Source organism: Urocampus carinirostris, chromosome 2 (genome assembly GCF_059441175.1).
Source record: "Urocampus carinirostris isolate Australia breed hairy pipefish chromosome 2, RoL_Ucar_1.0, whole genome shotgun sequence".
Lineage (NCBI taxonomy): Eukaryota > Metazoa > Chordata > Actinopteri > Syngnathiformes > Syngnathidae > Urocampus > Urocampus carinirostris.
The window spans coordinates 53,951,416-54,528,131 of record NC_142350.1 but is presented as its reverse complement, the minus strand read 5'-3'; the positions used below and the strand labels follow the sequence as shown (position 1 = coordinate 54,528,131).

Sequence of the window (576,716 nt, the reverse complement as noted above, 5' to 3'; positions counted from 1 at the left end):
CTGGATAACTTGACCTTCTACACGTAAGTCAGAACTCAAAAGAAATCTCCCTTCCGAGGATCATGTGAATAGAATGGAATAGAATATACCTTTATTGTCATTGTTACAAAATGTTGTGACAACATATTGTGACAACGAAATTGGGCATGACACTCCAGGTTCACACCTTCACAGTGAGGTAAAGATACCAAGAAGATAAGGAACAAAGAAGATAAGGTTATAAAACAAGGAGGATAAGGTTATAGATATAATTTACACCATTGACCACCATCTTTTACAGGCAGATAGTTTACAATAGATTTGAAAAATGCCAAAAAGACATGACTCAGCTACGGAAGGGAGATTTAATTTATTTTTGGACCATAAATTGGAATCAAAAATACAAGGCAACTAAAATACTAAAGCAAATCAAACCCCTTTCCTACTTACCTCTGTGCTTCTTGTATCAATTAGCAATTGACAGTTCTCAACCTCGCTTGTTCTTGTGCTCCAGTTGCGAATGTTCTCAACCCGCCAACATATCATCTGAGATGCGTCAGATATGGAGAAGCTGGGGCTACAACTCGTCAGAGAGCATCCCGTGGGAGCAGCTAACTGTTAAGGTGATTCAAAATCATTGTGCATGTCAATGCAGCATTAAAAAGAACACCTAGCTAAACTTCTCCTTCCCTTGCAGCATTGTCAAAATTTCCGTGGTGAGTTTTTAGGCTCGGCCTGCAGTCACGCTGGTCCCTTCGTCCCTGACGTCCTCTTTTGGTCCGTCATTCTTTTCTTCACTACCTTCTTCTTGTCAACATTTTTTAAAAACTTCAAGAACAAGAGCTTTTTCCCCACTAAGGTGGGTTCAACTTTGTGTGATTTTCAGGCTTTCACACCTAACATATACCTCTGTTACTTGACTGGCAATCTACCTAGGCACACATAAAAATGTAAGAATATTTGTTTCACAGGTTCGATCGACCATCAGTGACTTTGCCATCTTCCTGACCATCTTGTTAATGGTATTGATAGATTATCTAGTGGGAATCCCATCTCCCAAACTCAGCGTTCCAGATCGCTTCCAGGTAAGGTTGAATCATTGACCTCTAAAATGAGGCGGGGACATAAATGACTAAATCTGAAAGGCTAATGTGAAAAAAAAAGTGAGAATAAAGGCAGTTCTTGGGATTATCGGTATGTTTCACATCACTCTTGTAAACAATGAACAATGTTGAATAGGATTATTAACATAAACTTCCATTCCGATAAGTGGCTATGATAGAGAAGATACATTTTTGCTGAGTCTGAATTTATGTAGTAGTGGGAAAAACATGGCAGGGAATTTTGTTTGCTAAAGCTACAATAGTTAAGGCAGGGGTCAGCAGCCTGCACCTCTTTAGCACAAGCAAGTTTCTCCCTGGCGCTTTTCCAAAAATGTTTACAAATTGAAAAAGATGGGGGAGGGAAACATATTTTTGTTTTACTATGGCGTCTGTAGGACAAACATGACAAACACTTTTTACATTGTTGTACAAATATGTAGATTAAATACTACATTTCAACTAGGGTTGTAACTATGAGCTGGTATGAGTTTCCCTCCTCTTTGCTTGTTTTTTCCTACCCGTGTCCCCTGTGTATGAGCCAACTGTCCTGCCTAAACCACGCACCTTTTGTGTGACCCGCCATGGACCCCAAAGGTAAAAAGAAAAAAACAACTGCACAGAAATCAAACTTACACTGTATTAATATGGTTTAATTTATTTCACTTTTCAGAAGGTTGCTACATTATTTTTTATAAATGCATGCTGCATTTTATCCCACTTTTTGTTTCCCAGACATTAGCGTAACCATCCCGTTTTCGAAAATGCACAAACACCCTCAAATTCAACAGGATAATCTTAAATAGGATGAAAACACTAGATGAAAATAAGTAAAAAAAAAAATGTGAATAATGTAGCGTTGGAAATACTCCAGATCCTTGAAATGGTTCAGTCCATTTGATTGCTAGTACCGCTCTCACCTCGCTCCTCTTTCGCTCAGCTAGTGTCACTTGAGGCATAGCGTCGGAGTGCTAAAAAGTAAATTGTAGTGTGGAATTATAAACCGTTGAATAGAATGAACGTAAATTCTAGGCTTCTTTTACTGTGAGTGTATGTGTGTGTGTACTCTATTAGAAAACTGGGCATGGTGTGGTAATAGTGTTTTCTGCTAACCACTAAGTGCAATGAGTTGTTCAAAAATGGTAAGTGGCACTCTTGAACAGTATGGAATGATCCTAAATGACTTTAAGTGAAATGAAAAAATATATATTTTTAACCTGCCAATCAGGGTGCTCAGCTCCCCAGAAGCTCTAAACCTAAAATCACTCCTGTGCCCAGATAAGGGACAGATAATGCACGTTTGTTGATATTTTTTCAAATCTTCAAAATGAAAAAGAAATAAAATATTTGAAATTTTAATCGCATTTCTTAGATTTTATCGAAACAATTAAACACACCGTAATTCATTAATGTAGTCGCAAAACAGAGAAGTCACGTGGTGCGTCAATTACCAAAGAATGTACTGCATCCAACTTTTATTTTGATTGTAGGCTAATATAGATACATACATCATGTGTTGCCTTTATCATAAGGCGTATATAAGGCTAATATAAGGCTTTTAATCTTGTGTGGCTGCTGAAAAAAGAGTCCAATACAGACGGCTCTTTCAACATTTTGGGTGGCTGACCTTTGAGTTAAGGTAGTTTACAGAGATTTAATGAATTTCAAATTCTGTCGTAAACCCACTCTTAAAACACATGGAACAATAGTGTTTTTAAACTAAAAAAAAAAAAAAAAACATTTCTTTAATACAAGATGACTTAATATTTTGCTTTTCTGACAATATGACATAATTTAACATTTTAACGGGTAATGACATGGTCCTTCGGGGTTGTTAAGTACAATATCGCAGTTTTTTCGGAGTTACTTTTAACTGATACACCAACTTTTGAGGGCAGTGCTGGAAACAGAATGTCCGATTCAGGGCATTTTTTAAAACTGACTTTTTTTCTCTGTTTCTTCACATCAAAGTTACAAAATTTAAAAAATAGAACTTATTTGTGAAAAACAGCCCATGAAGTTGGGTCAAATACACCCAAAAAGTCAATCTGTCTTAATTTTCTCCTCACAACTTTTTTTAACGCATTTTCAGTTCAAACACAGTTTCTACATTATTTTGTTGTTGTGTGTCTCAGCCCACTTCCAACAATCGTGGCTGGCTCATTTCGCCACTAGGCCCCAACCCTTGGTGGTCTCTACTGGCCACCAGCATCCCTGCTGTGCTCTGCACCATCCTTATCTTCATGGACCAGCAGATCACGGCTGTCATTGTCAACAGGAAGGAAAACAAGCTGACGGTGAGGCTCGGCTTACTGTGACACATTTCCAGTTTTTCAGTTTAGGGAATTAGAACCACCACTTAACCCTCAGTGGGTGCGTGCTTCCTCCAGAAAGGTTGCGGCTACCATCTGGACCTGCTGGTCGTGTCGTTGATGATAGCTGTGTGTTCTGTAATGGGCCTGCCGTGGTTCGTGGCAGCAACAGTTCTCTCCATCACGCACGTCAACAGCTTGAAGCTTGAATCAGCTTGTGCAGCTCCTGGCGAGCAGCCCACGTTTCTGGGCATACAGGAGCAGCGAGTCACCGGCTTCATGATCTTCTTACTCATGGGTTGCTCCGTTTTCATGACGTCTGTCCTCAAGGTGAGGTGCACGCTGGCCGTCTGAGCGGATGTTTCTTGCACTGGGATGTTTTCACTGCCTTTTTTCGTATAACTCAGTTCATCCCGATGCCCGTCCTGTATGGTGTCTTCCTCTACATGGGCGTATCATCTCTTAAAGGCATTCAGGTGTGTGTATTAGTTCATCTGGCCTCTGTCTGTGATAAACACTACATGAATTTTAGTTTCCTTAAACTCTTGTGTAGGGTTGTACAGCAAAATGAATAAAAAAGGTGACGTTACTTAAGCATTTGCATGTTTTTAAGAACATACAGTAATCCAGGTCAAACATCTCTAACATGTCTCATTTTGCAACTTATATAAGAACACTATGTCTGGTGTCTCCTGGAATCCTTTTTATTTTTACATGAAATAAAGCATAAAAGTATTCCTTTGAAGTTGCTGGCTTTATTATTGTACTGTTCTCAGCTCAGGGATGCTGCTGGAAATGTGAATTTCCCTTTGGGGATGAATAAAGTATCTATCTATCTATCTGGTTAACCCAAACCCCCATCCCTAAAGGAAGTGGAATGAAGAAAAAGCAATTACTAAATAGATGAAAGGTGAAACAGTTGTAGAGGGGTATTGGTTTGTGTTTTGTTTCTGTGTTTTTGTTCATGATTTATTTTTAAATTTAATTTCTGAAGCTCTGTTCAGTTCTTCTGCTTTATCATAATTATTTTAATTGAATGATTTTCTTTAAGGGCAGCACGGCGTTGCAGTGGTTAGCGTGTGTGCGGCACAGTTCTGAGGTCATGGGTTCAAATCCAGCTACCAACCTCCCTGTGCGGAGTTTGCATGTTCTCCCCGTGCTTGCGTGGGTTTCCTCCCACATTCCAAAGACATGCATGTTAGGTGAATTGGCCGGTCAAAATTGTCCCTGGGTGTGAATGAGCGAGTGAATTGTCTGTCCCTGTGTGCCCTGCGACTGGCAGTTTAGGGTGCCCCCTGTCGACTGCCGGAATTTAGCTGGGATGGGCTCCAGCACACCCGCGACCCTACTGAGGATAAGCGGTGCAGATAATGGATGGATGGATGGACTTTCTTTAAATTATTTTTAGTTTGGTTTTATTCTGCGATAAGTTTTTAAAAAAATCAACTTATTTTAAATAGATTTTTTGTGAGTAGTTTATTTAGAATCAGTTAGTTTTACTGTAGTTTGTTTTCAGAGTGGCTTAGTAAGATTAAATTAGTTTTAATATTGTTTTTTTTTTTCCTGAGTCTTATTTTTTCAATGTGAATGAGTTAGATTTATTTTAAAGTGTCTTAGAGTCCATTTGTTTAATTTTTTTATATTTTAAATTCTCAATATTCTTTAATTTGTCTTTCAGTTCGGTAAGCTTTGAGGGGTTTTAGAGCTACCTAGTAAGATTCAGCTAGACTTAGGATAATTTATTGGGTTTCTCTTTTTTTTCTTCTAAAAAGAATTCTATCAAGTTAGTCTTTTTAAATAGGCTAGTTTTAAATAGTTCACTTTAAATTAATTCTTAAATGCTCTTGTATAAAATTGACAAATATGTCATGATTACCCAAGTGGAGCCACCTGGGGTAATCATGTGGCGCGCTGGAATGTGCTTCCTGATTGGTTAATGCTCCCTTTTTAAACGCGTTACGCGGAGAACTCTTTGTCGGAGGATTACTTTTTACCCCGTTTGACTCGCCTGATTTTCCTGTGTCTTTTTACTTGTTTACCTGATTCTGCATGCCTCCGATTCGACCCGCTTTCGTCCCACGCTACGATCTTTTCTTCAGTCCTGGTAAACTCGACCTGCCTTCGTCCCACGCTACGATTGATCACGTCTCCCCCTAACCCTTACGCTTCCCCAAATAAAGAACTGTACGAACGCTCTGGGGTCTCCTGCTCTGTTCTGGTCTTCCCTGACAAAATATGAATATTTAAAGACATTTTCTACCTTAATCACATATACTATTATTAACAAACATAAAAAGCAGTTGCAGATTTGTTTTTAAAAAACGCACTCTTCATGGATCTCTTAACCGCCAAGGGACGTCAGGCCACCACTTCCTGTGGTGTGTCTTGGGCATGTACAGCCTAGCAGAGCCCATCCCTCTCCAGGCTGTTTTTTGGTTTTGACTTGGTATGAATTTTCATATAACCCCAGTCTTGCCGGTCTTGTGCAGCTCTTTGAACGCATCCAGCTGTTCGCCATTCCGACCAAGCACCAACCGGACCTTATCTACCTTCGCTACGTGCCGCTGAGGAAGGTCCACTTTTTCACTGCTGTGCAGGTCGCCTGCCTGATGGCTTTGTGGCTTATCAAAACTTCTGCGATAGCTGTCGTCTTCCCCATGATGGTGAGATGAAGGCCAGGTCACATCCAGAAGTGATGCAATCATTTCCTTACTGTTGCTCACAGGTTCTAGCTCTGGTGTTTATCCGCAAGCTTCTGGATTTTGGCTTCAGCAAGCGAGAACTGAGCTGGCTGGATGACCTGATACCTGAGAGCAGGAAAAAAAAGAATTGCGACCAGAAAAAGAAGAGGGCGAAGGATGTGAGCACGCCCATGTTAACATTAATATTTGGGGGTGGGCGATACTGTGATTTTTGGTATTGATCTGATCAAGGTAATACAGGGAGGTATTGATTGCTTCCCATCTGATACAGATACTTTTTCCTGGAAATCTCATGATCATTGAATAATTGAACCCCTACCCCCTTGAGTTAGTTTATAATAACAATAAAACAGCCTAAAATTGTTTGGTTTGTATTAAATAGCTACAATGAAAACTTTAACACTATGAAAAACAAGTCCGAAAATACAGTTACCTTTCATTGCACAATTTTTCGAAAATAAAATCAGTAGTGCAAATAAAGTGTAACCACAATTGACTCAAGTTTGAAAGTTACAATGTATATGCTTACGACACACTAACAACTTCTTAAGACAATAGACAATAGATCCGATACAAGTATCAATAATATTGATATTTGGTACAATTTGCCTACCTTTATTAATAATGAATCTACCATGTAACCCTGAGTCCAGCAGCCATTCTGTTACTCTATTCCAAATCCCAGGTTGCTGAGTGGAATTTACATGGCGCAATGGAAAATTCTGGATTTGATGATGACGCAAAAGCCACCAAGATACGTGAGCAAAAATTGAAACTAAGGTGACTTCAAATTACAAACATCACTAGTTTTTTACATGACTAAACCTGTGTTTGTGTGGGTAGGACAGACCCGTCTGAGGTGAACATCTCTTGTGAGTTGGGTAAAAGAGGCTTCTGCAAGTCTCTCACCATGACAGAAGACACATTTCTGAAGCCAGACAGGTCAGACTGCGTACGTATGATGTAATTGATTATGTTCTTCTTGTTGTTGAAGGTGATGCATACATCTTGAGGAGTGGTAAAAATCATATGCAGGCCACAACGGATGCCAAAATGGCCGTCCCACCGGATGGTGGTTTCATACGTTGCGGCATACGTAGAAATGCCGCATCTGTAGCTATGACACATGTCTATGCTGAAATATGTGCTACCTTTTAATAGACTATGATAGACACAAATCATCTAGTGGCGCATTATGTATATGTAAATATATTTTTAAATAAGATGGTAATGCTACAAAGTAATCATTTTTTTACTAAATACAGTAAGACTTCGGTTAATGGGGACCAATACCACCCGCGATAAGTGAAAATCCGCGAAGTAGCGGCGCATCTTTTTTTTTTCTTTTTTTTTAATTATTAGTTTTTAGACCCAGTTAATGGGGACCAAAACCACCCGCAAAAAGTGAAAATCTGCGAAGTAGCAACGCCCCTTCAAAGCTAAAAAAAAAAAAAAAAAAATCTCATCTCATCTCATTCTATGCACCGCTTATCCTTATTATTCGCGAGCGAGCCCCTAACCCGCGGCGCGGGTACTTTTTGTCAGACAGGACGAAAGGAAGACTGAGATCACTTGCGCTCGTTTCTTGGTTTTATTGAAAGGAAGGAAATGACAAGGTGGGATTCTTCGATCCGTTGGTTGGCGGATTGACGGAACTTGACAGGCGGGTGAAGGCTTGGCGGGAATGGTCGCGGACAGCCGTAATCGTACTGTTCGTAAAAGAGTTCAGGAGTCAGACCTGCAGGGCAGATATACAGAAACAGGTCGGCAACGGAGATCAATCAGAAGAGAACAGGGAGCAGGCAAAGAGTCAGAGGTACGGGCTTACTGAGCTGAAGGCAACAGGTAGCATGAGTACAATCGAACAAAGTGTTACCGGAAGCTGGGGATTTAAATATACAGGGTGCGCCAATCAGCTGTCCTGGCTGTTGGCGCCAAATCCTGAACACAGGTGTTCCCGATCCGGGTGATTGTGACACTTTTGGGCGTGATAGGCACGACACCGCGACGGCGCGTTCACGCGAGGGGGCGGGGATTTTGTACGGGAGTCGGATTTGGGCACAACACCGGCGCACGGTTTTGGTGCAGCTTCCGCTTCACCGCCGTAATGCATAATAGTCTTTGAGATCCCGTCAGCAAACGCGAGCTTTAACGTGCGCCACGAGCACCATGCTAAGCCGGGAAGGCTCTCGACTTACTCTGGCCGTACTGAGTGTACTGGTAGCCCACGGCTGCCACTGCTGGGTCCACGCGGCTTCCGCATATAGGTTATTACTCCAGAAATGCATACAAACTGGTAGCCCTTTGCACTAATTATTAACAGGGTTCCTACAGCTTAAGGTAGGTAAAATTCAAGACTTTTTATGACTTTTCTAACGCATTTGAAATCAAATTTAAGACCATGATGACAAAAAAACAATTGAAAGAAACAAAACAAATAAAACACAAATATTTCTTTGAAACAATACATTGTGCGTCGTACACATTACCTGGCACAACTTTTGGCCATGGCGAAAAACGTTGGTCGGACAGCCACTTTTCATGAAATGTACACTTTGCGGTTATGGTCCAAAATAAACGTCGTTGTCTGAAGTTGCTATGTGTATTGTGGGTAGACCTTTGGAATGGGTCTTGCTCTGAAAGGCCTAACTGAAATCACATCACCGTTTTGGTGGTTCCATCATGTAGTCACGCGATGTTGTCACAAAGGAATTTCGTGAATTATCAAAAAAAGACGATTAATAAATGTTACCAAATCTTTTTAGTCCAAACAAATATAAATCTTATTAATGTGTTCACATTTTTAAGACTTTCAAAAATTTGGATCAGAGACATTTTAATGCCAATTAAGGCCTTCTCTTTAGAATAATAAATTTAAAGCCTTTTAGACTTTTCAAGGATCTGCAGAAACCTTGATTAACAAAAAGTCAATCTCTGCCTTAAAATTGGTTGGCGAACCCTGCTCTACATACCAAAATTAACCTACTCTCTCTTGTGTTTTTGTTAACTACACCAAAGGCAGACAATTATAAATTTGGAAAGACTCCCTTGTATAATGCATTAACCCTTAACATAATCAATAGCTTAAACCAGACATGTCATAAGTCCAGAGTGGGGCCAGTTACAGCCTGTGATCAAATTTTTGCTGGCCTGCGGCCTCTGTCAAAAGATTCATGATATGTGGCCTGCTAGTAATTTTGACTGCAGTACAAAAAAAAAATCACCATTTCACCAGATGATTGCAGTGGCTCTTTGGCCAACTTGCCCCTGGCTTTCTTTGAGAATTTTAGTCAACCCCATTTCCGACATGGGGACTGTAAAAAGTTGACTATGAAAGCGGCTGCTTCCAGGACAAGTGGAAATTGGAGTATATTTTCAACAAAATCCAAAACAACTGTCTGCCTAATTTGCCACGAGACTGTGGCTTTTTTTTAAAAAAAATTAATATCAAAAGACACCGCCAGACCAAACATGCTCACTATAAATAGCTAACTGGAAACGAATGCTGCTAAAAGGTGGACCGATTGGAGGCTTAACAACAAAATAGCGCTTTTTTTACGAGACCCTGCGGGTCAAATGATTATGCCACAAAGGCGAGCTACGAGGAGCCGACACAGATCGCCAAGCACTTCAAACCTTTCACGGAGAGTTAATTTGTTAAAGACCGTTCAAAGAATGGATTTCTTTTTGTTATATCAAAGCAATGATCTATAGTTAATTATTTTTAATTTTTCCCCTTTTTCCTATTCCTTCATTCTTTTTCCTTCCTTTTTTCATTTTCATTGAATTCTTTTACTCACACATTTTCAGCTTACCGAATATGGCCCGCTTTCTGAAAAGTTTGGACACCCCTGGCTTAAAGGGACAGTGTATAATATTTAGTGCTTCCCAGTGCTACAAAAAACATTGATTTCAATACCAGGCAAAATTACATGAACTATCATACCAATGTTAATTTTTATGTAAAAAATCTTGGGTGGCGTTTTTTCTATTTATTTTATCTATCAGCCGCCATTTCTGGCATCTACCTGCTACGCAGTGATTATGTGGCACTGGTGTTCCTTTGCATTAGACAACAATGTCCTTTAGTGGGAAGATATCACACTGGGGTTTTCAATATTTATTGCAAAGTGGGGTAGGCTCAAGGCTGCTCTGAATTCATGGAGGATTTGTTTTAGAATATGATCAGAATTTTTTTTGGTCACTCTCAAAAAGACCAAAGAAATCTCGTTTGGAGCATCCATTCACCCAATACTGATCATACAAAATCCACATAATAAATATCCATAAATTACCCTACACCTTTAAATGACCCAATGTCAACACTAAAAGTGTGGACACGGCACCATAAAAACTATCATGTAGTTGAGTTTGAATTGTTCTTACTGTGCCCTACAGTTGGGTCTTTCTACCCAGCACAAGCTCGGCATTAGACAAGGACGCAAGTGCCCCGGATTTTGACACAGCGCTGTGACAACATGAAAATCTGAAGAGGACTTGGCTTGTCTTTTTAATAATCACCAAAGTGTTTTATAAATTCACATTTATTGTAAAACATATTGATATCATTCTACATATTTTAAATTATTTCCTTTCCCTCTTCATGCACTGTCCTGTTGGATATCCTGTGTGATTATATCCACTGTCAATAAATGTATTGTTTGAAACTACTTTGTTCTTTCACCAAAATACTTGATGGGTTTAAGTCTTGATTGAAGACATGCTTTGTCAAAGAAATCATGTTCTGCGCCATTACTTACAGTACCATTGAGCCCACTTGCTTTGCCAGAAACATCTTTTATTCATATTGTTGATTGTATTTTATTGCACATGTATATTTTACACTTGTTATAGCAGAGTGTTAATAGTAATTCCATATTCTTAAGCATGCAAAATGTGAGGAAATAGTACATGGTTTTTGCATAAAATAATTGTTTATGTTAGATTTCGTTTCGCAAAGAAAAATCAAGCTTGCAAGTTTAGTGGGTAAAAAAACATTTTTGTACATTTGATTTATTTTAAGTCAAGGGATGGGCGCCACCAGGCTGTACTTGCCCAAAACTCACAACAGGAAGTGGTGCCCCAACCCTGGCGGTTAAGGAATCTGTGAACGTGGAAGCTGTGGAAATTCAAAAAGTATCTTTTGACATCATAATCTGATGTACGATATAAACACCTACTTTGCAAAAACAAGTTTACAAAGGTAAAAATGGATTGGGCATGCACATCTCTGATGTCTCCTGGTCCGCTAACACCAGGGCTGAGGCGGGAAGGCCCAGCAGCAACTCCACTTTCTGAGGTTCCTCAGGAGGAACTTGGAACAGAAGTTGCTGGTGTCTTTCTATAAAGCCACAGTGGAAAGCATTTTGGTATAAGGCATTACTGTGTGGTATGCCGGGAGGAATGCAGCAGACAAGAAGAACATACTGATACTAATCAACACAGCCCAAAAGATCATCGGCTGCTCTCTGTCCAGTCTAGAAGACATTGCTGGCTTGCGATACGTAGCGAGCCATTTGTATTATAAAACATAATTCCCTCCCTGGTCACCACCTCTTTGATGTATTGCCCTCTGGTAGGAGCTACAGGTCCCTTAAAACTAGGACAGGTTCAGAGACAACTTTTTCTCCACGGCCTTCACAACTCTAAATGAAATCACAAAACTGTAAAAAATATATCTTGTAAAACTTTGAAGTTTATTCTTTTTTTGTAGTTGACAAATGAAATGATGAGGAAAAAATATATATATATATGAAATGAAAATGAAATGATGAAATGAAATGATCTGCATTTATATAGCGCTTTTCAAGTCAATGACTTCCCAAAGCGCTTTACAATGTGCTCCACATTTCCCAATAGCGGCCTTGCAGCCATGTAAGGCGCTAACCTGCTTATTGGGGGTATTAAGGGTTCAGTGTCTTACCCAAGGACACTTCGACATGTAACACGGACGAGCCGGGATTCGAACTGGGATCCCTTGATCCCAAGACGAGCGCTCTACCTCCTGTATATATATATATATATATATATATATATATATATATATATATATATATATATATATATATATATATATATATATATATATATATATATATATATATATATATATATATATATATTGCTGCTTTTTATATATGTCATTGCACCTTTGTAACAATGCACTATTATTCATCCCATTATTACCATTATTACAGTGGTTAGCACATTAGGCTAACATGCGAAAGGTCCCCGGTCGATACTGGGTGGAAACATTTGTTTTCCTGGAGAGGGATGGGGGGCCAAGAATCACCCCAGGAAATGGTGCCCCTATGATCCTAGAGGTTAAGGGATACACGCACCCACCCATACCGCTGCACACACTGGTGGTAGGCTGTGTCTAAACTCCCCCTGTTCAGAGAGACTGCTCGGAAATCTGAAAGCTGAGTGATGCCCTTGGCTGGAGTGTGGTTTTCCTGGCATTTGTCCTACTCTTGGACAATCTCCTAACAGCAGACACTTTGAGGTGCACTTTCTATCATTTTTCCATTGCTCCACAAACACCTGGAATAAAAAAAATAAGTTATGTGAAAAAATAAATGTAGAAAATCTCTCCCCTCCTACAAATGTTCATGCAAAAATGTCCACTTGCATGATATTTTTCTGATCATACAACAGCCCCAAAATAATCAAATACTCCTCTACCCCTTGTGAGAGTGTTTGGTGTTACACTTTTTAATTTATGAATCCTCAAAATACAAATGACATCAAAAATGGATTTCATTAATTCTACCAAAATAATGAACTTTAATTAATTATTTTTTATTTTTCCCCTTTTTCCTATTCCTTCATTCTTTTTTCTTCCTTTTTTCATTTTCATTGTATTCTTTAGATTCTTCCTTTACATATTTACTAATAACATTTATTACATTTGATGTGAATTAAACCGTTAGATACACAAAGTGTACAGTACTGTATTGACATTTGGACACTGACTTTTCTGTTTTTTTACTTTGAAAGGACAGCTTGTCGTTTCCTGTTATCATCCCTCGAAATAATTTAATAAAAACGTTACTTACTTTGTATCACATCTTTACCCAATTTCACTATTTCCATTAATAGTGATGATTAAAATCCCCCTTTTTAATGTAGTTATATCACAATAATTCAGAATCGAATGATGCTGCACTCTGACCCGGAATCACAACAACAGCTGGTTGTGTTTTTAAACCAGTACTTTGCCTCATTTCTCATTTCCTGAAGAGGTTTTTTAATATTTTTTTTATTACTCAGTGACTTTAAAAGTACACTAGTAGGAACTACGTCAGTTTCGGCCTTCGTTGGTAATACATATTTTTCCCCATCACTTCCTGACATTTTTCCATCCGGAAGCTTTGGGTTGCTAATAATAGATAGCCGGCAAGCTAGCGGAATGCTAACGCGATGTCATATGACAGTTCTTTAGAATTTTAGCATTTGACGAGTATCTTAACACTGCTTATATTTACATACAGAATAATAAACACTGGTATTTGAATAATTAATGTTAATCGAACATAATTTTTAGTATGAAAAGTCTCATGATGATGTCAGATGGTAAACATTAGAAGAGTTACGCAAGTAAACTGCATGCAGGAAAAAACTAACAATAACTCGTCGTTAATACTTTTGTGGACTACTGTTATGTCACAAAGCTTGACTCTGAAACTACTCGTTGAATATCTAGCAATTGCACTTACACTGAGTTTTCTCGATTTCCAGTAGTGGGACGTCACACTGGAATATTGGTTCCCGAAATGCTCCCTAATTGCTGACTTAAAATAAAGAGGGTATGTAACTTTGCTTTGTACATGTTTGGCATACTTAAGACGAATTTTTCTCTTTCTTCTTGCAGAGGCGATGGGCAACCAGCTGGCGGGCATTGCCCCATCGCAGATCTTGTCGGTGGACAGCTACTTCTCAGATATCCATGATTATGAGTACGACAAGAGCTTGGGCAGTACGCGCTTCTTCAAGGTGGCACGTGCCAAGCACCGCGAGGGCATGCTGGTGGTCAAAGTGTTTGCCATCCAGGACCCGTCGCTGCCGCTCACCAGCTACAAGCAGGAACTTGAGGAGCTGAAGATCCGCCTGCATTCCTGTCATAACTGCCTACCCTTTCAGAAGACTTCATTGACTGAGAAAGCCGCCATTCTATTCCGTCAGTACGTGCGTGACAACCTATACGACCGTATCAGCACAAGGCCGTTCCTCAACAACGTCGAGAAGCGGTGGCTTGCCTTCCAGATCCTCACCGCCGTGGACCAGGCGCACAAAGCTGGCGTGCGGCATGGTGACATCAAGACAGAAAATGTGATGGTCACCAGCTGGAACTGGGTGCTGCTCAGCGACTTTGCAAGCTTCAAGCCTACCTACCTTCCCGAAGACAACCCCGCTGACTTCAACTACTTCTTTGACACTTCCCGTCGTCGCACTTGCTATATCGCACCAGAACGGTTTGTGGACGGCAGCATGTTCACTGCTGAGAGCGACCAGAACACGCCCCTGGTAGACCTTAGCAGCAGTAATCAGAGGAGCAGAGGAGAACTCAAGCAGGCTATGGACATTTTCTCTGCAGGTTGGCCTGTTTGACATTCAGACACAGAAGAACCTAAAATGGGTTGACAGCAGCAAAATACAGGGTGTTTCCAAAAATTTGAAATCTTTTGAGATATAAATATCACAGAAAGTACATGAAATTAAAAAGTAATAATGTAGAAAAATCATACAAGATTTATTCTTCCAAATCTGAATGAAAAAATTCAAAAGCATGTGTATTATGTGAGTGATTTCACGTATGCTCAATATGTGCACCACATAAGACACATCGTACATCAAGTTGGTAATCCAGCTGAAGCATATATTGCTTTACAGTCTCCAGCAGACTACAAATTTTTTTTTAATCTACTTGTGAGTTAGTACAGGTAAATACATTTATTTGTTGAAATAATTATTAATAATCCAAGGATATCACATTTTTGAAACACCCTTTCTAACGGTAGGCGGGAACAAAACTTTTTCATGTTTGTTCATGCTAGTTTTATTTTAAAATAACATTATGATAACCTACATGTAAAAAAATCACTACTAACTGACAGATATCTTTTGATACTGGCCTCAGGGGAGAAATATATATTTTTGAAACAATTTGAATCATGAAGCACAAGAATTCTCAACCTTTTGGTGAGAAGCTGTGGCAGGAAAACAACATCTTTGTCTTTTACAGGCTGTGTGATCGCTGAGCTGTTCACAGAGGGCATCCCACTGTTTGATCTGTCCCAGCTGCTAGCTTACCGCAAAGGCCAATTCCAGACAGAGCAAGTCCTGGAGAAGATCGAGGACAGCAGCATCCGAGAGCTGGTGAGGGCTGCGTCTCACCTATTGCCACAGTAGCTTGGACGATCTTCTCAATTGCAGCGTTTTTGCTGTCTCTCAGGTGGCTCAGATGGTACAGCGTGAACCGGAACGTCGCTTGGCAGCTGAGGATTACTTAAAGCAGCAGCGAGGAAAAGCCTTTCCGGAGATCTTCTACACATTTCTTCTGCCCTACATGGCACAGTTTGCCAAAGACACTTTCCATTCAGCTGACGAGAGAGTGCTTGTAATACGTAAGGACCTGGACAACATTTTGCACAACCTCAGAGGTAAATGTATGATCATTTTGCTTCTTTTTTTGCGTAACCTTACTGTTGTCTTACAGGGATTTGATTTGTCCCTCCTTTTTATTTCAAGTAACTCAAATGTGTAACTCTTATTTGCCCCTTTTCTGTAATTTCTCAATCTTAAGGTATTTTAATTGTTCCCTTGACAAGAACCTAAGCAAAATAAACACCACTCCAGTAAGCATTTATCTTTGAGGCTATTAGCCGTCACTGGCAATGAATGAAGTTAAAACCATAGTTTTCAATCGGTGCATAGGGCTGTCACGAATATGACAAATTTATTTAATTGCAAATATATTTTATATTGTCGAATATTTTTCACATTCGCGGTTTCCGTCTTTTTTCCATACATACCGCCTTTTACTTTGTACCAATCTTTGTTTTAAAGCCTAAGAACTTGAAGCGAAGCAAAGATACATTTATTTACTCTGCTGCTGTATTTACTTGGTGTGTGTGTGTTGAACTTAAGAGTATTTTTTTTCCTCATTGGTGCAATTCATGTTTGCATTTTGTTCAATTTTGCACTTTATTACTGAAAAGTTGAGTCAAAGATCTTGCGACCTGTTGTCTCAGCTGTGCATTGCTCCTCAAAATGATTGATGATACTTAACAGGTTTAAATTATCTATACGAACCTAACTGTTATAATTTGGTTTATATTTACATTTATTAAAATCAGTAAGCTCACTTATTTTTAGTTTTTTAATATGATAAAGTATATGGCTATCTTGTATGTTTTATTCAAAGGGATTTTCTCGGAAGTCGTTTTTGTCTTAAGCCATTGATTTTTTTCCCCCCCTTTTGTTTAGCCACCAATTTGCCTGTTTTTAAATAGAAAATAAAGATTGTTTGATATCTTTTTTAACTCATTTTCTCACATATTGTTGGCCAAACTAATAACTAAACTTTCTATAATTCCTGTTTTCAACTGTGGTAAATTGGTCATTTTAACTTTCTTACTGAATTGCAAACATTTTAGACAGTTTAGATGGTTACTAGTCAAACTAATTCAACCAATTATTATACTCTTAAAAAAAAGAACGTTTTTTTGCAGCTCGTTTTTATTTACCCACAATTGATGTTGCCCGTGTGTGAGCGTTCCTCAGCAAAAAGTATAAAATGTATTGACTGATCCTTAATTCAGGCTCCCTAAGTGCCTCCCAGGATGCAGGCGAGGGCACTGTGAATGCCAAGGAGCAGCAAGGCTTGATGGTACTGACATCTGTCATCACCTCCTGCTTGCAAACATTGCACTCGTGTGACTCCAAACTGGCGGCACTGGAGCTGATCCTCCATTTGGCGCCGCGTCTGGGTGTGGACATCCTGCTGGACCGCATTACGCCATATCTGTTGCACTTCTGCAATGACCCCGTGCCCCGTGTACGGGCCCAGGCCGTGCGCACCCTCACTAAGGTGCTAGCACTGGTCAAGGAGGTGCCACGTAATGACGTTAATATCTACCCGGAGTATATCTTGCCGGGCATCGCCCACCTAGCACAGGATGATGCCACCATCGTCAGGTTAGCGTACGCAGGTAAGCAGTTATCTGTTGCAGGAGTTTCAACCAAATTTTGCCCGGCGTTGATTCGGGCTCCATCGATTAGTTAAAATTGTCGACAAAAATGGATATTAAAAATATTTGACAGTTAATTTCTTTCTCGACTATTGACGTCTGATACGTTTTCCATCAGAGTGAGAACTCTCCATGAAAATAATCTCTGCTGAGATTTTCTCATGCGCAATAGCGTCTGTCTCAAGCATTAACATAAACATACAGAAATGGTGGCGTCAATATGAAAGTGTACCAAGACTTTTAAAGTTTGGGAGCATTTTAACCTGGATACGGTGAATAAAAAGACTACTTGCAGAGTTTGCAAAGCAGACCCCGTGTATGATGACAGTAGCTCGGTGACACAGGAACACAGAGGTGGCCAACCCAGTCCTCGAGATCCGCATGTCCTGCATGTCTTTGCTTGTTAGCAAGCTGTGTAGGAGCTTAATAATGATCCAGGTGGATTGAATCCCCTGCATTGGAGCAGATAAACTCCAAAGCATGCAGGACACGCAGTTCCCGAGGCCAACCCTGCATTAACATTTAAAGACCACGTCAGACAGTTGAACGAAAACGAAAAACGAAATTAAGTCTGACTCACCTCGGTAGAATTCCAAGTAACGTTCAGGCCAAAATGGTTTTAATAACATACATTGTTTTATAAGCGTATATTTCGCTATAAAAGAGAGCTTGAGCGTTATGCCAGACTGTGCCTGACAATGGTATTCAAAATGAAATGCATGTAGTCTGAAGAACAAACATCAGTTTTTAAAACGTTAAAAACGACAAACCACAGTTGTTAAAACCATTTATTTACAACTGTTGAGAATAGTTTTTTTACAGACTTTGCAGTTGACTTCTGAATACACATAATAATGTTTTATTTACTGATCTGCTGCCACTGAGCCTATTCTTTGTTTGATACAAATGATTACTTGATTTTGATTTAGTAATTATTTGCCTGTCCCTAAATGACATGGGTTTATTAATGGTTTTGTCTCTAATGACCGAGCGCTGTACCTAATTAGTTTTAGATTCTGCAGACTCCTACAAAAAATAAATAAAAATGCACTATGTTCAATAAACAGATGCATTTTTCATAGTACCAATTGTTCATTTGTGTATTATCATTTCCCACATTAAATCAACTCCGTGCTTGATTAAGAAAAAAAAATATATCCGTTTATTTGACTAATCGTTTAAATAGTGGGTGACTAGTCAACTCTTAAAATAATTGTAAATTGCCGCCCTAGCCTCGATAGAAGTTGTTTTTGTGTATGTCAGAAAACGTGGCGCACCTTGCAGAAAGCGCACTCCGCTTCCTGGAGTTGGTGCAGGAGAACAATATAAGCACAGAGCACGACGCCAGTGGCGAGGAGGTCGAGGAAACGCTGCACACCAATGACAACTATGACTCAGGTTGGTGCATGTTAAACACTTGTTTTTTTTTTATCAAAGCTCTGGAAATTAATACCTAACTGGCTCGTGCAGAGCTTCAGGCGCTCCACGAGATGGTGCAGCAAAAAGTGGTGACGCTACTGAGCGACTCTGAGAACGTGGTGAAGCAGTCGCTGATGGAGAACGGCATCACGCGACTCTGCGTCTTTTTCGGTCGTCAGAAGGCCAATGATGTGCTGCTCTCGCATATGATCACCTTCCTTAATGACAAAAACGACTGGCATTTGCGTGGCGCCTTCTTTGACAGCATTGTCGGTAAGAAAAAAAAAACGCATGAGTTATGAAGTCGAGACATTTTTTGAAAATCCTGCAAGTTTTGTTTGGCCGGCTTATCATAAGATACAAGCCATTACAAATAGGAAAACAGTCAGTTTTTATCTGAAAACATGAGAAAAGTGTATCAAGTAGGGATTAAAAAAAGTGGAATGAAACAGACTGGACTTCTAAGAAAAATAATAAGTTTAGTCACATTCCAACATGGCGATAAAAACGAAAATGTCTCTGAATCAGATTATCTTAACTACCAACTAGAGTTGATCCACAGCTGGAATTTTTGAATTCTCGTGAACTGAGAAACTCTCGGCCATCTTTTAAATTTGTTTTATTTTTGCTACTCGGACTACTGGCTGGGCCACTTGGGAGTAGGTTTTGGGCCGCATGACCCATGGAACTCTCAATAAAAAGGACTGCTTTTGGTGGTATTCTCAATATTTTTGGGGAATATTTTTTTGTCATAACTGTCACCTTAACATAACTATTATAATTCACTGTGCCAAAAAGTTTAGTTATCTGTAACATCTCTGCTGAAGAAAAAGTTTTATTTGTGCATTGTTCTTATTATCAGAATATATAAAACTGTCCTAGAAACCAATCTACCTGCTTAGGAACCACACTAACTCTCACCCTTTCTTTGCGTATGACTGCTTAAAGGTGTGGCAGCGTACGTGGGATGGCAAAGCTCAGCCATTTTGAAGCCGCTACTCCAGCAAGGCCTTAGCGACACGGAAGAGTTCGTTATCTACAAAGCTCTCAATGCACTTACATGCATGTGCCAGCTGGGCCTGCTACAGAAGCCTCATATTTACGAGTTTGTTGCCGACATAGGTAAGATTATGTCCTTCTTTTAGACCACCTCAACTGACCGTTAATTTCTTGGAATATTGTCCGTAGCTCCGTTCCTTTGCCACCCCAACCTGTGGATCCGATATGGCGCTGTGGGCTTCATTACGGTGGTCGCCCAACACCTCAATGTGGCTGACGTCTACTGCAAGCTGATGCCGCACCTTAATCCCTTCCTCACACAGCCCATCATCCAGGTAGTTCTGTATCTATTCGTGTATAACGCTTACTCCTAATATTTGATTGGTATAAAATTCTGTTTTCACTTTTACCCAGCTCGAAGCATTGTAAGTGACAAATGTTGAGTAGGTCAGGCCATAATTAGAATCATTTATTGACACTGTAAACTAGTAAAAAAAGTTCAATTCCAATCACAGATCCCTTAACCACATGGGTCGTCTGGGCACCACTGAGGACACAATTCTGTACAGCCCTCCCTACTGTTGATGGTTCTTGACATGTTGTGGGTTGTGGCAAAATTGGCACCAGTCCATTCCTCAATGTTGTCGGCCTAGTTTTTTTTATCGCACCTTCATTCAGCTCATTCATGATGCTCGTGCAAGTGCGAATATTTCTTAGAAGAGCTCGGATGAACTCTTCCTTTTTTATCCTTTTTGGGTTTGCGTTTGGAGTTACTGCAAACAGGACTTTTCTTACTTTCACGTAATCAAAATAAATAAATAAATAAACTCACAGGTGGTCACTCTCTAACTGTGGTTGGCGGCTGGCCTGGGTAAAACTCTTTTGGTTGCCCACCCGAAGAGACTTTGTCCTTTGCTCCTTGCTAGCTGCTTGCTCCTGGCTCGTTTCTGGCTGGGTCTGAACTTTGGTTTCTTGTTAAGTGGGACTTCTTGCCTCTTCACTGGCTTCAAAATAACTAAATTCCGGGCTGTCTGTCTCATATCCCCCACTTCTCTGGCTAGCCTTCTGGGGGTTTTCAAGGCAACCTGGAAGGTAATTTGTTTTACAATTTGAGATAACATCAAACCCCACATTCACACCCATTGCCATATCAGACAATTCAATCATTGTAAACAGTTGAAGTAAAGCATATTAATCAGTGCACATGTTCTGACATTCTTTCATCATTTTCTGACATTTAAAACAGGTGATATTTCAATGATAAGTTTTTTTGTGTTAATCTTGGTCTGGTGGTTAAGATTCAAAGCTCTCAACGCCGCGTCCCGGATTCGATTAATGTTTTGTGATTGTGGTTAGCTATGTTTTTTGAATGATCAATCATTCCATAAATATGGTAATCCACTACCTTAAAACCTCATGTGTAATTCGCACCCAAATTTGAGTTATTCTATAGGTAGAAAAAAACAAGTACGAAATGTTCCTCATCAGTTTTGTCCTCTTCGTCCTCTGCCCACTTGTGGCAACAACCATATCAGATTGATAAGGAGCTGGTCCTTCTGAGCGTCCTGAAAGAGCCGCTGAGTCGCTCCATATTTGACTACGCGCTGCGCTCCAAAGACATCGGCAGCCTCTTTCGACACCTGTTACTGCGACAGAGGAAGCGTGCTGGCTCCATCCCAGAGTGCCCAGCGCCCGAAGACCCCGCCATTGCTCAGCTACTGAAAAAGTTGCTGTCACAGGTGAACGCCAAAGCTAGAATAAATTGAAATGTATCCTACAAAGTGTAACCATAGTATAACTTCATGGTATTTTGCTGATTATTTTTTTAGCATGTTTTTTGTTTCTATGTAGGGAATGACGGAGGCCGAGGAAGACAAGTTGCTGGCTCTCAGAGACTTCATGCTCAAATCCAACAAAGCCAAAGCCAATATGGGAGAGCAGATACATCTGGGCGAGGCGACCCAAAACGGTGTGGTTGACCTTGCTGTATTGGGCATCACTGGACGCCAGGTAGACCTTGCCAAGCCCAAAGCTGAGGTGGAGGACAAGCGAGGTGAGTGACTTACTAGTATCATTTTTTTCAGAACTGATACTGATTATTATGTAGGAGGCCCATAACCAATATTTAAACTCAGTATTCATTTGTCATAATCATAATGCTGGCATTTTTTGAATAATGTAATATTCAACACTTCAGGTTAGAGGTCAACATTTCTATTATGAAAGTGATAAACACATTGGTTCAAATATTAAATATTAAATATAATTTTCTTTATATATATATATATATATGGAGAAAAAAAACTTTTAGGGAATTTCTAAGGTCAGTAGCATGTTTCAAAAAGTCAAATGGTAAAAAGCCAACAAACATTTCTCCAAAGGTCAGTAAGCATAATTGAATTAAAGTCTTTTCCACACCCAAAACCCCCAAATTTGCAAGAAATTTACAAAAATGCCTCACAATCCGCTGTGCCTTATAGACTGCAAAATACAATCAATGATAATGCATAATTACAATGAATTGATATTATGGTAACCATCTATGAATTGATTAGTTCATTTTGGGTGTGAATTCACATTTAATGTTTGTTTATATTCTGTGAAAAACGTTTTTTAAATTCTCTCACATTTCCTTCATGCAACACCAGCTCTAGTAGTTTTGATTTCATATCTGGTGCGCTTTATATATAGAAATGTATACACAGGACTAATTTTGAGGGGTTTGCCTTATAAAATTGGCACGCCTTACAACCTGCAAAATACAGAAAATTGGAAATGCATATTCACAATGAAATGCGGTAACCATTCATGTAAGAATCAATTCTTTTTGTGTTTAAATCAAATTTCAAGTTAGTTTATGTTCTACGAAATAAGTTTTTCTACAATTCATTTCTGCAATCCTACCTCCTAAAGTACTTTTAATTCCATGGGCCCTACAGTCCGGTGCAACCTTATGTATGGAATTATTCCACACAATGGATGTTATCTGAAGGTGCGTCTCATTATCAAGTGCGCAAAAAGGTTTGCAAAATATGGTAAATGAAAGTGCAGGGAGCACTCGTAATCAGCAGCATATCTTGTAAGAAATTAAGTTTCCAATTGAGAACAGAGACAAGAGAGAAGCTGACTTCTACCAAAGTTTAACTTGTCAATTGTAGTTCATCTTTGCTGTAACTTTCTCCTGGCCAGCGAGGAAGCACACCAAGCAAGATTCCATCATGAACGAGGAATGGAAGAGCATGTTCGGATCTCAGGAGCCTGCAGCTTCTACTATCGTCGCCAACCCGCAGGCTAGCACGGTGGGACTGGAACACGTGGAAATCTTTCATTTTTTGTGATTTAGTTTTTTTTAATATTATCGCAGAGAAAGTTACTTGTATCTGTTGATGAAATAGTCCCTAACTTACCTCCTAGATGCATTTGTTTTATCATTTGCAGGTGCCTGACGGGCCATCAAACCAGTCCAGAAAGAACGCGGCGGCTCAGTTGTCGGTGGCTACACAGCAGTCTGTAACTAGTGGCTTGTCCTACCAGCGCCGCCTCAATACTTGCAAGGTGGAGCTGCAGCAGCTCGTGCAGCAGAAACGTGACCAGTGCAGCGCAGAACGTATGGCCAAGCATATGATGGAAAGCGCAGAGTGGGAGAGTCGCCCGCCGCCACCAGGTAACTTCTATGCTGCTTTGCCATACTCCCGACCATCTTTTCCAGTTTTGATCAGCTATGAACCTTTTTAAAAATAGTCAAATGACCACATATTTCAGGATACAAGCCGCTCCTTTTTTGCTACATTTTGAACACTGCGGCCTTAAATACGATGACTTATTCTTTATTTTTTTGTGGTGGCTTCAAGAATATTAGTGAGATGCTCTTTTCCACAACACACATGCTCCAAATACAAAACACCGTGCTGAAGTCTGGAAACAGTTATTATGCTCGTCCATGTTTTGCCAGCATTTTTTATAAAATTCATAACAGGAGCAAAGCAGGATCTCTGACAGTACTTTATTCAATATTTAAATAAGACTCACGATATTTCAACTTTTTCACCCACAAAATATTTCCACAAATCATACATCCGATTTAAACAGCAGTGGAAGTTTCCTCTAGTTCCTTGTATATGCTTGAAATTGTTATCATTTTTCTCAGCATGTCTGCTTAAAAATGACACCGACACGCTTCTCTGGTGGTTTCGCTGTGCCATTGCAATTCTTCTTCCCCCATTGTAATGGCAGCTGGCATTAGTTTGTATTGTATTGTGTTTTATGAAGCATCACCCCTTAGAGGGCAGGAGCAACAGGTCACTATGAAATACGTAGAATTGCAAGGAATATGTATCAATTATGGACATTCATTATCGGCAATAGAAAAAAATTAAGGTAAATTGCTAAATTATACTGGCAAGAACTTCCTACATATTACTACATATTACTAACTCATTTTTACCCAACCCCTAAATGGGGAGAGATTTGTCTCAAAAATATTTTCACATGTCTTGTTTAGATCCACAAATATATTCACAATATAATCAAAATCTATCTATCTATCCACCTTGGTCATATCCCTCAAGAGGGGTGACTGACAGCAAGACAAACACATACAATAACAAAGAAAATAAAAGGGAAAAAACAAAAAAAAAGCAAAAAAGCACACACACAAATTTTTGGACCATGGCCAACCCAATTGCCCAAACACCCAAACAAGTTAGGCACCTCGGCATCTAAGTCGGTCCCTCCAGATGAAATGGGACACCAGCAAGCGGCCGTGTCACTCGGGTCAGGGTGACACAACACACTCTTCTGTTCAACAGCAGGGCCCGATAATCAAAATCTAAAAATAATATATCTTGATAAATGCACACAAGATTCAAAATCACATATGTAAATCAAATATATACAGGGATCAGAATTTTCCGCGGATCCGCGGATTTCCGCTGTTTTTGAACCCCAAAGGTCATTCCCGTAAATCGTCTAAATTCGATGAGAAAATATTTTGGGGGGGTGAGGTATGATACGTGACTGTTTAATCACCCCAAGTTAGCAGTTAGAGATCGCGAGAAAAATCGACTCCTACCATTGGTCGATAGGTTCGCTGATAACCAATCAGCGGAGCTTTTGTTCAGAGCATTGGCTTTCTCAAACATGGCGCTCCTTCCGATCTTTTCAAACGGTGAAATGAGTGTTTGAAAAAGTAAATATGAAAATACTAAGAAAAGAAGACGAGGCTTTTGTCTCCGAGATTGATAAAGGAATCAAGAATAAATTTAAGTGGTCATGGCTGGAGAAGACTGTCACAGTAAACGTTAAAATCGGCGCAAAGATCGAGGAAGTTACAGAAACTTTGAGCCAGTTCATCGCAAAGTGTGATGTTCCAGGGAAAGCAAAGTGTCTATACTGTGTCGATCTGATCAATTATGGTACGCGAGGTTGTGTGGCACTGATCGATCATGCTAAAATGAACAAGCACAAAGCAAAAATAGCTTGCCGGCGATCAAATTATGCACTCGGATCCGCATTTAAAATCGGCAGTGAAACTAACCGTAACACCACCGGTTCAACATTATTGGCCGTTCCAAATCCTTCCACTTCAAATACTAGCAGCAGTCAACCACTGGTTCCCCTGTGTGACAGAATATCCCAATCTGAGGTATTTATAAATCTATTTATTTTTGAAATGATTTTATCTTTTGTGTTTATACAATATTTGGAACAGGATAAACAAAATTTATGACATGTATTTTCTTTAAGCATGTTCAGTTTGTGCATTCTATTTTCAAATTAATGATGAATGGTTATTAATGTATATATTTTCATATATATTGTTGATTAGTAGCTAAATACAAGGTCCATCTTCATCATCAAAACACAACAACAATGGTGATGGTTGTAACATTGTAATCCTCCAGTTGTTTTAAACATCTTAAAACTGAAAAAAATACATGGTTTCTGTTTTGTTGGATTTAATTCATTCTAGTGCAATTTTCACATAGCAAATAAGATAAATGCTGTTGGCTTCAGGGGGGCTTCGCCCCCATGAGCCCCCCACCGGGCTCCGCCCTGGACCTGGCCGGGGCCAGCGGCCCCTGAACCCTGGCTATTTCAGCTGAAAATGAAAATCTCCATTCTGATCCCTGTATATATTTGTGGCCCTGCTAAATTAATGATTCGCACTGGATTTCTTATTCTAAGGGTACTGGAGAAATAGAAAATTTGGTTTTTGAAGTCCTTTATTAGTTCTTAAATTTGGCCATTGAAAGAGGTGTACCCATCCAGAATCAGGAAATATAGAGCTCACCTTTTGCATGGTGCAGACCTCATTCAGGATTTCTTTCAGCGCAGTACTAAATATGTGCTCAGTTTTGTAATAGCCATCTTGAATGATCATGTGATCCCATAATCTGTAACGTAAACAACTCGAAGCAAAACTGAAAACGACACAGCTAAAAGTGTGCACCAGGTGTGTTGGTTGGTTGGTTCCCCTTAAATACTGGGAACATAGGGGCACCCATTCATGTCCTGTGTCTAAGTACAGCCTGGTACTTGCCCGTAGCTCTCCAGGCCAACATGTGCTGGGCTTAAATGTAAGAAATAGACGTGAATGAGTTCATTTTTATGGCCGTTTGAGACTACGGCTTAAAATCCGGGCGGCTTGTACAAAGAGTTTTTTTCCCCTAAACTTTAGCATGCAACTTTGAATCAGATGCTCTGTAGTTGAGAATATATATATAAAAGATATACAGTGCTGTGAAAAACTATTTTCCCACTTCCCGAATTCTGAGGTTTTTTTTGCATATGTGTCACTTAAAGGTTTCAGATCATGAAAACAATTATAATATCACACAGAGACAACCCAAGGAAACAATAAGTGAAATTAACATTTCAAAACTGGATTTTGTAAGGCAAAATAAATCAAAAGCTATCTGTCCCAAGGCTTATCTAGATCTATGTGAAAAAATAAGTGACTAATAATGAAGTAATTAAGGCCATGCTGGCCTCAGTTAAGGCCAGTGTTAATGAGTCCACTAAAAGAAAGACGCTGGCCAAAATGGGAGAGTTCCCAGGCGTAAACCACTGCTGTCACAAATAACACAAAAAAAAGCATAAAAACAAAATGAAAGTTGTGGAGTGGCCAAGTCATAATCCGGATCCAAATCCAATTGAGATGCTGTGGTGTGAACTTAAACTGGCAGTTCATGCCTAAAACCCCCGAATATGGCAGATTTGTAACAATTTGCAGAAGAGTGAGCCAAAATTCCTCCAAAGCGTTGTAAAAGACTCATTACAAATTATCGTAAACATTTGATTACTGTCATCGCTAAGAAATGTGGCCCATTTATACTGTATTACAAAAATTAGACTCCAGAAACCACGGTACACGGATCCCTTAACCCCTAGGGTTGTCGGGGTACCACTTCCTGTGATGTGTCTTGGGCAAGTACAGCCTGGTGGCACCCATCCCTTTCCAGGCTGTTTTTTTTGTGGTGGTAGGAGTTTAAATACTACTACAGAAATAGCAACAAATACAACTCCGGTAGCACTACATAAATACCACAAAAATTCTAAAGAAATGATACAAAAAGACTACTACAGTAATACTACAAAAATATGACTACAGAAATACCACAAAGCACCAACAAAGTAATAGTTAAATGGTATATGGAATGTATCTATATAGCGCTTTTTAAGTCGCTAAAGACCTCCCAAAGCGCTTCTCAATGTGCTTCAAATTTACCCATTTACACACCAATGGCCCTTACAGCTGTGGAAGGCGCCTACCTGCTCCTCGGGGGCTTTAAGGGTTTAGTGTCTTGTCCAAGGACACTTTGAAATTTAACAGCATTTTTTTTTTCATTTTCTTGGGGTGGCTTCCGTGTGATATCAAAATCGGTTTGATTATCTGAAATCTTTGTGAACAATTCAGGAAAGGGGAAAAAGTTATTCACACTATACAGTGTCTGATATTCATGACAAAATGTTACCAGGGCAGACAACTCTGAAAAGTTGCCTGCCCAGCCATAAAGTTGCCTGCCCCATTTTTCACAACTTGAAACGCAATAAGACGACTAATCGTAAAAAAAAAACATTGTTGCAAAGTATTAAGGGTTGATAATAAGAGTATATAACAGAACAACACTTTAAAATTAAGTTTATTATAAATCTACTTATAACATTCATTGCATGTCTATGACATCGCTGTTTTCCATCTGCCATCCGTATGTACCTGTATTTACTCATCTTCATTCATGCAATGTTTGCGTTGCGTCGTCTGCTACAAGCCACGTGAACTCCTCTTTCCACGATGGTTTTAATGTAGCGCCATAAATTTTGCTTCTTTTGAATAATTCTTCTGGGGCTGAGGTTTTGGCTTGATTCCTAACCGCTTGTCCATTTTTTTTGTGTTCTTTGTGCGTCTACTTTGGAAAATGATATGCCAATGGACGACCTTATAACGGTCAGGAGAGTCCAGAAGGACGAAGTTATTCGATGCAGGCTTCTGATTGGCTGCCGAGTGTGCAAATTGCCAAACAAACCGAAATTTCCAAACCGAACAAAGATTTCGAAATCGGAATGAAGCAAACGTTTGATTTGGGGGAAAAAAAAAAGCGAAAGATTTTTTTTTTCTTGAAAAAATTGACGGCCACCTAGGCAGAGACGTTTTGTAAGTTGTACGCCCGACGTAAAAAATGCCCACCCCGGCAGACGTTATTTCAGACACTGCTATTTACCAGAAAGATCAAAACATTTCTCAACAGCGTATCTGGCATTTCAGGTTGGCACCCAAAAGGGCTACTTGTGGCCCACCTCCACGAGCACAAAGCAGCCGTCAACCGTATCCGCGTGTCGGACGAGCACGCCATCTTCGCCACGGCCTCCAATGACGGCACGGTCAAAGTGTGGGACAGTCAAAAGATGGAGGGCAAAACCACCACCACCCGCTCGGTGCTGACATATTCCCGCATCGGCGGCCACGCCAAAACGTTGACCTTCTGCCAGGGCTCGCACTACTTGGCCGTGGCGTCCGATAACGGCGCCATCCAGTTGCTGGCCGTCGAAGCCAACAAACCGCCAAAATCGCCTAAAGTGCACCCATTCCAGACCAGGTCAGCCCAAATGTTACAGTAACTATATAATATAAGATTTGATTCACATATTTTATTTGTACTTGGTAATTACTGTAGAAAACTTTAACATAAAGACGACATTTTAGCTAACATTCATTTTTCAAATAATAAATGAACTAAAGGAATAAACAATAATTGAGTAATTTAATTTGTAATATCTACATTTTCCTTTATTTTTATTTACGTAATTAGTATTTAAGAAATGTATACTCACGTAAGGCACAGCAAAGACATTTTGTGTTTTTCCAATGATCATTATATACAAGGTGATAATGAACTCAAAATCAACAAATTTGATAAACAATTGACAAAACGGGAGGAAAAAAGGCTCACAGGAAAAAGACGCTGCTTTTTTGGTCCCATCCTTTTTGACAATCGAAACACTTTTCAAGTCATAAAATCAGATTTTTATAATGAGGCATTATATGTAATAAATCACAAAAAACAAAATTGTGTAGTATATTGTTTAGATTTTAATAAACGGATCTAGTTTATTTTATTTTCAGTAACTCTCTCACTCCTCTCGCCTTGCAATCTTCCTCTTATTCTGGATCTTGTCTCAATTTAGCCTTAGATTAGTTTATATAACAAAAAAGTGGAAAAATAAAAATGTTTATCTTGAGCCGATAAATCCAGTCTAGCTGGTCTTCAGTCAGTAGTTTCCATTTTGACGTTAAGGACATTGAACTTGTTGTGGAACTTGTTGTAGAGGTCTGCTTTCAGCTTGATCAAGGCATTTTCGAGTGGTTGTCCCTTCTGAGAGGCCGTTGGCCAGGATAGCATCTCAGCGTCGAAGACCTCAGTTGTGCTAGTCTGATTTCTGAGCAGTCAGTCAGACATTCTACTCAGCTGTTTAAACAAACTACACATAAATATGCCGACAAAAGTTGCTCCAATGAGCATGAGAATCAGCAAATAGACGTCCTGTGTTAAACACAGGCTTTTCCAATTACATCAGGAATTGAGACTATAGCCACTTGGGTATGTTCCCTTTGGGCAAAGTTTTTCATGTTTTTCAGCTCTTTTAGTAGAATTTATTCCGTCTATTGCACTGAATGCCCATTTAACAATTCCATTTTGGCAACAGTTTTAAGGCAAGGGATTGCAAGGCAGGAGCAGGTGAATATTTACATCAATTAAAAAAAAACCCTCAGAAATATTGTTTAATTTAATCTCTTTGATTGAGCCGTTGCATCCCGACTCGGTTTTCTTCTTCTTAAATCCAGGATGCAGGTAGTTTTTTGTGAGAAGAACATAGTGTTAGGCTGTTGTCTCTCTTTTTTTTCTCCTTAGCAAAAATATCATTTTACACTGACATAGGACTGAGGTTTGGGGTTGGTATTGGTGGGGGTCAAATCATAACCAATGGAATGCTCTTCCCCCTGAGATTCGATCTGCAACCTGGAAATGTTTAAATCTAATCTTAAAACACACTTCTATTCTATAGCATACGAATAACCTATATTTTATGTTGACAATATCTGTTTATTATTTGTTATTGCAAAGTCCGTTGCAGCCTGGTCATCCTGGTAGAGGGATTACCTCATGTGCAGTCCCTTCCCAAGGTTTATTCATTTTCCTCATGTTGAGGTTTTTGAGTTTTTCCTTGCCCTCATGTAGGTTTTAGATCAGGGGATTGTGTCATAATAGTCTCTGGTTAGCAATAATCTGTGGTCTGTGCAACCCTTTGAGACTCTTTGTGATTAAGGGCTACACAAATAAACATGACTTGACTTGACTATTCTTTGGAGCATTTACATTGTGGCGCTTGACTGCAGGTCTCTGGACCTAAAGGAGGACGGCTGTGCAGTGGACATCCACCATTTTAACTCTGGCGCTCAGGCCGTGCTGGCGTACGCCACCGTCAACGGTTCGCTGGTGGGCTGGGACCTACGCTCTAACACAAACGCTTGGACTCTACGTCACGACCTTCGCTTGGGACTCATCACTTCTTTTAGCGTGGACATGCACCAGTGCTGGCTCTGCCTCGGTAAGCACGGCACAGATAAAAAAAATCATCCCATACGTACTACATGACTAGTATAGTTATCGTCCTGGTCATGCTGTGTTCTCTCTGCAGGTACGAGCAGCGGCACCATGGCCTGCTGGGATATGCGTTTCCAGCTGCCCATCTCCAACCACACGCACCCCGCACGGGCACGTGTCCGACGACTGCTCATGCATCCGCTCTACCAGTCGTCCGTCATTGCCGGTGGGCGGGCCCTTTCTCGTGTCTTTTATCCGATTTTGTGGAAATCCTTGTAACTCGACCGGCTTGTGTGCAGCTGTGCAGGGCAACAACGAGGTGTCCATTTGGGACATGGAGACCGGGGATCGGAAGTTCACGCTGTGGGCCAGTTCGGCACCGCCGCTCTCAGAGATGCAGGTGAGATGTGTTGCTTGAATTAACGGAAATTCCCGAATCGCAGTTTGTACTTTAGAATGATGGAAAGGTTCCAACTTTAGAAGAAAATATGGAAAATTCAAGATTCATTCATAAGAATTAAATCTTGTAAATTTACCGATGCTTTTATTCTGACATATTCAGAATTTTGGTTCATCAGCTTTAGCAAACTGTCATCCTTTATTAAAGAAAAAAAATGTCTGTATTTTGGTCATTTCTCAAGTGTTCCTTTAAAACCATTTTGTGGTGTATCATTGCCAAAGACCTACTGCATTTTCTGGACTATAAGGCGTACCTGATGATAAGGATATTGTTTTCATCTATAAAGTGCACGAGAGCATCTAAAAAACATAATTAAATATATGTAGTTTGTGGAACATTAATATTAGAACATCTTGTCAAGTCATATTTATTTGTATAGCCCTTAATCACTAGAGGTCTTAAATGGCGGTACAGACTATTTATACACCACCCCCGGATCTAAAACCTACATGAGGGCAAGGAAAAACTCAAAACCCCAGCATGAGGAAATACAGAAATCTTGAAAAAGGGCCGTGTAAAGCAGGGAGCTTTTGACTACCTTTGAAATTTATTTTTGTCATAACCCGCACTTCTAGTATAAAAGTGATCCTTGTCCATTTGAATTATGCATTCGTGAATCAAACAACTTTGTTCTGCTCCTCAATTCAGCGCAGAATATTTTTGATTAAATCTAAAAAACTGCTTAATTCCAGCACTTGTTTCACAACCCAGATGGGCAAAGGGAAACAAAACATTCTCTTACACATGGCAGACAAGACAGGCTCAATTTAAGTTTCAATTGAGAGGATATAAAGAACCAAATATTGTTTTAAACACACCAAGTTTCTAATTTTCCACCAAGCCCTGGTATGTCTTGTGTTCAAGTTTTACTTGACTGAAGTGGGGATGCCAAACATCTTGATATATAACAATATTGTGATCAAATTGTAGATTTTGAACAACAATTAACTGCAAAGTAAAAAAAGGCAACTATTCGAATTTACTAAATGTTCCTGAACGCATCATTAGCGTGCAACAGTGCTGCTTATAGGCACACACGTAAGAAGTTCACAAAACTGCAGGCTCTTGCCAATTCAGCAAAATGAGTGCTACATTTAAGGAGAAATAAAAAACAGACAAAAAGGAAATTGCGATTGTCTCACAAATAAGGTGCAGTTTTGAATATCTGGGGTTTTTAGGTGAGGCTTTTAGTCTGAAAAATACAGGGTTATTAAGATTTTTGACCTGAGACCTACCTTATTATTACTGGTTAACCATTGCATTGGGCTAAGGGTTTGAAATGCATTCCCAAGATGACAACTTATTGTGTTTTTATTATGTTTTTACTACCATATTGTTATGTTATCGTCAGGTTGTAATAATCAAAAGTAGGGTTTAAATGGGCTCGGTGTAACACTTAAATATCTGCCTACTTTTAAGATGGTGTCCGCACTTTAAAATGTTTTACTTGCTGACGCCATCTTCTGGCCGAAATCATTATTGCAGCCTCTGTCGAGCTGCTTGTATGGCCTTCCGAGATTGCTCAAATAAAGACTTTTTTTCCCCATCTTTTGGGGGGTTTGGGTTGGCATTTGGACTGTATTTCTCAATTTGACCATTTTTATCCTCGAATAAAAGAAAACTCTACTATTCCTATTTGTTGAATTTGATAAATGAATCATATGCGGATTTCATTCTGCAGCCGTCGCCTCACAGCGTGCACGGGATCTACTGCAGTCTGGTCGACGGCAATTCTCTCCTGCTGACCGCCGGCTCTGACATGAGGATCAGGTCTGATGAGAAGTTGAAGTCAAAAGTTGAAGTTATGAAACACACATTCAACCAAAGCGTTGTGAATTTGTGTGGTGCAGGTTCTGGGATCTGGCGTACCCGGAGAGATCGTACATTGTGGCGGGCGGTGCCAATGATGCATTGCACTGTCCGTCTGTCTTGTACAGCAGAAAGATCATCGAAGGCACAGAGGTGGTGCAGGTAAGCATTAATGCGTATGTGAAATAAATTATGTCATTAATGGCTCTGTTTCAGCTGCACTGTTTTCAGCTCTCACCCAAATCACCTTAGTCTCATGTTTGCCTATTGTGTGATCATTCAAGATAGCGACTACCACAGTGTCTGATAACCATGACCAAGATAAGCACATATTTACTATTGAATGAGAGATTAATGAAAGAAAACGCAAATGAGAGTTAGGTGGCGTAAAATGTTAGCCCTACATTTCTAAATAGCGCCAGTGTTGTTGTAATTACTGGTAGCCAACTGACCAAATTGCTTTTGTTTTTCATCGTTCCTCAAGAATTAAAGGACACTTCAGCGACCTGACAATGACTCCGATGATACAGAAAGAGAGCTGTAGCTTTTTTCATTTCTGCTGTTCAATTGAAATGTATAAGTTAATTTATTAACTATTTTTATTACAGTGTGTATTTTATGTAGCACTATTTAAATACTCTTTATCAACATGTTACATTGGGTATTTATGTATTATATTCCTTTTACTTTATTATAGTTTTATTTTTAACACAAGGATACTGCTGGAAGTGTGAATTTCCCTACGGGGATGAATAAAGTATCCATCTATCTCTCTATCTAATGTCTTGTTTGTAGGTGACAAAATTGAAATATCGTGAGTGCGTTGTAATTATTGAGTAAAGACTGCAAACCCTCCCGTTTTGGTCTGTGTTATATGAACAATGTTAGCACTCCCAAAGCTCTGAACCTAAAGTCTCCCCCGGTCAGCGTCATTTTTATGCAAACTTGTTCTGAAACATGGACACAATTTCAAGCATTTACAAGCATTCAACCCAAATTCAAGCACTTTCCAATCCTTGAAAACACAACATTCTTTTATCTATACATTTATATTGTTTCTCAGTTTTATTACGCCGGCAACTGCGGACAGCAAAGTAAGAATTTTATTGTGTAGAAAATCGTGCTTCTTTACTGTGCATATGACAATAAACACTTTGAATCTTGAATTAGAATTTAAGCATTTTCAAATATTTGAAGCACACGGTCTGTTTTTGTGAGGTATATCTAAAATGTGTACTTTTTTATTTAGTTGCTTCTAAAACCGAATGACAGAAGTTGGCCCCCCAAAATCCCTCAAGTATCCTTTTGCCCGTCTTTCCAGGAGATCCACAGCAAGCAGAAAAGCGGCGCTTCCGACGACTCGCCGCGCCGGGGACCCGAATCGCTTCCCGTCGGCCATCACGACATCATCACCGACGTGGCCACCTTCCAGACCACGCAAGGCTTCATCGTCACCTCGTCCAGGGACGGCGTCATCAAAGTCTGGAAGTGATGCTGAAAACTTAACAAACTCGCTGGTTTCTATGGAAACGGGCAAAGACGCTCATCATTTCCCCTTAAGTACCCGTCTCGGTGAGCTCAAAAAGTCCATGTCACCGAGACATCAAAACCTGTACATATTGTTTTATAATTTGATCGCGTGATGCTGAACAAATCATGTGAATTGCGCACGATCAATAAACGGCCATGTCATAGTTGTGGTAGTGCTCCTTGTTCTTTCAGAATTAGGGGTGGGGGTGTAGCATGCCAAAATTAACCTACACAAGGAAAGCCAAGCGCTGTGGCCATCTCACTAACTTATTTGCGGTATACGTTTTATCATCCCCGACGAACCTTTGTTACTCACACATGGCAATTCCTTTCCCAGAAGCATTCCAGAACATCTCATCTTGGCAGGGCTCAATACAATTTTTTCCTCAGATGCGATTAAGATATTAAATTGGTCGCACATTACTGTTAGTGACAGTATGTAAAAGCCAGTAGACCTTAAAGTACTGTGTTTAACACAAACTGCATTGTGCGACCTGAGATACAGTTTTCACATGTTATTTTATTTTGGCGTGTCACACTACAACAGTTATTTATACAATAAACCTCAGCAATATCACAGGTTATTGATTTTCAGTCTCGGAAAAGATGATGTAAAATTTTTATATTTAGTGCCTCCTGGTGGTAGAAAACGTTAATTATTCAAAAAGAACAAAATTGATTTAAAATAAAGCAAAAATACATGACATATTTTACAAACATCAGGAAATTTGCATTTATTTGACATAATCATAATGGCCCGGTATTGCCGGGGCTTGGGGTTGCTGGGCATCGTACTTGAGCGAGGTTGTTGGGACAGTGGTTTGTTGAAAAAGCGCCAGGGAGTGCCAAAAACCAGTATGACCGCATGTAGCTCCAGAGCCGCTTGTTCGAGAAAGCAGGTGTTTATCGATTTTGTTGGTATTTATTGGGGTGCCTTGACACGCAACTTAGCTAAAGACACTCCCAGAGACCTAAAGTACTACTGTGTACATTTTCACAAAAATCAGTTCAGCCGTTTTAAAGCCAATAAGCCACATACGAACACTCACACATGCACGCAAATCAGGATTCATATCTGCGGCTGCATCGGCTCGCTACAACGGGTCAGGTGTATCGACATTTCGTTCTGTGTACATTGTTACAAAGAATGACAATACAAAGGAAATTATTATTATTATTATTATTATAGTCTAGAGAACATGAGCCTCACTAGGGTTGACCTAACAAGATTGTCATCTTGCTGCTACGGTTAGCCAAAAAACAATGCAAAGTGCTGGGCAGAAAAGGAGAGAAAAAATATACAGTTTACAGAGTAGTTTGTTTTCTTCCTTGTACTTTTAAAGCATTTGTTTTGGTTGCCCTACACAATACAGCGACATCCAGTTGGGAAATAATGCATTCTCCCTTTAAGAACAAGAAGACTTCTGCTACCACAGAGTCAAATAGCCATGAATATGTATGCTCACTTTAGTTTTTTAATGGTTCAGTTTAATGTTTTGTGATGAAGTGACTCGTTTTAGATCAAACATCATCCAGGACTCATTTAAAAAAACTCGTTTTTTTTATGGTCTTGAAGGTTTTTATATTTTTTCCTGTTACACGACAAACTGGAATTCACTGTTATCAGTTTTTAAGTTGTTTGTAAGTTTCCGTAAGAACACAACATTTCGAGAGTGTTTCAGAACAAAAAAGACAAATCTTCCCAGAACTCAAACGTAAAAAACAAACTAACACAAAAAAAACTGAATGTTGGTCATGTGACACGAGCACCTATACCAGGGGTGGGCAAACTTTTGGAGTGGCTTGCCGCATAGGGTTAAAAAAATGCGGCCACGGGACTGGGCCTGGAGCTTATTTGCACTTATTTCCTTAATTTGTTTTTTAAATACATTAGTTTCATCAAATCTGTTTTAAGTGTTTAGATTGATATTTAGTGTTGAAGTATTTCTGCCGTTTTTTGTAGTATTACTGTAGTAATATTTTTGGCAGTAGCTCAGGAGGTAGAGCGCACGTCTTGGGACCAAGAGGTTCGATTCCCGTCTCCTACGAGTTAAATGTCAAAGTGTTCTTGGGCAAGACACTAAACCCCTAAGACTCTTGATAGGCTGGTAGGTGCCTTGCACGGGTGACACTGCTATCGGTGTGTGAGTGTGTGTGTGTGTGAATGCACATTGTAAAGCGCTTTGGGGAGGTCTTAATTCAAAAGCGCTATATAAATGCATACCATTTAAATTTTCTGTATCAGTATTTATGTAGTGCTACTGGAGTTGTATTTCTTAGTATTTCTGTAGTAGTATTTAAACCCCTACCTCCACGAAAAACGGCCTGGAAAGGGATAGGCGCCACCAGGCTGTACTTGCCCAATACACACCACAAGAAGTGGTGCCCCGACAACCCTAGGGGTTAAAGGATCCGTGAACCGTGGTTTCTGGAGTAGTATTTTTGTATTACAGTATACTTTTTGGTGCGTTTTTTTTTCTTTTCAAAATTAAAGCATGATATTATATTAGGGCCTACATTTTAATGACTTAATTTAATGTCGACTTTAGCAATAACTGTAGTATTTTTGTCGTATTTCTTAAGTAGTATTTTGTAGTAGACACACAAATGTACATTGGGGACAACATTGGCACAAAGTAAACTTATTTGATTAGTAGTATTTCATGTACCATTAATTCATTGTCATATTTTTAGCATTTTCATTTGGCGGGCCGGATTGAAAAGCCTACCGGGCTGAATGCGGACCGTGGGCCGTAGTTTGCCCACCCTTGACCTAAACAATCACAATCGCGTGGAGGGTTTCAAGTTGATGAGTCCCATTTCGGGGGTGGCGCCCCCCTCAGGCCAGGCAGGCTTCCTTGCAGGCCTCCAGGCTGTCGAAGCGGTTGGCGTTGCCTCCGCAGCCGCTGTACCAGAAACGCTTGCATTGTCGCTTCTGACTGTCGAAGAACCACATCATGGTGTATTCCTGGCACTCGCCCGCTTCTTCGCCCAGCAGACAAGGGTCCGCCTCATCTGCTATAAACGTATTTAAGGAGAAAAAAGTTCAAAGTGTGACTAAAGTAATACACTCAAATAACTGACAGCATTCTTAGTTGACCCCTTAACGTTCCTAAGGCCCGCCAGTGGGCTGCTGGACTGTTGATGTCACCATTCACTGAAATACATTATGCCACATGTCATTGAAAGTCTTAAACTTTTAGGATTAAATGTATGATTTCAAAATATACTCATCACGGAAACATCACGATCAGTCTAAAACAAGACATCCTAAAACTATCAAAACGGGATCGCTCCCCCAAAAGCGCTGAGAACTTCTACTCATGACATGATTCGCCGCAAATATGATGTGGGTTTATAGGTAAGATTTTGGTAATTGTTTAGATAAAGAAATGCTTACCAAACTGTCAGTTTAACTCCAAATCACAAAATCCAAAGAAATGTTCATCCTTGTTTTTGGGTAAAAGACGCGCGGATTCCTCCTTCCACCTCCCTCACATTAATGTCATTTCTGCTTCTTGCCAATAGTTTACAAGCTTTACCAACTGTTTTTCTGCTTTTTTGGCCAATTTCACTATTTGCAGCTTATAATCTGCAGAATTTGATTTTCTTTTCGATACTGTGTTCAGTTTCATTTGGCTCGCTGCACGTCTCAGAGATGCGCACTTCGGCGCCAAACCATTAATTTAGGCGAGGGGTCTTGATTTGTGGGTCCCAAATAAACCCCAAGCTGCGTACTTCAGCTGAAAAGCACAGTCTGAGTAAATCTTCATGTTTACTTTGGTGGCAAATGAAAGCTTCAGGTTCTATTCGGGCTCCTTTATCAAATCGAGTTAATCCGTCAGGTTCGGGTGAGTTTGGGTTATTATACCTGCGATAGTATACAACTGCAACCAGTGTGGCATAAATGTATGCAAATCCCGGTGGGCCATATCACAGAAGGTCACTGAGAACAACGGGGCCAAAATCCTGAGGGACTTCAGTTCCCAGACTGCTCCTGGCTAACCAAACGGACATAGTGGTGGTGGACAAAGAGCAGAAGAGTGTGGTGATAATAGATGCGGTGATCCCAGATGATGCCAACATCAGGAAGAAGAAACTTGTGAAGTACCAAGGGTTGAAAGATAGGCTAAAACAGATATGGAAGGTCAAGGCCATGGTCCCTGGGGTAGTTGGGGCACTCAAGGCAGTAATCCTCAAACTGGAAGAGTGGCTCTAAGTGATCCCAGGAACAACATCTGAAACCTCAGTCCAGCAGAAAGCAGTCTTAGGAACAGCTTAGTTACTGTGAAGAACCCTCAGATTCCCAGGCCTCTGGAAGAGGACCAGAGTCTGAGAAGGATGATACAGACACCTGGTGAGGTACCAAATCTTCTTTCTGCTGACTACAGGTCACTTTTTACATGTTTTTGTTTTCATTCTGACCACAGTCATTCTGAATAGATTTTAGGAAAGCTGAAAGCTAATCTTCAGGTGTATCATGATTGTTCCTAACCTTCTGAGCTCAATGTGTCGACAGCATCTATCTGTCCGGTTTGCTCCTGCAACTGTTCGCCGTTCTCTCTTTGCGCCTGGTCGGCAAACTCCTCCACGTACCCCTGACTGGATGCCACATCGGTCACATGAATGACATGATGACGATAAATGATCTAATTGACTTTACCCGAGGTCGACGAGGATCTGGCCGCCATTTTGACCTGACTGGCATGTCTGCTTTAAAGATGGCGGTGGGTAAGAGTTGATTCCCTCTGTAAAACACACACAAACACACACGGCGCCGTCACGAATGGCAGCCACTCCAGCAGCTCCCGTGTTATTTTCGATTGTTCTCGATTTTTCTCAGCTCAGGGATGCTGCTGGAAATGTGAATTTCCCTTCGGGGATGAACAAAGTATCTATCTATCTATCTATCTATCTATCTATCTATTTGTATAAAAAAATATCTCTTAGTTTCTCTAAGTATATTGCCCTCTAATGGCTGTGGTTGGTACTGCAGCTCCCGATGGCAGTCAATTGCATTGAATTGATACATGTTGCCAGTATGAAAATGTGAGTCGTAAATGTGTATTTTCTAATTGCCTGAGCCCATTTCAAAAACTTGTCTTTAACGGTTTTTTTGTCATCAATTTTGCGAATTTAGCGAATGAGATAATGGCAACCCATTTTTCTGACGTTGTGTCCTTGATAGCGATGTGGAATACCCAAATGTTAGTAGTTATATAAATCGTTTTTTTTTTGCCGTGCCTTTCACAAGTTTCACCAGTTGAACGTATAGATCACATGTGTCAAACTCATGGCTTGCGGGCCAAATGTGGCTTCTCATATCATTTGATGTGGTCTGTGAGACAATGCCGAGAGAAGCACAAGAGAAAATGAATCAAAAAATGAAACAACAACCTTTAGTGTTAGATGTCAACTGGAGGTCACCAAAGCCAGGCACCATTTGCAAGGCACCCACTGCAAATGTATTTACTGACTACCACTAATCGACCAGAGAACATTGAGGAAACACATTCTGATGTTATTTTACCTAAAGTAAAAATCACGGATGCGCTATTTAATCCAAAAAATACAGTGACTGGAAAAACCTGCTTGAGTAATCCTGAGTGAAATAAACTGTAGTCGAAAGAAATTAAGTTGTTGTCAGGCTTTTTTGTTGTTGTTTTTTTTACAAACGCATAGTTGATCAACACTACAGGAAATCAAATTTTAGTGAGGAAAAAAAAACCCTCATTGATTGTTTTATAATCAGATTCTACATTCCTGAATCTTAATTTAATTGTAACCCTCCAAAAAGGCCCCCACCCCTTTTTATGCCATTAATTTACCAAGCTGCCTCCTGTGAGGGTTTTTTCTACCGTGTGTCCCCCAAGCTAAAACAAATTCGACACCCCTCATTTAGATGACTAAAGGAAGTGATGGTTTGAAGGTCTTACTATCGAGAGCGGCCATGAAGACCCTGAAGAACCGCCGGGCGTAGTCTTGCTCTTCCTGCTGGAGTCGCTCCAAGTGCACCAAATGCTGCTGTGTGGGCTGGCTGGCCAACGCTTCCACTTGCGCCCTATCGTAGCGCTCGCCCACCGTCACCACAAAGACGGCCACCCCCTGGCACTTGGCCCTGTGTGCAGTGGCACGCAACATTCGGAGGTCCGCCGCCGAGGTCTTGGTGCCAACCACGGCCAGGACCACCTTCCTCCTGCGGGCTTGGCCGGCCGTCATCGCCTCCTTCAGGCCCAGGTCCAGAGCGTGACCCAGCGCCGAGGAGCCGCCCTCTTGCCGCATGTTGCTTAGCAGGTGCGACCTCATCAGCCGGGCGTCCTGGTAAGCTTTCAAACCGAACTCCAGCTTGGTGCCGCGGGCGCCACTCTGCTGCACCACGGCCACGCGGGCACGAGTGTCTGAGCGGGCCGGCTGGGGGCTGACGACCAGTTGTTCCACCACCGAGCCCAAGAGCTCCTGCGCGCCGACATACTCGTCTGCTTTCATCTCGCGCGAGCCGTCCACCAGCATCACCAAGTCCGCCTCCACCTCCTGCGGCGCCGGCGTTTCCTGGATGAAGCTGCACTCCTGCGCGCGTCGGCACGGGTCTGCGCAAGGAAACACATTGTTTCTTATTGAAAAAGGTGGAAATGCTTCTTCAACCTGAGGAAAATTAGGAATCTAGAACTCTGCAAACCACAACTCGCCAAACAAAAAGATAAGCATCCCTTACTCTATTGTGGTTTACTTATCCCGGTTTTGCTACTTCACGGGTTTTTATGGTGCATATTGTTCTTCATTCTGATTGGCTAAACCAATGCTTCCAAACTTTTCTAGGCCGGCTGTGATGTACCGCCCTTCTTCGGTGGAAGCTTTGTTTCTTTCTCGTTTGTTGACTCTGGGACTATGTTTAAGGAGTCCGCCACGACATTCAATGAGCTCACACGGTGGGTGTGGCTTAGTGTGGTGCTTGCAAACTCTGAATCGCATCTATTGGCTTGTGCCATTATTAAAACTTGCCTCTGATTGGTCGGCGCCTTTAAAACTCGAACAGTAACTATTGTGGTCGGCCAAAACTCCATAACTCACGACAAAATCTTGAAAAAAAAAAAACGCATTGCTTTGCGGTTACACAACTGCACTACGTCACATCGCGGTATCGATTCGATTTCGGTTAACCGTGCAGCCCTAACGTCTTGTATACAAAACGTCAAACAAACGTTCAAACTTCTGACTTCGGACTGCCGCCACCCTACCGCCCCCTTCATCCTCACCGCCCCCCCAGATCTTTCCACCGTCTCCAGAGGGGCGGTACCACCCACTTTGGGAACCACTGGGCTAAACAGTCACCTTAATGTTCAAACTCTTTTGTCAGACGGAGTGCCTCGAGATTTTTAATGGAAAAAGTGTGCTTTGGCTCCAAAAAAGGTTGAGAAACACTGCTCTACGATAGCACTTATCCTGTCCGTCCATCCATCCATTCATTCATCCATCTTCTGCACCGCTTATCCTCACTAGGGTCTCAAGGGAGCCCATACAAGCCATCTTTGGGCAGTGGGCAGGGGACACCCTGAACTGGTCGCAAGGCAAGCTCACAGCACCTGGTATTCCCAGGTGGTCTCCCATCCAAGTACTAACCAAGCCCGACCCTGCTTAGCGTTCTTAGGGTAGTATGGCCATAATCTCATACACTGTACCCAAGGTTCCCGCAGATCCTTGAAAAGACTTAAACGGCATTAAATTTATTATTCTAAAAATAAGGCCTTAATTGCCATTAAAATATCTTGAATCGAATTTTTGAATCTCTTAAAAATGGGAACACATTAATGTGATTTATCCTTTTTATTTGTTTTTCAGATGGAAAGATTTCATCTTGAACCAAAATGTGATCTAAAAAAAACAAAAAAAGGTGTTCAAATTTGTGTTTTAGTGGTTTCGATTGTGTTTTTTGTAAACTTAAATTTGATTTTAAAAGGCATTATAAAAGTCTTGATTTTAACTTGCCTTAAATTGTAGGAACCCTGTTTACCCCTTATACTGTTAATTATATTATTCTCCATGTTTTTTCCTCTATCAGTCAACCGATTCATTTTTAGGGAAATATCCATTAGTAACTGTTAGCTCGTCAACACCTTTGTGCAACATTTTTTAAGCAGACCTTCACAAAGGTAAAACTTGGTAGTTGTTTAGCTATCACTTTTCATTAAATGATATAAAGATAAGGGGGAAATCTAAGGAAAGAAATTCAAACATAAACAATGGCGCATCTCCAAAAACCTGTGTTTTGCTGGCCACAAAAATGTTAACAGTACAGTTAACAGCCTAAGCTAATATACTAACAAGACAGGGACTTACCATAACAGATGGCACACATTTTCACCTTCCTTATGTCAGCAGCAGCGTCTCTACCCAGTACAGTAAAGAGGGAGTTTCCGGTGTCATCAAGCTGAAAGGAAAAATTTGTTTCAAATTTTATCTATCCATCTAACCTGATCATATCCCTCGACCAAGAAAAACAAATACAAAAACAAAGAAAATTTTTAAAAAAAAAAGGAAAAAGTAGCAAAACACACAAAAATCTTTTGAGACCATGGCCAACCCAAATGCCCAAACAAGTTAACACCCAAACCTCGGCACCTAAGTTGGTCATGGTTTCGTCCCTCCAGGTGAAACGGAACACAAGAAAGCGTCACTCGGGTCAGGGTGACACACTCTCTGTTCAACAGCAGGGCCCGACAGCTTTCACTGGTTTACCCCTGTCGCATCATGCAGGTGCCCTGCCCATCCCTTGGAACACGTCGAATAGGGTGGAGCTTATTCTCATTTTTTATTTAAAATTACCTACGCAAAAACATGGAGTCTGCCTATCAGCAACTCAGTTGGATAAGCTAGGAGCCAAGAAGTTATTTTCTATAAATACAACTCATCAGCTAAACTTCAGTATAGTTCTTTTGCACCAAGTGGACTTGATGGCACACATTAATTGTATCAAGAAGAGATTTCAATTGTCTAAGAGAAGTTCCTCAACTTACTCTAATATTGCTTGTTGGCGACTAAATGACACAAAATGATAGTGATAAACTTTCTGTTACTTTGGGGGCTTTGTCAGAAGGATGCAATAAGATAGTGGGAAATTATTGTTGCTCTTAAAATAAAGCTTCCTAACTCACTTTAACTTAGTTCCAACACAATCCAACCAAATACATTCACTGAAGTCTCGAGCAGTCAATAGAATTAGTTTACGCCATTGATATCTAACGTCGTCAAAAGCGGTATATGAGGTTTGGCTCCCTTCAAAGCAAGTCTAACATAATGGACCTCCGCTTTACAATGTTTGCACTTTATCTGTTTCCGGCCCCTCTACAGGATTTTGGCTACTATTTATCTAGCTATCCATCTATCTACCTTGGTCATATTCCTCAAGAGGGGTGACTGACAGCAAGACAAACACATACAAAAACAAAGTAAATAAAATAGGGAAAAAAATAGGGAAAAACACACATAAACATTTTTGCCCAAACACCTAAACAAGTTAGGCACCTAAGTCGGTCATGCTTTCGTCCCTCCAGATGAAACCGGACTCAAGAAAGCGGCCATGTCACTTGGGTCAAGGTGACAAACCACACTCTTCTGTTCAACAGCAGGGCCTGACAGCTTTCACTGGTTTACCCCTGCCGCATCATACAGGTGCCCTGCCCATCCTTTAGAACGCGTCCAAACATCTACTATTGGTCGACATAATATAAAGGTGGTCTGCTATTGGTTTGCATCACGGCATCATGAAATTATTACATTACATTTAAATAGTACTTATTGTATACTATAATTTTAATATTTTGATCTCGGGTAACAGGGATTCGGAAGGCATTACCCTATTACCATAGGTATCTGTGCCCTGCTATACGGTAGTTTCATTTTGTGATCCCCTACTCAAAACAGATTAAATTCCAAATACAGTGGAAAAGGTAAATTCAGCCCCATTCTTTTAACTTAAATGCTCAATGTATTAGAAATAAGAACCAGAAAGCTGCATATTCTCTTCAGCGTGAATGACACGGTCGAAGTCTGTCTTAACTAAGATAATGCCTAGTCTTGGCTGTCCACCCACACGAGAGGTGGGGGTCAGTTAGGGGGGCAACAAGGCCTCTTCAATGTAGCTACGTGAGACTCAATGGTCTTAATTGGTTCAAACTGGATAACGTGTGCAAGAGTGCTTTTAGATAGGTCACAGCAACCTAGCGGGTCAGCTCAAGTCCTGCATCTAATATCGGAGAGGCCTAAATTCCCGCCAAAGACCCTGATCTGAAACTTACCTCCATGGCACGGCTAATGGCAGGAGCATTCCTCAGGGAGATGACGGCCGGCACCACGTTGAGGGCGCGGTACTCCATCACCGCCGTCACCACATCGCTCAAATCCTGCGCGGGCCCGTTGGAGAAGAACACGGCCACCTTCCTCATCATGGCGCCCGATCGCACGCGTTTTAGCACGTTGTGCGCTACAAAACGCATGGCGGCGCCCAACTGCCGGCGGTTGCTGCTCCGCTCCAAAGCAACGTTCCTCACGGCGTCCAGAAGTTGTGACTTGCGGCGGTAGTCGTGGAAACGGACCAGGTACTTGGTGTGGGCGCTGTAGGCCACCACGGCCACGCGGGCCCCCGTCGGGCAGTTGCTCTCAGCCACACTCAGGTCCTCCAGGAGGGACAAGAGGGCCGAACGTTGCCGCTCGAACGCCGCCGGTGTCACGTCTTCGGACATGTCCAAGGCCACCACCAGCTCCGTGGGGAGAGCAGGGCAAGAACCCAAGTCTGGATGAATGCGGCAGGCGGTGAGATTGGTAAGCAAACGTTAAAGGTCATTCATGTAAGATAAAACATCTAGTTGGATCCGCCCATCTCTGTCTGTCCCTCACCCCTTCATACACCCCCCCCCCCTTCGGAGGAAAACAAAGCCTATACAACAAGGACAGTACAAACATCTTCTTTGTTCCTTTATCTCTTTGTTTTCCTTATCCTCACTGTAAAATGTGGACCTGGAGTGCCACGTCCAGTTTCGTTGTCACAATATATCCCATGTTGTAACAATGACAATAAAGGTATATTCTATTCTATGTTAGTTCACTCTTACATTGTGTCTTTAATTAATTCATTCATTGTCCATTCATTCGTTCATACCCAAAACTCGCCCCACCCCTTTGTGACGTTTTGTGAGTTTAGGTTTTCTTATTTGCACTTATTTCTGTAATTTGTTCTTCAAATACATTAGTTTCATCAAATTGTTTCTGAAACGCTCACTAATCGAAGCAAAATAATATATTAGGTGTTAAGTGTTTAAATTAATATTTAGTGTTGAAGTATTTCTGCTGTTTTTTTGTAGTATGTTTTTAGCATTACTGTAGTAATATTTTTGGCAGTACCTCAGGAGGTAGAGCGCCGCATGAGACCAAGAGGTTTGATTCCTGTCTCCTACGAGTTAAATGTCAAAGTGTTCTTGGGCAAGACACTAAACCCCTAAGGCCTTGCACAGCTGATGCCGCTATCAGGGTGTCATTGTGTGTGTATGAATGGGTAAGTGTGAAGCACATTGTAAAGCCCTTTGGGAGGACTTCAGTGACTTGAAAAGTGCTATATAAATGCAGTCCATTTACCATTTTTGTGGTTATGGGTTATACCAGGTGTCGGCAACAAGCAGCTCTGGAGCCACATGCGGCTGGAATGAGTTTACGTCACCTTCCTTATAAGGCTTATATAAAACTTTTAATATTTTTTGTGGCTTTCAACATTTTTTGTTGCCAACCTCTGAGTCCTATTTATTTGGGTGTTTTTGGCAGGTTGAGAAAGCATTTCCACATAAATCAATAAGAACACATCTGTTTGCCATTATTTATCGTTGAATATGTTCATTTTCTATTCATTCATTCGTTCACTAAAACAAATGGTAAGAAGACTATCAATATGCAAGCCATTATTTATTTGCTCAGTGGTTTGTTTGGGCATTGGCATTGGGTTATATAGATAGATAGATAGATAGACACTTTGTTCATCCCCGTAGGGGAATTCACACTTCCAGCAGTATCCTTGTGTTGAAAATAAAACAATAATAAAGTAAAAGAAATATAATACATAAATACCCAATGTAACGTGTTGATATAAAGTATTTAAATAGTGCTACATAAAATACACACTGTTATTAAAAATAGGGTAATATGCAATGTGGGGGTGTGGTTTAATGTGGGCTTTTACTCCCCCCGGCTGGAGTTAAAGAGCCTCATGGCATGAGGAAGAAATGATCTCCTCATTTATACATGAATCTGTTCATTGGTCCATTTGTTAATTTATCAAAAAGAACATGCGGGAAAACGGCGAGTAGAATGCTTACCATCGTTCATTTTCTCAGTTGTTCACTTTGGGTTAGTCTTGTTCCACGGACAGACTGAGGAGATCATTTCTTCCTCTTTAACTCCACCCGGGGGAGTAAAAGCCCACATTAAACCCCACCCCCACATTTGCATATTACCCTATTTTTAATAACAGTGTGTATTTTATGTAGCATTATTTAGATACTCTATATCAACACGTTATATTGGGTATTTGAAATGAAATGATCTGCATTTATATAGCGCTTTTCAAGTCAAGACTTCCCAAAGCACTTTACATTGTGCTTCACATTTCCCAATAGCGGTCGTGCAGCCATGTAAGGCGCTATCCTGCTTATTGGGGGTATTAGGGGTTCAGTGTCTTACCTGAGGAAACTTCGACATGTAACACGGAGGAGCCGGGATTCGAACAGCGATCTCTTGATCCCAAGACGAGCGCTCTACCTCCTGAGCCACTGCCGCCCCCTGTATTCTATGTCTTTTCTTTTATTATTATTTTATTTTCAACACAAGGATACTGCTGGAAGTATGAATTTCCCTGCGGGGATGAATAAAGTATCTATCTATCTATCTATCTAAATGCATCCATTTATCAATTTATAAGGAAGAACGAGTTGTAAGATGGCCACTAAAACGCCAGCAATCATTCATTTTCTTCGATGTTTGTTGACTCGTTCACATTAGACCGTTTATGAATTCATGTATTCATCTGTTCATTCATCAGCATTAACATTTGGGAAAGACCTAGCGAAATACTACCCACTATTAATTGGCTCCATTTTTTAGTCATTTATATTCATTCATTCGCAAAAAAGTAGTAAGATGGCTTCCAAGACATCACTTGCTACCTCATTCACTGTGGGTCATTTGCAAGTGTCTTTCATTTTTCATATTCACTCATTCACCCATTCTTTTTTCACACACGTTCGTCTACTTTTGAACTTACTCAACTTTCATAGTTATTTGTTCTTTCATGCATTAAAATTGGTTTATTCATTCATTCATTTGGACATGTTCGAATACTTTAATCAGTTTGCTTGTTTATTGATTCTATTGGTCCTTCTCTCATTCTTTAATGATTCCAATTCGTCCTTCATTCAACCATTCAGGTGTTTGTCAATCCATTGCTAGATTAAAGAATTCATTCGTTCATCAGAGCATAGATAATTTATCCACTGAGTGCTAGTAACTGATTCCTGTACTTTAAGCAAGGTCTCTCGATCATGTTTGTGTTTGCTCGCTCGTTTGTTCATTCATTCATTCAGTCGTTCATTCATTCGTTCGTTCTCAAGCCGATGTCAGGCTGGCTGCTGGGAAGTGAAGTCTGACAAAGACAGGAAGTATCATGAACGTACCCATGGAGCAGGCTGAAAGAGACAGAAAACAGAAAAAGAAGCTTGTACCTGATTGGATGACGGCATGAAAGAATGAAAGTGGCCTTAGATAAAAAACACAGGTCTCACCGCAATTTTCTCGGATGAAGGTGATCAGCTCGCAATCCTACACGGCAACAGCACACATGAGGAAACGCCTCAACACAATTAGATGGAAACCCGATAAAAGCGGCACTTACTGTCTTTCCTTTACCTCCAGCAGGACCTCGTGGGCCCTGCGTGTGCCCAAAAAGATCATCGACTCATTAACTTGTTGTTTTTCTTTTACAATGGTTGTTTTCTGTGATTTTTTTTTTTAACTAAAGCAGAAATTACACGCTCACCCTGTGCCCCTCGTAACCTGTCACTCCGGGTTGACCCGCGTCTCCGGTACGACCCGAGTTACCCTGCGAAGTAAAAAGGGAAAAACTCAACAATTCTGTATGTTTTTTCTAATAGATTTGGCTGGCAATGACCTACCCCTCGACCTTGGTTGCCTTTCCGTCCTGGGAGACCTTTAAGACCCTGGAGCCCGCTTTCCCCCTGAGAGCGAAAGAGGCATCATAGCCAGTCAGACCTCCCTCAAAAGGCTTTCTTTCATCAAAATATTTCCCGTCAAAGAAATTCGAAACACTCACCACTAAACCGGGGTACCCGGGGAAGCCCGAATCTCCCTGAAAACACATGCACACAAAAATGTAGAAAGAGAATACACACACAAAGCGCACAAAAGAACCCCAACACCAACAAAAAGTCAACGTTGATTTGTGACCGTATTCATAATCTTGCAAGAATGTCGCCCGGTCACCTTAATCCCTTTGGGTCCAGCTGGTCCGTATCCATCTCTGCCGTCTTGACCCTGGAGGAGGTATCAACAGTTTATATGAGGGGTACACAAAGTACAGCTGTATTTGACACATGACACATACTTCTTAAAAATATATACATACACATAGCTCATTCTATACAGTCATTGTTCACACGTTATTGTGTTTATGTCCGACTTATTCAAAGCAGATGCTAATGCTAAGCAAGTTAGCATTTTACCTGATAAAAACACTCACCGGTGCCCCCCGTGCTCCGATGGTTCCCTGCACACCTCGCACGCCTGGTTCTCCGGGTTGTCCCTTTAACAAGGAACATGACGGTTACCATACCGACATTACGTAAATTCGGTAAACTGTGATGGACTAACCTTCTGACCGTTACCACCACGTCTGCCCGTAGAGCCTGCCCCGCCTGGCGACCCTGGTCCCCCCTGCAAGACACCGCATTTGTTTGTCTACATTCGGTACTGTTACTATGGCGATAACTCCGATCGCTTGGTTACCTGTGGTCCAGGAAGTCCAGGGATGCCCCTTGGTCCAGGTTGACCTCTGACTCCTCTGGGGCCCTGAAAAAAATCAACCGAACGAGAATCAGTTTTTAACAGTGACGTCACTTCCTGTTTGGTACGAACCTGAGGACCCGAAGCCCCAGGAGTTCCTGACACTCCAGGATCTCCAGGACTGCCCGAAGCACCCTGAGGAGACACAAATAGAATACACACATTTGTCAGTGTAATTGTTGGTGACATAAAGCCGAGTGTGAAGATATTGTGGTTGATCCCCAACCTTCTCCCCGATGTTTCCTCGTCTTCCATCGGGGCCCTGGCACACACAAGACAAAAACATATTCAGCGTGAGACATACTGAGCAAATTCAACCAAGATGGTGTCAGAAGACATCTCACAGCATTCCCGGACACGCCGGCTTCTCCGGCTCTACCGTCTTGTCCTGGTTCTCCCTGTACAGAACAAAAGATGGGAAGTAGAAAACAAGGCAGGAATGAAGGGGGGACAAAGAAGAAGGTCACAATGGAAGAAGGTGGAATAGAAAAAACAGAAGTAAAAGGAAGGAAAGAATAAACAGGAAGGACAGAAAGAATAGAGAAAGAAATGAAGGAAGAACAGAAGGATGAGAGGAAGAAAAAACCAAAAGGAAGGAAAAGAAAAGAATGAATAGAGAAGGAGCAGAAGAAAGAAACGATTAGAAAGGAAGGAGGTAAGTTAGAAAAAAGGTAGTAAATAATTAATGGATAAAGAAGAACAGTAAGAAATAAAGGGAGGAAGGAACAGGGAAAGAAGGGAAAACCAAAGGAGAATGTTAGAGAAGGAAGAGGGGAAACAAGAAAGGGAAGTAGGGAGAGAGCTCGGAAAGAAGAGAAGGAATGGAGAGATGAAGGAAAAGAGAAAAGGAGAAAAGAAGTAAAAGAAAGAATAGAGAAAAGAATGAAGGAAAAACAGAAGGCAGAGAGAAAGAGAAAAGAAGGAATAGAAAAGAATGAAGAGAGGGGAAGAAAGGAAATTAGAAAGGAGGGAAGTTAGAAAGAAGGGAATGAAAGAAAAACAGAAAGGAGGAAAGCAATAGAAAATAATGAAAAGAGAAAGAGAAGAAGGAAGAAAGAAATAGAAAATAGTGAAAAGAGAAAGAAAAAAAGAAGGAAGGAAGGAAGGAAGGAATGGATGAGGGAGGAAGGAACAGAGAAAGGTAAGACAAAAGAAGAAAGGAAGACAAAAAGGAATAGGGGAAACAAGAAAGGGAAAAGGGAAGAGAGCAGGGATACAAGAGAAGGAATGTATAAAGGAAAGAAAGGAAAGAAGAGAGAAAGAAATGAAGGACAAAGAGAAGGAAGAGAGAAAGAAAGACAGAAAGAGAAACAAAGGAAGAGAAAAGCATGAAAAGAGAAACAGAAGAAAGGAAATCAGAAAGGAAGGAAGATAGAAAGAGGGGGGGAAAGAAGGAATGGATAAAGAAAGAAAGTAAGAGAAAGTGAGAAAGCAACAGAGAAATGAAGCCAAAGGGAGAAAGGAAGAGAAAAAGGAAGAGGGGAAACAAGAAAGGGAACAAGAAAGGAAGGAGGAGAAGAAAGAAATGAAGGAAGGAAAAATAAAACAAAAAAAAATCAAATGTTAAAACCTAACCGATAGGTGTTTACAAATCAAAGTGATATCATCATGATAATGTCAGAGGCAGTGTTGAATTGTGGGATGGCTGACCGGTAATCCAGGATTTCCGACGTCTCCTTTGGGCCCTGGCAAGGTATTGTCCCGTCCTGGTTCTCCCTGAAAAAGCACTCAACTGTCAGTCAAGTCATCAGCACCTTGAATGGTCTTCCTAAACAGGTGAGAAATTCACCGGATCTCCTCTCAGGCCTCGCTGTCCTTTGAGCCCCGCCTCCCCTCGGATACCTGGAATGCCCTGAAGGAGCAACAAAATTACTCCTCTCAAGCAAAGGTCAGGAATTCAAAAGGTCAAGATGTTTGAAGGCCAGTTCCAAACGCTACAACCAAACGATGACACCATGATCACTTTACCGGATCTCCAGCATGTCCTCGCTCTCCTCGGCTACCGGCTCGTCCCGGCAGGCCCTGCATGCGGAAACAACAAGAGCCTTTGTCACAATCTATAATGATGATAATGAGGGTAAAGAGAAACCCCCGAGATGTACCTGATCTCCGTTAACGCCGTCCAATCCGATGTCTCCGTCGTCACCCTGCCGAACCAATCACGCGACGTTCTTCAAAGTCAACTTCCTTCTAAAAGATCACCTCATCTATGCTAATGTCACTTACCCGATTACCTCGCAGACCTCGGTAGCCCTGAACACAAAACAAACGAAACAGGCAAGTAAGGCTCAGCATGAAAAAGTAGACCTCTAAGATACGTAGTTTCACTTTGTGCTGTGGATTTTTTTTTTCTCCACTATACGACAACAGCAAATTATTTTACGTCCCAGTTCAAACTGGTCTCAGTTATGTCTCTGGTTTTGGTCGATGTCCTGTCTGTTCGAGTCACTGCATCATGAAAATACAGATATGCTATTAGCCAAACTACCTCCCACAATGCTGTTTTACTTTTTCTTTCAGTTTAGTATCTTGTTTAAATCATTTTCAAGTTAGTGCAATACAGTATTGTATATTTTGTAATGTATTGATTACCGGTAGTTAAAGGTCCCAACACTTTCAGTTCAGCTAAGGGAGAAGCAAATGCTTGGATTGATTCGACCCTTCCTGGATTGATTCCTGTGTTGTTTTTCAGTAAAACCCCACAAGAATTACCGTATTTTCCGCACTATAGGGCGCACCGGGTTATAGGGCGCACCCCCAAAAAAATACTACGCCATTGCTAAACTCGGCCGATTGCAGGGTTTGTTTTGGCCATCTAGCCAATCCGAAGCTCCGAATAACTTCAGCCAATAGTGATCGATTCAAATGATAATTGACACATTGGTTAGCCAATGAAACGCCGGTATATAAATCCCAGCATACACCGCGCACTACTCCACGTTCGGGGTAAAATCGAGTCGGCGGCTGTTGAGTAAGTTGCGAGACCTTGCGAATTTAATATTGAGCCATATATAAGGCGCACTGTGTTATGAGGCGCATGGTCAGCTTTTGAAAAAAATTAAGACTTTTAGGTGCGGAAAATACGGTAATATTTTTTTCCTTTTTTTTGTACAAGAGAATGGCGCCATAATGTTTTTGGAATTAAAAACTTCATTTTATTAGGAAAACCCAAAAATCAGATCATTTTGTGTAAAATTACCTGGAAAAATGGATGAATTGAGATTTTCTGGGCTTTTATTTATAAAAAAAAAAACAATTAGTTTGGGTTTATCCAAATAAAAATGAATATTTCAAAATAATTGTTTTAACAAAAGAAATCAATTTTATTTCTTCAAAACACCAGAAGTTGGGATTTATTTGTCCAATTGTTTTTGGAGTGTAAAGAATATTATCCTATCTCACAGACTATCAGGACTATTATTACAAATAAAGAGGCGCTTAAAGCAAGGACATTTTCAAACGGCATAGAAATCCTTGAACGTTAAAGGCTTAAAATCTATTTCATTTTAATCCGCCGTCGCCTTCCTTCACCCTCCATTTGCATCCACCCGCTTCTCTACTAAACCGGCTCAAGTCATGTCACATTAAAGGTAAATAAGCGTTCATTTTTCTTTTATGGGTGTATCTATTCATTATCTTGTTTAATCATATGTATATTAAGCATAAGTATCATGGTTCATAAGTATCACTCTGGACAGCTTTCTCCACTGTTGGCACCAGTCTAATCCTTAATATTGTCGGCCCAGTTCTTTTTCGGTCTTCCTCTCCTCCTGCCCCTTGGACTGTGCCCTGAAGAATCATGTTGGCCAGTCCTGATGATCTTGTGAAGTCTGGTATTTAGTTATTTTAAGGCTTTTGTCTGTGGTACCTGGGGTTCGGAGCTAATTACCTTAGCTTTCTATCCCCTAACCCTAAACAGCAAACTCACTTTGCGATCCCCACCTCACAACAGATTCATGTCCTATCCGGGGATTCTACTGTACCTTTGATCCTCGGATTCCTGCGCAGCCCTGAACACCTTGAGGTCCACTCGGTCCGGGACCACCGCGCTCACCCTGGAACACATTGACACCAAGGATAAACACCACAAGCAGTTTTCAAGGAAGGATCTTCAGGAATGTGAGATCACTTACAGGTACGCCCTCCTCTCCTGGGAATCCTGGATAACCTCTTTGCCCTGACGCACCCTGCAAGAGATAAATAACATGAAGAAGACCGCGATGGTGATGACGATGACCATGAATGTAACCTTTGAACCCAAGGAACCCCGAGATCCACGGATGCCTTCGTGCCCTGAACATTTGCACATGACGCTGCAGCACTCGCGATTGGACACCGTGTCCTGTCAAAAAACAACATGGAGTCAGTCATTTATTCGACTAGCATTAGCGAAAAGAAGCATTCAACTCACAATCTGCTTGAGTATGGTACTGCCCACGCTCTGCATCCCAATACTAAGCGGTACTTTGTAGCCGAACCCTCGGCCGAACTCTAGCATCTGCAACTGCGCCAAGTCCGGCGCCCCCTCCAGGCCCACCATCAGCAGCGCATCCACTCCTTCGAGAAGTCGGATTACAGAAATAAAACTTCAGGGTTTTTTTCTATTCTTTTCATTTGCTTTGCTTTATTTTTTACCAGACTTCCGCAACTGTTCCGACTCGTACTCCAGCGTCATCACATCTTCATCTAGACCATCTGAGAAGATAACCAGGACCTGAAATGGGACAGAACACGATACTTTAACATTGAATCATTTTTACTTTCCTGGTTTGTACAAAATTGTTTTATTTTGTAGTAAGAAGTGGCCTGGAGCACCATTGTTAGATCTTTCACCTCAATACTTTAAAAAGAAGTAACATTGAAAGACTAAAAATAGAAGAATCTATTTAAGACCATGAGGAGATTTAATCAGCTCAAGAATGTCAGTGCAGTCCATCACAAAAAGTAAAGTCCATCTTTCGTTCCTGTTAACAAAATCCCATTGATTTCCTCAGGCAAATGTTGAGCACTTCGAGCAAGATTTCCCCAAGAAGGACGAGGCTATCATCAGTGGAATAATGCTCTCAACTTTTGGATCCCTTTATGTTTAATGTTTACATTTTTAAAATATTTACAATGTATAAGAATGACGGTAAACCCCCTCAGTCTTTGCATTTGTGAATTACATCTGCCATTGCTTGTAGCTCTTTTATGCATAGAATATCCTGTAATAAAAACTTTGAAGGAACTCCAGCTCTTATTTTGACCAACTTCTCGACTCGTAACCCGGAGTTAAAAATGGAACATGAGGCGGAACAAAACCTGTTCCTTTTTATTTTCAAACAACATTTCAAAAGTATTTAATATACCACAAATTATAAACTAAGCGGAACTATTTGAGTGAGGTATAATGCATTTTTGTAGGGCGAATTAACCCCCCCTGTATTTCTGCCCCTAGTGTGATGAAAAAAAGAGGTTGGACGACTGATTGAGGGGGGAGGGCATTTCCACAAATAGGACTCCAATATCTATTTTTTATGTATGATAATTATGTTCAAATACCCTTTAAACCAGGGGTGTCGAACAGCCGGCCCGTGGGCCATACCAGGCCCGCTAAGGAATTGAATCCGGCTTGTGAGACAACGCTCAAGGAAGCGCAAGAGAAAAATGATCTGCAGGTTGAAATATGTCCACTTGATGTTGCCAAAGCCAGGTGCCTCTCACAAACGCTGTACTTGTATTTCCTTCCTTTTTCTCTCACTCTTTATCTCTCTCACTTTCACTCTCTGTCTCTTACTTCGTTCCTCTTTGTCTCTTTCTCTCTGTGTCTTTTTGCCTTCTTTTTCTCCCCTTTTTTCCTTTACTCTTCTTCTCTCTCTCTCTCTCTCTCTCTTGCTTTCCCCTTTCTCTCCTTCTCTTTTCTCTCCTCTCTTTTTCTATTTCTCTTTGGATTTCTTTCTTTCTCTCTTCCCCCCTCTTTCACTATTTCTCTTTTTATCTCCTTTGTTTTTCACATGCTCTCTTTCTCTCTCCCTCTCTCTTTCTCCCTTTCTTTGTCCCACCCTCTCTTTTTCTCTCCCTCTTTCTTTTATTTCTTTATCACTAATCTACTAGTGCGGCCCCAAAAGAATGTTTGTTCTAACGTGTGGCCCCCAAGTTAAAATGAGTTTGACACCCATGCCTTAAACTGTTAGATAGGGAAGTAGAAGTAGAACTATTTTTATTAGCTTTTAAGTGTATTTTTCGGAAGAGTCTTTAACCTTTCTTATGTATTTTTCCCACTATAACAGTTGCTCCTCTTAAAGGGACAGTGTACATGATTTAGCGCCTCTAAGTGGTAAAAAATGAGATGTAATTCATTCGAAAAATATCGATTTAAATAACAAGCAAAGATACACGGACTATCGAATAAACCTTACTATCTTACTGCTACGGGTACCCGAAAACAACAAATGTTGCAAAACTCTGGGCAAAGAAATGAGAAGAGAAGGGATGCGGTTTGGTCACTTTGAGTCTTCGTAGTTTGTATTCTTCCTCGTGCTTTCTAGGACTTGTTTTCGGTTGTACTACATAACACCGCGACATCTAGTGGTCAAACAGTCTCACATAATCAAAAGCAAAGTCAAGGGCGTTGACTTCACCTCATTTTATTTCCTGGTACATGGCTCATCTACAATAGGTAAGTACATATTGGGTTTAAAATCCTGTAATCTTGTTTAAAGCATGTTTAATTTCTTGGAGTTGTTTTTTTGTCTTTTAAAATTCCAACTGATGTGAAATCATGCGGTTGTCTTTCTTTGAAACACCTTTGTTTTGTATGGTAAGACATAATAACAGATATATCGCTCCATTTGACGCCTGACTTGTGTTATTTCTTTAGTTTCATAAAAGTCCGCTTGCGGTGTCTGTAGAAATAAAAAGCTTGCGGTGGATCTTAGTAGATATGCAATTGATTGTGTCTTTTGGTATGGGCCTCGCAACATATCCTTTCCCTGTGCAGTATGAATTAGGCACGAGAGACTTAAACTTCCAAGACTCACTTGAGACTTACCTTCACACCACCTTTGGAGTCCTCACTGAACTTCTGCTTGAAGGACCTAAACATGGCGCTGTTGAGTCGTGTAGGGACATTCAAGTTCAATGTCATGACCTTGGATACCACGTCATCGTTGGGGTCATAGGGATTGAACTTGAAGTCGTAAAGGGATCGTCCGTCCAAGCCCACTACCCTGTAACCGATTTTGGTTTTGATGGGCGAGGGGCCGGTGCAGCACAGCCCCTGGATGCTGGAGGCGTAATGGATGATCTCGGGCAAGAAAGTCCTAAGCTTTGTATGGCCGCTGACTAACGTCTCACCGGGAACTCCTCTCCTTTGAGAAATGTCGAATCCCACAGCGATGTCTACACTGCAGCCTGAAGCAACAAGTACAGACGAATCAGACAGAAACGTAAAAACGCCTTAAAGAATGAAAAGAACCAATAAATAACAGTAGGAACAGGGAACGCACTTGTCTGCTCTTTAGGCGGTTTGGATTTACAGATGGTGTCAACAACCTTCTGCCTGATTATTTCCAAACTATCAAAATTCTCAACTGTAAAAAGTCTGTCATGGGTGCCAGTGATCTGCAAGAGCTGCAAGTCATGTACGTCTCCAACGCCGATGACAAACAATTCGACCCCGATTTCCTTGAGGCGGTCCGCGGCGTCTTGCACCTCGTCCTGGGATTCGCCATCCGTGATCAAGACCAAGTTCAGGGAGACGCCGGCCGACCTGCGGCAGCCATTTGATTCCTCAAAGTGGCCCCGGATGGCATCCAAGGCACGTCCGATCAGGGTTCCGCCGCCGCGCTGATTCATGGCCATGATGTGCTTGGTCACCGACTCGTAAGTGAAAAACTGGTTCAGGTAGAACTCATGCTGGAAAATGTCACTAAACTGGGCTAGGCCGACACGCACTAAATCCTGGCTGACTTTGAAGCTTGACACAAGTTGTGTGGTAAAGTTCTTCATGATGGTGTAGTCTGAATAACTGATGCTGCCTGACTGATCCAACAGGAAGATTAGATCGGCCTTCTGCTTTTCACAGGCTGCAAATGAAATTTGTGGAAGGGATTTTAATTATACAGTAATTTCATCCTCTGACGAGGTGAATACAAATTTGGTATCTCCTACCTGGTTTTGTGGATTCGCAGAGAACATGTGTAATGTTCTTATACAGAGTTTCCAGCGCGGCAAAGTTGTTCACGTAGAAGACTTTGTTTGAGTCTTTACCCGCCATGATCTCCAGTTGTTCCATGATGGCGCCTTCCACTCCAATGCTGAAGACACTGATTCCGTTTTCCCTCAGTGCCTTTGATGGCTGCTGCAGATTATTCTGATCTGTGGCATCGCCGTCCGTGATCACCATCAGAATCTGTGGCACACCGAGTGCCGCACGCCCGCCATGCTCGGCATTGAAGAAGGGCAAGGCATAACTCAAGGCTTTTCCTGTGTAGGTGTCCCCGTATGGAGACCTCAGCGCTGAAATGGCTTTAAGAATGTCTTTCTTGGACTCATACTGGTTGAGAGTAAAAACCGACTTGGGATCTGTCGAGAACAGAATGACTCCAAAGCGGGTGAGGTCTTTCCCGACAGTGGTTTGACTAACCATTGATGACATGAACTTTTGCATGCTTTTGAACTTGTCCGCAGTGATGCTCGTGGAGCCGTCAACAAGAAATATGATATCTGCCTTCTCTGTCTTTTTACATTCTGTTGTAGGAGAAAAGAAGAGTTACTTACATCGAATTTCACTGTACAGTATATACCTGGTATACGTCAACCCCATGTTGCGACATTTTTACTTTACAGGTGGAATTGAATGTTTTTTCAGACCCTCTACATTTTCCGCATTACACAAAAGTAACCTTTTTCGCGACCCTAAAATCTTACAATATTCTAACCTTACGGTTTTCATGCCTATAAAGAGTTACATCTCTAAGATTTCTGTGTGCTATTGGTTGACATCTTAATAATTAGCTGGACTGCTATTGGTTTGCGTCACCTCATCATGAAAATACAGATATGCCTTTCTCTTCATTCAGTTCAGAATCTTATGTGCTTCTTATAGACTTAAAAAGGTGCTGAAACAATTGTGTATTTTTTGTGCTTAATAATTATGAGTCCCAAGACTTGCAGTGATGCTAAAGGAAGAAGCAAAACATTACAACCTTGGAAACAAAGCTTATACTAAGAATGCAAAGGAATCGCAAACCCTACCTAAGTTACATGACTGTAACCTCTCTAAGAAGGCGACTTTTGTTAAATATAAGCGAGGAAATATTCTAAGGGCACAACAATCTTTACAAGGTTAATTTAGAATCTGTCGTTGCCGTCTCAGCTCAAGTCACGTCACACCAAAGATAAATAAAATTGTGATTTTCCTTTCCATGTACATTTATCTATAATGTTATTTAGGCCTATATGCACAAGTAGTACTTACTATACACTCTTCTGTAATTGTAATGTGTTTTATATAGGATAAGCTTTTTTTATCCCCGCTATTTGCAATTCCCACCTCAGAATGGATTGTTGGATCACGGGAATCTACTGTAGTGGGAAGTGAGTAAAATCCAAGATTAATTACCTCTTTTTGGATCACAGATCTCCAAAGCCACCTGGCTCTCCAAGTCCTTCAGAGCATCAAAGTCTCTCTCAGCGTAGACCCGTTCTGGCGATCCACTAATTTCCAGTAACTGGGTGCTGTTGGCATCTACAACCCCAATGGCGTAGACCACGACACCCTTGCGCCTTAGGGCAGCAGCTGGAATTTTTACATTATCCTGAGCTTCTCCGTCAGTGACCACCACCATCCTCTGTCTCACACCAGGACGTCCGCCTTGGGACGCGGAAAAGTATGGCGTTAAAGCTGCGATAGCTTCTCCCGTGTGCGTACCCCCGCCAATCTGTTGCATGGCATCAATGGCTTGCAACATTTGGTCTTTGGTAAAGTGACGATTTAGAGGGAACACCAACTGCTGGATGGTGCTGAACTGCATGACACCCACGTGGACGTCGCTCTGCCCGATGTTGGACTTTCCGACCACAGATTTCATAAAGTCCTTCATTTTTTCATAGTCCTTTGGGTAGATGCTCCCAGAGCTGTCAATCAAGAACAGAAGGTCTCCGGGTACATCTTTACAAGCTGCAGGAACACAAAATAGAAAGTCATAAAGGAATTGAGTCCCAAGCACTGGACTTAATGCTGCTAAACTGCCTTTTGCCTTGTGTGGCGTCCCAATCCATCACTAACCCCCAAATTTGCCATATGTAGACCCTTCCATGTCTTTTTTTCAGATTATTGAACATTCTATAAAAACGAAAGATTGTGTATCCATGATTACTCAATCCCGGTCCTCAAGGGCTGAAATCCCTTAGTTAAATATGTTTCCTCCCTCACATCTGATTGTTTTAATAGAATAAAAGATCTGCAGGACTGTGGCCCTGGAGGATCACGGTAAAGTAAACCTGGTTTTAATGGTCACTGATGATCTAAAACCTGATCCAGTTCACTTCACCCCCCAAACAAAAATTGGTTGTAATTGTTTAAAAGACAGCTAAAGTGAAGTAAAATGTAAACCACCTTTTGGGGACTTAATTTTGGACCATGGTGGACAAATTCTTTAACTAAATTTGGTCCACATTTGATGGGCTCAATATAACCCAATATAACAATATTTTTGTACTAGATCATCTCTAAAACAGCAGATTTAGTCTAGAATCCAATGAGAAATTGATGTCTGGTTCGTTGAATTCCGACGATCAAAGTGTGAATCTGTGCGTAGCGGGAAGGAATATTATCACTCTGAAAAAAAATTCTTACCATCTGCGGTGCAGATATCAGTGATGATGTCATCTTTGATGGGGTTCAGAGCATCAAAATTATTTACAAAGAACGTCTTCTTTGGGTCACCAGATATCTCATTAAGTTCGGCCATGTCGGCGCTCTTCACTCCAATGGCGTAGATGGTCACACCCTGTGCTCGTAGCTTCTCAGCGGGCAACTTCACCTGATCCGATGATTTGCCATCGGTAATGACTACCAGGTATTCAGGAACCTTCTGACCTCTGGTAGCCGCTGCCCGATCGAACTGTGGGACCATGAACTCCAGTGCCCTTCCTGTTTCGGTCCCGCCTCCAACCTGCACAATGGCCTCCACCGCCTTTTCCAGGCTTTTGGAGTCCGCGTGGGCCGTCAGATCGATTTCCAAGTTTGGTGCATCTGCGTACTTGGCGACTCCCAAACGGACGTGATGAGGCCCGATGCGGAAGGTACTGATGAACTCGAGGATAAACTTCTTCATGTCGTAAAAGTCGTTGGGGTAGATGCTTCCTGAGTGATCGATCAGGAAGAAGATGTCTGCTTCATCGGTTTGCAAACAGCCTAGAACACAATATTAGGGAATGGTTTACAATAGAATTGTCAAAACAATAATGATAATGTTTTTTTTTTTTATCTAAAACTACAATGCAAACCTTCCTTGATGCTACTTCTTCTCACATCAACGCTCACTGCCTGCTTCAAGATGTTGTGGCAAACAATGTTCTGCAGCTTCTGCTCCAGAACCCGGAGTTTAGAGAAACTGTCCACAGTGAAAATGTGCTTGCTTGAAGGATGGGATGCCATCTTCACCAGCTGTTCCTGGTTGGCATCCTTCACCCCCACGGTATAGATTTTCACACCAGCCCGACGTAAGGCCACGGCGGCGTTAGTAACATCGTCTTGGGATTTCCCATCAGTGATCACCACCGCCACCTGCTGGATTCCCTTGTCCTTCCTGCTGCCTCTTTCTTTTGTGAACACATGCTCGCGAGTAAAATTGAGAGCGATTCCAGTATTAGTGCCGCCGCCATGGTATGGCATGATTTTGATAAAACTAAGCAACTCTTTCTTGTCGTCGAAAGTGTTGAGGTAGACCTGTGCTTTAGCTTTGTCACTGTACATCACAATTCCCACTCTCACTTTGGTGGGAGCGACGTCCAAACCGCTAATAACAGAGTGCAGGAAAGAGCGAACCAGCTGGAAGTTTGGGGTTCCGATGCTTCCGGATTCGTCGATGATGAACACGACATCTGCCAGCTTGGCTCCTTTGCATTCTGTGAAGGAAGCAAAAAAAAATGTATTATGACCACGCAACGGTAGTGGTGGTGTCTAGCGACTTAAATTCAAACAAATAGAACCCAATGAAAAAAAGAAAGACCTCCTTCTACCTCCAGTAAGATTGCGCTCAATCTCCTTATCTTCAAAGATGGTCTTCAGAGATGGAAGGGCATTGACGGGGGAATCGTAGACAACAGCGGGACTGGAAGCTACGTCCTGCATTTGTGGTATGGATGCACCAAGGCTCAGGCCTACAACGTTGATCCCCTGGGTCTTGAGTAAGCGGGACTGCTTGTAGACCTCGTCGTCGGAATCTTTCCCACTTAGAACAACCAAGAACTGTCGAACACCTTGCTCAAACCTGCTTCCCCCCTGGCTGGTGAATAAATTCAAGCGGGCATATTCCAAAGCTGCGCCCAGGTTGCGCGGCTCATTGGCCTGCAGTCTACGCAAGCGAAAGCGGCGGACGGCAGCACTGGTTTCTTCGTTAGTCTGAAGGTCGTTCAGACGAAATTCCACCTTCACATCTTGACCGTACTGAGCCAGGCCGAAGCGGTGCACCAAGAGTCCGAAGTTAAGTTGGCTGGTCAGTCGTACCATGAGGCTTCTGGCCTGCTGGAATTCGGCTTGACTTAGGCCGCTGTCCACCAGAAAGAAAATATCCGAATACTTCTCGGACAATGCTGAAAAACAAAAGGTTTGGAATTGCTTTTCAATGTTTTTTACACTGTAGTGAGCATGAATTTCAATCTTAAGATCTTAAATCTGATTTTTTAAACGTGACTGCTTTGTATTGAACCCAGTTGTTACTATTTTAAATAAGTCTATATATTGCACTGCATTTGACTTATTGGGATATACCCCTCGTCCAAACCCAAAGCTTTCAGGATTTTGCATGCCATTTGAAGCAGTGTGACCACTTGTACTCTTACTTTTTTCATTGATCGATTTCCTTTTCCCATTACAGAACTTTTGTTGTCCCTGTCCCGCCCCCAAATGAAAATTTATTGAAATTGGGTCCGCATTCACCAATCATAACAACAGTTGCAGAAAAAGACAGTAAATTTATTGACTACAAGAGTTGAAAAACTACGAAAGTACAAAACAGGCTGTAAATGGGAGCCTCAGCTAGTATTATGTAGGCAAGCTATGTGGTTAATATCCACCCCTGTTTGTTTTGGCCATGCAAACCTAGACTGAAGATAAGCTCAGATTGCGTTTTGAATTTCTAAGGAGTAGAACAGGACTTCATACCAACCTCCTACAACCACTCACAAATTGTTTACTGCTCTCAGGGTGCGTCGAGGAGCAGATTCTAATAATCTCTTTATGCCAAAAGTGCGTCTGACATCTTGACTTTTTTACACATTTAATATTCAACTGTGGATTCATTTCTATGGAAACTTCCCACAACTAAGACACATAACGGTAAATTCCGCTCTCTCACTGCAATGATGTGATAATGTGCATTTTGGCGAGCCTGTGCATGATCACAACCTCGTCTCAGTCTGCATTGTTGTGGTGGTGTGGAACGAGATAAACGTTGCGTAACAGTCACGCAGCATGATTTGTTTAGCTGAGCTCTACATCGGGTCTGCATCATCTGTTCAAATTCCACAAGGTCAACAGGTCACAATTTTTCATTCATCTAAGAAAGAAAAAGACGAGGCTGTAAATTTTAAACAAGCTAATGATAAACATGGACAACCATAGATTTTCATGATACCGAACCAGTGTTGGGACTATTGTGTTATAAATGAACGCATTCCGGGATCAGGAAGTCAGCTTATATTGTAGTTACTTTCAGAATAACGCAGTCGATTTTGGTGAGAGTAATCTGAGGGAAACTGAGTTGCTTTTTAAATGAAGTAACCAGTAACTGTACCTAAACAATATTTTTTTGTTCTCCCCGTGCGTGGGTTTCCTAATGGCACTCCGGTTTCCTCCCACATTCCAAAAAACATGCATGTCAGGTGAATTGGCCGGTCCAAATTGTCCCTAGGTGTGATTGAGCTGGTGAGTTGTCTGTCTCTGTGTGCCCTGCCACTGGCTGGCAACCAGTTCGGGGTGTCCCCTGCCCAGTCGTTTTTTTGTTTAATCCTAAAGTTCTCTCGGCAAAACATTTGTAATCTGGAAACCTAACCCAAGTAGTCTGCATACCTACTCCTGTGACTCACCTTCCCTTTGGTTGTCCATGGAAGTGCACACCGTTTTCAGCAGGCCATCACTCAATCTCTGAAGAGCTTGGAAATTGTCGATGAAAAATCGGAAGTTGTCAGGTGGACGGTTGGCAATGGCATTCAGCTCGGCCATGTTGGCTTGTCCCACTCCAATGCTGTAGACGATGACCCCATGTTGTCGGAGGCGTCGAGCCGCTTCTACCACATCATCAGCGGAGTCTCCGTCCGTGAGTACCACGGCAATCTGAGGTACCCTCTGGTTCATTCGGCTCCCTGCGCTTTCCGTAAAGAACTGCGTACGCAGAAAGTCGAGGGCCTTGCCTGTTTCCGTTCCTCCCATCCTGTAAGGGAATTTGTCCACTTCGGCCAAAAGAGACTTCTTGTCCATGTGATCTTTCAAGAGGAACTCTTGAAACGTCTGGTCAGAGTATTGCGCCAGACCCACGCGGACCTTGTCCGGACCGATGTCAAAACCGGACACCACGGTTCGGAGAAAGTTTCGGACCTCCTGGAAATTGGAAATGCCGATGCTGGAAGAGCCGTCCACCAAGAAGACCACGTCGGCCACAGTGGCTCTGGCACATTCTGAGACAAGAAAGAACTGAGTTAGTGGTAAGCAATTTTCAGCCAATAATTTTGATACTGCTTATCGTCATTGGCAATTGCACTAAACCAGATTTTGATTTTTCAGCTCTCTTTCGGCAAGAGTTGGGATACAATCTGAGTTTCTCACCACCACTGTTTTCATGGTTTTACTACTTCATGGATTTGCATTGTGTATTGTCTTCTACATTCTGATTGGCTAAGCAGTCTCACTGCTTCTTCTCTACTTGATGTTTAAAATCGAGATTTGATTGTAGAGCACTTTATCTCATCTCATTAGCTGCACCGCTTATCCTCAGTAGGGTCGCGGGGGGGGCTGGAGCCCATCCCAGCAATCATCGGGCAGTGGGCAGGGGACACCCTGAACTGGTTGCCAGCCAATCGCAGGGCACACAGGGACAGTCAACTCGCTCGCTCATTCACACCCAGGGACAATTTGGACCAGCCAATCCACCTGAAATGCTTGTCTTTGGAATGTGGGAGGAAACCGGAATGCCCGGAGGAAACCCACGCAAGCACGGGGAGAACATACAAACTCCGCACAGGAAGTCCGGTAGCTGGATTTGAACCCACACAGGAGGTTCCCAAGGACTTAGAACTGTGCCGCGCACGCGCTAACCACTGTGCCGCCGTGCTGCCCAAAAAAAAGGTTTATACAGTATTGGTATTGATTAAACAAACGCTTGAGCCTGTAAATAGGGTTTGTTCTTTGGTCTCGGTGTATATTAAAACATTTATTTATATGATAATCGTAAAAAAAAGGTTTTGTTATAATATTGACATCTGTAGTCACGATTGGATTTTTTCATTCCAAACATCTTTCAGTCGTTTTGAACTACTTCATTTCATTAGTCGCGATTATTTAACTCCATTTATTTATTTTTTCAGTCATTATTATTGAGCTTCTCTGCAATTTCAGTTGTATTTTTATGTTGTAGCCATAAGTGGCCTTAAGGATATCATATCCAACTTTTTCGGACCAGTTTTAAGAAAGGGTTGTGGTGCAGTGGAAATTTTGCACCACCACTATACTTTTAGTTTCATTTTCCTCAAAGTTTAGGTATTGTTTTAGCTTAAGGAGTGCCCTTTAGGTACAGGAATGATAATAAGCCATTTTGACTTTGCATTTATGAAATGCTAAAGCCACTGTCTGTATCTCATTTGTTCGCGGAATATTCTGCAAATAAAACCTTTGAAGGAACTGCTCCCCATTTCTAGCCTTTATTTTGATAACCTACCTTCTCGCTACCTGGAATCAAACAATCATGGGGAAGAAGAAAAAGACAGTTTACAATAGTTTCTACTTCACACATTTTGTTCACTGTAATCCATATGCATAATACAGAAACAATGTCTTTATAAGCCGCTGCACATTGATAGAAAATTCATCTAAGAAAATGCGTATGTTGGAGTCAATTGCTTCTCAAGACACTTGAATGTTTTTCTTATTGTGGTTTACAAAATTGATGCTTCTAATGATTCGAAACAGTCAAAAAAATTGTCCTGTCCAATGTCCTGTCTCTCAAACCTCACTCAAAACGATACTAAAACCTTTTTAGCCGACAACAACAAAAAAAGTAAATGAATAAACGTAAATCCCAAAACATGCAACAATCTATGAACCATTGCCACAGAATAAAGACAAAAATATGATCCTGTCCAAATGAATTACATCCAAGTCTTTGCTAATCCATTAATTTTGAGTTTGTGGTCATAGTCCAGATAAGTTTGTTGTTTTGTTTTTTTGCTGATTCTGATTTTGCAAGTTCTTGTTTGCATTGAGTGGAATGGCTCCATTACACTAATGGTTACTGGCTGTGTGATTGCGCAACCAAACTCTTTGGTTGTATTTCAATCCCACAACAAAGTTTTGGCACAGTAAAGTTATTGTGTTTCATGTAGCTGTGGCGAGTGTACTACAATCTGTTAAGGATTTTAAAATGCTTAGGGCTTTTTTATATTTTGTGCAAACAATTGGCAGTCACTGTGGCTTTTTCCATGTTCTATTTCAAGACATACTCTGCTTTTGATAAAGATATTGGTATTTTTATGTTAAATATTTAGCTAAACCAAAGAAAAAGAGCAAGCACTTCACAGGCAAACTCAATTATGATTTCTCAAAACTTATCAACACACATGTGCAGCTCATAATGTTTTCTCTACAAATAAGCTGAACAGATAAGCTTTTTTGGATCTGTGAATGAACAAAAACCTTTTGGATTCAATTTAAGTAAATAAAGTGATACTTTAAAAATACTCATTTCATCAACAATCGCCCATAAGCTGGTTGATCCACAGCTGATTTTTTTCCAACCCAAAGACGAGGCTCTTCGATGGACACAATATTTTGATGGCCTATTCCACAATTTAGTGATCATGTCAGACTGTTTTTTTATACGACCCTGGTCGCTACTCTTTTTTCCTCTAAATAATGTTCGTGCACTAGCAGCTGATAACAGGGCACTCTAATGCTGCCCTGCTATTGGACTACATAGGGGAAGCATTCTTTTGCTGAGGCAAAACTAGATAGCTAGCTAACTGCACTTCATTTTAAAGCCAGTTACATCTAAGGTGCTTCAGGGTTAGTAGTTTTCTCAACTTTTTTTCATTGATATACGCATTGCTTTTTTGTTTTGGTAAGTGCTCACTAGTGATTTTTGAAATTGAATACTGCAAATAATAATATTACTAATGATAATAATTGTTGTCCCATTGTTTTTGCTCCTATTAAATAGTATCACTTTACTATTTTGTAACTTGTATGTAAAGTACACACACACACACACACACACACACACACACACACACACACACACACACACACACACACACACACACACACACATATATATATATATATATATATATATATATATATATATATATATATATATATATATATATGTTTATGTTTATATTACTACAGTATATTACTAATACTACTATTTGCAATACATTTTCTTAAAGCAGTTATCTTATATGGCAGATGTCAGATCATTTTGCTCTTTTTTAAATATAGATATATTTTGAAAGATAAAAAAACATAAACAATTCTTTACTAAAAAGAAAAAAAATAAATGCCCAACATATAAATGAAAAATACATAAAAATGTTGATAAAACCACAAAAGTAACTAAAATAGGTCATATAAAACAGTTTTTATCATCTTAAGGATTTTTCAAATATGAAAAACATGTTAAAACTAAGAACAAAAAAATATTAGTTTAAATGAACAAAATTATCTGACAACAGGACAATAATGTTTTTTGCTGTATAGGTGCAACAGGAAGCAAGTGGTGTGATTTTGAGTTGATGCAAATTTTCTTTTTTTGAAACATCAAGTACCTTTTCATGTACCTAAGGAGTAATCATACCGTAAATTAGGAACAACTGAGCTCTGTTCCAGCCACACACGATAGAATCTTTTTTTAAGAAATATTCTATTGTTAAACAGTTGAGTACCACATCATTAAGCAATTTTGAATTGTGGGTAATTCTCTTGGGAAAAAAATAGTGTCATGATGTTTCTCAAGTTTTTTTAGATCTGCTTTCCACCATTCCGTACGTTACCTTGTGACAACTGCATTAGCTGCCGTTTGACTTCCTCCACTGTGGTGCACAAAGTTTGCACCACGCTCAGAGAAATCCCCTGAAGCGCTGCAAAGTCAGACACGCTATAAACGTGCTGACTGTGCGGTTCGCTGGCGATCTCTCTAAGCTGATCCTCGTCCGCGTCCTTGATCCCGATTGCGTACAGGACAATCCCTTTCTTCTTCATCTCCAGTGCATGGCTCTCCACATCGTCTTGCGACTTCCCGTCCGTGATGACCACGGCAATCTGAGGAACCTTCTGGTGGGCCCTGCTGCCAGCCTCCTCCACAAAATGCTCACTCAGCATAAAATCCAGACCCTGACCCGTGTGGGTGCCGCCACCCATGTAGGGCAACGTTTTGATATACTGGAGGATGTCGGCCTTCTTCTGAAAGCTGTTGAGCAGGAACTCGGTTCTCGGGGTGGTGCTGTACTGGACCAGGCCCATGCGGACCCGGCTGGGGCCCACGTCAAAGCTGTTTACCAGTGTGGATAAAAACTGGCGGATCTGTTCAAAGTTCTCGGCGCCGATGCTCCAGGAGCCGTCCACCATAAAGACCAGGTCGGCTACGGCTTCTTGGGTGCACACTGAAGACGAGGATTCGGGATGGGGTCACTAAACGGTGAAACGGCGGGGTAGTTGGAGTGCCTTGCAAGTGCAGGTGACGTGGAAATCTGGCAAGCTGTTTCACCATTTATTTCATAGAACCTATCCATTAAACTGTCCTTTGAAATGGATAGTGAGGAAATGAAATAAATTCTCAAACAGCTTTCCATTAGACGAAGAATAAGACAAATGTCTGGTGCCAAAGCGTGAACAACATCCAAGCTGCGTGGCTTTCAATTTCACTGACTTTTTACTGCTTTCCAGTTCATTAAAAACCGGGACAGTATGTACTTTTCTCTGTTGTTGAAAATGTTACAAAAGCGTTACAAAGGAACGAACGCGTTCCTAGAACACAGTTACTTTTCTTGGCAACGACTACTGTAATGGGTTGTTAATAACATTATGTAATGCCACTCTCGTTACTAGATAGTCCGTTACCGCGTTATTACACTACTCATAAATGCAGACCATGTATCACAATGATCTCTAAGTGCCGGACAGTCCTGCACCCCCCATATTGTCACATACAAGTATCCTTCATCAAGGAAAATCACTTAAAGGGTGGGCGTGTTTATATTAATCTACCATGTACAACTGAATACAGTTATGGAGGCTCTGTTTCAAGCACAGAGTAGAAAAACGCTGAATTTCTGTTCATGGAGATATTATCCCTACCGTATAAACTCGCATCTAAGCCGATGTTCCAACTATTAAATAAAATACTCAAAAAGGTGTGTCGTTTATAAGAACATATTTGATTTTGTGTCGACTGTAGCAAATGGTAGGCAGAGCGTGAGGGAAGGGGCTTGGCTAATGCAGGAACTACAAACCAACCAAAAATCAAAGGTACAGAACTTGAATAAATACATAGTGCTGAAATTGGCTTTAAAATATATTAATGGTATTTTTGAAGAAGGAGCTCTCCGATGGATATGGAGTGTCTCGGCTAAGATTGCACAAGCTAAGAAATATGAATGGTTCACTAATTACACAGGTTGGTGTACATGTTTTCTTCCATTTCTCTTATTATGTGGCTTTTTTAAAGCAGTTTTAGGGAGTCAGCTTCTATGTGATTATATAAGGTAAATTGTAACTAGTTACTCTCTGAGTAACGCACTTCTTTTTGGTTTCTGTAACTTAGTTTCCTTTTAAATGAAGTAACTAGTAACTGTAACTAATTACTATTTCTCATTAATGCGCCCAAGACTGATTTTTGAAGACCTTTCACCGTTAATCCAGAAGGTCTCTTTTAAATATTTGGTTTCCTGACTATTCCTGACTCTGGTGGCCATGTCCCCTGAGGCAGTCACACAAACTAGGAAAGTTTTTAATTTAAATCACTAAGGGGAGTTCATTTATCCCGACATCTAGCTATTTTTTTAACCTTTTACAGCTTCTGGTGTTTATTTACACTTCATTACTCATCGTAATAACATCTCCCCAAAAAAGTTCTCACAGACTGCACATTGGGCCATACTGTAATACTGTTTTATTGGCCAGCAAAAACATGGCAAGATTGTGGAGGAAGAACTGTAATAAAAGCAGTTGGCTACGGCTACTCACCCTTGAAGTTCAGCAACTGTATGACTGGATGTTAACAAATAAGGAATTATCAGTTGCAGTTTTTCTTTCTAAAAAGATGTAAAAGTTGTTCTAAGAAAGGTCTATTAAATAAGAAGCGTTATTTGAGGTGCAAATTTGGGTTTACAAGGTAGATCTGGAAAATGATTTTGCGAATGATTGTGTTTGAAGATGACCTTTGACCGTACACTCTAGAAACACTTGGTCACAAAAGGGATCCTATACTCTGATACCTGATACCCGCAAATTTTCTGTATATAAAGGTTTGTTAGTCTGTAAGCATCAAAACGATTCATTCAGATTGCTTTAATAATCCAAATCCTTATCACAATTGGACTATTACATGTATGAAAATATAGTCACTGGTAAGAAATTGGAGAATTTTCAGGACAAAATCTCAAAGTGGTTGAGAAAGACTTTGCATTGCATTGTTCCAACCATTTGGGAGAACAAAACAAAGTTTGAAATGGGCATACTAACAGTGTCTGAAACTCATGACAAAAAGTTACTGGACACCAGGGCAGACAACTCTGAAAAGAAAAGTTGCCTGCCCCATTTTTCACAACTTGAAATACAATAAGACGACTAATTAGAAAAAAAAACATTGTTGCAAAGTATTAAGGATTGATAATCAGAACATTTAACAGAACAACACTTTAAACTAAGTTTATTATAAATCTACTAATAACATTCATTGCAAGTCTATGACATCGCTGTTTTCCATCTGCCATCAGTATGTACCTGTATTAACTCATCTTCATTCATACAATGTTTGCGTTGCATCATCTGCTACAAGCCACGTGAACTCCTCTTTTCACGATGCTCTTAATGTACGTTTACGTTTTGTAGAGTCATGAATTTTGTTAGCTTCTTTTGAATATTTTTTCTGCGGCTGAGGTTTCGGCTTGATTCCTAACCACTCATCCATTTTTCTTGTGTTCTCTGTGCGTCTACCTTGGAAAATTATATAAAATGCACGACCTTATAACGCTCGGAAAAGTTCGGAAGCACGAAGTTATTTGATGCAGGCTTCTGATTGGCTGCGAGTATGCAAATTGCCGAACGAACCGAAATTTCCAAACCGAACTAAGATTTCGAAATCGGAATAAAGCCAACGGTTGATTTGGAAAAAAAAAATTTTTAGTTTTTTTTTTTTTCTTGAAAAAGTTGTCGGCCACCCAGGCGGAGACGTTTTGAAAGTCTGGGGGCGTCCAAGCAGACGTTATCTAAGACACTGATACTAACCAAAGATATTTCTCCACTATTGTTACGACCCATTTGATTTACACACTGCTTGCACAGTCAAAGAATAAGCATGTTTACGATGGAACGATACCCCCCTCTAAAGACCCTCCCCACACAGACACAACCACACAAACTGTCCTCTAATCATAGTGGGAAAGGAACTGCCCAATCTATCGCTGTCATCATTATCCTAAAGCCAGTAAGTGCATCAAATCTGGCTTGATTTTATGACTCCCTGCGTGTCTGGGGTTTGGATTTCTCTGTGCATCCTGCCCAACTACAGAGTAACTTGGTAAATAACACTTCCAAAAAAAAACCCCTGCCAAAAGCAGCTGTCATATTCCGTTGAAATGAACCAGAAGGCAATGCAAAGCTGAAAGGAATTTTCTCCTCAGTGATATACAGTAGCATGACTTCTTGTTGTTGCATCCCTTAGATAATTCACAAGCAAGATATCAGGGCTGAATGGACCGTTTGTCTGGATCATATTTTCTTCCCGGCATTTCAAAAATGTTTTCACAAGCAAAAGAAATCGGTTCTCCCCGTCAACTCTCATAACGTTTAAGCTTCTTTGATAAAATATCCCGTATTAGGAATTTAAAACCGTCCATTGCAGTTGTTTTCAGTTTGATCATTTACATTGTATTTCCTCGACCATAAGGTGCACTGGATTAGATGGGGCATCGCCCAAAAATGGTCTTTTGTTGTATATTTTTCACATATAAGGCGCACTGGACTATAAGGCGCATAGAATTAAAACTACAGTAAGGACTGCAGTATTTATTCATGTATGACTGTTACAAAATATATACACATAAGTCCAATGATTAATTGATCAGTCGACATTTGTCGCTGACCGTAATCGCAAAAGTTTGTATGCAATGGGAATCAAACCCTGTAATATCGCCAAAAACTAAACACGAAACCACTAGTGATATAAATGTCATACCAAAAGGCATTTGATTTTATCTCATTGTTACACTATTTCTACAAATGTTAAAGGACGGCAAAAACCGAAAGTCGTCCTTAAAGATACAAACGCAAAAAATCCCAGCGTGGGAAACAACTCTTTGGTATATCTGATGATGAATCGGACTTTGAGTTTATTTATATCTGTCAGGACGAAAAAAAACAATGGCTTTTTGTCTGTCATCTGTATCACACACAGCGGTAAAGGGTTGGCGTTCTTAGCACCGTAACCCAGGTTTGATTCCCATTGAAATCATTGCATTGCGATAACAGAAAACCTCCTGTAGTAAACTACTGTGTTTTGCACACCGTGTTATAAGACGAAGTTTCTGGCCAATTCTTTTAGCTCTGTAAAAAAACCTAAAGCCTGTTTTTTGGTTTGCCTCCCAAATTTAAGATCAGATGACACGTAATCCTAAATCACAACAGTGGGCGTGAAGCAGGTGAAGCAGCAGCGTGTGAACATACACACTCTCACACACAGTGATATTAGTCCAGGTGATGATGGTTTTAAGCATGAGTGAAATTCCAGATGTGCTCTTTTCACTAGCGTGTCCGTGTGTGAGAGCGAGAAAAACCGAGAGAGCCGGTGTGCTGGAATGCGATGTGATGAGCTCATACTCCATAATGGCACCCACCTGTCCTCTGTGCAGCATTGTGATGAAAACAGAGGAGCGCCAAAAGAACCACGAGCAGACTCCGCCCCACCGCCATGACCATTTCTTACTCCTGCAATGAGAAGGCAGGAAGAAGCTCATCGTTAAATATCATTTGCAAACATCGGAAATTGAATTTTTAATGGAAACGATGGTTGCCTGGGGTTTGGGTACCAAACGGTCCCTTGCGATGGTGAGCGTTTGTGCGTAGCATTTTTCAGATGTTTTGAAAAATGCTCGAAAGGATTGATGTCTGGACTTTGGCTTAACACCTCTAAATTGTTAGTTTAAAACCATTCCATTGTATATTTTGCTTTTTGATGAGGGTTGTTGTCCTCTTGGAAGGTTCACACCTTCGCCCCATTCTCATGTCTCTTGCAGACTCGAAGAGATTTTTCAGCCAAAATGCCCTGTATTTGTCTCTTTCCTTCTTCCTTTTAACTCTAAATATATTTCCAGTCTCTGCTGAGAAAAAAAATCCATAGCCTGATCCTCCCACCACCATGTTGACAGTGTGGATGGGTTTTTCAGGGTGATGTGCTGTGTGACTCTTACGCCAAACATAAGGCTTGTTCCACATCTTATTTCTGTCTCCCATGTAGCTCCTTGCAAACACCAAACGGGCATGTATATGGTATTCTTTCAACAAGTGCATTATTTTTTCCACTCTTCCATCAAGGGCAGTTTTTTGCACGACAAATAGTTGTCCAATGCACAAATTGTCCCACGTCAGCTCTGTATGCCTGCAGGTCATTAAATGAAGTGAGGGTCCTCATGTTTGCTTCACTGATTAGTTTTCTCCTTGTTTTGGCGGAAAGTTTGAAGGGATTTCTAGGTCTAAGGTTTGCAGTGTTTTTTATGCTCTCTCAATTTTTATATTATTACTTGCACAGTGCCCCAGGAGATGTGTAAATGTTGCGAATTCTTCTATCCCATTCTTGCTCTAAACTTTTCCATCACTGTGTTTTTTGGTCTTTATAATACAGTCTATTCTCCAGTGTCTGCTTTCACAGACCACTGAGCCTATCTCGGAGCAGGTGCATTTAAACTGAGACTTAATGCACTCTGTCATAGTTGGTCTATTAGGTCGACACTGGATTAGTCAGAAGTCATCAGGGAACTTCTGGAGTCAGTTGGGCTGAGCTGTGAAAACAGGGGGAGCAACATTTTTGCAACACTTTTTCTGTTTTCTTTTTAGTAATAAATATGATACAAATTTGTTAAAATAATATGGTTCTCGGGAAAAAAAAAATTTCAGCAAATACTTTCACTCTGCACTGTACCTGTCAACCTTAGCAAATTGCTTCCCAAATTAATGATTTAAATTTCCCTTTTAAGTGATTTTAAGTGAATAAACTTTGCAGACATAACACTACATCTATTTCCTCACAGCAAGACATACTTTGTAGAATAAAAACAAATATCATATTTGTAAACAAGTTTATTTAGCAAATAAACAGCACAAACAATTTCAGGATCTTTCTTAGTTCTTTCCCCATTTGCAGTAAATCCAGTGTCGCTTATTAAATGTAGCAGTGCAGCATTTTGCAGACTTTATCCGTTCTACAGATGGTTTTACTCTGTACCGGAAACCTTAGCAATTTAGTTTAATTTGCAACAAAAATTTCTGAGTATCAGTTCCCCTTGTCTTCTTGAATGTTCTTTCCCCACATGGCTGAAAACTCTCTCACTGTCGGCATTGGAGTGAGGAGGGCAGAGCACACGCAAAAAATTAATGGTTGATTGAGGATAACATTTGCTCACGGACCGCGACAATAATAGCAATTTAGGATTGCGTTGTCGTCTGTTACCAGTGGCAGTCCGGATTACAGTCAAAATTGGCAGAGCGAGATTGGTCTAACAAAAAAAAAAACATTATCCTTTTATTGAGTGTAATGTCAAGACCAGAAAGAAGACCTGACCCACTTGCATGTGTTTCTCTGAGTTTTATTAGGAAGAAGGGAAAGGGTAGAATACAGGATCCATAGATCGTTGATCGTGGGGAGCAGGTTACTCAGACACGGAAGTGGTATTTCCGTGGCAAGCGAAGGCAGTGTCGAGAGCGGGGAAAAACAGATCGATGGCCAGGACGGGGGAGCAAAAACGTAGTCAAGTTCAGAAAAGGGGTTGGAGCCAGGAATTAAACAGGAATCAGGACAGGAGAAAGTCAGGGTCGAAAAGGGTTGCCTAGGAATTAAACAGGAATAAGGACAGGAGAAAGTCAGGGTCGAAAAGGCTGAGCTGAGGTTCGCAGACGGACTGACAATGGTTGACAGGAAGACAAGGGTTTGAAAAGAGACAAGCAGCCAATCAGCTTCCGAAGCAGTTAGCGCCAAAAGAGCAGACTCAGGTGCCTCGCGTCAGTAATCATGACATGTAAGGCTTGTTTTCCGTTAAAAAAAAAACATGATTATAAAAAATGGATCCAAATCAATACCATGCATGTCAATATCATAATGATGAATGGAATACTAACAAAGGCCGGAAAAGATCTATCTGGACCCATGGAAGATCACATTCATCAAAATCGTATTCCACTACCTGCGTCACAACTTGCGTGCCCACTTTTGTTTGGTCTTAAAAAGTCCAAATTATGTTATTAAACTTTGAAGTGAAGTAGGAAATGTATAAAAAATGTCTAGAAAGTCAAAATGTAATACAAAATTAACAAACACAATAAATTAGACTATCGTATTTTCCGGACTATGAAGCGCACCGGCAGCACGGCGGCGCAGTGGTTAGCGCTTGTGCGGCACAGTTCATGTCATGGGAACCTGTCGTGGGTTCAAATCCAGCTCCAGACTTCCTGTGCGGAGTTTGTATGTTCTCCCCGTGCTTGCGTGGGTTTCCTCCGGGCACTCCGGTTTCCTCCCACGTTCCAAAAACATGCATTTCAGGTGAATTGGCCGCTCCAAATTGTCCCTAGGTGTGAATGAGCGAATGAGTTGTCTGTCCCTGTGTGCCCTGCGATTGGCTGGCAACCAGTTTAGGGTGTCCCCTGCCCACTGCCCGGAGATGGCTGGGATGGGCTCCAGCCCCCCCCCCCGCGACCCTAATGAGGATAAGCGGTACGGCTGATGAGATGAGATGAGATGAGATGAAGCGCACCTAAAAAAACTCAAATTTTCCAAATATTTGCAAGTGCGCCCTATGGGATGGAAAATATGGTAAATAAAATTGGAATGCATTCTGTCAAATTCAGACTATTAGCCGCAAGCCTACTCAGTACATTTTTAAAGGAAAAATCATATTGTACATACAGTACATACAGTACACAAGCTGCACCTGATTATAAGCCGCATATTTACAAATAAAGACAGTACTGCACCAGGTCGACCCCTACAAGTGCCGAGTAGACCGTGGACTGGTTTTAGAAATAGCAGACCAGATCTTTCATCTAATAATTACAGCCAGGTAATAACATAATAATAACAGTAATAACATAGTAATAACACGATAATGTGTTAGTTTAGAAATACACACAACACTGGTAGCTATTGTCGGAACTAACGCATTACAAATTCAAAATGTTCCTGGAACGCAATTACTTTTCTTGAAACTGTAACGCGTTATTGTTAACCCTTTGCAACTCAACAGTTGTTACAACATGGTGTGTTACTCTGCTACTTATTCAATGCAAATCCTGAATTAGAGTCTTCTGGTGTCATATGTAACCCTCCATCCGACAGCAACAATGCCGAAGGGTAGGCTTTTTGTTTTAACCAACAAAATACAGATGAATACAGTGACAAAGGCACCTTGTCAATCACAGAGTACGAGACCGATGAATTTCCCCTCATGGAGATATTCTCCCTACCGTACGTACTTACATCCGAGCTGAATTTACAACAATAAAATAAAATCCTGAAATCACTGGGTCAGTTATTATACTCATTTTTGATTGTCTGTCTTCAGCAGCGAACGGTAGGAAGTACGTGGCTCATACGGTAACAACAAACGTGAGCACAGATCTTACAGTAAATGTGTGCTGAATTTCAGTCTTTATTTGTAAAATTATTTTGTAATACACCATGCCTGGGTGGAAAAAGGAAAACGTCTTGGATGATACCCAGAAAAGAGGAAGGAGATCTTCAAGTGGTTTGAATCACAGACACAAAATTGATATGGAGTGTCTCATCTCTGTGTTCATTTGCAGGCGCCCAAGAATGCACAAGCCAAATTATACAAAGGTTTCACAGGCGGGTGTACACCTTTTTCTCTATTTCTCTTATGATGTGGCTAGTTCAAAGCATTTTTAGGGGGTTGAGCTAGATTGCGACCATATACAGTATTTGTAACTAGAGAATACCTTTCAGTGTAAACCTTTAGGGGTCATTAAATGGAATTACATTTTAAATGAAATACCTAGTAACTGTAACTAAATACTGTTTTTCAGTAACGCTAATGCTGCTGGTAGCTCATCACGCTAATTAGTGACAAAAAAAAGTAACTCTCGAGTCAAAATTCGGTGACCTCCGTCGTACAGCTAGCGTGCTTTCCTTATTCCCTCCATTAGTTTTTATTGATGGAAATTTGATGACGATGTTGACTGATGTTTACGTCCGTGAGAAGCCGAATCGACTTCCTGCACTATTTGAGGGTGAGCAGCTGTCCGCTATCACAAAAAGACAAAGCATCTGCTTGCGTTTAAGAAGACGGCAGCGCTTCCTGCAATCCCGACCACATCAAGCGCCACATGGCCGAGGATTTCTAGCGGAATGTCGCCCGCTCAAAACTAGAAATACTTCCAGGTCACTATGACAAAAAAGTCAACTTGAGCGAGATATTGTCACTTTGGGGACAAGAGGGTTTAAAATAAAAGCTAAAGGAAGGGTGAGAAGAACTTCCAAAGACATCTGGTTTTAAATACAGGCAAGAATTCCGATAAACAATCTTGATGAGGTGCATTCATTAATGAGCTATTTACAAATGTGGTGTGTGTTGTTAGCATGCCAAGCTAGCAGATTTTGAAAGGTTAATGGCGCTTGTGTATTTATTGCAGTTGAGAATTAACAAGTGGGAGTTGGGTGTTCATAAATCAGTGTCACGGTACTGGTACGTGTATGCGTGTGAGTGTATGTATACAAAAACATGTGTATGTGTGTTAGAGCACAAAAACTAGGGAGATAATATGTATACAACATAAAACCATTTTGAGTTTATCCATCAATCCATTATCTGCACCTCTATCCTCAGTAGGGTCGCGGGGGTGCTGGAGCCCATCCCAGCTATCTTCGGGCAGTGGGCAGGGGACACCCTGAACTGGTTACCGGCCAGTCGCAGGGCACACATGGACGGACAACACACTTGCTCATTCACACATAGTGACAATTTGGACCGGCCAATTAACCTGACATGCATGTTTTTGGAATGTGGGAGGAAACCGGAGTCCCCGGAGAAAACCCACGCAAGCACGGGGAGAACATGCAAACTCCACACAGGAAGGTTCAATCTCATGACCTCAGAACTTTGCCGCACACGCTCTAACTGCTGCGCTGCTGTGCTTCCCATTTTGAGTTTAATGTTAGATTATCAAAATAGGTCACTGAGTATGTTGTCACCATTACATTAGTTTTAACGCTATATTAAGTTTATTATTGAATCATCCCACTTTACTTTATTAATATTACTCATTTAGTTGCTATAAATGCACTTATGTTCATCCACATATTTGAATAAAGTATTTACTTGCCGAATCCTTTCTTATCAGTACTTTCCCAGCAATGGTCTTCCGATGTGTCAGCCTTATCATACAACCTTCAAAATACAGCTGTGACCAGTTTTAACAAAGGGCTCTTGAATAAGCTGTGAGTTCCTTCCTGTTGATGTTTCGTGTTCCGTTTTGCAAATCCACACCCCCTTTCGAGTAAAAATGGCGGTCAACAATGTTCGACAATGTAAGAACTGTCTCCTGTTCAGACCGGCCCAGAGTTCTCTGTTTTAATTTCATTTTGAAACTTTGTAATAAATGTACCCAACTGCATTGTTTCTCTCCAGCTTTTTCAAAGTCTGAATACTCGGCCTGGCCCCGGAAATGGACCCACGGCGAGACATCGGAGGGGCATTTCACCTTCAGTTTCCAAATGGTTTTAATGCTAATCTTGACTCACTTCTGATAGATGTTAACATGGGTGACTGGTGTCAGTCAGTAGGTGCAAGCCTTGAAAACGGTTGCAGCTCTTGTGCCGTTAAATGCTAATGCGGATAGTTTGGCTGCAGCAGTTAGCATTACGCTGAAGCTAATTCTAACTCTTTTATTGAACATTGCATTATTCCCAGGGTTCCCGCTGATCCTTAAAATGTCTTAAAAGGCATTGAATTAATTATTCTAAAAATAAGGCCTTAATTGACATTAAAAAGTCTTAAAACCAACCACAATCAACATGTGTGAGGACTTTAAATGGTAGCAATTCGACTGCCACTAATGTTAATGTGCTGCTGCAGCTGCTAGCTTTAGCGACACTAACATTTGCAAAGTTGGCTCTTAAGATTAGATATTATCAGCATGAGTAAAGACTAAATGGTTGCAGCTTTAGCGCAACTAACTTTGATGCTGATGGTTTTGCTGCGGCTGCTATCTTTAGCAATGTAAGCATTAGAAACGCTAGTATTGGCGACACTAGCATTAGCGAATAGTGATGATCAGCATATTTGAGGACTTAAAATGTTTGCAGTTCTAACACTATTTATGTTATTCCGGAAGGTTTAGCTTAGGTTTCTAGCATTTTCGACACTTGCATTAGTGACTAGCTATTGTTAGCATGTGCGAGGACTGTAAATAGTTCCAGCTCTGACACGTTTATGTTAAGGCAGAAGGTTCTGGTGCGGCTGCTATCATTAACGACACTAAGCATTAGTAACACTAGCATTAGCAACTAGCAATGATCAGCATTTGCGAGGACTGTAAATGGTCACAGCTTTAACACTATGTTATTGCGTAAGGCTTTGCTGAGGCTGCTAGCATTAGCGAAACTAGCATTAGCGAGTTGCTATGGTTGGCATGTGTGACGATTGTAAATAGTTCCAGCTCCAACATGTTGCTGTGGCTACTATCATTAGCAATGCTAGCATGAGTGACACTAGTATTAGCAACTAGCAATATTTAACATATTCAAGGAGTGTAAATGGTTACAGGTCTGACACTATTTATGGTATTATGAAAGGTTTTTCTGAGGCAGCTAGCATTAGCGACACTAGCATTAGTGACTAGCTATGATTGGCATGTGCAAGGACTTTAAATCCCTCCAGCTCTAACCCATTTATGCCAATGCAGAGGGTTCCGGTGCGACTGCTATCATTAGTGATGCTAGCATTAGCAACGAGCAATGATCAGCATATGCAAGGCCTGTATATGGCTGCAGCAACACCATACCTTTGCTGACACAGGCGCTAGCATTAAAAACTAGCTTGTTATCTGCTAATGCGAGTCACTAGCGGCACTTTTTTCTGAATGCCACATATTTTCGCTAGACAAAATTCACTTTCTTATTCATGTTAACGCTAAACTTTATTCAAATTTAAAAAGCATTGGGACAAAGAAATTAAATTATATTTGACTTTTTTAACCCAACTTAAACTTTCCAATGAAACTATATGTTAACATTAAAAAATATGCGATGAATGGTGATTAAATATTGAAATACTTTGACATTACTGTCACATATGCCAAATGTGTTTGTGATATGATGTGTGTAACGTTAACGTAAACAAAGGTTTACATGTACAATGTGTGTCTGAGCATAAACGAGCATTTAGAATGTGTGCACAATATCAACTTTAACAGAAGACCCTCTGACATGATTTGCGCGTCTTTGATCTGTTTGTGTGTGTTTGCATGTAAGAGTATGAAGGTGGGGAGTGTAAATGAAGGTGTGTATATAGATTTCAGGTCTGCGTATAATCACTTGGCAGGCTGGCCAGACCTCCTCCAAGGAAAGGGGCCCCGTTAATGCGAAGCATGTGAGGCTAATCACAGCGAGTCAATTCAAGTGACATTGTTTATGTCCTCGGATCAGATCTTGTTCTTTGCTCAAGGACTACAACCATCTGAAGTTTGGGCGGGGCACCGTGGAGCAACCCGATTGGATCACTGTGAAGTCATCCGAAAAACCAAAGGCACCCTTGAGGGGTCGAAGAAGACCACAATGAAGAACTTAAAGTTATTGTTTTCTTTTCATTCCAGGTCAAAATTGTGTTCTAGGTACTGTTTCTTGTTCTTTTGTTTGTCATATATCCTGCTCTGTTCCTAGTTCTTGTCATGATCTTAGTCTTAGTTTTTTTTCTGTCCCAGTTCTGTTCCCGTCATAGCCCTAGTCCTATTTTTGGCATTGCTGATTTTGGTTGCATTGTTGTCTTTTTGTTTGACTTTGAGTAATCGTTCCTAAACCCTTTAATTTTTGTCGTTGTTTCAGAACTTACTGTCGTTCTTCTGTTAGTTATATACTCTCCTTTTGTTTCCAGTTCTTGCCATGGTCCTAGTCCTATTTTTTTAGTCCATGGTGATTCAACTGGTCTTGTTTTCTTCTTCCAGTAATTGTTCCTGTTCCTTTTGAAGTCTATTATTTCTGCACTTACTACTGTTTCTATTCTTCTTGGTCTTGTTCCTGTTCTTTTGTCATTTTCTTCTGTTTCTGTTCCAAGTTATATGATCCTATTCCCATTTTTTTAGACTTTGCCTATTCTGATTGTGTTTTTTTATTGTTTGATTTTTGTAAGTGTTACTAGACCCTTTAAAATTTTTGTTTCTGAACTTACTGTTGTTCCTGTTCTTCTTGTTCTTGGTCCTGTGCCTGTTCTTTAGTTTGCTATACTTTTGTTCCTAGTTCTTTTCTTTTCATGTTCCAATTCCTGTGTTTTAAGAATTTGCTGATTCTGGTTGTATTGTTTTACTTTTGTCTGACTTCCAGTGATCGTTCCTATACCTTTTGTTTGTGTTCCTGTCCTAATGTTCCAGCACTTACTGGCATTCATTTGTATCCGTACTTGTTTTCTTTCTTCTGTTGTAGATTTTAGCATTCTGTGATTTTCTTTTTCTCTCATTTGTATTCTTTCTCCTGCTTGTGTTTTTTTAACCGACTTTCTTCACTTGTTCTTGTTCTTTCTTGGTCTCCTGTTCTTGAACCTGTTTCTGTTATCTTTTTTTGCTGGATATTGTTTTCATTTCTAGGTTTATCTCTTACTGCCATTTGTGTTCTTTCTTTTTCTCATGTATTTGTTTTACCTACTTCCTTCACTACTTCCGTTTCTTGTCCTCTTATTTTTGGACCAGTTGTTTTAAAGTAGTCTCAATATTGATCCTGCTCCAGAGTTTTTTGTTGATTCTGTTTCTGTTCGTTTGTCTTTACTTGCTATTGGTCCTGTTCATGTTCTCCTTGGTTTTGTTTGTCCTTTTCTTATTATCGTTCCAAGTCTCATTGTTCTACTCGTTCTTCACAATGTTCTTGTTCATGTATTGGCATTTCTTCCTGTAGCGGTGGTAACACGAAAAATGTTAGTGTTGGTTCTTAGAAAGCCATTAGAAGAACAAACATAATTTCAAATAGAGTCCATTTGGATTCCAACCAGCACAGAAGAGAGCCAGCTGGAGTCTGCAGGGACTTTGGCCGTCGTAATGATCTTGAGTCCAAAAAGCTGCAAAATGTCAACTCCTTTTCCTCTGTTTTTTTCCCTTTTCTTTTCTTTACAAGGAGATATCTCACAGCTGCTCTCGTCTGCTCAACCTCTCCTGGAGCCTGACTCACTGAACTGAGCTAGGACCGAGATACCATCTGGAGAACAGATGTGGTCTTGGCCACTTCCTCCAAATCCAAATCGACACCAAGAGCCACATTTTCAACTAGTTATTGTTAAGGGAATAATGATTTACCGACACAGACCAAAGTCACGCTGCGTCTCGGTCGGGCTCTTTTATTTAATGGACTTATGAAGTCAACTCAACTTCACGCACACATGGCAGTCGAACAAACCAAATTTAACCCAGCATGTCCACAAATGCCATACTACCATAAATCTTTTACCTGGCACACTCTTTTTACCCGATGTCTGTTCCATCACCATGACAATATTGTTAGTACTACGACTATAGCTATTTATACTGTACATTACTATGACTACATGACTATTATGAGTACAATGACATTCGGAATAGATTACAATAAAATCTCTGCAAAGTGAAAAGAAATGGCTTGGAAAATTTTACAGAGCCACCAGATATGAAAATTAAAGCCATTGAATCGAATTTCATACGTTGTAGAGACTGCTCTTCTTGAGTGTCATCTGCCAATCAAATTCTATATCATTGATGTTATTTCGTCCAGCATGTTTGTTATTCATACACATATTTAACCAGTTTAAGATATATCTTGTAATATTGCACAAAATCAGGACATTCTAAAATGGCAACATCAGAGAGAAAATCTTAACAATAATTATTTTAATGATAATATTTTTAATTATTTTTGTTTCCATCGGGTGTAAGCACTCACACACAACAACGAGGCACATTACTGACAACATAAAGCCCTGTTCCACACACCAGCTCTTAACATTTCTTTTTATGAATTCTTCTACAGTGCAAAATAAGTTTTTCCGTTTCAAGTATAGTTTCTACTATTAAACTGGAAAATCAAGACAAATATAGTAATACATAAATCTAAAAATTTTACTGAATGATTTTGCCAAATTTAAGTGCATTTTTAAAATATTTTACAAACAACATTTCATTAAATAATTGTCAAAATAGGAAAGAAGATATTTACAATGACCAAGAGCATGATCATTTTACTTGAAAGATGATTATTTTACCTGTTTAATGACATGTCTTAACAAAGTTAGGAGGAACAATAAGGCACTTTAAAGGGTTCATTCCTCGCTAGGTATCATATTTTCTGGACTATAAGGCGTACCTAAAAAATCCCAGTTCACCTTATTATTCTTTGTGCCTTATAGGCCAAAAAATATTGTAAGAAAAAGAAAAAAAGAAATGCATAATTACAATTAAACAATACTGAAGTTTATAGTTTTATAGACCCTCAAAGTAAAGAGACAATACATCAATGGATTTTGAACTTGCTAGGAGAACAGGAGATTACTGTACAAAAAAACACTCACAGTGCCAAATCGCAAATCTGTTCTAAATGCCCTCCCCTTAGCCCTTTCTTTTTATTAAATGTCTTAGGTTAAAAAAGCAAACATCCTGAAGGAATGGATATAAAAGAACAGCAACATTATTGGCCAATAGTGACAATAATGTTAACAGCGCATAATGGTGAAAATAGGAAGCAACGATGAGGTATAATAGTCAAAAAAATGAACTGGTATCTTATGCATCTTCTTTGCAGGTGTCCTATATTAAGAACAGAATAAACGTATACAGTAATTTTAGGAGTTAATTAATTTTTGGGACGAAGCAAGATTTCTCAATGAAGATTTTTGTTCTATAAAATAATTGTTCATTATTTAGTGAAGGTGTTTTTTTTAATCCTACCCCAGCAATAAAAATAGTTAAGATTACATGCGCCTTATAGTTGGCTGTGTTTTATACAGAAAAAAATATTTTGCAAAGGACCATTTTTGAAGGTGTGCCTTATAATCGAGTGCACCAAATATTCCAGAAAATACTGTACTTTCTTTACTCACATGTTGATAAATATACATTTAGTTGGGTCACACTAAACATTGACGATTTGGACTTAATAAAATCTATAATTGAATGAAAAACATCAGCAATTTTCAAAAATATCGTTATTGAACTTGAACTACAACAGTTAATGTACGTATGTATGGTAGTTCTGTATAAGGTGAACTGGACTAAAAGGCTCATGGCATTAAAAGTACAGTCATAGTTAGGGTTGCATCAAAAAAAAAACAACATTGAAATTTAAAATAATTTTGTTAAAGAACTTAAATTACCATTATGACATCTGATTTTACCACTAAAACAAGTAAATTTCTACATAAATGGTTACCATGCTGTTCTCATTCCAAAGTATCCCCTTTTTGGGCAGCTACACAGCTAGTGAGTCAAGTCCCGAATAAGCAGACTTCTTTATTTAAATTGCTCTTTATTCAGACAATGGCCTGAACCATGACCCTTATAACATTTCCATAAAACTAAGAACAAAGTACAAAAAAGTCCTGTTAGCTTGCTAACTATGCAGATACATTCTCAGCTAAGACACATTAAAAAAAATCTAACAAGTCTATTTAAAAGACCTTAATACAAACAAAAATCTTCATTCAAGTACCATATTTTCACGACTATAAGGCACACCGGCTTATAAGGCGCACCCCCCAAAAATAGTTTTTGCCATTTATATTCCGTACATAAGGCGCACCGGACTAAAAGGCGCTACAGTCAACAAAACAGTCAGATGCGTCATTCCACATGTCATTAGGAAGGTTAAACTCTTGGGATTCAAGAAATGCCAACCATTTCTTGGTTTCTATTTTCTTTTTGGGACTTCTGGAGCCGTCCCTTGAGAGGGGGGTTCTGTCATGATTACTGATTCGCCAACTGCCCTGGTCGCATATTGGCTCCTTGCCACTGTTTAAACCCCCCGACTCCCTGTTACCGGCGTCCAATTGTTGAGAACCTTCAGCTCCCGCTAAGGCAAGCCTTCCGAACCTGACTCCCTGTTTTTGACTCCTGTACATTTCCCGGCTTCGACCTGTTTACGTTTGATCACGTCTCTGCTCCTGCGCCCCGGTAACCCGACCTGCTTTTCCCTCTTCGACACCGCTATCGGTCGCCAGAGAAGTGCCACTTCCGCGTCACGAGCGACCTGCTCCCCACAATAAACGATCACTGAATCGTAGGTGCTAGCTTACGTCTCTTTTCAAATAAAACTAAGAAACTAACGCAATTGGGTTCCCGTCTCCGTTCCTGGTCCTTGGCAAAAGCTGGGGTCCAAAATCTGCGCATCTTTTTTGTTACTTTTTAGCAACAAACATGTTAACCACAAGAGGGCACTTAAAGACCACTCAATATGTTTCTCAAAGTCAGAACAGTTACCGTATGCAGTATCATTTCATTGTGACCATGCATTTCCAACTTTATCTTATTTTCAGGCATATAAAGGCGCACTTCTTAATTCTGGCTAGTTTGAGGTTTTCAGGTGCGCCTTATATTCCAGAAAATACCGTACTAATAATGATAATTCATGACTATTTTGGTAATATAACAAATATTTGTTTCATCTTTATTTTACAGGTGTAAAATGCTCGGTTGGTGAAACCCTAATCGTGTCGGCACGCGTTTCTTCCTGCTCGCCTGCTTTTCCTTATTTGGTCCCCGTCAACCAAAACGCTGGCCACATTCCTACTCGGGCCTTCAGGACCTTCTCGATTGAACATCTCCGGGAAATTCCTCTTCAAGAGTTTCCAGAGCGCAGAAGGAATGTTAACCTGAGACGACATCGGAGGAGATTTCGCACAAAGACGACTCGGAAATCAACAGAAACAGGCCACGCCCACTTGGCCTGGACACTCAACTCATAAAGTTTCTTTTTTTTCCATAATAATGTTTATATTAGATTATCTTTCTGTTTTGAGAAACTAAAGTTTCCACTGTACCGCGAGGGAGTCGAGATAAGAACACTGAACTCCTTTTTGTCGCATGCCACAATGGAATTGTCCTAAAAAATGAATTAATGTACGAATAATGAGCCGTCTAATTGGGTTTCCTTATCATTAAAGAGACAGTGTTTAATATTTCACAACTAGATGACGCTTCATTGTAGGGGTCATTAAACTTTTTGAGACGCCGGTCGCATTACTTTAAAAAACCTGCACGGGGCGAGGCCGGCGGAAGAAAATAGCCGCAAATCTACACCCGCACGACCCTACTGAGGATAAGCCGTGCAGATAATGGATGGATGGATGGATAATTTAGTAGGATAATGGGTTTTTGACTTTGGTGTATTGACGCCCCTAGCTGTCTTTTCCTTATGCCTTCTAGCAAGCCTTGGTGACGCTCACTCAAATGGATGCGTTTCACTTCAGGAAACCTTTTTTTAAATATATTTCCAGAGGAAAGTGTAATTGCACGTCCACTCCACTGGGGGGCAGTAACATTATCAGTGACAATGTTTTGTTCACATAGCCTCCATGCAGTGCATTAAGCACAAAGAAAAATCATTGAGTATAAAGTGTAGAAATGAAGTGAAGCAAACCCTTATAGGACCCCATGAAAAAAATATTCAACACCAATACCATGATAGGCGAAGCGGGACAGGTTAAAGAGCCAAATAAAAGTCTGCTCCCGTAGCACTTCGCTACAACCACTGAGGGATACGGGCAAAGACCGGTGTGCTTGCCATGTTAAAAATGTTAGCAGCGGACAGCAGGTAGCCAAAAAAATTAAGCTGTAATTTGAAGACATTACAACCCCACTGATGAGATTCTTGACCTTTTCTTCAGTAAAAAAAATTCCAAAAGGCATAGATTTAGCATGGACGGCTGCCCGTGTTACCATCAATATCTTGGTATATAAATAATTGAGAAGAACTGAGCTAATCCAACAGTTTCATCGTCACTTATCTTATGTCTCAGGGCCTGCAACTCTAGATGTGAAGGCCTATGGTCAGATTTCTGAGCCTGACAACAAGTAATAGTTAAAATGTGATTGGTTAAACCCTAACGTTCTGCCGGCAGTCACTAAAATATGTCGAACCACATATCATTGGAAAGCGCCCACTCTTGGGATTCAAGATATGATGCATTTCAAAATGTACTCATCACAGAAAAATCACAATCAGTCTTAAACAAGATAAAGCCGGGATAGCTCACCAATAACGTGCCCGGATAGTCAGCTGAGGAAACAATTCTCGGCATTCATTACGTTCGCACCTCTAGTAAAATATTTACTCCAGAAATTATAATAATGCCGACAGATTAAAAACAAATCTGCCTAAAAGCATTCCTGCATCATTACTTGTAAGCTGTCTTTTCGCCCCATAAATTGCTGTGATTATTCGGTTTCAAAAGAGACCCAAACCATTCAAATTCTCCAAACGGTTAAGGAACAGCATTCAATTCACTTTGGGTACGTCTTGGATTGGGATTTTAGGCGAACTTTACAGGATTGTTAAAGGGGTTAAATATTATAGAAAGTGCAACCAGGGAGAAGCAATGAAAGTAAGCTGACAGACAATTTGGAATTATTTAATAACTTTATGCGAACAAAATCTATTTACATTACACGATTTAGATATTTTAAGGCCGACAGAAAAGGTCTTGAAGGCCCTGATGGCCCACCACTGTTTGAGTCACGGCTGGACTCAATTGAATGGAAGGTAAACAGTCTCATTATCAAGTAAAACGTCTTTTGTTTGTACATGTTTGCATTCTTGTGTGTGGTCTATGTACAATTAACGCAAAACACATGGAGTGTGTTGAGTCTTTTATGTGTTTGATGTCCAGATTAAAAAAAAATACTTTTTGATTTTGTGCTCCCATGTGAGTACATCTAGTTCTTAGTATTTTTGAATAGGCCATAGAAGAAGCTGACTGAACACTTAAATCAAATTGTAAAAAAACATAAAAAGTCATAGGGACACTGTCTAATATTTGACAATTTGAGGTCGCTCTATTACAGGGGTGGGAAAACTACAGACCACGGGCCACATGGGGCCCGTCAAGCTTTTTCACCAATGGAAAAATAGTCAAAATATAATAACAATACAGTCTATATAATAGTAAATAAAGTACTACTATTACTGAAAATGTTTTTGTAGCCAACTTTGTCCCCATAGTGGGTCAACATCCAAAATACTACTGCATAACTACTAGATAAATACTGAAAAATACCAGAAAACGATATATCAAATTTAGTGCTTAAAAACAGGGACATGATATGGTTTTTTTTTTGTTTCATTCTTAAAAAAAAAATACTACCACAGTAATACTATGATACAAAAATACTACTACAGAAATACTACAAAAATACTACTATAGAAAAGCTTACAAACTTCTACAGAAATACTACAGTTATACTTCAAATACAAAAACAGTACGACAGAAGTAATTCACTTGATATAGAAAAGAAAAACACTAAGACAAAAATACTACAAAATACCACCGCAGTAATACTATAATACAAAAATAGTACTATAGAATTTTTTTGACAGAAATACTACAAAATTACATCTACAATAATACTAAAAAATTGCTTTGAAAAAACTACAAAAATAAAACTACAATAATACTACAAAAAATACTAGAAACCATATTACGATACAAAAATACTACCTCAAAAACTACAAAAACAAAACCAAAGTAATTTTACAAAAATACTACAACAGTAATACTATAAGACAGAAATACACAAATATCACTAGAGAAATATTACAAAAATATAAGTACAGTAATACGACAAAAATGCTTGATATGTTACAAAATTTGACCACGGAAATTCTACAGAAATACTACTAAAAAATACTACAGATTTACTACAAAACACCACTTGAGTAATGCTACAAAAATACTAAAAATTCAACTTCAGTAATACTACAAAACTAAATATTGAATTTAGTGCTATTGCAGACTAGCCTCAAAACCAATTTAATGAGAATAATCTATTTCAAACAGATATAAAGAAATATAACATCTAGATGACTGCGTGAATATTCATTCATAAACGAAAAAGTTAGATAGGCCTTTCGGAACGACCCCTTGGCCAAAATGGTTTATCTACCGCGGCCCCCAAATCCAAATTGCTGCTAACCCCTGTTCTACTGAAAACGAGTGCTACAAAGCACAAGGAAGTATACCAACTATGGACACTCAGAGCGACCATAAAGAACCATTTTCCTTCTCATTTATTTGCTTAGCCTTTTACTATCTTTTTAGTTTTTGGGGGGTACCGGTAGTACCAAGATGGCGGACAACCATATTAACACCCTCTAGGGGAGCCTCATGTTATGTAAAATAAACATACATTTCTCAACCACTGAATATTTAAAAAATGTACAGTTTCTTAATATTACTTTTTATTATATTAATATATTTTTTTGATTATTGTAATCAATATTTTTTAATCATAATAATAAAAATGAAAGGTTTTCTTTTAAGTCTTCTATTTTTATTGCCGACAGGTTTATTGTTTGCTATATTTGAAAAATCTCGCTCTATTTGGAAAAAGAATGTTATTTTCAAGTATATTTCTTGTTATTACACTAGATTGTAACATACTGTAATTACTTTTTTACACAATCGGAAAAACTGTCTGCAATAACAGACACAATTTTAAGTATTTTTTTTCTTTTCTTTTTTAGTAGAAAAATAAAGTTGAAATTAGAAAAAAATATGTCAACAGGGTAAGAATTTTTTTCAGTTTATTAAGATTGATTCAAAACACAAATGCAAAATATAACGAATAGTATTGTTTTCATGCGAGATATTATATACTATACATTACATACTGTAATTAATCTGTGACTTCTATCCATCCATCCATTATCTGCACCGCTTATCCTCAGTAGGGTCGTGGGGGTGCTGGAGCCCATCCCAGCTACCTTCAGGCAGTGGGCAGGGGACACCCTGAACTGGTTGCCAGCCAGTCCCAGGGCACACAGAGACATACAACTCACTCGGTATTTCACACCTAGGGACAATTTGGTCCGGCCAATTAACCTGAAATGAATGTTTTTGGAATGTGGGGGAAACCGGAGTGCCCAGAGGAAACTCATGCAAGCACGGGGAGAATATGCAAACTCCACACAGGAAGGTTCGATCTCATGACCTCAGAACTGTGCCGCAGACGCCCTAACCACTCAGCCGCCGTGCTGCCCTGGAACCTCTATTTTGAGTAAAAAAAAATATCTGGATCTATTCCCATGATGTTCTCTGGTTGATTAATGATAGCCGGCAAATACAGCTAAAGTGGGTGGTTTAAAGCTGCAGGTCATCGATTGAAGCAATGCGTCTTATTTTTCTCTTGTGCTTCTCACTGCATTGTTTGGCAGGCTGGATTGAGTCTGTTGGCGGGCCTGATCTGGCCAGCAGGCTGTATGTTTGACACCCCTGTTTTGGACTAATAATAATTGTACCTTCCAATTAAAAAAGAGCAAAATGATTTGATTGGGTAGATTTATTTAAAATTAAGGATTGTTATAGAGTAGTTGGTTAATATTTTGAATATATATATTTTGAATTTTCTACTAGACTTTTTGCAATCCTGTGTCCAGAAAACATCAACTCTTAGTGAAAGCCGAACCACATTAAGGGGCGAGGCCCACATCCGGCACCGATCTTAATCCTTATCTCAATTTTATAATAATCAACCCGGAAATGTCCCCCAACTAATTCCTCTAATTTTCATGACCTCTGAACGTTTTGGCCCACCGCAAAAAGCCGCACCCTCATAAATAAACGGGACGTATACATCATCATGTATTAAAAGCTTTACTAATGAAGGGTTTAACTGAGCTTTCTTTTACCAGACATTTCAAAATTATCCTTCATTGAAAGAGCGTTAAGGAATTAAGCAAAAAAAAAAAAGATGATTGGAAGGATGATTTTCAACATTTCGTCATCGTGCGTCATGGCCACTCACAGGGAGAGGTGACAGGAAAACATCTCATTAATTTGGAAATAACTCGTTTATAACACATAATTAACTCCTGCTGGTTAATGTGTGATGAAACAAAAAACTTTTGTTTGCAACATAGAATTGATTTTTAGTACTTTTCATAAAACTGTGTTGGTAAGTGGATTAACTCCTCATTAAATGATACTTCTTATGGGTTTTTTTTTTACTCATTTTATCAGCCAGAACAAAAACTACAAACATTTTGAGGGGCAGGCCACAACGGGTTCATAATTTTGTCCAGGGAGGGTATAAAGATGAATTTTATGTTTTTTATCCGTCAATACATAAGATCAATTCGATACCTCGGCAATACATGAAGAAAAATGATGGCCTATCCCTTTTTCCCAATGGTGGGCCGTGAGGGCCTGCAAGGCTTTCTCTGCTGGCCTAAAAAATATCTGAATCATAATAATAATAATAATAATTTCCTTGTATTGTCATTCTGTGTAACAATGTACACAGAACGAAATGTCGATTGCACCTGACCCGTTGTAGCGAGCCGATGCAGCCGCAGCCAACAGAGGGCGCCGCCGACCACTTTTTAAGTCTTAGGAATGACTCGGCCGGGGCGCAAACCATCGACCTCCCAGTCTCAAAGCGGGCGCCTTACAATTGTATTTTGTCCACCAATACTTAATAATTGATTAATGCTGTTTTTGTGCTGTTCCTAAGTAAAGCCACAAAAAATATATAATCATTCCAAATTGTCTGTTAGTTTGATGTCATGGATATATCACCAAGCTAAACCATCCAAGGAAGACCATGACCAAAGTGGACATGTAACCGTAGCTTTAATTCCTTCTCCAAATGGTGAAAACTGCCAAAAGTACATTAAAATGCTTTGAGACCATGTCCCAATACGTTTACAGAAATACAAAAGTACATAAATCTGTCTAAACTATTACAATATATAATGGTTTATACATCATATAAACAATTTTATAAACTTCTGGCATTGCCTTGTTAATCCTTCAACATGGATGGAGAAGATTTGAACATTCACTTGTTCGGTCAGCCTGTGTATGACTACTATAGACTGCTAGCACAAAGAGCAGGAAGTGACAGGGAAAACCTGGAAGTAGTATTACTCGCAAGTAGTATTATTTCACTATATTTTTCAATTCAAAAACAGTAACTTGTTTACTCAACAAAAGCAGTTGTTGTAAGGACAACACAGTCAGCTTCCTTTCATTGCTTCTTCCCTGCTTGCACTACTTTTAGGCGTGTGCTTTCATATTCAAGCATTTAACCAACCACATTTCAAGATGACTTGTTGCTAGGCTCCGAAATCTGCCTAGAAGTCTTCAATATTATTTTTCAGGGGCCCTGCAGCATAACGTAGCTGTGATATTGTTCTTGGTTGAGCCAATAGAATTTCGAACTGGTTCAAATCTGGTCGATGGAAGGCCTGGAGAAATTAGAATTGTTTTCACAAAGCTAGGGGGCGTTAATTCGCCAAAACAATGATGACAACAGCCTGCCTTTGCATGAGCAAATACAGTATATTGTATTGATTTAACAGAGTTTTCTGCAAGCCACGAAGGCTAAAGGGGGAAAATAAATTGATTTGGTCGCAAATATACAGTCAAAGCTATTTTTAAGAGAGATTTTTTGAAAAAATGCTGCATATCCTTAAGAAAGGTAAGACAACTCAGAAGCTAGCAAGCCTTTCGCAACAGGTAAAATGGCTTGTCCGCCACTTTCAGCCACAAACACCGAGCCCTACCCCTGGCTCGCCTTTCCAAAAAAATTTACAGCTCAGCGAGCAAGTGCAACAACAACGAAAACGAGAGAAAAAAATAGGGGAATCTTAAAAAGACTTATGGTCTGTGTCATTTTGGGGTAGGAACCTACATTTCGGGGACATGATGAAAGCGCAAAATCCCAAAACAAAGGGAACTATGTGGAGGTTCTTTCTCACATTGGTGAGAGAGACATAACAGTGGGAAACAAGCCACTACCCCCAGGGTCTAAAACTTATGGCCTTGGGGCCAATTGCGGCCCGCAAGTTGACAGTTTGAGGGACTGAACTATTAGAAGCCTCCTAGTGGTAAAAGAAAATAATTGATTCAAAAAAAATATTGATTTGAAACATAAGATAAATATAATATTAGCTTTCATGTTTTAAAATACTTGTGGGTATAGACATTGGCATTTATTTTACATAACATAGGCTAACTGGCGGGCAGCACGGCAGCGCAGTGGTTAGCGCTTGTGCGGCACAGTTCATGTCATGGGAACCTGTCGTGGGTTCAAATCCGGCTCCAGACTTCCTGTGCGGAGTTTGTATGTTCTCCCCGTGCTTGCGTGGGTTTCCTCCGGGCACTCCGGTTTCCTCCCACGTTCCAAAAACATGCATTTCAGGTGAATTGGCCGGTCCAAATTGTCCCTAGGTGTGAATAGGCGAATGAGTTGTCTGTCCCTGTGTGCCCTGCGATTGGCTGGCAACCAGTTCAGGGTGTCCCCTGCCCACTGCCCGGAGATGGCTGGGATGGGCTCCAGCCCCCCCGCGACCCTAATGAGGATAAGCGGTACGGCTGATGAGATGAGATGAGATGAGGCTAACTGGCCACCATCTAACTACTTACAGTACCAAAAAAAACACAAAGGTATTTTCTTCTTCTTTTTCTCTTTTTTCTTTATTTTTCTCATTTTCCTTTGCTCCGTATTCCTTTTTCCTTGGTTTCCTATCTTCATCCCCCTTTTCTCTTCTTTTTCTCATTTAGTTATTAATTTTAAGTTTAGTTAATTTTACGTTTAGTCTTTTTTTTCCCTTCTTTCTTTTTGAAAGGCTTGGAAACATTGAAAGAAATGGGTGCTTTTTTGTCACTTTGAGTCTCCGTAGTTTGTATGCCCCTTCATGCTTTTTAGCACTTTTGTTTGTTGCACTATACTATACAGTGACATCTAGTGGTCAGAGTACCGTATTTTCCGCACTATAAGGCGCACCTAAAAGCCTTTATTTTTTTCAAAAACTGACCATGCACCTTATAATACAGTGCGCCTTATATGTGGATCAATATTAAGTCGGAAGGTCTCGCAACAAAGGCAAGCAGCCGCCGACTAGATTTTTCCTTGTAGGCGATGTGGTCCGCGGTGTATGCTGGGATACATATGCCGGCATTTCATTTCCCAGCCAATGTGTCAATCATCATTTGAATCGATCACTATTGGCTAAAGTTATTCGGAGGTAAAGGGGCGGATCCTTTTTAACATTTACAGGCTCGCATAGGCTAAAGGGGCAAAACAAAGCCTGCAATCGGCCGAAAAAGATGAATGTGAATAGCAAGTTTGGTTGTCTACGGCATAGAGGAAACATGTTTTACCATTCTGTATTTGTAAATATTTTACTCTCCTAGATTTACTTCACTCACGGATATAAGAGGACCATGGTTGCACATTATTATTGAACGCAACGACTTCGGTGAGCTACTCCGGCTATATATTTTCCCAGTATCTTGTTTCAGAGTGATCTAGATGTTTCTGTGATGGGTCTTTTTTTAAATTAAACTCAATTCCAAGTGTTTATTGTCATATGCGCAGTAAAGTTGCGAGCGAAAAAGAAAATAGAAACTAAGGAATGGTTGGCATTTCTTGAATCCCAAGACTTTAACCTTCCGAATGATATTTGGAACGATGCATTTGAGTGACATCGTACGGACACCGCATCCGCACGTGTCTACCACACGTATTTGCTTCTTTGCAAGCTTTCGGAATGTTAAGGGGGTAATAAGTTTGACTGAACTATCTGACTGTTTTGTCGACGTTCCCATTGTAGTGCCTTATAATCCAGTGCGCCTTATGTATGGAAGATATAGGACCAAAAACTATTTTTTGGGGGTGCGCCCTATAACCCGGTGCGCCCTATAGTGCGGAAAATACGGTATACATATTGACCTTTTCATGTAAATTCAGTCCATGCAAATTATGGATTCATATATTAATGATTGTTTGATTTTCCAATTATTTTTTGTGTCTTTTTTTTAAGATCTTATTCTATGTAACATTTTTTGTTAAAAGGGCAATATTGCAACATTTCATATCAGAGGTTTTTTTGTGGAAAAACCCATCCGAACCCGAGCTTCGGCGGCCCCCAAGCAAATCGAGTTTGAGACCCATGCAGTACCTTACTTATGTGAGGGCTAAAATCAACTTGAAATGTTATATTGCCCTTTACCAGTGTCAAACTGTTTATATGTAAGGGCTCTATCTAAAAACCCAATACAACGCATACATGTAAATTAAATTAAGTGTTAAATTAATTATTTGGAAAAGCTAAATTCTTAAGATTTGAAGAAAAGAAATATAATTTAATGAGAAAGTTCTCCAGCAAAAGGGCCTTATGATGAAGTCACTGAAATCATCGGCCCCTTGATCATGTAAACCTTCAGCTTTCCAGATTATTGCGGGCCCCCTGACGTGGTATATGTAAAAGTGAAACATGTGTATATAGAACCTCAAACATGTACAAGTGAAAACATATGAGCTGCCACAGCAGGAATTTACTAACCATTTCTGACTCCAACTACCAGAGCTGGTTTGGGACAAACATCAGGTTGCATGCTGAGCTGCTCATTCTTTAATCTTAGGGAGTTCATTTTCATAAAAGTTCACTCATGGGGCTGTTTATCACATTACTAAATTTATTTTATGTATAAACAAGCAGATCTAAGAGATAAGAAACAAGTGCATCAATCAAGGTGCTGCTTTCGATAGAAGATTGGATTCGGCTCCTTGGAGTGGTCGGAGCTGCAGTACCCGAGTTGGCCGTTAGCGAGGACGTAAGAGTCCCCACGAAAGCAGACTCAAAGAAAGGAGTTCATCGATTTTGTTGGTATTCATTGGCGGTGCGTTGACACGAAACTAAAGACACTCGCAGGGGCTTATAGTACAATTGTGTAAATTTCCACGAAAATTATTTCAGAGCCTACACACACACACAAAGTAGTTCTTGATTTTGATTAGATACAAATAAGTGTACAAAAGTATACAGCAATTTAGTGTAAAAATGACACTTTGAACGATGTTAAATTAACACTAATCGGTGTGGAAATGAAATAATCCTTTTAAGCATTACTTTATCACTGGCTATGTATAAAAATAATAAAATGTGGAATCAATAAATTTAATTGGGAAAGCATCAATTACAAAAACCTTTTACGTTTTGATATGATTTGAAAAACTCATCAACACAGCCCAGAAAATCATCAGCTGCTTTCTGCTTAGTTTAGAGGACACTGCCGGCTTGCACTACCAGAGCAGAGCTGACACCATTATTAAGGACTCTGAATATCCTTTTTATCACCATTGAGCAAAGCGAGGGTGGTGATAATGTTTTCATTTGGGATCTAAGTATGTATAGGTATCTGTTGGTTTGTTTGTCTATTTATGTGTCTAGTTGAGAAAAGGTGGAGAGAATTTAAATATGACAACCATCTTTCAGAGGCAGGCGGGTTACACTAAATGTAAAAAAAAAGGAAAAATCAAAACAAAAAAAAACACTCAGGACTTCTTATTTTGTTGTCTCAGCATTTTTCCAAGAAGACATTCCACTCTCCAAGGCCAGAACAACATTGAATATCGACACCATCTTTTACAAGCATTCAATTAGGTAACACCAGATGTGAAAACTGACAAAAAAGCAGACTTCTCGGTTATGATGACTTAGCAGCTTTCCCAGAAAAACATTCAACTCTCCCAGGCCCAAAAAAGGAAATGCCACCCAAAAATGGTGTTACCTCTCAACGCGGGCGATCTTACAATGACACACAGCTATTCTAAATTATCTTATTTTAATCTTTGAAGTCTTGTTTATCCTGGAGTGTCACGAGAAATATTGTCATAAGCAATGTACAAACGGCTGTAATCAACTAAAGACTATTTTTTTCTATTCTGAAAACAATATAGTATAATGAAAACAAATTGTCAAACATGGTGGTACAAAGTCCAGCTCGCTATAATTTGCAGATGTGTGAGGGTCTTTGGGGCAGGGCACAGTGCCAAACACACATACACATATCCTTCTGATTGTACTTTCTTCCCCTAGTTTCACTTAATCTTCTCTTGCAATCACCACGCATATTTATTTCACACACACACACATAAAACACATCTCATCTGGCGGAAACATGTAATGAAAAAAACCTTCCCGCTCATATTTTTTTTCCTAACATCCTATCCATCATTGTGCAACGCTTGCATGGATGGTTTTCATTTACATTTTTGTCTTTTGTGGTCTTAAACATAAAGTAAGCATAATCCTTGATCGCAATTGGAAAATCCATCAACTGTGTCAGAGAAACAGTGAATGTGAAGCACCTGACTGGCTTCTTTGAAATGGCATGCGGTTCAACTATAATCTCCATCTCTTCCTCATCATTATCATGATTTTTGATTTCAGCTCACAATCTCAGTATTTAAGTCATGCATACACACACAAAAGTGATAAAGAGAGGCACTTACGAGTCACAGCTCGGACATCCACTGCACGCCAAACGTTGTGTTACCACGGCCTTGTAGGGAGGTGCAGCTAGACACGCCCCTCGCAGACCACCCCTCCTACACACACGCACAAAGAACAGTGTTCGCATACCTGCTTAATGACTGAAGGTTTTTTGTGCACTTTGTTAAGACAGTTATGACAAGAAAACCTTACTGGTAGTTGTCAAAACAGCCCAGGAAATCAGCGGCTGCTCTCTGCCCAGTCTGGAGCGCATGATTACGGACACCCCTCACCCTGGTCTCCATCTCTTTGAACTGCTACCCTCTGGCAGACACTACAAATCCCGTAAACCCTTTAATTATTTTGGTGATTCATCCAATTGTTGTGAGCTATATCAATATTTGAAAAAGAAAGTCTATTCAATCAGCATTTGGGAGAGACACGTGTCAAGACCATAAAAATATTTTGTAAAGTTGTTTTACTATTTAGCATCCAACTTTCAAGAGGGGGATAAGAATAAACTGTTTGTAGCAAGCATACTTGAACTAATGGGAATGTTTGTGCAAGAGAGACACAGACAAGCTCTGAGGTAGGAGCGTCAAACATGGTCCGCCGAGGGTTTGAATCCAGCCCGCACGACAACACTGAGAGGAGCGCAAAAGAAAATATGAGCTGCAGTTTGAAACATGACCGCCTGATGTCGCCAAAGCCAGGCGCCACTACTAGAGCAACTGTAGTATTTTTCTTTCTCTCACTTCCTGTATATTTCTTTCACATCATCTCTCTCTCTCTCTCTTTTTTTTTGTTTTTCTTGCTCTGTCTTTCTCTCTCTCTCCTGTGTTTCTCCCTCTTTTATTTTTCTCATTTAATCTCTTTCTTTATTTTTACTTATTTTCTGTTCTTTTTCTTTCTCTTTTTCTTTCCATTACCCTATTTTTCTTTGAGACACTCTTTTTTTCTTTCTTTTAATGATTCCGGGTCTTTCTGTTTCTTTTTCTCTTCTTTCTGTTTACCTTTCTTTCTCTTTCTCTTCATCTGTTGGCCGTCCTCTTTCTTTCTTTCTTTCGTTCTGTTTTTCTTTCTTTTTTTTCTTTCTTTTTCTTTCTTTCTGTCTTTCTTTCTCTTTTATTGATTTCTTTCTATTTCTCTATGTTTCTATCATCTTTCTTTCTTTCTTTCTTTTACTTTTTTCTTTCTTTCTATCACTTTTTTCTTTCTGTCTGTCTTTCTTTTACTTCTTTATTTATTTTATTTACTGGTCCGGCCCCATGAGTGTGTCTATTATGCAGCCCCTGAGCTAAAATTAGTTTGGCAACCCTGCTTCAAGGAATTTATTAGTGTATGTTTTAATATGGTAGCGCTGACAAGTGTATTGCCTTGGTCATTTTTTATGAATTTTAAAGAGGAAAGTGTCTTAGGAGAAAAAATCTCCTAATCTAAATCAAGGTCACAAAATAAACAGAAATGTTTTTTGTTTACCGACTTTGCTGCTCGAGCAATTGTGTAGCTTTACGTGGGGGTTCGATTTCGCCCAAATTTGGCCTAAAATTAATTCAAGAGCTTGTGCTATTGGCGTGACAATAAGTTTAATTGTTTAATACATTAACAATCAGGGTTGGGTAGGGTTACTTTAACTTGATTACTTTCAATTACTTTTGGATTACTCCAATACCAAATATGCTAATAAAAGACAAAAGAAACTCCTTCAACATCTGCAAAAAGCTTCTGAAAATATTCTATGAGACAGTAGTGGCAAGCGCCCTCTTCTATGCGGCAGCGTGTTGGGGAGGCAGCGCCAAGAAGAAGGATGCCTCTCGTCTCAATAAACTGGCTAGGAAAGCGAGCTCTGTTGTGGGCAAAGAGCTGGACAGCCTAACAACAGTAGCTGAGAGACGAGCACTGAAAAAGCTGAGGTCAATCATGGACAATCCATCGCATCCACTACACAGCATTATCTCCAGACAGAAGAGCAGTTTCAGCGACAGACTGCTGTCACTGTCTTGTACTACGGACAGACTGAAGAGATCTTTTCTTTCTCATGCCATGAGGCTCTTTAACTCCACCCGGCGGAGTAAAGGCCCACATTAAACCACACCACCTACATTGGATATTACCGAATCTTACTGCAATATGTATTCTGTGTAGCACTATTTAGTTACTCTATATAACACGCTACAGTGGGCATTTGCACGTCACACTGGGTATTTGTATATTGCATTCTTTTGGCTTTATTATTGTACTGTTCTCAGCTCAGGGATGCTGCTGGAAATGTGAATTTCCCTTCGGGAATGAATAAAGTATCTATCTATCTATCTATCTAAATATGAATAAAATTATGACTCACAACACGTGGTAAGCTTTCTCTCCTGGCTTTGATCTCTTTGATCTCCGGCAAAACTAACATAAAATGCGACAGAAACAAAATGAAAATAAATCCAACATCATTTTTTGCTGTTCCATGTATTCTGTTACTCCCCAAGCCTGCACAAAATTTAGTAATTTTATTCATATTTAATTTCTTTTGTCTTTTATTAGCATATTTGGTATTGGAGTAATCCAAAAGTAATTGAAAGTAATCAAGATAAAGTAACCCTACCCAACCCTGTTAATAATGCAACGGAAAATAACTATAAATAGTTCATCATTATTTCCATAAACAGTGCGTCATTATTTACCTAAATGTGGAAAGAACACTCATAAAAAAAGATAAGAAAATAAATGTCTCCAAAATGAGGAAAAATACCCTGTTTAACTTATCACCATAAAATGTAATTTAAAAACAAAAGTGTACCAATCTCGGCGCCATGGCATTTTTCATTCATTCTTTAGTCTCTTTTCCGCATATAGCCACGCCCCCTCAGAACGCCGGTTCCCTTTACGATACTCTCCTTTGCTTTACGGCAGCGTGCAACGCACACCAAACATGTGATAGAAACGATTGAAAAGAACGAAAATCAAGAATAATAGTCCTCCAAGTAAGTCCGTATTTTTTATTATTCGCGGGTGTGTATAGTTTATCACGTTTATGGAGCGTGGACCTGATGTGTCTTTCACATCTTGCACGATTTTAATAAAGTTGCGCGTTGTGCTAACGTTAGCCTAGGTTTACAATTTTTTTTTTAATAATTAAATCTGTGACAATTTTTACTTCTAAAGTAATCAGATTACTTCATAGTATTTGAGTTTCTAGCATTCTGCATAAATAATCTCTGGTCACATCAAAAACCTGCCTGTGACAACATCCTTCGCAAATTTGTAGTCGTTTTATTATCCTCGCTGTGAGACATGACATTTTCTTGCCACTAAACTAAATGAAGACAATTTCCAACAGAAATGACTCACTGCCTCCAATTCGGCATGCATTTAATTGCACAACCAAGTACATAAAATTCAACCTGACCACACTAAGTGGGTTAAAAATAAGTATTACACCAGTGTTAGTTACGTGTTTGGTTCAACTTTGCGCTAATCACGTTGTTTCATGGAAATATTGTTTAACAGTTTGCTTACAAAGCAAAAAAAAAAAACTGCATTAATTTTTGAGTTAAAGCTTTAACCTTTAATAGCACTGATTTATTGTAATAACCCGTTTAAAAGTAACCTTTGGTTGCAAAATGTAGAACTTATCATGTTCATATAGTTTACGAATTACTATCACTTGTGTTAAATAACCAATCACCAAATTGTATGTGTGATAAATGTGAAATAATTATTATATTTTGGACTAACATAACCAAACCTAGAAAACAAGGGAACAATGCCTTTTGCATTGTGTTCCTCAGAACAATTGGTTCGCTACAGAAGCTCTAATTCTCTACAATATTTGGCTCCCACTTAAATATGTATTGGGTACATTTGTTACATTAAAAAAGAACTGGATCATGCACAACATTAGTGTTAACCAATAATACATAAGCATAATCAATAGGATATCAGCACTTATGTTTCATGGCGATACCAACATGCCAGCTAAACTCTTGGGTAATCATTTTAAAACAAATCGGTGACATAATTTTGGGTCAAAAAGAAACTAACCCAATATTTTGTCCCTTTTTGTTGTGCTGGAACAACAGCTACTAAAACTACAGGCTATTGTAAACTGCAGAGTATTATATTGTACCACCCCCTGATCTAAAACCTACATGAGGGAAAGGAAGAATTCAAAAACCTCAGCATGACAACAATACAAAGATATTTTCAACATAAAATATAGGTTATTCATATGCGATAGAGTAGAAGTGTGTTTTAAGCTTGAATTTAAACTTCCACTGAGGTTGCAGATCGAACCTCAGGGGGAAGAGCATTCCACAGCACCGGGGCCCAAATGGAGAACGCTCTCGAACCTGCGGATCTCTTCTTGGCTCTTGGGATCACTAGTAGACCAGCATTTTCAGAGTGAAGGCTCCAGAACATAGGGGGAAATTAAATCTGATATATGAGGGAGCAAGTCATGCATGATTTTGTACAATACCAACAGAACCTTAAAATCTCATCTTAAGCTGACAAGGAGCCAGTGCATGTCAAACTTTCTTGTCCTAGTTAAACGCCTCGCTGCAGCATTTTGTACCAGCTGCAGGCTCTTGAGAGTAGTACATTACTGTAATCGAGACAGGAGGTAACAAATGCATGAATTATAATCTCCCCATCAGGCTGGAATAGCATAGGGCGGATTTTAGCAATGTTGTGAAGATGGAAATAAGCTGTTCTAGTAATATTCTTAACCTGTGTTTGGGAAAACGGATAGGGGTCATGTTTGACACCTAATTTTTGGATGAGTCACTGTGGGTGATCTTACATTTGTCAATATCCATATTCAGAGCAGTGTTTGAAAACAAGTCTTGGCATTTACAGTGGCTTGCGAAACTATTTGGCCCCCTTGAACTTTGTGACCTTTTGCCTCATTTCAGATTTCAAACATAAAAATGTAAAACTAATTTCTTGTGAAGCATCAACAATAAGTGGGAAACAATCATGAAGTGGAACACACTTTATTGGATATTTTAAACTTTAACAAATGAAAAACAAAGAAGTGGGTGTGCAAAATGATTCAGCCAGATTGAGTTAATACTTTGTAGCGCCGACTTTTGCTGCGATTACAGCTGCAAGTCGCTTGGGGTATGTCTCTATCAGTTTTGCACATCGACAAACTGATATTTTTGCCCATTCCTCCTTGCAAAACAGCTCCAGCTCAGTGAGGTTGGATGGAAAGTGTTTGTGAACAGCAGTTTTCAGTTCTTTCCACAGATTCTCAATTGGATGGAGGTCTGGACTTTGACTTGGCCTTTCCAAAACCATGATATTTTTTTGGGTGAACCGTTCTATTGTAGCTTTTGCTTTATGTTTTGGATCATTGTCTTATCGGAAGACAAATCTAGTCAAGTAATGTTTATTTGTATAGCCCTTAATCACAAAGAGTCTCAAAGGGCTGCACAGAGCATGGATTTTTGCAAACCAGACTATTATGACACCATCCGTTCCAGTCTCGGGTATTTTGCGGACTCCATCACGTTTTCTTCCAGAATGGTCCTGTATTTGGATCCATCCATCATCCCATTAATTTTAACCATCTTCCCTTTCCCTGCTGAAGAAAAGCAGGCCCAAACCATGATGCTGCCACCACCATGTTTGTCTCTGAGGATGGTGTGTTGTGGGTGATGAGCTGTGCTGCTTTTACGCCAAACATTACGTCTCGCATTGTTGCCAAAAATTTCGATTTCGGTCTCATCTGACCAGAGCACCTTCTTCTACATGTTTGGTGTGTCTCTCAGGTGGCTCGTGGCAAACTTTAAATGACACTTTTTATGGATATCGTTAAGAAATGGCTTCCTTCTTGACACTCTTCCATCAAAGCCAGATTTGTGCAGTATACGACTGATTGTTGTCCTATGAACAGATTCTCCCACCTCAGCTGTAGACCGCTGCAGTTCATCCAGAGTGATCATGGGCCTCTTGGCTGTATCACTGATCAGTTTTCTCCTCGTATGAGCTGAAAGTTTAGGGGGACGGCCCGATCTTGGTAGATTTGCAGTGGTTTGATACTCCTTCCATTTCAATATTATTGCTTGCACAATGCTCCTTGGGATGTTAAAAGCTTGGGAAAACTTTTTGTATCCAAATCCAGCTTTGAACTTCTCCACAACATTACTCGGACCTGCCTGGTGTGTTCTTCGTTCTTCATGATGCTCTTTGCGCTTTAAACAGACCTCTGAGACTATCACAGTGCAGGTGTATTTATACAGTGACTTGATTACACACAGGTGGATTCCATTTATCATTGTTAGTCATTTAGATCAACATTGAATCATTCAGAGATCCTCACTGAACTTCTGGACAGAGTTTGCTGCACTGAAAGTAAAGGGGCTGAATAATTTTGCACACCAAGTTTTTCGTTTTTTATTTGTTAAAACAATTTAAAATATCCAATTAAGTGTGTTCCACTTCATGATTGTGTCCCACTTATTGTTGATGTTTCAAAAGAAATTACAGATTTATATCTTGATGTTTGATATGTGGCAAAGGGTCACAAAGTTCAAGGGGGCCAAAAAGCAGGCCACTGTAGATGGACTAATGATTAACGTTTCGGTCTTTTCAGAGTTAAGGCGCAAGAAGTTAAATGACATCTATCTTTTTATCTCAAGTGAGGCAGGCCTCCAATATTGCTGTTAATTGTTGCATTTGCAGATGGAAAACTACAGTAAAGTTCGCAGCACAGAGCAGCCCTCTGTGTGTCCGTTCGGCCTTGTTGCCGACACGCCGGAGATCCACGTGAAAGACGGCAGCAAGATCCGTAACCTTCTCCGATACGCCTTCAGCCGTATAGAGACCAAGCCTCAAAAGGACAAAGAAGAAGGCGAGAGCGAGGTGGAAAAACTTGCACCCGGCCGCCCTCCTTGCCGCCAGCTCGTGTTCACGGCGAACGGCAAGGGCGTTTCAAAAGCAATCACGTGCGCCGAAGTGGTGAAAAGGCGAATCCGCGGCCTCCACCAGCTGACCTCGCTGGACAGCTCCACCGTGACAGACGAGTGGGAGCCCCTGGAGCCCGATGCCGGCATGGACAATCTCACCGTCAGCAGGAAAGTTCCCGTCATTTGGATTCTACTGTCCAAGGACCCCCTGGACCGGAGCTTGCCCGGGTATCAGGCACCAGGGCGCTGCGACAACCTGTGGACTCGGGAGGAAAAAGATGGGGCTGGGGATTTCAAGAGGAAGAGGGGAGGAAGCGCGGGTGGCAGAGGGAAGCGCTACAACCTGACATTCCCCGGACATAAATAAAAAGCAACAACGTTTTCGACTCTGTTTGGGAAAAGGTGGGTGGGAACTTAACAATAGAAGTTGAGCTGGGGAAATTAATATTACATTGACATTTAAAGATCACAAGGAACGAGTCATTTGTATTGTAATTGCTCTTTTTCTTGTCTATCCAAAGCAAACATTGTTTGCCACTAACTCTCCTAGATGGCGGCACTGAGCTTATGTCATCGGCTGACAGCCTTTTTGTCATTACAACACAAACAATTAGTTTGTATGAATAAATAATAGAATACTTGAAGCCGAAACTAATAGGTGAAGTTTTTTTTTTTTACAATTGTATCTACATATGACATATTTCATCACAGTGAGCATAAATGTTTTACAGATCCATGGAAAAAAATTAAGTGCAATGAATATTCAGATTTATTTGCTTGTGTGTTTATGTTGAAGAGTTAAATTTATCATATTTGAAGAATGCAATTACCCCCCCTGCTGGCACTATTCTGCAAAGACGTTTTTGCCTATTTATCTTGACGGCTGTTTATTTACACGTTTCATCACAGTGAGCATATATGAAAATGCCTCCCAATATAAATGAATATTCTGATTTATTTGATTGGCGTTTTCTTTCTATCCATTATTTTGAAGAGATCAATTTATCGTATTTCAAGAATGCAATTACCACCCCTGCTGGCAAAGATGTTTTTGCCTCTTTATCCTGACGGTCTTATATTTCTTTGTCTAGTCTCTATGACATGTTTTCCCTCTATAATCTCATTTTATTTGATGTTTCATTATGTTAATATCAATGACAAGACGATCCAAATTCAAACAATTCAAATTCAAAACCTTGGTGTTCATTAGAAATGCACACTGGTCTAGTTCCTCTAGTGTTATATGATGATTCTATTTACAAACTGCGGTGATTTCATCTCAATAGTCACAATACTCTTTTAGCGCTGTATTTATTTGTATAATACATTTTTATCTAAAAAACTACACTCAAAGGGTAATATTTTGGTAAGCAGTTGTAAATTGTCATATTTAGGAGCTTTGATTAAAAACTGACAGTACGAACATCTCGTTTCTTCAAATTAGAAAAATCATCCTCAAACTAAGGATTTTGATTATTTTGTACCGATGGTAGATATGTATGTTCATTTTGAGAAATATTTTCAACTGAAATTAGAAAAAGAAATGCCATGAACAAAATGATATGAAGTCTGCAAGATGAGAAAATGTTGCTTATTTTGAGTCATTTGCTTTTGTTTCCAATAAAACAGCATCTCATCTATCTATCTAGCCTGGGCATATTTCTCAAGAGGGGTGACCGACAGCAAGACATACACAAAAACAAAGAAAAACTAGTTAAAAAACATGCAAAAAAATTAACCATGGCCAACCCAAACACCCAAACAAGTTAAGCACCTCGGCACCCTAGTTGGTCATGCTTTCGTCCCTCCAGATGAAACGGATGTCATTCGGGTCAAGGTGACACAACACACTCTTCTGTTCAACAGCAAGGCCTGACAGCTTTCACAGGTTTACCCCTGCCGCATCATACAAGTGCCCTGCCCATCCCTAAGAACACATGTAAACATCCCAATAACCTTTTACAACACTTCTCCACTACTCATTCATATCACCAACAAGAGCTCTAGCTTCCACTACATCGAAACTTCTTTCCTGCATTTCACTCAAAACAATATCCATCCACGTTAATTGGCTGCTGGGATAAAAATGGTATTTTATTAACTGGTCAGAGCCAGACGGGGAAACTTTAAGAGCTGTCAGGGAGTTCACACATACACGCGTACGTCCATTGAAGTGCAAACAGAATGAGCCCAAGTGTGAAGACAACTAAGCTTTGAACATTTACTGTAATTACGGGATATTGTTTGAAATCAGTATCATTTTTTATTTTTCTTGATTTGTTTTCAACAAGACACCAAACTGGAGTCGGGGTTTTCTATTACTTTATACGATTTGCCTTATTTGGGGGGAAATGTCATCAAGTGCCAGTTGAGGTGTTAGTCACTTGTGGGCCTTTTTCTTGTCTGTATGATTTATTTTTCATGTTATACTTTTGGTCTCTGGCTTGAAGTATAGTAATAAAACCAAGAAGATGAGACGACTGTCCGCACGACTATGTTTATTGACAGGGTTGGGTAGGGTTACTTTAACTTGATTACTTTCAATTACTTTTGGATTACTCCAATACCAAATATGCAAATAAAAGACAAAAGAAACTAAATATGAATAAAATGTCTAAATTTTGTGCAGGCTTGGGGAGTAACGGAATACATGGAACGGCAAAAATGATGTTGGCAAGCTGTTTGGATTTATTTTCATTTTGTTTCTGTCGCATTTTATGTCAGTTTTGCTGGAGATCAAAGAGATCAAAGCCAGGAGAGAAAGCTTACCACATGTTGTGAGTCATTTTATTCATATTTAGTTTCTTTTGTCTTTTATTATCATATTTGGTATTGGAGTAATCCGAAAGTAATCCAGTTAAAGTAACCCTACCCAACCCTGTTTATTGACCATCCACCATGCCGTTAACATCCAACTATCGCGGGAGTGTGTGACGTCAGAACTACGGCGTCTCTCTAAGTCCATACCCCACGTGTTATCTAAAAATAGTAGTGGCCATCATATTTTGAATCGTATTTTACATGAAGAAATCCGAAACGTGCTGTCCTGACTCTGATTTTTCTTTTACTCACTGTCGCCATCTACTGGCTTTAAGTCATGATCACAGCTTCAGTCAGTTCATTCCCGAGAGCGTGCATCTCTTAGACGAGGTCAATTAAACTCTTCTTTTTTCATCTTTTCGGGGTTCAGATTGGCGTTTGGACTGTATTTAAAACAGGCCTTTTCTTATTTCAACCATTTTCATGCTACACTAAGATAAGACGGCAGTTAGTAGGATAAAATCACTATATCCCATGCTCAAGCTGCCCCTTTCCCACCCTCCCCTTTTTGCTCGGCTACTGTCACTTGCGGCATAGCGGCGGAGTCTGTGGAGGTTCCTGTGTATTATGGTGAGAGTGCCAAAACTCAATCAAAAAAGGAACATTCAACCGGTAAAAACGGCTATAAAACCAAATTAATTTGCTAAAAACAACCTTTTAAAATAAAAAGCAAAAAAATTTAATTAAAGTTTTACAATTGAATTTTCCATGTTATATCATTTTGATTTAAATTTTCAAAAAACGTTTTCAACCAGCCAGGCAAGCTAAAATCACCCCTGAAAGCAGATAGGCGCGGTGGGATTTTTTTTATACAGGTTCTTTAAAATCAGTTGGGCATTGTTAGCACATACTTCATATAGAAAATGTTTTCTTCTTATGTTTTTAAGGACACGTGAAACGACGCACCCACCTTTGAATAAAGAAATAAGCAGGTCACGGCAACTGTGAATGTTGTTTTCAGTTTGGTTTATTGACAAACATGACATTTAAATAAATAAAAGGTGCAAACATGCGTTATTTCAACATTGTCACAGTGGATTTGGGTCCTTCCTTTTAAAAAATAAAATGACACTGTATTCACATGATGATACGGATATCGCCCCCATATGTGGGACATCACGACCAAGGTCTCCACAAGCTCTCCGCCGTGCAGGGCCTCTTTTGGGGCATCATGTCCCGAATGACGACTCTGGGGGGACCTCCTGCAGCCGGAGGGGCACCGAAAGGCGATGAGGAGGAGGATGAAGTCAAAGGAGAAGATGAGGAAGCGGATGAGTCATTTAGGGCCACGTCTTCGCCTTCGGATTGCAAGAAATGGGACGCCCTTTGCAAGCAGGAGGAGAAACCATGCTGGTAGGAGTGCAGAACCTGCTCATTGTGGTCTTTGTGGGCGTGCTGCTGCAAGAAGAAGACTGCACGCTCCAAGATCTCAGCTTTCTCCAACCTGCGTCCACCAGCTAACTATATATCAAAAACAGTGGGCAGGAGCACACACACGCAAAGTTTTAGACGCACACACATGCACATTCACATTTTAAACGTCATTTTAAAGGTGTGATATTCGACCACTAGATGTTGCTGTATTGTATAGTGCAACCGAAAACAAGTGATACAAAAAACAAAGAGGAATACAAACTACAAAGACTGAAAGTGAACAAACGGCACCATTTTTCTTTTACAAGCTTTCTGTTTTTGGGGGGTACCCGTACCGGCAAGATGCCTGACAATCTTGTCAGCTCCCTCTAGGCGAGCTTTATGATATGTAAAATGAAATAAAAATGTATTGACCTACGAGCACATAGAAAATTATGCGTTTATATGATAGTTCATGTATTTAGACCTTTTGTTTGTTTTTCTCTTGCATGGCTGCCTCTGGCTATCAATGTGTGAGTGTGTGTGCGAATGGGTCAGTGTAAAGCACATTGTAAAGCGCTTTGGGAGGTCTTCCATGACATGAAAATTGCTACCTGTATAAAAATGCAGACCATCTACCATTTACCTTTCTTTCAAAAGAATGAATTGTTTTACCAGTAGGGGGTGCTAAATAATAAACAATATCCCTTTAAGTTGAGGGGAAAATTATGTCCATTTCTCCTATTGTTTATATTTTATTGTTTACAAATATACGTGTATCAAATAAGCTTACCACCTTACTAAACATTGAAAAAAATACAAAATTAACATTTTAATTCCTAACATATTGAAGCAAAATCACATTTTATTGGATTTCTGAAGTAAAGAAAATAATACAATCTGAAGAAAACTATACTATGAAAACAAAATAAAGCAGTTACAAAAACTTTTTAAGTCAATAAAATTCTGCCTACCACTAGAGAGAGCCGATGTACCACAATTTTCGAATTATTGTTCCACAGCAATAAATAAACACGTTTTTGAAATATAATCTCAAGTCTAACAGAAAGACTGGACGACCTACGCGTACTTAGAACAGATTTTAAAAGGTGAAATAGAAGTAAAACCAGCAAACCCTTCCCTCCCCCCGCCCCCCCAAAAAAACCTACTGGAAATATATATATATATATATATATATAAAATTTCATTTAAAAACACCAACAAAGAAAACCACAATGGTCTATACTTTTCCATCAATCACTCTCAAAATATCACATAACTAAAACAATTGAAAAAAATTCGATCCGTAATAAGATTTGATCAGATAGACCCTTGGATCTAAAGTCAACTTTAATAATTTGTGGGAAAATAAACTCATGTAACTTTTAAAAGAAAGTCCCAAAACACTTCATTATAAACGTCATCGACATAGATATCTTAGGGTATATTTGTTTCCCGGTCCCCACAGGTTTTAAGTCTGGAACAAATTTTAAAAAAGCAAAATAAATCTAAAGTAACGTTATATTTACTTGTGGTGTAAGCAAAAGAGTTTTGAGGTTCTCCAAACTTCTGTTTATCCTTTCTCGTCGTCGCCTTTCCACCAGAGGCTTTAAGCTCTGTGGAAGACAAACGGTGTTTCCATCATAATGATCACAAATCAAATGCTCCGATATTAAAAATGAACAAACATACCTTTTTGTCCTTGTTCGTATGATTGCATTGCTGAGGCATCTTCACGACCTGAGCCCACCAGTGTCAAAGAGGAAAGTGGCTCCTCAGGGCCTCACTAGAACAATAAGAGGCCACCACAAGCTCCACCCACTCATTCTCTGCACTCATCTTTGAAATAATAGAAATGTGGCATGTCCACAAAACTATATAGTCAGACCTCTGTTGTTATTGTTTTCGTCTTGGAAAAATGCCTTTAATTTTTGACATTTTATCATATAGTGACAACATTTATTTCCGAGTATGTTCCTCAATCCGTAAATAATCCTATCTTTGCAATACACCTGTTAAATTGCATGGTAAATTGATAAAGCCAATTCGTATATTCTAATAGTCGTCTTAATCATGAATGTTTAACACTTTTGTGCATGCGCCACCAGGATTAGGACCCTCTACTAATCCGGAGCACGTGGATGTTGGCCCCCACCCCCACGCGGGACCTCATGCACAGAAAACCCCCACGCACACGAGCCTGACACGAGCCCCTTGAGAAGTGAGAGCAGCTCGTGTTATAATAAAGATGTGAGGAGGGAAAGGGGGAGGTGGGGGCTTGGGGGGCTCATGCATCCGGCCTAAACATCGTCTTAAAACACCTTCAAGAGGGAAATAGACGCTATGGAGGCGTGAAACTGTTTGGTGGGTTCAGTCAGCCATCAAACACTATGCACAGAGCAATGACAAAGTGCGCTTAATTTCCTAATGTGTCTGCAAAAAATGTATTAAGAAATCCTTTTGTTTATTATTAGTTTAGGAATATGCCCATTGCATACAGCCGCACTTTGCACGTTATGTTGTTTGTATTAAAGGGATATTTTGTATTATTGTGCTAGTGGTTAATAAACCGTCATAGTTAAAATAAGCGTGCTTTTTTTCCAAATACCCGTAGGTCAACTAAAAATGTTCATCTTGTTGCTACGATACCACCAAATTCCAAAAACCTTGGGAAAGGCTTGGCATAGAAAATGAGGAGATAAATGAAGCAGTTTGGGGACTTTGAGTATCCGTAGGGTGTATGTAATCTTCCTTGTGACTGGTAGCACTCGTTTTTGTTTGCACTAAGGAATACAGCGACATCTAGTGGGCAAATATTACACAGTGTCCCTTTAATTCATTTCCATTGCAGTTTGTTTAACTTGGGAAAACTCGTGCAAACTTGAAATTGACATAAATAGCATACAAACAAGTCAAGTCAAGTCAATTTTATTTGTATAGCCCTTAATCACAAAGAGTCTCAAATGGCTGCACATGTTATTGCACAGACTATTATTTCAGACTATTATTACACCATCCCCTGATCTGGAAACAACATGAGGGCAAGGAAAAACTCAAAAACCTCAACATGAGGAAAATGAAGAAACCTTGACAAGGGACCGCACATGTGGTATCCCCCTTTTAGGATTACCAGGCAAAGGATGTTGCAATTACAAATAATACAGAGATATTGTCCACGAAAAGTATAGGTATAGGTAAACAAAAATATAAATGATTTATTTAATGATTGAAAAGTATTCTGCTTTTTTAATGAAAATATTGACCTGAATATGGTAACTTTGTTGGTCTATATATCGTATTATAAAAAGGAGCTAAAGCTTCTTTAAACTTCTGCAAAGACACCCAGGTTCTGTTTATTTTTTTTGTATTTGTCTCAATGTCTTAAACAGCAAAACCGCAATTTATTTTACCTGAAATAATAACAAGGTGTGTTTCCTCAAAGTTTTCTGGTTAATTAACGGTAGTCATCAGATACCGCTACAGTGGGTACTTTGCGGGTGGCGCCAGGCTTTGGCGACATTCAGTCGACATGATCAATACGGCAAGTCATTGTTTGACTCTTTTTTTCTTGAGCTTCTTTCAGCATTGTATTGTGGGGCACATAAAATGATGTGGGGGGCCACATTCGGTCCAAGAGCAATGAGTTTGACACATGTGCTTTTAAGCATTAAATAATATAGTTGAATACAAAATAAGTAGGGGCAGCACGGCGGCGCACTGGTTAGCGCATATGCAGCACAGTTCTGAGGTCATGAGATCGAACCTCCTGTGTGGAGTTTGCATGTTCTCCCCGTGCTTGCGTGGGGTTCATTGGCCGGTCCAAATTGTCCCTAAGTGCAAATAAGCGAGTGTGTTGTCTGTCCCTGTGTGCCCTGACTGGCTGTCAACCAGTTCAGGGTGTCCCCTGCCCACTGCCCAAAGATAGTTGGGATGGGCTCCAGCACTCCCGCGAACCTACTGAGGATAAGTGATGCAGATAATGGATGGATGGAAAGGAACAAAATAAGTAAACAAAAAAGGGCATGAATTCACCATTCATTGTTTTCATTTCGAACATATTTAAAATATTTTACCTTTCAACTTTTAGTGTTTGTCTTATGAATGTTCAGTCAAATCAAATTCCGTACTCACCATTTGTATTCTGCGAGAGGATTTTTTGTACAAATTATGTCACACAATCATCAAAAACACACAATTTCAGTTATTTGGGGCTTTTACTTTTTATTCTATTTTATTTTGCGGGAAAAGTTTCGCGGAATCGGCGCAACAAAGACGCGCCAAACTCAGCAGGAGCTATGGACTGATTTGTGTTTTGATTCTACTCAACTTTTCACTTCAATTGATATGCACACGCGTAAAGTCATGAATAAAAACAATCAACTCAGTTTAAACGCATGTAAATCGTACTTGTTTCCCCCTCCCACGAGAGACGACAAAGAATATGTTAATGCCACGCGTTTCAGAAACTTCTCACAATTAACTGAATTGCAGGACAGAATTTTGTAGCGTCATCATTTAAAGTAAAAACAGAAGCCTATAGTTTTATTCCTCACCGATATCTGTGTGCGCATTCATTGGCATCTCCCACGCGTGTCGCGTGTGAAACAATTTGGCGCCGGTTGGGTGGACGCATGCGCGTCTTTTCTTATGCCAAATTGTCCACTCACACCTCGATCCACGCACGACGAGAAGCGAGTGCTTCCTCTTCTCCCACCGTCACACCATCGTTCCTCACCATCAGCCATATGTGCAAATTCGATTCATTTTTTCCTTCTATTTGAGATTCAAGTAATACTGCTCATCTTGTGTATTACTTTGGAAAAAACACAAGATGAGCAGTATAGGCCCATTTTTCGATTACAGTTTGAAAAAAATATGCCTCTGATTTCTACTGAATGATTGCAGATATATAAATTAATTGGTCTTTTCAATGGATTACTAATACATGTAAGTAGTCATTTAATGCAATTTTTGGACACATTTGTTCACGTCAGAGTGGATTCACGTTTATCCTTAAATGTTGGCGCCAACAAACCTCCAATTGCCTTTTTTATGAAGGTGTGAGTAAGGGTAGCTAATAACCGAGTAACTAACACCTCATGTCAATGAGTAACACTTCATTTATAGCTTCCTGCGCACTAGAGGAATGAGAAGGCCCGTCGAGTGGCGTTCCCACGGGACAAACATGACACACTTATATTGTCTGGTGTTTTTTTACGCCTTATGACACGCACTTGACAGACGTGCGCCACCGTTTGCATCCGTGGATGAGTTGGTGAGCAGGAAATCCTCACATCACCCCCTCTAGACCGAATTTAACGATCTAATCTGGTCCCGATGCAACGATCTAGAAAAACTCATATCGGAAAGTGATGATAAACATGCATATAAGGTATTCTTATGTGCTTTTACACAAGTAATATTCATTAGTTTATTCGACTTGACCAAACGGCTCTCACCAGGGTCGCGGTAGCATACATATTCATTGTTTTTAAAGCTATATTGTCTTTTAAGTATATGCGTTCTGGTACATGAATAATGTATCAGGATAACTCTTGCATGAATGAGGTGCAAGGACCCCCTGCAGCCTAGAAGGGAAAACCAAAGAAAATTGCTTTAAAGTAACTGAAATATATGTTTCGATTTGTCACTCATCTCGTCAAGGTTCTGCTAGAAAGCAAAATAGAAGTCAGAAAAAGCCTCACAATTGTTTTTATATATTTTTAAGATCAAAAGGATGTAAGCCCCCGCTCTAAAAAATAATATTTGTATTTATTTATGAAAATCTATCAATAACTGTCAATTGAACCAGGGTGGAGGGGCTATGGGTTGGATAATAGACATCGAAAAAGATTAACCTGATATCTTAAGAGAATCAAATGTGCCCATATAAAAAGTGTGCACACCCATCCAATATTGAGTCAAAGATTGCATAAAATGTCTCTGTTGGGTCAAATATAACTCAATTTTGATAAAGAGTGGACAGGACAACAACCTGGGTTAATTTGACCAAACTCTTTGTATTGCTCAACATCGAAAACTCGGGGTGTTTTCTGCATAATAAACCCCCACGAATTATTTAATTTGGTTTGTAATACCTCAAGGGGATGAAACCAAAAATACACCCCACACTATAAAGTTTGTCATTTCATTTAAACTACCCAAATATGTTATTGTTTTAGAAAAGCAATCCCCTGCACCTTCATTGCCAAAAGATAACCACAAAACTGGTCTATTTTTTTACAAAATGACCTAAAAACTGTTTGACATTTTATTTATTTTCTTAGAATTAAAAATAGAAGTCTTTGTTTGAAATATCTAACCCCCTTCCCCCAAAGTGTAATTGTGTTTAAAACAAACCCTGGAAAAGATACAAAATTGCTGGGTTTGTACAAAATGATGAAAAAGTAGGAACAAATTCAAGGAGTGAGTCAAACAATATTTGTCCTTATTAAGGGTTGATTATGAACCACTTTTTAGGTCTCCAACCTGGAACCCGCGGGCAGGTATCCTATTAGAACAGCTGACATTTTATTTCTAACATGCATGTTTCAGTGACTGACTGAGCCTTGTATAACTAGACCTTTAACATTCACAACCTGTGTAGTAACATAATAGTATTAACATGATAAGTTTTTGCATATCAAACTGGTAGTCCTTCAGTGCCAGCCAGTCACAAAATGTATAGCTCCCAGCTTTAAAAATATTTGTAATACTTTTTAAAGTGAACAGGAGGGAAGCACAAACGACACAGAAAACACTTTGAAAAGGAATGTGTTTAATCATGACCCAAAAAAAACCAAACAAACAAACAATAGAGGCTCACCATAGGGAGACATGGACAATAAGTTAGTGTGCAAAATATACAACTCATATATTATCATTATGGATCACAGAGGATGTTCATGACTGGCGGACATGAGGGTGGGACCCCTCATACTTTAAAGCAGCTGGGGATGAGACAAAACACTAGGTTATGATTAAAACCCGTGTGTCTACCGACGTGTTTTCGAGTACAAATGTGTGTCAACTCACCTCTGGTGGTCACTAGACGGGCGCCAGCGTCCGGCTCCCATCCAGAACGCCACCGTGCACAAATCTACGGCAGCTCGAACGGTTCGCATATATACACAGCAGCATACGCATGACGTCTTGAAACTATTTACACCATCAACTTGACAGATAATGTAGGAACGGAGGGGAAGGGGAACGGGGTGGCGAGGAATTGTCAAAATTCATCGTTCAGGGCCAAGGCCTCCACACGCTTTGGCCCAGCGAGGGGGCCTCCGCCGGGGGGCTCTCCATGCAGGTCCCCAGCCAGTTTTGCCCCTGCCCGGGGTCACTGGGGGGCTGAGGCGCTGCTCGCTTGTTGGGCTTGGAATTGAGCCTCAGAGCGTGGAGCATGGAGGAGGAGGAGGAGGACGATGAGGATGATGATGACAAGGAGTGTTGGACAAAAGAAGCGTCTAGGGCTAGCCACAGGCCTTTGCCCTCGGGCCCCAGGAAACGGGCAGCCCTTTGCAGGCAGGTGTGGAAACCGTCTCGGAAAGGGTGTTCCTGGGGCGGGGCCCCGCTTGTTCCTCTGCTGTTGTGTAGGAACAGGACTGTGTGCTCCAGAATCTCGGTTTTCTCCACGCGGCGTTGGGTTGTACCCTAGAGTGACACATACGTTTGTTTAGGTTTCTTAATTCGATATCAGAAAGATATTGGCCAGGGGGCGGGTGGGGGTAGGGGATCGAAGGGTAATTTTGGGTACCTGAACAAAACAAAAAAAAAAAACACATTCATACTCATGGATATTATTAAGAAAAGGGGTCCAAGTTATCTTAAACCAAGGACCACATTGAGATTCAAATTTAATCTTATAATTAAATTGATTAGCTGAGGAGTAATATTAGTTAAAAAAATGTCAAATATATATTTTTATAACATTTGACAATAGAAATAGAACAATAGAATAGTTTTTTGCCAAAATTGTTGCCAAAAGAAAAAAAAAAGTCAAAGGTCAAAATAAAGTTTAATTAAAAACCTATATTCATAAATCCTAAAAGGGACAGTATATATTATTTGGCCACTAGATGTCACTGCATGGTGTAGTTGTACTACAACTGGAAACCAGTGTTAAAATGGACAAGGAATAATACAAGCAACAGAGGGTTAAAGTGACTAAACGCACCGTTTTACCTTCAATTTTTCCCCCCAACTTTTTTGAGTTTTTTCGGTACCCATAACAGCAAGATGTCGGCCAATTGCGGCAGTTTGAAATGCATGTTTGTATTAAGGTTTATGTATTTTTTAATTTAAATCAATAATGAATATAATGAACTCCGTTTTTTTTACCACTAGGAGGCGCTAAATAATACACAATGTTCCTTTAAGTGCACAAGCAACATTTTATCTCATTATCTGTAGTCTTTTTTCCCCCAGAAATATATATTTTTGATTATTTAATAACAAAAAAATACTCTGCAATGCATTAACTTGTTGGTAAAAATGATTTCGGAAAACCTGGCAACAACTACCCTTTTTTAGCCTTTCAGGCAATATTGAATGTCTCATCTCATCTCATCTCATTAGCCGTACCGCTTATCCTCATTAGGGTTGCGGGGAATATTGAATGTATTTCTTACAATTATTATATCTATTTAATGTACTTTTATGTGTATACAAAGGTCAACAAGAAAGCACGTGGCCGTAATTTGAAAACCCTTGTTTTAAGGTGAACCTAAACGTTTTCCCCCCCCAGAAATAAGATGAGAGCTTTGAACCCAAAACCTTGCAACTTGCAAGACAGTTGCATCAGTCATTATATTGGTCACCCGCGTCCATTTTGGGGGAGGAATGAGGCAAAGTTTTTGGGCCCATGAAAGAGCACGGAGAACTTGCAAACTCCACACAGGAAGGGAAGGAGGCCTGCAACGAGATTTGAACCCAGAATCGTGAGGTTGACGTGCTAACCACTATGGTCACCGTACTGCCCTCTTGATGACGCCTCTGAGCTCAAATCTTAGGTTCTAATTCTTCACCTGCTCGTGCTGCTGTGGCTCTTGCATCAACATGCTCCTCAGACGCTCGAGCGAGTGATTCATTCTTTCTCGTCGGCGCTTCTCCACCTGAGATTTCATGAGCTGGAAATTGTAGATAATGAAAGTTAAGAATGTTTAAGATTCCTTTTAGATCCAATAGTTTCCAATTCCTTTAATAACCTTTATGAATATAAAATCTTTAGGACTAAATGTTAATCTTTAAAGTGCTTCTTTACCTTTTTGTCTCGGTTTGCATCCTCCGATTCCTGCATGAGCTTCATGATTCAAGCTTGAATTGCAAGTTTCTTCTTCAGAAGTTGTCAGAAAAAGGAAGCGCACGCGCCGAATCGCTCAATTTATGCTCCCCGCTTGTTCTAGCCCCGCCCACTTCTGCGACAGCCAATCACGGTCACGTCCAGTTTTCATGGATTTTACGATGGTATTTCTTTTTTATCTTACTTTACTCTGAGTTTATGGAGTTCACTCAAAGTTTAGTGTAATAATGTCCCCTCTAATGTGTATATGTTAAAAAAACAGCAAGGCAGGCGACCTCTAAAGCAGTGTTGAGCAAACTGTGGCCCGGAGGCCACATACAGCCCACTAAGCTTTTTAATCCAGCCTGCGAAAATGTAGAAAATATTATGACAATGTATATAATGGTAAAAAAGTACCACTAATGAAAACATGTTTTGGGTGCCATTTTTCCCCAGTTCCCTTAGTTTTTGTTATTTTGTGATGTATGGTTTGATTTATCAAGATTTAACAAATGTCAAGCCAAAAAAATGCATATTGAGTTGTTTAATGTCTAATATCCAATTTAGTGCTTAAAGCGTTGGCTTAATACATTACTTTTATTTTATTCTGAGTGTTTCAAAACCAGTTTTATGAAATTAATTGGTAATTGTATCGGCCAATCCTGTTGCTGTTATTTGATTTCCAAACACTTTTGGGGCAATGTACTTTTTGAACCTATATATATATATATATATATATATATATATATATATAGAGTAAAATAAAAAACCTCAGGATTCGAGCTTTGGAAACAGGTTGAAATTTCTTATCTGGGGTTTGGGCTTTTCCCTGTTCTCGTTGCAAGTTAAAAATCCATTATTGTCTTCTCTCCATATTTCAAATGTTTCTTTTAACCACTAGGGTTGTGGGGACACAATTTCCTGTGGTATGTCTTGGGGAAGTACAGCCTGATGGTTCCCATCCCTCTCCAGGCCAAAAAATGTTTCCACTGATTTCGAACCGGGGACCTTTTGCATGTTAGGAGAATACTACACCACTCTACTAAATTATACATTCATATTAATCGATTTATGAACAAATATAAAATAAAATATATCTAATTCATAGATTATGTATTTAGTCATAAATGCCTGAGAAAAACTGGATAGGCCTACGTCTGGCTTTCCCCCTCATGTTTCGTCGATTCAAGACTCCAATTAGATTTATTTTTCTGCCGATACAAATAAAATCAATATTTATACTTGAACATCTGGAAAAACACACGCAACCAAAAGAGAATAAGAATTTTTGGAAAATTGCTAGATGCTATTAAGGTTCAAACAATACAGCATTGAGCTCCAATAACGATTGAGCGTGCTTTTTAAACCACATTGGAAACAAAAAAAGAAGTTCATATAGTATCCCCTGGCCGCGTGGGTGCAGCGCCACTGAACATAAACACGTTTACATTCACACCTCCTGAATCCACGCGTGCCCACGGCAGATGTGCCGCGTGCTGGCGCGCCAAATTGTCCAGGCAAGAGTGCGTGCGAAACCCTTTGAAGTGGAACGCGTGATCGTGGGAGAGCGACCTGCAGACGCTTCTCTCGCCGTGGGAAGTGTGACCTGTTCACGCGTGAATCCGAATCACGCACACGCGTCATGCCACGCGGCGTCGGGATCCTTTGCCATTGAGACTTGCCATTTGAGAGCGAAATGGTTCTATGAGTCGGGTTTCGGGTGTAATCGACGGGAGCCGGCTCACCGCAACTGAAGAGTCGGTTCCCTTCGAGAAGCTTTATTTGTCCTCAAGTATTTTTTTTCCTAGTGGATTACGTGTTTTTTGCTGCCTATCATTTTTTTGTAGATCTGGATATCATTTTATTCAATTTTTCACTGTTTTCAGGGATAATGGATTTCACGATTAGCTTTTCAAAATGTAAACTTTATAGAGTTTTTTTGCCTAATAAATCCATTTTTTAATTTTGCTTTGTGTTTTTCAGATAATCTGAATTGCTTGACGAAAGATGCTTAGGTTAAAAAGGTTGAAAGGTTGAAAGTTAAAGATTCGCTATAGAGTAAAAAAATGCTGATTTTATAAAACACTCTCTTAGACTTTTTAAAATTTTTAGTTCATATTGTGCATAATGTTAATTATTAGTAATTAACAATTTTCCCTAGTTGCTCTCATGACCTTTTTTCTTGTTCTTGAATATTTTTTTTGTTTTTTTTCTCTTTTTCCATTTTTCTGCTTGTTATTTTTATTTTAGTTCTCTTTTTTTCTTGCTTTTACTTTCTTTTTGTGTAATATATTTTTCATTAGTTTCTTTTTCTCCATAGGAATTGACTTTGTTTTATTTCTTTTCTACTTCTTTTTTCTCTCCGTTCCCTTTTTTTATTTAATTAATTCTTTCTTTTTTCCCCATAGCCTTCTACTTCTCCCTTTTTCCTTTTTTTATTTCTTCATTTTTTTCTTTCATTCCTTTTTGTTTTTCTTCTTCTTTGTTTTATCTCCCCGCCTTTTAAGTCATTCTGTAATCATAGTTTTACTAAATTAATCGTAACACGTGGATAAAAGCAACAAAAACAATCTGAGGAGTCTTTTGGGAACCAAAAGAGCCGTCTTTTTTAAATGAGCCGGGCCCAGAGAGCCGGTTCTCGACAAACGAACCGGAATTTCCATCACCACTTTGGGGAGAAATTGATGAGAATTGGATACATGGATTTTTAAGGAAAACATATAGTACATTAATTGAAATCACTTTATGATAAAGCATGAAAGAAATATTCAAATCATTGAGTTATACATTTTGATAACCTCAGACTACAATTTTACTGACGCAAATGGTGTGATTACATCTAAAAAAAACTTTAATTCGTTTTTTGATTGAAGGTTAATAACCAAAAGGTTTCAGACGCATGCATTAGCACAACACGTGGTCTACGCATGCGCATTCAATACACATGCAAGCTTTTGTCTCTTGGAGGTGTTTGAGTCACACTTTGAAAGGTCTGAAATTCATGCCGGATGTTTCACACCAACAACCCCCGTGGGCTTCTTTTCTATACGCTAATATCACACGAGCTATTCTCACCTTGCAGGGGTCGCGTGGGTGAGGGGGAGTCACGTCCACGTGCCTGTGGATTGGATTAGTCAGCGCATGCTTAAAAAGACGACAAGTTAACAAAATAATCTATTTTTTTCTAATAAAAAATAAATATACTTTAGATTAAACTTGCATATTGTTGCGTTATTTAGCGCCTCCCAATGGTTAAAAAGCTTCATTCATGAAAAGCAATAAAGATTTGGGTAATAAGTCAAAATACATGAACTATGATACAGAAGTACATTTTTTTCTGATAGGTGAGGAACATTTTATTTAGTATGAGGCTTATCTAGAGGGAGCTGACATGTTTGCCCGCCACCTTGCTGCTATGTGAACCGCAAAAACAAAAACCTGTCTTTTTCTTACTTTTTTACTCAGCATTTCATTATATTTTTGGATTGTTTTTCTTTTATTACGTTTTTTCTTCTTCTGTTCCTTTCTTCACTTCTTATTCTCCCTGTTGGATTAAGATGTAATTTTAAGGTTCTGTTGGTATCATGGACTTACTCCCTCATATCTTTCAGATTTATTTTTCCCTCTGAAAATGCTGGTCTGCTAGTGATCCCAAGAGCCAAGAAGAGATCCGCAGATTCGAGAGCGTTCTCCATTCGGGCCCCGGAGCTGTGGAATGCTCTTCCCCCTGGTATTCGATCTGCAACCTCAGTTGAACTGTTTAAATCTGGGCTTAAAACACACTTATATCCTGTAGCTTGTGAATGACCTATATTTCATGTTGACAATATCTGTTTATTCATTATTGCAACATCCATTGCAACCTAGGCATCCTGGAAGGGGGTTACGTCATGTGCGGTTCCTTCTCAATGTTTCTTCATTTTCCTCATGTTGAGGTTTTGGAGTTTTTCCTTGCCCTCTTGTAGGTTTTAGATCAGGGGATGGTGCAGTAATAGTCGGTGGTTTGCAATAATCTGTGGTCTGTGCAGCCTTTTGAGACTCTTTGTGATTAAGGGCAATAGAAACAAACATGACTTGACTTTTTACCCCTTTTCTTTCCCGTATAAATTGTGAAGCACATTGTAAAGCGCTTTGTGGGGACTTCATTGACTTAAAATGCGCTATATAAATGCGGACCGTTTACCATTTTTATTTTTTATTTTTCTCATTCATTTTTCCTATATTGTATATTTTTGTTGCGTTTTATTCCTCTCTTACTTCGTTTTTTCTTATTTTCTTCCCTTATTCACTCTTTTTCATTTTTCCCCTTTCTCCTTGTTTTGCATGTTTTCTATGCTTTCCTTTCTTTCGTTTTTGCAAAAGTCTGGGCAAAATAATGTATAGTGCAGTTTAGTTTCCATAACTTATAATTTGAAGTCAGTTTTGCTTAAACTACATAATACTGTGCGGTCAAATATTACACAGGGTCATTTTAAGCAAATGAGAGGTGAATAGTTTAAATGTTATAAACACTAACCTCAAAACTTACCTTTTTCAGGCTTGTCTATGTGTCATAAGCCGCTACAACACCCTCCCCCCCCTTTTTTAACCCTGTATTGGCCTGGAGAAGGATAGGCATTGTCAGGGTGTACTCACCCAAGACACACCACAGGAAATGGTGCCCCTAGTAGTTAAGGGAATAACTTTGTTTTTATTTTTTTTATGTAGTTTTTATTGTTATCATTGTTCTACATTCTGTGTCCAGCGACTTTGGGCACCCTGAAAATGTATTCAAAATAAAATGTAGTAATAATATTAAATATTTTCTCACATGCATATCATTTAAAGATGGGGTGTGGGATTTGAAAACTTAAGGCTTTATTTTTGACTTTAAGCCAGGAGATGGCGCCAGAGTATCACATGATTTGCTTGCAAGTACACACATGTCTTAGACGTGCTCGGGTAAACTTCATTTTTAATCTTTTTAGGGGCTTGGGTTGGCGTTCAGACTTAACTAAAACAGACCTTTTTGACTTTCACAATTTGTATGCTCCATTGAAAATAGAAATACAAAAACAACAAATTGCAGGGACGAGCATGACATATCTCTCTCTCTCCCCACACCCCCCTTTACTCGAACTAAAATGTTCCACCCCGACAAAAATGTGATAAGAATAAGACAAAAAACAGATAGGCGTAATGAAAAGCATAAGGGCTCTTTGAACTCTGTTGGGCATTGTTAACACATAGTTAATAGAGAAAATAATTAACTTTCAACTTCATAAGGACACCTCAAACGACCAGGGATGGGTAGGGTTACTTTAACTTGATTACTTTCAATTACTTTTGGATTACTCCAATACCTAATATGCTAATAAAAGACAAAAGAAACTAAATATGAATAAAATTATGACCCACAACACGTGGTAAGCTTTTTCTCCTGGCTTTGATCTCTTTGATCTCCGGCAAAACTAACATCAAATGCGACAGAAACAAAATGAAAATAAATCCAAACAGCTTGCCAAAATAATTTTTGCCGTTCCATGTATTCCGTCACTCCCCAAGCCTGCACAAAATTTAGTAATTTTATTCATATTTAGTTTATTTTGTCTTTTATTAGAATATTTGGTATTGCAGTAATCCAAAATTAATTGAAAGTAATCAAGTTAAAGTAACCCTACCCAACCCTGCAAACGACACACCTAACCTTATGGATAGGTGTAATAAAACAAACCGAAATGTTATTCCAAAGAAAGTGACATCACGTGGACTAAATCAGCGATATTACTTTCAGATGCTCCCAAGCAGCATTTGTGTTGAAGATATGTTGAATAGTTAGTATTGTTGTCAAATTGTTTTCCCTTTTTTCTATTCATTAAAAAATCCAGTCAAATCGAGACGTTATATTGGTCCCATTTTAAACAGTTTACACACTTTACATGTCATAAAACCCTAAATTAACATAAAACTGACAGACGAGAGTGAAAATGTGCATTTATTTTTCTTTGTGCACATTGCACAATGTTGATGCTAGATTCGTTGCAGTATTTATTTATCGGGGCAGTCTACATGCACTACATATAGTGTGATATTCTTTTTTGTATTATTCTTTTCATTTGCGTATTTTATGTCATGCTTATCCTTAATTGGCACGTCTAATCTCGCTGTAAACAATGTTATGTCAACTACGTTGTGATCAATGACAAATACAATTTTAGTTTCTTCGAAACTCTTGACATTTAATTAGTATAAAGGTATATTATAAATGATTCACAAATGTGTTTCCTTTATTATTTAACAGATACAAATTTAAGAGAAACTAGAATTCCAATGGAGACACCAAGCTGTCATACATCGAACGAGCATAAGGTGGCGCCATTCAACCTTGCATAATTTAACGGACAGCAACACGATATTCCGCAGTAAACGTGGTTCTACAACCTATAAAACACAATTTACTACATTTTCACTACATCTAACTGTCCTTGATATGATTTACTTTACAATTCTTACCTTTATCTCGTTGTTTGCCTTCCACAACGGAGAGAAGCCGCCATTACGGGGATCATTAATCCGAGCGAACCGCACTTATTATTTCCCCAGAGAACGAATGTCTTTTCCGCAAAATTACCTCAAACTGCCTGTTTTCCTCCACTCCAAGATGTCACCGATGGAAAAGATCCACTTGTATCCTTCCCGAGGTAGCGGCATCGAGCTTCCACCCAGGCCCGTCAGAGAGCGCCTGCTCCCGGCGCAGCCTGGCTGGAGGCCGCGGGGTTCGTCCGGGGATCACATCGTCAAAACGTCGTGCAAAATGAACAAAATGCTCGTCCGAGTGCCCAAAAGTATCTTGGGCGGCGGGGACATAAATGAGGAGCTTAAACTGGGAAGTTGTCTACCTAAAAAGTCGTCAAAGAATAACGTTTATTTTCTAAATGGGCTCAACGAGTGTGGAACAAAGCAACAGGTGAGATTGAGTTTCGATTGATTTTGGGTGAATTTATGTTTTGTGCACTTGTTTATTTTGACCAAAATATTTCTCGTTGCGGATAAATGTGCTTTTAAAATGAAAAATATAAACTTTCACTAATTCTTACCAAATTTAGCTAATGGTAAATTAGCATAAGATACACTTTGCTATAGGGTTAATTGACAACACGGTAACAAAATGGCGTCAAAGAACGTTTCTCATTTTTTAGCTGCTATCACACGTTTTGTCCAGCAAATTTGTTATTTTTTGTTCTTGGCTTAAGACTAAATATTTTTTTGTACTGTACTGATTAACTATCCATTTAGGGTTTCATTCAATGCCTTATAATCCTGGTAGTCCTCCCAGCTCTGGTTTCCACCCTTTACTACTGAATTAATATCCAATTTCGGTTTGAGATTCGTTAAAACACATACAGCATCCACCTCAGGAATGACACGGAACACACAAGAATTTAAGGCTTGGATGATGACAACAAGTACATGAAATTTATGTCTCCCAAGTGCTACAAGATAATTCATTTAAGCATAGAATGCAATTTTTCATTTACATTTGGAATTTATCTTCTTCATTGATACTTTTCTGTGTGCAGATGAGTAATGGACAGATGACCTATTCAAACACGCTAACATACAACCCAGGGACACGTCAATGGCCCATAAGAAGAACAGTGCCTTTTGTAATACCTGTTGCCTGTATTTACACCAGGTGGTTGCGATATCAGGTGTCCACATGCACTGTCATTATCTCTACTGTAATAAAAACATGTTATTGCTGTTCCTTCTAGGTATCAATATTCTTATAAAGTTGGCTACCTTCCAAAGATGCGCATGCATCACATCTACAAACCAATGAGGAACAGAGCTAACTTCATTTTAACACCACGCAACGGTAAAGCATGGGCAAATAACCCAATTTTGCAAATTTGAATTACTTTGAATATTCAACATGAACAGAAAGTGTGAATTAGACATTCTGACGTGATGTTTAATTGTAATTGGCAGCACAGTGGCAAAGGCTTGTGCCATCTGATCAGTATGTTCTCGGCGAGCGCATGTATTTCCAAGCGGAGGGTCCGACCATGCCCCAAGACATGAGGCTTTATGTCCACTCGTGTTATGCGACACCTAATAGGTCGCACACGTCCACACCACAGTTTCCAGTTGTGAAAGACTTTGGGTAAAAAAAGGAAAAAGCTGGACTTTGTAAAGCATTAAATTGAATTTGGGTTTTTACCAAGTACTATATATTCCTTTCCAAGTTGCATGATTGAAAGCAAGTACAACCGCTCCAGATTCATCCCATACAAGAACAACGCTGTTCGTTTCTCTGTGGATGCGTTTTTCTTTCAAGGAATGACTGACCAAGTGAGTTTGATTTAATTTACTTTACAATCCGGAGTACGCTACCTACCTAACTGTGAATCTTTGATCAATTCACAGGATCTCTACATGCACTGCAGCATGTCTGCCGAAAGCGACCTTCCTACTCCGACAGCAAAGGCCTGCAACTATGACACAATCAGGGGAAAGTTTGTATATTTGTTGTTGAATTAGCACTTTACTATTTTTTTTAGATTCTTACTGAAAAGAAAAAATATTCCACAATATATCAACATCTTTAGCATTAACCACAAATGTACAATACTGATGTAATGTTGTATTGATATAAACACAATATAAACTTGTCTTTTTTTTTTTACCTAAGATGGGTGGAGCTTCACGGCTGGGACTGGGTGTGTGCCTGCTGTGAAACCAACTGTGGCTCTGGTGAAGCTACTTGTGAGAAATAATATCTTTCCTCATTATTTTTTACTTAAACTCTAGGGTCACATTTGTAGGCAGGTCATTCCATTTCGAATCACCGCAATAAAAATTGGCCCATTTTGATCAGAATGAAATATATGTACTTTGTAAATTAAAAAACAGGTTTGGAATTGAGACTGCGGTCTCTTTTCTTCAAGCCTTCTTTTATCTCAGAAAAAGATCAATGTATTAAAGCATGCATGAATCTTTAAAATATCTAAATTTCCTTTCCGACAACACCTGTTGTGAACGACTTTTCTGAGATAGCGGAAAATGTCCCAAAAATTTGCAGAGCATAGCACCAAAACCTTTTCTCGGATTGAAATCACATATGATTTAAACTCCTATTAACATACTCAACAAGTTTCATTGAAATCCAAATTATGTTTGTTCAATCCACAATGACATGTTTACAGTGAGGTGTTTACATTTCATTTTTCAGCCAGCGAGGTATCCAGCAGAAGAGGGTGGAAGGTGCAGCCTAGAGGGTCAGTCTTCAAAAACCACAAGAGGAAACGATTGTTCTCCAACACTAAAACCACCACAATAGCTGCTTCCGTAATGGAAACCACAACAGAGACACACCTGAGCATGACCACACCGTGGCTCGAACCCATGGTCGACGACGGGGATAAAACAGATTCGAAGTGGCCATATGTAGGCAGAGGAGTGGAGTGGGTAGAGGTGGGGGGTAAACATTTGCAGGTGAAAGGCAGTGCTTTAATGGATGAAGATGTCCTGGGATCTGAAGGTATTAAATGTTCCATAAGTAGTGTAAGAAATTAGATGAATTTTCATCATGTCTTGAGTACAGATTAAAGGAAAATGTTAAGATGTTTGTGTGCATTTTCAGATCCTACTGTGAAAGCTGGCCAAAACTCCAAAAGAAAGACGCCCCACACGGTACCCTCACTTACACAGAAGGCTCACACAAAAATGGCAAAGCCTGAAGTAATGGGTAAGGTGGAATGGGAATGGGAGGAGGAGATGGCAGAAAAGGGTTCTGCTGTAGCAGAGAAGGTCCAAGAACCATGGCGAACTTTTGAGGATATTTTTGAGTTTGATCAATAAAACTTCACATTTCAATCACAAGAGTCCTGTTGCTAGCTACAAGGAACATTTATTAACATGATTACATGCTGCCTTGCTACATCACAGAATATTCTGTACAGTCTCTTTTACAAATGTCTTTGAAGTCAAGTATCTTTTGTTTACCAACTATAAAACAGGGCACTCACAGTGGATGTAAAAAGTATAGAATTTTATACCCACTGTGTATGGGGGTGAGAAACTTGGTCCCATAAAAATAGAGTATAGTAAATACAGCGTGTCATCAGTATATTCATAATATCCGAGAAAGAGTTCTGTACACAACCCTCCATTGTCTCTGGTGTCTGTCCAACCTTCAATGTCCTCTGTGGAAAAAATCATAATCCCCTTTTAGAAAGTAAGTGTAGAGTGCCATTAAAAAGTATTTTCCCCCTTTCTGATTACTGTGTGGTTTTTTTTTCTTCATATTTTTAACTCACAAAATTTTCAGATCATCAAACCAATTTTAATACCACACAGAGACTACCAAAAGAAATGCTAAATGCAGTTTTGAAATTTTGATTCCATTTATTAAGGCATGAAAAAAGGCTAGGCCCCTCTGGTCCTCTGTGGAATAAGTCATTGAAAAAATTACACTTTTTGGAAGGTGTGCCGCCTGTGACATCTGGTGTAAAAATGGCACAGCATTTACCAAAAAAGAACATGATGCCAACAGTTAAGCATGGTGGTGGCAGTGTGATGGTCTGGGGCTGCTTTGCTGCCTCAGGACCAGGACAACTTGCTGTGCTTGACGGAAGATGAGTTTTGGTATTTCCCTGAAGGAGAACGTCTGGTCATCAGTTCGTGCCTTCAAACTTAAGCACTCCTGGACTATTCAGCAGAACAATGATCCAAAACACACCAGCAAGTCCACCTCTAGCTAAAAAAACTGAAATCAAGGTTCTGGAGTGAGCATAGTCAAAGTCTGGATTTAAATCCAATTGAGATTCTGTGGTGAGATCTTAAACTGGCAGTTCATGCTAGAAAACCCTCCAATATGGCAGATTTGAAAACATTTTGCAAAGCAAAGTGGGCCAAAATTCCTCCAAAGCATTGTGAAAGACTCATTACCAATTATCATAAACATTTGATTTTTGTTATTGCTGCCAACGGTGGTTCAACTGGCTATTAGGTTCACGACGGGTTTACTTTTTCACATAGGACCAGATAGGTTTTGATTTTTTTTGTATCTTAATAAATTGGAATCAACATTTCAAAACTCCATTTTGTATTTTCTTCGTTTGTCTCTGTGTGGTAGTAAATTGGGTTTGATGTTCTGAAACCTTTTGTGAGTGATAAATATGCCAAAGACAAAGAAATCACGAAAGGGACAACTACTTTTTCACAGCGCTGTATGTGCTCAGTAGTATGAGCTCAGATGGGAATGGGTGGCTGGATGTCTGTTCATGGCTGCCGCAGGGTAGATGGGACTGCTGGGCGAGTTCCAGTACGTAGTTGAAGGGGCAAAAAAGTTCCCAGGTGAGACGGGCATGGGTGGCGGGTGCCCCGTCATGAAGTTCATTTTTGGCTGGTGGCTGTGATAGGGCTGCACATAGGACATCTCTGTCTGGTACTTGACCATCCCGCCACCATCGGCCGCCTGATGGCTCTGGTGCGTTTGCGAGATTCCTTGGAAATCGAACTTGTAGGCGTAACGTTTGCCGTGCACCTTGGTCATGATGTTCTTGTCGTAGTAATAGCGCAAAGCCCGGCTTAGTTTGTCGTAGTTCATGTTGGGCTTGCTCTTGCGCTCGCCCCATCGCTTGGCCACCTCATCGGGGTCGGTCATCTTGAACTCCCCGTTGGTTCCCTCCCAGGTGATGATGCCGGCGTTGTTGCTGTCTGACAGCAGCTCCAGTAGGAATTGCCACAGCTGGATCTGTCCTGAACCTATTCAGAAATAGTCTGGGGATCAGTTATCAAGCGGTGCAATGTGCAAATGCATGACATATCCCAAAAAATATACAGGGTGTTTCAAAAAATGTCATGTACTTTAAATGTTAATAATTGTAATAAATATATCTATATCCCTGTACTAGATCATGAGCAGATGATTTGTATATTAGAAAGAAAAAAAAAGTAATCTGCTGGAGACTTGCTCAAAATATGCTTCAGCGTGTTTTGCAGGACCTGGATTACCGACTTTATGTATGCCGTGTCTCAAGCGGTGCGCAAATGAATCTTTTGTGAAATTCTTCACATAATCCACATGCTTTTGACTTAATCCAAAATGAATGAGACCATAGACATTTCAACACAAACTTGGAGTGAACAAATGGGACCTTTTCACTGTGTGGCTTATATTTTTGGAGACGTACCCACAGGCCTTTGGGCGCTGAGGTCGGGCAGCTTGTACGAACTTTGCCCGCCTGTTCGCTTCTTGGACGAGCGGACGGCTTGGCCTTCTGTGAGAGAAAACAGCAAGGCAAACTGTCACAGACGTTGCCTCTGCCCGTGGCTCTTATGCCAAGCTTCGCTTTTTTTTACTCGTCTTGCCAACGCAGACTGTGTAAAAGGCCTCATTTGTATCACCCAGTTACATTTTAGATAGTCCTCTTACCTGGGTTTGCTAGCCGGCTGCTTATTGGCCCTAAAGTCTGATACGGGTCTGAAAAGAGTAGGAACAACATTTTTCAAAATACAGTAAAGGAATCGGGCGTAAAGTCTTGACATTTAAAATCCCTATCCTAAGGTTAAAGGAGCTGGACGAAATTTTATTTTTTTATTTATTTTTATTTTTTTATTTTTATTTTATTTATTTTTTTAAACTCGTGGCTGCCATCTACTAGATTGTGTCATCATTCCAGTGTCAGTCAGGTCATTCATGATGCACGTGCAAGTACATTATGTGCATTTTTAGAAGCGTTCAAATACACTTCTTTGATCCTTCTTGATGTTTAAATTTGCATTTGGAATTTCCACAGAGAATGCCTCTTCTTACTTTCATTATTTTTATTCACTAAACAATAGGGGAAAAACTCAGGGGCGAGCAAGATGTCTCTCTCGCTAGCACTGCCCCCCCAGCCCCCATTCCTCCTAATGTGTTCCGCGTTTAACAGCTTTGCTAAAAGTATGAAAGCAGATGGGTACGGTGGAAAATAAGGCATAAGGGGTTTTTGAATTCACTTGTGCATTGTTAACAAATCCATCCATCCATTATCTGCACCGCTTATCCTCAGTCGGGTTGCGGGGGTGCTGGAGCCCATCCCAGCCATCTACGGGCAGTGGGCAGGTGACACCCTGAACTGGTTGCCAGCCCAGTCACAGGGCACACGGGTACAGACAACTCACTCGCTCATTCACACTTGGGGGCAATTTGAACCGGCCAATTAACCTGACGTGCATGTTTTGGGAATGTGGGAGGAAACTGGTGTGCTCGGGGGGAAACCAAGCAAGCACGGGGAGAACATGCCAACTCCGCACAAGAAGGCTGGTAGCTGGATTTGAATCCACATCCTCAGAACTGTGCCGCCGCCGTGCTTACCACTCAGCTGCCATGCCTTGGTAACACATATTTAATAGAAAAAATATTCAACCGTCTACTTTTTTAGGACACTTCAAATAATGCACCCTACTTTTAACAATATTGGAATACACTCCTAGGTGAGAGTATTACATATTTTCTTTGTCTCCCTGTTCAGGCTCTTGAATTTTCAGTGTTTTTATTATTTAATTATAGCTTTTAAAAATTTCAGGTATCCCAAAAAAACCTTCACAATCTGGCCCCCCATTTCCCTTCGTAGAGAGTGACAACTTGGGGGAGTGGCTGCAGAGCTCTCACCTGTGCCGTTACCAGGCAGTTGTACTTTTAGCCATACACTAAAATTCAAATATTTTCCAATGACAACAAAAAGTACTCAAAGGTGGGGTGTGTCGTTTGAGGTGTCTTTAAAAAGTTGAAAGTAGAATATTTTCTCGATCAAGTATGAGTTAAAAGATGCCCAACTGTGTCCAGAGAGCCTTTGTATTTTTTTTCTTGGAACAATGTAATTAGGATGCCTATCTGCTTTGTTCTTACTTGTAGCAACGCTGTTTGGGATGGGCAACACATTAGGAAGCAGGGAGGAGGAGTGATTTTATGCTCGTCACCGCAGTTTTTTGTCAATGTAGCATAATAATGGTGAAAGTAGGAAAAGGTTTCAAATACAGTCCAAAACCACCAAAAACGTGAAAAAAAAACTCAAGCGTGTCTAAGTGAGGCATGAGCTTGACAGAGGCTGCAATGATCACTTAAGCCAGAAGAGGGTGTCAGCAAGTAGAAAATGTCCAAACTCTGGACATCCCCTTTTTACACAATCAGTGTGGCGTTTTTGCTTCTTTTTTTTTTTTTTTTTTTTTCAGATTAACCTTTTTTATAGACTGTCAATTTCTTTCAATATTGGAAGATGTATGTTTAAAATGAATATGTTAAAACAGGCTTGTTTACTAGTCACACCTTGGCCGACTCTTGATACTGGTTCTGTCACTCTGCTGTGTTGGTGCTCCATTGTGGAACCTACCAATAAAGAAGACGGGAGAATTGTTGACATGCTGAAATAAATCATGTACTAATATTAACCTTGTATGTGAATTTCATACCTTTGGCCACTCCCGTCATGTTTGGGGTCCAGCTACTTCTGTGGCCTATCTCATCAAAAGTGCTTTCTGCGCAGAACAAGACAATGAGACTGATGAGCAAGACAAGGCGTGCGGTTGCCAAACATCAGCAAAAACTTCTGAAGTGGCCATTGAAGCTTGGGCGGGAAGGAAGTCCGTAAATGGGCGCTTGAGACGATAAGAAATTGGGTCTAGAGATGACCCCGTAATTTCTTGGGTGAGTTTTCTTTTGTTTAAGACAACTCTGCCTCTACCAGATTGTGAGTCGTGTCCCAGCAGTCCAGCATTTAGCCCCCCCCGCCGCCCGACCTCCTACTTCCTGTGCCATTGCAGCTGCTTCCTGCCTGAAACGGCTTGTTGAGTTTAGGATTCATCAGTTGAGGCCAGTGTTGTGCCAAAGAGCCTCTTTTGACTCGCAAAACTATGTAACACAGCTCTGAACTCTCAGCGCATTGTTTCTTGAAGCCTCGGTTGTTCCCGCTGGCTTGTTTGTTTGCGATAAGATGGGAATTCGGAGGTTAAACTGAGAATAGATGTGACGGTTGAGATGAGAAGACATGGTTGTACTGTAAAGAAGGAACTTTTAAGGGTTTGATTGGGGTCACATGAGTTGAATAACATACAGTTTTCAGTTAATATGAGTAAAGTTAAGTTGATCATGATCAGAAAACTGTAGTCAATTTATGCATATTACCAATATCACTCGAGGTTTTATTTTGGTATATAGTCCAGCATTGACCGTATTAGGTAAGATATGCTACGTAAGCCTCATATCAATGCTCTGAGCAACACAATGGAGGTAATTTACTAGCAATGAGCTAACTTGGGCATAGCAAAATATTAGTGAAAATATGAAGGTTATAAATGCTGCTGAACAGATTTTTCTGCAATATTAACTTTGCAACTTGGATAAGTTCATTCAGTTGAACTACAGTGGAACCTCGCTAGTTCGTGGTTCTACTTTCTCGGGTTCAGAGCTTCGCGGGTCTTGTTTGACTGTTTTACACGAATCTCTCTCTCTTTCTCTCTCTCTCTCTCCCTCTCTCTCTCTCTACACCCATTATCTATATGGTATGGTACAATTTTATTCATGTACAGGTATTACTTTAATCTTAAACCCCCAGAAATAGAAATTATAAATGTTAATTTGTTGCGCAAAACAACGGACTAATTATGTTAGCTAATTGTAGTGTGTGCTTGTTTTTGAAAGCTGATAACGATAATTGGTTGTTCGTAAGTAAATTGTTCGGTAGAACAGTGTTCTAGACCCTCAATTGTTATTGTAAACAGACAACATATTTTTAGTTTTTTTTTTTTTGTTATAACATGAATTTCACTCTCTCTCTTTCTACCCGTATTCTATGTGGTGTACTGTATACAGGGGGGGTATACTGTATACCTGTATACGTTTTTTAAAGCATTTTTGAAGGGGCGCCGCTACTTAGCGGATTTTCAGTTTTCGCAGGTGGTCTCGGTCCTCATTAACCGCGATAACCGAGACTTCACTGTATATGGATTCTATTAAATTCTGCAAACCGACTAAAACTTATATTTAATTCGACTATTTAATTTTTGGTATACTGAAAGTATTATGTTAGTGGATTTCTTCACATTTAATGATCAATCAAGCTTTTTAACCAACAGTACTTTATGTAGTTTGACATTGACCATGTTAGATATGGGATATGTGTGAATTTCATGTCTACGCTCGGAACATCACAGTTGATGTCAGATGCTTACAATGGGCTAACCTCAAAACTAGAAATAAGATTGAAAATTGTAAAGAATGTAAACTATGCTAAACTGCCTTTTCTGCAATTTTGACTTTATGTTTATTTAGTGGAACTGTAGGGGTTCGGTAGAATTATGCCAACACAAGAACTGAATTCAATTTGATTAATCCTTAGTTTAGTTGACTTAAATTATTTTGTTCAAGGGTTTCTTTTAATTCTACTGAAAAATTAAGCCTATGATTCATACCTTCAACTAAAATGCTTGATTGTCAACTTCTCAAAGGGTGAGTTTTTGTCGGATTTCTTGGGCTTTAAATTATGTAAGCAGGCATTCAATTTGAACTTTATTAGACACTCAAATGAAAGAGACGACATCAATGGATTTTGAACTTGGAAGGAGGACAGGAAGAGAAACCTTCAGATAAAGAATTGCAACCTGTTCTAGGAGCCCTCCCTTGGGCACTTTTTTAATTAAATATCTAAGTTAAAAAAAAGCAGGTCCACCATAAAAGGTATGGTTATTAGAGAACAGCAACCCGATTGGCCGATAATGATGTAACAGAGCAACAGTGCAAAATAGTAGACAAAAAACAAACTGACATCGAATTATATTCCTTTGCAGATGTCCAATATTAAGAACAGAATAAATAATTCAATTAGTGATTGAGTTGTAAATTTTGATGGTATAGAAAATGGGACTCACCAGCTTTGACCTGAAGTCGAGGCTGCGGTGTTGGTGGTGGTGGTGTGTTGGTGGAGGCAGTTGTGGAGTATGAAAATGTTGGACTACCTGAGGACACCAAAAATGTATTTGTCAGTCTGATAGAAATTGTCAACAAATGTAAAGCTTTGTTGGTGGGTTATGTATAGCAGGAGCACTCCAAAATCTCCTTATACCAACCAATATAATCATTATCAGCTTGTTTTCTGGGAGGCTTGAAAACATGCGCTAGCCCAACTCAAAAATAGCCCAAGGTGGGGCCGGTGTTGCCTTACTCTGCCGGAGGTAATTGAGGTGCGAGAGTAGGATGTCAGCATTGTAGGCGGACGTGAGGTGCATCATGTCCTCTTTGGTCAGCTTGCACAGGGCTTTGCCGTCCAGTGCTTGGAAGAGCATGACGTCCACTTCCTCCAGGACATACTCTTTGATGGCCCAGTCCAGCCACTGACGCACGTGGTCCTGTGTCCACACCTCTGGATCTAACAGCAGGATGATAATGTAAGATTAATATATTTGTTGGGTGGGTTTAGAGCAGGCATGTCCAAAATCTTGCCTGGGGGCCAGCCATTGGCCGTGATTATTTTTTCATTGGCCCACGGCCTCAGTCATAAAATTGATATGTGGCCCATCAGTAATGGTGACCACAGTATGAAATAAATTTGTACCCCCAAAAGTATCACAATTTTCCAGACAATGGCGGTAGCCCTTTAACCTCCTTGCCCTTGGCTTTCTTTTTTTAGCCCACCCCCTTTCCAACATGGCAACTGTGAATAGCCAAAGGAAAGTTGATTGTGTGGCCGTTTTCAAAGAATAAGGTGAAGCAAGTGGAAGCTGTTAACAGCTTAGCGGTGCTTTTTCATGAAAATGCGACAAAGGTAAGCTACGAGGTTGCGATGCTGATCGTCAAACACTACTAACATTTCACAGAGGGTGAGTTTATTAAAGACAGTTCAAAGAATTGCAGGTTGACAATTTGGCCTTCATCCTTTCAGCTTGCCAAATCTAGCCCGCTTTCTGTAAACTTTGGACGTCCCTAGTTTAGAATGTGGAGTTTCTCATTTATGAGATGTTATTTACAGTAGAATGCACTACTTGGCTGATTTAGTGTGAGCTAGTAAATGTTGAGGGCAGAAAGACGATCTATTGTCATATGAATTAGTCATGTTTTTCAAGAGTTGGGAAAAAAAAAGGTTTTTGTTCTCTTATTAACGATTTCAATATGTCAACTACTGCCATTTGTCACATAGTTTGTATGACTCAAATTTGACTTAATACAGTGATGAAACGTCCAGTACAAAATGTGTCACCACAGGAAGGGGTGAGTAGTTTCCACTTGCAAAACAATGAGCGCACCTTTCAAGTTGGCCGTAATGGTGTGTTCTGGACGCCGTCCTAGCACTTCTTTTTTTCTTTATTCACAATTATTCAGAGGCACATAACTGTGAGGCAATATCCACGTTTTATGAAGTAATTATAAACTCCTTCGAAAATCTAATCAGATTCCCCGAGAGATTCAAATGTTGTAAAAGTCTTATCATTAAATAACCCTGTGCCCCGTCTGCTAATGTCCAATTCATAACATTAATTCTGAATGAGCTTGTAATTGTAGTAAAGTCCAATATAGTCTTTTTATGAAGTACATTTTTAACTGATCTTCAAAATATTCAAGCAAAGTAGATGTTCCCCACTTCAAGCGTATCTGAATTCCCACAATTCTAAAGATTTGTCTAGCAAACAACAAAGAAAGAAAAATGTTGACAATTTTCAGTCGTTTCCGTGTGTGTGCTGTAAATTTGTACAGGTTAGAGGTTATGTCATCGAGGGGGGGTGAAAATAAATGGATCAAAGATATACGGTCAAAGCCATTTTCAAGAAAGCGCTTTTGAGAAAAGCTGAACATTAAGAAATCGCAACAGGGGAAATGTGTTGTCTGCCACTTCCAGCCCACGAACTACAAGCTGTACATCAAACAAAGGGAACTGTGTGGACCTTGTTCCCTTTATTGCTTAGAGAGATACAGATTTCTGGATTTACAACACATCACTAATCCAGACTGGCGTGAAGGCCCAAGTGTAAAATTCATGCTACATCACTGGTATGGAGAGACATGTCTTTTTGTGTTAGTGGCGAACTGCTCACCTGCAGGAACAATAACCCGCTTCTCCTCGGTGGTGTTAATGCTGGGTGGATTAACATTCGGCGGACTGACACGGGGCTCAGGGTACGAGGTCTGGTATGCCATTGACACCCCGTCACTGCTCATGTGTCGGGAGCGCTTTGTGACGCTGCAATCCACTGGTGACTCGCGGCTGCAATACATGGAAGGGCAATGTAATGACCTTTTGGCAACAAAGAGTGCTAAATTACCCCTTTTTGGGGTGGGGCAAATCGAATTTGCTTTTGTCCACAGGTTGACCTAAATGCTATGCCTAGATTATATGAAGTAACTTCTAAAACTGATCTGTTAAACCTTGTGTTTACTAAAATGGCTATACTTAGTGTATACGATAAACATTTGAACTGCTGATAACACAATTCTATTCTATCTTTAAAGAATAAATACAATTAAACAGAGTGATGGCAGTCAGACTTTGAAAAGGAAATATATTCTAAAATGCTACTGGAAGCATTGGAACACAGTCGAAGTATTTAAGGCAGGGGTTAAACAAAGAACCACCGACACAAATTTACATCACTCAAACTAGATATAAGTTTGAAGCTGATGTTCAGGACGTCAATAAGAAGCATTCCGGAAGACCACGTACATCGACTAGCCCTAGAAAAGGAGAAAGAATGCTGGAAACGTTTCAACAAAGTCCCGAAATGTATTTTCTACAAGCTTGTTGGGTATATGAATTACAAAATGATCTTTCTATTGCGTCATGAAACATTATCAATGGAAAAGTTACATTTCAAAATCAGTCCATGCTCTTAATGAGGATGATCCAGACCGAAGTGTACAGTATTGCGAGCAGACCGATGGAATGATGTAATGAAGATGCACACATTGCCACAAAAGATAGTGTGGAGTGAGGAGGCCACATTCAAATGAAATGGTTCAATTAACAGACACAATCGCATCTACTGGGGACCTGAGAATTCACTCGTTATGGTTGACCATGTTATTTTAACAAGTTACGGTAAATGCGTTTTGATACTTCCAGTTGCATTCTAGAATATATTTCCTTCTAAGACAAGTCTGGTTGCCATCACTCAGTTCAATGGGTTCAGTTCATAAAGACAAATAATTGAGTTATCAGGTCCTAAAATGTGTATTACTTTTTCAGGTCACCCTGTATACAGTATGTTGGTATTTTGAAAGCTTTGAATTGAAAACATATTCCCCAGCATGGATTTCAGTTCAATCGTTTAAAGCAGGGATTGTATATAAAATAAAATTAAGACGCTAATTACTTTATATTATTAAATTGAATAAAGATAAAAGTAGACTATACAGATCTAAAAATTATTTGCCCTTGTCGTTGACAGTAAATGGTCACCCTATTATTGATCAAATAATTTCATCCAAATAAATATGCTAATACCGGTTCTCACTTCAATTGAATTACCAGGCGGTGCCCACAGTGATGATACAACAGAACCAAGGAGTATTGTAATCAATGGAAACCCCCGGACTGTGACAAAACTTTCCCCCCTCCGTTCGTAATCCCCATGGCCCTTCTTGACTCACTTGGTGCCGTTGACGTGCTCGCCCCTCTTTTGCGCGGTGGTGCCAGTGGATGGCCAATCGGGATCAGCACGCTCGGGGCTCTGCTTGAACGCGCCTGGCGACGTCATCTCCGTCTTCATGTGCATGGTGGCGGTGTAGGGCGTCTCGTATAGAGGCTGGTCTTCGCTCACCACAGACAGCGCTTCCTATGGGTCAATGGCTATTTTAGCACACTCCCTAGCTTAATTGTTATTTGGGTTGCCTTTTGGATAAAGGCTAGTGGTCAATTTCTTGGATTGTTAGTAGGGTTATGGAAGAACGCTTTGTAAAAATTTAATATCTACGAACACGACATGCAACAGTGAACTCGACTGACAGCAAACAGCATTGTTGCCAAAAGTGTAACCGTCTTTAAACCGAGACCTCGAGTTTTTTTATTGCCTCTCCTAGTTTATGTCCTACTGGTAAACATTGAACATACAACCACAGCTTTGTATTACCACAGTCAGACATATGAATATACATAACATGAATCTCATGTTGCTATTAACCGTGTCTGAAACTCATGACACAAAGTTACAGGACACCAGGGCAGACCACTCTGAAAAGTTGCCTGCCCCATTTTTCCCAACTTGAAACACAATAAAACGACTAATCGCAAAAAAAAAAACATTGTTACAAAGTGTTAAGGAATGATGACCAGAATTAATAGCAGAACAACACTTTAAAATTAAGTTTATTATAAATCTACTGATAACATTCATTGCATGTATATAACATCGCTGTTTTCCATCTGCCATCTGTATGTACCTGTATTTACTCATCTCCATTCATGCAATGTGTGCGTTGCATCATCTGCTACAAGCCACGTGAACTCCTCTTTCCACCATGCTTTTAATGTACGTTTACGTTTTGTAGCGTCATAAATGTTGTTAGCTCCTTTTGAATCTTTCTTCTGGGGCTGAGGTTTCGGCTTGATTCCTAACCACTTCTCCATTTTTCTTGTGTTCTCTGTACGTCTACGTTTGAAAATGATGTGCAAATGCACGACCTTATAAGGCTCTGGAAAGTCCGGAAGCACAAAGTTACTCGATGCAGGCTCCTGATTGGCTGCCGAGTATGCAAATTAACAAACGAACCGAAATTTCCCAACCGAAAGAAGATTTCAAAAACTTAGAGAAAATAATTAGTTTTTTTTTTCTTGGCAAAGTTGTTGGCCATCCGGGTGGAGACGTTTTGTAAGTTGTACACCCGACGTTAAAGATACACGCCCGGGCAGACGTTATTTCTGACACTGCTATTAACCTTTCATAATGGTGTATTCAAATCTTGAGCAGCCCGTAAAGGCAGTCAATGTAAAGATAATGTTGTCCTATACATTTAGCATTAGAAAAAAATGGCCAACACAGATATGTAATACCTCGGTTTCCCTTGTGGAACCACGTTTGTATTATACCACCCTAAAACATCATTGAATCCGGGCAAAATACTATTTCTTATATAAAGTGCGCCGATCTGCTTTCATCTTACTTGTGGCAAAGCTGTTTGAGGGCAGATCACATTAGGTTAGGTAGGAGGAATGGGGGGAGTGTTGGATTGGGACGTCATAATTGTCCCCGTGTTTTTCTATTTGTAAGTATAGCATGAGAATGGTGAAAGAAAAGGCCTGCTTCTAGTAGAGTCCAAACACCAACCCAAAAACCCAACTGCCGCGGGTTCTGATTGGCTCCCTGTCAGTATTTTAACCCAGTCCTGTCAGTCCCCTGTTGTCAGTCCGTCTGCGAACCTCTGTTGATACAAGGCTAGCGTTTTTTTACCCTGACTGTCGCCTGTCCCGCTTTTGCTCCCGTCTGTCTCCGGCTACGACCTGTTTGGTACCTGACCACGTCTTCTCTCCCGTACCGACTTACGACCCGTTTTTGATCCCGACCATGTTTTTGCTCTCCTGTCCCGGCTATCGACCTGTTTTTCTGTCCCTGACACAGCCATCGCTTGCTACGGAAGATCCAGTTCCGTCTTCGGATCACAATCCGAGTACGAGAGCGACTTGCTTCCCGCCCCCAGCGAACACCGGATCGTTGGTCCATCCCTTCCACTCTCTTTCAATAAAACTGGAGGTAAACGTCACGCAAGTGGGTCCTGTTTCCGTTCTGGTCTTGACACCTTTAGTTATTTTTTATTTTTTTCGCTAAAATGTTTTTCAAATAGGATTCGACAGGATGAAATCAAGTGTGGACGGATCTTCAAAAAGCATCACGACCAATTGCCTGCAGTTTGAAGCCACGTATCAACAGTGTTGGGAGTAACGTCGTAATAATAACGCTGTTACGTAAGGGCGTTATTTTTTCATAACGGGGTTAATCCAACTATCTATTTTTTTCCGTCGTTACCGTCAGTGACGGTTCAAAGCGATGTGTTACTTTGACTGCGGGGACGCCAACTGCAGCGTGTCCCCGCAAACCTGACGTCGTTTTCAGCGGCGAGGATTTCCGCTCTTCTCCGAGTTGTTTACGTCACGTCATTTGGGATCATGTCACGATTCAAAATAGGTACTACCATATAGTCAGATAGCAATTATGAATATAGTATTTACTATGTGCCGAAAGAAAAGGCGCATAAGCGTTGAGTCACAAAAAATGTGAGCTCTATATCTGACAGTGCTAATGTCACTGGTGCGGCAACAGACTTGTGTCATTCGCGAATGAAACGGCTCTATAAGCTGGCTCTTGGGAGTGAGGAACGAAGGGAGCCGGTTCCCCACCAATCAAAAGCTGGTTCCTTCCGAGATGCCTTTTTCTCTTGTGCTATGCATTTTTTAGGGGTTCCTTGTTGACTTTTAATTTGTCAAGAATAAAAAAAGGTCGAAAGAGTTTTTTATTTCACCATCTTCTTTCTTTGTAGATTGTTCTTATATTTTATTTGTTTTTACTTCGCTGTTCCGTGTTAACATAAAAATGAAAAAACTTTTTTTTTCATCTTTTATTTATTTTTTATTTTTTTACTTATTTTATTTTTCTTCTGTTCCTTTTTTTTATTTTTATTCTTTTTTCTTTCTTTTCCCCCTTCTTAAGTTAAGTTCTGCATAATTTCACATAATTAGTTATGTAGCGATGAAGTAACAAAAACATCCCAAAAATCCACGTTGGACCCGCAAGAGCGAGCCGAGCCGAAAAAGATAGTTTTCTAAAAAATAGTCGGAATTCCCATCTCTGCAAGCTGTGTTTTTTGTATTTGCTCAGAAAATTTCAAGTTCTTTGACATACAACTTATTTTTAAAGTAACGGGAATAGTTACTTTCCCTGGTAACTAGTAATGTTACTAAATCAGTTACTTTTTGGTAGCGGTAGTGTGTAACTACGACTAATTCTTTTTTTAAAGTAACATCCCCAAAATTGAGTATCAAATTTGTATCTCTGCAAAAGTGGGCGGAGCCCGGTAGAGATTTAAGTCCCTCAAGCTTTAAGATGGCACGGCTCATTGCTGCGCCTGCGCAGGGACTACAAGGACTAAGACCACATCCACCATTCTGAGAAGCGTGTTTGTTTAGAGGAGCCCGGCATTGTCTTTTGGGCCTCGTACGTCAGCATCGCGCTTTTTCAGAGGCCGACAGGAAACCAGGCCGCCATGTGCGGCAGAACCTTTTGGCACGGGCCCACGGAGAGGAAGTTGAAAAGATGTGGGTCATTTCAAATCTGAAAAACACTCTGTGGTCAAGGGTGGTGGCAGCTTTTTGAGGCAAGGGGCGAGGTCATGGGCCAGGCAAACGATTGTTGTTGTTGATTTTGCTGTTTTCTCGCTAGCTCTATTGTGATAGACCCTAATTCCTTCTGAGAAACGGGAAAATGTCTCGGAAAAGAGTAGAGATTGTCAAGCACAGAGTACAACAGAACTATCAGGGATATAACATAAATTCATTTTTCTGGGAGTTTTTCTCACCTGGTGCATTAGGACCCAAATGTGGGTCATGGATCTGTTTACAGTGGGTTGCTGTTCTTTGCGTTGGTCAAATAGTGCAAAAAAAAAAAAAAATGAGGGTCAGTTACACTCCTAAACCGACTGGCTGGCAACTGGTTCAGAGTGTCCCCTACCCACTGCCCGATGACAACTGGGATGCTCCAGCACCCCCGCGACCCTACTGAGGATAAGCGGTGCAGGTAATGAATGGTTGGATAAACACTCCCTAACAGTAGATGTCAAAAAAGTTCACAATGGCCATTTCACACAACAGAAAACGAGCGGTAAACCTTTGATTTCCACTTGTTAAGCAGAGCATAAAGCAGATACACAGCAAATATATGTGATATGGATTTTTATTATCTATAATAAAAAGGAGGACAAAAAGCTTAGGGAAACCATTTCCCATTTATGCATGTTGAATTTGTTAAAAAAGGCCAAAGCTGCTGAGGTGAAACGTTTCGGACTTCATTAAAAACGCATCTAATTGAACCTTAAGAGTATTCCATGCATCCATTATATGCACTGCTTATCCTCAGTAGGGTCACGGGGGGGCTGGAGCCCATCCCAGCCATCTTTGGACAGTGGACAGGGGACACCCTGAACTGGCTGCCACCCAGTCATGCCTTGCTCATTCTCACCTATAGGGACAATTTGGACTGGGAAATTAACCCTTTGGGGAATGTGGAGGAAACCCGCATAGGAACAGGGAGAATATGCAAACTCCACACGGGTAGGCTGAAGTAGCTGGACTTGAACCCTGAACCTCCATACCGTGAGGTTGCGCGCTAACCGCCATGCCACCGCCATTGGGAAGGGTTACTTTAACTGGATTACTTTCAATTACTTTTGGATTACTCCAATACCAAATATGCTAATAAAAGACAAAATATACTAAATATGAATAAAATTATGACTCACAACACGTGGTAAGCTTTCTCTCCTGGCTTTGATCTCCGGCAAAACTAACATAAAATGCGACAGAAACAAAATGAAAATAAATCCAAACAGCTTGCCAACATCATTTTTGCCGTTCCATGTATTCTGTTACTCCCCAAGCCTGCACAAAATTTAGTAATTTAATTCATATTTAGTTTCTTTTGTCTTTTATTAGCATATTTGGTATTGGAGTAATCCAAAGGTAATTGAAAGTAATCCAGTTAACGCCTTTGCTGTTGTGTAATCCACCACCTTCTTTGTCGTCAGGTCGCACTTGTTGCCTACCAACAACTTGTTGACATTTTCGCTGGCATAGCGGTCAATCCCCTGGAGCTATTGTTTGACATTATTGAAGGATTCCTGATCTGTGACGTCGTACACTACAATGATACCATGAGCGCCTCTGTAGTAACTGGAAGTGATCGTTCGAAACCTTTCTTGTCCTGCTGTGTCCCAAATCTGAAGTTTGATGGTCTTTCCATCTAGTTCTATGGTCCGTATTTTGAAGTCCACTCCAATTGTGCTGATATAGCTTTCTGTGTATGTATCATCTGCAAATCGGAGCAGTAGACAAGATTTTCCAACACCGGAGTCACCAATCAGGAGCAGCTTGAATAAATAGTCATATTCGGGATTCATTGTGGAGTGGTTGAAAAGTGTGTCGCTGTTTTGTGGGGGAGATTCGATAAAAAATGTGGACTATGACTAGCTTAAACGGCTCCCCGAAGCACAGCCGGCTAGTTTTTACGTTCTGTATACACGTGTACTAGAATGACAATAGAGTAGATCTGAATCTGAATCTGAATTAAAAGGATTATTATTACCTAAAGTCGTTTTGGTTTTGCTGGCCATTTGGCTTAAAAAAAGAATATATTATACTATGCCTGGTTCGAAACACACAAATCCTTTGTTTCAGTAAATTTAAAAAGTCGATTTTTCTCTTTATGGCTTTGTGCCTTGTAAGTAGGTAAGATGGTGGGTCTTGAAGTCAGACCAGTTGAGAACCACTGTGGAGGGGGAGCTTAGATCAACTCTGTATAATTCCCCAAGAAGTTTAGCGAGAGTCCTGCTTTTATTTCATTACTGTATAAGAATTTGAGCACCTCTTTCTACATTGGGGGCTTATTTCCAGAATTTGGCAATTATTATCGGTAGTTCAAAGTCTTTTAACTTGTGGTTTAGCAAATAGATTGCACAGTTCAATACAATTTAAAATGCATCAACCCCAACCCCCCCATATTTTGTATCAATTGTTATAATACCAAGTACTCTATTATTCATTGAAACCAATGAACAAACCCTTTCTACAGGCTCTAGCATAGGGTTCTCCAACCTTTTTAAGCTAAGAGATACTTTATGTTACTGATTAGCGCAAAGGGCTACGAGTTAAATATGCATTTCTAAAATAACATGTTCCTAACATGAATATTTTGTTTGTTTGTTTGTACATGATTCAATTGTTTGTTTGTTTGTACATGATTCAAATTGAATCTTTTCTTCTGGCGCCGTCACGAATGGCAGCCACTCCAGCAGCTCCCGTGTTATTTTCGATTGTTCTCGATTGTTCTCAGCTCAGGGATGCTGCTGGAAATGTGAATTTCCCTTCGGGGATGAACAAAGTATCTATCTATCTATCTATCTATCTATCTATCTATCTATCTATCTATCTATCTATCTATCTATCTATCTATCTATCTATCTATCTATCTATCTATCTATCTATCTATTACTAGGTTGTCATTGTTAGCGGTTAATGTAAGCTGTCAACCGCCAAACATTATGACAGTAAATGAAATGAAATGATCTGCATTTATATAGCGCTTTTCAAGCCAAGACTTCCCAAAGCGCTTTGCATTGTGCTTCACATTTCCCAATAGCGGCCGTGCAGCCATGTAAGGCGCTAACCTGCTTATTGGGGGTATTAGGGGTTCAGTGTCTTACCCAAGGACACTTCGACATGTAACACGGAGGAGCCGGGATTCGAACTGCGATCTCTTGATCCCCAGACGAGCGCTCTACCCCCTGAGCCAGAAACCACATTTCCTTGAAAATCACAATGACCGATGACATATTTTCAGAACCAGTCCTCGACATACTCAGTTGGTCAGATGGGGTTACCTGGTGCCCATGGACTCCACATTGGAGACCCATGTTTTAGCATTTGTTGAATGAATTAAGATACTGTATAAACATTGTTGTTTTCTTTTTTATTTATTTTTATTTTCGTATTTTGAAATAACTTCTGTAATCTTAAAGGATTTTGTAAGGTTTATTGTTCTATATTCTTTATCAATCATCCATTATCGGTCAAATCATAATACGCTACAAAGCCAAGAGGCCGAGACACTTGCCCCCAGCCAAGAGGCTGAGTCAAGGTCCTAGCCACTGGGCCAAGCAGCGATCAGTGCGAATGCACCGTTCCCGGAGGTACTGCAATACCGGGCCGATAACTTCATAGATAATACACAAATTCAGAACTACATAGATAGTAAAAAATCCTAAAATCTTAAATAAATAATCAACAATTTGAACTGTTTAGCCAATCAGATTGCAGAACATAAAGCATGATGCAAATCAGCGAAATAGCGAGACCTTATACCTGAAATCGGTTAAAGGACACATATCCTGTGATTTGATTTTGATTTAATCCTTCTCTCTATTCCTTTTTTGTGAATTTCCCTGCGGGGATGAATAAAGTATCTATCTATCTATCTATCTATCTATCTATCTATCTATCTATCTATCTATCTATCTATCTATCTATCTATCTATCTATCTATCTATCTATCTATCTATCTATCTATCTATCTATCTATCTATCTATCTATCTATCTATCTATCTTAAAGTAATGAATTGAGGGTTGTTTCACACCTCTGGAAAGTTCATCAAATTCGTCTTTTGGAGGAAAAACAGGATATTTGCCAACTCCGCTGCAAGCAGCAAGTCTTTAATTTTGACCAATTATAAATCTTCACAATTTACTATTAAGCTTAAACCAAATTTCATGAAGCAATGCGGACTAGAACTGTCTCTAGTGATGACTTTCAGTCTGCAGAAGTGAAACAGCAGCTTGAAACTGGCACCTAACGGCCTGCAAGGCAACAAATCCTCAATAGTAGAACTAGCAGTTGATGTTTTTAGGTCGTCAACCTTTCATCGCGCTTTTGCTAACCACAACCAGGGTTGGGAGGGTTACTTTGCAAATGTAATCCCATACAGTTACGAGATACCTGTTAGAAAATGTAATCAGTCATGTAATCCGAATACCATAATATACCGTAATGTACCGTAAATATTTGCAATCACTTTGTGATAACTCCAATATCAAATATGCCAACTGAAGCCAAAATAAACTAAACCTTAATGCAATTACACAATTTTGTTTAAGAACAATGTTATCTTGAAAAAGAAATCGAGGAAACAAATATCATGTAGTTATTTGTGTTCCAATAAAAAGTGCTCATAGTTTAACCACGTAGTGTATTAAGCAAAAATAAAACTTTCTTTTCACACGGCAGATACTATATTCTCAGTTTTAGTTCAAGAACACATTAAGAAGCCAATATTGTTTTAAACAAAGGGTTCACTTTTTAAATTTCCCCCCAAAATCTGCAATTTCTTGTCGTCTCTCGTTGTCTTTCTATTGGCAATGATTAAAATTATGATGGACACAATTAGTATATCAGTGCTTTATGTAAATGTGAATGTGAGACACATGTAAATGAATTCATGGATGGATGTTTGAAAGGGTGCTGTGGAAGAGAGCATTCGATTGCATAATTCATTTCATGTTATTTCATTTAGTCAATCACCTGGGGCAGCTGCGGGGGTCCTGAGAGTGAGTGCACCTGTGTGTGTGTGTGTGTGTGTGTGTGTGTGTGTGTGTGTGTGTGTGTGTGTGTGTGTGTGTGTGTGTGTGTGTGTGTGTAATGAATGAGACTGCAGAAAGTGAGCGGAGCGAAGGGACATGATTAATTTAAACAATGGGTGCTGTGGAAGAGAGGAATCATGTTACTTTAATTGTTTCATGTTATTTCATTCATATATTCATCCTTATTTGTTGATGTTATCTCATTAGTTGCACTTTAACTGCGTAACATTTTTCTTTTAGTGTTCGGTCATATAGTCAGTCCTGTACTGCGGGGGACCTGAGAGTAAACATGCAGTGTGTGTGGAATGAATAAGACCTCAGAAAGTGAGAGGAGCGAAGGGACACGGCAAATTTAATCAATGGGTTGTGTGGAAGAGGGGCATTCAATTGTATGAATCATGTCATGTTAGATTATTTTATTTTATTATATTCAGACTTGTTTGTTGTTGTTGTCTCGTTAGTTGCACTTTAATTGAGTGGCACTTTTCTGTTAGTTTTGGTCATATAGTCGTTTTTTTGTACTCAGCCACCTGGGGTTGCTGGAGGGGTCCTGAGAGTAAGTGCACCAGTGTGTGTGTGTGTGTGTGTGTGTGTGTGTGTGTGTGTGTGTGTGTGTGTGTGTGTGTGTGTGTGTGTGTGTGTGTGTGTGTGTGTGTGTGTGTGTGTGTGTGTGTGTGTGTGTGTGTGTAAAACGAATGAAATCACAGAAAGTGAGAGGAGTGAAGGACAGGGTTGGGTAGGGTTACTTTAACTGGATTACTTTCAATTTCTTTTGGATTACTCCAATACCAAATATGCCAATAAAAGACCAAAGAATCTAAATATGAATAAAATTACTAAATTTTGTGCAGGCTTGGGGAGTAACGGAATACATGGAACGGCAAAAATGATGTTGGCAAGCTGTTTGGATTTATTTTCATTTTGTTTCTGTCGCATTTTATGTTAGTTTTGCCGGAGATCAAAGAGATCAAAGCCAGGAGAGAAAGCTTACCACGTGTTGTGAGTCATCATTTTATTCAGATTTAGTTGATTTTGTCTTTTATTAGCATATTTGGTATTGGAGTAATCCAAAAGTAATTGAAAGTAATCCAGTTAAAGTAACCCTACCCAACCCTGGTGAAGGAACATGGCAAATTCAAACAATGGGTGCGATGGAAGAGAGCATAAAATTGCATGAAACATTTCATTTATATATTCATACTTGTTTGTTGATGTTGTCTCATTAGTTGCACTTTAATTACTAGTTGACACTTTTCTGTTAGTTTTCAGTCATATAGTCATGTTTTTGTACTCAGTCACCCGGGGCAACTGCGGGGGTCCTGAGAGTGAGTGCACCAGTGCAGTGTGTGTGGAATGAATGAGAAAGTGAGCGGAGCGAAGGGACATGGCAAATTTAAACAAAGTTAATGTAAACAAGTAAAAGGATACCAAAATAAAACCAAACCACACCCGATTTTATCATTGTCCCCTGAAATGGTGTAAAATAAACATGTTTTTCAATATAATTGCAATCCTGCAAAGTAATCCTTATTTTCACCGAATGTAGCTGTAATTTGTATTTCCTCCTGTAACTGTGACGGAATCCAATTACATTTTTGTATCTCATTACGTTACGCCGTTACATGCGTTCCGTTACTCCCCAAGTCTGACCACAACTATACGGAATGGCTTCTTGGGCCCCGAAAAAGCACTGTAAGATTTTGTGTTGTTGTAAGAAAACAACTTCCCACACAAGTCAGCAGCTCGGCATTGCATCACCGCTTCTTGCCCCAAAAAGAATTTATGAAACTCTAGAAAAGGCAAAATATCAACCATTCTTGTCATCATTCAATTTTTTTTCTAAGTATTATTTCCATGGTGATTATTTTTCTTTTGTTTTCAGTGAAGAGCGTAGTTTTCTGCTTTGTATTCTGTCGATTACTGTTTTCCCCCCATTCCTTTTTGGGGAGGATTCCTGTTAAAGTCCCCGGCTGTCTATGGCACGTCATATTTGATTGCCTTCTACCAAAAGACGTCTCCAGACTAACTCTCTGATTGCTTGGTTGGATCACTTAACACTAGGGTCGTAGGGGCCCCATTTCCTGGGGTGTGTCTTGGGTAAGTACAGCCTGGTGGTGCCCATCCCTCTCAGGACCGACATATACCGTAATGTATATCAACCGTCATTGTAATGTAATGTAAAGAATAGTATATCCAAATTTCGTTTTTATACGTTTATTGTCTAAATTGTCCCTGAACGGCAAATTAAAGACCTCACAAAGTGGATTTCTTTTTAATCTGTTAACATAAAAAGCTTTCGTTTTTTTTAAAATAAAAAATATATATTTAGACAATACCTACCAGCCTCATTTGTGTGGCTGAAATAGGGATTTTATTTTGACATCTTGCAAACAAACGAATTTTTGAAAATGTTTTTTTTTTGCACAACAGTAACGAAAGAAAATCTGTCGTAATAGCTCATTCTTATCGATCGTAAGTTTTATTTTTTTCTGTAAACTGAAATGTCAATTCCCTTATTCTTTTTATTAATTGTTTTGGTCTAGCTTACTTTATTTTTTTTAATTGTATTTTTGATTTCGTTAAAGTGTTTTCTACGAAATTATTAAAAAAACGTTTTCAATAATAAAGCTGAACAATTAAATAAAAGGATTAAACAAAAACCTATTAAGATACCAAAGGCTCATTTAATTAGCTGATACGGTTACGTTCGTTTTGTAACGTAGAATTTCGTTTCCTTTTTTTCTTTGTTTTTCACGAATCATTTTTGTTTTATCTCGAATGGATTTTGATTTTTTTCAATATTTGCTATTTTCTTCGTTAATACGCAAAGATAAAACAAAAAATTACATATTTAAGATTACTTAAAATAATGTAATGTGAAAGTCTTTGAAATGGTAATCCAACAAAAGATTTTACAAAAATGCAGTCAGAGCCTAATAATAATATAATGTTTCAGGTTTTCTTTAATATAAATTTCATAATATAAAAATGACACTTGTTACACAGTAACATCAATAATAGAATATTATATTTCGAATATAATTTACTTAGCATTGACTACATTGATATAATGAAATAAATAAAATAATTAAGACAACTTTGAGCGATTTTACCAAAGGAATAAAATGTTTTGGGGGTAAAAAAAAAGATCAGTTTGAAGATTGTTATTGTCAATAGGTTAATTTCAATTTGTATCGTTTATGTTTACTGCAGCAGGCAGATTCATTAGAAATGTATTAAGGATTATTTTTGAAAATACGTACAGTATCTAAGAAATATATTTTTTTTATAGTTAAGAATAGCATTGAAAATGATAGCAACTCATGAAGATGAAGCAAGACGATTGTGCTGCAACATGACACACAATAAAAATGTTTTTTTTTCTTTGCAATGTTGAAATTTCATCAGAGCATTAACAAATAGCTGTATTTAAATGTTTTTCTGTTTAAATTCCAATAGCCTTTGGCTTAGAGGTAGAGCTATTTTTTGCTAATTAGCGCAAAGGGCACCAAGTTTGATATGAATTTCTAAAATAGCAACTCGATAGCTAAATAAATATCTAAAGAGGTAGATTGATAGTTAACTAAAAAGGTAAACAGGTAAAAAAAAACTAAAAAAGGGTATAGCTAAAGGAGTAAAAATACATCTGAGTAGATTTTACTAGAAAATCACAACGACACAGAACCTCGATTGTCGTCAGGGGCCACCCTGGTGCCACTTTGGAGACCCCTGTCTTAGCTCAATAGTTTTACAATATAATTTCATTTTCATTTCATTTCAATCTACCTCCTTCGTGGTTCAAATGATAATGGACCAGTTTTTGTGCAAGCAGTCCGGGTCCTCTTACACAGTTGTGCAAAGGTTGTCATCGTGCCTGAGGCCCACAAAAAAGCAGAAGTCCCTCAAGCTGATTTTGCAAACTCTCAGTGTTTTTTTTCTTCTTCTTTCTTCTCCAATTTCTCCTCGTACTCAACTTTTTCATTCCAGAAGCCCTCTCTACTTGTTTTTGCTGCACTTTATATTGTTTGAATTATTTTCTTTTTGGCGTTAGAAACTCCACGGCCCGGGCAGCCGGAAATATGTGCGGAAAGTCTGAGTTTTGAGACAGGAAGCCTGCACAGTTGCGATAACGACACCTGACGAGCGCTCCCGTTTGCAGCTATAAATTAGACTTAAAATAAACCCCACCAAGCACGCACGCGCAAACACACGCACACACAAGAGAACACTTGGTGCAGGCCATTGTGTGCTAGAATGTGCATGTGGCACTTGTCCGTTTCGTTTTTCTTACATTCAGACCCCAAAATTCAAACTATAATGCTTTAAAATGTGTACTTTCTAATATAAATGGCATCAAGCGGGGCGCGCCTTTGTTTCGTACATATCTCCAATACGACTTCCTTGATTTTCTCGAAGGCCTTTTAAGTAAAACTTTGACAATTGACTACAAAATAAAAAGATGGTGTAGAGGTAAGATCTTAAGACCATCCCGACCTGAAACTCCGTCTAAAATGTAAATCATGACGTTCGAGTCGGCCAGGCTTTTTCTCAACTATCCACTCGTCATTGTTCTTTGTTTTTTTGTGTGTCTCTCTCTCTAAAAATGCCACGCTCTGGATTCTTAAGGACGTACTATTGTTGTGGTTTGCAGTCCAATTTTCAATCCTCATTTGATGGACGGTCTTAAAATTATCCCGTCAACTAATCAATAATCAGTCAATGACTTTTTTTTCCAAACCGACATTACAGTGCGCTGAGGCATTCCGAAGCCGTGGCTAGTTTTTGCCAAGACCTTGGTTTATCGAAACAGAAGTTGCCCAATCACAACATGTACTGTACTAAACTTTTGCGATGTCTATTATCCACCCTTCATTGTTCTCTTATGTCGCTCTATCATAAAGTGCTGCCTTAGATTCTCAAGAACATACTGCTGCTGTGGTTTCTCATATTTTCAACCCTCAAAATGGCGTAAAATGTTCCTCTTAAGAATATCTGATGTCAGTTGTAACATCTGCTGACACATAAATATAAAAGATTTAAATGTGTGAACAGTCTCGTTTAACTTGGATGTTGTTCAAAAAGATAGGATTTAACTTGTTTTCATAAATCACCTCTCCTGCTTTGAGTCCTTACGAATTAGTGTGATCTTACCTCTGGTGGAAATATAAACAAAATAACGAAATACCAGTTGTGTGCATCCTCCGTGCCCTCAGGGGCACCAGCTTCTTTGTGTTGTATAGCTTTGACGTCTCTCTGAATTTCACTCGCCCCTCTTTAGGAAAAAAACGGTGAAACAACAAAAAAAAATCCACGCGTGGGATCCTTGCTTGTGTCCCGGTAGTAGTGTAAACAATAATAACAATGACCTTGCGATGAGGAAAAAAAAACACGGGTAAAATTAAAAGAGGGTTTTGTGCTTTGCGCGCGCGCTCGTGTCTTTTTCACGGAGCGCGTCACGAAAAAAGACGCGGCGGTTAAGTCGTGTGTTATTCTAACACCGACATACAACCACGAACGGGAAGGAAGAGGAAATTTTGTACAAGAAGGAAAGAGTGCAGGGGGACTCTCTCACTCGCAGTGTGGGTGGAAGAAGCGCGTGGAAAGTCCACGACGAACCACGAGTGTTTGTTTAAATCTTACCTTTATGGTGCAGTCCATTTTCGAAGCGGCTGGCTCATTGAACGCGTCTTCCCTTCGTTTTTTTCTTCCTTTTTGCGCTTGAATTATTTGCGGGCTTCAAATGATGGCGAAGTGCATTGGTTCGAGGGCGCAAACCATTGTAGTGCGCTCTTTTCTTTTCTTTTTTTTTCCTGCCCGTGCACCATAAACCGGATGGCAAGTGTTTTCTCTCTCTCTCTTCCCCCCCCCCCCCTCTTTCTAACCCCTGGTTCGTTCTCGCTCACTAAAGAGGGAAGTGAAGTCACCCTTTGCATTCAAAAACACTTTTCAGGGCAAGGTGCCACGTGATCTCCGTTTAAATTCGTTTTTAAAAAATAGTACAGTAATTTTCAAACTATGAGGCGCACACCAAAACCCCCAAAATGCCTGAAATTCACAACCACGCCTTATCTATCGGGAAAAAAAACGAAATTTGAAATGCATTATTGCGATAAAATGGCATCACAGGCCATAAGCGAACTCAGCGGCTGCTTAGGGCCCTGCAACCACTAAATATATATATTTTTACCGTGTGAGAGTAATGATTATTGATATATACAATCGAATATACTTTAATATTGCAAAAAATAATAATAAAAATATATATATATTATGTGAGAGTGCACTGGCAACAGTGATTAAGAGCCTTCTTTAACTTCCTAAAGCGCATATTACATTTGAGCTGCTTACTTAGCTCTCTCAAAATGAGATATGTGAGTTCTATCTACAGAGCAAAACCTTTGCAAACCATTTTGCACCATTTCAGGTTGTAAACCATAGGTATATGCTGCCCTCCAAGTTTGTATGCATTAATTTTCTGTGTGACCAGTGGGGGAAGAGGGCAATTTTGCCAAATATTAATTGGAAATTATTAGTTTTTCTGCAAAATTGCAAATCTGTTGGCTGCTTCTGTGGCTTTATTCTCTGTAGAATATAATCTAGCTGCAATACAAACTTCTCACATCTAGTATTTTAAGTATATTTGTAATGACTGAGTAATGATCAAGTAATAAGAGGCCCCCAAAGCTAACTTTGCTCAGGGCCGAATGAAGGCTTGGGACGTACGGTAACCATTTATGAATCAATTTCGTTCGTGGTTCCATAAAGTTGATTTATGTTGAATTAAAGTAAGTTATTTTCTTTTTCCGACATTTCAATGCAATCCTTATTCTTACAGATGTTTTCATTTCATGCCACCTAGAGTCAAGGTTCACGGAAGACTGTTTTGCAGGTGCACCTCATAATTTGTCACCTTATATATGAAACCTTTTCGCAAAAAAGTACCCATGTATAATAAAATAGATTAAAACAGGGGTTCCAACCCTTTTAACGCATTGAGTTATATATTTTGTTACTGGTTAGCGAGAAGGGCTACCAGTTTGATATCATTTTCTAAATGTACATGTTATTACCGTGTTCCTACTATGTTATTACCATGCAGGTAAGAAAAGTTAAATAGGCCCCTTAAACCACTAACCATCCGGCCAGTATAAGATCAATTTTCCTCGAAAATCACAATGACCCATGATACATTTTCAGAACAAGTCCGTCGGAGACCTCTGGTCTAGAATTACAGCCAATCCCAATAATATGTCTCAAAATGTAAATAATACAGAAGTAATTGTGAAAATATTTTGGCTTTTATGTCTGTCACGCAAGAACCAATCACGACTCGACTGTTTTTTGAAGTCAAGACCTGATTGGTCGTTTTTTAACTCATTCGCAAAACGACCAAAAACAATTAAAAGGCATAACACCATTTTAAATGGGTAGGTCTTTACTTTTAAAGTTATGAACAAACAGAAAATATGTAAAATTTATTTTTATACGGCATTCATTTATATTGTCATTTTATCTGAAGTAACCAAGCTCATCAGAACCACAAACGTGGTTTACACATCATGTTTTTTATTTTAGAAATTAAAATAAAACAAACTTTTTTTAAATTGTTTTTTCATTAAATGGATCATTTTAGTAACATTTTTACTCATCTCATAGAAAGTTTTTTATTTTATTTTATTTATAACTGATCTAAAATGTGCGTATCTGGAAAATCAATTATAAAGAGTGGCCCATTTATGTGCCTTTAAAAACAGAAGCTCTTTGACCATATTTGGTGCTTCTTATATATTTTACAAATTGTCTTTATTCTTAGAAATCGGCCAAGATTAGCCTAGTTATTAAATTCTGTTTTTGTTTTTTGTTTTTTTTGTTTTTTTTGGGGGGGGGGGGGGGTTGTTAGAATAATTACATGCACATTTGTGCCCCTTCCAGTTGGAAGAATTATGTACTGAATATTTCATGGAAATATTGAGATTCAGATAACAACATTTTTATCAATAAAAAAACAGTAATGAGCTATCATTTGACAAAAGATTCGTTTTAATAATAATGCAGTATGTGTTGTTTGAAATTAGATAGTTGAATATTTTCTCAATGAGGTGTATGTTAACAATGCCCAACTGAGTTCAACGAGCACTTGTGCTTTATTTTCCACCGCACTGCTGTGAACATTGACAAATGTCACATCACACAGAGTGACTCAGTTAAAAATTTAGGTGTCATATTTGACCCTGAACTATCCTTTGAGATGCATGTAAAACAAATTACTAGAACTGCCTTCTTCCATCTTCGCAACATTGCTAAAATCCGTTCAATACTGTCTCAGTCTGATGCGGAAACAATAATTCATGCATTTGTTACCTCCCGTCTCGATTACTGCAATGCACTACTCTCCGGTCTCCCGAAGTCCAGAATCAAGTCTCTTCAGCTAGTACAAAATGCCGCAGCGAGGCTCTTAACCAGGACAAAAAAGTACGATCACATAACACCGATTTTGGCTAACCTGCATTGGCTCCCAGTTAGCCAAAGATGTGACTTCAAAGTTCTCTTAGTATTGTACAAAATCATACATGGACTTGCTCCCTCTTATCTTTCAGATCTGATCTGCCACTATGTCCCGGGCCGAAGCCTACGATCTGAGAGTGCTGGTCTTCTGATGATCCCGAGAGCAAAGAAGTCTTCTGCTGGTTCGAGAGCGTTCTCCATCCGGGCACCGGTGCTGTGGAATGCTCTTCCCCCTGAGATTCGATCTGCAACCTCAGTGGAAATGTTTAAATCTAAACTTAAAACTCACTTCTACTCCATTGCATACGAATAACCTACTCCTCTTGTCGGTTGAAAATAGTTTGTGTAATATAGTGTAACAATCTGTGAAGCCCTTTGAGACTCTTCGTGATTTAGGGCTATACAAATAAAAATGACTTGACTTGACTGACCTATATCAACTTTTACATTACTTTAAGCAAATCTATTTGGGGTGGAACACATTAGACAGGGGGATTTTTTTTCAAGTCTATTTGTTAGTGTGTCATGAAAATTGTAAAAGTATAAGGGCTTTTTTTCTCAAGTACAGTTTACAAACGAACCCACACTTAAGAAAGATGAAAAAATAAGAGTTTGTTTGAGAGTCCAAGAAATGCATGCACTTGCACACGCATTATAAGTTCAGGAAATGTATTGGAATTGTCCCAAAAAAATACTTCGGAGCATCCAGTCATCCATTCATAGTTGAAAGAAAATACAGAGAGCCATAAATATTCAGAAAAAAAATATATAAAACCCAATACACTATACACCAGGGGTGTCAAACTCATTTTTACTCGGCGGCCACATGATGGAACAAACATTCTCTTGGGGGCCGGACAAGTAGATTGAGGAGAAGGGAAAAAAGAGAGAAAGAAATTTGAGAAAGAGATGGAGAGACAAGTTTGGGACAAAGAAAAAGAAAAAAGGAGAGAGCGAGAAAGAGAGAGAGAAAAGCGAGAAAGACAGAATTTGAGAAACAAAAGAGATAAAACTAGAAAGACAGAGGGGGGGGGAAAGAGAGAGAAAATTTAAGAGAAACAGAAAGGGAGAAGGAGAGAAACGAGGAGAGAAAAAGATAAGGGTAGAGAGAAGTGGAAAACAAGAGAGGAAGAGAGAAAAGAGAGAGAAAGGGGAAAACAGAAGAGAGCAAAAGAAGCTAAAAAGATACAGAGAGAGCAAAAAGGAAAAAGGAAGAAAGAGCAAAGAAGGTAAAAAGACACAGAGAGAAAAAGAGGGAGAGACAAGTGTGGGACAAGGAAAAAGAGAAAGGGAGAAATAGAGAGAGAGAAAAGAGAGAAAGAGAGACGGAACGTGAGAAAAATAGAGATAAAAAGAGAAATAGTGACAGAGGGGGAAGAAAGAGAGAGAGAAATTCAAAGAGAAATAAAAAGGGAGAGGGAGAGAAAAGAGGAGAGAAAGAGATAAGGGTAGAGAGAAGTGGAAAGCAGGAGATGGAGAGAGAAAGAGAAAAGAGAATGAAAGGGGGAAAAGGAGGAGAGCAAAAGAAGCTAAAAACACAGAGAGAGAGAAAAGGAAAAAAGGAAGAAAGAGCAAAGAAGGTAAAAAGACCCAGAGAGAAAAAGAGACAAAGAGGAACAATGAAAGAGAGACAGAGAGTGATTGAGAGAGAAAAAGAAATACAACTACAGCGTCTTTGTGAGAGGCACCTGGCTTTGGCAACATCAGGTGGACATATTTCAACCTGCAGCTCGTTTTTCTCTTGCGCTTCCCTCTGCGTTATCTTGTGGGCCAGATTCAATCCTTTATCCCGCGGGCAGCCTGTTTGACACCCCCGCTACACACATTAAAATGAACGAGCTAACTAAGCTGCAATAATAAGACAAGCCATAAGATGGCGGCAGCGAGCGAAACAAGTTCCAAATTCCATACACCTCCTTTATAGAGAACCTTTCTTTTTTTCTCATTAATAATTAACTTGTTTAGACAATGGCTCATGAATGTAATGCAATGCATTTCTATAAGAAGGCTATACCTGACCTCTCATTTCTCCCCAAACAGGACCACAATTCCTTTGCGCCCGCAACTCGGCTTTGATAGGTCTGTCGTGTGAATTTCTGGCCAACTTTCAAAGCACACAAGTGACTTGTCACACAAAAATATGTCTTGAGTGTTCCCAGAATAGCCTCTTGGATGTTTACGTGCAGCGTCATTTTCCAGGTGATGCCTTTTGTTGATCCCTGACATCCGGTCAGACACAATGAAGGAACATTCCCCGGCTACTCCTTTTGGCTTTACGGTCCTCTCCCCTCCGTTGACTCACACTGTCGACGTACGTCTGAACCCCCTTTCGCACGGAGACGCTGCACCGACGGAGTTCATGGCGCGGTATGCATTTGGGACCGAGTCCAAGAACAGATTGACTAAGACAAAAGTCAGGAAGGCTAATTTTTGCTGCCAGGTTAAGTAAATTTCCATCTCACGTCGTTTACAATCAAGCATTTAGCTTCTCTCTAAGTGTTTTTCATCGGGCTGGCATTTGAAATATGAGGTGACCCTTTGAAACGGAATTGTTAGAATCGTAACTCATTGACACAGTTAAAATTTTGGGAGTAGATCATAGCTTGTTTCATACAGACACACAGTGAAATTGTAAAGTGCAGCCAGAAGTCCGTTAAGTTTCCAATGTGTTGATGGAAAATAGCCGGTTTCACACAGAAACACAGCACAATTTTTATTCCAGAGACATAACTATAACACATACAGTGTCACAAGCCAGAAACGGAGACAGGAACCAGTAGTGTTGGTTTACTCAGTTTCATTGATAAAGAGGAAGAGCAGGGCTTGCTTCCACGATCCGATGATCGACGGACACGGGTAGCAGGTGGCTGGAACGTAGAAGGGGCACGGGAGAGCAAGGAGGGTATCGAGTTCAGAAAAGAGGTCGGCAACAGGTATCAGGCAGGAAACAGAGCAAAGCAGGTCGGTGGTCAGGATGGCAGATCAGGGCAGAAACGGGTCCAGAAACAGGTCTTTCATTGGGAAAATAGGCATGCTTTAAAATTTTGCTGTAAATGCATGGCAGTCAAAAAGTCACTTTGGGGTGGTTTTGCCCACAATTGGCCACCAACTCGCTCTGCCCCTGCATTAGATGTCACAGACCAGAACGGACACAGGACTCAATAGCATTCGTTTCTCAGTTTTTATTGAAAACAGAGGGAGAGTAAGGCTTGCTTGCTTGATGCGAGGACTGACGGAAAACAGGAGCGAGTGAGGCGGAAGTGACACTTCCGTGTCGGACGAAGACAGGCGGGAATAGTAAGTCGTTTGGCCGGGGCTGGAGATCAGAGGCGATGTCGAGTTCGTAATCAGGATCGAAGGCAGGAGGCAGGCAGGTAACGAGGCAAAACGGGTCAGGTAACGGGGGCAGGCAGAACAGGCGTAATCAGGTCCAGAAACGGTTCAAAAACAAAGATCCGACAGGAGAAAGGCTTAGCAGAAACGGAGTCGGACGGGAATGCTCACTGAGTGGAATACAACGGCTCGCAACGATCTGACAATGACTGAAAGGAAGCCGGGGGTTTAAAAATGGAGTGTCCACCAATCAGCTGTCCGGGCTGTTGGCGCCAATCAAGCCGCCGCAGGTGCTCCAAATTGGCAATCACGACATAAGATTTTTTCCTGTATGCAGGAGAGAACCAGGATACGACAACCCCCACTTTACAACTTTTTCCACTTTACAGTGTAGAATATGTGGAATATTTTCCCCGCTATACGATGTCCAAAGAGTTTACAGTCTGCTGTTGGTTTCTGTCACTGCATCATCAAAATATTGATACTGTATTGGATAGATTACCTCCCACAATGCCTTTCTCTTCATTCAGTGCATAATCTCGCGTGCTTTGTTAAGACTTGGTGAGTTGGTGACACATTTCTGTATTTTTTTTGTACTGTAATTGTTCAGTACGGGTCCACAGTTGTGCAGTGATGCTAAAGGGGGAAGCAAAAACATGATAACCATGGAAACGAAGTTTGGCATCATTAAGCAATACACCAATAAAGCACGCAAACTGCTACCCAAGTAGGGGGAAGATTTCGGGCCCGGGCTTGAACCTGTTACGAAATCCGTGCCAGGTTCGGGCTTCAAATGTCAATCACAAGGTAGGGCTGGGCTTCTATTTCAACATTTTTTTTCTTTCATTGTGTAGGATCTGCACAGCTTGCACTTACTTTTATCAAATAATGATTTAGATGACTGTTTTTTTTTCTTCTACTTGATTAATATTTTTCGGAAGTAACTGGACTTTTACTTGAATAACACACTTTGACGCTGTAGTCCGGTGCCGGATTACGCAAGTTATATTTTTCAGATAACTCAATTATAAAGAAGATGCTTACCAAACTATCATTTTAAATCCAACTCACTAAATCTAAAGAAATTCCATTTAAAAATTAAAATTTAAAATTTCATTCATCCTCGGTGTCACGGTAGAAGATGCGTCACTTCCTCTTTCCACCTCCCTCACGTTAGATGTCCTTTCCGCTTCTTACCAATAGCTTACACACTTTACAAACTTTCTTTTTGCTTTTCAAACAAATATTTCACTGGTCGCATCTTGTATTTTGCAGGATATGATTTTCTTTTCGTTGCTAATTCTTTTGGTTTTATTTTGCTGCACCTCAGCGCCAGACTGTTCATTTCAGGGTTGCACGTAGAAGTGCACACTTGATTTGAGGCACTCGGCCCCCAGTAAACCCGAAGCATGCACTTTGGCACCGAAGGTAAAGCTTTGGCTTTACTTCAGGGTCGGTCCCTCAAATTGTTAATCGGTCGGGTTCGGTCGGGTTTGGGCGGGTTCGGGTTAGGGTTAGGGTTATCTTACCTCTATACCACAGCTAAGTAGTATGGCCGGAATCAAATGACAACCGGGACTATAGTTAAAATCATAGAAGGGAACTCTTCTAAGGCGAGGGTCTCAAACTCGCATCCCGTGGGCCAATTGCGGCCCCCAGAATTGTATTTTGAGGCCCCCACCTTAATATGAAGGTAAAAGGGACACTGTGTTTTATTTGACTACTAGACCAAACCAACAGCGATGTCACATCCTATGTATGCTGCAGGACGCCTTCACAGAAGACATTGAAGGCCTCTGGGAAAATTAAATGGAAGAAGTGATGGCTCAAATGTGATTGGTTGAACGCTTAAAGGTGAACACACACGTCTTGAAGCAATGAGAGACAATTTGGAATCACAGTATTTATCATTTTTGGCTTTATTTAGACACTTCACAAAAAATATGTCATCGATCTAGAAATTGGGATATAGAAATTAGCAATACATGTTGAAAAGGTTCTTTGATATGCAGGAGGTTTTTTTAAGGTATAACTATAAGGTTTGTTTGTTTTGTTTGCGATGGTTGTAGTTTTTCATTGGCAATAAAAATATTTTTCACAGAACCAAGGTATAGTAATTTGAATTCACTTAAGTACATTGTGTGGAAATTGTTGACATAATAGTCCAAGACTATTCACTAGCTTTATAACAATGAAAACGATGTGAGTACTGCTTATTGAAGTCGGTTAAGTTGGAACTACAAAAAGCTGTTCAGTTAGTGTTACTCGATACCTGTTTAGTTAGCTGAACACTGCCCGATTGATTAAGGCTAACTTGACCAAATAATATTGAAAGGATTCAATACAGTCCTGTCGGTTTGTTATTTCCTCTGTAATAATACTATTAAGTTAGTAAGTAAGTTAGTTAGCTACGGGTGTTTTAGCCCCTAATTATGCCTCCGAAGAAAGTCAGTGCAAGCAGCAAAGTTGCTACAGGTGAAAAAAGAAAAGTAGTGCGTACAACTATTGCATTTAAGAAAGAAATTATAGCCAAATATGAAGGAGGTGTGCGAGCGCCTTCTGCTGACCACCACATAGGTAAGAAATCCTATTCATAAGATTACAATAACGCGAACGTACGATTAGCCTGGGTTAGCTTTTAGTTTAGCAGCACGGCGGCGCAGTGGTTAGCGCTTGTGCGGCACAGTTCATGTCATGGGAACCTCCTGCGTGGGTTCAAATCCAGCTCCAAACTTCCTGTGCGGAGTTTGTATGTTCTCCCCGTGCTTGCGTGGGTTTCCTCCGGGCACTCCGGTTTCCTACCACGTTCCAAAAACATGCATTTCAGGTGAATTGGTCGGTCCAAATTGTCCCTAGGTGTGAATGGGCGAGTGAGTTGTCTGTCCCCGTGTACCCTGCGATTGGCTGGCAACCAGTTCAGGGTGTCCCCTGCCCACTGCCCGGAGATGGCTGGGATGGGCTCCAGCCCCCCCGCGACCCTAATGAGGATAAGCGGTACGGCTAATGAGATGAGAGAGCTTTTAGTTTACGTTAAACATTCAGGGTGTTGGAACGGAGCCCAACATTGAGGGTGTTGGAACGGAGCCCCCTTTCCAATGAACCGCTCACCACTTGTTGTGGAGACCCAGGTGCTAAACGACCTGATTTTTTATTTTTACACGTTCATGTTAGCGTAATCTTTCGTAAGGAAGGTTACGATAACGCGAACGTAGGATTAGCCTGGGTTAGCTTTATGTTTACATTAAACATTCAAGGTAAACATTCAGGGTGTTGGAACAGATTAAAACGATTTACATTATTTTTAATGGGAAAAATGATTTCGGTGATTGAACAAATCGGTTTTCGAACAGGGTTCTGGAACGGATTATGGTCGAGAACCGAGGTTCGACTGTATTATGCACATTGAACAAATATTTTTTAATGTAATTAACAAATACTGATTTAGAAAATATAATTCACATCATGTTGGATGTTTTTAGGCCAGCGGAGAGGGCCTTGCGGACACTGATGGCCCACCCCTGTTCAATTTTATCAAATAAATATCCTTAAATCCTTTATTTTTTTCTCCTGTAATCCATTAAAATCGATAGCTGCAGACGGCAGTCAATCAGCGGCCGCCTTTTGTGTAACCCTAGCCGGCTTGTTATGAAGCCTTGGCGGAGGTAAGGTGGCGGGTGAGGGTGGCGTAGTGGTGAGTTGGGGCTCCCCAATCACGACTCAGCGACACGCACGATTTCACCCCACTTTTCCAGATGTGTGCGTGCGTGCGCCAAAGCGCGTGTTCGTGTGGGAGAATAGCAGAGCCGTGTTTGTTTACATAAAGGCCCCGGAGGAGGCCTTATCTGCAGCCAGCACTCACGCTGAGATTTCGAGACTTTCTTCATCAAGCAGACAGTTTAGAAGCGAGTGTGTGCGTGCTTTTTACGGGCCATTGTTTCGGACAAATGCCCTCTCGAGATACACTCGGTTTTTTTTCTCTGTTCCTCCTCATTAAAATGAAGAGACAAGATTTGAAACGGGAGATCGTCGGAAACTGCCTACGTTTGGAAGCGGTGGCTTAGTTCAAATGAAAAATCAATCTGTAGTTAATCAATTATCTGGTTTTGATTGCGACGCAATTTGTTAAATAACATGTTTACTACGCAATATATTGTATTTTCACATCCATTTGTTTAATTTGGATTCTGAGGGCATCAAAAATAACATACATGTGCGCTTATCCAAGGTCCCCCTGAACATTTTGAAAAATGGTGGACATTAAAAGCTCAAAAGACCTCGAATCTTAATTCTAACCGCAATGGTTAACGTCGTTTGTTTACCCGAACAATCAAAATCATAAATATTTTAAGAATGTTTGCTCCAAAAACAGTCACTATAAACTCCATAACAAATCCACCATTAAAATAACTCGTTTCAATCAAAGCTAAAATAAATTGATTGAATTTTATCCATCACGAGATTGATCAATTATTTTATTTTCAGTATACAGGGATGTTTCAGAAAATAGGATTATCGGGATAAACTTATTTACTTTCTGTAGTTCTGTTAAAACAATATCAGACAGTCATGATTAATTTCAAAACAGCTTAAATATTGCTAGCATTTTTTTGTGTTCAAATATTGCTGATTATAGTTTACAGCAGGGGTGTCCAACCATTTTGAATCGTAGAGCTACTTTTTGTTACTAATTAGCGTGTAGAGCTATCGGTATATGCATTTTCAAAATGACATGTTATTACTGTGTTATTAATATGTTATTACCAGGTTGTGATTATTAGAGGTTCAAATATGTCAACCATTAAACACCATTCCAATTAGGAATAAAAATTCATATAAAATCACAATTACCTGTGGTATATTTTCAGAACCAGTCAGCAGGCTACCAGATGGTCCTAAGGGACACCATGTTTCTATTATATATTATATTTCGAATTGAGATATTCGAGATTTCACTATAATCTGCAATAAAAGACTTGCGATATCTCAGTTGATGTATGATGAGGAAAGAATATATGACATTTATGTTTTTGTTTTAATTGAGTCACAGAAAATTAAGAACTATCACAATATTCTGATTTTCTGAGATGTAGTTGCGTTTTGACTCAAATTTACCGGGCTAGTAATCAGTTTTTTAATTAGAATAAGAATTGTCTTCTTTCGTTATTGATAACAACATAGTGAATATTGTTTACATTGAGAAACTGTGTATACATGGAGTTTCAATGCTAAATCAGAGGTCTCGAACTCGCGGCCCGGGGACCAATTGCAGCAGCCGGATGACAGTTTGAGTTCGCCGCCTCATATGAACGTTTAAAGGGACAGTGTGTTATCGAGAGCCTCATGATGGTAAAAATATCATTAAAAAAAAACTTTGATTTGAAATTATGCAAAGACACATGAACCATGATATAAACATGCATGTTTTAAATTGTTGGTCGAGAAATTTACAGTTATTTTGGATAACATGAGCTTATTATCCACCACCTTTTTCTTTATTTTCCTTTCTTTTTCATCATGTTTTCCTTTCCTCTTTCGCATTTTCCTTATTTATTTGTGAAAGTCTGGGCAAAAAAATGAAAAAGGGTTGCATTACATAATACAGTGACACCTAGTGGTCAAAAAATATACACTATCTCTTTACTCATCCAGACCCTAGCTCCGTTGGCCCCCAAGTAAGTTCAGTTTAAGACTCCTTTGCTCACTAAAAAATGAGGTAAATATAAAACTGAATACATTTAGTAGACCACTGATGGAATAAGTGAATCTTTTCTTATTATTTGAGTTTTTTTTTAAAGTTTGAAATCGAATAAACTCAATCTTAATTCCTCTTTATGAATGAAAGTATTTGGGGTGTGGTGCGCGTGTATAGGGGTGTCTTTTTTTGACATCATACAGCAGCGGTCACGACTCACTCGGCCCCGCCCCTTGCCACGCCCATTTCCCCTCATATATCGGCCCCGTCCCACCCCAGAGGACTCTTCATTTTTTCCTGCACTTGACTCGAAGTACGAACATGTACTGGGACTCCGCCGTTAAACCCGACGCCAAAATCAAGGTATGACGTCATGATGTGCTTTAGAAGTCAAGAAACGTGAGCACTTTTCATTTTTAACATTGTTTTTCCTTGCAAGATGGAGGTTTGCCAGAATGGCTTCTACGCGGAGGACTTCAGGACCCAGGAAGTGCCGGCAGGATTTGACTTCACAGCTTTTGGTGAGTTGATTTGATTTTCGATGATTACGCTTTTAATTTGGTGGCGGAAGGGTCACGTGTTTACGCAGCAGGTTTCCTGTGCGGCTTAAAAAGAGACAGGAAATAGTGTCCTACTCCTCACCATCATCACATCTGACAGTTTTTTGGCAACGAGGGTCACGTGAGAGGGGGCGATATGAGAATTCCGGTATCGATCCGATCCAAGTAAATACACATACTGATCCGATCCAGATACTCTTTGTTTGCAAATGTTAGGATTGTTGAATAATTGAACCCTTTCCCTTACGTTGCCTTATATTTATGATGAACCAAGCACAAATGTTTTAGGCACTAAAATGTTTCCTTTTGTAAATTAAATAACCATGGTGTAAACTTTGACAATATACAAAGAAAATATTGCTATTATGATAGTTTTAAAACAAAAACCAAGAGTGTCAAACCCCAAAAATGGCAATCTTACAAAAATACAACTATTGTATAACAATAACACCTAGAGAACTAAAAGACCTTCCATTGCACAATTTCTCTTAGTCAGTAATCTAAATTGTCTCTCATTGGCTCTGTTGCCATAGTGGCAACGGATTTAAATGTTTTTGTTCAGTAACATGTTAGCATTTTCTGTTGCAGCTGTTTCTGTTTTTTTTCAACCAATTAATCAAAAATTTAGTTGTATAAACCTTTTCAGGCAACGAATTGCAACTCATATATTTTTATTCCAAATCTTATGACAACTAACTCATGTATTACGTTGTTAGGTTACCTGTAAAATGAAAAAAAAAACTATGTCAATATTGATGACATCACTCCCTTTTACAATTGCCATATAACACACCTGTCAAGTTATACAATCCCCTTGTATGTGTTTATGTAAATTTTTGGTGTTGCCAAAGTAGCAGCCCACGTTACCACACAAATTGCACTTGGCATTGTCCTTATTGGTAGTTGAACAAAGTACACAAACTGCTGGCTAACTCCTTGCCCCTGTAATTTTTAGCATCTGGTTTGGGTGGCCGCATAGATTTGGTCCTCTTTTACGTCTGGCAGGCATGATGCAGCAGCAGGCCAGGCAGGGAAAGATGCTAAAAGTGTGCCTGTCAGTCACAACATAAAGTTAGGGATCGGCCGAGGGCGCCGGGTGAGGGAGAGACAGGCTGCATTATCTACAAAAGTCAATTCCATTGAAGTTGGGAAAAAGTTTAAAATGTCAGTAAAATTAGAATAGAATGACTTGCAAACCTTTTCTAACCCATATTTAAATGAATACACCACAAAGACAAGATTATCCATGTTCAAACTCATAAACTTTATTTCCATAAGCAAATAATGATAAACTTAGAATTTTATAATTGCAACAAGTGCCAAAGTAGTTGGGAAAGGGGCTTCTTCACCATTGTGTTACATCACCTTTCCTTTTAATAACACTCAATAAACGTTTAGGAAGTGAGGAGACTAGTTGTTGAATCGTTGATAGTGGAATCCTTTCCCATTCTTGCTTTATGTACAGCTTCAGCTGTTCAACAGTCCGGGGTCTCCTTTGTCTTATTCTGCGCTTTATAATGCGCCACACATTTTCAATGGGAGACAGGTCAGGACTGCAGGCAGGCCAGTCAAGCACCCGCACCCTCTTACTACGAAGCCACGCTGTCGTGAGACGTGCAGTGTGTGGCTTGGCATTATCCTGCTGGAAGAAGCAAGGGCGCCCATGGTAAAGATTCTGTTTGGATGGCAACATACTTTGTTCCAAAACCTGAATGTACTTTTCTGCATTAATGGTGCCTTCACAGATGTGCAGGTTACCCATTCCTTGGCCACTCATGCACCCCCATACCATCACAGATGCTGGCTTTTGCACTTTGCGTGCATAACAGTCTGGGTGGTTCTGTTCTTCTTTGGACCGGAGGACACGACGTCCACAATTTCCAAACACAATTTGGAAAACTGACTCATCAGACCACAGAACACTTTTCCACTTTGTATCAGTCCATTTTAGATGGGCTCGGGCCCAGAGAACCCTGCGGCGTTTCTGGATGTTGTTGATGAATGGCTTACGCTTTGCAACATAAAGTTTTAACCCACACTTACGGATATAGCGTCGAACTGTATTGACTGACAGTGGTTTTCCAAAGTGTTCCTGAGCCCATGTGGTGATGTCCTTTACACATTGATGTCGGTTCTTAATGCAGTACCGCTTGAGGGCTCGGAGGTCACGGGCATTCAATAATGGTTTACGGCCATGCCGTTTACGCACAGTGATTTCTCCAGATTCCCTGAACCTTTTCACAATATTATGGACTGTAGATGATGATATCCCTAAATTCCTTGCAATTGTACTTTGAGGAATGTTGTTTTTAAACTGTTCAACAATTTGCTCACGCAGTTGTTCACAAAGAGGTGAACCTCGCCCCATCCTTGCATGTGAATGACTTAGCTTGTTCGGGTCTCCCTTTTTTATACCCAGTAACAACTCTCACCTGTTGCTAATTCATCTGTTCACCTGCAAATAGTTGGTTGATTTCCATTCATCCACTTTCTGAGTAGTTATTGACACCTGTCCCAACTATTTTGGCACGTGTTGCTGTCATCAAATTACAGAGTTGATGATTTTCTCCCAAAACAATAAAGTTTATGAGTGAAGACAATAAATATGTTGTCTTTGCTGTGCATTCATTTAAATATGGGTTGAAAAGAATTTGCAATTTACTTGGATCAATTTTTATTTGCAATTAACACACTTTCCCAACTTCATTGGAATTGAGTTTTGTACATAAAGAAAATTGGTGGAGGAGCGAAGTATTGGTTCCAAGACAATAGCATCAATTTGATCCAAGAGCTTGCTCAGTATCGATATTTGTATCAATCCCCCCACCCCTACATTGAAGGACACAGGAAATTGTTTCCCACTCGCCACCATCATCAAATCTGTCAGACCTTTTTGGCCGCGAAGGCCACGTATGGGGAGGGGGGGAATCAGGGGGGTTGGTCGGGGGTCTTCATAGTGCATGTGAAATGTGCTTGCGTGCATGTATGAATCAGGGTGGTCAAGTTAAAGATACCCTCCCCAAGCTAATCCTTTCCTCCAGACTTCCTCCTCCAACAGATTTAGAGTGCATGCCCCCCTCCATCGCCTCCCTCCATCACTATACTGTCACACTCCCTCCGCCGGTGTTTCCTCCACACTCTTCCTCTCCCGTTTCCTCCATCTATTCAGCTGCGAAAAAATACAAAAAAAAATAAAACGCTGATTGGATTCCAAACAAAATGGCGCCCCCTCCTTCCTCACTCAGTGTTTTGTCTAATTGCTTTAACAGAAATAATGACCCCCTCCTCTAATGACGGGGTTTTTTCTGTTTTTGAGCAATCAATATGACTTTGTTTTGTGTAAGGGAAAAAATGATCCTCTCCAAAGGAGCTGTACGAAATTTGGAACTGTTTTACTCGCAGCTGCCGCCTGTGGTCTGCGTCATCATTCCATGCATTCGGTTAAACTCTTTTTTTTCTTTCATCCATTTTGAGGTTTAGATTAGCGTTTGGACAGTCCTAGAAGTAGGCCTCTTCTTATTTTCACCATTTTCATGCCTCGCAAACAAAGAGTAACAAAAAAGAACAAGCATGATTTCACTCTCCAGCACTCCCCCCAATCCCCATTCCTCCTACCTTATGTGTTCCTCCCCGAACAGCTTAGCTGAAAGTAAGATAAAAGCAGATAGACGCAGTGGAAAATAAAGCATAAGGGCTCTTTGAACTCAGTTAACATTTAACTTTCTTACAACGCACCCCACCTTTAAAAAAAAGTGTAGAAACATACCAATATCCTTTTTTTTTCAGACCGATACCAATTTAATCTCTCAGCAGAACAAAATGCTTATTTTAATCTTTTATCACTTTTCTAATTTAAGATATCTTAAATAGTAAAAGTCATATTTACAAAAAGGGAAAAATCATCTCATCCAGCAAATGGTGGATGGTTTTGCTCTTTTTAAAATTTAGGTACAGGATATTTCTTAAAGGTGGGGTGCAACATTTGAGACATCCTTAAGAAGTTGAAAGTGAAATATTTTCTCTATTAAGCATGCGTTAACAATGTCCAACTGAGTTCAAAGATCTCTTATGCTTTTTTTTCCCGACTGCGCCGATCTGCTTTCATCTTACTTTTGGCAAAGCTGTTTGGGGCGGAACACATTAGGTAGTAGGAATGGAGGGAATGCTGGAGATTGACGTCGTGTTATCCCCGTGTTTTCTTCTATTTGTTAGTGTAGCATGAGAATGGTGAAAGTAAGAAAAGGCCTGATTCTAGTAGAGTCCAAACACCAACCCAAACCACAAGAAAGATGAAAAAGGAAGAGTTCATTCAAGCGCTTCAAGAAATGCACGTGTTTGCACGCGCGTCATGAACAAGCTGACAGAGGCTGCAATGATTAAACAAGCCAGGAGGTGGCGGCAGTGAGTAAAACAGTTCCCTAAAGCTCTTTTATGTGTCAGGAACAAAGTTATCTGTCCTAAAAATGATCCCAAATTCATCCCCCGGAAGAGAAGAAAATCCTGAATTTAATGGTCTGCGTTTCTAGTTTTAAGATATTCTAAATGGTAGAAGCCATACCCCAGTAGATGTTGAATCCTTTTTTTCTATTTTTTAAAGATTTTTTTGTCTAATTTAGGTACAAAAAAATATTTTTAATTAGCACAATTTTACTGGCCATCTTAAGGGTATTTTTCCCCCTTTCATTCATTTACTTATGACTTATTTTGTATAAGAAAAAAAGAAGAATATATATTCATAATGAGCCAAATTATGAGCCACTGGGGTAAAAATATTTTTTTTTGCATTTTTACGATCAAGATTGATTTAGAACAAGATTGATATCAAGAAATTTGAGGGATTTTTTTTAAAGGGACAGTGTTTATTTGAGACTCCTTGTGATTGGGGGCTGAACAAATAAACATGGCTAGACTGTCTGACTGACCACTAAATGTCACCATATTGTGTTGTACAACCAAAAATGAGTGCTAAAAAGCAGAAAGAAACTACGAAGACTCAAAGTGACCAACAAGCACCGTTTTTGGGCACAGCATGATAGTGGACAATCATGTCAGCTCCCTCTATGTGAGGTTCATGTTATGTAAAATAAATGCACATTTTCTGGAAAACGTGTACTTGAAAAAATGTATTTTTTTGAATATTTTTCTGTAATATATGACTTTTTTCTTTACAATGGGAAGCGCTAAACAATATACACCGTCCCTAAGCAATACGTAGAAAAAGCTCAGCCTTGGAGATTTAATTTACTGCATAATACCACCACCTTTTAACCATTACGATATAATTTATGCAAATAGTGTATAATTGGTAGCATTGTTTTTATCTTTGATATACTTATTTCCAGGGTTGGGTAGGGTTACTTTAACTTGATTACTTTCAATTACTTTTGGATTACTCCAATACCAAATATGCCAATAAAAGACCAAAGAAACTAAATATAAATAAAATTACTAAATTTTGTGCAGGCTTGGGGAGTAACGGAATACATGTAACGGCAAAAACCATGTTGGCAAGCTGTTTGGATTTATTTTAATTTCGTTTCTGTCGCATTTTATGTTAGTTTTGCCGGAGATCAAAGCCAGGAGAGAAAGCTTAGCACGTGTTGTGAGTCATAATTTTTATCATATTTAGTTTAATTTGTCTTTTATTAGCATATTTGGTATTGGAGTAATCCAAAAGTAATTGAAAGTAATCAAGTTAAAGTAACCCTACCCAACCCTGCTTATTTCTCAGCTTTTTTTAAAAGTTCCTTTTATAAGAAGTGCATTTGAGAATGTATCTATGGGATAGTATTACCATCTAGTGGCGTTTTATGGCCATTGCTAGTAGCTTGTACACAAATATTTGGTTTAGTACAGGGATGTCAAACTCATTTTAACTCGGGGGCCACACGATAGAACAAACATTCTGTCGGGGGCCGGACTAGTAGATTAAAGAGAAAGAAAAAGAGAGATAAAGAAATAAGAGAAAGAGGGAGGGAAAGGGAGAGAGGGCGGGACAAAGAAAGAAAAAAAGGGAGAGAGCGTGAGAAACAAAAGAGACAAAAAGAGAAGTCGTGAGAGAGGGTGAAAGAAAGGGAGAGGAAGAAAGAAATCCAAAGAGAAATAGAAAGACAGGAGAGAAAAAAGATAGGAAAGCACAAAGGGTAGGAAGAGAGAAAGAGAAAAGGAAAAGAGGAAGTCAGAGTGAATGAAGTTAAAAAGATACAGAGAGAGAAAGAGACAAAGAGCAACAAAGGAAGAGAAAAATAGAGACACAGAGAGTGAAAGAGACAGAGAGTGGGAGAAAAGGGGTGGAAAAGAGAGAGAGAGAGAGAGAGAGAGAGAGAGAGAGAGAAACAAATACAAGTACAGTGTCTTTGTGAGAGGAACCTGGCTTTGGCAACATCAAGTTGACATATTTCAACCTGAAGCTTGTTTTTCTCTTGCGCTTCTGTGAGCGTCGTCTCGCCTGTTTGACACCTGTGGTTTAGTATGATCGTTTTTTTCCCTGATACTGTATATATGTACATATATATTTTTTAGTATTTATATTTCTTGTATATAAATTGAAATATGCGTAATCCTGGTATCAAATTCTGCAAGATTTCAATTATTTCTTTTCAGAATTCAAAAGAGGAAAATTACGGGAAGAAATGTTCAAATCCAAATATGAAAATATTGCCTAATATATGTCCGTGTGTGTAACCTCCAGACTACCCTGGTGAAGATGTGTCTTTTCTGTTAGACAGCAACAAGGCCTCCGCGCAGCCGCCGCAGTATCCGCTCGACAACTGCTATGCCGAGCTGCCAAAAGGTCAAAAACAAATATAAACTAAACTACCTGTATTCAAATTTGTTTCAACTAAATTTGTCTTTTTTTCCTTTTTTATTACAGTTAATTCAAATGATACTGGCCTCTTCAACCTGGATGCCTTCCAGGAGTTCAGCTGGTGGACTTCGTGTCCACAAGGTGAGACTTTTGTTGAAAAATGGGAGCCCAACTTTCAAAATGTCATTAGCATAATGTCCCTTTATTCTTTTATTCGAGATCGTTATCCGTGTCATGAATAGTATTTATTGCCCCCCTCCGGGCGATACAATTTTATACTCTTGGGTGATCATCGATACTGTAACGATACAGATACTGATTGTGATACCACTACATTGAGAATATACTCCAAATGAGCAAATAAAATAAATCCATTTCATTGGATATAGTATCTAGATTTTATATTTATTTTCATTCCAACGCAATAAATATATAAAATCCTTCTTTCCTCAACATATGACATTTTTTTAAAGAGTTACCTCTCAAGCCCCACGTCACCTCATCTCATCTCATCAGCTGCACCGCTTATCCTCAGTAGGGTCGCGGGGGTGCTGGAGCCCATTCCAGCAATCATCGGGCAGTGGGCAGGGGACACCCTGAACTGGTTGCCAACCAATCGCAGGGCACACAGGGACAGACAACTCGCTTGCTCATTCACACCTAGGGAAAATTTGGACCGGCCAATCCACCTGAAATGCATGTCTTTGGAATGTGGGAGGAAACCGGAGTGCCCGGAGGAAACCCACACAAGCACGGGGATAACATACAAACTCCGCACAGGTAGGCTGGTAGCTGGATTTGAACCCACACAGGAGGTTCCCAAGACCTTAGAACTGTGCCGCACACGCGCTAACCACCGCGCCGCCGTGCTGCCGCCCCAAGTCACTTTCCCCTCAAATTTTATTCAATTAATTGCATTTTTTTCAAATTCCACTAGTAGGTAGCAAATACTGTTAATTAGAAGGGTAGAATCAATATACCAATATCGTGAATATATAAATTCTCTACTCCAAAAGATTGCATTTAAAAGCCCTTCGTCTTACGTTTTCCTTCAAATTGCATGAAAAGTAATACAATAAATATCCACTAGAGAGCAGTTTTTTCTTAAAATTCCATGAAATAGCCTAGATGGTAAGGCGCCCGCTTTGAGACTGGGAGGTCGCTGGTTCGCGCCTCGGCCGAGTCATACCAAAGACTTATAACATTGGTAAAATGGCGGCGCCCTCTGTTGGCTGCGGCTGCATCAGCTCGCTACAACGGGTCAGGTGTATCGACATTTCGTTCTGTGTACATTGTTACACAGAATGACAATACAAAGGAAATTATTATTATTATTATAAATGAACTGCAATTTATCAAACATCCAGAAGAGGGAACTAGATTCTGGTAGGAAAAAAGGCTAGAATCGTCACTGATGTCAATACTCTCACATGCCCAAATTTTTCAGGTTGAAATAGCCTTAATATTTGAATAAAGAATGCCTATTTTCCCTTGTTTTTTCCAGGGGCAGTGAAATAGAAATACAAATTTAAGAATATATTATTCCCAATAAATTGCTGTTTCCTACCAATGTATACCACAGAACATTGAATATTGATCACTTAAATATCTATATTGATCTGTCGATGCAATGCAAATTATGAGGCAGATTTTTCTTATGTCCTGTAATTGCAAAAATGTATTTTTTTTGTACAGTAGACCCCCAGGATACAAAATGAATCGTTTAGAAGGTGGGGGTCACAAATTGAAATTGGCGTATAGCTGGAAATAGGACCCCATAGTCATTAGCTTTGAACCCCAGGTACCCAAAATGAAAAACATAAAATAACACAATAGTATAAAGTAAGTGCATATGTTTAAGTACAATTATAAATACAGGAAAAATTAATTTTACTTACCTTTGGTGTGACGTGACTTGAGTTGTTACAATGGAGTGGATGCAAAAGGGGGGAAGAGATGGCTGATTAAAATTAGAGTTCTACTTGCAGGGATAGTAATGTCCTCTTGAAGACTCCCGTGCTTTAATCGCCTCATTATTTTTCACAATAGTCCCAGTCATTGATTAGTTACAGTGCATGGACTTGGCAAGGGTGCCTTCTTTGTATTCCGCAAACTTCGTTTCCATGGTTATCATGTTTTTGGCGATCCCTTCAGCCAAGGGACTCATAGTGAATGAATACAATGCATAAAATCTGATCTTGATGTGTTATGGTGAGGGAAATGTCGTAAAAAGGGGCCTGAAAATAATAATCATATTCCACACTGTAAAGTGAAAACTCCACATCCCGAGGATTATTGTATCATTTAAATCACATGTGTTCAACTCATGGCCTGTGTGTCAAATGTGGCCCGCCACATTGCTTTATGTGTCTCACGCGAGAATAGTGAGAGGAGCACAAATAAAAATTAGCCTTAAAAAATGACTTGCCGTTTTAAATATGTCCACCGGATGTCTCCAAAGCAAGGCGCCTATCACAAAGCAAAGCACCCAATGTTGCTGTATTTGCTGACTACTATTAATCGACCAGAGAACATTGAGGAAACCTACCCTGCTGTTATTTTACTTAAATAAAAGTCTAACTGCATTGTTTAAGTCAATGAAAAACAATTACGAAATTAGCGCCTCGGTGTCTTAAAGAAGCTTTTGTATAACATATTTGAAATCTACGGCAGCGTTCCCATATTTAGGTTCACATTTTCATAAAAAAAAAAAAAAGTAAAAATAATAACAAGAAGACTTTATACCCGTTAAATAAATTACTTTGATTAGTGCTTCTATGCTTTCGTGTAACTGTCCCGTCTGCCTGAGTTTCCCTGAGTTAAACAAACTGTAGTGGAAATTATTTCAATTGTTTTTTTTCTTTCCGTTTTTTTACAAAAACACTACAAAAGATTAAAACCTACTGACAGAAATATGGAAAAAAAGCCCCATCAATATTAGCTTTTTTATCGAATTTTACATCTCTAAATCATAATTTAACTGTGAGCCTCCGAAAAGACCCCCAGCCCTCCAGCTAAGGCAGACTTTTTATGCTCTTAATTTATGTGTCCGGCCCCTGTGAGAATGTTTTTTTTTTTTACCCCAGAGTTAAAATGAATTTAACACCCCTGCTTTAAATGTTGCCAACACAAATGAATCATTGAAAACACACAAAATAGAAACTTTCCACACTAACCATGATTACTGTCCAGCAGATGGCTTGATAGAGCAGCCCCAGGCGGGCAGCTACCAGGATCCGGGACCTAACCAGAGCTACCAGAGTCTGGCGCCCCAGACTGGGCAGTTCAGCCCTGCGGCGGAGGGCAGCCACAGCCCCTTTCCCAGCCTGAAAAGTGAGGCCGAGCCCGGATACTCTCACCACCTGGCCGACCTCTACCCGGACTCGGAGAGCCGGAAGAGGACTTACTGGTCCGAATATTCTTCAGTCGGTTTCGCCGCTCCTCTACCGCCGACGCCCTCCATCTGCCCGGCCCCAGCCAACACCAGTTCCCAACCGAAGTCGGACCCCTACTACCCTCGCGTCACCAAGCGCAAAAACCTACAGCGGCCCGAGAGGGACCATCATATGGCTGCTATGTCGGCTTATCCAGGTTGGAGCCTATTTTTGTCTGACAATCTCGATTCGGGGTAAAATCGGGTCTTAAAAAAATCCAGCCCCACCCAAGCCGGTAGGTATTAAAGCCTGACCTAGCCCGAGGCGGACCAATTAACTTGATGTGCAGGACCAAGCTGAAGCAAGCCTGAAATTTCATATTTTATCCGCGAGGACTCGGGAGGAGGAGGGGAGATTTATGATAACGAATTAAAGCTTGTCCTTTGTAACAAAATCTAAGTTAAACAAGACAGTATAATTATGTTGATTTTTTTATATTTCCATTTCTGCTGAGGTTACATTAACCAACAGTTTTCCATCATTGTCGGGGTTTTTTTAAGAGTTGATGGGAAAAATTTAAGGCCGTCATCTTGACAGGTTGAAAACTGGGCCATAGACCACAGCAGGAGTGCGTCCTTAAGAACCTAGCGCGGCACTTTGAGACAAAGAGACAAAGAAGTGACGGGTGGATTATAGACAGAGACAGCAAGGAAAGACAGAAAGCACTTTGAATTGACATTTCAAAGTTTAGAACAGTACGCGTTATGACGAGGGGACATTATTATAAACATGTGTGGTCGGTTGGTTGATCCCTTAACCACACGGGTTTTAGGGGCACCATTTCCTGTGGTGTGTTTTGGGCAAGTACAGCCTGGTGGCGCCTATCATTTTTCAGGCCAACATGTAGCCAGCCAAAGAAAGCTCGGCCCGACCCGAACGTAATGATTGACATTTTAGGCCTGACCGAGGCCGCAATTCGGGTAGGGCTCGGAGTCTGGTTTTAGATCTTACTTCTGCTCTAGACCTGTACACGCCGTGGCAGCTGTAACAGATTTTTATTTGTTTTCTTTTACTAGGTTCAGGCCCAATCCAGCTGTGGCAGTTTCTACTGGAGCTTCTTTTAGACTCCACCTGTCGCTCTTTCATTTCTTGGACAGGGGACGGATGGGAATTCAAGATGTCTGACCCCACTGAGGTAAGACTTCTCATCTCATCTCATTAGCTGCACCGCTTATCCTCAGTAGGGTCGCGGGGGTGCTGGAGCCCATCCCAGCAATCATCGGGCAGTGGGCAGGGGACACCCTGAACTGGTTGCCAGCCTTGTCACACAGATACTGATACTCAACTATTGAGTAGTCATCGCTTACGACACCAGGTCCCAATACCGTTCGAATAGAATTTTCTTCACAGTCATTAATCACAACGTAGTTTACAGTAAATTCCAGACTTCGGAGCAGACCTGATTGAAAACCGCGTGCACAAATTTAGGGAAGAAACTCAACTCTGTTTTTTTTGTGCAAGCCAAACCGAATTTTAAGCCACAGGTTTAAATAGCCATAAAAATGAACTCATTCATGACAATTTGTTACAGTTTCCCAAAATCAGCAAAAAATGTCCAGTGGAAAAAAAGAAACACATTAACATATACGCATGGTTGCAACAAAACCATTCTCAAAACATAACTCAATGTACTGTACTTATTAAAATTCAAAAGCCTGTTCAATCACAACAGCTTGTACAGACACTGAGCCATGTGCCTGATCTTAAGCTCTCCCATCCCTTGCGCACATGACAAAGTGACAGAGAGGAGACAAAGTTTTGGTACTACTACATAAAACAATCACCATTCATGCAAACACTAGTTACAAACTAAAGGAAGGTACACAATAGTAATTGGGATGACAGTTATTGGTCTGATCACAGCCTAATATGATGTCACAGTCTTGGGAAAAATCAACTCGAGAATTCATCACCTGCTGCCACACAAAAATATTCAATCAGCCTACACTACTTGTTTGAAAGATTCCAAGCATTTTGGGTATAATTTTTGCTGCATTCCTTCGTATGTTAGTGCCAATTGAATTAATATTGCCTGCTGCACTAGTTTATTGAGATCTTTATTGCAGCACAATGTGTTACTTTTCTGTACTAGACATTTCCCCACTGATTCTGCCGAGATTAGGATCTTAATCAGTGAGACAGTGAGAATCCTATTCATTCATTCATGCGAGTCACTAATTAGATGACAAGGCATTTGGCTGCCGAAAGAAGTTATAATTACTCTCGCTGTTTCCTAGCAATTCATTGAATTTCTTCATTTTGACATTTAAAGCACCTGGCAGAAATCACATCGCATCACCACCAGCCGCGATGCTTTGTTCGGGTTCGGGTTGGAGTTCCATTTTTTTTTTTTGTCTGAATAACGGAAGAGTACTCTAATGTTGAACACTCATCTTATCGGATAGAGTCGTTTAAGTACCGAGACATTACTGTATTCACCTCGAGAAACTCAACTTTTCTATTTGCTTTTACAGGTAGCCAAACGCTGGGGCCAATGCAAGAACAAACCCAAGATGAACTACGAGAAACTGAGCCGGGGGCTTCGTTACTACTACCACAAAAACATCATCCACAAGACGGCGGGCAAGCGCTACGTCTACCGCTTCGTTTGCGACATGCAAGGCATGCTGGGAAAAACGGCGCAGGAAGTGCTGAGCAGCCTAAACATTTTGCCCACCACTGGCAGCACAGAGCTGCCCGTGACGGAGTACAACAGCGAGCGATGGGAGTAACAAAAAACAACCAAATCTAACAGCGAGTACTACGGACTATTCTGATTATTTTGCATACACAACATGTGAAATTTGTGTACAAACGGTGTTAAAGAAAGGTTTTGTGTGAAGGAGCCATTTTAAACACTACCAAGAGGCATGTGACCTAAAGCAATGTAAATTCGCCATAAGAGAATTGAGGATGCGGATAGGAGTATCGCCTGATAAAAATAATACAATAACAAAGAAGAACAATATTACAAGGGAACATTCAAATTAACTTTATTTTCCCATTATTTTTACTTTATTTCACAAATACATTTGCATCACCGCAAAGGACCAGTGGCAAAAAACTAATTTGAAAATCAGACGTTGCAAAATATTGGGCCCCTTTTAGTTAATACTTTTGCTGCGATCACAGACGCAAGTCTTTTTGGGTATGTCTCTTTACGTTTTGCAGATATCAAAACAGAAATATTTGCCCATTCTTCCTTACAAAACAGCTCAAGTTCCTTAAAGTCTTATGGCCATCTTTTCTGCACAGCGTTTTTCAGATCTTTCCACGGAATGCTTTATAGGACTGAAGTCTGGACTTCGGCTTGGCCATTTTAACACCTTTATATTGTTAGTTTTAAACCATGTCACTGTAGATTTTGCTTTATGTTTAAAGTCGGTTTCCTGTTGGAAGGTGAACCTGCACCCCATTCTCAGGTCTCTTGCAGACTCCAACAAATATCCTGCCAGATTCACCTTGTATTTGGCTCCATCCACATTCCCAATAACTCTAAGAATCTTCCCAGTCCCTGCTGAAGATGAGAGCATGATGCTGCAACCACCATGTTTGACACTGGGGATGTTGTTTTCAGGGTAATGTGCAGTGTTACTCATACGCAAAATGTAACGCTTTGCATTCAGCCCGAAACATTAAATTTAGGTCTCATCCGACCAGAGTACATTGTTCCACATGTTATTTGTGTATCCCATGTGGCTTGTAAATAGTGTTGATACAATGGAGTTTTGTGCATTTATTTTATTTTTATACATATACAGAACTCAGGTCTACCTCTGTTGTCTGAATAACAATGAATACATTTTACTGATTCTTAACTTGATTCTGTGCCATTTTTGAGTCTGTGTCGAGTATTTTTTGACGATAAAATGTGAAATTTTTACAGTAGGGTGCAGTTTTTTCAAATAACTCATCCAGTGACATGGACACATTTTCACGTCATTTACTTTTTTTCGCATTGCGAAAAAAATCTTACCCCTTTGTCAGAAAATGTCGGGTTTTTTGTAATTGTACAATATTTTCACTTTTTTTCTTTTTACAAAGGATGAATAATGATTTTACCCCATTTTCAGAAAATATTTTCTAATTTCACATTTATAACCAAATTACACATGCATTACACAGAAAATAATTAATATTTTTTTTACCATTGGCAGAAAATGTCGCCTATTTAGTTATTTAGACAATATTTTTCTTAAATTTATATATACATTACAATTACATTACAAAGGAGAAACAATAGTTTCATCCCATTGTCAGAAAGTGTTGCTTTTTGTGATTGTACAATATTTTACTTCAATTTAAAGAGAGCTACATTATTCTCTCAGTACAAAATACAATACTTTTACCCCATTTTTAGAAAATGTCTCTTATTTTAAGTCTTGTTTCTATTTTAATATTTTTTTATTTTAATTTATAACCCAATTACACTCGTATTCCAAAAAAAGAAGTCACATTCTTACCCCATTGTCAGAAAATGTCGCTTATTGCACTCATAGCATACAAATAATTCATATTCTTAGACTGAAAAACAACGGCAACTAAATGTTGAAGGAGTCAGATCAGGTGGAGTCTCCTGCTTACGGTAACCATGGAAACCAGCATTATCTGTCCGTGCCATCAAGTTTCGACTATCAATGATTTACAAACTTCCATCATTTTTTTTAGCGATTTTCCTTCGTGATTTCGCAACGCCCATTTCCGCAAAAGACGAAAAGAAAACGAAAGTAGCAGCGCTCCCCTACCACGTTGCATTTACGGACCTCTCCTCTCGCGTTTTTTTAACCGAAGATGTCCACCAAAAAATCGGTGATCGCAGATGTCCTGGAGAACTTGTCCAAAAAGAACTTCCAAAAGTTTTGCGCGGCTCTGGTGGACCGTCGCGGCGATCGAAGGGTGGCGCTTGCTAAAGTGGAAGACAAAAACTACTTGGAAGTCACAAACGTGCTGGTTTCCACTTTTACCGAGGACGGGGCTACTGAAGTAACCTCGGAACTGCTAAAGTCCATTCAGTGCTTCGACGAAGCCAAAGAACTCGGTAAGTGGTGCTTAAGTCTTTGTGTTTAAAAATAAAACTATTTTTTTACGATGTGGTTAATCATTAATGGCGGATATGTCATACAAATTTTAATGGATTATTTTACAAGAAGTCCCCAGTGACGTGTTTCTAATACTTGACAATTTATACGTGTACCCCGTAATTCAGGGGCGTTTTACAGAGGGGGGAAGGAATGCCCACCTACCCGACGGACTCTGCCCACCCAAAGAAAATTGGATGTAGTGGTGAGGGCAGTCTGAAAAAAAAAAAAACAATTGAAGGAAAGAAAAATAATCACAATAAAGCAAATAAATAAAAATCTGGGAAAAAAAAGAAACAAAAGAATAAAGCAAAAAGCGAAAAGTAATCAGGAAAAAATAAGAAAAAGAGGAAAACTCAAGAAAAAGGAAAAGCTAGGAAATAAATAATAAGAAAATAAAAAATCAAAGGAGAGTAAGAGGAATAATGATAATAAAGTCAGAAAAAAATCTAGGGAAAAAAGAAACAAAAGAATGAATGGAAAAAAAATCGGGAAAAAATAAGAAAAAGAAGCAAAAGCAATAAAAAAGAAAAAGCTAGGAAAATATAATAATACTGTAATAATAAAACAAAACAGAAAAGGAGAGAAAAAAAGAAGTTTGATAACAAAGGCAAAAAAAAAAGAAAAATAGAGAAAAAATAAGAAGAAAACAGGCAGAAATATATAAGAAAAAGTAAAAGTGCAATTAAGAGTCAAAATATTTTCTAAGAATGAACAACCAAATGTATTCAATATTTCATATTGTGCTAAAAAAGAAATCGAGAATTAGGTGTTGCAAAATATTGGGCCCCTTTGAGTTAACACTCTGAATAACCTCCATTTGCTGCGATCACAGCAACAAGTCTTTTTGGGTATGTCTGTTTAAGTCTTGCACATCTTGAAACAGAAATATTTGCCCATTCTTCCTTACAAAACAGATCAAGTTCCTTAAAGTTTAAGGGTGATCGTTAGTGCACAATGTTTTTTCATATTTTAGAACAAATGCTCTATAGGATTGAAGTCTGGACTTTGGCTTGGCCATTCTAACACCTTTATATTGTCCGTTTTCAACCATTTCACTGTAGATTTTGCTTTATGTTTAAAGTCGTCGTCCTGTTGGAAGGTGAACCTGCACCCCATTCGCAGGTCTCTTGCAGACTCCAACAAATATCCTGCCACATTCACCTTGTATTTGGCTCCATCCACATTCCCAATAACTCTAAGAATCTTCCCAGTCCCTGCTGAAGATGAGAGCATGATGCTGCCACCACGATGTTAGACAGTGCCGATGGTGTTTTCGGGGTGATTTGCAGTGCATACTCAAAATGTAACACTTTGCATTCACCCCCAAAAGTTCAATTTTGGTCTCATCTGACCAGCGTACCTTGTTCCACGTGTTATTTAAGAATCATATGTATGTTCTTGCAAACGCCAAACGTTTTAACGTTATTCTTTTAGAAAGGGCTTTTTTCTTGACACTCTTCCATAAAGGGCAGATTTATGCAGAGTACGACTAATTGTTGTCTTATGCACAGATTGTCACACCTCAGCTGTGTATGCCTGCAGAACATCCTATGTGATCTTGGTTGCTTCTCTGATTAGTTTTCTCCTCGTTTAGGCTGAAAGTTTAGAGGGACTGCCAGGTCTTGGTAGGTTTTCAGTGGGATGATGCTCCCTCCATTTTGATAATATTGCTCGCGCAGTGTGTCGGGAGATGTGTAAATGTTGCCAAATCTTGTATCCCATTCCTGCTTCGAACTTTCCCACAACTTCATCCCGGCCCTGCTTGGTGTGTTATTGGGTCTACATAATGCTAGTGTCTAATTTTGCAGACCTCTGAACCCATCACAAAGCAGGTGCATTTAAACTAAGACTTAATGACACTCAGATCCTCTCCACTTTGTCATTGTGAGACATTTAGGTCAACATTGGATCATTCCGAAGTCTGTAGGGAACTTCTGGGTTCAGTTGGCTGGACAATATACTTGCAACACCTACTCCAGTTTTCTAGCTAAAAATTTGAAACCTGAAGCGAAAAATGTTCGCATGCACATTTTCACAGATTATTTGACTTTCCTGTGAATTTTCTCAGTAATTATTTCTGTTTTGTAATATTTCATTTCATCAGATACCTTGATCGCCGAACGCTTTCCGGCATCCTCTACCAGCAAATGTGAGTAATTTATTCTCAGTTTTTTTTCAATCGGGAGTCTTGTACAAGTTTCTTGACTTTGGTGTTTTTGTTTCTAGTAAAAGCAAAAGCGGCAACTGGCAAAACAGAAACGGCGGGTATGACTACACGATCCAACAGTAACTTTCACGGTTAAATCCAATCAAAATGTATTTGTACTTTATAACACTTCTCAGACACTGAAATGAAACTCCTGTATAAATGATTAAATGTACACACACAAAATGGGAAAATTAATACAGTAATTAAAAAACAATAATTTAGTGTAAAAAAATAAGCATGGTATTTCACGCCCAATTCACTCAAATATAAATGAATATTTACTTTTTAACCCCTGTAGCAGGCAGGTACATATTGTGTACATTCTATTCTATTTTAATATAACAAATTCTATTTTTTATCTTACTTGTTGTAACTTTATTTTATTTAGAGTTTAGGGAAAGATTTTTCAAACCAAATATCTGATTTTATTGTGTACTTTTGACCTAACAAAATACTTTGAGAGGAAATTTGACAAAAAAATGTTTTAAAGAAGAAAAAATATCAATGTTTTTTGTCATGAAACGGAACAGGAGGAGGACCCAGATGTGTAACGTCTCTCACACAAGCTTTATTTTACGGGAAATGGGGCAGTCATGCACGTTAACACAAATGCCAGTGAATCGGCGATTGCTGGGCGGAAGAGGTAAGGCAGAAGTCTGGCGTGGAGCAACAAGAAGCCAGAGGCCGACGAGATCGATACCAGTTGCACGAGGTGATACTGGAGAGATAGGGTCGATACCGGACAGGACGGACAGACAGGATTGATATCAGATCCAGGAGACTGGAGACAGATAACAGACAGGACGAGACTGACGGGATCGATACCAGACACAGGAGACTGGAGGACGATATCACACAGGACAAGATAGACGGGGACGATACCTGATACTGGAGATCTTAGCAAAGTAACAGACAGGGTGAGACAGACGGGATCGATACCAGACACTGGAGACTGGAGTCCGATAAAAAACAGGGCGAGATAGACGAGGACGATACCCGATACTGGAGGTTTTAACAAGGTAACAGACAGGGCGAGACAGACGGGATCGATACCAGACACTGGAGACTGGAAGCCGATATCAAAACAGGAAGAAATAGACGGGATTGATACCGGACAGGATACACAAACAAGAAACTGGAAAGAGTTAAAACACACGTCTTGCGGGTGTAGAGGTTCGTTGACAGACTGACAAAGGGTGAGTGAGAGCAGCGAGCTTAAATAGGAGGGAAACCAATCAGTCAACGAGCCGCAGCTGGCGCCAAACGGGCGCCATGGGCAACCATGACATTTTTTGACAGAAATAGAACAATTATTTTCAACCCAAAGTTTGTCGTTTTAGTTTTAATGGAATAAAATAAAGTTTAGAAAACTATGAAAAGATTATCCAGAATACTTCGTATGATCTTTAATCCGTTCTTTTTTTTTTTGTATTTCCAACCGAAGTGAGAGCATTAAAATGGGAACACTTGGGGGATCTAATTTCCCCCAGGTTGTGAAAATATACAATGTTAAAAATGCCATTGTGCCGTTGTTAATATGTTATTGCGATTGGGAGCCAACTACATACTATACACAAAAAATGTTGTGTACATTATTTGAACGTATAGAACTCCATTATAATTCAATATATTTCCTGGGATTTTGCTATTTTTCTCTTCAGTGCCATAGAGTCGATAATAAACGAAGTAAAATATTTGCTGAGAATTCACACCACTGTATGTACAGTGGCTTGCGAAACTATTTGGCCCCCTTGAACATTGTGACCTTTTGCCACATTTCAGACTTCAAACATCAAGATATAAAACTGTAATTTCTTGTGAAGATTCAAGAATAAGTGGGACACAATCATGAAGTGGAACACGCTTTATTAGATATTTTAAACTTTTTTAACAAATAACAAACAAAAAAGTGGGTGTGCAAAATGATTCAGCCCCATTGAGTAATACTTTGTAGCGCCACCTTTTGCTGCAATTACAGCTGCAAGTCGCTCGGGGTATGTTTGTCTCTATCAGTTTTGCACATTGAGAAACTGATATTTTTGCTCATTCCTCCTTGCAAAACAGCTCGAGCTCAGTGAGGTTGGAAGGAAAGTGTCTGTGAACAGCAGTTGTCAGTTCTTTCCACAGATTCTCAATTGGATTGAGGTCTGGACTTTGACTTAGCCATTCTAACACCTTGATATGTTTTTGGTGAACCATTCCATTGTAGCTTTTGCTTTATGTTTTGTTGGAAGACAAATCTCCGTCCCAGTCTCAGGTCTTTTTCAGACTCCATTAGGTTTTCTTCCAGAATTGTCCTGTATTTTGCTCCATCCATCATCCCATTAATTTTAACCATCTTCCCTGTCTCTGCTGAAGAAAGGCAGGCCCTAACCATGATGCTACCACCACCATGTTTGACTGTGGGGATGGTGTGTTAGGGGGGATGAGCTGTGCTACTTTTACGCCAAAAATAACGTCTCGCATTGTTGCCCAAAAGTTTGATTTTGGTCTCATCTGACCAGAGCACCTTCTTCTACGTTTGGTATGTCTCCCAGGTGGCTTGTGGCAAACTTTAAACGACACTTTTTATGGATATCTTTAAGAAATGGCTCCCTTCTTGCCGCTCTTCCATAAGGGCCAGATTTGTGCAGTATACGACTGATTGTTGTCCTATGGACAGATTCTCCCACCTCAGCTGTAGACCTCTGCAGTTCATCCAGAGTGATCATGGGCCTCTTGGCTGCATCACTGATCAGTTTTCTCCTTGTATGAGCTGAATGTTTAGGGGAACAGCCCGATCTTGGTAGACATTCAATCATTCAGAGATCCTCACTGAACCTCTGTACAGAGTTTGCTGCACTAAAAGTAAAGGGGCTTGACACCCACCTTTTTTGTTTTTAATTCGTTAAAAAAGTTTAAAATATCCAATGAAGTGTGTTCCACTTCATGATTGTGTCCTACTTATTGTTGATGCTTCACAAGAAATTACAGTTGTATATCTTGATGTTTGAAGTCTGAAATGTGGCAAAAGGTCACAAAGTTCAAGAGGGCCAAATAGTTTAGATAGATAGATTGATAGATAGATAGAGAAAGAGAGAGAGACAGCACTTTAATCATCTGGTCTCCGTTCTGTTTTGGTGTATAGGGTCATTCGGCTCTTCACAGATGAGCCAGACCTCTTTGCAATGACAGGCAGCAGCGTTTGTGTGAAAATCCTGATTCCAGATCCTATATCATTGGAGAAACCTACTTCGTCCCAAAATTTTAAGTATCACAAAAAGCATCATAAGAAGACTTATCTCCATGCTTTCATTTTCATTTTTTTATTTTTGCATTAAATTGAGAAAGAGAAAGGCCTAGATTCTCTTTTTCTCTCATGTATTGCCGTAGTATTGGTAGATACAAAAATTCAAATAGATATTCTATTTTCTCCCAGCGCTTTGGCCAATGCGGCCCGAAACTCAAAAACCTTTCCCTTTTCCTGGTGTATATGCACATATATTTTTTATTGTTATTTGCGCAAACATTTGGAGTAATATCGCACAGACTGGAACGTGACCATAACTATTGTTTTAACAGCAGTTCTCAATCTTTCGTCCCCCAGAGGAACACTTTGTGGATAAGCATCGGGTGCAGCTGATTCAGCGAGTGGCCAACATCCAACCCATTCTTGACGTCCTCCTGGAGAGGAAGGTCATCCAGGATGAGATCTATCAGAAAATCTGCGAGACTTCGGTCGGCAGTCAAGACAAAATGAGGATGATCTACAACCTAGCTCTCAGGTCTAGCGTCAAGGCCAAAGACGTCTTCTTGGAAAGCCTGAGGGAATATGAGCTGTACCTCATGGATGACCTCGAGGATTAAGAGTCCAAGTTCAATTATTTACGTATTTTCCGAAGTATAGGGCGCACCTTAAAAACCGAATCGGCCAGAAATTTGAAAGTGCGCCTTATAACCCGGTGCGCCTTATATGTTGATAGGATTTGAAGTGCATACAGTATTTATTCGTGTGTGATACTACACGAGGTTTTATGGTATACCCCTGTATTTGTGCAGCAATCAAAAAATATTGAGGTCTAAAATCCCAAAACAATGTACGCGACGGGATTCAAACCAGTGGTGAGAGCACCGACGCATAACCATGAGATTCACCCTGTATTTGGCTCCATCCATCTTCCCAAACTCTCTTTGGGAAGATGGATGGAGAATCTTCCCAGTCCCTGCTGAAGATGAGAGCATGATGCTGCCACCACCATGTTAGACAGTGGGGATGGTGTTTTCGGGGTGATTTGCAGTGTTACTCATACACAAAATGTATGGATATGGATCGGTGTTTCTCAACTGGTCTGACTTGAGGACCCACCATGCCATCGTAATTATAAGCCACAACCCACATCAGGAAAAAAAAATCCACTTCTCAAATGTAGGGATCGTAAAAAAACAATTAAACCAAAGCAACTTCAAGTATTGTATTTTCTGGACTTTAAGGCGCACTGGACTATAAAGCGCATTAAATTAAAACTACAGTAAAAGCAAGTGTTGCATTAATAGAAAAAAATCATAAAATAACCAAAAAACAAACAAAAATTAACCCATAAAACATAAATATAAGAAATATGTTAACATTACAAAATACTACAGAAATACTATAAAATACGACATAAAAGCTACAAAAATAAACTACAAAAATGATACGATAGTAATACTAAAATATAGTATTGTAATAGTTTAAGTTAGAAATACAAAATACAACTACATAAATACTACAAGATTAAGACTACAGTAATACAACAAAAATACTATTGTAATATTACAAAAATACTTGTAATACAACAAAAACTTCTGTAGTAATACTATAGTACAAAAAATACCACTACAGAAATACTAAAAAAATACTGCAAAAATACAACTAGTAGTAGTAGCACTAGAGAAAAACTACAAAAACAGCTACAAAAATACTGCAGAAGTGCTATAAAAATATAATAATAATACTACAAAATACTACAGCAACATTATTTTCCCAAAATAAAACTATGGGAATACTAAAAAGATATGATAATAGATAGATACTATTGTGATATTACAAAAATACTACTGCAAAAATACTTAGAAAATACAACTACAGCAATACTATGATAATGGATCATTGCCACAACAGTGCATTTTAATTTGAGGCGGGCTGGAACGAAACGCCTCCCAACAAATGTCCCGTCTGCTGGTCCACAGTCACAGCAACAAGGGATTGGGGATAATGGAACGCAGCCGCATGGTGGCAGTTTATATTAGGCGGAAATAATGACAAAAGGATATAAATTTGCTCTCTCTTCCCCTGCTGTCAGCAATAATTGACTGGCGGTAATGCATCACAGCCAAAACAGTACAGTTCGTTTTAGGTAGTCCACAATGGCATGCTTCAGCGGTCCAACACCAAATTCAATGTGTTATGCTGGACACCGCTCTCAGCAATAGATGGCTGGAGATAATCGATAGCAGCCAAAACACTGAATTTTATTTTAGGTGGGCCTGAAAGGCAAGCCTCCCAATAAAAGTGCCTTCTGTCGATCTCCGTTTGGAGCAAAATGGGACTGGTGATAATGGATCATAGCCAGATGAGTGCAGTTCATTTTTGGCGGAAACGCAGGCGCGGCAAAAATGGTCTAGACAAGAGTGCATTCTGTTGGTACCCATTCACAGCAATATACATTCTGGGGATAATGGATCACTTTAGCAGCCCGAACTGAAGAAAATACGCTCTGTTGGCAAAGCTAGAATTTGGAATTGAAAAAATTCAAATTAATTTAAAATTAATATTTTCAACCTGTTAAAAAATATTATAGAAGTATATCAACACTTACATTTTAAATCAACTAGATTCTTATTGTTTTATTGTTGTAAATTCTTCGTTATATTGTCTTTTACTTCAACAAATTATTAGATGATTTATTTGAATGCACTAATGATGTAAAGTGATCAAGTTGTAATGGGGACGGGACTAAAACCAAAAAGTTTCTGCTTTTGTTTCTGTTTTTCTATCAATTTCCTGAAGCGAAAATAAAATGCCATCGATAAAAAGAATTAATAATGTCATAACTTTTCAATCTAGTATGATTAGCGTTTCCGTCTTGACTTGAGGCTTTACTACAGCATTCACTTTAGCAAAATTTCTTATGGTTATTCAGATGAATAAAGTATCTATCTATCTATCTATCTATCTATCTATCTATCTATCTATCTATCTATCTATCTATCTATCTATCTATCTATCTATCTATCTATCTATCTATCTATCTATCTATCTATCTATCTATCTATCTATCTATCTATCTATCTTATTGTAAGGCTTCTCCACAGTTTCAATTGTTTTATTTTGTAGACAGTCCTCTGTAGGTTTCACTCCCAGTATAACAGCAATTGTCAGCCGTTTTGATCGTGCACTTGTGAATTCTACAAGCCATTGTCCTGTAGCTCATTTTAGCCCTTTAATATTCTGTAATAAAACACTGAAGAAACTGTTGATGTTCTCCCAAGCCGGATGTAAACAGATGGACGAGGTTTGGTTTAAACCAAGATCGCTCTTTTCTAGTTCATCATTCCACTGTCTAAGTACTGTATTGTCTTCCTCAGGTTTCGGTGCTTGGGACTACTTTTTCAGAATAAAAGTAAACGTCAGTCATTTTGACCATGCACTCGTGAATCCTTTAAGCCTTTGTGTGATAGCGTATTTGTGCCCGGAATATTCTGTAATAAAACCTCAAAACTGCTAATCTCAGCTCCAGCGCTAGTTTTAACCGTCCCACAAGGATGTTAACGAACGGCATCACACTTTGCCCTATATCAGGCGTGACCAAAATCAGGCCCTGGGGCCAGTTATGACCCGTGATCAAATTTTTACTAGCCCGCGGAATCTGTCATTAAATTAATATGTGGGCTGCTAGGAATGTTGACCGCAGAATGAGACAAATTTGTGCAGAGAAAAAAAAATTCCACTAGAAGTTGGCAGCAGCCCTTTGACCACCATGCCCCTGTTTTTCTGTGAGAATTGTAGCCCACCTCATTTCCAACATGGCGACTGTAACAAAAAAAGGAAAGTTGACTGTGAGGGCGGCCACCTCCACCTGCCAAATTGGAGTCTTTGTTCACCTCGTTTGCCAAGAGGCTGTGGCTGTTTTCAAAAAATCTAAAATCAAGAGAAACTGCCAGACTACAAAAAAAAAGCTAACTATAAAGACACTGTGAAAAGGTAAAGCAACTGTAGGCTGTTTTTACAGCATAGCAGCCCTTTTTCATAAGACCACGCGCGTCAAACAAAAATACTACTAAGGCGATCTTTGAGGTCGCGACGCTGATCGCCAAGCACTGCAGACCTTTCACAGAGGGTGATTTTATTAAAGACTGTTTATCGAATGCCAAGCTAACCCTAACCCTTATACATTTTCAGCTTACCAAATATGGCCTGCTTTCTTAAAACTTTGAACACCCCTACCCTATACTGATGCTGCCAACAAAGCTTATTTTTGATAATGATTTGTTCATAAGCATATACTGAATAAGTTTAATATTATTATTATTATTGTTATGTTGATAATGTAGAATATTCTTATCACTCCCCAACCAAATTTCTCCCCCTGTTAGGTCCCCACTCCACCCTGTTAGGTTTACAGATAGGTAATCTATCTGTTGCTCTTTAGCTGATCAACTTTTATGTATCTAACTTTTAACAGAATAACAACACTTTAATAATTAAATCTAATATGTTGTAAAAAATGTGCTCAATAAACATTTTCCATAATTTGTCATAACAGGATGGAACTTTAAAAGTTCCTCATACAAGCATAACACATTTACAATGAAATAAAAAGTAAGGAGAGTAAAAGTCGAAGCTTACCTCTTTTTCCACAGTTGAACTCCCATCATAATCGAATGATGTCACTTCCTGTAAATGGCCTTAGTGGAATTGTAGTTTTTTTGGGGGGACAATTGAGCACATTCTAACAGTGTGGATAATTACTAGTGGGACATGTAGAATTTGAACAAAATAGCAGCTAGAAATATAAATTCACAACATTTAAATGCATTATGAAATTAATTGTAGTTTATCTTATCTCATTATTAAATAAAACATATATTTTATGGCCTACACCTCTTGAAAAAGTTGATTACACAATAAATTTGAGCGTGTGTTTCAAGAAAACGTTATCTAAAATCCAAAATAATTTCTGAAATGCATTTTGTTTAGGGTTAAATGATTGCAAACACTTAAAGTGAATAATTTAAGTACTTTCATATACATTTTGCAGATTTTAAAAGAACGTCAGGGTTAGAGAAAAACGCAGACATGAAATGTTGCTACAAACTGAGAAACGCCCTGACAAGACAATCTTGAATATTATTTTATAATTACACTTTATAAAATCATATTCGGACTCTATACTGTGTTTAAACGTCAACTTTAAAATTGTTTGATAATATTTTTACTTAAATTGGTGTCGTTTGTGTTGCTTGTAAAAATTAAAATCGGTTGTTATGAGCATTGCAGTCCACTAGATGTCACTAACGCAATTTCCTCAACAAATGCCAGTGAAAAATAAGCCAACGAAGAAGATATGAACGACAACCTCAACCAGGCAGCAGGTGACCTGTTTTAAAGTCGTTTTTCAATGTGTCTGACACTTTTTGTTGTTTGCGGGGAGAAAACCATCAAATTGGCAAGACAAAAATGTTCAGTGGTGGCTAGAGTAAAATGACGTTATTACTAAAGAGACTAGTTTTGTTTGCCATGGTTTGGTAACATCAAGCTAGGACCTTCGTGCGTTCGATGACGTCATCAACAGCTTAAAACTAAATAAATTATATTTAAAGTAGTTATATTACGTAAATTGTTAATAGGCTTGCATTGTGTTTAATGATATATTTAGCAGCGATTTACCATGATCACGTTGCCAGATGCCACATTTTCTATTATACAGTGTATTACATATTGGTCTCATGGCACATCAACAAAGACTTTTTACGATATATATGTGTAACCGCGTTGTACGTGTCCCACCAAAGATCCACATTCACGCTGGACTGGATGATGAGGTTTTTATTATTACAGTTCTGCAAATGGATGAGTCACAACATTAGCTTTTTCTGCTGGGTTTGATCTCTTTGATCTCTTTGTAGTACTCTGGTTAAACTGACAACAAAGCATATCAAAGAGCTGTCTTTTCACTTTACAGAAAATACATTTTAGAATATCACAATACATTTATAAATCTTTGCATTTTAACAAGATACTTTTAACAAGAGATCGTATAGTGGATTTTTAACGTTTACAATGAATTCAACATGTTTTTCTTTACTCTGAATTTTAACCAACATCATCCTTTTTTAATGTATATGAAAAAATAGGAATAAAAACAATAATGAGTATAAAAATGGGTACAATTTACCTGCAAATGGATGAGTCACAACATTAGCTTTTTCTGCTGGGTTTGATCTCTTTGATCTCTACAAGGGGAATTAATATTTAGTAAAACAGAAACAAAACGAAAATAAATCAAAACAGCTTGACAATATCAATCACATTACTATGCATGGTGAGAGATTTGTCAGCTGGGGTTATAATGTTTAAAATTAACTTATTTTGTGGAGCACCAAAAGATATGTCTTACCTTTGTAGTACTCTGGTTAAACTGACAAAACCCCGCCTCCTGGTCACATGTTAGAAGCCAAAACCAAACCCCACCCCATACCAGCAGATGGCACTGTTGGACTCAGCATTGCAGGACATTTACCAAAAACTATACACATATTTTAGCAGGAATTTCAATAAAATAAAAGTTATTATTACACCCGTTACATACACCCCCCTGAAATTCTGCTAAATATGGGAGTGCTACACTAAAAAGAAAAAAAATCACATGCCAAAAAGGCAAATACTGATGAAAAAGAGGACACGAAAACTGGTACAGTATTACAAGGAACAAACTGAAGTGCATGTCAGTTCTAAAACTCTCCCAAAAAGGAGTGTGAAAAGAAAGGAGGCGAGCAAACTCCTAACTAAGCACAGACTCAAAGATGCCTGTTACATCTCTGAAATATCAAACATTGTTCCTGTAGTTGTAAGTGCTCACATAGGCACAATTCTTGTTTCTTACTCAAGCTTTGTTACTCAAACTGAAAGTGCATCTCTACTGAACTTAAACTAGGAACTTGCAGATATTGCGGACAGATGATTGTCACCTACCACATGGTCATTCATCTGACAAATAAGACGACTAGGAGGCCTGATGGACTGGCGGACCCTAAGACCATAACGGTTAGGTTGAGCACAAATAACCTGAGCTTGAAGGTCTGGGGCAGTCAAGTCTAAACAGTCAGTATCAGGGGAGTCTGCGTCCAGATGGTCAGTGTTCAATGGGGTCTCGTCTGGGAGACCCATACCCAAAGGGATCATGTTTTCAGAGCACTGTGATGGGCTTTCCGTATTGTCACTTGAAGTATGGTCAACATCTTGTTCGGGGATGTGCTGACTTCCTCGGCTGGATGTATCAACACTGCGAGAGTCGGACTGGGCATCAGATCTGCTGTCTAGTGAGTTATCCTCTACCTCTGGATGAACTTGCTCTTCACCTGCCTGTATCACCCAGTTTACTGTACGGACATCACTGTCTTCAACCGCGTCAGGTAAATCAGGGCATACATCACTTCCATGCATAGCAGCGTCAGACTCTGAGTGTTCAGATTCGCTGGCCAGATCATCCTCACAGGGCAAGAAGCTAACAGAGAGCAGCAAATTCCTGTGAACTACCTTCTCTTTGCCCGTCAGACAATCCTTGACTCTGTAGACATTGAGATCAGGCTTGACTGATATGACTTCATACGGGGTTGACTCCCACTTGTCTGCAACTTTGCGTTTCCCCGGGACACCTCTGTTGGCGATCAACACCCGGTCTCCCACGACGAGAGGTGATCCTTTGGCCCTACGGTTGTACAGCTTGGCATGACGAGTCTGTTCTCTGAGAGTATTCCTCTGTACAATCTGAGCAGCTTCATGTAGATCTTTCTTCAGATGGCGTACAAAGTCAGAGTAGCTGACAACAGCATCATTGGTATTAGCATGTTGAAACATGACATCGACAGGGAGACGAGGGATCCTACCAAACACTAGGTAAAACGGTGCAAACCCTGTTGTCTCATGCTCTGTGCAGTTATAGCAGAATGTGAGCTGCTGCAGCATTTGTGGCCACTTTGCTTTGGGCTGAGGGGGAAGGGTTCTGATCATATCTCCCAATGTTCGGTTGAATCGTTCTGCGATGCCATTTCCCATGGGGTGGTACAGAGTGGTATGGGATTTCTGCACCCCTGCCATCTCTAGAAGCTCTTTGATCAGTTTGCTCTCAAAATTAGCTCCCTGATCAGAGTGGATACGCCGTGGGAAACCATAGACAAGGAAGAAATCCTGCCACAGACGGCGAGCAACTTGTTTGGCGGTTTGATTCCTGCAAGGGAAGGCGTGCGCCATCTTGGAGAAATGATCAGTTACGACCAGGACATCTACAGACTTGTTCTCTTGCTCAGCAGTCCAAAAGTCTATACAGACCAACTCCATAGGCTCAGAGGTGACTATGTTCTTGAGTGGTGCACGGTTGTGTGGTTCCGGTGTTTTCCCTACTACACAGCGCTGACAGGATTTGACATAATTCACAACATCACGTTCCATGCCATTCCAGAAGAATCGTTGCCGCACCAGAGACAAAGTACGGTTCTGGCCTTGGTGACCTGCTGAGTCATGTAAACCTTGAAGGACTTTCTGTTTCAATGAATCAGGCACCACAAACTGGAAGATTTTCTTGGCCATGTGAGGATCTTTCCTTATTTTGTAGAGCATGCCATTCTGTATGGTGAGTCTGCTCCAATGCTTCAGTAGTTTCATCACACTAGGCGACTCGACAGCTCTCTCACGCCTGGTAGGTCTCTTGTGTCTATGCACAAAGTACATGGTCCTGCTTATTGTGTTGTCCTGTTCTTGTAAACCAACAAGCTGACTCTGTGGGAGTGCCGTTGACTGATCTCCCTTCTGCAGAAGATTGAAGTTGGCGTCTGTTCCCATCACTTGACCCACGCCACCAGTGGACTGAGCACTGAAGACAGCAGCAACCTCTTCTGATGTCACAGAACCATTGGAGCCTGATGGAATTGCCCTTTTTACTGACTCGTCTGATGTCCCAGCACTCTCGTCTACAACAGCGTGACAATTGTTGGATACTCTGAACACCTCTTGCACAGTACTGTTGTTCACCCTGTTGACTTGGTCCAAGAGCGAAGTATAGGGCTCGGTAACAAGGCGATGACCCACACATGACCGTACAAATGGCTCACGGCTCAGAGCGTCGGCTACGATGTTCTTTGGTCCGGGAATGTACTTCAGGTCAAAATTGTATGCAGCTAGCTTCGCTACCCACCGCTGTTCACACGCATCAAGTCTTGGTTTGGTCAAAATGTATGTAAGTGGGTTATTGTCGGTCCACGTGGTAAAGTGTCTTCCTTTCAACCAATGGCTGAATTTATCACATACCGCCCATTTCAAGGCAAGAAATTCGAGCCTGTGTGCAGGGTAGTTGAGCTGGGAGCGAGAGAGCGTCTTACTTGCAAAGGCGACTGGTCTGGCTACTTTTCCACCAGGTGGCAGCTGTGACAGGACTGCTCCAATCCCATCAAAGGATGCGTCGACAGCCAGAATAAACGGCGCATCAAAATCTGGGTGGGCCAGAGTGACACCTGTCACGAGGTCGTGCTTCAGTGTTTCAAAGGCGTTCTGGCATGCATCGGACCAATCTGCAGGCGTCAGCTTCACTTGACCTTTCTTGCGGGCTCTCTTGCGCTTATGCTTGTCACCAGATTCAGATGTGAGCCTGAACAGAGGTTTTGCCTTCGCAGAACATGCTTCAATGAAGCTTTGGAAATACATCACCATGCCTAGAAAAGATCTGATTTTACTAGGGCATGGCGTCTTGCCATCCGACTCCATTAGATCAGTGACTTGTACGTCATTTATCGCTCTCACTTTCTCGGGGTCAGTCCGAATTCCATCCTCACTGATGACATGCCCAAGAAATTTCACAGTCCGTCTGAGGAAAAAACACTTTTTGGGTGCGAGCTTGAGGTTGTGTTCCTTAAGGCGAGTAAACACCATCTGCAGGCGTTGGAGTGCAACTTCCTCTGTGGGGGCAAACACCATCAGATCGTCGAGGTAACATAATAGGCTCATGAAATTCTGATCACCAAATATTGACATCATCATCCTCATAAATGTTGCTGGGCTGTTGCAAAGTCCCTGAGGGAGCCGGTTGTACTCGTGAAGGCCGAATGGTGAGGAGAATGCCGTGTACTTTTTGTCGTCAGGGTGCAAGGGGACATTGTAGTAGCCTGACGTCAGATCCATTGTGGAGAAAAAGGCATTTCCCCCAAGTGCGGCCAAAGCATCAGCTTGATGCGGTAGTGGGTAGGCATCCTTTATGGTTCTTGCATTAAGCCTTCTGAAATCAGTACATACCCTTAGTTCTCCATTCCGCTTCCATATGAGAACAAGCGCAGATGCATAGTCGCTAGTCGACTTCTGAATAATTCCTTTCTCTTCCATCTCGTTCAGAGTCGTCCTCAGTTTTTCATACTGACTTGGTGGTATACGTCTGTAGGGTAGACGGAACGGCTTATCATCAACAAGGTGGATACGATGTACAAACTCTTTGGCCTCTCCACAGTCCATCTTATGGCGAGAAAAGATTGACTCGAATTGTTCGATGATATGAAGGAGCTTGTCTTTACACTGCAGCGAAACCTCACATGACTTCAGGTCAATGTCTTGCAGTCCCAGAGCTTCCAATGCACGCATCATGTCCTCTTCTGACCTGGGTCGGACCTCTTTGCTCTGTACACTCTGCACGTTGCACTTGACCTCCTCTGCATTGGGCAGGTCTTCCGCTGCGATACAAGGAGACACATCTGCAATTTTCCTGTTTCTTCTCAGCACCACAACTCTGTCCGTGGGATTAAAGACTTTAACAGGCACCCATCCATCTCCCCAGAGTGGAGTAACAACTCGTCCGACAAGGACTTGTCTGGGCGCAGCCTTAGATTGGGTTGGCTCAACGACCACTGTGCTGCCCGCTGATGCCCCGGCCAACTCAGGTAACTTGCCCCAAATAACGTACTCGGTCCGTGGATTCAGCGTCACGCAACTCTTGATCTTTACTGTCCCTACCTTGTCTAGAATGCAATCACCTCTCCATCTCTCTGTGTTGGAAAGCATTGACAGGAATTGACTGTGGTTATCGGACAGACCGTTGTCAGGAGTGGAAACTAATCTCCAATAGCCATCAGTACTTTTCAATTGAGTCAAAATATATTTGATGGCATTGCTGCCAAGGATCATCTGTTCTGTCTGGCCTGGCACCACCATTACTGGTATTATCATTTGGCACCCGTAAACTGTGACGTGAATGTCGTACATATCTCTGGGAGAAACTTTGTGTCCACCGCAGCCTACAATGACATAATCATCGGCCGTGTAACTCATCATATCAGGGAATTGCTGCAGGAGGTACTTAGCTGTGTCCTCACTTACTGTACAAGCCATCGACCCGCTGTCCAACAGCGCTCTGAAAGTGGGGCCTTCTTGCACAAGTACAGGTGTGTAAAACAGTTCGTCAGTCTCCGCTATTCTCTGAAACCCCTGAAAGATCAGCTTCTTCGATGGAGGTATCTTGTTGCTATACAACTCATAAATTGATTTATTGTCTTGCATGTCAGGCTTCACATTAGTGGTGGGAGGTATACTCAGTTGATCTGCACTGTTCTCCCCTAAGCGCAGATCAGTTAGTTTCCCTGAGGCAGCGGGACAACTTTCGTCACTGGACAATCACGTCGAGAATGCCCTGGGGCATGGCAGTGAAAGCAAAGGTTTTTGTCTCGGCAATGAGAGAGAGCACTGTGTTCGACTTCTTTGCAAATGATACATGGCTTGGCAGTGAAACCATTTATTCTGGCTCCAGGTCGCCTGGTTGGAGCTCCCCCTCTCTCTTGAAACTGGTTCGAGGTAACACGTATCAGAACTTTCTCCAACATACTAATAACGTCCGTTAGAGAGACATACTGTGGGCTCGAAGTCTGAGGTGGCTCGTGCACGAGGGTTGGACCATGGTTCACCTCAGCTTTGTGTACGGCAATTTCCGCTCTATTCGCAGGTTGTTGTAGGGAATCTGCTTTGTAGCTCTTCTCAGCGTGGTATTCATTCAGCACCTCTAGTACCTCACATGCTGACCACTTTTCGATGGTTTTTGATCTGTAAGTGAGTGCCAGTTCCTTGCATGGGCAGTTCCTAATAAATATGCGAGTAACCTCTATTTCAGGGTTGTCAAATGTTTTGCCCTGCTCTCTCAAGCACTCAGAGGCAAGGTCAGCTGCTCTGTTTAGTCTCAGCCAGTAGTCATAGGGGTCTTCCTGGTCTTTGGGCAAAGTTGAATAAAAGTCAGCTAAAGGGACAGCAGAGTACTTGGTACAGCTAAAGTATTTCCTGAGAAGACTATAAATCATGTCAGGGCGGGTATAGACGTCTATATTACTGTTTCTAATGCTAAACCTAACTACATCTTTAGCTTTTCCTCTCAAATGTATAAGGATTTCCTCTGCTTGCTCTTCAAGTTTCACATCACTCCTTTTTATAAATGTCCTCATTAGATCTTCCCACTCATGTATTGTTATTGAGTCTGAGCCATCCCCAATAAATGACGGCGGTTCCTTAACCTTTCTCTGCGTTACCACCTGACTCAATCTGTTTGCTTCATCTTGTGTGGCAGCAGCGTTAGGAGCTACTATATTATGTGACTGTATATTTGAGAATATGCTATCAGCCAATTTATGTCCTATCTCCTGAATAATATTTGTCATGTGATCAGCTAAACCCTCAGAAATTTCACTCGCGGAATTTGGCGTAGATGTGGGTCTGACCTGAGGTGAAGGTAGGCTAGCATGTTGGTCAGCTGCATTATGGGTGCTCACACTGGAACTTGCCTCTACTCTATGTGTCGCACCACCTGGGGTAGAACTATTATCAGAGGGGATGGGGGTAAACATGCCCCTGCCCCTGCCAAAGTGAATAGGTGTGTCAAATTGTGGAGCTAACACATTGCTCTGATTAAACATGTTTCAAAGATTAACAGAAAAAAATGTAAATAAGTCAAAATCACAAAATAAATCAGCAGCCTTCGTATCACTGTGACACTGCACTGTAATGAGCTAAACAATATCGCTCATGTAACTAAAATTTCAAATACTGTGAGCTCATGTGGCAGGTAGGACAGTCCTCGGTTCGGCGAGTTTGATAGAAGTCACGGGTCACGGCACCAATGTAACCGCGTTGTACGTGTCCCACCAAAGATCCACATTCACGCTGGACTGGATGATGAGGTTTTTATTATTACAGTTCTGCAAATGGATGAGTCACAACATTAGCTTTTTCTGCTGGGTTTGATCTCTTTGATCTCTTTGTAGTACTCTGGTTAAACTGACAACAAAGCATATCAAAGAGCTGTCTTTTCACTTTACAGAAAATACATTTTAGAATATCACAATACATTTATAAATCTTTGCATTTTAACAAGATACTTTTAACAAGAGATCGTATAGTGGATTTTTAACGTTTACAATGAATTCAACATGTTTTTCTTTACTCTGAATTTTAACCAACATCATCCTTTTTTAATGTATATGAAAAAATAGGAATAAAAACAATAATGAGTATAAAAATGGGTACAATTTACCTGCAAATGGATGAGTCACAACATTAGCTTTTTCTGCTGGGTTTGATCTCTTTGATCTCTACAAGGGGAATTAATATTTAGTAAAACAGAAACAAAACGAAAATAAATCAAAACAGCTTGACAATATCAATCACATTACTATGCATGGTGAGAGATTTGTCAGCTGGGGTTATAATGTTTAAAATTAACTTATTTTGTGGAGCACCAAAAGATATGTCTTACCTTTGTAGTACTCTGGTTAAACTGACAAAACCCCGCCTCCTGGTCACATGTTAGAAGCCAAAACCAAACCCCACCCCATACCAGCAGATGGCACTGTTGGACTCAGCATTGCAGGACATTTACCAAAAACTATACACATATTTTAGCAGGAATTTCAATAAAATAAAAGTTATTATTACACCCGTTACATATGGAATAATCTTACTAATTTTCAACTACGTAATGTTACATTTTTTTCTGAGAAAAAACGTCAAACCTGTGCAAATTTTTTTCAGACATTAGATGTTAAAGTAATTGAAATTAAGACTCATTTCGCGCTTTTCTCCATGACGTCATCACTCATGACCAAATACGGGAATCTTTAGTTACAAAACGGGGTCGGGGGAGATTATAATGACTTAACATTTTATTTTCATTTATAAGAAACTTACTATATTTTATTTACAGTACTATAAAAGAGAAGATGGTTTGAGCAATTAAACACATTCACAATTTCATTATATCATATTCTAACAATATGAGGTTTGAACAATTTTTATCGACACTTTTAACAGTAGTTAAACTTTTCACGAAAAATAAGCTACTTTTTTTTATCAAAAAGGAAATGTCTATTGTCATCGATAACCACGTAGTGTACATTGTTTACAACGAGATTAGACGAGGCACTCCAGGATAAACTTGATACAAATCAAAAAATCAAAAGGAATTCTCATCTCACGTTTTTCCTAATGACGTCATCACTCATCACCATAAACAGACATTTTTGTTCGAATCCCAACATCCCTAAAATAAGATTGTAGTTTCCAGGCATTTATTCATGGTATTAATTTGAAATCTGACCTGTTTTGTGGCGGGAGTATTCAGTGTTTGGTGAGCCACAGTCAGATATTCATATAAATGAACCTACTTCTTATTCATTATTTGATTGGCAAAGCAAGAAAGCAATATATAAACTATAGCATAGGAAAAAACGTTGTATTGTACTACATCTGCTGCTCCTTTCTATATAAAAACACCAATAGATAGGTTATCCTCCATTATCAGAAATGTCCATGCTAAGAGAAAAAAATTATAAACTGGATGACTTGACTTGTTGTTACTTTGCTGTTACTAATACCAAACCAATTGTTTGGGGCTTGTGTGTGTGCCAAATCTGAATCATTTGTCTCACAAATTCACAAGAGAATTGTGTGCCTCACTCTGCAGATGCCCAACACAGTTATACATTACATACTAATTGTATTAATAATATTCATAATGTAATGTGAAAACTCTGTGATTTTGAAAATATATAAAAGTTATGAAGTTAAATAAGAAAGACCTTTAACACTGAATAAATATAACCATTTATATACAGTGGTACCGCTTTATACGGGCTTAATTCATTCCTGGATAGAGCTCGTAGCTCAAATTGTTCGTGTAACGAGCAAACATTCCCGATGTAAAATAATTAAATACCTGTTAGTCTGATTATGGCCTTACAAAAGTATCAAAGTAAACGATAGCAAGTTAAAAAACATGTCAAGTTGGTCATGTTTATTTGTTTGGTATCAATTACAAAAAGTCTCAAAGGGATGCACAGACTACCATTTGTTACAGCACATTTTTTTTACCTGGTTCAATTTTATTCATCACCTTTATTCATCACTTTCTAAATGTATTTTGAAGATAAAGATATTTATCGAGATTTGCCTCTGCCTTCCCTTTAAAATGTTACAGATATGCGAAAGGAAGGTGTCATTAAAAAGAACTGTAGCACGACCATTGAGGGGTCTTTAGTGGTAGCTTCTGGAAATGATTGTAACTTGGATTTCCTGCAATGTGTGAAGCAAGTTGTTTGTTCCATATAAATCATATATATCGAAATTCTCGTGTGCTAATGTTCTTGTATATAGAGGTATGAATGATTGCCTGTCATTTGGAGTATAGTCTTTAGGGTATCACAGCAAGTTTTGCTCCATTTTTCTCTTACAGGGGTGCTGTGAGCAATGAGTTCCCATCTCTTAGCATCATGCAAACCTTTCTGTCCTGGGTCCCACCTGCTGCTTCACTCCAGCCGGTCCTGCTGGCTAAGAACCTTAAGCGGCAGACCTCAGGATAGCGGCAAACTTCGAGAGAGCTACCGTATCCTACAGCTCCCAGAAGACGAGTTTGTCAGCCCAGAGCGCATCAAGGAGTCTTACCTGCGCCTGGCCAGGCTCTATCACCCGGACTCTGGCGCACCCACTGCCGATGCGGCCCTCTTTACGCGCGTGGAGGAGGCCTACCGCTCCGTCCTTGCACACGGCAACGAGGCCAAGCGTCGAGATGCGAAGCAGGATGCGGATGAGAAGGAAGATCCGTCTGCAGGTGTGGCCCCCCAACACAGACACTACCTCAGCTACGAGGGCGTGGGTTCAGGCACCCCGAGCCAACGCGAGCGCCAGTATCGCAACTTCCGGGCCGACAGAGCCGCCGAGCAAGTTCTGGACTACCGGCAGAGGGAGCACGAGAGAGCGGCGGCGGCCGAGGGTGCGCTGGTAGAGCGGGACATGCGGAAACGTAGCAGGAATATCAAAATAACCCAAGCGGTGGAGCGTTTGGTGGAGGACCTGATCCAGGAGTCCATGGCCCGGGGGGACTTCCGCAACCTGAGCGGCGCCGGCAAGCCGCTCAACAAATTCCAGCACAACCCTTACGCCGACCCAATGACGCACAACCTCAATCGCATCCTTTTGGACAACGGCTACCAGCCGCCTTGGGTACTCACGCAGCGCGAGATCCGCGAGGATGCAGACCACATCCGGGGCCGGCTGTTGGACGGGCGCGCAGGGCTGGGCGAACCTCTCGGGCCGAACGAGCGCCTCCGCTGGGAGGAGATGTGCGCCCACGCCGCGGACGATCTTGCGAAACTCAACAAGAAGATAGACGGCTACAACTTGATCGTTCCAATGATCCAGATGCAGATGGTGCACTTCAGCCTGGCGCGGGAGGTGAGGCGGGCCGAGGAAGCGGCCGAAAGACGCCGACTTGAGATGCGAGAGAGGAGGAAGGAGGAGAGGATTAGGGTCAATACCGCCGATATGGCCGCTAATGCTAATGCTCGACGCGCAAAGCAAGGACTGTTATCATGGATGCAAAGTTGGATCAAATGAATGACTCAAAACTTTTATATTTATTTTGGTGGACTTAATATACAAGCCTATATAGGAGTACTTGGGGTAAGGTTTCTTCCTCCTCACTTGTGAACCGCGAGTCAAAGAGTGGGCAGATGAAATCGGCACATAGTTGCCTTGGATGCAAGATTTTTGTCTTTCATCAACAAACACACGGATTAATAAGATTGTTAAATGCCACCAATATGTGACATTAGGTATTATCAAAAAATGACTGATTTAAGACTTAGGAAGCTAATGACCGTCGTGATCTTGTTTGTGCGCTTTTCATTTTTACTGTCTTTGATCCACATATTTTTACCAAAGGGGATTGAATGCCAAATTTACACAAATCGACAGAGTAAAAATTTAAAAAAGCAACACATTCGGGTTGCAGCATGTGTGAAAGCATAAACTGTAGTTTTGTTCAAGAATGTGACAACAATGTGCTGCTGGGAACTGATGGTGTACTCTGTGTTTATTTTTTTGGACAGTACGTGCGAACCTATGATGGAAATTGATAGTTTTGGCATGACGTCATGCGCACCACCAAATGTAAAGAATCGGCTATATTTGATGGGTCCACCAGATGAAGTTTGATGTTGTCACAGGTCTACACTAATTTTATTTGATGTTCTAATGAAAGAGGAATGTATATGGTATTTTTTTCTGTGACATTTTCATTTACGTACTGTTACCTGGTGAGTGGAGGCCAGACTGAGAACCTAAGTTGCAATGCAACTTCTCAGATAATGGACACGCACCCTAAACCCTCTACTGCGCTGTTTCCTGGCTGAAATGAGCTCCAAATAAAAATCCCAAGTGTCCTTGAAGTTTTGTCAAAAAGAGTGCACCCTTATCTGGTGAGTGGAGGGCAGAGATAGCATCTGAATCAACGCAATGGGAGCCCCGGGGATGACCCGGGCAGGCTAAAACGCCTTGCACAGATTACATTATTTAAACCTTAACCCCTACACCACATGCTTTCTCTAGCCCATAGGGGTCTTGTTTGTACATCAGTGATCACTTGTTGTCTTCCTGCAGCGTTCACTGAGAGCCAAACTAGAGCTTTGATTGCCGTATTTCTAACTTTACTCACAAACATATTGAGTGAGGTAAACTTACACCCATCCAGCATGGCCACCACTACTCGGTTTGACCGGATTTTGTTGGTTAGAAATGATCGATTACAAACTGGTTGTAGACCTATTCTAGTGGACTAAAATTGTCGGAATGGAAAACCCTTGTTAAATGAATGTTGTTTCCTTCTCAACATGTTTTCGTTTCATCACTGTGTCCCTGCCTGTCCTCCTCCGTTGCCGGGTTACATATGACCACCGAGGACTCATCGGTGGCCTTCTGGGCCCAAGCCCGGGCGGCCGCGGTTGGCATCCTCTTGTTGCACCAGTCTCTGGCTATATACTGCTGGTACGGGTCCTGGGAGTCTTCCAGCTTTCTGGAGCGGATGAAACTGAACATGACTGCGAAGGAGAAGAAGGTGAAGAGGGCAAACATCACAAAGATGTAGGAGACGCCCTGGGATGAAGCAGAGTTCAGGTTCTGGAGGGGTTCTGCAGCGGTTCTGTTGAGGCAGTCATGCAGCAGGGAACTCGGTTCGGTGCTGTTGATGTGAGACATTACCGCTATCTCCTGGACACTTTGAATACTGCAAGGTGAGGGCCATACAGCGTTTATATACCTGTGAGAATGAGCGAAGCAAGCAATACAACGTATTCTTAATTTATGCAGAAAAAACTCTCGAAGTTGCTAATAACTAAACACCTTAAAGGATATTTTTCCATGTATAGCTACATTTCTAGGATTATGCCCAACTGAATTTCTATCAATGTTTGTTTTCTTAAATGTGATATAGTGAATTTGGAACTTTTCTACTCGCTGACGTCATCTCCTGGCCTGTGTCGTCATTCTAGTCTCTGTCAAGCGCCTGTAATATTTGACCACTAGATGGCACTGCTGTCTAATGCGAACGGAAACCAGTGTTAGAGCAAGCAGAAAGATGCCAGACAAACATGGTGGACGACGAGGTACGGATTCCACTATGTAAAAGAAATTCAAATTTCTCGGGCTATGGTTTTATTTTTAAACAACATTGGTATTATAATTCATGTATTTTTGCCTAGTATCAATATATATCAAATATCAATTTTATTTTTTTTGAATGAAAGTTTTGTTGTACCACTGGGAGGCACTAAATATTATACACTGTCCCTTTAAGCTGTGCAAGTGAACACTCAGACGGTCAAATTAACTGTTCTTTTTTTGTCTTTCTTGGGGTTCAGGGTTGGCGTTTAGACTCTGCAGACTTTGAGGCAGGCTTTTTCTTACTTTCACCATTTCCATGCTACACCCAAAAAAGCTGCCATGAAGAACATAAAGCCACTCTTCACGTGCAAAACAACCAAGCAAATTGTTTCTGCATTTCAAACAAAGTGTATTATAAAACAAACTACAGTATATTACATTGTGCAGAGAATATTTTTAAACCAGTATAATCCATTATGTGTTGGATATTACATAAAGTCAACTAACATCCCTTTCTGGAGAGTAAACATAAATGTAAATAATGACAAATTTGTATTAATATTTTTATTAAGAATGGAATCGTTCTGCTTTCAATGTTTATTTTCTTGATTTAAGTATTCCTTTTTGATCATTTCTTTTTCATAAAAAAGGGAACTTACCTGCCTGATGTCTTTGGTCGCCCTCGATAAATGAACTGGTATCAAATTTGCAGACCCCTAAAGAAGCAAACCTCAGTTTGTGCTAAAACTCCTCCACTGCCTTTCTGTCAACACGTTTAATGAAGGCATTTTTTTCCCAAGATGATAAATAAAAAGTCAGATCACAGTGATGTACATTGCGTCCCCCCACGAAAGCATGAAATGATAGCTCGTTGGCAGAACAATGCTTTCACTGTGCCACTGTGACCTCCCTGTGTCCTTGAACGCACCATTTGCAGTTCTCCTGTAATGAGTTACAGTACATACTGTAAACGATATTACATTTAAATGGGAATACATTTAAACCTCTGCAATTCGGTCTTTACTCCATATATATATATTATATATATATATATATATATATATATATATATATATATATATATATGACCTATAGAATAAGATGTGACGTTTCTTGAGTTTGATAATAAACAAAGACGGAAATGAAAAACCTTGTGACAGTAAGCATGGCAGTATTGTTTTAATAAAAGATTATTTGGCTTCATTTAACTTGACCCCGTCACAGCCCAGCAGCCTGCAAAAAAGCACACACGAACAAAAACTGAAAAAGGCCAGTGTACAAGCACTACCTAGTAAATATATTTTCCCAGTAATTTTTTAACCTTAATTTTATTTTATAAGACCAGATCTTTTCTTCCTTATGCCATGAGGCTCTTTAACTCCACCCGGCGGAGTAAAGGCCCACATTAAACCACTCCCCCTACATTGCATATTACCGTACTTTTATTGCAGTGTGTATTTCATGTAGCACTATTTAAATACTCTATACAACACGCTACAGTGGGTATTAGCACGTCACATTGTGTATTTGTATAATGTATTCCTTTTGCTTTATTATTGTATTGTTTTCAGCGAAGGGATGCTGCTGGAAATGTGAATTTCCCTGCGGGGACGAATAAAGTATCTATCTATCTATCTATCTATCTATCTATCTATCTCTCTCTCTCTCTCTCTCTCTCTCTCTCTCTCTCTCTCTCTCTCTCTCTCTCTCTCTCTCTCTCTCTCTCTCTCTCTCTCTCTCTCTCTCTCTCTCTCTCTCTCTCATATATATATATATATCTTATTGCATGTTTATCGTGGAGTGCTACTCCTAAATCTTGTCATAAATATGACTACACTGTTATCAATAGACAGGTTTGGGTAGAGTTACTTTAACTTGATTACTTTCAATTACTTTTGGATTACTCCAATACCAAATATGCTAATAAAAGACAAAATATACTAAATATGAATAAAATTATGTCTCACAACACGTGGTAAGCTTTCTCTCCTGGCTTTGATCTCTTTGATCTCCGGCAAAACTAACATAAAATGCGACAGAAACGAAATAAATAAAACCAAACAGCTTGCCAACATCATTTTTGCCGTGCCATGTATTCCGTTACTCCCCAAGCCTGCACAAAATTTAGTAATTTTATTCATATTTAGTTGGCCAATATCACTATGGGCTGTATTTAAGTGGAAACTTTATATTCAGGAACTAAAGAGTAGAAGTTTGAGTAACAATAAATATCCATTAATTTCGTGCAGTTTAAGTAAAAAATATTGTGTTATTTATTGGTATTCTTTGAAAATGTGCTGTTATTTTTGGGATTGGGGGGGCAGGCAATGTACCATACATCACTAGCATGGTTCAGTATGGTGTTATCTGTCTGGTATCAGTTTCAATAACAACTCAAGTATCATACTTTGATTGAAAAAAAAAAAGGGTTTATCGTACGTCCCTATCCATAACCAAGCCTATTACACAGAAGGAAATGTCGATACACCTGACCCGTACAGTTAAACTGTAGCGAGCCGATGCAGCCGCAGCCAAACAGGGCGCCGCCATTTTAGTCATTAGGTGACCAAACCCCCCATTTCCAACCCTTAATGCCGAGCGTCAAGTGGCTCAGGAGGTAGCGCGCTTGTCCTGGGATCAAGAGATCGCAGTTCGAATCCCGGCTCCTCCGTGTTACATGTCGAAGTGTCCTTGAGTAAGACACTGAACCCCTAATGCCCCCCAAAAATGAAATGATCTGCATTCATATAGCACGTTTGAAGTCAAAACTTCCCAAAGCGCTTTACAGTGTGCATTTCCCAATAGCGGCCGTGCAGCCATGTAAGGCGCTAACCTGCTTATTGGGGGGTATTAGGGGTTCAGTGTCTTACCCAAGGACACTTTGACATGTAACACGGAGGAGCAGGGATTCGAACTGCGATCTCTTGATCCCAAGACGAGCGCTCTACCTCCTGAGCCACTGCCAAGGAGTACCAATGCTGTGAGTCTTAGGTATGACTCGGCCGAGGCTTGAACCAGCGACCTCCTAGTCTCGAAGCGGGCGCCCTACCTTCTAGGCTACTATTCTATTTTCTTAGATTATTTAATGATTTAAAGGGACAGTGTGTGATATTTAACGACTAGATGTCGCTGTGTTGTGTAGCGAAAATGAGTGCGACGTAGCACAAGGAAGATTGCTACTGAGACTCAAAGTGACCAAGAGGGACAATTTTTCTTCCTTTTTTTTTTGGGAGGGAAGACTTTCACAAGGTTTTTGGACCTTGGGGGCACTCGTAGCAGCAGGATGACGGACAATCATGTTCGCTCCCTTGAAGTGAGCCTCGTGTTACGTTCAATAAATACAAATTTCTTAACCTAAGTATTTAAAAGAATGCACGTTTATATGGCGGTTCATGTATTTTTGCTTATTATTCAAATTAATAGTTTTTGATGAGTAACTTTTTTTTCCACCACTAGGCCGCGCTAAATATTGAAAGAAAGTCCCTTTAAGAAGTAATCCCTACAATTGACCAAACATATTCCAGGATTATTGGTATTCATAGATTTGCTATTGTGATTCGTTTGTTTATTTTATATGTATTCATTTATTGTATTTATTTAATCATCATGTTTTGTATATTACAATATTAAAAAATGTAAAAATTAAAAACAGATAAAATAATACAAACAACTAAAAGTAATAAGGTAATTATGTTCATCTTAATTTTTCTCGTTTTATAAACATTCTGTATTCTTTCTGACCTAAAAAATACATTCTTGTAATGTTATTACAACAATATGAAAGTAAATATCAGTAAGCTAACAGCTTTTCTCGTAAATAGCGATTCATGTATTTTTTCTTACTCGAATTGAAACGGCTTTTTTTTAATGAATGGAGTTTTTCTTTTACATCTAGGACATGATTAATAATACACACTGTCTCTTTAAGAAGTGTTCTCTACAAAATACCAAATATATTCCAATAGTATTGTTGGTATTATTCATACTAATGTTATTATTTATCCATTCTAAAATGCTTATTTTATCTATTTATTTATAATGATAAAACATAAAAAATGAAAAATACACAAAAATAAAAATACAATTAAAATAATAATAATGTATCTAAATTGTTATCGTAAAAAAGTTTTCACCTGCAAAGAAACCCATTCTAGTAATGATTAAAGATGATTTTTAAAGTAATTATCAGAAAACCACCGTCTGTTCTCATAAAATAATGCTTCACACTTCCAATGTCTCAAATGTATGTTGCACATACTGAGCCCTGAGAGCTCTTCGTTCCTCGCGGGAGTCGATATCTTTTGACACTTTCTTGTAGCAGTAGACCAGCACCGCCATGAGCCACAACTGTAGCAGCACGATCAGCACGTACATCACCATCTCCATTACCACCGCCGCCAGCTCTGTTGTAGCTTCGAAAACCATCAAAAGACAAATTTAAAAAAAATCAGGTTGAAATCTCAATTTCATCAGTCAGTCTGGATGATTAGGATTTTAATGGATTACAAACAATAAACCCTACTTGATACACATTTATTCAAATAGAGTTTTATTGATTCTGCCAAATCAATGCAAAACTGCTCTATTTGGATTCCGGCTACACTTTGCACAATTTTTTATTCGTAACCTTAGATATTTTTATCGTCATCCTTTTTTTTTGGACCTTGCTGGTCTTTGGTCTTTGTCTCATCTCATCTCATCTCATTAGCTGCACCGCTTATCCTCAGTAGGGTCGCGGGGGTGCTGGAGCCTATCCCAGCAATCATCGGGCAGTGGGCAGGGGACACCCTGAACTGGTTGCCAGCCAATCGCAGGGCACACAGGGACAGACAACTTGCTCGCTCATTCACACCTAGGGACAATTTGGACCGGCCAATTCACCTGAAATGCCTTTGTCTTTGGTATGTGGGAGGAAACCGGAGTGCCCGGGGGAAACCCACGCAAGCACGGGGAGAAAATACAAACTCCGCACAGTAAGTCTGGTAGCTGGATTTGAACCCACACAGGACGTTCCCAAGACCATAGAACTGTGCCGCACACGCGCCAACCACTGCGCCGCCGTGCTGCCCCTTTGGTCTTTGTATTGTGTCTTATTTATTGCATGTTTGCACACGGGAAGAGGAAGACATTTCATATGTGCTGTATGTGGTGCACATAGCATACTTTTTCAATAAAGTTGAAAGTTGAAGGTCAGTAGGTCTAGCCTGGTAATTTAATCTGACGCTATTGCCTCCTTCCTGCCCAGACTGTTACTTTTTAGTTCTTTTTAATTTATTTAAAAGCAGTATGACAAATGAGGCAAACATACTTTTATTCATAGCTCCCACTTGAGGTGGTTTGTGCTTGTGATGTTTGTGGTGAGTTGGTTCATATGTAAAGCTGCATTTACTCAACTGTCAAATGACACAAAATGTTAAAGGTGGAGTACGTCGTTTGAGGCGTCTCTAAAAAGTTTAAAGTTAAAGCCCCAATGTGTAATATTTGACCACTAGTTGGCAATGTGTTGTCTAGCACAAGCAAGGGCCAGTGGAAAGAAGCAGAACGTGGCGGAAGGATGCCGGAAGAACATGGCGCCGATCTAAGAAGGGATTCCCCAGTGAGTCGTCTGTCTCTGTGCCTGCAACTGGCCAGCAACCAGTTGATGGTGTCCCCTGCCCACTGCCAGAAGATTCCTGGGGTGGGGCCCAGCACCCCTGCGACCCTGCTGAGGATAAGTGGTTCAGGTTATGGATGGATGATATCTCATAAATTTTGACCTATTATTCTAATGGTTCTTTTATTTTCTGAAACCTTTTTTGTACCACTAGGAAGCACTAATTATTATTCACTGTCCCTTTAAATATTTTCTCTATTCAGTATGTGCTGACAATACCCAACAGAGTTCAAAATGCAATTGTGCTTAATTTTCCACTGCGCCTATCTGCTTTATTTGACTTTTATCAGCCTAGTTCGGGGTGGAACACATTAAGTTCGAGGAATGGGGGTTGGGGGGAGTGCTGGAAAGAGTCATCTTCGTTCCCGAAGGTTTCTTTTTTTATGTGTTTTTGTCAGTGGAGCACAATAATTGTGAAAGTAAGAAAAGGCCTGGTTCTAGTAGAGTCCAAATGCAAACCCAAACCACAAAAAAAGATGAAAAAAAGAAGTTTATTCGAGTAATTCGTTGGTCCAAATTGTTGGTCCAAATTGTTCCTGTTACTGAGCGAGTGGGTTGTCCATCTCTGTGTGCCCTGCTACTGGCTGGCAATCAGTTCAGGGTGTCCCCCTGTCCACTGCCCGAAAATAACTGGGATGGGCTCCAGCACACCCCGCGAACATACTCAGGATAAGCGGTGCAGATAATGGATGGATGGATAAATAATAGTAGGCGGTTCTTACCCTCATCTGCCACACTGAGCTCCACCTCCTTCTCTACCGTGACATGATGCCGGAAGCCCGCCAGGAGGAGAGTTCGGTGGAATGTGCAGCGGTACATGCCGGCATCGTTGTAGCTAACGTTATGCACTGAGATGGTGCCAACCTGCACATCCTCGCTGCGAGTGCCCATCCAGTCCAGACGTCCCAAGAAGGTCTCATGCACTATGTCTGCATTCGGGTGCTCGTAGTGGAAAATCTGGGGGAGGAACCAGAGTTTGTGTGTTTCATTAAATTGACCTAAAATGTATTCATTAGATTTAAATTGCTGGCTATAATCTCACATGTGTGAAGTTTTCCTGGCCATGAGGTCTGAAGTGCCAATTGACGGTGGTGATTGCTGACACTTCCTCCCGTTTCTTGCAGGAAATGCAGCCCAGCACAAAATTTTTCCCTCGCACGGCCTTCGTGAGCGAGTCCACTTCAGAGCAGCCCCCAAGACACTCACCTACTTGATAGATAACATTGTGGTAAATTGGACACTGCAAAATACCTGTTTATAAAATGGGTGTAAAACAAGTAAAATAATATCAGTTAAAAAATATACAGTGAACCCTCGCTTTAATGCGGTTCACTCTTCATGGTCTCGCTACTTTGCTGATTTGCATTGTGTTCTTTAATCTGATTGGCTAAGATAACAGTCTCTTCATTTCTTCTTCTATACCAGTGCGTTGTTGTTTAATATGTACAATTAGGCAAAACAGCTTGCCAAATTGAGTACTGTAGTGTGTCATGTATATTGATTTGGATCACATGTGCCTGCTCAGTTGGCGCCAGCCCCTGCGGGCTACCTTATTGGTTTCCTATCCCTTTGAAGCCCAGTGCTTTTACTCTCTGGTTGTCAGTCCGTTAGCGAACCTCTGTTGTTACAAGGCAAGCATTTTGACCCTGACTCCTGCCTGTCCCGTTTTCGCACCCGTTTTTGCACCCGTTCTTTATCTCCCCGTTTGTCTCCGGCTCCGACCTGTTTTTGATTCCGATCACGTTTGTGCTCCCGTCCTGGCTTCTGACCCGTTTTTGCTCTCCTGTCCCGGCTATCGACCTGTTTTTCCGTCCTTGACACCGCCATCTCCCGCTCCGTATTCGGATTACGATCCGATTGCGTGAGCGGCTTGCTTCCCGCCTCCAGCGAGCACCGGATCGCGGTCGCTGCCCTTCCTCTATCAATAAACTTTGGGTCCTAATTCTGTTCTGGTCGTGACAGTAGTGCAAATCATGCAATTTCAAGCTTCTCATAACCAATAATCTCAACACAACGTTTTACACCCACAAAAGTATTTAATTGTAAAAAAAATCAAAGGTTTTTATTTCACGGATTTCGCATAGTTTATAGTTTGGTAGACACTTAAAATGAGGAGAGAAGACATCAATGATTGTTTAACTTGCAAGGAGAACAGAAGAGGATGACGCAAGAAAACCCTCACAATGCCAAATTCCAAATGTCTCTCAAAATCCCTGAACACTTTGTTGTTCCTTAATATCCAAGGTTACAAAAACCAGATCCGCCTTAAAGGGTGTTGATATAAAAGAACAGCAACATAATTTGCCGATAGTGACAATAATGTAAACCTTACTTAATAGTCAAAATAACGAACTGGCGTCCTGAGCATTCTCCTTTGCTGAGTAAGAACAGAATACACGTGTCAGTATAAATCTAACAAAATCTAAATTTGAGACATGACATCACGATGGTTCATGTATTCTACTTGAGCAAACAAGAAAACAGTTATTGGTCATTAGCCGAGACCTAGACAAAAAGAATCATATTCAGTTGACAGCACATTGCAAAAATGCCACTGTCTGAGATGGGTGAAAACAAGTAGATAATGCTATTTTACTCATAATCTATAAACACAACCCAAATTAAAACACTGTGTTTAGACGATTGGAGGTTTACCAACAAAACATTGAAGGCTTTTCATTCCTGTGCCAGATAATCAGTTGAATAAATAGATGTAGACATTCTATGTGTGACTGTAGCTGGTTCAGGCTGAATTTGGGGGACAGGCAGGGTACACCCTGAACTGGTCACTAGCCAATCACAGGGCACACACAGAGATATAAAAAAAATCCAACTCTCGCTCACTTTTATGGACAATCGTAGAGTCTTCCGTTTTCAAAGGCAAATCTATAACTGTATCAATCTGCTTTAACACAAGTTCCCTTCATAAGCGGTTCTACTTTGTTTTGGTTTCACTTTTCAGGTGTTGACTTACTTAAATTGTAGTCATTCGGACGAATTTTGGACTCACCAAGTAGACTGATGACAATGAGAAGAGACCATTTGGCTTTTGCCTGACTCATTGGACAAAATCCAGTCATCGTCCGGGCTCCATAAACTTCTCAGTTTTTGTCAAAATGATTCCATTAAAAGAACGGGAAAAGCGTCAATTCGTATAGTGAGTTGTTTGTCGTCTCCTGGGGACATGCTCGTCCGACTTTTTAAGGAAGTTATATTTAGTGTGTGTCGATTATTTGGAAAGCCAGGCGGGAACTTGATATGATGAGACTGCTGATGTCTGAGAAAGAAGAGTGAGGGGGAGAGAGAGAAAGAGAGACATAGACAGACGGAGAGAAAAGTAATGGTGGACAGTTAAAAAGTTGGCAAGATGGACGGGTCAAAAAGATTTAGAAAGAGTTTAAAAGAATTACGAAAAGAGTGAGAAAGACAGAACTATGTAAAGAGAGAAATATAAAGGGAGAGAGAACTAGAAAAGGAGTAAGGAATATTTAAAAGTTGGTGAGAATCAAGAGTTTGAAAGACTAAAAGACCCAAAGAGTTAGAAAGACAGTAAGAAGTAGAGAACTATATGCAGAGAGCGATATAAGGGGGGAAAGCTAGAAAAGGAGTAGAAAAGATAGTTAAATTAGTTGGAAAGGTGGAGCATGTCACAGAGAATTATAAAGAGTTTAAAACACTTAACGTTAGAAATACTGAGAAAGATAGATAGATAGATAGATAGATAGATAGATAGATAGATAGATAGATACTTTAGATAACTAATAAAAAAAAGTTGGAAATACAGATAAAAGTCGGTAAAAAAGGTGTAAAGTCAAAAACAGAGTGTAGGGTAGGTTAGGGTGGGAGAGGATCCAATTTATTGTCATTGTAACAAGTGAAATGCATAAAGAATGAAAACGTGCCCATCTGATGGTGGAAGAACATTTACAATATAAACCCCAAAATACATTTCCCAGCCCCCTCCCCTCGATTTGTCATTATATCAAACAATGTTGGACTTTTAAAGACACACAAAACTCCATTTATTTTCTTATTTCGTCCTGGCTGCTTTAGTCAAAGCCAAGGCCACATTTTGTTTATTAAAGATTCACATGGGAGATAGAAGCGTGCATTGACGTGATAAATCAAATACTCATCAACCCAAAATAAATACGCCATATTCGGGGGCCATGTAAGGTCTGGACGTCAGCGTTTGTGTTAACGCAGTGGTCGGCAATCACCGGGCTGCGGACCAGTACCAGGCCGTGGGTAGTTTGGTACCGGGCCGCACAGATTGAAAAAAGGGCTCCCTTATTTTTTACTTATTGTTGTTTTACTGGCCCTGCTACTTTTCAGAAGGAACTTGAACAAAGGCTTTGATGGTGGTATCTTTGAATTCAAATCAGTGGGGTTTGCATGGGCGCGCGCGGTCACCTGTCGGGCGGTCCAACTGTCGGTTACCGCCAGCCAAAGATACAGTAAAGGATGAATCACACCAAACTATCCACACCCAGTCAGTGTGGAGAATGGTCAACTAAATAATGCTAGAATGATTGTAACCAGGGCAGCACAGAAGATGGGTAAATTTTGTGTAAATTATAACTATAACCTTATTTTCTCTGTTCCTTTATCTTCTTGGGTTTTTTACCTCACTGTGAATGTGTGAAACTGGAGTGTCATGCCCAATTTCGTTGTCACAATATGTTAACCTATTTGTAACAATGACAATAAAGGTATATTCAATTCTATTCTATTCTTCTATTCTGGCGCAGAGCCCCAAGGTGCAGAGTTTCAAGGTTCGAGTACAGCTACCGCAGCATCTCTTTTCAGAGTTTGCATGTTCTCCCCCTGCTTGCGTGACTTTCCTTCAGGCACTCCGATATCCTCCCAACTTCCAAAAACATGCATGTCAGGTTAATTGGTCGGTCCTATAAATGAATCTAAGTCAAGAAAACGACACAGAGACCACATAACACCAACAACCTTTTTTGCGCGGTTTGTTTATTTCGATGCGTATGTATTTTTAATTACTTGGCTCGCAGATAGATGTGAAGTTTTGCTTTAAACGTTCCGAGACCAGAGTGTCGCTATTAGCACGTCCGCCTCAGAGTTCAGAGGTCTCGACTTCAATTTCAGCTACTGGCCACCTTGTGTGGAGTTTGCATGTTCCCCATGTGCCGTCGGGCATTCCGGTTTCCTCCCCTCGTTCCAAAAACAAGGCCGGGATGGGCTCAGCACTCCCGCGACCCTCAATACGATAAGTCGGGTGCTCATTCTGTAGATCGCAATCTACCGGTGGATCACTGAGGTAGTACTGGTAGATCACGGGAAAGCAATCAGTACATTGTATTTGTTGGGTCACACTGCAATCTAGCAGTCAAAGCATTTCTGCGTGGACATCAATGTTACTTAGCAGCTGTAGCAAATTGGAGATCTTAAAATGTTTTCGATGTAAGGTTTAATTTATTAACATTTTTTTGTGTTTAATCATTTGCTAAATATTTAAGGGTTAAGAGTCAAAGAGTTAAATGTAATATCAACAACAAATGACAACAACAATATTTGCATTTCCATTGACACATCCCGAAACGCATGACGTTGGAGTTTATCAATGTGCCTTACAAATAAATAAAGAAAAAAATAGTATTCATTGATTTATTCGAGTGTATGTTGGAATTTTGATTATTGATCACACATGTAAGAATTTGCGTGGTTTGAGCACAGGGTCTTTATTTTTTTTTTCGATTGATAGAACTGCATGAGGGCAGCACGGCGGCGCAGTGGTTAGCGCGTGTGTGGCCAGTTCTAAGGTCTCGGGAACCTCCTGTGTGGGTTCAAATCCAGCTACCGGACTTACTGTGCGGAGTTTGTATGTTCTCCCCGTGCTTGCGTGGGTTTCCTCCGGACACTCCGGTTTCCTCCCACATTCCAAAGACATGCAGGTGGATTGGCCGGTCCAAAATTGTCCCTAGGTGTGAATGAGCGAGCGAGTTGTCTGTCCCTGTGTGCCCTGCGATTGGCTGGCAACCAGTTCAGGGTGTCCCCTGCCCACTGCCCGATGATTGCTGGGATGGGCTCCAGCACCCCCGCGACCCTACTGATGATAAGCGGTGCAGATGATGAGATGAGAACTGCATGACAGCAGTACTTATTTCTTGCAAGAGCATCATTGGACAAAAACATTGGCAATTAAAAAAAAGACTGACTTAAATTTTGTCATAGAGTTTATTATTGTATTAGTTATTTTCATTTTGATTCATTGTATTTCATTGATTTAAGTGTGCATTGAGAAATAGTGTGAGCATTCAATTCCACTTAATAGGACGCTGTTTTTTCAGAGTAGACAGTTCTTAAATCTACATTTTTGTAGTGGATGTATCAATTTGACTTGATCACTTTGTAGGTAGCTAAAATTCTGAAAAGAATTGAGTCGCCCTGGAATGAGCGGTTTCGGAAAATGACTGAATGTGATTTCGGTGTAATGTTAAATATGACTACACAGTAGATTTACACTCATTATTATTATTAATGTGGATATGATAAATGTTATAATGGTGGTTCTTACTATCCATCCATCCATTCTCTGCACCGCTTATCCTCAGTTGGGTCCCGGGGTGCTTGACCCCATCCCAGCTATCTTTGGGCAGTGGGCAGGGGACACCCTGAACTTGTTGCGATTGTTATTTTTGAAAAAATACAAACGTGTTGGATGCCAACCATAGGCCGGACCGTGAAAATACTGTCAGAAAATGATCCAGTCCGTGGTACGGAAAAGTGTTTTTGTGCGTAGAGTAGTGTATTGGGGGTCAGGGTTGCTGTCATGTGATGTAAGTGGATGGGATCGGAGTAGTGGGGGGGCGGAGGGTCCTTGCCATGTTTAACCTTCTTGTCTCATGCGAGCTGTCAGAGTGACATCAAAACCTTGGACACATTCACACTTCAAGGAAATCGGTCATAGAGTATGTGTGTGTGAGGGGGGGTGGGTGCACACACACTCACACGTATTTCCTTTCTCTCCAATGCTGCTGATGTTTCTTATTTTTAGCACGGATCGAGTTTCCAGAGCGCTGCCGGCAGCCTGGAGCAGCTCCCGAGTGTTTGGCAGCCGGAGCGGAGCGCAGGCCGGGAAGGATGGTGCACTGACTTCAGGGGAAAGTGCCAAGTCATTGTCATGCTCCTATTGCCATTTACTAGGAAGCACAGCGCAGTAGCAGGTAAAGGTCATCACGTGCTTGGATTTGTGATGTTCCTGAAAGTCAGTTTTGCAGGGGTTAGTCAATGGATCTGAAATATTCTCTTTGTTTAATGTTTTTGTTTTGGTTACTCCACAGTTTGGATATTATTGAGTTGGCTTAACATCATCCTGCTGGTCTTCTTCTTCATCTTTATTTTTTTCCTTTTTATTTTATTTTTTCAAACAAGCTTTCGTGAACGTAAAGTGATGCTGCAGCAGCAGAATGAAGGTGAGACGCAACAATTTTCTTCACATAAAGTCCTCCACTGATTACTTAGAACACTTACAAACGTTTTTCCTCATAGTTTTTTATTATTTTTATTTGTTTGCTATGTATGGGTAAACGGGCATAGAAATAGTACCTGAAGATTTTGCTCATTGTAATTTACAGCATGAAACCCAAATATATTTTTTATATGAATTTGTAGGTTTCAGGTTGGAAAAAAACGGGAAAAGTTTTATGCAAAACGTTTTTTATTTTTTTATTTCGCTTAATAGTTAAAAATGCTTTGATAAACATAAATATGTTTTTTAAAAACAGTTTTACATTTTGAGGAGAAAAACAAGTTCAGATCATTAAGGAGAAACACTGCTTATTTTTATATACAACGTTTGTCAGTCTAAAAGTATTTTAGAAAAAAAGTTGAACATTAAAAAAAAGACATTATCAAGAGTATCTTCGAAGAAATTTTGATGATCTTTTTCAAACAGTGAATGTTTTTGGAACTTTTTAAAAGAAATACGTTTTTATAAAATTTAGAAAAAACGTGTTTTTAATTAAAAAAAAAGATTGATGGGATTTAATTTAAAAATCAGATACCGTTGCATATGTCAAAGTGAAAAAAAAAGCCATTTTCAAAATAATTGAATCGTACATCTTTGAAGAAATTTTGATTTATAAAAAACATGAATGTTTTGAGAATAGTTAAGCATTTCAAAGAGAAAGACATTCTTCATTTCTCTAGGGAAAAATGTTTCGTTTCCTCAGTAAAAACTTGATGAGACTAAAAATAATTATCAGGGGAAAACGTAGTGTGTTTCAAGACAGTTGAGTTGCACATCTTGAAAAACAATTGTGTATGTTTTCACGGGGGAAAAAGATAAACAAGTTCTATAATATACAGAATAAATTCAAGTATATTTTGGAGTGTCCAGATGGTTTCAAGAAACAAGTTTTTATTATCTAGTTGTGTTGTTTTAACCGCCAAATGCCTAATATTTCAATCAGAACAAATTTATATATAAAAATATTTTAAGATAATAAATCTTACGAGCTGGGATGGCGCAGAGTGATTACGTCACTCTGTTTCGTTTAAACGAAGTATGGTCGACTTTTACAGAATTGGAAGTTAATGTTTTCCATCAAACGCTCTCTTGTGGTTCCACTCTATCCCCTGGCATTATCATACCACTGTGATGACATTTAGGAGGGTATCTGAGTGTCACAAATAGACTATACTGTAGTATTTATTTATATACTGTACATCCTCCACAAAGGATGGCACCCACGTGAGTCACTTGACGGGCATAGAAATTTCGTGACTGCACTGCTCATAATTAAACACCAGAGGTCGTCTTTTCGCTAGAATGATCGAATCGCCAGCCCATCTGTGATGGTAACACTTTGATACTTGGCGCATATTGTTGCCCCCCGGAGCTTGTCTATTGCTAAATTTGTGTTAGTAATCAATTATTCTGCGGGAACAGTTAAAACTTAGAACAGGGAAAAACTTGCCAACTACGCATTTGAGGACGGTTCCTGTTTTGCTGGGGACAATAGTTAAGGGACTGAACTATAAAGTCTGTTAGAGGGGGGTTTATTTTGAAATTTTACAGTGTGTTAAATTAAATATTAGAGTCATGTATCACATGAATTCGTTTGACATACAGTCAAACAAATATTTGCTATTGAAAACAATCAGAACATTAGAAAATGAAAGTAAATCCGATCAGTGTTTTGTTTTCGAGTTACCCCTACAATTTCTTAACGTTCGTTAGTTCGCCTTCAAGGCAAGGACAGTTACTTCTTGGACTGAACCAAAAAGTATGATGAAGGGTACCCATTTTCTTGTTTTGCGTCGTTCTTCGTTAGATTTGGTTAGGTTCCAAATAATTCGTCTAGTAAATAAAAAAGAAAATGCTTTTTACCTGATTATCAATATTTCTGTTCCGTGAACAAGTTAAAAGTTAGTTGTTTTTTTTACTATTACTAGCTGTCCCCTATACTAAGACCGACTTCCGAGTTCACTCGTCCGCTCTTCCTCCACCTTCCCGACAACAATAAACTCATACATTTAACTCTTTTTTTCATGTCGGGTTTTCATCCAAGCGGCTTTCCTTCCTCCATTTTTTTCTCCTTTATGTTAACTTGGGCGATTTAAATTAAATAAAATGTTCGACGCTGATGACCTTTAGTTCGTCTTCCGTTTTGGAGGAGGGGGAGGAGGATAACGGCTGCGGTCGCCCTCTCAAAAGAAAGAAGTCGGGGGAGGGAAAAGGAAGAAAAAAGTTCCCCCGAACTTTCGCTCGTCGCTGCTAGCTTGGCCGACTGAGGCAAAGGGTTAGCCCCGGCGGATGCGCTCCTCTTCCATAGGGCGAGTTTGCATACCACCATGCTGATGTGCTCCGTGGAAAAAGTGGATTTTAACATCACTTCGCGTGCCGTCTCTCGCCTAGTCTTCGAGGCTGAGCAAGACCCCCGGAATGGGGGCAACTCGTCTAACGGCAGGTACGCAAATACAGGGGGGGAAGGTGAATTGTATTAACGTGTGCAGGATAAACTATATGTGCATTGATTGAAAGGTTTATTTGCAAGATTAGATTGGTCAAACATGTCCGTGCTAAGATTGTTCTTGTTCAAACACGAGAGCAAACATTGTTGCTCACATTGCGTCCACCAGTCACACATTCTGCAACTCTCTCCTTATACTTTGATTTTTTTTCACTGTATGCCTTTTTTTCCCCCAGAGTTCTGATGAGTCTTTTTCCCCCGTTCATTTTTCGGTGACTGTTATCATCTAAAATCTCGTTAATTGGGTCAGTTCAAACTGATTTGTCCCGTGCAGTATGTCGTCGCTTTCCCATTTTCCGGAATGTTTGCCTCTGACCTTGTTAGAAGTTATCGCTCACCGCCTCTATGCGTTTGGATTTTTCTTGGGCATGTTTGGAGTGTCATCAAAGTTAATGTGATATTCATAACAGGAAGTGGGAGCGCTCAAATATCACTTCCCAGCATCAAGCCCACTTTTTCTTTGGCAAGATCAAAATTTGTGGCATGTTGGCATAATAGATCTTTTGTACAGCGTCATAAAAATTGTACATGATGTCATCATCATCTCACAACCTATAATTGTCCATGGATATCTCTTAACAGAAATCCCAATAAATGAAAAAAGGCAACTCATATACTTTTCTTTATTGTCATTGATACCAATGTTGTGAACATTGTTTACAACAAGATCAGACGTGGCACGCCATGTTTAAAGTCTAATAAAATACTTAACTCATTCAACGCCATAACATATAAATAGGTTTTCAGAAGCATTGTCCCTGAGTGCCAAAATCTAAAACTACATATTTCTTGTCTTATTAAAAAAAAGATTATTAAAGGTTTGGCACTGCTTATTGGTAAGTATCAAGCCTCTGGGAATAATTTCAGTACGATGAATCCCCATACGTCAGGAGGAAAGGCTTTTATTAGATCTATAAGCACAAATTGAGAAAGCCCTCACTTATTCCAGGGAATAAGTATGTGTTGACAGGCTGTACTTGGACAAGACACATCATAAGTATTGCCCACCGAACCAGACAGTTAAGGGATCCGTGAATTGTGAACACATTTTTCCATATTTAGGCATAACATTCATATGTTTATCGTTTTTGGCTTGTTTAGGGTGTTGACGTTTTTTGTAAAGAAATGGGTCTGTTCATCGAAGTCCTTGTTTTAAAATATTTGTAGCGTCTTCCAGAGAGCAGCAGCTCAAAGAGGCGGTGGTCGTGGTGAGAGTAGCCCTTTGTAATGTTTGCTCTGCTGCAGTTTTGGGAGCCGGCAATGTACTCCAGACTAGGCAGAGAGCAGCAGATGACTTTCTGGGCTGTGTTGATGATACTCCGTGATGATGCTTTTCTGTCTGTCACACAGTAATGCCGTATGTAAGTTGTATGCTCTCCACTGTGGCTCTGTATAAAGACAATAGCAGGATGTTTTTCCTGGAACTATGCAACATCAGATTGGTGCAGAACAATTGGCACCGGGTTAGAATTTCAGTAAAACCTGAAATTAGTGTCACCCATTTAGCATTTTAAAGTTAGATTTGGCCACCTTTGATCTTTTGAAGTTTTTCCTTGCCCTCATGTAGGTTTTAGATCAGGGGATGGTGTAATAATAGTCCGTGGTTTGCAATCATCTGTGGTCTGTGGAGCCCTTTGAGACTCTTTGTGATTAAGGGCTATACAAATAAACACGACTTGATTTGTTGAATGGAATTTGATTTACCTTTTTTTGCATGTTCTACTTTAGTGTATGTGTCTTAGCATGCATGTGGTTTTAGAAAAGGGACAAAATACCTTTGTGAGTGATGTGGGCGTCAGCAAATACATTTGATCCTTTGATGTCACCTTTGATAATAAGTGGAGTGACTTGGTGTAATGTGTGACCTGATTAATGGCATTTTGTGTAAGTATTAAGGTGCTTAATTCATGTTTGTTCTTTGAAGCAGCTGGACTTTAGCTGGTTAGCTCAGTTGGTTGAGTACTCACACATTATACTGAGGCTTATCTTCTTCAAAGGCAACCTAGTTTCCATTTCTTTGTTGTGGAGTTTTATGCAAAAGGTTGTTGTTCCCTCTCACTCACTTTTTCCCGTCTGGTTCACACCTGTTCTGTCGCTCAAAAGCCGCAGCAAAAGCAACCAACATTACAATAATAATTGAATAACACTGCAACATTCTCTACAGTACTTAGGGGCATTTTAAACATTCATTTTAGGATAGTGGGCCATGTAAAATAGGCAAGCATTAATAGTTTTCTTTGTGGTTGTGATATATGAGTGCTCGCATTGCTAGCAAGACTAATCATCAAAGTTTTTGGACATTTCTACCTTTTGACATTATTGATTGTCTTGGCACCATCTTGACATTCGTATTTGAATAAAGGTTAGGGGCGGCAGTGGCTCAGGAGGTAGAGCGCTCGTCTTGGGATCAAGAGATCGCAGTTCGAATCCCGGCTCCTCCCGCGCCTCGGGAAGTTTTAACTTGAAAAGCGCAATATAAATGCAGATCATTTCATTTTTATCTACCAGCTCAGTAGCCTAGATGGTAGGGCGCCCGCTCCGAGACTGGGAGGTCGTTGGCTCAATCCTTGGCCGAGTCATACCTAAGACTTACAACATTGGTACTCATTGCCTCCCTGCTTGGCGCTCGGCATTAAGGGTTGGAATTGGGGGGTTTGGTCACCACTGACTCCCAACAGCAGTTGGGTCTAAAATGTCGGCGCCCTGTTTGGCTGCGGCTGCATCGGCTCGCTACAGTTTAACTTTACGGGTCAGATGTGTCGACATTTCGTTCTGTGTGCATGGTTACAAAGAATGACATTAAAAAGTAAATTCTATTCTATATGAACCTGTAGTAACATAGTTTGTGTGGAAACATAACAGCCAGATTTCAAAACACATTATTTTCTCGAGTTTTTCGTTGTTATTTTCCTATCAAATTATCAAAGTTATGATAATGCGTTTCAGATTGGTGACACTTTGTCGTCATTTGTGAACCAGTATGAATACAAAGTAGTGAAATAAAATATTGATCTCAGTGGAGGACTTTATTGACATGTTCTATATCTAAGGCTAATCATTTATAGCTATTTGGATGCTGCTTTGCATTTTGAGTGCAAAGTCTTTCACCCTCAGGTGTTCTGCCTTTGAGTTGACTAGATGAGAAGCTTAAATGACCGTGGACAAGCTGAAACGGTGCAGATAAAGGCGCTCGATGTCCTGAACATGACACACTTTCAGAGGAACTCATTTTAGAAGAATGATTGATTTCCTTAGGATAATGTTTTCAAAAGAAAGGGACTCTACAAGTCTGGACTTATCACAAGCAAAACTTCTGCCTTCCTGGAAATGACCATGTCCTCTGCTCAGCCTGTCCCTGTCCCAACGTTGACAATCCTGCCCCCTTCTTCGGACACTGAGTCTTGGTCTCGCTCGCCAAGCCCTCGGCCTCACCGCTCCGGTCGCCACCCGCGGAATTTTCGTGCTCGTAGCCGAACAAAGAAGCGAAATGCAGATAACCGGCCCGGGACCCCACAGATTGTAATTGAAGAGGAAATGTCCCCTGGACCTTCAGTCTTGCAGGACCCTCAAATAAAGAATAAGGAGCAAAGCCAGGACCAAGACCTACTCCTACCGCCGTCCAAATATTGGTCGAGGAGCCCCTCTCCTACTCGACGCTCTCGGTGGTCCCTCAGGAGCTTGCTGGGCAGGGATTCTGACTGGGACAGCTGCAGGTTAGTGTGCTTGACTGTTATAGTCAGCAACTGCTTACCACACAGTTGATATACAGTGTTTTACACACTATAAGGCACACCGGATTATAATCAGGGATCAGAATTTTCCGCGGATCCGCGGATTTCCGCTGTTTTTGAACCCCAAAGGTCATTCCCGTAAATCGTCTAAATTCGATGAGAAAATATTTTGGGGAGGGTGAGGTATGATACGTGACTGTTTCATCACCCCAAGTTAGCATTTAGACCATTGGTCGATAGGTTCGCTGATAACCAATCAGCGGAGCTTTTGTTCAGAGCATTGGCTTTCTCAAACATGGCGCTCCTTCTGGTCTTTTCAAACGGTGAAATGAGTGTTTGAAAAAGTAAATATGAAAATACTAAGAAAAGAAGACGAGGCTTTTGTCTCCGAGATTGATAAAGGAATCAAGAATAAATTTAAGTGGTCATGGCTGGAGAAGACTGTCACAGTAAACGTTAAAATCGGCGCAAAGATCGAGGAAGTTACAGAAACTTTGAGCCAGTTCGTCGCAAAGTGTGATGTTCCAGGGAAAGCAAAGTGTCTATACTGTGTCGATCTGATCAATTATGGTACGCGAGGTTGTGTGGCACTGATCGATCATGCTAAAATGAACAAGCACAAAGCAAAAATAGCTTGCCGGCGATCAAAGTATGCACTCGGATCCGCATTTAAAATCGGCAGCCACCGGTTCAACATTATTGGCCGTTTCAAATCCTTCCACTTCAAATACTAGCAGCAGTCAACCACTGGTTCCCCTGTGTGACAGAAAATCCCAATCTGAGGTATTTATAAATCTATTTATTTATGAAATGATTTTATCTTTTGTGTTTATACAATATTTAGAACAGGATAAACAAAATTTAAAATTTGTTATAAACATGATTAAAATAGATTATTTTGTATCATCATGATCACGTTCAATATCACGAATGCTTTTAATGTCAATATATTATTATTTTTTAAATTTATATATATATATATATAATACATGGTTTCTGTTTTGTTGGATTTAATTCATTCTAGTGCAATTTTCACATAGCAAATAAGATAAATGCTGTTGACTTCAGGGGGGCTTCGCCCCCCTGAGCCCCCCACCGGGCTCCGCCCTGGACCCTGGCTATTTTAGCTGAAAATGAAAATCTCCATTCTGATCCCTGTATAATGCGCACCCCCAAATGAATCTTTTGTGATATTTTTTTCATAAACAGGGCGCATGGAACTGTAAGGTGCATACAATTAAAGCTTAAGTAAGGGTTAGGGTTTCACCAAAATAAATAAGTGCCATATTTGTGCAATTATCGATCAATCAAAATATATTGCTGGCTACAAATGCAAAAATTGCAACAGAAATCGAAGCAGGGAGCGCTCTGGATCCACTAGACTAGACTGTTGGGGATACAGACGACAGACAATAAAAGCATTAAGTTTTATCTCCTCATCAAACTTCTTTCAGTCAGGTTGCACTTTAATGGTGTTCTTATTGGGCTGGGGGGCCGTGAGTGTATTGTTAGACATTAAACCAGTCCGTGGTACAGAAAAGGTTGCGGACCACTAAGATCCAGTATTGTATCTAGGGCTGCAACTAATGATTATTTTAGTAATCGATTAATCCAACGATTATTTTTTGATAATCGATGAATTGGATTAAAAAAACATGTTAATTTCCTCTCCTTTAGTTAATCATTTAAATGTTGTGGAAATGGTGCACAAAACACAATATTCTACAATATTAAACAATTAAAAAAAAATCTGTCAAATGGCAAACAAAATACATACGAATGTATGTTATACACCTGCAAATATATACTTTTTTTATAAAGTGCATAACAAGGCATCTTTGATTTATGTCAAGAGCTTTTGGAACAAGAAATAAACGCGAATGTGAAAAGCTTGTCATTGTTTGCTGTTTTCTATTGAGATAAGACTGTATAGTATGGGTATTGTTATGGCACAATTTACAAGGACATAATAACCACTCAGAGTTTGCTGGAAAAGTAAAAGTTGATGCCTAATCTCCAAAAATAACAAACGAAAAAAACCCAAATAATGTATTGACTTACCCTTTTACTGTGCTCCTTTCATCCTCGTCGGTGACTACATATTTAGGTTTTTAGTGCTACCCTCCATCATGGTGATCCCATACCACATCACTTTTGCAAAGCTTACAAGTGACGCACTTATTTGTTTTTTGAAGTGAGGAGTGCTCCCACACTTTTGTGGACTCCGGTCAAACTGTTTTCTTTGCGTCCGTCGTGTTTCATTATTTATATTGACAGTAGCCTTATAAAAATAGCGCTTAGTTCGCACTCCACCTCGCTCTGTTATTCAGGCCGACTCGCGACATGCTGAGTGATGCATAAATTGCGTGACGCATCAATGAACTAATTTGGTGCCAATGCTTTAATGAACAACTTTATCGATTCCTTGTTGCAGCCCTTGTTGTATAGCCGACTTGGTCTTCCCGAAGCCCACGAGATTCTGAACTGAATCAAGAAAAAGGCAATGTGGGAAGTAATTCAGTCATACTAAAGATATTAATAAACTCATGATTGCACGTATGTAACACACGTTCGTCACCTACAATGCTTATTTTTAGATAAGAAAAAGTGGAACAAAATTTGATATCAATTTCTAATCCCTTTCTGTTTTTTAATTTCTTTAACCTTTGTGTCTGGTACTGTGACTAAAAATAGTGTGATGATGAGACGTATTACCTTTTCCTAGGCTGTTTATGTCTCTTGTGGATTGGTGGTTAGAATTGGGTGCTCCTTCCACCGTTATCCGGGTTCGATCACCTTTGCTACCATTTTTGTGCAATTGAGGTTAAGGATAAATTTCTACTGATCAATCACGGCACAAATATGATAATACCCTGATATACATTTCACAATTTTTTTCTTGGCACCAGACGAAAAGCACATTTAAATTTCTGGCTACTTCAGGAGTACTCTTGTCACATGGTACATAAAGTACGCTAACTTGGAACAGAATGTCTTCTCAGTCAGCACTCTGCCCGACAAACTCTGCTGGTAATCTGTGTTTTACAGGCATAAACATCTCTCACCTTTAGGCGAAACTAGCCGGTTTGAAATAAAAAAGGGTGACCTTGGTGAATTGTGTAGAACCGAAGAGAGCATTTTTTGGGGGGCAAGGGGTGTTCGTAAGGTTTTGCAGAGAGTGAACGAGGCATTTCAGGCCAAGCATTCAGATTAAAATCGGTCTCGTTCGCGTGGACGAGAGTACTTGCCTGTTTTTTTGTTGTTGTTTTATGTCATTGATCCTACATGAAGAGCTTTTCTCTCTTTGATGAGGGAACAGATGAATGGGAATTGAACTTTTATATATAATCTATTACCCTTGTCAAATACTTCATTGATATGATCTTTGCTAGTTTTTGTGTCACATTTTAGAACAGCTGTAATAATATACATATTCATCAAAGCTCTAAAGGCCATTTGACAAACATTCCTAAATAGCATAGCAATCAAACACATTTTCTGAAAGCAACATTGTACTACATGTATGGCTTTAAAATGATTCTTTCAGTTATACAGTCAACAGTTTCATGAAATGGCAACATAGCCTTTATGCAAAATTTGAATGCTGGTTGATGAAATAATGCAACATAAACAAAAGGTCACTGACATGCCATAAAACCCATTAGTTTTTCACACGATTGACAGTAGTAGTAGTACCAGATGTTTTTCTGGGGATAATCTTATCCTATGTGTTAGCCTGGTCCGCAGAGAATAAACACCAAAGTAACGGAGCCAAGCTAAATTGAACCTGCTTTCATGTTACCACCTTGAGGCTAAATTCAGCCAAAGTAACAAACATATGCAGGTGGGCTGCACGATTAACCGAAATAAAATCGATATCGCAATGTGACGTAGTGCGATAGGGCAACCGCAAAACACTGCGTTTTTTTTCAAGGATTCATAGTTCCAGTTTGTTATCTGAGTGATGGTGTTTGACCAACAAGAATTGACACAGTTCGTTGTTTAACAGCGCCGGCCAATCAGAAGCAGGTTTTAATGGCACTAGCCAATAAAGACCAGGAAAAGTTTGCAAGACGTGTGTGCGCGACTTTGATAGGCAAGTCAGTGTAAGCTCTCAGTTGAGCAGTCGGGCGCACAAGTGGCCACCAAAACAAATATCTGGTAGCTTTAGTGGCTCGTTACATCGAAAATAAATTCATGATTTAAATCGGACTCTGAAGATAAGCGCACAGAAAATCTGATCACCAACGGGTGCTGCTTGGATATTTATCGCGTCCGGAAATTTACTGAGGTGGCGACAGAAGGGAAAGCTAACAGCTAGGCTAACATCTCTTAAGCCGCCGCTGCCAAATGTGGCTAGTCACAAACGCCAAATCCATTACAAATAAGGCGGACGACTTGGAGCTACCACTAGTGGAAAACCGCTACATTTGTGACTTTTGTATTCTAATCATCACAAATACCTTGCAGAAGTTGCTGTTAACCGACGCTAGGATGTAGTTTGCCAGCCGCTCCCTAAATAGCTATGTTACACTGAAAGGAGTAGCCGTCTGATTTCATTGTACTTTTGTATAATGACGACAAAAAACATTTATTTAACTGCAATTCTGTGAAAATTTGTAGATTTATAGATATTGTTACATCCGTATACTCTCAGTCTAGAAGGACATCAACTCGAGATAAGTTTGCATGTCACTATCTTTAAGTTCTCCCCAAAAACAAAACAAGCACAGGAAATGAACTTATATTGTAAAATCGAAACTCGCATCAAAATTCCAATACATATCTGAAAGCTGCTATTAGGTTTATTCCAGAATTGTGCTGCCCTAATATGCAGGCTTAATCCCTTACTTTGGTTTCGTGCAATACCTCCAAGGTGTATGTGTGTATGGTGCCCCCTGCACAGTGCGGGTCGACGGCCCTCAATATCTGGTTGGGTTGTACAATGTACCAAAACATCTCTCCTCCACCCCTTTCTCACCTTTTTAAACCTTTGGATCCATTTCATGCTTTGTTTTACACAGCCGTTTTCCTTTTTGGAGGACAAGAGTCCAAATGACAAGCATGTCAATGTTGCATCGTTTGACCGTGCATCATTATTTACAAATCTTCCTGGTAAAAGCAGCCACAACAACACATTTGTCGGCAGTCCAGCCAAAACAAGCTAGTAGGCGGACTACCTCCCCACATCACCCTGCTTAAAAATCATGACATCACTCTCAGCCAATCGGAGCCTGCTCCTCGTCTGATGATGTCACACTCGTCCAATCAGAGGACGGCTCTGTATGGTGAGTGTGACATTCCCCCGGCCCCCTGGACCACCTCCTTTGTGCATGCGCTCCATACATTCTCTGAGCTCATGAAGTATGTATACTTATATTGGGCTTGTAGTTTTCTCTTCCAGGCACATACATAAAATAGAAGGAGGGGTAGAGCCATATCTTCATGTATTTGACAAACATCTAAAATATAACCCATCATTTTGTGGAAAAGTTACATCCTTTTGATTGTGTTGCAATTTTACTTTATACTGCATTTGTTGAAAGTTTTGTCTGCACAAATAGTGCTTTGTTGGTGTGTTTACAACAGGGTTGGGGAACTGAAAGGAGTCTGAGGCCGCTTCGTGTTCCAAAATTGGGGCCAAGGGGCCGATCCTGAAGGCCTATCGATTTATTTTCATTTCCATGCAAACCTCTACATGCTTTGTTTCTTTATATTTGTTTTAAAATGGATTAGTCTTGTCAAACTGGTTTTAAATCACTCACAGCAAAAGCAAAATAATATTCGCTCCCTATTTTAAAAGGGACAGTCTTTCTGCAGTTTTTATAGTATCAGCAGAATTATTTTTTGTATTACTGTAGTTGTATTTTTGCAGTATTTCCGTCACAATATTTCTTTAGTGGTATTTTGTGGTGTAGTCGTAATATTTCTGTGGTAGTACTTTTGTATTATAGTATTACTGTAGTTGTATTTTTGTAGAAGTATTTTTGAAGTACTTAAAAAGTAGTTGTGTAGTATTTTTATCGTAGTTCTTCAGTAATTTTGTAATCTTACTGGAGTTGTATTTTTTTAACATTTCCAGTGTAATATTTATGTCGTAGAGTGTTCGTTTTATAGCATTACTTTAGTCGTATTTTTGTAGTATATTAGTAAGAGTACTGTAGTTGGATTTTTGTAGTATTTTTGGTGTAATATTTCTTTAGTGAATGGTAAATGGTCTGCATTTATAAAGCGCTTTTCAATTAAGACCTCCCAAAGCGCTTTACAATCTGCTTCACACTTACCCATTCACATAAACACACTCGCACATCGATAACGGCATCAACCATGGCAGGCACCTACCTGCTTATCAGTAGTATTTTTGTAGTATTTCTATGGTGTTGTTTTTATTTTTTTTCAGAATGAAAGCATAATAATTATATATATATATATATATATATATATATATATATATATATATATATATATATATATATATATATACATTGTCCCTAAGCACTAAATTTGATATTTAGTCACTTTGTGGTATTTTTGTTGTATTTCTGTTGTAGTATTTTTGTCCTAGACACAAACGGTCAATGGGGAAAAAGTTGGCACCGAAAAACACGTATTTTAGTACTTTAGTAACTATTTTAGATATGACTAGATTATATATAGGATCCAAAAGCCTGCCGGGCCGCATGTGGCCTGCCGGGCCGCATGTGGCTTGCGGGCGGTAGTTCGCCCAACCCTGGTTTAGAAAGAATATGGTCCATTTGTCACTCAGGACCATCTTCCCGGAGGAAAAAATGCTTTTTTTGAACGGGAAGGAAGAGGCGCTTTAAATTTCCTGTCAATTGGTCACAACCTTCACGGCGCTCGTCAGGAAAGCAGATTATGCACAGAGACTGAGTTTGCGGGATTATGATGTACGCTCTAATCCAGCGCGCTGGACTCGGGATTGAGGGTGAAGGATCCTCTTGACTTCAGGGTTTAGAGAACGTTTGCGGGGCTAAAAGATGCAGGAGAGGAAGGCAGTCATTAAAATAAATTGCTGTCTATTGGGGCTGACTGTCCTTTTTTAAATGGGGAACCACTTACCGAAAATACTTCAGAATATCATGCGAGTTTTCCTTTTGTAGGAGATGATTGCATATAGCTTTTTAAAAATAAGAGTTAATGACACTACAAAAAAATAATTTAATTACAATTTGTGTTATGACAAAATAAACATTATCAGTACAGGTTTTACCAGCAGTCTTAGTTTTCTAGCACAAACAATCCTTGAGAGAAATTGAATAAATATTTAGTGAAGTTTGAAAGGGACAGGGGGAATTATTAAGTGCTTCATAGTGGTTAAAAAACTGTCATTTCCAAAATCTCATATTGATTAAAATAATAAGCAAAAATTCACCATTTCACCAGGTGATTGGAGCAGCTCTTTGGTCATTTTGCCTTTGGCTCTCGGTGAGAATTTTAGCCTACCTCATTTTTGGCCTGGCGACTGTAAACTCAAAAAAGGAAGGATGAGTGTGAGGGCTGCCGCTTCCAGGACAATTGGAAATTGGAGTATATTTACACTGAAATCCAAAACAACTGGAAACAAACGCCGTGAAAAGGTAAAGCTGTTTTATCGGCATAGCAGTGCTTTTTAACAAGACCCCGCGAGTCAAATGAAAACGCTACAAAAGCGAGCTACGAGGTAGCAACGCTGATCGCCAAGCACTGCAAACCTTTCACGAAGGGTGAATTTATGAAAGACTGCTCCAACGAATGGCAAGCTGAATAGCAATATTTCTGCTTACCAAATCTGGTCTGCTTTCTGAAAAGTTTAGACACCCCTGCTCTAGATGGAACTATTTTGAGCAAAAATGCTGCACGGCATACAGGAGAAAATCCAAGTGACTTCAATTTCCAGACACTACCATTGGAGACTGGAGCTTTAAAGTCATTTTGTTATCATTTTAACGGTTCATGGATCCTTTAACTGCTTGGGTTGTAGGGGCACCCCTCCCTGTGGTGTGTCTTGGGCAAGTACAGCCTGGTGTTGTCCATCCCTCTCGAGGCTGTTTTTTGGGGTAGGGGTTCGCTATTGCACATGAAATGGTACCGATTTCCATGGTTAGCAGGAAAATCCTCCTGATCTGACTCTGGTAAAGTATCTGGTCGCTGTTGTTTTTCGATGTAAAGCACAATCCCACTCATTCTATAGAGGAGCTGGATTTAAGCATTTACAAGGAGCAGCGCATGACAATACTGATCGTGAGTACAGATGCACTAAAAATAGGCTGGATTTGCACGTGTTTTTAGTGTAGGTGTGTTTTATACCTCTTTAGGTTTAACTTGGATGCTTTTGGGAGGCCAGGAACTAATTAATTGTTTTTCAGTCAGTTCCTACCGGGAAAATTCGCCCGAGTTAAGAGTATATCTAAATACAAACACAATTTGGGGACAAATTAATCTTTTTAGACAATTTTGCATCATTATTTTTTTAATTTCCCTTGTTGGCATCGATATGAAATATTAGCGTCGAGTGGCGCTAAGCCGTCACTTGGCGGATATCGTAGTCGACAGGTGTTGTAGGAAATTTGGTCAAAGCACTCTTTTTGACCTGTTTATTTGTAGACACTTAGCATACCTGTCAACCTCCAGGGCTCCATGCCCTTACAAACTGTCGTATTTTCCCTTACAAAATAATCGTACACCATTTTTTTTCCAAACGTGTTTATTTATGTAGTTTAACATGTTATATTGTACATGTGTTTCGTTATATCATATATATTGTTAATTAACATTTTGTTGTGAGATCCTGAGTTGCTCGACATGAATGAGGTTTATTTTAAAAAAAGTTCAAAAATGAAGTAGCTTGGACGTTCACTCTAGAAGGAAAAAATACATGCAAATATAATGAAGTAGAATAATACATTTTCTCATTTAAATTATGAATTCATTTTCTGCATTAAATTATTGTTGGTAATATACTGATTAAAGGGATTACCACAAACCTGTCTTTTTTCATTTTCTCCTTTTATACTCCCTTTTTTTCTTAACTTCTTTATACAACATAATAATTCGTAATATAATGCATCAAAGCAAGTGAGTTGTTTTGAGAGACGTCTCTCTGTAATGAGTTGAGCCGAAAAAGCCGGTTCTCTGAAAAGAGACGGACTTCCTTTAACTACACAACTGCCACATGAAATCCGATGTTTTTTAAGATCACGTGTTTCAAATTTACTCAATCAACCCCGCCTGTATTTTTCAGATCAGAATGATTTACGGCGTTTTAATTCAGGTTGGGCCATTGCGACTTGAAGATTGTATCAAAAAAAAAATTCAAAACTATGTTGTAATATAGGCTCTGCTTTCGCTTTGTTCACGTGTGATCGGAATGATGCATGATGGGAAATCCCCAGGCAGCAGACGCATGCGCACAGTGGCATCAAACTGCTCGCTCCGTTCGTAACGAAAAAAAACGATACCGAGATAGAGGCTACCGCGGCGAACGCGTTTGACTTGATTGATTTGCCGTTTCGTGATAGTAGGTGTTTACCGGATGGTAGCCATAATTGACAAATTTGCGTTTTTCCGTACAGATTGTCTTGTACGCCGTACACGTCTTAAAATGCATATTAAACGTACTTTGTACACAAAAAACGTACAGGTTGACAGGTATGACTTAGACATTTTAAGCTCTCAGTGGCTACATTAAATGATCTGCTCTGGACTAAGCGGACATATTGGGATGTGATTGAAAATGGAATTGAATCTAAATGAAAAACGCAATTGAGGATTCTTTCGAGATGCTTCCTTCGAGTTCCGTGTCGTGGACTCTTATCTTCGCCCTCCAGTCACTAAAATGTTACTCGGGGCCCCCCCCTAGACCCACCTCCCCGCCTCCCCTCGCGGACATGTGAAGCCGCACCTCCTCCCCCATCTGCGATTTGAGGGGATTACGGACGGACGGCAGGCCGTCGGCGGCTCATCCTGCGCAGGCAGCCGTCGTCTGTCCGCGAAGGGCGTCGACCACGGCGGTAGCGGGAGAACCAAGATCCCCGCCGTAGGGTCGGCTACAGCCCGGGGCGGGCGCCCAGCCGGAGAAGCGCGGCTCGTTTTGTTTTCTTTCGGACCCCCGCTTGGGACCGTGAACGCCTCATGTCATGTTCGAGTAAGTCATCCGACGGAGGATCATATTTGGAGAGTTCCTCATTGTCGCTGATTTTTGTCACCATTCGCGTTTCATGACGTCAAAATAATATTTTTTTTGATCATAATTTCAATTCTCTTGGCACAAAATGAAAGTGGTGCGTTCATGCGAATCCCGGTCGCTCAGCGGTCATCCGGTCACGGTCTCCCCCACCCTGGCTTCTTTCCTCCCGAGCGTGGCATCCTCCATCTAGCCACATACGATCGTTTTTCACGGTGAAACAAGCCGATTCAAAGTACTTCCCTCCCCGTTGTTTCTTTTTCTCCGAGCCTCGGAGTCCCATCCGACGGTTGCTAATTTAGCCGTGTTGCTAACTCGCTAGACATCGTTTTCACGATGAATGAATTTACACCATAGCGATGTTGTAAATGATGGTTATTTGTGACGTGATGTGTGTTTTTGCGCTTTTCTTTGAGTAGTTCGGGGTCATGAGAGGCTGGAACGCGTTGTAAACAAACCCTGACACGGATGCTCATCACTAAGTCCCTTTAATAGGCTAATGGGAGTGATCATGGTAGGAATCAGTCATTTGGGATTTGCAGTAACTGTGTTGTGTTTATTCAATAAGGTCATCAAAAGCATGCAGTAACAAGCAATTATGGCATAATATCAATTAACTTTGATGCTTAGAATGAACGGTAGATGTTTCTTTTTGAAAATATGGGGCGGCAGTAGCTCAGGAGGTAGAGCGATCGTTTTAGGATTAAGGGATCCCAGTTCGAATCCCGGCTTGTCCGTGTTACATGCCGAAGTGTCCTTGGGTAAGACACTGAACCCCCAATACCCCCAATAAGCAGGTTAGCAGCCTTACATGGCTGCACAGATCATGGCCGCTATTGGGAAATGTGAAGCACAATGTAAAGCGCTTTGGGAAGTCATTGACTTGAAAAGCGCTATATAAATGCAGATCATTTCATTTCATTTCAACAAACAGTACATGATGAATACATACTCACCAACACTTGAGTTTTATGCGTTATACTACCGCTTTTCTCCCCTTAAAAATATCACAAAAAATTAAATGTTTTTTCCAATTTTTTTCAACAACAAAAACATCTTCACTCGAGACTAGTACAGACACTGCCCTACTTACAAACGAGATAGGTTTCAGATATCGTTTGTAAGGTAAATTTGTTCGTAAGTTGCTTCAGTGTTATATTTTATATGTTTAAGGTTTATATAAGCATGTTTATGGCTTATATAAGTAACCTGCATTGTTTTGTATTACAAAATAAACATTTCATAAAATGATACGCTCTATAAAGTTTAGTTTAACTTACTCTTGGAAGATGCGCTTCAAGAAGTCCTCCTCTGTGGTAAAAAGTGGCTGAAAAAAAGTGTTCCGACCATTTTTTTCAACCTCATCAAGCTTTCTTATTCCACTTTCATCTCAAAAGAAACGTCTCGCTTCTTCTTTACACTTTACACTAACCATTTTAAATGGATGCACGAGATATTAAACAATAAAAACGTCAAAGTTCTTAGCGCGCTAGACACAGTACACGTAGTACTGTATGTTTACACATGAACTAGGAAGTAGAAGTCAGATTTCTTCTGCGGGGTAGATGCTGGGTGACCTCTCACAGCGCTACCACATGCCGGTAGCGGCGGAAAGAAGCACTACAGTAATGTCCTGTACTCTAAAAAAGATCCACACAATACAAAATCTAACTTACAGCGATGTCCGGATATTTTTCGACATCCCGAAAAAAAACGTTCGTATCTACCCTTTTGCGTAAGTCGAATGGTTGTAAGTAGGGGAGCGTCTGTATTATAGTTCAGGGCTGTTTTATCTTAAAGCAAGACTAAGCCTTCGAATGTAAATTAACTGCTCCAAAGATCCCATTCGATTTTCATTTTGGTATAAGTTTGCCACTCACGTTTTTTAGAAAAAGCACATGTTTTGTTTTTGTAATATCCCGGATTGTGTTTTGCGCGTAAAAATAGAGTGTGCAATAACATCTACTTTTAATGTCAACACGTTGGCATGTATGTTGGTGTCTAATTTGCATAAAATACTAACTATTAATTTGGTTTTGCATTGTGCAAGTTTCAAAAGCAGCATTGAGTGGTCACACCTCAGCGTCAAAGCTGAGGTTTAAGTGCACATTTCTTGTGAAGTTCTTTTCATGCAATCTGGGTGTACCACATGGAGGTTGTGTAATGTACTATCACAGTTTAAACACAGTCAACTTGTATGTGTCGCTAAAATATTACAAAGGAGAAAAAAAAAACTGTTCAAACACAAACCTCTTCATCATCATTTTTTATCATTCTGTTTTTGTGTCTTTTTTATTTAGGCGCAAAAAACAGCACTGATCACTGATCAACAAAAGTAAATAATATATACACATATATAGTTTTTTTCCTCAAAAAACAGCTGTACAATACAATGATACATACATTACACCATTCCATATTTTCCTTGAAAGGAAAACATAATCAAAATTTTAAAAAAAGAACCTTACCCCACCAAAAATAATCTAGAAAACAAAGGAATGACATTTCACACTTATATTAGTATTTCTTTGTGATTAAGGGCTATACAAATAAAATGACTTGACTTGACTTACTATTCACTCATAATTTACAATACCCAAAGAAACTATTTTAATCTTTAGTATATTTATCTAAAATAGAATAGTATATTAAATATTTTTAATTGCTATAAATTAGGGATATGATAAAGCTCGCCGTCTAAATCACTTTTTAAATGAATACCTTTTGGGGTTTCCCAATGGCCTTCCCCTTGAGATGATTTATGTCTGCTCTTTAGAGAAACGACTGTTGAATATTTTTCAGGACTTGGTGCTTACTTGCTTTGTATACTAAAAATGGCGATTTAGGTTTCATTGTATCTTCAAATTTTCACATGTTGGATTTTTAAAACATTTTGTTTGTATGTTTTTGATACTCAGCGTCATGCACAATTATCATAGCTTTCATGTCATAGAATAAGTAATAGTATGTTGTTTATTTTTGTCTGCTTTTAACATGAACTATTAAAAACACAACTATTTTTCAATTCTTAATGAAAGAAATGTGTTGGAAACTCACTACTCGCAGTCTTTAAAAAATAAAATGGCTGACAAGAATACGACAACTAGGAATTTATTGGCTTGTTGAATTTGCTTGCAGAAGCTTTGCAGTCCAGCGTTGTCATGTAAGCAATTATTTCATTATTGGCGAGGACTCTTGGAGATTCAGTTTTTTTCCATTGGGGTTTAGGCATTTTTGAATAATAAACCACAATTAAGCAGGAGTTTTGTTGTGGGTAGAAAAAAATACAAGTGTGAAAATCATACACTACTATCAAAAGAGTGCAAAAGGATTTTTTTTTTTTTAATAGACGCCACATTTTTTCATCCTATCTCAGCATTGACCCATCTTATCAGTCAAAATAGGTTCAAGGTGATAAAACTGCCCATAGCCTTCCTCATGCTTTTAGTCCACCACAGCAAGGTTCTTGTGAAACAGGAAGTCCCCTCTTTGCTTTCTCGAGTGCCTTATGAAAAATGCACATTCTTTGTTTTTTTCTTTTTTGCAGCACTGCCAGTAACTCTCCACGCAGCACTCCAGGCAGCTCACCCTCCCTGCGGCGCCGGGTGCTCGGGGGCGGCCGGGCCAGCGAGGGCGAAGGAGAAGGGGGGAAAAGTGCAGGTGGAGGAGGCTCAGACAGCCCCCTACCATCCATACCATCGGCATCATCGCTTTCGTCGGCCTACCCCATTGCCTCGCGGCATTTCAGGAGCAATGCCAAGGTAATCCTGAAATGATTGTTATTGTGTTTTGAGCAGGGCTGCAACAATTAGTCTATCTTGTCGATGAAGATTGATACTAGAAGTATTCGAAAATGAAAGAGGCATCTCTACATGAATATAATCTCAGCTGACAGTCGCACATGCACAATAGCCAATAGCTTCTGTCTTGAGCGGTAACATAAACACAGAAATAGCGGCGTCAACATTAACTACAAGTGCTAAATTTTCGGAGGTTTGGGAGTATTTTAGCCTGGATACAGCCAATAAAAAGACACAGAGATACCTCTGTTTTACAGTTAATTGGGACCAGAACCACCCGCGAAAAGGAAGATCCACAAACCTTCATACACCTACCTCGAAATGACGTCATTACCCACTGAAAGTATACGACTGTTAGAAAATAACAACTAAAGATCTGCGAATAATAACACACAACATATAATTGCAGTTGAGGTTTCATTTTCATTATTAAAAATAAAACCAATTTGGAGGGCTTTTCCTCTCTGTGTAAGAAAGTAATTTAGAGGGTGGCTGGCTAGCTGCGCGCTAGCATCGGGTGTGTTGGAGTTTAGCCAGATCTGTTCAATGTTTAAAATAAAGCCGTCCCGAATGTAGTGGTTTCCCACAAGTTGGTGCTCGAGGTCATCCGGTTTATGGCTGATGGAGCTGCGATTGGCAAGATACAGGGTCTGGAGCTGTGGCTTAGAGTTGTTAGCTTAGCCGTAGCATTAGGCTGGACCAGCCGTACCGAGAGTCTTGCCTTCTCCCTGACGCTGCTCCAGCAGCTTCTGGAAACCGATAATAATCCAAGGAGCACCTGCTGGTGATCACTATTTCGTCGCACTCTTGTGACTTTCCTAACAGTCCAATTTAATTGATGAATTTATTTGCAATGTAATAAGCACGGCGGCGCAGTGGTTAGCGCTTGTGCGGCACAGTTCATGTCATGGGAACCTATCGTGGGTTCAAATCCAGCTCCAGACTTCCTGTGCGGAGTTTGTATGTTCTCCCCGTGCTTGCGTGGGTTTCCTCCGGGCACTCCGGTTTCCTCCCACGTTCCAAAAACATGCATTTTAGGTGAATTGGCCGGTCCAAATTGTCCCTAGGTGTGAATGAGCGAATGAGTTGTCTGTCCCTGTGTGCCCTGCGATTGGCTGGCAACCAGTTCAGGGTGTCCCCTGCCCACTGCCCGGAGATGGCTGGGATGGGCTCCAGCCCCCCCGCGACCCTAATGAGGATAAGCGGTACGGCTGATGAGATGAGATGGGAGATGTAATAAGCCTCTAAAAGTTAGCGGTCGCTGTGCTTCCCAGTTTGTTTTAGTGGCCACATTGATTTGAGCGTCCACTCGTTTTTGAATGGCAACATACCCCAACCTATCACAGGAATATGTTCAATATATTTTTTTTGTACCAATTTTCTTGTTTTTATTATCATATTCCACATAATTAAATCCATTTCATTCTAAATTCAAGGGGAAAAAATGTATTCTCTGATTCGTTGACTAATCGTTTCAATTGTCGGTTCCTCGTCTACTTTTAAAACAGTTGTTAGTTGCAGCCCTAGTTGTGAGGTGAGGACTCAATGGAAGTCATAAAAAAAAATAAGAATGCACTAAAATACAATTTGGAAGCCAATAGCGCAAATGTGAAATGTTTGACTGAAAACCGAACATGAGACACTAGAAAAACATTTTTTTGCATTGATTTCCTAAACAAATATAGAATATAAAATGATGACCCTAAGGAAGCGTGCAAAATTGTGAGAAAATATTTATCTCTCAACTGATTTGGAATTTTTGTTATTGCTGATAGTCCTTTTGACTAAAAGTTTCCGTAGCATCCCTTAAAAAATAGGTTAGCAACAATGCAGAGGAGTAAAATTCAAAGAACATCTTAGCACTTTAGTGCAACCTGCTGAACAATATGCATGCATTTTTATGACATAACTGGTCGCACAGGGGAGGAAAAAATATCCCAACTTGTAATACTGCTACCTTACTTTTTTAAGACAATCAAAATCCTCAAAAATATTTGTTTTTCTTTGGGTTTTCTCAACCCTCACACACACACTCTCAATTCTAACCGTTGTCTTTGTTGTTGTTGCAGAAAATGCAGAGCTGGTACAACGTGAGTATCCCTCTTTACTGCGTAATTTAATGAGAATATGAAGTTATTTAATTGCTTGTTCCAACCACAGTCCCTGTGTCTCTCTCCAACAGGTCCTCAGCCCCACGTATAAGCAGCGGAACGAGGACTTCCGGAAGATCTTCAAGAAGCTTCCGGATACGGAACGGCTCATCGTGGGTGAGTGTCGAGGAGCAGTTGTTCCGGTTAGGTTTTGTGTTTGAGACGCTGAACTTGATCTCTTTTTCTACAGACTACTCCTGCGCTTTGCAGAAAGATATCCTGCTTCAGGGACGACTGTATCTTTCTGAGAACTGGCTGTGTTTCTACAGTAATATCTTTCGCTGGGAAACGACTGTAAGCACCGGCTTTGTCCTGATGTTCATATTTGTGGATCAGTGCTGTTTGTCAAACACATACTTTTTTTAAAAAAATGACTGAAAAAAATGTTAGGATGATTCATGGTTATAAAACTGAACCATTATTTATTTCTCTGGGTCAGGGGGGTAATGCATTAATTGTGACAAAGGCGGAAAAATGGAAAATATGTGAGACAAATTTCCATGTTGTTGTTGTGCTACTTACTGTTACTTGGAGAATTATCTAAGAGCACTTGAATGTAGAATGCTTTGTTTCTGGGTCAGGAGGTAATATTTTTGTTGTAATACCAGTAGTACAATTGACCCCAATATTCTTTACTGAGCTAGTTATCACGCTATTTCCTTGGTGGAAGATTATAAGATGAAAAAAGTCCACGGATGCACCGATTTTGAATTGTGTTTTTAAGAATGATTCTGCAGGAAGTTCCATTAAGACTCAAGTGACAACAAAGAAAAGTGCATGCTATAAGAAAGCAAGTAAAATGGCAGATTTAACAGTTATACAAATCAGTTTCTATAGAATAGTGAAGGTACTTTCATTGCCAGGCTACTTTCTGGATCGCTTTGGATGACGTCAGTCTTGCGTTAATATTTAGTCTGGGTCATGTGGTTATGTTTTCACAATGTCTTGAGAGGCGACCTTGGATAATATTTTGTTCTATTTCTTGAGAGTAGGATACTTTATGGTTTAGAATCAACTGTGCTAGACATTTTTTGTTTCTTGGTTGTGAAGATTCTTTCATTGGGAATTACTTAAACATGAATTGGTGCAAAATTGAGGTACTCTCTCGTTTTTCTTTCCATCAGTTAAGAGTCTCTTTCTTTTCGATGATGTAAAACTGAACTCATTTTAATCCCATGGCAAAAGGGAGCTGAATAAATGGAACAAACTTCCCTAAAAAGTGGGGCTGCTGCCATATTTATCTTACCATGTTCTATTTAGCAGGCTATATCAAAAGCGTGTACTTAAAATGCGAAAAGGAAACTGAGAATGAAGTGATCCGTACAGTATGTTTATCAAAACCTCTCATTTTCTTTCTTGGCAGATAACTATCTTGCTGAAAGACGTGACCTCGATGACCAAGGAGAAGACGGCCAAGCTCATTCCCAACGCCATCCAGATCAGCACAGATAACGAGAAGGTTAGCTAGGACTCAGGCACACTTTTTAATCATACTTTAATAAAAAAAAACGGCTCAGTCGGCTCCACAAGACACACAAGTGACCTTTTCATCCTTATTACTTACCATTGAAATTCTCAGCACTTCTTCACCTCATTCGGGGCGCGGGATCGCAGCTTTATGATGATATTCCGCTTGTGGCAGAACGCGCTGATGGACAAGGTAAGATCCCCTGACGACAGATTTTTAATTAAGAATGGACAACTTTTGTGAGTTTTCTTTTTATGTATATTGTTGCAGTCTTTGTCTCCCAAAGAATTGTGGCACATCGTGCACCAATGTTACGGCACCGAGCTGGGCCTCACCAGTGAGGATGATGACTACGTCTCCCCAACTGCAGAGCACATTAATGGCCTGTTGTGAGTGACTCTGAAATGTTTTTGTCGAACAGTATCTTTGGGTAACTTTGTAACGGTCGTTTGTGATTAAGGGCTATTTAGTGGTACCTTTTCATACAAGCTTAATTTGTTCAAGGGTCATGTTTGTAACTCAAATTACTAGTGTAACGAGCAAGTTGTCTTGATATGAAGTAATTGAAAACTAACTGGGGCACCAAAATTATGTAAGGATTTTTTCAGTTTTTAAAAAGAGCTATTCTTTATTCGAGCGGTTACCAAATTGGTAAATAGATCTAGCCAGCGATTCACCTTGAAGTTTTGTTGGATTAGTCTCATAATCTATAGGAAAACTTCCATTACATTAATTTAACTTTTGATTATTTTTCTTACTCTTCATGAATTTCGAATAAGAATTAATAATCGGAAAAGAATGGAAAACTAATGACACGCATTGTTTTGTTGAATACTGAAAGGAAGATTTATTCAACATTGAAATGGAACAGAAGGACAAACGTAGCATTCAGGCACATCTGCTGTGTGATGAAGTGACTCGTTATTGGGAGATAAAAAAAAGAATAAAGGAAAGGAAGACCAAAACCAAACGGGGGGAGATGTAAAAACTGATGGCATATGTCTGGCACGTGGGGAGGGGAAAGGGAATCAGAATTTTGTTTTATATTATGTAAAGGGATCGGGATTTCAATTTTGATAGGATTATTTTAGGATATTCATTTGTACGTGCTTTTACGCAGTGACAGATAACGTATACCTGTCTATTTATACGACTTCCCCCTATTTTATACGCGTTTTGATCGTTTCATAATGTTTACGCCGTATAAAGAATTTTATAAAAGAAAAAGACCAATCCCGTTTTGACCACTTCAGTTTTAATCAGGTTGTTTCAGTCACTGGTAGCAGACGACAACGTCGTATTAGATTGCTAATAGAAATGTTTTTCTGTGAGTAAAAAAAATGCTGTACTGTGTTTGTAAGGTTTATTATCACTTAATAAGGGGAATTGCAACTATTAATATGGGAAGCAATTGGCTGAGGTTGTAATTGAGAAACTGTTGATGATGAGTAAGCACTTACTATAAAGTTTAATTTTAGGTTACTGTAACGTTAAATGAACGCACATACGGAAAATGTTAACAGCGCAATTTTATTTTTGCCTGTATTAGCTTGCATGCGCAAAGTCGACAAGCCCATGCTGGCAGGGAGCAGTCACGCGCGTTGAGCGGTCTTAAGCGCTCTCTAGTGGTAGCCTCTGAGACTTCTCGTAACCTTTTTCCTTCGTATTCTGTTGAAAAGTTTCATTGCAGAAAAAAACTAGTATACCGAAATTTTCGTGTTTAGAAGTGCTCGTATAAAGAAGTACCACCGTACAAATAAATGTGAGCTAACTTCGAAAATGCCTCTTTTACCAGGCCTGGAGAAGAGTCCGTGTCCGTCACTGATCTCCTGGACCTGAGCTCGGTGTCGCTTCCCTCTTCAGGCAGCTCCCCTCCCCCACTGGTGCCGTGCAGTCAGTCCAGTCCCCCTTCGGCCACAGCCGCCGCAGTGGGCACGTCCCCGCCCTCGTCAGCCTGCTGCTTGCCCATCGAGGTGCCCTCCTCGTCGGTTCGCCGGCTCAGCTCTGATCCTCCGGAGCCCAGCCCCCCCAACTCCCACAGCTCGGTGGCATCTATCGCACCCACCAACGCATGTGTGAGTGTTAAAAATTATTTTAATGCCGTATTTTGCGCACCCCTAAAAATATATTTTTGGATAATATTTCATACACAGAGTACACTGGACCATAACACACATATAATTACAACTATCGTAAGGGGTGAGGTTGCACTAAAAAATAGATTGCCATATTATTTCATAAAATTGGACGCAACCGGGAATCGACCCCAGATCACAGCGTGGCGTGCTTTGGATCCACTAGACCACTAGAGATACAGACGTTCCATGAAATGGCATCAGGTCTCATGACACTATTTTTAGTCACAATTATTAATGGGCATGTCCATGAGACCGATGGAATAAAAACTGGGACATTGGACAGGGATGCTATAACACAAAAATGACCCCTAAGGAGGGATCTCTATCGTAATAAATGCGACAGGGAGACTGGTTTGCCCGAACAAATGTGTATTGAGTTGGTAGATTAGCCAAGCTGATGGAATTTTGGATATCTTCGGGAATCTAGCAGGATCTAAACTGAGCTACAGTACAAGGCCAGTTGGAAAAGCACAAGCATTTTACTGACATCTCCTCTCGAAAAATAAGGTAGTTGTTATAATTATGAAAAATAACCTTTTTTTTTCTGTCATTTTTGCTCGATGCCATTGTTGCGTGCACCAAAAGTAATGATGCACTTACTAATGTACCTTTACTGAGGCCTCTTCTTACACTCAGTATTTTCCCAAGATTTCTGAAGGTTGGTCCTAGAGTTATCTATGCACTGTAGTCTGCTACACTAAAAAAATAGAATTTAAAAACGAGCATGACGTCACTCTATTCCAATGCCCCCTTGTCTCTCATTCCTTTTTGACCCGAACAGCTTTGCTAAAAGTAATATAAAAGCAGATAGCCACAGTGGGAAAAATATAAGTGCTTATTGAACTCAGTTGGGCATTGGTAACACGTACTTAAGAGAAAATATGTAACTTTCAACTTTTTAAAGGCACAACAAACCCTTCACCCACCTATAAATAGTTCCACCTAATTAAGAACGGATGTAATGGACTGCAATTTATGTAAGATTGGTGAAGTTATGACACAAAAACAAGGACAGCATGTTCTGGACTCCTTGGAAGTGTCTGCCGTGCTATCGTGTACATGCGCGACTCACAAATACATCGATGTGCTGACTGTATGCAAGTCATATGACTGGCCTGGTCCCCTTTCCCTCAGAACCAAGAGGAGGGTGGAGACAGCTTCTCTGAGTCAGCCAATCACATGCTCCCCCTGCCCAACACCAGCCTCGGAAACCTCTCCTCATTAGACGCCACCAACGACGAAGACCTGCCCACAGACCCAAGCAACTCGTCCGACACGCAGGAGGAGAGTGAGTGTTGTCGCGCGTTACAGTTTAGCTGCGCCGGCATCCTTTTGTTTGCGTTGCGTCACTGCATAAATCATAAACATAAAGGTACATACCTTCCCATCCCTCAGGCGAGGTGGAGTCGTTCTGTGCCGATCTTAACGGGCGACTGCACGTCAACACTGCTGTACGAATGAGCGTGGACAAGCTGCACGACCTGCTTTTCTCTGCCGACACACATTTCATCCAGCACCTTTTTTCACAAAGACACTTCACAGGTACAGTCACGCATACACTAGAAACAATTGTTGCAAAAGGTTTGGCATATGTGGAATCATCCATCCATCCATTATCTGCACCGGTTATCCTCAGTAGAGTAGCGGGGCTGCTGGAGCCCATCCCAGCTATCTTTGGGCAGGGGACACCCTGAACTGATTGCCAGCCAGTCGCAGGGCACACAGAGACAGACATAATATCAGCTCATTCACACCTAGGGACAATTTGGACCAGCCATTTAACCTAACATGCATAATTTTGAAATGTGGGAGGAAACCGGAGTGCCCGGAGGAAACCCACGCAAGCACGGGGAGAACATGCACACTCCAGACGGGAAGGTTCGATCTCATGACCTCAGAACTGTGCCGCACACACGCTAACCTCTGCACCGCCGTGCTGCTATGTGAAATCAGTTTTTGATTATGTCTTATTTTAATTACAGAAACACGTAACCTTTGACAATAGACATGTAATTTTTAATGGCTGTAAAAAGGAGATTTGTTCTTAGATAAGCAGGAGGACACAACTAGTTTTGATTAGACAGATTCTACTTTATACCCGCTTTAACATAGAAAGAATTAAGGGATTAGCAATATATCCATATTTTAAATTATGTTCAGATCAGATATGAAAGAAACTTCTTTAATGATATATTTAACTATTTTCAGATGAGGCACTTTTAAACAGCTATTTATGTTTAAAAAGGATTCAACGCTCTACAAACTGTTACATAAAAATATTGACATGGAACATTTTTCCTCTGTAGGAAAATTTCCACAAATAACAATCATAATTTAACTTTCAAAACACACTTTTTTTAAAGTTGTTGTTTCCCAGTAAAAATGTGAAATGATGAGAATATTGTTTTGGGAGTAAACTGTTACGACAGTACTTGTAAGTTGTCATCATTTTCTGAATTGTCAATTTGAAGACCTTTTCACAAGATTGAACATGTGAAAATTGTAACTGCAAGGACAGCTGTAATATTACACAATATTTACACAAATATGAAGAGTGTATTTTAGGAAAAGCGGTACAGTGTTTCCTCGTTTATTGCGAGTGGTTACATTCCAAAATGTTCCATGATGAGTAAAATTCGGGAGTTGGTAACTTTTTTTTTTTTTTTTTTTTTTTACAATTGTTTCACATTTATAAACTGTATTATACACTAAAAACAACAAAAGCCCTTTTTACAGGCTCAAGCCTTTGTTAAACAAAAGTATTGTATAAATGTTTTTTACTGTATTGTGGTATTGTCAAATAATAATAAGCAGAAATCGTTTAACCAATCAAAATGCAGAACACAATGCAAATCCGTAAAGTAATAAACAGTGAAGAATAAGCTACGTTATAGCGAGGGATTATTATTGGAAATGTTTCATTTTGAAATAATATGCTTTTATTACAACAATTCATGTCAAAGAATAGTACTGAATAGTACGGAAATCACCTCAGAGAAAAAAGGATGGATTTCTTTTTAGACAGAGGGAAACAAATCATGTTCATGCCACTAATTGTATGCATGTCATGCTAGTCAAGCATCTCCTATGGTCACTTGCTGTCCATTCCTATTAAATGAGGACAGCCTGACTGTATTTGCCTAGTGGGTTAGATCTCTGGTTCCCAGGACTATTATGACACACTAATTAGAGGGTGTTCCTCTGTAGAGGGTGACACAGAAGTCCCTCTTCATTTGGAAGCCAATTTTTTTTCATGCAGAACCTTTTTCCTCTTGCGGGTATTTTCGTGTAATTCTTGTGTTATTCCTGGACTCTCACAGACTTAACAGTGGGCGAGTGGCAGCGAGACGGCAGCAGCGGGACTACAAGTCGTGTGCTCAGCTACACTATTGCTCTCAACAACCCCCTTGGGCCTAAGACTGCCCCTGTTGTGGAGACACAGGTAAGCATGTTACTTCTCGAACAGTCAGAGTGAAGCTAGTACGTTCTTTAAAGATCATGTGTAACTTTTAGGGCTGCAGTTAACGATTATTTTCACAATTCATGAATCTTTATTCAAATATTGAAGTCGTATATGGATGGAAAAATAGTGCACAAAAGACATAATATTGTATAAAATAAAACAATAAAAAAAATCCAGGTGTCTGTCAATTAACTTGACAGTAAACAAAAATACACACAAAGATATACACTCGCAAATATGTAAGAGAATCTTTTCCTACCACCCTATCCAAAGATCCTATCAAACAAAGGGAAAGAGCAATAAATTATATTTTATGTGTTGCAATTTTTCTAGCCACAACAAATATAACCCACTTTTTAAAATTTGTCACCTATTTTCATTAAATCTTTTAATTTGATAAGAATTTATAATATTAAAATCATTCATATAATGCTTAAGAATCTGGCCCTTGTGTAAATGTTAAACATTATTTTCCGTTTTTGTCCCCCTCTGTACTTCTGGAATTTCATGCTTTGCTACTTTGTTTCATGATGAAACGGTTTAACACAACAAAGTTGAAACTCTTTGCTTGTAATGATGCAATGTTCAACAAAAAATATTTTAAGAAAATGTAAGATAACTTTTTTTTATTAAAACAGTCTTGACGTCCTCCGCCGGACCAGAATGATCTTAAAACTTTCAGCGTCCCAACAGAATTGTGTGCACTTGTATTTGCGTTTATTTAACGTACTCAGTGGCTCATAAATCACGTGATGATCTAATTAGTTGCCAATGCTTGTAATAATCGAATGCATTTACATTAGTTGTTGCAGCCCTAGTAACTTGTATGCTTAAGTTAGGCTACAATAAAATGTGCTTTAGATTGCTACTACTGTATTGGCTTTTATGCGGGATTATGCTGTCAAATTAACAGCTGTAAAACTTCCTGTGTGTAGACGCTGCACAAGAACAGTGCTCAGGGCGAATGCTACGTGGTGGACTCGGAGGTGATCACATCGGGCATCCCCTACCAGGACTACTTCTACACCGTTCACAGATACTGCCTCACATCAATCAATAAGAACAAGAGCCGCCTTAGGTGACTGTTTTCTTAATTTCTGTCACATTATTAGGAAGAAAAAAAATATTCATTTAATGGGTGGAATGTTGTTTTTCTAAAGCAAGCATGTTTTTATATTTTGAGCTTAGTTCTTTTTTTTAATGCAAAATAACAAATAGTCCTTTCGTACAATAAATTGCGTTCTACTTCAGAATAGTTAGTTAGAAAAATATTCCTGAGCAACACATTTTTTTTCAGTTGCATTCTATTTTTGTATTTTCAATTGCACGCTTACTGAAATTATGTACATTTTAATTTCAAATATTACAAAAGACTACTGTTCCTTTTATTGGATCAAACAGACTCATTTGTAAAAAAAAAATGGACCAAAAAAAGACCCCCACCCTAATTTTTTTTAGAATTTTTATGAAAATATTTTTCTCAAAAAATACCATTGTATTGGTCTGTGATTACTCTTGTTAACTCTGATGAAATTCTTTAAAGTAGTCTTCAATTTTCAGGTAAAATCCTTCAAAGTTTTTTGATAATATAGGGAAAATTTGCTCTGGAAAAATGGTGCTATCTATTTCTGAAAGGAATATTCTTCACTGTACTTAGAACATCGGTCAAGTTTGAAGTTGAGGAAAATTAGAAAAACATACAAAGTTTGTTGAAATCAAAACCTCATCTAGTTGGACAATAAAACTAACTTTATTCAAGTTAAATTTTATATGAATAGGGTTGTTCAGGGACAATAATACAATGGTATTAAGCTAAAACCTATTTTTAAGTGTCTAATTTTTAGCTTTAAAAAGACAAAAAACGTAATCCTTAACTCTGAGTTAGCGCTTTAAACCTGATTTAATTAAACAGTTAACTCCAGAGTTAGCGTAAATTTTTTAGGTTGATGATGTTGCTTTTTTTCTTTTTTTTTTTTTAAAGTTTAAGATGTTCTCATATATAGTCAGGCCACCACTTCTTTGACCTGTTGCCCTTCTGGTAGGTGCTATTGGTCCCTTAAAACTTGGACCAACCTTCTTCCCCAGGGCCATCACCACCCTAAAGAAGCGCACACAACTGTGAAAATATATCTAGTGACTCATTTTGGGTTTTTTTCCCCCTCTTTGTTGCTGCTAAATGTTATTGCTTTAAACTGAAAAGAAATACCTTGCAAATTTATGTTAGGGGATGTTTGTTGCTGATGACATTAAACATAATTGCACTTCTTATCGCATTAGTGTTACTATGCACTATTATTTTTCATTCATACACATTGCACGATTATTATAACCAGGCTTTGATATATGAAGTTGTAAATATTTTACTCTTGCCTATTTATCCTGACAGTCCTGGATCTTTTTTTTCTTCTTTAAAGTTTTTATTACATGTTTACCCTGGAGTGCCATGTCTAATCTTGTTGCATACACACCGCATTGATCTCAATGACTATCAAGACAATTCTATTAATTTCACTCCAGAGTTTCGTCCGACATCTGTTACCGGAAGCAGCCGTGGAGTCTGGTGAAAGCTCTGATCGAGAAAAACACGTGGAGCGGTATCGAAGAGTACTACCGTCACATGGGTCAGCCGCTTCGCCGTCCTCCTTTAAATTTGTCTACGTTCAAATTTGAGAAGCTACAAAAAAAAAACAAATAATTTCCATACAAACACGTTCTCCACAGAGAGCGAGGTGTGCAAGCTGGAGACGCTGCTTCAGTCCGAAGTGACTGTGGTGACAGCGGGGGACGCCACCAGTGCCGCCGAGGCCACCAAAACGCCACCGGCACTGCGGAGAAGAAAACGTACCTGCTCACGTCGCCAGGGTGATCGGGACGGAGCGGCCGCTGCTGAGAGGAGGGAAAGGGGCGTCGGGGAGGACCGTGAACGCAGGGATGCTGGTTAGTCCACCGCAAGGGTCCCAAACTCAATTTACCTTATTTTCCGCACTGTGATGCACACCGGATTATAAGGCGCAACTTAAAAAAAAAAAAAACATATTTTATTATATTTATCTCGTATATATAAGGCGCGCTGGACTATAAGGCACATGTAATTAAAACGACTGTAAAGGTTGGGGTTTTCACAAAAATGTTAGTGTTGTATTTGCATATTGGTTGATCAGTATGATTATATCACTGATCATTGGATGCAAAGGAATTCTAATTCAGAACGAGGTTAAGTGTGCGCCGGATCCTGTACACTAGACCACTCGGGATACAGACGACGCGTAAAACAACATTAGGTCTTATTGCACTATTTTTTGTTTTGGTACTGAAAAAAGTGGGCGGACAACATGGAGAAACAAATTGGTGCCAACTTTGCCACAACCCAAAAATAGGCTAGGAACTTTCAGCAGTGGAGAAAGCTGTCCAGAGTTGTGTCCTCAGTCCTGCCATGACAACCCAGGTGGTTTAGGTAACCATTTTTATTAGTTTATACTTCTACCATAACTTGTTTTCTTAACTGTGATATTATAACTTCTAAATGTTTCTGCACGACCAGGATGGCATTGTTTAATTTCGTTGTGCAAATACACATGATATTGTTGTAATGACGAATAATTATATTATATTCTGAAAGACCTAATGCCTTTTCATGTGTTGTCTGTATCCGTAGTGGTATAGTACAGAGTTCGTTAACATAGTGCTCTTTTAATGAGTAAACCTGGCTATGAGATAAAATATAACATGCATAACTATTTACTGTATTGATGGATGCAGAACTGATTGTGGCATCTGCAAAGCCAAAACGAAGCCGACTACTCATAGGGTTCAGTCCAGTATATGTAGGGCACAATCTTAAATCCAGTTTACAGTCAAGGTGTCACACTGACATAACTAAATAATCCTTTATATGGAAGCTCATTTAACAATCTTTATTTATTGTTGAGACACTATGATGGAAAGCCACCAAACAAACTGTAAACACCCAAAAGCGCTTGAGAGAAGCACCCAGAGCAATTTGATTAGGTGAGCGGTAGGAATGGGTGGAGCTATACGCACATTCCTTTTTCTCAACCAAGCACCGTCTGCAGGGTAAATAAGTTAGTATCCTCGCTCACAGTATTTTGGGACATTTTTACAAAAGAAATTTCTCTGCACCTTGTTTTTAAACCATTATTTAGGACAAAATTTACAACACACTTTAGTAACTGCATGCGGGAGACTAATTTGATGTGGTATATTTATATTGATGGTATATATATTTATATGGGAAACAGGCGCTGGCATTTTATTTAATTTATTTTATCAAATCAAACGGTAAAATAAAATGTGCTGAAAATGTAGCTTTAGTCTGGAGAGGATTTGGCGGTTTCGTTGAAGTTTGTCTCAAAATATATGGTGTAGCCTTAAAAAGAAGCTTGCTTTTATGGCTCTCTGGGTCAAAAAGTTTCCCAAACCCTGATCTGGATAAGATCCTGCGCTCTCCCCCGCCGCGTTCCAGGTTCAATTCACCTTGCATTCAATGCAATACAATTGTCAAAAATAATTCATCTCCCTAGCTGGTACTCTTGCCATTGCTTTCCGGTTCAAACCACCCCGTTGCAACCAATTGTCAGCAAAAACATTTACTGACTTGATCAATAATTGCACAAATATGGTAACGCATTTTCAATTTTGTCTGCGTATAAGGTGCAACGGCTCATAAGGAGCACCTTCAAGTTTCTTGGCATTTTTTGGGGTGCTTCTTATAGTCCATTGAATACAGTATATTTCCCTCCATCTTTTACCATTTTCCTGGAAAAAAAAAATTATTTGGCTATGCTAAAGAGCCAAAGTGGCTTTACAGCCACAGGTTGCTGACCCCACATTCTACCACTATGCAACTAGCTTATTTTACTGTAATATTTTACAAGAAATATTCCTTTTTTTGTTGCAGGTGCTCAATTTCTGAAGATGGGAGAGCGCTCCCGTGGAGCCGGGCAAAACAGCGTCTCCACGATCCTCCTCATCGTCAGCTTCATGTGAGTTACAACAAAAGCGATCGATTACGTCTAAAACTAGAAGGATTCATTAAGTAACTCATCCCCTTAGAATAATAGTTGCTAGAAATATTTTTGATTTTGCCGTTGGCAACCTTCCTGGCGAAGGTTTTACTCTTGGTGACTTTAAATTTAGTAACACACTGAATCCTACTTTTGTTTCTGATTTCATCTCGTTTGTTGACGAGCCACGTGGTCTTCTCGGGGCTGTGGTTATATCATCTTAATTACCGTCACCAAAGAGGATTTCATGTTCAGTTTCTTGTGTTATCACATCAGGCATCTATCGGGAGAAAGAGGCCTTTTATATGTGCACAATTTTATAACAGTTGTTCATTCGAGGTTTTTCTTCTTTTTTATTAACAGATTGGTAATGTATTTATTTGTTTTGCACACACATCTTCTATTTAAAATATTTTTTTTTATTTGAACTGCAATCAATTAGGGCATGGACTCACTATAAAGGTCATTTGATAAGCTTATACAGTAGTCCTCCAGGGTTAGGGCGTTCTGAGGTGAGGATCACATAGTGAAATTGTTGTATCGCTGGGGATAAAAACGTGTGGTATTTAGAAATGGGCTCTGAACCTCCAGATAAAAAAAACCTTAAATAAAAACATAGTATATGATAAGTACAGTGTCATCGATATGACACCAAGCTAAACCACCAAGGAAGGACTGTGACCACAGGGGACATGTTAGTAAAGCTTTAACGTCCTTCTCCAGAGGGTGATATTTGCAACAATACAATATAATACAGTGCATTGAGACCATGTGCCAATATGTTCGCGAAAAAACGAGCGCATACACAAGTATACTAATTTTTTGTTTTCACATCATAAAAACACCTTTGGAATTGCCTCGTTAATCCCTAAACATGGATGGGGATGGATTGGACATTCAAAAGTCCTGTCAGCCATTGCGTGAGTTTACTGTTAACAACCAGATCACTGAAGCGGAAATGACACGGAAAACCCAGTAGTAATATTTCACAATATTTTTACACAATATGAACACTAAATATCAATGTACGACACTTTTAGATAACTTATATCCAGTTTTAGTTTTGTATTATATTTAAACAGTAAATTATTCATGAAAGAAAAAACGTTGCTTTCCAGGCCACACAGTAATACTTATGTGTAATATAAGTGTATATGAAAGAATAACATTAACGATAAATATACAAGACATATTGTTCACTTTCGTTTGGTTGTGATTCAAGCTGGTCGAGTGGAGTAGCGGGTGGGTGCAGAGGGGCGGGAGAAGTCGCCTCCTTATTTTTAGTAGTCCTGATCTTTGATGGGTCATGCAACTAAGCTAGGGTCGCCTCTTGCCTGTGTTCTTTGTATTTTTTGCTAATCGCAAGCTTCTTTCCGTGGTTATCATGTTTTTGCTTCTCCCAATTAATTTAGTACAAAATAATACAGCATTGCATCAAACTATCTTGCATAGTCTTTACATAGCACACGAAATTCTGAATAACCGACAGAAAGGTATTTGTGGAGGTAGTTCAGCCAATAGCATATAGACATTTTCATGGCGCTGTGATACACACCAATAGCAGAAAAGCCTTCTTTAGACGTTGACCCAAAAACGTAACTCTTCATTCACACAAACACCGCAAAAATTTTGTGTGAAAAATGTCAGAAAGAGGGACAGGAACACCTCTTATTCCACACTGTAATGCCAGAATGTCATAAGGTGGGGTTGCCATGTGCCAGGGGGGCTACTGTATGTGAAAATAATCGAACAATAAAAACACAAACTGCAATTTTGGCCCTGTACTAACAACTCCCCGGTGCCTTTCCTCGGCATCTTCTTTCTTTGTGTTTCCCTGTGCTCCACTTTGTCCCCGCGGGTAGGATCTGTGTCAGGTACGGTATCAAAGCGCTTTTTACTTCCTCCGTAAGCGCAAAAACACACACTTTCTTACAGGAAACATCTGACTTTGCGCTAACGGTGCTTATTGTGCATTCAAACACTATTGTGTTGAGATTTCCTGTAAGTCCTGCTGTGACCTGAGTGCGCAGTTAAATGTTTGTCAGCCTCTTTCATTTGCTTCTTCTAGTTAGATGTCACGCGAACGCCATACAATGACCCTGTTTACACCAAGCACACAAAAAAAAGTTGCCCCAATATTGTTGCTATGGCACCAGGGCTGCACGATTTTGACTGGGGGGACCTAATTGCAATTTCGATGAATGCAGCATCGGGTAACCGCGACTTTAGCAAGGTCTCCGCGAAGATTAAGATACAAGAGTCACAAGTGTAGCAATTTCCCACGAGTTGTAGCTCCAGGTCATCCGTTTCCAGGGTAATGGATCCGGGGATGGTGAGATACAGGCTCAGGCTCACAACTCTCTAATGACACCCTGTCTGTGGGAGTAGGCCAGACCTGCAGCCTCGCTATTGCTTTCTCTCCCAACGCCGCCTCAGTCAATCCACAGACCACCGGCTGGTGATCACTATTGCGCTCTCCCGACTTTTCTTGGAGTCTGATTTAATTGTTTTATTTCTTTTCAATGTAACGAGCCGCTACTAGCTGTCGCGTTTGTCTTGGTGGTGTTTGACTGACTGCATACACCACCCGATCAAAGTTGCGCCGGTCACGCCCACCTACCACACTCGCTTCTAATTGGCCAGCGCCGTTAAAACCCAAACTGCGAATTCTGGTTGGCCAGACACTCCATCACTCACATAACAAACTATAAATCCTTAAAAACAACAGTGACTTGCGATTACACAATCACACTACGTCACATCGCAATATAAGTTACATTTCAGTTAATCGTGCAATCCCATATGGCACCATTTTGGGGTAATGGCATTTAATTGAAAGGAGAGGAGCTTCATTATTCTGAAGTAGTTTTCTCACCGTCCTATGCCCACTAGTGGTAATTACACTCTCAGTGCTTGTTGGAAACAGAATGTTTAGGTGTTTACCAATCAAGATTAGCACTCTTATTCTTGTTTTTGTTTATGTTTTTGAGCAGTTTGGTGGTTCTAGTGGCGCTCAACATGTTGCTGTTTTACAAGCTCTACTCCCTGGAGAGGGCGGCACACACCTTAGAGACGTGGCACTCCTACTCGCTGGAGGACAGGTGAGCTTTGCGACTGAGTGTAGTAAATGACGTGCTCTGTTTATCAGGTGTTGAATTTAGGGCTGCAACAACAAATCGATAAAATCGGTTCAAATCAATTGTTGAAAGTGTTGGCAATGACTTAGATCATCGATTTATGCCTCAGCGTGTTTATCAATTGCAAATAACAGCGCATATTTTTAGTACTGCATTGGTCCGGCAGAGAGCGCCCTAAGACCGTATTTTAATGCAACAAATGTATTTATATAGCATTTTCTTAGATACAGAATTTCAACTAAAGGGTTTATTTAGAACATTCAATATCCAAAAAGATGGAGACATTGCAGTCATGAGTAGACACATTCGACCCCAAAAAAAACCTTTCTCATAAATGTACAGTTCTTTACTTTTCCTTACTTAAATTATTGTATAAAGCTTTGAAGAAATAGGTATAAGGGAAATATAGAATCATATATTTGATTAGAGAAGAAAGTTGTTAGGATTGTGTATAATGCTGGATATAAAGAACATACAAATTTATAATTTGAACATAAAGTGATTCTTAAATCCCTATTTTTATTGTACAAGGCAATTAAGCAAAATTGCTGGGTTCCAATATTCTCGCATAACATTGAAAAGCCATTGTGCCACCCCAAAAGCTATTTATTTACGGAACAATTCAGACGATGACCTGATAAAATGTCCTTTATTTACATACATTTTCAAAAATCATAGACTTGCCGTATTTTGGATAAATATACTAAATAAAATGAATACATTGATTTTCTTTAGGTATTCTATGTTTTATGAGTCACTAGTACATACTATTATAAGTTTGAAATATAATTTCAAATATCATCATTTTCTTGTTTTGATTTTGAACGCATCATCCCTGTAAGGAAAACAAATGAAACAAGTTTAGGCACCTAAAAGCTTCGGCTTCAGCCATTGGGCACATGTTTAAGTATGTTATTAGTGAAATAAATAGCCACAAACAAACATCTGACAAAGTACTCTCATTTTCCTCCGATGTTGTCTCTCTCTTTCTTTTGCACTATATAAAAAAAAGTATCTTACATATTTGGAAATGTATAGGATACATTTCTAAGTATTTTTTCTTATTGTTCATCTAGTTGACAAACACTTGTTTTTTTTTATTGTTTTATACCATAGCATATTCTGTTGTTTTTTGGTGCTATTTTTCTATCTGTCCAAAACTTGGAAAAAGAAGAAAGTAAAAAAACTATTAATCGAAAAAATAATTTACCAATTCATTGATTATTAATAGAATTGGTAGTTGCAGCTCTAGTGAAATGATTGTATTCGTATGGGGTGCTCCAATCCGAGATAGTGTATTGGTCCGTGTGATAACACGCAATCTTTTTAATTTATTCTTTTACCCAAAAAGGAACTAAAAGTCACCCTATTTAAATAATTAATCAGTCGAAAATATTGCTGGCCACAATATCAAAACATTGGTTGCAACGGGAATTGTTCCCGGGTTTCAGAAGTGATAGCACCAAATCCCAACGCACATCAGTGGATGACTGATATTCCCACTGTCCCTATGAAGTAAAATCGCAATCTTGGTTGAATCTGGGGAAATGTCTTGTTCAGAATAGTAAAACATTGTGCCGCCAGTAAGACACTCGTTTGCCGACTTTGTCTCCAGCTATCAAATAACCAGCACTGCAGTTGATATTAATTAAACTGGCATTAACGTATACGCAGGAGTGCGCCACAAAGATTCTCAAAACTAAACTCAATGAACAGTACTTGATGAAATTCAGAAGACCGTACAATCACAACAACCTGTACACTTGCTGTGCCATGTGGCTAATCTTAACCCCTGTAAAATTCGCCTAAAACTCCAGTCCAAAACATACCTAGTGTAAATTGAATGCCGTTCTAGGACTGTTCGGAGAATATGGACAGTTTTGGTCTATGTTGTAAGACACTGAAGTTTTGTCCCAAACTTAAATAATTACTACAAGTGCTACATTGAGTAATCTAAATTGGAACACACAGATCTAGAAGGATTTATTCTCGCCTGATTTTTTTTTTGCAATCAAAAGCCTTCAGATGAGTGTAACATGGGCATCTTAGCTAGAAAACAGGTAAAAAGGGTAGCTTGAAGCCTTACCTTGTACCTTGTCAAATGTATTCACAATCTAAAACTAAACATAGTATTTCACGCATTTTTCCAAGGGTAGGTATCTGTGTGGCCATTTGGAGACGACACTAAAACCTTTGCAAATGTGTATTTTACCTTGGCCCTTTTTTAGACATTTCAAAAGAGTTACGAATGTTTGACTTCTCTTTGTAGAAGTCAATCAATGATTGTGCACACTTGTGCGTATAATGGTGCGTAAAAATGGATCCCTCGTTGCATTTACGCATGTTTATTTTTAGCTCTGATTTGAATACACGTCGAAAGATTTTATTCATTCATGTTGGGAACTTTATTGGCTAACGTGTCAATCATCATTTCATTCGGTTACTATTGGCTAAAGATATTTGAAGCTAAACAAAGGCGATCTTGTTTTCGTTAATACAGGCCCTTGTGATTAATGTGGGCTGTGATAAAAAGCCCGCTATTGGCCGAGAGTGGCGTCAATCAAAAGGACAGAGGCTAACGGCCATATTGGGAAACATTTTACGAGTCTGTTTATTTGTAAACGGAAGTTATGTGGCATGACAAGGAACGTCGTACGATGCAGAAATGCTTTTTAGGTGGCTTCCTTTTTATTTGTCAGCGTCAACGTGTGTTTCTACGGACTGTCCTCGATGTAACAAAGCCATTTTCGTGAACATTCAAAGAATTTAAAGACTGTTAGGGGGCGTAATTGGTGAGTGACGCCGGCTTTATAGTTTTCGGGTATCTCGTTTCAGACTGATTGTGACGTTTCCCTGTCGAGTGTTTTCTGAAATGTTCATCGTATCTCGAATCTTAAGAGTTTAGGGTTTCCAATGATATGTGGTGCAGCGTATTTTAGTGACTGGTAACATGGTACAGGCACGTACTGTTTATGAAGAGTCTGATGGCCTTTGAGGAGTTAGGCTCTCCCATCCCTTGCGTACATGCTGATATTAGTTACTAACCAAGGAAGGGATACATACATGATAGTTATCAGCAGTGTTCCCTCTAAACTGCACACGTGCGCAATTGCGCACTGCTCGCTCATTCTCAGCGCACATGAAAATCTAGCCAGCGCACAAAAATGAGGGCTCAAAATTACTAATTAAGAAGCGACTCAAGTCAAAGTTACAGTGCATGAAGGTAAAAATACAGGGGTTCCCCTGACGTTGTGTCCTATATGCGGTGTTTTGAAGTCGAGTCGAAGTAGAACGAAGTTGAGTACATTTAGTAGAGTTTGTCGAGAACCGGCTTCTTCGGCTCAGCTCACTAAAAGGAACCGGCTCTTTCGGGTCCTAAACGGCTCTTCAGGTTGTTTTTGCTTCTTTAATCCCAACATGACCAAATATTAAGTAAAATTATGCACAACATGACTTAAAGGAAGGTGGGAATAGAACAAAAAAGAAAAAAATACCAAAATGAAAAAGTAGTGAAAAGCTGAGAAAAAAGAAAAAAAAAGGAAGAGAAAAAAAGAAGGAAACATTTAGAAAAAAGCCAGAAAAAAAGAAAAGAAAAACGTAGGAAAAAAGTAAATAGAGAACAAAAAGAAAAAAGTAACAGCTCGGAAAAAATAAACACAATGAGACTTTTTTTTTTTTTAAAGGATTTTTTTTTTTTTAAAGTAGAAAAAAAACATGGAAAAAAGAAGAAAAAGTGTTGCATTCAAATACTTTCCAATTATATCAATTGAATCTTGTTGCCAACATTGTACTTCCACTAAAAAATTTCATTAAGTACAGTTCTGTATCTTGCAACCGACTAAATAAGCCTCCAAAAATGTTAATATTCGACAAAATATATCAGGAAAAAAAATAAATGGATATTTTGTGAAAGAATTGTAAGAACAAACGACGTTTGTAGGCCGTACAACCTTTGCAATAGTACATGAGTCAATTCATTCAAAAGAGAAAAATAATTTGCATTGCCGGAAACTCTGCAAAATGTCAAATTTCTGACATGTTTGATAATTAATTATCTTGCCACACTTAGGATTATGGTTTCTCACTGTTGTTTCAAGCGTTGCTCACCGACTTTGTGTGAACGCTCAGACCCGTGGAAAATTAGAGGGAACATTGGTTATCAGGGTGACAGTTATCGGACTGATCACAGCTTACGTCACAGTTATTGGCCCAATAGGAAAAACAAACCTGATGTTAAGTCACCTGTCGCCACAAAACAAGTCCCTAACTCTGCACATGCGGATTTTAATCAGGTGCGCTTTGTAGTCACAAATAAAACTGTTTTCTTTGCCCCCGCCCTCAGTCCGCTTCCTCAGACAGCAGGAGAATGGGCTCAAGTGTTGCAGCTGCAAAGACAATTCCACCAGGCGCAGCTCAGCAAGTGGCAGCAGATCCTGCAGTCGTCCGTGGCTCTCCTTGACCAGGTTTGTGCGTACCCGTCGAAAACGGCGCTCTCGGGTCACGCGCGACGGATTATAGAGCGTGGCTCTCCGTTTTTCTCAGATGAAGCAGTCGCTTGAAAAACTCCACCAGGGCATCGCCGTCCCGGGGGTCCACCAGGACCAGCCGGCTGAAACGGACGCGTGAGTCCCATTCGTCCTCGACATCCGACCTCCACACCAACCCCCTGGACATTCCTCCTTCACAGAACAGTTCCATCAAAGAACCCGCCAGGGAACTACATTACCCACAACCCTGTTTGACTTGAAAACCACACAACCTTGTGGTGACCCAGCAATAAAACCTGGACGGAGGCCCACGGGTGGGCCCTCCAGAGAACTGAATCATAACATCACACGGATTATTTTTCCCCAAAAATCATCCCACGCTGATTTTTTTGGGCATAGATCTTTTTGGGGGGGACGTAAAAAAAACAAAACTGACCGTCACAGTATTTATTAGGCAAGTCCCGAACTCAGTGGCTGTTGGAAGGCCACCAATAAGGACTGTAGTGATTGTTCTTGAATGTTTATAGTAGGATATAATGTCGATAATAATAATTATGATAACGAAACGCGTATGTGTGTGCGAGAGAGACAAATTGTATGCACCAGAGTCCATGTTACATTTCCAACGTGCTTTTTGTTATTTGCTGAGAACCTCATTCGCTCGCCAATCATTAAGAGGACCAACCTGAATTCCAGCCTGAAGAAAAGGGAATCTCCTTCCAATTGCATTTCACCCACTTTTTTTTTTTTATTGTTATATTTTTCCCGCCCCCTCCCCGCGGATCCTTTTATCGCCCACCACTCCGATTTCCATTGCCGCCCACGCTTCGTTCCGGCCCTGCTGTGCACGGCCGCAAAAAACGGTGCGTTATTTATTACAAGGCGACGAGAATGTACTGTGAAGAAGAGCGAGATGTTGAAAAAGAAGAAAAAATTGCAACAAGTCCTGGCTCGTCTGTGTTTGCGCGTCATTCCTCCCATACATCGAAATCAAGTTCAGTCAAGTTTTTCATAAAACAAAAAGCTTTCACTGCAAAACAAACCCTTGTTAAATGTGTGCTTGATTTGAATATCATTTGTACTTGAACTATATGTTTAGATGGTTTTACGGATATCTTTTGGCTTGTTTGTCCAGCAAAATAAGAAAAATATTAGTTACAAGAATCATATTTATCTAATATGGGCAGTGGTTTCTATCTAAAACTATAAGGTTTGGTTTAGGTAAAAGATTTCCTTTAAAAACAAAGAAAGAAAATGTGCCTTTAATATAGTTAATTATAGTGTTTAGGGGATCCACCCAACCACCCCATATAAAATATATATATATATATCAGTGAAGAAAATAAGTATTTGAACACCCTGCTATGTTGCTATTTCTCCCACTTAGAAATCATGGAGGATTCTAAAAATTTTCATTGTAGGTGCATGTCCACTGTGGGAGATAAACTAAAAAGAAAAATCCAGTAATCACAATGCATGATTTTTTTTAACAATTTATTTGTGTGATACAGCTGCTAATAAGTATGTGTGTGTGTGTATATATATATATATATATATATATATATATATATACAGGGATCAGAATTTTCCGCGGATTTCCGCTGTTTTTGAACCCCAAAGGCATTCCAACTTTTTCACTTTTTCTCTTGCGTAGCAAACAAATTCAAAATCCGACTGTCTCACCCTTTCCTTTATTGCTCTGGCGCACCCTCCATTCTGATCCCTGTATATATATATATATATATATATATATATATATATATATATGGGGGCACCATTTCCTGTGGTGTGTCTTGGGCAGCCTGGGTGGCGCCCATCCCTCTCGAGGCCAACGAACATGTTTCCACCTGGTCTCGAACAAATCAAGTGAGGCAAATCTGTTTTCTTAATTATTGTCTATTGTGTACTTTACATTTAAATGTCGTATTAGTGTAATTATACTAATATCTAATCTGTTTGATGACAGATTAGTTTGCTTGTTTTAGGTGTGAACTAAGATTTGTCTTTATGAGCTTACGCTGCAAAATATTTGGGAGACGATAGGTGCTTTATTTTTGTATTTTAAATTGGAAAAAATATTTTACTGTAGCTTGTTTTTTCCAGCTAAATAGGAACAACACTAAATCAATTTGCTGCACCTAATTTTTATATCTTAAAGAATTAGAAAATCATATTTGAAGCCTAGTTTTTGAGCAGAAGAAAAAATGATTCATTTTTGGTTGAAAATATGTACTGGATATTTATATTTTCTATTTTAAATCATTTGAACTAATTCTGTAGCTGGTGAGGGCAGCACAGCAACTGGGTGGTTAGCGTGTAGCCCCACGGTGCGAAGCCTTAGGGTTCAAGTGCAACCACCGTAGCCTCCCTGTGTGGACTTTGCATGTTCTCCCCGTGCCTGCGTGGGTTTCCTTTCACATTCCAAAAACATGCATGTTAGGTTAATTGGCCGGTCCAAATTGTCCCTAGGTGTGAATGAGCGAGCGAATTGTCTGTCCCTGTGTGCCCTGCGACTGACTGGCAACCACTTCATGGTGTCCCTTGCCCACTGCCCGAAGATAACAGGGATAGGCTCCAGCAACCCCGCGACCCTAGTGAGGATAACCGGTGCAGATGGTGGATGGATGTAGCTTGTTACTCCAGCAGTAAATTAAAAAAAATGTTCAAATGAAATATTTTTTTTGAATTCGCAGAAAAGATCGTTATAATTCTATTATATATATATATATATATATAATTACTACATTTTGTGCAGGCTTGGGGAGTAACGGAATACATGGAACGGCAAAAATGATGGCAAGCTGTTTAATTTCCATTTTGTTTCTGTCGCATTTTATGCAAGTTTTGCCGGTGATCAAAAAGATCAAAGCCAGGAGAGAAAGCTTACCACGTGTTGTGAGTCATAATTTTATTCTGATTTAGTTTGTCTTTTATTAGAATATTTGGTATTGGAGTAATCCAAAAGTAATCCAGTTAAATTAACCCTACCCAACTCTGATAATTAGTAATCTACATTGGTTCAGGTATAAAAATGTTTTTAACAAAGAAAAAAATGACAAACATTGACGCATATCTCTAAAGATACAAGATATATTGAAGTTAGCAGTATTTAGAAAGTAGACATTCTCATATTTAAATACAACGGACTATTTTTGTGTTTAAAAAATCTAAATGCTAACTGTATCAAACCACTTATATATACAGTACAGTACAACAGTAAGCCGCTTTAAATAACATATCTTTTTTAATCAATATTTTATTCAATACAGAATTACCAACAAAAAACGGTTATTTTTCTAGCTAACTGGAACAAACTTAAATAAACATCCGACATGTTTTATTATATTACATACAGTATACTGTGTATTATATCCGTTTGGCAGCTCGTGGAAGCGCAATGCTGCCCTCTTGCGGCTTTTCTTAGTAAATGTTCGAAGGTATTTGCGCATGCGCGAGATGTACTTACATGGTGAAAAATGAAACCTGAGTCACCTCGATGACTCAAAAATGTATTTTATAAAATGTATTCTTAATTATTGCTTAGGATGAAAAACAATTGGTTCGTATTTAAAATACATATATTTTTTTTACCTCAACACATTTTACAATATTCATGCTGATTATTGTATTTTTAATGTGAAACCTGTCACCGTTTGAAACACGTTTTTGTACCTTTATTATTCATTTTTAACTTCTTCAGAAATTGACCTAGTTTAATCTATGCTAATTTGTGACTCCCCCAAAATCTTTTATTTATGTTAAAATTCTAAAAAAAAAAATAGAAACGATGTGTTTTTAGAAAGCAGTGAAAACGAACCGATTCGTAATTCATAATTAGTCCCAAATATAATTTTAATTGGTCTCTTTCGGGATTTTCAGAAATCAATGAAGAGTAAATCATTGTATGGAATCAAGAATGACATCCAAAAATATTCTTAGTCCTATATCATGTAGATTTCTTTGTAGTTTAGTGATTTTTTTTACAGTAGTGAAAAGTTAATAGGACTAAACCATTTTTTTTTAAATGGCAATAATTGGCAGTAATTCTAACATATCATTTGAATCATCCAAATAATTTTCAGGCATGTCGCTTTAATGACAAATTATTCTGTTTTTTCTCAAATAATGGATTATTTTCCAATAATTGATTTCGTTATTTATTGGGAAAAAAATGTATTTACATATATTGCTTGCATCACATTCATAAAGAAGGAACATTTTCTTCTTTCTTTTCAAGAAGATGAACAGAAAAAATGTGTGTTGTCCTCTATTTGATTGGTGTTTTCCCCGTCTTGGAGCGTTCTCGCGGTGGAGACGGCGATGCCGAGGGCGGATACGAGAATCCATCTCGACGCCAACTTTTTCCCAAACTGAGGTCACACAAAAACAAGGACAAAAATCACTATGTTCAGTTGGAGCCCCTCACATTTCTCTCTGTATCTCTCTCTTTCTTTCACTCTGTTTCCCTCATTCTTTCTTTTTTTCTTTATCTTTCCAGCTTTGCATTTCTTTCTCTTTCTTTCCCACTCTCTATTTTTTTCTTCTGTTATCATTCTTTATCTTTTCCTCTTTCTCATCTCTCTCTCTATATTCTTTTCTTTCTGCCTTTCTTTTTCTCTCTCTCTCCCCGTTTCTCACTGTCTTTCTCTTCCTTTCACTCTGTTTTTCTCTTTTTTTTCTTTACTTTTTCTCCTTTTTGCTCTCCATTTCTTTCTCTTATTTTCATTTTCTCTCTCTTTTCTTTCTCTCTTGCTTTCTCATTCATTATCTCTTCCTTTTCCTTTCTCATCTCTATTCATCTCTTCCTCTTTCTTGTCTCTTTTTCTATCCACCTTTCTTCCTCCCTTTAAATTTCTCTCCTCCCTTTTCTCACTGTATCTCTCTTTCACTCTGTTTTCCTTTTTATTTCTATTTCTTCTTTTCTATTTCTTTCCCATTCTCTTTTTTCTTTCTTGCTTTCTCATTCTTTATCTTTTTATCTTTCTCATCTCTCTCTCTATTTTCTTTTCTTTCTCAGTTTTCTCACATTCTTTCTCTCCCTCTCTTCCTTTCACTCTGTTTTTCTCTTTATTTTTCTGTTTCTTTTTGTCCTTTCTGCTCTCTATTTCTTTCTCTTACTATTCTTTTCTCTCTTTTTTCTTTCTATCTTGCTTTCTCATTCTTTATCTCTTCCTTTTCCCTTTTCTCACCTCTCTCTATTTCTCCTTTTCTTCTTTTCCCTCAGTCTCACCTTTCTCTCTGTCTTTCTCTCTTTCTTTCACTCTGTCTTTCTCTTGTTTTCTCTTTCTCTTTTTTACTCTTTCTGTCCTGCTCTCTATTTCTTTCTCTCTTTCTTTCTCTCGTTCTCCTTTAACCTGGTAATAACGTAGAAACAACATAGTAAGTCGTACAAAATAAGTTATGTCAGAAATGCATATTGAAATTGGGTGCCCTTTTCGCTAATAAGTAGCAAAAACTAGCTCTCAGTTTGAAAAAGGTTGAAGACCCCTGCCTTAACCACTATGGTCGGAGGGGCACCATTTCCTGTGGTGTGTTTTGGGCAAGTACAGCCTGGAGGCGCCCATCCCTCTCCAGGCTAACAAATATACAGTACCGTTAATAGAAAATGTAAAACTCAATGCTATAAGAATATGTTAATAATGTCACATATAAGCCTCACCGGAGTATAAGTCGCACCCCAGGCCAAACTATGAAAAAACGTATAGTCCGGGAAATACGGTAGTTCATTTTTTGGGCTGCTTTAACCTCTGGTGCGGCTTATACAAAGCCAAAATTGAGTTCTGCTCTTAAACTCAAGCATGGGGTTTTAATCAGGGGTGCTCTGTAGTCTGCGATTCATGGTATGTTTTTAAAGGGGCAGTGAAAGAGTCAGAGGGCCTGTTGTGGTCTTGCGGCCGAGAACCTACCGTGTTTTGTTACTCCGCCACCTGCTCGGCTGCAGGGTTGTCTTTGTTTTCAGACGCTACGGCTAAGTACTCGGCCCTAAAGTGGCGGAGAGGGAAAGGACCGGCAGGAGCCAGGAGAGAAGAGAGTCAAACAGGTTGAAAGGATCAAAACAGAAGTCGGGTTTTGATGAAAGAAACAAAAGGAATGGAGTGCCATTAACCTTCCATATCATTCAGGGTTGAGTTATAAAGTTGAATTATAAGCCCATGCACCCATCTAGTATCTTTTTCTGTACATATGTCAATAAATTGTGTTAAATCTGAAACCATCAGCTTTTTACAAAGCAGGGAATGATACAACTAAAATTACTTGGGGATGCACATGAACTTTTTATTGATTTTAATCAATTTTATCGATTCGTTGTTGCAGCCCTATACGTTGATAAATAGAGAGTATACATATTACCTATTTTTCTGGAAAAATATTTTTAATCTTGTGTTATTTACCATATCTTTCAACGCATTTATCTAACAAAATAAGGAAAATAATTAAAATTGATAATACATCATTTTTCTCATTTTAGTTATTATTTTTAAGTATTTTTCTCATTATAACATATTTTAAAAATGTGGGTGAAATATTAAAAATGCTTTTGTTCGATTTTAGCGAATCATTTTTCAACCTCTTTCTGCTAAAATAAGAACAAAATATTTTAATTCAATGCTATTTACCACATTTATTTAAACTCAAGTAAAAGATAATAAATAATTTTACTGTTTTTTTACAGTACTTTTATTTTACCATTTTTTTAAACTTTTCTAGTGAAATAAACAATTTAATTAAATGTATTTCTCAAATAAAATAATACAAATCCAACTTAAAATAACAAAAATTCATACATTAGATATACATTATTTTTCAAGGTTTTTCATTAAAAAAAATAAAATATGGAAATAAAATCGTCATATCTGAGAGATTTTCTGCCTTATGATGATTTTTTGAAATCTTTTTTGTTAAAAAAACATACACACAAAAAAAAAAAAAACAATCATAAGTAATAAGTGGCTGAGACTGGCCTAAATTGCATGTACATCAGGAAACTTTAGCACCAACTAAATGCAATATTGATGTATATTAGTCAAAATAGTTCTTTCCATTTTTGTGTGCTTCTTGAGGTTCTCGATGGAATGTGATGTGTCAGGAATTGTGTCCCAGTTTTTTGAGATTTTCCTGCCCTCATCATGAAAACGCAGAGACGTTATTGGCGGAACTACTTCCAACAGTACTCCCTTACAATACTGTCGTTTTTGTACCGTATTAATCGGCCATGGGTCCCTAAATCTGCCGTGATGCTAAAGGTAGAAGCAAAAACATGATAACCATAGAAATAAAGCTTGTGATTATTAAGAAATACATAAAACTGCAGTTGCTAAGTTGCATGGTCGTAACCAATCCTCCATCGAGACTATTGTTAAAAAAATAAGGAGGCGATTAAAGGTCTTGTATGTGAGTGTGTGAATGCATAAGTGTGAAGCACGTTGTAAAGCGTTTCGGGAGGTTTTCAGTGACTTGAAAAGCGCTAAATAAATGCAGACCATTTACCATTTTACCATTTGATTCATTTTATGTGTTTTTACCACAGGATTATTGAGCAACAGTAAAAATCTCCCAAAATATGTCTCTTTTGCTTTTCGTGTTATCGGACCAATGAGATGTCTTTGTTTTGCATTATATATCTGATATTGGTCTGATAATTCTCCTCTTGTCATGATTCCTGATTTGACCTGGTTGGCTGTTGGACTCTTTTTAAACTCCCTTCTTCTGAAAAGAACCCGTCAGACCGTCTGCAAACCTATGCTCCCAGCTAGGCAAGCTTTTGTACTCTCCGACACTATCCTGCCCTGTTTCCTGCCTGTTACCTGTTGCCGACCTCTTTTCTGGACCCGTTTCTGTTTTTGCTCCTCCGCCCCGGCCATCGACCTGTTTTTCTCGCTGCCATTGACTACCCTCGCTCGACACGGAAGTGCCACTTCCGCGTTCCTGCTATCTGCTACCCGTGACTGACGATCATCCGTTCCTGGTCCATGACACTTCTAGTATTCTTTGTCCTTTGTATTGACCCTTTTACATCATATAACATTTGCAACTTGTACACGAAGAACACATTCAAGAGGGAAAGATTGAAAAGAATTAGAAATGAAAAAAAATAGAAATAAAGGACCGGCCAACAGGAAAAGCAAGTGAATCTTTAAGTCAGGATAAGATTTTGGTTGATGTTGATCAGGGGTATCAAACTCATTTTAACTCTGGGCCCACACGATTGAAAAAACATTCTCAGAGGCTGGGCAAGTAGGTTAGAGAGAAAAAATTATTGCAAAGGTTTTACGGCCTACAAACGTCATTTGTTTTTACAACAATTCTTTCACAAGATTTTCTTTTTTTTTTTTCCTGGTATCTTTTGACGCATAATACTAACATTTTGGGGGGCTTATTTAGTCGGTTGCATGATACACAACTGTATTTAATCACATTTTTTTAGTGGAAGTACAATGTTGGCAACAAGATTGACTTGGTATAATTGGAAATGATTTGAATGCAACACAATCTTTTTCTTCTTTTTCCGTTTTTTTTAATTTCTTTTTTGTAATTCCTTTAAAAAAAATCTCATTGTGTTTATTTTTTCCTAGCTGTTACTTTTTTCTTTTTGTTCTATATTTAATTTTTTTCATTTGTTTCTTTCTTTTCTTTTTTGGGGGCTTTTTTCTGAGTTTTTTCTTCCTTTTTCTCTTCCTTTTGTTTCTTTTTTTTCTGAGCTTTTCACAACTTTTTCATTGTGGTATTTTTTTCTTTTTTGTTGTATTCCCCCCCCCTTCCTTTAAGTCATTTTGTGCACAATTTGGTCGTGTGGGGATTAAAGAAGCAAAAACAACCTGAAGAGCCGTTTGGGACCCGAAAGAGCCGGTTCTCTTTAGTGAGCCGAGCCGAAGAAGCCGGTTGTCTATTGACTTTACTTTTCAACTTCGTTCGACATTGACTTCAAAATACCGCATTTAAAAAACAGCGTCAGAGGAACCCGTGTATTTTTACCTTCATGCACTGTAACTTTGACTTAATTCGCTTCTTAATTAGCAATTTTGAGCCCTGATTTTGTGCGCTGGCTAGATTTTCTTGTGCGCTGAGAATGTGCAGGCAGTGCGCGATTGCGCACGCGTGCAGCTTAGAGGGAACATTGTTGACGGGTATGACCATTGGAGTCAAGGCACATGCTTCTGTCCAACGTAGCTGAGGTCGCTTTAATTGCCGATTTAAAACCTACGCCATCTGTGGCGCCATTCCCAGGATGGGAGAGACAGGCGATTCCATCCTCAGGCTGTCAAAGAACCATGGTGTTATTGCTAAGAACGTCTGAGTGATAAATGTAAAATAAAATTGACGAAATCGAGAACAACAAACCTAGAAGCTTGGTTTAATCGAGTCGTAGACCCGTTTGAATTGTTTTTCACTCATTTTTTTTACAATCATGGCCTTTGCAACTGACTTTTGTGTTGTTCAGTGAAAAGAAAGGAAGGTGGACTCACGCGCTCTCCCTCAAGGCCTCCTCGCCGGCCGCCGAAATCTTCCTGTAGCAGTAGATCATCTCCACCAGGAGCCAGAGCTGCAGGCCGACGATGGCCACGTACATCATCACCTCCGACAGGATGGAGGCCATCCCCCGTGTCACTGCAAGCGCAAAGAAGAAAATCGAGGGAGTTCCAGCTTTTAAGTACCTAATGTCAAAGCCAGAACAGATGGTAGACCCAAACGCGTACCGTTTCACGAAAAGCTTTATTGTAGAATCGAGGAAGTCAGGTCGGGGGAAACAAAGGACAGTGCTCTGGTGCTTGTTGGGCAAGGAGCTCATGGGATTGAAGCGTGGTCGGAATACGGAAACGAGCGCAGTTGCCGGGACGGGCGATCGGAGCGTAGTAGATGCGCCAAGACTGTCACGGTTGCCATGGCGCCCAATTGTTCCCTGCCATTTGGCGCCAGGTTCTGTCACGGTTGCCACGGCGCCCAATTGGCCCCGCACAGATTGCTCCCTGACTACTTAAACGCTGTCTTGTGAGTCGCCTGTTGTCGGAGCGTCTGCGAAACTCCTGCTAAACTCTGTTGTGATACGTCAAGCCCTGTGAATCCCGTTTTTGCCTGTTTTTGCTCTTGTTTTGCCAAGCCCTGTAAATCCCCATTTTGCCTGTGTTTTTTGCTCTTGTATTGCCAAGCCCTGCGAATCTCCCCTGCAAATTAGGCGATCTGCTTCAGCTGTTGCCCAGGGGGCGGGGCCAGCCGGTTGCCACGGCGACCATGCTGGACACGACAGAGCCCCCCCTTTAAGGGACAGCTCCTGAGGTCCCAAAAAGAAAAATTATTACCTCGCACCCCGGAATGGTTCGACGCTCTCGATTGGGGCAACCCCGCTCCCTTCTCCGAACACGCAGGAACGGGGAGAGGCAGGCGCCATCGGCGTCGGACGGATCGGACTCGGCGTTCGGCAGGGGGGGATCGGACAGGCGATCAGCAGTGGAGTCGGAATGGGTCGACGCTCTCGATTGGGGCAACCCCGCTCCCTCCTCCGAACACGCAGGAACGGGGAGAGGCAGGCGCCATCGGCGTCGGACGATCGGACTCGGCAGGGGGGGTCCGGCGGACAAACAGGACAGGCGGAATCAGGACAGGCGGAATCAGGACAGGCAAAAACAGGGACAGGCGAAAACAGGGACAGGCAAAACAGGGACAGGCGGAATTAGGACAGGCAAAACAGGGACAGGCGGAATCAGGACAGGCAAAACAGGACAGGCGGAATCAGGAAAGGCAAAACAGGACAGGCGGAATCAGAACAGGCAAGACAGGACAGGCGGAATCAGAACAGGCAAAACAGGAAAGTCGGAATCAGAAAGGGCAAAACAGGACAGTCGGAATCAGAACAGGCAAAACAGGACAGTCGGAATCAGAACAGGGGAAACAGGACAGTCGGAATCAGAACAGGCAAAACAGGACAGTCGGACTAACAGGCAAAACAGGACAGTCGGACTGGCAGGCAAAACAGGACAGTCGGACTGGCAGGCAGGGGAGTCGAGCAGGCTGGCAGGGGAGTCGAACAGGCAGACAGGGGAGTCGAACAGGCAGGCAGGAGAGTCGAACAGGCAGGCAGGAGAGTCGAACAGGCAGGCAGGAGAGTCGGACAGGTCGGCGTCAAATCTTCCCGGGGCAATACCTAAAACCCCCCTCGCACCCCGGAATGGGTTGACGCTCTCGATTGGGGCAACCCTGCTCCCTCCTCCGAACAAGCAGGAACGGGGAGAGGCAGGCGCCATCGACGTCGGACGGATCGGACTCGGTGCTCGGCAGGGGGGATCGGACAGGCAGCCATGGGAGTCGGATGGGATCGTCTGCTGAGTTTATTTCTTGGCTGGCTCATTCTGTCACGGGGGGACCGGACCAGAACGGAGGCAGAAGGCAGGAAGGAAGAACTCAATTGCGTTGACGATCAAAACTTTTATTTAGCAAAATAAAAGTCGTCCAAAACTCAGAGACAAGACAGAACAAACAGGCTTTAACTAAAAACGTGCAAACACAGGTTTCTTCCGACTCAAACAAAACAGGACAGAGCAAAACAGAACGGGAAATGCAGACAGAAAATGCAAATGATCCCCCACCCGCAAAACCCAAAACTCCCCTTAAGAAGCAAACGCGCAAATTAGGCGATCTGCTTCAGCTGTTGCCCAGGGGGCGGGGCCAGCCGGTTGCCACGGCGACCATGCTGGACACGACAGGATTTTATACGATCGAATACAAATTACATTTAATGCAAAAGATATTCACTGGCTGGGCTGTGTTGCGATGTCAGGGCACCCTGGTGGAAAATGTTGTTTACTGGAACGGCGGGAACGGGATAAGATGATCAGCACATCCAGACGCAGAAAGGCCCTGATGACGTAGAAACGCTCGGTCTTGAGTATTTCAGACATTACGCCGCTCTTCGACGAGATGGTGAAGCCCAGGGGGGCTTCCTTGGCATGCCCATGGGAGGAGTCGGCACGCCATTATGCGGGGAGAAGATGGCCAATGGGCGAGCGCTAAAGGACTTGAGAAAAAGGCTTCCCACAGACGCCAACGACACTAATTCGGCCGTTTTCGATGGAGTACACTTAGTTAAATTGTTAATTAAATTAAATCTGCCCCTGTATGAAAATGTTTTCCCTCAAGAAAACGAGCGCGCATAAATTGTTGGGTGAATGTAGGTTGCGTTTGGTTAATGGAGTCAGATCATTTATTCGAACAATTTGGTAAACGGTACACTTTGATATTAATTCCTAACATTTCATTGCAGTTCATTTGTGCCCAGAATATTCTGTAAGTAAAACCTTCGAAGGAACTGCTCATCCTTTTTTAGCCTTTATCAGGAAAACCTACCTCCTCACTAGACGGGAAATCCAACGAAGAAGAAGAAAAAGACCTTTTACAAAAGCCAACAAAAAGCCAAAGGGCACTCACTTGTGGGCACCACGCGTACGTGGATGATCTTGCTGGTGTTGGTGTGGAAGGAGTAGTCGTTGTAGAAGAGCACGCGGCTAAAGACGCACTTGTAGCTGCCCGTGTCGTTGAAGGTGACATTGAGGATGTAGATGGAACCGTCTTGGAGGTCCAAGGTATGGCGGCTTCCCCGCCATTGCACCCGCGACTCAAAACGCCCGTCCAGGATCCAACCGCGATGGTCCTCGAAGCTGTACAGCTGTGACGGGAAAAACATCAACTTTCGCCTAAGTGCCCTCCCAACACTTCACATTAGGTTTTATTTAAGGGAGAGGGGATTATTAGACAATGAAATCGATGTCATAGATATGTAACGGGTGTAATAATAACTTTTGTTTTATTGAAATTCCTGCTGAAATATGTGTATAGTTTTTGGTAAGTGTCAAGCAAGCGCTATCTCATTTTCCTTTCTCAAGCAAAAGAAACCCCCCTTCCCCTTTTTCATGCGACTGACGTGCGAGTAATGGGCGTGGCCTGCAGCCTTGAAGAGCCAGGTGACGCTGGCGACGGCCGTGACCTCGCCCCGCCTCTTGCAGGAGATGCAGCCCAGCTTGAAGCCGCGGTTGGCCACCGCCTCCGTGTCCGAGTCCACCTCCACGCACGCGCACGCAACACCGTCCCCTGCAACCCAGAGAACGCAACGAAGACCGCTTTGAGACGTGGTAAGAGTGAAGGTGAGAGCGAAGCAGAGAGAGAAGGACTGGGGGGAGAGAAAGACAGACAGAGAGAGAGAGAGAGAGAGAGAGAGAGAGAGAGAGAGAGAGAGAGAGAGAGAGAGAGAGAGAGAGAGAGAGAGAGAGAGAGAGAGAGAGAGAGAGAGGGAGGAAGGAAGGAAGAAAGCAGCGAGTGATGAGTCAAAGAAGGAAGGAAGGAAGGAAGGAAGGAAGGAAGGAAGAAAGGAAGGAGGGGATGAAGGAAGGAAGGAAGGAAGGAAGGAAGGAAGGAAGGAAGGAAGGAAGGAAGGAAAAAGGGAGAGGGGAAGGAGGAGTGAGGAGAGAGTGAAGGACTGGGAAGAGAGAGAGAGTGAGAGAGCGAGAGAGAGAAAGGAATGAAGGAAGCAGAGAGTGAAGGAGTCAAGGAAGGAAGGAAGGAATGATTGATGGAAGGGAGGAAGGAGGGAAGGAAGGAAGGAAGGTAGGAAGAAATAAGGAAGAAAGCAAGGGAGGAAAGAAGGAAGGAAGGTAGCGAGGAAGGAAGGAAAGAAAGAAGGAGGGGGGAGGGAGGGAGAAAAGGATTGGAGGAGTGGAGGAGAGAGTGAAGCAAAGAGTGAAGGAGTGACAGAAAGAAGCAAGGAAGGAAGGATGAAAGAGAGGAGGGAAGGAAGGGTGGCGGAAAGGAAGGAAGGAAGGAATTGAAGGGAAGGGGAAGGAAAGAGTGGAGGTGAGAGTGAAGAAACGAGTGAAGGAGGACGTGAAGGAATAAAGAAGGAAAGAACGAAGGAATGAAGAAGCTCAATGTCATTTTTTTTCTGCTGAGACGATAAAAGGACAAAGCAGACAGCGACTCGCTCCAACACACAGACGTTCTAAACTCACGACAGCAAGATGACAACACATTACATAATCCGGATTATGCAACAGATATTCCGGAATTTGCTGTGTGCTCGCTCGCTAATCCTTACATTAAAATCCCTTAACGGGAAAAAGACACACACCTTTTTTAGTCATGAATCCTATTTCGTCTATGTTTTCGACCTTGGACAGTTGTGTTTTATTCAATGAAAAAAATCTGCCTAGTAACAGGATAAAACTGAAAGAAAGAAAGAAAGAAAGAAAGAAAGAAAGGAAGGAAGGAAGCAACATACTATAAGACTTTAGCGCCACCAGTTGATTAATAGGCCATAACGCCGGATGGATTGAATAGCGATGTCACAAGGCAGCCAAGATGAGCTGTATCCATAATGTGTATTCGTCCTTGGATGGCCACAAAGAGAGCCGTGTGTCATCCATCCACGAGGATCATAAGGGACATTATTTGTTCCAGCTCAGCACCGCCTCCTTTTTTTTTTTTAGACGGCTTCCATGAGAACAAAAATGGGATAACATCTTTGGTGGGCCGTAAGGGTCTGCAAAGCCGTCTCTGATGGCCTAAAAGAATATCTGAATCATGTGATGTGATTTTCTTACATGGAATACTTATGAAATAATTCAAACATTTCTGTCAGCTATTTTTATTGCTTTCCTCCTGGTTGCGCTACTTTCCGATGTGAGCTTTCATATTCAAGCATTTAATCACTCACACTTCAGCCATTACTAATTGTCAGTAGCCTGCCTGGAGGCCTTCGCAAAGACTTCTGAAGGCCTTCAGACGTAACATCAGAGTTCGATAAAGCTGTTGGTTTAGCCAGTCTGTGTCATGGTTGCCATGGCGCCCAATTGGTCCCTGCCGTGTGGCGCCAGGTTCTGTCACGGTTGCCACGGCGCCCAATTGGCCGCGCCCACTGACACCAGCTGAAACGCGTTGACAGATTGCTGCCGGACTACTTAAACGTGGTCTTAGATGGATAGATGGATAGATAGATAGATAGATAGATAGATAGATAGATAGATAGATAGATAGATAGATAGATAGAGAGAGAGATAGAGGAGGGAGATAGATGTGCCTGTAAGAGTTACATGTTCCATTTTACAAATCCACACCCCTTTCCTATAAAACAGGGGGGGAAATTGTTCCTATCCTTTCTTGGGAGATGCGTCTACATCGTTCGGTACGGAGTGCACTCTGATTTTGTCTTTATTTGAAACGTTGTGAAAAATTGTCATGGTTGCCATGCCGCCCAATTGGCCGCGCCCGTGTGTGTCACAGTTGCCATGGTGCCCAGTTGGCCCCGCCCGTGTGGTGCCAGCTGTGGGTCGTTGAGGGATTGACTTTCTGTTTATATAAAGCTCAGCGCTCTCTTCCTGCACTGTCAGCCCATCAAATGAACTTCTGCCCCACGAGACGTGGGTTCTGCCTCTGCCCTGTTTTCCTGTGATATCTACAGTCCGGTATTGTTCCCGTTCATTTTTGTACTGTTTAATTTCAGGTTCCAGTTTTGTCTTTGTCCTGTTTATTATCTTCTCCAGTTTTCGTTCCCGTCTAGTTCTTCCTGTTAATTTTCGATATCCTGATTCGTTATCTTTCCTGTCTCTCCCTTCCTGTCCGTAATCGACTCCATCTGTCCGATATCGACTCGGGATATTGGAATCAGTCTCGTCGGTCTCTGTCCTTCCACGCCAGGCCGGCTTCCTAACGTGCATGACTCCCCATTTCCCGTAAAATAAAAGGCTGGGGCGGCAGTAGCTCAGGAGGTAGAGCGCTCGTCTTGGGATCAAGGGGTCCCAGTTCGAATCCCGACTCGTCCGTGTTACATGTCGAAGTGTCCTTGGGTAAGACACTGAACCCCTAATACCCCCAATAAGCAGCTTAGCGCCTTACATGGCTGCAAGGCCGCTATTGGGAAATGTGGAGCACATTGTAAAGAGCTTTGGGAAGTCATTGACTTGAAAAGCGCTATATAAATGCAGATCATTTCATTTCATTTCATTGTGTGAGAACGTCACGCGATTGGGTCCTGTATCTGTTCTGGTACTGACAAAAATGTCCTCAACTGCATTGCTTCTTTCCAGCCCTAAGTCCAAATACTCTGGTCAAGCGTTAACTTAGCACAATGAAAAACCTATACTGTATAAATATGATATACAGTACATGAATTGATTTTCTTGGTAATTTTGGCTGCCATTTATCAGAGCACTTTACTTCATGGTAAATGTTAACTGTTATAATCTCCCCCTTGTCATTTTCATCAATATTGTAGGCACGTTTCATGGCCGCTATTGACTTTTTTTGCATCAAGTGCACTCATCCCGATTCAAAAGATTTAATCAAGCCATCTTCTTTCGGGCACCCTTCCAATTTCCTGCCTTAACCTCGCCTGTAAGTCCAAAAACTCTACTAACCATTTTGATTCCAAGCAAAACGGCTGTTTACTAGTGAGCGTAGCACAAAGGATTTATTTTGTGCGCAATTTGTCATCATTTAAGCAGCAATTTTCCAGGAAGATAATGTGATTGTGTTTTTAAGGTTTTTCTTAACCCCCAGATTTTCCAAATTCTCTAAAATATCCCATTTGAAATGAAGTATTCGCCTACATAACCTGGCAGCGCTGACTCAAATTGACCATCTTCCCGTGTAGCACAATTACAATTTTGTCACGACCGGTACAAGCAGTGGACGCAGCGATCCGGTGCTCGCTGGGCAGGTGGAGCAGGAGGCCCTCGCGAAGAAGCGTGGTCGGGGATCGGAAGCAAGTCGGGCAGCCGGGACGGTAGTACGGAGCCTGGTCGGAGATCGAAACAAGTCAAGTAGCCAGGACAGGAGACGGAGCGTGGTCGGAGTTCAGAACAAGTCGGGTAGATGGGATGGGAGAACGGAGCGTAGTCGGATATCAGAACAAGTCTCGTAACCGGAGACGATCGGGAAATCAGGGACAGGGGATTGATACAGGAAACAGGGGATGGAGTCGAGCAAGATACAGGAACAGGTCGGGACAGAACGGGAGCCAAAGTAAAAAATGCTTGCCTTGCATGTGCAGAGGTTCGCTGATGGACTGACAAGGAGTGAATTATAATGACGTGGTCAAATAGTAGGATGACTGATTAGGGAACGAGTGGCAGCTGGGGCTGAAAGAGTGAGCGCAGGTGAGGGCAATTGACAAAACATGACAATTTTCGTGAAATTAGTCACGATTGATGCAAAATCTTTAATGTCAGACTGTGGAATTGCATTTTTGGGGGGGTTTTCTTTACCCCAAATATTTCAAAATTCTCTTACATATCAAATTTTCAAATCCATTCTCCGCCCACAAAATGGCCACGATTAGTCTTTTTTTTTTTGTTTAATTTTTCTCGGTTAACGACTAAAATTTCATGCCAGGTGGTTGGATTGTTTTCTTTAGAGATTTTCTTTGCCTCACTTCTTTTCAAAATTTTCTGAATTATCACATTTTCAGTCCTTGCTACAGTACATTTGCTGGCAGCTCCAAAACAAAATGGACGATTTCCTGTCCATAAGTGCGCGCAGCACAATAGAGCTTTTTCGTTAAATTTGCTATGATTGACACAGAAACTTTTATGTCAGATTGTGTAATTATTTTCTAGAGGATTACTTTCCTTGATTTTTTTTTTCTAATTCCTTAAAATCTTAAATATGAAATTATTTACCCCCACATTTGGTGGCAGCTTCAACTCAACATGGCCACATCCCTGTTTACCAGCGAGCATAGCACAGTGGCCTTTTTTGGTGAAATTTGACATGATTGACGCAGAAATGTTCATGTCGGATAGTGTAAATGTTTTTAAGGAGTCTTTTTGCGTAAAATGTTTCCAGAGTCTCTAAAATGACACATTTTAGATCCATGCTCTTCCCACATTTTCTGGCAGCTTCAAATCAAAATGGCCAATTTCCTCTTTATTACTGCGTGTAGTTTTTGTCATGATTACTCATTACACTCACCTGTGCCCGCTCGTTTGGCGCCAGCTGCTGCTGGTCACCTGATTGGTTCCGCCTTCTACTTAAGCTCAGACCTTTCACTCGCCTGTTGTCAGTTCGTCAGCGAAACTCTGTTTTCACAAGGCAAGCATTCGTGACTGTGACTCCCGTCCCGTTTCGTCACCCGTTTCCACTCGTCCGTTCCTGAGTTCCCCGTTTGTCTTCTGCTACGACTCATTTTTTGACCCCGACCACGTTTTGATCCCCCATCCCGGCTAACGACCCGTTTTTTGACCCTGACCACGTTCTGATCTCCCGTCCCGGCTAACGACCTGGTTTTCCGTCTACCAGTCAAGTCAAGTCATTTTTATTTGTATTTTATTTGTACTACGCTACGATCTACCGCTCCGGAAGATCTACTTCCGCATTCCGTACACGCTCCGATCCCGTGAGCGCCTTGCTTCCCCTGTCCAGCGAGCACCGGATTGCTGGGGCTGCCTTTCCTGTAAAATGTAAATGGTCTGCATATAACGCTTTTCAAGTCAACGAAGACCTCCCTCTATATTTCAAAAAACTTGTGAGTAACATTACGCATCTGGGTCCTGCTTCTGTTCCGATCGTGACATTTTTGGGTGTGTCACTAAAAAATAGTAATTTGTTATAGTTACTCATTACTTTATTTGTTACCCCCCAGAATACTAACACCCAAAAGTTGCCCGTTACTTTAAAAGTAACAATGTAGTTACAAATCCCTGTATATTCAGTACATGCATGGAAGCCGACCCCCTAACTGCTTTAAATAGCCAAATAATAAAAGAGAAAGAAGAAAACATCTCTATCAACCGATGGAAGTGGTGAACCCTGCATATTGTTTGGCTTGTGCAATTTTGAGAGCTTGCAAACAAACACTTGGCTGAGACACTCCATATCCATTTTGTCTCTGGGCTGCAAACCACTCAAAGATTTCCTTTTCCATTTCTGGGTACTGTCCAAAATGTTAGAATAGTTTAAAAAAAGACCAAAATTCAGCACACATTTACCGTGAATTGTTATTAAACATCGAAGCGCACAGGGAGCGCAGTTGCTGTGTTTTGCGGAAACGTGGCTCACGTTTAGCATTCCGGACGCTAACGTGTAGCCACCCGGAGCTACCTGGTAAACAGAGACATGAAAGCCGGGGGGAATCGGAGAGGAGGCGGACTTGCTAACACGAGGTGGTGTATCCCTGGATTTTCACAAAGAAAAGTTTTCCATCTGCCGCAGGGATGTCAAACTTTTGGACTGGCGTGACGTCATCCACTCCGCTACAAGCACCCTAGGGCATCATGTTAATCTGTTAATAAACAACGGGGTAGACTGCTGGAAGTGTGAATTTCCCTACGGGGATGAATAAAGTATCTATCTATCTATCTATCTATCTATCTATTAAATTTGTCCCATTTTTAAGCTTCAACCCCATTCCTAACGCAACCTCTACCATTTACTAATGAGGCCATAGAACGTAATGAACACATATAAACTGACCCCCTGATTTCAGCATTTTATATTACAATTGTGAATACAGCTTAAATGCGAGTATATACGGTAGGGAGAATATCTCTTTAAATCAATTCTATTCGAAATACTTTCTTTTTATTTTTATTCCCTGCTCGGCCCAAATTTGGTGGCAGCTTCAAATCAAAATAGCTGACTTCCTGTTCAGTTTGTGTTATCGGCCCATGATTTGTTTTGTCTGCCAATTATTGTTTTGAATAGTAAAGATCATTTTGTAAGTTATTTGTGCATTTATTTATAAATAATCATCTTGTAGGAAGTAGGCTCCCATTTTTCCCTACCACTGCATGCATGGTACTGCAGCTGCCATAATACGAATAGCTGAAGCTGGATGAGACTAGATAATCTCCCCTAATGCATCACATCCTTTTTTTGTGTCCTCTTTTAAATCCTCTGGCTTAAAACGAGATCATCTGTGACGCTCGGCCTTAAAACTTTTGGCATGGTTAGTTTACCGCGTTTGGGAAACATCCACAACATTTAACAATTAAGATGAAATGCAACATTTTTTTCACTCAATCACTGGTTGGTTGTGACAGGATTGAGTCTAGGAATTCAGTCATTTATTTTTACGTGAGGGCAGCACGGCGGCGCAGTGGTTAGCGCGTGTGCGGCACAGTTCTAAGGTCTCGGGAACCTCCTGTGTGGGTTCAAATCCAGCTACCGGACTTCCTGTGCGGAGTTTGTATGTTCTCACCGTGCTTGCGTGGGTTTCCTCCGGGCACTCCGGTTTCCTCCCACATTCCAAAGACATGCATTTCAGGTGAATTGGCCGGTCCAAATTGTCCCTAGGTGTGACTGTGCGAGTGAGTTGTCTGTCCCCGTGTGCCCTGCAATTGGCTGGCACTGCCAGATGATTGCTGAGATGGGCTCCAGCACCCCCGTGACCCTACTGAGGATAAGCGGTGCAGCTAATGAGATGAGATGAGATGAGATATTTACGTGGATCAAAATTTTATCATTAATTGTTATTGATTAGTGTTAAGGGCTACCTGCTTGACATGCATATCTCAAATAGCATTTTATGATATTGCTATGTGTCCTGATCCGGTGCACTACCTTCACCCAGAGGGTCCAAATCAAGTTTGGAACTGGGCACTCAAAGGTGTGTCGGAACTCCACGAACCTGCCCCTAATGTCATGAACCGGTACAGGAGGAGAACCCAGATGCGTGACGCTTCTCACACAAGCTTTTATTTTACGGGAAATGGGGCAGTCATGCACGTTAACCCAAACGCCAGTGATTCGGCGATCGTTGGGCGGAAGACGTAAGGCAGCAGTCTGGCGTTGAATGACAGAAGACCAGAGGCCGACGAAATCGATACCCATTGCACGAGCTATATCGAACAGACGGGACAGACAGGATTGATATCAAACACTGGAGATCGAAATTAAACAGGACAAAATAGACGGGAACAATACCGGACAGAGAATCCAAGCAGGAAACCGGACAGAGTCAAAACCCATGTCTTGCAGGTGCAGAGGTTTGTTGACGAACTGACAAGGTGTGAGTGAGAGCACTGAGCTTAAATAGAAGGGAAGCCAATAGTCAACGAGCCGCACCTGGCACCACATGGGCGGGGCCAATTGTGCGCCATGGCAACCGTGACACCTAATCATCTATTAGATTATCAAAATGTGTCACTGAGTATGTGGTCACTATCGCATGAGTTTTCAACTATATTAGTTTTATTAATTAATCAGCAGCACATCCTATTCACCCAAGTATTTTAAAAAGTATTTACTTGCTGTACTCATGTGAATGTATTATTTCCGGTCAGTATTTTCCCAGCAATGGTCTTCCGATGCGTTAACCTTATCTTGAAGATACCTTGAAGATACAGCTGTGTGAAGTTTTAATAACTTGTACATTGAGTTCCAAGAAGTGTCTGTCGGAGCTTGTTATTTTGCAAATCCAAACACTTTCTTATAAAAACTCCGGTCAGCCATTTGTCGATACCTTTTGGGGCCAAACACACTCCTTGCCCTCCGGAATGAGGACGCTCTCCTGAACAATTGGTCTGGAGTGCACTCGGTCCATTTTATTTTGTAACTTTGTAGTAAATGTCCCCAATTTAACTGTTTCTCTTCAACCTTTTTTGTCCCTGTCCAAAATACTCAATCCGAATCCCGGAAGTTGAACACGCGGTGAGACACAGATTGTCTTTGCCAACACATCCTAGCCCTAGTTTCTAGACCTGGTTTGTCCTTGTTTGTTGTTCCGGATTTTTTTTTAATAAATTTCATCCCTTGTTGAACACACCTGACTACGGCTTCTCAGCATTTGGGCCCACCCCCGACATCAAGACACTATGTTGTAATTTTGGTATTATGCTGTTATTATGAGATTTTTTTATTAGAAGTAGTGTTAAAAATAGACTCAGTCAACTGGTTTTCTGGTAGATGAAAATGACACATCACTAGTAAGCTGTTAGAGCACAGTGGCTGGGAGGTTAGCGCGCAGCCCCACGGTGTGGAGGTCCGGGACTACATTCCAGCTACTGCAGCCTTCCCATGCTGAGTTTGCATGTTCTCCCCATGCCTGCATGGGCACTCCGGTTTCCTCCCGCATTCGCAAAAACATGCATGTTAGGTAATTTGGCCGGTCCAAATTGTCCCTAGGTGTGAATGAGTGAGTGAGTTGTATGTCTCTGTGTGCCCCCCTATTGGCTGGCAACCAGTCCAGGGTGTCCACTGCCTGAAAATGGCTCTGATGGGCTCAAGCACCCCTGGAACCCCTAGTGAGAATTAGCAACGCAGAAAATGGATGGATGGATGGTGAACTATTTTCTGAACCATTTTGAGGGCTACTCAGGTGTTCTTAGGGGTCTACCTCGGGCCCGTCGGCACCATGTTGGGGACCCCTGGAGTAAGTTAATTTAATCTTGCAATTATTTCTGAAAACAGTAGTACATGGTTGGAATATTGCTAAAAGTTTCCATATCATTATGAAAGTTAGACTTAGGTGGCGTCAGCTCAGGGGGCACATGGTAGAAAAACATTATCACAGGGGCTTGACTAGCAAATTATGGCATAAAATGTGTGCCTTAGCTGGAGGGCTGGTGGTCTTTTGGAGGCTCACAATTAAATTATGATTTGAGGATGTAAGATTTGATAATTTTGGGGCGGCAGTAGCTCAGGAGGTAGAGCGATCGTTTTAGGATTAAGGGATCCCAGTTCGAATCACGGCTTGTCCGTGTTACATGCCGAAGTGTCCTTAGGTAAGACACTGAACACCCAATACCCACAATAAGCAGGTTAGCGCCTTACATGGCTGCACAGATCACGGCCGCTATTGGGAAATGTAAGGCGCTTTGGGAAGTCATTGACTTGAAAAGCGCTATATAAATGCAGATCATTTCATTTCATCATCATAAAAGGATCATTAAGGTTTTTTTTTCCTCTATATTTTTTTCCTTCACTAAGATTTACTGTAATTTCTTCTAGTGTGTATCCACTGGGCCTTTAAAAAAAAGCAAAGCAACAATTGAATTAATCTCTATTCCAGTTTGTTTAACTTGGGGAAACTCAAGCAGACTCAACAGTGACAAAAATAGTATACAAACACAGATTTTAATTATTGTTTTAAGAATTTAAAATTCATTCTGATTTCGTTTTTTGGAAAATACTGAATCTGAAAAATGGGCTGTAAAATATCGTATTATTGAAAGGAGCTAAAGATTATTTAAACTTCTGCAAGGACACCCAGATGCTATTTTTTTAATTAATATTGCCTTAAACAACACACCCATGACTTTGATTCTAAGTAAAATAACATCTGGATGGGTTTCCTCAATGTTCTCTGGTTGATCAATGATACTCAGCATATACAGCTTCAGTGGGTGCTTTGCGGGTGACATCTGACTTTAGCGACATCCAGTGGACATATTTAAAAGTGCAAGTCATTGTTTAACGCGATCCAGCTCTTGTTCTCTGGTGCTTCTCCCAGCATTATCTCACGGGTCCCATAAAAACGATGTAGTGGGCCACAAGTTTGACACATGTGGTTTGAACGAAGTGAAGAGAACAGTATTGAAGAAAATCTGCCGAAAAATCTCAAGAACAAGAATAAAGATGTCATGGCCAGAACAGACGGTAGACCCAAACGTTTCACACCAAGCTTTATTGCGGAAGCTGAGAAGGCGCGGGAAAACAAACGCCAGCGATCCTCTGATCGATGGGCAAGAGAAGCAGGAAGCCCACCAGATCGGAGAGTGGTCAGAGGGCGCAAACAAGTCGAGCAACCTGGATGGGAGATCTGAGAATGTTCGGTGGACGGAAAAAAGTCGGGCAGCCGGAACGGGACATCGGAGCGTGGTCGGTGGAAGGAATCAAGTCAGGTAACCAGAACAGGAGATCGGAGCGTGGTCGGAGGAAGGAATCAAGTCAGGTAGCAGGAGACGATCGGGAAGCCAGGGGCAGATGAGTAGGATACCGGACAGGACGGGACGGGAAAGACGGGAGCCAGAGTCAAAAAAATGCTTGCCTTGCATGTGGGGAGGTTTGCTGATAGACTGACAAGGAGCGAATGAGAGTGAGAACGAATGAGAGAATCAGGAAACGAGCACCAGCTGGAGCCAAACGAGCGGCCATAGGTGAGGGCAATGGGAAAATATGACAAAAGAGGCCACTAGATAGCGCCTAAGCAAATCTTTGATACTAGACATGGCTTAGGCATTTACACAAAAACACTGAGAATTTAAGTTTTTTAAATTTGCAAATTCTGAAAATCGAATTCTTTTGTGTTGCAATGGTAACATAATCTAGTAAAACTCACCTTGAAGTGCAATGAGGAAGGCCAACGGCATGATCATCAGATGGACCTCAGCTATAGCGGACATTTTGTCTCTGTCTTTCAGGTAAGCGCCGACATAAGTAACTTTGCAGGATTGGTCCCCAAAAAACGACGAATTGGAAATGAGAATCTTGAATGTTAATCCTTACACAAAAGAAAAGGAGAAAAAAGTGGGAGGCAGTTTTTAGTGTCCACGCTTTTAGTGTCCAGTTACAGTCAATTAATCACTTGCAGTGTCGCCTTCCTACTGTCCTCAATTATTAATCACAGATGGACTAGGCAGACCTACGGCATTATAATTTTTTTCAATTTTCCTATTTTAGGGGGCTTTATTGCATAAAGTTTCGTCTGCGAATATACAGTGCAATTATTTGAGGTTTTTTAAAAAAGCAGAGGATGAATATTTCCCAAAAAATCAACAGATAATTGAAAATTTAAAAAAAAATCTGCAAAAAAATGTTAAATAAAGCCTTAGATCAAAAACACTAGATTTGGCTTGAATGTAAAAACTTAATTGTAAGTCACAAAAAAGTACCAATATAAAAGCATAAAAACAATAAACAGGAGCGGATATCTCTATACAGGAAAATAAAATAGAAATAATAATCCTTAAATCAGCCACAGAATCAATTAATATATAGCATAAAAATGAGAAAATTGGAGTGGATGTTCCTTCCTCCCGTTTTGGTCTCAATGTAAAAGCTGAATAGTCGGTCCCTGAAAAATAATCTGCCAATAAAGAAACATCTACATAATATGAATGGATGTTCCTCCACAAAAAATAATAATATTAAAAAAATAAAATTCTTTAAATAACCCGCAGTAGCTCTGGTCTGAGTGCGAAACGGAATAGTAGGTCCCTGAAAAATACCAAAATAAAAGCATAAAAATAATAAATGATTGTGGCTCAATCTCCCTCAAAAAATACAATAAGAATTAACCCTTAAATCAGCCACCATAGCCTTTTCTAAGTGTAAATACTTCATTGTAGGTCCCTCAAGAAGGCTACCATTAAAAAATCTTTAAAAAGAAAATAAATAAATAGGAGTAGGTTTCCCTCCACATGAAAAGATAAGAAAAACAAAATCCTTAAATCAGCCAGGGTAGCTTTGAAGCAAGTGTAAAAATTAATTGTAGGACCCTAAAAAAATCTACCAACATAAAAGCATAAAAGCAATAAATGGGAGTGGATGTTTATCCACACACACAAAAACACGAATCAGTGAATTAATCAATAAAATTGTCTTGCCTAATGAGTATTTTATTTCAACCTTTTGTTCCTAAGCAACAAATAACAAAGGATGGGTTATTTCCATAAAAAATTGTTAAATCTGCCTCTGTTTTTCAGTAAGTTACTCCGCAAATAGATGATTTTTCGCTCTTTAGAATTTATGAAAGTTAAGCGATTTCCTCAGGAAATATTTGAATGCTTTTGTAATCAGTATATATTCACCTTGCTGTCAGGGAAACAAAATCCTGCAAGGAGGTAATCCAGAGTTGGTCGCATCCCGTCGGGCAGCGATGCACTGCACCGTCCGGCAGTTTTCAAATGGAAGTAAATCAAAACAACTAAAGTCAGAAGGTTAGTATCGGCCGGGAAAGATCAGGAGGCTTGCTGGCGGACATGACGTGACCGTGCCGTTCTCATCTCTCTTTGGGACAGGACGGAGGACGGGGGAGGTCGGTGATGTGATGAAACGTGGAAAGGGAGGGAGGAGGGTGGTGTTAGGATGTTGTCATGGCAACGGAGGTTTAGAAATGCTTTACATCTACTAACCTCCACGTGTTTCACAACGGTTTATCGGATGCGGAGAGTCCATTGTCATTCTTGTGAGGGGGAGAAACAAAAGTAAAGGATAAAAATGTGTTAATCCATGTATTCAGATAGATTTGTTGTAGTACATAATAATATATGAAATGTTGACTGTTGGTCCAGCTCATTGTCGTGATTTGTTCTCAAACACTGCTCTGAACCTTGACAAATGTAATACTACCTATAGTGACTCGGTCAAAAATCTTGGTCTTATATTTGATCCTAATCTGTCGTTTCAGTTACATGTGAAAAATATTACCAGAACAGCTTTCTTCCACCTCCGTAATATTGCGAAGATTTGTCCGATGCTGCCTCAAATCAAATACTGAAATTATAACTCATGCGTGTATTACTTCTCGGCTTGATTACTGTAATGTATTGCTTTCTGGTCTCATGATGTCTACCATCAAAAGTTTACAGCTGGTTCAAAATGCGGCAGTGAGACTTTTGACTAGGACAAAAAAGTTTGAGAACATCACTCCTAAATTAGCTAACTTGCACTGGCTCCCAGTCCGCTTAAGATGTGACTTTAAGGTTCTCCTTATAACATACAATTGTTTGCACCCTGTCATCTCTCTGATTTGGTCTCCCCCTATGTTCCTGCACGAAACCTCCGCTCGTAAAATGCCGGTCTTGTCCAGACCAGAACGGAGACAGGACCCACTTGCGTTGTGTTACTCACAAGTTTTATTGGAAGAAAGAGAAAAGGTTGCGCCCACGATCCGGTGACTGCTGGACGCGGGAAGCAGGTCGCTCTGAACGCGGAAGTGAATCTTCCGTGGCGAGCGATGGCGGTGTCGGGAACGGAAAAAAAAGTCAGTAGCCGGGACAGGAGAGCAAGAACGTAGTCAGGGTCGGAAGTGAATCGTAAGCCAGGAAAGAAGAATAGACGTGGTCGGGGACAAAAGAGGTCGAAAGCCGGGACGGGAGAGTAGACGTGGTCAGGATCAAAAATGGGTCGAAGCCTGGGGACAGACGGGAGCAAAAAACAGGTGAGGGTCAGGGTCGGAAAAAGCTTCCCTAGTGTTAACTGAGGTTGGCAAACGGACTGACAAAAGGGGACAGATAGGAGTGGATTTAAATAGGGACCCGGAGCCAATCAGAGCAGTTGGCGCCAAAGGACCGGGCACAGGTGATTCACATTGGTAATCATGACAGTTCTACTTTTGACTCCAAGAGACAAGAAGAAGTCTGCAGGGTCGTGTTTGTTCTCCATCCAGGCCCTGGTGCTGTGGAATACTCTGCCTCCGGAGATAAGATCTGCAACCTTAGTGGAAGTTTTTAAATGTAGACTTAAGACACATTTCTATTTAATAGCTTACGATTTATGCCCACCTCACACTTTTCTTTTCCTGTCTTTTTTTCGACTGCCTGGCTGCTGGTGATACGAGGGAAAAGGACAATTTGAGATGAGTCAGCGGACCAGCATCTGGACCTGGAGCATGTCAGCACCTGCATTGACCAGCTGGCAGAGATGGGAAGCTGCGCCGTTGCTGTTATGGACTTTTTGGATTATTTTACAGGCTTGAGGAGTCATTGCTTCATGCATTTCCTGGACAAATTTTAACATGTTACCTATTCTCTTATTGATGTTCACTGTGTTTTGTGTACTGTTACCCATTGCTAAATCTTTTGCACTCTGTTCATTGTGGAAGGTGGATTACCACTTCTCAAGGTTTCTTATTTTCCTCGCACTGAGGTTTTGAGTTTTTCCCTGCCCACATGTTGGTTTAAGATCCCGCAATGGTGGAATTCTAATCCTGTGTAGTTCTTTGAGACATCTTGTGATTAAGGGCTATGCAAATAAATGTGACTTGACTCGACATGTGACATGAATATGTCACCGATTATATAATTTCTTCATTAATAGCATCTTTATTTATTTATTTATAATTATATAATGTCATAGAACATAATTGATTTCCTCAGGCAAAGGTTGAGCGGCTTGAGCAAGATTTTCCCCAAGGATGATGAGGCTATCGTTAGTTAGTTCTCTGTTCAATTGTGGGGCACTTTTCATTTTAGATTTTAGGTCAGTTTATGGACGGCCCTTTAAGAATAACACACTCAATTTATGCCCAGAACATAATGTAAATAAAATCTTTGAAGAAAGCCTTTATTCTCCTCGCCACCAGGAATCAAATAAACATGCTAAAGAGGAATAAGATGTTTAAAAAAAATCTGACTATGTTGAATTATGTTGGTAGTGTGATGGTAAATTTTTATTTCTATACTTTATTATTACCTTTATTTTTATGTTATAGATGTCTGATTTGTTACTGAGTTATGGTGAATACAATCCACTTTTCTTTTGAACGAGGCTGGTGTTGTTTTTTTTTTACTTTATTTTCTATCTTTTTTTATTTTGTGTGTGTATATTTGTATTTGAGGAAACAGGTTGTTGGTGAGGGAAAAAGGGGTGGATTTAATTTTCTACAAAACTCTATTTCACAATTTGGTTTCTGAAAACGGCTATAGAAACACACTTTGATTTTGATGTAATGTATTTATTTAAAAAAATATTTTTATCATTCTGTTTCTTGGAAACTCGTGTGAAAGGTATAAAGACAGTTGAGGAGACGGGGCCAAAATAAGCTTCGGCTTTTTCTCTTTAGCCGTTTTTTTTTCTTTCAGTTTTCATTTTAATGTAAATTGGGGGGTTTTGAAATGATTGTGAATGTGCTTTTATCATAAAAACACATTAAAAACGTTTAGCTCTTGCCAATTTTCATGTAAGGCTGCAGATTTTTTTCTTTCTATAAAATCTCTTAAAGAACTGATAAGTTTACTCGTCACCTTCTTAAAATCACCTTTTAATGCCAAACTGCATAGTGATAGAAATATATTTCTCTGGAATTTTTACGCAACGTCCACTAGAGAGTAGTAATACATCAATATTAGCCTGATCGAAAGTGCATGGACTACAGTACCCACAATCCTCCTCTAACGTCACAATATTACGTCAGGACAATAATCCGAAGGCAAAATCCAACATGGAGGATAGCATGGTTGTCGAAAAGAGCCCGGTACGATTTTGCTATTTGTCCTTTATAATATACTTGCTATAATCTAAGCATAAGCGATTTAATTAAATATGTTAAAGAGTTTAATATTGTATCCCTGTTTGTATTTTTAAACACTCTTTTTTGCCTCATAGCCTGCTGACAATGTTCGAAACGTAAAGCTGCCAATTCATTCTTGTTGATCTATGTCATACAAGTTAGCCGCTAGTGTTAGCTGCTTGTGTTAGCATGGTGATAATAGACCTTTTTGCAACCATTTAATTGCATGGACCATGTTCTCAATTTGCGTTAAACTAAGTCCAAAGTGAATTTGTTGACTCTTAAGTCGAAAAAAATAGTTCTCCTTTTCAAAGTCAAGTGGGCTTGCTAACAGTTAGCGATAGCTAACTAAGGAACAATTTGCCTTTTCAAGAGTGTTTATTTGTGACGCCCTTAATCTCAAAGAGTCTCAAAGGGCTGCACAGACTATTACACACTGCAGTTTAATGTCAATACTTCAGATGACAAAACACTATCTCCCAGAGAAAACAGTTTGTCAATTATTTTTGAATTATTGACCCATTTGACTGTCTTTTTCTTTAATTATTTGCCTATTCATCTTTTAATATTATTTCAGATGTTAATTCTGCACGATTCAATGATTGTTAATTACACTGATTCTATTACATTTTTACATGTTTATTAGGGGGATAAAAACTAGTTAAAGTTTATTTTAGTTTTTTATTTGACTTTTGTCTATTTTTCTATTGCTTTTTCCTTGTGTCTATTATTCTATACAAATAACATTAATTTAAATAAGAATAAATATCTGGAATACAAGAAATTATGCTTTTATTTGTCTATTTATTTGTTATTATTTAATCTGTTCATTTAATCGTGTATTCATATGTGTATTATTTTATTTTCCATCCATCCATTATCTGCACCGCTTATCCTCAGTAGTGTCGCGTGGGTGCTGGAGCCCATCTCAGCTATCTTCGGGCAGTGGACACCCTGAACTGGTTGCCAGCCAGTCGCAGGGCATTATTTTATTTTACAATACATTTTCTGCAGTACAAAAATAATTTAGCATTATTTTTTCTGGATTACTATGTTAGAAGTGACATAATTGGATAGATTGAGAAATGAAATTGTGAGAGACAGAACTGGAGTAGTAGTGGAACTGAGCAAGCATGTGGATAAGAGAGTACTCTGCTGGTTTGGACACATGGAGAGGATGGATGTGGAGCGAATGTTGAAGAGGATATACAGAGCAGAAGTAAATGGAAGGAGACCAAGAGGATGGCCACGATTGACGTTGATGGACAGTGTTATGAATGCACTGCAGAAAAGAGGTCTAAATATAGTGGAAGCTAGAGCTCTTGTTGGTGATAGGAATGAGTGGAGAAGTGTTGTAAAAGGATAGTGGGATGTTTGGACGTGTTCCAAGGGATGGGCAGGGCACCTTTATGATGCGGCAGGGGTAAACCAGTGAAAGCTGTCAGGCCCTGCTGTTGAACAAAAGAGTGTGTTGTGTCACCCTGACCCAAGTGACATGGCTGCTTTCTTGTGTCCCGTTTCATCTGGAGGGACGAAAGCATGACCGACTTGGGTGCCGAGGTGCTTAATTTGTTTGGGTGTTTGGGCATTTGGTTTGGCCTTGGTCCAAAAACTTTTGTGTTTTTTGCTACTTTTTCCCCTTTTTATTTTCTTTGTTTTTTTATGTGTTGTCTGGCTGTCGGTCACCCTTCTCGAGGGATATGACCAGGGTAGATGGATAGATTTCTGGTTTGCAGTTTGTTTTAATACATATTAAATTATTTACCTTTCAGTAAACCATTTAAAAGGACAATGAAATATAACACGGTAAACTCGTTTCTCAAGCAAAATAAGAAATGCAATCCTTAAAGAGAGCAGTTTTTGTGTTTCATATACATTTTTTATAACGTTTTATTTAACAGAACTGGATCCCAGATAATTGTTGTTCTTTTTTATAGTGAAAGAATAATTTATTTTTTTGTTTTCAGACTTGGCATATAATAAGATTTATTTATAAAGATTATTTTGGGGAGTCTTAGGATGAATGTCTGCAACACTTTTTTTCTATCTTCTAATAAAATGGTTGGTAGTGAATGGGTTAATACTTAAAAAATAAGTACTTGTTCTTCTCGCCCAGTAGGCCCTAACAAAGCGCACAAAAGTGGGAAATAAGACAGAGGGCGGCGTGGTTTTTGAACTCTCCTCGTAGAATTTCACTGCTTTATCAAAAGCACCCTGCGTGATTTTGGCGGGATTGAATGTTCAATCGATTTCTGCTACATTTTAGGAAGTGCTTGCTAAAAGTTCGGGATGTAGCTGTAATTTAGTTCCAAGCTCTCCAGGCAAAATGCAAATATCAAAATCATTGCACTTTGTTTTGTTTCAGTTATTAGTTAGTATTCATATGTGAATGGTATTTTGATAATATGCGCCCTGACGATTACTCCAGGGTATACAGTATATATATTCTGTTAGGCGTTTGTGACAGCGGGGAAAAAAGTTTTCCTTCATACCCTTGTGTATTTCTATCATTAACAGGAAGAAATGCCGGCAATCATCAATTCCCGACCACAGACTAGTCTCTCCTTCCTTGCACCAGAACCAGAGGATCTTGAAGACCTTTACAGCAGATACAAGGTCAGGAAAGTCACCGGTCTTCAGTTGGAATGTCTATAATCGATTCCTTTTTATTGTTTTATTTTCTAATGACTACAGGTGTCACAATACAATTTTGTCATTTCTGATACAGCTTTCATAGCCCAGATTATTGTCAGATAGCGATTTTTATCTTGTATATCAGATTAATTTGTACCCGTCGTTGTCAGTATTTTTTACGAAATCTGAAATTGGATGATAGTGTTTCCTCAAGGTGTTTCAAGTCAAGTAACATTTATCAGTAAAGCCCTTTATCACAGAAAGTCTCAAAGGGCTGCACAGGCTACAATTATTGTATATACATCTCCTGATCTCAAACATATATGAGGCCTAGGAAAAACTCCAAAAACAGCACGAGGACAATTACGAAATCTTGGGAAGGGGCTTGAGGTAATCTCCCATTCAAGATGACCAAGCTGCAATGGCTATTGTATGGGCACTAATTGACAAAGCATATTCAACATCCACTTTCAAGGTTTTCACTTTAATCATTACATCCTGTCCTCTCAAATTCTGGTTATCCATGGCCAATGCTAAAAGTTAACTCAAAATTCAGGCTTTTGGATATGAGAACAGGAGCACAAGCTGGATTGTACTGAATTTATATGTGAGAAGATTTCAGAGCCAGTATTTGTAAATATTTGATAGAATTGTGTCTGTTTTTTTGAACTGTTATTACACTGTTGTCTGATCTCATTATTGGGTCTGTGACACCCTTACAGGTGACATGTACCAATACGTTTTTCATTTTTACAATGATGTCAATAACTAAATTTTACGGCATAAATTTGTAAAAAAAATGTTTATATGCTTTGTAGAACTGTGCAATAGACAAATGTAATCAAAATGTCTTAATTTTTTAGGCCTAGAAATCGACCTCGAAGTTGGAACATATCGGTACAGAAATTTAGGACGGTCTACAAGGGAACTGATATTTCTCATTGGTCTTCTTCACTTACTCTAATGGATTGATCTGGGTTTGTAGAAGCTACAACAGGAGCTGGAATTCCTAGAGGTGCAGGAAGAATACATCAAAGATGAGCAGAAAAACCTAAAGAAGGAGTTCCTCCATGCACAGGAGGAGGTGAAAAGGATACAGAGCATTCCGCTCGTCATCGGACAGTTCCTGGAGGCTGTCGATCAGAACACAGCCATTGTTGGCTCCACTACAGGTACAATCCAGGGGACGATTCTTTCAAAAAATAAAAAGTCCATATGGATGAAACCTTTTGACTGATTTTTTTGGGGGCTGAAACAGGAGCTCAGTTTTTCAGCTAAGCGTTTACATTCATAGGAAAGATGCATCCTAAAAAATAAATGAAGTCACTTTTACAATCATTCTATATATGAATACTTAATCAGAACAAGCATTTTTTGAGAGACACCTACATCATACGAACATCTAAATTATTCATAATGGCAAACGTATTTTAAATGTATAATGAGTTCTTTCCTCGACCATTGCTTCAGGTGATTTTTTTTTTTTCTCATTTCTTGTCTCCGTCCAATTCCCTTTCTTCTCTCAGGCTCCAACTACTATGTGCGCATCTTGAGCACCATTGACCGAGAGTTGTTGAAACCCAATGCCTCGGTGGCGCTGCACAAACACAGCAATGCCCTTGTGGACGTGCTGCCCCCCGAAGCCGACAGCAGCATCATGATGCTTACCTCAGGTATTGGAGACACCCGCATATGTGCTGCTTTATATTTTAATTAAAAAAAGGTTATTATTATTACCCTCATTATTTAGTTTATCTTATTGTAAATGATCTTCACCAATAGAATGGCACTTTATAATTTCATTGTGCAAATGACATGTTTCAATGACAATAGATTCAATTCTTTTCTCATCAAGTTGCTCAATATTTACTTAGACTCAAATGTCAACCAAGCTGCATTGATAAAACCAAAAACAAACAGGAACTTGCAAAATTCATATCAGATTCATTACTACAAAAGATCACTTCACCTCCAACAGAAAGAAAAACAGTCACCTCAACAGAATATTGCAGTCTTCTCAAATAAATCCTGTGAAGGAAGTGGATACCTTCCAAAATAAAGATAATAATCAACTCACAGGAAGTTAAAGTTAGAATAAAAGAAACGTATACCAAAGTCAGTAAAGGCATACAAAGATCTAATTGGACACACAGAAATATATAGTAGAGATTTTTGACTAAAACTGCAGCAAGTGGCAATGGATTTTGTCAGAAATTAGACATTTTCCAAAATAAATCCAACTGACCACTTATCATGTAGTTTGTTGCAACATAAGTCACAACATCTCCAAATTAGTCAATAATCTAGTGAAATCTTTTTCACCTACGATTGCAAATTAAACTAGCAGTACGTTATCTAGCAGATGTCTACAACCCTGCTAAAATGGCGACAAATAGCTCTCATCCAAGAAACGCCACGAATCCATGTTTTTCAAACATCCACAAAAGGAAATGAAATTTCCCATAACAAAAGCAGAAACTGTGACGGATGGTAGTAGCTAATCTGTCCTATGTGATGCGTTGGTGTCTGTAGACCAGAAACCTGACGTAATGTACGCGGACATTGGAGGCATGGACATCCAGAAGCAGGAAGTCAGGGAGGCCGTGGAGCTTCCACTCACGCACTTTGAGCTCTATAAACAGGTCACACATACATTCATACACTAACTGTGTGGTATTTTACTGCAACATAAAGAAACCAAGATAGTATTTTATTCCTCTCACAGATTGGTATTGACCCACCCAGAGGGGTCCTTATGTACGGACCTCCAGGATGTGGCAAGACCATGTTGGCCAAAGCTGTGGCACACCATACAACAGGTGCGTGTACATAGTATGTCATCATTAGAACAACAATTGGAAGCAGTATTTCCTTTACCAGTATTTCCAATTTGATGGTTAATTTGTGGAGCTTGTGCAATAACAATTCAAGTGGATGATTGACAGCCTTGCAGTTCACTCACTGTTACAATTCCGTCCTTTCACTTGCCCCCTGCGCATAGCCGCTTTCATCCGCGTGGTGGGCTCCGAGTTTGTGCAGAAGTACTTAGGCGAGGGCCCCCGCATGGTGCGCGACGTTTTCCGCCTGGCCAAGGAAAACGCGCCCGCCATTATCTTCATTGACGAGATCGACGCCATAGCCACCAAGCGATTTGACGCACAGACTGGCGGTAGGATTACACTAACCTCATGCGAAGGCTCTTTATAGGTTCTTATTGATTCCTTTATTCCCCCTTCGGCAGCTGACCGAGAAGTGCAGAGGATTTTACTGGAGCTTCTTAATCAGATGGACGGTTTTGACCAGAATGTCAATGTCAAGGTAAGCCAGATGTAATAAAATTGCTAATGATCTCATACATACAACCAATGGTGCACTCTCACTATGCTAGGTCATCATGGCCACCAACAGAGCAGACACATTGGACCCAGCTCTGCTGCGTCCCGGCCGCCTGGACCGAAAGATCGAGTTCCCTCTGCCCGACCGCCGGCAGAAGCGTCTCATCTTCTCTACCATCACCAGTAAAATGAACCTCTCCGAGGAGGTGGACCTGGAGGACTGTATCCCATTTTGGGCACTCTTTGCTCTTGTTTTTGCATGCAATTATGAAGTTCTATTAATAGGGGGGGTGGGATTTATGGGCAAAAAGTAGTTATCATAAGTGAAAAGAATGGAATGCTATTTATTATTTTTCCTGACACTCCCTCCCACATTTATGAAAAGCTAAAAAAATAGGCTTAATTTTCAAACAATATTTAGGATCCCAAAAAAGATCAGATTTATACAGTACGTATAACATGCACTCGGGTCATGCACACAAGTTATTTTTGATTACAAATCTCTCTAAATTTGTATTTGCTTATTGTCAGCTCAAACTAATAATCATTATAAGTGACAAATGTTGTTGAATATGTGCGGTTATGATTAAAAATTATTGGTTGACGACGTAAACAATAAACACAATTTCAACATAAATGTATTTATTTACCGTCCTCCAAAGTCTGATTCATCATCAATACACCAAAAGAGTTGTTTTCCTCGTTGAGCTCTTTTGCTTTTATTTATATCTTTAAAAACAGTTTTGTTTTCTCTACTATCTAACATTTGTTTCTGGTACCGTGAATAAAAATAGAGTAAGAATGAGATAAACTCCTCTGCCTTTTCATATGTGAGATTTATCACTGGTAGTCTAATGGTTAGGATTCCGCCATCTCACCTCTGCGACACGTGTTCAATTTCCGTGGCATCCAATGTGTCTCGATTATGGTAGGCGATATTTTTCGACTGACAATCATTGCGCAAATACGGTAATCCTACAGTAAAACTCGTGTATAATTCGCACCCAAACTTTGAGTTCTTTTTTTTTTTTTAGGTTAAAAATAAATGTGCGTTATACACGAAAAAATAGAGTACCTTATTTTAATCTGTCATGAAAATAAATATTGTATGTTCTAAGGTACAAAATTTATAAAGAACTTTTGTATGGTCATTTTTCAAATGCTCTCGTACAATAATGGCTACACTTTTTAGATTAAAATGTTCTGTTTAAGGCTAATGCAAATCAAGTCAAATTTGTCTAGTTTTGATTCACAATCCAATATTTAGGTTCATGATTAAAATAAATCTAACTTATTATATAAATGGCTGACAGGAGACACAAATATTTTATAAGATGGTGATAAACCAGTTTTTCAACTAATGAGGTTTTGTCAAATGCAAAGCACATTTGGCTTAGATTGGCTTGAACATATTAAGAGTATTGGTAATGTAGTGTATGTTGACAGCACTAGCCGCTAATGCTAGCGTCCACATGAACTGCCCCAATGCGAGGGTCCGCGTCTGCAACGCTAATGCTAGTGTCTGCATGGGTGATAAGCTACAGGTGGTCACTGCTAGAACATAATCCCATTCAATGATGATGATTTAATAAATCCTAAAGGGTCTTGTCAGAAGAAATTCTAGATCATCTTAAATAAAGTGGTTTATGGCCCAAGCCTTATAAATAATGAATATGCAAACTGTAAAATAAATGAAAAAGAAAAAGTAAGTTTGCAGTAGAAGGACCAATCCGTAGCTTAAATTGAATACACATGGTCATCACGCTTGGGTAGATAATTTTATCAAGCTTGTTAGCCTCCTTAACCAATTCTACAGACGTAGCACGACCAGACAAGATCTCTGGAGCCGACATCAACTCCATTTGCCAGGAGGTTAGTGATCAAGTACCTTAATCAGCATTGTTCAACATCAACCTGTATGCTCCATCAATATGAATATTGATCCCTCGGTTCCCCTTCTTCAGGCTGGCATGTTAGCCGTCCGCGAGAACCGCTACATCGTCCTGGCCAAGGACTTTGAGAAGGCCTACAAGACAGTCATCAAAAAGGATGAGCAGGAGCACGAGTTCTACAAATAGAAAATACGTAACTGTAGCTACTTTGTGTCATTTACATTTTTTTGTTCATTCTGCAACAAAGTCACTGCTGCACAAAGCCTAATTGCTCTTACACTCAAATCAGTGTTGTTTTTTTTTGTACAGGCATTCTTCTGTTTAAAAAAAAAAATCAGGCTTTTGCAATAGTCAGATTCTGCCTCTATACAGTCCATGTATATGGCTCAAATATCCATTAAAGATGTTTTCCATAAAATGTGAATGTGTGTCTGAAAGTTTCATTTCATTTGATCTAAACCTTGGAGAAATTGGCATTTTAAAGTGTGTTGATAAAAGCAAAAAGGACTCAGAAGGTAAAGAGCTCGTCCTGGGATCAAGAGGTCGCAGGTTTGATTCCCAGCTCTTCTGTGTTATACGTCCAAGTGTCCTTGGGCAAGACACTGAATACCCTATGCCCCCGATAAGCAAGTAGTTGCCTTACATGGTTGATGCTGCTATCGGTGTGTTGAGTGTGTGTGAATGGGTACATGTGAAGCACATTTTAGAGCGCTTCGGGAGGTCTTCATTGACTTGAAAAGCGCTATATAAATGCAGACCATTTACATTTATATCTGGAGTAAATGTGGTCCACGTTTGACAAAATAGCAAAACCCATTTTTAGACTCAAGTCAATTCACCTTTTTTGTATAACTCTCAATCACAAAATGTCTGTTTGAATAAATACTTAAACTTGATCGTCATTCTGAAAAACAGCATAAATGTTGATGCAGATCATTCAAGAGTCATCAACAGCCCAGAAAATCATCAGCTGCTCTACCCTGTCTGGAAGACATTGCTCGCTTTCGATACCGCAGCATAGCCCACATCATTAAACAGGACCCCTCTCATCCCTCTGATCTGGAGCCCTCAGGAAGAGGCTACAGACTCCTTGAGATAAAAGGCTCAGAGACAGTTTCTTCCCTGGGGCCATCACCACCCTAAACAAGCATATAAGACAATCAAAACTATACTTTGCCCCAAGCTGACTCTTAAGATCCCTTTAAACAAAGACAAACAGGCACAGAGACTATTTCTGACTATGGGTTATTACCACTCTAAACAAGCATATGGCATTGAAAAAGGATACCTAAGCTAAGCAGTATAAGAATTTTTTTACAGTATATTCAGATTTTATTTCTACTCTTGTTTGGGAAAAACGTTATGCTTATCTCATTGATCTGATCACTACAATAGCTACCTTGCTTTATCCTAGATTGCTATTATTTTTTAAATCTTGTTTTTATATTTTAGGTCACTCATTACATGTTTATCCTGGAGTGACACATTTAATCTTGTGGACAATGTATACCACATTGTAATCAATGACATCAAAGACAATTCTAATCTTAATTCAAAAACGAGTTTAAGAAATGGACCCAAAACAAATAATACTTTGTAATACAACTTTATTGATGATTTATTTTCACTTTTTCTTAATGACAGACAACAAGACAAAACGATTTTGAATGTTTGTTCAGAGGTTGGGCAAAATACGGACTGTTGGCCAAATGTGGGCCCGCCGAACGAAAATAGTAAAATATATCAATATATATATATATATATATAAGTTAAATAAAGTACTACTAATGAAAAAAAAGGTTTGGGCAAGTGTAGCTTGGTTCCTATTGTCCCTTTGTGTGTGAACTACAAAAATACTACTACAGAAGTAATACAAAATACTACAAAATTAAACATCAAATTTTGTGCTTAAATTAGGGACATAATGTATTATGTTGCTTTCATTCTGTAAAAAAATAAATAAAAAAATACCGCAGAAATAATACAAAAATAAAGCGCTTTTACAGAAGTTTTATAATACTGAAATACTTTTCCAGAAATACTACAACAAAAATATGATAGAAATATTACAAAAATATAAATACAAAAATTTCACAAAATACATTTACAGTAATACTACAAAATCCTACTAACATAACAATATGGAAATACAACAAAAAAACTTAATACTATGATACAGAAATACTCCTAAAGAAATACTATAAAAATACCATGAGAGAAATACTACCACATAAATTCTCCAAAAATACTACTACAGAAATACAACAAAATTGCTACTGCGGGAATACTACGATAGAGAAATACTACTACAGAAATACTAATAAAAATACCACTACAGAAATACTACAATAGAGAAATACTACTACAGAAATTCTACAAAAAGAACACTAAAGATACTATAAAAATACGACAAAATACTACTTCAGAAATATAAAAAAACACATCGATAGGAATACTGTACTACAAATTACATTTTCATTAACTTATCGAATGATAAATCATTTCACAGATACAGTAGTATACAGCAGAACCTCGTGTAGTAACTTACACTTATGAATATTACTGCTGTAAGATGAGCATGTAGACCACTATTAGTATCTTATATTATAATTTAATAATTTTATATTTCATTTTTATTTTATTGTTTGTCAATGCAACATCCATTCAAGCCTGGTTATCCTGGAAGGGGATTACCTCGTGTGTGGTCCCTTCTCAAGGTTTCTTCATTTTCCTTATGCTGAGGTTTTTGAGTTTTCCCTTGCCCTCATGTCGGTTTTAGATCAGGGGATGGTGTAAAAATACTCTGTTGTTTGCTTTAGTCTGTGCTCTGTGCAGACTTTTGCGACTCCTTGTGATTAGGGCTATACAAATAAACATGACTTGACTTAACATTACAAAATACTGCAGAAATGCGTAAAAATATTACAATGGAAATACTACAAAAATGAATATCAAATTTAGTGCTTAAAACAGGAACCTATATTAATTCCGAGTGTTTCGAAACTAATTTAATGTGACTAATTTTAATGAAAACAAACATAAAAAGAAATACAACATGTAGATGTCTATATTTATTATAAATAAGGAAAAAGTGGAAAAGTCCCCAATTTTTAACCCGGCCTATGACTCAAAACATTTTCCCACCTTTGATGTTTGATAGTCACTTAAAAAAACAATTTTTGTGGGACGTAAAACAAATCAAAAATTAAAAAATACGACTTTAATGCCGACTCGTTTTACTTGATGATCGACAAGCACAGGTAATTGTACAAAAAGTGGGAGGAGGCACTCAACTCTCGACCCACAGCGGTTCCACTTGGTCTCATCAACCCGTTGAGTGTGAGTCTCCGGCGGCTCCGCGAGCCCAGCTCGCCCGCCCTCGTTCAACTTCTTAAAATAATTTTACTCGGACGTTGCCAACTTTGTTTTTTTACGGAGTGAATTCAGACTTCTTTGACCACGAAGCCTACCTCCGGGGTAAGTAAGACACGGGCGGGGACCGGGCAAGAAACAGATGCTAGCTTAGCTAAGCTAATTGCTAACTCCGGTACGACGCTCCGGGGCAGCCGCAGCTGGACCACAGAGCGTCGGTTATGTTTTTTGTTTAGTTTCGGTTACTGCTTTGACTTTTTTTTCACAGTACACACTCACTTTTCTCTAAACCCCCCAGTAAAACAACTAAATCACATTTTAAGATATTTAATTTGGTTAAAAAATACCTCTTTGTGAACAGAAATTGTTCCTAAAAAGCGTCACGTGATTTTACAATTTTTAAGTAGCTTCGAAGCTAATGGATGCTAGCAAAACTTTTTCCTACTGAAAATTCGAACCTGTCATAAAAACTTCTTTTGAGAGAAGGTTTTATGAATATAATATTTTTTTCTGCAAAAGTTTGGTTGTTTCTTTTCCGCTGTCGCACCGTCTATTGTTACGTGCTCATTTGCATACCCTTTCATGCAAGATTGAAAATGTCTTTTTTTTATATGCGTGCAAACTTTTCATGGGTGATTTTATCCTTGTTGGTATTTAATCAGGTCATTGTGATCTCCTAGGATATGTACCGCATGGACAATTCTTCCAAAATTTATTTTTAAAATGAGCGCATAATTTGTCTATGTACATCACTCCGTGCCCTTACAGAAAGATGTTTTAGTGGTTGAGTTGGACCTGGGCTCTTTAACATTTTTCAAGCTGAGAGCTGTTTTGTTGCTAATCAGCTCAAAGTGCACCCAGTTTTATATGTATTTCTGTAATGACACCGGATTATGTTTTTACTATTATGTTATCAGATTAAATATTGGAAATGGGTTTAAATAGATTCAGTCAGCAATTTAAAGAAAACATATTTCTACAAAATCACAATGTCCCGATTGTTTTCAAGCTGTTTTCAGAACAGTGCACCACCAATGTTTTTGGGGGGGTACTCTAATGGCCTCGGCAACACGTTGGAGACCCCTGATTTAAGACTATTTGAACTGTACTTCTGATAATTAGTACTCTGTAATAACATGATGACAACATAGTAATCACTTCAAAAGTTATATTTGAAATGCATTTTAAACTGGTCACCCTTCTTGATAATCGGTAACAAAAAGTATCTCTCTGCTTCATTAATGTGGGTGATCATTTATATTTTGGGTCCTTTTTCAATGCCATATGCTTGTTTAGAGTGGTAATACCTCCCTGAGTCAGAAACCGTCTTTGAGCATGGTTCTCTTTGTTTTAAGGGATTTTAAGAGTCAGCCTAAGGCAAGGTATAAGTTTCGATTCTATGACTGTAAAGTTCCATTTTTTTCTCTGTCATTGAGATATTTAAGTTATTTGGGGGGATATTTTTTTCTTTTTTTTTTGTAAAAAGAAATTATTCTTTGATAAAACTTGCATTTGGGAGTTGTCTTGGCTGAGTTTTTGATAGAATAATCATTTGAATTAACTTAAATGAGAAATGTTGATTTGCTAAATTGTTTAATTTTGAAGGGGAAAATGCTATTGCAATAAGACGTTTTATATTTATTCCATATGAAGGTTATTTATTTTATGGAATAGAATTGTCTTTAATGTCATAGATTTAAATCACACATTGTTAACAACAAGATTAGACACGACATTCCAGGATAAACATGTAGCAAATAATAGAAACTATATATGAATAGGCAATATTTATAAGTGCACGATATTGCAGAAGTAGCAGGGACCTGACTCTAGGGTGTAGCATGCAAGCTTCTTAATCGTTTTCTTACGCTGAAAAGAATAGCCCTCAAATTTCGTTGGCCTTCTGCATATCGACAATAAAGGACATTTATTCAACTGCAATTCTGTTTTTATTTGTACGTCTATAGTTGATATTTTGGTACAGTCGTATACTCTGTCTCTAAGTTCGTCATCTCAAGTTATTTTTGCATGTCACTATGTTTGAGGTCTCCCCGAGAACAAAAACCTCGCACAGAAAATGCACTTCTTTTAAAATCAAAATTGTAATTTAGGTCTGAAACATCACAATTAGTTTTTTTCAAAAATCCTGCAGCCCTAATGTCAGGTTAATTGGCCATTCCTAATTGTCCCTAGGTGTGACTGAGCGAGTGGGTTGTATCTCTGTGACTGGCTGGCAACCAGTTCGGGGGGTCTCCTGCTCACTGCCCAAAGGCGGTTGGTATGGGCTCCAGCTAGGGCTGCGTGATTTTGGCGAAAAAAAGCTAATTGCGATTATTTTATTTTATTTTTCCCCAGACCTGTATTGAAACTTCAATGCACTTGTAAAAAAGTTCATTTCTGTGCTTGGTCTGTTTTGACGAGAACTTAAACATAATGATATGAAAACATACCTTGAGATGATGTCCTTAGAGACTGACGGTATATGACTGTAACAAAATAAATATAGGCCTACAAATAAAAACAAGTGCAGTTGAATAAAGAGTATTTATTGTCATTATACAAAAGTGCAACAAAATTGGAGGCCTGGAGGTAATAAAACGATTTTGAGAGAGGAACTTCTGCAAGGTCTTTGTGATGATTATAACACAAGAGTCACAAATTTAGCGGATTTCCACAAGTAGTAGCTCCAAGATGTCAGTTTTGTGGGTAATGGATCTGGCATTGGTGACTAGCCACGTTTGGCAGTGGTGGCATAACAGATGTTAGCCTAGCTGTTAGCATTACCTTCCGATGCCGCCTCGGTCAATTCCCAAGTGCGATAAAAATCCAGGCAACACCCACTGGATTTTCTTTGGGCTTTTCTAACTTTCCTCTAAGTCCAATTTAATAAAATAATGTATTTCCAATGGAATGACCCACTAAAGCTACGAGCTGTGGCGTTTGTTTTAGTGGCCATTTGTGCAAGGGATGTTTGACTGACAGCTTACACCAGCCTATCAAAGTTGTGCGGATACATCTTGCAAACTTTGCCTCGCCTTTTATTGGTTGGTGCCATTAAAACCTGTTTCTGATTTGCCAGCACTGTAAAACCAAAAAATGTAACCTTTTTTTGGGCTAAACACTCGGTCACTTAGATAACATGAATCCTTGGGAAAAAATGCAGTGTTTTGCGTCCTTCTCCTAAATCTTCAAGGTTACAAGTAATGAATCGGCCCTAAAGGGTGTGGGTATCAAAGAACATCAACAAGATTGGCAGATGGCGCCAATAATGAAATAGTCAAAACAACTAACTGTAAGTCAAAATAAGGAACTCTCATCCTATTAAATCTCCTTTGCTTTTGTCCAATATTAAAAATGATAAATTTATCAGTCGACAATATAATTAATTGTAAACTATTTATATTATTGATTTTTGTCGACAACGTCAGCTCATCGCTTCAGCCCGAATCCACATTTGTGGTTTCTTAAAGAATCTTTTTTGCGGATCATTTAGTAATGACCAAAATCTCAGAACCGTTACCTAAATTGCTGTTTTGATTTTGGTTTTTGAGGTTGTGTCATCTCCATGGTTGTTGCCTTTATCTGCACAAGCAGCTGCAGTTCTTGTGTTCTTTTAGCGGTCGGTCCCAGCGGATGGGTCTCCTCCGGAGACGGCCTTGTATCAGCTGCAGCCATGATGAATGGGTCGAGCTCAGGACGGGTTGCCATGGCGGGGATGCTGGCACGCGTTTGTTCTGCCATGCTGCGTCACCACCCACCGCAGACTCGTGTTTGCATGTTATTTAACTTGCACACACTCTGAATGTGAATTTGCCCTTAAATTTAGTGTCCCCCAGGGTAATTGTAACCATGAAATGATTTATGAAAATTAAATTGTAAAATTAAGTGTCATGTTTTGTTTTTTTGTGGCTTTATCTTGAGCCCTTCCGGTACAGAAATTTGTTTTTCTGGGATAGTTTGTTTTTATTGTGCATTATACAAATAAACTATAAAACTCTAAAAAATATTGGATTATTGAGGTTTGAAGCTGTGCATATGGGTTCAGATCATTTTGCTTGATGTGACGAGAGGATTTGTTTGTGGAATATAAATTCCAGATTAGCAAATGTTTCAAATTCTGACAAGCCCACACCTTGAACATTAAAATGGTCATGTTTTTTGTATATCCTTTTTATCACCCAAAAAAATCTCAAAGTGCTGACAACATCCCCTTATCTTAAACTTGCATGAGTGCAAGGAAAAAATAAAAAACTTCAGCGTGAGAAATATGAAAAAACCTTAGTGAAAGATAACGTGATTTTCACAAATGAAAGGGAATAATTTTATTACCTTTTTAGCTTTGACGGTCAATTTTTTTCATTTTAATGCGTGTAATCCTTTTATACATGTTCTGGCTTGTATTTGAAATTGCTTAAATTAAAGTTTGTTTTTTTTCAAGATTCAAATGTAATATTTTCTAACCTGTATGAATCTTATGCGAGAAACCTTGTAACGTGATGATACTGCAAAGGTTAACTGTTCTGCCTTTGAGAAACAGAATGGTCTCCAAGTTATGTTTTATGGTCAAATGTTTGTTGCCAAAAGGAAACAAAAGACAAGCTCGGATCTTGGACTGTAGCTCAGACACCAATTCTTCAACGCTGATTGCAAATCTTTTGTTGTTGCTTTGGACAATAATTGTCCGTAAGTATGAAGCATATTGTGATAAATTGACTGAAGATTTGTGTTTATGGTAACCTTTTGAATTGTTGTTAGCTTAGCTTCAGATGTATCTGTATGGCTAGCAAGCTAATGGGACTTTTTTTTGTGATTTTGTTTTCAATTTTACGCCGATGTTATAAGGCCATTTTTTGAATAGCTAGCAACTAAAAATGATGAGCCTGGTTATTTGGGACGCCGTTCACTAGCTGGCAAAACGGGATACTTCGGCGAGAGGTCAGCACAGCAACCATTTATGAAGAAATTAGTTTTTGTGGTGAAGCCAGATGTCTCAATGTTAGATTATGTTCAATTAAATAAATGATTTCAATTTAATAGTATGATTTTTTTTAATGCAACCCTAGCTCTTACTTCCATACGCCTTTATATATAGTCCAGTGCACTTCTTTTATGAAAAATATCACAAAAGACCAATTTATTTTGAGGCTGGCCTTATAGTGCAGAAAATTTGGTAAATGATACTACACACACTACGAAGTTACATGGTTTATCTTGGAGGCCTGATATATTTGACTCCTGAACTCCCTTTTGAACTGACCCCTCAGGTCCACTTATACTCCCTCGATTTCCCCCTCCCTTTAACAGTCCTTTCTCTCCTGAGTCGTCATTGTGGTTCATGTCATCCCTTTTGAAATGTGAACAGAGCACAAGCTCCTGTCCCTGGATGACGATCTATATTTAAACCAAGTGCCCATCTTCCACTCTGTCATCTCTTAAGTATGCATGCATGCATACGTGTTGTAGCTTTAATATTAATGGCTGTGGGCACAGGAAAAATGCTTGTAAGCTGTCATGTATTTTTATTTAAGAGTGTTGCCCACAAGGGAACTAAACGAAAATGGTACTACAGTGAGTACTGTTCAAGGTAAAACATCTTTAGGTAGGTCAAGGCCAGTAACTTGTCTCTAACCTAGTATGAAGAAGGATTTATTGACCCAAAGTCCCTTTTCCACTTGAGCATCGTTTGACGAGAATGAACAGGATTAGGATTAGTTGCGTCAGACTGACTCTTTTAACAAGCACTAATTGACTTGTTGGCAACCGATACCCTTTCGAGTCTGGCCATATTGAACGCCAGGCATCCATACAGCTTGGAATAAATCAGGCTTGTAAACTAATACAATCGGTTATGGACAAATGAACATTGTTTGATAAAGTGAATGGAAAAAATATTTTGCCGAATTGAAAGATGCAGGAATATTTCCATCTAAGGAAGTGGCCAACTGTGATGTAATCTTAACAGTAGGGCTGCAACGAATTTTTGATGTTAAAAAAAAAATCATAGAATTGGTCGATAACAAATTATATTGTCGCCAGACACGTTATTCCAGCAGAGTGAGGCATTTTATGAGTATAATCCCTAAGAGTTGCACATGCACAACTGTGTCTATGTATCAAGCGGTAATATAAACATACAGAAATAGTGGCGCAACATCAAGTACGCCTACCAAAACTTTCAAAGTTCAGGAGCATTTTAGCCTGAATATGGCGAAAATAAAAAGACTACTTGCAAAGTTTAAAAAGCAGACCGTGCGTATCATTGCAGTTTGTTGAGTCTGACTCGGCTCTGTAAGATTCGAGTAACATTCAAGCCAATACGATTGTGATGACATGCATTGTACAGTTTATACGTGTATACTTTCCTATAAAAGAGTGCTTGAGCGTTATGCCAGACTTTCCTAGACAAACAACTCTGAAAGTGTGGAAAAAAAAACTCCGTTGTTAAAATATTAAAAAGGTGAAACGTCAGAAGTCAAATTTTTTTTATTTCAGACTGTTAAGAATCTTTAAGTACTGTTTTTCAGAAATTGCGGTCCATCAATGAATGTGTTTGGCAAATTTAACATATTTGTTTCATTTACTATTCTACTGCTGCTAATGACTCTGTTCTTGGTTTCTTGTTTACTATCATTTGGCACAAAATAAATCCACCTCTTGCTAAATTTAAGGGAAAAAAATTGTCTTTTTTTTTTTTTTTTTTTTTTTTTTTTTTTGATAAATCATTTTAATAGTTGGTGGGCAAGTCTCCTACTGTTGCAAAATAGTCGTTAGCTGCAGCCCTACTCAAAAGCATAACTTAAAATAACCATCCCCACACAATATGAGGTAGATTTTACTACTCCATTAACTTTCAAAAAACACCATGATAATAATTCAAAATGCTTTGTTTGGATTATTTAGTTGACATTTTATTGTAAAGAGATATTTCAATAAAAGTTGACTTCAGATTTACTTTACACTTCTAACGATTTTAAATCTTTTTTTTTTCCCCAACACATCCCTTCCTATGTTAATGTCTAGTAACATGATTGTAGAATTAAAAAAAACGGACTAATTCATCGTCCGCTAAATTTGTAACTTATTTCAAACATGTGTTTTTGTATTCTCAACAGGTCAAGGTTCTATTGACCCGGTCCTGTTTATCCAGTTGGACCAGTTGCTGATTCTCCCCCCTCACCCCTGGGAGGTCGGCAGCCTTGTGATCCTTCACAAGTGTTCTCCCTGCCGACCACTTTTTTTTGTTTCTGTCATGACGACTGGTTTGGAGTCGCACTTGCAGTGCAAAGCTCGCTAAACTTCAGGAAGACGACTCGGCCCTGCGGAAAAGGAAGGGCATGGAGTTCAGCTGGGGGTGAGCGACACATCATGAGGCACCGGCATCGCTCGTTTTTTCCAAAGTCATGAAATGTTTGACGGATTAACCTACTCCGGCAAATGAAGTCAACAATGGAGGACTGATAATTCTTTTGTTTTGTTTTTTTCCAAACCCCCATTCTTGGGAGAACCTTTGCTCTTAAATAGCTTGGTGGTCTCCAGGTGAAAAGTCCACCTAAAGTGCCTTTTATTTTAAATCCATTTAGTGAAAAGTTTTCTACTCTTTGACTTTATGTCAGGATAAAGGACATTGCCAAACAGTAGCTGACAATCATCCACTTCTGAACTTTTGCACAAAAACCTTTTGTTCCACGCCACCATGATCACACTCCAGTCCAAATGGCGTTACCTGTTTATGTTGCTGGGCATCCAGTTGGTGGTCATGGCGCTTCTGTCCCGGGAGGGTTACCAGAAAAGGGTCACCTACTTCATCCGGATCTTCCGAAAGTCCAACCGCACTTCTTCCGCTGTGTCCCGGAACCACACAGCGGCTGACGGTCCCGTAGGTGTCGTGTACGCTAACCACTCCAGATTATCTAAGGTGCAAAACAACGGAGCCGTCTATTACTGCCCAATGACTTCGCCTCTCTTAGGTGAGTGGCCTACAAAGTCTTTATTCTTTGTTTTTATTCTGTATCATTAACTCATTAAGGGCCATAGTGTATCAATGTTTTCAGAAGCATTGTCCCCGAGTCTAAAAACATAAAAAATATTTTTGTTTTATTTCAATAAACTACTACCAAGTGTTTTGCAGCTTATCAAGCCTATGGGAATAATTTCAGTATGATAAATTAATAAATCACTTCTAAGTAGCAGAAGTGGCTAAGATCTGATATGTGTCCACACTTCCTAGTCTTGCTTCCTGTACCCAACGATCAAAGTGTGTAGGTGGCACCGTATTTGTAGGCGCAGTGAAGCAGCGCGGTCACCGTAGCAAATATATGGATAAGTTCAGGTTGTTTATGCTTTGAGATTTTTTTCCTTCTATATAAATGATGAAAGGATGACGTTTCGTGATTGCAATGATGACCAAAAGCGTGTGATCACGTCATTGGAAATGGCGGGTGCTGAAAGGTTCATGCATAATTTTAGTGTTTTTGCAATAAAATCTAATTTTGAAAGCTAAGTGCCTTTGGGTTTATGGAAAGCACTGTTTAGATATTGGAGTTATCACAAATGCAAACAAAAAGTACAAAAGTACGTTTTCTTGGAGTTGAGTATTGTCAAGAATTTTCAACTGATGTTTACTAAACGATGTTAAAAAGTTGGAAACATACTTTATTTTCTTTGGAAAGATAAGGGTTCAACCTTTTTTGATATACCTACATAGGTACTAAATTTTCTGAATCAAAATGACACTAGTTCTTCTCATTTGTGAGAAACATCTGGCATTGAATGAATTGATAACCTCGTGGCAAAATGGCACCACTGGATTCCTTTGGTTCTTTAATGCTTGAGACCGTCTCAACAAAATTTAATGCAAATGTGGCATTACTTCATGTTTGTTCGGCCGCTATCGCACAGAAAAAGGTTTTTATTTATTTATTCGCTCTTCTTGTCAGTAACGTCATTTTCACTTGAGGTTAACATAATTTGTTTTCAGAGCTTTTTTTCTGGAAACAAAATATGTCAGTGCAAATGGCTAGGACTCAAAATAATATATTAAACCCGATTAATCTATTATTCGGATACATTCAAAAGTGTACATTTGAATCCATAAATTCCAAAACGAACATTTCAAATTATAGTTGTGGAAAACATAGTGATGATTTAGTTATTGGTTTGTCATACGATGTCTTTAATCATGCAGAAGTTGACCTTTTCTCCCCAAAATGAAGACAAAAAGGTCATTAGGTAGAAACGATCCTCATCAGATAATGCAATCTAAAAAATATTAAAGAAATATAAATATTTTGTATTTAAAAAAAGTACCACTTGTGAGTGAATTTACTGTTGTCAAGGACTTTGCACCCAAATAATGATTTTAAAGTCAACAAAATCAGAATTTCTAAACTGAAAGTTATGAGAGTAATTAGTAAATTTGTAAAATCTGTTAATGTTTTTTTTGTTTTCTACAAAGGATTCCCCAATTTGGAAACCCTTTAGCTACATGTTTTTAAATTTACAGCGTGTGTGTTTTATTTCGGTTTTATTAATGAGGTAACAAATTAGGCATAAAATAATGGTATAAATTGTCAACAAATTTTGTGGTCTGTGATCACCACCCCCTCCTTTAGTCCTTCCAAATTTTAAGACCTTGTTGACTAAGTCTGCTTGTCACAACTGTTTCTGTAGACGCATGGCGTTTCATAGGCTTGCAAAAATGTCACCTTATCAAGTGAATCTCCTTGGTACTCAAGTGTTTTTCGTGTTACAGCCGGGTGTGGTCCGTTTATCCAATGAAGTTAGCACAGTAATACCACCTTATTGAATTACATACAGTGCAAAACTCGTCTTTCCTGTAACAAATTGACGTAGCCCAAAAACAAGAACTTTCAAGTGTTAAGTAAATGAAAAGCCGATTTTGTGCTGTCAAGCTAATTTGGTCATGCCGTGTTTATCACAGCCGGCGATGGTCGCCAAAATCATTTGTAAACTGTAATTCTAGCCTTGAGGACAGAAAAACCCACAGGTTCAGGTTTCTGTTGAATAGAAAATAAAACTGCAACAATTATTGGCTTTTTAAAACTGAAAGTGATTCATACTTATGTTTGAGTTTCTACGTGGTTTTTAATTCCCCGCCACACTCTTGTCAAACACGACCTTCAACATCCTTGTTCGCGTTTGCTCTTGGCAAAATATTGGCAAGCCCCTCTGAAAAGAATACCTTTAGCGCTGCAGGTGACATTACATAAAACACAAATTACTGTCATCCCTTAACTGCGCGTAACTAGGAAATTTCTCTGCCACTACTGGGGGTTGTAACTGATGTTGGAACTTGGTGTAAGGTAGAAGTTTAGACTTATCAACTTCCCAGCCAAAACCTATTAGGACTGTATTGGAAGTGTCGTCAGACTGTGTTGACTAGAGATGCTAGTGTTAGGATTTGGACAATCATAATGTGGAATTGTTGTTCAAAGCTAAAAAAAAAAAAATAGAGGGATGTAAGACGTTTGTTTCCCCAAAGTTCTTTTATACAGTAAAAACCGGGAAAACTATGGTTCGGATTGGTGTTTGTACTAGAAGCTGGCCGTTTCCTTCTTTTACAATTTTCATCCTACAATAACTTATAGAAGAAAGAACCCCGCGAGGACAAGACTGGCGTCACTCTCCAGCACTTGTTAATTTTCAACTTTTTAAGAACACCTGAAACGACACACCCCACCCTTTAAAGTAAGCATGTACTCGCTGTTGCATGCAAGAGAAATACAATTTGTTAGGGAAATAAGAGCCTGTTGCAAAAAACTTGTTAAGTTAACATTTATAGGTACCTGAAAACATGCCCGTTACAAATGGAACGTCGCAAACAAATTGACCACAGGGGAGTACTCCAACTACACAAACGAATGTCTAGCTGGCCTTTTTCACAATGTAGCATTTAAAGCGCTGTTGGTACTGTGTTCCTATATACATTACTCTATACATTTAGTTTTGTTTTGTTTTCACTTTAGAAGGTAAAAGAAAGGGAGGCGAATCAGTTTATAATTGGCGTCTGCTCTTAATCATCGTAAATGATTTGTATTAAAGATATATAAATGCATATAATATCTCAAATGAAAGCATGACATTTCTCCTACCAACCATCACAAATGTATTTTTAAGACTTAAAAATTAGTATTTTCAGATTTTGTTCCCTTAAAAATGGTTCTCTTTGGAGTGTCTGACTGTTAAATGCCAATTTTGTTTGTAATGATAGAATATTCAATAAAGATTTTTAGAAAATGTAATACTGTGTGTGTGTGTGTGTGTGTGTATATATATATATATATATATATATATATATACACAGGGAGTGCAGAATTATTAGGCAAGTTGTATTTTTGAGGATTAATTTTATTATTGAACAACAACCATGTTCTTAATGAACCCAAAAGTCTCATTAATATCAAAGCTGAATATTTTGGAAGTTGGAGTGGGGCTTTTTTAGTTTTAGCTATTTTAGGAGGATATCTGTGTGTGCAGGTGACTATTACTGTGCATAATTATTAGGCAACTTAACAAAAAACAAATGTATACCCATTTCAATTATTTATTTTCATCAGGGAAACTAATATAACAGCTCAACATTCACAAATATACATTTCTGACATTCAAAAACAAAACAAAAACAAATCAGTGACCAATATAGCCACCTTTCTTTGCAAGGACACTCAAAAGCCTGCCATCCATGGATTCTGTCAGTGCTTTGATCTGTTCACGATCAACATTGCGTGCAGCAGCAACCACAGCCTCCCAGACACTGTTCAGAGAGGTGTACTGTTTTCCCTCCTTGTAAATCTCACATTTGATGAGGGACCACAGGTTCTCTATGGGGTTCAGATCAGGTGAACAAGGAGGCCATGTCATTAGTTTTTCTTCTTTTAGACCCTTTCTTGCCAGCCACGCTGTGGAGTACTTGGATGCGTGTGATGGAGCGTTGTCCTGCATGAAAATCATGTTTTTCTTGAAGGATGCGGACTTCTTCCTGTACCACTGCTTGAAGAAGGTGTCTTCCAGAAACTGGCAGTAGGACTGGGAGTTGAGCTTGAGTCCATCCTCAACCCGAAAAGGCCCCACAAGCTCATCTTTGATGATACCAGCCCATACCAGTACCCCACCTCCACCTTGCTGGCGTCTGAGGCGGACTGGAGCTCTCTGCCCTTTACCGATCCAGCCACGGGCCCATCCATCTGGCCCATCAAGACTCACTCTCATTTCATCAGTCCATAAAACCTTAGAAAAATCCGTCTTGAGATTTTTCTTGGCCCAGTCTTGACGTTTCAGCTTGTGTGTCTTGTTCAGTGGTGGTCGTTTTTCAGCCTTTCTTACCTTGGCCATGTCTCTGAGTATTGCACACCTTGTGCTTTTGGGCACTCCAGTGATGTTGCAGCTCTGAAATATGGCAAAACTGGTGGCAAGTGGCATCTTGGCAGCTGTACGCTTGACTTTTCTCAGTTCACGGGCAGTTATTTTGCGCCTTGGTTTTTCTACACGCTTCTTGCGACCCTGTTGACTATTTTGAATGTAACGCTTGATTGTTCGATGATCACGCTTCAGAAGCTTGGCAATTTTAAGAGTGCTGCATCCCTCTGCAAGATATCTCACTATTTTTGACTTTTCAGAGCCTGTCAAGTCCCTCTTCTGACCCATTTTGCCAAAGGAAAGGAAGTTGCCTAATAATTATGCACACCTGATATAGGGTGTTGATGTCATTAGACCACACCCCTTCTCATTACAGAGATGCACATCACCTGATATGCTTAATTGGTAGTAGGCTTTCGAGCCTATACAGCTTGGAGTAAGACAACATGCATAAAGAGGATGATGTGGTCAAAATACTCATTTGCCTAATAATTCTGCACTCCCTGTATATATATATATATATATATATAAAAAAAATTTTTTTTTAATACAAACTGCCTCAAGGCGCTCTCTGACAGACCAAAGGGGTACTACATCCCTCACCTTTAGACCTAAATTCAATGCACGTATTTGCATTGATTTAACATCCTTAGTGGTTCATAAATTGCACAACCCAACAAATCGATGTTGAAATTAGTTAGTTGCTACCCTAATTGATTTTAATGGATTTTATTGATTTTTTGTTGCAGCCCTAGTCTGGTGTGGTTTATGTGTGTTAGAAATAGTTTTCCTTTCTTGCTGTTGTACTTTTGATCGCATCAATAAACTGTCTCACTCGATTTTTTTTTCAACTCGTTTCAGCTGGGCCTATCCACGTCAGTTTCCCGTCAAGCCTCACGCTGGCTGAGGTGGGGCGCAAGAACCCGCTGGTGGAACGCGGGGGGCGCTATCGCCCCCCAAATTGCGAAGCACGCCACCGCACTGCCGTGATTATCCCACACCGCCACCGCGAGCATCACCTCAGGTTTCTGCTCTACTACCTGCACCCGTTCCTGCAGCGGCAGCAGCTCAACTACGCCATTTACGTCATACATCAGGTTGGCCAACCTAATTTTCTAGTTTCCTTCTTTCATATAGAAATTAGAATGGCTGTGCGCCGTTAAAGCATTACCCGCACTAAGACGCAATACCATTTTTGGGTGATGTCTTCTTATTTGGCAGGATCATTGGCACATGAGAACGGGGAAATCCAAAGAGTAAGACTAAGTCCAGATTGAAACAAAATTTCTGAAATGGGAGTTGGAATAGGCCGAATGTGTAATTGTCTAAATATATTTTGAAAAGATTGACCTCAAGATACAAAGAATCCAAGGCAAGAGTAAGCTAGAGACAGGAATTTGAAAAGCAGCTGTTCAGTCATCCTCTTGCTCTTTTATTCTGGAAAAAAATGCTTGGTCAACAAAACCTAATGCTGAGTTAGCTTTCTTGGACGTTTTTCACATCAAGGGTAACTTACCTGTGAAAGATGGTCGCCATATCCTTTTGTTTTTTTTCTGGTTGAACAGGCAAATGAACTGATACTTGCACATAAGTACTTGGATCCCAAACTAAAACATCACTACCCTCGCTTTGCCCGCAGGTGATAAACACTTTATAGAATTATTAAACTCAAGAAATTACAACAGGCAAAGATTGTACCGCCCCGTCCCATTTATTACGGGGCTTTTACTTCATTTTTTAGAGGCGATAGATTGACCAGAAACAATACTGTCTAGTTTAAAAATTGGTAGCATATTTAGCTTTATTCATTTTGTTTAATTTGAAAAGCCATTTTCCTTTGGCGTTCCCGTATCTTTTTTTTCAAGGCTATATATTTTCTTCCTCGTAGGCATAAATTCTCCAAATATAGCCGCCCTGTAACCGTAAAACATTTGATAGTGGTTGACCTTTATAACCTGTTTTTATGAACGTGAATTGATGCGTCATTGGCATACGGGAAGTCGTTGATTTATTTTACAATCTGTTGAAGGGGGGAAGGGCCTATTTTTGTGGTTGGTTTGCACTGTGATTCATTAATGTTTTAGATTTTGCCTCGAAATAAAATCTCCAATTTTTATAAATTTGACTCATTGCTTATTTTTTTAAGTCACTTTGGTTCAAATGAACCAGTAATGTTGATTATCAAAGATTTAAAAACTGTGTAACCTATGATAATAAGCTATTCTGTATTGTATGAGATCTTTTCTCAAATGCGTTTTGAATTAGAGGAGACATTTTTCTTGAATTTGAGAAGCCAACTAGATTTCATTTTTAGTTAATACACATTTTGCATACAAATTAGCATGTTATATGCCAATGTGTATGCTATAATTGCTGTTGGGACTGTAGGGACACCTATGCTGCATTAGGGTCATATGCATGTGGTTATGATAGCATCAGACCCATTTGTAGAATTACCGGTCAGTGACCCTGGCCGGTAATTCTACAAATGGGTTGGCAATGCTTGTCACTGATGTATCAATTTCATATTTATTCAACTATTTTTAATAATGTAATTTCAATTAAGAATGTATCACATATATGTAATTGGCAGTACAGTCATCCCTTGCTGTTTCGCAGTCTTTTTCATCGTGCATTGTGTTCTGCATTCTGATTGGCCGAACAGTCATGTCTCTTCTAAACCTGTGCGTCAAGAACGTCGCTATTTCATATGTAAAACTGCATGCCAAATTTACATTTTGTGTGTGCAATTTTGTGGTTCGTGAACTTCAGCAAGTAGCTCAAGAATGGGACACTTGGCTTGAGCTGTTGATTACAGTTCTCCAACGTAATCTATGTCGGCAAGGATGAAAGTGACGTGTCACCACCAATATCAAACAATAATTTTTTTGTCCCTACCAATATTATGTGATTGAATAAAGGATCAATCGATCAACGTTTTGTTCATCTTGCAGCAAAGAAAGGGTTAAATCACATTCTCTGCTGAAGCGCTGACGCACAGCACCAATGTATTGGCTGTGCCCATCTCCTCCTCGAGAGTCCCCACCACTGCCAGTTCCGCATATACAGCCTTGCCTGTTGGTCTATATAGGATATTTTTGTTGGGAAGAAAAAAGCGACTTGTCAACTGCCTTATAACTGCGTTCTTCTCTCTCGAAAAAAAAAAAACCTGCAGAAGATGAAACCGCTGCAGAGCGCAAACATTTTTATGCCACATTTTTGGCTTTAAATAGCGTCCACATGATGGCGACATACAGTATCATCTTGAGAAAGAAGTGCATAGTGTACTGAAATAATTTTCGACCCTGTTAAGAAACAATTGCGCTATATAACGGCAAGATTATTTTTAAAATTTTGACACGACAAGTTTTTTTAAGAAAAACGTTTATAAAGTATAGTACTTTTGTTAAATGCTGGAGCCTGTAAATAGAGGTTTTCTTTGGTGTCAATGTATAATAGAGTACAGTGGAACCTCGGTTCTCGACCATAATCCGTTCCAGAACCCTGTTCGAAAACCGATTTGGTCGATCACGGAAAATCCAACACCCTGATTGTTTAGCAAGAACGTAAACATGAAGCTAATCGTACGTTCGCGTTAGCGTAATCTTCCGTACGAAAGATTACGCTAACATGAACGTGTAAAAATAAAAAATAAAAGGATTATGAATAGGATTTCTTACCTTTGTGGTGGACGGTGGGGGGAGAAAAATCATAAGTTTTTCAACCTCTTCCAAAACTTGCGGCAGTTGATTGCTTATAGCGCTAACTTCCTTAGCCGCATCACTCGATTTCACAGCCTCCTAATTCTTTACTATCGTACTGATAGTAGATTTAGCCATGCTGTATTCACTAGCAAGATCGGAAATTCGTACGGCTCTTTCATATTTGGCTATTATGTCTTTCTTAAAGGCAATAGTTGGACTAACAACTTGTTTTTTTTCACCTGTCCTGCGTGCACCGAGCTTCTTCGGAGGCATAATTAGGGGCTAAAACACCCGTACGCCGCTCAGCATCGCACCCTAGCGTACCGGCGTTCGAACTCCGATTTTTTTTGACTGAACAGCGAAGCAAGAATTTCTCGAAATGTTTTTGTCCGAACTGAGAGGCGTTAGAAAACCGAGGTTCCACTGTATTTGATAAAGATGTCTACTTCAGATTTTGTCTTTCACAGGTTCTTTTTTGGAACTTGACCTCCGCGGAAGAGGAGAGATGACTGTATTGGTACTTTAGCATATTTTTTCTCAATCTTATCGAATTTGTATCTTTTACGCAGGTGGGCAATTACACGTTTAACCGGGCCAAGCTGATGAACGCCGGCTTCCGTGAGGCCATGCGAGAGGAGGACTGGGATTGTCTATTCTTCCACGACGTGGACCTCATCCCCGAGGACGACCGCAACACATATGTGTGCGACGCCTTCCCTAAACACGCCGCAGTCGCCATGGACAAGTTTGGATACAAGTGCGTCTCCTCTGTTCTGCATAAATGTCCCTTTTATTAAAGGCAGTAACTGTATGCATTTGTCACATGTTATTGTTGAGTGAGGAGCTAAATTGGGCCCTACTTCTTATATGTCCACAGTATTTTCTGGTTTATAAGGCGCACTAAAAAAAAACCAACATATGCCGAAAATTTAAAGGGGGCCTTATATACCAGCGAATAGAGTGCATAAAATTGTAAATGCATGGTTGCAATTACCGTATTTTTCGCACTTTGAGGTACTCTGGATTATAGGGGGCAACCCCTAAAGTAGTGTTTTTTTTTTTCTTCACATATGAGGCTCACCGGACTATAAGGCGCAATAAATTGAAACCACAATAAGGGCTAGGGTTGCACAAAAAATAAATACCATATTTGTACACATTGATTCATCAATCAAAATAGGTTGCACGATCACAAATGCAAAACATTGGATGCAACTGGATTCGACCCAGATCGTGGCAGGAAAAGCATTGTATCCAATCCATTAGACCACCCGATGACACATGAAAAGACATTAGGATTTATTATATATATATATATATATATATATATATATATATAAAATATATTTTAGGTTTTACCTTATCACACTATTTTTGGTCAAGGTTACATGTTAAAGAATGGAGAAAACGGAAAGTCGTATTAAAACCTATAAATTCAAAGCATGAGAAGGAAACAAATCTTTTTGTGTCTGATAATGAATCGGACCTTGAAGAACATTAAACAAATACATTGGAAATTTTATGTTGGTATTGTTTTAATAGTTTACGTAATCAATGAATGATTTTAGTCACGGCCACACGGATTTAACGTTTGTTACTTACCATGCTTAGTTTTGTTATGTTATGTTATTCCAATGTAATTACTTTTGTGTTTTCTCCATTCTCCAACAATATCTGGTACGGTGACTAAAAATAGTATGCGTTAAAACCTAATGCCTTTTCATACCTCATCAAGTGGCCTGGTGGTTAGGATTTGGTGCTCACTCTCTATCCGCGTTCGATCCCTGTTGCCACTATTGATCAATAATTGCACTTTTGCACAAATATGGTAATATACCAGTATGCATTTCCAATTTTATCTGTACATAAGGTTGTCCAGACTACAAGGCGCACAATCAAATTTCCGGCCAACTTGCGTTTTTTAGGTGTCTTATTGTCTGGAAAACACAAAGAATATACTGCATATGGTAACCGTTCTGCCTTTGGGAAAAATAGTGGTCTTTGAGTGCCCTCTGGTGTTAAATGGGGTCCTTATAACCGAAATACAATTGTATACATTTTTTGTCTTTTTTCAATTTTCAGCGCTGTGTCAATTACTCAATCTTTTCATCCAATAATTAGGTTTTTTTTCTATGTTTAAGGGAATGCATATAAATGATTTGTTCACAATAATTTGTGCTAGGAGGTCACTGTTCTGTTTGAAAAAACATATAAAGTGGTCTCTGAGTGCCCTCTTTTGGTTAACACGGTTAATTATTGCTAAAAGAAGAAAACATACAGAACTTAGACGGCCTCCTAGACGCCGACTCTGGAATTGTTGTGAATCCTTTTTCTGTTGCAAGTAGTTTACTCGCTATCTTGGAGTGAAGACAGTGCAGTAACTATTTCTAAATTCAAATGCAGCATGAACTGTTCTAAACAACTTCTTTTCGACAAAGCAACCCCCAAAAAGACCGAAAAATGATAAAAAAAAAAAACCTTTTTAAATGAAAATCAACCAAAAATGACTGAAAACCAATGGGAAAATGGACTAAAAAAATGATGTAGATGTAGGAATTTGAAGAATGTCATGAAAAGTACTAAAATTTGGAAAAAGAACAAAATCTAGTGACAGGTGTGAAAAAGTACTAAAACTAAATCGTATGACTATGCTCAAAAGTATACTGGAGTACTTAGAAGTATGTCTTAGTACTGAAAAGTTGTAAAGAGAAGTACTTATTACCCCAAAGTATGAATATAGGCAAAAAACTACTCAAAAATTGACCTGAAAAACCACATTATTTTAAGGCGGGGGCCACACACATCGTCATCGTATGTTTGAGACACCTGCTTTACGGCAAGGAGTTGTGTAAAGATTCCATTGTTATGTTCCTTCATTATCAAGTGTTTTTTTGGGGGGGGGCAGGCTTCCATATCAGCTGTACTTCGGGGGAGTTTCGGCTCTCACGCCATCCCACTACCTGAAAATGAACGGCTTTCCTAACAATTATTGGGGCTGGGGCGGCGAGGACGACGACATCGGCATTAGGTGACGCCGCACACCTTTCTCAATGATGGCCGCACTTGCCGTCATATTTCTTTAATGGGTATTTCCGTCTTTGCAGAGTGTCCTTAGCTGGCATGTCCATCACGCGTCCGTCCATGAAGGTCGGCCGCTACAAGATGATCAAACACAAGCTGGACAAGGGCAATGATGTCAACCCTAAAAGGTATGCTCAATAGGAAACAATTATCCAATATTAGGGCTTTAACGATTGAGATTTGTATTGTAATGTTAGTTCTACACCAACAGAGGAGTAAGTTTAAGTTGGATCAGGGGTCAGCAGCCTTTTTGAAGCTGACAGTTTTTTTGTTACTAATTAGCATGAGGGGCTACTGATTAGATATGCATTTCTAGAATAACAATTTAACATGTTTCTACCAGGTTTTAATGATAAGAAGTAAAGTTATAATAGGCTCAGTCAAGTACTTAAACAAAATGCCGGCTGGAAATCAAATTTCTTAGAAAATCGCAATGACCAGTCACCAGTGACGCGCCATTCCACTCTTATGACAAGCTGCAAGAACAGGAAAAAAATCCCACTTCTCTAGTTTATCCAATGGAAAGATTGTTCAGTTTAACGCAAGGATAGTATACAATATATTCACTTTTTTTGTTCAAAAACCAAAATGACCACTAAAACCAAACGTCAATCATCGTATATAATCTCATATAAGCCATCATCAATTATGAGCGACTCCCTAAAACTGCTGTAAAATAGCCCCAACTCTCGGCAATCGTCAACTGGCAATAATGGATTAGGCTAAAACGGTGTAGTTCATTTTGAGGCAGGCCACAATAGATTGTTTTAGCAGTCCAAACCAAAAAAAGGGCTCTGCCGGCCCATGCTCTCAGCAATTGTAGATTGGGGATAGAGGATTTAGGCCACAGTTGTGCATTTCATTTTAAGTAGGCTAGAACATGCGTCTTGACAAGCGTGCTTTCTGCCTTTCATCGTTTGCGGCAATATGGAATTTGGGATGATTGATTGCGGCCATAAGAGTGCAGTTCATTGTAGGCAGAACTGACATTTATAGGAAAAAAAGAGCAGCCAGCCCTGACAAAAGTGCACTACGTCAGTCTGCTCAGAAATATGCGATCCAGGATAATGGACCGTGGCTGTACCAGTGCAATCAAGTCTTGGTTGAACAGAAAGACAAAAAGATAACTGTCAGCCCCGCCAAAAAAGCACTCTGTCGACCCATGCTCGCAGAAAATTGCAATGGGGGATAACAGATCACGTAATCTCTTTCAGGCTGTGATGCACCGATGCTGTGAGGTATTGGTTCATTTTAGCCAGAAACAACATAAAATAGAGCCACCTAATGTGCTCTATCAGCACCCGTTTACAGCAATGGTCAACTTGGGATAATGGATTGCACCCAAAGTAGTGCAGTTCATTTGTTACAATGGCGCGCTCGAGCGTCCCGAACCTGGGGCAGAAAAGCGATCAGTTTGCCCCTAGTCTCAGCAATAGTTGACTGGGGTTAATGGATCTTGGCCACAACTGTGTATTTCATTTAAGGTGATCCAGAACGGCATACCTTTATGCTGTTTCCCCATTTGCAGCAATATGGAATTGGGGACGATGGTTTGAGGCTGATCGAGTGCAGTTAGAGATGGAAACGACGTCAAAGAGCTGCCAGGGCCTCGCTTGCTGCGATATGTAATCGGGGATGTTTGATTGCCGCCACATAAGAGCAGTTCATTTTTAAATGGACAAAACTGCAATATAGAGCTGCCAGGCCTAACTAAAAAAATGCTCTGTCCCCCGATTGCGGCAACATGTCGATTGTTTCCATTGGTGCACAGGTTCAACTTGCTGGCCAAGACACGGCAGACGTGGAAGCTGGACGGCATGAACACGGCCGAGTATGAAGTTATCTCTCGGGAATACCTCCCGCTCTACACCAACATTAGCGTCAACATAGGCACCAAGATCGGGCTGCACCCTGTCCCGCCCCGTCCCAAAGAGCCCGTCGCACTCAAGGGCTCCCCCGTCGCCATCAAGGCCTCCCCCGCCAAGGACTCTCCCGTCAAGGTCCCTACCAAGGATGCCACTCTCAAGACTGAGCAATAGCCTGCTGAGGACTCGGCACTTCTACAAAGTGTATATTTTGAGAAATGATATCGGCTTCCCGTGTCACGTTGGACTCTGTGAGTTTATCAACGACCGCTGCTCAAACCTTCTGATGCCTTTCCACATTTGTTTCACCTTCCGCAATCGATGCGCCTTGAATTTCTTCTTGATTGTTTGCACGGAATTCCTCCACATTTTAAGATATCAGACCCGTCAACCCTTTTAAAAAGAATCAATACTTAAGTAGCATATCATGGCATGTTTCACATTTCATTCTCAACAGCTACATTAGCCCACTCATTTCTCTTTGAGGAACATGACACTAGATGGAGGCCAAAGGTGGCTTAACAAATCACTATTTGAGGAAAGGGTTAGTTCTGAGACGATGCCCTTTCATTTGTTTGTAAACATAGTGACGTAGCCTGGAGACAAAGCTATACTTGCGCTGGTCAGAAGACTGAGGAAAAGAAAGCTGTCGTTGCTGCTAATACGTGTCATGCTTGTGATTGTGTGCCGCAATCCGAGAAAGAAAACCTTTGCGATTGTAAATGGAGGTTTTACAGGATCTCAGCGGACAGTCCTGATCAAAGAAAATAGTTTTGCATTAAAGTCAAAAGATTGGGTCAAGGCACTCATCATAAATCATCAGGTTTTCAGCGTGCACTTCATGAAACATTTGATTGTTGCTATAGAGTCCATATTACTTTTAATATCGGCAAATAATCTTATTTTCTTAGCTTCAGCTAACTGTTAGCATGTGCCCTAAATGCCCTCTAGAAGTGCTCCTAAAAAAAGATGAATAATAAATGTACCTAATAAATGACTTGGATTGTGTTCTCAACGATTGTTTGCAACGCGTGGCTGTTTCAATTTCCGGCCCACGCGTTGCCATTTAGGCTACACGCTAACAGTACCCGATTTTAAGAAAATGCAAAGATAGATTTTGCCGATACAAGAACTAAGGAGTCGATGGCAACAATCATAAAAGTTTAATTTCTCTTACCTGATATAAAGTGTGTGCTAGAAATCCGAGCAATTTTGATGAGTGCCTCGGTCCAATCTTTTTGCTCTAATGCACAACTCTTCTTTTTTGTTGGCTCGGAATTGTCTGCTGGGATCCTGTAAAACTTCAATTTATGATCGCAGAGGTTTTTTCTGATTTGGTCACACAAACACACAACACGACGACATCTGACACCAAACAAGCATTTATTGGACCTCTACACTTTTGTATGCGTATCTCGCAAAGATATGAGTTTAATACACACCACAGCACCGTTGATTGCAATTAACGTGGAGCCTTTATTGCTTGTATAAGTAGATTTGCAGTGTTTACATGGATACTTATTAAACTTTCTTTTATAAAAATGTAAAATAAAAAATTATAGTGTAAAGATTATCCTCAATCTCTCCTAATAAAAAAGAATCTACACAATGTATCATCAAAATTGGGCGGGAATGCGTTACATTTATTCAATCTACCAATAATTTAACCATACAAAATCAAATCTTTTACTATCTAAGTTTTGTTCCCAAAAGATGTGAAAGCAAGTCATTTACCGTTTTCTTTTGTGTCATGCCGTTTAAACAACAAAATATCCACCGGTATATCAAAATTCACTCCATATCAATCAAATCCATTTTTACAGGTTTTTGAGTTTTTTTTTGTTGTTGTATTCTGCCCACTTGTCCTGCATATATTTAAAGTACTTTTCTGACCTTTTTGCAACAAATATACGCCACTGTGCTTTTTCCAAGATGATCATAATCTTAATCCGCAATGTTGTAATCGGCGTCTCAGGAAGCGGGCCGACCAAAGAGAATCGGAGCGGAATCGGAACTTGGACACCAGCTTGCATGCAAAACTTTCAGCTATCTGTGTCTTTCAAATCCAGCTGGAATATTCTGAACTGATTTGTCTTCATCAGTAAGAATTCAGTGCTGTAAAACAAGCGTGTCTTAGTTGTGACCTATTTTTCACCACTTTTGGCCTAAGTACAAACTATCTCAATACTGTAATCCCTCACTCATTGTTGGTAATGGGTACCACAATCCACCGCGATATGGGAAATTTAACATTTTGTCTTTCAGCCACTGCTCGCAGCAATAGTTGACCGAGGGTAATGGATCGTGGCCACATGGGAGCTTTTTGTTTTAAGCAGAAAGAAGGTAGAAAAAAGAGCTGCTACCACTGATGCAAATTTGCTCTCTAAGCAAACTGCAGTTCATATCAGGCAAGCCGCGATGGCACACTTGACAACCCGAACAGAAACTAATGTGTTCTGCTGGCCCCTGCTTTCAGCAATAATCGGCAGGGGTAATGGACATGTTTACGGCCATACCATTTGAGAAAGAACACATGATCTCCCGGGATGCTAAGCAGGGTTATTAAATGGATCATTTTTTGCACGCTCTGCTGCGATAATACTGACTGTACCAATAAGTACTGTCGGTTGAAAACATATTTCCCTAAAGGGATCAAATGAATGGAATCATTATTATTGGGTTATTGCCAAAAAGTGTGTCATTTTTGGTGATATGACCCACATATTAATCCAATTTTTAATGAACAGAACAGCAAAACGGGAGCTGCTAGACCCAATAAAAATACATTCCGCTGGCCCCTGCTCACAGCCATTATGTGATTGGAGATAATGGATTGTGGAATATTCAGGCTGCAACGCACAGAGGCTACAAAGTAGTGAGCCATTAGTTCATTTTAGGCAGAAAGAACAAAAATAAAAAGCCGCCATACATGAAACAAATTTGCTCTACCGGCTCCCGCTCTCAGCAAGTTGACCGGATATATTGAATCACCACTAAAACAGTAAAGTTAAATTTAGGCAAACCTAAATGGCTTGCTTAGGCAGCCAAAACAAAAAAAACTTTCTGCCAGCCTCTGCACTCAAAAGTGCTTTCTGCCAGGCCTTTTCACATGGGATTGGGAAAAATGGATTGCAGCCGCACAAGTGCAGTTTGTTTAAAGCAGAAATGACAAAAAAGAAGCCGCCAGGTCTGACAAAGGTGCGCCATGATGGTCCTAGAGCAATACGTGATCAGGAATATTTGGACGTGGCTAGACAAGCGCAGTTCACTTTTTGGTCCAAAGGGCCACGAGACCTGACAAATGCGCCCGGTTTGATCCCTGCTCCCGGCAATATGTAATAGGGTATGATGCTATCACAATACCTTTCACACTGAGGCCACGAATTAGCGAGGGATTACAGTAACTTTGTTTTTTTCTGTTCAATGTTCTGTGGTTGTGTTAGCTAGTAAAAGAAAAATTAATTCTATGCTAGAACACGGACCTAAATATGTGTCAAAAGCTGATGAAAAATGTACTCCAACACCTTTAGATCTTGAATCAATTGTGACCGATCGGTGTTTTTAAACCGATGCGCGCTTTAGCTCGTCAGTGCGTTAAGGTGTCCTCATGTCATGAATGTTTTACGTGTATTTTGTTGCGCTGGTTTTTTTTTTTTTTCTTGTTCATGTGTCTTACAGGTTAGTTCTGGACTGGGTAGTGTTGGCTCGTTCTTGTAGTCAGTAGGGTGTGTACAACAATCTTGCGTGGCCTTAAAACTCTAATAAATTGATTACCAAAACAAGCTAGCTGTTTTTCCGATTTTGTCTTTGGGCTTAAGGGGACAAATCTGTCGAAATAAGTTGAGTTAAGAAACGTGTTTATCACATTTTTAACAGGCAGTTAACACGCAGTCATGTATGAACACTCATACATTTAAAACAAGCAGGCTTAAAAGAAATTGTGACAAGACTTAGGCTAATTAGCTTGTAAGCTAACAAAACAAGCTAGCTGTTATTCCATTTTGTCCTAGAGCTTAGGGGGTACGGGAGTGTCACTCATTTTTCGAATCCAGTGAATAAATATGTATCAAATTTTTAATGTTAAGCTAACACAAAGTTGTGTATTCAAACACACTCATACATTGAAAAAAAGCTAGCTTAGCTTAAAAGACTTAGCAGACTTACGCCAGTTAGCTTGTGAGCTAACAAAACAAGCTGGCTGTTTTCTGTTTGTGTCTTTGGGCTTAAGGGGACATGTCATATTTGTTGAAATAAGTTGAGTTAAGAAACGTGTTTATCACAATTTAACAGGCAGCTATTACAGTTATGTATCAACACTCGTACATATAAAACAAGCTAGCTTAAAAGTAATTGTGACAAGACTTATGCTAGTTCGCTTGTGAGCTAACAAAACAAGCTAGCTGTTGTGTTTTGTCCTGGAGTTTAGGGGGTATGGAGACATCACTCCTGTTTTGAAATAAGTAGGGAATGAATCACATTTTACCGGGAAGTGAACTCATAATTGTCTTGAAACACACCCGTACATTCAAAACGAGCCAGCTTAAAATGAACTACAATATTACTAGACCTATGTAGACCGGTTAGCCTGTGAGCTAACAAAATAAACTAGCGCTTTTACTGTTTTTGTTTTTTGTTTGATTTGTTTTGCTGAGGCTTGAGGGGGGGCATGACTCATCTGTCGAAATAAGTCTGGTGATTGAATAGGTTTTATACCACATTTGTGTGGCAAAATATGTAGTGAATTCATTTTTTTAATCACATTTTGAATTTTTTAATCTACATTTGAGTTCTTTTTTTATAAATACATTTACATGTTCGAATACATTAGATAAAATTTTAAGTGTTTAAAGGAATTGGTATGTTTTATCACATTTTAAAGTCCAAAGTCTAGTGAATGTTTTTATGATGAAATAAGTCATGTTCATTATACTCTCACAAGGAGTCTAAGAGGACTGTATAGACTACAGACTTTTACACCATCTCCAGATCTAAAACCTATATGAGGGCAAGGAAAAACTCAACCTCAGCATGAGATAAATGAAGAAAACTTGAAGGGACCACCAAGAGGTAATTCCCCCTTCCAAGGTGACTAGGCTGCAATGGATGTTGCAAGACACAGATATCGTCAACATGAAGCAAGCTAACGTTCATGCCTTCCAGCTTCCATGACTACCGTATCTTGGCCAGCTATAGAATAGAAGTGTGTTTCAGCGTAGATTCAAACAGTTCAACTAAGGTTGCAGATCGAATCTCAGAGAGCAGCACCAGGGCTCGAATGGAGAACGCTCTCGCACCTGCGGATCTCTTCTTGGCTTTTGGGATCACTCGTAGACCAGCATTTACATAGTAAAGTTTCCACAATGGGGTAAATTAAATCTGAAAGATATGAAGGAGCAAGCCCATTCATGATTTTGTATAATAGAACACATCTTAAGCTAACAGGGAGCCAATGCAAGTTAGCTAAAATCGTTTACATGTGACCAAACTACCTTGTCTTAGTTAAAAGTCTCGCTGCAGCATTTTGTACCAACTGAAGGCTTTTGATTTTGGACTTCGGGAGACCGGAGAGTAGTGCATTACAGTAATCAAGACGGGAGGGAACAAAAGCATGAATTGAAATCCCCGCATCAGACTGAGACAGCATAGGGCGAATTTTAGCAATGTTGCAAAGATGGAGGAAAAGCTGTTCTAGTAATATTCTTAACGTGTGTTTGAAAGGACAGATCGGGGTCAAATATGACACCTAGATTTTTGACTGAGTCACTCTGGGTGATATTACATTTGTCAATGTTCGTATTAGTGTTCGAGAACAAGTCACAGCATTTAGATGGACCAATAATTAACATTCCGGTCTTTTCAGGGTTGAGGCGCAAGAAGTTGAGTGACATCCATCTCTGTTACCCCGTGAGGCAGGCCTCCAAATTTCCACAAATTCTTCCATCAGAAGATACAATTGAGTGTTATCAGCAGAAAAGACACGGAAATTAATATTATACTTGCGGATGATATGATATTAACGGAAGCATGTAAATGCTGAAAAGGAGGGTACCAAGTACTGAACCCTGCAGAATCCCACAGGTAACAAACACTAAAGGGCTCGAATGCCATTTCACCACATTTAACACAATCCGTCCTATCTGAGAGGTAGAATCTGAACCATGAGAGGACAGGTCCTGAGAGACCAATCCATTTTTTTAGCCAATCTAGTAAGATATTATAGTCCACAGTGTCGAAGGCAGCACTGAAGTCAGGCAGCAGCGACAGTGAAAAAGCGCCAGGGTCCATTGCCTTGGTTAATTTTACATTTAAAAAGATTATTCTCAGTGATAAAATTATTTAGCTGCTGTGCCACAACTTCTTAATTACTTTGAAAACGGTACGTTTGACACAGGCCTGTATTTACACGGGCTCGTAGTTGGGTCGTTTAAGCGTAGGTTTTAATGCCAGTCTTCTGGATGAACTTTTAAATCACATTTTTATGTCGAAAAAAGTGTCAGGAATTTTTATGTTTTATATTGCATTTTATGCTGAAATAAGTCTAGTACTATAGTATTTCATGTCACAGTTTTTAATCGTGAATGAGTATGTTCTAGATCACATTTGGTGAATTCATATTTTTTATTCACGTTTTTATGATGGAAAAAAGGCTGGAGAATATTGTTTATCATATTTTAAGTCCTAATAAGTCGTGAATGAGTTTGTTTTATCACATTTTATGTCGTGATAATTATTAGTATGTTTTATTTCATTTTTATGATGAAACAAGTGTCATGAATCTATTTTTAATCACATTTTTACTCCCTCAAAAAAGTCTACAGAATTGGCGTGTTTTTTATCGCTTTCTATGCCGAAATAAGTCTGGTAACACAGAATGTTTTATGTCACATTTTAAGTCGTAATATGCCGTGAACACGTATGTTTTATATCACATTTCTATGTGGAAATGGGTCTAGTGAATTCATTTGATTTAAATCACAATTTTATGCTGTGATAAATGGTGAACGAGTATGTTTCATTTCACATTTTAATGCTAAAATAAGTCTTGTGAATGAATGTTTTACAGTGCCGTGAAAAAGTCTTCCTCCTTCCAGAATTTTTTTTTTTTTTTTGCATATTTATCAAAAACGTTTTAGATCATCGGACTAGTTTTTACATCACATAGAAACAACCCAAGGAAATACAAAATTCTGTTTCGAAATGGTGATTCTATTAAGGCATAAAAATGTTTAGGCCTATTGGTCCTATGTGAAAAAGTAATTCCACGCCTTGTTAAAGTCACAAAGTAACTGTGACTAACCACAGTTTTAGGGAAAGTTCAGTTCAATTCGACAGGCCACACCCAAAATTGATTGCCACCAACTGTGTTAAATCATGTAAGCAGTTAAATAAAATCTGTTGGACAATGTGAAGTAGGCTACTAATTCTCAAGAACACAATTGACATGCGCCGATCCAAAGAAATACCAGAAGAAAATAGAAAAAATTGAAATCTGTCAAGCCGTAAAATGTCACAATGCCGTTGGGGCTTCAGCGAACCAATGTCCGAGACACTAGCCGCAAATGGAGAAAACTGGAAACGATGGCAAACCTTCCCAGGAGTGGTCGACCAACTAAGATTATGACGACGGTGCAACTACGAGTTTACAAAAGAACCTTGAAAAAAATCCAAGGAACTGAATTCACGACACCTTGATCAGAAAGATACGGGCAAAAAATTCCCAGGCGAGAACATAAAAAGTCGTCTCAGGTTTGCCAAAAAGCATCTTGATTATCCTCAATCCCGTCACATTAGGTGTGAAAATGGCGCAGCATTTCACGAAAAGGACATGATGCCGACAGTAAAGCATGTTGGTGATGTTCTGTGGCTGCTTTGCTGCCTCAGAAATAGGACTGCTGTGGTTGACGGAATAAGGAATTCTGGTGTCAACCAGAAGATCCTGAAGAAGAACGCCCGGCTTTCAGTTCGTGTCTTTAAACTCGAAGACAATGATCTGAAAAGACCAGCAATTCCACCTCTGAATGGCTAAAAAATACCCAAAATGAAGGTTTTGGAGCCTCTAAGTCAAAGTCCGGATTTAAATCCAATTGAGATGCTGTGGTGTGACCTAAAACGGGCAGTTCATTCTAAAGACAAAGACAAATCCTCCAATATGGCAGATTTGAAAAAACTTGCTAAGAAGAGTGGGCCAAAATTCCTCCACATTGTTGTGAAAGACTCATGACCAATTATCCTGAACGTTTGATTTCTGTTATCTCTGCCAAAGGTGGCCCAACTCGCTATTAGGTCCATGGGGCAACTACTTTTTCACATAGGTTTGGATTTTTGTGGGTTTTGTAGGTTTTGGGGGCGGCAGTAGCTCAGGAGGTAGAGCGCTCGTCTTGGGATCAAGGGATCCCAGTTCGAATCCCGGCTCGTCCGTGTTACATGTCGAAGTGTCCTTGGGTAAGACACTGAACCCCTAATACCCCCAATAAGCATCTTAGCGTTTTACATGGCTGCAATACAAGGCCGCTATTGGGAAATGTGGAGCACATTGTAAAGCGCTTTGGGAAGTCATTGACTTGAAAAGCGCTATAAAATCATCATTTCATTTTGTGTGTGCCTTAATAAACGGAATCAACATTTCAAAACTGCATCCTGTATTTCCTTGGGTTGTTTAATATTACATTAAAATTGGTTTGTTGATCCAAAACCCCTGTGAGTGATAAATATGCGAAAAACGGAAATTAAGAAGGGGGTAAATACTTTTACACAACACGGTATATTTTATTTTAAACAAAAAGCTACCAAATAGACACACAACTGTACATTTAAAAAACCAGTTAGCCAAAGAAAATGGATTACCTTAGCTTGTTGCTTCTAAACTAGCTGTTGGTTAGCACATCTTGTGGTGAAGAAAACCCAAAGATGTCCCGTTGAAAAGAGAAATAAAACAAAAAACAAATGTACCCCGAAAGAAAATATTTACAAAGTTTAAAGGGAACCCCTCAATCGTTGACTATTTTAGGCGCCGAAATTCCACAAGATGGCGCCAAAACAGAAACTGTATTGTTGCTTTGGTTTGATTGCAATTATAATAAAACTACAGTAATGTCATTACGCAAAAAAGTAATTCAAAACCTTAATAGTCCTTAAATTGAGACAAACAAAGATGATTTAATGTCGGGATCCATATCAACTGCCGAAAAAAATTCTTTTTATTAACCGGTTGAAAGCTATTTTTCTCTTATTAGTACAAAGGGCGACCAGTTGGATATTACTGTATATATTATTGTCACAAAAAATTAATAGACTATATATTCTTAAACAATATTTTTTTGCGTTTTATTTTACACAATAAAGATCTAAGTAAAATAGTTTTTACTTCTGCAAGGAATACATATATCTTCTACTTTTTGTCACTGTGGTACCGGTTGTCATTTGTATTAGACAACGGTGTCATCTAGTGGTCAAATATTGCACACTGGCACCTTAAAGTGATATAACATCCACAATTGAATCATAATAATAATTTAATTTAAAAATGGTAAAAGCTTTTTATTTTAAAACATGTTTGTATCAATTGAATGTTCTTGTTAAGGCTGTTTTTATTGATTGCTTGTTTCAGGGGCGTTTTTATTAATTGAACCTTCCTTACTATGTTTCTAATGTTTTATTAGGTTATTAAATGTTTGTATTTAGAAGAAGTAGGGTTAGAATAGGCTAAGTCAACCTCTAAGTATATGGATACTATAGATTTTGTTGTGTATTTTGTCGTGTATTTTGTCCTGTGTTCAGTCAATAATTTATTTTAAGGATTTTGTCAATGATTTTATCGCGTGTATTGTTGAGTATTTTGTCATGTAGTGTCACTTTTTTTTCTCGTGTATTTTGTTGTGTGTTTTGTCATCTAGTTTGTCATTTTTTTCGTTGTGTATTTTGTTATTTATTTTATCGTGTATTTTGTTCTGTATTTTGTCGTGTATTTTGTCATGTAAATTTGTCATTTGATTATTTATTTCGTCTTGGAGTTCGTCATTTTATCATTAATTGTTTAGTGTTTTTCATTGGGTATTTTATTGTGTATTTTGTTTATTTTGTCATTTATGTATTTGTCATTCAATCATTTATTTTTTCAGTGTTTTGTGTGTGTTTTTTGTATTTTGTCGCGTGTTCGGACGTGGTTGTTATTTATTTATTTGGAGATGTATCTTGTCAAGGATTCGGTCGCGTGTTTTATCGTGTAGTTTGTCATTTATTTTGTCATGTATTTCTTTCCTGTAATTTTGTGATTTTATCATTTATTTTGTAGTGTTTTTCATTGGGTATTTTATTGGGTATGTTGTGGTATATTTTATCACTTATTTATTTGGGGATTTATTTTGTCAAGGATTTTGTTACGTGTTTTGTTGTTTAGTGTCACACCAAACTGATATTCAAATAATGGGGTAGCCCATATGGGCTAAATTTTTCATTTAAATAAATAGATAGATAGATACTTTATTCATCCCCGTAGCATACCTGTCAACCTGTACGTTTTTGCCGTACAAAGTACGTTTATTATGCATTTTAAGACATGTACGGCGTACAAGAAAATCTGTACGGAAAAACGCAAATTTGTCAGTTATGGGTACCATTTGGTATACACCGACTATCACAAAACGGCAAATAAATCAAGTCAAACGAGTTTGCCACGGTAGCCTCTAACTCTGCATCGTTTTTTTCGTTGCAAACGAAGCGAGCGTTTTGATGCTACTGTGCGCTTGCGTCTGCCGCCTGGGGATTTCCCATCATGCATCATTCGGTGCTAGTTGTGTAGTGAAAGGAAGTCCGTCTCTTTTTAGAGAACCGGCTTTTTCGGCTCAACTCATTAAAGAGAGCTGTCTCTCAAACGGCTCATTAGCTTTGATGAAACCTGATTCATGTCGAGCAACTCGGTATCTCACAAAAAATGTTAATTTACAAAATATATGATAATGTAGCGGGCTGAGACGGGAGTCGTAGGCAGAGTGTTAAAGAAAGGTGCCAACGAAGGCTGCTTTAATGACATTTAAACTTGCAATCGAAACTTACAAAAACAAACACGAGAGTGGCGCGAGCCGGCAGAATAAAGAGTCCCCCTAGGAACTCGCTAACTCAACAATGGTTCCATGGGTGAATTATGTAAAACCCACTACACATATAACGAAACACATGTACAATATAACATGTTAAACTACCTAAATAAACACGTTTGAAATTAAAATATCGTGTAAGATTATTTTGTAAGGGAAAAGTTTGTAAGGGCATGGAGCCGTGGAGGTTGACAGGTATGTTGTGGGGAAATTCACTCTTCCAGCAGTATCGTTGTGTTGAAAAATAAAATAAATAAAGATATAGAATACAAAAATACCCAATCTAACGTTTTGACGTTTCATTCATCTTGTATAAGGGCACTGAGTGATCTCGATATAAAAATTCTAGCCTCCTATAAGCACGTTAGAATGCGGTCAGAATAAAGAGCGTCGTTTTTGGCCTGGGCAGAGGGGACAGGTCCCCACCAATATCAAGAAATCATCGTTTCGTCCCCGCCGAAATTATGTGACCACCTAAAACAACGCGCCATGTCCCCCACCGATACTGAGACTAAACCTACGCCCTTGGTCAGAAGATATATCCTGGTGTCGCATTGCAAGATTATGTGCTTAGCTTGTATTTGCTCAGTCAAAAAGGTAAACAGTCTTTCAGGTTGCACATGCAACTTACTTTGAAACACAGCTCAGAAAAACATAAGGGTTTTGCTGTAATGATCACGTTTGTCTAATTTTGACGGGTGAACGCATATGACTTTCAAAGTTTAGAGGTCACATTAAAAATCTGAAAACAACATCACAGCGTGAACAGCATTTTAAAACTTACATGATAATCTGAAGTGTTAAAAGAATCTGAATAATTTTTCATAACCAGAACAGGCAGTAGACCCAAACGCGTAATGTTTCACACAAGGCTTTATTGGGGAATCAAAGTCAGGTGTGGAGAAATGACAGCGATCCAGTGCTCACTGGGCAGGAGGAGCAGGAAGCCCTCGCGAAAGAAGCATGGTTGTAGATCGGAAGCAAGTCGGGCAGCCGGGATGGGGGATCGGAGCGTGATCGGAGCGTGATCGGAGATCGGAAGCAAGTCAGGAAGCCAGGGACGGACGAGCAGGAAACAGAACAGGACGGGACAGACGGGAGCTAGAGTCAAAAAGTGCTTGCCTTGCATGTGCGAAGGTTTGCTGACGGACTGACCAGGAGTGAATGAGAATGATGTGTTTAAATAGGAGGGGAACCAATCAGGAAACGAGCAGCAGCTGGGGCTAAACAAGTGAGCACAGGTGAGAGCAATGGGAAAATCATGAAATTATTGAGTATAAAAAAACGTAGTTTATTTTGCCCTGAGATTTCTTTATAGGTTTGTAGTTTCTACTAGTGACCACAAGAGGAGGGTAAACCTAAACTTTGAGACTACATTGGGGGGAAAACAGCATTTCACCATGCTATAATGGAAGTAGGGTATACTTTTTGAATCGGGGGCCATATTGTGTTCAAAAATGTGGCCAGGGGGGCTCAGCCTAACGACCTATACAATTTTTCCTCATGACATTATAAATTGATATACAAGCAGACATCTACATGTTACAGTTCTTTTTGTATTTATTTTTCAACAAATTTGTTTCGTCAAAATGGTTTTAAAACAATCACAATTAAAGCAAAATGATATATTAGGCCCCCGTTTTAAGCACTAAATTTGATAGTTTTGTAGTCTTACTGTAGTTATACTTTTGCCTTATTTCTGTGGCAGTATTTTTGCAGTAATTCTGTTGTATTTCTCTTTAAGTAATACTGTAGTCGTATTTTCTGGAATATATTTGTAATATTTCCTTGCAGTGTTTCCCTATAAATATTTTTGTAGTGTTTATGTTGTAGTACTTATGTAGGATTTTGAAGTATTACTGTAAATGTATTTTGTAGTATTTCTGTATTAGTATTTCTTTTGTCATTTTGTATTAGAATCTTAGTTGTACTGTAGTAGTATTTGCGTAGTATTTTATTTTATTCACAGAGTGAAAGCTAAATAATAAAGTAGGTCCCTGTTTTGAGCCCAAAATCTTATACTGTATTTAGTTTTTTAGGATTTACTGTATATTGTGTAATGGCCAATGAGGACAAAGGAAAAAAACAACACAATTTTCATCAGTAGTGCATATATATATAGTCTTTCCCATTTTTGTTTTGATGGGCCGGATTAAAAAGCCTGACGGGCTAAATGTGGCCTACAGGCCCTAGTTTCCCCACCCATACAATAATGAGTAATGATTCTAAAGGAGAGGTTACAAACATGGTGCCCAAAGAACACCCGAGTAGCCCTTAGACCCAATGTCTCATTGTGATTTTTTTATGAACTCTGATTAACAACCAGTATTATGTTTAAGTCATTGACTAGGCCTATTTTAACCCCACTTCTAATAATTACAACCTGGTGAGAACATAGTAATGACATAATAACAACATGATAAGTTATCTTAAAATTGCATATCAAACTGGTAAGCTCTTAGTTTCTAAAAGGTTGATTACCCCTGGTTTAAAGACAAAAAGTTAGCGGACACCAGGGCAGACAAAAGTGCCCTGCTCAGCCATAAAGTTGCCTGCCCCATTTTTCACAACTTGAAATGCAATAAAACGACTAATCGCAAAAAAAACGTTGTAGAGTATTAAGGATTGATAATCAGTATATATAACAGAACAACACTGTAAATTTAAGTTTATTATAAATCTCCTTAACATTCATTGCGTTTATATGACATCACTGTTTTCGATCTGCCATCAGTATGTACCTGTATTAACTCATCTTCATTCATGCAATGTTTGCGTTGCGTCGTCCGCTACAAGCCACGTGAACTCCTCTTTCCACGGTGCTTTTAATGTACGTTTACGTTTTGTAGCGTCATGAATTTTGTTAGCTTCTTTTGAATCTTTCTTCTGGGGCTGAGGTTTTGGCTTGATTCCTAACCACTTATCCATTTTTCTTGTGTTCTCTGTCCGTCTACTTTGGAAAATGATACGCAAATGCACGATCTTACAACGCTCGGTAAAGTCCGGAAGCAAGAAGTTATTCGATGCGGGCTTCCGATTGGCTGCTGAGTATGCAGATTGCCAAACGAACCGAAAATTCCAAACCGAGCGAAGATTTCAAAATCGGAATAAAGCAAACATTTGATTTGATATGGAAGAAAAAAAAATATTTTTTTCTTGAAAAAGTTGTCGGCCACCCGGGCAGAGACGTTATGTCAGTTGTACGCCCGACGTAAAAGATGCACGCCCCGGGCGGCCGGGCAGATGTTATTTCAGACACTGCCATTATGCTCCTTAATCTTTATGTGCTGTATTTATTCGTGTAGAACGTGCAGCATTTATGTATAACGTGCACCCCTAATTCTTAGTAGATATCGGTATAAAGTTTATTCTTACTTTTTCTCACGTCAAACTTTGGGTTGGATGCAATGGGAATCAAACTCTGTTCGGACAGTGAGAGCACCTAACTCTAACCGCTTGTCACTGCCACGACCAGGGTTGGACTCTCATGACAACCGATGTTTTGCGATAATATGGTAAAACTTTGTAGGAGTACGTACTTAGAAATCTAGCGCAGCACTTTGAGAGAGAGGCAGAGACAAAGGAGAACAATGTCGTCCATCAAATGTTTTTTTTAGTTTAGTACACACACATCGTTTAAGTATACATTTCTAGAAACATGTTTTTCTTTTAAAGTCAGTGAGGGACCCGAACTTGTTGATTAACATTTTAGGCTCTTTCTGGCCTAAAATTTAGGTCGGGCTTTGACTCGGCTTGGGCTTAACGTCTTACAGTAAATCTAGCATGAAGTCACTCTACATAACTTTAAGTTGTCCCCAGCATTTTCTTTCGCTGCACTGCACTATGAGCTGTTATAGGTGACATCCTTGTATTTGATGATCTTGCCGTCGCGCATGACCACCTCTTTCTGCGCCCACCTTTCCACCTCGCCGTTCTTTTCCTCAAAGTGTTGCACCATCACCCGGCCAGAGGTGGGCAGTTGGCACGGCAGGCCTCGGGTGGCGTCCTGGAACAGGCCCATCTTCATAAAGTCCTTATTTAGGTCCAGTGTGCCGCCCCCGCCTGGCACGGGGTTCAGCGCTTTGATTTTCTGTGGTGAGCGCGCACGGGTTGTTATGGGGCTGCGTCGGACCAGTTGAAGGTCCGGTCGAGGGGTGCGATCCCATCCCAGAGGTGAACCGCGATTGTTGAGCGGAGAGTCCGCTGAAAAATAACAAAACAGACGGCGTTTGACATGAATAGGATTCTTAAACTTCTAAGTGGTGGCTCTATGGATGAACAGTCCTGCCCTATATAGAAATAAATGTATAATTGGATAAATATCTAGGAATATGACAAACAGGTCCTAGATGAAGGGCCAGACCAAGCACAGTTCATTAACCCCTAATGATGAATAGAAACTTTGGTCTTAGAATTCCCTTGCCCGCACGCGGTTTACCGAGGCTCCCCTCTGGAGGCAAGCGGTTGGGTGGGGTCCGCAGGCAAGCGCCTGGTGGCCGTACCTACACTCAAGGGGTTCAGCCCGGAAGGACGACGTAGGTCTCCCTTCCCACGGGATCATCACCTTTGGGAGGGGGCAAAAGGGTCAGGTGCGCATAGAGCTGGGTGGCAGCCCACGGAGGAAACCTTCGTGGACAGACCCCAGGCAACAGAAACTGGCTTTTGGGACATTTAATGTCTGACAGTCACCTCTCTGGTCGGGAAGGAGCCTGAGATGGTGGAGTTTGAGAGGTTCCGACTGGATCTATTCGGACTCAACTCCACACGGTACTCTCGAGTGGGGCTGGACTCTCTCTTACACTGGAATGCCCACAGTGAGAGGCACAGAGCCATATTAGTTGCTCCACTGCCATGCGCCTGTACATTGGGGTTCACCCCGTTAAATGAGAGGGTAGCCTCCCTCCGTACTTGGGTGAAGGGGTGGCTCCTGGCTGTTGTTTGTAATCACGAACCAAACAGCAGTTCAGAGTACCGATGCTTCTTGGGGTCCTTGGAGGGTGTGTTTGGGAGTGCTCCCCCTGGAGAATCACTCAAACTGTAGGAGACTTCAATGGTTATGTGAGACTTGGAGGGGCGTGATTAGGAAGAACGGCCCCTCAATCTTAACCCAAGTGGGGTTTCGTTATTGGACCTCTTTGCTTGTTCAGGCTTGTCCATAATGAACACAATGTTTAAACATAAGGGTCTGCATATGTGTACTTGGTCACTATTTGCTTATTTATTTTGTAGTCGTTTTATCGGACCTACGGCCGAATGTTTTGGGAACTCTGGTGAAAAGAGGGGCGGAATTGTAACTGGTCACCCCCTGGTGGTGAATTGGCGTCTATGGTGGGGGGAGATGTCAGACCTGGAAGACTCAAGCGTGTTGTGAGGGTCTGTTGCGAACGTATAGCAGAATCTCCTGACAGAAAAAAATTCAATTCCCACCTCCGGCAGAACTTCGCCCATGTCCCGAGGGAGGTGGCTACTGTTACAATTGCACTGCCCGAAAGGCAAATATTCCCTCCTGCGAGGACTATACTCATTTTATTTAAAACGCCTGCTTCACGAAGAATACGTTTTTATTCCATACATACATTTTCTGCACTGCCTATCCTCACTATGGGAGTGCTGAAGCCCATCCCAGCTGTCTTCGGGCAGTGGGCAAGGGAAGCCCTGAACTGGTTGCCAGACAGTTGCAGGGCTCGCTCATTCATACATATAGGGACAATTGGCAACTGACAATCAACCTGTCTTGCATGTTTTTTTCAATATGGGAGGAAACCAAAGCTGCATTTGGACCCGGGACCTCAGAACTGTGGGACCGACATGCTAACCACTCATCTGCCATGCCGCCATATTTATCGACACATTTATTTTGACATACGGCCAGATCGGTCTTCCATACCTCGTATATCTTTGTTGAACGGAGACGCTCCCCTCCGACCTGGTGAGGCAGACCGGGTCCTGGTGTACGTCTGCGGTTTAGTGAGGCCTCCCTTTGGCGCAGAGAAGGGTCCCTGCACTCCTCCTAAAGCCTTCCTCATGTCGACAATGACGCCCACCATGGAGGCCCTGAGAACCGGGTTGCTCTCCACCATCCTGCACACGGCCTGGCAGTAGGGCTGCTCTCGCATCACCTCCCGAATTTTGGCCGGGCAAACGCTGGGGGTATGTAGCCGTATGCGAGCGCACAGCTCGGCGATGATCTTTCCCATGGCCCAAACGTCCGAGCGCTGGTCCCGCTGGCTGTGTCGCTGAAGCACCTCGGGGGCCGAGTAGGCCTCGTTGCCCATGTCCATGGCTGAGTTTAGACCGCGCCGGAAAAACTTGGCTAGGCCCAGGTCAATGATAACCGCACGGTTGGTGTTGTGTTCCACCTGAAGGTCGAGAAAGCCATATGTGGAGTTTCTGTACTAAAGGGCGCACTGGACTGGTCTTTTTTCATATATTTTTCATATATGTAAATAAAGCTACAGTAAAAGCTACCATGTTTATTATATTTTAGCAATGATTAATCAGTCAAAAAAATATCACTGACGAAAATTTCATTACAGTGATTCCTTGTTTTTCGTGGGGTTGGCTTCCAAAAATGTCCCGCGATAGTCAATACCTGTGAAGTAGAAACATTTATATATCTATTGTTTTATTTATTAAATACTCTATTGTGCATTGAAACCAAAGAACAAACTCAGTTTACAGGTTTAAGTATTCATTTAACCAAAAAATGGGTGCATAGGTGGGAGGATCCCTTACAAATTTAATAGAATAATTTTTTTTTCTGTTGGACAAGTATTTTTTCGTCTTCTCGAAAAATATAAATAAAAATTACTTGATGCCAACAATACATCTGAATGAATTAGCGAATACCATACATAAGCCATTATCTATTATTAAAAAACAGCATGTCTCAAGTATCACAAAAACCTATTATTTTTAATTCGTTCAAAAAACGAATTCTAACACATGCACTTTAGCCAGTGTGCCAGACCTTTTCCAATGCGCCATAGGGAAATGTCCAATTTCAATTTACACATTTTTTCAATTTTTTACAAAGAGGTTCTGATAATATTCTAAAAATGTCATGTGTGGCAAATCATTTAGCTAATTTTAACTATATTTCTTCTTAATTTACTGTAAACGGAGGTTAAATTGTAAAAACCATGTTAAAAAAACAAAAATCAAATATAAAATTACATGAAAATTAGATGCTAAAATATTTACCTGTCTTACCTACAGTCATGTCCAACTCAAATAATGATTAATATTGTAGACACGCATGTATATATTTTTATTCTAAGCTCGAAATGATGCTTTACACCGAAAAACAACAGTGACCAGATGATGAAGGTGCTGTATCTGAGTCAGATCTGGAGGCTAATCTCGCTACAGGTACATGTGGGGGAACCAACTCCTACCCCAAAACACAGTGGCCTAGAAAGAGATGGGCGTCGTCAGGCTCTACCTGCCCAAGACACACCATGGGAAGTGGTGCCCCTACAACCCTAGCAGGATTAAGGAATCTGTGAACTGTGAATGACCTTCTTAAAAAATTTCAACCGGGGCAGAAAATTCATTTCTGTGCCTGGAGTTTGTTTCAATTATAAAGGTGTGCAGCTCAGAAGGTAGAGTGCTCATCTTGGTCACAGGTTCAATTCCAGCTCCTCCGAGTTAAATGTCGAAGTGTCCTTGTGCAAGACACTGAACCCCTAATGCCCCCGATAAGAAGGTAGGCACCTTGCGCGGGTGACGCCGCTATCGGAGTGAGTGAATGGGGAAATGTGAAGTACATTGTAAAGTGCTTTGGGAGGTCCTCAGTGACTTAAAAAGTGCCATATAAATGCAGTCCATTTACTATTTACCCTTGCCTCAAATAATGTCGAGAACTAGTACGCTACACTCGTATACTTACCATGATGTTTTCCGGTTTGAGGTCTTGATGGACAATATCTTTTGAATGGAGATGTAGAAGCCCCTCACACATCCCCACAATGATTTTGCCTCGAGTGGTTGGAGTCAACTGTGAAAATAATGATTAGAGATAAGCATGGTTCCCACAGGTGCATGAATTTTAATGTTGTGTTTGAAAAGTTCTGGAACTTTGGTTGGAGTGCTTGTAAATGCTTGGAATTGTGGCCATGTTTGACAAGTCTGCGTAAAATGAAACAAACACTGCTCTCTGGTGGCTTTGCTTTGCCAATGCATTTCTTCTTCCCTCATGATGAACTCATTCAGTACCATAATGTATAAATACATTTTCAGAAACATTGTTTCTGAGTGCCAAAATGTAAAAATCCCTTTTTTTGGGTTGTATTTATAAAAAAAAAATTTGGAAAGGGTTTGCCGCAGATCATCAGTAAGTATCAAGCCCCTGGGCATGATTTCAGGATGATAAAGCAGCAGTGGCTTTGTTCAGATCTTTGTCTGGACGAGTAACCTGCACTACTACCTTGTTAAAGTTATCTGATGCACTAAAACACACTATTTGGTATGTGTTGGTTGTATATGATCAGCTTGTGCTTTTTTGAGTGTAGTTTTACTGCACAGTGCTGCATCCTAATTTTGCTTCCTGTATCCGGGAATTGAGAGTGTGTGGCTAGCCCATATGGCAAATAGGTGTCGTGAAGCAGTGTGGTGAGAAATCTTTGGGGCAAGAAGGCATGACGTTTTGGGCATATGAACAGGAACGCGACCGCCATGGTGACCGGAATTGTGTGATGACGTCACCGGAAACATCGGGCGCTAAAAGGTTCTTGAAAGGTTCAAGCATCGTTCAAGCATGAGTTCAGTGTTTTTGCAATAAAATGTCATTTTTCAAGCAAAGTTTTCTTGGAAACTAGTATTTTCAAGAAATATTGCAATGTTTATCTGTTCTTTACTAAGTATTGGTAAAAACTAGAAACATTTCTTTTCTAATTAAAGATGAGGGTTGAAGCTTTCTTTTGATTTGTCCTATGTGGTCACAGTCCTTCTTTGGTGGTTCAGCTCAGTATCATATCAATGACACGACAACAGATGTCTCAAACTTGCAGCCCGGTGGCCAGTTGTGGCCCTTAGGATCATAGTTTTAGGCTCTCACTTTAATATTAAAGTTAAAGGGACTGTGTAAATCACTATACCATTTGATATTGCACAAGTAATAGTTTTTTGTGTCGGGAATTTTGAGAAAGGATATTTGAGAAGAATTGAATGTTTTCTAGAGAACGTTTTTGTGAAAAACACGATTTGGCTCAACCTCACCCAGACCCTAGCTCTGGCAGCCCCTAGGTAAATTGAGTTTGAGATTCTGGACTACAAAGACCATTCGTTCATTTATTCATTCAACTACAACTCTGTGTTCTGTGTTTTTATTTGTAGATCTATAGTTGAAAATATGTTACTGTTGTATACTCTCAGTCAGTAAGGGCTTCATCTCGAGGTCAGGTGCGATGCTACTGAAGGTGGGATGCTACTTTGCGGATTTTCACACTTCAGGTCACCGTTAAGGGCCATAACCGGGGGATTACTGTATATTTGTGGATCTGCAAAACAGATGATTCACACCGAATTTCTTCTTTTAATGACACTGAAGAAACTGAGTTCAAAAAACTTTAAAAAGTTCTTGAATTTGGCCGTTAAAAAAGGACGTACGAACCCTGGAAAAGGTTAAGACCAGCTCTGAACTGCGAAACCTGAATTTCCTCCCTCGGGTTTGACTTTGAATGCGTAGAATTAACATGGTTTAGTCTAAAACAACTTGAGAGGACGAAAAAATAGTTCAGGGCGGGGAAAACACAATCTAAGGCCTACAATAATACATAGTGTGAAATGTTTTAAATGTCACCTGGATTTTGGACTTTGCAGAAGCAAAGATGGTCGTTTCCAGATCTTCTCCAAAAATGAATTCCAGAGGAATAACCCATTTTCCATCTTTCAGGTTGATGTTGCCTAGCAGCTTGACGATATTGGGGTGATTGGCTTTACTGTTGATGAGTACGAGAAGAATTCACAAATTACTATACAAATACCTTTTTAAGACTTCCGTCGAGCTACTTTTGTGACTAATTAGCGCAAAGCGCACCAAGTACGATATATATTTCTAGGATAGCAATGTCGCTAAATGGCTTGCTAAGTAGCTAAAACTGTAGCTTGATGGTTAGCGTGAAAGATAAACAGGTAAAAAACTAAAAGAAAGCTAGATAACTAGCCATAAGAGTAAAAAGCCATCTAAATAGCCAGAATGAAAGCTAACAACAAAGCTAGGTAGCTAGCTGAAGAGGAGACCAAAATTTAGCTTGATGACTAGCAAAAAAGGTAAAATGTTAACTAGATGGGTAAATAATGTAAAAAGCTACCTCGTTCTCTTTATAAGACCCATTCATTGGATATTAGTTTGTTGTATTTCCCAGAAAAGGAATCAATAAAAATATAAATTAATATTTTTTTTATTACACAAACAAATTCTCATTCTAATCTTTGAAATAATTGCCTAAAAATAATTGTTAATACTTGAACACTTTTTTGTCTCCTTGAAGCCCATGAACTGGTATGTATTTATTTGAATTTTTAAAATAGCATCCTACCATGTTACAACTATATTATTACTATGGCTAACTAGTAAAGATAGGGTTACTCAGTCAACCATTAAATATAAATCCTTTTAATAGAAAATTTCAATGACCCAGCACAGGTGAACTATTTTTAGAACAGGTCTGCAGGCCCCTCAACTGTCCTTTTCTCTCTTTGTTCAGTTGAGAATCTTGTGTAAAAAAAACTTTAATGTGTTTAGTTATAAGTTCCAAGACTATGTGATGCTAAAAGTAGAAGCAAGAAGATAAAAATCCAAACGAACTTCATGATAATAAAGAATGGACACGCACCGGCACACCCAAAAAAGGTTATAACTTATTGGCGATCCTGAGGATCTACTATACGGTGGCTTGCAAAAGTATTTACCCCACTGTAGAATTTGCCTTATGTTAAGGGTCGTTGTCCAGTTAGAAGGTGAACCTGCACTCTGTTCTCAGGTCTCTTGCAAACTCCAACAAATATCCTGCCAGATTCAACTTGTATTCGTCTCCATCCGTCTACCCATTAACTCGAAAAATCTCCCCAGTCACTACTGAAGATGAGAGCATGATGCTGCCACCACAGTGTTAGACAGTTTTTTCCAGGGTGATGTGCAGTGATAATGTTACGCATTCAGCTCAAAAAGTTTGGTCTCATCTGACCATAGCATGTTGTTCCACATGTTATTTGTGTCTACCATGTAGCTCCTTGCAGACACCAAACAGGCCTTTTTATTTCAGAAAGGGCTTTCTTGAAATAAAATGAAATGATCTGCATTTATATAGCGCTTTTCAAGTCAATGACTTCCCAAAGCGCTTTACAATGTGCTCCACATTTCCCAATAGCGGCCTTGCAGTCATGTAAGGCGCTAACCTGCTTATTGGGGGTATTAGGGGTTCAGTGTCTTACCCAAGGACACTTCGACATGTAACACGCACGAGCCGGGATTCGAAATGGGATCCCTTGATCCCAAGACGAGTACTCTACCTCCCGAGCTACTGCCGCCCCTTCTTCTTGCCTCTCGCCCAGAAAGGGCATATTTATGCAGAGTGCGACTAATAGTTGCCCAATGCACAAATTGTCCCACCTCAGCTGTGTGTGCCTGCAGGTTATCCAATGTGATCATGGGCTCTTGGTTGCTTTTCTGATTAGTTTTCTCCTTGTTTGGGCCGAAAGTTTAGAGGGACGGCAAAGTTTTGGTAGGTTTGCAGTGGGGTTTTTTTTCTCTCCATTATTATATTTTTGTTAGCAAAGGGCTCTGGGAGATGTGTAAATGTTGAGAAACAATTTTGTATCCCATTCCTGCTTTGAACTTTTCGAAACCTTTATCCGGCACCTGCCTGGTCTGTTCTCCAGGGTCTTCTTTCACATACCTCTCATCCCGTCACAAAGTAAGTGTCTTTAAACTGAGGTTTAATGCGCTCTGCTTGTCATTGGTAGTCATTTAAGTCAACATTAGATCATTCAGAACTCATCAGGGAACTTCTGGAGTCAATTGAGCTGAGCTGATAGAACAGGCGTGTCATGATTACCCAAGTGGAGCCACCTGGGGTAATCATCTGACGCGCGGGAATGCGCTCCCTGATTGGTTTATGTTCCCTTTTTAAGCTCGCTACGCCGAGACCTGTTTGTCTGAGGATTACTTCTGTACCCCGTAAGACTCTCCCGATTACATGTGCCTTCTTGTTTACCTGATTCTGCCTGCCTGCCTCCGATCCGACCTGCTTCCGTCCCACGCTACGATCTTCTCTTCAGTCCCGGTAAACTCGACCTGCTTCCGTCCCACGCTACGATCTTCTCTCCAGTCCTGGTAAACTCGACCTGCCTCCGTCCCACGCTACGATTGGTTACGTCTTCCGAAGTTGTCTTCACGTCGTTGCTGCTGCTGACGTTCGACGGTCATCACGTCTCCCGCTAACCCTTACGCTTCCCCAAATAAAGAATTGTACGAACGCTCTGGGGTCTCCTGCTCTGTTCTGGTCTTCCCTGACAAGGCGGGCAACATTTTTGCACCTACACTTACTTTTTAGTTTTTTCGTTGTAAATATGGTATATAATTTCAAAATAATTGGGTTCCACATCACGACTGTGCCTCATATGTTGTTGATTCTTAGAAAATTGTTTGTTTTTTAGCTTTCAGTTTGAAGCCTGAAATGAAGCAAAATGACAAAAGTTCTGGGGGAGAACAATTCTTTCGGTAGACACTGCATACAGAGCGGAATTTCCCTTAGCCTGCTACTACTCACTTGTACACTTCACACTCCCTCTCCAGATCTTTCCGGCTGATGAGGTGCTGGGGAACCCTCTTGATGGCGGCCCAGGTGTCGTTGTACTTCTCAAGGTACACTTTGCCAAAACAGCCTTGTGCCAGAGTCTCGGTGGAGTACGCCATCCAAGCTACAGCAGTCAGCGCTGAGGTACCCGAGTTTTGAAACTAGGGGGAAATCCAGCAAACGGAAAAATAGTGATTAGAAACGTTTGTTTTATGGATTGACGATCTGGAGAACTGAATTCTAAAACAGGGGTGTCAAACTCATTTGAGCTCGGGGACCACATTGTAGGAAAAATTACGAAGGGTGTGGACTAGTATATTAAAAAGATAGAGAGAGAGGGAGAAAAAGAAAGCGAGAAGGAGACAGACAGAAGAAAAAGGGAGAGAGAGAGAGAGGGAGAGAGAGATAGAGAAGAGAAAATAAAGAAATACATTTAGAAAGTGTAAAAGAGTAATAAAAAGCAAGAGAGAGAGAGAGAGAGAGAAAGAAAGGAAATGAGGAAAGAGAGAAAAAAGAGAGAGAGGAAAGAAAGAGAATGATAAAGAAAGAAAGAGAGAAAGAAATCAAAAGGAAAAATTGAAAAGAAAGAAAGAAAGAAATACAAAAAAAGAAAGAAAGAAATACAAAAAAGAAAGAAAAGATACACAAAAGAAAGAGAGTGAAAATCCAAAAAAGAAAAACAAGAATGAAAGGAAAGGAAAGACGAAGAGAACAAAAGTGAAAGGAAGAGAAAGAGGGATGGAAAGAAACAAAAAGGAAAGACAAAGACAACAAGGGCAAGAGAAGGGGAAATATGGAAAGGAAGAGGGAGATAAAAAGTGAGAGAGAAACAGAGAGGAGAAAAAAACAGAGAAATAAAAAAAAGTGTGATGAGAGAGAGAAAAAAAGAAAAAAAGACTTAGAGGAAAAAGACAGAGAGCGAGAGAAAGGTTAAAAGGAAAGAGAAAGAGAGAGAAGATATAGAGAATAGAGAGGGACACAGAGGGAAAGAGAGAGGAAAAAGAGAGAATAAGAGAGTGTGATAAACAGAGGGAAAGGGATCAAGAAAACAAGAGAGAGAAAATAGAGAAGGAAAGAGAAAAATCGGGAGAGAAAAAAGAGAGAGAGAAAGAGATAGAAAGAGAGAAAAAGAGAGAGAGAAAGAGAGAGAGAGAGATAATTAAATGCAGCTCTAGTTGCTTTGTGAGTGGTGCCTGGCTTTGGCAACAACTTGTGGACATATTTCAAACTGCAAGTATTTTTCTCTTGTGCAGACTCAGAGTTGTCTCGACGGCTGGATTAGAATCCTTGTCGGGCTTGATCCGGCCCGCGGCCCACTTGTTCAACACCCCAGCCTTACAGACAAAACTTTGCCACAATTTGGTTTTAATGGTTGGCAGTTTTTCTTTTTAGAAGCTTGTTTACCTGCCAGTTCAAAACGCGGGCAGAATTTTTATTCCCTAGACTGGCATTGACGTATAATGAACAGAAGTGGGTTTAAGCTTGAGCCTTGAGAAACACCTTAAAACAGGAGGTCGATTTCCTTCTTTAGACTTTTTAATTCTCTTATTTAAAACCAGTTAACTACCTGCTGTATGTTCAACGCTGATGATGTCTGTGTAACGTCTTTTCATTCTGCTCATGCTGAAGTTCTTGATTTTTTTTTCCTTGCCCTCATGTAGGTTTTAAATCAGGGGATGGCGTAATAGTATTCTGTTGTGTGTACATCCCTTTAAGACTCCTTGTGATTAAGGGCTATACAAACAAACATGACTTGACTACTTTGTCTTTTTCTTTCTTTCTTTTTATCTTTTTGATCATTCAGCCTCGGGACACAAACCAGAATGTTGGTATGCAGGAAATGGTGTAACGACACGAAAGACTTTCCAAGGTTGCTACTTAGAGTGATTATATTCTTGTGGTTGTGATTCGACATGCAATTAGGCAACAATACAGAGTTAACAAAAGCTAAAGTCACTGTAAGTACAATATGGATATTTATTTAGTTATTTACTATCAATTCACTTCATACATATTATATATATATATATATATATATATATATATATATATATATATATATATATATATATATATATATATATATACAAATTATTTTGTGGCATAACCTTTAATTGCTACTATGACATAATACTTTCTTCCAAATCATCCATGCCTGGGTTGGTCTGTTTTGTATTTAAAACATGTAAATTAATGTAATTTAATATTTACAAATGTGAAACAGAAAAATAATATTTTGGACACACCAAAAAACATGATATTAAAATAGTTTTCATGATCAAATTGCTGATGGGATAACTAAAGAAAATTGGAAACATGAAAAAATAAAAAGCAAAAAATATTACTGGCTCATGGCTCACAGATACCTTCACCAACTGGGTCGTAGGGACATCTACAACCTGGTGGTGCCCATCCCTCTCGAGGCTGTTTTTCTCGGCAGGGGTTTATCGTTTTGATTTCTTTCATTTTTTGAAAGACCCACCATTAAACCAATTTAGCATAATTCTTTCAGAAAAGGAAGATTTACTGTCAGGACCAGAACAGAAACAGGACCCACTGGTGTGACGTCTACCCTTTATTGAAAGAGAGAGGAAGGAAGGGCTGCGCCCACGATCCGGTTTTCGCTGGGCCCGCGAAGCAAGTCGCTTTCGTACACGGATTGTGCTCCTAACGCGGAAGTGGACCGCGATGGCGGTGTCAGGGACGGAAAAAACAGGGTGGTAGAGCAAAGCGTGGTCGGGGTTTGGAAGTGAGTCGAAAGCCAGAACGGGAGAGTAGACGTAGTTGGGGGACAAAAAGAGGTTGTAAGCCGGGACGGGAGAACAGACGTGGTCAGGATCAAAACAGGTCATAGCCAGAGACAGACAGGAGTAAAAACGGGACAGGAGGGAGTCAGGGTCGATAAAGGCTTGCCTAGTATTCACTGACAGGACTGGGTTCAAATAGTGACAGGGAGCCAATCAGAACCCGCGGCACAAATGAGCGGGCACAGCAGAGTCACATCAGTAATCATGACATTTACTATCTGTCAACCTGCATCATGGCAGGAACAGGCAATGGACCATAAAGTCACTCGTACGTATCTGTGGTAGGCTGGAGGACACCGAATCCGCTGGCTTTTCCAGGTGGTATACTTTATGATGTCCTCCCTAGCTCAACAAAACTTCACCATTGTCAAAAAGCAGTTACCCCAAATTGCCAACTTTGTCAGGTATAAGGAACTCTGAACTCCTCCCGAAATGCCCTCGGCCGGGGGAGATACACCTACATGATTGAAGAATCCATCAGCAAAGGCATCTGCAGCTTCAGCCGAGCATGAAACACAAACTGGGTAACTGCTCTTGTCAGAACAGGAATCCAGCCAAGAGCAAGTTGAGAGAAGGCATCAGAAGGGATCTTGGGAATGGCCCAGAATTGGCAGCTCTCTGTAGACCCGGAGAAGCAGCTGTTGTCCCCACCCTGAGGTCGGACATCTTAATGGTCTCAGAGAGCACCAAGAACATTGTATTGATAGAGTTGACGATACCATGGGAAGACCGCTTGTGGGTAGCCCACAAATGGAAGATGACCAAGTAAGAACCGCTGGTCATTGACTGTCGGCAGCAGGGTTGGTTTGGATTGGTAAGGTTTGGCTTACATCTCAGCCCGTTTTTTTATCTTTAAAGGAATAAGAACTAGGAGACTACATATTCTCATTTAACTAGTTACTGGATGCCAGAAAGATTACAAAGCTGAGGAGCCTCTTTCAGTATGACGCGGAAGAAGTCTGTCTTGTCTAAGATAGTGCCGAGTCATATGCAAGTTTCACACTGTGGAGCTTTATGCTCAATGCCGATTTTTGGGTGATATCCACTTTTGCTGAAAAATTGATCACATTTCCGAATAAATGTGACTTATAAGTAGATTCCTGTGTGAACGACACAATTGTCCCGCATGCGCGGAAGAGGACACGTGACATCACAAGCAATGAGCTCAATGTTTGCTGAAGTACTCATGGATTTTAACAGTGGAGCAAATTTAGCAACATTAAGGTTAATGTAATAGGCAACATGTACAACTTTATCATTTTGAGAGGAAGATTAGGATAAAGGGAGCCATGATTTTGATTATGGTGTTTTTTAGGACGTCTGTCACCTATCGATGACATGTAGGTCACATGAATGCATCTCCACCGTTCACATAGCATTCCAAAAGACAAAACAACATAGGAATGTGGTCTGGGTCTGGTGTAAAAAAATTGGATGTGTTGTTCAGAAGGACCTTCACAGATTGGATGAAGGTCGCGTTTGTGAAAACAAATTCCATTTCCCTGCAGTGGTCCAAACTGGATAATATATTTAGGAGTGCTTTTAGATAGTGAGATGCCAAGCAAGGAAGGTCACAGCAACCTGGCGGGTCAGATTAGGTCTTCTATCTAAAATCTTGCCTAATTTAACGAAGGCAAGCTCCCTCAAAGGTGGCAGCACAGGATCTGTGGGGCACTCTTTCCACAAAGCTTTAAGTGACCTGAGAATTGCGAAAGAAGCAAGAGCTTGAGATGGATCTGGATTTAGAGAGAAGAACCAAACCAAAGCAAATTTCACCTAAACACCAGTCGCGTGGCCAGGTCACCTAGGCGACGGCGTTTAGTGTTGTGGGACCCAAAACACTCTATGAACCCAAAAAACATGCTGATGATGTGTTCAGGTGCATATACACACACACACACATATACATATACATATACATAGAGAGAGAGAGAGAGAGAGAGAGAGAGAGAGAGAGCCTTTCACTTGTCACATATGCAAAGGACGTAACGCCACAGCCACAAAGTTTGTTTTTCAAGAAAAATACGAAAAAATACGAAAGCTAGAAGAAGAAAGGATTGACGCGTTACACCAAACACAACAACGGTGACCAGGTGATGAAGGTGCTTTATCTGAGTGAGATCAGGTATCTTTTTTTGCTACCGGTGACCGTAGAAACCAGTATTTTTTTCATTGGGAAGCAAACCCCGACCTAAAAAATAAAGGCCAGGATGAAAGAAAGAAAGAGGGGAATCAAGAAAGAGAAAGAGAGAGAAAAAGACAAAGAAAGGGGGAAAGAGTAGAAAGGAGAGTGAAAGAAAGGGAAGGGGGTGAGACAGAGAAGGAGAGAGAAAAAAGAACAAAGTAACAGAGAAATAAAAATAAAGTTAAAGACAAGGGAAAAGAGAGAAAGACAAATAGAAAGAAAGAACAGAAGAAGTAAAGAATAAAATAGAGAAAGAAAGACTGAAATAGAGGGAGAGAGAGAGAGAGGGAGAGAGAGAAAGAAAGAGAGAGAGAGAGAAAAAAAGAGAGGGAGAGAGCAAAAAGGAAAGAGTGAAAGACAATGGAGGGCGGGATAAAGAGAGAGAAGGAGAGAGAATTAGAAAAAAGAATGAAAACAAATGAACAAATGAAACGTTGAAAGAGAGAAGGACAAATAAAGTTAGAGCCAAGGGGAATGAGAGAAAGAAAAAAAAGAAAGAAATATTTTAAGAGAGAAAGAAAGACTGAAATAGATCAAGAGAGAGAAAAGCAAAAAAAAGAAAGACAGAGAACGAGAAAGAAGGAGAGGAAATAGAAAGGCAGAGAGGGAAAGAGAAAAGAAAGAAAAAGACAAACAGAGAGGAAGGGAGAAAAAGAGTGAGGGAGAAAGAGAGAGGAAATACAGCTACAGTTACTTTGGAAGTTGGACCTGGCTATTGACACACAACAGCTAGAGGACATATTCAAAACTACAGGTGGTTGTTTGGCCTTTTTTTGTCTTGTGTTTCTCTCAGCATTGTTTCTCAGGCCACATCAAACGATGCGGGCTGCATGTTTGACACCCCTGCTCTAACCTGAATGCATGTTTACACCAACGAAAAGTCGGGCAGACTGCAAAATACACCAAAGAGAACTCAATGATGTAAAATCTCAGGAGACATGAATAAAATCATCATCTGTAAAAAATTTTGCTCGTTTAAAAGTTTCGATTTCTTTAAATTTCGTGATTTAAATTGAGTGCCATAGAAGCGGAAAATTCGCCGATGAAGCTTGATTCTAATATTTTCAGTCAAGAAACGGAAGGATATAATTGCTACGTGTCAACGTGCTTTTTAGCTCACAGCCAGTGATGAAATCAGCGTCATTGTCATTAACCAACATTCCCTTCTTTTTTCCACGATCCCCCAGAAATACAAACAGTGTCTTGCAAAACTATTGACCCCCCCTTCCCTCAAGAACCTTTTGACATATTGCCGTATTTCAGACTTCAAACTTAAATCTTGAAAACTCCAAATATCTACAAAGAATCAACAACCGTGAATAGAATAGAATTGATATTGTGCTCACAAATAAATAGTTGAGTCAATGCTTTGTACAACCTCCTTTTGCTGCGATCCCAGCCACAAGTCTTTTGGGGTATGTCTCTTTAAGTTTGGCACATCTTGAAACAGAAATATTTGCCCATTCTTCCTTACAAAACAGCTCAAGTTCCTTAGAGTTTGATGGTGATCGTTTTTTCATATTTTTGATCAAATGCTCTATAGCAGGGGTCAGGAACCTTTATGACCCAAAGAGCCATAAAAGCAAAAAATGTTTCAAAAAGAAATTGAGAGAGCCAAGCCATATATTTTCAGACAAAATTCAAAACTGCCAAACACGCGTATTGTTCAGCACATTTTATTTCACTGTCTGTCATTTGATGATTTAATCAAATGTATGAAATGATAATAATGCCAAATCCTGTGTCCCAAATCAATGTAAATATGCCATTTACAATTTGTCTTCCACCTTCAGTTAAGAGTGTTGAGGCAATGTTTTTCCATGAAATTTGTCCTTAATAACGGTTTTAAAACAATGTGCATGCAAAGTTCTTTTGTAAAAATGTCACAAATTACTGCAAACAATAAGCATATCGTCATATTCACTTTCGGTGTGGACTGCACTGAGCGAGAGAGAGAGAAGGAAGTGCCTTGCGCTGTGTGCAGGGATCCGCCCACCAGTACTGTACCCAATCAAAGTCGTTTGCCAGCGTTTTTATTTATCAGTTTAAATGGTTTCTTATCAAACTTCTGCATTAAGTTGCTTCGGCTTTATATGGACCAAAATCGGGGTAAAATCACTTGACTTTGGAACGCCACAGAGAGATGTTACATTTTATCTCGGAGCCATATGTACTCATGAAAAGAGCCATATATGGCTCCCGAGCCATAGGTTCCCTACCCCTGCTCTATAGGATTGAAATCTGGACTGTGGCTTGGCCATCCGAACACCACTTGCAGACTCCAACAAATATCCTGCCAGATTCACCCTGTATTTGGCTCCATCCATCTTCCCGGTCCTGCTAAAGAATAGCAACCCCAAAACATGATGCTACCACCACCTTGTTTGACGGTAAGGATGGAGTTTTCAGGGTGATATGCAGTGTCAGTGTTACGCCAAACGTAACGCTTTGCATTCAGCCGAAAAAAAATCAACTTTGGTCTCATCTAATCAGAGCACCTTGTTCCGAATATTATTTGTGTCTTCCACGTGGCTTTTTCCCAACGTGAAATCTGCCATTTTGTGGTATTCTTTTAGAGAAGGCTTTCTTCTAACAATTCTTCCATAAAAGGCAGATTTATGCAGAGTACGATTGATAGTTGTATTTTGCACAGATTGTCCCACCTCAGCTATGTATTCATGCATCCGATGTGATCATGGGTCTCTTGGTTGCTTCTCTGATTAGTTTCTTCACATTTTCTCCTTGTTTGGGACAAAAGTTAAGAGGAATGGCCAGGTCTTGGGAGGTTTGCAGTAGTTTAATGCTCTCTCCATTTTGATAATAATGCTCGCACGGTGCTCTGAGAGATGTGTAAATGTTGCGAAATCTTCTTGTATCCCATTCCTGCTTTGATCTTTTCCACAACTTTATCCCTGACTGGTGCGTCTATGGTCTCCATAATGCTGCCTGTTCTCCAGTGTTCCCTTTCACAAACCCCTGAGCTTATCACAGAGCAGGTGCATTTAAACAGAGAATTAGTAACACACTGATGCACTCTGTTCGTCAACGTTAGTCATTTAGGTCGGCATTGGATTACTCATCAGTCATCACGGACGAGCTGAGAGAACAGGGGAATAACATTTTTGCAATACCTACTTTTCAGGGGGGGTATGTCTTTGAAAATTTAAAATGAAACATTAAAACAATTGGATTCCACTCCAGGATTGTGTCTCACATATAGTTGATATTCAGAAAATATTTTCAGTTTTTTAGCTTTAAGTTTGAAGCCTGAAATTTGGCAATATGACAACAAGTTCTTGGGGGGGGCAATACTTTTGCTAGGCGCCGTAAGTGCAAGTCATTGACTCTAACTGGAACGTGCGTTTACATCAAACTGCTTTTCGATCAGATTACAAAGAAAAGACTGACAAACTGGAAAAACCACCAAAGAGAACGAAAGGATGCAAAAATATTAGGACGGATTCATGAATAAAATCATCCTCTGTAAACATTTTGCTCGCGTAAAGGAAACGTATTGGGTATGCTTACCTTTATGGGAAGAGTAGTAGTGTCAGGTCTGAACAGGAATTGACATAGTTGGCTTTTTTATCACGCTTGGCTTTCCTAACACGCCTACTTCCAAGCGGGCGGGCGGGCGGGTGGGCCTGCCCTGGCCTGACTGACTCCCACAACACACCAAAGAAAGTGGGAAAAAAGAGAGAGAAAGAGAGAAAAAGAATGCGAAAAGTAAACAAAAGAGAGAGGGAGACAAAGAGAGAAAAAGGGGAGAGAAAGAGAGAGAGAGAGAGAGAGAAGGAAAGAAAGAAAGAAAGAAAGAAAGAAAGAAAGAAAGAAAGAAAGAAAGAAAGAAGAGAGAGAAAGAAAGAAAGAAAGAAAGAAAGAAAGAAAGAAAGAAAGAAAGAAAGAAAGAAAGAAAGAAAGAAACAAACAAAGAGACAAACGAAGAAAGAAACAAAGAGACAAACGAAGAAAGAAACAAAAAAAGAGAAAGAAAGAAGAAATATCATGAGGGGAGGGAGAAAGAAAGAAAGAAAGACAGACAGAAAGAGAGAAAGAGAGAAATAAAGAAAAAAAGAAAGAAACAAAGAAAGAAAGAAAGAAACAAAGAAAGAAACAAAGAAGGAGATAAAAACTAAGAAAGAGAGAAAGAGAGATAGGGTGAGAAAAAATGAAAGAAGATGAAAAAAAGAGAGCACAAAAGAGAGACAGAGAGGGATGAAAAAGAGAATGAAAGAGGAAGAAAAGATAGATAGAAAGAGAGAAAGAAAGAAAGATAGTGAAAGAAGAGAGAGTAAGCCCTGGCCTGACTGACTCCCACAGCACACCAAAGAAAGTGGGAAAAAAAAGAGAGAGAAAGAGAGAGATAGAATGCAAAACGTAAACAAAAGAGAGAGGGAGACAAAGAGAGAAAAGGGGGAGAGAGAGAGAGAGACGGAAAGAAAGAAAGAAACAAACAAACAGACAAACGAAGAAAGAAACAAAGAAACAAAGAAAGAGAAAGAAAAGCAGAAATATCATGAGGGGAGGGAGAAAGAAAGAAAGACAGAAAGAAAGAAAGAAAGAAAGAAAGAAAGAAAGAAAGAAAGAAAGAAAGAAAGAAAGGCAGAAAGAAAGGCAGAAAAAAAGAAAGGCAGAAAGAAAAAAGAAAGAAAGAAAGAAGGAGATAAAAACAAAGAAAGAGAGAAAGAGAGATAGGGTGAGAAAAAATGAAAGAAGATGAACAAAAAGAGAGCACAAAAGAGACACAAAGAGAGATGAAAAAGAGAATGAAAGAGGAAGAAAGACAGAAAGAAAGAGAGAGAGAGAAAGAAATATAGTGAAAGAAGAGAGAGTGAGAAAGAAAGAGGGAAAGATAGACACAAAGAAGAGAGAGAGTGAAAAAATAAGAGCAAAGAGAGAGAGAGAGAGAGAGTGAGAGAGAGAAAGAAAGAAAGAAAGAGATTGAGGAATTGTTCTCTCTCTCTCTCTCAATGTCTTTCAATTGCTCTTTTTTCTTTCTCTTTCTTTGGCTCATTCTTGCTCTCTCATTGTCCATCTTTTTTTGCTTTTTTCCTTTCTTTGTCTCTTTCTTTCTTACTTTTTTCTTTTCTATTCCCACCTGTTTCTCTCTCTCTAGCAGTCTCTCTCTTTCTGTCTCTCTGTCTATATGTTTTTCTTTCTCCCTCTTTAACTGTCCCTTTGTCTCTCTCCCTTACGTTCTCTTTTCTTTATTTTCTTTCTCCATCTGTCACTCTCACTTTTTTCTTTTTTTTCTTTTTTCCTTTATCTCTTTCTTCATCTCTTTTATCTCTATGTATATCTCTTTATCTCTTTCTTTGTTTCTTTTTTTTATCTCTTCCTCCTTTCCTCCCTCCCTCCCTTCCTTTATCTCTCATCGACTAGTCCAAACCATTTTTCTTTACCACGAGGCTCCCAAGCTAAAATGGGGTTGACACACATGGTGTAGTGCAACACAAAACAAGTGCTAAGCACAAGGAATAAACTAACTACGGAAACTCAGATTGACCAGATTTCACAATTGCACCGCTTATCCTCAGTAGGGTCGCGGGGGTGCTGGAGCCCATCCCAGCAATCATCGGGCAGTGGGCAGGGGACACTCTGAACTGGTTGCCAGCCAATCACAGGGCACACGGGGACAGACAACTCACTCGCCCAGTCACACCTAGGGACAATTTGGACCGGCCAATTCACCTGAAACGCATGTTTTTGGAATGTTGGAGGAAACCGAAGTGCCCGGAGGAAACCCACGCAAGCACGGGGAGAACATACAAACTCCGCACAGGAAGTCTGGAGCTGGATTTGAATATATCTCATCTCATCAGCCGTACCGCTTATCCTCATTAGGGTCGCGGGGGGGCTGGAGCCCATCTCAGCCATCTCCGGGCAGTGGGCAGGGGACTGGTTGCCAGCCAATCGCAGGGCACGCATGGACAGACAACTCATTCGCTCATATATATATATATATACATATATATATATATATATAAAGGTTTTGTTAACCTACAAGAATTTAAAAACAATATCCATTTATATGATAGTTTTTTCTTATTTTCTCATCAATACGTTTTTTTTTCTTAATGAAAGAAGGGTTATTTTTACCACAATTAGGCGCTAAATAATTCACACCGTCCCTTTAAATATTTGGCTTATATAAAAGGTTTTTTTGTCCTTCGAATTCCTAAATTGCGTCAAGAATATTAACTATAACTATCTCTGAAAATTGTTGTTTCCCCCAACATTTTGAAGCGGAACACTACTTTTTAATAACTGATTAGTATGAAAGGCTACCAGTTACACATGCATTTCAAAACTAGCATATATTATCATGTTATTATTATACCGTTATCATGTTTTCATACCTGTCAATCCGTACGGTTTTGCCGTACAAAGTACGTTTTTAATGCATTTTAAGTCGAGTACGACGTACAAGGAAATCTGTACGGAAAAACGCAAATTTGTCAATTATGGGTAATACACCAACTATCACCAAACGGCAAATCAATCAAGTCAAACGAGTTCGCCGCGGTAGCCTCTATCTCGGTATCGTTTTTTTTCGTTGCAAACGAAGCGAGCGGTTTGATGCTACTGTGCGCATGCGTCTGCCGCCTGGGGATTTCCCATCATGCATCATTCCGAAAAAATATATATACATATATCGTGTACGATTATTTTGTATTTTGTACGGGAAAATACGACAGTTTGTACGGGCATGGAGCCGTGGAGGTTGACAGGTATGTGTTTTGACTATGTTATTACCAAGTTGTAATACAATAAGTGGGGTTAAAATAGGCTTAGTCAACTACTAAAACCTTTGTTTAGGGGCATTGAGTGATTTACACTTATAAATTATAGGCTGTTTTTTTAAAGAATTTTGGAAATACTAATCGTTTATCTAAAGACAGTGATCATGTCAATGAATTCTCATGCCAGTTAAAAATCGACTTTCCTAGACAATTACAATGGAGAGCTCACCTTAGATAGAACCTTCAAAATGGAACAAATGATCCTTGATTTTGCTTGGTTTTGTCTGACTAATTTACCTCCGCTGGAGGTCAGCAAATACCAAGATGATGAGTAATAGTTTCATTGTATTCCCTCTCTCATTCAAGAATTACGTTGAATATGTGGATAATTAATAATGGATATACAGTATATTTTTATTTTATTTCAGGTTTTCATAGAGATCAAGACCTTTAATATTTCATGTGGTACATTTCTGTACCTGTAAAACGACCCAATCTCCCTACACATACACTTTAAATACATAGGAACTGTCATTAACATATTTTATTGTAGTTTTATGTGAATAATCGTCAGTTTTAGACACATTTTCAAGCGGGAAAAAGTAGAATACTCAATAGCTGTTGAACATTAACATGTTGATAACCTTATCGCCAAAGGGACATACCACTTTTGGAAGTAGTGGAGGGGGATAAGTGGATTCCATGTCAATTAATGTTCGTGTTTAGTATACTTAAATGCTACAAAATCTTACTTTTGAATTTATTAAATTTTCTAAACGTATTAACTGTTGTTTGTGGTGTTTCGTCGTTGCTTTCTTGAGAATATAAGTTAAATAAGATACCTCACCCCCTGCGGGTTTCGCAATATTCCCAAACTTACACCTGCGTGGTGCGTTCAGGTACTTCCCCCAAGGCGAAACTTGAGACGTCACAAAATGGAGTTGACACTCCCCGGCTGAGAGGGCGATTTTGCGTTTAATCCTAGAACACGATGAAAAGTTTAGCTATTTTTGGTCGTGAGTTGAAATAAAAAGACATTCAGTGAGTGATTGAAAAAGGACGGCGGGATGAAGAATTTTTGGGCGTTATTTCTCACCGCAGCTCTGGCGACAGGTAAGAAGAAGGCCCGTGTTTTCGCCTCGAATGGGTGCGCCCGCTTCCGCCTTTCAGTCGGTGGACAGTTTTTATTAAACTTATATTTGTGTCTTCTTCCTAACAATAAGGCTTATTTTAAAACGTTTTGAGGCGTAAGATTGATTTAAAGTTACATTCGTCGTTATTGCGATTGCGAGCCTCCTAAAAGTCCGTCACATCTGCAAAATGGCAGACGGTTCATTTATAAATGACATGAAATATTTTGAAATGTTGATGGTAGATCTCGTTTTTTCACAAGTAAAATTAGTCGAAAATAATTGAGTTTAAAGTAAAATTATGTCTAAAATATGTATTAAATTTCACAGAAAATCGATGTTGTTTTTTTAGCTAAAACATCGTAAAATTCCTAATATTAGGGATTATTTTTCTCTATTGTAGATGATTTTCCTTATTTTATTATACCTAATATTTATAGGGCTAAATTAATCGGGGTTTTTTGGCCTTTGGGGATTTTTAAACAAAAATTGAACAAGTTTGATGATTTATTAAAGAGAAAAACAAGTTGAAAATAAACAGTTAAATTTAAGCAAAAACATAATGAAAAATTTTCACTTTACTCAAAAAAACCCCTACTTTTTAAAGTGAAAGTGTAATATAAAAGCGAATAATCCCTGAAATGAACAAAATTCTCTATTCCAATTTAAGGTATTTTTCTTCTTAGTTTTGTCGATTATTTTCCTTAATTTTACAAAATTTTAATTGAATAAGTTTAATGAAAAAAACAACCTAATTTTATATATATATTTCTAGAAAAACAGGTTAAAAATGTGTACATATAGAAAACAAATCCTACTTTTTTTCATTCATTCATTTCATAGAAATAATACAATAAAAAATTATTATGAAGAAAAGACTCATAATAGTCAACAAACGTCAGTTAACAAATATGAGCAAAGGTATTTACAATTGGGACTACATATTTAAGGCTGCTGAGGACCACATTTTATGCCCGACCCCGACCTGAATTTTGGTCCATGTCGGGCCTTATTTATTATTACAATCGGGTAGGGCCGGCTTCCCTCTCGCTTACTACCTTAAAAATAAATACATGTTTATAAAATATATATATATTCTAAAATAATGTGTGGGTACTAAACAAAAAAACAACACACATTTACTGAAAAAAGTATTACTAAAATAACCCTCTCTCAATTCTTTGGCTCTTGCCGACCATATATTGTTCTCTGTGGTCTCTCTGCCCCTCTCTCTCTAAGTGCAACACTAGATTCTTAAGGATGTTTTGCTTCTTTGGTTTATGGTCCGATTTTCAACCCATTAAAATGACGAACAGCCTTCATGTTTTCCCGTCAACTCTTGAGAAAATTTGTCAATGATGGAAAATTGTTGGTTAGTGTAACCGTTGCAGACGCAGAAATATAAAATATGTAAATGTTTATACAGTCTTGTTACCAAAGACGGACTTCAAATTGTTATCATAAATCAATTCTATTCCTCCCGAAGGCCTTACAAATATTACATTTCGGATTTGCTTCGGGATCAGTCTTGCAAATCAGGTTCATTGGTCGGGGTCAGGCTGAGGATGACTTTAATACCTGTGAGCCTGGGTCGGGTCGGGCTGAATTCTTTATGGGGGGGCCCGATCATACTTGTACTGTGGACATTGGCGAAGATGAGGGGATACTAGGCTGGAAAGAAAACGAAATCCTGGTTAAGAAACACTTCACTAATGGAAGGAAGGAAATACCATTTAATATGTCTATTGAGCATAATTACTCTAATGGCCTAAAATAAGAGAAGATAAGTTGGCATGTGACTCATCATTGGGTCATGATGATACTCCTGGCAAAGAAAAAAACATTTCATAATACGACTTTTGCATTTGAAATCGGATTTGGGGGATTACTCCTTGGGTTTCGAAACAGCTGAGATAAAATTGCTGGAATTATTCACTTGCGTTTTGACACACTGGTGTCCTTGTACATATGATTTTAGAATTAGAATATCTACCTAAAATATTGCCCAACTTTTATATCATCCCCCACCCCGAATGTCATTTCAGAGTCAGCCATGGCTGTGTCAGTGAGCAGCCCGGTGAAGCGCTATGTGGTCATCCTGTTCCAGCCCGTCACGCTGACCTGCAACTTTCAAACCACGGCCACGCAGCCGCCTGTGGTCACTTGGCGCTACAAATCGTACTGCCGCGATCCAGTGCAGGCGGCGCTCAACCCAAGCAGCGCAGACAACATCCTGTCTCAGAACAACCCCAACTACGACCCCAACATCGAGTGCGCCGACAGCCAGCGCACAGTGCGAATTGTGGCTTCCAAGCAGGGAAGTGCCGTCACGCTTGGCAGCGAGTATCAGGGACGCAAGATCAGCATCCTCAACAGTGAGTGCACAATTATGTAGCGCAGGGGTCACTAATGTGGAGCCATCGGGCACCCTGTAGCCCCCTAAGAGCACCTGGGTAGCCTGCAGACCAGTTGAGAAAATAGCTAATCATTGATGGCTTATTGTGATTTTCAGGAAATGTGATTTTTAACTGGCATAAGAATCATTATTTTTCGCCACATTATTGCCAATTTTTGTGTAATGTCACTCGCATCCCTGAATGTAAACAGTCGGCCATATTGGATGGGTTCACCAGAAGGGGTTTGATGTCGTCACGGATGTAAACCCATTTAAGGCGTTGTTTCTTGTGACTTAACAATTTATTTCTGAGTACTGTTACCTGGTGAGTGGAGGCCATAGCGAGAACCTGAGGCCACAGCGAGAACCCGAGGCCATAGCGAGAACCTCACTTGCAGTTCGCCCTTCTGAGCTGGAGGGCGTGCGCTATAAACCCGTCAAAAATTATGCAATGTTTCCTGCCTGAAATGAGCTCCAAAGAAAACGTCAAGTATCCCGCAAAGCCTGACCAGTGAGTGGCGGGTAGAGATAGGATCTGAATGAAAGCAATGGAACCCCCGGGGATGGCCCAGCATGCCAATATGCCTTTCCACGAGTCCCAGAGATCACCTTATTCGAACCCTAACCCCTACGCCACACGTTTTTTGTAGCGAGTATGGGTCTTGTTTGTACACTAGTGAACATTTGTAGTTGTAACTTGGCCCGGAACATTTGACGACAGCCATTGAGCTTTGATTGCCATATTTCGAATGTCAAGTTAAACTTACACCCATCCTTACTCAGGTTGGCTTGATGTCGATTACATGATACGAACTATCAATAAGGCGCACCGGATTACAAAGCAACCCCAAAAAAATAATATTTTGTCATATATTTTTCATATGTAAGGATGGGCTATACAGCACATGGAATGAGATCTACAATAAGGAATACCATAGTTTTTATGTATAACTGTGGTGCATTTTATACACTTATGATGTATATCAGTCAAATGATTGATTGGTTGAAAATGCCGCTGACAAAAATCGCAAAACAATGCAATGGGAGTCAAACCTGGGTCGCAGCGGTGAGAGCCCCGAATCCTAACCACTAGAATAGCAGTGATACTGTTGACATATCAGAATGCATTACTTTTACTCAAGGTGCCAGAAACTAATGTTGCAGAATGGACAAAACAAAGTTTTTTGTAATATATATATATATAAAAGCACGATGGGGGGTACAACTCTTTGGTTTATCTGATGATGAATTGGAAGATGAGTTTATTTACATCGTATACAATGTTTTGGGATTTACCAATCATTTTATCAATCAATGCACAAATGCAGTAGTAAGCCATAAAGCCTTGTGTAGTATTCCAAACAAATTATTGCTGTTTGCATTTCCACTTTGTTTTCCAGTATATAAGGTGCAATAGGTTATAAGGCGCACTTTTAAATTTCTGGCCAATCTGGAGTTTTTAGGTGCACCCTATTGTCTGGAAAATACAGTATATGGTTAATATCTTTATTACATGATAAATGCTTGCATTTATTAATATCTTTCAGGACAACTTTGTTTTCTCCATTCTCTAAAATTTGTTTCTGACATCGTAAGTAAAATAGTGTAATAATATCGAATCCCTTTTTTCGATTCCCATTGCATACATCCATCCATCCATTATCTGCACCGCTTATCCTCAGTAGGGTAGCGGGGGTGCTGGAGCCCATCCCAGCTATCTTCGGACAATGGGCAGGGGACACCCTGAAGTGGTTGCCAGCCAGTCGCAAGGCACACAGAGACGGACAACACACTTGCTCATTCACACCTAGGGACAATTTGGACCAGCCAATTAACCTAACATGCATGTTTTTGGAATGTGGGAGGAAACCCACGCAAGCACGGGGAGAACATGCAAACTCTACACAGGAAGGTTTGATCTCATGACCTCAGAACTGTGCCACACACGCGCCAACCACTGTGCCGCTGTGCTGCCCATCGACTAATATATTAGTGTATAAAATGCGTACAGTAGCTCTTGCTTGAGTTTTAAATCCATTTGCCTTACAGTCCAGTGCACCCTAAGTATAAGAAATATTTGACAAAAGACTATTTCTGGGGGATGCCCCTTATGGTTTGGAAAAAGCTCTAATCTCTCCCTGTATAAAAGACCCTAAAGCATCTATGCTACTATGTAACACATTGTTGTTTTTAACCCCCCTGACCATTTTTTTTTCTTTCCTCCCCCTGCAGACGCCGACTTGAACATTGCACAAACGGCTTGGGGAGACAGTGGTGTCTACGTGTGCTCAGTCATCTCCTCGCAGGACCTGTCGGGCAATGGGGAGGACTACACAGAGCTCATTGTCTTGGGTAAACCCCCAGCACCTGCTTCTTATTATCGCTCTTCTCTTCCCTTTGCTTTACCTATACCACAAATAAAGAAATCAAAGAAAAGTATTGAGATTCCACTATGATAAATCAGGTACAGGATAAAATAGAGAAAATATTGTAGGATTAATCATTGCGGTGATAGTTAAAAATCTTCGTGGGTGCGTTTGTCCCAGGAGTGCACACGATCCAGTAATTGTGGCTTTATCTTTCTTTCGCAGAGAGAAAGTCAAATACTACTGACCTGCTGCCGGGCATTGACTTACTGGTTATGGAAGGTAGTACTAATACTCTCTTAGAGTGACTGGGTAGAGTATTAATAAATACTTGACAGATTTAAAATATTTCTCAATGAAACATGGTTTAAAAATTTAAGTTTAGGTTAATGCGTTTTAACTTACCCTAGGTCAATATAGCTCACTTAAAGGGTAAAAGAATACAAAGACATTAAAAAAGAGAGCAAAAAAATGCCCATTTCTTACCTCTTTAATGATGCTGTCAGTGTATCAAAAAGTAATTACAAATATTTAAAAAAAACATTTTAAAAACAAGCCCAGTCCTGACATGAAATTGTCTTAAAACAAGCATCTGAAAATATGAATAACTATATAAGTCGAATTTTGTGACTGGAAATATCAAAACTAATTAACATTACCAAATCTTATTGCAATATGTATTCTGTGTAGCACTATTTAGTTATTCTATATAGCACGCTACAGTGGGCATTTGCACGTCACACTGGGTATTTGTATATTGTATTCTTTTATTTTTATTATTGTATTGTTCTCAGCTCAGGGATGCTGCTGGAAATGTGAATTTCCCTTCGGGGATGAATAAAGTATATATCAATCTATCTATCTAACATGGAAAATGATTTACACATTAGCATAATCAACAAAACTTATCTGTGCCATATCAATTAGATATGTCAGTCTTTCTGAAACTTTCTGCAATCTTTTTCATATGATTGATGCTGTAACATTACAATGACTCTTCCCATCTTACAAATATTTATTTTAATTGTATGGACCTGAATTTAATTTTTTTTTATTTTTATTTAATTTTATTATGTGTTTTGTGTATATATATATATATATATATATATATATATATACGCGTTACTCAATGAATTAATGCACTGTGTGTTGGCTCTTATAGCTCTAAAATTGCGTCATGCCTCACAATAACACGTTTGTCAGAAGTTCTTTTGGAAACTGAAGTTTGACTCGCCATATATGGTGATTTCCTGTGCATGTTGTAATGTTTTTTGTGTGTGTTTATGTCCAGATTGGCTGCTGGTTGTGGTAGTTGTGTTAGGTTTTCTTCTGCTGCTGCTTCTGATTGGCATCTGTTGGTGTCAGTGTTGTCCGCACACGTGCTGCTGCTACGTTAGTTGCCCCTGCTGCCCCGACCGATGCTGCTGCCCGCGGGCCCGTGAGTATTTGACAATCAGAATTACGATGTGCTTATATGCAAATGACAGTGGTACCTCTACATACGGACTTAATTTCTTCCAGGATTGTGCTCGTAGTTAAGATGCTCATGTAATGAGCAAATTTTCCTGGAACAAAATAATTAAAAACTAATTGGCCCATTCCAGACCTCCCAAAAGGATCAAAGTAAACCCAACATGGCTATGAAATGCATCTTCCTGATAATTAGAAACAATTCAAATAGTATTCAAACATAAAAAGTAACGTAATAAGATAAATAAGATGGTATTCACGAAATATATATGTATGTTTATTGTGAGGGAGGTGCCTTAGCGTGGTGTGTGAGTAGAGAGGAGTGAAGGCCCACAACTTTTGTTGATGCATCAGCACTTACTGTACACTAAAATTAAAGTTACTGTAACTTCATATGAATGTGATCGCACAATTCTTTACAGCACAATTTTTTTGCCTGTGTCTCTTTTCATTCGTCATTTTCTTTTGCCTTTTTTGTTGGACTCGCTCTGCTATCACTTTCTACAGGTCTTTTGGAAAAAAAAAGATAAAAAAAAAAGGTTTATTCGAGCACATCTAAGATATGCAAGCAATTGAATCAATTACCTGAGGTTGTGATCTTTGAGCCAGTAGATGGCGGCAGAGTAACAAAGCTTCAAATTCCGGACAGCACCTTTAAAAATAGCTGTCGCACGAACAGCATGATTTTATTTGTTTTCAACAATAGTTTCAACTTCCTCCCACTGCCAACACCTCTAATTTCCTTTGTAGATGCCAGCTTCTCTGGTTAGTCCACTCTTTACTGTTTTTTTGCAACAGAAATATAACCTCCCTTGGAAATTACTGAAGCGAAGCGACTCGATAATTCCTTCCGCAGCTTTGTGATCGGCACTCGCTGCTTTCCGATTATACTTGGCTTGGTCACACACACAAATACTTCCAAGATTTCTATTTTTGCTTTGTTTCAATTGTCCTCATTCTTTTTTTCAGACACTGTACCATTTCTCTTTCTCGACATCATAGCCAATGTCACTAAAATTAACAGAAAGGACATACTATGAATTAAAGAGATGCAATCAAAACGAACTTGGTGCGGAATACAGGTACTCTACAGGTATCACCAAGGGCACAAAATTAGGTGCCTAATGGGGGGAGGCACATGTACAAACTGGGTGCGAAAGCGGGTGACTGTTTGGGGGCCAACCTGAACTGTCCAGGATAGCTGAGCAGCACCGCAAAGGGTTCCGGTGTTAACTGGGTGATCCCTCCCACTCATTCCCTGACACAGCCATAATCCAGTTATATTTTAAATCACTCAACCGCAACAGGTTAAACCTACACTCTTCTATCACAAAGTTACTCCGCCAATGACAGCAAGTTAGAAACTGACAGTACGTTAAGCTCCAACTTCTACCTGAAGTCTGGATTTTCTGACCGACAAATTTCATTTATCGGTCAGAGAGAATGAAAAATAGTTTCACGACCCGTTACATACTTTGTTTAGTTTACTTAAAACACAGTTATTAACTCCATCGTGCAGATAAGACACGGAAAAATTAACACATTTGAGATTTAAATTCAAGATTTGTAATCAAAATTAAACACCTTTCAAGGCCTTGATTTGAGGTTATCAAATGTAAAACTTTGTAAAGTTTCCTTCATCAAGCGGGTAAGATTTTTGTTAAAATAAAAAAATCATGTATCAAAATTCTCATGTGTAGAGGTGCTGGTTTAGAGGTACCACTGTATAAACGACCTATTTGCTGATTAAAATGGTGTCCCGCTGGTGCCGCAGTGTATGAAGCCGGCAAGGCGGTGAAGAAAGGAATGGGCAACCAGTACGCCACAGTTTACGCCCCAAGCATGTACGCCCAACCAGCATACAGCGGGCAGCTCGCCCAGCAGCCTGCTATGCCCTTGCTTCCTTTACCCAACGGTGTTGGGGTCCCACCCTCACAGAATGGGTACGGACGTGAGTACGACGGCAACAGTTCCAGTAAGAGAAGTTTAAAATAATTATATTGAAAGTCATTTCCTGTTCGGATGTGGTCTAATTCTATTTTTCGTGCAGTGGGCCAAGGCTCCCAGGTACCTCTGCTTCACGACCAAGAAGGTGGCGACCACAGTAAGTCAACAATAAGAGTGGGTAGTGCAAATATGTATAAAGATACAATATTACGGGAAATACTTGCAAGAATGTATTATTTCCTCAACAACTGTTGTCGCCTCCAGCTCGAAGCGGCTATCGTATCCAGGTGGACCCTGAAGGCAATGCCACTCGTGCCATATACTACATGGAGAGAGAGCTTGCCAACATGGACCCATCCAGACCTGCCAACTACAACCGTTGTGAGTACTTTGCTACGTACACAAATACCATCAAACCACACACAGATATTTAACGTGATATTTTTACATAGTAATCAAAAACATTGTGTTTTAATATGTACACACACATAAGACAGCTTGTCAGATTTTCGTTACATGCGTGCAACTTCTGTTTAAATTTTAAATTTCTTTTTGAGACCGTAACCCCAGCAATAAACGAGTGTTCACTTTATTGTGAAAGGCTATGTTAGCAGATTCAAATTATAGAAATTAGGACAAACAATAATGCACATTTCAAATAATGTAATATAATGAATAATTACTGTATTTTCCAGACTATAAGGTGCACCCACAAACCCAAATTGGCCAGGAATTTGAATGTGCGCCTTAAATCGGGTGTACCTTATATGCAAAAACGTTGGAAAAGTTATACTGTGTTTGTGCAATTATTTTCAGTCGATAATATTATTGTTGCATAACAATTGTGGCATCGCGTATCAAACCGGATAGCAAGGGTAAGAGCACCGAATTATAACAACCATGCTGCTATGGACATAGATGTTTGTTCACAAATGCATAACATTGTGGGAATCGAAACCAGATCTCGGGGGGCAGAATGCTGGATCTTATCCATTAGACCATGAGGGACACATGAAAAGAAAGGTCTTATCTCATCATCACTCTATTTTTAGACACGGTGCCAGATATCTAGGATAAATGCAAAAACAGGAAGTGATAACAAATCGGTATAAAATTTTGTTTCACTGTTTCTGAGCTCACACTAAGCATGACAAACGTTTTGAATACGTTCGGCCATGTGTTTATTCATATTTTTCAGGACAACCCAATTACTTCCCAAAATTGCTTTCTCTTCATTCAGTTCAGAACAACCAAATTACTTCCCACAATTCCTTTCTCTTTAATCAGTACAGAATATCATGCATTTCGTTAAGACTTTTTTGTTGGGCATACAATACAGTATTTCAGTGGACCATAACTGAAATGTCCAATATTCTCGCACAATATTTAAAAGCCATTGTGCCATTCCGAAATGTATTCATTTTGTAGGAAGATTTCGGTGATGACTTTAAAAGTTTACATCAATTTAAAAATCTTATACTATGTGTATTACTTGAATATACTAAATTTGTAATTTCTTTGTTTTTCTTCCTTTGTGGGGAATGGTCCTGTTTTCTTGTTTGATTTTGAACATGTTCTTCTCTGCAAGGAAAACATTGAATAGGGGTAGGCTTCTAAAAGCTTCAGCCTACTCCCTTATTGTATTTATATTTGTCTTTTGTGCAAACAGTTTCTTGTTTCCTTTTGTTAATTAATGATGTTTTTTGTGCTATGCCTTGAAAAAAAAAGCCACAAAGCATTTTCTCTGATAACTTTCAAAAGATGTAATGTTAGTTATTGTCTAGGTTCCAAATTGTGTTTTTTAATCCATTCATAGTGGACACCGCGAGCGAGGTGACTTCTCTGCACGACAGCGCCGACCCACGATCCCGCGGGGGTCGCATGCAACCGCCGGCATTGTCTACCGTTTATGATGACGACGAAGGAATGAGCACCATCAGCAGCGTGTCGCAACACGTACACCGCCACCCGGACAGGGCCCATCGAGGCTACATGGGAGACCGGGTTCGAGCCCGCTCCATGGAAAACCTGGACGACATCGGGCGCCGCCACGGCCGTGATGACTACCCCCCAAATCGACGCCCGGGCGAACCCCGAGGCAGGAGAGGGTGAGTCAGATTCTTGATTTTCAAATCAATGCCAAGTAACATTTTAAAAGTAACCTTTTTATCTGTGTATGTATGACGTGATTTCTTTTATTTCTGTCTAAAAAAGAACTCCAAGTTTAAGTGCAGTTTATAATGGAGGTTTTAAGGTAGTATATTACAGTTTTTATGCAATGATTGATCACTCGAGAAATATCGCTGACCACAATCGCGAAACATTGGATGCAACGAGAATTGAACCAGAGTCGCATCGTTGAGAGGGCCAAACCTTAACCACTAGACCAGTAGTTCTCTAGCGGTCTTACTTGAGGACCCAGGATGACACCCTAATGCTATCCAGTTTAAGAAAAAAAATCCACTTCTCAAATGTATCAAATGAAAGGATTGTGTAGTTTAAAGCAGAGATAGTCGGATATACTCACCTTTTTTTAATTAATATTTTTAAAACGAGTGACTAGCAAAACCAAAGCAACGTCAATTATCGTAAAAACCCGCATACAAGCCTATATTGCATATAAGTTCCCCCCTAAAACTGTTTAAAATCGCCACAAAAGAAGTTCTTATCCAAAATATTAAAAATTGTGTACCTAAATGAAAATAATTGCGTCCCGGTAATTGTGTAGTTAATAAAGATCAACACACTGGTTAAAAAGCTTCGAGGGTCTTTGATATGACACCGAGCTAAACCTCCAAAGAAGGACCGTGGCTACTCGTAAATGTTATTGAAGCTTCGATTCCCTTCTCTGGATGGTGAAAACTGCTATAGTACAATACAAAGCATTGAGACCATGCGCCAACAAGTCCACGCAAATAAAGTGCTTAAACAGTTTTGCCTTGTTAATCTTTCAACATGGTTGAGGATATATTGAACATACAACAGTCCGTCAGCTGTTGTCTGAGTCTCTGTTTATGTTGAGCTGGCGGAAACTGAAGTGCCGCGAGAAACCCGGAAGTTATATTATTTCGCTACACTTTTCAATTTAATCTCAAATAAACACAAAATATTCATTTAGAACGGTTCCTAAAGAACTTAGATCTGTTTTTAGCCATGTATTACATTTAAACCGTAGCGCAGTGGGTCGCCTAACATGCAAAAGATACCCGGTTTGAGACTGGGTGGAAACATTGGGTGGCCTCCAGAGGGATGGGAGCCACCAGGCTGTACTTGTCCAAACCACAGGAAAAGGTGCCCCCTTCGACCCTAGTGGTTAAGGGTTCGAGCAAGCCAGCATTTACATTTTAAACACAGTGACTTATTTCTCAAATAAAAACAGTTGTACGGTAACACAAAGCTAGAAAGATAACATTTTTAATCCATTTACTGTACCTTAAAGCAGTGCTTTAATGACAGACACTTGTACAATATTTTCATAATTTGCAATCATTTCTTTCTAATCGATCTTTGTTGTCACTGTTCATTCCCTTTATTATCGACATGAGAAAATTGCAGAAAAGGGAAATAAAACAAACATAATCACACTTAGGTGAAATGTAGTCCGATTCGGACTACGCTGATTGACCGAACCAGAGCTAGAAATTGAGCAGGGCATTATCGCAATCTACTGTGGAATTGACCCTCTGTTTTTTTTCTTTAATACCGCAAATTAATAAAATATTAAGTGTGCGCGTTATACACAAATAAATAAGGTCAGCCTTTTTCAGCTCTGACGACGAGTGGAGCAGCAGCGGCCGCACCGACTACAGCAGAGACGACCGCAGAAGACGCGACCATTCCCCGGATGACTACCGCAGGGGTGCAGGTGGTGGAGGAGGGTACGGCGGCCTACCGGGGAGGCGAAGCCGCAGCCGCGACGACCTGATGGACCTGGAGCGAGACCGAAGGCCAGGAGGCCGCGACAGGCGAGAAGACTACGACGACAGCTTCCTGAGAGAAGCCATGGAGAGGAAGAAGCTGGGGGAGCAGCAGAGGGCTCGCAGTCGGGATCGGCTGGAGAGCGACGGGGAGCGTTCAGACCGAGGAAGGGGGCCTCCCCCCAGGGGTCCGCCGCCCCTTCCTCTGAACCCACCATCGGGACCCAGCGCCCTACCGCCGCCCTACAGCGATGATGATAGTATGGCGTCTTCTAAGAAAAGCAACATGCGTAAGGTGAGGACCAGCACTGATAGTTTTAATATCCAACATTGTCGCAAACACACTAATGTTCATTGAATTTATGCTGGAGAGTGTTTGGCCTGTTCTTTTCAGCATTAGACCCAAAATTGGGGAGATTTTTATTACTGACAGTGATTCCCACAGAATTGTGTGAGACCCTGGTAATTAGGCAGTCTGAGGGAGTCCAGGGACATGTTGCTCCGAGAAAAACATTTTGTACATTTTAAAATCAAACGCACCAATGTGGTGAATTTTAGAGCAAAATCAAGAAGTTTTATCTTTGATGAATGCGAGTCATACAACGCAATGCAATGAACAATGTGATAGCATGCTTCAGTGGTGGTGTGTCGGTGTTTGTTTGTCGTACCTGGACACAGCGCGTTTTAATGTCTCCGCCTTGACTAATGCTTGAATTCATGTTCATGTTTCGTCTTGTAATCATGTTTAACACTTGATGTGCAAGGAACAATGCTCTTGAGGCATAATGCACAAACAGCACGGTCATTTGTCTACGCTGGCTGAAAATGACGAGATTTTTTCGCTGGAGGGGCCGTCGTGATTCAGTAATTTATCGCGCGCCTGTGTTTCGTTGGCTGGGTTAAACACGGATCTCTGCTCCTCTCCTTGGCGCCACGCAGACACACGCTCACACAGAGCAGAGGAGGAGGGGCGCTACCGTAAAGCCTCTAAACAAAACGGCGCGCAACTAAAAATGTCTACATTTCGGGTAAAAATGCGCATTTTTAAAAAAAGAATCATTATTATTTTGCCGTGCACTCGTGTGCCACTGCTGGCACGTGTGTCATAGGTTGCCAACCCCTAGACTATACATGACCTTTTGATCATTTACAGTGTATAATGAGAAATCTAAAAGTTGTTTTGACTTAACTTCACATTCATATCACTTTAAAAATATAATATTTTTTAATAATACAAGTTTATGAGAATCCAGCGGAATCAATTAAACCTTGGTGGCCTGCCAGAATCTTTCTATAGTATGAGAAACACTGAGAGAAATGTGTATGTATCTTCGAATGGAAGCTTCCCCCAAACTCACTCATTCCAATTTTTAAGTTAAATGTGGGAAATTGTCTGTTTTTATTAATAATTTAGGAACAGTAGATACAACTCAACAAATAATTCAAGATATTTACATTCAATCCTGAGTACAGTGCTATAATACAGTACATAGTAAATAGGAGCCCATTTGTCTTGGTAAATGAATGTTATTGTAGTTTTTATGTATTGATGGCCTTTTCCTTTCCTTTCAGAATGGAGCTGTAAGCCGGGAGAGCTTGGTCGTCTGAGTTCCCCCTCAACCAAACGAGTAAATGTCGAATGTACAGTTTTCATGTCACTGATTTACTATGTTTGGTTATTTTTTGCTACTTTCCTTACTCGTATTATTCATATTCGTAATTGAATACAAATCCTTGTTTGTGTTGTGTAATTTTATGTATTTTATGAAACATTGTGGCTGCCACAAGTGCCTTCAACTGTACAAAACTGTAGACTTAGTTTTACTACTTTAGTAGGTTGATGCATCTAGAGGGAATTTAACCCTGTAATTGTTAGAAAACGTTTTTTATATATGTACTTTGCTACTTTTTACATGAACTTTAGCATTTTGAACTGTTTTGTTGTACAGCTGCCTATGAAATTGTCTATCACATGACGCATATTTTACCAAAAATGTCTTTGTACAGCTTGACAATCTATGCACAGTAGTATCGTTTCTAACCAGTAGATGCCGCTATTACATCCGAAATAATTGTCATTTCAAAGGACAATTAAATAAACAACATCAAATTTGTATAATTAAAATGTGCATTTCGAATTATTGTAACTTTTTCTCCTTTTGTATATTTCAGATTTCATAAAAATACAGGTTCTCTCAATCTTATGGACACACTCTTAACGAGATGTTTTAGATCGGTTGCCCATAATAGTCTCTGGCTTATTTGTGTTTTGAATTGAATTGTCTTTGTCATTGATATCAATGTTGTGAAACAATGTAGCCTGTGCAAAGAGATTACGCATGGCACTCGGGAATAAACATGTAATAAAATATTCACAATGTAGTGCTTCGAGACTGGCCTAACTTATAATACTATTGCAAAGAAAAAGAATATTGCATCGTAACAAAAGTGCAATGAAAAGTGCGATAACATTTTGCATCGGAGAAAAACCTCAAATAAGTATATAGTTTCAGTTTCGTGCAATAACATTTAACGGCAACAACAACAACAACAAAAAGTCGCAAGAAAAATTGTATCTGTAGTAATAACGAAACCTAATCTTCCAAAAGAAGAATATACCTTTATTGTCATTGTTACAAAATGAGTTGTGACTCACTCCAGTTTCACATTTAACAGTGAGGATAAAAGAAAACAAAGAAGATAAAGGAACAAAGAAGATGAGGTTATAATTTACACAATATAAAGGAACAAGGAAGATAAAGGTTATAATTTACACAAGAAATGTGGGCATGTAGGAAGTTACATACAGTTTTTGGGATCGTATTAGTGAAATATTGTGTAAAGTGAGCATAGGCATAAATACAATTTTACATCTGTATGAGGTAGTGTGTTTGCAAGAGTTTCAGTTTTTTGTGCGATGTGTGTTAAGGGTTGTAATGGCTCTGAGTCTGTTTTTGTTTTGTGTGACCTGTAGCATCTGCCGAAAGCTTGTCAATTAATGTTTGTGTGCAATGTATTTCCTCAATCCCCACATACAATATGCCACAAAAAGCGAGTACACCCCTCACATTTCTGCAGAGATTTCATTATGATGTTTAATAAAAATTACTAAAGAAAAGCAGTCTGTCAACAAAGGCCATGGCTTGCTGGAAAGATTTTCTTCGGTCTGATGAGACGATGATTAATTTATTTGGCTCAGATGCTGTGAAGCATGTGTGGCGGAAACAAGGTGAGGAGCACATGTTTGTGTCGTGGCTAAAGTCGAGCATGGTTTTTGGAATGTCATGGTTTGGGGCTGCATGTGTGCAACTGGAATTGGGGAGTTGCTTTTCATTAAGAGGATCACAAGCTCAAGATTGATTGTTCAAATCCTGGACAAAACCTTTAATAAGGTGAGTTTTGTTTTCCTTTTATTTTCATATCCTTTACAGTATATGTGTCAAAAGCATGGTCTGTGGGCTAAATGTGGCCTGCCAAATCATTTTATGTGGCTCGCGAGAATGCTGAAGAGATAAATGAGTGTCACGCAACGACCTGCAGTTTTAAATATGTCCACTAAATGTCGCTAAGGGTGACTCCCAAAGCTGTATATGCTGACTACCAATAATCAACCAGAGAACATTGGGGAAACCCATCCCTGTTATTTGACTTCAAATAAGAGCAGTGGACGCACTGTTTAAGGCACAGGTGTCAAACAGGCGGCCCGCGGGCCAGATCAGACCCGCTAAGGGATTGAATCCGGCCCACGAGACAACACTCAGAGAAGCACAAGAGAAAAACAAGCTGCAGGTTGAAATATGTCAACTTGATGTTGCCAAAGCCAGGTGCCTCTCACAAAGACACTACTCGTATTTACTTCTCTCTCTCTTTCTTTTCCACCCCCTTTATCCCACTCTGTCTCTGTCTCTTTCACTCTCTGTGTGTCTCTTTTTCTCTTCCTTTGTTGCTCTTTGTCTCTTTCTCTGTGTCTTTTAACCTCTTTTGCTCTAACTTCCTTTTGTCCTTTTCTCTCTTTTCTCTTTCTCTCTTCATACCCTTTGCGCTTTCTTTTCTCCCCTTCTGTCTTTGTATTTCTCTTTGTATTTCTTTCTTTCTATCCCTTTCTTTTCCCCCTCTCTCACGACTTTTTATCTTTTGTTTCTCACGCTCTCTCCCTCTCTCTCTTTTTATTTCTTTGTCCCGCCCTCTCCTTTTCCCTCCCTCTTTCTCTTATTTCTTTATCTCTCTTTATCTTTAATCTACAAGTCCGGCCCCCGACAGAATGTTTGTTCTATCGTGTGGCCCCCGAGTTAAAATGAGTTTGACACCCCTGGTTTAAGGCACTATGAAAAATGCAATTTTTTAAAAACAGCATCTGTGTGTCCTTGCAGAAGCTGAAAGAATTGTTAGCTCCTTTCTATAGTAGATGTGAAATTTAAGCAAGGTTTCCATATCCAGGTAAATATTTTCAGAATAAAATAAAAAGTAGAAATACTTTTAATCATTAAATCAACAATTTAAATTCGCTTTTGTGTGATATTTTTGTCATGTTCCAGTCTGCAGAAGTTTCAGTGAGTTACATTAACGGCAGTGGAATTGACTTACCATACCAGAACGCCAGATTTTGGAAGTTAAGCAAGGTCGTGTCTGACTACTACTTGGATGGGAGATTGCCTGGGAATACCAGAAGCTGTAAATTGGTCATTGCTGCACGCTCTGCTGCAACAGCACTGACTTATCTCTTGGTAAAATGAGTTTCTTCAGGGAAACAAATAGATTTTTATTTCATTTTTTTACAAATGCACATTTGACAAACACTACGAGAGATTAAATCTTAGTGAAGGAAATAAATATTGCGGAAAAAAACCCTGTTCAATCAAACTTTACCTCCTGAATAATTATATAATTTTAAGCCTCCAAAAAGACCCCAACCCTCCAGCTAAGGCAAACTTTTATGCCATTTATTTACTAGTAACTGTAAGATTGTTTATTTCTACCATGAGTTTGACACCCTTTACACACAGGAATAACCACACATACTGTAGACGGCAGTTAAAAAAAATAAAAATAAATGTGTTTGCCAAAGGATTATCTCAAATGTTTATATTTTTTCCACATGAGAAAAGTATTATCGTAAAAAGATAACATTTTAATTTTTAAAATTCTGGTTGGGTGATTTTAAAGGGGCGGACCCAATGACATCACAGGGAGAGAAAGCGAGTGAGACATGAAGAGGACGACTCTGCCTCACATCCATCAATCCATCCCTTCTGGCTCACGAGGTAAGGACTCATTTATTCAAATTCGTCCAGTTATCTGAGATATTCCCTTTGTGACTTTTAGTTTCGGTATGTTTTTAGACTTCAATTACTTGGTGCTGTAAAGTTAATAACTCATGACAGTTTTTAGATGTTAGAATCAAGTTATTTTTACATCATTGAGGGATCATAAGTTACATTTTTGGACAGTGAGGAGGAGTTGTGTTTTAAGTAGATGTCCTACTGGGAATGAAAAGAGCTGTAGAATGTAATGTTGCATAAATAGAGGTCATTTAAGTAGGTGTATTGAACTGATGTGACAACATGTGAGTTTATATATGTTGCTGAACAACTGGATTCAGTAAAAAAAATAAATGATTTTGTTTCCTTTTCTAAAAGTCATCTAATGTACGGTACTTGACTTTTTGTTCCTTTTTTAATCACGGAAATCAACCCAACTTCTTTGATATACAGGCTTTATGGTGACTTTTTGTTCCTTTCTTTATTAATCAACCCAACTTCTTTGATATATTAGCTTTATGGTGATACACAAATCGACAAGGACAGCTGCCATTTAATGCTATATTCCTAAAGTCAAGTCATGTTTACTTTGTGTAGCCCTTAATCACAAAGAGTCTCAAAGGGCTGCACAGACCAAAGACTATTGACACCATCCCCAAACCTACATGAGAGCAAATAATACACAGATATTGTCAACATAAAATAAAGTTATTCATATGCTATAAAAAAAGTGTGCTTTAAGCTTAGATTTAAACATTTCCACTGAGGTTGCAGATTGAATCTCAGGGGGAAGAGCATTCCACAGCACCGGGGGCCCAATGGAGACCGCTCTCGAACCTGCGGATCTTTTCTTGGCTCTTGGGATCACTAGTAGACCAGCATTTTCAGAGCGAAGGCTCCAGACCAGAACATAGGGGGGAATTAAATGTGAAAGATATGAGGGAGCAAGTCCTTGCATGATTTTTTGTATTACCAACAGAACCTTGAAATCACATCCTTAGCTAACAGGGAGCCAATGCAGGTTAGCCAAAATGGGGGTAATGTAATCAAACGTTCTTGTCTTAGTTAAAAGCCTCGCTGCAGCATTTTGTACCAGCTGAAGGCTCTTGATTTTGGACTTCGGGAGACCGGAGAGTAGTGCATTACAGTAATCAAGATGGGAGGTAAGAAACGCGTGAATTATGATCCCCGCATCCGACTGAGACAGCATAGGGCTAATTATAGCAATGTTGCGAAGATGGAAAAAGCAACATTTCATACAAGTGAAATACCAGAATTGTATCGATAATTTAAACAGATTATTTTAATAAATATTTTTTTAAATGTAGGCGTTAGTTAAAGATCCTGTCTAGAATTTGAAACTTACTCTCTGCCGTCATTTCCTGGGTTTTAGTCTTTATCGGAGCCTCAGCTCATTCATGATGCCTGTGCAAGTACGTGCATTTCTTTGTCAAGCTTGAATAAACTCATCTTTTATCTTTTGGGGATTAGGGTTGGCTTGTTGTATTTGAAACAGTTCCATTCTTACTTTTACCATTTTCATGCTAAACTAACAATCAACTGCGGCCATAAAGTCACTCTACAACCCCCGCCCCCCTTTCTTTCTACCGAATGTGTTGCTTGTCCCGAACAGCATTAAAAAGAGTAAGCTAAAAGCAGATAGGCGAAGTGGAAATAAAATGATAAAGGCTTTTGAACTCAGATGGGCATTGTTAACACAAAGTCATGTTTATTTGTGACGCCCTTAATCACAAAGAGTCTCAAAGGGCTGCACAGATCAAAGACTCTTGCAAACTACAGACTATTATGACACCATCCCCTGATCTAAAACCTACATGAGAGCAAATAGTACACAGATACTGTAAACATAAAATATTGGTTAGTCATATGCTATAGAATAGAAGTGTGTTTTATGCTTAGATTTAAACATTTTTGCTGAGGTTGCAGATCAAATCTCAGGGGGAAGAGCATTCCACAGCACCGGGGGCCGAATGGTTAATACAGAAAATATTCTCCATTCATAAAGACACTTCAAACAACACACCCCACTCATACTTGTGCAGAAAACATTCATTCTTCCACACTTGAGAGAGATTTGTTTTTTAATCAGACATTCTTGTTCTACTGCAACATGTTTTTCATGTCAACTGGCGCCTATCCATGCAAGAACTCTGGTTCCGTCCAGTGTCTAGAGGCACAATGGGTCCTTTCTTGATGTTCAGTTCAGTCCAATAAACCTCACTGCTCAATGACAATCTTACTTCAGTTGTATGTTAAATGCACCATTTAAAATGGAAACCTACATAGAAATAGCAATACCTATTCAATCTAACTTCCTTACTGTGGAACGTGCACGATATGAAGTCATTTTTTTTTCGTGTATTCTGAAGGGTTTACCTATCTTTTCCTCTTTTGGGCCCAAAGTGTGACGCAGTTAACTGCTAATGGTGGTCAAGAGATGAGCGTTAAAAAGACAAAAAAGGATCTGCTTTCTTGGCGTTCTCAGCGTCCATTTTACGGTGTTGTGCCGTGACAGGCAGGATTGAGTTCCAGAAAGAACAAAGGCTGCTATAGGGAGTTTAGCACACTTTGATCTTGTACAAAGTAGCACTATTGAAATAGTTTTTATCATAAAGTAAAACATAATATATAATATACTAAAGGAGAAGCCCCATAAAAATAGGTGCTCATATTAGCTAAGCTAGTTGTTAGCTTAGCGAATGAGGACTCTTGTTAAATTTAAGAGTCGAGGAAGATATTCGTTCTTTTGTGGATGAATATGTCTTGGATGACTTAATTCAACTGGACATGTACTTGGACTTGGTTTAGGTTCCTAGGGCGGCCTGACCGCGATGGCATCAAGGGGGGTACACGGCCGCAGACTAAGGTGGTTGCTACCCCGTTTTGGGGAAGAGATGGACAGACCCTAAAGTTTCATATGATGTAGTCTAATCATATTGCTCATATTGGCCATTTGCTTTTTATGTACTTCAAACCAGTATGACAATTAGGGCAAAAATAATATTTGTGTCACAGCTGCCACTTGAGTTTGGATAGTGTGATGAGTTGGTTCAGGTGTACAACTGCATTCAATTAACTGTTAAAATAAACCAGGTAACACATTTAATGCCAAACATGAAAATCATTACCCCCCATTTTTAAGGGTTCGTTTTTCATGGCCAAAATCAAGCACCTTTATAGCCAATTTCTCCAGTACCATCAAAAGACGAAATCCGGTGTAAATCGTGTATTTTGCAAGTCCACAAATATATCTGCGATTAAGATATGGTATTTTCAATTAGTGTGAGCATTTATTAAGACGTATGATTTTTAGAATCTTTAGTCAATTGCAAATATATTAAATATATTTGTGGGTCTAAACAATTGGTGTGTAAATAATTTGAGACAAATTTCCTCTCGATACTCAGTAGGTGTTGGGTAAAATTTGAGTACTATGTAGCTCATATTTTCAGTTGCAGGTAGTTCTTCCCATTACGATTTACCACTGGGAAACAATACATTCATTTTTTGCATTGGCCCATAATAAATGTCCCTAATTTATACGTAATCCTTGCACGAATACACATTTCATAGTGCTCTGTTTAGGTGTAGCAAGCCCCTTTCCTCTTGGGCGTGACCCTTAGGGGGCGATGAAGCTTTATAAGACAATGCCATACAAACTAATACCAGCTTTTGTCAATACAGAGGGAAGAAGAAATGCAATAGAAAAGCGAAGCCACCAGAGAGAAGTTTTTAAGCAGACTTTTGAAACATGGCATCAATTTCAAGCATTTACAAGCACTTCACCAAAAACTCAAGCACTTCTCAATTTTTGAAAACACAACATTGAAATTAAAGCATTTTCAATGATTTCAAGCGCCCGTGTGAACCTTACCATTGTGAAAAAATGTGTTGTGCTTTAAAAAATCCCTTGTCACCCGTGCCTATAATATATAGAGTAAGCTACTATTGTAGGCTGAACGATAAAGCATCGTACTGAAAGATAAAGCTTTAACTGATCCGGCTCTCCTGAGAACAGAAAGTCTAGATCCAAACTGAGTTTGACATCCCAGGCTTAAACAAAGACTGTGTTGGAGGGGTTATTAAAGTGCAGCGTTAGCACTCCAATATTATTCATTGCAAGACATGCTGTCTTCCAGTAGATCTCTTCAAGAAATCAATCATGCACCAAAACAATGACGTGCCTTAGTGGAGGTATTACGAAAACGATGCGACGTAGCGTAGCATTATGTGCAAAGGGAAAGGAACAGTGGATCCCTTTGTGGTCCATGTCAGTGGCTTGGAGTGAACAATGATGCTACTGAAGGAGTGATTGTCACAGTCGGAGAGAAGGAGGGGGTCTTTGTGTTTGGGGGTGGCATGGCGGGCCGCCTCGGGCTTGGTACAGAGATTGGTGACTGGCTTCTTTGCGTGCCAGGGTGACGGGCAAAGTAGCCCGCCTGTGCAGGTATCACCCAGCTTTCGGTCTGTGTAGCAGCATGTTTGGTGATCTGTCGTGCTTTAACTAGCGTGTGACAACTACTGCTGTGCAAATGAGAAGATTCTGATTACTACTTATGTATTCTTTTATATCAATTAATAGCGTGATAGCTAATGCTAACAAGTTAGTTTATCGCTGCAGCTGAGCTTGCTATTCAAAACATTCACGACACGATATATACTCAATGTTGGGAGGGTTACTTTAAAAGTGTAATCCGAAACAGTTATTAATTACCTGTTAAAAAATGTCATCAGGAACGTAATCTGGATACGCTAATATTGGAGTAATGTAAGTGGATTACTTTCTATTACTTTTTAATCAAACCATACCAAAAATTCCAAAGACAAAATAAATATAACAATATAATATAAATATAATAATCAAACGTGTTTATTTATGTAGTTTAACATGTTATATTGTACATGTGTTTCGTTATATCATTCTGTACATATTCTTAATAAATGATGAAATTACAAGTGTTGCTTAATTACTACAGTGTTCTCTATTTTATGCCACTGCGTCTTTAAATCATAGAAACCGGAGGCAGCTACTTTCACGTCTTCTTTGCAAGCAACACAATACGGATATTCCACACCTTTCTTCGAAGCTTGTATCAATCCCTCGTATCGTTCTGACATTTGCTCCCACTCTTTTTGGAGCTTGCCTCTTCCATTTAACTTACGGCGTTTTAATTCAGGTTCGGCCATTGCGACTTGATGATTGTATCCAAAGAAAATTCAAAACTATGTTGTAATGTAGGCCTACAGCTCTGCTTTCGCTTTGTTCACGTGTGATCAGAATGATGCATGATGGGCAATCCCCAGGCGGCAGACGCATGCGCACAGTAGCATCAAACCGCTCGCCGAGATAGAGGCTACCGCGGCAAACTCATTTAACTTGATTGATTTGCCGTTTCGTGATAGTCATACCCATAGTTGATGAATTTGCGTTTTTCTGTACAGATTTTTTTCGTTATTCACGTCTTAAAATGCATAATATACGTACTTTGTACGGCAAAAGCGTACAGGTTGACAGGTATGCAATACAGTGACCAAATAGTGGATTTTGAACAACAATTAACTGCAAAATACCATAAGAATATTATCAATCAAATTTACAAAATGACCCTGAACGCATCATAATCGAGCAACTCCGCTGCCCAGTGCCCAATACACACGCGTTAGCAGCCTCATGAAACTGCTTGCACTAATTTAACAAAATGAGTGCTAAATTGAAGGAGTGATAAAAAACAGACAAAAAGAAAAGTGCTTTTACCTGCAACACTCAACAAACAGTGGTGGATAAGGTTGCTGTGTGTACAATCAGCGCAACGTTGTGTGTAAACTTGATCTTTTTCCGTCTCTCTCGTGGCAGTGATTGAATTTATGACACAATTCGTCTATCAATGCATTTTGTATATGAAATACAGTTTTAAGTGAAATTATTTTAGATAACTCTACCTGTAATTTAATTGTCTTTTTTTAGTAATGGCATAAAATTACATTTTTTTGGTATCCTTATTATGTAACGCCGTTACGTGTACTGAATTCCATTACTGCCTAACCCTGTATATACTACAGTCGTATCTATTATACAAGCTTAATTGGTCCCCAAATCGTTCTCGTAGCTTCAATTGCTCGTGTATTGAACAAATTCTTCCGATATTAAATAATGAAGAACTAATTGGCCCATTCCTGACCTCTCAAAAGAATCCTGAAGAACCCTAAATAGCTATATAACACATCTCCCTGATCACTAAATACAGATTAAAATAGCAATTTAACACATAAAATTCATCTTATCTCATCTCATCAGCTGCACCGCTTATCCTCAGTAGGGTCGCGGGGGTGCTGGAGCCCATCCCAGCAATCATCGGGCAGTGGGCAGGGGACACCCTGAACTGGTTGCCAGCCAATCGCAGGGCACACGGCGACAGACAACTCACTTGCTCATTCACACCTAGGGACAATTTGGACCGGCCAATCCACCTGAAATGCATGTCTTTGGAATGTGGGAGGTAACCGGAGTGCCCGGAGGAAACCCACGCAAGCACGGGGAGAACATACAAACTCCGCACAGTAAGTACGGTAGCTGGATTTGAACCCACACAGGAGGTTCCCAAGACCTAAGAACTGTGCCGCACACGCGCTAACTACTGCGCCGCCGTGCTGCTCATATAAAATTACAGTTACAAAATCCAGTAAATGATAAAAATGAAACAAAATGCAAGTTTATTATGAGCACTTACCATGGAGTGGTGTCACTTGCTAACGTGACAGGGGTGCTGTAAGGGGACAGGGGTGCAAGGAAAATGACGTAGCATGATAGACCGAAAGAGCCATACACCAAAGATTTCTGTTAGCACATTCGAATAACATTTACATTTTAAGCGTCAGTAGCGTTATGTATTAAGTTAAAGGTTGTCTATTTTCCAGTTTTAGAGGCCCCCCTATGTGGTGGTAATGGTGTGGCAGGCCTCTGCTGTGAACATGGTGTGTTTATACAGATATCAACCAGGACCAAAGTTGGATTTTTTTGCACAGACAAGGTAGTCATATGGATTTTCCACCACAGACGATGCAAAACCCAACAAACAAACACATTTTTTCGAACCACATTACTTTGTTCTAATGTTGATTGTTTTCAGTTGATCATCGTTTGATCGTTTGACATAAATGCTTGAAAAGACTGAAATCGAAATTGGCTGGCTGAGGGATCATGGCAATGGTGCACCTGTAGTTATGCTACACCTCGATTAAAACTAGGCTATGGACCCCATTCCATGGACAGCTGCTACAAGACTTGATGATACGCAACCACTTACTGTCCAATCAAAATTAAAGTTGCTGTTACTTTAAAAAAATGCATACGCAAACATTGTTTACAGCATACTATTTTTATTATCTTTTATTTCAATAAAGTGAAGCGGTGCAAAAACTCTTCTGCGGAATGTTAACCCTGCACTCGCTGCTGCTTCATGCCAAACCACAGTGACAGAGCCAGCCGTCTTCTTGAATTTCTCAAACTATCCATGGCGGGCATTGAAATCTATTCCGATTGTACCCGACGATACCTCAATTTTCCAGTCCCTGTAGATAGACAGCGACTCCTGCTCTTCGTGCCGGTATCTCTCGCTAGCTCTTTGTATCCACAATATTAAAAGTCTCTCCATCTCGTCTTGATTAGTGGTTCGCAATTTTGAAATAGTCACACATGCGGGTTTTATAGCCTTGATAACATCTTTCTGTTTCAATATTTTGCAAAAAGGAGTTGTTGAGTGAGGGGCAGCACGGCGGCGCAGTGGTTAGCGCGTGTGCGGCACAGTTCTGAGGTCGTGGGAACCTCCTGCGTGGGTTCAAATCCAGCTCCCGGCCTTACTGTGCGGAGTTTGTATGTTCTCCCCGTGCTTGCGTGGGTTTCCTCCGGGCACTCCGGTTTCCTCCCACATTCCAAAGACATGCATTTCAGGTGAATTGGCCGGTCCAAATTGTCCCTAGGTGTGACTGAGCGAGTGAGTTGTCTGTCCCCGTGTGCCCTGTGATTGGCTGGCAACCAGTTCAGGGTGTCCACTGCCCACTGCCCGATGATTGCTGGGAAAGGCTCCAGCACCCCTGCGACCCTACTGAGGAAAAGCGGTGAAGCTAATGAGATGAGATGAGTTGTTGACTGATCGTACTGCTTAGCTAGGTCACTCACACAAACACTATTATTTCCTGCTCCTTTTCAATTGACATTTTCCTTCACAAAAACACCTTACCATTTCCCTTTCCAGAACTGATGGCTTTGGTCACAAAAAGCCACAAAAAGGAGGTGCAATAAAATAAATACTTGCTGTATTATCTAAACAAATGGGCAAGATGAGACGTCTGATGGTGAGAAGCACATGCGCAAACTCTGCGGGTCTTTAGTGTTGGCGTCTGGGACCGCTAGTAGCCTGGATTTATCCCCGTACATAGAGCAAGATTTTTGTTCCAAAAAACACTCGCATATCGAATTTCAGGTGTCTGGGGGTGCTTGTATAAACAGATACCTCTGTACTTTCCAATTCCTTGATATCAATTCATGGTTCGCTAGCTAATGCTAACAAGTTAATTTAACACTGCACCTGAGCTTGCTCCTCTATCTATTCATTCTAGCCAAGCACAATATATCCTTTTTAATTAATATTTTGGCCGTTTTGAAGTCAGTCAGTTATATTTGTTCAAGGGACGTCCGCTTGCTTGGCGTCAATACTGTTTGTATTTACCCGTATGTGCAGGAAGAGGGTACCGTTCAGTGCCCTCCTTTGGTTCTGAGCGGAAAGCAAGGCTCCCAAACGGCCACGAAACCCGCGGATTGCCATCTGTCCACTGGCAGCTATATCCCGGTTATGTGCTCTGCTGCCAAAAGCTGCTCAGATGCTCTCTATGTTCACTTTTTAGGATGAACACACCACTTTAAAATAATTCCTGACATTTTCTACCCTGAAAAATCCTTTGCTATCCTTGCAACAGTATAGTACAGTAATAGGGTAAGTATTCTTTTTTTGCAGAGGATAAAGAATATTTACTCATAGGTATTTCATCCAATACTCGAACAAAACATCTTAAAATATTTATAACCAAATGCACCTCAATGCTAATTCTATTAACCTATGTTAAAATTGACCTCATTTTATGTAATAAGAAAGAATAGCAATAATTTGAGCTTCAGTTAAAAATGCTCTGAAAACATTTTTTTTTTTTTTATAAATAACAGGAAACGTAATCAAAATAGCTATTTAACTGATTAACATTTTAATGAGAGTACGATTTCCTAAATTCTTGTTGTCAGGTTAAACTTCTCAATATCTTACCATGTCAGAATTGGGGATTTCTGACTCTTTTTCCTGGTTATTGTTACTGTACTCTTGCATATTCATCAATACCGTCACCAATTGCTACCAAATACTATAAATCCTCCATAGGTTACTCTGCCACTTTATAGCAAATTACAAAAAGAATTCTATAAAAAAATAGAAAAATATAGAGCAATGATTAGTTTTGTGTTGATTGTTCCTTAGTTATGTTCATGTGGTCATGTTAGGCTAATCTCAAAGCACGGCCTTGAAAATACTTTTGTCTATTTGTCCTGACATATTTTTATCCTCTTAAGTCTTTATTTTTTTGTTTATCTTGGAGTCCTATGTCTTACCTTGAAGCAAACAATGTTCACTAATAGTCTGTTGTTTGCAATAATCTGTGGTCTGTGCAGCCCTTTGAGACTCTTTGTGATTAAGGGTGGTACAAATAAACATGACTTGACTACTTTGTTATCTATAATTATAAAGACGATTCAATTCAAAAACTCTATTCAGTTTGACTGCCTATTCCTAGTCACAGTATGGTCCCACATGTCCAAGCTAATGCTTACTTGGAATCTCAGCTAGGCTAACTTGTATTAATAAAACAGTGCAGCTGAAATCACTATTGATGTCCAATTACAAGTGAAAACTAACAATATGATGCAGTAGAAACCTGTATTCATACCTATCAACTTATACATTTTCCCAATATTTTATATGTATTTTAAACATTTAGAATTTTGTATGCCGTGTTACAATTGTTTTACGGGATTTTTTTTAAAAACAGACTGATATCGTCTTGCTCTTTTGCTATCATCCGGATCGTCTCTGTCATAGCAAACGTCAACATCATCGTAAATGCTAATGAAGATGAAGTCTGCCAATTCCTGCACTGCTACGTATAATAAGTGACACAAAATTTACTGCAAGTGGGGAATGAATGAAGAGAGATGCTGAACTAGTTGAACATGTTTACACATTTTTTCTTATATTACATAGTTTGTCTTGCTGTGAGTAAATAGGTGCCACGTAGTGTTTAAGGTTTATTATCGCCTAATAAGGAGAATTGCAATCATTGAAAATGTAGATGTTATCGTATTATTGTAGTATTTCTGCTGAAGTATTTTTGTAGTATTTCTGAAGTATTTTGGAGTATTACCGTAGTTGCATTTTTGGCATTTTTCTGTAGCAGGAAATCTGAAGTATTTTTGTACTATTTCTGTAGTAGGATTTTTGTGGCATTTCTGTCGCATTTTTGGCTTTATTACTCTGGTTGTATTTTTCAGTATTTCTGCAGCAGGGTTTTTATAGTATTTCTGTAGGATTCTTGTATTTTTCCTGTAGAATTTTTTTTGCAGTATTACTGCAGTTGTATTTTTGGAGTATTGGTATTTATGTAGAAAGACTTGTGTCATATGTTTGTACTATTCCTGTAATAGGATTTTATATTATTATTTGTGTTGTGTGCAGTAGCGTTTTTGTAGTATGACTGTAATTGTAGTTTTGGAGTATTTCTGTAGTATCCTTGTGGTATTTCTGTAGGATTATTTCTGCTGTATTAGTTTTGTTGCATTTAGTTAAGAACCAAGAAACATGCCAAAATAATTGTGTTGTTTACTTGTCTACACAAATGATCTTTGTTTCTATTCTACATAGTTTGTCTTTCTGTGAGTAAATAGTTGCATTTGTAAGGCTTTTTGTTGCTTAATACAGGAATTTGCAGTTATTAATAAGGGGAGCAATTGGCTGAGGTTGACAGGTATGTGTATCAAATATGACAACGGTAAATAAATATTACCAGTACTCACTTTATTTTATCTGTACTGGTTAGTATTATTCACAGTTGAACCTTAGGTGATTGGAGACTGGCGCCACGCAGTTGATGTGTGTGTGTGGGAGACTCGCCGTGCTTAAAGACCATCTGCTGCTTTTGGTTGGGTTTTTTTCTAGGCAGATTGGGCTTTTAGCTTGCGTCACGTTCCGGCAAAAAGCGCACGCTGTGCCCTGGCCTGTTGATATAAAAAATCAAAAATTCCTCTGGTTATCCCGTAGTACACAATGGCAGACCAGTGTTTTGCGCCTACAAAGTCTTCATTCTATCGCACCCTCCGCAAAGCCCTTTTCAAGTGTGCTGGCAGGAGGTAGTTACAATGAAAATATTCTTCTTGGCACTAGAACAATTCCTTATGTTGGAGTGGTCTGTATTTTTTTAAAACAAAGTTTGTACATAGACCCCGGAAAATATCCACATTCAAGTAATAGCGCAAGGACTGGGTTTATCGGGGTTAGAAATAACTTTATCTACACTCGAGGCATTTGACCATGGTATGTCAGCACCTCTGCAGTGTTCCAAATGTGATATTCCAGATTTGTATTTTATCTCCCAACTACTCAAAATGTTCAGGGGGACCTTAGCTATGAGTACATATATTTTTTATGCCCTCCGTAGATTGATTTTCTGATGCTTTTTCTTTGATGATAACTCATCAAAGTGACGAAATGTGCAACAAAAATACCTCCTTACCTTTCAATAATAAAATGATCTGAGTTCTTCAAAGTGATAAATAAAACTGATAACTACCTTTGTATATTACTTTTACAGCGCTACCAAATACTAAGGAACTTTCTTAGTTTACTACGCCAGTACATAGCAAATAACGAAAGACACATTTGGTAATGAAAGCTACAAAAGAGAAGATCGAGCAATGTTCATTTTTACTTCTATAAATTGTGCTCTTGATTTAAATACAAAGACCAATTCAATACATCTTCAGTATGTCTTTAAACAGAGTGTCTGTTACAGCCATTGTGTCAAACTTAATGCCATTGGATCAAATGTGGACCGTCACATCATTTTAAGTGGCCCTTGAGACAATGCTGAGAGAAGTACAAGAGAAAAATGAGACAAACAACAACCTGCAGTTTTAAATATGCCAACTAGATGTAGCCAAAGCCAGGTGCCACTCACAAAGCACCCACTGTACCTGTATTTAATGACCACCATAATTTAGGCAGAAAATATTGAAGAAACCTATGCTGATGTCAAAATAAAATAAAAGTCACAATGTTTAGGGCAATACAAAAATACTTGGGGGTGTCTTTGCAGAAGTTTCAAAGAAGCTTTAGCTCTTTTCTATGATTTGACATTTAATGGCAAAGTTTCAATATTAGGGTAAACATTTTCGCAAATAAATAAAAATAAAAAGTAGAAGGGCATTTAAACCATTGTTATCACTTTTTTAAATTGGTGTTTGTATGATATTTTTCTCACGTTCCACAGTTAATACATTGTAGTGAAAAGGATTTTTTAAATACAAATGCACGGTTAATCAATACTTTAAGAGATTAAAGCCTTGTGAAAGAAAAGAATAACGAGGGGAAAAAAACCTCAATAATCATTTTATACTCATATTTTATATCCCTAAAATCATAATTTAATTGTGAGCGTATCAAAAAACCCCCTGCTCCTCTCCAGCTGAGGCACACTTTTCATGCCATTAATTAACTAGTTCGGTCTCCGTGAGAATGTTCTTTCTGCTGAAATGAATTTGACACCCCTGATCTAGAAGAATCAATCAATGGCTTTATGAACTTGCAACAATCAATCCCTATTTACATTTTAATCACTTAATTAGTTCATTGTGACACATATATTAAACAGTTCTATAGGGATTGGTGCCCGCCAGGCTGGACTGCCCAAGACACTCAAAAGGAAGTGGTGCCCCTACAATCCAGGTGTTTGAGGGATCCGTGAACCATGAATTAGTGATTGCTTCTTTGTTGTTTGAGTTTTTCTTGTGATAAATGATAAATTGTCTAAGAACCACTTTCAACCTAAAGATGGCGCTCTTTATCCATTCTGAAACAAATTTTCAATTATTTGGCAGCTTATTTACTTTCAAAATAAGTTTAATAAACTAAAATAAAAGCGCTAGGGATGCAAAGATACCAATAGCACAGTAAACGAACGGATGTTAGACTAGCCTGCTACGTTGGTAGCATGACACTGGTGCATAAATACTTAAGAAAATGAAACATTATAATTGCAGTGTAATCAAATGTTACAAATATTATCACGATCTAGACCGGCTTAGTCCGCCCAGCTACTTCTTAACAATACTCAGAGCCACAGATCGTGTGCTGTACAGCTAATTATCGCTAATGGTTACCCACCTTTTTTAAAGCCTTGTCGAATGTCGATTATTACAGTAATGCTTATTTACCGCTTGGCACATGGCTTTATTATATTGAGCAGTCTGAACAATGGTGAACATAAAATGAGAAAAATTATGAGGAAGGTCACATCGCAGGGCAACCCACATGTCACCGCGCCTTATGCTAACATGCATGTAGAGTAGGCGGGACGCAGCATGCCGAAGAAATAATAGGCCTGATGCTCCACATTCACGTCTTGGAAAGTTCAAAATTTCCAAACCCCATTCTCCACTTCAAGTAACAATAATCATGCTTTGATCTTTAAGAAAACTTATGGGCTATCCCACCTCAATTTGAATAAGAGGTTTGTAAAATTGATGGATGTGTCTATCTACTCAAGACAAGTATCTTTTGTTTCATGTACATGGATACTAGGCGGAACCTTCACTCGGTCCCTCCCACAAACATTCTTCAATATAATTGAACGTCAAAGAGTTAATGAATACTAGTTTTTGTTTAAACTCTAAAGGCTAAGGGTGCTGTTTCAGCTGTGAGATGAAGATTTCTTGACCTGGCTAGAGCTTGAATCTTAAGGAGTACACAATTTAAAATATAAAGTAGGCATTCCACCCAAACACGCTCTGCATTCCGCCCACGCTTCATATGTAGCTTGGACAGGACATCAACTGAGTCATCAGCGTGCCATCAAGTATGTACTGGTGGTTGACTATATAGTAGAAGGACCAGTCAAAATCTGTAGATTCTGATTCCTAAAATGTCTCTTACTGTCCTTTTCCCCTCCAGAATTCTAACACCTCTGAGTTGTCTGGCCTAGACGAGAAAACCAATCAAGAGGCCGGTAAAAGAGGGAGAAGGAGCCTGGCGCTGAGGCTGGTATGAGGCAAGTGGTTTGTACGAGCGTGAAGCGTATGCTCTCGTTTGTCTGTCTATCAATGAGGCCATTGTGAAGGCTAGGGGTGGGGGGTCATTCAGACTCACTCGTCCGGCTCTATGCCTTTGTCCCAGTGCAGTAGGTGGAGCTTGAAAATCTCATATGGAATAAATGATAGCCAACATAATATTTGAAATGATGAACTTATTTCCTGTATGGGACATGTGTAGGCGGGCGACATGGAACAGTCTAAAACCGTTTTGTTTTTAGTAGCAGCTAATATGTTTAAGGCGATCAGCACACAGTCCGACGTTGCAAAATTCACTGTTGGGCTTGCCATCTGTACACGCCGGCTGCCACCGAGTGACGCATGAATCCTCCTTCCTTCCAACTCACTTTACAATACGGGACTATTTTCCCCTGCAACGTAAAACCATTGTTGTAGTGCGTCAGCGATCCGCTGTCCATTTAGCACAGACGATATCAGTAATACAAACAAAGCTGACGTGATGTGACAACAGTGAGAGGCTTTCATTGGCCAGGCTTACACCATGATGATGATTGTCTTCAATGACGCTAGTTTTATTTGGGCATCACAAACTAAGTCAATCGCCGCTTACTGTGATCTCATGCTATGTGTAAACGTTGCCATTTGTCTTAAAAATTTCTATTTTGTAGAAAAGAACTTTGTGAAGTCATCGGGGTGCAAGAAATCACCCACCTCTGAAGCACGTTTCCTGTGAAACATCTGTTTGATTTGAATCATCACAGTTTTGAGGTATTCGAAGCAACAGCAAGATATCCTTCCTATAAAATCCTAAAGATTTAGAAAATGGAGAGCATGTAGGAAGAAGTGACTCATGCCATTGACATTTGTGATGTATTCCTTCTGATGGTGATGACACATGTGTTGAAACTCACAGGGTGTTTGTGTGTTCCAGAGTTGTGGAGTGGACACCATGCCGTGTTTGAAGCTGCTTGTGCCACTATTACTAATCATCAATGGTAAGAAATGTCACCAATCCCCCCAAAATGTTTTTGGACCATGGTATATAAAACTTATCCTCCAACAATAATGTATATTTAGAGTACATCAGAATTACTACCTGTTCTAATTACTTTCACCCATACCTATGACTACAGTTACCAGATGCACATTTTTTACATCAGGTCCCCATTTTTTTTAATCCTATGTATAGAACTGCAGTCCGTAGCTTACTGGCAACCAGTAAAACCATCTAGACGATCCGACAACCCAGCAATGTGCTACACTCCGTAACAGATGGTGTCATTGTTTACAACCGGTTGGTCAGAACTGATCCCGGTTATAAATCGCATGTTACCCGTACTGTCTAAAATTGTTACTATTTTGATATGTTATATATTTAATACGGTATATTTTGCAACTCTGCCCACCACTACTTTTACACTATTTCAAGTCGTATCTTTCTTTTTTTATATCTGGTTTTAGATGTCAGCTCCCAGTGGAACGTTTGGATTCCACGTGATATCTCAGCCATGACCAACACTTGCGTGGTCATCCCGTGCACCTTTACGTACCCATCAGGGGTTCGGCCGTATCGCGGCATCCACGGAATCTGGTACTACGGTCAGCCCTACCCGCAACTCTTTCCACCTGTGGTGATCAAGACTCGAACGGACGTAGTGCACGAGAGTTACAAGGGTCTCACCAAGATGTTGGGCGATCTGCAGCAGAGGAACTGCACGCTGCTCATAAACAGTGTTGGGCCAGAACACTCTGGACGATATTATTTTCGCGCTGATCTTGGCGGAGCCAACGTGTATACCTTTCCTGACTACGCGGATCTTAAAGTATTGGGTAAAAAGACGTCTACTGAGAAATGAATGGAATAATTTACATTGAACTACATCTTTGTAACGTGTTTCTGCCTTTAGATCAACCCAACATTGATGTCCCTGAAGAAATTGTGAGCGACGAAAGCTTGACATTGACTTGCTATGCCCCTGACAACTGCCCCGATATGAACCCTGAGATTCAGTGGATGTACACAGACTATCTTCCCGACCCTGAGTTCAGCGTGGATTTTGTAGAGGAGGGCAACACCGCCGTGCAGTCCAGCACCCTAGTGTTCACCCCCAGGCCAGTGCACAATGGACAGCTGCTGGGCTGCCGGGTGTTCTACCCCAACACCACGCTGGTCTATGAAAGGCTTGTCTCTTTGGACATCAAATGTAGGTGTACAATTGTCAAATCTGGCCATTGTAAATTCACTCTCTTACTATTTGAGAGGATCTCAATTGTAGGAAATGTGATTAAAAAAAGTAAAATTGTAGATTTGTAAATTGTCAATAGGTCAAGAAAAAATGATTAGTTGATTATAGGATGGAATTTAACTCATTACATTTATTACATTTTAGATTTTTAATGGCAATAATGGTTTTCAAAGCATTCTTGGAAAAAATACTTTGTCAACCATCAATTTTGCTAATTTATCTTTGTTAGTTTGAGCATTCTATCCACATGATTGACAAAAACACCCCATGGTGGAGTTTCTTGTCCTGTCCGGGTACGAATTTCACTTCAGTTAAGCAAAGCTGTTTCAAGCTAAAAAGTAGCTTCATCCTCTTAGCCGTAAACTAGCTAAGTCTAGTTTTTCACCAAAATGTCTTCTTTCAATAATTAAGCCACATAGTTGCAGTAGCCGCAAAAATTGTCATATATGTACAGTAAGTGTACTTTTTCTACCTATGGTGCGGTTAATATATTTTATACAGTACAACCTATTTTGACGTACATTTAGGCTTTTAAAAGTGAATTCTAGCATAGAAATTTGTTTTAAATGAAAAATCTTAAATGAATCAAACACTGTGTCTTTGAAAAAACATAAATGTGTTTAAAGAACACTAGAAAATGTGTGAGTATATCAATTTACAGAAAAAGTAAACATCATCTCTATCTAAACAGACGCTCCCCGGTCTGTGTGGGTGAACGTCTCATCGGAGGTGATGGAAGGAAGCTCTGTGACTCTGCACTGTGAGGTGGACAGTAACCCCCCTCCAAGAATTTCTTGGAGGTTTGGAGATCTGGAATTGCTGTGGGACACTGCATCCAACCTGTCGCTCATCTTGGATGGCGTGACGCCAGCAGAAGAGGGTGTCTACACCTGCATTGGTGACAACGGATACGGCGCTATGAATACATCGCTCTATTTGGCTGTCAAGTGTACGTTTTATTACGTCTATACACATCCTGTGTCTGATATAGAGTTTTTTTTGACATTTTATGAATGAATTTATTTTCATTGTAGATCCTCCCCGTGAACCTATGGTCAATGACTCCTTGACCGTGCTGGAGGGCGCCTCGCTGACGCTGCATTGCAGCACTCAAGGCAGCCCGCCACCCACACTCACTTGGTTAAAGGACGGCGAGCTAGTCGGCACCATTACGGCTGACGAATTGTCCATCCTGGAGATTGAGGGCATTAGACCGCAGGGTGATGGCCAGTACCGCTGTTTGGCCGAGAACGAATATGGCCGCGCTAGCAGCTCCCTGAACATCACTGTAGAGTGTGAGTAGGGCAATACTCTATTTCTTTACTTTCCTGGGTTAACCCAAGAACTGAAGTTGTTGGTTTTTGTCTCTGGCCTCTGTAAGGAAAGACTAGCTAGCGGATGTGGAACAAGTCTGCTTACCACTCAGATTTACCTCAATAGATCTCCCGCCTTCCTTTTTTCTGGAAAAGTTCAAATTGGTTTGGCGATCTGAGTAGGGCAGCAATGTTATTGTTGACGATACGATAAATTGTCGCCAGACATTTTTTCTCAATACAGTGAGGCATCATTAATCAAATATAATCTCCGCTAAGAATCGCACATGAGCAACATCAAATACGCATACCAAAACTTCTGAAGATTGGGAATATTTTGCCTGAATACGGCCAATGAAAAGAGTGCTCGCAAAGTTTGAAAAGCAGTCATTGTGTATCATTGTAGTAGCCCGGTGAGGCCAAACCATTTAAAGATCATGTCGGATTGTTGTACCAAATAGAGTCTGAGTCGCCTCAGTAAGATTAAAATAACGTTCAAGTAAATACAGTTTTGATGACATAAAATATAAATTTTATAAATGTAATTTTCACTATATATGCCAGCCTTTCCCGACAAATGTAATTTTAATGAAAGGCCTGAAATCCGAAGAACCAACATCAGTTGTTAAAACGTTAAAAATGAAAAACGTCAGTTTTGAAACTGTCTGATTTTAAACTATTAAAAATCATTACTTTGTTTTGTTACATACTTTGCAGTTGACCACTGAAAGTACTTCATAAAATGCACATAATATTGGAGAAATGTTCACTTGATTATAATTCATCATTTATTTGCCTGTTCCTGGGGAAATTGTCAGAGGCTTTTTGATTTATGTCTCTACTGACAGAGCACTGTTTGTAATTGGTTTCAGATAGGGTACTTTGATCAATTTACCCCAAAGTTAACTTAACTTCATGCTGAATTTAAGAAAAAAAATTATCCATTTATTCAACTAATCAGTTCAAAAGGAGGTGACTATTTGACTATTAAAATAGTCGTTAGTTGCAGCCGTAGAAGATATTAAATCACTGTACATTGATCCAATTAAGTTTTGTACAACTCTCTATCGCACTTCAAACATCTGTATACAAGTTCCTTGAAACAGCTCATTTCTGTATTTCTCCTGCTAGATGCTCCTATCTTGCTGGACGAGTCCAAATGCACAGTGGTGAGGGAAGGTGTCCAGTGTGTGTGCATGGCTTCAGGGAACCCTGAGCCCACCATTGAGTTCTATCTACCCGACTTGAACATAACTATCAACGAAACCGAGGGCCGCTACAATTTCTACACGCACACGGATGGCCAGACGTCAACAGGCATGATCAAACTGCGGGAAAAGGGCGAACGGGCAAGCAATGGTGGCCCCGCTGTTAACGTCCACTGCAGCATTTCTAACATGTACGGGAGGGAAAGTGTCCTCCTGGAGCTGCAACAAGAAAGTGAGTAGCAGAGCTCTACTCATCTATTATGATCGCTTTCTGTTGCTGTTGCTAAAATTTTAAGGTGGGGTAAATCGTTTGAGGTGTGCATCTTTTAGCAAGGTGATTTGAAGGAATGGGGGGACGAGGGTGGCACAGGGGGTGGCGAGAGATTTCATGCTCATCCCCACGGATTTTTGTTACTGTAGCATTAAAATGGTGAAAGTGGATGGCTGGAACGAATGAGAAAGTTCCAATTCCGCACAGTACGTTTAATAAATAATAGACCTTGATACGGTACCTATAATACCTGCCCGTTTCAGTTGGACTAAATCAGAATTTTCCATGCCAAGCGCACCAAAATTTTTTGTGTGTTTCATTCTCATGACTTAGGGTTACAATACTAGATTCAATAAAAAGTTGACATAGTCGAGTACCTGAAAATTCTACCTAAATACAAAACCAAGATTAATTACATGTTGCCCTCACTGTAATACCTGCCTTGATTTTCAGAGAAATACCTCATGGCCGTCATCGTGGGTACAATTGGCGGAGTGGCGGTGATTGCCTTCATCATCGCGGCAGTAAGATACGTGGGTCACAATAACAAAAAGTGAGTAAGAAGAAGGGTAAACATTAATAGAAATAAGGCTGCAGCAGCCCCCAATGAAGTCCAAGGAAACACTTAAGCCTCGTCATCCATTCTTAAACTCTGCAACATATTAAATCCACGGATGATTACGGGCTTAAACTATATATGGTCAACTAACTACATGCTTAAGGGTGTAATTGTGGTGTGATCATACCAAAATCTGTTCCTATCCTTTGAAAGATGGAAAACCTTCTTAAGCAGATGGCACCAGGAACCTCTTTAAGAACAGAAGTCTGCAGACCAGTTCTGAAAATAGCTCACCCGTGATCATGATTTTCTACTAAATTTAACATCTTCCTTATCACTAAAACACATTCAAATAGTAATTACACATAAAAAATACAATTGATAAGATAAAAAAGATGATATTAATGAAATAAAATACGTAGTGGTAGTTTGCCTGTGCATAATGGAATGAGCTGATGCTGGCGGTGAGCAGTCACAATTGGGGAGCAGTCTCCAGTGGTAGCCTCCGAGAATGCCTCGTGACCTGGATTTTCATCACATACGAAGCAAGGTTTTTCTTTTTAGAAAAACTTGCATATTGAAATCCTCGTGTATAGTGGTACCACTGTATATTAAACTGGTAGCCCCTCGCGCTAATTAGTAGCAAAAAAGTAGATCTCAGCTTCAAAAAGGTTGGCGACCCCTGCTCTAAAGCAGTGTTTTTCAACCTTTTTTGAGCCAGGGCATGTTTTTTACATTGGAAAATTTTTGCGGCACACCACTAACCAAAAATGTTATAAAATGACACTGAATAGTATGTTTAATTACAATATAATTTATAGTACCCCCTGTTTTTACCGCACAGACGCTTGACAATGACATAATATTTGCAGAAAACAATTCATAAATGTTTTATAAAATTTTAAAAGTTACATTGGATAATTTCTCACGGCACACCTGACAATCTCTCACGGCACACTAGTGTGTCGCAGCACAGTGGTTGAAAATCACTGCTCTAAAGGAACATTAGTTTGGAAATTAACCAGGCAAATGATCAAGAGGATGGCCCACCCATCACCACACCTGACTTGAACATGTACAAAATCAGCTAAGAACTAATTTGGAATTATATAAATTGGAGCATCTTAAGCAGACACAACTCTGGTTGCCTCAATTCAACTTTTGCGGTTCCATGCAGAAAGGAACTGAAAATTACTCTTAACACTAAGGTACGTACTATGATTTTGGTACACCGTTACACCCCTTCTTTATATGCTATACTTCTGGCCAAATTCCATGTTCTCACACAGCTTATGTACAGTACCCTCTCCTAATACACTAATTTGCTTTCTGACCCGGCCTCAAATTAAAAGCTTACAACTCACAGCTTAAGCTCCCCTTTTGGACTAACCCTGGCATAACCATGTAACAGGTGCGTAACCCGACGACACTTTTCGAAATGGATGCCGAGGCTTTGCGTGTCGCCTTGCGTTTTTAGCGTCGAGGTCCGAGTCTGATCATCTGACTCCGCCTCCCCAATCCCCTATCCTTCCCAGAGAGAATGGCTTCCCTAGGCAGGACGTGGTCCTCGAGAACCCCGCTTTGTACTACGAAGTCAAGAAGGACAAACAAAATCTGAGGAAGAAAGTGGTGAGACATGCCAATGACCCTCACAATGACGCGAAGTAAGATGTCAAGTCAAACTAGTCGTTGCCGTCTCGACCCTTCCCACGTGACAAGACCTCACCCCAACCATGAACCTTTTTGGGAGCGCACTGTTTTACTCTTGCTTTCATCGCTTCTCTGCGTTTTCCCCCCTTCTTGTGTCTGTTTCTTCTCTCCCTTAACTCCTGCGCAGCTTAAGACCGAGCTGTTGGGTTCAAAGTTTAACTCCATTCTAGAGGAGAGCACGGTAAGGTTCCAATATAGTCTCGGCGATCTGCATACCATGGCATATCCACTTCTGTATTCTGTATGCGCGTTTGTTATGCCAAAGTGTCGTCTGCATGCAAGCTTCATTGCTAACCTCCACATTTAGCAACTAAATCTAAATCTCCTTGTCCCACCAATAACCACTAACTTTACATGAATTGATTTATGTGTAAGATTTTATTCTGGGATTACTTGGTTGGAGACATTTGTCATTGGTATTTTCCCAAAAGGCACAAAATGGTATATTTTTTTCTTATTATGCCAGTTACACTAATAAAAATTTGCAAATGCAGATTAAAGCCATCTAAAAATGTGTGCATAAAAATTGTATGCAAGATTCTAATTGGAGGCTACTAAATTTGAGACATCAAGTAATTTGGTAGTTTTACATATGAGCACAAATTAGTATTCCTTGAAATCCTTCTTGCAGTAATAAAATTGAGCTTATGCAGGATAAACCCATTGAGAAAAGTTTGCATTAAAATTAATACAGTAATTGAAAACATTACTTTTCCCCTAGTTTTTATCTTTAAAATGGTATATTCCATTTTTTAATTCTTTACAATAAGCGATTGATCGTTTTATAGGTGTTTGTAATGGAAACATTAGTATGTATTTTTATTTTTTTATTTAGTAACTGCGAATAACAATATTGCCACTGATTTTGTAGAAAAAAAATAGAATAAAATAAAATTGCACAAGCAAAAAAAAAGCCCAAAAATGGACATACACCTTTTTAAAATAATACCGTAATATGATTCAGTATTTTTTAAGTACTTGTCAATAGTAATATGGCTGCTGATATTCATCTTATTTATTGGCATGAATGGAACATTTACAGTGAAAAAAGTACAAAAAATTGAATTAAATTGTTTTCTTTGTTGTCGATACCAACGTTGTAAATCTTTGTATGTAACAAGATTAGACATGGCCATTCAGGGTAAAAATGTAACAACTTTAAAGAGAAAAAAGAGAAAATATTTTAAGGATAAATAGGCAAAAATATTTACAATGTCGTGCTTTGAGACAGGCACAAGTTATAATAATAGTACAATGAAAAAAAAAAATCCCCAAATAAGTCGCATGGTATATATTTTCAGTTTTGCTCAATGACATTTAATGGAGATACACCTTTTTAAAATAATACTGTATTGTAAAATTATTGTTTTGAATATTAATTAATTACTATTCTATCTTTAGTTTTGGGAGTTAGTCATGTTTTATTTACATGATATGGAATATTTCAATATTGCTCTCATGGTATTTGTCTACTAGAATGAACTGTAAATACACAAATGCTCAATTTAGAATAAACAAATGTCAAAAATTTGAAGTTTTCATTTTACAATTTATTAAAAAGTTGAATACAATCCAAATAAATCTAACAAAATATATTTTTTATTCCAAAGGGAGAAGACGGGGATGACCAATCTGCGGGCCCTTTGGCAGGCATGGAGAGGCGACAGCTGAACTACGCCGCTTCGGAGTTGGGGGGCCCCAGGTGCGGGGCCCCTAATAGGGGAGACAACGACGACGACGACGACGACGACTGCAGTTACGCGGAAATCAAATCTAAATGAATCGCGATCCTTCCCTGATGCCTCGGCCAGGCGAGACGCAGTTGCAAACATCTCCCTCCCCTCGTCCCCACGACAACTTGGATTTTCATTTGGTCAAATGCGTAATTGATCATTATTTCTTCACAAAACATGACTAAATGGAAGAATTTATTAGCATTTACCTTTACTTTTTTTTTTAAACCAATGTTGAAGGGGTGTAACGGTGTGTGAAAATGTATACATGGAGTCCTCGGTGTGGTGATGGTTTTTCAGACAAATATTGACCTGAATGAATGTGACATTATAGGATAGTGATGCCCATCCATCAATCCATCCATCCATTATCTGCACCACTTATCCTCGGTAGGGTCGCGGGGGTGCTTTAGCCCATCCCAGCTATCTTCGGGCAGTGGGCAGGGGCCACCCTGAACTGGTTGCCAGCCAGTTGCAGGGCACACAGGGACAGACAATTTGCTCGCTCATTCACACCTAGGGACAATTTGGAGCGGCCAATTAATCTGACATGCATGTTTTTAGAATGTGGGAGGAAACCGGAGCGCCCGGAGGAAACCCATGCAAGCACGGGAGAACATGCAAAATCCACACAGGAGGTTTGATCTCATGACCTCACAACTGTGCCGCACACGCGCTAACCACTGCGCCGCCCAGATGCCCCTACTGATGCCCAATTTCTATAAAAAATTGACTTGCATCACCAGAACAAAAATGAATTATATTTGTTTTCTTAACCTTACCGTTACACCCTTCGTCCATCCCATTGTTGTTCTACACATTTTATTTGCGTCAATGTCACTGTGTCTGCTGCCAGTCAAGGCATGAGTGGAAGGGTACACTGTATTATTCTTTTTTTTTTGGTCATTCTTTATGTCACAAGACAAAAATGGTCATTCTGTGGCTGTTTCTCCTTGGAAAAAAAGGAAACCACCAATTTTTATGACCTATGCAGCGTTCTTTAGCGCTGTTATTTACTTGGGGGTGTTTCAATATTGATGTTTTTCCACATCCGATATGATACCAAAAATGCAGCCATATTTTCTGATATATCAAGGTAAATTATACATTATTTGTCTAATTGTTTTCCTTAAACCGAAATTCTGCACAACGTTAAGTCTGAATGATAATCTTTACTCTGGTTGATTCGAGTTAACATTGTCGTCCAGAATTGTAGTCTTTCTGCTCTACAATATATTTTAGTTTATCAAGTGCCATTGCATCAAGCTACTAAATATTTTTTGCAGGTTAATGCCAATATCTGAGATTTTTAGATGAAATTCGACAATTTTTTTTTTTTTTTTTTTGATCATATCGGAACACCCCGATTGTTTTTTTTTTCTGGATCAAGTTAATGAAGATGTAACCTCACATCAGTATTTCTATTGTATTTAACGTGTACAGTAAACAAAATGGTCGCCGTCTCCTTTAAGAGCCTCTACAAACATGTAACAATATCTGTGAGATTTAAAGGCGAGTCGTTCCTTTAGAATTTCACTGAACTGTCTCTAACGCACGGCTCTACAGCTGATTAAAAACAAAAATGCGCAACAAAACACACTTTTAGAGTGTTATCCCGTATTGACAATGTGTGTGTATGTGAGCCTGTTTGTGTACACAAATTCTGATGAAAGGTTGATAGCTTTTTGAGAACAATTATGGGGGTGGTGTTTGTGTGGATATTCTCACAATGTTGCATCTGATGTTTGTGTTTGTATAGTCAGAGATATTTGAAATACAGTGATAAAAAATATATATAAATGCTAAGCTAATAGCCTAATTTGATAACCATGTGTCAATAACAGATTAATGCGTATGCATTTTGATAAGATGTGGGATGTCAGTATAAGTATTGCACCAAACATTGCAGTTATTGACCTCGCTTCCGTTAATTTGAAACAAAGTACTACATGTTGTGTATTTATGACCTGTTTACAAATTAAAGGGGTACCCCAGCAGTCAATCGGTCGTCTTCTTGCATTTAAACACAATATAATTAATTTTTCGGTTGCTTGCCTCACGATGGTCAATTAAAACATGCCAAACGACCTGCCATGCATATTTTTAGTTTGTGAAGGGAAATCAGGGAGGAAAAAGGAGAAAACCTACTTAGGTTTGGGAGAAATATGCAATCTCCACCCAGGGAAAGTGGTAGCTGGAATTGAGCTGTGAGGCAGACATACAGAACTAACCAGTAGCCCACCTTAATACCAACGCATTATATTCACTCAAAACAGGACCAACCCTGGCTATTAAACTATCTTTACTTAGGAGTTCTTCAGTGTCTTACCTTTTTAGTTTTGCACCAATCCTTGCACCGAACAGCACCAAGGAAACAACCTCTTCAAACCGATTATTCAGTGAAGCATTCTTTTCCACTGTGGCTACCTGAACACACAACATATGTACGGTATGTTTTTAGACATTTCCTTTGCGCGTTGCAGGTATAAAAGAGTGAGAAGTGGGCCTACCACTATCAATTTTTTCAAGAATACTCTTAAAAATATATTTTTAATACAGGAATCAAAAGGTGCTTATGTAGATATTTTCAAACATAATTTCTTGGGTATGGTACCAAACTTAAGCCGACAGAAAGCGACATTTCCACATTCCCTTTGCACAACGTGGGTTCAAATGATTGAGAAGTGGACCTGCCGCTATCAATTACTGTACTCTTTAATTATACTTTAAAATACGGGAACTAAAAAGATGCATTTGAAGTCATTTTTGAGCGTCTATTTTTCGCTGCAGTATCAATTTTATGCCAATAGAGAGCAACGTTAGACTGAAATGGACAAGCTGTTTTTATATGCAATACACGGACGTTTATGAAAAAGTGAAAATGTCTGATTTGTCTTTTGAGGGGAACGTTAAAATACAATTTATGCTACTTTGAAATTAAAGTTTTCTTTTTTATGAATCCAAACTAATTTCTAAATCCCATAACCCATATACCACTCACTCAACAGGACAATATAGATCACACATTTCTATCCAAAAACCGAGAAAACACGTAGGAACAGTCAGACCTCGTGAAAGAAGTTGTCTTATCAGCGCCTCCAAGGTAAAAAATAAACGAATAAAATGTCATTAATTAAACGCGATAACAATAAAATTAGTTGTTTTGACAAGTAACCATGATAAAATGACATTATTATACATTAAAAAGACCGTGTTTAAGAAATACGAGTTGTCTCACTAAAGTATTGTAAATGCATTTCAATTGGGATAGCTACATGCTAATATTAGCATCGAGTACACGTAGTGCTCAGAAAAATTAACAAAGCGTCTCATTTTGCCGAAGACGACTCGAAAATGTAAGTTTTTGTATTGGGATTCTTTTTAAATGTATATTGCGTTCTTCATTATAGTCCAGGTTTATCTTTTTGTCTTACTGTTCTGTTACCCAAAATATTGAGTCTGTTTCCATCTGAGGGTGTAAATTAAACAGTAACATGCTTTTTTTCTCTAAATCAGTGTGAAAATGGGAAGTACGAAATCATCATTTTTATTTTTAGGTTTATGTTTACTATTACATTACATTTACATGACTATTACATTTGTATTTTTATATTCATTTATATAATCTGTTGACCAGTATTGGAGTGGTCCTCTAAAAGTCACAAAGCAGAAGTGATGGTCAATAAAAGTGCAAGCTGTCAAAAATAACAGAAGTGAAATATGGCCAAGGAGTGTGTGAAAGCACATAAGTCTTTATAAAAAGTGATAAATAGTTTTACTCAAAAATCCGACAGATTCTTTTTAGATATTACAATTGTTTATTGTACTGTTTATGCTACAATATTACTAGCTCGGTGGCCTTGGGGGTAGGGCGCCCACTCAGAGACTGGGAGGTTGCTGGTTCAAACCTTGGCCGAGTCATACCTAAGACGTACAACATCGGTACTCACTGTCTCCCTGCTTGGCGCTCAACATCAGGGGTTGGATTTGGGGGGTTTGACTGGGGGGGCTGGGAATCCCCTCCTCTGTATCAATCTCCCAGAAAGAGTCAGGAATGTGTTCTTGACTCTAGCCTCCCCCCACTAGGGGGATATGGCTCCGGTATATATAATAATCACTAGAGAGCAGTTTTTAATCTGCTGCCTAATGGCAGATGCTCCAGGTCCCTTCAAACTTATTATTATATTATTATTCACACGCTCAGAGTTAGGACTGACAAAATACTCTGAAACAAAAGATTGCCTATGTACAGTATAAAGAACATCTAATTATATTTTATTATGTATTCTTATTTCTGCACAATGTTGCGGTTAAATGTTTTAGCTCTATTTTCTGTGTTCTATTTTAAGATGCGTTTAGAGTTTAGGCCGGTCTACAAGTACTACCTTGTAAATATATATCCTAATCTTATTTTTTTCTCCTTTTCTTGAAAACAGCTTATTAAAAGATATCCTGTCTTTGTCAATGACGATAAAGACACTTCTGTTGTATTTCATTCTAATGCAAGTGTTAAGGGTTTGCAGTGGCAGCAGAAAAAAGCGTGATTAGTATTGTGTTGAAACTTCCTGAAAACATTTGTTATTGCACAAAGAGGGAAGAAAAGAATATTGGAAGGGGAAGAATCACTTCTGGATACAAAAGCTTGACTTACTCATATTGCGGTACGTAAACTCCATTTTAAAGATTGCTAAGACTTTGTTAAATGTGTAAACATGTTCAGAATTTATGTTCTGCTTGCTTCCAGCATGGCAACAGTTATTACTCATGTTTAAGTTAACTAGGATTTTTTTTTTTACTTGAGATTTAGTCCAAATCTTAGAGAGTAAAATCAAAACACCATTGGCTTATGTATTGTAGCTCTTTAGGATGACAGTTTACTGCGATTGAGTATTTATTGTCCTACTTTCCCAACCTGACTCTCATCAGTTTTATGCCTTTTTGTTATTAAATGGCAGATCTTCATGTTTTCATGTTGGTGTCCTAAAAGTCTGCTTTTTAGGATGTTCTTTCTCGCTTGGACCGCTTTGTTTCTCCACGTGATTGTCTACACAGGTATGACACCAGTCACTTATGTGTTTGCTAGCCAATTAATGTGTCACAATATTAGTAAATATTCAATAACTCATTTTTTCAGACCAATACCCAAATATTGAGTAGCAATTAATACCACTAACCAATACCATTAGTTCAAAAACTTTTATTCAATCGCCAAAAAGATAAATCCCCGAAACACGATTTTTCCCTTTTATTGGATTTATGTATTGGCAGTTTACCTATCCCTTAATTGTGCGTAAAATTGCCATTATCTCAAGTGGAGATACTTTGCAAACTTAGTATAGGTACTTTAACATCCCTAGTTGATATTATATAGTAGGTGTTTTCCAACCTTTTTTAAGCTGAAAGCTACATTTTGGTACTAATTAGCACAATGGGCTAGGAGTTCAAAATACAGTTATAAATAACAAGATATCATTTTATTATTATGTTGTGATTATATTATTTTATTATTATTTTATGGGCCTGCATCATGTTAGTGAGGCAAAATGTTTAGTCTCACTATAATACTGCCTAATTTGCATTTGCAACGACTGACTGTGATGCTGCATACCTGTACAACAGGAGTCGCAAACTCAGTTTAGCTGCGGGCCGACGAAAACAGAGTCTGGTTGAGGCACAAGTTAAGCTCAGATGAAAACATTCCAATGTTCTATAAATGTCTTTAGTTTTACCTTCAAATAAAATGAAAAGCATATAAAAAGTACAAAACCATTGCTCTCATCTGTTCCTGCTCGTTTGGCGCCAGCCGTTGCCGAAGCCTGACTGGTTCCCCTCCTATTTAAACTCAGTGCTCTCATTCACTCCTGGTCAGTCCGTCAACGAACCTCTGCACTTGCAAGGCAAGCAGTTTGACTCTGTCCAGTCCTGTCCGGTATCCTGCTTGTGTATCCTGTATCCGGTATCGATCCCGTCTGTCCCGTCCTCACCTGTATCTTGCGCGTGTATACTGTATCCGGTATCGATTCCGCCTGTCCCGTCCTATCCGGTATCTTGTATCCGGTATCGATTCCTTCTGTCCCGTCCTCACCTGTATCCGGTATCGATCCCGTCTGTCCCGTCTGTCCCGTCCTGTCCGGTATCCTGCTCGTCTGCCCCTGGCTTCCTGTTTTCCTGCGCCTGACTTCTCTGCCCTGCTTCTTCTGCCCAGCAATCGCCGAATCGCTGGCATTTGTGTTCCCGCGCATTACTGCCACACTTCCGTAAATAAAGCTTGGTGTGAAAACGTTTTGCGTTTGGGTCTACCGTCTGTTCAGGCTCTGACAAAAAAGTAACGAAAAGCATGAAAAAGTGCTGAAAAGCATGTAGAAGTAATGAAAAGTAGGAGTAAAAAAATGAACAAAAATTATGAAAACAATGACCAAAAAAGCCACTTGAAAAAACGTAAAAAAGACCAATAAACGATGGAAAATAAAACCACTCTAGTTTCGAATGTATAAGTTCAAGAATCTTTCATACCAGATACCTGACGGCCATGAATCATTATGAGTAGAAACTACTGTACTTCCATTCTTCTACATGTTTGACCTTAAGGTTTTGCCTCACTCAACATGTATTTTGAAGCATACGGCTACAACATCTGCACGTTGGGCTTCTGCATGAGCGTGAGCAAAAGACAGATCGAGGCTGAAACGGGACTCTGCGCCACCATCCCGTGCTCCTTCTCAGCCTTGCACTTCACACCGCAGAGCATCGTGTGGTTCAAGTGCCCTACCAGCAAAAGTAGATGCAGCGACTCCGAGATCATCTTCCACTCCAAAAACAGCAACAAAGTCCTTGACAGCTTCCAGGGACGAGTTCAGATGCTGAACCCCGACCTGAGTCACAAGGAATGCAGCATCATAATAAACAACCTTCTGCCCTCGGATTCTGGAGCTTATCAGCTGAGGGTTAATGGCTTGCTGGCGAACAAGTCTGAAGGATTCACTTTCAACACCCGAGTGATGATCAACGTTTCATGTGAGTTGCTTGGCTAATTTTGCATAGAAACAGTGTTAAAATTAACCGTTTTCCTAGGTTAGGTTTTGAATCTAGAGTTGGATGGTGCCAGTGAATTTGAACCAAACTCACATTTTTTTCATCATCATGTCTTACATTATAACTCATTTATCAGTCAATTTACAAATGATCACATGGTTTAAATCACAGAATATAATATATTTTACAATTTCTCCTCCTCGTCCTTTTTACTCTCTAGACACAATACAGTCCACAAAACCTGGGACAATTAGGGGCTTTCACATGTAAATTTATAAATTGGGATCATAACTTTGGCGGCACGGTGGATGAGTGGTTAACGCTTCTGCAGCACACTTCTGAGGGCATGGATGTCATGGTTGCCATGGCGCCCACTTGGACACGCTCGTGTGTGTCACGGTTGCCGTGGTGCCCAATTGGCCCTTCCCGTGTGGCGCAGCTGAAGCTCATTTAGAGATTGACTTTCTGTGTATATAAGCTCAGTGCTCTCTTGCTTCAGTGTCAGCCCGTCAATGAACTTCTGCCCCACAAGATGTGGGTTCTGTCCTGTTTTCCTGTGATATCTGCAGTCCGGAATTGTTCCTGTTTATTTTTGTTCTGTTTGATTTCGGGTTCCAGTTTTGTTTTTCTGTTGATTCTTGTCCTGTTGGTTAGTTTCTCCAGTTTTGGTTCCCGTCTAGTTTCTCCTATTTATTTTTGTTACCCTGATTCGTTATCGATCTTGTCTGTCTCTGGCATTCTGTCCTTCCACGCCAGAGCGGCTTCCTAACGTGCATGACTCCCCATTTCCAATAAAATAAAAAGCTTGTGTGAGAACGTCACACGATTGGGTCCTGTATCTGTTCTGGTTCTGACAATGGAATCAAATCCTGTGCAGAGTTTGCACTCAGGTTTCATCCCACATTCCAAAAACATTCATATCAGGTCAATCGGCCGCTCCAAACTGTCTCTAGGTGTGAATGAGCGAGTGAGTTGTCTATCTGTGTGTGCCCTGCGACTGCCTGGCAACCAGTTCAGGGTGTCCCCTGCCCACTGCCCGAAGATAGCTAGGATGGGCTGCAGCACCCCGCGACCCTAGTGAGGATAAACGGTGCAGAAAATGGATGAATAAATAATACTGATTCGGAATATGTATCGTCATTGTCAAAGAGCAACGAAACTTCGTTTGGAGCATCTAGTCATTCATTCGAATCCACAGTCCGATTGCACAGGGCAGTTTTGAGTTCCGGTTGTTAAGGTTTGTGAAACACCGTGGCAATGGCATCTTCAGTTGACTGGTTCTCCCTTTATGCAAATCTGTATGGGTCAAGGAAGGGTGGTAAGGAAGTTTCGATGTGTTTAATATCCAGTCTCTCAAAGCATTTGGCAAGTATAAAAGTGAGAGCCACAGGCGAGACTGTTTGGGGACGGGAACGATGATTGCTGATTCAAAGGAGGCAGGGACCACTGAGAAATACAGCGAGTTTTTCTAAATGGAAGTGAAGAGGTCAGCCAGCTGCAGCACAATCTCTCAGCACCCGTCCCACTATTTTATCTAGACCGGCTGCTTTCCTAATGTTAATATGGTGGAAGGCGCATCTCACTTCATGCGTGCTCAGGACTGGAGTGAGGTTGGTTGAGGGTAGAGTGGACAAGACCGGGTCAGTGTTGTCCCTGACAAAGCGGGCATAGAAGTGGTTTAGATCCTCGTATATTAGCTGAGGGTGGTTATGACTTCCTATTGTAGTCTGTCATGGCCCTTCTTCCATGTGTCATCCATGGTGTGTTAGGGAACACACAGAAAATTTGTGCCACTGCTCGTTAGGATTCCAAAAATAGAATTAAAATAGTATTAATGATTTAAAATGAATACATCATTTTGTGGCGGTCCTTGCTAAGATTCTATAAACCCGAAAAATAAAACAAATTATAACTTAAACTCAGTAAATAACATAACAATAAAATAATAAACAATTTAGTGATACTCCTTCACGATTCTAGAAAGTTGAATAAATATATACTGGACTGTCTCAGAAAATTAGAATATTGTGATAAAGTTCTTTATTTTCTGTAATGCAATTAAAAAAACAAAAATGTCATACAATTTGGATTCATTACACATCAACTGAACTATTTCAAGCCTTTTATTATTTTAATATTGCTGAATTTGGCTTACAGCTTAAGAAAACTCAAAAATCCTATCTCAAAATATTAGAATACTTCCTCAGACCAAGTAAAAAAATAATTTTATAACAGCAAAACTAAATCAAACATTTGAAAATGTCCTTTGATGCACTCAGTACTTGGTTGGGAATCCTTTTGCACGAATTACTGCATCAATCCGGCGTGACATGGAGGCAATCAGCCTGTGGCATTGCTGAGGTGTTATTGATGCCCAGGATGCTTCGATAGCGGCCTTCAGCTCATTTGCATTTGTAGGTCTGGTGTCTTTCATCTTCTTCTTAACTATACCCCACAAATTCTCGATGGGGTTCAGGTCAGGGGAATTAGCAGGCCAATCAAGGACAGTGATGCCATGGTCAGTGCACCAGTTACTGGTGGTTTTGGCACTGTGGGCAGGTGCCAGATCATGCTGGAAAATGAAATCCTCATCTCCATAGAGCTTTTCAGCAGATGGAAGCATGTAGTGCTCTAAAATCTCTTGGTACACAGTTGCATTTACTCTGGACTTGATGAAACACAGTGGACCAACACCAGCAGCTGACATGGCTCCCCAAACCATTGCTGACTGTGGGAACTTCACACTGGATTTCAAGCAACTTGGATTTTGCTCCTCTCCAGCCTTTCTCCAGACTCTGGCGCCTTGACTCCCAAATGAAATTCAAAACTTGCTTTCGTCTGAAAAGAGGACTTTGGACCACTCTGCAACTGTCCAGTGCTTCTTCTCCATAGCCCAAGTCAGACGCTTCTTCCGTTGTCTTGAGTTCAGAAGTGGCTTGACCATGGGAACACGGCTATTGTAGCCCATTTCCCGGACACGTCTGTGAACTGTGGCTTTTGATACCTGGACTCCAGCTTCAGCCCACTGTCTTTGAAGCTCCCCCAAATTCTGGAAGCGGCTCTTCGTCACAATTTTGTTAAGGCTGCGGTCATCTCTCTTGGTTGTGCAGCGTTTCCGGCCACATTTTTCCCTTCCAACAGACTTTTTGTGGATATGCTTTGAAACTGCACTCTGTGAACAGCCTGCTCTTTGAGAATTTTCCTTTTGTGTCTTACCCTCCTGATGGAGGGTATCAATGATGGTCCTCTGGACAGCAGTCTTCCCCATACTTGTGATTTAGTTTACTGAACCAAGCTGAGTGTTTTTAAGGCTCAGGAAACCCTCGCAAGGTGTTTCGAGTTAATTAGATGATTCAGGTGATTAGTTGAATAGCCTACTTGTATACTTTTTCATGATATTCTAATATTTTGAGATAGGATTTTTGAGTTTTCTTAAGCTGTAAGCCAAATTCAGCAATATTCAAATAATAAAAGGCTTGAAATAGTTCAGTTGATGTGTAATGAATCCAGAATGTATGACATTTTTGTTTTTTTAATTGCATTACAGAAAATAAAGAACTTTATCACAATATTCTAATTTTCTGAGACAGTCCAGTACACAATAAAAAATAATAATAACATATTAAATACATACATTTTTGATAATCCATGTTAGATTTCTAGAAATAAAATAATACTATTAAACAATAATATTTTAAAAAGAGAAATGATTAAGTGGTACTCCTCATTAGAATTCTAAAAATTAATAAATATAACAACACGCTACAATATAATAATAATAATAATAATAATAGATGAATGATCGAGTGGTACTGCACATTAGAATTCTAAAAATTTGAAAAATCAAAAAGAAACAAAATAAAATCACAAGTCTAAATGTTTGTGTTACTTGTTAGGGTTCTAAAAATAGGAAAAAGTAAAAACATTTTAAAAGTATACAACAAAATAAAATAAGTATTGTAAATGGCAACCAAAAAACGTTACCCGATCTTCCGTGTTCATGATCATAACGTATTTGTGTAATTTTCCTATCTTACTGCCACTGTAAATGTTGCTACATGAATAATTCCTTAGGAACTCACAAATATTTATTATATATCATTGATATAGTGTTGTTGTTGTTTTGTTTACATTTTTATCATTTTACAAAATTTTATCTGGTTACCTTACTTTTGCACTAAAGGTGAAGCCCTCCAATCTTGATTTTTTTATATATTGACAATAAAAACCAATCATTCATTCATGTAGTGTTCTCTTTTCAGCACTCAAGGAGAAGCCCAACTTGTTCACCCCAATAGCAACCGCCGGTAAAACAGTGACGTTCATCTGTGTGGCCCCGGGTATTTGCTCAGGGGCCGCCCCCACCTTTAGCTGGGAGTGGAAGCGAGCGAGAAGCAACGAAACACACGCCATCGTCAACAACGTGACTTTCTGGAGGGAGATTTTTTCACCGACCGCTCACAGATACAAATCAAGCTGGACCTTCAATGCTACTGCCGAACACCACAACAGCCACGCCACATGCAAAGTGTCCTATTCGGAATTAAATCTGACCACGGAGAAAACGATGAAGCTGCATGTTAATTGTGAGTAACACCTACTAATTACATCGTCGTGTGTGTGCATTGTGGGATTTGCCTGTTTTTCTTACCTAAAACCCAAACACAATGGATTTCAAATGAAGTGGTAGTTGATGTGCTTTAATTCCATACTTACATCTTTAACTTGAAGAAATATACACAACTTGCATTATTCTAACAACAAGTATCCTTGGGATAAAACTAAGATCCCAGTGAAAACAATCTCTCAGTCATCAAAATAGCCCTTTAGAATCATTTGAACTCTTTAGGGATAAGTGAGTACTAGATGTTGCATATATATATATATATATATACACATATATATATATATATATATATATATATATATATATATATATATATATATATATATATATATATATATATATATATATAATTTTTTTTTTTTTTTTTTTTAAGTTTTTGGGGTTTCACCGGAATAAGTAGCCAATTGTGCCAGGTACCCAAGGAACAGATTCAAAGACCATGATTTCACTGGACAGGTTTATCGGAATTTATTCAAGAGTGGATGTGGAAGACCTGAATCAGAGGAAAGACTTGATGAATCTGCAGGTTAGTGGGGCAAGCAGGGAGCTGGAGACACTGTTTTTTGGATTGGAGGGAGCGCAGAAGCAAAGGAAAGAAGCAATGGTTTAACAGGAGGCAAATGCTATAATTAAGAAAGGAATCTAAAGATCTAAGTACAAAACATGAGTACAAATCAAAACAGGGATCTGCTGGCCACCGGCTTAAGCTGCGAGACATGTACTACAGGATGAACTTTATGTGCAGGAGGGAGGACAAACCTTAATTTAAAGGGTTTGACGATGTGCTCCACAGTGTATTGCCCAACATATCGCAGATTCATCTTACGGATAGAGGTCCGAGAGGTCCGGAGAGGCAGGTCCTTGGCCAACAACCATACCTTCTGCCCTGGCAGGTAAACAGGAGCTGGCACGCTTCGCCGGTTGAAACTGCTTTGACTGCGCTCAGAAGCATGGAGCAGCGCAGCCCGGGCAGTCTTCCAGACGTGCTGTGACCGCCGTGCCCTGATGGATGGAACTCCTATCTCCAGCTTCTGTTGGGAAAACAGAGGAGGCTGAGAACATTGATATGGGGTCATATCAGTGGCAGAGCTCTTCATGGTGTTGACTACTCCACCCAGGGCAGGCATGTAGCTCAGGAGGAGGGGTTTCTGTAAGCGACACAGCGGAGGGCACCCTTGACAGCCTGGCTAGCCCTCTCTGCCTGTCCGTTGGACTGGGGGTGAACACCAGATGAGAGACTGGCCGTGGCCCCAATTTCTCTACAAAAGGCTTGCCACACCCTGGTGGTGAACTGAGATCTGCAGTTTCTGCTGCGCAGGGGAGTTTGAAAAGCGGAACATAGTGGACTACTTCAGAGAACCTTTAAACCACTGTCAGGATGGTACCAGAGTCCTGGGATACGGGAAGGCCAATGACGAAGTCCAGGGCTATGTGGGACCATGGCCGACTAGGTACAGGCAGGGGATGCAGAAAGCGTGCCGGAGGGCGATGAGTGGCCTTATTTCGAGCGCAGCCAGAAACTTCTCTGATGTCTTCTTGAGGAATGGGCTATGGGAATCTGCGTCTGACACTCACCAGGATGGCAGGCAAAGAGGCTGGAGTGACCCCACTCAAACACTTGAGGACGGACAGCAGTAGGCATGAACAGCCAGTTTGGGGGCCCATCTCCTGGATCTGGCTGGGCCTGCCTCACCACAGACTCAATTTTCCAGGTGACGAAACCTACCAGCCTGGTTGGGGAAAGGATGGTGTCTTGACTCTGCTGAACGTCAGCACCATCCTGAGAAAACTGACGGGAGAGGGAATCCGCCCTGATGTTTTTGAAGCCCGGGAGTAGGTGAGGGTGAATTTGAACCGGCTTAAGAACAGGGCCTCTTTCCTGACCTGCTGAAGGACAGATTGTCGTGGTCTGACCACAGGATAAATGGCTGCTCCACTCCTGCAGAGCCTCGTGGACCGCTAGAAGCTCTTTGTTCCGACGTCATAATTCTTATTTGCAGTGTTCAGGCATTGGGAAAAATAGATACAAGGGTGGATCCTCTCATCCTCTGACAGCTGAGACATGTCGAGTCTGATGCCTGTGATAGAGGCACCGACATTGATGATTAATACCCGAGAAGGAGTACCTTTTAAAACGAGAGTACAAAAAATACATGGCTTGGCTTCCACAAACCACAATGGTCAACGTTCCAGCCCCGGGCCCGCATCCAGCAGTCTGTCAAGGCAGCTGCAGCTGCCGCTGCACTGATAGCAACTCTCCCTACCTGTGCTGGTCAAGGTTTTTTAACTCGGGGCGTGGCACAACATAAGTATCTTTAGATTATTATTGGAAGTAACTTTATAAAATAATTCGTAAAATATTGTATAAATATTGTATTGAGTATTTTTTTTCTAAAAATGGAATCGGAAAAATATATTTATTGGTTGTTTTGGCATTGGCAGGTAAAAATGTTTTGGCATTGGCAGGTAAAAATGTGGTAGTATTGGACATCGCAGTATTCCACCTTCAGTTTTTGAATTGATGAACAAATGGGCTTTATTGTCACTTTACGATGGAGGGCTTCTGCTTCCAGTGCAAGTAAAAATAATTTAGATAAGTAAAAATATCTGTTTTTCTCCTAGATTGGAACCCTCCATCCATCTCCGGGCGTACGACTTTAAAAGAAGGCGACACCCTGAGACTTCTGTGCAGCGGTGACAGTAACCCGCCTTCTCACGTAAAATGGAATATTCCTTATTCCAACTACACAAATGTGCGGCATGGGCCGCAGAAAAAGCCCACCTTAGGAAGCGCCTCCCTCGTCATCCCCAATGTGACGATGGCCCACTCTGGTCGCTATGCCTGCGAAGCGACCCAAATTTTGACGCATGTGGACGTGACAGTGACATGTGAGCAAACACTTTTTGCTTTTACAGAGCGGGATACAGTGGTTTTCACACAAGATTCATTTATTCCAGGTTCGCGCTCGTAGTTCAAATTGGCTGTGTAACGAGCATATTTTCCCGATCTGAAATAATTAAAAAATAATTGGTTTTCTCCCGTCCTTTGAAAAGCATCCAAGTGAAAACTAAATAGCTGTATAACACATCTTCTTGATCACCACATACACATTCAAACAGAAATTCAACATAAAAACATACAGTAATATGATTACTAAAATGATATTACGGAATAATATGGGTGTTTGTTATGAGCACTTGGCATGGAGGCAGTCGTTCTAACAAATGTGTGCGCGGGGTGTGGGAGAAGGGGGATTCCAAGGAGGTGTCACAGAGATAACATAACTGTCCAATTGTACGTTTTGCATGTATTTTTTAAGTTTTTTTAAACATTTTAATTTGTGTACTTCTTAAAAAAAATGTATACAGGGATTATGGCTTTTAAATTACAATCTGCGTCTAACGCACATTTGCTTTAGCTCTTTATGTATAAAAAAATGTTTGAGTGCAACAATGTGCATTGAGCACAACGAAAACTAGCATATTTTGCTACTGCATTGAAAACTAACATCTTCCTACTGTATGTGTCAAAAAGGAGCTTATGCTATGCCAAAAATACTTATTCTCTATTGTCGTCTTGTTCTGAACCATATTGTCCCATAATCATCTTGTTCAACTAAATTCTACTTCCAATATCACACTAACAGGAAATAAAATAGAAGTCAAATCGCCATAACATGAAAATAAATGAAAGAAGCTGGTAGTTAAACACCATCAGTAGCATGGACTAGTACATGGACTAAATTTACTTTAAAGACAAAGAAATAATAAAATAAATTTTCTATCATTCATCATTCAAAATAAGTATTTTTTGTGACACCCTAAAGGTGACAGTGTATAATAGTCCAAACAATGAACAACAGGGTTCGATAATAGTCAAAATAATCAAATCAATTCAAATGACACACACAATGGTTAAAATACAATTAAATCTAACAAAATAGATAGTAACAGAAATAAAATATGGTTATGGCAAGGTACAGAATAACCATGTAAGGAATGGACCCTAGGGGGGCTTAACCACACTGATAAGGAAGGCAGCAGATGGCCTAATGATTTTCAGCCATTGCTCAAACCCTACCAGCAGAAGGAAACACTGAAATATAAAAATAGAACAAAAAGCAACTCCAGAACAAAACATGAAATTGTAAAATAAAAAGTCAAATGTGATTAAACAAATGAAACCTATGTCAGTTAAAAGACATATTAAAATAAGTGGGTCTTGAGCCTCCTCTTAAGAATATCAACTAATGTGCCTGTGTTAGGATTTGACTAGGACATTAAAGGTAACGACAATTTTAAAACGCGTGTATTGTGATCCCTCCTTCCGGCCCCCATAGGCACACGTGGTGCCGAACTTTGTAGTAGCTGCAAGCTGGCTATGTACTTTTTCGGAAGATGAGAGAAAGCAGGGCATTACAATGATTTAAACTAAAAGATACAAAAGCATGCATTAGCCTCTCTATGTTTGCCTGAAAGAGAAAGGTGGACTTTGGCTAGATTTTTGAGATGATAAAACCCAAGCTATATTTTAGATATGTGGAATAAAATTGGGGCTAAGTTGTTAGTACGTTCGCGGGACAGTTTTGGGATCATGGGTTCAAATCCAGCTACCAGCCTTCCTGTGCGGAGTTTGTATTTTCTTGCCATGCTTTGTGTGAATTTCCTCCTGGCACTTGGGTTTCCTCCCACATTCCAAAAACATGCATGTTAGGTTAATTGGTTGGTCCAAATTGTCCCTAGGTATGAATGAGCGTGTTGTCTGTCTCTATGTGGCCTTCGACTGGCTGGCAACCAGTGTCCCCTGCCCACTGCCCAAAGACAGCTGGGATTGACTCCAGCACCCCCGTGGCCCTGCTGAGGATAAGCGGTGAAGATAATTGATGGATGGAATAAAATGGAGATTTTTTTATGACATCTGATCGTCTTAAATCTTGTAGTTTTGGTAAAATGTATCTCTCTGGCTTTCACAACCAATGACTAAGACTTTTGTTTTGCCCTGATTGAGCTGTAGGAAGTTCTCCGCCATCCATAACTAAATCTGAAATGCATTTTTAAAGGATATCTATAAGACTTGTGTCATCAGGATATACGACAATATAGAGCTGGGTCTCATCCGTCTAACTATGGAAATTGACAATGTCTTCCAAGGGGAAGCATATACAGATTATAAAGCACTGGGCCTAAGATTGAACTTTGTGAAACCCCACATGTAACTTCATGGGTTCTTGAAGAACATGAAATAAACTGGAATCGTATGCAATCTCCTTTGGAGGTCCAATATTAAAGATTCTGACAAATTTATTTACTATAAAATATACTACATGTACATACTTTACTGAAAAAGTTAATGCAAATGCTCCACTTTTCAGGGTTTTCGGGTATTCTCAACGGGTCTGGATGTTGGCTGCGGAGGTCACTGTTAACTTGCATGTGCATCAGTGAGGGGGTCCCTCAACCTGCCATCACGTGGCCGTTTCTGGAGAACCGGACCCTCTGCAGATCTGTCACACTCCAGTCCAATGAGCGCATAAACAGCAGCATCACACTGATTTCAGACAATGTCAACATCTCTTCTGTAGAGTGCATCAGTGTGCATCAAGATGGCGAAAATAGGAAAACATTAAACGTTCAAATAATATTAGATCAGGACGGTAAGAATTACAATTTTTATTAATGTCCCACAGATACTTATGACTGTCTGTTACTTGTGTCTGAAAAAAACAACAATTATTTAAGTAACATTTGATAGTCTTAGAAACTTAATACTTTTGTTGGAGATAATTCAAATTTATTATCTGATATTTTGGATCAGTAAAGAATTCTCATTTGATGCCCGAAAACATTCTAGACTTTCTCCCATAAAATTCTTGTTCTGTTCTTCTATTTCTGTTATGACTTTCAGTATTGTGCCCCTTTTGTTGTTGTTTCTTCTTAGGGGCCGGTCACACAGCAGTTTGCGGCTGAATCACGGCCAGAAATTTCTGCCTGTGAGGCGGACGCTATTGGATGCTTTGAGATCGCCATACAGACGAGATACAGCAAATGTTTTGCGTTTCTCAATTCTTTAGAGCGTGGGTACACAGCCTTTCACGGGCGTATCGAGGCTGAACCACGGTCAGAAATTTCTGGCCGTGAAGCAGACGCTGTTGGGCGCTGTTAGACGCTTTGAGACCGCCATAGAGACGAGACGAGATACAGCAGTGCTTTACTCGCGGTCGGAAATTCACACGCGGTTGGCCGCGCAAAAAAGTTTTGAGCTGCTCAAAACCTTGAGCACGTGTTAACCGCGGGCGGCACACGAGGTAATGACGCGGAAATGACGCGGAACGACGTGCTCTGGCCGCGGCCAGGGCGTGGTTACACATGGGTAGGACGGGAAATTTCAGCGGGTAATCATGGGTGGAGCATGGTAATAGCATGTTCTGCGCCTGTATCGCGGTGTTATTACGTGAAATTAGCGTGTTACGCGTGTGACGGTCAAACGCCTTTCTCCACGTATATACAGCGCGATTTGCCGAGCACACGTCAGTTGTGCTCGAGACGTCAAGGGGTGGACATGGATCCCCGTCACCGTAGTGACCTCGTCTTAATCCATTTTTATTTCTTGACATTTATTTTCATTTCATAACAATATACATAAAATCAAAATGAAAAACTATTACAATAATAACATATTGGCTTCTTCGGTGCCATTCTCACAACCACCTCTTCTTCTCTTACTTTAATTCAGACCATGGTATGAAAAAGATCATGACCATACTTCGCCTGGATGTCTTTATTGCATTTTTATGTGGCGCAATCCTGTCAGCCATTGTGTTCTTGTTGTCCAGGACATGCTGCAAGTAAAACATCATTATCAATTTTTTTACACTCTACTTTTAATGGAGACATTTAAAAGGTTTTTTTCTGTGTCAAGTTTCAGAAATGCAAAGAAGAGTTCAGGGCTTTCGGATTTGGAGCTGTCTAGCCCAGAGGACCCACAGGTATTCATTTGTCTACTAACTACATTTTTTTACAACCGGGGCTAATAAGAATATACTGAATTAATTGTAAATGTAATTGTATATATAAACTAGACAATTCCCGCGGCAATTGTAAGAGTTGTTGTTGATCTGGAAGATGATCCCGTCGTGTATATATAACCCGGGTTGTTAGCATTGTGAGTTAGCATAAAATTTTTAACCCAGAGAGATGTTTCTGTGCCCTGTGCTTACAGCACTTGGCAATGTAGTTGTGCCTTGCTGAAGTAATCACAACTAAATATGAAACATTCACATTAATTTAGATGTTTAAGAGAACAAAATCTGAAAATCATACTCCTCACAAGTGATAATTGATGACTAGCCAATAGGCTTCTGGTTCAGCTAATGCTAGTAGTTGACGTTGGTTGGCCTCTGAAATTCTTTTCCGACACCTATCACAAAGAGGATCAAATGTTTTAAATGTTAAATCCAAACATATCTCATTTAAGTGTCTAAAAATGAGCATTAGCTAGCCAATAGCGGGAACTAACATTAACATTTGACTTTATTTCCTGGGCCTTATACTCATTAAACAGCTCTACATTGTACAGTCTGTTAGATTTTTTTTCAAAATCTTTTGTTAGTTATGAATCTAATGGTGATTCTAAAAAAATGATTTCAGTAAGTAGATTTGTAAGGAATGTTCTCTATTAGTGGCTAGTTTCAGCCTATAATTTAGAGATAATTACTTCTATTGTAAAAATGTATCTCATTTTTTTATTGTTTATTTTTTCGTGAATAAAATGTTTCCAATGGAAAAATGTTTCAAAAAATAGAGATACATCTTTTTGAAATAGCAGCAAGTATATATTTTGTTTGTACAGTACTTTTTACACAACAATGGTTATCTCAGTAGCCTAGATGGTAGTGTGCCCGCTTTGAGACTGGGAGGTCGCTGGTTCGCGCCTCGGCCGAGTCATACGTTATTGGTAAAATGGCGGCGCCCTCTGTTGGCTGCGGCTGCATCGGCTCGCTACAACGGGTCAGGTGTATCGACATTTCGTTCTGTGTACATTGTTACAAAGAATGACAATACAAAGGAAATTATTATTATTATTATTATTTAATTTAAATCAAAATTGTCCAGTTAGTGATAACAACATAGTGGACATTGTTTACAATGATATCCGACATGGCACTCCAGGATAAACACGTAACAAAGACATGAAAGAGAAAAATAACATTAAACAATTGCCTGGAATAGTCAAAAGATAATTTCAAGGTAGTGCTTAGGGACTTGCTTGATAATCAGGTTGATTTCAGAATTACATTTTTATATTACAGCAATTAAGAAGCGTCATTGCTTCTTCAACAGTAAAATTCACAATTAAAAAAACATAAACAAAGAGATGTGTGTGTTATGTATTTTCCCAAGCACCACTTCATTTAGGGCCAAGTTGCACTTAATTCACTATTCATGTCCTCTGTTGTTAGGAACACAGCCTCAAAAATGTCAACAAAGGGCCGACTCTCAAAGCGGAAGTGGACTACGCCATCATCAATTTTTCCGAATTTAGAAAAAATGACATCGGGGAGGCGCCAGCCAATCGTCAGGTCACCGAATATGCCGAGATAAAGACAAAGGGGGTTAGCGACCAATCGGATGAGAATAATGACGACAAAGAAGAGGAGGAAATTCCAGTGGAGGAGGACAAGACAAAATTTAACTGTAATGAAGAGGAGGAAGATGAAGCTTTGTATTCTACTGTCAAAGAGGCTATGATGTTATGAATGGTCATCCTTTTAGTTTTCATTTTACAACCATTACTATCTTATATCAATAAATCAATCAAAATGGATTTGTATAGCGCATTGCGGGCAACAAATTGCAACTTAAAGTGCTGTATAAACACGACAATATACACTAAAAATACAAGACAAAATAGATAATAAAATACATGACCACATACATGACAACATTTATGACAAATACACGACAATAACGGCAAAATAAATGACAAAATAAATAACCATCATACTTTTTGGCCTGCTCCTGGTGTTAAAAGTGCCTGACATCACGAGACGTGCAGGGTGCGTAATGCATATGAGTATGTAATCATTGAGTGGTTCATTACTATGGGCTTCATTCTTTTGGGCCTGAGATAGTACATGTGGTGTTACTTTAAGTAGAGTGTTTTCTGGTCACTTCATAATTAAGAATTACAAATCTAAAGAATTAGAAATGGCAATTGATCAAATATAATTTTAGGGAAAATGGAAAGGAAGTCCAAAATGGAAGGAAGTAACAATTAAAGAAAAAAATGGTGCTGTATTTTGATAAAAATAGTTTAGTATATAGAAAAAAGTGACAGCCTATAAAAGTGACAACAAAGATCGGGTAGAAGGAAATATGAAAATATTGTACAAGTGTCTGTGTTAAAGGACTGCTTAAAAGGTTCAGTAAATGTCACGAGGATTACCAGAACAGAGCAGGGGACCCCAGAGCGTTCGTTACAAGTCTTTTATTTGGGTAAGCACAAGGGTTAGCGGGAAACTTCGGACGACGTAGACGATCGTAGCGTGGACGGAAGCAGGTCGAGTTTACCGGGACTGAAGAGGAGATCGTAGCTTGAGACGGAAGCAGGTCGGATCGGAGGCAGGCAGGCAGAATCAGGTAAACAAGAAAGCAGGTAATCGGGAGAGTCTTACGGGGTACAGAAGTGAATCCTCCGACAAGGAGTTCTGCGCGTAACGCGTTTAAAAGGGGAGCATTGACCAATCAGGAAGCACATTCCAGCGCGCCACATGATTACCCCAGGTGACTCCACTTGGGTAATCATGACAGTAAATGGTTTTAAAAATATCATCTTTCTAACTTTGTGTTCCCATACATTCACACAGATTCAAAAAATTGAAAGAATGCTTCAAAAACAGGGACAATTTATCTTAAATATCTTTCCTGATAATAGTAAGGCAAATCATTGGTAACTAAATGATGTCTTATAATTCCATATAGTTGAAACCGGACACTCTGTCCAATGTTTTGATGATGTAACAAAGCTGTTTTTCACTGTGTACTGTTTAGTAAAGGATTGTAAAGCTTCGTTCGCTATGAGCTATGTCTTTATGAATGCTGCAAGTCATCACATATCGAAGAAAAAGCTTCTGCGGATCCGGCCAGTTTCTAAACATGATGACGATTTATCATTCAACGTTCCCCCTACTAGGATTAACTGTGGTTCTACAGTCTCATCTGGGTTGAGCTTGAGATTGTGGCAGGGGAGATACCATGATCATGAAGGTGGTTCACGGCCCGGTATTGCAGTACCTCCGGGAACGGTGCTTTCGCAATGATCGCAGCAAGGCTTTAGGGCTAGGACCTTAGCTTGGCCTTTTGGCTGAGAGTAAGTGTCCCGGCTCCTAGGCTTTGTAGCGTATTATGAACTGACCGATAACGGATAATGGATAATGAATAACGAAGATAGATCAATAACCCTTAAACCCCCCCCCCCCCCCCCCCTACTAGGATTAATGCTGTCTTTTGATCGTCCCAAACAATGTATCCCTGATCTCCTTTAAACCAAGATCATCAACTAAGCAAAAAAAAATGAGATGAGTTCTTCTTTATTAACCGGTCTGAAGTCGTAGGGAACTTGTTGTTTTTGGGTTATTTGTATATTAGAAAACCAAAGCTTGAAATATGACAAATGAAACTTTACAAATTGAATTGTAAATACAAAAAGATGTTCATTTAGTTCTCCATTTTGGCGTAAAGAAAAACAATGTATTAGTCTTTGCAAAATGTAATCACTATTCAATTTAAAAAATGCTCACAAAAATAGAAATTCACATGCTTAGGTTTTTTTCAGTTGCTGAATTTGTATATTGTGTATTTGTTTCAGATGAAAGTGTTGGTGCAGTGGCAGAATGAAGGATTTCAGGTTGACTGTCTTGGTGATGATGTATCTCCTGACAGGTAGTTACTAAACTCTTCTAATGTATATTTATTTCCTAATATTACTCTGAAGTTTTAGTATCAATGGCCAGTTCAAACAATTGAATTATTATACATCTAAATAAGATGCATAATAATAAGTAGCTGTGGGCACCGGCAAATCATGTTATTCTTCTTAAGTAATAATTTTCTTACTATGAGGTGTTCGTAAGCATGATGTTCTGTACAGCTGCACTGTTACTTGTACAAAATTATTATATATCATTAATATATAGTTTTTTTAACGGGTTTGTCCTTCTGCACATGTTTACATGTTTAACTTGTTTTACTAGCACCCAAAGGAGAAGCCCGTTATACTTGTATAATAAAGATGAAGGCCATTCATTCGTTCATCTATTCTATTATTAATTCATTCCTTTATTCTTTCATTTTAATGTAATTTTCATTTTTTACATTTTCACTATATTAAAAATTAACCTGACTTTTCATTGTGTGCTTGTTGTACTAGAAGGCAAAATAGACCAGTTGAAACAAAAATTTGAAAACACTGAAATAAGAAAAAAATAATCTTTTCCAAGTAAATGGTTTTGGGTTTTGTTTGGAGTAATTTTTCCTTTGTTTAAACAGAGTTTTCTCACTTGGTTAAATAGTTTTTTTGTCCAGAACAAAGTCTAGACCCAATCGCGTAACGTTTCTCACAAGTTTATCGAGGAAAGGCAGCGCCCTTGATCCGGTGCTCGCTGGACGTGGGAAGCAAGCCGCTCACAGAATCGGAACGTGTTCCGATTGCGGAAGTGGATCTTCCGGAGCGGGATATCGTGGTGTCAAAGACAGAAAAAAAATAGATTGATAGCCGGGACAGGAGAGCAAAACGTGGTCGGGGTCAAACAACAGGTCGTAGCCGGAGACAAACAGAGAAATCAGGAACAGACAGGTGGAAAAACAGGTGCAAAAACGGGATAGGCGAGAGTCAGGGTCAAAATGCTTGCCTTGTAACGACAGAGGTTCGCTGACAGACTGACAACAGACGAGTGAAAGGACTGGGCTTGAAAAGGACAGGGAAACAATCAGGTAGCCAGCAGCGGCTGGCGCCAAACGAGCGGTCACAGGTGATCCAAATCAGTCATCTTGACAGTTTTTCTAATTTTTTACGTTTTTATAAAGTTTGAATTGGGCTTTTCATTGCGTGCTTGCAGCCTAACAGAGCAAAAACCTATCGTTAAATATATACTTAAATAAGAAATGTATTATTTTTCTAAGCATGTAATAATTTATTATCATTAGTTATTATGTTTTTTTAATTATATTTTTATCTTGTTTTATTATACTGTATTTTTCTGGACCTTTAATTGTGTGTTTGCAGCTCCACATGGCAAAATGTGTGGTAATGATTTAATTTGCAGTGCGATATGCAACATTAAGGGGCCTGTCACACAGACATTTGCGGCTGAATCACGGCTAAAATTTTGCGTTTTTTTTTTTGCCCGTGGTTGCCCGGGATGGAAATGCGCAAAATTTGACAACCCGCCGTTCGTATGTGGTATGGCCGGAAAAAAGACGCCGGCGACTGTTCCGCTTCCTCATCGCGTCATTTTCTCGTGTGGACCACGGGTATACAAGCTCCCGAGCCGGTGTTGTGCCCAAATCCGACTCCTACGCAACACAACCACCCCCCCACCCCCTCGCGTGAACGCACATTCTGCTGTGATCGCTTTTGTTGTCATCCGCGTTAACAAACGCATTTTGTAGAATACGATCGCACTTTATTGTTTAAATAAACGCGTTATATAGACTAGGATCTCCCAATTGTTATAATTAGCTGACTTTATTGTTTTATATAAGCGTTTTATATAGAATACGATCGCTTTTGTTGGAAGCGCAGCAGAATGAGCGTTCACGCGAGGGGGTGGGGGTGGGGGTGTTGCGTTCGATTACGTTCACAACAAAAACAAAGACGGAATGGTTTAAGTTGTATTAAATTCCCAATAAATGCAAGACGAAGTGGTTTGGGTTATATGTTCGCCATTACATTCCCTAAAAGTGAGATAAAACGAGGTAAAAGTGGTTGTAGTAGCGAGGGTATGCAAATCTCGGCAGGGATGCACCGGGCTGTAGAAAGACACAGTCCCGTGAAGATCAAGATTTCAAGCTATGGAATCATTTTTATTTTATTATCTTGAAAAGAAATGTCAAGAAATAAAAATGGATTAAGACGAGGTCACTACGCTGACGGGGATCCATGTTCACCCCCTTGACGTCTCCAGCACAACTGACGTGTGCTTGTGCTCGGCAAATCGCGCTGTATATACGCAGAGAAAGGCGAAAGACTGTCACACGCGTAACACGCTAATTTCACGTAATAACACCACGATACAGGCACAGAACATGCTATTACCATGCTCCACCCACTATTACCCGCTGAAATTTCCCGTCCTACCCATGTGTAACCGCGCCCTGGCCGCGACCATAGCACGTCATTTCCGCGTCATTACCTCGTGTTGACCACGTGTGCGGCACGCGGTTTAACACGTGCTCAAACTTTTGAGCAGCTCAAAAGTTTTGAGTGCGGCCAACCACGTGTGAATTTCCGACCGCGAGTAAAGCACTGCTGTATCTCGTCTATATAGCGGTCTCAAGACGTCCTACTGCGCCCAACAGCATCTGCTTCACGGTCAGAATAATCTGGCCGTGGTTCATCCTTGATACGCTCGTGAAAGGGTGTGTACCCGCGCTCTGAAGAAATGAGCAGCGCAAAATTAATTCGCGCTGCCACCCGCGCGCGAATTTCCGACCTCGTGTCAAGCACTGCTGTATCTCGTCTGAATGGCAATCTCAATGCGTCCAATAGCGTCCGCCCCAAAGGCAGAAATTTCTGGCCGTGATTCAGCCGCAAATGTCTGTGTGACAGGCCCCTTAACTGCCAACAGGCTAGGAAATCTCTGCTTTGCCTACAATGAAAAAAAGGTTTGGTAAAAATAATGACAAAAATTATGTAAGGACAAAGGAATAATAAAAACATATAGAAATAAAAAGTACAAACATTTATAAAAATTAACTTCCCAAAATATTTTTGTCTCTCTCCTCCACTTTTCTACTAAAAGTTGAATGTTTTCTGCCCCAGTTTGCAGGTGTTCGGACAGTCCTTTTGAACTGACGACCCAAAATGCGTCCCTCAAAGAGGGCTCCTGCATCGAACTGACCCTCACATCCAAGCGCGAGCTCCATTCGCCGCCGATTTCCTGGCTTTGGATGAAAGACCTGACCTGGATCACCGAGCAGAAGACAATCAACGGCACCGTCTTTCTTAGCTCTGATGCCGCTCGCTGGCCTGTGGACCCGGACTACATAGGACGTGCTGAAATCCAGGGGTTGCCGCCTTCTCAATGGAGATCCGGAACCTCACTGATGGTTTTGATTTGCGACATAAATAAAAATGACAGCGGAAAATACAGTTTTGTATATCAGTTTTCTGTGGATCAGGACTCACCATGGGCAGAGGCTTTCACAGATGTCAATGTGGAAGGTAAGCTATAAATTATATCTGCACACAAGTTTGAGACTTTTTAGAAAGCCTTTCACCAATTTAAAGCACATTTCTTTTTAAAAATCTTACCCCTGATACTCAGTTGTGAGACCCGACCTGAAACCTCTTTCCTAAACTCTGCACCCACGTTTTAAACTCTTTTTCAAAACCCTACTTTAAAATTGCAACCCTATTTTAAAACATAACCCCTCAACTCCACCTTTTCTTAAAACTATCATTTGAAGCACTAACTTTAGTTTGAAACCTGCTAAGTTGAATCTATTTTTAATATTGGACACCTGCAAAGGAGATTTCACAGGATGCTAGTTCCTTATCTCGAAGATTATTGCACACTGTTGTTTTGACTAATACATCATATTCGCTATCAGGGCTGATCTGTTTTTTGTAGCCTTGGAGGTTTAATAAAAAGAGGAGGCCCAGGGAGGACTTAAAGACGGGGTGCAATTCTCTTAAATGAGGACTTCTCTCCTTCTTGCAAGTTTAAAATCCATTGATGTCTTACCTCCTTATTTTGAGTGTCTACTAAAGTTTGAATTTAACTAAATCTCACTTCAAAAAATGGTTTCCACAGTAGAATTAAAAAAATAATAATTTCGATTTCACAAAAAAAAAAAAAAAAAGCAAAACTCCTTATATAAAAATACCACCCTAATTTAAAGCCGGACTTTGAAAAACTATATTCTAAGACCCCTTTATTTTTATACCCTAAAATTAACCCGAACTCTAGTGTAAAACTGTAATTTGAAAAAAATGTGACCATGCTTTTAAAAAAAAGCAAAATCCTAATATAAAAACACCACCCTAATTTAAAGCCCCATTATTTTAATACCCTAATTTGAAACCCTAACTCTAGTGAAAAACTGTAATTTGAAACAATCTCTCTCAATTAAAAGCATGTGGCTCTGAAATGAACACCCCACTTCTAAACCGTGGCACACATTTGAAAATGCTAAATTGAATTACAAATTACTAAGTTTAAGTGTTTTATTTTTCAACTTAACTATTGACTTGACAAAATTTCAAGTAATGAAAAAACGATTTGATCTTTTTGTATTTGCCAATACAGAATTTCGAATCATATACATTGGCAATAAAGGAAGAAAAAAAATCATGTAGGCCTATCAATTTTTTTTTAATTGTATCTATTCATAAATATACATGCATACGTGGACACGAACCTGTTTTATTTCATTTTAGATTTGTTTATGAATAAGACATTTTGTCAAATTGGTTTTGACACAATCAGGATAAAAGACAAGTAATATATCCGATGTCCATTTTTTAAGGACAAGTTTTGAAAATATGCACTGAAAAACTCAAAATGCAATGGGGCTAGCTCAGAAGATTGTAGCTGGATTTAAGCCCAGTACATATTGAGGCCTTATGAAAAAACTTTTTACTGGACATATTAACGGTCAGTGTGGAAAAGAGTGGCAACAAAACAACAACAAATTTATATTTGTTGTAGGTTTTTTAACCATTATCTAAACTATAATACCAAGTTTATTCTACTTAATGGAGAAAAGATGCCCCGCAATATGTGAAATTCTGCAAACTAACATGTGCTCTGCCGCCTCCTTCTTGCAGAAATAGTCAACCAGGGATAATGGATCATGGCCTCGTGCGAGCTGTTCATTTAAGGTTTAAAAACGGGAAGAAGAGATAATTTGTTCTCTCGGCTACCTCTTCTAAGCAATAGTCAAATGTGGATAATGGATCGCAGCCTTAACCATGCATTTCATTTAAGGCAGGCTAGAACAGAAGCTCATTAGAAAAAAGTGCTTTCTACATCCCTGCTCACAGAAATAATGGTTTGGGGATATTGTATTGCGGTCGCACCAGTGTGCAGTTTGTGTTAGGCGGTAATACAGTAACGGCAAAAAAAATAGCCATGAGGCCTAACAAAAGTGTGCTTTGCCGCATATTGCTGAGATTGGTGACCATAAACCGCGGGATAATTCTAAACCCACAATACACTGAGTCAGCAAATTATGTCCACGAAATAGTGAAAGATTACAGTATTACCATTTTTTTTCTAATTATTTTTTTTTTTACGATTTCTGTTTGGAGGGACGGATTAAAAAAACTTGGCGGGCAGAAGTGATCCACAGGCCTTCGTTTGTCCACACTATTAATCTAATAAAAGTCTTCAAACCATGGGCGGGCAAACTAAAGCCTGTGGGCCATATGCGGCCACCGTCAGCATTTTTTAATCCTGCCCGCCAGACAAAAATTGTTCAAATATAATGATAATATATATAATACTAAATAAAGTACTACTAGTTAAAACATTTTTTTCTGGTGCCAACTTTGTCCCCATTCTCCCCTGTGGGTCTACAACAAAAATACTACTCGAGAAATACCATAAAAATTCTACAATATTACTACAAAACTAAATATCAATTTTAATGCTTTTAAATTTAGTGCTTAAAATCAGGGACCTAATACCACTACAGTATTACTACAATACAAAAATACTACTGCATAAATATTACACCAGAATTGCCGCTATGTAAATACTAAAAATATACTACAGACATAAGACAATGGAAATACCGTACTTAAAAAATACTTCTAGAAAAAATACTAGAAAAATTCAACTACAGTAACACTCAAATACATAATACTATAATAATACTACAAAAAAATACTACTTTGCAAATATTACTGTTAAGAAAATACTCCAAATGTAAAATTACTGTATAACTACAAAAGTCCGACAGAAAAAATACTACAAAAACACAAAAAAAATACAACAACAGTAATACTACCAAACTAAATATCCTATTTAGTGTCTAAAATACTATTTCCTATTATTGTGGCATTCTCAAACCCAATTTGTTATTACAAACAAATATAAAAAGAAATATACACGTATATTTGTTCACAAATAAAAAAATTGGAAAGGTCTCTTGGATCAGCCCCTTGGCCAAATCTTTTCAGCCAATGCATCCGTCTATTCCAAAGATTTACCCTTAACCTTAGGTTAAAGCAGTGACCTCTGTTTTAAAACCAGTATTTCAAACCTTAAACTTTTTTTTTCATTTCCCCCCCAAAAAATATTTTTGCAGACAACCCCTGTCTATTCAACTTTTCACAACCCCCCATCCTTAAAGAAAAACAACAAAAGACGCTGACCTGCTACACTGGGAGCCAATGTCCCTTCAAACTGGAATTTTTGGATGACGATCTGGTCGTCAAGTTGAGCAATAAGCGAGATCTCGGCAAGACGCTCACCGCCATACTTGAGGGAGATTGGGAGAATGACGGCAAGGCGGTCGGATGCCAGGTGGAGGGCAACACCGACAAACATTTGAAGAAATTTGTCAGTTCCACTATATACTGTAAGTACCGTATTTTCCACACTACAAGATGCACCCACCGGATTACAAGGTGCACCCACCAAAAATTGATTTATGTTATATTTTCTCTTCCATATATCAGGTGCTCCGGATTATAGCACACAAAATTATAACTAGCTCAGGGGCTAAGGTTGCAAAAAAAATAATAAAGCATTTGCTTTGTCAATGGACAGGATTGAGAGGGTTACTTTCGATACAGTCATTAGGTTAATCCAAATACCTTAGTATTGCAATATTATGACTTGATTATATTTGGATTACTCCATACTAAATACGCTAAAAAAAGACAAAACAAACCATAAGTAGATAAAATTACTACATTTTAATGTAACCAGCAGCACGGCAGCTGGGTGGTTAGCGCGCAGTCCTACGGCGCAGAGGTTTAGGGTTCAAGTCTAGCTAATGCAACCTCCTCGTATGCAGTTTGCATGTTCTCCCCGTACCTGCGTGTGGATGGATGTCAGATTAATTGGCCGGTTGTGTGAATAAGCGAGTGAGTTGTATGTCTCTATCTACGACTGGCTAGCAACCAGTTCAGGGTGTCCCCTGCCCACTGCCCGAAGATAGCTGGGATGGGCTCCAGTACCAAACCGAGCCTACTGAGGATAAGCGGTGCAGATAATGGATGGATGGATAGCAGTGTAACCTTGACAAATAATAGGAGAAAACCAAGGTCAGGTAGTTACTAACAGTTCTACGAAAAGTGCTTAAATTTTGACCACGTTTTATAAGCAAAAACTTTTTCGGTCAAGATATGCTCGGTTTTAGTTCACATTAAGAGCACATTAGGAACCAAATGTTGTTTAGAACACACGAGGTTCACCTTCTAAATTTCCAACAAACTGTCACGGTTACCATGGCCTCCAATTGTCCCTGCCCGTGTGGCGCCAGCTTCAGCTCGTTGACAGATTGGCTTCCCTTCTATTTAAGCTCAGTGTTCTCACTCTCACTTTGTCAGTCCGTCAACGAACCTCTGCCCCACTGTAATAATTTACAAAGTAATGCTTAAAAGCTCACCTAAATTATAATAGGATTAGTGCAATATTTGTGAATGAGAAAAAAAGTGCATTGTAATAATAGTGCATTGGAAAGAAGTGCAATAACATTTAGCAGCAACAAAAAAATAAATAGGTCACAGGGTACAGATTTTCACAGTTCCACGCAACAGTATATATCTTCACAGTTAAATGCAATGGTATATATTTTCAGGGTTTCATTTAGCAACAGCAAAAAAAAAAAAAAAAAAATGTTTCCAGTGGTAATGTCTCTCATCAATGTTTCTCCTTTTACCAGAGGGGCAACAGGTCAAATAGGCGATGGCCGTGGTCGGAAAGGTTTTTAATAATGTTAGTGGCTCTGCTACGGTACCTCTAGACTGGGCATTGAGCAGTCAATGATCTTTTGGGCAGTGTTGATTACTCTCTGTATGTTTTTCCTATCCACTGCCATGCACTGCCCAGCATAACACACGGTAATGCTGTATGCTAGAGTTTCAAGTTTTTCCTTCTGAAAACAGAAGCTGCTGGTGTCCTTCTACAAATGTCCTTGCTGGTCATTTTGTTTTTGCATCTTGTAATGGTGGGCCCAAAGTCAGATCAGTTGAGAACCACTGCCATTTAGTACTGGAAAATATCGAAATCATAATATTTTGACACATACAAAACATAATGTCTTTCTTTTTATTTACCCAATTTCAGACACCCCCAAAAGTGCCCAAATACACTTCCCTGAAGGCATCAGTTACTACAAAGAAGGAGACAACATGACACTGCTTTGCGTGGGCTCTGGAAACCCGCCGCCCGTATTTACGTGGCTCCTAGACAGCCAAGCCATGTCTGTAACAGCGGGAGAGCTAACCATCCGGTCCGTCACCGTGCGGCACAGTGGAACGTATGCGTGCATTGCCCAAAACAATTTTGGGGCTGCCGGTAGCACCGGTTTTAACGTCCATATCAAATGTGAGTCTGTTGACTTTCTTGTACACCATGGGTGGGCTACTATTTGGAATCGGGGGCCGCACACAGTGTCGTAAAAAAGTACTTGCCGCCTTCCTGATTTTTGTGTTTTTAGATGTTATTTTACTTAAAGTAAAAGTCACGGACACTTTGTTCAAGGCAATGCAAAAAATACAAAATTGAAAATAATAGCCTGCAGCTCAGCGGCCGGGTGGTTAGCGCGTCCACGGCACAGTTCTATGGTCATGAGATTGAATCTTACTGTATGGAGTTTGCATGTTCTCCCCGTGTTTGTGTGGGTCTCCTCCGGGCACTTCGGTTTCCTCCCACATTCCAAAAACATGCATGTCAGGTTAATTGGCTGGTCCAAATTGTCCCTAGATGTGAATGAGCGAGTTAATTGGCTGTCCCTGTGTGCCCTGCAACTGGCTGGCAATCAGTTCAGGGTGTCCCCTGCCCACTGCTCTAAGATGGCTGGGATGGGCTCCAGCACCCTACTGAGGATAAGCGGTGCAGATAATGGATTGATTGATGAAATTAATACCACCTGGGCAACGTACCCTCTAAGCTGAACGCATGCGCAATTGCGCAATGCCCAGACCTTCTCAGTGCACAAGAAAAGCTATCCGACACATGAAACTCAGGACTCGGAATTGCAAAATTAATTCACTAGAAACATCGGCCAGAATTACAGAGCATGAAGGCAAAAACAAGGTGGGTTCGTTATGCTGAGTTTTAAGCGCGGTATATTAAAGTCTTTATCAGCACGTAAATGAAAGCAAATGGAAAGGCATGTGAGCTTGAGTTATTGGAAGAGGTGATAGGGGGGTGGACAGGACGGGATTGGTGGAGTAGTTTGATTTTTTTTTTAAATATTACCATTGTATTATTTTGATCACTAAGAGATCAAGATATAGGAAGAAAATTGTGATTTAGATTCTACCTACGTGACCTTTCATACCTTCGTGACTACGTCAAGTCAAGTCACATTTCTTTGTAAAGCCCTTAATCACAAAATGTCTCAAAGGACTGCACAGGTTACAATTACACCATCCCCTGATCTTAAACCAAAGTGCGGGTAAGGAAAAACTCAAAACCTTAGCACGAGGAAAACAAGACACCTTGCGAAGGGGCCTCCACTAGTAATCCCCCTTTCAGGATGACCAAGTTGCAATAGATTTAGCAATGGGTATCAGTACACAAAACATTGTGAACATCAATAAAAGAAAACAAAAGCAATATGTAGAAATTTGTCCAGGAATTGCAGGGCAGCAACGAGAACGTTCTCAAGCATGCAGACTTCATCTTGTATTTCCTGTATTGCAATAGTACAATTGGGAAAAAAACCTAATTCACTTGTTTCTTTTCTTTAGACCCTCCAACTGTTCGCATCGTTTATTCCCACACGACATTTAGAGAGGGCGAGGCCATGACTTTGACGTGTGAGGTGACAAGAGGCGATCCATGGCCCAGTCACTTCTTATGGACCAAAGACGACAAGTATCTGTCAACCGAGGAAAACTACAAAGTGTTATTGGTGCGCCCCGAGGACATGGGCTTGTACAAGTGCGTTGCCTTCGAATTGGACGACATGTACTCAGAGCCGGCTGAGCTTCGCATTAACGTGGAATGTGAGTTGACGCATCTTTGAGACTGCATTACAAGACATAAGAATTACCATATCTACAGCACTATTGACCCCTTGCTTGCACGTGACCATAACCACGTGATGCCATGACGGACGGGAGTAAATTCTTGTAAACAGTACTCCCTGTGAAAGAGGCGAGTAAATGGTAAAAAATGACAACATAAAAGCTATAATATTCAAAACTATTGGCAATGACTAGTCAAATCACATTTTTGTATAGCCCTTAATCACAAAATATATTAGAGGACTGCACAGGCCACAATTACACTATTCCCTGATCTAAAACAATCCTGGTTTCATATGCAATAGTAAACAACTTTCCGTGTCACTAACAGCCTGGTGGTTAGGATTTGGTGCAACTAGTGTTGCTATTTGTTCTATCGCCGTTGCCACCATTGTTACGGTTTTGTGGTCAGAGATGAAATTCATCGACTGATGAATAATTGCACACATACGGTAAAACATTTAAATTGACCAGATTATAAGGCGCACGTTCACAATTCTGATCAATTTGGGTGCGCTTTACTCTCTAGAAAATACGGTACAACTCCAAGACTAAATGACTGGAAACACAATGTACACAGAGACTATTTTGAAAAATGGCAACACATAATTTATTTTTAAAAAATTATCACAAATGTTGTTCATGTACCCTCATAGTCCAGAAAATACGGCACTACTTCTGGATTTTAAATTTGAAAAATTACTAAAAAACACAGCGTCAAAAAACACAGGGATTTATTTCTTAAAAATGGCAACAGAGTTTTCAATAATGAGTACAAATGTAGACCATTTAATGTGCATAGTGTAGTATTATGAATCTTTTTTTATATTTTAAGAGTATCACGTTTTTTGATGCATATTGCCAATTAGAAAGAATTTTCAAACTGAGGTAAAGCGACCTGCAACCTTGCTCAACTTAAGTCCACCCGTACTTACCGTACTAGCAAAATATTCATTTTTACTCATAAATGTTCTAGTTAAATGCTAGTTTCTAATAAAATACTTGGTTCAAGTAAAACAATTTGAAAAATATATAATATTTAATACAATATTCATAGGCAAAGCAGCGCAGTGGTTAGGGCGTCCGCAGCACAGTTCTAAGGTCATGGGTTCAAATCCAGTTACAAGCCGTCCTGTGTGGAGTTTGCATGTTCTCCCGGTGCTTGCGTGGGTTTCCTCTAAGCACTCCGGTTTCCTCCCACATTCCAAAACAATGCATGTCATGTTAATTGGCCGGTTCAAATCGTCCCTAGGTGTAAATGAGCGAGTGAGTTGTCGGTCTCTGTGTGCCCTGTGACTGGCTGGCAACCAGTCCAGGGTGTCCCCTGCCCACTGCCCGAAGACAGCTGGGATAGGTTTCACCCCCGAGACCCTACTGAGGATAAGCGGTGCAGCTAATGACTGAAAAATATTCATATTTTTAAGAATTCTTTTTTAAACCATTTTAATGCTAATTTTCAGAACTAGCTTTGTGTTGTTAAAAACAATTTCTCATTTTAATTAAACCTAAATGAAAGTATGATATCTTTCGTTTTGTTTGTTTTTTAAAACCAGTAAATTTATTTTAAAAATTGTAAACATTGAAATTTTTTAGGATTTTTTTAATATATGGTATTTCTTATTTTACTATATTTCAATAAGGGCAGCCCGTCACAGGTCTGAGGTCATGGGTTCAAATCCAGCTACCAACCTTCCTGTCGGAGTTTGCATGTTCTTGCCGTGCTTGCGTGGGTTTCCTCCGGGCACTCCGGTTTCATCCCACATTCCAAAAACATGCATGTCAGGTTAATTAGCCGGTCCAAATTGTCCCTAGGTGTGAATGAGCGAATTGTCTGTCCCTGTGTGCCCTGCGATTGGCTGGCAACCAGTTCAGGGTGTGCCCTGCCCACTGCCCGAAGATGGCTGGGATGGGCTCCAGCAACCCCGCGATTCTACTGAGGATAAGCGGTGCAGATAATGGATGGATGGATGGATGGATGGATAATAATTCATTTTGGTCAACTAAAACCCTATTTTTTTTTTTTTCTATGTCAGATGCTCCCAAGGATGTGGTGGTGAGAGTTTATCCTTCCCTTGTGGTGGCCGAAAAAACGATGGTGTGGCTGCGGTGCGACGCGAAGGCGCACCCACTCATCAAGTCGGTGGTGTGGTGGAAGTCGACCGGACCGAGTTCCCGAAACGTGTCCCACAATCGAACCTTAATCTTAAGGTCCACTTTGCCTGCCGACGACGGTTTTTACGGATGCACGGCCTCTAACGAAGTGGGCTCAGCAAAGTCACTCCCAGTCCAGATCCTGGTCCGCAGTGAGTCCACTACTGGCACTATGTAAAAGTACTCCATTACTAAAGGCATGGTCACACAGCCTTTCACGGGCGTATCGCAGCTGAATAACAGCCAGAAGTTTCTGCCCGTGAAGCAGACGCGGTGGAAAATGTGCAAAATTGGCTAAACCGGCTGTTTACCCGTGGTATGCCCGCGAAACAGACGCCGGCGGCTGTTCCGCGTCCTTATCGCGGGTAACCGCGGCTGCATCGCGTTTGACCGTGCTTACACGCGTTACACACGCTAATGCACGTGATAACACCGCGATACAGGCGCAGAACAAACGTGCTATGACCGTGCTCCACCCGCGATTACCCGCTTAAATTTCGCGTCCTACCCGCGTGTAACCACGTCTTGGCCACGGCCGTAGCACGTCGTTCCGCGTCTGAACCGCGTCATTACCTCGTGTGTACCACGTGTGCCGCCCGCGGTTACCCGTGGACTAAAGTTTTGAGCAGCGTAAAACTTTTTCGCGCGGCTAACCATTGAGGGATTGGGGAAGTTAGGGTGAGAGGAAAAAAACAGCGATTTGGTGGCAGGAAGAGCGGGAAGCCCTCGCGAACGAAGCGTGGTCGGAAATCGGAATAAGTTGGGCAGCCGGGACGGGAGAACGGAGCGTGGTCGGAGATAGAGATCAAGTCGGGCAGCCGGGACGGGAGACAGAGAGTGGTCGGAAATCGTAAGAAGTCGGACTGCCTGGACGAGAGACGGAGCTTAGTTGGAGATCGGAACAAGTCGGGTAGCCCGGGATCGGGGATCGATGCGGGAAACAGAATAGGGCAGGATCCATTGCTCTTTCTTTGGAAGCATGCTCCAGTCCTGCCTCCCAAGTTTTCTCAAGTTGAGTTCCCATGTGGCTTGACAAAAGCAAATACTTAAACTATAAATTGATGGATACAACTGTTGCATCTACTATTAATGAATGGATACAACTGTGTCATGGAAATGTCCTTAAGAAATCAACCAATACACATAAAGCGGTTGTTAAGCACATAATGTGGAGTTTCCATGCATCATTTTCCTCTGCACTGCAAGTCCCATAGTGCTTTACGGCATAAACATATCCCAGATGAGGGAAACTGGATGTGCACGTGGGCACAATCAATCCGTTTGATTCTCCATAATCTATTTATCCAGGAATTTATCTACTTATCTTGCGATCTACCTAGCCATCTTGTTCCTACTTGTCGTACATTCTATTAATGCAGATGATTATGGAACATACTAGCCGTGGAAATCGAGGGAATACTCTATACAAATGAATAAACCAGTATGTTTTTTTATAAATGTAATTTTTTCAAGAGGTTAGTTTATCAGTGTATTAATGAATTCCTGATATTTTTCTCCTTTAGCTGTTCACAAAGTCCAAGAAGGAAGCATGATATTCAGAACAGGTGGGAGGATCAGCACTTCATTTGAAATAAAGTGACTAAATTATCCTTCAAATAATTATTTGAGTAAGACCATTTAAATATCCAGTGGAAGAAATATTTTAAGTCAGGGCATTATGCATGATACTGTTTTAACTAGTTAAATACCAGATGTTTCTCTTAAATGCCAGCTATTTTTAAATGCCTACAGAAAATGTATTTCTGTAGCTATATAGAAATAGGACATGTAAAAAAAGCTAAAACTCTCGTCTTTCATTAGAAAGCAGTATGTTTCCAGCTCGTACCATTGTTTAGTAGACAGCAGTTGAACAATGCTTAGTTTCTTGAAAGTGCTCGTTACCATGAACATTTCTGAGAAAATTACTTTGGTGAATAGATGCATTTCAAGCTGAAATTTCACTTCAATATCCAAGCAATGCTTTCCATAAACACAAGGACACTTAGCTTGCAAAATGTATTGCAAGAACACTGAACTTATATGCATGAATGTTGCATGAACTCTCTAAGAACTTATTTTTTTCTGTTGAAGTGATCACATAATTTTAGTCACCTTGGCGATTGCGTTCCCTTGGACGTGCACAAAACATAATCCCTCTCTGATCAGACAATGAAGATAGGAGTTTGTCATCATTTTTTAAACGGAAAAAGCTTTGCTGAAGCTTTGTTGCCCATTTGTCCATGCCTTGCGAGTCTCACCACATAGCTTCTGTACGCCTAATCGCTGCATGGGGCCACCTACGCACACTCATTGGCCGGAAAAGGTAGTGGGGGCTGCCTTGATGTGTGGTCAAAGATCTGGTCAAAGCCAATACTGCCATCTTATGTGATTTACCATACTGAAATCATCTTTAGAGGCCTGATACTTACTGAGTAGCAGCACCAAACCCTGTATAATAATGCTTTTTAAATAAGATAAGGATAATTCTTTCACTTTATTTTTTTAATCTTTTTCCAGTTTCAATTATCTGTCATAAGATTGACCTAATTCAATTTGGCAGTTTTTTCAATACTTGTATCCGAATATTTTCTCAACGGTATTATTGATTGGAAGCCTTTTTAATTCACAGTCTTTCTGTTTTCCCCACAGAGTGGTTTTTAATCTTTTTTGGCAAGTTCATCCTTCCTGTGCTTTGTGCTTTTCTTTTGTTACTGTGTTGTGTCATCTACGTGATTTTCAGGTAAGCCTTCAAACAATATGTGACTTTTATAGAATATCAAATCATGATTCCAAAGTCTTTTTGTGCTACTCGTAATTAACCAGAATTGTAGCTTTATTATAATACTAAAATCACTGTGCATTTAAAGATGAAATATATTTCAAGGACGAATGTTTTGGGTAATTGATACAGTGCTGTGAACAAGTATTTGCCCCCTTTCTGATTTATGTGATATTTGCATTTTAATCTCTCACAAATGTTTCAGATCATCAAACCAATTTTATTATCACACAGCGACAACTCAATGAAATACAAAATGCAGTTTTGAAATGTTGATTTAATTTATTAAGGCACAAAAAATCTATCAGGACCTATGTAAAAAAGTAATTGCCTTTGGCTGGTCGGCTCCTTCAGGATCTTTACTCTTCACTCTTGGAGTAATCTTAGGTGGTCCGCCATTCCTGGGAAGGTTTGCCATTGTTCCCAGTTTTCTCTATTTGTGGATAATGGCTCTGACAGTGGTTTGCTGGAGTCCTACAGCCTTGGAAATGACTTTGTGACCTTTTCCGAACTGATAGGTATCAATCACCTTTTTCTAATTTCCTCTGGAATTTCTTGCAACAGTGGCACGTCAATTGCTTTCTCGGGATTTTTGTAGCTTACTTCAATTTGGCTAAAAGATTCAATTCAAATGAATTATTTATTCAACATAGGTGTGGTAAGCAATTTTGGGTGTGGCCTGTGGAATTGTACTGAGATTTCCCAAAACTGGTTGGTCACAGTTAATTTGTGATTTAACAAAGGGGGGCAATTACTTTTTTAAATAGGGCCACTTCGGCCTAGATTTCTTTGGGCCTTAATAAATAGAATCAACATTTCAAAACTGCATTTTGTATTATCCTGGGTTGTCTCTGTGTATTATTAAAATTGTTTTTATGATCTGGAACTTTGTGAGTGATCAATATGCAAAAAACCACAAAACTCAGGAAAAGGCTAAATACTTTCTCCCGGCACTGTATTTACGTATTATTTTCAAACCATCCAGAAAATGTAAGAAGGCAATAGGATCACTGAAGGAATCCAGTAACCTCACGGAAGAGGACATCAAGTGAGATGCTGTCTTTCTCCGCTAAAGGGCGCTGGTAGATTTAAAGCATTTCTTGACTGTTTCCCTGTTTTTCTCTTACATTGTGCGAACAAAACCAGTTGCAGTATGCATGACCTCCGCCACTCTGAAATGGTGAGTCGTTGACTTTTCAAATCTTTCCATTTTACAGACCTGCTCACCACCATTGACAGCAAAATACTTCGAAAGATTAATTCAGGGACAGAAAAGATATACAAGGGAAAAAAAACTACAAATCAAGCAGCGATGCAAAGGGTTTATGAATAAATAATTAGTGATTAGTAACCATTTAACTTATTTGGTTGCAGAGAGGCAATGGGACGTTTTTCAATTTTGTCTTATAAGTGGCCCCACAGATCGGTGACACACGTTTTAAAATTACATTCAAACAATAGCAAGCAAAAATGGTTTGCCGCTGCCTGGTTGAAAAAAAAATTGGATTTGGCTGCTTAGATTGGTCGGTTGCTGGTAGCTGCAGTACCCAATCTGGCCGCCAGAGCCAGTCAGAGACCTTACAAAAGCAAACCACATGAAAGCAGCTCATCAATTTTGTTGGTATTTTGTTGGGGGTTGTCATTGATGATTGTCACATCTTTAGAAAATAGCCTAACTCTTTTTTTGATAACAGTCCCAATCAGCGATTGGTTATGGCCATGCAACTAATCAAGGGTATTGATGTGTGTTCCTTTTTTGTCTTTCTTGATAGTCACAAGCTTCATTTCCATCGTTTGTTTTTGCTTCTCCCTTAAGCATCACTAAAAGCCTTAGGACCCAACACATACAAAAAACACAGTATTGTATCTCCGAAACGAGTAGGCTTTACGAAGCAGACGAGAATCTAAACTAAATGAACATAAAGGCATTGTGGGAGAGAGTTCACAATACCATATCAGCATTTTTTAATGAAAGAAACTTTATTTGAACATGATAAAAACCAAACGAGTCTTAAAACAAAAACAATGTTAACATATATGTCAGAAAAAGGAATTTGAAGAAGCATATGCTTATTAAATCTTACTCTGTGACTTCTTTAATAATTGAGTCCTACCGCTAAATCTGTTGTGTATTTACATGTTAAAAAAAAGCCTCCTGAATAAACATATATACATGGTTCTGTGGATGCACTGTAATTTCATATTCATCATGTTTATCGTTATCATCAGTGCTGCTTCCATACTTTTTGAGCATAATATGTAATACGAGTATTTATTATAATAACAATAATTTTCCTGGGTGCTCATGGTTAGAACTGACTGTTTTGTGTAGTGTGTTGTCAATCATACAAGTACCTTTGGACCTGCTACTATAGGAGGTCTGCCCCTGGCAGCATAACCACCCATTGCTAAGTGTTGTGAAAGACAAAGCATGGGAGCTTGAGCCAGATGCATCCAGCATCAAGATCCTATTTGTCAGCCCTAACTATGAGATGTGCAGACCATGACTGTTATGTGTTGTTCTTATTAATATGTTTATCTATGTGATCGTATCCCAAATCATTTAGATTTTGTTTGGTTTTCACTATCATCGCCAACATATCTATTCACCTTACCTTTTATGAATATAGATCCAGATTGTGATGAATTTGCATAATAGAATAGAATAGAATAGAATATACCTTTATTGTCATTGTTACAAAATGGGTTAACATATTGTGACAACGAAATTGGGCATGACACTCCAGTTTTACACATTCACAGTGAGGTATGAGCCAAGAAGATAAAGGAACAGAGAAGATAAGGTTATAAAACAAGGGGGATAAGGCTATAGTTATAATTTACATGGTATTTACACAAGAAATGTCGGCATAATATGATAGTGCCAGTAATACAAAAACAACGTTCAAGAAAAAACAACAAAAATAGTCATGTTAATTGTAATAATATTAATAGCAAGTTTAACTCTTAGCTTTACCCATCTATTGACTGTATAAGGCTTCTGCTCAATTACATTATTGGATACTAATAATACTGATAATAATAACAATAATAGTCACATAAAAGTTATAACAATAATCATTATTGTTTTAATAATAACAGATTAGTTTAGTTTTACCCATCAAGTAACTCTATAATGCTACTAATCACTAAATATCATTCAGACACCAATGATTTTCTTTATGCACTGAGGCAAATTAAAAGCAGAACAGTATTTTATATAATTGTCACAAGCCAGAAACGGAGACAGGACCCAATAGCGTTCGTTAAACTCAGTTTTATTGAAATAGAGAGCAGTGCTTGCTTCCACGAGCTGATGATCGTCGGACACGGGTGGCTGATGGCAGGAATGCAGAAGTGCTACTTCCGCGTTGAGCGAAGATTGTCGTGGGTGGCAGGAAAGCTGGTCGGTGGCTGGCACAGGGGAGCAAGGGCGGTAATTGAGTCCAGAAAAAAGGTCGGCAACAAGTATCAAGCAGCAAACAGGGCAAAACAGGTCGATGGCCGGGACGGAAGAGTAGGGCAGACTCGGGTACAGAAACAGGTGGGCAACAGGTAACAGGCGGGAGAAAACAAAGTAGGAGATTGTCGGAGGATACGGTGCTTGCCTAGCAAAAGCGTAGGTTCGCAGGACGGTCTGACGGCTTCCACTTGGAAGCCGGGGGTTTAAAGAGAGTCAATGGGCTGATCAGCGCTCAGGGCTGTTGGCGCCAACGGGGCATTTGCAGGTGCCCCGAAAAAGCAATAATGACAATAATGACCAATAGCAGATATTTTAGAGATGTAACTAAACATTCACACAAGACACCGCAAAGTTTGAATTTGATCCCTTTTTGGGCACAAAAGATAATTTGTTTATTATGTCATATAGTGGGGAAAATGCTCTAAAGGGGTCCAAAAAACATCTTATTCCACTAAGGTGGGGTTGCTGTATCCTATGTGTCTACTTAAATTATTTCAGTTTCATGAACCTCACCCTGACTTTGCGTCTGTTTAGTATCTGGCCGCATCCAACACGGCCTTGGAAAAATCCCCCAACCCCTTTCTTCACGCCAAACGCAGGTGAGAGCTCAACCTATTCATGTTTTATTTTCCCCCAAAAAGTACAATGAGGACGTACTATGAGGACATGCTATGCTTTGAGCAGGCAAAGAAAACGTTCTGCGTATGCTCCTCACAGAGAGAACCCGTTAAGAGAGGTAATTACAGGTTTTTAATTTTTGGGTTTTGGGGGAAGCTTCAACCAACACAATGTTTTTTTTTTCCAGACGAGTTTGACCAGCACCAACGTGCAACCAAGAACCATGTTTGTGAGCTACTTTCACGTGAGCATCAACCCTACCTGGATTTTCAAGAGGGACGAGGACACCAGTGACGAAGCCGACAGCAATTACTTGAGGCTGTCGGTGTGAATGCTCTCATTGGTATTTTAACACAGTGGTCTGCAACCTTTTCTGTACCATGGACTGGTTCATTGTCTGACAATATTTTCACGGCCTGGTATTAAATGATAATAATAAAAAATAAAAGCAATTCTAACATTTAGAATAATAATCCCGGCTGCTTTAACTCAGTGAGAGCTGAAGATCATGGCCTCAGGAAGCCAACAGCACCACATAATCTGCAAAAAGCAGTGACGCAATGCTGAGGCCCCCAAACCGGACTCCATCCCCACCAAGGCTGTGCCTATAAAATACTGTCCATAAATGTTATGAACAGAATCTGTGACAGGGCAGCCCTGGCGGAGTCCAACTCCCACTGGGAACGAATTACTTACTGCCGGCAATGCGGTTCAGACTCTGGCACCGGGCATACAGGGACGGCACAGCCCGGATAAGACGTGCGGTACCCCATACTCCCGAAGCACCCCCCACAGGGCTTCCCGAGGAACACGGTCGAATGCCTTCTCCAAGTCCACAAAACACATGTAGACCTGATAGGCAAACTCCCATGCACCCCCAATGGCCCTGTAGAGTGTGTAGAGCTGGTCAGGTATTCCACGGCCGGGACGAAAACCACTCTGCTCCTCTTGAATCAGAGATTCAAATTCCTGGCGGACTCTCCTCTCCAGTACCCCTGAATAGACCTTACCATGGAGGATGAGAATTGTGATTCTTCTGTACTTGGAACACACTCTCTGGTCTCCCTTCTTGAAAAGGGGTACCACCACCCCAGTCTGCCAATCCAGAGTCACTGTCCCTGATGTCCACACGATGTTGAAGAGGCGTGTCAACCATGACACACCCACAACATCCAGAGCCTTTTTCAGAACCCGAATAGATGGATGACCCAGATGCGTAACATTTTTACACAAGCTTTAGCTTACGGGAATGGGGCAGTCGTGCCAGTGAACACAAACGCCAGTGATTCGGCGATCGCTGGGCAGAAGAAGTGAGACAGCGAAGTCAGGCGCAGGAAAACAGCAAGCCAGAGGCAGACGAGATCAAAACCGGACAGGACAGACTGGATCGATACCAGATACAGGATACACGAGCAGATACTGGACAGGACAAAACAGAAGAGACAGTGCGGGCGGCAGTGGCTCAGAGGTAGAGCGCTCGTCTTGGGATCAAGGGATCCCAGTTCAAATCCCGGCTCCTCCGTGTTACATGTCGAAGTGTCCCTGGGTAAGACACTGAACCCCCAATACCCCCAATAAGCAGGTTAGCGCCTTACATGGCTGCACGGCCGCTATTGGGAAATGTGAAGCACTCTGTAAAGCGCTTTGGGAAGTCTTGACTTGAAAAGCGCTGTATAAATACAGATCATTTCATTTCATCGATAACTGATGCTGGATACACGAGCAAGATACAGAACACGACGGGACAGACAGGATCGATACCAGATACTGGAGCAACCGTGACAGCCTTAATGAACTCCGGGCGGATCTCATCAACCCCTGTGGCCTTGCTACAGAGGAGCAACATTATTAAAAATAATTATATTGAGCATAAATCCACTGTGGAGTCATGTGAAACATTTACATATCCTCGAAGAGTCACATTCATTCTTTTTTTTTTCTTGGCCGATCCTAGCCATCTTTTTGGAATGTAGAAGAAAACCGGAGTGCCCCAGGGCATGTGGAGAACATGCAAACTTCACACAAGGAGGCAGGTGGCTGTAATTGAACCCGGGAACTCTGAACTGTGAGGGGGACGACTAATAGCAACTCACTCGTAACTTCCAACACAAAACGTTAACTTGACCTGCAATCCAAGTAATGTAAAATACAAACTCACCAAATAAACCAACCACAGAAAACGCTTGTAGGTGTTATGCGGTTTTGGCATGGTTTTGGTTTTTCGTGTTCATGAGATGGGGATCTATGCATCCTCCAACTCTATTGTCAGAGGATTTTCCATGGCGGCAAGTTTGTTTACAATCCTTTTAGCATGACGGATTTGACCATTCTCCACACTGATTTGCTATCAGTGCCAAAGTTCAATTTGATTTAACCTTCACTGTATCTTCGGCAGGCAGGAATCATTGTTTTCAGCATGACAGTTACCACACTGATTTTAACTCAAAGGTACCACCTCAAAGCTCCGGTTCAAGTTCAGTCTGAAATGTAGCAGTGTCAGTGAAATAATAGGTAAAAAAACAATGTAACTTGTCCTTTTCTTGTTTTAATAAAAGTGAGGCCTTAACACCCATGTCACAAATTCAAATGAAATAAATGATAGGTAGCTGTGTTCTAAAAGTAAAATGCTGTGAATCAGTATGGTGATGAGATGTATTATTAGAATGCATAAAAAAGGAACATTTTGTGGGAATTATAATATGAATCCATTAGCTTTGATACACTCCTATTCTCCACAAGAGTACAAGAATCCATATGAAAATGTAATGCCTGCTTGTGTGTGCGTTTTGGCCATCACTGGGTTCTACCGGTAGTAGTAGCCTTGCATTAATTGATGCATAATCCGAAATAATTTATACAGTTCTTAGCTGTGGTCACAAACCTTTTTAATGTCTATAGCTACTTTTATCTTACGAATAAGCGCACAAAGCTTTTCTAAAGTAACAAGTTGCCCTGGTATTGCAAGGTTGTTACTATGTTGTCATTTGTCACGACCAGAACAGGCTGTAGACCCAAACACGTAACGTCTCACACAATCCTTTATTGGAGAATAGAGGAAATCAGGCGCGGGTAAACAACAGCAATCTGGTGCTCACTGGGCAAGAGGAGCAGGAAGCCCTCGCAAACGAAGCGTGGTCGGAGAGTGGAAGCAGGTCGGGCAGCCGGGACGGGAAAACGGAGCGTGGTTGGAGGGCGGAAGCAGGTCGGGCAGCCGTGACGGGAGAATGGAGCGTGGTCGGGAAGCCAGGGATAGATGAGCAGGAAAAAGGGACAGGGAGCCAGACTCAAAAATGCTTGCTTTGCATGTGCGGAGGTTTGCTGACGGACTGACCAGGAGTGAATGAGAATGACGTGTTTAAATAAAAGAACTAATTGGAAAACGAGTGGCAGCTGGGGCTAAATAAGTAAGCGCAGGTGAGAGCAATTGGCAAATCATGACAGTTTTTAACATATTATTACAAGTAGGGTTTAACCCTTGTGGCGTGTGTTTTTTCGATGACACAATGTCAGTGTACATTATTTGGACCTAAACTTCGTGTGATACTCCATTTATGAATACTTTTGTCTTCCAACCGATCAAATGTTGTGCAATATCAGCAATTGCTGTCAGCATCGAGAGTCATGGAGCTGCAGTCAGACTTTGATCCTGCAATCAGTGGTTTGCAGGCAAAATAATGATTTGGGCTTTAACGCCCCCAGCTGGTGTAGTGGTGAAAACAATCAACATAAAGGTTTACTTACGAGAATAATGCGAAAAATCCCAGGAAATGCCTTGAAATACACCAGAATTAGGAAATATCAAAGATAATTAACTATAAGGGATGTATTTTCATCCAAATAATGTTGATAATATATTCTGAATAAAGTATGTAGTTGGCTCCCAAACACAATGACATACATGAAGGTACGACAGGCTAGATCAGATTTGAAGCCAAATTTCCTAAAAAACACAACATATAAGAAATTTCCATAGCCGGTTAATGGATTATTCAGGTGTTTTTAGGGGGCAACATTGGTGACCGCGGGCACTACATTGATGACCCCTAATTTATAGTATAAAAATGACTCGAGCCAAATGATTTTTAAAAAATGACTATGTATAGTATAAAAAAGCAACATCTATGGATTAAAAATATGTTGTATGCATACTAAGGCCAAAAAGAATAAAATAAACTGCACATTTTAAAGTACTTTTTATTAGAAATACAGAGACAGGACAAAACAAAAACTCAACTATAAGTTAATCTGTTCCCAATTTTTTAAAAATACAAACTTAAAAATAAATTTAATCTTTTATAAAAAGAAAACCCGGAACTTTGATATTGATTTATTGTGTGACCTCAAACGAGACTGAAAACAAATTGTACCACCTTTTAGTCCAAAAATTACTTTGTCAATCAGAATTCACATTCATCACGATTTGAATAACAATGATAAAGCATTCATCCGATACCTTGCGCTAATTTCTATTGAGCTACGCTCACAAAATGAAAATAAGTACAGTGCTGTAAAACAAGCGTTCAATCTTTAAATATTTTTTTCTGATATTTTCCTTACGGCCAGTAAACGGCGCTGTGGTGCCACCAACAAGAGTATGGACAAACATGGCGGCTGTGATAGGTTAATAACCGTTTCACGAAAGAGATGCACACGTTAGCTTAACATTAGCTGTCTGGTTGTATCTATGTGATATTTCTTTCAGCAAGTACGCCGAACAGTCTTTTTCTTGTTATTTAAAAGTATGCATGACACAGTGGTAATGGAAGAGTAAAAAGAAAACGCCAAATATTGTAACTAATAAGTAAGTAATAAGGTAAGTTGTAAATAAAAACTTTAAATATTTAATTTTCATATTTTGCTTTCAGTATTTTTTGTGCTTGAATATGTTTTGTCTAAAGTTTTAAAGCTAACTTGGCAAGCTCAGACAAACATTTGAATATGCTGCTAAGTCTGATTTTACAACACTTTTTGCTTGTCTACAAAGAAAATAAATAACAGAAATTACATAACATTTAAAAAAATCACTCTTTGTAGGTTTGGAGTTTTATGTCTCATTCTTTAGCAGTTTTATTTAGTTGAGTTGTGATTTCACTATTAACTAGTTGCTGGGATATTTTTCTGGAAATGTCTAAATTTTAAATAAATGAATATAGCTTTTTAATGTTAAGGTAATGGTTTCAAAGGTAACAGTTTTGAAATGCCTTCCACACGAAGCCTAAATTTTAAGCATGAAGAAGGCGATAACATGCTTTATCTCTGTTTCCAAAATGTGACCGCTTTATAGAAGCTTCCAAGGTTTTTGTGACTTTAAACGACTGCCATATTGGATTCCAAGCATTGAGAGTGAGTGACTTTAGGTATACAGTATCAGAATTCACAGATCCCTAAAACGCCTAGGTCGTAGGGGCACCACTAAGGATATGCATCAATGATAAATCATTGTGCTTTTGATGAATATGGGAAAGAGTAATTAGACAAAAAGTCTATCAATAGCTGCCAGCGATCACAGATGAAAGTGATAAAAGAAAGGTCTCTCCCAAATACCCAAACAATCTTAAGCACCTCGGCACCAAGTCGTTCATACTTTCGTCCCTCGGGATGAAACGGAACACAAGAAAGCGGCCATGTCCCTCGGGTCAGGGTGACACAACACACTCTTCTGTTCAACAGCAGGGACCGACAGCTTTCACTGGTTTACCCCTGCCGCATCATACAGGTGCCCTGCCTATCCCTTAGAACGCGTCCAAACATCCCACTATCCTTTCCCAACACCTCTCCACTCATTCCTATCACCAACAAGAGCCCTAGCTTCCGATTTGCTTGTATATCAAACAGTTTACGACGCAGAGTATAAAATTTCATCTAAAATGCTGGAATCCAATGACAACTGGTCAATTTTCATAAAACACAGGTGGATGTTTTAAAATTACCCTCAACTTTTTTTGTTGTCTTCAAAACCCTTTTCAGACTCAAAGTTTGCAGATCGATTTGTATCTCATCTTCTTCGCTTGCTGTGACCGATTTAGAATTCAAGTGACCCTCGGAAACATCTATTGGTATTTAAAGAAGGTATTTGTCGATCATAAATAGCTTGGCTTTCACTCTGTTGATGCAACAATCTCTTCACCTGCCGCTTCCTCTCCTGCCTGAGCATCCACCACGTCTTTGTCTTCTGGTTTCAGTTCCGGGTCCAATTGAATCTCTTTGCCTTTGTCGTTTTCAGCGTCGCGCAGTTTAATCTCCGCGTACTCACTGGTGACGGAGGACAGCCCTCGAATCTCGTTCGGATCGCGCGCCTTCAATTTGACCATGTTGACGTGAGCGTAGTGCAGATGCTCGTCATCAGTTGTTGCTCCCTTGGCCATATCTTCGCTGTTGGCGTAAATGGCGTTGGAAACGTTGGACTAAAACACAAATGTTGATTAACAAGTGAATCCGTGTGTGAAACGAGTCTGTTGCACTGTGTCTGCAGTCCTGGTTGAAGGATTACACATTAGAGGGTTGGGTCTGCTTGGAAATATTAATATACTAGCCAGTATGCCAAGTTGTGTGACCTTATGCCACGGGTGCCTGCATGTCTTGCATGTTTTTGGAGTTTCTCTGTTGCAATACAGGTGATTCCAATCATCTGGACCATTATCGAGCTCCCACGCAAGCTAAAAATTGGCATCACCTGAGTTGAAGAAGAGAAACCTCCAAATCATGCAGGAAATGCGGCTCTCAAAGATCAGGTTGGCCACTCCTACCTTATGCTATTGATTTTGAGTCAATGCATTCAACAAGTATTGATTACTGTTGACCAGTTTTAGTCTAATGGTAAACACACCTCATTGTTGACCAAAACGTCTCTGGCGTTGTCAGCTTGTCCCTCATTGGGTGGGAAGTTGACTTTGGTTTTCCTGCAGTGCAAAACCAGCAAAAACATTAAGGACCTTATTTTTATCATCACTTGTGACTTTAGTGTAACTATCATTTAAAGTATTTCAACATTCTGGAAATTCAAATTGCGTATGTTCTGAATTAAATTAATTGTTACATTCTAAACTGGACTTCTAATTCCACAACACATGACTTGTTTCTCTTTATAAAATGAAAAAAAACAATCCTTAAAAATGAGCAACATTATTTGACATAGCAGGTGCTTGACATTCTTATTCATTTAAAGAAATCTATTCTGCTAGAGTCAAACTACAGGACTCCCTCAAAAAATTTGGATATTGTGATAAAATCAGTTTTTTGTAGTGCATTAAATAAATGTCATGCATTCTGCCTTTATTACAAAGCCACTAAAAACATTCAAAGCATTTTATTATTTTAATATTAGTTTGATTAGTTTAGTAGCCTATTAGTATACTTTTTCATGACACTGTAACATTTTGAGATGGAATTATTGTGTGTGTTTCCCATAATAGATAGATCAATTGATAGATAAATCTGCTTTATACTTCACTTTTGTACACATGTATACAAAACAAAATGTCGATACGTCTGACCCGCAGTTTCTGTCTGCGGTTTCCATAAATATATAAATAATACTTATGTAGTAAAAAAAAGTATGTAGTAAATGTTGGAGTCTCTGAAAAAGTATACCGTACAATAGTGCAAAAGAATCGTGAGGATCATAATTTACAAATAATCATAGTTATGAGTACTGTACAGTGGTGCAAGAGAAGCAGCTTACACTTTGAACACTTTAACTTGTATACTCTAATGTTTTTTATTTTTCTACAATAACATGGAATTTTATATATTACTTTAAATATATTGTCTTATTCTATCATGACATTACTTATATTGCCTATGTTATATATTCTATGATATTTGTATATATTTTATAAAGTAGCAGATCATTTATAATAACAATAAAAATAAAACACTAAAATTGTTATTAAAATATATAATAATGCAATAATATCATAATAATATTTAACAAAAAATAAATAAACTTACAACAATATTGCATTGAAAAGGTTTATAAAATACGGAACTGATTGCAATAACCCCCCAAATAATAGCTAAAATAATATGTTTTATGAATTTGTATAAAATAAGAGAATTTGTAACATAAATAATACATTTTATAGTTTTATAATAAAGAATGTGGAATAATAGAATAAAATTAACACATTAAAGCAATACATTCTTTTTATTTGTAATGAAATATTATTTTTACAGAATAATAAAGAATTTACAACAATTATAATATTTGTATAGAACAATACATAATTTATGATATTTGTTATGAACATGAAATGATATATTATGTATTATAATACAAATAATAAATAATTAAAATAATCTATTTCCTATATGTTTTTGTAGTAATAACAAAAAATAATATATTTTATAGAATATACCTAATTTATAATGATAAAAATAATTAACAATAACAATAATAATTAAAACATATGAAATAGTATTGAATTTATAATAATAGAAATAAGGACTAAGAAATAATACTAAAGCAAATACAATTAGTCTGGTTTGCAATGATCTGTGGTCTGTAAAGCCCTTTGAGACTCCTTGCGATTAAGGGTGTCACAAATAAACATGACTATTCTTTTACAAATATAATTTATTATTTTTCATGTTCAGCCTAAATACATTTTAAATCAGTTTACATAGTACATTATGAAAAATGTTAGTATTCTGTACTTTATCTGCCCTAAACATATTCAAATGATATTTAGTGTTTTTAAAACGAATCTGCATTCAACTCACATTTAATTCAAAAGTTAATGTTCACATTTTGCTCATACATTTACATTTTGCCTGATACAGTTGCTCACCTGCAAATGTACAAGAGCAGCAGGAGACTCAAGATCAGCATGGCCATCACCCCCACTGCCGAACCAACCAGAACTGTCACATCTAAAAAACCCAAACGGAATTTAAGCCTGCAGCTAATTTCACTCATAATCAAATCAATTTTGTTTAAAAAAAAAAAAAAAAAAAAGACCTGTTTGAGCGGCAGGAAAAGACATGTTAAAGGCAATGCTGTCGAGTCCGAATGGGTTGAGACTGAAGCAAACCAGCGAGGACATAAATTCTTGACCATCCAGGCGCTGCAGAAAGATGACACTTCTCCGGGTTGTGCTGTTAAGCGCCTGCTCACTGATGGGTAGCCGGTCTGAGCGATTCACGAGATGTCCGGATAATTCCCAGTACAGGGAAGGCGGCGGATTGGCCTGGCTGTCGCAGGAACATCGGGTCTGGGACGACACGTCCTGGCAGTGGGACGATGTCAGAATCTCTGGGGAGACTTAAAAGAGACCAACATGGTAGTCTTGGTCTTTTTCAGAGTTTCGGTTGCTGTTAATCAGAAACCATGACTACCTATTTAAAATTTGAGTGTTTAAAGTGGCTTTATGAGTTAATTTTTAAACAAAAACTTATAAGGCGCTATATAAATTTCAGTTTCCCATACAATTTTGTAAGAACCTGCTGGGTAGCCAGTTTAGGACGGCTATGTCCAACATAAGGCCTGTGGGGTGAATCTATCCCATTGGATGAGTTAATGCAGCCCTCAGTAAAATTCTGAGCATGTTAAAAAAGCAGGTCTCTAGCTCACGTCTATCAAAAGTTATGATTTTTTTTTTAAAATAAATACAACTCAAATCCTTCCCGTCGCGAGAGGGTAGTAAAGGTCTCCAGTTTTTCTTCATGTTAAACAATATTGTGCAGTATTTTCTCAGCTTTAGTCAGGTGTAGTTTTTTATGGGGCTTTTTCTTTTTTTCAAAGCATATGTGCTTCAAACCAGGGGTAAGATCAGGTCTTAAAAAATCCACACTGAACCGACCCAGGTCTGTGGTTATTAAAGCTCAAGATTTCTATATGAATGCAAGAGATAATGCTAAGAAATAACACAAGGAAAAATAGAACATATGAACATATATTGAGCCCCAAAAAATGTCAGCAAGAGAGAAGCCCGACCCGAATGTCCTTATTGATGTTTCAGGCCCACCAGGGCCAAAATTCGGCTTGGGCCCCGGCTTATAAAAGAGACTACCTGTAAATGTGTTTTTCCTCAATGTTAAGTGAATCGTTGCTGTGCTATGTCTTTAGGAATGGCTTTCTGAGAGTTTTTTTTGGGTTTGTTATTACATAAATTACCACATTTCTGGTTGCTAGGCTGGTGAAGCTGTTATGAGGGAAGTAATTTGCTCAAAAGTTGCTTTGTTTAATTCTGACTGATACAAATGTTTGTCTTAACATTGTTAAAAAAAAAAGTTGGTGCTCACATGCGACATCGATGGCGATCGGCTGTGCTGCTTGTCTGCCGTGAACGTTGACATTTTCGCAAAAAAACGTGTCTGTCGACAGCTTGGTGACGTTGAAAGTGATTTCCGGTCCAGCGCCAATGGGCGTCTTTCTTCCAGCGCTAACTTTGTACCAAATGATGTCGGCGGCTGGAGGGTTTGCAAGGCTGTTACACTTTAAAGTGACAGAACTCCCGTCAAGTATCGAGCCAGGTGGCGATACTGATGTGTTCTTCGGGGGATCTGAAACACAGTGATGGGCTTATCAGTGCCGTGTGGGTCGAAAGGGCGAGCTATTTCCGGTTAGAGCAGTTCTTTACCAAACCACCCTAGTTTCATATGCGCTTTTACCGAACCTGATTTAAAAACGCATATGAAACTGGAGTGGTTTGGTTGCTCTGAGTGTAAAATAAAGTATGTTTTTTTTTTCAGATTCAAGACATATTGTTTTTCTCCTGGTGCACAAACTGAACCGTGCAGAATGAAACCAATGTACTCTATGAAATCACAAATTATTGAAATCTTAATCAGTGTGACCTCTGCTGTTGTCTTTTAGAAAGCAGTTCTCATGATTTTGACGGTAACATCTCTTACTTTTCTTTGTTGTAATGTCCAGCATACTCGAAATGGAGTTTTGTAAAAACCTCTGGGCTTTCTTGGTTCTAACTGGATGTTTTTCCATTTGTTGACACCAAAACTTTTAGACTACAGCGTTGTTCCAGAGAGTTGCTGTTGAACCTGTTCTGCTGAATTTTAATGATTTTGTCAAGGTATTCATCATTGACTTCTGCTGCCTGAACATCAAATGTGAACGGTTGTCTCACCTTCGTTGGATATGAGTCTCGCGCAGAGTATCAATCAAAAGTGGGACATGTCATTGCGTATACTTCAGACATGATGAGTCGGTGTATGTTGACCTCCATGGCAGGAGCTCCACCGAACCCATAGATTGATTTACCGAACCCCTGGGGTTCAATCGAATTTAGGTTAAGAACCACTGTGCTAAAGTCAAGTTGGCCACTAACTGCATGTCGTATGAGTCAGAGTTGTGGCATATATCTACATCTTCACTTTGCGAGTGTTGCCGTTTTGTAAAAAATCATTTTAAGTTTCACTTACATTGAACATCCAGCTGGATGGCAGCTGAGGTTTCTTCTCCCAGAAGGTTCTTGGCCTTGCAGCGGTACTCGCCGCTGTGTCTGGGCTGGGCAGCGCCCAGGGTCAGGACATTCCCGATTTGTAGGTCCTCTCCATTATTGATAGACCAACTGTAGTTGTACACGGGAGGATTACCTCGGCTCTGGCATTGTAGGACTATTGGCGTCCCCTCGAGGATGGTGTCAGGTGGCTCCACAACCACCATCGTGTCTTTGGGTGGGACTGTTCACACAGGAAAAAAAAAAAAACTTAGCACCTGACTACTGAGGTTTGCTGGTCGCTAATGCCATAAGCTGGGTTAGGAATAGTGAATGAGCCTCCATCGCTTTTAGTGATTGATTTCTAATGTTATATTTCCAGTTTAGGTTTCAAGGTGTCTATTAAAAAATGAATGTGAAAAAAGATGGTAACATTAATAGGGCTAATAACTCTTTTGACTGATGTCCTCTTTGGTCCACCAGATGTTGTAAAAGTGCCCAACCTCTTGTTTGTCAAAAAATAAAACATTATCACGCAATACATAAAATGAATGTATAATGCTACAGTGGACCTGTTGGGGAAAGGATCAATTCTAGGGTTGAAGTAAGAGCTAAAATAATTGATCTAGCAAGGCCAACATTAAACACACAAAATTTTTAATTACCAGATTTTTGGAACTTGATTATAAGACGCACCCTCAAAATGTTCTTCTTTGAGTTATATATTTCTCATATAAGGGACACAAAGTTAAAACTAAAGTTAAAATGGCGTTTGGAAAAAAGGTTTATTTTCTTTCATAGAACATAAACATTAGGAAATCTGGTTCATTACTAAATAAACCTGATTAATTAATACATTGTTACCCTACGCATTTCATTGTAACTATGCACTTCCAATTTTATTTACCGTATTTCCTGTCTACAAGGCCAAGCGAATTAAAGGGCCACTTACGAATTTCCTGCATTTTGGGTTTTTTTTCAAGTATGCCTGTACTGTAGTCCAGAAAACACAGTAATTTTTTTCAACATCAAAAAATGGCAGCTTTACCACAACCCAAATTGTTTGTATGGGGAGCATGTGTTTTCAAGCGTAACCCTTGTGAAGATGTGTTGCAAAATGAGAACGTTAGAACTAAGTTTCCATCTGATTGAACTGATTTGCTGTGAACGCACAACCTGTAAACATAGTGTCTAAATTTAACTTCAGTGATTAGCTTAGCAACTGTTAGCATGTTATCAGTTCGTATTGAAAGGACAACAGAGTATAATCGGTACATGTTCTATAAATCATGACTTTGGCTTTCGTACTTATTCTCTTGTTAGTATTGTTTTCGAGCATATTGTAACCAAATTGTTAAAAAAAAATTGAAAATACTTATATGTATCGATATCATGACAAGAAACGTAATTCTTTTTCGTCGTAGAATGTGTGGAAACATGTGGGCCTGAGAGGGATGGGGGCCACCAGGCCCAGTACACACCACAGGAACTGGTGCTGCTAATACCCCAGTGGTTAAGGGATCCAACCAACCAACCTTCAGTATTAACAATAAAACTGACAAGATAAACATGAATTTATTACAGTCTTGTAAAGCTCTACAAAGTGGACTTACATTGAACATCAAAAGTGGTGACGGACGAATTCTGCTCTCCGAATGCGTTCCGCACCATGCAGTAAAAACTGGGCCCATTTTCCGTTACGACGACGGTGTATCGCTTCCTTTGTCCCACTTGAGTCACCTGACCGGCCACCACTTGGTACCATGCATATGCATAGGGCGCAGGATTGGCGTAGGTGTCGCAGGTCAGCCATACCGTTGTGCCCTCCGTTACAGGGGTGGTAAAGCTCACTGATGTGTTTTTAGGCCCATCTAAATGCAACAAATAAACAGGAATGAATGCTGTTTGTTCAATAATTAGTGTTTGATTACAGCCCCTAAGGATAACAGGACGTTTGAGGAGTAAATTATACATAACATCATACTCTCTCACATTGGCAACTATACCCTTACACAAATACAGTCATACTCATGCACAAACAGTACTATACTTTCTCATACACCTGACTATACTCTCAAACACATTTTGCTATATTCACATACACACACTACTCTCACACACACTACTATACTCTGTTACATATTACTATGGTCTCATGCACACACTGCACTGCTGCCCCACACGCACTATTATACTCTCTCACACACACTTCTATTCTTTCTCGCATGCTATTAAGATTGCTATTACTGTTGGAGTTTTTTACATCTCGTGTGCTGATCACTTACCGCTCAGTGTTTTACTTTTGATAACCATGGCGATGCACACTGATCTTTTTGTATATATTGGACAGTTTGACGTCAAACTGGTGTTGGTCCCAGTGTAGTTGTATGTCTGATAGAGTATAGTAGTATGTGTGTGGCATTATAGCAATGTGTGCATGAGACCATAGTAGTATGTATAAGAATATAGTAGTGTGTGTGTTAGAGTAGTGTGTATGAGAATATAGCAAAATGTGTACGAGAGTATAGTAGTGTGTATGAGAGAGTATAGTACTGTTTGTGCATAAGTATGACTGTATTTGTAAAAAGGTATAGATAGATATAGATGGATAGTAATATGTATAAGAGTATAGTAGTGTGTGTTTGAGAGTATTATATGAATGATTATATAGCATGTGTGTACGAGAGTATAGTGGCATGTGTGAGAAAGTAGTGTGTTTATGAGAGTATAGTAACACGTGTATGAGAGTATAGTAGTTTGTGTGAGAGTTTAGAAGTACCGTATTTTCCGCACTATAGGGCGCACTGGGTTATAGGGCGCACCCCCAAAAAATAGTTTTTGGTCCTATATCTTCCATACATAAGGCGCACCGGATTATAAGGCGCTACAATGGGAATGTCGACAAAACAGTCAGATAGTTCAGTCAAACGTATTACCCCCTTAACGTTCCGAAAGCCTTCAAAGAAGCAAATACGTGTCGTAGACACGTGCGGATGCGGTGTCCGTACGATGTCACTCAAATGCATCGTTTCAAATATCATTCGGAAGGTTAAAGTCTTGGGATTCAAGAAATGCCAACCATTCCTTAGTTTCTATTTTCTTTTTCGCTCGCAACTTTACTGTGCATATGACAATAAACACTTGGGATTGAGTTTAATTTAAAAAAGACCCATCACAGAAACATCTATCACTTTGAAACAAGATACTGGGAAAATATATGGCCGGAGTAGCTCACCGAAGTCGTTGTGTTCAATAATAATGTGCAACCATGGTCCTCTTATATCCGTGAGTGTAGTAAATCCAGGAGAGTAAAATATTTACAAATACAGAATGGTAAAACATGTTTCCTCTATGCCGTAGACAACCGAACTTGCTATTCACATTCATCTTTTTCGGCCAATTGCAGGCTTTGTTTTGTCCCTTTAGCCTATGCAAGCCTGTAAATGATAAAAAGGATCCGCCCCCTTTACCTCCAAATAACTTTAGCCAATAGTGATCGATTCAACTGATGATTGACACATCTTTTTCGGCCAATTGCAGGGTTTGTTTTGCCCCTTTAGCCTATGCGAGCCTGTAAATGATAAAAAGGATCCGCCCCCTTTACCTCCGAATAACTAGCCAATAGTGATCGATTCAAATGATGATTGACACATTGGTTAGCCAATGAAACGCCGGTATATAAATCCCAGCATACACCGCGGACTACTTCGCGTTCGAGGGGAAATCTAGTCTGCGGCTACTTGCATTAGTTGCAAGACTTTGCGACCTAATATTGATCCATATATAAGGTGCACTTTATTATAAGGCGCATGGTCAGCTTTTGAAAAAAATTAAGACTTTTAGGTGCGCCTTATAGTGCGGAAAATACGGTATGTGTATGAGAGGTTACTAGTATGTGTGAGATAGTACAATAGTGTGTATGAGATTATAGTAATTAGTATGAGAGTGTACAGTAGTGTTTGTGCATGGGTATGACTGTCCATATGAGCATATAGTTGTGCATGTGAGAGAGTATGATATATGTGAGAGCAAGCAGGATGTCCTTCTTAAACGGCTTCTCATACCTAAGACCATTTCCAAATATTGACATCCTCGTACACAATAACTTGCCACTGTTTCACTACATGACATTGTTATGCAAGTCTGTTTGGACCGATGAAGACTTCTAATGTAGTAATGTACAGTACGCAACTTCCTCCTCTTGTATTTCCTCATTTGTAACGTTTTCTTTTGCACGTGTTTCTACGTCATAGTATACGCACTCAAACACGGCTACACAATCATGTACTCGCCAATACAAAGCGTGCGACAGGAACATTTTGTAAAGCTTTCTCAACAAAAATGATACTTAACTACAGCAAACAGACAGGAAACCAGAATATGCTGTTTGAAATAAAATGTGAAGAAATTTGTACGGTACTTTAACCATGTTTTTAGGAATGATTATCTACTATCTATGACTATCCACAGATCATATTACATTTGGACCTATCATACAAAACTAGAACGATGAAAGAGCAATACATCTTTTTCTCATGTGTAGACAATTGTTTATCCACTGAAGATATCATAAATGAAAACCTACTTTTCAAAAAGTTTACTCATTTTTTAAATTTGGATTAAATCTTCAAACATAACAATGGTTGGATGGTTGTCATTGTAACCTGTGCAGTCCTTTGAGACATTTTGTGATTTATGGCTATACAAATAAATGTGACTTGACTTAAACATTCCTGATGTACAAATGATATACGTATAATATACTGAAAGATCGCCCATGGTGTTGAGGTCAATATGTCATGATTAATATTATTTCTTTCTTTTTTATACATTTAATTTTTGCCATACTTCTGCAGCATTTATTGCCCTTTTGAATATTTTTAATTTTGTATTGTTGTTTGACTGTTTCGTACCATTTTTGTTCAACAAAAAGCACAAACAAATCTATTGTTTTGTAGATATTTTTAAATAAAGATTCAATCCAAAATTCACACATTTCAATTTTACCTCAGGAAAATAATTGTATTCAGAAAACATAACTTTGCTATTTTATATACGTATATAACGCAATAGAACATATTTTGATTACATCTCATCTCATCTCATCTTTAAAAATATTCTTATTTAATGTAAAAAAAAATCTTTTTGTATACCATTTCGTTTTACAATTTTATATGAATAAAGGATTTAAACAATCTATATTTTTTGCGACATTACCCCCAAATAAACTCCTTATAAAGATCCCAATTTTTAGTTTCCTGCAACCTAAGTGTCAAATTGTAGTATTTTCAAAGACCATATTTATTTGTGTATGATGTGCTATTTTCTTTACCTATGAAAATAGCTTGGTAAGGGTGTGCGCTATATACAGGTTTTTATGGTACTACCATATCGCTGACCTCAATTGCAAAATATTAGATGCGATGGGAATCAAGCCTGGGTCACGGCGGTGAGAGCGCCTAACTCTAACCACTACTGATATAGATGCCGAGTGAAAAGGCATTCGCTTTTATCTCGTCATCACACTATTTCTAGTCACGTTACCGGAGACGAATGTTAGAGAATGAAGAAAACAAAGTCCAGTGTTCTCATTTGCCCGCGTCCCTGCGTCCGAGACGCATCATTTTTGCTGGGGACGCATAGTGTCAAATCAACGTGCGTCCCTGGGACGCAACTTTTTGGACGCAAAATTGTCATTATTCCCCGATTATTTTGTTTAGTAACAAAGATTTACCGCACTCCAAACTTTACGTCAGGCAGATCCGCCATTGTTAATCTGGTCTCGCGGTTTGAGTTTTCGTCTGCACGCTGATCTCGGCAAACGAGATCTCGTTGCTTCGAGATTACGTCATTGTTGTGGCGGTTGTTGAGTAAAAGAGAAGTATGCCCCCGAAAAAACAGTTGGTATTAGGTGCAAATAAAAAAAATGGTAATTTCTTCAGTGTCAGTAATAAGTCGAAACATAATACAGAAAGTGGTAACAACGGCAATAATTCCGGCACGAAAAAACGGCGGAGAAATTCTTCAGAAGATCGCGCAGGCAAGGAAAACACGTGTGTTGAAGCGAACGATTCGACGAAAGAAAATAAACAAAAGAATACTCCTAGCAAAAAAAAAGACTTTACTGCCAAAATGGACTAAATTATATTCCTGGTTACACTATGAGGAGGATGATAATGGAGGCTACATGTTCTGTGATGAGTGCACGCAGCAACACAACACCAGCTTATGAAGATGCATCTTACCAAACAATTGGACCTTGAATAGAATATATGAACTGAAAAATCTGAAGTGATTAAAACTGCATGAATATATAGACTAATATTTCAGCAATATTACTTTGTATAATGTACAATATTTTTGTGAACTGAAAAATATAAAGTGATAACTGCTTTGTATAATCAATTAAGTGTGATGATTAAAACTGAAGGAAAATATAGATTTATATTATATATTTGTCGCCGATTTACAATTTCAACCTCGATAACACAAAATCTTGGGGACCCATAGATTTTTGAGCATGCGAGTCCCCGGGACCCATCACTTTTCAGAGGTAAAATGAACACTGAAAGTCGTGCAGAAATGTATAAATAGATGCATAAAAGCACAACAAGGGAAATAACTTTCTGATTTATCTGATGATGAATCGGACGTTAAAATGAATTATATAAAAACAATGTAAATTTTATGTTGGTATTGTGTTCATAGTTTGTGTTGTCAATAAAATATTTAAATCCCAGCCAACCTCCTAAAATTTAGACACAATACTGTCACGGTTGCCATGGCGCCCAATTAGCCCCGCCCATGTGGCGCCAGCCTCGACCCGTTGACAGATTGGCTTCCCGTTTATTTAAGCTCAGTGCTCTCAATCACCCTTGGTCAGTCTGTCAACGAACCTCTGCCCCGCAAGACATGGGTTTTGACTGTCCGGTTCCCTGCCTGTCTTTCCTGTCCGGTATTGTTCCCGTCTATTTTGTCCTGTTAAATATCGATCTCCAGTTTCGTTCCCATCTAGTTTGTCCTGTTTAATTTCGATATTCAGTTTTGATATCAATCCTGTCTGTCCCGTCCTGTCCGGTATTGCTCCATCTGTCCGATATCTGCTCGAGCAATTGGTATCGGTCTCGTCGGCCTTTGGCTTCCTGTCATTCCACGCCAGACTGCTGCCTAACATGAATGACTTCCCATTTCCCGTAAAATAAAAGGCTTGTGTGAGAAACGTCAAGCATTTGGGTTTTCCTCCTGTTCCGGTTCATGACAAATACTTAATTTAAGCTGAGATAAAGTGAAACAGATTTTTTATTTTTGATGAAAAATTAAGGGTGCGTGTTATACTCAAATAATTACGGTGAGTAATTTGTGAACCATGTGCCTTACAGTACGTGCCAATACTTACACAAAACTTGAAGAGTCAAAGTGCGTTCTGAGTGAAGCTCTGTACGTCCTCCTTGCCTCCTGTAGATGGCGCTGCAGGTCAACTGTTGTCCGTTGTGTTGGTAAGTCGCGTTGAAACTCATTAGGGTGGTTACCCCCGCCGTCACCTCCACTTGGGTGACGAGGCCGAGTAACGGCGTCCACGTCAACAGTGGCGGCAGCAGGGGGCAAGTACCCGGTGCTAAGCACTCGATGTTCAGCGCAGTACCCTCCACATTCTCAACCACACTGGGGGTGATAACGAGCCGTGGTGTTGAATCTACAATGCCAAACCAGAACACGTGAAAAGTTAGTGAAGGGGTTGGGAAACCTTTTGACTCTAAGAGCCATAAGAGTTAAATATTTTGCCAAACTATTTATGTTTTGAGACAAAATTCAGCAAAACCGCCAAGCCCGCTATCCATACAAAAGCTAATTTTTTAGTGCATTTTATTTTGCTGCACGCTGTTAGATGATTTGATAAAATGTATGAAATAATGATAGTGCAGGAGCAAGCTCAAGTAACCCTACCCAACCCTGAAAGTAATACACTTTGAATTTCAATGACAGTTCAAATGAATGACAAGAAGGTTCATTAAATAAGCAAAGAAAACACAATTCCAATGTTTTCCAGTTCAGGGATCTCAAATGCATGGGTGGAGAAGCAACTTTACCGTTACTGGCTCCATCTAGTGTTAAAACTGAGAAGTGCAACAGAGTTTAGCTCAAGTGCCATGTGCGGGCCATATTCAACTACATTTTCAGAATTTGCTGCGGGCCAATCAAATCTGACCTGCGGGCCGCAGTTGGCCCCGCGGGCCGTAGTTTGGACACCCCCGGTTTAAAGCTTTAGTGTTGTACAAAAGAAAATTTGAAACAACAGTTTGATCACTTTTCAGGTGTTAAACCTTGATAACCTTAACTTTGGAGTTAAACCTGAATCGAGGCTTGAAACCCAAACATGACCTTGGACGGACTTTGAAACTGACCTTCGATATCCAATCTGACGCTTTCATCAAAGCTGTATCTGAGTCTGTCGCACTCCAATCTGAAGTAATAATAGTAACTGTTGTCTCTTGTCACTTCCTCAAAGGTGGTGCTGCAGTCCTTATCCTGACACAAATCAGAGAGAATAAAACACTGAAAGATGTCTCAGAAACTTGATTGTAGTCTATAGAAATTCAAATAACCAAATAATGACAGTAAGGTATTTGAAACCAACTGTTTTTAAAACCGTTTAGTCTCACAATAATGCAAAAACACACATTTTCAGAGCAAGTTAGCGTTAAATAGTCTCATTGTTGCTAATTTCTAGGTTCACAATAAAGCGTTACTGTAGTAGCGCATGTGAAAGCTAACATGAGAGGTGAGCCTGGGAGCTAGCTAGCTATCTTTATACCGCTAGTTTTAAATTTAACACCGATCCAAGGTTAGAAGTAAATGTTTGCAAAAACGTTGAAGGCGGAAAATAACTAAATACCGTATTTTCCGCACTATAAGGCGCACCGTGTTATAAGGCGCACCTTCAATGAATGATATATTTTAAAACTTTTTCCATACATAAGGCGCACCGCATTATAAGGCGCTATAAGTGCATGCTGGTTTAAGATCAGGTAATTGTGCCATTTTGTAATTGTAATCCTGTGCAGTCCCTCGAGACATTTTTGTGATTAAGGGCAATATAAATAAATGTGACTTGACTTGGCTACAGTAGAGTTACGTTATGCAACCATTAGATGGTTCCGCGCTAAAGGGAATGTCAACAAAACAGTCAGATAGGTCAGTCAAACTTTATTAATAGATAACAAACAAGCTTTCCACAACTCCATTCACTCCCAAAATGAATAAACAGCTGTTTTATTATTTTCTCTGAGGTAAAGCATTTTCGTGACACATCTTTAACATCATTGAACAACAGCAAGGCATAACATTTTACTTTTCCTCGGTTTATTCAACACGCAAAAAAACGTCTGATACTGTTATGGTAAATTAAACGTTAGTGCAATCGCAATATAGTGACGCTCGTAATGTGCAAAAACAATAACAAGTGCAAAACAATGACAATAAAGCAATAACATAATAACTGTAAAATGCAAAACGTAAACAGCTCATCCTCATGTTTCCTCCACTCCCGCACCATCCATTCATTAATGTTAAACTCTCGCTGCTGCTCTATTTCCGTGTTCTACTGCGTGGTGACTGATTGCCTTGAGTTTAAACTCTGCGTTGTAAGCGTGTCTCTTAATAGGAGCCATTTCAGGGTCTTTATACAAACGCACAAATCAAAGAGAATCTTCTTTTAATATTTCCCAGTATGCACAGCGCACTTCTTCTTCTACGCGAAAAATTGAGTCGGTGGCTGCTTCTCTTAGTTGCGAGACCTTCCAATTCAATATTGATCCATATATAAGGCGCACTGGATTATAAGGCGCATAGTCAGCTTTTTAAAAAAAAAAAAATCAGATTTTATGTGCGCCTTATAGTGCAGAAAATACGGTAACTGCGCCGGGGTAAGTATTTCAATGATGAAATATACAATATTACAGGTCACCAATCTTTTTGAAACCAAAATTTTCTTTTTTTATTTACCAGTTTGATATGCGATTCTAATAAAGAGCAAGTTATATTATTAGTGTGCTGTTACTATTACCATCATGTTAATACCAGGATGTAATTGTTAGAAGTAGGGTTAAAATAACCTCAATTAACCACTTGGGATTTCAATATATTTTTAATTTAAAGGTTTATTTTGAAAAAAAATGGGAGGAATTCATCATTAAAGAAACTGATCATGACAGTGATGTTTCTTAGCAGTTACAAATCAAATTCCCTAAAATCACTATAAACCAGGGGTCGGGAACCTTTTTGACTCAAAGAGCCATAAAAGCAAAAAATATTAATTTTATTTTGGGAAAGATCCACACCATATATTATGAGACAATTTACTAAATTGCTAAACCCGCGCCCCGGACAAAAGCTTAGTCTTTAGCACATTTATTTTTGATGATTTGATAAAAATTTTGAAAAGAGAATAATGCCAGAGCCCCTGTCCCAAAATCAACAAACATACCACTTTAAACTTGTCTCTTTCTTGCAATTACTCAAGATCGGTTAAACTCCTTTTGACCCTTTTTTTCATACATATTGGTTTCAAAACCAGATGCAAGCAGTTATTGTGTAAAAACGTCACAACATTCTGCAAATAGGGAGCCTGATGAGCTCACTTTTGGCACAGACGGCGTAGGGCAAGAGATGGGAGGGAGTGCTTGCACTTTTTGCATAGCTCCACCCATCCCTCCCACTTACCCAATCAAATGACTAAGTTCTCTTCCGGTGTTTTGGCGTATTTACAGTTCTGTGGATTCATCATAAGGTATCTGAACACTGAATACAGAATATATAGTGAACTTTTATACAAATGATTCTTTAACGTTGTACAGCCAAAACGAGTTTTTTTTCCCCCTTTTTTTTGTGTGACACCTTGACTGTAAATTGTATTGAAAAACGTACCCTATATATACTGCGAAGTAATTCTTGGTAAGTTAGCTTTGGCTTGTCATTGCGTGTACTTGAATAGGAGAGACGACTCAAGTTTTGAACAAGATGGAGAAATTTTGCATGCAATCAAATTTGTCTCTGAGCCACAGTTACTCATAGAAAGAGCCATATATGGCTCGCGAGCCATAGGTTCCCGACCCCTGCTATAAACCATCACAGTTGAGCTATAGTACTTTCATAGGCACATTTATGAAACCTCTGTCCCAACTTAAAATTGTAATGTATGTTTTTAGTATTTATACATTTATTACGACCCTAACCCAATTTGAAAAGCGTACATATTAGACAGCGTTTTGATGAAGTACTGCTTACATATCGTCATCTTATTTGTCCGAGATGGGAAGATTGATGGGGAGGAGATTGCTTTTTCCTACCTGCAAATTCCCAGTGAGATTTCCCTGCAGGAGACCTCGCAACGCACTCTCCCCCCTCGAGAATCTGGAGTTAAACACAACCGTCCTGGAATAATACCCAACTCTCCATTGGGCGGCACAGCTGCTGTCCAAGTTCCTCTCGTGTTCCGGAGTCACCGTGAACCCGCAAGGTATGTGAATACACGACCCGCTCACGCCGCGCACGGATTGCGGCAACAGAACCGCAAACTCCTGACACAGGAAGCCTGAAACAAAAATCGTTATTGTATTACAAAGGACGCTGTAAGGAATGAAAAGACATCATCAGTGAATGCTTTTCAAGGAGCTGTATGGAATTTTGAACTTTGGGACTCTGGCCCCATTTTCTGGCTTGTATCATTGTCATTATTTGCCCATTGCTCTCACTTGCGCTCACTCGTTTAGCCCGAGCTGCCTCTCGTTTCCTAATAAATTCTCATATTTAAACCTGGGCTTGATAGCTGGTGTGGGTGGAATAAGCCCACAACTCACTGGTCGGTTCGTCCACCGGCAGTTCTCCCAGTGCGTCTACAGCTACCTCATTCACTCCTTGTCAGTCTGTGAGTGAACCTCCGCACATGCGAGGCAAGCATTTTTTGACTCTGGCTCCCCGTTCCTGTTTCCTGCTCATCTGTCCCTGGCTTCCCGATCGTCTCCGGTTACCTGACTCCGTTTTCCTGTTCCGGCTGCCCGAATCGCTTCTGCTCTCCGACCACGCTTCGTTGGCGACGGCTTCCTGCTCCTCCTGCCCAGCGAGCACCGGATCGCTGTTGTTTGTTTCCCTGCGCCTGAATTCCTCGATTCCCCAATAAAGGATTGTGTGAAACATTACGCGTTTGGGTTTACTGCATGTTCCGGTCGTGACAATCTTCCCTTAGTCGGCTCCTTCGTGATGCGCATGCAAGTATGTGCATTTCTTAGATGCACTTTTTTCATCTTTCTTGGAATTTGCATTGGGACTCTACTTGAAGCAAGTGTTTTTTACCTTCACCATTTTCATTCTACGCTCACAAATAGAATTAAAAAAAAAACCTGTAGGGATGAGCATGCAGTTACTCCCCGCACATTAACCCCTCCCCCATTCCTCATATCTAATGTTCCGCACTGAACAGCTCTGATAAAAGTAAGATAAAAGCAGATAGGCAGGATGGAAAAAAATCTAAGGGGTTTAAGAACACCTCAAACGACAAACTCCACTTTTCAGGTGTAGAGTTATAGAATTGTCTTTATTGTCATTAACATTGATAATCGCCAAATGGTACATTACTTTTAACAAGAAAATTGGGTGAACAAAAATAAATTAATTTTCTATAACTTCATTCGAATATATAAGTACAAAATTGAAATAAAATGTGATACGCTTTTTGTTTTTAAACATTGTCCAAGAACAAATTTTGAAAATTAATTATTTTATACAAAAATAAAACTATTCCAATTACTGTGGGACATGGTGATTCAAATCCATGTTTATTAATACATCATTATAACCTGCATTGCATTTTAAAAAATGGAATAATCATTAAAAGTATATGGTTCTCATTTTCCCAAAATATAAGCCAAGCTAATAAGATCTGTTATTAATGATTTTGAATTTCAAAATGTTGAAAGGAAGTGAGGTGGAAATAAAACGGAGCGTCTGAATTATTTAATACGTCCTGGTAGAATTTTTATTTTATTTTATTTGTTTAAAAAAAAATATTAATTTGAAAGTGGGAAAAAAATACATGAACTTTTATTGAATACTGGTAGGTCAAGAAATTAGCATTTATTTTACATCAAATGAGCCTCACCGAATGGGAGCTGACATAATTGTCGGCCATCTTGTTGCTACAGGTACCCAAAAACCTGGGCAAAAAAATGAAGTATAATCGTATGTTTTGGTCACTTTGAGTCTACCTAGCTTGGATTCTTCTTTGTGCTTTGTAGCATTCGTTTTCGGCTGCACGATACCGTACAGCAGCATCTAGAGGTCCAATATTACACACTGTCCCTTTATGAAAAACGGTCTGCAAAATTTTTTGTTGCACACTTTTCGTAATCAATTTATTTACATAAATTGGAAATGGCAATAAACAAGTGGAGGTGATAATTATTATTTGGTTTTATTAAACATTTTGAAGGCAAAAGGAGAAAAATAAACAAAAGGGAAAGTAAATCATTCATTTTTATTGGATGGTCAGAAAAAAAACTCACCTTCAAGCAGACAGCAAAGTAGAAAACACTTCACAGCGACGTGCGTCATTTCCTCGTTTGGCACGTTAAAACCAATTCTTGCAAACTGCGATGCTCGACCTGAGTTTGTCTTCAAACTCAACTGATATAGTCCATCAGCGTTTGTGGAAACACGCGTGTAGTTGTGTCACTTTAGGGCATTGTTCAACTTTAATGAGGAAGCTGTAAGTTTATTTACCTTAAAAGAAAAAAATAACTGCAAAGTCCTACTCGTCTCTCATTCCATTCAAATCTAAAAACCTTCCACTTGACATTCAAACAGACACCTCGAGGCAAAAAGGGACTTTTAATCTTAAATATTTGAAGAACGCAGGAAACGTGATTTGGAAAGCGACGTTCTGAAATCAACTGAAAGCAATGTCGCAATGGGGGGGATTTCAATGGGTACACAGACAGCTCATTTCCCACACCACTTTCCGAATCATCAGGCGAGCAGTGCGTAGGAAAAGTCTCCACTCTCCTGTTTGAAGGAAAGACATTTGTCGCAAAGAGCAATCAATTTAAAATATTTTTCCTCAATGATGTGCACTGTGATTGTTTCATCTATTCGTGCGACGTATGCTGGAATATTAGCAAAACAATTCAAAATGTCATTTACTTTGTCAACTTGCATTGGGTGCCCCGAACCCTTTTAAAAATACATGAATTATTGAAACCTGCATTTTTTTTAAACACTCATAGGTCAACAGTTTCACTTTACATGAGCCTAACTTAAGAGTGAGTTGACATAATATTTTATCGTGCCACAATGGGTACCCGAAAACCGAAAACCTTGCGAAATGCAGGGCAAAAAAAAAAAAAAAAAAACGAAGTAAAAAGGTGTTGCCTTGGGAACTTCGGGTCTCTATAGTTTGTATTATTTTATTGCTTTTTAGCACAAAATTTTGGTTTCACCTCCCAATACAGAAGCATATAGTGGTCAGATAACACACATAGTCCCTATAAACACAAATTCCATACACTACTTTTGACAACCAATTCCTAAATTTCACGATGTTCCAGAAAGGCCACAAAATCATACTTCTTTATATATTTTAATAGTGCATCGACAACAGTGTACGACCAGTATTTACATGTATTTTGCAAAACCCACAAAAATACCCACAGAATAAGTTAATAGTGTAAAAAACACTGTAATATGGATGGCTATCAATCAATCCCAGATATTCTTGGTCCTGTAGTGTAGCAAATCTGTAATGCCCGGCGGAAGCCTGTAGGGAGAGGGAAAGCTCCAGTAACAGACCGATCCTCACATTAGTAACAGCTTTTTCTCCTTTTTGTTTTAGTTGGCCTGCAACGTCAATAGCGGCAGTGCTCATCCGTCGCCGTCACGATGACGTCCATCCAGATTCTCATGGCGACCGCATTGGAGGCTACCAGGAAGAAGAGGCGGTCGTACGTCTTGACGCAGAATGTCAAGCTGGGCCGGGGCGACTGCAAAAGAGAGGATAAGACGATAAGTGATGCTATTTATCTTGGAGATAAGCATTGGTCAGATATGTCTAGAGTTTACGACCATTCGACTTACGAAAAACGGTAGATACGAACTTTTTTTTCCCGGGATGTCAAAAAATATCCGGCAGTGCTGTAAGATAGATTTTGTATGTGTGCACCCAGCATCCACCCAGGAGAAAAAATCCGCTTCCTCTTCCTAGTTTGTGTGTAAACTTCTTTTTATTGTTTAATATCTTGTGCAACCATTCACTATGGTTGGTTTGAAGTGTAAAGAAGAGGCGAGCCGTTTCATTTGAAATCAAGTGGAATAAGAAAGTATGATGCGGTTGAGAAAATGGTTTGATTGCTATTTTTGGCCAGTCTCTACCACAGAGGAGGTCCACTTGAAGCGCATCTCCCAAAAGTAAGTTAAACTCAACTTTATTCCTCTTTATAGAGCATATCATTTTATCAAATGTTTATTTTTTGTACAAAACAATACAGGTTACTTATACAAGCCTTAAACATACTTGTATAAACCTTAAACATACAAAATATAGCTTGGAAGCAACTTAGGAACAAATTCAACTTACGAACGATCGTCCGTAAGTAGTAGGGCAGCGTCTGAACAATTAAAAAAAAACTACATGAATATCTCCTCATGTAAAGCTGTTTAGAATTGTATAACTTGGGACAGTCAATAATCAGATTGCTTGTAAAATGAGATATCGTTAAAGGGACAGTGTCTATTATTTGACTTTGTATTGTGGGGTGCAACTGAAAAGGAGTGTAAAAAAACAAAAGGAAGAAAACAAACTACTGAGACTCAAAGTAATCAAAGTGCACCATTTTTCTTCCTTTCTTGGCCAGCCTTTTTGAGGTTTTTGGGTACCCGTAGCAGAAAAATAGATGAGGCTCATTTTATGTAAAACCTAAAAGTACTTAGATGAAAGTTTATGTCCATAAGAAAGTTCCTGTATGTTTGCAATTTTTTTCAAATCAATCTTTTTTTTCTTTTTGTACCACTAGGAGGCCCTAAATAATACACACTGTCCCTTTAACACTGAAGTGAACAGTAATATTCATTAGAGCAGAAATAATACATTCGCAAATAATCATAAAAAGAAACTGTGAGCTTAGGTTGTTTTTAGCATATTAACACGGAACACTTAAAAGTGGATGGCCTCCTGGTTAGAATTGGGCCCCAAAGCTTTAGCTCAAACAATGTAATGTCATGAAAAATGTACACACACACATATATATATATATATATATATATATATATATATATATATATATATATATATATATATATATATATATATATATATATATATATATATATATATATATATACCCTCTCATCCCTGTTTATAAGTGAAGAAATTTGCTAAGTTTGACTGGTATGCAATAAATATATCCAACAAGAACACATACATGACGGAAAAATCCTGAAGTCCAAAAATCTTAATGGAGTACGTTAGCAGTTTGCTAAATCTTATCTCACGGTGCCATCTAGCGGCTTCAATAGGCATCGCTATTGTCAAAATAGCGTCTGCTCGCATTATATAAACAAAGTGTAGAGGTGTAGCGACTCACGGAGGCAGCCGTTCGCAGGTGGTCATAGTAAACCTCTTCCACCGCCTGGAAGTATATAACGCCTTTCAGCTTCCTCTCGTCACAATCTGAGTAACATTTACAAGATGTTTTGAGTCACTGTCAAGTTCTTCTATTATACAAACAAATAATACGAGAAGATGAAGAAATAGCCAGGGCACCTGTGTAGTAAGCAAGCCTTCGATGGTCCACGTCAAAGAGGAACCACCTTTTCTTCCAGGTCTTGACCCGGCCCCCTCGCTTGGTGAGGAAACCGGCGCACCGGCGAGACGTCAGGCGAAGTTCGGCGCAGGCCGACACGCCGTGGCCCAGGGACTCCACGTGGGCGCGCAGGTCAAAATTCGGGCAGAGGGATAGAGGCAGCTTCTGATGCAGACGATCACAGCACATCAAGTATGCAACACAAAATAAAGAAAGATAAATATTGAATGTGTTTGAAGGAGCTGTAGGGAATTTGGAACGTTTTCATGTTATTATTGCAGCCTCAGCTCATTTATGACGCACGTGCAAGTACTCGCATTTCTTAGAAACCCTTGAATAAACTCTTCTTTTTTTCCTGTCTTATTAGGGTTTGGGTTGGCGTTTGGACTCTAGGAGGCCTTTTTTAAATTTTACCTATTTCATGCTACATTAAGAAAACCGGAACAAAACCCACAAGGACGAGCATGACTTTACTTTGCATTACTCCCCCCAGTTCCCCTATTCCTCCGACCTAATGTCTTCTACCCAGAACAGTTTTGCTAAATGAAGGATAAAAGCAGTAGAAAACAAAGCAAAATGGCTCTTTAAACTCAGTTGGGCATTGTTAAAACGTACCGAAAAGAGAATTAATTTAACTTTCAACTTTTGCAAGGACATCTTAAACGACAGACTCCACCTTTTAAAGGTCAGGTATAAATTATCTTATGAGCTCAAAATGCGGACTTGCCTAGCCGAGGTTTCCAACTCAGCCCCAAAAAAATTCCTGTGGCCATATAATTCCTTATTGTAACCTAATTTTGTCATAATAATTTAAGGCAGCATGGAGGCTGAGTGGTAAGCGTATCTGTGGCACAGTTCCCAGGTCATGTGATCAAACCTTCCTGTATGGAGTTTGCATGTTCTCCCCATGTGTGGGTTTCCTCTGGGCACTCCGGTTTCCTCCCACATTGCAAAAACATGCATGTCAGGTGAATTTGCCAGTCCAAATTGTCCCTAGGTGTGAATGAGAATTGTCTGTCTGTGTGCCCTGTGACTGGTGGCAAACAGTTCAGGGTATCCCCTGCCCACTGCCCGAGGATAACTGGGATGGGCTCCAGCACCCCCGCGGCCCTACTGAGAATAAGTGGTGCAGCTAATGAGATGAGATTTAGTATTTAATATTGTTTAAATCATGAGTCTCCAATGTGGTGCCTGTGGGCACAAGGGTGCCTCCTAAGGTGCCAGCAGACCTGTTCTGACAATAGCTCACCAATGCTAGGTCATTGTGATTTTCTTGTCAAATGATTTTTTTTTTAGTGGTTTACTGAGTCTATTTAGCCGTACTTCCAATAATTAACCTGGTAATAACCTGGTAATAACATAATAAGATGATATGTTGTCATTTTAGAAATGCATATCAAACTGGGTGCCCTTTGCGCTAACTAGTACCAAAAAGTAGCTCTTAGTTTGAAAAAAGTTAGAGCATCCTGGTTTAAATAGCTTCAAGTTAATTAAGAATGCTTCTTAAAATGAGCAAAATTACCTGCTGCAACAAATAATTTTGATTTATGACTTCACTAAAAGTAATTCAACTAAATTGGGTAAAACATATTTAAAATTTGAGAAATTGTCTTCCAGATCATTTATTTAAACTTTTGTAGTGGGTTTTGTGTGCCCTGCGATTGGCAGGCAACCAGTTCAGGGTGTCCCCCTGCCCACTGCCCAATAATTGCTGGGATGGGCTCCAGCACCCCCGCGACCCTACTGAGGATAAGCGGTGCAGCTAATGAGATGAGATAAGGTTTTGTAGTAAAACTATACAAATTATTCATTTTTGGTTGGGGGTTGAACAACATGCTTTTTATATCTGTAATTCAATTTAATGTAGTATGTGTTTTGTATCCTGATAGCTTACCTCAGGAGAATTTACTGGAGATGTGATCGGGTTCTCCTCCAATTCTGCCCTGTGTGGATTTTCAGATTCTGTAGTTTCTGGCCTGGGTGAGTTGAGCTCTCGTTGTCTTCTCTCCTCCAAAGATAATCGCTGTCGCTCTTCCTGCGTCCAACCAACAAAGACATGAATCTTGGAAAATAATGTTAGGTCCGCGCCTGAGGTTTCCACTCCACTCACCCTCTCTCTTAGGAGCCTCTCTCGTTCTGCTTTGGCCTCCCTTAACTTCCGCTCTATCTCCACCAGATCCATTAAGCAAGGACTGTGTTTGAGAGGTAACAGTCACAAAAGCCCTCCCAAAATTCGTTTTGATGCTCTGAAATCTCAGAGAGCGGCACAAAACTGACCTGGCAGCGCGAGAGCCTGGCGTGCTAAGCACGAGGCGCTCGTAGCCGTTGGTGGTATCAGCGCTGTGGCCGGCTACATGCCCGTTGTGGAGTCGGTGCGGGGGCGAGGAGAGGGGGGAAGCTCGCGCTTCCTGAGGATGGCTGATAGCTGGGGGTGTCCTCACCAAACCTGCCACAGGAGGAAGACGAGGATGTTAGGAGCTTTGTGGGACGTTTTTGTGGCGGGACACTTTGACTCTAGTCAGATACTTTTTCTAATATCCAAGGGTATTTACCACTTTTTCTGGACTATAAGGCTGATTGAAAAACCCCTAATTGGCCAGAAATTTGAACATGCCCCTTATAATCTGGTATGTGGACAAAATTGGAAATGCATCACCGTTTTTGTGCAATTATTGATTAATCGATACATTTTAACGCTTACCAAAATTGCATAACAATAATGGGAACGGACATCGAACCAGATAGCAATAGTAAGAGCACCAAATCCTAACCATCAGGCCGCTAGGGACATGGATGGATGTTCTCAATTGCATGACATAAGCTGCAACGAGAATTGAACCCAGATTTTGGTGGGCAGAGCGCCGAATCCTATCCACAAGACCACTAGGGATTCAAATGACATATGAAAAGGCATTAGGTCAAAACTCATTATCACATTATTTTTAGTAGTGGCACCAGATATGCTTAAGAAATGAGGAAACACAAACTGATTGAAAATCGGTATAAAATGTACTTAACCTTTTTTCAGCTCAAATTAAGCATTGTAAGTGACAAACGTTTTTAGTACATGCGGCGTTCATGGATATCTTGGCCTGAGTACTTAGGATGGCCTAAGTACTGCAAAGCTGTTCTCTTTATTCAGTTCAGATGGAATGAATTACTTCCATTAATGCCTTTTATTCATTCAGTTCAGAATCTTGTGCACTTTGTCAAGACTTTACAGATCAGCGATAAAATGCTGTATTTAAGAGGTCCCCAACCTTTAATGTACCACTGATTTAATGCCCAACAATATTTTCGCAGTTCGGGCCAATAGTCAAGTCGCGTCATGTTTCCTTGTTTAGCCCTTAATCAGAAAGAGGCTCAAAGGGCTGCACAGACCACAGATGATTGCAAACCACAGACTATTATTACACTATCCCCTGATCTAAAACCTACATAAGGCCAAGGAAAAACTCAAAAATCTCAGCATGAGGTAAATGAAGAAACCTTGAGAAGGGACCGCACATGAGGTCATCCCCTTCCAGGATGACCAGGCTGCAATAGATGTAAAAAAAGGATAAAAACGGTCACCAATAACCAATGACTATTTAACTAAGCCCCTAGTTGGGGACCTTCAGGAAATGAAGGGTATTCCATGCGAGAAATAGCCCAAAAATTGAAGATCTCCTACAACGTTGTGTACTACTCTCCTTTCAGAGAACAACACAAACAAGCTCTATCCAGAGCAGAAAGAGAAGTGGGAGGCACAACCAAGCAAAAGGACAAGTACATTAGAGTCTCTAGTTTGAGGAACAGACGCCTGTAACATCAAACATTTGGTACCATGACTAGAAATTGTGTGATAATGAAATATTGCCTTTTCTTGAATCTTCTGCATCCCTTAGTGGTCTTGTGGACAGGAACTGACATGCGCTCCTCGCAAATGACTATTTTTTTGGGGGTGCGCCTTATAGTGTGTAAAATACTGTATATTCTAATGTTTGAGTGAGGTGTCCAAATCTTTGAGTGCATCCTTTGCCTGTAGATAATATTGCACCAAAGAAGAGACTTCAAACTGGCTCATCAAGTCAATCCGGCTTTTCCCCATCAATCTCTTTATTTTTTTTGTTGTCTTTACCACCCCTCGCCCGGCAAGCCTTTCATTCAATTGCACAATCCTCAACAAACATTCGAGACAAACGAGGGAACGGTTGGTGCAACCGCTCACCCTGGGCCGAGAGTGGTCTGTCTTTCAGTCGGCCGCTGCGGTGCGAACTCCGCCGCCGGGGAAGCGTGCCGGCATCCTTGCACGGTTCCTAAAATGTTAAAAAAAAACATGAACATGCACAGCACCTTTCTTACTCTATTTTTTTCCTTTTAAACCGTACCTGAAGAGGTTTGTGAACGCTTAAAGGTGACAGTGACATCACACATGGGGCAGAGCCAGTGAGGTCCGAATGGTTGGCAAAGGGCTTCTTTTCTTCTACAACCTGCAAGGAAACGTGATTAAGGATGGACCGATATGGATTTTTCAGAGCCGATACCGATTACTAGTATTAAGAGGAGGCAGATCACCAATATTTGGAACCGATTTTCCTTTGCTGTAAAAGCTTAAAATTGGCGTAATCATTTTGTAATAATGCAAAAAAAAATTGAGACTATTTGTTATACATTCAAAAAAAACTTTAATAGCTCTCATACTCTTTACAGTGAGACAAAATAGAATTTAAACACAAATAACTTGCCTAATCGTTCACTTAAAACAAAAACTAAGAGTGCAGGAAATAAATTGGGGCTTAGCAGCAACTCATATAAAGGTACATAAAAATGTACATAGCTTACTGATTTATTTTTACAGTAAATAATTAAAAATGTCATTACAACCAACATGACTTAAAATAACTTAAAACAACTTAACTTAAAACAAAAAGTGCATCGAAATTTCAACTGATGTAATGGTCAGAGCTAATCCACTTCAGCTTTGCTTTTAATCAAAAACACACCTGCTTGATTGACAAACTAACGTTGTGATAATAGCTAATATATCACTCTCCACTGAAACATGCTTCCCTAAAACGGGTCAACTACACTTTTTTTGCTATCTTTAAGTCACACACACACATTTCTACCCCAGACATTTTCTCAATATTATCAGCTGTCTTGATTTAAAGGCATGTCGGGTCTCAGGAGTTAGCAGAGCTGCCGCTGTTTACGTCGCTCTAACATTATCCTTCCTGCTTCAGTGATTCCGCCCACAGACGCTTATCCTATCAGAAGGTGTGGGATGGGTCACAGCCGACACAGGAGACAGGCGGAAGGGGGAGAGAGGCTCGGCTCCATCTGAGCTTAAATTATCCAGTTTTAAATAGATTTAATCGGCCCGTCAAATAAAAATGCAGATACCAATATTCGTTAAATTCCCAAATATCTGTGCCTGATAATCGACAGACCTCTACACGTGATGTTGTTATTGTTGTCTTATGGAAGTTTTCATGCTGTCTTCAAATAGTTCCTGGCATTACACATACTTACATACATAATCAAATTCTTAATTTGGCATTAGAAATTTGGTCACTAATTTGTCTCAGTTTTAAGGAGAAAAGACAACACACGAATGCTTTATCAGTGCATGTTGCATTAGCTAGCTACTCATGGCAAAAAATGATGTCAATGATTCATTATTTTTGTGAAAATAAGAAAAAATACTGAAAATATTATTTTATATACACAGTATGTCACAAACGATAACACACCCTTCACATTTCTGCAGAGATTTCATTATGATGTTAAAAAGAACATCACTGAAGAAACATCGCTTTGACACGATGAAAAGTAGCCACAAAGGCCGTGGGTTACAGGAAAGATATCCTGTGGTCTGATGAGACAAAGATTAATTTATCTGGCTCAGATGGTGTGAAGCATGTGTGGCGGCAACGAGGTGAGGAGTAGAAACGTGTTTGAGTTGTGCCTAAAGTCAAGCATGGTGTTGGGAATGTCATGGTTTGGGGCTGCATGAGTGCAACTGGAATTGGGGAGTTGCATTTCAAAAAGGGAAACACAAATTTAAGGATGCAATGTGAACAACTGGAGCAGAGAATGGTCTCCTCCATGACCAGGAGGATTAAAGTGGTTCTGCAAAATCATAATAGAATGCCAGGAACATTTCTTTGAGGGTGTACTCACTTTTGTTACCATAGGTTTAGCGACTATATTTTGAGTTTTTTTTTTAAATAAATTCATACTGCTCTATAAGCTTTACACAGACTACATTAGTTGTGTCAAAGTGATGTTTCTTCAGTGTGGTTCAATCAAACAGATTGATGAAATCTCTGCAGAAATGTGAGTAAAGGGGTGTACTTACTTTTGTGACGTACTGTATTTAGTAATTGTACGATTCAGTTCAAGCATATTTTGACTTATTTTTCTTACAACTAAAACAAATACAAATCATGAAATTAAATGAACATTTCTACTTCTGGTGAAGTGCTTCTCATGAACCATGAAAACTCATCACTGCCCCCCTGTGGTCTAGAACAGGGCTCAGCAACCAAATATGTTGAGACTAAAAAAATGTCTGAAGAATCAAAAATAAAGGTAAAAAAGAGGTTTTATACATAAAACATCCTCATTTAATATTTACAGCACTCCCAAACATAATACATATCAGAATGGATAGATAGTGAGATTTTTATTTCCATTATCTTCAAAGATACTTTGTGAATTCCCAACAAAGTGTATGCGGAGTGAATCGCCGGGAACAAACGCGAGGTTACAGAACTACTGCTGACAAATCCTCTTACTCACGTCCCGTCCTAGGTACTCACAAAAGATCCCAGATGTGAACTCATAACATAAACAGAAAGTCATAAAGCCTTGATGATCAACACTTTAACCTCCTGCTCCTGACTGGATTTTGGTATTTGCTTAAACTCGCCAAGATTGCAGTTTGGCTTTGTCTCGCCCGGCTTGATGCTCGACTCAAAGACACGCAAGCGACTCCGCGCTCGTCACACGCCTGCGGGGAGCACGAGTCGAGCGCCGAGTTGATTTATTAGCAAGTCGTGCTGTCATGCGCCTATCTGCAAACATCTGCTCCTTCCTCGACGCGCGACTCATTTAGTGACTCAACGCCAGCTCATTTCTGCGCTTACCTTCTCGTATCCTGTCAAAGTTGCTTTTCACTCCCATGTCCTTGCAGCACTCACGCGCGCTTAACTCGCTCCTCCTCAAGCTCATCCTTCCCTTATGATTGGATGGGTTTGTACTTTCTCTCCCTCTCTCGCCCGTTTCACTCAGTTGGCTATCGGCTTTTATTTACGGAGCTCGAAACATATTGAGTAAAAATCACTGTTTTTGGCTACCTAGTCAAATAGAATATACTTTCATGTGCCGGGGTACGTAGTTTGAGGTGTCCCTAAAAAAAAGACATTTGAATATTTTTTCCATTATTCTGTTAACAATGTCCAACTGATTCAAGGAGCCTCTATATATATAATTTCCCTCCATGCCTATCTACTTTTATTTTACTTTTACCTTCGGTGGTCCCGCCACGGAGCGCATTACAATGGAAGAAAGGAGGCAGGGGCGAGTGATTTCCCGCGCGTAGTTGCGTTTTTATTATTCTGGGATGGGAATGGTGAAAGAAAAGCAGAGTTTCCAAAACAGTCCAAGTGGCAACCCAAACCCCCAAAAGTTGAAAAAGGAAGAGTTTATTTGAGCGCTTCTAAGAATTTCACGTACCTGCACACGCAACAAAAGTTGCTTGACAGTGTGCAATGATGATTTTATCTTTTTATCTAATAATGATTGTGTCTTCATTCTTCCAAACTCCCGATGTTGCACGTGCAAGTAAGTTTCGTAAGGATAGCATTTTTTACACATTCTCGTATAAACTCTTCTTTTTTCATCTTTCTTTGGGTTTGGGTTGGCGTTTGGAGTACTTGAAACAAGCCTTTTCTTAATATCACCATTTTTAAGCTACACATGGTTCGAGTATGATGTTCCATTCTAGCACCCCCCCTACCCCCACTTCCTTCAACCTAAAATCTTCCGACCCAAACAATTTTCCTAAAGTAAGATGAAAACAGATGGGCAAAGTGAAAAATAAAGCATAAGGGCTCTTTGAACTCAGTTGGGCATTGTTAACACATACTTAATAGAGAAAGTATTTATTAGCAGCTAATTGAAGGACACATCAAACGATGCACCCCATCTTTAAAAAGGATTTTTAGACTAAAATAATCCTGAATAGATATGAAGATGAATCTTGGATTGTTTTTCAGGTCTTTCATTGTCTTTTTATTTTTGACATTCAGCTTAATTTTTCAGTCTATTCAACAATGCTCCTAAAAAGAAATCAGCTGTAATTACTTAGAGAGCTAAGTTAACCCAAATTGGACATTGTCTTGCAAAAACGATCTTGCAAAACATAACGGCTTCAATTACAGCCGCAGTTAAGTCGATTGTTCCAAGTGCTAACCATGTGAGTGGAGTGCATGAGGTCTCTCCTCTGCTTCGTTAGGGCTTCTAGTTCTCGCTTCTTCTCACCCTCCATGTCCTTCAGTTGCGTCTCCAGCAGATGTACTCGCTCCTGGACGGGGGGAAAAAAAAGAGTTAAGTTAGCATTACGAGAACATTGAGGAGGTGTGGATGTTTTGGAGACGAGCTGTCACAGGTCAGTGAGTCAGTGCAAATCTTTGCTGAACAACACCTCTGTTCATTCCTCACCCATCAATCTGTCTAACACGCATGGTTATCTGAGTTGCTTTTCATGTGACCTGCTGCAGCCTTGCAGCATGACAGTCTTTAGGAAAAACATGACTTGCTCATGTTTCGGACGTACACTTCTTCTCAGTGAGGCTTAACTCCAATAAGAATAGTACAGTAATCCCTCATTTTTCACAGGGGTTGCGTTCCAAAAAGGTCCAGCGACAATCAAAACCCGCAAAGTAGAAGAAACATTTATGTATTTATGAATTACTTGAAACTACATTGAAACCAAAGAACCAACTCACTTTACAGGCTCAAGCATTTGTTCAACAAATAAAAGTACTGTACTTTATAAAACTTTTCTTATACAAATAAGTTCTGTACTCTCAATTTAGAATTTAAAAAAAAAATCTTTCTGCCCTATTGTACTACTGTATTGATTAAATCATTCCGTGCCGGACGTTTCTCAGACATTTTCTCTCAAATGGGAAGCCAATTTGTATTTTTTTTTAAATATATATATTTTTCAATAAATCCTTTTTGGGTTTTTAGTTTAGTATCCAAACACTGTTTTAGTATACATTTTTAAAAACTTATATATATATATATTTATATATATATATTTTAGCCTTCTTTTAGCATGTCGAGTAGTCCAACTTTGTTAGTGATAGAAAGCATGTTCCTCTGTCTCTCGGGTCCCGAGCATTTTGTTGACATGATTGCTTTTAGAGAAATTTGAAATAAATAAAGAGATTTGCGCATAAGTAATGTAGCTTTGTCATTATAGACGTACAGGCTGACACATTCAGAAAAGGGGCAGGGTGACTGTTAAGCCATTCAGAATGCAGAACACAAAGCACCAGTAAATCCTCGAAGTTGCGAAACCGCGAAAAGTAATCTATGCTACAACGAGTGATTACTGTGAAAATAGTTTATTTACTATGGCGACGAGGTTGAAAGGTTATGGTTTCAAATTTAGTGACTAATAGCTTGTGAAGGACAACGAGGATCCAAAAGTGACATATTCACCTGAGCTTTGTTGACAGAAAGCAGCTGGCAGGAAATTTCTTTCTCCAAGTTCTCCTTAGACAGGTCATCCTCACCCGTTCCTGCCTCCTCCTCGTCCATGCCGCTCTCCTGCTCCAAAACACGAAACTCCCAATCTTCGAAGGACCGGATGGCCGCCTCCATCGCCTCTTTGTCCTGCAGTATCAAATTAGATACGTCTTTAAGTGAGATTATTTGGTGTTTTGAAGTAAAAGAGTTTGTAGTTAGTCTTGGAGAAGAGATTTTTGTTTGAAGTTAACTCTCCAAAGAAAACTCTTGTTCCATTGGAAAATAGTTTCGCTAAAATGCACACTGCATCCTTTGTGGTTTCATCAGGGTCTGCTTCAAGCTTTCTATTTCTTCCCAAAAATAATGAAGGACATTGATGAAGTTTTGAAATGACCCGAGGCAGTCGGACGTTATATGTCAAAATGCAGCCATTTGTTAAAGAAAGCAAACTCCATGACTTAAATCAGTCTGATATTTATAAGACAAAGAAAAATCAAAATAAACCAAAACTCAATACGTACTTACCAATCATTAATAACACGTATAGTAATACCGACAAGGTGTACCTTTGAATAAACCCCTGTTTTTTTTAAAAGTATTGACAATTCAGGCAGGGGGAAGCGAATCTAACAAAGATACAATACGAAGCTCACAACGATGGCAACCAAAAATGTTGAGTCAAAGCAGATTAAAGCTACAAAAAAAAAATAATAAAAAAAATAAAAGCCTTGCAAAAAAGATTCCTGCATGAAAGTTACTCTTTTTATATTTATTCTGAAAAAAAAATTACAGCTTTGAAAAACACCAAGGTTGCTTGATTTTTGTTTGTCATCCTACATAAACCATATTTAAAAATATGTATTCCCCTGCATCTTCTATTTCTGATTCCAAGCATTTTTTAAAAAGCTTCTTTTATCCATTATGGCGGCTCTAGAGCTGCATGTGGCTGACCCCCGTGCTTGGGTGTCCAATACTTTTAAAATGTTATTTCACCTAATTATTCTACAAAAAGGATTGGATCTCTGAGTCATATTTTCAAAATCCTGAGAAAGACAAGTTAAAACTATCGTTAAATAAGAAAATGAATATTACTAACGCAACAATATTTTTTCCCCACGCAGGTGTTCTGAAGAAAATCTAGCAGACTTTTGAATATGGGTTTTCAGTCCTGTTAAGGGATTTAAACAAGAGCTGAAGTTTTATAAACTGATTTGGGGTATGTCACATTTCCAAGACTAGATTGGAGTTTCCATACCTTTCAAACAATTATTTCAACACAAAGGGTTGAGGTTCAACATACGGTTTTCAAACTGAATAGGCTTTCACTAAGTGGTAACATCTTTACGCTTTGTTTTGGGTTACAAATAATTTAAAGGGTTTATTGTTACAGAGTAGGATTTCAACCAAAGGATACAGTTCTAGTTAAAACTCTACAACGCATTTGTGAGAGTTGTTTCGGATCTGGAAGATGTTACCAGCAGAAAACCAGTTGTATGCATGAAACTGTTAGCACACAGTTTTTAAACTCTGGTGTATCTGTCAATCTTAAACTAGTTTTTTGTAATAACATAGTAATAACACTGTTATTACACTGTGTAAAACCAATTCGAATGTGCCCATTCAAAAACCCGTTGCCGCTAGGCCTACAGCACTAGTAGCAGTGGGTTGTGCTGTTGAAGCCAGCACAACTAATTATGGTTTCAATCCTGGTATAGTTTTATGTCAGGTTTAGCTTTTCCAATGAGAATGCAGGCACAGTATTAGGTTACGAAGCCGGCTTTGATTTCAGCTTTCAAACTGGAAATGTGTAAAATGGCGCAATGTTATCCTTCCTGGCAATTGAAGTGTGATTACGGGTTTTTGTGTCACATGTCAGCACAAGATAATCGAGCAAATTGCGACACGTATGATCTTGTTGCGGTCACACCTGCTTTGCGGTTTGCGATATGTAAAGCAATGCGACAAACCCGGTTCCGAGGACACTTTGTCAAATAAAGCACACGCTTGTGTCTTCAACTGACAGGTTTCTCATTTATACAGGACAATCAACATCTTTTGTGGAGCGTGTAAACCGGGGGGAGGGTTTTTTCCGTACAAATCAGGTCCAACAGGTAGGCAACAATAAGTCAAATGTGTCACACTGTTAGAGAAGTCATGAGATTGGATTCAGAATACTTTGTTCATTTGTCAATTAAAAATCTGGGTTTATACACCCTTTCCATGGCCAAATCCGAGCATTTTTAGGGACTTTAATTGCAAATTTTCTAATTTCTCCAGTACCATTAAGAGAAAAAATCCGGTGTGAATCATTTTCATTTGCAGTGCTTCATAAAAATTTTCATATGTGATTTTGAATTTTGGCGTGTGGATTTATTTCGGCATATGATTTTTAGATTTTTTTAGTATTTGTTTTTAAGACAATTCTGTCCTCATATTAGGTGATGGGTAAAAATGACCGCAATATGTAGCTTACATTTTCAGTTGCAGGAAGGTCTTCCCGTCACGAGCGCTATCTTAATGTTCTTCATGGCCATAATTGATTCGTAATCCTTGCATTAAAACACATTTCATGATGTGCTGTGTAGGTGTAGCATGCACCTGTCCTCTTGGGCACGATCCCTAAGTGGGCAATGACACTTAATAGGACAACACCATACAAACTAATGCCAGCTGTCGTTCATTATGAGAGAAGAAATGCAATGGCAAAGCAGAGCCACCAGAGAGCTGCGGTCTGCAACATTTTTAAGCAGACTAGTTGAGAAACATGGCAACAATTTCAAGCATTTACAAGCATGTAACCCAAAATGTAAGCACTTTTCGAGCACGATATTAAACCCCAATCATTTATAAGGATTTCAAGCACCCGTACGATCCCTGAAAAATGGTGGGAACAACAATGTGTGTGGATTTGTGACCACCAGAATTTTTAGGGATATGATTTCGAGAATGAGTTGGGGTTTTGTTCTATGGTTTCACAAACGTTTGGGATTAGACTTTTTTCAATACAGTTTTAGACATTTAAAGTGGGATTTCAAGTGTGTAAGGTTTGGAAATACAAATTCAAGTCTGGGTTACGGTTGTAAATACAGGATTATGGTGTCAAGTTCTGGTTTTAAGAGGAGGTTTAAAGTGTATTCAAAAGAGACAAAGCTGACAATCCTAAATTTGTGTATTATTGAGTAATTCATTTAAAACTACAATAGAGATTTAAATATTGTGTGCATATTTGCTTACTATCATACAAACGTGCAATTCAAAAAATACTCATAAGTTGAGAAATTTACATTTATTTCATATAACGCGAACCTCCCCTAAAAGGAACTGACATAATTAACAGCCATCTTGCTGCTACGGGTACCCCCCCTCCCCCTGATAAAAAGACTTGGTCAAAAAAGTATGAATAAAAATGGTGCGGTTCTGTCACTTTGAGACTCCGTAATTTGTATTCTTCCTTGTTCTTTTTTAGCACTCGTTTTCGGTTGCCCTACACAATACAGCGAAATCCAACGGTCAGATAATAAACACTGTCCCTTTGAGCGTGGTATAGTGTTTTATATATATTTTTAAGATAGGGTATGGCTTTGCAAGACTTGGCTACGGTTTGAAAGTACAGAGGTTATTGTTTCAAAAAAAGACAGTTTCTGGCTACTGTTTTGATAATGGGTCAGATTTTAAAATATATAAAGTATAGTTCTACTTTTGCCGTTTTGAGTTAGGGTTTCAAGACGGGGGGAGACTTTGAATCTAGATTTAAGATACAGTTTTAAAGCAATAGTACAAGTACAAGAATAGATGATTAGTTTATTCGTTATTATCATTTATTTTGACTATTACTGCACACTGTTTGCTGTTTAGACTATTATATCATTGTCGCTATCAGCTGTTCTGTGATTTCTACACACTTTAGGTCTGATCTGCTGTTTGTAACCTTGACGATTTAACAAAAAGGCTCAAGGGAGGATCTTAGGACAGGTAATGGAATTCTCTTTTCCTGAAGGTTTCTCTCCCTGGTCTCTGGGCAAGTTCATAATCTAATGATGTCTTCTCTCCCTATTTTGAGTGTCTGCAAAGTTTCAACTCAACGTTAGGGTCTCAAGTTTGGGTTAAAAATTGGCTTTGTAAAGGTCTTGGCAGATATACTAAAAAACTGACCATGACACAAAGCCAGAAAACACGCCACGCAAATTATGACATTTTTGCCGGGGTCCACTCACGTGGTGCAGCTGAAGAGCGATTCGCTCCCGCTGGCTCTCCGGCTGATTTGGGATCAGCTCTTGGGTCTCCTCGCACTTCTTCCTCAGCTCCTGCACTCTGACCCGCTCCTTTTCCAGACGCTCGCGCTCCTGCTTTTGCCAGGCGGCGGAGGCAAAGAATATAAAATAATTTAAGGGCGTGATCTTGAAACATCTTGTCCTCCGTGGTTACTCCTGTGGAACTGGGAACATGTCGTTTGGTGATAGCATCTTATGTTTATGCTAGTGGATCATTAGCGGGTCCATCTTCGTATTATCATCCAGATTGGGACAGGAAGACATTACACAAACAGGAAATGGAAATATCATGAAGTGTGTGTGCACAGTTGATTCCAGAGCAAGTCATTCCCCTTTGGTACTCAAAGAGATGGACATTATTTTATATAAAAAGGAAATGCAATGTCGAAACTGTGAACAGAACCGCCTTTTTTCGCGAAGCGCGGATGATTTTCCCACGTGTGAAACTTACACTGTTTTACGCCAACTACTTCTATGTAATCAAAACTTAGGGGCCGGTCACAGACATTTGCGGCTGAATCACGGCCAGTAATTTCTGCCTTTGAGGCGGACGCTATAGGACGCATTGAGATCGCCATTCAGACGAGTTACGGCAGTGCATAACACGAGGTCGGAAATTCGCGCGCGGGTGGCAGCGCGAAAAAATTTTGCGCTGTTCAATTCTTGAGAGCGCGTGGACACAGCCTTTCACGAGTTTATCGAGGCTGGACCACGGCCGTAAACTTCTGGCCGTGAAGCAGATGTCGTTGGGCGCTGTTGGACGTTTTGAGACCGCCATATAGACGAGATAGAGCAGTGCTTTACTCGCGGTCGGAAATTTTCACGTGGTTGGCCGCGTTCAAAACTTTTGAGCTGCTCAAAAGTTTGAGCACGTGTTAAACCGCGTGCCGCACACGTGGTCAACACGAGGTAATGACGCGGAAATGACGCGGAACGACGTGCTCTGGCCGCGGCCAGGGCGTAGTTACACATGGGTAGGACGGGAAATTTCAGCGGGTAATCGTGGGCGGAGCATGGTAATAGCATGTTATGCGCCTGTATCGCGGTGTTATTACGTGAAATTAGCGTGTTACGCGTGTGACAGTCAAACGCCTTTCTCCGCGTATATACAGCGCGATTTGCCGAGCACACCATTGTGCTCGTGACGTCAAGGGGGTGAACATGGATCACCGTCAGCGTAGTTTCTCTTCATTTCGAATAAATCTTTCGGTGCATTAACAATGGTCGTAGCAAAGCTTTGATGCTAGGTCCTTAGCTTGGCCTTGAAGGTGGTTCACCCAGGGTGAGGCTCAGCCAATGATGGAATAAGAGCTTGCTCTGTCCACTCCACGCATCGGCCCGGTATTGCAGTACCTCCGGGAACGGTGCATTCGCAATGATCGTAACAAGGCTTTAGGGCTAGGACCTTAGCTTAGCCTTTGTTGCGTAGGAGTCGGATTTGGGCACAACACCGGCTCGGGAGCTTTTATACCCGTGGTCCACACGAGAAAATGACGCAGAAATGACGCGATGAGGAAGCGGAACAGTCGCCGGCGTCTTTTTTCCGGCCATACCACAGACGAACGGCGGGTTGTCAAATTTTGCGCATTTTCCATCCCGGGCAACCACGGGCAAAAAAAAAAACGCAAAATTTTAGCCGTGATTCAGCCGCAAATGTCTGTGTGACCGGCCCCTTAAGAATGTTTTCTTGTGTTTGGGCAAATACTTATAACTGGTCTCAGTACTCATCCATCCCCTAGTTTTTATGTGTTTGAAACTACACCAAACCACTCACGAATAGTCAATAGCGGGGAAACAATGTGATTAGGTGTTAAATAAAGAATTAAAACACCTTTGCCTTTTGCTGCCACATTTGCAAAGCATGGCTATAATAAAGTGGCATCCACACTATGATTCGATGACTATTCTGAAGAGCTTTTCCAAACACAAAGACTGAGTTTTTTGCCTTGTCTTTTATTTGAAAAAATAAAAATGAAAAATAGGTGAGGTGTAAGGGGAGAGCATTAAAAAAAGATAATGATGTAGTGTGTAAAACATCGTCAAGTCATTTTAAAAAAAATAAAGACCTTAGGGTCTATTTTTATTTTTAAACCTATTTTACCAAGCACATTAAATTCTGTGTTTTTTTTGGGGTAAAAACAAAACCCCAAAAAACAATTTTACAGGGTCAATTTAGGGTTTTACCCCCCCAAAAAAACAACATAGGACTTATTCGCAATTTAAAATGTATATTTGATTCATTGGGTGTTAAAAAAGATGCTCAACGGTTCATGAACATTTTTTGAAGAAAAAACTTGTATCTAATATATGCTATAGACCACTAAATAATAGTCTGTAGGCTGGATAGGGACTTTGGCCGTAGTTTGAAAATAAATGGTCCAAAGATTTCAGTTTAGTTTTACTTGATAAAAAGAAGAAAAATAGCCAAGATTTTTTTCCATAAATGATACGCCAAAGAAAAGCATAACTTTTGTGCTTTGTCATCTCAAAAGGTCCAGTTGTACTTCAGATGATTTGATCAAATCGTGTGTGTCCCAGTCCTTCTATCTCTTCAGCGTCCGCGTGGTTGACCGATCTCCCCACAGATAAGTAGAGAGCGATTTCTCGCGGCTTACTTTTTGCCGACTTTGGCCGGGATTGGATTGGGCTCGTTCCCGCAACTCCTGCAGCTTGTGCGTTTGCCTGAGAAGCTGCGTCTTCTCCGTTTGTAGTTCGCCTTGCAGCAGGGCAATCTCTAGCTGCAACTGAGAAAAACCGCAGTCGTAAATCTTGTTCTGTGAACAATGTCAAATTCCTGCAGGATGCTTGACCTGTTTTTTTTATAGCATCAATGCATACATGTCTTAATGCTGTGCAGAAATATGTGTAGCATAACAGTGTTCTCCAATTAGTCCAGGCCGAGTCCAGGCCCAACATGACTTTTGGGCATGGTCAGGCCTAAAATGTCAATTGTTACGTTCAAGTTCTCTCTCTCGCTGTCTTAAATATTTATATATATATATATATATATATATATATATATATATATATATATATATATATATATATGTACATGTAGATATGTTTTTAAAAATGTATACCAAAACAGTGTTTGTATACTCAACTAAAAACCCAAAAAGGATTTATTGAAAAATATATTTAAAAAAAAAAAAACCTCTCTCTCTTAAAGTGCGCTAGATTCTGGCAAACAGCCTTAACATTTTACCGCCAACTCTTAAAGAAATATGTCAACGATGGAAAATTGTTGATTAAGGTAACTTCTGCAGACACAGAAATCTAAAAGATGTACATTTTTTACAGTCTTGTTTTACTTAGATTTTGTTTAAAAAGACAGGCTTTATTTTTATTAAAAAAATCACCTCTCTTCTTCCAGAGTCCTCACAAAAAAATATAAAATTTAAGGTTCGCTTCGGTCTCGGTCCTGCAAATAAAGTTAATTGGTCGGGCTCAGGCTGGGTTGGGCTTTAATACCCGTGGGCCCGGGTCGGATCGGGCTGGATGTTTGAGGCCCGATCTCACCTATGGCTGCTCTGAAGTTCCCATTCCTAAATGGTAAATGGTACACGGTCTGCATTTATATAGCGCTTTTCAAGTCAATGAAGACCTCCCAAAGCGCTTTACAATGTGCTTCACACTTACCCATTCACACACACACTCACATAAGCAAACTTAAAAACTATCAAAACGCTGGATTTGGAATAAAACTACTACTGAATAAGCAATTAGATCTTATCTTACCTCAATTTTAAGTTCTTCCTTTTGCTGGTCAAGCTCCGCAATTCGCTGATGGACTTTTGAGGGTGTCGACGCCAACCAAGGTGATCCCACCTCTGTCTTTTTGGTACCGGACTAAAAACATTTTAAAAAACAAATTAAAGAAAATCTCAAGTCATGAGCTCTGAAATTTCAATGCGGACAAATTTTGGGTAAAGTATTTCATTGTCAGATTATACTGTGAAGAGTAAAGCTCCTATCTGGCTCACCTTCTCGCTCTCTGTGCTGCTGCCTTCAGTGTCAGACTCCGCCCCCGAGGAGGCGGGGCTACTGGCCAGGCGGGTGATCCACAGCGGTTGGGGCCCCTCACACCACTGACTCCTGGGGCTTCCTATGTCACTTTGAGGCATTGCTAGAATTAAATCAAAAAATATTTAAAACACAGTGATCCCTCTTTTAACATGGGGATTAGGTTCCAAAATGAACCTTTTTTTTACAATCATAATACAATTAAATACTCTACAATGATATAATTATCAAATAACAAACCCTTTTACAGCCCAAAGGATTTATTTAACAAAAATAAGTAATGTATACGGTAAACATTGATTTAAAACACATAACAGTTGCCAATCAGAATGCAGAACACGATGCAAATCCCTGAAGAAGCAGGAACCGTGAAAGTAAACTGCGTTTTAGCGAAAAGATCACTGTCTTATTTAATAAAAGACTGCCTTGCATAAATTAGTAAAGCAGGGAAAATTAAAAAGGTAAACAAAATTTGTGTCCAATTCAGGCACAATAACATTTCTCGGAACATCACATTTTTTTACAACTTTAATTGGAAAATAAATCAAAGAGTCCTAAAATTATAAAGTTGACAGAATTTTAACACTTTTGTATCTAGGGCAGGGATGTCCAACTCATTTTCACGAGGGCTATTTTCAAAGGGCTTGATGTATTCTTTAAATCTAATTAAATGTGCCCTGCGACTGGCTGGCAACCAGTTCAGGGTGTCCTCTGCCCAATGCCCGATGATTGCTGGGACGGGCTCCAGCACCCCCGTGACCCTACTGAGGAGAAGCGGTGCAGCTGATGAGATGAGATGAGTATGTAAAACAAATGTAACTACTCATGTTAAGTAACTAAAAGCATTAATTATTCAAGTCACAAACAATATAGCTGCATTGACAAAATTTCGCTACACATATGTAATACTGTAGATTATAATCTTTATGGACATTTTTAGCATACTTTGCAGTATTTCCCACTTCCACTCATTGGCATCGGTATATAAATACTGGCGTGTAGTTACGCTGAGCCGTCACTTAGCGGATATTGAAGTCGACAGGCATTGTGGGAAATATAGTTTTTGGTCATACACCTATGTGACCCGGTGATTTTTGGACGCATAGACATTTTAAGCTCTAGACAGCTACATAAAATGATGACATTTGGCCTGCGAGCCATGAGTTTGACAGATGTGATCTAGGGGATTATAAATGATTTGCGTTTTATTTCACGTTTATTTATTTCCTTGCAAATGTACATAATTCATTTGATTAACAAAAGTATAAGTATAAAATGAAAATAACATTTCTCTACTGTAAATATACATAATTGGATTTTCCATGTTTTGGATAAATGACTACGATATATATACATCAGGAATACACTTTTGTACTTAAATAAATGGATGAATATTGTATATACCGTATTTTACAGACTATAAGGCACAACTAAAAAACAAAAAATTGCCACAAATTTGCAGGTGTGTTTCACAATCCTGTATGCCTTGTAGGCTGGAAGACACAGTAAATGTAATTAGAAATGAATAATTACAATTAAATGCTACTGATATGTTTATAGTTTTGTGGAGAGAGATGGGCGCCACCAGGCTGTGCTTGCCCAGACACACCTCAGGAAATGGTGCCCCTACCACTTTAATATTTAAGGGATCCAACCAACCACTCAAAATAAGGAAAGAAGACATTAAAGGATTTTGAACTTACAAGCACAACAGGAAATGAATGTAGAAAATTCCCTCACAATGCCAAATTCCAAATATGTTCTAAAAGCCTTCTTGAAGCCTATTTTTTTAAATGAAATCTCATAGGTTACAAAAAAGCAGATCCGCCTTAAAAATTGTGGAATCAAGCAATCACAGCAACATTATTAGCCGATGGTGTCACTGCATAATAGTCAAAATAACTAACTTGTATTCTCTGGTTTCTAATAGTAAAAACTGAATGAACTTGATAAATAAATGACTAAGTAGTGAAACAGCATATCCAAACTACACTTTACTTTCGATGAAACAAGTTTCCATTATTTTTTGATGTGTGTTATGCATTCTCCGCCATAAGAGTAGTTCTAATGTCATGCGCCTTGTAGTCCAGTACGTCTTGTATATGAAAAAAGATTTCTATTTTTGAAGGTGCCCCTTAAAATTGGGTATACCTTGTAGTCCAGAAAATATGGTAAATGTTAAAATTCTTTGGGAGAATAAATACTATGTATACCAGGTATTGCAGTTACGTAGTTGTTTGATATCTAATGTATTTTAAAATAGCATTTCCTGCTAAAAAAAGAGATAAAATAAAGACTACATGGGTTTATAAAAACTCAGCTTTACGTCATTTCAATTCCTCCCATCACTCATCTACTAATAAATAATTAGAATGGAAGACATTTGCCATACGTTGTACCACATGAAAGCACTAAGAAATACGACATATCGTCAAGGCCTATAATAACCTGGTATGATCTCTGCGTACAAAATTACATGTGCACAGCTGGTGGGAAAGTATTTTTGCTTCCCATTATCCAAATTTTCCCAGCATGCCCTGTATGTGCCCTCCATTACTTCCCTGGACCCAACAGACCTTATTAGGTTACGCGATGAACGCCTCCGGGTAAATATTCAGCATGCACGCTTCCAAAAACATCGTAGTAAATAAACGTTCCTTACTGGGGTTTTATATTTATTCGACTTCTTTGCTCTCTTCACTCTCTTCACCCGCAAAAACCTCACCAGCCGGTTTGTCCAGAAATCCCAGCTGGGCCGTTCCAAATACAAAACAGCCGCAAAATCACAGCACTTTCTTTGCGCTCAAAGCGCTAACGCATTGACATATTGTAATTGGAGGCTGTTAGAGAGACTTGATTTCATCGGTAGTGGCGGAAACTTCACTTTACCGTCATTAGCTTTGTTGATTTAATTACCTGTTTGCAGTAGCACTGGCTGCATTCCGGATGTGTTTTTTTTTTTTTTTTTACAACTGAAACATTTGTTGGCGTGATGGGCGCCACCAGGCTGTACTTGCCCAAGACAAACCACAGGAAATGGTGCCCCTACGACCCGTGTGGTTAAGGGATCCACCCACCAACCCACCCTACTTGGACCAAAATTAGCCTCTGCTTTACTAAGCATGAACACAAGAAACAGGCAGAAGAGGTTGAATGTTGTGTTTCAGATGTAAAAAAATATATATACGTAATTCCTCACATGCTAAACAATTTTGAATCAGAAATTCGCAACGTCAAAAGCACTAATTTATCCTTGCTAGTTTCAATAAACGCATTGACAGCTTACTTATATACATTTTTTTCCCAACTATATCTAACAAAAAAAGGTAGCTAAATGTTTCACAATTTAAGCCCACACAAATATTTCTTTTAAAACTGTGGCCAGCTCCAAATAATTGGTCTTAGGTTGCTTTGTTACATCAAGCACGTGCAAGCAAGTTAAAAATTCATTTGGCTGCACAGCACGAGAATATGTCTTAGTGCTGTAAAAATTACAGTATCTGTCTTTGGTCACTATCATTGTTTGCAATTCCAACATACTGAAATATTGTCACGATGCTCAGGAGTCAACAAGGTATCCCTCTAAAAAAAAACTAAAAAAACGGAATATCCCGTGGACCACATCTGAAAATAGCTCACAGCTCACCAGTGATAGGTCATTGTGTTGTCTAGAACATGGGTCTCAAAGCGCACCCAGTTTTATATACATGTCTAAAATAATAAATGATCTTGCATTACTTGCTATGTTGTTACTAAGTTATTACCAGGTTATTGGAAGTAAAAATAAGAAAGGGCGAAAAAGACAAAAATATAAAAAAGAAAGGAAAAAGTGAGAGATACAAAAAGAGATAGGGAGAGCGGGAGAAAAGAAAGATAAAAAGCAAGACAGAGAGAAAGAAATAGAAAGAAAGAGAGTGAGTGAAGGAAAGAGCGTGAAAGAAAAGGAAAAAGAAAGGGAGAAATAAGGAGGGAAAAGGAAAAGGGGGAAAGAGAGAATGGGAGCGAGAGAGAGGAAGAGAAAGAGATAAAGAAATAAATGGAGGAAGAACAGAGAGAAAAAGTAATTGAGAAAGAAAGACATAGTGAGAGGGCGAGAGAGAGAGAGGAAGAGTGAGAAAGAAAGACATAGTTAGAGATAGAAAATCAAGCTGCTTGTGTGCCGCCTACATGTCTCTCTAGGATGCACCCGAATAAACTCTTCTTTTTTCATATTCTTGGGGTTTGGACTGTATTCGAAACCTTCCTTTTCTTACTATCACAATTTTCATCCTACAATTAAAAAAAACAAAAAACCAGCACGGGCGTGAAATCACCAAAATGCAGTCTCTAACTGGCTGCGTCATCTTTAGTGGCACCGCCACTCAAACAAACATCAGCTGACCTCTGTAAAAGTTCAGCCAGATACCGAATCATCACCCATAGCATTCCTGGGGTAAAGTCCACACTTGATGTCAGTGTGCTGCAAAACACGAGACTTTAGAAACAAACTGCTGAGAAAGAAGCGTGAGTCATTCCAAAAGTTGGCCCAAAACGGTTTGTTGTTAAGATAATTAGACTCGATTGCAGGGGGAGGACTGCTCCCCTGACGGACATGATAAGGAAGGAATGAATGGACGGGCAGCTCGGTTACACAAGCAGGATTTGACCCTCATACTCATAGCAATGTGTCACACCACACTGCTAATTATCAACAGCAGATCGGCAATAAGCACTGAGACGCGACAGCAACGCCGTTCTATGCTGGCCAATGAGCATGTTAGAGAGTTCAATTGGCAGATAGTCGTGCTACTGTTGCACTTTGTCTCCTGAGTTGGAGCTTTGGGCCACAACTGAATGTGTATAAGAGAAATTAAGACAGGAATAGTCTTCACACGCTCAATCTTTCATGGTTCTAATTAGGTACACGGGTCAAAATTGTCTATACTTCCGTGTCTGATGAATCTCAAACTATTTAATAACTGATTATTGGTTTGAATACCTTTTTGGATTAGAAATATTTGTTAAGGATTCCTGTTTATCAACATTGGATACGGTAGATTTTTGTATCCTTCATGGCATGTGGTCACCAGTGCGGTACCAACAGTCACCAGGTAGCTCTCTAAAAACACATTCGTAGCACAGGAATTGGTTCTGAAAATCGCTAACTAGTGCTGGGTTATAAATTCTAACTAGCATACTATTCAAGTTGTTTGGATGCCTTAACTACGTGGGTCATAGGGGCACCATTTCCTGTGGTGTGTATTGGGCAAGTACAGCCTGGTGGGGCCCATCCCGCTCCAGGCTAACAAATGTTTCATCCCGGTCTTGAACCCGGGACCTTTCACGTTACAGTTACAGACTGAGCCTAATTTACCCTACTTCTAACAGTACCAACCTGGTAATAACATTATAGTAATAGTAACATAAAATGATAATCTGCTATTTAAGAAATGCATATCAAATTGGTAGTACTTCGCGGTAACCAATAACAAAAAAAAATAGCTCTCAGTTTCAAAAAGGTTGGTGACCCCTGCTCCACAGTAAAATACTGATTAGTGTTTAAATATTGATTACATATTTTAACATATGGCATTGATACCCAAGTTCAATGGTCAAACTTCAAGGTCCAAAATCCATAATATGCATCAGTCCACAAGTGCACGTGTTAGTTTTACTTATCGTATTTACAGAATTTCTTTCCGTTTTAAGGGCCTCATTAAAACTGATTAATTTAGTGATATTTTTGTGTTTTCAAAGGCTGCTTATAGTTTCACATTTGCACCCTCATTATGGACAAAGCAGTGAGTATATCAAGAATTTAAATTCCCGACATTGTTTGTTTCAACCAAGGTTCTGTTTAAGAATAAAAGATGATCGCATTTGTTTCTTATTTCATTTATGAAAAAAATAATAAATGCATAGAATTTAATTTGGACACTAATGCTAATTTTCCTGGCCAACGAGCCAGTCTGCATATTCTGACACTTTGCATGAGCTTGTATGAAAGGCAGGTTGTACAGTATATAAAGGGCTACCAATTACAAAAGAGTCTTCCGTAATGTACTACACCAGTTTAAAGCAAATTACTACATATGTATTTTCCATAAAAACTACAAAAATCGAAAAGAAAAAAAAAAAAAAAGCAATGTTTATGATTGTATTGAAAATATAGATTTTTACAAATACGCAGATTGTTACAAATATCCAACATTTATATTCACACCAAAATTGTACAAATAAGTTATTAATGATTGCTACTTTGTTGTTTGCAGTTTTTTTTTTTGTGAAAACATTGTTTATGGACAAGTTTCAACTTAAAAATTGCCCCCTTAAATGCTACTATGAAAACAATTTGCAAATCTATTCTGAAAAACTGTCTTTAACATTTTGCTTTGTATATACATGCCCTTATTACACATTTTTTTTTCTAAAACAAAACCTTTTATCCACTTTGTGTTGCGGCAAATGCTGCCCAGTCATCAGAAGCTTACAATTGATTTTTTTCCAACTGATTCAACATGCAGTAGATCACAGTGACCCGTGAATGTTGTCCGTAAAACAAACTTGACCAGCAGGTCAATACTCGGCAGGTAATCTAGGAAAAACCCACAATGAAAAATAAAAGGTACAGAGACAGCTTCCTACCCAGGGCCATCATCACCCTAAATGAACACTCCAAACTTTAAGAACATACAGACGCTCCCCTACTTACGACCATTCGATTTACGAAAAACGGTAGCTGCAAAAAAAAAAAATTGGGATGTCGAAAAATATCCGGACATTGCTGTTAGTTAGATTTTGTATTGTGTGCACCTTTTTCCGAGTGGAGGACAGTACTGTAGTGCTTCTTTACGCAGCATCCACACCAAAGAAGAAATCCGGCTTCTACTTCCTGGCTCGTGTGTAATCACAACGACTTGTACTGTGTCGCTAACATTTTTATTGTTTAATATCTTGTGCATCCATTTAATAAGGTTGGCGTAAAGTGTAAGGAATAGTCGAGCCGTTTCTTTTAAAACGAAAGTGCAATAAGAAAGTTTGATGCGGTTGAGAAAATGGTCAGATCGCTTTTTTCCGGCAACTCTAACACGGGGGAGGACCTCTTGAAGCTTATGTTCCAAAAGTAAGTTAAACTCAACTTTATTTATCTTTATAGAGCATATCATTTTAATGAAATATTTATTTTTTAGTACAAAACAATACAGGTTAGTTATACTTAAACATACTTATATAAACCTTAAACATACAAAATATAGCACTGAAGCAACTTATGAACAAATTTAACTTACGAACGATCGTCCGGAAGCTATCTCGTTCGTAAGTAGGGCAGCGTCCGTATTTTCATTTGCGCTATGGTTACAATGCACTATTCTTTTGCAATGTTATTATCAGGGTTGGGTAGGGTTACTTTAACTGGATTACTTTCAATTACTTTTGGATTGCTCCAATACAAAATATGCTAATAAGAGACAAAATAAACTAAATATGAATAATATTATGACTCACAACACGTGGTAAGTTTTCTCTCCTGGCTTTGATCTCTTTGATCTCCGGCAAAACTAACATAAAATGCGACAGAAACAAAATGAAAATAAATCCAAACAGCTTGCCAACATCATTTTTGCCGTTCCATGTATTCCATTACTCCCCAACCATGCACAAAATTTTGTAATTTTATTCATATTTAGTTTCTTTTAACCCTGGTTATTATAACTTAGGCCAGTCTCTAAGCACAACGTTGCATTATTTTTTTTGCATAGTTATCCCGATAGTCTTTTTCTTTTTAAAGTCTTTATTACATGTTTATCGTGGAGTGCCATGTCTAATCTCGCTGCATACAACGTTTCATAAAGTTGACATCAATGACAATAAAGACAATTCTATTCTACTCTCATATTACAGGTACTGCTTCCACTGCTACGCAGACGACACTCAACTATATCTTCCGTTGGAGGAATCTTCCACACTAAACTGTGGAAATTTGGAGGCCTGTCTCACTGAGATAAAAGAGTGGATGTCACTCAATTTCTTGCGTCTTAACTCTGAAAAGACCAAAATGTTAGTCATTGGTCCTTCTAAATGCCGGGACTTATTCTCAAAAACTGCTGTGAACATTGACAAATGTCACATCACACAGAGTGACTCAGTTAAAAATTTAGGTGTCATATTTGACCCTGATCTATCCTTTGAGATACATGTAAAGCAAATTACTAGAACTGCCTTCTTCCATCTTCGCAACATTGCTAAAATCCGTTCAATACTGTCTCAGTCTGATGCGGAAACAATAATTCATGCATTTGTTACCTCCCGTCTCGATTACTGCAATGCACTACTCTCCGGTCTCCCGAAGTCCAGAATCAAGTCTCTTCAGCTAGTACAAAATGCCGCAGCGAGGCTTTTAACTAGGACAAAAAAGTACGATCACATAACACCGATTTTGGCTAACCTGCATTGGCTCCCAGTTAGCCAAAGATGTGACTTCAAAGTTCTCTTAGTATTGTACAAAATCATACATGGACTTGCTCCCTCTTATCTTTCAGATCTGATCTGCCACTATGTCCCGGTCCGAAGCCTACGATCTGAGACTGCTGGTCTTCTGATGATCCCGAGAGCAAAGAAGTCTTCTGCTGGTTCGAGAGCGTTCTCCATCCGGGCACCGGTGCTGTGGAATGCTCTTCCCCCTGAGATTCGATCTGCAACCTCAGTGGAAATGTTTAAATCTAAACTTAAAACTCACTTCTACTCCATTGCATACGAATAACCTACTCCTCTTGTCGGTTGAAAATAGTTTGTGTAATATAGTGTAACAATCTGTGAAGCCCTTTGAGACTCTTCGTGATTTAGGGCTATACAAATAAAAATGACTTGACTTGACTTGACTGCTGTTTTAGTTAGCAAAGGCAGATTTCGAATGTGCTCCACATGTAATCCGGTGGTTGCCCATTAAACTGTGATAATCACACAACAGCTATCTTTTTGTTTTTGTTTCGGTAAAGCGAAGAGTAAACAAAGCTAGTACTTCCACCAGGACAAAAGAGCAGCGGCAGTGGCGTGCGTGTGGGCGTGAATGCTGATTAAAGCTTGTCACTACGCATTCAAAGCAGCAGGGCCATGTTGGGAGAAAAAAAGGAAAGTGAGTGAGGCACAATATGGAACAATCCACAGAAGCCTGGCTTTGGTGGTCACCTCGCTCTCTGGTCACTCACATCCATACCAAAACAGCATCACACGGGCAAACCCTTAACTATAAAAAAGAACTAGTCAAAGTGATATGAAGGGTGTGATCGGGTAGTGAGCTAAACTAACTCTTAGGGTCGCGTCAAACCATATATTTTGTATTACACTCAGGCACTCTTCTGCTGTTTCTAGTGTAAGGTTACTTAAAAGGCTCAGGCTTGTTGTTTTTTAAGCCCCTTGTACAAAGCCGAGAGTGTTATCGCATTCGCGGCATGCTCTGGTTACACCACGCTCGGCTTTGTTTGCTAACTCAGACAAAATAAGCCGCATGTTTATTTATGCACGGATAAACGTAAAGTATTAAAGGGACAGTGCGTCTTATTCGATCAAAACACACCATTGTACTTCTCTTTTTTTCCTGCCTAGTCCTTTTTGAGGTTTTCGCATCGCTGGCTTAAAAAAATATCTCAATCATATGATGTTTATTATATTTTGTCCATCAATACTTCCAAATTGTCTGTCAGCTTCCTTTTATTACTTCTCCCCTGGCTGCACTGCTTCCAGAAGTGTGCTTTCATATTGATATTTCAGCTTTCATTTGCCAGGTCTGTGGAGTCAGACTGGTGAGAAATATGGCAAGAACTTTAAGCATTTTCAAGCACTTCACCCAATATTCAAGCATTTTTCCGACTTTGGAAACACAAAGTTAAAATTCAAGCATTATCCCAGATTTCAAGCACCCGTACGAACCCTGCCTTCCCAAAAAATCTTGAAGGCAGTGTCACTGGTTTACCAAACTATGATTGGCTAGGGGCCGTTAATCCATTGAAACAATCGTGTCAAAAGCTGTTAAAATTTAGGAGACTTTGCTGTACAAGGAAATATTTAATAGCGAAAAGTCGGACAACTCCAAAGTAAGAGAGCTGTTCACAAGCAGTAAAAAAAAAAAACGCCATGCCACTTTCAGCCTAGAAGTAAAATCTTAAGCCCGACCTGATCCGAATTTTGGGCCGGGTCAGTACTTTGAGGTTGGGCTGAGCTGGTCTCTCGCTGACTTTTTTTTTAACTAGATAGATAGAAGAAATAATTTTTCACCTGAGTCCTCAAAAATAACAGGAGATTTCACTTGCAAAAGCCGGCTCATAAAACCGGTTTGTTCGCAAACGACACATCACTAACTCAGACTGGAGCTGAAAGCCTAGGTGTAAAATCCACTGGGTTTTAGGGCACTCCTAGCGGCAAGATGGTTGGACAATTATTTCCACACCCTCTTGATGAGGCTCATGTTATGTAAAATAAATACAAATTTCTTGACCTACGAGTATCTAAAAAAAGCAGGTTTATATGGTAGTTCATGTATTTTTGCTTATTATTTACGATAAACGATTTAATATTGGTTTTATTTTTGTTTGTTTTGCTGATATTTTTTTTTTACCATCAGGGGGCCCAAAATAATACACACTGTCCCTTTTAAAGTTATTTCTGTCAGGAGCAGAACAGAAAAAGAACCCACTTACGTGACGTTTACTACAAGTTTTATTGAAAGAGAGAGGAACGGCTGTACCCACGATCCAGTGTCTGCTGGGCGCGGGAAGCAAGTGGCTCTCGTACTTGGATTGTAATCCGAAAACGGAAGTGGATCTTCCGTAACGAGCGATGGCGGTGTCAGGGGCGGAAAACTGGTCGGTAGCCGGGACGGGGAGAGCAAGACGTGGTCGGGGTCGGAAACGAGTCGTAAGCAGTGACGGGAAAGCAGACGTGGTCGGGATCAAAAATGGGTCGTAAGTCGGGACGGGAGAGCAGACATGGTCGGGATTAAAACAGGTCGTAACGGGAGACAAACAGGCGTGAGTCAGGGTCAAAAATGGCTTGCCTAGTATACACAGAGATTTGCAGATGGACTGACACCAGGGGATTGACAGGACTGGGTTCAAATACTGACAGGGAGCCAATCAGAACCCGCGGCAGTTGGCTCCAAATGAGCGGGCACAGGTGATTCACATCGGTAATCATGACAATTTCATTATGAATAAACACAACATTGTATCGTGTGTGACCTTATTTATCAAGATAGGAGACCGTAGAGACAAGAAAAGTTTAAGCCTTAACTCATTGTAGAGTCAACTTTCTTTTCTGTCTTAAATGGACACCATAAAAACCAAAAAGCTAATCTTAGTGATCACTAAAGGCGATCTACAGAGACACATAAAACACGCATGACAACGGTTTTCGCTCCGATTTGTGCCAACATTGTAGAAGTTCCAAAACTCTGAGGTCCATTTCGAACACCGTGTTTTTCTCCGTGTTTTACTCCCGCCACCATCAAAGAGACCACACTGAGGCCTTCGCAATCTAAATAACAGAACGCTAACTCCGCTCGAGTCTGTAAATAGCTACTTCGCTATCGACAACGAGCGGACCTGGATGACAAGTTAAATATACTTTCCGCGGGCCACAATTACAGCTCAACGCTTCGAGCCGACCATAGTGCGAGTCAAAAGCTACACTTAGTGAAAAACAGTCCATGTCTCAACAAATCGAAGCGATACAGATACAAGTTATTCGCTCATCAGATAGGTATTTAATATCTGAATTTCTTTAAATATGTTTTAAAACTGATAGAGGAGATTAAATACCAACGTTTCAATGAAACTATGACTTCTACAATTAGTTCTACAACTCGACTAAAAGTATACAGATTGTTTAGATTTGTAGAATTGGGCCGCCATCACAGGTTTCACCAAACAATTTGAACGTGTGTTAATGAGACTCGAGAGACGTCAATTATATCAGTTTGGGAAAAACCAAATCAGAGACCAATGCCTGAAATCAAACAGAAAATTGACGATTTTGAATTTGAGCTATTTAAGTCCAATTCTAAGGCGCTTATAATGACAAAATCCTATTAAAGATTTCACTCAAATCAGCCTAAAAAAAAGATAACTGTGATTGTCCATTTTTTCACTGGCAATGTTGAACATAGTCAAAACTTGCCATCAAAATTTAATCAATGGATAAATATCCCAAAACTTATAGGAAAATTTGACTTACATGAAATTGGTTGGACAAATTAAGATTAATAGAGCAAAAAGCGATGATACACATTGGAATTATAAAAAAGAGATGAATATTTACGATTGGGGTCACAATTTTCGACAAATGTATTGACTTATTTAAGAAGAACTCTAAGCAATATATGGCTTACCTACAAGGAATCAGGTAAGACAGACAAAATATGATTTAATTTCCATTTACTGTAGATATCTTTAAAGACACTAAATTTGACTCCAAAAGAGGTTTATCAAACTCGTATTAAAATGTATAGTAGCACGTGGTAGGTTTACTCTAGGGCAGTTATAGACAGTCACTACATACTTAGTAAAGAAGAATGCCCCGGTGAAATCGGAACAGTCGGGACTCAGACTAAAATTCGAATGGAATAATTGTGTCCGTCTACATGGCTTAATTGTTAGACTGGCAATATTCCTTTTCCCATCGGATTATTTCTTGATGCAAACAGAGGATTAAACTAGTTTATTATTTTGGCAAATGGGAAAAACATGTATAGAGTAATCAACACAGCCCAAAAGATCATCAGCTGCCCTCTACCCAGTCTAGAAACCATTGCCGGCTTGTGATTCTGTGGCAGGGCAGTTAACATTATTAAAGACTCTTCCCACAGTGGCCACCACCTCTTTGACCTGTTCCCCTTAGGTAGGCGCTACAGGTCCCTCAAAACTAGGACAAACAGGCTCAGAGACAGCTTCTTCCCCTAAACAAACGCACAAAACTGTGAAAATATATTTTGCGATCCTTTAGGATTTATTTCTCTTTTTGTTGTTGACAAATGAAAATGTGAAAAAAAAAATGCTATTGCATAAAACTGTTAAAAAATTGTTTAAATATACTTGGTGAATTGTATTGTTTTGTTTTTTAATTGCCGTTGCTAAATGTTATTGCACTAATTTTCATTCCACTACTGTTACAATAAATGCACTATTCTTTGTATTATTATTATTATTATTATTATTATTTTTACAACTTAGGCCAGTTTTTCTAAGCACTATCTTGTTATCATTATTCTTTGGCGCCTATTCATCCTGATAGTCTTATTTCTTTTCTCTTCAAAGTCTCTAGATTACATGTTTTACACTAGAGTGCTATGACTAATCTCGTTGCATATAATGATTCATGACTAATGACAATAAAGACAATTCTAATTCTAACTAAGACCAAATAATGTACAACAGGGAAGTTAAATGTGTCGGAAAAAGTGGCACAGTGCGTGTGTTTACATGTACGAAATAACAACAATAACAATTATGTAAATCCATGTAGACACACACAATAATTGGATTCAAGTTTTAGTCCCACTCAGAGTATTCCAATTGTGATAGTTAGGTTAATCCTTTTATTTTATGATTACTCGTAAATTTTCCGTCATCTGGATGTATTAATGCCCGGAAGCACTGCGGGACTTGAAGTCAGGAGACGAACGATACACGCAAAGTCCGGCTTCCTTGCAAAAAAACATCATGTATATTTGTTGATTTCAAAAAATGCTTCACATGTATCCATTTACTGGACTGTCTCAGAAAATTAGAATATTGTGATAAAGTTCTTTATTTTCTGTAATGCAAATAAAAAAACAAAAATGTCATACATTCTGGATTCATTACACATCAACTGAACTATTTCAAGCCTTTTATTATTTGAATATTGCTGAATTTGGCTTACAGCTTAAGAAAACTCAAAAATCCTATCTCAAAATATTAGAATATCATGAAAAAGTATACAAGTAGGCTATTCAACTAAACACCTGAATCATCTAATTAACTCGAAACACCTTGCGAGGGTTTCCTGAGCCTTAAAAACACTCAGCTTGGTTCAGTAAACTAAATCACAAGTATGGGGAAGACTGCTGATCTGTCTGCTGTCCAGAGGACCATCATTGATACCCTCCATCAGGAGGGTAAGACACAAAAAGAAATTTCTCAAAGAGCAGGCTGTTCACAGAGTGCAGTTTCAAAGCATATCCACAAAAAGTCTGTTGGAAGGGAAAAATGTGGCCGGAAACGCTGCACAACCAAGAGAGATGACCGCAGCCTTAACAAAATTGTGAAGAATAGCCGCTTCCAGAATTTGAGGGAGCTTCAAAGACAGTGGGCTGAAGCTGGAGTCCAGGTATCAAAAGCCACAGTTCACAGACGTGTCGGGGAAATGGGCTACAATAGCCGTATTCCCATGGTCAAGCCACTTCTGAACTCAAGACAACGGAAGAAGCGTCTGACTTGGGCTATGGAGAAGAAGCACTGGACAGTTGCAGAGTGGTCCAAAGTCCTCTTTTCAGACGAAAGCAAGTTTTGCATTTCATTTGGAAGTCAAGCCGCCAGAGTCTGGAGAAAGGCTGGAGAGGAGCAAAATCCAAGTTGCTTGAAATCCAGTGTGAAGTTCCCACAGTCAGCAATGGTTTGGGGAGCCATGTCAGCTGCTGGTGTTGGTCCACTGTGTTTCATCAAGTCCAGAGTAAATGCAACTGTGTACCAAGAGATTTTAGAGCACTACATGATTCCATCTGCTGAAAAGCTCTATGGAGATGAGGATTTCATTTTCCAGCATGATCTGGCACCTGCCCACAGTGCCAAAACCACCAGTAACTGGTGCACTGACCATGGCATCACTGTCCTTGATTGGCCTGCTGATTCCCCTGACCTGAACCCCATCGAGAATTTGTGGGGTATAGTTAAGAAGAAGATGAAAGACACCAGACCTACAAATGCAAATGAGCTAAAGGCCGCTATCGAAGCATCCTGGGCATCAATAACACCTCAGCAATGCCACAGGCTGATTGCCTCCATGCCACGCCGGATTGATGCAGTAATCCGTGCAAAAGGATTCCCAACCAAGTACTGAGTGCATCAATGGACATTTTCAAATGTTTGATTTAGTTTTGCTGTTATAAAATTATTTTTTTACTTGGTCTGAGGAAGTATTCTAATATTTTGAGATAGGATTTTTGAGTTTTTTTCACCTGTAAGCCAAAATCAGCAATATTCAAATAATAAAAGGCTTGAAATAGTTCAGTTGATGTGTAATGAATCCAGAATGTATGACATTTTTGTTTTTTTAATTGCATTACAGAAAATAAAGAACTTTATCACAATATTCTAATTTTCTGAGACAGTCCAGTATATATACTGAAAGTCACAGTTGCATTCATCCACATATAGTGTAAGTGTATGCTTTTTTATACATCTTGCTGTATCCAGCAGTGAGGCTCATTTTTAGCACGGAGGAAACAAGCATGGTACTTGATTGACTTTGATGAAATGGATGAAATTGTGTTTTGTCAAATGTTAAAAGTTAATGCGGAAACATCATTTATTTGCGTATGGACGTCGCTCTCACTTTGCTGTTGTTATTGAGTTCCTCGCAAATACAATGTTATTTATTCGTCTCTACGCATACAAACGATTTCTTTCGATAGCTCCAGAAATCAATTCCAATCACATTCATGCCTGCATGAAAACAAAATAAAGAAGCACCATCATGTGGTGTAAAAAAAGGCTCAAATATCCATGGCAAAAAATATACTTGCATTCCAACCAACAGAAAAAAAACTCAATTAAAATAAAGTCTGATGATTTCGTTCGTTTTGATTGAATTAACTGTAACTGGAAATTTAAAAAATAATAAAAAAGAGATATCAGATACCAGACCTGGTTATCAAAGGATGAAAGGATCAGACATAGATTAGGGCAAAAAAAGAAAAAAATAACTCCGGGCAGTGGTACCCAGACACAAAACAAGACTAAACTTTAATATAGATTTGGGAGTAAAGCAACTTAAAACATATATGTGCACCTATTAAACACAAGAAAATGGACATATTTTAGAATTACCTACTTAAAGCAACCTGCTCAACATGTAAACAAGTTATCACCACGTTACGAATACAACTGCCAGTTTAACAGCACATTGCTGTAACAAAGCATTTTAGGATTTTAATAACTTTAAAAGTGACTTACTTTAAAAGTATGTTTTACCAAGATGTGTAGATTTTCATCTGGCGACAAAAAAAAATTGTTTATCCGACTCACGGTAAACTTGAGCAGGTTCCAAAAACTCACGTGGGTTTCACCCTTTTAAAATAGACAAACTGAGGCTTACTTTCTCCTTGTTCCTCCGCTTGTTTAAATTAAAAGTCTCCCGGTAAGAGACCCGAGGGTTACCGGTCGCTCGCTGGCTCGCTCCGCCGCCGACAGGTGAGTTTCTGGCTCTGGGACTCACCATCGAGGAGGCGGAGGAGTGCGGAGCTGGGGCGGGGGCAGGAGGAGGCGGAGGCGGGCAACTGGACTCCCACTAACCGAAAGAGGCCGAGCACTTCCGAGCTAACATGGCACTCATTGGTTGTACTGTAACCGGCTGCGGTTTGTAGATAAATGTGATTTTCTATTCTGGGAAGTGACACATTTTGCGATTAGGGTGAGGGCTTGACGTGAAACAATATTTGACGGATTTATGACTTTTATTCTCTTCGGCATGCTAGTCGTATAACACGGGTATCTTGCTAGCCAAGGGGTAGCTACTAGCTAAAAGTGGCCAACGGTGAAATTTGTTATACTTTTCAAATGAAATTTTTGACGGTTAGCTAAACTTAAAACACAAACTGGTAATGTTGAGTTACAAAAACTCACACAAAATAGCAGTTATCAATTTTCAATATGATAACAGTGCCTGAAACTCATGACAAAAAGTTAGCGGACACCAGGGCAGGCAATTTTTCAGAGTTGTCTGCCCCATTTTTCACATCTTGAAACACAATAAGACGACTCATCGCAAAAAAAAAAAAAATATATTGTCGCAAAGTATTAAGGATTGATAATCAGAATATATAACAGACTAGACTTTAAAATTAAGTTTATTATAAATCTACTTTTAACATTCATTGCATGTATATGACATCGCTGTTTTCCATCTGCCATCAGTATATACCTGTATTTACTCATCTTCATTCATGCAATGTTTGCGTTGCGTTGTCTGCTACAAGCCACGTGAACTCCTCTTTCCACGATGCTCTTACTGTACGTTTACGTTTTGTAGCATCATACATTTTGTTCGCTTCTTTTGAATCTTTCTTCTGGGGCTGAGGTTTTGGCTTGATTCCTAACCTCTTATCCATTTTTCTTGTGTTCTCTGTGCGTCTACTTTGGAAAATGATATGTAAATGCACGACCTTATTACGCTCGGGAAAGTCCGGAAGCACGAAGTTATTTGATGCAGGCTTCTGATTGGCTGCCGAGTATGCAAATTGCCAAAAGAACCGAAATTTCCAAACCGAACGAAGATTTTGAAATCAGAATAAACCAAACGTTTGATTTGAAAGATATATATATATTTTTTTTTTTCTTGAAAAAGTTGTCAGCCACCCGGGCAGAGACGTTTTGTAAGTTGTACGCCCGACGTTAAAGATGCATGCCCCGGGATTCAAGGCAGACGTTATTTCAAACACTGATTATAATGGGTATACAATAGCGAAACCCGAGTGACTAGAATGTTTACGTATAAAATCTCAAATGTCGTTGGTAGTCTCTCCCTAAAAGTCATGTTTTTCCCTTTGGTGATTTCAGGGTTCCTGCGGATCCTTGAAAAGTCTTAAATAATAATAATTTCCTTTGTATTGTCATTCTTTGTAACAATGTACACAGAACAAAATGTCGATACACCTGACCCGTTGTAGCGAGTCGATGCAGCCGCAGCCAACAGAGGGCGCCGCCATTATACCAATTAGGTATGTCTCGGCCGAGGCGCGAACCAGCGACCTCCCAGTAAAAGGCATTAAATTCCTTATTCTAAAAATAAGACCTTAAATTGTATGACAATGTCCTTCATCCAATTTTCGAAAGTTTTAAAAATGTGAACACATTGACAAGATTTGTTATTGTTTGAGTGAAAAATTAGTAACATTTATCAATTGTCTTTTTTAATAATTCGACGATTTACTTTGGTGGCAACATGGCGTAACCACAATATCGGAACGATCAAAACGGTGATATGGTTTCGGTCGGGCCTTTCATAGCAGACACATGTCTTAGCTCTACCCACAATACAAATAGCAGTTTAGGACGGAGACGTTTACCCTGGACCATGGGAACATTTAAAAATGTGTAAATGTAATAGGAAGTGGCTGTCCGACGACAGGTTTTTGCCATGGCTAAAACTTGTGCCAGGTATGGTGTACGAGGTACGATGCAATGTGTGCAAGAAATATTTCTGTTTTGTTTGTTTTAAATATGTTTTTTTGTCGACTTGGTCTTAAATTTTATTTAATAGGGCATTTAAAAAGTCTTAAAGTTACCTTGCCTTAAGATGTAGGAACCCTGGATTTTGTTTAACATTTTTACTGAGGTCTAACCTGTGGGTCTGCAATCAGCAGCTCTGGAGCTACATGCTGCTCCTTGGTGCACCCTAGGGCTCCTTGGTGCGCTTTCAAAAATGTTTGATCATAGAAAATTATATGGTTGTGAAGGACAAACATGACACAAAACTTCTTTCATATCCCAATTAACATAGATATACACAGTGTGTGTTGCCTTCTATTTAAGGCTTATATCAAGATTTAATTATATTTTTGCGACTCTGAACATGTTTTTGTTTGTTCATGGTCCAATACGGCCCTTTGAACATTCTGAGTTGCCAAATCCTGGTCTAACCTTGAAAGATCCAAATATGTAAGGATTACCTCTCAACCCTGAGTAAATGGTAAATGGACTGCATTTAGTGCGGCACGGCGGATCAATTATTAGCGCGTCTACGGCACAGTTCTAAGGTCATGGGATCGAATCCTCCTGTGCGGAGTTTGCATGTTCTCCTCGTGCTTGCATGGTTTCCTTCGGGCACTTCGGTTTCCTCTCACATTCCAAAAACATGCATGTCAGGTTAATTGGCCGGTCCAAATTGTCCCTAGGTGTGAATGAGCGAGTAAGTTCTCTGTTTCTGTGTGCTCTGTGACTGGCTGGCAACCAGTTCAGGGTGTCCCCTGCCCACTGCCCGAAGATAGCTGGGATGGGCTCCAGCACCCCAGCAATGGATGGATGGATAGACTGCATTTATATAGATCTTTACCAGTCACTGAGAACCTCTAGAGTTCTTTACAATACACTTCACACTGTCCCCATTCTTTTCGTTTTAAGACAGAAATCTGATTGTTTCTTTGGGGAGTTTATTAAAAGTGGGGTGTGTTGTTTGAGGTGTCCTTAAAAAGTTGAAAGTGTAATATTTTCTCTATTATATGTTGACAATGCCCAACTGAAAAGAGCCCCTAAAAATGTTTTCCACAATGCCTATCTGCCTTTATCTTTTAGCAAAGCTGTTTGAGGTGGAACACATTCGGTAGGAGGAATGAGGGCACAGGTGTTAAGTGGAGAGTAATTTTATGCTTGTCCCAGCAGGTTTTTTTGTCTCTATTCCGTTAGTGAAGCATTAAAATTGTGAAAGAATAGGAGACTAAGATAAACCCCAAGAGAGATGAAAAATAATTTCATTGAGAAATGCACATACTTGCATGTGCAACATAAGGAGCTTGACAAGAGACTGCAATGATATATAGCCAGGAAATGGCGGTAAATAAAAAAAAAAGTTCCAATTCCGTACAGCCCCTTTAGATACCTGTAAGTGTTAAGATACTTACTGTGGAAAAGCACTGAGGGTGTTGAAAACACCTTCACTTGTCCGATCGTTGCAAACTGGCAAGTCAAGGATCCTTTTTTTGGTTCCATTATTTCTGTCAATTATTCTTACCAGGGGCGGTACGGCGGCTGTCTTGTTAGCATGTCCACCTGACAGAGGTCCTGTGATAAGTTCCAGCTACCGGCCTCCCTGTTCGGAGTTTGTATGTTGTCTTCGTGCCTGTGTGTTTTTTTCCGGGTGCTTTGGTTTCCTCCCACATTCCAAAAACATGCATGGCAGGTTGATAGGTGACTCCAAATTTGTCCCTAGATATAGAAGTGTGTGTAAGCGGTTTTATGTCTATGTGTACCCTGTGATTGGCTGGCAATCCGTCTAGGGTGTTCCCTGCCCGATGTCAGCTTGGGTGGGCTCCAGCATCCCTGGGTCCCTAGTGAGGATGAGCGGTTCGGAAAATGAATTATTTCTCACCAGGAGTACAAGGTGTTTTTCACACTTCCTGTCAGTTTTGCAAGTAGATATACTAGTTGTCTTTCTCCTATAAGCTGCTGATTCTGCCATATCTTAATATTTAATTATTTTTTACCACACTGTTTATATTTTGCAGCAGTTATCTCAGAAACAAATAAGCATGGGGATGCAAGAACTTGTGGTGATTTACGAAATGTAAACAGTGGCCTAAAATGTTCAATGAAATAAAAAGGAAAATAAACTTTCAAACTTAAGGTGATCGAAAAGTTGTATTTTAAATGAAGATAGTAATTTCTGAAAAAGATCACATTGAAACCTATAAACTTATAAGTATAAAATGTTGAAGTTGGTAGGTATGATTGTATTTATTTGCTCCCTTTCTCGCTTTCTGTTCACCATGAGGACAACTACCTTCACTGTTTTCCAGTTTTATTAACCTTTTTTCAAAGTTTGCTCTAAATTTCCCCCAAACTAGGGATACCAAACCAAAAAAAATGTAAATCACATTGTACAAATTGTTGTGAATGTATTTAATATCATTTCATTGCTGTAATGTGAAGATAAATCCTAATTATGTTTGGATCATAATCATTCCATAAAGGCAAAAAAAAAAAAAAGTAAAAGTACAGGTATTCATCTTTCATTTAACAGCAACTGATTGTTTACAGGATTTCTGGGACAGCAACTGTAAACAAACACATCTTATGGTCCCTTATGTAAAGACCAATATGCATTTACTTTGAATCGGGTATCCAAAAAATGTAACTTCACAGATGCAGAGTGATTACAGACCGGATTAAAATACCACCACGTATTAAGCATTCACTGAAAGCCAAAAGCTATTTATATTTCATAATCATTAATTACCCACTCAGACTTCTCCCCCACATCCACAGGGTAAAAATCAGCTCTCTTGAATGTTAGGACTTTTAACACCCATGCGGGCCTCTTTTACTGCCGCATCTGAAAGAACTGATAGCGTAATAGATTGTTTGTAGTGACAGGCGCTTGGCTTGGGAGTGTTGCTGGCAGCCTAAGTGGGTGTGAAAAAGAAAAGAAGGCTCAGCAGATGGGTGAAGGGACAGCTGGCGCCTGATGTACATGTTCATAGGATAGAATGACTTGCAGTATATTTTCTTTATCTTCAGGTTGTGGGCAAGAACAGAAGAAGAAAGTGAGAGGCTGTAACGTACTGTAAAGTTGTCTACGAAAGGGACAGATGTTAAACAATGAACGTGTTTGTGCATCGTGACCACAGAAGTCTGCAAGTGTGACGATAACCAGACGACAAACTGGAACCAGAACAAACTTCTTTAACCTTGAAAGGATGTTTACTTTTTGTTTACCTACGTTTGGGAACTTTGCTGCTTCAAATGTTCTCTGGTATATTATAGCCGTAAGCAAAAACAGCTAGTCGGTGGCATGTTTTTTCAAGTAACGCTTAACTTTGGTGACATCCAGTGGACATAATTAAAACTGCAGTTTATTACCATGATGTGGCTCATTTTTCTCGTGTGCTTCGCACAACATCGTCTCGCAGGCCAGATTAAATCCATTGCTGCTATTGGCCATGTTTGACACCACTGAGCTAGCAAAATCTGCATATGCACCGATAAAGTTTCACCTGAAAAGGGAGTATTATTTAGCACCTACGAGTAGTAATTTTTTTCATTCATCAAAAAAAAAACTATTGATTTATATAATCAAGCAATTATACATGAAGAGTGCTTAGCTGATTTTAATGGGAGAGCCTGTCATAAATTGTTGAACCAAGTTCGTAATATGGGATATCGTTTAGCCATTTTTAAACTATTTGAGTCACAAACCGATATGGAAGCTAGGATATTTTTCATCCGAACCAGTGAAAAGTTTTACATATATAAAAAAAAAAATGCTTAGCTCAATGCTAACTGGACAGCCTGTGATAAATTGCCCAACGGAGTTTATGAAAGGAGATATTGTTCAGTCTTTTTTAGACACAAGCTATGTTATTTTGCACACAAACCAATGAAAGGTTTAACTGCGTGGATCAATGCTAACAGAAAACACTATAGGAAAGAAAAGCATATATTCTTTTCCTCGGCAAATATATGAATGTATCTTACAGAATTCAAAACAGTAATTGTAAGACTTTGTTTTTGTCTGCATGATTGTATTAAACAAACCCAGTTAGTAACAGAAGAGGGAATCGTTGAATTGTTCGACAATTTTTGAATTGAAATTTGGAGGTACTGGCAAGCTTATCCTGCACATTAACCAACGAGAAGTTTCACCTTAAAATCTGCCTAGCTCAATGCTTACAGAAAACGATATACTAAAGAATATATTCTTTATCCTCTGTAAAGATCCTAGTGTATCTTACAGTGTCAGTACCAGTAATTATAAAACTTCATTTGTCTTTGCATCATATGAACCCGGTTAGTTATAGAATGGGACAGTTGAATTGATAAAAAATCAGTAATTGTTTCTGTATATTCATTTTTTATTTACAAAACATTACATTGAGTGTCATTTTTAGATTTTCAGGGCGGTAGGGGACAGCAAAATCATGTTTTTTTTTTTTATTTATTATCAAAGTTTATTTTCACAAATGCTGGTATAAATTACATCATGTCATGTATCCAACAAGAGGGTAAGAGCATAAAATGGAATCACCTTACTTGAGGTTCAATACAACAGAGTGCTGTAATATCATAGGTGTGTCAGGACACATAAAAACCTGTTTTACAGGCAACACAATGCTCCGTTTTCAAAGGTTTTTGAGAATTTACTCTAATGTTTTCAACTCAGATAATCTATCATATAGATAAACGGCACATGTTTTCAATTAGGGAGACAATTACAAAAGAATACGCTTCTACTGAATAATTTCACTCTCAAATTTGATGAACTCCACAAACCAGATTTGCAGGCACTGAAATATCTGCAAGGAGAAAGAAAAGCGCCTTACGAAAGGAAACAAGATGTTATGCAATTTCAGTAATAGTCTTTTTCCTGTTTAGTACATTTATTAAAAAGTTTACCTTAGGTATAGTATTGTTTTCAACTCCAATCACAGCCAGCAAACGTGATTGGAAAGTGCTGTGTGTTCAATTAAATTGCCTTACATTTCACATTGAATAGGTTAATATAGCCCCCCCCATTCTTTTTTTTTTTAATGGTTTGTTGGTGTGCTACGACATTTGGCAAAATACAGGTTAGGGAAACACCAATCTGGAGTACACACACTTGCAGATAATTTACTTTATCATGGGTGATGCCTTGAACATTTTCCACAATTGCTGGCTGAGATTTTAATGGGGGTCTCTTACCTATTTTGGAAGGCTTAGGAAGATTCAGATTGTTCATGATCGCCACAAACTCCTCCACACTCTTGGTCAACCGGGGGTTTAGCGTGCGTTCCTCAAGGACTGTAGACACCGTCTGACCTGCAAAAGTAGACTATAAGTGGTCGCTTGTGCATGTAAATTACTTGCATCCCACCTAGGTAGTCGTGTGCTGGGTAAATGAGGCACTGGTCCGGTAGGGTAAAAATCTTCTGATGAACAGAATTGTATAGCCGTTGAGAACAACCTAATGGAGAGTTAAAAAAAAAGGCAATTTTTAGCAATTGAAGTCAATACTGCCCTCTTGCGTCTATAATGAGGTATTACAAAAACAAAGGGCTCTTATGAGAACCAGTCAAACTACAAAGTATTGCAAATACCTCAAACTAACGAATCATACGATAAATGAAGTTTTTTCGTTTTTAATTGTAACTAATGGCAACTTACCTTGCTGGAAGTCAGTCCTGCCGCAGCCTCGTATTAGCAAAGCGTCCCCGGTGAACGCCATCTGTTGATCCTGTGTCACTAGTGTCACGCAGCCATCGGTGTGTCCTGGCGTTTCTCTCACGACGAGACTCTGCAAGAACGATTGTCTGTAAATGCTGTGCACAAAATGAAAACTTCAAATAATTTGTGATAGAAACACCATTGACAGAACGGAACTGTGTAAAGGAAACTCCTTTTAGAGCACACTTTCAATAATGGACCTCATATGCATGCCTTTATAATAACTACACTACATGTGATCTTACATGTCTTCCAAAGGTGATCTCGTCTCCCTCAGACAGCAAGATGTCCGCTTTGGCACCGCTTAATTTGGAAATGGCGCTTTTCAGCCCACCTACTCTTTTCTTCATCAGACCAGTGCTGGTGATGTGGTCTGCATGACAGTGAGTGTTCACTTGGAAATGCAACAAAGGGTTAGTTTACACTGCAACAGGTCACAAATGAAAAAAGTCTTAGCTGCTAACCTGCTATTTTCAGACGGAGCCCAAGTTCATTGACGAGTTTAAGGTCTCTGTCAATGGTCTCCAGTACTGGGTCGATTAGGACAGCATCCTTGGTGGTGGCATCGGCCAGGAGGTATGTATAGGTACTGCTCTCTGATTCGAACAGCTTCATACAAAAATGAAATATGTATGTTTTCAATCAGAAATGGAGTATTACCATCTTAATCCGTTTTAAACCCCAAACAACATACATTTATTTAAAGAATTTAAATTTAAGAAATTTAGAATCAGTTTTAAAGCAACTTACAGTTCATGCAAAAAAGACCTGCTCATTGCGTGTCCTTACTTTAAAAAGAGACCTTAAGCTGCGATCATGATTTTAAGATAGGAGATGGCAGCACAGTAATGATTTGCGTGCAAGTACATTAATTTCTTGGATTTTTTTCAAATAAACACTTATTTTTCGGTCTTTTGGAGGGTTAGGACTCTTTTCTTGTGCTCCACTAATAAATAGAAATAAAACCAAAAAAACCCTGCACAGACGAGCATGACGTCGCTCTCCAGCACCCCCTTTCCTCGAACATAATGTATTCCGCCACCAACAGGTCTAATAAAACATAAAACCAGATAGGCAGAATATAAAATAAAGCATAAGGGAACTTTGTTATGCATTGTTTTTTTTACTTGTAGCTCAGTGTATCTGCTTTGCTGGGCATTGTTAACACATACTTAATGAAATGAAATGAAATGAAATGATCTGCATTTTATATAGCGCTTTTCAAGTCAATGACTTCTCAAAGCGCTTTACAATGTGCTCCACATTTCCCAATAGCGGCCTTGCAGCCATGTAAGGCGCTAACCTGCTTAATGTGGGTATTAGGGGTTCAGTGTTTTACCCAATGACACTTCGACATGCAACACGGAGGGGCCGGGATTCGAACTGGGATCCTTGATCCCAAGACGAGCGCTCTACCTCCTGAGCTACTGCCGCCCCATAATTGAGAAAATATTTAACTTTCAACTCTTTAAGGACACCTCAAACAACGCGCCCCACCTTAATGAATCCCACAATTCACAAAATAAGCTTGACATTCAATATTTTATTTTGACAACACTTATGGGGCGGCAGTGGCTCAGGAGGTAAAGCGCTCATCTTGGGATCAAGAGATCGCAGTTCGAATCCCGGCTCCTCCGTGTTACATGTCGAAGTGTCCTTGGGTAAGACACTGAACCCCTAATGCCTCCAATAAGCAGGTTAGCGCCTTACATGGCTGCACGGCTGCTATTGGGAAATGTGAAGCACACTGTAAAGCGCTTTGGGAAGTCTTGACTTGAAAAGCGCTATATAAATGCAGATCATTTCATTTCATTTTATGCATATTTGATAACATGTAAAGAAAACTGCCTACTGTAACTTATTCTTCATTCATACTTTTGCACAACTTTTCTGCTAAATGTCGTTGCACTGTTCTTTATTGAACTATTTTGTGAATATTGCCGTTGCCTTTTATTACATGTTTATCCTGCAGCGCCACGTCTAATCTTGTTGAGAACAATACACACTAAATTGTAGTCCATGATAATAAAGTCAAATCTAATTCCAACTAGTGCAGAAAGAATGATGAGATAAAAACTGGAGCCAGGTACCCGTTTGCCAACTATTGTCGGCTATTACAGCAATCCGAATGTGAAATTATATTTTGTTGATTTTTCTGTGAACACTTTGTCAGCATGGGGTAAATGCAACATACTGTATATTGGCAAAAATATTCACACACAAAAATTGAGAAAAATACCATTTCTGTTACGGAACACTGAAGGAAGTTACCATTAGCAGGTTGTTTACTTCTTCAATTTCAGTTTTTTTCAATTTGCGATTGAGCCCAAGTTCAAAGAACCCCGTGGCAAAATGTAAATGATCTGCATTTCTATACATTCCACTGCAATTATATGTTATTATTTGTAAATCTATAATTGTGATTTGTTACAGTAGTACACTTTCAGTCGGTAATGACGTAAACTCAAGTTAAGTTTAACCTGTTTGGGCCTTTTATGGAGGTGTGACGCTACTTTTCTGATTTTCGCTTTTCGCGAGGGGTTCTGGTCCCCAATAACCAGGAAATCCAAGTGATCTGTTTCATGTGGGAAAGCAAACTCCAACCCAAAAAACAGCTTGTAGAGTGATGGCCACGCCAGGGTGTACCCGACCAAAACGCACCACAGGAAATGGTGCCCCAACAACTCATGAACCCTGAAAATAACCTCCAAAAAAAAGAAGAACACTTTGATTCTCTTTCTACTACTATTACATACACTTCTAATCAATGCAACTTCTGCAGTCACTCAAACGGTGACTGTAGCTTTCAACCAGGAGGAGATGTCGTCAGGTGGTGTCCAACAGTCACTGGGCGTTTCGACCCTTAACCACAACGCCCTCGAGTTGGCGGGCCGGCAATGATGGCCAGTCACTGCCCATCTTCTCCTGGTCCCCAGCTAAACTCCTCTCTTCTACTCCAGAGCCAACAAGAGGCTCTCTCCGCGGCTTCCCCCACCCACTTATTCCCAGCCTTTCTGCTGATCCTGCCAAAGTGGCCTCTAGGACTCTATCAAAGTCCTGGTCAAGTTGGTTCCATGCAAGGTTGTTGTTTGCTGGAGGCCACTTCACTCTCTCTTTAGGGGGTTGGGCGCCTGGGGTAGTGTGAGGGGGGACCCTATTGGTATAGTAGTCGGCAATAGCAAATTTATGGATGTTGGATTTATGACAGTCTGGTCTGTTTTCAAAATGTTTTAAATCAACATTAGACTGTGATTAGCCCATTTAACCTGGAACAAATATAGTAGTTCAAAAATAGTCGTTGAGTTTACTTTCCCTAAAGTGGTCCGAACTAAGCCCCTAAATCGTCTTTTCACTTTCATGTAAATGGTAAATGGTCTGCATTTGTGTAGCGCTTTTCAAGTCAATAAAGACCTCCCAAAGCGCTTTAGGGGCGGCAGTGGCTCAGGAGGTAGAGCGCTCGTCTTGGGATCAAGAGATCGCAGTTCAAATCCCGGCTCCTCCGTGTTACATGTCGAAGTGTCCTTGGGTAAGACACTGAACCCCTAATGCCCCCAATAAGCAGGTTAACCTTACATGGCTGCATGGCCGCTATTGGGAAAATGTGAGGCACACTGTAAAGCGCTTTGGGAAGTCTTGACTTGAAAAGCGCTCTATAAATGTAGATCATTTCATTTCATTTACAGTGTCCTCCACACTTACCCATTCACACACACACCCTCACACACCAATAGGGAGGAAGCCATGCAAGGCGCCTACCTGCTTATTGGGGGCATGAGGGATTCAGTGCCCTGCCCAAGGACACTTCCAAATAAAGCCCTCGTTTGGACTGAACGTCTTTTTTTGACGTCGTTACAACCAGTTATTAATACTACAGATCTGATTATTATTCATACAAGTACTGAATGAGTTATATTGAATATGTTTAAGATAATTAACTTTTTTTCGAATATTTGGCCAACTTTTGCTGTCATTTCCTTTTCTAAAGGAACGGGATGCTAATTTGTAGTTTGTAAAAACGGATTAAAATGCCGTATTGAACTGTTTTATTTAATCCTGTTGTACAAGTGTAGCTAATAGTTCTGTTAAATTAGTTAAAAAAGACCTAATGACAGCTCTCATTTGTATGCAACAGTGACAACTTTCTTACAAGCTATGCTAAAGCTAACGCTACATAGCTAAATCCCCCCTTATCTTAAAAAAACTACAAAACTTAGAAACCACAACTAACGTAATCAATCAAAAATGAAAATTGACCTGTCTGAAGACGAGCCCGCCATTCAATAATGTTCCGGACGAGTATGACTTCCGCGTTCCGAGTAGGACGCAGCGGTCTCCTGTCCCCGCCCGCAGGCGTCCGTCCCCGCATGAAGAGGAGCTGAAGCCTTCGGTGTGTCTACGGAGGCCACCAGGAACGACAGCCATGCACCGTCGCCCGATAACCGCTTTGGTGATCACCGAGCACATCGTCCTCCTCTGCGGCTTTCTTATTAGCTTATGACGCTCGTTTCCGAAAGAGAAGTTGACTCGAGGGTCGAACCAGGTGAAGCTACGTAACACTGATGAAATCGACAACGGGGAAATAAGTAGATAAACTCCAGTGTCCAAGTTTATTTACAGCATCCGGTGCCAGCTTGTGTGTTAATGTGTAGCAAAAGTTACGAAACATAGATTTCACCTTGGATAGAAAGATATACCAGATTAGTAAAATAAACAAAAGTAATAAGACTGGGTGGGGGAATCCACTTGTGTTTCGGCAATGGATGTTAAAATTTGGGATACATTTGGTTTGTTTGGTTTAAAGGGACATTGTGTATTGTTTAGCGCCTCCTAGTTGTAAAAACTTCACTGGTTTAAATCACAATTACACAACTACCTGATCTTAAACCCAATTGCCCAATTTCGTTGTCACAATATGTTAGCCCATTTGTAACAATGACAATAAAGGTATATTCTATTCTTCTATTAAACAGGGATGTGATTTTTCCGCTAATTCGCGGAATTCCGCTTTTTTTATCTCCAAAAATAAAATTTTAAAATTTCCGGTGTTTTAATTGGTAAAAAAAAACGATTTCGTCTCGACAGCATGCCATTTGAGTGTTTCCGTAACTGAAATGAAACGTACTTGCGATTGGTTGAAGTCTCGTGTTGACCAATAAACGCGCTTGTTATAGGAGTGTGCCATTGTTCATTTCTCACACGTTTTTGCCGGGTGTTTAAAGAAAGATGTCCGTGATCGAACGCAAAGATGCTCCGCGAGCTAAAGAAATTGATAAGATTGTAAAAAACAAGTTTCGATGGGACTGGTTGGAGAAGGAATTATCTACGAATGTTGGAAAGAAGACTGTGACGAATTTGTTCAATGACTTTATTCGGAAGATCGATCGTGCCGGGAAAGCACTTTGCATTTGGTGTCATGATACCATCGACTATGGTGGGAGAGGTTTCAAAGCTCTTGAAAGTCACGCAAAGAGCAAAAAACACGTGAAAGAACTCCAGTCAAGAACGACAAATTATTCCATCGCTGGAAGTTTCGGTGCCCAAACGAAAACTCCAAAACTTTACGGCCTCCATCCCTTATTGACATCACAATCGGAAGCGGTAATAAAGAGACGTGATCCACCCCAACAACCTGTACCAGTTGCTGATAGAGTCGTGAATTTTGAGGTAGGTGGTAAACTTTTCAAATTTATTTGACAGTTTTCCCATTTTTTTCGAAAATATTATAACGTAATAAAAATGGACTGTAAAATATGCCCTAAGAGCAAGAAATACCACCTCTGTCAGCCATTTTGGAAGGAAAGACATTCTGATGGATCCTGTGCAGTCCATACTGTGCCTAAATCTGAGGACATCCTCCAAAAGGTACAGGGAGGAGAAGGATGCAGAAGCAGCTATGTTGTCTGCAAAACGAACAGAACTTGCTGTGAAACAGGACACCCAAATGAGCAAGGCTGCCTCAAGAAGAACCATCAAAGCTGCACAGAAGCAGGCTAGAAAGACCCATTCCAAAGCAATGAAGTCTAGGAGGAAGTAGTGTTTGGGTCATGTGAATGGATTTAGCTGTGTCCCGACGGATCACCACCTTATCGTGGTGGGGCACTTTGCGCGTCTCCATGACCCCCAGAGCTATGTCGGCGGGAGTCTCGTACTCCTGGTAGGGTTACCCAAGCCGAACAGGTCGAAGGGTAGAGTCCAGACTAAGAGTGATCCCAAAAGCTGGTGGCGGCACGCTTTGAGGCGGTTTCCTACAGACCTGGATCCCGTTAGCCGCCTGCAGTTGTAGAAAGATGCCGGTCGTCTAGGGTCTCCCTTGCCACTGGAACCATCTTCTTTACAATTAAGATAGTGGCGTTGGGGAAATGTTTTTTAATGTGACTGATTTTGAGTTGACTTAAACTGTAATTTTATATGGGATAGTTCAATATACATTGAAAATTTATGCTGTTGTCTTGTCTATTTCTTTGTCATCTGAGTGCATTGAAAGTACTTAAAAAAACCCATGAGCTCCGGGGGGGGGCTTCGCCCCACTTTTCCCCCCACCAGGGCACTGCCCTGGTCCTACCTGGTTCCCCCCCCCCCCCCCCCCCCAGCTAGCAATCACCAACCCCCCCCCCCGCCCGCTAATTTTCAGATAATTTCACTTTGGTCAAATCACATCCCTGATTAAACCAACATGCGGGCAAGGAAAAACTCAAAACCTCAGCGTGAGGGAAAAAAAGAAACCTTGAGAAGGGGCCTCACATCACACAGAGTGACTCAGTTAAAAATTTAGGTGTCATATTTGACCCTGATCTAACTTTTGAGATGCATGTAAAGAAAATTACTAGAACCGCTTTCTTCCATCTTCGTAACATTGCCAAAATCCGTTCAATACTGTCTCAGTCTGATGCGGAAACTATAATTCATGCATTTGTTACCTCCCGTCTCAATTACTGTAATGCACTACTCTCCGGTCTCCCGAAGTCCAGAATCAAGTCTCTTCAGCTAGTACAAAATGCCGCAGCGAGGCTTTTAACTAGGACAAAAAAGTACGATCACATAACACCGATTTTGGCTAACTTGCACTGGCTCCCAGTTAGCCAAAGATGTGACTTCAAGGTTCTCTTAGTATTGTACAAAATCATACATGGACTTGCTCCCTCTTATCTTTCAGATCTGATCTGCCCCTATGTCCCGGTCCGAAGCCTACGATCTGAGAGTGCCGGTCTTCTGGTGATCCCGAGAGCAAAGAAGTGTTCTGCTGGTTCGAGAGCGTTCTCCATCCTGGCACCGGTGCTGTGGAATGCTCTTCCCCCTGAGATCCGATCTGCAACCTCAGTGGAAATGTTTAAATCTAAACTTAAAACTCACTTCTACTCCATTGCATATGAATAATAACCTACTCTTCTTGTCGGCTGAAAAATAGTCTGTGTAACATAGTGTACTAATCTGTGAAGCCCTTAGAGACTTATTGTGATTAAGGGCTATACAAATAAAAATGACTTGACTTGACTTGACAAGTGGTAATCCCCCTTCCGGGATGAATTAGATTTAGCATAACAGTACACAAACATAGTAAAACACTAGGTAACATGTTGAAAATTTGTCCGGAAAGTGCATGACGGCAACAACGCCCACAAGTGTCATCTGCATGGCAATTGAAACTAATATTATACTTGCGGTAATGTCACCAAGCGAAGCATATAAATTCTAAAAAGAAGGGGGCCAAGTACAGAGCCCTGTGGAACACCACAGAGGACATTAGAGTGTTTAGAGGTCAGATTGCCATAGTTAACACATTGCATCCTGTCTGACAGGTAGGACCTAAACCACAAGAGTACAGATCCTGAGATACCAATGCATTCCAGACGAACAAGTAATATGTTGTGGTTGACAGTATCAAAAGCAGCGCTGAGATCCAGCAGCAGTAACATTGATGAGGCACCGGGATCTATTGCTAAAAGGAGATCATTGGTTACTTTAGCCAGGGCTGTCTCAATAAAGTGATTTGCCCTAAATGCTGACTGGACAGTTTCAATGAGGTTATTTTCTGACATGAAGTCATTCAGCTGCTGTGCAACGACCTTTTCAAGTAATTTTGCTATAATTACCTAGGCTTTCTGGGTCACGGTTAGGTCACTTAAGCGTGGGTTTAATGACGGCAGACATGAAGGCTACTATAATATTAATGCGCACATTAAAATATATCCATAGGTCAAGAAACTTGTATTATTTGACATAACATGAGACTAACCTCAAGGGATCTAAAATGATTGTCTGCCGTTTTGCTGCTAAGAGTAACTCCACAAAAACAAAACATTGTGAAAGGGTAGGCCAAAAAGAAGAAAAATAATGCAGTCAGGTCACTTTGAACCCAGCCAGGACAGGCAGAAGAATATGAGTTTTCCCTTCCAAATCTGATTATAAGAATCACAATTTCATGCCCCTCCCTCTTTTGTACTTCCAGGGAGCAGTCATCCATAACTTTCGGGTTTTGCACGCTCACACCGAGCAATTACGTTTGTTTATTCTCAGTCCACCTGGCTCACATCCTGGTGCTGGAAGTCCTGGCCTGGTTGTCTGTATAGATTGGGGATCCCAATGACGCTCTGTGCCGTCTTTTTCCTTGCCCTCATGTAGGTTTTAGATCAGATGGTGTAATAATAGTGAGTAGTTTGCAATAGTCTGTGGTCTGTGCAGCCCTTTGAGACTCCTTGTGATTAAGGGCTATACAAATAACACGACTTGACCTTGAATCTCTGTAGTTTATAATCTTACTTGTGCTTTGTAGCACTAGTTTTCAGTCGCATTGCACAATAAAGTAACGTCTACTGGTCACAGATTATGCACAGTGTCCCTTATAGACCTGATTTGCTCAAAAAATGAACGTCTGAAATAAGGTAATGAGTGTTGCGCACGTCCACTGTTGACTATCTTAGTATTTTATATGGTCCCTGTTGTTATAACCTGATCATTTTTTATCAAATTTAAGTTTAAATGATGGCGCTGATGTTTTTAAATCATCTGACGTGGTTGAAATATACTGCAAAAAAATTATTGGTAATGTTAAGCCGATCCGTTTGGGTTGACAGACAAAGGAACAATTGGAGCAGGAATGAAACTTCTTTTAAATTGATTTACACATTCACGTCATTTACTCATCTTGTAAGATTACAAGCGATTTGTGCAGAGTGGATGGTGCATTCAGGCCAGTTGTGATGAGGTGTCAGTAATGGCTTTTGAAGTGGTAAACTTATTCCAGATGTCCAGTTCGATTTGCTGGAGAAAACAATAAGATAAAATAATTAGTGTTCAATACACGATGATTTATACTTATAGTATTTATGCAACAAGCTTCCAGGAAAAAAAATTTCCACGGCAATCATTTCTTTCTTGGGATTAGCGGTCCTGATACACCTTTTTTTTTCGGATACATTACCAATATTGTACCTCAGATTTTTGACTGGTATTGATAGTATTTAATCTAATTTCAGTAAATAGTGTTGTTTTTATCACATGTTAAGCATTCACAGTTTGAATTTGGACTTTTCTGGTCTTTTGAGTCGATACATGTTTGAATGATAAACCTCAAAAAGATAGATTTCCACGAGAAATAGACGAATATTGAGACCCAAATTTGTACCTCCACATGTTGTGCCACCCAACCAATAAGTTGGGTGAGTCGGCTGTACACCCCTGGTTTATTGCGCCGTCCGCACCCTTTGCCCCAGCTCACCACGCCAGCTAGCCTCCACGCCCCCCTGGTCGTCTCACACAGCAGAGGCCCCCCGCTGTCACCCTGAAATCACATTTTTATTACATACAAATATTGATATAGGTTCACAGTATACCATCACCTGACATTGAATTCTCTTAACCTGGCAGGAGTCCACTCCTCCTTCTAAGGAGCCGGCGCAGATCATCCGTGGTGTCAAAAGACTTCCGTAGACACGTCGTTGGCGGCAGACTGAATCTGAAATCAGCTTAACCTGAGCCTGTCTCAGTTCATCTGAAACAAAACCTGACAATACAAAAACATCTAAGAACAGTAGATTGCCTGGTTGTCCATCTGCTATAAAACATGTCAGAGGAACTCACCTCCTTCCTGGATGTGTCCCCATCCCGTTATCCAACATGGTGCACCAGGAAGGAAGGACTCGTTGGGACTGGGCAAACAGACTGGACGAACCCCGTCTAGAAATGTCCATAAGGTCAGTGAAATATCAAAGAAACCACAACATTCTTTTATTTATCAGCCTACTGGAGTAGATAAGAAATATGCATTGGATTGGAAATAATGAGTGCAAAGAAATATGTCATGGTCAAATATGATCCACAAACTCAGACATTTAACGATTGTTTCAGGTCAGTAAATGTTTTCATTTCAAGTACATACCACTCGTGAAATCAACAATCTGTTCTGTGAGCATTCTGAGACACACGGACAAAATACTGTTTATATTCATCAATAATATTTGTGAGGTAATTAAAACTTATTATATTTTGGATTATTATAAAAACAACTTTAAACAGATTCAATACGAGGGTAAGACCGACTGTAACTCCAGAGTCGTCACAATTTATTTCATAACATTTTCAGTTGAAATCATAATGATTATTAGATCAAACTAATTTTCAGTTAGGTATACAATCCTCAATATGTCTTATGTAATCTTTAATAAGAAATTAGAAATCATGATAAATTACATTTTCAAGGAGAAGAATGTGAACCTTTTTAAAACGATATCACTGGGAATTTACTTTTAATAAGGGATGAATCAATACCACATTTTCTTATACGATACCTATCTTTTGTCGGCCAGATTCTGTTTGTCGGTTGAAAAGCTAGAAATCAAATAAGAATGCATAAAAGTGAGTACCCATTTCCTTTTCTTGCCTTGATTTAATAAGACATCTGCACAAAATTGAACTAGAATGAACGTGAATTTGAAGATTGAAGTTTAGGTCATCTTTTTAATTATTATTATTATCATCTGATAATTATCAAATATTATCAAATATTTTAATATCCATCCATTCATCCATTATCTGCACCGCTTATCCTCAGTAGGGTCACGGGGGTGCTGGAGCCCATCCCAGCCATCTTCGGGCAGTGGACAGGGGACACCCTGAACTGGTTGCCAGCCAGTCACAGATAGTTTAATATTATTTGTTTTATTCTTTAATATATAAACAATTAGTCCTAAATCAGGCATTTATGTCCAATTTAAGGTTTGTAAATACCTATAATCCCTCATACACTTTTCAAATCACTTTGCTGATAATAAATAGATAAATAAATAAACCTTACCGCTCATGTCAATGTTGACAATGGTGCGCAGGAGGCCAATGTCATAATCATTACTGTGATTGTTGAAGCGAGGGTGGTAGAGCACCCGAAGGGCTCGGTAGCGTTTTCCCTGCGAGGTATCGGCGATACTGACAGTGGATACCACTGCAAGCCAGTCTTCAACATTCCACATGTCGTCCCTCCGAGTGGACACAATTATAGGTCAATGATTCATTTGCAAACAGACATGAACATATTTATTTTCGTTTTAATCTCCCATTGAAATATGAAACTAGAACTAAGAGATGTAAGCAAAAAGTATCAACTTTATCAGTCAGTCAGTCTTTTCGTTATTACGATCAGCAGTAGTCTAGTGCAGTGTTTTCAACCTATTTTGAGCCAGGGGATATTTTTTACATTGGAAAAATTTTGCGGCTCACCACTCACCGAAAATGTTATAAAATGACACTGAACAGTATGTTTAATTGCAATATAATTTATAATACCCAGATTTTTTTACAGCACAGACACTTGACAATGGCATAATATTTGCAGAAAATGATTCATAAATGTTTTATAAATTTTTAATACATTTTAAAAAGTGACATTGGATAATTTTTTACGGCACACCTGAGGATCTCACGGCACACTAATGTGTCGCGGCACAGTGGTTGAAAATCACTGGTCTTAGGTGTCTATTTTCTCCGTGCTGTAACATGGGTTTGATTCCTGTTGCATTCAATGATTTGTGATCATGGTTACACATGTTATTTGATTTTGTGCAGCAAAGCACACATCTAAATACAGTATGATTTTTCAATGTTATCCACAGTATTATAGGGCATGTTTTCAAATTTTTGGCCTATTTTGGGTTTTAAGGTGTGCCCTATATTCTGTAAAATATGGTTTATAAAGTTTTGGGGATTTTCAGAAAATTTTGGTCTCATTTCCTGCTCTAATATATTTCTGTGTGCGGTTAGATTATTAAAATAGGACACTGGGTATGTTGTCACCATATAAGTTTTACAGCTATATTAAGTTTATTGTTTAATCATCACAGCATTACTTCAATAATAACATTAATCATTTAGTTGTTATAAATGCACCTATGTTCATCCACGTATTTGAGAGAAGTATTTACTTCCTGTATCCTTTCTTATCAGTACTTTCCCAGCAATGGTCTTACGCCCTTATCTCATTATAAAACATTCTTCCTAGCCGTTTGATGGGAACGCACTCCTGGCCTTAGGTGGGAGGGCACCTCCCATCAACTGGTCCCGAGTGCACTCTGATTTTATCTTTATGTTGAAACTTTGAAATAAATGTCCTCAACTGCATTGCATCTCTCCAGCTCTATTTTTTTTTCAAAAGTCCAAATACTTGGTCTAGTCCCGGAAAAGAACAAGCGGCGAGACATCTGAATGTCCTTTCGCCTTCAGTGCTTACAGGACAAAGCAGTGGGCCGCAGTGAGGACCCAGTTTGGTGAGATGACGGCCCCGCCGCAAACGTGCCTACCCTTCCAGTGCAAACTGGCTTGCCACACCCACACGTCTGCTTCTGCAATCGTCCCGCCCACGATACGCCTGCCGTCGCTAGACTTGCTGCGGCATTCTAAGGTGAAAGATATAATACCGATTCAATGTGCACGTAGTTTGCAGAAGAAAAAAGGTTAAAATGCTGCTCATTAACAATATACAGTAGGCCCCCGGGATATGACATGGAACTGGTCTGTGGTGGGGATCGCAAAGGGAAATTGTTGTACAGCGGAGGATAGAAACGTAAAGCATGGGCATCGAACAGGCCCTGCAACAGGTGGAATATGGCCCGTAAGGCAACGCTGAGAGAAGTCCAAGAGACAAATGAGCTGCAGTTTTAAATATGTCCACCTGATGTCTTCAAAGCCAGGTTCCACTCACAAAGACACTGTAGCTGTATTTTATTCTTTCTCTCTTTTTCTCTCTCTTTGTCTCTCTCTTGCCTTATTGCTCTCACTGTGTTTCTGTCTTGCATTTTTTTCTCTTTCACATTTTTCTTTTTCTCTCTGTCCTGTGTCTGTTTTTCCTTTTTCTTTTTCTCTCACTTTCTCTTTTTGTTGTTCTGTCTCTCTATATTCTTCTCACTTTCCCTCTTTCCTGCTCCTTTTCTGTCTCTTTTTTCTTCTCTTTCCTCTATATCTGTATTTCTCTTGTTGTCTCTTTTTCTCCTTCTCACTCCCTCACTATCTCGCTTTCTCTTTTCTTCTCTGTCTATAATTCTCTCCCTCTCCCCCCTCGCTTTCTTCCTCTCCTTTTCTCTCCCTCTCCTCTATTCCAATTCCACTCTTTATTTCTCTTTTTCGTCTCTCTTTCTCTCTTTTGCTTTGTCGCTTTGTCTCTTCCTTCCTCTCTTCCTCCCTTTCTCTTTTTCTGTCTTTCTCTCTCTTTTGTTCTGTATCTCTCCCTCCACCTCTTTTTTTTCACCCACTCACTTTTTCTTTCTTTTTCTTTGATAGTCCAGCCCCCGTGATGAGTTTGACACTCCTGAAACCCATAACGAAAAAATTACAGTACAAAAAATACAGTATCATATTGCCAACTTGCCATAACCCTAAACAATAGCAAACCAATATTTTATATGACATCAATCAATAGACAGGCATTTTAGAGATGTAACTCGCTTGGTCATACACATGAACACTAAATTTGATGTCATATAGTGGGGACAATTCCGTAACAAGGGGCCGAAAAAATTCTTGTTCCACATTGTAAAGTGAAAATATCGTTAGATGGGGACGATGAAAGAGGGTCTACTGTATTGATGTGCGGCAATGTAAAACAGCTGCCATTTATGTTCCTCACCGTGGTCAATGAATGGCACAGGGGGTTGGTGTGAATGCTCAGACGCATTCAAGTTTTTGGACCCGGTCGGCCGCTGGGTTGGAGTGCTACAGTTTCTATACAGGCTACAGAAAGGGGACGGGGCCTTTAATTCCAATGGGGGAAGTAGAAACTTCACTAAAATGGAGAGAACATCAGAGACAAATGTGAGATGCAGTACTAAACAGTACTATGATGTTGTTTTATGCTAGGCTATGCTATGCTATGCTATTTTACCTAGGAGTGCAGACGTGATGATGAGTTTGACGGTGACCGATAGGCTCACGATAAACAACAGCACGCGAGGACAACGTGTTCGGGTATCTGGTCCTTTTCATGGAAAGAAAACATATTACAGTTAATTCCATCCAAAGTTGACAGTCAAAACAATTTTGTGCAACAATGAAAATACATGAACAGTTATATTTTTTGGGGGTTAAAAAGGTGTTATAGTAAACAAGATGATGTTATTTCAAATTCCCTTTTTAGTGAATTATATGGATTTGATGGTCAGATATTGATAGAAATATGTCATTTTATTTCAGGGTTAGGGTTATCAATATTGTCCTCATGCCTCATGGGATCAATGTAGCCCCCTAAGCACACCAGAGTAACCCGTGGACCTGTTTTAATAATAGCGCAAGAGCGATGGGATATTATAGTTTGATTATAGTTTGAATGTGCCTTTGTATGATGTTATCCTCAATAGTGGCTTAAAATAGCCAAAGATTATATCCAGGTGCTGTTTGTATTCTTGCAACAATTGTATCCTCTTGGGGCCTGCTAACTATTTATCAAGATGGCCTTCACTTTAGTGCCAGGAAGCCTGCTCAAGAGCTTGCCTCCCTACATTCCTTTCTTCTTACAGCGACGCATTGTGTTACAAAGTTTCACTCTCCTTATTGCTCATTTATTATACTCGCACGCCATCTAGAGACCAACATTATACACTGCATTTAAACATGTGATTCCTGTCTTAACCAATGAAATTAGTTTTATGTGTTCATGTAATCTTGTTTACACCAATCAGGTGTGTTGTTTCATTCTTGGGTTTTCCAATAAATGAGCCTCGAGCCATAGGAAGAGTGTGATTTCTTCCTGAGCCGATTCTGGTAGCACGCGCTTCTGATGGAAGGGCTATCAAAGACCTAAATCTCCGACTCAGAGTGTGTTCTTTTCTTCATCCTAATATAATCTCAAGTTTTAACCTTGACAGCGATTTTCCAGGAAATTTAATTCCAAACTCAAATGAAAAATCACATGATCAGTGCTTTTCAAGACATGATTTATTCTTACAAATTATTTTTGAAATTAGTCTATTATTTATACATGTACATCAGTCAGTGCCCTTACACAAGGCATATGTTTAGTAGGTAACTGAGCCCTACTTATACATTACAACCTGGTAATACCATAGTAAAAACATGATAAGATGTTATTTTAGAAATCAATTTAAAAAAGAGTGAAACACTATTTAAAGTGTGTGGATTCCGTCCCCAAAACAAAGTCGTTTTTACGGAATCAACCTCACATGTTTATCAAGAATTAAAAAAAAACATGTAGAGTATATAAAATGATCGAAGTGAGAAAAACATGTTTATAATAAGTATGGGTGTGCCAATTTTAGATTTGACGGGTTAAAAGATGACAGCAAATCTGCAACTACTTGTAGGATTCTTTTCCTTTTTATGACATGTAAAAATTCTCCTCATCTGTCTTACCTAACACTTGTGACTATGACACATATGCACATTTGTTTGTTTTTTTCTTGTGTTTCTTTGTCTTCACGTGTGGTTTGATTGCATCTTAGATTTCCTGCCAGTTGGTCTTTGGGCGAACTGCATTAATGGTCACCACAAAGTTGATGGTAAGCTATGGAAAATGAGGCTGAGCATGCTGAGTTTCTTTATGATTGATGTTCCTTAAATCAAGCATTTATTGTCCAAGGAAAAATTAGGCTTGCACTTTCAATGTCACCTCTTTCTTCTCAACTTTCACTCCTAGTTTCAAAAGAATCTCACTTTTAAATAGAAAAATCACAATAATGACTCATGTTTTGGTAGCACTAAGCTACTAACCTGATGTCTCATTTGGGGCGTCTTTGGCAAGTCCTATGAAGCCGTCTTCAAGGGGACTTGAAGATGGCGCTGGGCAAACTGTTAAGCCCTGAGGCAGTAGAGTGACTACAGTAGGCGAAACCAAGGATGAGATGCTCCTCAAGTCAGAAGAAAGCTTCGGAGGAGATGAATGTGCACCACTTCCTGTTTCGACCATTTTGGTATTGGCAGTTTCTGTTGACAAATATTATTTTCACTGTGTTGTTCATTCGTCCATGTATGCATGCATTCATCCATTCATATGGGTCAGTTTAGGACTGGTTTTGCTAAACCTATGCTTTAATAATACTGTAAGTTTGTAAGAGCATCCTCTAGTGCAGGTTGACCAAGCTTTGCTTGGCACAATTTAACTTAAATTATAATTATCTTATTTAGTATAGCTAGGCTTATTTGATCATTGGATTTAGCTTCTTAAATTCTGTTTGTCTGACTGGTTTTTATCTGAATCCAATCTAAGGCAATACATTATTTCCGTTAAAACATTTGCTTTAACAAGCTGGGTTCAGTACTCTTGTTAGATTAGCAATTTTCCTTATTTACATTTACTAATTTTACTTTAATTTTACTCAGCAATAATATTTTATTTGACCTAGGCTTCTATAGTTTTTTTTATCAGTTTGTGAAAGCTTAACCCATCACTGTTAAATTTAGCCCAACCAACTTGAATGTGTTAGCCTTGTTTAGCTTACCTTATTTGACAGTTAATATTTGATTATAACTGAGCTGAAATTAGCATATTTTCTTTCTCATCTTTATTTTTTTCTTATCAAAGCAGCAGTGGCTCAGGAGGTAGAGCGCTCGTCTAGGGATCAAGAGATCGCAGTTCGAATCCTGGCTCCTCTGTGTTACATGTCGAAGTGTCCTTGGGTAAGACACTGAACCCCTAATGCCCCCAATAAGCAGGTAAGCGCCTTACATGGCTGCACGGCCGCTATTGGGAAAAGTGAAGCACACTGTAAAGCGCTTTGGTAAGTCTTGACATGAAAAGCCCTATATAAATGCAGATCATTTCATTTCATTTCAAAGCTTGGTTTATTCTACCGAAGTTCAACTTTCATAGCTTTAGCTAGATTGGCATTAAATTTATTTTAGCGTAATATGGCTTCAGTAAGTTTATCATCTTATTTGTAACCATCTCAGGTTTTTTTAAAACTGCTCACCCTGGTTCTGTTTATCTTATCTTAGGGTTTAACCTGTTTTAGCTTCGAATCAACCATTTCAGCTTTCTTAGACTAAGCTAACTAATTATTGGCGGTAAGATCTTTGATCTGAGCCTGAAATTCGAACAGGTCTGGCCTAAAACGTCAATCATTACGTTAGGTTCGGGCTGGGCTCTCTTACTTTTTTGAAAAAATGATCCACCCATCATTCGTTCGGTTTCTTTTTGTTTGTGGGGGTTCCCCGCAGCGCAAAATGCACGCTCGTTGGCGTGCGCGCTCGGCAACACTGTCAGACACAGAGAAGCCGGTGCGCGGCAGGTGGGCGGGTAGTCTGCCAAAATCACCCTTCTTTCTCCCTCTTGTGTCCTCACAAATTCAGGTCGCTCCCTCAAATCGAACTATTAGTTGGGCTGGTTTGGGCTTTTATACCTGCGGGCTAGGTCGGGCTGGATTTCTTGGGCCCGAATTTACCTCTACTTAGCGTTGATCTTTGTTCATTAAAGCACAGTTATGCTTCATTTAGTTTATTATCTTATTTGTAACCATCTCAGCTTTGGTTAGTTTTAAACTGCTTACCCGAGTTTTGTTTACGGTAGCTTAATTTAGGGCTTTACTTGTTTAAGCTTTAGATCTACGATCGCAGCTTAGTGTGTAAGTTAATCAGGTTTTTTTTTTTTTAGATTAACTTGATAAGAAAAACAATCCATCCATATTTGATAAGAAATCTCACCTCATTTGAGTAGTATTTTCTTGAGAAGGTCGGTGATTACTTCTTCATTGCAATATGGCTTTCTTCACTCGTCACTTTACCATACTATTCGTCTCTTTGAAACCTTCCTCCTGATACCATTAAGCTCAGGTGTGGCCGGTAATGGATATGCATTTCTAAAATATGCATGGAGGCAATTGTTCTGTGCAGTGTCACAAGTTGACAACAGTTGGGATAAGCCTATATGCTTAGAGTGAGGTAATGTACATCTGCACAGTGTTTGAATAATCCATATGCGACTGCAAAATCCTTTGGATAAAACTCAATCAGATATTGGTATTGAAATGTTATCAGTTTAATAAAACCTTTTCAAAACATTTAAATGTCCTGTAAGTATATGGTTTTATTTTAACGTCACTTCCTCCTTTGCTTATGTGGCTTTTCTAGTAGAAGGAATGATCAGAAATACGTCATCTTTTATCAAGCATTTGCTGCTTTTAGGCCCATTACAATGGTGTTTCCGCTCCAGCAGTAGATCATTGGACAGCGCTTGTCTGCCGAAACACCCACAGGTCTACTCTGTGGTCTATTTCCAAGGTAGGCTTTTTTCCCCCCAAAACAATTTGCTCCTTAGTCGCTTCTCCTTGTTTTTTTTGTTTTTTATTATTCAATGGTTCTGTTTAAAAGATTTCTGGGAATGAGTTATGCTTCTCAACTGTGAATATATTAAAGATTGCTTGTCTGTTTGTTGTGAGGAGGTCAACACCTTGGAAACATTCGAGCTACCCATAAACTACAAAGGTGTTAACCCAATACTCAACACGATACATTTGGATTAAATAGAGTTAACTGTTAAGTATTTTAAGCATCTGTGGCCTTTTTGTAGTCAGACAGTTTCTCTGTTGGTCCACCCTTGCTGGCGCGGATCTGGGAATCCAACTGTTTGATTAAAACAAAGCATCACGATTTCTGCCAACTGCTCTGAATGTCAAAGTGAAGAAATTCAATAAAGCACGGGTAAACAGCACAAGCAACTATGACTCCCTTCGATAGCTAAATGCCTCATCAGGTAACTGGTCTCGGACATGAATATATGATTGAGATTTAGAGTGCCCCTATGGAGTGAGATCGCGATATCTTCAGAATCAGCAGAGGGTTTCTGTCCGCAGTTGCCAATCTCAACCAACTAGCGGAGCAGTCAATATTAATTGAATTGGAATTAACATATACACTAGAGTACGACAAAAACATTTTCAAAACCAAACTCAATGTAGTGTACTGGCTAAAATTCAGAAGCGCATACAATCACAACAGCTCGTACACTTGATCTTAAGCTTTCCCATCCCTTGCGCACATAACAAAGTGATGGAGAAGAGACCAAGGATTGCTACTTTACATAAAAAATACATTATAAATGCCATCACTATTTACTAAGAAGCGGTACACGATAACTATCGGGCTGACAGTACGACGTGACAGATTTTGTCTCGATAGGGAAAATATGCTCGACAATTAGTCAAGTCAAGTCAAGTCAAGTCATTTTTATTTGTATAGCCCTAAATCACGAAGAGTCTCAAAGGGCTTCACAGATTGTTACACTATATTACACAAACTATTTTCAACCGACAAGAGGAGTAGGTTATTCGTATGCAATGGAGTAGAAGTGAGTTTTAAGTTTAGATTTAAACATTTCCACTGAGGTTGCAGATCGAATCTCAGGGGGAAGAGCATTCCACAGCACCGGTGCCCGGATGGAGAACGCTAAATTATCCAATCAGCTGACACTACTTGTTAAAATATTACCAAGTATTTCTGTATAATTTTGTTGCACTCATGCGTATGACCGTTTGTCTTTTGTAGGCCTTACGGGTCCTTTAAAACATTAACAGGCTCAGAGACAGCTTTTTTCCCAGGGCCATCTCTTACAAAAACAAGCCCATACAATGGTAAAAAAGTATATCTTACGACTTGTTTTTTTGTTGCTGAAAAAAATGTTATTACTAACTTTCTTTGAACTAATTTTAAGATGCACTATTTGTTTTCTTTGCACTATGATAACTTAGGCCAGCCTCTAAGTACTATGTTGTATATGTTTTCCTGTTAATCCTGATTCTACTAAGTCTATTACATGTTTACCTTTGAATTGCCATGTCTAAACTCGTTACATGCAATATTTTGCAACGTTGATAACAATGACAATAGTCAATTCAATGTAATTATTACTGACTTCTGCTGTAGTTGAGATTGACAGCTGCAGACACAATCCGCAAACAAGTGTCTTAATTGCGGCACAATGTGTTACTTTTCTGTGCTAGACATTTCCCAGATGATTTTTTTTTTAATGGAAGAAATGAATGTGATATAGTTCATTTTAACGGCTGTTTAAACCTGTTGCTAAAAATCTGGTGTGGCTTGCAAAGAAACAAAGTTGAGTTTCTTAAATTTGCATATGCAGCTTTTAGTCAGGTGTGCTCTGTAGTCCGATATCTATGGCAATCAAATCATATCATGCTCACTCTTAGTAAGTGGCCATAAATGCTGTTCCAAGTTCACAGAATGTGAAAAATTGCCAAGGTTGTGTTGCTTTGTCAGGTTTGCTATCGTCCCAGGCGCGACTGTACAGTATGTTGGAGGAACTGGTCAAAACTGAGGCCAGTGGGCTTCGAGTCTTGCCTGGCGTCAAAATTTGTGAACGTAATTACATAACTGACAAGAAGCTCGGGTCTTAAGAGTTAGATCAAGACTGGAAGCAGATCTAACTTCAAGTTAAAGTAGCTTTAGAGCTTTAACATTTTAGTTATAGCTTTAACTCATGACTAAAAGCAGCTACAGAGCAATAACTAAAAGCAACTCTAACTACAGGTTAAAGCAGGGGTCGGGAACCTTTTTGACTCAAAGAGCCATAAAAGCAAAAAATATTGATTTTATTTTGGGAAAGAGCCACGCCATATATTATGAGACAAATTTACTAAATTGCTAAACCCGCGCCCCAGACAAAAGCTTAGTCTTCAGCACATTTATTTTTGATGATTTGATAAAAATTATGAAAAGAGAATAATGCCAGAGCCCCTGTCCCAAATTCAACAAACAGACCACTTTAAACTTGTCTCTTTCTTGCAATGACTCAAGATCGGTTAAACTCCTTTTGACCCTTTTTTTCATACATATTGGTTTCAAAACCAGATGCAAGCATTTATTTTGTAAAAACATCAACACATTCTGAGAATAGGGAGCCTTATGTACTTACCTTTGGCGAGAGATGGGAGGGAATGCTTGTACTTTTTGCATAGCTCCACCCATCCCTCCCACTCACCCAATCAAATGACTAAGTTCTCTTCCGGTGTTTTGGCGTAGTTACAGTTCTGTGGATTCATCATAAAGTATCTGAACACTGAACACAGATTATATAGTGAACTTTTAAATAAAGGATTCTTTAGCGTTGTACAGCCAAAACGAGTTTTTTTCCCCCTTTTTTTGTGTGACACCTTGACTGTAAATTGTAGTGAAAAACGTGCCCTATATATACTGCGAAGTGTTTCTCATACATTTGGCTTCGGTTTGGCTGTACATGTACCTGAATAGGATAGACAATCCCGGTTTTGAACAAGATGGAAAAATTTTGCATGCAATCAAATTGGTCTCTGAGCCACAGATACTCATAGAAAGAGCCATATATGGCTCGCGAGCCATAGGTTCCCAACCCCTGGGTTAAAGCATCTTTAAAGTTATAACTTTTGAGTTAAATATTCAACTCTAGGCTGAAAGCAACTGTAACTACGGGTTAAAGTACAGTATCTATAGAGCTATAAATTTTGGTTTAAAACTAATTCGAGATCGAAAGCCGCTCTATCTACAAGTAGCTGCTAATGTTTTTTTTTGTCCTTGCACTACTGGCAGTTCTTTTGTACCTAGCCACTCCTTTGCACATCTGTTCTCCTCTGCACTACCATACACCATTGTTATTGTATAGTGACTTGTTTACCTGACTGCCCATTTTGCACATCTGTTCAGCTGCTCCTCTTGCACTCTTTTCACTACTGTATAGTACTCATAGCTATAATTATTTAGTATATTATTTAGTATTTCAATACTCCAACTCAATACTACACATATATATATATATCTGTACATTCAAGGAAACTGTGCGGGTCAGATGTATCGACATTTCGTTCTGTATACATGTGTACAAGACTGACAATAAAGTATATCTGAATCTGAAAAAGTAGCTTTGGAGCTACAACTAAAGACTGAAAGTAGCTTTAAGTTAAAGTACATTTGAGGTATAACGTTTGAGTTAAAGCTTAAATTCATGACTGGGAGCACCCCCGCAACCCTACTGAGGATAAACTGTGCATAGAATAGTTGGGATGGTTGTTTGAGTCATGTTTGTCGTACAGAAACCATATTTTCCATGAACATTTTTGAAAAAGCACCAGGTTTATTATGATCCAGGTGATTAGAATCACCTATATTAGAGAAGAGAAACTCCAAAATCATGCAGGATATGCGGCTCTTGAGGACCGGGTTGGCCACCTCTGAACTATGCTCACGTGACTTTAATTTTAAATTTAAACAGCTTTAGAGCTATAACATTTCAGTAAGAGCTTTAACTCAAGGCTGGTAGCAATTTAAACTTAATGTAGCTCAAGAGCTACGTCTTTTGAGTTCAAGCTTTTTAGCCTTGTGTGAAACCCAACTCAACTAACACTTTAAAAAATGTGTTTTGTAATTGTGAGCTTGTATTTTTGTCGATTTCATTAAATGGGTTCCAGTCCAATTATCACTGCCTGCACGTTACAACCAATGCATAGAGGTGCAGAAGAGAACAGCGCCGACAACTCGAGATGCAGCTCCGATATCATTAACGCTTGACAAAATATAATTTAAAGAGTAAAATTTGCATCATAAATAATGAATTCAACAAATGGTGTGCTGGTGTGCACACTTTGGCCACTAGGGGCAGTAGAACACATCATTAAACTTGGATTGTAACACATCACAAAAACAGGACAAGAGTCAGCGGACAAAACTATTCTGTTTATTTAAAGGTGACAAACTGTTCAATTAAAAAAGGAATAGGTACATACAGGCGAATTTGAAAAAAATGAATTATTGAGAAAAGAGGAAGTAACTACTAAACATCACAATCTGTGGACTTGTAGTGGTCTTCGTCGATTGTGGAGAAAATGTGACCTTCGTTGCTCAAGAATTCCACAACTTGCCTGTGGAATGACAATTGTTCTTGTAAACAAAAGCTAATAAAAAAATCGAACATATGCAAAATAGTAATGTGTACATGAGAATTAAGGATATTGAGGAAAAAGTTATACATGTTTTTCTTAGATGCTTCTTGAAATTCAAATTCTGGTGCGGTTTTGATAAGGATGACTCAAATCATTTTTTTCAACCAACCTATGCTTTGCAGTTTAAGCCCATGCAGAACTGTTTGGTTAAACTTTATGGAAGTAAAATGCACGTTGATGAGTCTAATGTGAGAATTATCTGGTCGCATACATTTTTTAAACGTAATTCGTTAATACAATAAAGTAGCTTTAGGGGGTCACACTTAGAGGAAACCATGTCATGAATGGAGACTACAGTACTATCAATACAGAAAAAAATATCATGTTCTTTTATATGACTTGATTTAAGATTCTAATGGTTATTTTTTAAACGGACTGTGTGTATCATATTGTGCCTCCGAGTGGTACAGAAAACGTTCATTGAGAATTAATAAATAATAACATGTATTTGACAGAGCAGAAATACACAATTATCATACGAATGTTAATTCTAATTGAAAAAACAGAATGAAAATGTGTATTTCATTTACTTAGTTGAATCTAGTGCTGCAACAAAGTATCAACAAAATCGAGGATTAAAATCGTTTGCAACTAATAAGGCCGTCGAATCGTTGTATCACGTTATTTATGAGCCGCCAAGAATGTTAAATCAATGCAAATCAGAGTACAACATTTCGCTGTGACGCTGGGAATTGTAGTACCGCTCTCGTCTGGCAGAGGGCGCCAAGGCAGTTTTTATAAAAAGGCAATGTTACATTTCTTTATACATTACTTTTAAAATATTGCATCCTTTACAAACAAAATTGACACGAAAGTTTCAACTTTGTAGTGTTTGACTTTTTTATCATTAAACAATTTTCTAAGGAACAGACAGAAATACAGAGAAAAACAATCAGAAAATAAGTGTAAAATAGATAAAGGAAAAAGAAACGTAATAATAATGACATGTTTAACTCGACCCTTGAGGCAAATTTTTCAGCATATATCATTTTCAAATTGGCAATGTTTATCATATTCCAAAATTTAACCCCCAAACACAAATTTGTTGACAAAATTTTGAAAAGTGGGTTTATTTAAATTTTTGATTATTTCTTTTTTGTGTGGATAAAAATCTACACAAATTGTTTTCTTTTTTGTTCTGTCCAAATGTAATCCGATCTGTGGTTAAGGTAATAGGAAAGAGTATCTTACATATTTGGGTGTACAGCATACATTTCCAAGTTTTTTTTTAATTTATCAAGTTAATTGACAAACACGTATAACTTTTTAAAAATTGTTTTATGTCATAGAATATTTCATTTTGCGCACTAGAGTCCATCTGTCCAAAACTTAGATATGGGAAATAAGAAAACCGATTAATCGATTATGAAATTAATCGTTAGTTGCGGCCCTAGTTGAATCCATACATAAGGCCGCCATGTTTGTCTGCCGTCTTGCTGCGGTACTGGTTTTCGTTCACTTTAGACAACATTGACATCTAGTGGTCAAATGTTACACTCTGAGGCTTTAAAGTTTTGCCGTTTGTAACCGCCAATGTGACTAAATGTGTTTACACAGAAATAACTAACCTTTTTGAAACTTGGAACTATTTTTGTAACTCAGTGCGAAGGTCTTGTATTTTGACATGCATTTATAATGTTATTACTATAACACCAGTGTTGGTCACGTTACTTAAAAAAAAAAATTAGCTGTAGTTACTCACGACTTGTTGCAAAAAATACACTCTTAAGCGACATGATGTCTATTCTAGAACCTAAAACTTGATCATTGCTCTTACTTGATAGCCGACACACTGAGACTGGACAGTCTGGTCTTCAAGTCGTGAAGCCCTATGCCTTGTGGATCCGGGCAGGCTTTGATGAGACTCAGCACCTTTAAGGTAGGACGTCAAAACATGTCACATCAGTGAGGTTCTTTTTGTTCACTTTGGAGGTCCTACCTGGTTCTGAGTGTTGCTCAGGCCGTTGTTGCCCATATCGCGTGCACCTGAGTAGACCGAGTCCATGTTGCTGCGCGGCGGCACCGACGACGTGTAGCTGCCCATTACAGCCTGGATCGGAAAGACGATGTTGCGGCATAACTCAATAATTTGTAATTTACCCGTTGACATGGCAACAAACAATGCTATCATGTACACTTGAAATGTGGTTGCATTTTCAAGGAATCCAAGGATCTGTACGAACCCTGAGCTAGAAATAGTTTTGAATTGCAAACCTTGTTTTGAGACATATCCTAAGATTAACAAATGTTATTTTTTGTTTTGTTTTAAAGAGCAGTTTTTCAGAAATCTGTGCTTTTTGTGGCGTTTTCTCACCGAGGTCTGAGGCTTGCTGAGCGCCATGTGTGCCTGGACCACCTCCAGCATGTGTGACGTGATCTCGTTCATGTCCTCCAGGGGCTTGACGCTAAAGGCCACCATCGATCTGTGGTTCTGGGCAAACACGTATGCACGATTTATTTGTGTATAACCAGGGTTCCTATATCTTATGCAAGTTAAATGAAAAACTTACTCATGCTTTTTGAAATTAAATATAAGACAAGCCCCCCACCCAAAAAAAACCCACACAAACAAAACAAACACAAATACACACAATACAGCGTGCCTCGTACACAATACCAGGCACAGATTTTAGCCATGGCGAAAAATGGTCAGATTTCCACTTGTCATGAAATGTACACTTTCCCGTGGTCCAAAGTAAACATCTCTGTCCCTGTTGCTATGTGTATTGTGGTTAGACCCAAGAAAAGCATCTGCTCTGAAAAGCCTGACTGAAACCACATCACCGTTTTGATAGTTCCGTTAGTGTGGTCACGCAATCTTGCCCCAAAAGTAAATTGGTGAATTATTAAATAAGACATTTGATAATTTTTACTAAATCTGTTTAGTTAAAAAAATACAAATCTCAATACTATGTTGACATTTATAAGACTTGCGAAAATTAAATCTAAGACATTTTTTGAAAAATGAATTCTACGCCTTCTAAGACTAAGGATCCGCGGAAACCCAGATGCAAAGTAATCGAACCTGGGTCATGGCGGTGAGAGTACCAAATTCTATCCACTAGATCACCAGTTCTATAAATGGCTGACATATGAAGAAGCATTAGATTTTGTTTCATTATCACAGTATTTTTAGTCATGGTACGAGAAACAAATGTTTTAGAATGGAAAAAACAAACTCGTCCTGAAAGATATAAACGCAGAAAAGCACAATGAGGGAAATGACTCTGGTGTTTCCGATTTTGAATCGGACTTTGAAGGACATTAAATACATACATTGTAAATTTGATGTTGGTATTGTGCTCATACCTTACGTTGTCAAAAAATGACATTAATTGTGGTCGCACGTATTCAACATTTGTCACTTACAAAGCTTTAAGTTTGAGCTGAAAAAAACTGCAACAAAGTTTTGTACTGATATAAATCAAAAATAAGGGGGGCACGTAACAAACAAGTTTGGCAAAAATGTTCTTTTTTGGCGCAAAATCCAGCCTTATTGTAGGGGAATGGCAAATTAGATGCACATTATATATATGATATCATGCTTCTTGTGCTTGGTGTAAACGGATTTCAAGGAAACTAATTGGCCCAAAAATTTTAAATAAATTACTGCCAAATGAAATATGTTATTATTACCAATTTATAACTTATCAGAAGTAGTGTCAAATAGGCACAGTCAACTACTAAAACATCTGCCTTGTATTAGGCCATGGATTGATTTTCATAAAAAAAAAAAAAAAGGAAAATTTTAAGAATTGATCTTGTATTTAAAGACACTGATCATGTCATTTTTTTTGCCAATTTCCTCGAAAATCACAATGGCCAATCTGCAGGTAGTCCTATTCCAAATAGAGCCATCAAATTACCTGAAAGGTGCGCAGGCTTCCTGATGCTTTGACGTACGTGCCAGGTGGCAACACAGAGTTGTCCACGTTGATGTCCTGGAACCAAACCACAACCAAAGTTGCTGTTTGCTGCTCTAACATGTGAACACATGAACTGCTAAACCCAACATATTACTGACATACTTTCAGGCCAGCCCCTTTTCTTCAACTCAATGTTTATAAAAGCATTTTCGCAAATGTTCCACAATTGAATGAGGTTTTTACTACCTCCGTGTCGACCCACTGCTTCACGTCCATCGGGGCACAGGTCATATCGTCCACCTTGTACTGGATGTTGGTCATGGATTTGTCCGTACTCCGAATGACTCCGACCAACGTCACCTGCAAGGCCAAAGAACCTTTTCAGTTTTCACAGGAATTATCATTATATAGGGGACATATCCAGAAAGGGACTTGAGGAATTGGTTTACCCCAAATTCACACAGGCTTATAAATATTGCTCGAAAAACATACTAAAATGTGGTAGTGTTTCACTTTGACAGCACTAAGACAAAGGAATTCATCCTGGACTTCCAGAGACACACCTCTGCCCCTGACCCCCCTGGACATCAAAGGCGAATGCGTGGAGGGGGTGTAGTCATTTAAATTCCTGGGGGTCTATATCTCTGCGGACTTATTCTGAAATAACCAACACAACAGCCTTGGTCGAGAAGACGCAGCAGTACCTACATTTCCAGAAAGTGATCAAAAAAGAACAGCCTAGCACAAGCCTGCTGGTGACCTTCTACAGCTTCACCATTGAAGGCCTGCTGACCTACGCTGTGTCAAGCTGCTCGGTAGCAGACAGGAGGAGACTGCAGAGAGTGACAGATACTGCACAAAAGATCATTGGCAACCCACTGCCCTTCTTAAACGACATTTACAATTCCAGAAGCCTGAACACAGCAAAAGACATCATAAAGACATGACTCACCCCGGTTTCAATTTGTTCAACCTGCTACCCTCTGCAAGGCGATACTGATCGATTTGAGCCAGAACGAATAGACTCAGAGGCAGCTTCTTCCCTAAAGCTGTCACAATACTAAATTCAAATTTGCACTGAACTGAAATGCACTCCTTTGTCACATCATGTCAACTTTATCTGCACTGTAAATAACCAATTATCTATGAATAATCTATCATCGATCGCTGCTATCTCAGTTGCTGCCTACTGGGTTTGATTTTGTGTTCCGTCTTATGTAATTATATATATAAATTGGTAATTGCACTACTTTTACTTTAAATTCTATGTGTCTATACACACTAAATAGGGTAGCTTTGAATTCCATACACACTCTGTGTAATGACAATAAAGGTTTGTCCCCCATCTCAACCATAGTCGACAGGGGTAAATCCATTGTCCCAAAACATTGTAATTAATTTTAGGAGAGCCACAGTGTCAAGTTTCACCTGCCCAAACCAGATAAAAAAGATGCTCTGCTGGCCCTTGCTCCCTGCGATAGTCGACTGGGGATAATGGATGACAGCCACAACAGTGTACCTCCTGACATTAGTGTCTTCTGGTGATCTCTGCTTGCAACAATATGAAACCGAGTATGATCTCTGCTGCACAAGTGCATTTCATTTTAAGCGGGCCGCAATGGCAAGCTGTTGAGGCCCAAACAATAAAAAAGGCTCTTGGAAAAAAACTGCTCCGCTAACCCTTGTTCTCCAAAATAATTGAAAAGAGATAACGGATCACGGTCACAACTGTGCATTTCAATTTTGATGGGCCTGAACGGCACACTTCCAGACAAATATGCGTTCTGTCGTCCCAGGTCGCAACAATTCTGGACTGGGGATAATGAATCACGGCTGCACAAGTGCAATCCATTTTAGGTAACATAAAAAACACAGCACATTTTCAACCTGCAACGAACTGAGGCTGCAAGGCATTACAGCATCACGATTGTGCATAGTTATAGGCAATCCCAATGAGTTTTACCATGTACAAGTTTAATTTCTTCTTAGCCTTTAAACACAATGCGAGTTTGTGTGTGCTCAAGGTTTAAAGGTACCACCTAACCTGTGACAACTCCACCTCGCCAACTTTGAAGACTTCATCCGACTGGGTGGCGGTCATCAGCTGCGATACGGTGCAAGGGATGATCTGCGAGGCTCTGGTTCGCTGTGTTCCACACAAAAACACACAATAAGCATGACAACGACTATGGAACCCAAACACCAGAGCTTAAAAGAAAGTCAGGCCAATGTTTATTTTTTTTTGTTGAATAATTGATTTCCTTTGAGGCGACAGGCTCGATTTATCTATAATCTTTCGCAACTAAGTGTAAATGTATTCATTTATATCTTACATCTGAATTATTCGTTATCCAAGTCATTTTCAATTGCAATGTTTTTCAAATAGACGTATTTCGATTAACATTAAGTTTTATTACTGTACTGCGGCATGGCTTAAAGTTTTAAAAATTGTTATTGGAAGAGAAACACAAGAATAATTGAAAGAAAATAAAACCCTCTTGATTCGTTTTTAGTGAAAAATGTATATATCAAAATGATCAAAACCTCTAAAAAGTTGATTCAGCTGGATATTTTCCTATGACTAAGGATGGCTTGTAAATATTATATGCAATTTGTTGGTAGTACTGTGCTAAGAATGTTGAGTCAAACAAATGTTTTGAAACATTTTCAGGTCGCAAAATTTGGCTGAAAAGACGTTAAAAAGTCGACTAGATTCTGTTAGATTATGAAAATAGGTCATTGAGAATGCAGTCAACATCACATGTGTTTTCTAGCTATATTAAGTGTACCATTTAATCAGCACATCATTACTTTGATAATCACATTATTCATTGTTGTTGTACTTCCTATTTATCCACATATTTGAGTGAAGTATTTACTTGCTGGACGTATTCTTTCATATCAGTGTACTTTCACAGCAATGGTCTTATCACACAACCCTGAAGACTCAGCAATGTGCAGTACTAATCCTGTAGGGGGAATTCCTATTTTTTGCTTAGTAATGAGGTCTGAATTCGGAGTTCCTGTAATGCGGCATGTAAAGAAATGATCTGCATTTATATAGCGCTTTTTAAGTCAAGACTTCCCAAAGCGCTTTACAATGTGCTTCACATTTACCAATAGCGGCCGTGCAGCCATGTAAGGCGCTTACCTGCTTATTGGTGACATTAGGGGTTCAGTGTCTTACCCAGGGACACTACGACATGTGACACTGAGGAGCCCGGATTCGAACTGCGATCTCTTGATCCCAAGACGAGCGCTCTACCTCCTGAGCCACTGCCGCCCCAACTTTTTCACTATAAGAGAGGGACCGAAACACTCTTGCATGCCCCCCAGAAAGAGCCTCCATCGATTGGTCAGGAGTTAGTTCTAAATTTGTCTTTATTTTGAAACTTTGTAATAAACGTCCACAACTGAATAGCTTCTCTTTCTGGTCTGAAAACTTGGTCTGGTCCCAGAAAATAAATCACAGCGAGACATCGGAATCGCCTTTAGATCCCTTTGAGAAAAAACTATTAGGTTGAAAAATGAAAGTTGAATAAAGTCTGTTTGAATCTGTTGAAAAGATGACGCTTAAGAGGGAAAATGACTCTTAACGCAATAACTATTTTGAAGAAAATTAGGTCCAGGGTGAAAAGGCCAAAACACAGCCCAATTTTAAACGTCTATTTTAGGGCCAGATCATGTCTAAAACAGATCAGACCAAAATTCAACATTCAGAAAACTTTCAGTGCTGGGCGCTTTGGTTCAATACATTTATTCAAGAATTAATAATCAATAACATGCTTGCATTGTAACTTATGTAACGTGTTCTGGTACTGTTTGAGAGCTGCTCTTTTGCAAATCTGCTGAAAAACACATCCATTATGTATGTGGTTGATAACGTCCCATTAATAGGCATTTGAACGAACGGATTACCGGGTTTCGCGTGAATTCTCACGGGGAAAAATAATTCAGGAACCGACCAAATTAGAAAAGTGGAACAAACTCAATTCGAAAGCCGAGGCACCAAATTCCTGCAACTTTCCTTCCTCTTTGCAAACTCCCGTACCTGTTTCTTTTCTCCTTGGGACATGGACGGTGACGCAAAGCCGCCTGGGGACTGAGTGTAACCACCAGCCATACTTGACTCATTATACCCTCCTATAAACACACAAGAGAAGAGATGATTTGTCTGCCATTATTGTGTTTTCGTGCTTATCTATGTAAAGTGGTTACACTAGATACGCACGTTACAGACTGTTTGGCTAGGCTAATTCTCTAAAACGGCAAGAACAGAATTTGAAGTGTCCTAACCGCGACCTTAAAGCCGCAATCCACACTCACCCTGGTTCCACATTATATTCCAACGAGTGTCGTAAATCCTAATTTAGGAAATGGTAACAATTGTGAAAGCGGACGCCACCAAGTCAGTTTTCTTCGCTGCGAACCTTCGCGCGCGTCCTGTTCAACCCAGCGCGCATGCGTCACTCACAATTCCCGCGAAACATCAAAATACATGGAAAGTTTTTGCCATCTCATCTTTGTCTGTCAGACACTTGAAATTGTTTTAAATGCAATATCACCTCATTGAAACTATTCAAATCAATGTATATCAAAGTATAAATATTTATTTTTGTTGGATTTATAACGTGTCAGCATTAAATTGTGTGTCTGTGGAGGAATAAAGCCTGCCAGGCATTAAATAGAAGCAAATTTTGAATGACGCTGTTTACTTCCGGGAGAAGCGAAACACTGGATTGTTTTCATCAGCGCCTTCTAACGGAACAGAAACGAAATAAATGGAAGAAAAATAACTTTAAATTTAACCGGAATATTTTAAATCCAAACGTCGTGTCTGCTTCCATTTAAATTCTAATGAGTTTGTAGCAGATTGGGTTTGTGGGCAAAATACACACTCCACTGCGCACAATGCAGATACATTCATTTTGAATTGTACAATAAAAGTTCACTAATCAGATGAGGAGGAAGGTCAAAAGTTAGGTTAGAAATTAACAATGGGAGTTTTGAGGTTCAAAATGGGCTTAAAAGTTGAAACTGTAGCTGAAAAAATGATTATTTCTGAATCTATTTCTGATACAGAAAAAATGCCCACTTTACATACCTGCTAACACTACCGCTTTACGCGTTTGACCACCGCTTTTCTCTTTTTTTCCCCACGCCTACCCACCACGATTTGACCACTAGATGGCACTGTATTGGCAATGCGAACGAAAACCAGTCGCCAAATCATGTTTATTTGTGACGCCCTTAATCACAAGGAGTCTCAAATGGCTGCACAGACCACAGATTATTGCAAACCACAGACTATTGTGACACCAATCCCCTGATCTTAAACCTACATGAGGGCAAGGAAAAAAATCAAAAAACTCAACATAAGGAAAATGAAGAAACCTTGAAAAGGGACCACATGAGGTTAAAACAGCACCAAGGGCACAGCATATCAGCAAGATACCTGAAAAGTATTGCACCTACTTCTTGGTAGGGATTCCTCTATATAAAGGAAAGACAAATTTCTCGACCTTTAAATTTTTATAAAAAAGTAGCATTGGTATGATAATTTATTTTTTGCCCGGTTTTCAAATTAATTAGTTTTTTTTCTTACTGAATGAAAGTTTTTTTTGTACCACCAAGAGGCACTAAACTTTACACACTGTCCCTTTAGAAAAATACTTTTTAAAATTCATTTATTTTTAACAACAACAACAAAAATCCTGACTCAAGACGGGTATTTTAGTAAGGGTGGGACAAAAAAAATGAAATGATTCATTCATGTATAAATTTATTTTAGGCGATTTTTAAAATTGACATCACTCCCTGGAATCATAATTCATGTTTTTCGGGTAACAAAAGGAGATACAGGTTGAAACTCTAGCTGGCAAAAATGAATAACATTTCGATATTGCACTTTCCGAATCTTGATCGAGCCTACTTTACATGTACAAAACTGCAAAAGTGATGAAAGTTGAAATGTTTTTGTACATTTTTATTTTTTTACAAATGACTTTAGCCTGTTTAAAGGGACAGAGTCTATTATTTAGCTCCTCATAGTGTATAACACCCCACCCCTCCCCCAATTTAACTTCGATATTAAGCTAAAAAAAACATTAACTATCAAATAAAATTGCATTTCTTTTAAAAATACTAATAGGTCGAGAACTTTGCATCACTTTACAGAACATGAGCCTCTGCCATCTTGCTGCTACGGGTAACCAAAAAGCCAGGGCTAAAACTTTGTAAAATGGTGCGTTTTGGTCACTTTGGGTCTCCGTAGTTTAGATTCTCTCTTGTGCTATTTAAGAGCTCGTTTTCAGTTGCATGAAAATACAGCGACATCTAACGGTAAATATTACACACTGTCCTTTTAAAGTGAGGACAATCATGATGTTTAGCAACAGGTGTGTACCTATCACCACCTAGCGGGATTACGGTGAATTATTTTGATCAATATTAATTTCTAGCATAAATTGAAAATGTGAATTAAAAATGTATGTGAACTGTGGTTATTTATCAAATATGATTTTCTTTTTTTCAGAAATCACAAGGTTTGGAGTCTAGTCATCCCGTGGTAGGATCTTTTTTTTCTTCCATGTTTGTGACGGTTAAGAAATAGCAACCCGGTATTAAGTAACACAATAGCAGAAGTCACTTGAAAATGGACGCCCTGTGATTTCCCGGCTTGGTTAAATATTGACTAATATTGCCATAGGCAATAAAGATGGAACGTCACAGCGCTATCTCGCTTCTCCCATGAAAAGTGAATTTAAGTGTAAGCACTTTTGCCTGTTGATCTACTTTAAACATGTCTGCAGAAGGGTTGCTATTGTGCTGCTTGCTCTTTCAAGGGTCCCTTGCACTTTCGGGTAAGTAAATGCTTATTTTTTGAATAAACAATTGCATTTATTGCTCACTGCGGATAATCTTTGTATATTTGATTACTGTAAACACCAAGTATGTTTGCATGCAGTTAATAAACCCATTGGTTGCCTGCATTCCGATTATGTAAAGCCACGTAAAGAAATCTGATTCAAGGGACAGTGTGTATTATTTAGTGCCTCCAAAAAGTAAAAGTTTCATTCATTCAAAAATATAACAATGTGCATTTAAGTAATAGGGAAAAATACAGTAGCTATCACATGAACACACATAAAAATATATCTTTCTCGTTTTAAGACTGGGTGGAAACATATGTTAGTTATGTGGGTGCCACCAGGCTGTACTTGCCTAAGACACACCACAGGAAATGGTGCCCCTACAACACTAGTGGTTTAGGGATCCAGCCAATTAACCAACCAGTTTACAAAACATGAGCCTCAAAAAATGAGAAAAGTGGTTAGTCACTTTGGGTCCCCCGCAATTTGGATTATTTCTAGTCATTTTTAGCACTCATTTTGAGAATCACAACACAATACAGCAACATCTTGTGGTCAAATACAAAATCGTGGTCCGACTGCAAGTATTTTGAGTTAGTAGTCGTTTCCTTTTCTAAATACTCGTGTATGAATACATACTTGGGTAAGACGATCGCTTGTGCAGTTTTTCGTCATCCAGGATATTTTCATGCCTCAAAGAATTGTGGGACTTGTAGTCCAGAGATGACTAATGCGTGCAAACACCGGATTACCTGCTAAAAAGCCTCATGTGTATAGGTTGATGTCCCTAGGACATTTCAGTTTCATTTTCTGCCCCAACGGCGAAAATGCCACAGTGGTATTCATCAATATATAGTGAATATCATAGTTCTATCCATCCATTTAGAGTGTAAGTGCATTATCTCGGCTAGCCATGTATGGCAGCAGTATTAAATTCATTTTCACCTAAAGTCACATCAGCGTAATGGCTGTCCTGTAACTGATTGTAATCGGTACGTAAAATAAACGAAACTATCGTGTAATTTGTATCTGAATTTATTATTCATTCAAGTCAAAAACATTACAGGTGCATTTAAAAAAATGTTACTACACATAGGTTATAAATTAAATACAGTGATATCTGTACATAGGAGCAAGGGGTAAGATGGGGCTGTAAAAAATCCGAACCGGGCCCCTGGGTATTAAAGCCCGAACCCTCCCAAGCCCGACCAATCAACTTGATTTAAAGAACCAAGTCGAGCAGACGCGGGCTGCGCTGCGTGAAAAAGGGACTGAATCCATCACACGGATCCTCCACAGAGAAAAAGAAACAAGTAAAGTCACATTTATTTATATAGCCCTTAATCACAAAAATGTCTCAAAGGACTGCACAGGATTACAATTACACAAGTTACACAATTACCTGATCTTAAACCAGCATGCGGGCAAGGAACAACTCAAAAACCTCAGTGTGAGGAGAAAAGAGAAACCTTGAGAAAGGACCTCACATGTGGTAATCCCCCTTCCAGGATTAACCAGGGTGAATTACAATTAGCATTACTGTACACATAATAGTAAATATTAGGTAAGATGTTGAAAATGTCCGGAAAGTGCAAGACATCAACGACGCCCGCAGCCTGCAAACCAGTCCAGAAAGTCTATGACGGCCACGACGCTGCCTCCCGTCTCTGCCAGCAGGTAAATGCAGGGGTTGACATGCTGCAGGTCAGACGCTGGTCCGCTGACCCATCCCAAATCATCCTTCTCCTTCGTATCAGCCAGGCAGGCGTCGGAAAAAGACAGGACAAAACAGAATATGAGGTGGGCATCAATCATATGCTTTGGAATAGAAGTGCGTCTTAAGCCTCGATTTAAAAACTTCCGTTGAGGTTGCAGATCTTATCTCCAGAGGCAGGGCGTTCCATAACACCGGGGCCCGGATGGAGAACGCTCTCGAGCCTGCAGACTTCTTGGCTCTCGGAGTCACAAGTAGACCGGCATTTTCCGAGCGCAGACTCCGCAAAAAACAAAAAACAATGAGGGGTGGATGATTCAAAATCAAATTTAAAAAAGTCAGTAAGAGAAAAGCCCGGGTCGGCCTAACCCGAACGTAATGATTGACATTTAATGCCCTAACCGAGTCGAATTTCGGGCCGGGCTCAAGCCTAAGACCTTACCTCTGATGCGAGCTATGAAAAAAATCGAGATACGAGATGTCTTTCCATCAAAAATGTTGCCCAACAAAAGTTAGAAAATCCAAGTTATTTCTAAACATTACCACTAGAGACCAGAGCTTTACAGTTATTTTATTATTATCTTCTTTATCCTACCAATGTTTTAATTTCACTTACTATTTGTATGTGTTTTTAGTGATCAGGAAGATGTCTTTTGTATCTTTTGCAAGTAAACTTTTGGGAATTTAGCTGGTTTTAAGTTATTTTGTATTGGGAAATTTCGCTTTGAGATATGAGCAATTCTAGATACAAGCACAAGCCGGTAACAAATAATATGGTAGTGACTGTATTCTTATGATGGTGTTATTTGTATATGGATCAGGTCATTTCTGGCACATCACCGATCTGCACTGGGACCCGAGCTATGATCTAAGCAAAGACCCGACTAAAGTGTGCAAGTCAAGTGGATTAAAACCAGCAACCCAGGCGGGTGCGTTTGGCGACCACGCCTGTGACTCTCCTTGGAATCTCATCAATTCTTCCATTCATGCCATGAAGGATATTCTGCCTAATCCAGACTTCATAGTGTGGACAGGGTAAGACATATTTTTAAAGGGCCGTTATTTTGCGCCTGAACAATATTGAGTTGAATAATAAGCAAAATACATATACCGTCATATAAACGTGCATTTCAAAAATAAATGTAGCTCAAGAAATTTTATTTTCGTTTTACATGAGATGAGGTACACCTCAAATGAGCTGACGTAATTGTCTGCCACCTGTGAAAAGCTGGTTAAAAAAAATGTGCTATTTATTCGCTTTGACTCTCTGTAGTTTGTAATCTTGTGTTAAGTCTATATTTTAGTAGACAATCATAACTTGGAGAGAAGACATCACTAGAATTTGAACTTGCAAAGAGAACAGGAAAGGAGACAAAACTTAAATAAGAAATTCCAACCTGTTCTAAAAGCCCTTTGCTAGGACATTTTTTTCAAATCACAACCAGACAACAGAGAAGTATAATACTGAAAAAAACGAATAAGCATCTTCTGCAATCTCCTTTACAGGTGTCCAATATTAAAGAGAATCATCTTTTTTTGTTTGTAGCACTCAATTTTGGTTTCACTTTGATTTCATATCTAGTGCACAAATATTACACAGGGTCCCTTTTAGAATACAAAGAACCCAGACTGTTTAACTGAAACTGCAGATGGTATAGTCAATGGGTCTGCAACTTTTGGCTCTGCAACTTGTGGCTCAACAGCCACATGTGAGTCTTTAACCCTACCTATCTCAGTGAGGCAGGCCTCCAAATTTCCACAACTTAATGGAGCGGTTTTCTTTATTAGCAGATACAGTTGATTGTCCACTACCTAGCAATGGAAACTAATATAATTGCAAATAATATCATCAAACGGAAGCGTATAAATGCTGAGATGAAGGGGACCTAGTACTGAGCCCTGTGGAACACCACAGGTAACATTAAAAAGTACCATATTCAACACAATGCTTTATTTAAAGAAATACATTTTGTAAGTTGTTTTCTTCAGGAGAACAAACACAACTCATGCTTAATTTCTCAAAATGTTTACAATGAATATCAAATGCCTAACTTTTATGTACAGACCCCCATTTTTTATTTTAAATAGGCATGTAAAAGGCTTTCCATTTTTTTCCGGCTTCATACATTATTTGTTCTTTTCGTCCAGGCATTTTTCATCATTTTGTGTTGCCGACCCCCCCATATAGTCCCTTATTTTTGTAACGTTTTCCATGTAATGAACACAAAAGTTTGCATTTTGAAGTTTTATTGACCTTTAATTGAATTTTGTTTGATCTCAAAAGAGACGACACGCCTCACGTCCCCGATCAGAATCTAGGCGAGGAAGCGGTTCTAAGCATCATCGGAAACCTCACCGACATCATCAGAGAGGTTTTCCCAAGTACGTATGACCAAAAGCAAGGGTGCGTGCTTACACTTTTTCAGGTACAAAATGACAAATTGATCTATCTACCACAAAAAATGCAGTCTAGCATTAATAAGGTGTCCTAATTTGTGAAATTGAAATTTCACAATAGTTCTCCATGCACACTTAAATAAATCAAATACATTTAATCACAATAAACATGTCTAATACAATAGTAAATCCTATGACTACATTTAAGACAGTTTATTTTAATTGCCAAGGTTTTTGTCCATTCACGCTCTTGCAAGAAATATCACAAAAATATTTAATACCTTGTACTCAAACTAAGCAAATACTCACAAATTAAAATCTCAACATATACCTAAATAGTAATTTAATTAACAGTATTTTCATATTGATACCACAACTACAATAACTACAGCATCATACATTTGAAGATAAATACATGTAAAATAAACTTTACATTTCATTTGAACTCTTTAATTACATTTAATACCTGATTACGTCATATGCAAAAAATAAAAACCTAATTGTAATAAATTAAACCTTAAATCCCCCGTGACCCTACTGAGGATAAGCGGTGCAGATAATGGATGGATGGATAAACCTTAAATCGACCAAATTTTGAGTTCTCCACTTTACTACTCCTGCCGAGCAACATTGAAGTCTATGCTGCATATAACTACTAGATTACAGCGTGTCCCAACAAATACAATACTTTCCCGCGATCTAGCAATATTACCTCAGCGATCCACCTGTAGATCGCGATCTACATAAAGGGCACTGTCGCCAACTTTTGGTAAGATTAGAGCTACTTTGTGTTACTGATAAGCATGATGGGTGACCGTTTTTCTGTTTTTCTAAAATAAATTATCATGTTATTACCAGGTTGTAATTATTAAAATTAGTTTTATGATAAACCATTAAAACATCGGCCTTGTATAAGGTGATCTCCAGATATCCATCATTTCTCACTAGATTTTGAACTTGCAAAGAGAACAGGAGAGGAGCCAAAACTTCAAAGGGAAATTCCAACCTGTTCTAAAAGCCCTTTGCGAAGGCGTTTCTTTTTTATCAAATCTAGGTTACAAAAGCAGACAACAGTGAAGTATAATACAAAAAAAAAAGAACTAGCATCCTCTGCAATCTCCTTTACAGGTGTCCAATATTAAAAACAGAATCATCTTCTTTTTGCTTTGTAGCACTCAATTTTAGTTGCACTACACCATACAGCGAAATACCTAATTTCTCATGACAGTTACTATTTCAATTTCCTCGTTATACCACATTGGTGAACCCTGATATTGGTTGGTTGGTCGGTTGGATCCCTTGACCACTAAGGCCGTAGGGGCGCAATTTCTAGTGATGTGTTTTGGGCGATTACAGTCTGGTGGCGCCCATCCCTCTTTTAGGCCAGCATACGTTTCCACCCGGTCATATGTTCAAATTTCCTCATTATAGCACATTATCAGTGAAGCCTGATCAGAGAGAGAGAGAAAAAATAGGAAATGGGTTGTGTATTTTATGATTAGCGCTCATAAATGCTTTTTGTGTTTACTTTCTGTGGAGCAACCAAGGTGTACTCGGCCCTTGGTAACCACGACTACCACCCCAAGAGCCAACTTCCGGGCGGCCCCAGCTACATGTACAACCGGACGGCACAAATGTGGGAGCAGTGGTTGGAGCCAGAATCCCGGAAAACCTTCGTTAAAGGTTTTATTTCTCTTTTAGAGCTTAGAAATTTGATACATTTGCCGATGAAAAATGAACCCTGGAATGTCTTAAGTTTCAACATTTTTGTGTTAATTTAACATCCTTTAAAGCAGGGGTGTCAAACTTATTTGAACTCGGGGGCCACACGATAGAACAAACACTCTGTTGGGGGCCGGACTTGTAGATTAAAGAGAAAGAAAGAGTTAAAGAAATAAGAGAAAGAGGGAGGGAAAAGGAGAGAGGGCGGGACAAAGAGAGGGAGAGAGCGTGAGAAACAAGAGATAAAAAGTCGTAAGAGAGGGGGAAAAGAAAGTGAGAGGAAGAAAGGAATCCAAAAAGAAATAGAAAGACAGAAGGAGAGAAAGGAAAGTGCAAAGGGTATGAAGAGAGAAAGAGAAAAGAGAGAAAACAAAAAAAGGAAGTTAGAGCAAAAGAGGTTAAAAGGCACAGAGAGAGAAAAGAGACAAAGAGCAACAAAGGAAGAAAAAAAGAGAGACACAGAAAGTGAATGAGACCGAGACAGAGTGGGAGAAAAGGGGTGGAAAAAAAGAGAGATAAATACAAGTACAGTGTCTTTGTGAAAGGCACCTGGCTTTGGCAACATCAAATTGACATATCTCAACCTGCAGCTTGTTTTTCTCTTGCGCTTCTCTGAGTGTTGTCTCGCGGGCCTGATTTGGCCCGCGGGCCGCCTGTTTGACACTGGTGCTTTAAAGCAATGTTTCTCTACTGGTGGGTCAGGACCAGTGTAAGGAATAACACGGTTACGTTATTTTTTTTCACTAATGGGGTAACAACGCCGTACAGTATACCGTTACTGATGGTTCAAAGTGGTGCATTACTTTGAATACATACAAATAAGGCGTTGTGGCGTGGAGAGGTGTTACAAGGAAACCATAACATACGCCTCTAAACAGTAGGGGACACACCACGCATGCTTAGTAACAATGTGGGATAATGGGTAATGTAGTTTTTATGTTATTAAGCACATAACATCGCATAGATATTGGGATTGGATAGTCACTTTGTTGTGAATAAAATATTTGAATTGCAGTAGTCTATGTCTACTTGACCAGTTGTCTCAAGTTGTGAGTTAGTTTAAATTTATTAAACTTCATATTGTTTATTGCTGATTGTTATTATTTTCTTAAAACTAAATGTGTGTGTATATTATTATTATTATATTAAGAACTAGTATTTTCCACACTATAAGGTGCACCAGCTTATAAGACCCCCCAACATAGTCTTTTGTAATACGATTTTTTATTATTAAGGCTTACTGGAGTAAGTTTACTGGAAGTAAAACTACAGTAAGAGCTAGGGTTGCATTAAAATATATTTAGGGTTGGAAAGTGATTTCATACTCGTTCCTGTGTTTTTTGTTACTGTAGCCTGAAACATGGTAAAGGTAAGCAAAGGTCTGTTTCAAATACAGTCCAAATGCCAACCTTAACCCCCCTAAATATGTAAGAGATGAGATTATTAGTACTTGAGGAATGACCTGACTGAGGCTGCGATCAAGACTTAAGGCCAGGAGATGGCGGCAGAGAGTAGCAACATTTCATGTTGTGGACACCACCTTAAACATTAGGACTTCTGGTTTCACTATTACAATGATTTCAAGCAACTAACGATTAACATGGTAACCACAAAGGACACTTGCAGACAGCTCTATACGATTCACAAAGGCAGAACAGGTACCATATTTAGTATAATTCAAACTAGAAAACGTAAAAGTGATCACAATAGTTTTGGACAATTAACTAAAGAGGATTTGCAACAAGTGTTCAAAAGGTGTGGTTTGAGCTGCCGTTGAAGTTCTATCCTTAAATTTTGTTTCCTTTGAGCAACAAACAATTCACATGTTAACCATGAGAGGGCACTCGAAGACCACTCTTTATGTTTCTAAAAGGCAAAACAGTAACCGTATGCAAATCATTTATTTGTAACTATGCACTTCCAATTATAATCCACCGTATTTTGCGGTATACAGACGGTCCTCTAATTACGAACATTCGAGTTACGAAAAGCTGTAGATACGAACATTTTTTTGGGGATGTTGAAAAATATCCGGACATTGCTGTTAGATTTTGTATTGTGTGCACTTTCCTACGAGCTATGAGCTATGTGAGCTCACCCAGCATCCAACCCGAAGAAAAAATCCGGCTTTCTCTTCCCAGTTCCTGTGTAAACATACTACACTGTATCTCCAGCGCGCTAAGAACTTTGACATTTTTATTGTTTAATATCTCGTGCATCCGTTCAATTTGGTTGGTGTAAAATGTAAAGAAAAGGCGAGCCATTTCTTTTGAGATGAAAGTGGAATAAGAAAGCTTGATGCGGTTGAAAACATGGTTGGATCGCTTTTTTTTTCATATACTTTTTACCACAGAGGAAGTCGCCTAACTCTTAAAGCTCATCTTCCAAAATTAAATTAAACTTCACTTTATCTTTATAGAGCATATTATTTAATGAAATGTTTATTTTTTAAGTACAAAACAATACAGGTTACGGACAAATTCAACTTACGAATCATCGTCCGGAACCTCTCATTCGTAGGTCGTGCAGCTTCTGTATAAAGCACCTTATTATAAAGGTGCACTTTCAAATTTCTGGCGATTTGGCATTTTTCAGTTGCGCTTTATAGTCTGATGATGTCTTGTTGTCGATATTTATCCGCAGGGGGCTACTACACGGAAAAACTCCTAAACCAAACCGGTCTGAGGATGCTGGTCCTCAACACAAACCTTTACTACGACCGCAACCTGGTGACCCAGAACGACGAGGACCCGGCCGGACAGTTCGGTTGGGCCGACGGCGTCCTCGCCAAGGCGGCTATCAACAACGAGAAGGCAAACACAATATTTTTCAGTCTTTGATGACTTCAGGTCCCCAAACCGACAGGAAAGAGTTTGTTTCTGCGTGCAGGTGTACGTGATCGGCCACGTGCCACCGGGTACGTTTGAGAAAAAGAGGAGCAAGTCCTGGTACCGACCTCGGTTCAACCAGCGCTACCTGGCGCTGATTCAGAAGCACCACAAAGTCATCAAGGGGCAGTTTTTCGGCCACCACCACACTGACGCTTTTCGGATGTTCTACGACGCCAAGGGTGACTTTTGGCTACTTTGGTTCTGGGTCCGGTTTGCGGTGTCCGGATTCCTGGGCGGAATCTTGTCATTTTCGTACCCCGTTTTCTGGTGCGGTTATTCCCAGTAGTGAAAAGTAAGGGATCACTGCATCCTTTTTGTTCGAGAGCCAGGAAGAGATCTGCAGGTTCGAGAGCATTCTCCATTCGGGTCCCGGTGCTGTGGAATGCTCTTCCCCCTGAGATTGGATCTGCAACCTCAGAGGAAATGTTTAAATCTTGGCTTAAAACACACATCTATTCTATAGTATATGAATATATTTTATGTTGACACTATCTGTGTATTACTTGCCCTCATGTAGGTTTTAGATCAGGGGAAGGTGGCATACTAGTAGTTTGACTCTTTGTGATTAAGGGCTATACAAATAAACATGACTTGACTAATACCTGAGGTTGACCTAAGATTTTGAGGAAAAAAACATTTCATAGTGAAGTGGTGACTACAGTCCCCTTGAGTATCAGTAGTTGGTATTCACCAAATACTAATACATGCATCTGTATTCGCCTAACCAGAATGTATTATTTTACGACATTTTATTCCCATTTTGCAAAATAAGATTCTAGTTTTGACTTTTCAAAATACCTCCAGTGAAGAAAAAGAAATCTAATAGTTCATTTTACTTAACTGATGTTTTTATTTCTTGTAAAATAAGAAAACTAGTACTTAAAATATGCAAAATAATTCCCCTCTAAAATCAATAATTCACACAATATAAATTACTTGCACAAACTTAAAATTATTGAATTTGCCATTTTTTATCAATGTTTTTATTTTTTAAATGTTATTTGGAGCAAACTGCAAAAAAGAGAAATCGGGGCATTCTAAAGGATATTTTACTATACATCTTTTTACAGAATTTTCTTGTTTTGTTTTAACGCATGTATTGAATAATGAAAAGGAAACTACTGTATTTGATATATTTTATTCAACCCAGTTGTTCTACAAAACTGGGTTTTCCTAAAGTTTAGTTTACTCAAAATAAATGATCTGTGTGCGATACCACTTTTGGGGACCAGAACTGATCTGAGTGCGCAACTCTTAAATACCAATTGATACAATGTGCCAACACATTTAATACTTTTGATAATTAACATTTTGCCTCAAAACAAAGACATACAAAATATTGAAAAAAAAAACCATTAAAAGTTAACAGCAGATTTTTAGTGTCTTCAATTAAAAGAAAGACATTTTATATTCACTCAAAAAATCTTGAGGCAGCTAGGTAAAGTCATGTTTATTTGTATGGCCCTTAATCACAAAGAGTCTCGAAGGGCTGCACAGACCACAGATTATTATCACAACATCCCCTGATCTAAAACCTACATGAGGGCAAGGAAAAACTCAAAAACCTCAACATCAGGAAAACGAAGAAACACCCCTTCCAGGATGACCAGGCTGCAATGGATGTTGCAATAACAAATAACACACAGATATTGTCAACATCAAATATAGGTTATTCATATGCTATAGAATAGAAGTGTGTTTTAAGCTTAGATTTAAACATTTCCAGGTTCCGTATCGAATCTCAGGGGGAAGAGCATTCCACAGCACCGGTGCCTGAATGGAGAACGCTCTCGAACCTGCGGATCTCTTCTTGGCTTTTTGGATCACTAATGGACCAGAATTTTCAGAGCGAAGGCTCCGGAGCGGAACATATGGGGAAATTAAATCTGAAAGATATGAGGGAGCAAGTCCATGCGTGATTTTGTATACTAGCAACAGAACCTTAAATAGTGCCATGTCCAATACCAGAATCGATAATTGATTTGAGCACAGATACTTTGAAATGTGGTCTGGTGTCAATCCGATGCTAACGTTGAAATTCACACATTCTTATTCAAGACCTATTCTATTACTGGTACAGAAAGCCAAGAAAGAAAAATTTACTCATTTGGGTGGAGTGAAGTCTGCTTACATCCTACTGGATCAAAAGTGGGCATTTCATACGTGTTATTAATACTGCGTCCACCTTCCTGCAGATTCCCCCGTCGGCGTGATGTTCCTCACCCCTGGGGTAACCCCATGGAAGACCACGCTGCCCGGTGTCCAGAACGGCGCCAACAATCCCGGCATTCGGGTCTTTGAATACGACAGGGCCACGCTTCTGGTCCAAGTATGACAGAATCTTCACCTCTGAAGTGCTGAAAACATCCTCAAGGTGCGTTTGATTTTCCCACCAGGACGTGGTCACGTACTATCTGAACCTGACGCGGGCCAACGTGGGCCGGGACCGTTGGGAGAAAGAGTACCGTCTGACCGAGAGCTTCCAGGTGGCGGACGGTTCCCCGGCCTCCATGCATAAAGTGCTAAACGGCATTTCAGCCGACGGCTGCCACCTGCAGCGTTACTACCGCTTTAATTCGGTGAATTTTGACCTGAGCGAGTGCGATCCGGCCTGCCGCGCGGATCACGTTTGCGCCGCCCGCGAAGTTGACTACCAACGATACGAGCGCTGTCTGGTCACGGAGGCAGCGGCCGGCCACCAGGGGGCGATGTCGCCCGGTGTCCTCGCCATCACTGCCGGTATCGTGTTGGTTTTCTCCCGCCACTAAACGGCACATTCAGTATAAAAGCAAACAAGATGCTCCCTCTGGCCGCTAGAAGGCAGCAAAGCATACCAACAAAATCAATAAACATAACTCAGTTTTAGTAGATCCAGCTTAGTAGTTTGATCTTCCCATACACTGCTAAAAATGTATTTTGCATTTCTTTTTATTTTATTTCAAACCAAGACCACAATTAATGCAAAAATAGATATCTTTTCCTGGCTTCCACATTAATTTGTATAGCATAGTGACGTTGGTTCAGGTGTAAAATTGAATTCACTCAACTGTTTAAAGAAACCAGTTAATGCATTCTATGCCTAACATTAAAAACATGCTTTTCCCATTGTTTGGGAATAAATGAGTTATGTTCGGAAAAGATCCCTTGTCATCCATGATTATAGTACTTTGGGTAGGCTACTAAAGTTAGCTGAATGATGAAGCATAATACTCAAAAACTGCAGTCAAATAACCGTTTTAAGTTGACATTGTTTTTACTGATCCAGCCTTGCCCGAGAACAGAAAGTCTAAATCCGGCCCAAGAGCCAGACTAAGTTGGACATCCCTGACCTAAATAAATGCTACTTACAACTAAAACAATTCAGTAAGAAAGCTAAAAAACAATCTTAATAATTTCTTATATATTAGAAATTGAAAAATTATCAACAAATGATTCTATACAGTTTAATTTAGCTCACATTGTTTCTTATTCCACTAAGAATATGAATAACAACAACAATACTATTTAAAATTGGGTAATTTTATTTATTTTAACAAATTTGTCTTACTTATTATTTCCAGGGTTTTATTTTGTCCTCCCATCTCTATTAAAATATGCACTGCCTCATTTTTATAATAAAATGTTTGTATTTGTTATGTAAAAAAACAGACAAGAAATGATGATCATTAAATCACATTGCAACAATAAAAAATAACAAACTGTCACTTGCTTGTTTTTTTTTTTTTTATATCTAATCCAAAGCTCTGTCTATCAATCTATCTCATCTCAATACATCTAATTATGTTCACAGCCTTATCGAGCTGAAGGTTTGGATGCTGCAGCACCAGAGCCGTCTGTATTGATAAACAATAGGTACAAGTAATGAAGTAGTCGAATAGTGATTCCATGAATATAAAAGTGTCTTTAGCAGGTTTCGTGTCAAAGGCACCACGATAAATACCAAAAAAATCAATAAACATCTGCTTTTGTGTGGCCTGCTGACATAGGGTCTCTAATGCTCTCTGGCAGCCAAATTGGGTACTGCAGCTACTGACCACAAACACCCCAAGCAGCCAAATCCAATCTTCTATTGGTCGGGTAATGCGGGGCCATTTACATGTTATAATTATAAAGTTCATCATTTCTGTCAATTTTATTTTATTATACTTTCCAGTTCATTTAATAAATACAATTTCTGTTTTTCTATTGTACCAGCAGGAATTAAAAACGTGAGAGGCTGACTTTTTAATGTAATTATGCATCTTTACGTGATCAGGATCTGTTTGGCGGAGGTAAAAGGTCGCATAGCGGCATCCAGAGCTTGCCAATAGTCGGCCAAAGGCACTTCGGTGTAGGCCGGAGCGCTTAATTTTCCCTGGCGGAGGAGGGAGCACAGCTCGTCCAGCATGGCTCGGAATGCGTCTGCAAAAAAAAAACAACACCTTTAAATAACATAGTAAGCATTTAATACATATACCGTAAATTCCGGACTATAGAGCGCACCTGATTATAAGCCGCACCCACCACATTTTAAGAGGTAAACTGATTTTGTACATACAGAAGCCGCACCTGTATATAACCCGCATGCACCCACATTTAAACATGTAACACAAACACAAAATTAACCCAAACCCGACTTCAAGTCCCGCGATTGAAACTAAATGGGGTTTGGGGTTTTTAAGGGTTATTGATCTATCTTCGTTATTCATTATCCATTATCCGTTATCGGTCAGTTCTTAATACGCTACAAAGCCTAGGAGCCGGGACACTTACTCTTAGCCAAAAGGCCAAGCTAAGGTCCTAGCCCTATAGCCTTGCTGCGATCATTGCAAATGCACCGTTCCCGGAGGTACTGCAATACCGGGCCGATGCGTGGAGTGGACAGAGCAAGCTCTTATTCCACCTCAAATGTCCTTCATTAAAGTCCTCAGTCCAAAAATCACAGCCGGCAAAATGAATGGAAAATTATACCGGTACTTAAGGTTTGATGCAGACCTGCAGAGTCCAGGTCCCGTTGAAAGTAATCCAAGATAAAAAGTGTATATTTCCAAAGGTAAGGGTGGAAAAAATATATCAGATGAACACATTTACAGAGGCAACTCCTTTTTCTTTAACCAACTTTTTACACCCTCTTCTTTCCTTGTCTGTCCCTCACCTTTAGCGGTCCCCACTAAAACTCTGCACCCCGCGTTTGTTCCGCCCCTCATTTTTCGTTCACACGTGCAAAACATATCAGAATAAGTGTCTAAAAAAAAATACATTACAAAAATATACAGTTGCAAATACATAGTATTACACATGGGTTACACATATTTACAAAGAAAGACGGTACACCGAGAGAGTTTCCAAAGCTTTAATAATAATAATAATAATATAGCTTTGACAGGGCAGTTAATGGTAGCAACACTCGAGCGCAGCTGGCAGCTGTTAGAAAAATTACATAAATTGGCCGCATCACTAAATAAGCCGCAGGGTTGAAAGTTAGGGAAATAAGTAGCGGCTTATAGTCCGGAATTTACGGAATTTATTTAGTACAAGCATAATGGCCTGGCATTGCCAGGCATTCTACTTCAGTGAAGTTGTTTGGGGCATGGGTTGTTGAAAAAGCGCCAGGAAGTGCCGAATCCAGCTCGAGGGCCGCTTGTACACAAAATCAGATGTTTTTTGATTGTTTTAGGATTTGTTGGGGGTGCCTTGATACGAAAACTAGCTAAAGAATCTCCCAGAGGCCTGAGGTACAACTGTGTAAATTTTCACAAAAATCGGTTCAGCCGTTTCAAAGCCTATAAACCTCAAACGAATACACACGCTTAAACAAAAACGGAATTTATGAACCAGATAGATTTAGATTATATAGATGGATTCAATTTAGATGAATAGATTAAAGATATTTAGATTTAGATTGATTAGATTGAGATTGATGCAGATTAGATTCAGATATTTAGATTGAAATTTGATTCAGATATATTTAGATTAAATTCAAATTGATAGGTTGGATTCAGATACTTAGATTAGATTGATATTGGATTAGATTCAGATATTATTATAGATTCAGTAGCCTAGATGGTAAGGCGCCCGCTTTGAGACTGGGAGGTCGGTGGTTCGCGCCCCGGCCGAGTCATTCCTAAGACTTAAAAAGTGGTCGGCGGCGCCCTCTGTTGGCTGCGGCTGCATCGGCTCGCTACAACGGGTCAGGTGTAATCGACATTTCGTTCTGTGTACATTGTTACACAGAATGACAATACAAGGAAATTATTAATTATTATTATTAAAATGAGATTAAGATTGATGGATTAGATTTAGATTGATAGATTGGATTCTGATATATATTAGATTGACATTGATGGATTAGATTCAGATATTTAGATTAGATTTATGTTGATGGATTAGATTTAGATTAATAGATTGGATTCAGATATTTAGATTTAGAGATTAGATTCAGATCTTTCGATTGGATTTAGGTTGATAGATTAGATTCAGATATTTAGTATAGATTTAGATTGATGGATTAGATTCACATGTTTGGATTAGATTTAGATTGATGGAGTCAGATATTTAAATTAGATTTACATGGATGGATTAGATTTGATTTAAAAATTTGGATTAGATAGGTTGGATTTAGATTAGATTAGCAGTCAGTTTCCCCATGAGCACCCAAGAAACTATGTTATTATAATAGATACTCTAATTATATAATATGCTGAAAATGTATGGAAATAGCAATAATGATGATGGTAAAATAAGTGATGAAAATAGTAATGAAGAGACTGTGTATCCACAGAGCCAATGTAAATATGTATATTAGAGAGGTGTTTTTTTGTATCTAAATACACAGAAGAGCTAACTGTGAGAAACAATTACCAATGAAGTCAAAGGGGTAGGATTTAATAAGCATATACAGTAATCCCTTGGTTATTGCGGTTAATGGGGACAGAGACCACCCGCGAAAACTGAAAATCCACGAAGCAGCGGCGCCCCTTCAAAAAGGCTTAAAAACGTATACAGGTATACAGTATACCCCCCCCCCCCCCCCCCCGCCATTAAACCGAGGTGATCGCTGGCATGATGGCAAGGAGTTTATTGGGTGACTCATCCAGAACTTTTCACACTGGAACTGAATGTACCAAAACATGACCCACAAGTGTAGCCATGTCTTACATCATCAATTTACACGGAATAGGACTGCGGCGAAACCACTACGAACCGTTCAGTATGATTGTATTAACCGATCTCGACCACATGCAGCTATTTCGCTTTATTTCGCTTGTTAACGCTACCGGTTACATATTGAAAATTAAAACAGTGAAAATGTGATATTTGATGAGTGTTTGTGGAGCGTTTTGGGAAACAACAGTTAAAAAAAATGGTCTGTGTTCATTTTAATGAAAGTGAAAAAGCTACCTTCTGACAATTACCGCATAATTTAGCTAGCGGCATCGAACGGCTTTTACAACAAATACACGAAGCCACACACAATTAGCCGTGTTTAGGTAGTACAAACAACCGCTCTCTTTTGGTATAATAAGGTCAAACTTGAGATGAAATGTGACGGAAGAGAATATACTTACATCGCCGAGTTCCTCCTCGATAAACTGAGCGCCACATAAGAAGGGTGTGAGGAGTTAAAGGAGGGGGGGGGTGAAGCGGTAACTCACCATGACTAAGCACTGTGTGAGGGCCTCCCCCTCCCCTTCACAATAAGAGTGTCCACACTGTGTCCTCAGTTGACATAAGCTTGCGCGCACTGGCGTCAAGTCAATAAAGTATATGCTTTTATTGAGAAGGTAAGGTATATTTTTTAGACCCGCGAAGCTCTGAACCCGCGAAAGTGGAACCGCGAACTAGCGAGGTACCACTGTACTTCTTTTTACTCCCTTTCGAACATGTACGATAACATTGTTTGAGTGTATTATTTTCCTTTTTTGGTTTGTTGTTTTGTTTCTGCTTTTGTTATGTTCAAAATCAAAGTCTCGTTCATTCAAATATAAAAATATTTATTGTTATTTTTTTATGTATTTATTATGTAAAAAAGACATGGCTCACCATTTGAGTGTTGCCTCTTCCACTGCGTCACCCAAAAGCCGCGCACTTTCACGTCTTTAAAAATAAGAGCACTCTGGAATAAGAGTGAGAAAATGAGATGAAAACATATATAGATATTTCACTTGGTTGAATCACAGAGGCGTACCACAGGGATGGTCACAGGTTGCTTAGACATCCCCCCGTAAGTCACCATGGACCCTCCAACCCTGTGAGAACCATTTTTGTTTAATTGTGCAGCTTTCTCTCCTCTATACGGTTAAAGCAGCTTACCGCAGATGTCGAAGCAGCTCGGTGGCGCTCTTTCCTCCGACTGCGTTCAAGGCCAGTTTGGGCTTTGGACACGTCTGGTAACAAATAACAAAAATCAAGCTACAGTACACCCCCCCGATACAGCAACCCCGCCTTACAAGGTTTTCACTTTATGGTGAGGAATAAAATGTTTTTCAGTCCATCTGACATATGACATCAATGATACATTACTTTGCTTTGCTTTGGAGTGTTCGTGCCTATGACAGTTTATGTCTTGTAGACGCTATTGGTTTGCATCACAGCATTAGGAAAATGCTGAAGCTGAACTACATCCCACAATGCCTCTCTCACTTCATTAAGTTCCTAATCTCAAGCGTTTTTCAAAAGACTTTGCGAGTCAGTGATACAATCCTGGAATCTTTGTACTGTACTTTTCATTATGGGTCCAATGCTCGCGGTGATGCTCAAGGAAAAAAAGCAAAACCATGATGACCATGGAAATTAAGCTTGTGATTATCAAAAAATACAAAGAGGGCACTTTAATAATAATAATTTTGTTTCAGAGCTTTTTAAGACACCAAACTCACTGTACACATACTAAAGGACAATCATGTCAATAATGCAACAAATAGATAAAAAGTCCAGTATAAAAAAGGGGACTATGCGCAGCAGTTTTGGATTAAAAAATGGCTACCCAAGCTAAATTGCATGGCTGTAACCTATCCACAACCAGGACTATTATTAAAAATAGGGATGCAATCAAAACCAGGACATTTTCTAAGCCATAAAAATTCTTGCAAGTGGAATTTTCAAAATCCTTTTTATTATAGATCCACCGTCACCATCTCTCCCTGCATCCATCCGCTACCCGACTGTACCACCAAACGTAAATACATTTAAATTATTCCTTAACATGCGTATATTGATTTATAAAGTTGTTTAACCCTAAACATATAAATTACACATAAACAACACTTGCTATATAGTTTTCTCAATCGAATGTTTTTATCTGGGATACAGGTCAGAAGGCATTAGCTCTGCATTACCATAGATTTTGATCCCCCGTTTTACAGCAATGTCACTTGGCGACCCCCACCTCAGAACCGAACAATGTTGACCCAACTCTAATGCTATTGCAATCTTCCGCCTCTAAAGGAAATGAGCACACCTTAAAAAGGTCCTTCATCTCCGGCCGCCTAAGGGCATCCTCCTTGATCACATGACTCGCTCCGAGCGCCGTCAGCCTATCGCTAAGCTGAGTGAAGTCTGGCCTTCGGGAGGAAAGAACACAAAATAGAGTCATAAAAGACAATAAGGAAGTCCGAGTGTAAATGGCTTTTACAAGGAGCCTCAATTAACTTATTATTGAATTGAACATTTGCAAAGTACAGACGCTCCCCTACTTACGACCACTCGACTTACGAAAAACAGATACAAACATTTTTTTCGGGATGTCGAAAAATATCGGACATTGTCGTAAGTTAGATTTTATATTGTGTGCACCTTTATCAGAGTACAGGACAGTACTGTAGTGCTTCTCTCTGCCGCTACCTGGGTGTGGCGCTATGAGATCTCACCCAGCGTCGACCCCGAAGAAGAAATCTTGCTTCCTCTTCCTAGTTCGTGTGTAAACATTCTATACTGTATCTCCAGCGCGCTAGGAACTTTGATATTTTCATTCTTTAATATATGCATCCATTCAATATAGTTGGTGTAAAGAAGAGGCGAGCCGTTTCTTTTGAAATGAAAGTGGAATAAGAAAGATTGATGCGGTTGAGAAAATGGTCGGAACGCTTTTTTTTCGGCAACTTTTTACCACGGGGTGGACCTCTTCCAAAAGTAAGTTAAACTTAACTTTATTCATCTTTATAGAGCATATTATCTTATGAAATGTTTATTTTTTAGTACAAAACAATACATGTTACTTATACAAACCTTAAACATAGAAAATATAGCACTGAAGCAACTTACAAAGAAATTCAACTTACGAACGACTGTCCGGAACCTATCTCGTCTGTAATTGTAGCTAAAAAAAAAATGATTTGAATATTCAGTGAATCGATTGATAATCTAGTTGATTTTTGCATAATGAATCCGACAACGTTTTTTAACTTCTATCCCTATACAACTATTCAAAGTTGAGATTCAATTTTGTTTTAATTGTTGATTTAAATTGACATATTGTATTTTTAACACCTCCTAAGGGTAAAAAAAAACTTTATAAAAATATTGATTTGAATGATAAGCAGAAATAATATAAAAATGCATTTTTTTTTATATACTCGTAGGTCAAGAAGTTAGTGTTTATTATACATAAAAAAACAAAAAACGTTAAAAGGTTGGGCAATGAATCGGGATATAAATGGTGTGTTTTGGTGACTTAGAGTCTTTGTGGTTTGTATTCTTCCTTGTGCTTTGCATCCATCGCTTTCGGTTGCACAACACAAGACAGCAACACCTAGTGCTCAAATAATACGCACTGTCCCTTTTTTGTATATTTACTATGTATTTCTAAATCGATAAAAATGATGGTAAAAGGTATTTTATGCATAGACCATCCAAACTGGCGTCACAGAATCGACTTACCTGTCCCGGACTACGTTGATGGTCTTGATCTTCTTGGCTGCAGCAATCTGAATGACAGCCTGCCCCACGCCACTGTTGGCCGCATTCTGGATTACCGAATCTCCTGAAATTGAAACTAGCGTCAGTTGTTTTTCACTTTTGAGGACAAACCACATCCAATTTACTTTTTGGGACAGTTGAAATTTGCCGAATTTCAAGATGGACTTATTATCGTATATTTGGGACTACAGTATAACGTTCACCAAAATGGCCCAAAATTAGAATGTGCGCCTTATAGTCCAGTGCGCCTTATATATGAAAAAATATCACAAAATACTATTTGGGGGGCTTGCTGTATAATTCCGTTTGCCTTAGACAGTGCTCATACACTTTTTTCATGGACAAATTCAAGCACTTTTGAAACACTTCCAAGGCCAATTTTTCAATGTTTCTCATACTTTCAAAGGAAGAAACCCAGCACAGATCAAAATAACTTTTTTTCTGGTTGGGTTTGATGACTAAAATAGTCGCTATCTTTCTGCTAGCACATAATTGGTGCTATTTTGAGCTGTTTCCATCCATTATCTAGGATCTTTTTGTGTCAATGGGCTGCTAATTCTGCCATTCTGCTTCACACTTGTTTACAAACACTGAAAAGGCTCTGTAGGTGTCGGGTAATAATAGAGTTCACTACGAAAGACAAAAAAATAAAGTACTGTATGTATAAAAAGCAGAAAAATGAGCCAAATTTGGACTCATTTTAATGATATTGATTGCCCTAAAGCAGAGTGCATTCGATCTTTCAAACTTATAGAGACTGCAAATCTTTTACTTTTTACTTATTTTAATTTATAGTTTTTGCGTTATTTTCAGAAAATCTTTCTAAGAAAATATTGTGAATAGTTACTTTTTTGCATTTTATCTTCTTTGTTCCTTTATCTTCTTTGTTTTCTTTTATCCTCACTGTAAAATGTGAATCTGGAGTGGCATGTCCAATTTCTTTGTCACAATATGTTCAACCCATTTTGTAACAATGACAATTAAGGTATATTATATTCTATTCAATTCTATTCTATTCTAAATTATAGCACTGAAGAGTTAATTTTTTGTTGTTTTGTGTTTTCTTTGGATTTTATGTTTTTTTGTTGTTGTTTTTTTACATCATTTCAGTGTATTAAATTATTTTATATTTTACATTTTTAGTAGATCTGAGTATTTTAATTTATATTTAATGGATTTGTCAGGGATCCCTGGCAAAACATGAAATTATGAATTACCAAATAATTTGGTGCATAGGGTTTTATTATTATTGATAAGATATTATATTTAAAAAAAAATAAAAAAATCTGAGGAGTCTTCTAAGTGATGCCAAAAGAACCGCTTCTTGAAACTCGTCTGATAAACCTGTCCTCTCGGATGCGACAATAGGGGGCGGTAACATTTCCCATGACATATCTACAAGTGTTGCCTATCGAGTCAGCATTTTCAAGCACTTCACCCAAAATTCAAGCATTTTCTTGACCTTGAAGACACCATGTTAAAATTCAAACGTTTTCAAGGATTTCAAGCATCTGTACGAGCCCTGCTTATATTGTGGAAAATTTGGTATTTTGCATTCTACGTGGCCCACTCATGGTGCTTTGTACCTGGCTGGAGGTCCTCAAAGTCCGCCAGCATCCTGAGGGCGGTGCAAGGGTTCACGCCCAATGTGGCGGCCGCCAAAAGTGGAATGTCGTTAGGCACGGAGATCAGATCATCTTCAGCCAACACGGCTGCCGTTCTCCAAGTTCCTGGAGATGGACGCCATGAATCGGGTTGCTCGCGCTCATGCAACTTCACGGAGGATTTTATTTACCCAAGCCAGCATCTCTTGGGATGACCCAGTTTCCTACTTGGAGAGAGGCGACCTGGTTGCCCACCTCAACCACCTGGGCCACGCCCTCATTGCCACCAACTGCCGGGAGGTCGGGCAGGATGGCGTACGTCCCTGGAAAAAATATTATACTAAAATTGGTATAATAGTTCATAGATTTTTGACTATGGGATTTACTTGCCAAAAACACACCACAGGAAATGGTGACCCTACGACCGGAGTGGCTGAGGGATACGCCCACCCACCCAGGAGACACAAAATATTACATACTGTCCCTTTAAGTCAGACCAGTTGAGAACCGCTGATGATCGTGCATCAATTACAATCTTGGAGCATGCTGAGTGCAATTTCGTTTCCAATGCTTTTAATAATAGATCTTGATTGATTTTATCGATTTGTGGTTGCAGCCCTAGACGGAACTCGTCAAACGTACAAACGCCGCCAATTTTGAATTTTACAGGTTTTTGCCTTTGCGATAACATTTGTTGTGGATGTCAATTAGGGAAAATGCTGTAAAGTGAACATCTTATTCCACACCCTAAAGTGAAACCCTCGTAAGGCGGGGACCATGTATCCCAGGGGTCTACAATATTTAATCTTTACCCAAGAATTAAAGTTTTTTTTTTACATTTATGTGCTATTGCTTTAAAAAAACACGTTTTATTTTTGTACACAGGCCTAATCAATGTTTTATATACAAATACTGCTTTAAAGCCATCTGACAATATATTGTGATCAAGCAACTATGTTGCATTGATGTGAGGAAAGTCATAAGATCTTCTTTACTGTATAGGTGAGGGGCCCAGTTTTAGTTGTCCTTAAAAAGTCAAATAAAATATTTTCTCTCAAATTTATGTTTTAACAATGCCTAACTGAGTTCAAAGAGCCTTTGCACGGATTTTCTTACTGCACCTATCAGCTTTTATTCTACTTTTTTAAATAGGGGTTCCGGCCATAGAGCGCATCAGGCTGGATGAAAGGAGGCAGGGGTGGAGATAGGGTGGAGGTATTTCTTGAGCGTTCTGGCTGTTTATATTTATTCTAGCGTGAACATGGTGAAAATAAGAAAAGGAGTGTTACAAATACAATCCAAATGCCAACCCAAACCCCCAAACTGATGAAAAAAGAAGAGTTTATTTGAACGCATCGAAGAGAGACACGTACGTGCACGTGGCACACAAGCAGCTTGACAGAGGCGACAAGTAGAATACTTTGAACTTACGGACATGACCTTGAAGGGCTGTCCAAATGAACATGACTTATCTTGCAAAAGCACATTTTCTGTTACCTTGGATCATATTAATGTCTGATGGGTTGATGGGAGCAGCCAGAATTTTAACCAGAACATCTTTTGGACCCAGCGGGGGAAGATCCACATTTTGCAACCTGCAGAGAAAAAAAAAGTCCTTACATTCTACTCAAAAACAGAGTCAGAAAATCTAGAAACCAAATCAACAAATGCCATTAAGTGTGCATCTTACCCAATTCAGTGCCGTATCGTATAAACACGTTTTCAGAAGCATTGTCCCAGAGTGCCAAATCGTAAAAATATGTTTTTTTATTTGAAAAAAAAAAAAACCAACCATTCTAAATGCTTTGGTGCTACTGATCAGTAAGTATCAAGCCTTTGGGAGTGATTTGAAATTGATAAAGCACCACGAGATTGCAGGTATGGTTTTGATCAGATCTTTGTGCACACATGGAGGAGCCCTCACTTCCTCGTGTTGCTTCCTCTATCCAGCGATTGAGTGTATGGGTGGCCCCTGAGTGACCAACATCTAAGCTCAGAGTTCTTGCAATAAAAAGTTATTTTGCAAGCAAAGTGTCCTTGTGTTCAGGGAAAGCTGCCCAGTTGTGTACTCAATGGTGCTCCAACGACCCATGCGGTTAAGGGTTCAGTGAACCGTGATTGTTTAGATATCGGAGGTATCACAAATACAAAAAAAGCAGAAAAGCGAAAGTTCCGCTTGAAATCCATCCTCTCACAAAAAGCCGTAATTTCTCAAAAGTTTTCTAGGAAAGGAGTATTTTCCAAGAAACTTAGCAATGTTTAACTTTTGTTCACAAAAAAAAACATGCATTTTTCCAACAAAGGGTGAGGGTTAAAGTTTTATTTCGATATTTCCAATCCCATAGAACTAAATTTTCTGTTGACCTTCAAAAATAAGTCAAAATAGCAAAAAATTGACTGGCACCTGCACTTCCCATATGAGAGAAACGCCTGGCATTGAATGACTTGATAGGATTCTCTATATTGTCAAGTCAAGACATGTTTATCACTATGGCACTTAATCACAAGAAGTCTCAAAGGGCTGCACAGACTGCATAACTAAAACAGATTTCTACATAGCGGCTTTTGAATATTGCGGGGCCTTTTTGAAACGCAAGCCCCGCAAAATAAGGGATTCCTGCATTCAAATTTATACTTAGCTTCTCTCAATACCCAAAGATACTTGACACACAAAGAGACACTGCAGGAGATGGAGTATTTAACTGTCAGGCCTAAGGAGGCAGCACCTCTCCCAGCCCACGAGTGTTAACTGTAAACAAATGGGGCGAATGTGAGCGCAGAATTTATGGTAAAAGTGCTTTTAATTTTTGGTCTTTTTGTTTGTAAAATTATTTTTGTAACACGGTATGCCTAGAGAGAAAAAATGTTTCTTGCACAATACGCAGAAATGGAGGAGACCTTCGAGCCCAGAGACAAAATTGATATGGAGTATTTCGGCCAAGTGTTGGTTTGCATGTTCTCGAGATTGCGCAAGCCAAGACATAGGAGGGGTTTCACTGCTTGACTTCAAATTTATTAAGTATAAAAACAGTTACATTCGTTTTATATTTCATCTTTTTTTGTGGATCTGTACATATTGTAATTAATGTCTCCGGTGTTTTACAGCGATGTTTTTAATGATGAGCTTTTTTAAATTAACAAACTTAAAGTTTATTCCATAGTTTATTTTGTTTTGAGTTGCCTGATTTTAAAGTTGCCTAGTATAAAAAAAAAGTTTAAATGATTTCAAAATGAATGAAAATGAATATTATTATAATTAAGAAGAATACTGTAATGGATTTTTTTCAATGTCTTTTTTTCCTTAATTTAGTCATTTTTTCTTATTTTCTTTTTCTTCTTTGTTTCTTGTTTCTCTAGCCTTTTGCTTCTTTTTTCTGTCTTTTTTTCTTTTCTTTTTTTTAATCTTTTTAAGTTGTTTTTTTTTCACTCTCATTTCCTTTTTGTCTTGTATTGTTTTTCTTCTCACCTAGATTTTTACAAATCAAATGTACTATTTTTAAAAAATATCTGTTATTGCTGATGATTACAATTTCTTGATTTTGGACGTTCAAATTGTTCATGCAAATTGGGTGTTAGGCTTGATAAAAAAAATCCTGATTCTACAAGATTGCACATGGTGGTGCAGTTTAATAATATAGCAAAGTCTTTAAAGCAAAAATATGATACTAAAATATATAAGAGGATAGCATCTAGACAATATTCACAAGGTAGTGTTTGTGTATATACAAGTTCTTTTTCAATTACATAAGTACAGTGAGGACTTTATTTGTAATGGCGTTCAACCACAAAGTACTTTTAAATTTGGGATTCACAAAATACAAAAATACGACTTACTGTACCACTTGGGAAGGATCTCCATGGTTTGTATACACCAGAGCTTTGCAGCCACTCAGGTGCCGAACGTTATTAGCCTGAGCTGCTCGGTCTCTTTGGCAACTTTTGTAAAAAGCAGCGGTAAGCAACCTTCTTCTACAAACTAACATGTTTGTACAATGAACTGAGACCAGTTTTGGCCAAATAGCAATTCGAAAACGGAAACGACTGCCACAAAAACGACAATAATACAAGACCGGTCGTTTTGCTAAGCTAGGTGAACGGAGGCGGCCATGTTGAAATGACGAATGTAAACAAACACTAGCGCCCTCAAGTGGCCAGAGTAAATATTACGTCACAGTACTTATGGCGTATTAGGCATACAGTACTGTATTTGTATTAGCTTATTTTTTTAAGAGAAAATACTGTACTTAAAAATATCTTAGGTCGTTGGTTGGATTCCTTAAGCACTAGGATCGTAGGGGCACCATTTACTGAGGTGTGTCTTGGGCATGTACAGCCTGGTGGCATCCAACCCTCTCCAGGCCAACATATGCAATTATTGCTGTACTTATAAAAAAATACCCTCGCAATTATCAAAAGTTTTTTAAAGCGGTTTTGCTTTATAAACATTGTTACTGGTACCAAAAATAAATAAGTGTGTCAATGTTTAATGTCAAGCTCTAAACATCCTTATTCAGGTTGATTAAAGCAGAAATCACGTGTAGAATACTGTATATTTGTATTCACTGGTAAAAAAAAATTAGCTGTTTTTGCATTTAGTACTAAAATATGTTTCAACTTAATATAGATAGGCCTACAAGGGTAAAGAAACACAACCACACAATAGTTTCAACATATTTATTATGAAAATGGAGCAGGATCTTCACACATCAAAACATCATGGCACTACTCGCTGCTCATCTTGAAAAAAATTCTAACCTGAGATCAAGACCACAGTTTTCATGGCGGTAAACATTGATTACATTCATCAGCAATAAATGCACTTTTATCTTAAAGTAGCACTAGCAAGATACATCACAAGAAAAAAAAGAAAAAAAACTAAATATCTGATGGTCACAATAACGAGTTACCCTGAGAAATTTCCAGCTCATCCAAAGTAGAGGGAAGCGGTTGTGAAAGAGATCTTTTTTGTGATGTTTATTCGTTTTTTTTTGCTTTTAAATCAGTTTCTTTCTTGTAGGTCCCTCTTCCCCCCCCTAATCATCCATCAAAGAATCACAAAAACACGTTACTGTGGGGCTTTTTGAAGACACCACAAGATAAAACTTCCAAATAAAGCTAGACAGGCATCACATTCATGAAAACTGATCACTTCATGTGTGTGTTTGTCATAAGCATTGATAGTCAGGGAAAAGTCACATCTTGAAGATTTCGCTACTAAAGCTTTGTCACCTATTCGCCATCAACCAGTTAACAATCTTCAACTAACACCAAGAAAGAGGAAAACAAATAGCGTCATGTGCATGTTCCCAGCACCGATGATCCTACATTTGGGAGGGTGGTGTCTTAAATATTGATCACTTTGGATCTTTAAAAAAAAAAAATCAAACAAAACAAATAAAAAATAAACTTCAAAGTTGGGTCAATGGGGTACAAAAGGGAAAAAAACACCAGCCATCCCACTGGTAACATCAAATTGTGCGCCTCGTTTTTAAGTATGGAGAGGAGAGCTAGCCGAAGCCCTCAGTAACTACGATCGGAAGTGATGGATTTGGTGCCGGTTAACAGCAGGAATGATATCGCATGTGCACCAAAAACACTAGTTCAAAAATAACCCAATTAGAGTCAAGAAAGATCCAACTTGCTTTGGTTGGTTTATGCAAAAAAAAAAAAAAAGGGGGTCTGTTTAAGAAATGCTGAAAATAGTGTTGTTTAGTACAAACAAACAAAAACAACCCCAACCCCCAAAATGTTCAGAGTATAATTTCTTCAAAATGATTCCCCAAATTGGGCCATTTAGTTAAAACCAACACCAGAAGCTGATTTTTTCCACATTATATAAAAAACAAACAAAAAAAAAAAACCTAAAAATCTTCCTCAAAGCAAAAAAGGTAATTTTAAAGACAGAATTCCAACAAAAATTGTTTTTGATTAAAAAAAAAAAAAAACACAAATATTTGTTCTTTTTGTCACCCCCCAAAAATTATTTTACCAAGATAGTCTTAAAGCCCCCCCCAAAAAATGTCAAAGGCCAAACAAAATGATACTGTTAAATACTCAAGAAAATTGATTTTGTTTTTTAAGAAACCAGATTATGTCTTTTATGGGGCTTTTTTGTTTACCCAACCCCCAAATTTGACTGTGTCATGTCGAGGCGGCTGATCGGAGCTGTGGCCGCAAGGTAGTCGGTGCCTGCCGCGGTGGCAACCCTCAGACCCGTTGGTGGTCACCGGCGGTGAGGGATGCCGTCAAGCTGAAGAAGGAGTCTTATCGGGCCTTCCTGGCCTGTGGGACTCTGGAAGCAGCTGGCAGGTATCGGCTGGCCAAGCGGAATGCGGCTTTGGCGGTTGCCGAGGCAAAAACTCGGGCATGGGAGGAGTTTGGCGAGGCCATGGAAGCCGACTTCCGAACGGCTTCGAGGAAATTCTGGTCCACCATCCGACGTCTTAGGGGGAGGAAGCGGTGTGCCATCGACACTGTGTATAGTGCCGATGGGGCGCTGCTGACCTCGACCCGGGACGTTGTGAATCGGTGGGCGGAGTACTTCGAAGACCTCCTCAATTCCACCGGCACGTCTTCCTCTGGGGAAGCAGAGCCTGAGGACTCTGGGTTGGGCTCTCGTATCACTGGGGTTGAAGTCACCGAGGTTGTCAAAAAACTCCTCGGTGGCAGGGCCCCGGGGGTCGATGAGATCCGCCCAGACTTCATTAAGGCTCTGGATGTTGTGGGCGTGTCATGGTTGACGCGCCTCTGCAACATCGCGTGGACATCGGGGACAGTGCCTCTGGACTGGCAGACTGGGGTGGTGGTTCCCGTCTTTAAGAAGGGGGACCGGAGAGTGTGTTCCAACTACAGGGGAATCACACTTCTCAGCCTCCCTGGTAAGGTCTATTCAGGGGTACTGGAGAGGAGGGTCCGCCAGGAAGTCGAATCTCGGATTCAGGAGGAACAGTGTGGTTTTCGTCCTGGCCGTGGAACACTGGACCAGCTCTATACACTCTTCAGGGTCTTTGAGGGTGCATGGGAATTTGCCTGTCCGGTCTACATGTGTTTTGTGGACTTGGAGAAGGCATTCGACCGTGTTCCTCGGGAGGCCCTGTGGGGGGTGCTTCGGGAGTATGGGGTACCGCACAGTCTTATCCGGGCTGTGCGGTCCCTGTATGCCCGGTGCCAGAGTCTGGTCCGCATTGCCGGCAATAAGTCGGATTCGTTCCCGGTGAGGGTTGGGCTCCGCCAGGGCTGCCCTTTGTCACCGATTCTGTTCATAACTTTTATGGACAGAATTTCTAGGCGCAGCCTTGGCGGGGATGGAGTCCGGTTTGGGGGCCTCAGCATTGCGTCACTGCTTTTTGCAGATGACGTGGTGCTGTTGGCTTCCTCAGCCCGTGATCTTCAGCTCTCGCTGGAGCGATTCGCAACCGAGTGTGAAGCGGCCGGGATGGGGATCAGCACCTCCAAGTCCGAGGCCATGGTTCTCAGTCGGAAAAGGGTGGTATGCTCCCTCCGTGTCGGGGAGGAGGTCTTGCCCCAAGTGGAGGAGTTCAAGTATCTTGGGGTCTTGTTCACGAGTGAGGGTAGGATGGAACGGGAGATCGACAGACGGGTCGGTGCAGCGTCTGCCGTCATTCGGACCCTGTACCGGTCTGTCGTGGTGAAGAGGGAGCTGAGCCGAAAGGCAAAGCTCTCGATCTACCAGTCCATCTACGTTCCTACCCTCACCTATGGTCATGAACTTTGGGTCATGACCGAAAGAACTCGATCCCGGATACAAGCGGCCGAAATGAGTTTCCTCCGCAGGGTGGCTGGGTTCTCCCTTAGAGATAGGGTGAGAAGCTCAGTCATCCGGGAGGGACTCGGAGTAGAGCCACTGCTCCTCCGCGTTGAGAGGAGCCAGTTGAGGTGGCTCGGGCATCTAATAAGGATGCCTCCTGGACGCCTCCCTCGGGAGGTGTTCCGGGCATGTCCCACCGGCAGGAGGCCCCGGGGGCGGCCCAGGACACGTTGGAGAGACTATGTCTCTCGGCTGGCTTGGGAACGCCTCGGGGTCCCGTCGGATGAGCTGGAGGAAGTGGCTGGGGATAGGGACGTCTGGGCTTCCCTTTTAACGCTGCTGCCCCCGCGACCCGACCTCGGATAAGCGGAAGACAATGGATGGATGGATGGATGCCCAAAACAACCTAAAATTCTATTCAGTAACCCTTAAAAATCGGTTGTTTTTCTAAAAAAAAAAAAAAAAAAAAAAGGCATTTAGCATTATGCCCTTTTGTTCAAGACAACCCCCAAAAAACGTGTAAACTGTAAAATACACCCCAAAATAAATAAAATAATCGGTAAATCAGTTTAATGGTCAAACAATGGGTAATTTTCCTTCACAGAGCCACAAAATTGGGTTCTTTTGTTCTTTTGTACAACCAACCAGAAGACTTGATCCAATTGATACCAATATCCATTGGTCAATTTCTGACCCAGTTTGGTTTATTTTTGACCCCGGTGTTTTTAGCGTGAAATGCAATTGCAATAACATAGGATGTGTTTCAAAGTGAGGTGAGTGAATTAAGAATTAATTATATCGGGTTAGTGATACCGTGCTTGAAAACGAACAGATTAGTTCTGATAATGTAGTTGTTTAATGCTGGAGGCAAAAGTGAAGAATGTGCGTTGTTGATTGCATGCATCAGTGTCGTTTGCAGTCCTGAGTAGTATAGTTTAGTACTACAGATAACCTAGTTAGTGGTAAGTTTAAATGAGGTATTTTTTGCA

General features: G+C 39.6%; 29 protein-coding genes, 2 long non-coding RNA genes and 2 pseudogenes across 60 annotated transcripts in view; 17 read left to right on the top strand and 16 right to left on the bottom strand.

Annotated features, from left to right (window-relative positions):
* Positions 1-10,677, top strand: part of LOC148372536 (electroneutral sodium bicarbonate exchanger 1-like) — a 29,353-nt gene extending 18,676 nt beyond the window's left edge. The window contains exons 14-25 of one of the 2 annotated variants that reach the window (XM_088327147.1): positions 1-23; positions 494-602; positions 677-838; positions 951-1,064; positions 3,215-3,376; positions 3,470-3,721; positions 3,799-3,867; positions 5,881-6,054; positions 6,117-6,251; positions 6,779-6,873; positions 6,937-7,035; positions 10,492-10,677. The exon at positions 1-23 is cut by the window's left edge and continues 223 nt beyond it. In XM_088327147.1, the coding sequence (XP_088183273.1) occupies positions 1-23; positions 494-602; positions 677-838; positions 951-1,064; positions 3,215-3,376; positions 3,470-3,721; positions 3,799-3,867; positions 5,881-6,054; positions 6,117-6,251; positions 6,779-6,873; positions 6,937-7,035; positions 10,492-10,567 (1,470 nt within the window). In that variant the 3' untranslated portion in view covers positions 10,568-10,677. Of the gene's footprint in view, positions 24-493; positions 603-676; positions 839-950; positions 1,065-3,214; positions 3,377-3,469; positions 3,722-3,798; positions 3,868-5,880; positions 6,055-6,116; positions 6,252-6,778; positions 6,874-6,936; positions 7,046-10,491 lie in introns of both variants that reach the window. The other variant, XM_088327146.1, reaches the window with a different exon arrangement.
* A 2,597-nt stretch (positions 10,678-13,274) lies between these two features.
* Positions 13,275-34,831, top strand: pik3r4 (phosphoinositide-3-kinase, regulatory subunit 4). 2 transcript variants are annotated; one of them, XM_088327145.1, is made up of 21 exons: positions 13,275-13,415; positions 13,834-13,901; positions 13,967-14,689; positions 15,338-15,471; positions 15,548-15,755; positions 16,917-17,306; positions 18,609-18,743; positions 18,816-19,037; positions 19,713-19,886; positions 19,953-20,098; positions 21,299-21,502; positions 21,615-21,816; positions 22,953-23,062; positions 23,202-23,427; positions 28,531-28,861; positions 30,661-30,872; positions 30,963-31,094; positions 31,168-31,268; positions 33,010-33,098; positions 33,179-33,299; positions 34,459-34,831. In XM_088327145.1, exons 3-21 carry the CDS (start codon positions 13,972-13,974, stop codon positions 34,627-34,629), a joined length of 4,026 nt encoding a protein of 1,341 aa, XP_088183271.1. In that variant the 5' UTR covers positions 13,275-13,415; positions 13,834-13,901; positions 13,967-13,971; the 3' UTR covers positions 34,630-34,831. The 2 variants fall into 2 exon arrangements, with proteins under 2 accessions (XP_088183271.1, XP_088183270.1); XM_088327144.1 differs by having other exon boundaries at positions 19,953-20,101.
* A 2,371-nt stretch (positions 34,832-37,202) lies between these two features.
* col6a4a (collagen, type VI, alpha 4a) lies at positions 37,203-98,404 on the bottom strand. The gene is made up of 40 exons (XM_088327143.1): positions 98,383-98,404; positions 73,314-73,404; positions 68,253-68,861; positions 64,077-64,664; positions 62,010-62,582; positions 61,275-61,895; positions 60,622-61,182; positions 59,386-59,943; positions 57,933-58,511; positions 57,269-57,847; positions 56,812-57,173; positions 54,417-54,495; positions 54,193-54,338; positions 54,031-54,123; positions 53,915-53,968; positions 53,765-53,836; positions 52,008-52,034; positions 51,884-51,928; positions 51,750-51,803; positions 51,571-51,633; positions 51,432-51,497; positions 50,126-50,179; positions 50,008-50,043; positions 49,854-49,916; positions 49,725-49,787; positions 49,590-49,652; positions 49,459-49,521; positions 49,203-49,253; positions 49,033-49,068; positions 48,875-48,937; positions 48,739-48,801; positions 48,595-48,630; positions 48,485-48,521; positions 48,377-48,388; positions 44,960-45,453; positions 43,002-43,092; positions 40,604-41,254; positions 39,331-39,415; positions 39,163-39,269; positions 37,203-37,685 (listed from the first exon to the last, which is right to left on the bottom strand). Exons 2-40 carry the CDS (start codon positions 73,393-73,395, stop codon positions 37,507-37,509), a joined length of 8,058 nt encoding a protein of 2,685 aa, XP_088183269.1. The 5' UTR covers positions 73,396-73,404; positions 98,383-98,404; the 3' UTR covers positions 37,203-37,506.
* A 2,786-nt stretch (positions 98,405-101,190) lies between these two features.
* Positions 101,191-106,224, top strand: rpp25l (ribonuclease P/MRP 25 subunit-like). The gene is made up of 2 exons (XM_088327141.1): positions 101,191-101,337; positions 105,044-106,224. The coding sequence occupies exon 2, from the start codon at positions 105,044-105,046 to the stop codon at positions 105,632-105,634; it is 591 nt and encodes a 196-aa protein (XP_088183267.1). The 5' UTR covers positions 101,191-101,337; the 3' UTR covers positions 105,635-106,224.
* Positions 106,225-109,203: 2,979 nt separating this feature from the next.
* On the bottom strand, positions 109,204-111,174 carry LOC148372532 (transcription factor HES-7.1-like). Its single transcript, XM_088327142.1, has 3 exons — positions 111,133-111,174; positions 110,970-111,056; positions 109,204-109,548 (listed from the first exon to the last, which is right to left on the bottom strand). The coding sequence occupies exons 1-3, from the start codon at positions 111,169-111,171 to the stop codon at positions 109,204-109,206; spliced, it is 471 nt and encodes a 156-aa protein (XP_088183268.1). The 5' UTR covers positions 111,172-111,174.
* A 5,073-nt stretch (positions 111,175-116,247) lies between these two features.
* On the bottom strand, positions 116,248-118,818 carry LOC148372531 (transcription factor HES-2-like). The gene is made up of 4 exons (XM_088328055.1): positions 118,703-118,818; positions 118,467-118,568; positions 116,476-117,093; positions 116,248-116,390 (listed from the first exon to the last, which is right to left on the bottom strand). Exons 1-3 carry the CDS (start codon positions 118,745-118,747, stop codon positions 116,683-116,685), a joined length of 558 nt encoding a protein of 185 aa, XP_088184181.1. The 5' UTR covers positions 118,748-118,818; the 3' UTR covers positions 116,248-116,390; positions 116,476-116,682.
* Positions 118,819-125,042: 6,224 nt separating this feature from the next.
* On the top strand, positions 125,043-128,584 carry zp3d.2 (zona pellucida glycoprotein 3d tandem duplicate 2). Its single transcript, XM_088327136.1, has 9 exons — positions 125,043-125,666; positions 126,280-126,395; positions 126,475-126,578; positions 126,692-126,866; positions 126,949-127,054; positions 127,130-127,218; positions 127,395-127,468; positions 127,935-128,243; positions 128,346-128,584. The coding sequence occupies exons 1-9, from the start codon at positions 125,190-125,192 to the stop codon at positions 128,561-128,563; spliced, it is 1,668 nt and encodes a 555-aa protein (XP_088183262.1). The 5' UTR covers positions 125,043-125,189; the 3' UTR covers positions 128,564-128,584.
* Positions 128,585-128,592: 8 nt separating this feature from the next.
* On the bottom strand, positions 128,593-153,854 carry fli1rs (Fli-1 proto-oncogene, ETS transcription factor-related sequence). 3 transcript variants are annotated; one of them, XM_088327137.1, is made up of 10 exons: positions 153,707-153,854; positions 139,323-139,507; positions 137,771-137,940; positions 135,907-136,110; positions 135,614-135,700; positions 133,160-133,225; positions 133,017-133,076; positions 131,142-131,189; positions 130,900-130,986; positions 128,593-130,471 (listed from the first exon to the last, which is right to left on the bottom strand). In XM_088327137.1, exons 1-10 carry the CDS (start codon positions 153,722-153,724, stop codon positions 129,942-129,944), a joined length of 1,455 nt encoding a protein of 484 aa, XP_088183263.1. In that variant the 5' UTR covers positions 153,725-153,854; the 3' UTR covers positions 128,593-129,941. The 3 variants fall into 3 exon arrangements, with proteins under 3 accessions (XP_088183263.1, XP_088183264.1, XP_088183265.1); XM_088327138.1 differs by lacking the exon at positions 153,707-153,854 and adding an exon at positions 153,252-153,542; XM_088327139.1 differs by lacking the exon at positions 130,900-130,986.
* Positions 142,882-144,934, bottom strand: LOC148372529 (ras-related protein ORAB-1 pseudogene; annotated as a pseudogene).
* A 12,038-nt stretch (positions 153,855-165,892) lies between the features above and the next one.
* On the top strand, positions 165,893-180,280 carry etsrp (ETS1-related protein). Of its 3 annotated transcripts, none has more exons than XM_088328054.1 (7): positions 165,893-165,959; positions 166,036-166,117; positions 172,881-172,949; positions 173,031-173,105; positions 176,157-176,555; positions 177,415-177,533; positions 178,873-180,280. In XM_088328054.1, the coding sequence occupies exons 1-7, from the start codon at positions 165,918-165,920 to the stop codon at positions 179,128-179,130; spliced, it is 1,044 nt and encodes a 347-aa protein (XP_088184180.1). In that variant the 5' UTR covers positions 165,893-165,917; the 3' UTR covers positions 179,131-180,280. The 3 variants fall into 3 exon arrangements, with proteins under 3 accessions (XP_088184180.1, XP_088184178.1, XP_088184179.1); XM_088328052.1 differs by having other exon boundaries at positions 172,848-172,949; XM_088328053.1 differs by having other exon boundaries at positions 172,848-172,949; positions 176,160-176,555; positions 178,873-180,279.
* An 818-nt stretch (positions 180,281-181,098) lies between these two features.
* On the top strand, positions 181,099-190,356 carry pycard (PYD and CARD domain containing). Its single transcript, XM_088327135.1, has 4 exons — positions 181,099-181,436; positions 183,584-183,628; positions 183,706-183,744; positions 187,275-190,356. Exons 1-4 carry the CDS (start codon positions 181,190-181,192, stop codon positions 187,532-187,534), a joined length of 591 nt encoding a protein of 196 aa, XP_088183261.1. The 5' UTR covers positions 181,099-181,189; the 3' UTR covers positions 187,535-190,356.
* A 1,844-nt stretch (positions 190,357-192,200) lies between these two features.
* Positions 192,201-204,664, top strand: dnajc28 (DnaJ (Hsp40) homolog, subfamily C, member 28). The gene is made up of 2 exons (XM_088327133.1): positions 192,201-192,301; positions 202,672-204,664. Exon 2 carries the CDS (start codon positions 202,686-202,688, stop codon positions 203,829-203,831), a length of 1,146 nt encoding a protein of 381 aa, XP_088183259.1. The 5' UTR covers positions 192,201-192,301; positions 202,672-202,685; the 3' UTR covers positions 203,832-204,664.
* Positions 204,665-205,039: 375 nt separating this feature from the next.
* LOC148372524 (uncharacterized) lies at positions 205,040-206,662 on the bottom strand. Its single transcript, XM_088327134.1, has 2 exons — positions 206,534-206,662; positions 205,040-205,530 (listed from the first exon to the last, which is right to left on the bottom strand). Exon 2 carries the CDS (start codon positions 205,467-205,469, stop codon positions 205,101-205,103), a length of 369 nt encoding a protein of 122 aa, XP_088183260.1. The 5' UTR covers positions 205,470-205,530; positions 206,534-206,662; the 3' UTR covers positions 205,040-205,100.
* A 3,433-nt stretch (positions 206,663-210,095) lies between these two features.
* On the bottom strand, positions 210,096-214,787 carry LOC148372523 (sodium channel regulatory subunit beta-1). Its single transcript, XM_088327715.1, has 4 exons — positions 214,538-214,787; positions 212,570-212,733; positions 212,250-212,484; positions 210,096-210,286 (listed from the first exon to the last, which is right to left on the bottom strand). Exons 1-4 carry the CDS (start codon positions 214,605-214,607, stop codon positions 210,096-210,098), a joined length of 660 nt encoding a protein of 219 aa, XP_088183841.1. The 5' UTR covers positions 214,608-214,787.
* A 6,226-nt stretch (positions 214,788-221,013) lies between these two features.
* On the top strand, positions 221,014-262,154 carry gramd1a (GRAM domain containing 1A). 3 transcript variants are annotated; one of them, XM_088327130.1, is made up of 19 exons: positions 221,014-221,468; positions 238,993-239,206; positions 241,315-241,335; positions 241,428-241,512; positions 241,586-241,689; positions 242,759-242,854; positions 242,975-243,055; positions 243,134-243,252; positions 244,659-244,938; positions 246,136-246,289; positions 246,397-246,543; positions 248,322-248,443; positions 249,400-249,542; positions 250,982-251,085; positions 251,186-251,401; positions 253,383-253,467; positions 256,482-256,589; positions 260,968-261,088; positions 261,168-262,154. In XM_088327130.1, the coding sequence occupies exons 1-19, from the start codon at positions 221,353-221,355 to the stop codon at positions 261,249-261,251; spliced, it is 2,400 nt and encodes a 799-aa protein (XP_088183256.1). In that variant the 5' UTR covers positions 221,014-221,352; the 3' UTR covers positions 261,252-262,154. The 3 variants fall into 3 exon arrangements, with proteins under 3 accessions (XP_088183256.1, XP_088183255.1, XP_088183257.1); XM_088327129.1 differs by lacking the exon at positions 221,014-221,468 and adding an exon at positions 224,660-225,244; XM_088327131.1 differs by lacking the exon at positions 221,014-221,468 and adding an exon at positions 235,176-235,406.
* Positions 262,155-265,242: 3,088 nt separating this feature from the next.
* scn1ba (sodium channel, voltage-gated, type I, beta a) lies at positions 265,243-287,059 on the bottom strand. Of its 2 annotated transcripts, XM_088327128.1 has the most exons (7): positions 286,840-287,059; positions 285,369-285,530; positions 274,023-274,189; positions 273,530-273,767; positions 270,577-270,718; positions 267,019-267,094; positions 265,243-265,482 (listed from the first exon to the last, which is right to left on the bottom strand). In XM_088327128.1, the coding sequence occupies exons 2-6, from the start codon at positions 285,430-285,432 to the stop codon at positions 267,028-267,030; spliced, it is 678 nt and encodes a 225-aa protein (XP_088183254.1). In that variant the 5' UTR covers positions 285,433-285,530; positions 286,840-287,059; the 3' UTR covers positions 265,243-265,482; positions 267,019-267,027. The 2 variants fall into 2 exon arrangements, with proteins under 2 accessions (XP_088183254.1, XP_088183253.1); XM_088327127.1 differs by lacking the exon at positions 267,019-267,094.
* A 3,067-nt stretch (positions 287,060-290,126) lies between these two features.
* Positions 290,127-298,546, top strand: psmc4 (proteasome 26S subunit, ATPase 4). Its single transcript, XM_088327126.1, has 11 exons — positions 290,127-290,225; positions 292,779-292,877; positions 293,881-294,067; positions 294,422-294,568; positions 295,428-295,537; positions 295,621-295,714; positions 295,897-296,064; positions 296,137-296,213; positions 296,284-296,452; positions 298,047-298,102; positions 298,195-298,546. Exons 1-11 carry the CDS (start codon positions 290,193-290,195, stop codon positions 298,306-298,308), a joined length of 1,254 nt encoding a protein of 417 aa, XP_088183252.1. The 5' UTR covers positions 290,127-290,192; the 3' UTR covers positions 298,309-298,546.
* A 2,853-nt stretch (positions 298,547-301,399) lies between these two features.
* On the top strand, positions 301,400-326,301 carry LOC148372519 (beta-1,4-galactosyltransferase 3). Its single transcript, XM_088327125.1, has 7 exons — positions 301,400-301,599; positions 308,607-309,461; positions 314,731-314,966; positions 318,143-318,330; positions 320,479-320,601; positions 320,678-320,782; positions 322,426-326,301. Exons 2-7 carry the CDS (start codon positions 309,188-309,190, stop codon positions 322,691-322,693), a joined length of 1,194 nt encoding a protein of 397 aa, XP_088183251.1. The 5' UTR covers positions 301,400-301,599; positions 308,607-309,187; the 3' UTR covers positions 322,694-326,301.
* Positions 326,302-337,205: 10,904 nt separating this feature from the next.
* On the bottom strand, positions 337,206-359,122 carry LOC148372518 (uncharacterized). Of its 2 annotated transcripts, none has more exons than XM_088327124.1 (6): positions 359,028-359,122; positions 346,386-346,573; positions 343,415-343,553; positions 341,504-341,611; positions 339,500-339,971; positions 337,206-337,815 (listed from the first exon to the last, which is right to left on the bottom strand). In XM_088327124.1, the coding sequence occupies exons 2-6, from the start codon at positions 346,529-346,531 to the stop codon at positions 337,454-337,456; spliced, it is 1,227 nt and encodes a 408-aa protein (XP_088183250.1). In that variant the 5' UTR covers positions 346,532-346,573; positions 359,028-359,122; the 3' UTR covers positions 337,206-337,453. The 2 variants fall into 2 exon arrangements, with proteins under 2 accessions (XP_088183250.1, XP_088183248.1); XM_088327122.1 differs by lacking the exon at positions 359,028-359,122 and adding an exon at positions 354,933-355,027.
* Positions 359,052-373,752, top strand: lsr (lipolysis stimulated lipoprotein receptor). Of its 2 annotated transcripts, XM_088327120.1 has the most exons (11): positions 359,052-359,260; positions 361,323-361,652; positions 363,905-364,024; positions 364,264-364,320; positions 365,330-365,476; positions 367,283-367,483; positions 367,559-367,612; positions 367,720-367,836; positions 369,272-369,563; positions 371,223-371,667; positions 372,945-373,752. In XM_088327120.1, the coding sequence occupies exons 1-11, from the start codon at positions 359,215-359,217 to the stop codon at positions 372,978-372,980; spliced, it is 1,845 nt and encodes a 614-aa protein (XP_088183246.1). In that variant the 5' UTR covers positions 359,052-359,214; the 3' UTR covers positions 372,981-373,752. The 2 variants fall into 2 exon arrangements, with proteins under 2 accessions (XP_088183246.1, XP_088183247.1); XM_088327121.1 differs by lacking the exon at positions 364,264-364,320.
* A 2,814-nt stretch (positions 373,753-376,566) lies between these two features.
* On the top strand, positions 376,567-402,052 carry LOC148372516 (myelin-associated glycoprotein-like). Of its 4 annotated transcripts, XM_088327107.1 has the most exons (13): positions 376,567-376,633; positions 390,913-391,009; positions 391,679-391,778; positions 391,942-392,005; positions 392,472-392,840; positions 392,918-393,214; positions 393,948-394,205; positions 394,291-394,551; positions 395,701-396,009; positions 396,502-396,601; positions 398,143-398,236; positions 398,445-398,498; positions 399,928-402,052. In XM_088327107.1, exons 4-13 carry the CDS (start codon positions 391,960-391,962, stop codon positions 400,096-400,098), a joined length of 1,959 nt encoding a protein of 652 aa, XP_088183233.1. In that variant the 5' UTR covers positions 376,567-376,633; positions 390,913-391,009; positions 391,679-391,778; positions 391,942-391,959; the 3' UTR covers positions 400,099-402,052. The 4 variants fall into 4 exon arrangements, with proteins under 4 accessions (XP_088183233.1, XP_088183235.1, XP_088183236.1 ...); XM_088327109.1 differs by lacking the exon at positions 398,445-398,498 and having other exon boundaries at positions 398,143-398,271; XM_088327108.1 differs by lacking the exon at positions 398,445-398,498 and having other exon boundaries at positions 376,568-376,633.
* A 113-nt stretch (positions 402,053-402,165) lies between these two features.
* LOC148372515 (sialic acid-binding Ig-like lectin 14) lies at positions 402,166-420,533 on the top strand. Of its 8 annotated transcripts, none has more exons than XM_088327112.1 (10): positions 402,166-402,499; positions 404,642-404,711; positions 405,050-405,102; positions 406,669-407,064; positions 411,345-411,668; positions 414,332-414,598; positions 417,082-417,363; positions 418,443-418,554; positions 418,629-418,695; positions 420,169-420,533. In XM_088327112.1, the coding sequence occupies exons 1-10, from the start codon at positions 402,493-402,495 to the stop codon at positions 420,463-420,465; spliced, it is 1,875 nt and encodes a 624-aa protein (XP_088183238.1). In that variant the 5' UTR covers positions 402,166-402,492; the 3' UTR covers positions 420,466-420,533. The 8 variants fall into 8 exon arrangements, with proteins under 8 accessions (XP_088183238.1, XP_088183237.1, XP_088183242.1 ...); XM_088327111.1 differs by having other exon boundaries at positions 405,038-405,102; XM_088327115.1 differs by lacking the exon at positions 402,166-402,499 and adding an exon at positions 402,868-403,153 and having other exon boundaries at positions 405,038-405,102.
* A 1,000-nt stretch (positions 420,534-421,533) lies between these two features.
* LOC148372514 (sialoadhesin-like) lies at positions 421,534-444,337 on the top strand. 3 transcript variants are annotated; one of them, XM_088327105.1, is made up of 14 exons: positions 421,536-421,975; positions 422,577-422,650; positions 425,751-426,152; positions 429,245-429,517; positions 431,233-431,493; positions 432,864-433,121; positions 435,176-435,445; positions 436,817-436,858; positions 437,943-438,033; positions 439,058-439,120; positions 439,219-439,252; positions 442,070-442,134; positions 442,220-442,271; positions 442,341-444,337. In XM_088327105.1, the coding sequence occupies exons 2-14, from the start codon at positions 422,602-422,604 to the stop codon at positions 442,482-442,484; spliced, it is 2,004 nt and encodes a 667-aa protein (XP_088183231.1). In that variant the 5' UTR covers positions 421,536-421,975; positions 422,577-422,601; the 3' UTR covers positions 442,485-444,337. The 3 variants fall into 3 exon arrangements, with proteins under 3 accessions (XP_088183232.1, XP_088183231.1, XP_088183230.1); XM_088327104.1 differs by having other exon boundaries at positions 421,536-422,078; XM_088327106.1 differs by lacking the exon at positions 431,233-431,493 and having other exon boundaries at positions 421,534-422,078.
* A 2,035-nt stretch (positions 444,338-446,372) lies between these two features.
* Positions 446,373-467,354, bottom strand: LOC148372512 (myelin-associated glycoprotein-like). The gene is made up of 12 exons (XM_088327089.1): positions 467,323-467,354; positions 467,106-467,226; positions 464,895-465,139; positions 461,952-462,075; positions 460,946-461,242; positions 455,163-455,420; positions 453,533-453,793; positions 452,396-452,656; positions 451,113-451,415; positions 450,943-451,024; positions 448,980-449,052; positions 446,373-448,557 (listed from the first exon to the last, which is right to left on the bottom strand). The coding sequence occupies exons 2-12, from the start codon at positions 467,152-467,154 to the stop codon at positions 448,252-448,254; spliced, it is 2,259 nt and encodes a 752-aa protein (XP_088183215.1). The 5' UTR covers positions 467,155-467,226; positions 467,323-467,354; the 3' UTR covers positions 446,373-448,251.
* LOC148372513 (uncharacterized) lies at positions 446,574-451,087 on the top strand. Its single transcript, XR_015849545.1, has 4 exons — positions 446,574-446,966; positions 448,121-448,222; positions 448,377-448,884; positions 450,935-451,087. It is a non-coding gene; the product is annotated as an uncharacterized LOC148372513 (long non-coding RNA).
* Positions 467,355-468,159: 805 nt separating the features above from the next.
* On the bottom strand, positions 468,160-508,486 carry phldb3 (pleckstrin homology-like domain, family B, member 3). 7 transcript variants are annotated; one of them, XM_088327095.1, is made up of 15 exons: positions 508,284-508,486; positions 488,398-488,540; positions 488,153-488,263; positions 487,030-487,158; positions 484,358-484,489; positions 480,117-480,290; positions 478,858-478,968; positions 474,767-474,868; positions 474,607-474,694; positions 472,674-472,842; positions 472,507-472,588; positions 472,291-472,431; positions 470,357-470,558; positions 470,178-470,263; positions 468,160-468,578 (listed from the first exon to the last, which is right to left on the bottom strand). In XM_088327095.1, the coding sequence occupies exons 1-15, from the start codon at positions 508,369-508,371 to the stop codon at positions 468,444-468,446; spliced, it is 1,893 nt and encodes a 630-aa protein (XP_088183221.1). In that variant the 5' UTR covers positions 508,372-508,486; the 3' UTR covers positions 468,160-468,443. The 7 variants fall into 7 exon arrangements, with proteins under 7 accessions (XP_088183221.1, XP_088183219.1, XP_088183220.1 ...); XM_088327093.1 differs by having other exon boundaries at positions 470,357-470,561; positions 508,284-508,485; XM_088327094.1 differs by having other exon boundaries at positions 470,357-470,561; positions 484,358-484,486; positions 508,284-508,485.
* On the top strand, positions 504,759-510,242 carry LOC148372510 (uncharacterized). The gene is made up of 2 exons (XR_015849546.1): positions 504,759-505,078; positions 509,899-510,242. It is a non-coding gene; the product is annotated as an uncharacterized LOC148372510 (long non-coding RNA).
* A 1,062-nt stretch (positions 510,243-511,304) lies between these two features.
* On the bottom strand, positions 511,305-517,281 carry ethe1 (ETHE1 persulfide dioxygenase). The gene is made up of 7 exons (XM_088327102.1): positions 516,838-517,281; positions 513,048-513,192; positions 512,829-512,977; positions 512,524-512,653; positions 512,234-512,323; positions 512,062-512,178; positions 511,305-511,673 (listed from the first exon to the last, which is right to left on the bottom strand). Exons 1-7 carry the CDS (start codon positions 517,045-517,047, stop codon positions 511,627-511,629), a joined length of 888 nt encoding a protein of 295 aa, XP_088183228.1. The 5' UTR covers positions 517,048-517,281; the 3' UTR covers positions 511,305-511,626.
* A 4,485-nt stretch (positions 517,282-521,766) lies between these two features.
* Positions 521,767-528,982, bottom strand: LOC148372508 (tryptase gamma). Its single transcript, XM_088327714.1, is given in 9 exon segments — positions 521,767-521,841; positions 522,206-522,361; positions 522,441-522,583; positions 522,661-522,756; positions 523,874-524,052; positions 525,299-525,503; positions 526,739-526,846; positions 526,946-527,032; positions 528,787-528,982. Coding segments are annotated over 9 exon segments (1,245 nt in total).
* A 6,728-nt stretch (positions 528,983-535,710) lies between these two features.
* On the bottom strand, positions 535,711-544,358 carry rpa2 (replication protein A2). Its single transcript, XM_088328051.1, has 9 exons — positions 544,190-544,358; positions 543,915-544,006; positions 541,908-542,009; positions 540,110-540,223; positions 539,864-539,938; positions 538,312-538,428; positions 537,937-538,047; positions 537,775-537,869; positions 535,711-535,916 (listed from the first exon to the last, which is right to left on the bottom strand). Exons 1-9 carry the CDS (start codon positions 544,200-544,202, stop codon positions 535,829-535,831), a joined length of 807 nt encoding a protein of 268 aa, XP_088184177.1. The 5' UTR covers positions 544,203-544,358; the 3' UTR covers positions 535,711-535,828.
* A 2,081-nt stretch (positions 544,359-546,439) lies between these two features.
* smpdl3b (sphingomyelin phosphodiesterase acid like 3B) lies at positions 546,440-559,163 on the top strand. Its single transcript, XM_088327100.1, has 8 exons — positions 546,440-546,726; positions 549,271-549,484; positions 550,734-550,831; positions 552,386-552,529; positions 555,212-555,381; positions 555,458-555,638; positions 557,655-557,788; positions 557,856-559,163. The coding sequence occupies exons 1-8, from the start codon at positions 546,666-546,668 to the stop codon at positions 558,225-558,227; spliced, it is 1,374 nt and encodes a 457-aa protein (XP_088183226.1). The 5' UTR covers positions 546,440-546,665; the 3' UTR covers positions 558,228-559,163.
* Positions 559,164-559,579: 416 nt separating this feature from the next.
* Positions 559,580-572,073, bottom strand: mecr (mitochondrial trans-2-enoyl-CoA reductase). The gene is made up of 10 exons (XM_088327101.1): positions 571,794-572,073; positions 569,457-569,554; positions 568,151-568,282; positions 567,942-568,085; positions 566,317-566,419; positions 564,899-565,001; positions 563,752-563,825; positions 563,627-563,687; positions 563,482-563,554; positions 559,580-559,860 (listed from the first exon to the last, which is right to left on the bottom strand). The coding sequence occupies exons 1-10, from the start codon at positions 571,940-571,942 to the stop codon at positions 559,703-559,705; spliced, it is 1,095 nt and encodes a 364-aa protein (XP_088183227.1). The 5' UTR covers positions 571,943-572,073; the 3' UTR covers positions 559,580-559,702.
* Positions 560,266-560,401, bottom strand: LOC148372505 (U2 spliceosomal RNA; annotated as a pseudogene).
* Positions 572,074-576,716: the final 4,643 nt, after the last annotated feature.

Excerpts from the sequence above, each read along its gene's own strand:
- pik3r4 (XM_088327144.1), top strand. The coding sequence starts at position 13,972 with ATGGGCAACCAGCTGGCGGGCATTGCCCCATCGCAGATCTTGTCGGTG. Across the intron at positions 19,887-19,952 it reads CGAGTTTGTTGCCGACATAG|CTCCGTTCCTTTGCCACCCC; the intron begins GTAAGATTATGT and ends TATTGTCCGTAG. Across the intron at positions 31,095-31,167 it reads CCAGTCGTCCGTCATTGCCG|CTGTGCAGGGCAACAACGAG; the intron begins GTGGGCGGGCCC and ends GCTTGTGTGCAG.
- col6a4a (XM_088327143.1), bottom strand. The coding sequence starts at position 73,395 with ATGGTCATGGCGGTGGGGCGGAGTCTGCTCGTGGTTCTTTTGGCGCTC. Across the intron at positions 58,512-59,385 it reads GATCTGTGATCCAAAAAGAG|AATGTAAAAAGACAGAGAAG; the intron begins GTAATTAATCTT and ends CTCCTACAACAG. Across the intron at positions 48,938-49,032 it reads CCGGGTACCCCGGTTTAGTG|GGGGAAAGCGGGCTCCAGGG; the intron begins GTGAGTGTTTCG and ends TTTCGCTCTCAG.
- rpp25l (XM_088327141.1), top strand. The coding sequence starts at position 105,044 with ATGGAAAACTACAGTAAAGTTCGCAGCACAGAGCAGCCCTCTGTGTGT.
- LOC148372532 (XM_088327142.1), bottom strand. The coding sequence starts at position 111,171 with ATGCCTCAGCAATGCAATCATACGAACAAGGACAAAAAG. Across the intron at positions 111,057-111,132 it reads ATACGAACAAGGACAAAAAG|AGCTTAAAGCCTCTGGTGGA; the intron begins GTATGTTTGTTC and ends TGTCTTCCACAG. Across the intron at positions 109,549-110,969 it reads CTCTTTTGCTTACACCACAA|TTAGCTGGTGGACGCAGGTT; the intron begins GTAAATATAACG and ends TTTGATATATAG.
- LOC148372531 (XM_088328055.1), bottom strand. The coding sequence starts at position 118,747 with ATGAAGCTCATGCAGGAATCGGAGGATGCAAACCGAGACAAAAAG. Across the intron at positions 118,569-118,702 it reads ATGCAAACCGAGACAAAAAG|CTCATGAAATCTCAGGTGGA; the intron begins GTAAAGAAGCAC and ends TACAATTTCCAG. Across the intron at positions 117,094-118,466 it reads AGCCACAGCAGCACGAGCAG|GGTACAACCCAACGCCGCGT; the intron begins GTGAAGAATTAG and ends GTGTCACTCTAG.
- zp3d.2 (XM_088327136.1), top strand. The coding sequence starts at position 125,190 with ATGATTTACTTTACAATTCTTACCTTTATCTCGTTGTTTGCCTTCCAC. Across the intron at positions 126,396-126,474 it reads GTTGCCTGTATTTACACCAG|GTATCAATATTCTTATAAAG; the intron begins GTGGTTGCGATA and ends TGTTCCTTCTAG. Across the intron at positions 127,469-127,934 it reads TGGCTCTGGTGAAGCTACTT|CCAGCGAGGTATCCAGCAGA; the intron begins GTGAGAAATAAT and ends TTCATTTTTCAG.
- fli1rs (XM_088327137.1), bottom strand. Across the intron at positions 133,226-135,613 it reads TCGACTTCAGGTCAAAGCTG|AAAGCACTTTTGATGAGATA; the intron begins GTGAGTCCCATT and ends TGTTCTGCGCAG. Across the intron at positions 131,190-133,016 it reads AGTATCAAGAGTCGGCCAAG|ACCCGTATCAGACTTTAGGG; the intron begins GTGTGACTAGTA and ends TACTCTTTTCAG.
- etsrp (XM_088328052.1), top strand. The coding sequence starts at position 165,918 with ATGTACTGGGACTCCGCCGTTAAACCCGACGCCAAAATCAAG. Across the intron at positions 165,960-166,035 it reads AACCCGACGCCAAAATCAAG|ATGGAGGTTTGCCAGAATGG; the intron begins GTATGACGTCAT and ends TTTCCTTGCAAG. Across the intron at positions 172,950-173,030 it reads CTATGCCGAGCTGCCAAAAG|TTAATTCAAATGATACTGGC; the intron begins GTCAAAAACAAA and ends TTTTTATTACAG.
- pycard (XM_088327135.1), top strand. The coding sequence starts at position 181,190 with ATGTCCACCAAAAAATCGGTGATCGCAGATGTCCTGGAGAACTTGTCC. Across the intron at positions 183,629-183,705 it reads GGCATCCTCTACCAGCAAAT|TAAAAGCAAAAGCGGCAACT; the intron begins GTGAGTAATTTA and ends TTTTGTTTCTAG. Across the intron at positions 183,745-187,274 it reads TGGCAAAACAGAAACGGCGG|AGGAACACTTTGTGGATAAG; the intron begins GTATGACTACAC and ends TTCGTCCCCCAG.
- dnajc28 (XM_088327133.1), top strand. The coding sequence starts at position 202,686 with ATGAGTTCCCATCTCTTAGCATCATGCAAACCTTTCTGTCCTGGGTCC.
- LOC148372524 (XM_088327134.1), bottom strand. The coding sequence starts at position 205,469 with ATGTCTCACATCAACAGCACCGAACCGAGTTCCCTGCTGCATGACTGC.
- LOC148372523 (XM_088327715.1), bottom strand. The coding sequence starts at position 214,607 with ATGACTGGATTTTGTCCAATGAGTCAGGCAAAAGCCAAATGGTCTCTT. Across the intron at positions 212,734-214,537 it reads CATTGTCATCAGTCTACTTG|GTGAGTGTCTTGGGGGCTGC; the intron begins GTGAGTCCAAAA and ends TCTATCAAGTAG. Across the intron at positions 210,287-212,249 it reads GCTCAGTGTGGCAGATGAGG|CTACAACAGAGCTGGCGGCG; the intron begins GTAAGAACCGCC and ends TGGTTTTCGAAG.
- gramd1a (XM_088327129.1), top strand. The coding sequence starts at position 224,859 with ATGACCATGTCCTCTGCTCAGCCTGTCCCTGTCCCAACGTTGACAATC. Across the intron at positions 241,690-242,758 it reads TCTTTCGCTGGGAAACGACT|ATAACTATCTTGCTGAAAGA; the intron begins GTAAGCACCGGC and ends CTTTCTTGGCAG. Across the intron at positions 242,855-242,974 it reads TCAGCACAGATAACGAGAAG|CACTTCTTCACCTCATTCGG; the intron begins GTTAGCTAGGAC and ends TGAAATTCTCAG.
- scn1ba (XM_088327127.1), bottom strand. The coding sequence starts at position 285,432 with ATGTCCGCTATAGCTGAGGTCCATCTGATGATCATGCCGTTGGCCTTC. Across the intron at positions 274,190-285,368 it reads CTTCCTCATTGCACTTCAAG|GGGACGGTGTTGCGTGCGCG; the intron begins GTGAGTTTTACT and ends TCTGGGTTGCAG. Across the intron at positions 265,483-270,576 it reads GAGGCCTTGAGGGAGAGCGC|TTTGGGAAAAAGTTGGCGTC; the intron begins GTGAGTCCACCT and ends GTGTGACCTCAG.
- psmc4 (XM_088327126.1), top strand. The coding sequence starts at position 290,193 with ATGGAGGATAGCATGGTTGTCGAAAAGAGCCCG. Across the intron at positions 294,569-295,427 it reads CATCATGATGCTTACCTCAG|ACCAGAAACCTGACGTAATG; the intron begins GTATTGGAGACA and ends TGGTGTCTGTAG. Across the intron at positions 295,715-295,896 it reads TGTGGCACACCATACAACAG|CCGCTTTCATCCGCGTGGTG; the intron begins GTGCGTGTACAT and ends CCCTGCGCATAG.
- LOC148372519 (XM_088327125.1), top strand. The coding sequence starts at position 309,188 with ATGATCACACTCCAGTCCAAATGGCGTTACCTGTTTATGTTGCTGGGC. Across the intron at positions 314,967-318,142 it reads CCATTTACGTCATACATCAG|GTGGGCAATTACACGTTTAA; the intron begins GTTGGCCAACCT and ends TCTTTTACGCAG. Across the intron at positions 320,602-320,677 it reads GACGACGACATCGGCATTAG|AGTGTCCTTAGCTGGCATGT; the intron begins GTGACGCCGCAC and ends CCGTCTTTGCAG.
- LOC148372518 (XM_088327124.1), bottom strand. The coding sequence starts at position 346,531 with ATGGCGTACTCCACCGAGACTCTGGCACAAGGCTGTTTTGGCAAAGTG. Across the intron at positions 343,554-346,385 it reads AGGGAGTGTGAAGTGTACAA|TAAAGCCAATCACCCCAATA; the intron begins GTGAGTAGTAGC and ends ACTCATCAACAG. Across the intron at positions 337,816-339,499 it reads GTTCAACAAAGATATACGAG|CGGACTCTCCGCTCAACAAT; the intron begins GTATGGAAGACC and ends GTTATTTTTCAG.
- lsr (XM_088327120.1), top strand. The coding sequence starts at position 359,215 with ATGAAGAATTTTTGGGCGTTATTTCTCACCGCAGCTCTGGCGACAG. Across the intron at positions 364,025-364,263 it reads CACAGAGCTCATTGTCTTGG|AGAGAAAGTCAAATACTACT; the intron begins GTAAACCCCCAG and ends TTTCTTTCGCAG. Across the intron at positions 367,613-367,719 it reads CCAAGAAGGTGGCGACCACA|CTCGAAGCGGCTATCGTATC; the intron begins GTAAGTCAACAA and ends TGTCGCCTCCAG.
- LOC148372516 (XM_088327107.1), top strand. The coding sequence starts at position 391,960 with ATGCCGTGTTTGAAGCTGCTTGTGCCACTATTACTAATCATCAATG. Across the intron at positions 393,215-393,947 it reads TGTCTCTTTGGACATCAAAT|ACGCTCCCCGGTCTGTGTGG; the intron begins GTAGGTGTACAA and ends CTATCTAAACAG. Across the intron at positions 398,237-398,444 it reads AAAATCTGAGGAAGAAAGTG|CTTAAGACCGAGCTGTTGGG; the intron begins GTGAGACATGCC and ends ACTCCTGCGCAG.
- LOC148372515 (XM_088327111.1), top strand. Across the intron at positions 404,712-405,037 it reads CTTGACTTACTCATATTGCG|TCTGCTTTTTAGGATGTTCT; the intron begins GTACGTAAACTC and ends GTGTCCTAAAAG. Across the intron at positions 411,669-414,331 it reads GATGAAGCTGCATGTTAATT|ATTGGAACCCTCCATCCATC; the intron begins GTGAGTAACACC and ends TTTTTCTCCTAG.
- LOC148372514 (XM_088327105.1), top strand. The coding sequence starts at position 422,602 with ATGAAGGATTTCAGGTTGACTGTCTTGGTGATGATGTATCTCCTGACA. Across the intron at positions 433,122-435,175 it reads GCTTCGCATTAACGTGGAAT|ATGCTCCCAAGGATGTGGTG; the intron begins GTGAGTTGACGC and ends TTTCTATGTCAG. Across the intron at positions 438,034-439,057 it reads GTCATCTACGTGATTTTCAG|AAAATGTAAGAAGGCAATAG; the intron begins GTAAGCCTTCAA and ends CAAACCATCCAG.
- LOC148372512 (XM_088327089.1), bottom strand. The coding sequence starts at position 467,154 with ATGACGCACGTCGCTGTGAAGTGTTTTCTACTTTGCTGTCTGCTTGAA. Across the intron at positions 453,794-455,162 it reads CACCACTTTTGATGTTCAAT|TCCCACCCAAAGACACGATG; the intron begins GTAAGTCCACTT and ends CTGTGTGAACAG. Across the intron at positions 451,025-451,112 it reads TTTTCCTGCCGCTCAAACAG|ATGTGACAGTTCTGGTTGGT; the intron begins GTCTTTTTTTTT and ends TGGGTTTTTTAG.
- phldb3 (XM_088327093.1), bottom strand. The coding sequence starts at position 508,371 with ATGGAACCAAAAAAAGGATCCTTGACTTGCCAGTTTGCAACGATCGGA. Across the intron at positions 488,541-508,283 it reads ACCCTCAGTGCTTTTCCACA|CAATGCCTCAAAGTGACATA; the intron begins GTAAGTATCTTA and ends ATTTAATTCTAG. Across the intron at positions 468,579-470,177 it reads ACCTGCGAACGGCTGCCTCC|TCGCCCCGGCCCAGCTTGAC; the intron begins GTGAGTCGCTAC and ends TCTCTTTTGCAG.
- ethe1 (XM_088327102.1), bottom strand. The coding sequence starts at position 517,047 with ATGTGCTCGGTGATCACCAAAGCGGTTATCGGGCGACGGTGCATGGCT. Across the intron at positions 512,654-512,828 it reads AGATCACCTTTGGAAGACAT|AGTCTCGTCGTGAGAGAAAC; the intron begins GTAAGATCACAT and ends TCGTTCTTGCAG. Across the intron at positions 512,179-512,233 it reads CCCAGCACACGACTACCTAG|GTCAGACGGTGTCTACAGTC; the intron begins GTGGGATGCAAG and ends CTACTTTTGCAG.
- rpa2 (XM_088328051.1), bottom strand. Across the intron at positions 539,939-540,109 it reads AGCAGTGGGTCGACACGGAG|GACATCAACGTGGACAACTC; the intron begins GTAGTAAAAACC and ends GTTTGGTTCCAG. Across the intron at positions 538,429-539,863 it reads GAAGCCTGCGCACCTTTCAG|AACCACAGATCGATGGTGGC; the intron begins GTAATTTGATGG and ends GTGTTTGCCCAG.
- smpdl3b (XM_088327100.1), top strand. The coding sequence starts at position 546,666 with ATGTCTGCAGAAGGGTTGCTATTGTGCTGCTTGCTCTTTCAAGGGTCC. Across the intron at positions 550,832-552,385 it reads CATCAGAGAGGTTTTCCCAA|CAACCAAGGTGTACTCGGCC; the intron begins GTACGTATGACC and ends CTTTCTGTGGAG. Across the intron at positions 552,530-555,211 it reads CCGGAAAACCTTCGTTAAAG|GGGGCTACTACACGGAAAAA; the intron begins GTTTTATTTCTC and ends ATTTATCCGCAG.
- mecr (XM_088327101.1), bottom strand. The coding sequence starts at position 571,942 with ATGTTAGTTTGTAGAAGAAGGTTGCTTACCGCTGCTTTTTACAAAAGT. Across the intron at positions 568,086-568,150 it reads CCCAAGAGATGCTGGCTTGG|GAACTTGGAGAACGGCAGCC; the intron begins GTAAATAAAATC and ends GTCCATCTCCAG. Across the intron at positions 566,420-567,941 it reads CTTTGAGGACCTCCAGCCAG|GAGATTCGGTAATCCAGAAT; the intron begins GTACAAAGCACC and ends TTTCAATTTCAG.